Source organism: Trachypithecus francoisi, unplaced genomic scaffold (assembly GCF_009764315.1).
Source record: "Trachypithecus francoisi isolate TF-2019V2 unplaced genomic scaffold, Tfra_2.0 Lachesis_group17, whole genome shotgun sequence".
Taxonomy (NCBI): domain Eukaryota; kingdom Metazoa; phylum Chordata; class Mammalia; order Primates; family Cercopithecidae; genus Trachypithecus; species Trachypithecus francoisi.
The window spans coordinates 2,123,202-2,604,813 of NW_022681462.1; the positions used below are offsets into that span (position 1 = coordinate 2,123,202).

General features: G+C 44.9%; 5 protein-coding genes across 24 annotated transcripts; 3 read left to right on the plus strand and 2 right to left on the minus strand.

Moving 5' to 3' along the window:
- Positions 1 to 30,011: 30,011 nt before the first annotated feature.
- CNGA3 (cyclic nucleotide gated channel subunit alpha 3) lies at positions 30,012 to 89,964 on the plus strand. Of its 3 annotated transcripts, XM_033238939.1 has the most exons (8): positions 63,783 to 63,871; positions 64,182 to 64,295; positions 64,553 to 64,718; positions 66,654 to 66,833; positions 69,823 to 69,876; positions 82,347 to 82,463; positions 83,562 to 83,668; positions 87,528 to 89,964. In XM_033238939.1, exons 3-8 carry the CDS (start codon positions 64,651 to 64,653, stop codon positions 88,937 to 88,939), a joined length of 1,938 nt encoding a protein of 645 aa, XP_033094830.1. In that variant the 5' UTR covers positions 63,783 to 63,871; positions 64,182 to 64,295; positions 64,553 to 64,650; the 3' UTR covers positions 88,940 to 89,964. The 3 variants fall into 3 exon arrangements, with proteins under 3 accessions (XP_033094829.1, XP_033094828.1, XP_033094830.1); XM_033238938.1 differs by lacking the exons at positions 63,783 to 63,871; positions 64,553 to 64,718; positions 69,823 to 69,876 and adding exons at positions 30,012 to 30,380; positions 55,820 to 55,957; XM_033238937.1 differs by lacking the exons at positions 63,783 to 63,871; positions 64,553 to 64,718 and adding an exon at positions 55,834 to 55,957.
- A 33,649-nt stretch (positions 89,965 to 123,613) lies between these two features.
- On the plus strand, positions 123,614 to 277,468 carry INPP4A (inositol polyphosphate-4-phosphatase type I A). 16 transcript variants are annotated; one of them, XM_033238941.1, is made up of 27 exons: positions 123,702 to 123,829; positions 179,230 to 179,331; positions 201,005 to 201,066; positions 201,983 to 202,191; positions 202,725 to 202,769; positions 216,607 to 216,725; positions 218,969 to 219,085; positions 219,369 to 219,448; positions 221,130 to 221,241; positions 222,162 to 222,252; positions 222,799 to 222,946; positions 226,599 to 226,729; positions 228,648 to 228,752; positions 229,230 to 229,338; positions 231,622 to 231,639; positions 235,475 to 235,658; positions 236,963 to 237,181; positions 238,302 to 238,557; positions 242,159 to 242,191; positions 246,437 to 246,609; positions 247,510 to 247,633; positions 248,514 to 248,640; positions 248,906 to 249,046; positions 251,374 to 251,471; positions 255,580 to 255,692; positions 259,610 to 259,764; positions 264,199 to 277,468. In XM_033238941.1, exons 4-27 carry the CDS (start codon positions 202,086 to 202,088, stop codon positions 264,377 to 264,379), a joined length of 2,985 nt encoding a protein of 994 aa, XP_033094832.1. In that variant the 5' UTR covers positions 123,702 to 123,829; positions 179,230 to 179,331; positions 201,005 to 201,066; positions 201,983 to 202,085; the 3' UTR covers positions 264,380 to 277,468. The 16 variants fall into 16 exon arrangements, with proteins under 16 accessions (XP_033094838.1, XP_033094832.1, XP_033094831.1 ...); XM_033238940.1 differs by lacking the exon at positions 179,230 to 179,331 and having other exon boundaries at positions 123,708 to 123,829; XM_033238948.1 differs by lacking the exon at positions 179,230 to 179,331 and having other exon boundaries at positions 123,708 to 123,829; positions 269,098 to 277,468.
- A 2,352-nt stretch (positions 277,469 to 279,820) lies between these two features.
- On the minus strand, positions 279,821 to 287,464 carry LOC117099622 (cytochrome c oxidase assembly factor 5). The gene is made up of 3 exons (XM_033238964.1): positions 287,235 to 287,464; positions 284,848 to 284,931; positions 279,821 to 281,198 (listed from the first exon to the last, which is right to left on the minus strand). The coding sequence occupies exons 1-3, from the start codon at positions 287,331 to 287,333 to the stop codon at positions 281,157 to 281,159; spliced, it is 225 nt and encodes a 74-aa protein (XP_033094855.1). The 5' UTR covers positions 287,334 to 287,464; the 3' UTR covers positions 279,821 to 281,156.
- Positions 287,465 to 287,496: 32 nt separating this feature from the next.
- On the plus strand, positions 287,497 to 303,127 carry UNC50 (unc-50 inner nuclear membrane RNA binding protein). The gene is made up of 6 exons (XM_033238962.1): positions 287,497 to 287,654; positions 288,682 to 288,965; positions 289,698 to 289,818; positions 300,750 to 300,889; positions 300,975 to 301,076; positions 302,784 to 303,127. Exons 2-6 carry the CDS (start codon positions 288,686 to 288,688, stop codon positions 302,918 to 302,920), a joined length of 780 nt encoding a protein of 259 aa, XP_033094853.1. The 5' UTR covers positions 287,497 to 287,654; positions 288,682 to 288,685; the 3' UTR covers positions 302,921 to 303,127.
- Positions 303,128 to 303,745: 618 nt separating this feature from the next.
- MGAT4A (alpha-1,3-mannosyl-glycoprotein 4-beta-N-acetylglucosaminyltransferase A) lies at positions 303,746 to 432,672 on the minus strand. Of its 3 annotated transcripts, none has more exons than XM_033238959.1 (16): positions 432,568 to 432,672; positions 427,728 to 428,056; positions 380,149 to 380,316; positions 376,604 to 376,744; positions 364,716 to 364,849; positions 345,197 to 345,243; positions 343,320 to 343,433; positions 342,420 to 342,495; positions 331,606 to 331,720; positions 330,102 to 330,232; positions 325,696 to 325,803; positions 325,383 to 325,576; positions 321,895 to 321,973; positions 320,288 to 320,354; positions 310,326 to 310,438; positions 303,746 to 306,094 (listed from the first exon to the last, which is right to left on the minus strand). In XM_033238959.1, exons 2-16 carry the CDS (start codon positions 427,819 to 427,821, stop codon positions 306,020 to 306,022), a joined length of 1,656 nt encoding a protein of 551 aa, XP_033094850.1. In that variant the 5' UTR covers positions 427,822 to 428,056; positions 432,568 to 432,672; the 3' UTR covers positions 303,746 to 306,019. The 3 variants fall into 3 exon arrangements, with proteins under 3 accessions (XP_033094850.1, XP_033094851.1, XP_033094852.1); XM_033238960.1 differs by having other exon boundaries at positions 303,746 to 310,195; XM_033238961.1 differs by lacking the exons at positions 303,746 to 306,094; positions 310,326 to 310,438 and adding an exon at positions 318,078 to 318,273.
- Positions 432,673 to 481,612: the final 48,940 nt, after the last annotated feature.

A 481,612-nucleotide genomic window follows, 5' to 3' on the forward strand; every position in this document is an offset into this window, starting at 1 on the left:
TTTTATGAGGCTTGAAAAGTTTATAGTAAAGTGGTAAGCCAAAAATAAAATTATAAGCCCCCCAACCATCTGAACGGCCTTCCTCTTAGGCCAGGGCACTCTAAAGTTTAACCTGAAAGACTGGTTCAGGCCCTGAGGGGAAGTGGGGGTTGAACATGCCTCATTATACCCTCTAGCATTAACATCAACACAGACCTTAAGCTTGATAAGAAACATTTACAATCTATTCTCTCTGAAGCCTGGTACCTGGAGGCTTCATCAGCTTGATAAAACTTTGGTCTCAACAACCTCTTATTTTAACCCACACATTCCATTCCCTTGATAATAACTCTTTCAACCAATTGCCAATCAGAAAATTTTAAAATCTGCCTATAACCTGGAAACTTCCCACTTTGAATTGTCCAACCTTTCCAGACTGAACCATTGTATATCTTAAAGGTATTAAATTGATGTCTCATGTCTCCCCTAAAATGGATAAAACCAAGCTGAACCCCAACCACCTTGGGCACAAATTCTCAGGATCTCCTGATGGCTGTGTCATGGGCCGTGGTCACTCATATTTGGCTCAGAATAAATCTCAACAAATATTTTACAGAGTTTAACTCTTTTTGTCAACAAAGTTCATATGGAAAAAGAAACATGTGAGTAGCTAAGAAAATACGGAAAAATAAAACTCTGAGGAGGAACTTATATTAGCATATTAAAACGTTATGATATCTCTATGCTTAAAATAGTGTGGCACCAATGAGATACCATCTCACAACAGTCAGAATGGCTATTACTAAAAAGTGAAAAAATAACAAATGCTAGCGAGGTTGTGGAGAAAAAGGAAAGCTTTTACACTGTTGGTGGGAGTGTAAATTTGTTCAACCATTGTGGAAGACAGTGTGGCAATTCCTCAAAGACCTGAAGACAGAAATACCATTCAATCCAGCAATCCCATTACTGGCTTTATACTCAAAGAAATATAAATTTTTTTATTATAAAGACATATGTATGCGTATGTTTATTTCAGCACTATTCACAACAGCAAAGACATGGAATTAACCCAAATACCCATCAGTGATAGACTGCATAAAGAAAATGTGGTACATATACACCAATGGAATACTATGCAGCCATAAAAAAGAATGAGATCATGTCCTTTGCAGGGACATGGATGGAGCTGGAAGCCATTATCCTGAGCAAACTAACAAAGGAACAGAAAACCAAACACTGCATGTTCTCACTTATAAATGGGAGCTAAATGATAAGACACATGGACACATGGCAGGGGGAACAACACACACTGGGGCCTATCAGAGGGTTGGAGGGTGAGAGGAGGGAGAGAAGCAGAAAAAAAAACTAATGGATACTAAGTTTAATACCTGGATGATGAAATAATCTGTACAACCAACCCCCGTGACACACATTTACCTATGTAACAAACCTGCACATGTACCCGTAAACTTAAAAGTTAAAAAATTTTCCTTGTGTGCTATCACAAGGAAAGGCAAATGGACTGATGGAATAAAATAGTGTCCAGGAAAGACATAATATATATTATCTGTCTATCTATCTATCCATCCATCTATCATCTATCTGTCTATCCATCTGTATATCTATCTGCAACTGTCCCTCAGTATTCAGAGGATTGGGTCCAGGAACCCCTTGGATACCAAAAATCTGAGGATGCTCAAGTCCTGCAGTTGGCCCTGTGGAACCCATGGATACAAAAAGTCAGCCCTCCATCTTTATGGATTCCACATGCCATGAATACTGTAATTTTCAATCCACAGTTGGTTGAATCCACAGATGCAGAACCTGAGGATACAGACGGCTGACCATATTTGGAAATGTTGTATATTATAAAGGTGGCATCTCAAATCACTGAAACTTTAATAATAAGTGCTGGGACAATGCATAGCCATTGGAAAAGAATAAAATTAGATCCATGGCTCACACCACATACAAGAATAAACTCCAAATCGATAAAAGTCCTAAATGTTAAAAAAAAAAAAAAAAAAAAAAGAAAACAGACAGGTACTAGAAGAAAACATGAGTGAATTCCTCTATAACTTAATGTAGAAAAAGGTTTTCCAAATATAACTCAAAATTCAGGTGCAATAAAATGTTGCTAACCTTGACTAGATAAAAATTTATTTTTAAAAATGTATTTCCAAAGACACCATAAACAAAGTCAAAAGACAAATGACAAATGGAGAAAAAGTATTTGCACTAAATAGCACACAAAGGGCTGGTGTCTGTAAAATACAAAGAGCTCTTTAAAATTCAAGGGAAAAACTGACCAAAGACGTGGAAGAAAAATAGGCTAAAGACAATAAACTATCCGTAAGATGTAGAGATAGACCTAAAAATATGAAAAGATGTTTAACTTCACTAATGATAAGAGAAATACAAATTAAAACTAGGCTTAGGCCAGGCACAGTGGCTCACACTTACAATCTCAGCACTTTGGGAGTCTGAGGCAGGTGGATAAATGAGGCTGGGAGATCAAGACCCATCTGGACAACATGGAAAAACCCCATCTCTACTAAAAATACAAAAATTAGCCAGGCTCAGTGGTGCATGCCTGTAATCCCAGCTACTTGGGAAGCTGAGGCATGAGAATGGCTTGAACCTGGGAGGCAGAGGTGCATTGAGCCTAGATCACGCCACTGTACTCCAGCCTGGGTGACAGAGTGAGACTCCATCTCAGAAACACACACACACAAACTACACTTACAGAACTGCCAATAATGTGCCAATATGAAGTAGTCATGCAAATCCTTTTACAGGTAACAATTTTAAGACCTTGATACGGTTTGGCTGTATCCCTACCCAAATCTCATCTTGAATTGTAGCTCCCATAATTCTCAAATGTCATGGAAGGGACCCAGTGGGAAGTAATTGAATCATGGGGGCAGGTCTTTCCCATCCTATTCTTGTGATAGTGAATAAGTCTCATGAGATCTGATGGTTTCATAAAGGGAGTTCCTCTGCACACACTCTTTTGTCTGCCACCAAGTAAGTCATGCCTTTGCTCTTCCATTGCTTTCCACCATGATTGTGAGGCCTCCCCAGCTATCTCAGCTATGTGGAACTGTGAGTCCATTAAACCTCTTTTCTTTCTAAATTACCCAGTCTTGGTATGTCTTTGTTAGCAGCGTGAGAACAGACTAATACAGCAAATTGGTACCAGGAGTGGGGTGTTGCTGTAAAAATACCTGAAAATGTGGAAGCAACTTTGGAACTGGATAACAGGCAGAGGTTGGAACAGTTTGGAGTACTCAGAAGACAGGAAAACGTAGGAAAGTTTGGAACTTCCTAGAGACTCGTTGAATGGCTTTGACCAAAATGCTGATAGTGATGTGGACAATAAAGTCCAGGCTGTGTGGTCTCAGATGGAGATGAGGAACTTGCTGGTAACTGGATGAAACGTTCCCTTTGCTATGCAAAGAGTCTGGCAGCATTTTGCCCCTGCCCTAGAGATCTGTGGAACTTTGAAACTGAGAGAGATGATTTAGGGTATCTGGCAGAAGAAATTTCTAAGCAGCAAAGCATTCAAGATGTGACAGAGCATGGAAGTTTGGGAAATTTGCAACCTGATGATGCGGTTGAAAAGAAAACTGCATTTTCTGGGAAGAAATCCCAGCCAGCTGCAGAAATATGCATAAATGGCCGGGCGCGGTGGCTCAAGCCTGTAATCCCAGCACTTTGGGAGGCCGAGACGGGCGGATCACGAGGTCAGGAGATCGAGACCATCCTGGCTAACACGATGAAACCCCGTCTCTACTAAAATATACAAAAAATTAGCCGGGCGAGATGGCGGGCGCCTGTAGTCCCAGCTACTCGGGAGGCTGAGGCGAGAGAATGGCGTAAACCCGGGAGGCAGAGCTTGCAGTGAGCTGAGATCCGGCCACTGCACTCCAGCCTGGGCGACAGAGTGAGACTCCGTCTCAAAAAAAAAAAAAAAAGAAATATGCATAAATAATGAGACGCCAAATGCTAATCACCAAGACAGTGGGGAAAATGTTTCCAGGGCATGTCAGAGACCTTCGTGGCAGCCCTCCATCACAGACCTAGAGCCCTAGAAGGGAAAAATGGTTTTGTGGGCTGAGCCCAGGGACCACAGCTCTATGCAGCCTTCAAACAGGGTATTCTGCATCCCAGCTGTTTCAGCTCCAGCCATGAGGCCAATGGTACAGCTCAAGCTGTTGCTTCAGAGGATGCAAGTACTAAGCCTTTGTGGCTTACATGTGGTGTTGGGCCTGTGGGTGCACAGAAGTCAAGAACTGGGGTTTGTGAATCTCCGCCTAGATTTCAGAGGATGTATGGAAATGCCTGGATGTCCAGGCAGAAGTTTGTTTCAGGGCTGGGGCCCTTATGGAGAACCTCTGCTAGGGCAGTGCAGAAGGAAAATGTGAGCTCAGATTCCACCCCTCCCAACAGAGTCCCTACTGGGGCATTGCCTAGTGGAGCTGTGAGAAGAGGGCCACCATCCTCCAGATCCCAGAAAGGTAGGTCCACTGATAGCTTTGCACTGTGCGACTAGAAAATCCACTGACACTCAATACCAGCCGTGAAAGCAACCAGATGTGGGGCTGTACTCTGAAAAGCCCCCTGGGGGCAGAGCTGTCCAAATCCAAGGGAGCTTACCTCTTGCATCAGCATGACCGGGATATGAGACAAGGAGTCAAAAGACATCATTTCAGAGCTTTAAGATTTGACGCCCTCTTTATTTCAGTAAAGTCAATTTCCCACTATAAAAAAAAAAAAAAAAAAAAGATTTGACGCCCTATCTCCTTCATTTTGACCAATTTCTCCCATTTGGAATGGTTATGTTAATAACTTGCTTTTGATTGTACAGGCTCATAGGCAGAAAGTACTTACCTTGTGTCAGCTAAGACTTTGGACTGTGGACTTCTGAGTTAATGCTGAAATGAGCTAAGACTTTAGGGGACTGTTGGGAAAGTATAATTGGTTTTGATATGTGAGGACATGAGACTTGGGAGGAGCTGGGGTGGAAAAATATATTTTGGCTGTGTCTCCACCCAAATCTCATCTTGAATTGTAGTTCCCATAATTCCCACATGTCATGGGAGGGACCCAGTGGGAGGTAATTGAATAATGGGGGCAAGTCCTTCCCATGCTGTTCTCGTGATAGGGAATAAGTCTCATGAGATCTAATGGTTTTATAAAAGGGAGTTCCCCTGCACATGCTCTTTTGACTGCTTCTATGTAAGTCATATCTTTGTTCCTCCCTTGCCTTCTGCCATGATTGTGAGGCCTCCCCAGCCATGTGGAACTTTGAGTCCATTAAACCTCTTTCCTTTTAAAAGTACCCAATCTTGGGTATGTCTGTATTAGCAGCATGAGAACAGACTAATACAGACCTGCAAAAAGTTTTTTAAGTTACCAGCTATTTACAGGCACAATAAAATGCTCAAGAACAGAGAGAAGCTGCTGGGGAGCTTATTCTTTAAAACTGCAACTGGAGAAGGGAAGAATTGTGAGTTTGTGACATTCTGGCCTGAAGGCACTCCCCAACTTTCAGGGTCAAGGCAACAAAAAAACTATAGCCTATCTGGCTCAAGGTGCCAGAAGTAAGAGTTCAGGGCTAGAAAAAAAAGTGGAAGTTTAAAGGAAAATGCTCAGCAGCAAGAAACTACAGTAAGAGTGAGTCATAAAACCTAAGTATGAACTTTGCCGTAATTCTTAGCTAGCCACTAAATTATTCAGGTACAAGGGAGAACCCAGGGAATACTGTAAAAAAAATTAGGCAGAGACCAGAGAGGAATGTACTGTTGAGAAACAGCCGCACAGAGAAAGGTCTGTGTGTTTGCTGCTTTTTAACTGAAATGCATTTCCAAGCCATGTGCAGCTTGGGCAGCAGTAATCTAATGCCTTATGGGTTTAAAGTAACAGGGGACAGAATTCAAGGCTGGAATAACAGTTGGAAATTTAAACAAGGGAATCTTTGAAGGAGTGAGCCCTCAAAGCTGCCCAAATCCCTGGATGACCACTATATTATGTAGGCATAGGGAAAACACCCAAGATGCCAGGATAAAAGCAGCAATTTAAAGCCATAAGAAGGGCCGGGCGCGGTGGCTCAAGCCTGTAATCCCAGCACTTTGGGAGGCTGAGACGGGCGGATCACGAGGTCAGGAGATCGAGACCATCCTGGCTAACACGGTGAAACCCCGTCTCTACTAAAAAATACAAAAAAAAAAAAAACTAGCCAGGCAAGGTGGCAGGCGCCTGTAGTCCCAGCTACTGGGAGGCTGAGGCAGGAGAATGGCGTAAACCCGAGAGGTGGAGCTTGCAGTGAGCTGAGATCTGGCCACTGCACTCCAGCCCAGGCAACAGAGCGAGACTCCGTCTCAAAAAATAAAAATAAAATAAAATAAAATAAAGCCATAAGAACAAAGTAGAGATGTGAACTGCTTCATATTACAAGAGAAAAAAGTTTGCAGTTTGAGTCCAGGCAAGTTGACTGCCTACTAGAATTGAAAATAAAAAATTAAATGTACAAAAAAGAAACCACACACACACAAGAAAAACCCTTATGAACACAACAGAATCCAGAATCACTAGAATATATTGCCTGTAGTCCAATTTTGAACCAAAATTTAGTAGACATGCAAAGAAACAGGAAAATGCATTTTATTCTTATGATAAAAGACATTCAATAAAAATTTTGATTTATTCTAGATGTTGTATAGCAGACATCAAAGTAGTTACTATAAATATATACAAAGAATAAAAGGAAGGTAGAGTATCAGTGAAGACATGGATAATCTCAATACACAAATGAAGGGATTAAAATGCAAGTGGAAAATTCTAGAGCTGAAAGATACAAAAAGTACACTAAATAGACTGAGCAGCGAAATGGAAAAGGCTGAGGAATCACCGAATTTGAATATAGGTTGATAAAATTTCCTCAATCCAAAAAACAAAAAAGGCAAAGAACATTGAAGAAAAGTCAACAAAACCTCAGACTCATGGAATAATGTCACGCATTTTAAAATATGTGTAATTGAAGTCCTAGAAGAGGAGGAGATAGAAAAAGAGAAAGAAAAAAAATCACTGGAGACAAAATAACTGAAAACTTCCAAAAATGTGGTAGAAAATGTTAATAGATTCAAGAAGCCTAAGGAACCTCAAAACATAATAAATACAAAGAAACTACTGCCACACACATCATAGTCAAATTGCTAACAAGGAAATATTGAAACCAGACAAAAGAACACAATATATTACATTCAGAGGAAGATTGACATGATTACAGATGACTTCTCAACAAAAACTATAGATACTGGAGGGTATTGGAATGGCAGAGTATAAAAAGAAAAGAGTTTAGGAACCTATCAGCAAAGAATTGTATATGCAGTAAAACCAGCCTTCAAAATGAAGGTGAGAGGAGTTCCACTTCCATTATGTTCAAGTAAACTCTTAACACAGACCCTCCAACAGATAGCTGTAACTACCCAGAGACTCAAGAGAGGCACCAAAGCCAGCAGATTCTGATGTGGTGAATGTCCTGTTATTACATATTTTAGCTTAAGGGCAGGCTAAGGCAAGACATGGTAAGTACTACACGTGGAGGCTTAAACTCTGAATGAAGACTTACAGTCTTTTTGGCTTGAAAACCCACAAAACAGAGTTTGGGATAACTACAGCTTTTAGTGTATATAGAGAGAATACCAGCAAGGAAAGATCCAAAGACAAGGAGCCACAGATTTTGTGTATAAACTTGGCCCACATCTCTGACACCATTTTTTTTTTTTTTTTGAGACTAAGTCTTGCTGTGTCACCCAGGTTGGAGTCCAGTGGTGCAATCTCAGCTCACTGCAATCTCTGCCTCCCAAGTTCAAGCCATTCTCCTGCCTCAGTTTCCCAAGTAGCTGGGATTACAGGCATGCACCACCACACTTGGCTAATTTTTGTATTTTTAGTAGAGGTGGGGTTTCACCATGTTGGCCAGGCTAGCCTTTAACTCTTGACCTCAAGTGATCCACCCACCTTGGCCTCCCAGAGTACTAGGATTAATAGGTGTGAGCCACTACACCTGGCCTCTAACATCTTAACCATATATGCACAGACAAATTGCAAATAGAGCAATTAAGGGTGAAAGAGCTAAACTGAAATTTTTAACTGCTACCCAAGCCACAGCATTTGCAGTATAAATTCAACAAAGTTAATTATCTGCTAAAACAAAAATAACAAGTGTTCTGAGGAATGTAACAGAATTCAGAGTCTCTACAACCTAACATTTATAAAGTATGGGTTAAGATTCTAAGTTGTTCAACATGTAACCATGAAAATGTGATCATCCAGTTTCAAGAGAAAAAATATAAGCCAATTAACCCTGAGATGATCCAGTTGTTGAATTATCAGACAAGGACTTTATGGCAGCTATAATAACTAGGTTCATTAAAGTCAAAGAAAATATGCTTATAATAAACTATTAAAAAAACAAACAAATGAAAATTCCAGAACTAAAAAATACAACATCTTAATGTTAAAAAAAGAAAAATCCACTGGATGGGCTTAAGAACAGAATAGAAATGGCAGAGGAGTCAGTGGCTCTGAGATAGATCAATAGAAATTGTCAAGTCTGAAAAACAGATACAAGATTTAAATAAACAGGACTTTAGAAACTGTGGGGAAATAGACACTGTATTTTGAGTTTTAAGATGAAAAGAGAGAGACAACAGGGGAAAATCTTTGGAGAAATAATGGCTGCAAATCTCTCAAATTTGTCTAAAGATGTAAATTTATAGATCCAAGAGGTTCAGTGAATCCCAGAGTAAATAAGAAGAAAATCATCCTGTCATAGTCACAATGCTGAAAACCAAACATGGAGAAAAAATCTTGAAAGCTGCCAGAATGAAACACAACACATTGCATTAAGGGGAATACTAATTAGAAACCACTGGCTTCTCATCGACACCTGTAGAGGCAACGACCCTGCAGTGGGACAACATCATTAAAGTGTTGAAAGAAAATAAAACCTCTCAACCCTAAATTCCACATCAAGTGAAAATTGTTTGGACGAACGGAGGCAAGATGGTGCACTTCCAGGTTCTTCATCCCCCCCCCCCAACTTTTTCCCGCGTGAAAATGCAGCTGGCGCCCGGGAAGGTGCAGACCAACCGGGCATGCGCCAGGTGACGTCAATCCGAAGAGACCAAGATTTACCTGGTCGCACCTGCGGAACACCCCCTGACACGCCCGTGCCCCACCTATTGCCCTCCCACTCCTAGAAAAGCTGCTCAGGAGGGACGCCACGCGCGGCCTTCCTCAGTCCCTCACTCCGGTGGGGACTGTATCAGGAACTCCGTCTGAGAGCCCCACCGGAGGACTCTGTCGGCCTCCTTTGCCGGGGGCCAACAGACCTCTCCCTACTCACCTACTTCCCTGAAGCTAGGTGACCAAAAATAAACTTGCAGTTTTGCTCCTGGCCTTTGCCTACTCGCTGGTTCTTTTGTGTTCGCTCTGGTGGTCTTTAGAAAAACAAATCAAAAATATCCTCAAAAATGAAAGCAAAATGAAGACACTTGCAGATAAAAGTAAACCAAAAGAATTTATCATCAGAAGAATTGCAGTATAAGAAATGCTAAAGGAAATTCTTCAGGCTGATGGGAATTGATGGAAAACAGAAAATCAGATCTTAAGGATGGGATAAACAGGATCTGAAATAATAATTATCCAGGTGACTATTTTAAAATATGTTTCTCTTTATTTCCTTAATATACGTATAGGTATAATATATATGACAACAGGGCAACTGTGGCACAAATAGGAACAGGTGAAGGGGTGAATGGACATACATGGTTGCAAGGCTTTTGTATCTTATATAGTTGTAGATTTTAACTTCTTTCTCTCAACACTTCCTAGGACAAGTAGACCAAAACCAAAAACCAGTAAAGATTGTCTCAACCAGCTTACCTCTACCCCAAATCCCAGATAATATATTTGTTTTCAAGTATACCTATTACTTTCACCAAGACAGCCTGTGTGCTTGGCCATAAACCAAGTTCCAATAAATTTGAAGGAATAGCAGTCATACGAAGTGTGTTCTTGGCCCACAATGAAATTAAATGAAAAGCCAATAAAACAAAGTAGAGATGTGAACATAAATAAGATATTTATGATAATCTCAAAATATTTGGAAACAAGACACATATTTCTAAAAATCCATGAAACGAAGAAATCACAAGGCAAAATGACAAATACAAAAATTAGTTATTTGAAATAAATCAACAAAATAGATAAACCTCTAATTAGCAAGAAAAAGAAAACACAAATACAAAAGGGTTATCACTACTAGAGTGCATACAGATATTCAAATCATAATAAAATAGTATTATGGACAAACTATTTCCTGAAAATTCAAAAATGAAGATAAAATGAACCTTGAAAAATATAACTAACCAAAACTGACATAAAATGAAACAGAAAGTATAAATTACCTTGTATCTGTTAAAGAAAGTTAATCTGTTATCAAAACCCTTTTTACAAAAGAAGCTCCAGGCCCAGACGGTTTAGCTGGTGAATTTTATCAAATATTTGAAGACAAAATTATAGGCTGGGCATGGAGGCTTACACCTGTAATGCCAGCACTTTGGGAGGCTGAGGCAGTGAACTCAGGAGTTCGAGACCAGCCTGGGAAGACATAGCAAGACCCCATCTTTACAAAAAATAAAATAATTAGCCAGGCGTGGTGACATGCACCTGTGGTCTCAGGAGGCTGAGGTGGCAGGATCACTTGAGTCCAGAAGGTCAAGGCTGCAGTGAGCTAAGATCATGCCACTGCAACTCTAGCCTGGGCAACAGAGTGAGACCCTGTCTCAAGAAAATAAATAAATAAAGATGAAATAATAACAATCTTACACAAACTCTTTCAGAAAATGGGGGAGGAATAGGGGAAGGGGTCAGAAGTCAAGCAATGCAGACAGCCTCTAGAAGCTAGAAATGATAAACAGATTCTCAACCTGAAGCTTCCAGAAGAAGGCTGCCAACACCATGATTTTAGAATTCCGAACTCCAGAAATGCAAGAGAATAAATTTCGGTTGTTTTGAGTCACTTGAAAAAAAAAAAAAAAAAGTAGGCCAGGTGCAGGGGCTCACGCCTGTAATCCCAGCACTTTGAGAGGCCAAAGCAGGCAGATCGCTTGAATCCAGGAGTTTGAGACCAGCCTGGGCAACATGGCAAAACTTGTATCTACTAAAAATACAAAAATTAGCCAGGCGTGGTGGCACATGCCTGCAGTCCCAGCTACTTGGGAGACTGAGGTGGGAGGATCACTTGAGCCAGGGAGGTTGAGGCTGCAGTGAGCCAAGATCATGACTGCACTCCAGCCTGGGCAACAGAGCAAGACCCTGTCTCTAAAACAAAGGTATAAAAAACAAGAAAAAAAAAAGTAAAGAAAATAAGGGAGAAGGTAACATTTCTCAACTTGTTTTATAAGCCCAGCTCAACTCAAATCTCAACAAAGACTACCATGAAAGCAAAGAAGTATATAAGCAAATCAAAGCCAGTAATGCCTAAAAAGAAGCTACCTCATGACCACGTTAAATTCATACAAGAAATACAAGACTGTTTTAACAATCAGAACTCAATGTAATTCAGTTAATTCCAGTTGAAGAGCTCTTCTGAATAAGTGCAGAAAAATGTATTTGACATAATTCAAGATCCATTCACAATACAAACTTTCAGGAAGACAGGAAAAGAGAACTTCCTCAAACTGATCACGGCATGGTTATAGAAATCGGTCAAAGACAACCTCTGTGTGTTGATCTCTAGGTTGTTTATTTCTTCTGTACAGGATGAGACCTGTTAGCTCAAAGTCTGTCAGCACCAGACTCAAATTTTTGCACATCCAATTATTTTTAAAATGCCCAAACAAGCATATGTTCAGTCATTTATATCCTGTGTGCTTTGCATACCCCATGAAACTTCATCTGGCAGCTGTTACCATTGCTTGGGTAGGGCCTTGATGTTGTAAGGCCTCAAGCCACTGCTGTCCTTGAGGGATCTCACAGAGACTCCCCACTATGCTACTGAGGAACATTACCAAGGCACCTCTTTCTGATTCCCCTCTCTCTTGCCTTCCGTCTGTGGGTGGCCCCTCACCACAAGCCTCTGGGAGGTCTCATACTGTAAAGGACCTCCCCTCTCATTCAACCCTGTCCAAGTGCCACCCAATAAAGTTTTGTGTGTGTTACTGCCACTCATGGTGATATCTGTTTTCTTGATCAGTCCCCAAATCCCTTGAACCCCCTATAAATATTTACGAAAAAAATCTATGGGTATCATCATATGTAACAGTGAGTCAGTGAATGTTTTCCTGCTATGATTGGGAACAAGGCAAGGATGCCCACTGTGACCACATCTGTTAAACATTGTACTGAGCAAGGTCCTGGCCAGTGTAATAAGGCAAGAAAAAGAAAAGGCATAAAGATCAGGGAAAAAAAGCAAAAATATTTCTACTTGCTAGGTCATAAATATTTATATAGAAACTCCTAAGGCATATTCACTTGCTACTATTAAAATTTATAAGTGACTTTAGCAAAGACACAGGATATAAAGTCAATATACAAAACTCTATTTCTATATACGAATAAGCCATTGAAAATAAAATCTTAAAATTTTAAATTTAAAAATGTCAAAAACCACAAAGTATTTAGTAATAAATTTAGCCAAAGAATTAAGAACTTCTACCTTGGAAACTAAAACATTCTTCAGAGAAATTAAAGAAGATCAAAATAAGTAGATAAATCAAGTTCACAGATTGGGAGAAAAATCAACATTATTAAGATGTTGATTCTCCCCCAAACCTCTGTAGATTCAATTATATTCCACACATAGTTCCAGCAGGTTTGTTGACAGAAACTAAGAACCTTATTCTAAAATATACATAGAAATATAAAGGAATGAAAATTTCCAAATCATTCTTGATAATACACCACAAAGTTGGGAGATTTAACCTACCTCATCTCAAGGCCTACTTTAAAGCTACATTAAACAATAAGGTGTGGTTTTGGTGAAAGGATTGCCATATAGCTCGGCTGAATGAAAAATAGTCCAAAAAAAGACCCACACATCCATGGTCAATTGATTTTCAGCAAAAGTCCCAGGGCAATTTGATGGGGCAAAGAAAGTCTTTTCAACAAATGATAATTAGAAAAACTGGATATTCATATGGGGGAAAAATGACCATAAACAATAAATCACACCATAAATAAAAATTTTCAGAAATAGATTAGATCATAGACATAAATGTAAAAGCTAAAACTACAAAATATCTAAAAGGTAGGATGAAATCTTTGTGACCATGGGGGTAGGCTAATGTTTATTTGTCATGTCACAAAAATCAGTAAACATAAATGAAAAAATTGATGTTTGTCTCCTTTAAAATTCGAAACTTCTACTCAAAAAAAGATACTAACAAGGAAACAAGCAAACCAGAGATGGGGAGAAAATATTTGCAATACATATTATTTGATAAAGGACTGCTTTCTAGGATATAAAATAACTCTTACAACTCAGTAGTAAAAAGGCAAACAGCTCATTTTTCAGGAAATGAGCTCACTTATTCAAGAAAACACTAATCTAGGTGCTGTGAAGGTATCTTGTAGATGGGATTGAAGTCATTGAAGTCCATGGTCAGTTGACTGTAAATAAGGGAAGCTATCCTAGGTAATGTGGGTGAGCCTGGTTCAATCAGTTGAAAGGCCTTAAGAACAGACTTGATGTGTTGCATCCCTTATGAAGAAGAAATTCCGTCTGTGGCTGGCAGTTCCTGCACATGCCCAAGAGTCTCAGCCTGCCCTTCCTGACTGCCTGCCCCACGCATTTCACTTTGGCTGGGCTGGAGAGTGTGAAGATGCGGGGGTGAGAAGGATGTCGTTTTTTAGCCTTCAGGAAACTCTACAAGAGAGGCTGACCCCATCTGAATGATACTGTACCGTGATCTCTGGACCTATAAGAACTAGGACAGAACTAGGGCACATGCCCTACAACATCTGGGACTGCTTCTCTCACGTGGGTCTCCTGGCACATTAGGGTCACCATCTTCCAAGGGAGGTACTGCATGGGGCTATTCAAGGTGCAGGGGATATTCTAATGCTAGACGGCCAACGTCAGACATTTGCTTACACCCATTTCCAACCTCCAGCCTCCAAAGGGGAGCTCATATCTAACTAAGGGGCTCTTTTCCCTTACTTTCCTAAGGGCTGGGATTTACTTGGAGGATGGTGGTCCAGAGACTTATAGTCCCAGGACTGCTCTAGGAAGTGAATTGAATAATTCTGTCTCCCCTCTTTACCACATCTCCTTTCCTTGTTAATTTATTTATCCTACACTTTGTGCCCATCAGAGAAATACCTCATTTACTGTTCTGCTCTGACTGAGATCCTGAAAAACACATCAGGTTCCATCAACTCTCAGTTCCAGGGTCCATCTGGTGCCTTCGCTCCCTGGGCACTGATCTGCCTCCAGCCTACTTTCCGTATGAGTTGTCTGTATTCGTATTTGTATTGTTCTAGACACACCTCTGGGAAGGTTTCTGCTCACTCCCCATCAAAGCTTGGAAGCCCTGGCAAGGCGATATTTCATCAGGAATCTGCATTGGGCAAGCCTTCTCTGAACCTCGCAAGAATGTGGTACTACAAAAGCTTTGCTTTTGATGCAAAGGTTGGGACACCCCCATGCTCCTGGAGGTGGCTTTTTTCACTTTTTTTGTAATTTAAAAAACACACGAAATTTAACCTCTTACAATTTTTAAGTGTTCAGATAAATATTGGTAAGTTTATTCACATTGTTGTGCAACTTTGCTTCTTTTGTTTTTAAAACTAACTCTGCCATCATGTGGATTTACACATGGTCTACTGGGGAATGTCATGAGGTCTTAAATCTCTCTCTGGGATGTTTTTGGAGGCACAATCTAACAGACCTATCCACGTTATCAAAAGTCTCTGTGTGTATTTCTCTGCTGTTAGGATACATTTGAATATAAATAATTCGCTTCCTGCCTGGAATCCAAAATGATATTCTGTATATGTGAGTCTTCCCAAAACTCCATCCTTACCTGTAGAACCAAGGAGAAACTGTGCAAGGTGGCAATTACTCCCCACAGTGGAGGTCTGCAACTTTAACTTGCCTACACATGGCCCTGGTGGCAATGCAGAATCCCAAGCCCAGTCCCTAGAGATTTGAATTTAGTGGGCCTGGAGTGGCACCTGTCATTCTGTGTTTTTCACACACTCCTGAGAAGGATGGCAGCAAATCATTCTTGGGGAACCAGAACCTAAGCAGGTGGTCAGAGAGGAGAGGCCTGCACACTATGCTTCTCCCCTCTCAGGCCTGAGCCCTGAGCATCCTCAAGTTGAGCCCTGGGAGAAATCAAGGACCTCCAAGATCCAGAGCCTGTTTTGCTTCTTCACTTACAGGTTTGTAGTCAGCACAGAAGGTCTTCTAGGCACCTGTGAGCCTGCCTCACAGGGCTGTCCTGAGGATAAAATGGATAGAGGGCTTAGAACAGGATCTGGCACATAGTGACAACTCAGTTAACGTTAGCTGTTGCTCTCCCCGTGACCATGGTCATTGCTGGTGCCATCACTAACACTCCTACCAAGAGATGGCAAGGAGAAGATTCCTGAATGACCTGTCCACCCTCTACCATGTGAGAAAGAGGACCCCACTCCAGGCAGGCAAGAACTGTGCAGAACCAATTAAAATCATGAGTCTAGCATCAGCACCACACCCCTTCTACCTCATCTCCCTCACACTGCAAGTCTTTTCCAAGGTTCTCGTTTCTGCAGGAGCACCCAGGCATTTCACCCAGCAGCAAACCGTGCTCCATTGAGGTTAGAGAACGCTTCTCCAAGACTGTTTCTCCCTTCAGCATCCCACTCTGACCCAGCCCCCTTCACCAAGTGGAGCCCTCACCAAGCCCCCTTCTGAAGTCGACGTGCTATGAATCTTCCCCAGGACATCAATGACTGTGCTGAGCCTTAGCCCCCTTCCCAGTGTTCCCAGCACAATCCTTCAGCAGCAAGTCAACCTGCATTCCAGGGGCAAATGACTGTGTCTTGCATGACCTTAACGCTCCTCTGTGCACCAACAATCGTCTTTCTCATAATGTGATGAGGTGGGCATACTGTACATAGAGCCAAGCGCATAATAGGTGCTCAATGGAATGAATGGACCTTCGTTTAAGCAACCTTGCTTGTGGGCTTCAAACTTCTCTGACCAGAGTATGTGTACTTTAGAGAAATCACACTGTAGGCCCCCAGCAGTGGCCAGCCTCCCCAGTCAGCGCCTCTGAGGAAGTGGGAGTGGAGAGGAAGAGCTGCCTAGAGGCAGCGGGAACCCCCTACCCTGTCAGTTCTGACTTGGCCTCGGGTAAAGACTCACATGTAGTATGCCCTGGCCATACCTGTCCCATTACATGACCTGTGGTCACCAATTGTTTTGCCTCTAATTGATGGTATTTTGCATTTTAGGCCTAATATCCTCTAATAAAAAGATACTGGTTTTATAATGGCTAATAAAATAGTGAGAGGTGGGTCAGATGCTACAACCAGGAATCAAATGGGACACCCAATTCTCAGAGTGTCTGGCCGTGCTCTGTTTATCAATGTGCCCACCCGAAAGGAAGATGTCTACTCAAGCTCACAATTCACCCCCGATTTGCTGTTTGGGGGCAACCAATGAGATAAGGCAGGAAATTTCAACCTCATTCACAATGAAGAGATGAGCGTTAGTGACTTCTTAGCAGTTACCCCATCTGAAAGCTGGTCATCCCAGACAAGGTCAAGTGGTTACACTCCCTTATTTCTCCCAGCCTGTTAGCCTTTCCAGGCCAGAGCATGTCTGACTCTGCAGACAGATTTAAATGCACTGCGGACCTCACAGCCACATCACCAACCTTTTTAGAGGCTGAGAGTTCACACTCCTCTGCCTGGGTGTCTGCTGGGAGGATTCTGAATCCTAGAAGGGCTTGGAGGCCCAGCTTCCTGATGTGACAGAGATAGCAGAGAAACAGTTGAAATGTGTGGTTAAGAACCCACCTCTGCCGCCGGCCGAGCTCTACTGATGGTGGGCACCTCAGCTGTGCTTCAGTTTCTCCTGTGCTGTCATGAAAATCAAATGAGTCGACTGAAAAAGTGCTTTGCACACTGTGCAGTAGCGAGGAAGTGCTATGGATGTGTCAGCTATCATTACCACCAGGGCTCATGTCTTCTCAGCACCTCTCTCTACATTAATAAGCAGATTTTATCCCTGTAGGATTGTTAGAAGCAATTTTCTGTGAAACAGGCAATGCCTTAGCTCTCCAAAAATCACAGACCTGTCTGATTATTGGGGCCCGGGCCGGGCGTGGTGGAGAATGAACAGACACAAGAGACAAAGACAAACAGAGAACATGGCGGCCGCGCCTAGAGCCTCCGCCTCACTTTATTTATACTCCATAAATCCCACGTCAGCAAAAATAACACAATGCAAAACAAACTTTCTGCACCCAGATGTAACCTTCTGCTTAGTTCCTTGTCTCTAAGCTCTTTCTTATTTTGTCTGCCTTCTTGGTGCCTACTAGAGTTCATTAAAAGTTCAACTAGAGATACTGTCCTTGACTACTGGAGTTCATTGAAAGTGCAACTAGCTAGAGATACTGTCCTTGAGCCTTATCTATTCTTAGCATATTATTTTCAATGGCCCCTGCATTTGATAGTTCTGAAAAATTCTGTACCTGCCTTTTAATAAACTGGAGGCAAAATCCAAACCTACTGGGCTCATCATGTCCTGTCACAGTATCAAGGGAACCCAGGAGATCTGCTGGGCAGGAGCTTCAGCTAGACAGATAGTCGGGACCTGATCGCAAAAGGTGGCCATTAGTGGGCAGCAAATCAAACTCACCATTTAACCATGAGCTGGTCAGTACCTGTGCTATTCAGAGGGCAGGTCTGAGGAATGGGGTCGGATGTGTGGGAGGAGACTTGCTGCAGCCAGTGACCCCTAACGAACCTCCAAGTCCACCTCCTATGACTCCACTCCTCATTCTTCTTTGACAACCAAAACAAGCATCAGTAACAACTGATGGTTATGAGGCCTGTGCAACACACAGAGAATGTGAGCTCACACCAGCCAGGGGAAAACAGCAGAGAAGCCCTCCTCCCCAGGGAAGGTGGATGCTATGGCAGGGGTGGGGGTGGGGAGCAGAGAGAGTGAACCCAGCTTGAGCAACAGAGCCAGGCCTTGTCTCAAAAAAACAGAAATGAAATGAAAAGCAGGGAGAAGAAGGAGAAAGAAAGAATAAAGATTGAAAGAAGAAAATGTGGAAGAAATGAAGGAAGGAGAGAGGGAAGAAGGGGCAGGAAAAAAAAATAAATTCCTTTATGTGTCCACTTGATAAGACATCAGAATTCAAATAGAGAAGGAAAATGCAAAAGCTGCCCTTCACGAAGAGTCACATGGAAATGTAAAACACCCTTGTCTCCTCTAAAATACATGATTCATTGCTCTGTCACTGCAAATGTGTGTGCTGTGTCCACTCGCAGATAAGCAGGATATATTTGCATGATTTAAACGTCACCTAGATCTTGTGAATAATAAACTGTGAGCCATTCCACAGGGTCTGAATCATGTTCCCTGGAAACCATTCCTTCATGAGCTAACCCCCCATGCCAGGATCTGAAATTCTTATTCAGAATTCAGCCTGTGACTTCCTATTGCTCTGTCCCATTACTCCAGAAAGCAGCAGGGTAAAAACAAATTAAGTCCTCTTCCTCAGGAGCTTTCAAACACTCCCATACTTGAGGCCACCTCATCATCATATCAAAGGCGTCAGACCTGGCCCCTTCCCCAAGGGAATGTTAACATTCAGCATCGTCATGAAAGAGGCATGACAATAAACATCTGAGAGTGATAATTGAGTAAAGTGGTTACAGATGGGTGGCGGAAAATGACTTTTTCTAAGTAGCATTCACTGAAATGTGATTATTGTTTTATGATTTTCAAGAGACTTGACGTATATTATCTTCATTATCTATGTGATGGGGAAAAGTTTATCCCCGACTTGTATTCCGAGAGCTCGGTATCCAAAGCTAAGATTCACACGTTTAGCAGGTATTAATACTGAGTTGCTACTATGTGCCTGACTTTGTTCTAGGCACTGGGAAATATAACAGTAAACAAAGGAGACAAAAATCCTTTCCTCATGGCATTTGCAGACTAGTGGGAAGAGGTTGAAAATAAAAATGAATTAAATATGCAAAATATCAGATAAAGAGCAATGGAGAGAGTGGGTGGGATGGGAAAAGGGTCTTGAGATTTTGAATAGGGGTGTTCAGGAAATGCCTTCTTAAGAAAGTGATATGTGAGCAAAGATGTGAAGGAAGTGAAGGAGGAAGCCACACTGCTACACAGTAGGAAAAGCAGGTGCAAAGGCCCTGAGGCAGAAGTTTGCCTGGCTGTGTGAGGATTAACAAGGAAGCTAGTCAATGGAGCAAGGGTGGAAGCAGGCAGCGGAACCATTTTGGAGGCAACAGCAATAACCCCGGCTGGTTGTGTGGATGACTTGGACAAAAGGGTAGCAATGGAGTTGGCAAGAAATGATGAGAGTCTGAGAGTCTGGATTTATTTTGAAGGTAAAATAGGTGAGATTTGCCACAGGAGGGGATGTGGGTTATAAAAGAAATAGAGGCTGGAAAATTGCTTGAACCCAGGAGGCAGAGGTTGCAGTGAGCCAAGATCGCACCACTGTACTCCAGCCTGGGAAACAAAGAAAACCTCTGTCTCCAAAAAAAAGAAAAAAGAAAGAAAGAAACAGAGGAGTCCAAGGTGACTCCTCTAAGGTTTCAGTCCTGAGTTATTTGAAGGTTGGCATTGTCATAACAAGGTCTTTGGTAAAGCATTTTAAATAGGAGGAGATCATGACCGTTGTAGCATGGTAATACTCTCAGGATTGGGGTTGTGGAAGAGGGACAGGTTGAGACCCAATGCTGGGGATGGATTCCCACCCTTCTTCACCTGTAGGCACCAAAAACATCCCAACACCCCACTTCATCTCATCCCACCCCCCTTTTTAGGGGTCGCTGATTTTTAAAAAATATTAGTACAATTTATAATGAGAGATATATAATTTACATCCAATTAAATGCATACATGTTAAATCCCTAGTGCAAAGAACTTTGACATTCATATACACCCTTGACACCACCACCCCATACCAGATGTGAAATATTGCCTTAATTGCAGAAAGTTCCTTCCTGCTCCATGGAATCACATTGTGTGCACACTTTTGTGTCTGGCTTCTCGGTCTTGACTTGATGATTTTGAGAATCATCCCTATTGTTGCATGTATGAGTCTTCCTTCCGTCTCGTCGCTGAGTACTTCCATGTTTGGATAAATCACAATCTGCCTGTCCATTCAGCTATCCACAGGCATCTGGGCTATTTCTAGTCTGGGGCTATTATAAATGTAGCTGCTGTGAACATTTGTGCACAGTCATTTTGACGACATATGTTTTCATTCCTCTCGGGAAAATACCTAGGAGTCAAAATACTGGTTCATGTTGTAAGTGCACATTTAGCTTTGTAACAAACTTCTAAATCGTTTTCCAAACTGTTTGAACCATTTTCCATTCCCACCAGCAATGGATGTGTTGCTGTCTATCCTCCCGAGGTTTAGTGCTGCCAGTCGCTTTTGCGGATGGGCAGTAGTACCTCATTGTGGCTTCAATTTGCACTTCTAATTAGTAATTAGCATTTCGACTACTATAACAACACTGAGTACTTTTCATGTGTATGTTTGCCATCCATATATCTTCTTTAGTGAAATGTTTGTTCAAATATTTTCCCAATGAGTTAATTGGGTTTTCTTTTTATTATTGATTTACATAAAAATGTTATCTACTTTGAAGATAAGTCCCTTGTCAAATATATGTACTGTGAATATTTTGTCTGTGTCTGGGGATTATCTGTACATTCTTCTTTATTAACATTTATTTTGAAGTAATTTAAGAAATAGAAAGTAAAATAAGACTTGCAAAAAATAATCCAAAGAATTTCCAAATACCTTTCAGCCAGAACCCATAAATGCTAACGTTTTGCTATATTGGCTTTGTGAGTCTCATTGTTTCTGTCTTTCACAGACAGACACACGCACACACACACTCCAATTTCTGTTTTTTTTTTTTTTTAGATGGAGTCTCACTCTGTCGCCCAGGCTAGAGTGCAGTGGAGCGATCTCGGCTCACTGCAACCTCTACCTCCTGGGTTCAAGCGATTCTCCTGCCTCAGCCTCCTAAGTAGCTGGGACTAGAGGTGCCTGCCACCATGACCGGTTAATTTTTTTGTATTTTTAGTAGAGACGGGATTTCACTATGTTGGCCAGGCTGGTCTCGAACTCCTGACCTTGTGATCTGCCTGCCTCAGCCATCCAAAGTGCTGGGATTACAAGCATGAGCCACTGCGCCTGGCCCACACACCAATTTTTTCTGAACCATTTGAGACTAAATGACAGAGGTAATGTTCCTTTATCTCTAATACTTCAAAGAATATTTTCTAAAAACAAGGACATTCTCTTACTGAGCTATAGTACAGTGATCAAAATCAGTACATTAATATGGATATATTATTATATTATTATCTAATCTGTAGACGTTGTTCAAAATTCACCAATTGTCCCAGAATGTCCTGTATAGAAAAAAGAAAAAAAATTACTAAGACCAAAAATCCAAACCAAGAGCACACATTGCATTTAGTTTTTATTTATCTTTAGTCTCTTTTACTCTGGAACAGTTTGTCAGTCAGCCAATTAATCAGTCTGTCTATCCATCCATTCATCCATCCATCCATCCATCTATTCATCTATCCATCAATTACTCACTTACTGTCTTTCACAACTTTAACACTTTTGAAAAGTACATAGCATTTATTTTGTAGACTATTCTGTTCATTTTCTTCATGATATCTTTTGATTAGAAGAAATTTTTGATTAAGTGTAATTCATTGGGAGTTTTTTTATGGTTAGTGCATTTTGTGTCCTAAGAGAATTCTGCCTTCTCTAAACTCATGAAAATATTCTGGATTTTTGTGTCTAGAGTGTTAAGTTCTCACTTTTATACTTAGGTCTATCTATCATCCGTTTTCAATTAATTTGTTCTGTGGAGACAGAGATTGAGATTCATCTTTATTTACCATATCCAGTTGTTCCAGCACCACTTCTTAAGATGAACTTCCTTTCCCACTGAATTGACTTCGTATCTTTATCAAAAATAGTTTGGCCATATATACCTGGATCTTTTTCTGAAATTTCTGTTTTGTTACACCAATCTGTTCCTTATCCCAATACCACACTGTTTTGATTACTATAGCTTTATCATTAGTTTTGAGATCAGGTAGTATAAATCCTCCAGTTTTGTTCTTTTTCAATCTTCTTTTGTCTAATGTAGATCTTTTGTATTTCTGTAAAATTTTATAATTACAATTTCCTTCTTAAAATAGCCTGTAATCCCAGCACTTTGGGAAGCTGAGGGGGGCAGATCATGAGGTCAGGAGATTGAGACCATCCTGGCTAACACAGTGAAACCCCATCTCTACTAAAAATACAAAAAAATTAGCTGGGCATGGTGGCTGGCATCTGTAGTCCCAGCTACTTGGGAGGCTGAGGCAGGAGAATGGCGTGAACCCAGGAGGCAGAGCTTGCAGTGAGCCAAGATTGTGCCACTGCACTCCAGCCTGGGTGACAGAGTGAGACTCCATCTCAAAAAAAAAAAATAAAAAAACTAGCCTGTTGGAATTTTCATTGGGACTGTATGGAATCAACAGATCAATTCTGGAGAACAATAGTTTAAAATTATTGAGATTTTATAAACGCATGTCATAACATGATAAATCTTTCCATTTGTTTAGGTCTTCTTTAATTTCTCTTAGCAATGTTTCACAAGTCTTGCACATAATGCCAGTTTTAGTACTAAGTAATTGATGTATTTAATGTTATTGCAAATGATATTTTTAAAATTTTATTTTCTGCTGTTTGTTGTTAGAACATAGTACAATTGAGTTTTGTATATTAACTATGTACCACAATATTCTAGTTTCATTTTTTGTAGATTACATAGGATTTTCTACATACACAATCATGCTATCTGTGAATCATGATAGGTATCTTTTTGTCATCATTATACCATTTGGATTCATTTTCTTTTATTTTTTCCTATATCACACTGGCAAGGACTTTCAGTACAATGTTGAACAGAAGCATTTAAAGCGAACATCCTTACCTTATTCTGAGCTCAGTCTTCAAATCAGGCATGATGTTAACTGCAAACTTTTCTTACAGTTTTCTAAGATGACTTTTATGAAGCTGTGATAGTTCCATTCTGTTCTTAATTTGCTGAGTTTTGTTTTGTTTTTTGTTTGTTTTGTTTTGTTTTGTTTTTTAACATGAATGGGTAGTGAACTGTGTGACAGAAACTATATGGCCTAGAAACCTAAAATATGTACAGTCTGGCCTTTTAAGAAAAGATTTCCAACTCTCTCTAAATAAGAATGTAAAGGATACTTCAGCACATAGCAGGTATATCAGTTTGGGTCTAATCAAGAGACAGAAGTCACACAGTGACTATAAAACAGAAGGTGAATATAAGGAGAAGGCTAATATGAAAATCATTAAACTATGATAAAAGGGAAGTATAAGATGTAAGAGAACCCTTCATGGCACGCTAGGGCTGAAGGAGAGCAGCCAAAGAACGATGAACTTGGAATGAGGTCCCCCCTCTCCAAGGCTAGCATTCAGACCTTGTTGGAGCAAGTATAGTTGCAGCCCAATGATTGGCAGAGAAATGTGCCGGTTAGCACAGGCCAGAGCTGGTCTGTAGTTGCTGAGCAAGTAGGAAGGAGCTCTCACCTGGAGTGCAGATGGGTTTGAGTAAGCCACAACCAATGGTCAGCCACATAGATGTGCAGAGAAAATGGATGCTCATGTGACTAGGAGCCCTGAAACTGTGATGTTTGTGTTAGAAGGGCTACAGTACCAGAAGGTCACAGCAGGCAAACCTGGGGGAAGCAGGCACAGGGAAGCAGAGGGAGTTGGAGCAGCAGTGCAGGCAGGAGGGCTGTGGCATGCAGGGTCCATGCTGCAAGAGATGCAGAAAGATGACCACCAGGCCAGGCTGGAGCTGGGAGGTCATGAAGGGACCATGTGTTCCAGGCATGTGGCCAAGGCGGAGCACTACCAGACATTCCCCCACCTGTGTCATTCGCTAATGTTGCAGTCACCAGGAACAGCAGCAGAGCCCCGTCCTGCTCCGTTGCCACTCCAGCATCCTCTGCTGAGAAAGTTTAACATCATGCTCACTGTAATACTCAAAGAAATTCTGTCCATTATTGCAGAGCAGGTATTGAAGATACATTTGGAACTGGGAGACATTGAATTGATAAGTGACATAGTTAAGGAATGAGGTTTCCTAAGAAATCAAGTATTTGACATGCCCAATATTCTTTTAGAAGATTCTGGAATGAAAGTGAAAAGCAGATTCATTTTTTCATAGATGATGAACCTGATTCCTATGTTAAATTTAATTTTGCTCAAAGTTAAAGAAATTTCAAATGTAACTGTCTAGACCTATGTCAAAATAAGCCCAACTGTATTAAAGAGTATTAAATTGTATTAAGAATAAAAACACGTAAGACCAGCAAAAAGAGAGTAGATATTATATATGTAGTGAAAGTATGCATTTCTTGGCTTTCAAATATTTGCAAGTCTCTGGAATAAATATTATCGGAACTCAAATAAAAAGGCAAGCAGACTAAAGAGAATATTTTCATAGTATAAACCAGGAAAAAGCCTCTGTCAGTATTGCACAAAACTCATGAAAACTGAAAGAAGATCAAAACTTCAATGTAAATGGGCAAGGACATAATAGGTGATTCACAAAGAGGACACACAAGTAATAAATATACATAAGAAAACTGTCAACTTTACTACCTCTTGCTGCGATGCAAATTAAAGCTATAATGGGATACAGTTTATGCATTAAATTAAAAAAAATAGAATGCTAGCAAAAATAAAATGTGGTAGAAGTGGTAAATGGTTAATAGCAATATAAATTGTTTAAACTTCTCTTGAATTCAGATATTCATATCCTTAGGATAATCCTAATGCTGAGACTATAACTAAAGGAAATAATTACAAAAAATAGGAGAAGTTTTGATGCACGTGTTTGCAGCAGTCATTTTTAAAAGTGAAAAAGTGGGAACTAACTTAAATGTACATTAAAAGGTCAACGATGGTGTAAATGACCCTATTAATTATGTAATTCATTTCGCCAGGATCGTGGCCAGTGTTAAATGATTTGGCCATGACCAAAAATGACTGGAAACTAATGCAGCACAATAGGCTATTTCCCAAGCTATAAAGCCTAATTAAAAGCAGAATAACAAAATTATATATTTACATCACTGTTACTATCCCTGCGAAAAAGAATATGTGTACGTGAATGAAAACTAGAAAGTAACAGAAAATATGCAATTGATTTATTAGGTTGACTTTCTTATTTTTATTTATTAATTTTTTTTGACAGGGTCTTGCTCTGTCACCCAGGCTGAAGTACAGTGGCACGATCATGGCTGACTACAGCCTTGACCTCCTGGGCTCAAGCAATCCTCTCACCTCGCCTCCCAGGTAGCTGGGAATACAAGTGCACCACCATGCCCACACACTTTTTTTAATTCTTTATTTTTTGTAGAGATGAGATTTCCCTGTGTTGCTTAGGCTAATCTCAAACTCCCAGGCTTGAGTGATCCTCCTGCCTTGATTTTCCTAAGTGCTGAGATTACAGGCATGAGCCACCATGCCCAGCTGATTTTTATAGTTATATTATTACTAGTATAGTGATGCCTGTAAATTCTTTTAAATATGGCAACTAAAATCAAAATAATCCAGGTACATTGACAGAAAGGAGCGGAGCAAGACTCACCTCTCTTGTACATGATACGCTTCTATTAAGTCAGCCTTATTTCTCATTAGCTTTTTGCCAGTTTTTGTGGAGACACCTCAACGTGAGGCTTCACATCTTACCCAGCGAGGTCTGGTAAGCCACGTCTCCTCTTCCTCTACTTGGGGGGCTGACTTTTTGGACGCTGTTACAGAACTTTACATTTGTTCCTGTTATGTCTTTTCTTGGCCTGTATATTTAGTGCATCATTGAAGGCTCTCCAGATTTCTTTGGATTTTGATTTACACTCCTTAGTCACCATATATTCTGAGTGCATGTTAGCTCTACATTCTGTCATTCCATATCCATATTAAAATATGCAGGAAACTCCATATGTTCACCCAAGGCCGTGATAACGCTGTCGAACTGAGTGGTACTGAGTCCCAGAGCAAGTCACACCTATTAGGGAGCACTTCGATGCCGTTCACCTCACAATCCACAAAAACACCCTTGCATCCAGCACACTTGTGCCAGCTTAGCAATTAGAAAAGGTGATTGTCCTTCTTTTGCGGGTGGAAAATTAGGGCTTTAGGCTTAGACAAAAGCTCAAGTGATTTCCCTGGGCCGGGACCAGGCTCAGTTGTAACGGGGGCCAAGCTTTGCCCTCAGTGTTTAAGGTCTCATCCGTGCCCCTTCCCCCTGATCTTACCACCTCCTGCTGTGGCGCCCATCCCATGCCACGCTCACTGGCCTGCGGGATCCTCAAATGTGCTCCTCAATGTATCCTACCAAAACTTTTTATTTGATTCTTTATCCATACTCTATCTCGTGGAGTTATTGGCATTTTAAAAGGGATCTAAGTCTGAAAATAGAGAGATGACGTTCCAATGGTAGGACTTCAGTCATTGATGGTCAGACAGTAGAAATTTGGAGAGTGGAAAGGCTGGCACTGGGGTCTTAAGGGCAGCCCCTACCTAGCCACTCTTTGCAAAGCTGACCTGAAGGAGACAGGGAGTCCCCAGGGGACAAGATAGATTAGATCCTATGGTCCCACAGTCCTCCTCAAGCTCTTAATGGTATTTGGTTAGAATTTTTAACTCTTCAGATCTTGTTCATTCATTTAATTTAATTTTCTTCTATACTTCCAACTGCCAGGTAAGTAAGAGAAATAGATGCCATCATCTTCATTGTCTGAGGAGGAAGCAGGCTAAGTGGGCTTTAAAGACAGAGAACAATTGCTTTTCCCCAGCTTGGGGCCTCACCGTCCCGCACCTTTGCACTGACTGACAGAATTCCTGTGGGGAAAACTGATGCATCCCCGTTTCTCATGTACACCTTGCCTGTCTCCTCATAAATATTTTATTTCCCAAAAGTCATTCCTACAAATTGCCTTTTCATTTGCCAAGGATCTAGACCATCTGCCAAAACAAGTTCACACATCCCTCCTTGCTGATAACTGGGTTTATCTGTTTGCATTTCTGTGTATCGTCGGTTAGTCTGGCTTATCTACTTATGAGATTGTGTGTACTTTAACACACTGGACACCATATGGCCCCCAGCAGAGACGGCAGTCCTGTTGCCTACCTATGGGCACTATTTGTGTGCCTTTCAACCCTGATTATAAAATATCCGGTCCCTCGTACACCTAAAATTTGTTTGGACTGGGAAGATTTTACATAATTAGAATCAAAAATTTAGTTCCTCCCACCCCTATTTTTAAAGCAATGTGTACAAAATGCGTACGGAATAAATAAATAACGAATTGTTTATTTACACAGTAAAACTGAATGAACTATAGCTACAAGCAACACCACCGAATCTTACTAACTTAATATTGATTGACAAAAGCAAATCCCAGGAGACTATATAGACGATCACATTGTTTCTAAATTTCAAAAACAATTAAAACTAAATGTCATTGAGGAGTCCCACATGCCACACATGTGCACACTTTTGCTCAGACTCAATCCTTCTGGGCCTGCCTCGTATTTTCCTTTCATTTCCTGGCACCGAATTCACAGGTGGATACAATTGGTCTCAACAGGCTCCCTGGCTCCAGACTTCCTCAGCTCCTGGGTGCTACTCGTTTCCCCACAGACCGCTCCCCACTTCCTTAGTGTCCTGGCTGAGGCTGAAGCAACTTAGCATTCACCTAGTCCCCACTCCCTTCCTCCCACTCTCACCTGCTCTGTCAGAAAGAGGAGATGGTGCCTTCTCCATAGCTCTCTTCTTCCTTTGGTCTCCCTATTCCACCAAACACCAAAAGACTTTGGGTTTCTGAGGATCATGCTCCTTGGTCTCTTAGTGCCATGGGCCTGTTAGAGCATCCCACTAATTTATTCAGATGTTGCTGTATCCTGCATCTTCACAAAACCTTGCTGTCCCTTCCACACTCGACCATGCCTCAGTTGAAGCTTGAGCAATAATTGGAAAGGTCCCCAGAGGCCACTCCACTGAGTGAGCCTTGGGCCAAATCTGGACCTTCCATCATGGCAGCCTAGGTTCTTGGAGCGCGATGACTTTTGCAGGCAAATTCACAGATACATCCCCTTCAGTCTCCTATTTGTTTCCAGTCTCCATTCATCTGTTTCCACTTTTCAGACACCCCAAGTTCTTTAATGATAACTATTGCCACATACATCATTCCCTAAGGGCCAACTATGTGCCCATTTCTGTGCTAAACACTCTATCTCATTTCATCACACAGGACAGTTCTCCATTTCTTAAATCTGTGAGGTCTTGTTTTCCCTTTCAAATCTTAGTAATGGTGTGCATTTCAGAAACAAAGTCCAAGGGGATTTTTCAGGATGATACCTTAAAATTATCTCATGATCACTACTATGTTCTCCAAAATCAGGATTTAAGATTCTTTTGAAGCTCTGAAATGTTTCTGGACAACAGAAGATAATCATCTGCTTCCAGTGTTTCCTGAGGACAAGCCAGCAGGAAACAGCTTTAACTTGTTGCATAAATTAATGAGATTAGAAGAAATAAAGCATTTCCTGACAATGAGAACTATAAAAAAATGCACATAATAACTGAGGCGTGTGGAGATTCCTGGAATAAGGATGCTGAAGTCCTCAATGAGGCAAAGTCTCATCTGTTATATTTTCTCTTGTGTTGAATTAATTTCGGGTTCCTTTCAGAAGCCCAAATAATAAAATAAGAATTCTCCTGTCTTCCAGCTTCTGTGACTTTGGCTTCCTTTTGTTGATTCACCACTTCCATTTATTTGCTCTTCCACTACCAGAGTCCCTTGAATCTGAACAACTAAGCCTGATTTTCTTTAGGGGAAAATTTGTCTAGGTTTTATTTCCCCCATTTAAGACGTGTGCACACATGCACATGTGTGTGCGAGCCATTCTAATTCTTTTTTTTTTTTTCAGTAAAGAGCATACACTTCATCTCTGCCTTCAAGTATTGCATGAACTTGATGAACTTTAAGCCTTCTAAAGATAATGTGTTCAGTTAGCAGGCGATTTGATAAGTATGCTAGGAAATGCCATAAACTGCAAGTCCTCAGAGAAGCTCTGGATAACTGGCTGGGTGGGATCTGCTATTGTGGAGTTTCTTCCCATGAGGGTATCAGTCATGAGAACCTAGAACCCAAGAGGTTGTCCAAGCCTTGTCCCAGGCAAGGAGGCTTGGATTCCTCCCGGGACCTGCTCCTGCGATCCAGAACCAGAGCGTGCAGTTGCCGGTGAGGGAAAGGCAGGATTCGGTCTTCATCCTTCATGGAGAGGTGTGTTCTTGGAGGTACACGTTCTGGGAGAAAAATGAGTTTTAGTAAATAAAGTTATTTTCTCCAAAAAGAGTTTAAGTTCCTTTGGCTTCAATAGAGGGTAATGATTACTAGCTAGATTGGTGGGTTTTAGTTCAGGAAATCTGGTGTTATCTGGTGTGATGGAAGGAAACAAAAACTCTGCAAGGAGAATACACATTGTCCCAAATAGTCTTGTTTCAAACATCTTCTCTAAGATGGTAAACGGGTCTAAGAATGTGTGTGTGTGTGTGTGTGTGTGTGTGTGTGTGTCTGTCCCACCTTTAAACTTCAAACTCCCAGATCTCTGCTGTGGACTCATCCAGTGTGGATTACACTACCAGCAAAACATCCCAGGAAGGAGTCCAGGATGGCCGCCCGCAGTTAGGAGAGAACCCAGAATGGAACGATGGACTTGTTTGCTTTCTTGCCCCTGACTCTCCCCTCTTCCCTGGGAGTATTGGGGATGTGAACTACTGACTTCTGCCTCTTTCGGACCGCCTTTGAGGCTCCAGAGCCTCACCTGACTTTCCCACGGAGAGGGAGGCCAGAGGCTCCTTCAGTAGTCCCCGAGCAGAGTCCTGGGCCGGGAGCGCGGGGGAGGGAGCGAGCGGAGCTGCGCCCAGGAGGCCGAGGGAGGAGGCGCCCCGCAGACCCCGGCGCGCCGCGGAGAAGCTCAAACTTTGGCAGGGTAAGGATTTTAGGGGGTCTTGAGCTCGAAGTTTTGGGGGCGCCGGGAGGTGTGCTGGGGGCGCAGACCCCAGATAGGAGATGAATTCGAGAACCACACGCAGGGGAGCGAGGCAGCTGCAAGCCGGGGCGGGCGCGGCGCTGTCCGCAGCCCCCGGTGCTGAAACGGGCCGCAGGCTGCAGAGAAAGTGAAACAGGGCCGGCTGCGGCCTCGGCTCCCACCCCCCGGCTCCCATACCCCTCCATTCCAGTTCAAAGGACAGGAAGCCCTCTCCGTGCTCCCCAAGCCGATCGCACCCCCTTTTACTCACGTCCCGCAGCCGCGCTGGGCCGAGCCCGCCGAGCCGTCGGGGCGGGAGGCAGAAGGAGCAGGGCTGGCTCCCGCTGGGGGCCTGTAGGGCTTCCAGCCGCGACCCCACCCATACAGCTCCTCCTGCCCCGCTGCCCCAGGAGGACGCGCCCCGGGCCGCCAGGACCGCCAGTCCGCGAAGGACCCGCTCCCCCGGCTCCAAGTCGGGGGCGGGCGCCGTGTCTCGTCGAGTCCGCGCCGCGCCGGGGGAGGTTGAGTCAGTCAGTGGCCCGGGGGGAGCAGGGCCAGGGGAAGACAGCGGCGAAGAACTGCCCCCCAACTCAGGGGACTATTCACCCTTGGGGATTCAAAAAGAAGGGTGGGCTGAGGAGGAGGCGAGAATTACAATTCTTGGAGGAGTGCGCGGTTACTTTTTTTTAATGACAAAATCACACCCGGGATCTCGGACGCCCGGGGCTTAGTGCTCGGTGGTGGAGGAGAAGGGGCGGCGGGCTCTCTGATCCTCTGCAATCCCCTAACCGGATAAAGGCGCCGGGCTCCCAGGCCTCAGGCTTTTCTCCTTCGCTCAGCCCCTGGCCCCTCCCGAAGCCCCTGGGGGCTGGGCCCGCAGGTCCTCGCACTCCCGCAACCCCGGGCAGGGTGATTCATTTTTCTCCCGGTGTAATCTCCCTCCTGAGCACCGCCGCTGGGACTTTAACTTCGGGCGTCTCCGGCTGGCGCGGCGCGTGGCGGAGGATGAATGGCGCTGGAACCTAGAGGACCCGGAGCCGGCGCCTCAGCCTCTTCGGCCTGAACCGGGTTCCTCGCACACGCAGTCCGCCGTTCTCAGGCCTCGCCGGAAGCTGGCGAGCGCAGTCTCTTGCAGCGAAGCCCGGCACCCCGACGGCAGATGCTCCCCATCATGTCTTCCAAAGTGGCGAGGCCGGGGTCGGCGGGAATGGCACCCACCCGGATTCAGACTCCATCCGGGAGTGGACGGCTCGGTGCCCCTAACATTCTCTAAGCGCTCTCCGCAACCCCCTCCCCGCAACACACACACACTTTCATTCATGATAACCAACAAGAATATTGCTGTCTGGGCACGGGGTCCAATGTACAGTGTGCGTTCACATACCCCCAAGTGGAAATTCACGGGGGACGCGGGTGGTTGGGCCAGGAGAGGAGAGATGGTCACTCGTGCCTGCTATCTACCAACTGGATCTTCTACGCCAAAGTCGCAGTTGTAGAAAAGTCGGCCAGGTCACTGAGCCGGTGGGAGATTCTCTGGGTTCTTTGGGGTAGGGGAAAGGACATAAACTCCCCTTGCTTCGCACCAATGCCCAGACACCCGCCCTTCCTCTCCAGCCTCCGTTCAGCCACAGAGGGGGGCCTCCTCCGGTGCAGATGCCCAGTGGGGAGGAGCGGTGGCTCTTGGGGTGACTGGCTGGTGGGTGCAGGATCTTAATCACTTTAGCTGGGACTTTGGCAGTGACTACGTGTGCACTTGCCTTTGATGCTCCTGTTTCTATGTCTTTTCTGTCCTTATTCATTATCTGCTAGCGGTGGCTGCCTCTGGTTAATATTAAGGTTGCCATGGCGACCAGTCTTCAGTCGCCATGGTACCCAGAAGGTAAACAGTTGGAAGCTACTCGGGCTCTTCTCCAGCTCTGGCCCCTAGTTTCCCTAGGGGGTGGGGCGGGGACGGCAGTGACTAGGTTCCAGAACCCTTTTGCGTGCCCCCCTCTTCCTCCCCCATTCCCACAGCGTCCTGCTCACCTGAAACCCCTGCTAATACTCCACCAACCACTGCGGCCTCAAGGTTGAGATGGGCCATGCTTTTTTCTCTATCTCCCAGTTACATCCACTGAGGCCAGGGGGTAAACAGTTTTCCCTCTGACCTAATGCATTTTAGTAATAGCCTGAATATTTCTGAGTATAGTGGACAAGGCTCAGTCTAGTGGGAGAAACAGAATTTTAAACAGACACAGTCCCTGCCCTCTGGGACCTCACAGTGTAGTGTGGCAGACAAACCCTTGTGCAACCTACCAAGTGGCCTGCACTATGGTTGCAGATGGAGGCAATAACAGAGCCCTGAGAGTAGAGAGAGGTGGGAGTGACTGAATCCTGGTCAAAGAGGGCCTCCCCAGCAAGGGTATGTTGCAGTTGAAACTTGAAATCAACTGGCCAGGAAGAGAGGAAAATCTCTCTAGCAGAAGCGCAGATGTGTGGATTAGTCAGGAGAGGGTAAGGCCCTGCTGTGGGGATGTATAGACTTGGAATATCTTGGTGGCTTCGCCCTTTGCTTATGCAATGTCTGAGGTTTTGGGAGTCCTGCATCATGGGGGGAGTCCACTGGCCAGAATCCGTCACTCAGCCTTCACCTGTCCTGGAAGGGAGGCTGGCAAATGCAGCAGGCACGGGGTGAGCTGTGGTGAGCACTGTCTCTGCCAGTAGGTGGGGGCAAAAAAAATGTATGACACACATAAGGAAAGGGTGAGTAATTTGGCTTAGATGAACATCCAGTTTAGGCTAACTTGATCCAAATTATGAAAAGTCTTGACCATCAGGCTAAGAAATGGAGACTGTGTGCTGGAGAAATTAGGCACCTCTAAAAGCTTCTGAGAAGAGTGACAATTTAATTAGAACTAGCTTTCATAAAGATTCTGGGGTCACTATGGAAGGTTCATTCATCTATACATTTATTCGTTCTACACTCATTGAGCCCCTCCTTAGTGCCAGGGACTGGACGGATTATAGGAGCGACAGACAGCCTGAAGATGGGAGATGAGCAAAGATGCCTATTTCAGCCATCCTGGGGAGAGAGAGAAAGGCCTGGACAAAAGCAGGAACAGAGCTCAAAGAGACCAGGAGTGACCTCTGTTCTGGTTTGACACTTATACACCTGCCTAGCAGAGACTTGCACAGGGTGAGTGCTCAGTACATTTCTGAATTAGTAAATAAAAGAATTGGAGGGGATGGAGGAGAGAGATAGCTGTTGCTGTGACTGACAAGACTTGATGGTGCTTTATCTGGGGCAGTAAGGGAGAGGAAGGAGTAAAAGCTCACGCAGTCTTAGCTGGGTAGTCATTTGGTGCTGGGTGTCGCTCATGGCATTAACCAAGACAGTACTGCAGGGAAGAAGAGCAGGCTTGACAGTAGCTGGGGGAGAGAGTGACGCCATTCAGAATAGTTTTGCTCCAAGGAAAACTCTTCCCTGAACTCCGTCTGCACCCCAGAACTCATCTAATCCCCAGAGCGCTTCTTTTGTCCTCCTTTGCAGGATTCATACATTTCACCTTGAATTATAATAATGCAGTGAGGGGTTAAACTGACTTCTGCTCCCCAGCTCTGCCACTGGATGACTTTGAACCAAGGTATTTAATCATTCTGAGTCTCAGCTTCTTAGTGTGTATATTGGCAGTAGTAATAATTATAATGCCTGCCTCATCGAGTTGTTTTGGGGATTAAATGAAGTAATTGAAGTGAATTCCTCAGCTCATTGCCTGACATATTGTAAGTGCTCAAAGTTAGATTTGGACATCTTATTACTTCCTAATAAAATAAAAGCAATGTATTACTTTTATAAGCACATCACAAAAGTTCATTAAGAAAAAAAACACACTTTACCTCGCATGCTTGCAATTAGGTTTGGAGCATCTATAGGGCTGGCTATGGAGACCTCTGGTTCCCCAGCTCTGGTAAGGTCTGAAAAGCACTTTCATCCTCTTGCAATCTCAACCTGAACAGCTGAATCTTATTACAAAGTAGCAATTTCAAAACTGAGCACACTCACAGCTGAGAAACTCAGAGTCCCATTAATTCTGAATCATCTCTGCAGAGATCAGGACACTTTCTAGTCATGAGACAAGCCCCTGCCTCTTGGTTAAGTAACATAATTGATCATCTTCATCCAATTTCAGTGCATTTTCTTTTACTCCAAATCTCTTCCTGTTCTTGAGAACAATCTTAGCTTTCTTCTCAGACAGGAACTGAAAATTTGCAGCTGACATTTGGAAGCTTCCATTTGCTCATGTTATAAAAATGCCAGAGTTCAAAGACAGAGAACTCTGCCTTACAGTCATGAGAAGATTTCTTTGGGAAACAAGACTCAGCTGTCCTAACTCAGACTCATTATCTCCATCATGGTGCAGGCACATTGATGGGTTTGGGGCAGCCTCCATAGAGAGGGGGGAATTGGATTCTGACCTTCATCTTCCCACATCACCTGGCAGCTCAACTCTGAGCACAACTGGATACATTCTTGTTGTCTAAGACTTGAACTGGCTTTTCGGGACCTTTCTTGGGCAGATGGAGAAAGCTTTAATACTTACTGTCCCCAGAAGTTGCCTTGTTTCTTGAGAGGCAAGGGCTTAAAAGCTTGCAGGCTCTACAATTAGACTGCCTGTTGAAGTCCTGGCTGTGTGAACTGTGTACCTTGGTTTGCTACTCTGTAAAATGGGGATGATGTGGTTTGTCTGTGTCCCCACCCAGAGCTCATCTTGAATTCCCACGTGTTGTGGGAGAGACCCAGCGGGAGGTAATTGAATCATGGGGGCAGGCCTTTCCCATGCTGTTCTCGTGATAGTGACTAAGTCTCATGCGATCTGATGGCTCTATAAGGGGAGCTTCCCTGCATAAGCTCTCTCTCTGCCTGCTGCCATCCATGTAGGATGTGACCTGCTCCTCCTTCCACTGTGATTGTGAGGCTTTCCCAGCCACGTGGAGCTGTGAGTCCATTAAACCTTTCGTAAATTACCCAGTCTCAGGTATGTCTTTATCAGCAGCATGAACACGGACTAATACAGGGGATAAGAATAATACTTACCCCATAGGGTTATTGAAAAGATTGAATGAGTTGATACTTGTAAAAAGCTATAGAGCAGTGACTGGCATAATAGAAGCCCTCAAAAATGTGATGCTCGTTATTACTAATGTCATATTTTGGCATTTCTCCCCTTTATTACATTTCGTGAGTTTCTAGTAGGTGATATTGTGAATTTTGTATTTTAAAAAGCATTTTGATTTTAGATTTTAAATTATTTCTTTTTAGATATAATTTTCATGCCACAAATATCACCCATTTAAAATGCACATGTCACTGGTTTTTAGTATATTTATAGTCGTGCAGCCATCACCACATTACAATGTTAGAACTTTTCAACACCGTCAAAAGGGACCCCGTATCCGTTAGCAGTCATTCCTTTTTCTCATTCTCTCCCAGACAACCTCTACTCTACTTTCTGTCTGCATGGATTTGCCTATTCTGGACATTTCATGTTCATGAAATTATATATTATGTGGCTCTTTTTGTCTGGCTTCTTCCACTTAGCATAATATTTTCAAGGTTCACCTATGTTGTAGCATGTATCACTGTTTTATTCTTTTCTATTGCCAAATAAGATTCCATCTGAATAACATGCCATTATGTGGACATACTACATTTTGTTTATCCATTTATCCGTGGATAGGCCCTAATAAATGATTGTCATTTCCACTTAGGGCTATTGTAAATAATGCTACTATGAACATTAACGTACAAGTTGTTGTGTGGACATGTTCTTACTTCTCTTAGGTATATGCTTAGCAGTAGAATTCCTGGATCATACGGTAACTCAGGTTTAACATTTTGAGGAACTGCCTAGCTGTTCTCCAAAGTGGCTACATCATTCCCACCAGAAACGAATGAGCCTTCCAGGTTTTCCACATTGCATTGTGGAATATGGTTAATTTTATGTATCAACTTGCCTGGGATACAGGGTGCCCAGATAAAACATTATTTCTGGGGGTGCCTGTGAGCGAATTTCCAGATGAGATTAGTATTTGAATCCATGGACTGGGTAAAGCAGATTGCCCTCTCCAATGTTGGGGGCCACTATTCAATCCATTGAGAGCCTGAGTAGGAAAAAATGTAGAAGAAAGGGGAATTCACTCGTTGAGCTGGGACATCATCAGTTTCCTGCCCTTTATTGGCCCTCTGGTTCTCAGAACTGCACCCCTGGTTTTTCTGGTCTCCAACTTACAGATAGCAGTTCATGGGCTTCTCAGCCTCTAATGCTTTATAATACATCGTATGTATATACAGTTGACCCTTGAGCAATGCAGAGATTGGGGTGCTGATCCCCTACACAGTCAAAAATCCACATATAACTCTTTTGGCTTCTTCAAAACTGATTTACTAATAGCCTACTATTGCCCACAAGCCTTACCTATAACATAAATAGCCAATTAACACACATTTTGTATGTTCTATGTATTACAGGCTGTATTCTTACAATAGAGTAAGCAAAGAAAAATGGGGATTTTTCAATTTGTCACATATCTCCAAAATTTTTTCCAATATATTTATTGAAAGAAAAACATGTAGAAGTGGACCTGTATAGTTCAAACCCAGGCTGTTCAAAGATCAATGATATATATAACCTATTGGTTCTGTTTCCATGGAGAACCCTAACTAATACACCTTGTTATGGTAATATTAACATTATATAGTTATTTTTTTCTATTTTTGAAGCTCTGTAATATTTTTTATTTCCTTCACCTAGGTTCATATTCACACATAAAATATGAAAGGACACTTGAGTATAATATTTGCACTGTAGGGTTTTATTATGTCATGGAACTTCTGGAATGGAAGGACCTTTTATAACCATCCCAGTCAATGTTGAGTACAGTCATCCCTCAGTATCTGAGGGGCATTTGTTCCAGGACCTACCCACAAATACCAAAATTTAACAGATGCTGAAGTCCCTTATACAAAATGGCATAGTATTTGTATCAGGTTAGTACAAAAGTAATTGTGTTTTTTGCCATTACCAATCTAATAAATAACCTACTGTAGTAGTCCAGTCTTGTATTGCTATAAAGGAATACCTGAGAACTGGGTAATTTATACAGAAAAGAGGTCTACTCAGCTCATAGTTCTGCAGGTGGTACAGGAAGTATTATGCTGGCATCTGCTCAGTTTCTTGGGAAGCTTCAGGAAACTTACAATCATGATGGAAGCCAGAGAGGGAGCATGCACATCTTGGCAGGAGTAGGAGCAAGCAGGGGAGGCGTCACACATTTGTAAATGACCAGAATTCATGAGAACTCACTCACTGTCATCAGAACAGCACCAAGGGGGTGGTGCTAAATAATTCATGAGAAATCCACCCCAAGAGCCAATTACTCCCATCAGGTCCCACCTCCAACATTGGGGATTACAACTGAACATGAGATTTGGGAGGAGACACAGATCCAAACCATATCACCTACATATAACCTGTGTACTGTACCTTAAATCATCTCTAGATTACTTATAGTAGTACCCAATACAGTGTAAATGCTATATAAATAGTTTACACTGTATTGTTTTTGTTTTATTTTTATTGTTGTATTGTTATTCATTATTGTTTTGGGGTTTTTCAAATATTTTCAATCTGTGGTTGAATCTGCAGATGCAGAACCTGCAGATGAGAGGGCCAACTGTAGTATGTCATTGTGCTTTTGATTTGCATTTCCTCATGACTAAATACTTGAAGAATGTTAGCATGTGCTTCTTAGGCATTGTATATCTTCTTCAGATAAATGTGTATTCAAATCCTTTGCCTACTTTTTAATTGGGTTATTTGACTTTTTATTACGGAGTTATAAGAGTTCTTTATATCTTGTGGATACAAGTTCCTTGCCAATATATGACTTAAAATATATTCTGCAATCCCAGCACCTTGGGAGGCTGAGGCAGGAGGATCACTTGAGCCTAGGAGTTTGAGATCAGCCTGGGAAACAGAGAGAGACACTATCTCTACAAAAAATTTTAAAAATAGCTGGGCATGATGGTGTGCACCTGTAGTCCCAGCTACTCAGGAGGCTAAAGTTGGAGGATGGCTTGAGCACAGGAGGTCAAGGCTGCAGTGAGCGGTAATCAAACCATCGTGCTGTAGTCTGGGTGACACAGTGAGACTCTGTCTCTAAAGAAATAAAAAATGAAAATGTTTTCTCCCATTCTATAGATTGCTTTTTTACTTTGTTGATGGCATATTTTGATACACCAAGGTATTTTTATTTTGATGCAGTCCAATCTATTTTTTCTTTTAACACTTTCACCATTCACTATGCTGATAACTGTGGTTGTGTCATGGATACCCTTTGTTAGGTTGAGGAAGTTTCCTTATACTCCTAGCTTTTAACTATTTTCACCATGAAAGCATGTTGGATTTTTGCCAAATGTGTTTTCTGTGTTCGTGAGATGATTATGAGCTCTTTGCCCTTTGTTTTATTGTGTATCAAATTGATTGATTTTGGATAAGTCTATTTCGCATTTCCGGGATAAAATCACTTGGTTTCACTGTGAAATCCTTTTTGTATGTTGCTGGATATAGTTTAGTAGTATCTTGTTGAGAACTTTTGCATATTAATCTGAATTTCAAAGTGTCCTTTCATGTAAGTTCTGATACTCAACTTGTTTTCACTTTTCTTACACAGTTTCCAAAAATATTAACATTATATAGTTTTCCTTTCTGTTTTTGAAGCTCTGGAATGTTTTTATTTTCTCCACATAGGTTCACATTCACACATAAAATATGAGAGGACCCTCAGGTGTAATATTTGCATGTAGTGCTTTGATCCATCATGGAACTTCTAGAATTGAAGAACTTTTAATAATCAACTGGGCCCATAATTTTCAACTCTGTTCCACAAAGTTTCTTAAGATGTTCTGCACACATTTTAAGTTTTTTAAAAGGTATATTTAAATATTTTTAAAACTCAAAAATATAAAGATAGCACTGATATGTCTTCTGTACCAAACTTTAATATATTGACCATCATGGCCAAAATTAAATTGTGCTCCACTAATTGTCTTTATCAAAGTTATCAAATACTTTTAAATAAAATACGATAAGTAAATGCTTTATGCATCAGGGTTTTGTGGATGACTTCATTTTAAATAAGGCCATTTCTATTATTAGATGAAGAAATTAAAGTGCTGGTCACTTACCCACATTGGAGGCTAAGCTGGGAAGAGAAACCATCTCTCCTTTCTCTCAGGCCAGTGCACTTGACCCCTTATATTGCCTTTCAAATGTGATTTGAGTCAAACAAAAGATATTTCACTCGGTTTTCTCTCTCCATAAGCCTAGGGCTCTGCTTCAAATCACCAGGCCTCTTCGCCGGCTGTAGGAATGTCAGTGTGGGGCCCGCGTCAGCCCTGTGGGGTGATTCACCGGTCTTAGGGTAATTAAGTGCTTCAGCGTTGGAGAATTTCCCTTCCACCCTGCAGTTCTCAAGCGGGATGGGGGCAGAAGGGAAAGGAACAGTGTTTTGGAAAACTGTTTTAGAAAAGTTTCAAGGTATGTAGACCCTGGGGGAGTTCTTGACTTATCTTTGGAGTTTAATTTGACGAAGTGAGCCAGTCCAGCCTCACATTTACTGAGAACTTGCTGCGTGCAATTGTCCGGGGTGATGCTGAGAAGGTTGAGTTTTGGAGGACTGAAATGAATCAGACTCAGACAGAGTCTGAGAAGATTACTTCTGAGAAGACTGAAGACCCCAGTGGTCAGTCTCTGCCAGAGAAAACAGTGACCTGGGCCGAGTATGCGTGTCCATCAAGACTCTGTGCTCTGTCCTGATTGAGATTTCGGCTTGTTTGCCATGGCTCATGTACAGACTTGGCATCTCACTAATTGGACCTGCCAAACCCTGGCTGAATAGAGTCTCCTCCCCAAGGATGATGACCATCCAGAACGACCTCCAGTGGACGTGTGGCACATCCATACAGGGCTATGGCCACCTCTCTGCTGTCTCTCCATTGACAGCTGCATTCAGACTTGAAAAATGGTAATGTTTCAAACCACTCAAATCGGACCAGAATTAGTTTCCATGTTCAAGCCATAATAAAAAAGAAGACAGAGAACAAACAAACTGTGCAAGGGGTTAGTTAGTCATCGTGAGTGGGGAGCAAGGTTTTCTTTCGGAAGCACCTTCAGTCTACAGCAAGGGGCTCGACATGTTTTGCCCTCCTTTGTAGTATGTTTGATCTCTCATAAATTCCCATTCATAAATTCCAAGTGGGATGGAAATTTTCAACGTACTCATTCACACAATCATTGTGAGGATCAAATGAGTAAATATGCACTTAAAATGATCAGAACAGTAACAGGCAAAGATTAAACAATAAATACGTGGCTGTTATTATCAGTGTGGTCATGATGATTACTCACCAGTTCCTCCATTAATACCACACGTTCTACTACCTACTGTGTGTATGTGCCGGGTGTTTGAAGAATAAAGTGTTTTTTAGGTAAAAGGAGAGAGTTCTTGCCTTTAAGCCTTTTGGAGTAAAGGAACAAGAAAAGTGCAAGAATAACTGGAATCCAGTGAGCTGTGTTAAATGCCTGGCTACTCAGACATCCAGGCGAGTGACCGTGGAGAGAGTCCAGGATAAGCACTGGGGTGCAAAAGTCACAACTGAATCCTTGAAGGGCACAGCAAAGTGTGATTGCAAGTGGCACATGTAACACTGTAATGGTAAATGTTGAATAGTGCTAAGTGGCTAAGTCAATGTGATGGCTTCTCACCTGGGAAGCCTCCTTGATGGTCCCTAAGGCAGAATTAAGGATTTCCTCCCCATCCTGCATTGTACCCCATCATGCCTCTACCTGTATTTCTACACCACTTGCACTGCCTTACCCTCACTGTTGAACATGCCTGTTTTCCCCAGGCAAATGTTATGCTCTTAATGGCAGAGACCTGTCTTCCTCATCTTCATAATTCTCAGGACCAGGTACAGTGCCTGGGACATCATTGGCAAGGAGTCAGTAAGGGGACTGGTGGCAGGGGGACATGCTAGCTTTAGTCATGTTGTAAAGAAAATGGAAATTGTCTGAAATGGCATGTTCTTAGCTCTCCAGTCAGGTCCTAGAAAATACAAATTCATTTGGAAGATGCTCAAAAACCACTCCTAGACTCATACCTGGGATCCACTTCAAGATCACCTTCATAGTTGGCGGAACGCATCGTTTTGCTATGTTTGAAAATTAAAGGCCGGGCGCGGTGGCTCAAGCCTGTAATCCCGGCGCTTTGGGAGGCCGAGACGGGCGGATCACAAGGTCAGGAGATCGAGACCATCCTGGCTAACACAGTGAAACCCCGTCTCTACTAAAAAATACAAAAACTAGCCGGGCGAGGTGGCGGGTGCCTGTAATCCCAGCTACTCGGGAGGCTGAGGCGGGAGAATGGCGTAAACCCGGGAGGCGGAGCTTGCAGTGAGCTGAGATCCGGCCACTGCACTCCAGCCCGGGCGACAGAGCGAGACTCCGTCTCAAAAAAAAAAAAAGAAAAAGAAAATTAAAGTTCCATTTGTGCATTTCCAATCTCCCGCAGTGCCTGTGATAAACAGAACGAGCCATGATGTGGATTTTGGAGTGAGACAGGCCCAGGGGTCAATTTCCTCATCTGCAGGATGAGCATCACTATTCCCTCTTGGGGTCCCTGAGGATTCACGCGTGAGGGACATGGAAGTGCCTCGCACTCAGGGGTCCCTGGCTAGATGGCAGCTTTCATTGTCCACAGAGCCCCAGGATCACTGATTGTGCTTTCATGATCTCATTTGTGAGTTTTACTCACGAAGAGTCCATCAAGGCAGGGCCAGATGTGAAAATGCATGCAGTAGTTGGGTAATCTCTTAAGACGTCATGACTCAAAAACTGACAAATACAGGGAAATAATTAAGTGTTTATTCAGCCTTTCCTATAGGAATTGACCAATCGAATAATTCAGAGTGAAATTTTTTCTTTTAAAAATATTTCAGCTAACTGAGGAAGGAATGATAGAATACCACCAACGTCCAACCTCTAATGAATTGATGGAGCTAGCAAATGATCATCAACGACTGCTAACATCACCCAGAGAAATACAATGAGATCTTACGTGCCTTCTGATGGAAGAACAAAGAATACCCTATGAAATTTTCATGCAAAAAAAATTAATAAATTGACCAAGACTCTGGGTACAACTACCAGTAATAGGTAACATTTTAGGGTTGGAATCAGCAAAAATTCTTACTGTAGTAAACTCCATTGGACAAATAATTAAATTTCTACACAAAGAGAAAAACTGTACAGGTAAAAATACCAAGAAGATATATCAACCAATCAACAAGATTGGTTCCTTATTTGGATCCTGATTTTTTAATGTATTTTTTCAAAGACAACCATTTATGACACTTATGAGACAATAGGGAAAAAAGATCTTCTGAGTTACCTTAAACTTACATTTCCCTTTCGTGATGTACATTTTGCCCTGTCCTACTCCAACCATCGTTCTCCTGGATAAAGAACATAAAATTAAAAGGGAAAGTTGGCTCACTCCTAAACCTTGAGGGACTTGGGTCAAGAGTACAAATGACTTGCCGTAGCCCAGATATCTAAAAGTTAAAGATTCTCTTAGCAGTGATACTCACTCCCCTCCAAAACAGAGTCTTGAACAGGGCATGCAGGCAGGCAGTTTATTTGGGGAGTGATTCTAAGGAACAGGAGTAGGGGTCTTGGAGAGGCCAAAAGGGAAGAAGGACAAGCCAACCCAGATGTCCATTATCAAACTGATCACCACTCTGGGCAACAAGGGGTTCTCCACGGAACCAGGTAGAAAGTGTCTCAGAACCATCGTCCTGAGGGATGGAAGAGTATATTCCCTCAGGCTCCTGCTGCTATTGGCCCAGCGTTGCCCCAAGGGTGTTACCCCTCCAGCGTTTGCACACACATCAGAAGGGTGATGTGGTCTCGGCAAGGGTTTCCTGGGGGAAGTAAGGAAGCCCCCAAGGCAGAAGCCCCTAGAATCTGCAGTGTCACTGAGGTGAAGTACATGGGTTACCCAGCATGCAGCTGGTTGCCATAGCGATGGCTGGACAGAAAGGTGGGCAGGAAGGACATGAGGTAGGGGTCCAGAGATGACCATTACATGGACCAAGATAGCACATTGTTAAATCAAATGTACCCACCCTCCTAACCTGGCAAATACACTGCATCACAACCTGGAGGCCAGGTTCAAACCAAGAGTACTCCAGCCCCTTGGAGTTGAGCCTGAGAGCAGGAAGTCATGAGGAGAGCTGGTTTCTGGTTCCCTGCCCCTGACCTGCCCCCTTCTCTCCCCAGCCCTAGGTCCACGCCATGTCAAAGGGGCCTTGCACAGGAGGCCCTGCACACCTGCCTGTGGACGCCCTGCCCACATCTCCAGGCTCTGTCTCCCCCATCCCTGACAAACGGCTGCTCCTTGGGCCTAGGGCAGTGCAAGCTGGTGCACTCAGGAAGATGGACCTCAGGAAGATGGACCAGGGAAGAGTCCCAGGCAGGCTCTAGAACCAGTTCAGAGCCTCTTGGACAGAGAATCTGGGAGTCCTGGGCACTCAGACCATAGCTAGAGCAGGGGCAGGGTTCCCGGTGGGCATGGCCCCTTGACCCTATGGGCTTCTCGACCCTTTGGGAGGGGTGTGGCTGGAGGAGGGCCAGCATGGGGTTATTTAAAGCAGAGACCCCTCCTGCCCAGGCCTAAAGGCAATACCAGCTCCCTCAATGACTTTGCACTCTCAGGTTGTGGAGTCAGACAGATTTTTAGTCAGTCCTGGCTCTGGTCCTCAGCAGCAACCTTAGGGAAATGACTCACCTGTCCAGTTTCTTCATTTGTAAGAGAGAGAGGGGGGCTGCTGTGAGGATTAAGTAAGGAAGTGTTACACAGCACCCACCTGTGCCTGGTACCTAGTGGCCCTCAGCAGGAGGCAGGTCTATGAGAGGACAGAGGTACTGCCTCCATGCCATGGTGGTAGGACCAGAGGTTGTGCCCAGGATAGAGAATGCAGCTGAGGGGGCAGAGGGAAGGGGCACAAGCTGGAGACAATGCACTTTATTTGGTGTAATTTGCCTGGAAATGTACAAAGAAGAGTAACTTGATAGTTTTTCCACAGAGTCCCAAACTTCTTTTTTTTTTTTTTTTCTTTTTGAGACGGAGTCTCGCTCTGTCGCCCAGGCTGGAGTGCAGTGGCTGGATCTCAGCTCACTGCAAGCTCCACCTCCCAGGTTCACGCCATTCTCCTGCCTCAGCCTCCCGAGTAGCTGGGACTACAGGCGCCCGCCACCTCGCCCGGCTAGTTATTTGTATTTTTTAGTAGAGACGGGGTTTCACCGTGTTAGCCAGGATGGTCTCGATCTCCTGACCTCGTGATCCACCTGTCTCGGCCTCCCAAAGTGCTGGGATTACAGGCTTGAGCCACCGCGCCCGGCCAGAGTCCCAAACTTCTTTGAGACTCGCTCTGCACCCCACTTGACTGTCAGCTCCTGGAGGACAGAGCTGCATATAGCTCTCTAATAAGCCCCCAGCTTCTAGCATATTGCCTGGCACATAGTAAGTGCTCAATTAAAAAGTGTTGAGTGAACAATTTCAAATTGGATTTATTGCTTTTTTACCTAAAAACATATAAACATTCCATTTTAAAGTATTGAAAATAATGAGGCCAGAGGGAGGTGGGAGACAAGGATTTGGCCAAAGTCTTCATAGACTGAGTTAAATACGCCTGAGTTCTAATGTGGCTTCTGAACCTCACACATTCTTTGGAAAGTTGCATAACCTGTTATAAGCCTCCATTTCCTCATCTATGCAATTGAGGACACTAATAGCATCCACCTCAGAGAGTCGCATGTTAGAATAAATAATGATGTAAAAAACTTAGTACATTGACTGGAATATAATCAGATTTCAATATGTTTTAACTACTACTATGTTGCTTGGCAGTGCTATTTGGATAACACACAGGAATATGTGTGTTATTTTTATTTTTATTTTATTTTTAGTTCTGGGGTACATGTGTAGGACGTGCAGGTTTGTTACATAGGTAAATGTATGCCATGGTGGTTTGCTGCATCTATCAACCCATCCCTAAGTATTAAGCCCAGCATGCATTAGCTATTTATCCTGATGCTCTCCCTCCCCGCCACCCCTGGAGAGGCCCCAGTGTGTGTTGTTATTCCCCTCCCTGTGTTCACATGTTCTCATTGTTCAACTCCCACTTATAAGTGAGAACATGCAGTGTTTGGTTTTCTGTTCCCGAGTTAGTTTGCTGAGGATAATGGCCTCCTGCTCCATCCATGTCCCTGCAAAGGACATGATCTCGTTTCTTTTTATGGCTACTTAGTGTTCCATGGTATATATGTACCACATTTTCTTTATCCAGTCTGTCATTGATGGGCATTTGGGTTGATTCCATGTCTTTGCTATTGTGAATAGTGCCACAACGAACATATGCATGCATGTATCTTTATAATAGAATAATTTATATTCCTTTGAGTATATAACCAGTAATGGGATTACTGGGTCAAATGGTATTTCTGGTTCTGGGTCTTTGAGGAATCGCCACACTGTCTTCCACAATGGTTGAACTAACTTACGCTCCCACCAACAGTGTAAAAGCGTTCCTGTTTCTCCACAGCCCCACAAGCATCTGACTTTTTAATAATCACCATTCTGACTGGCATGAGATGGTATGTCATTGTGGTTTTGATTTGCATTTCTCTAATGATCAGTGATGTTGAGCTTTTTTTCATATTTTTGTTAGCCACATAAATGTCTTCTTTTGAGAAGTGTGTTTTCATGTTCTTTGCCCACTTTTTTCTTTTTCTTTTTTTTTTTTTTTGAGGCAGTTTCACTCTTGTTGCCCAGGCTGGAGTGCAATAGCACAATCTCAGCTCACTGCAACCTCTGCCTCCTGGGTTCAAGAGATTCTCCTACCTCAGCCTCCTGAGTAGCTGGGATTACAGGTGCCTGCTACCATGCCCAGCTAATTTTTTATATTTTTAGTAGAGACGGGGTTTCACCATATTGGTCAGGCTGGTCTTGAACTCCTGACCTCAGATGATCTGCCTGCCTTGGCCTCCCAAAGTGCTGGGATTACAAATGTGAACCACCATGCCCAGCCTGCCCACTTTTTAATGGGGTTGCTTTTTTTTCTTGTAAATTTGTTTAAGTTCCCTGTAGATGCTGGATGTTAGACCTTGGTCAGATGGATAGATTGCAAAAATTTTCTCCCATTCCGTAGGTTGTCTGTTCACTCTGATGATAGTTTCTTTTGCTGTGCAGAAGCAACTTAAATTAATTAGATCCCATTTGTCAATTTTTGCTTCTGTTGCAATTGCTTTTGACATTTTCATCATGAAGTCTTTGCCCATGCCTGTCTTGAATGGTATTGCCTAGATTTTCTTCTAGGGTTTTTACGGTTTTGGGTGCTACATTTAAGTCTCTAATCCATCTTGAGTTAATTTTTGTAAAAGATGTGAGGAAGGGGTCCAGTTTCAATTTTCTGCATATGGCTACCCAGTTCTCCCAGCACCATTTATTAACTAGGGAATCCTTTCCCCATTACTTGCTTTGGTCAGATTTGTTAAAGATCAGATGGTTGTAGATGTGTGGTCTTATTTCTGAGTTCTCTATTCTGTTCCATTGGTCTATATATCTGTTTTTGTATTGGTGCCATGCTGTTTTGGTTACTATAGTCCTGTAGCATAGTTTGAAGCTGGGTACCATGATGCCTCCAGCTTTGTTCTTTTTGCTTAGGATTGTCTTGGCTATACAAGCTCTTTTTTGTTTCCATATGAATTTTAAAGTAGTTTTTTCTAATTCTGTGAAGAATGTCAGTGGTAGTTTAATGGGAATAGCATTGAATCTATAAATTACTTTGGGAAGTATGGCCATTTTCATGATAACGATTTTTTTCCATCCATGAACATGGAATATTTTTCCATTTGTTTGTGTCCTCTCTGATTTCTTTGAGCAGTGGTTTGTAGTTCTCCTTGAAGACATCCTTCACTTGCCTTATTAGTTATATTCCTAAGTATCTGACTCTCTTTGTAGCAATTTTGAGCAGGAATTCATTCATTATTTAGCTCTTTGCTTGTCTATTGTTGGTGTATAGGAATGCTTGTGATTTTTGTATCCCAACACTTTGCTGAAGTTGCTTATCAGCTTAAGAAGCTTTTGGACTGAGATGTTGGGGTTTTCTAGATATAGGATCTAGAAAGCATCCTTATCTTGTGCCAATTTTCAAGGGGAATGCTTCCAGTTTTTGCCCATTCAGGATGATATTGGATGTGGGTTTGTCATAAATGACTTTTATTATTTTGAGGTATGTTCCATCAATACCTAGTTTATTGAGAGTTTTTAATAGGAAGGGATGTTGAATTTTGTTGAAGGCCTTTTCTGCATCTATTGAAATAATCATGTGGTTTTTGTCTTTAGTTCTGTTTATGTGATTAATTACATTTATTGATTTGCATATGTTGAACCAGGCTTGCATCCCTGGAATAAAGTTGACTTAATTGCGATGAACAAGCTGTTTGATACGCTGCTGGATTCAGTTTGCCAGTATTTTACTGAGGATTTTTGCATCGATGTTTATCAGGGATATTGACCTAAAATTTAGATGTTGTTGTTGTATCTCTTTTTTTTTTTTTTTTTTTTGAGACGGAGTCTTGCTCTAGCCCGGGCTGGAGTGCAGTGGCCGGATCTCAGCTCACTGCAAGCTCCGCCTCCCGGGTTTACGCCATTCTCCTGCCTCAGCCTCCGGAGTAGCTGGGACTACAGGCGCTCGCCACCTCGCCCGGCTAGTTTTTTGTATTTTTTAGTAGAGACGGGGTTTCACCGTGTTAGCCAGGATGGTCTCGATCTCCTGACCTCGTGATCCACCCGTCTCGGCCTCCAAAGTGCTGGGATTACAGGCTTGAGCCACCGCGCCCGGCCTGTTGTTGTATCTCTGCCAGGTTTTGGTATCAGGATGATGCTGGCCTCTTAAAATGAGTTAGGGAGGAGTCCTTCCTTTTAAATTGCTTGGAATCATTTCAGAAGAAATGGTACCAGCTCCTCTTTGTATCTGTGTAGAATTCAGCTGTAAATCCATCTGGTCCTGGGCTTTTTTTGGTTGGTAGGCTATTTATTACCACTTCAATTTCAGAACCTGTTATTAGTCTATTTAGGGATTCAACTTCTTTCTGGTTCAGTCTTGGGAGGGTATATGTGTCCAGGAATTTATCCATTTCTTCTAGATTTTCTAGTTGATTTGCATAGAGGTGTTTATAGTATTCTCTGATGGTTGTTTGTATTTCTGTGGGGTTAGTGGTGATATCCCCTTTATCATTTTTTATTGTGTCTATTTGATTCTTCTCTCTTTTCTTCTTTATTAGTCTAGCTAGTGATCTATCTACTTCATTAATTTTTTCAAAAAACCAGCTTCTGGATTCACTGATTTTTCTGAAGGTTTTTTTTGTGTGTGTCTCTATCTCCTTCAATTCCACTCTGATCGTGGTTATTTCTTGTCTTTTGCTAGCTTTGGGGTTTGCTCTTGGTTCTTTTAGTTGTGATGTTAGGGTGTCCATTTGAGATCTTTCTAGCTTTTTGATGTGGGCATTTAATGATATAAATTTCCCTCTTAACACTGCTTTAGCTGGGTCCCAGTGATTCTGGTATGTTTTCTCTTTGTTCTCATTGGTTTCAAAGAACTTCTTGATTTCTGGCTTAATTTCATTATTTACCCAGGAGTCATTCAGGAGCAGTTTTTTCAATTTTCATGTAGTTCTGTGGTTTTGAGTTTCTTAATCTTGAGTTCTAATTTGATTGCGCTGTGGTCTGAGAGACTGTTTGTTATTATTTCAGTCGTTTTGCATCTGCTGAGGAATGTTTTGCTTCCAATTATGTGATCGATTTTAGAGTAAGTGCCATGTGGCACTGATAAGAATGTACATTCTGTTGTTTTGGGGTGGAGAGTTCTATAGATATCTATCAGGTCTTGATTCAGAGCTGAGTTCAAGTCCTGAATATCCTTGTTGATTTTCTGTCTCAATGATCTGTCTAATATTGACAGTGGGGTGTTAAAGTCTCCCACTGTTATTGTGTGGGAGTCTACGTCTCTTTATAGGTATCTAAGAACTTGTTTTATGAATCTAGGTGCTCCTGTATTGAGTGCATATATATTTAAAATAGTTAGCTCTTCATGTTGAATTGATACTTTTACCATTATGTAATGCCCTTCTTTGTCTTTTTTATCATTGTTGCTTTAAAGTTTGTTTTGTCAGGCTGGTTGTGGTGGCTCATGCCTGTAATCCCAGCACTTTGGAAGGGCAAGGTGGCGTGTTATCCCAGCTTCTAGGGAGACTGAGGCAGGAGAATCACTTGAACCCAGGAGGTAGAGGTTGCAGTGACCCGAGATCACACCACTGCATTCCAGCCTGGGCAACAGAGCAAGACTCCATCTCAAAAATAAATAAATAAATAAATAAAGTCTGTTTTATCAGATACTAGGATTGCAACCCATGCTTTTTTCTCCTTTCCATTTGCTTCGTGAATTTTCCTCCACCCCTTTATTTTGAGCCCATTTGTGTCTTTGCACCTGAGATGGGTTTCTTGAATACAGCACACTGATAGGTCTTGACTCTTTATCAAGCTTGCCATTCTGTGTCTTTTAATGGGGACATTTAGCCCATTTACATTTAAGGTTAATATAGTTATGTATGAATTTGATCCTGTCATCATGATGTCAGCTGGTTATTTTGCAGGCTTATTGAGGTAGTTGCTTCCAAATGTCATTGGTCTTTGTATTTCAGTGTATTTTTGTTGTGGCTAATAACAGTTTTTCCTTTCCATAGTTAGTGTTTCCTTCAGGAGCTCCTGCAAGGTCTGGTGCTGATGAATCCCCTCAGCATTTACTTGTCTGAAAAGGATTTTATTTCTCCTTTGCTTATGAAGTTTAGTTTGGCCAGATAGGAAATTCTGGGTTGCAAATTCTTTTCTTTAAGAGTATTGAGCATTGGCCCCCAATCTCTTCTGGCTTGTAGGGTTTCTGCTGAGAGGTCCACTGTTAGTCTGATGGGCTTTCCTTTGTAGGTGACCTGACCTTTCTCTCTGGCTGCCCTTAACATTTTTTTTTTTAGACAGAGTCCTGCTCTGTCACCTAGGCTGGAGGGCAGTGGTGCAATCTCAGTTTACTGCAATCTCCACCTCCCGGGTTCAAGCGACTTTCCTGCCTCAGCCTACTGAGGTCTGATGGCTCACTCCTATAATCCCAACACTTTGGGATGATAAGGCAGGCAGATCACTTGAAGTTAGGAGTTCGAGACCAGCCTGGCCAACATGGTGAAACCCTGTCTCTACTAAAAATACAAAAATTAGCTGGGCGTGGTGGCGCGTGCCTGTAATCCCTGCCCTTAACATTTTTTCCTTCATTTCGACCTTGGAGAATCTGATGATTATGTATCTTGGGGTTGATCTTCTCATGGAGTTCCTTATTGGAGTTCTCTGGATTTCCTGAATTTGAATGTTGGCCTATCTTGTTAGGTTGGGGAGGTTCTCCTGGATGATATCCTGAAGGGTGTTTTCTGACTTGGTTCCATTCTACCCATCTCTTTCAGGTACCCCAACCAGTCATAGGTTCAGTCTTTTTACATAATCCTATAGTTCTCAGAGGTTTTGTTTACTCTTTTTCCCTTTTATTTCCTCTAATCTTGTCTGCCTGTCTTATTTCAGCAAGATAGTCTTCAAGCTCTGAAATTCTTTCCTCTGCTTGGTCTATTTGGCTATGGATACTTGGGAAGTTCTCGTGTTGTGTTTTTCAGCAGCATCAGGTCATTTATGTTCCTCTCTCAACTGGTTATTCTGGTTAAGAGCTCCTGTAATGTTTTATCATGGTTCTTAGCTTCTTTGCATCAGGTTAAAACGTGCTCCTTTAGCTCAGTGAAGTTTGTTATTACCCACTTTCTGAAGCCTACTTCTGTCAGTTCATCCATCTCAGCCTCAGCCCGGTTCTGTGCCCTTGCTGTAGACATGTTGTGATCATTTGGAGGAGAAGAAGCACTCTGGTTTTTTGCGTTTTCAGCATTTTTTGGCTGATCCTTTCTCATCTTCATGGGTTTATCTTGTTTTGGTCTTTGAGGCTGCTGACATTTGGATGGGATTTTTGTGAGAACTTTTTAGTTGATGCTGTTGCTGTTGTTGCTCTGTTTATTTTTCTTTTAACAGTTAGGCCCTCTTCTGTAGGGCTGCTGCAGTTTCCTGGGGGTCCAATCCAGACCCTGTTCACCTGGGTCCCTCCTGCCCGTGGAGGTGTTACCAGTGGAGGCTGCAGAACAGCAAAGACGGCTGCCCGCTCCTTCATCTGGGAGCTCCCTCTCAAAGGGGCACTGACCTGATGCCAGCAAGAATGTGACCGTATAAGGTTTCTGCTGAGCCCTGTTGAGGGGTCTCACCCAGTCAGGAAGCACAGGATCAGGGACCCACTTAACAAAGCACTCTGGCGGACTCTTAGCAGAGGGCGTGCCCTGCACTTGTCGGGGATCCCACTCATGCAGACAGCGCTGATTCCTCAGAGCCAGCCAGGGGAGAGACTAAGTCCACTATTCTGTGGATACCGCAACTGCCCTTCCTCCCGAGGGGCTCCAACCCAGGGACATCCAGCCCCTGGCTGGAGTTGCTGAAATTCCAGCAGGGAGGCCCTGCCTGGTGAGGTGGGATGGGTCTTGGTTTAGCCTAAAGAGGCAGTCTGGCCACAGTCTGCCACAGCCACTGTGGTGTGCTGTGGGGAATTCCTCCTGGGTCCAAACTGCCCAGTCTCCAGGACACCAGCAGGGGAAAATGGCAGACTGGAGCTCCAGTGATGGTGGCCACCCCTCCCCGCAGGGGCTCTGTAATCTTAGGCTGTCTCCATTGTAGCGGCCGCCAAGAATCTGCACAGCTCTGTGCTTGGGACCCAAGGCCCTGGTGGTGTGGGGCTCACGAGGGAATCGCCTGATCTGCGGATAGCACAGATCCATGGAGAAAGTGAGGTTTCCCAGTTAGGGCAGCACAATCACTCACTGCCTCTTTTGGCTGAGAATCAGAGGTCCGCTTGCCCCGTGCCGCTCCCAGGTGGGCAGACGCCCCACCCTGCTTTTCTCACTCTCCGTGGGGCTGCCTAGTCAGTCCCACTGACAAAACCTGGACACCTCAGTTGCTAGTGCAGGATTCACTCACCATTTTCATTCTCCTTGGTGAGAACCTCTGACCTCGGCTGTTTCTGGTCGGCCACCTTGGTCCCTCCCTGGATTTATTGCTTTTAATGGAAGAGTACAATTTCATATGCTGGTCCTAAAGTTTTGCAGGCACCTCAAACTGGAATCATTCTCTTTCTCTAACCTGCTTCTCTCCTATTGCCCTGCCTCAGTGGGCAGGCAGCACCTCCCATCAAGCCAGCTGTTTGGACACCGTGTTCAGCACCTCTTCCTCCCCACCCCTTATACCTAAATTGCCATGTCCTGGCAATTCTACCCACTTGCTGTCACCACCACAAAGCTAGTTCAGGCAGCTGTTCTCACTCCCCTAAGAAACTGTGACAACTTTTTAGCTGCTCACCTCACAGTCAGTCATATTCCCTGAATACATCCTCCCTGGTCTAGCCAGAGTGGCCTGTACACATCTGACCACATTCCTACTGGGCTTGGTAGGGTAAGGCCCAAGCTCCTGGCACAACCTGCAAAGCCTGTTGTAGCACCTGCCCCACCACACTGTCAGATCCTTGAGAACAGGCTTCATTCTATTTCTCTTTATAGCTCCTGTGATCAGCCAGAAACTCACTCCTTGTTACATAAATGAATGAAGTATTTAAAATCAAAACAATGTTTGATCTATTGGGAAAACTAGAAAATTTAAACTCATAGACTTGAACTTTCAAACATCAGAGACAAGTCGGGACCCTGCTGAGCCCATGGCTGCCCTTTCATAACTGACAGATGGTTGGCCAGATGTGCGTGGCCACACCCATGGCTCCTGTCTCTGACCTTCCTTTTTTTTTTTTTTTTTTTTTTTTTTTTTTTTTTTTTGAGGCGGAGTCTCGCTCTGTCGCCCGACTGGAGTGCAGTGGCCGGATCTCAGCTCACTGCAAGCTCCGCCTCCCGGTTTACCCATTCTCCTGCCTCAGCCTCCGAGTAGCTGGGACTACAGGCGCCCGCCACCTCGCCCGGCTAGTTTTTGTATTTTTAGTAGAGACGGGTTTCACTGTGTTAGCAGGATGGTCCGATCTCCTGACCTCGTGATCCGCCCGTCTCGGCCTCCCAAAGTGCTGGGATCACAGGCTTGAGCCACCGCGCCCGGCCTCTGACCTTCCTTTGGATATGGAATTAATTGAGTCCTGGAGTGAGTCCCTGGGCTATTTCTAGAAATTGCCATCCTTCTCTGGAGTGGTCTCTACTGACATCTGACACACTTAAACCACGTGGCTGCTCAAGAGAGCCTGTGCTAATCTATTTTAGAGAAGCTATCCTCCAGAAATGCATCTTCCAGAAAGACTTGTCCAGAAATCATGGAACTGGCCAATCACACCAGCCCTGCTCTCACGTAGGCTTTCTTTTCAATCCAGAGGCACCTTCCAATGTTTGCCAAAGAGGAAATGTTGATGGCCTGATTTCTGGCACAAGTGTAACTGCCCAAGGGGTTTACCTTCCCCACTGCCTAGTCAGAACCAACTTACCAAGACAGGGGAATTGCAATAGAGAAAAAGTAATTCACACAGAGTGGTCTGTGTGGGAGACCAGAGTTTTATTATTACTCAAATCAGTCTCCCCCAAAACTCAAGGATCAGGGTTTTTAAGGATAATTTGGTGGGTAGGGGGCCAGTGAATCAGAAGTGCTGATTGGCTGGCTCAGGGATGAAGTCATAGGGAGTTGACGCTGTTCTCTTCTGCCGAGTCAGTTACTGGGTGGGGGCCACAGAACTGGTTGGTAGGGCAAGGTGTGGCCACCCGTTGTTAGAAACGTGAAAACCTGAAAAGACATCTCAAAAGGCCAATCTTAGTTTCACAATAGAGATGTTGCCTTTAACAGTAACTGGGGAAGTTGCGAATCTTATGACCTCTGGAATAATGGCTGATAATATTTAGAATTCCAGCCCCTCTCATTCTAACTTGGTGGCTGGTGGGCTTTCATTTGTTTTAGCTGGTGGGCTTTCATTTGTTTTACAAAAACAGTTTAGCTTTGGGAAAGGGCTTTAATTTAAATTATAAATTAAATTCCTTCCCAAGGCTAGTTCGGCCTACACCCAGGAATGAATAAGGACAATTTAGAGGTCAGAAGCAAGATGGAATTGGTTAGGTCTGATGTCTTTCACTGCCATAATTTCCTTAGTTACAATTTTTCAAGGCGATTTCACAAGGATTGTGCCACATTGACAGGTGGGATCTATCTTTCATTGGACAAGCTTACTTAACACCTCTGAGGCTCAGTTTATTCATCGTTAAATGGGAATAAAAATAATAAGTACCTCACAAAGTTATTGTGAGGATTAGTGAGATGAAGTGATATTGGATTTAGCATTATATTATAAAGGTTTTCTGAACGTCATGTATGGTCCTTTCTTTACGTGTTGTCTTAAAGCAAGATTTGAGGGAGCCATGGAAACACCTGCCAAATTATAAGATAAAAATAAGAAAACAAGAAAACCAGGGTCAAGAGGGACATTGCATCATCTCAGAGAATCATGAGGGCTTCACCTTCCTTATATCACATACCCACTTGGTCTTTCATTTATTTATTCATTCGCTCGTTCAGCACTTAACTCTGAGCAGCTCTGCAGCATGGTAACATAACATAACAAATGAGTAAAAGACTTTGTGCCAGCCGGGCGCGGTGGCTCAAGCCTGTAAATCCCAGCACTTTGGGAGGCCAAGACGGGCGGATCACGAGGTCAGGAGATCGAGACCATCCTGGCGAACACAGTGAAACCCCGTCTCTACTAAAAAAATACAAAAACTAGCTGGGCGCGGTGGTGGGCGCTACTCGGGGAGGCTAAGCTACTCGGGGAGGCTAAGGCAGGAGAGTGGTGTGAACCCGGGAGGCGGAGCTTGCAGTGAAACGAGATGGCACCACTGCACTCCAGCCTGGGTGACAGAGCGAGACTCCATCTCAAAAAAAAAAAAGACTTTGTGCCTCAGGCTAGAAAGAAGAGCCCGGAGATGTCCAACTAAAACTCACTGCTGCAGGATCTACAAGAGACAGCGGAGGGCGTGCCTGCCAGGGCTTGCAGGGGGGCCACGTGCGGTAGCCCTTGTCCGTGATGAGCTGGGTTTGCAGTTACTTTCCTGTCCTGATGATGTATCTGTTTTGTGTTCACATTTCAGCAATCGTCTGGGGGGCTAAATGTGACAAACCAAGAAGATGGCCAAGATCAACACCCAATACTCCCACTCCTCCAGGACCCACCTCAGGGTAAAGTCCTCTGACCGAGATCTCGATCGTGCTGAAAATGGCCTCAGTAGGTAAGATGGGCTTTTCGTTTTATGCCTGACCCTGGTCATTTCCACAGCGGATCTAGACTATGGCGGAAGGACGCCTTCACATTGGCCAACCACAGGTCGGAGGGCGGGGGAGGTATTCACAGCACTGCCAACTTCATTTTTCATCTCACTTAATCCTCACAACCCCCAGAAACTAGTCTGTATTATTGTTTTAGAGATGTGGAAAAGCAGGCTTACATAGTCACTTAATTGCTATAAGATAAGAAAATGAAGATTCAAATGCAGCAGACTAAATTTTACTGTAAGAACTTCCTCAAACTGACACACTTTCCCATGTAGTCATCAAAAATGCATTGGACTCTTGCTGTGCACCAGCCACTGAACTGGGTTTGCAGCCTGAGCTGGGCACCAAGGATGTAGCATGAATCCAATGCCCTGCCCTCGCTTCCAGGGGAGGGTCTGGAGGCAGGCCATGCCCAGGGCCTGTATAGGGAGTGGGTTGTGCCTTGTCAGCCAAGCCATCAGCCCCACCAATGACATCCTGACACAGGTAGGAAATGGAAATCTGGGGCCTTGAGCTCTACTTCGAGCCCTATTCCTAACTTCCTAGCAGACCTGGGAAAATGCACTTAACCTCCCTGTGCTTCAATTTCTTCACCTGCAGAATGGAACAGCATTTTTTCCAAGCTCCTGGTATAACAGTGAGGACGTCGGAAGGGACCTATTTAGTGTGCATGGACCTAAACCCTTATGTTTCTTTGTTTTTAGTTTTTCCGTTTTTGTTTTTTGAGACAGAGTCCAACCCTGTCACCCAGACTGCAGTGCAGTAGTGCAATCTCAGCTCACTGGGTTCAAGTGATTCTCCTGCCTCAGCTTCCCTAGTAGCTGAGATTATGGGCGCCCACCACCACACCCTGCTAATTTTTGTATTTTTAGTAGAGATGGGGTTTTGCCCTATTGGCCAGGCTGGTCTCGAACTCCTGACCGCAGGTGATCCACCTGCCTCAGCCTCCCAACGTGCTGGGATTACAGATGTGAGCCACCGCACCCGGCCATGTTTCTTAAATTCTCAATGAGATGATTGAGTTGAACCACGAGTAACTTTCTTTCCAACATTTCTGTTACTTTCACCCTACATATATAGAATTGAAAATTACGCAGCTTAAATACACACTGTCTGACGGCCCCAAAATGCCGTAACATCCCTCAGTCCCCAGCACTGGACCCTCGTGCCTCATTTCTTCTCATTCATTTGTGTTCATCACTTCCTCTCCCAAATACACATTTGGTTTTTTCTCTGTCTATGTTCTTGGTCCCAGCTCCGCAGCAAACTCTGCTAATAAGTGATGGTCAATCATTTTCAAAGAGATTGAGTCCCCATTATGCAAACCCACACAGCCCTTGAACCCCACCTTCTGAGATTTCGGCAAAGGAAGGAAGATCCCAGAGCATCCCAACAGATATTTATTTCCTCCAACCATTTTAACTCGGTGCTGGGGCTCCAGGAAGTGTCATATCGCTCCAGACGCCTCCGAAAATTCCATCCTACTCAAATACCTTTATCCTAACTAGCCCTTTGTCAATGCCTGTGTCCCACCACTGGAGACTGAGTCCTCTAAATTGAGGCATTGCTCCTTATTTCAAAGAACAAAGAACGCTATTAGGACTGTATTCACTCTTGAAACATTTGTATGTTTTCATAGTTTATTTCCCATGTGTGAGCTAATAGAGTCCCTTGAAGAGGGCTTCAAAGAGAGTATCAAAAGAGGGCATCAGGGAGAAGGAGCCCAAGGATGGGCCACAGGATCCTGGGCCCAAGACCTTGGGAGAAGGACCAGAGGCTGTCAGGATCAGGAAGATTTTGAAGCAGAATGGAACTTTTCCTCTTTGCACCCCACTTGCCTGGAGTGGGGCATGACCCAAGCATCTCACGGAGCTTCCAGATTCCCTAAGGCAGAGAAGGCAGTCATGGGATCTCAGTCCGGCTCCTTCCAGTGAGATATTCACTGGAGTAGGCACCCAGGAGAAGGCAGGCCTGGTCTGTAGGCTGCTGCGGCTCCTGCCCACAATGTCTGCTTGACTTGACAGCACTGCGGTCCTGCTGACTCACCCTGGCTCTGCTTTGGCCAGTGACCTCCAAGCCAGCCCAGCTTGACCTGTGACCTGTTCAAGAGGGCTTGCAAGGCCTCTTAGAAGACGACCATTTGCTAAATGAATTGCTAGCTTGTTAAGCCACGCTAATACCAGTCACCGGCCTCTGGCTTCTAGCAGACTCTCTGCAGGCTCACTCTGGAACGCACGCTGACAAGGGTCAGAGCTTGCTCTAGGGATCAGCCACATGGTCGGGGCTCTGAACTGATGCCCTTCGACAATGCTATTTGTCGTCTGCATGGGTGAGAAAAGGTCCTCCCTTCTCCTTCCTTTGCACTTTCTGTGACCAGAATGATGGTTTAACAGCACAGGTTTTGGGTCAGACTGCCTGGGTTTGAACACTGGCTCCGCAACTGACCTGCTATGAAAAGTTGCTCAATGGCTCCAAGCCTCAGTTTTCTCATCTGCAATATGAATCGGTACTAGTGTTGCCTCCTAGGGCTGTGGTGAGGTTACAGCAGAGGTGAATGCAGAGGTCCCGGCACGGCCCCTGCCGTGTGGTTGAGTGCCCATTGACTCTCACTCCCGGTCTTGGAAATGATTACTTCTTCCTGTGGGCCTTCTCTGGTCTCTTCTCCTTGACCTCAGATAGCCCCATTTCCTACCTGTGTCCAAGCCCTGCTGTCTCAGCCTGACCACCAGCTGAGGCTTACTGAGCTCCACTCAGGCCTCGGTCCTACCCTTCACGTGGTAAATTGACAGATTAATACAGTATCCCATGGAAACACCACCGAGATTTCAAAATGAGAGACAGAAAGAGCGCTTCCTTTATGAGAGAGCTATGCTTTATCTTACAGAGGCAAGAGTGGCTTTAACCAGCCACAAATTTTCAGAATGTTCCATGGAATCACAAAGGAATGACAGTGTGTGCTCAGGATGGGGTACAGTGGCCTCAGGGATGGAGGCTGGGCCCAGCCCCTCCCCGAATTCCCAGCCCAGCCCTGCACCTGTCTAGCTACCTGATTTGAGCAAAGGACTCCGACACCTACCACGTAAAAAGTTTTAAGTTTCACATCAGTATTTTGGAGCGGAGAGAAACGGTGTTTGGACAAGCCACCCCTCTTTGTCTTGAAATTCCAGTCCTTTTGGAAAGCTTTTGAGATAAATGATTGAGAATTGGGGTACACGAATGTTAATCACTCTTTATCTTCAGTGATATCAAGAAGGCTGCACTGGGAACTGCGTGTGGGTGTGGCCCCTCGCTGACTGCCCCCAAGAGGAAGGCACAACCAAGTCTCTGTCCTTTGAGACTTCCCTGCCCCAAGGTCTTTTCATCGAATTGGAGGCCCAGTTTTTAAGTTATTGGAATTATTTTTATAGTGGAACGTCATAAGGAAGAATGAAAACACTTCATTTGGGCCGGGCGCGGTGGCTCAAGCCTGTAATCCCAGCACTTTGGGAGGCCGAGATGGGCGGATCACGAGGTCAGGAGATCGAGACCATCCTGGCTAACACAGTGAAACCCCGTCTCTACTAAAAAATACAAAAAACTAGCCGGGCGAGGTGGCGGGCGCCTGTAGTCCCAGCTACTCCAGAGCCTGAGGCAGGAGAATGGCGTAAACCCGGGAGGCGGAGCTTGCAGTGAGCTGAGATCCGGCCACTGCACTCCAGCCTAGGCGACAGAGCCAGACTCCGTCTCAAAAAAAAAAAAAAAAAAAAAAAAAGAAAACACTTCATTTGAATGAAAACAGTTTACACCCTGAACACACCAAAAATAAGTTTGAGTTTTTCTTTTCTACTTAGCTCTTTTTAGTTGGCTCAATTATTTAAGAGCTGTCTGGCACATCTGTGAGGATAAGGCAATAGAAGCAGGCTATTCTCTGCTACAAAGAACTGCAGCTAGGACTGAGGGCACCTTAAATCCTGGATCCATCTCCTGGTGTAGCTATTTCGAATGAGCTTTGGGGCATAGGGGTTTGTGTCTGACAGAAGAGTGGTCTTGTGTTACTCCCTGAGTGGAGCTCAAAGCAATTACCACCGAAGAAAACAATTTTCATCCCGCTTCTCCAGGACCGAAGACTTAAAACTGCACTGGCTTCAGTCCCCACCACATGTGGCCAGCAGCAGAGGGTTACAATCATTCAAGTTCCTCAGGGCTTGCGAAGGGGGAAACTCAAGTGTCATATTCCCCATCCTTGTGCTGAAAAGCCACCTCTGTTTACTCTCACGTCCCCAAACCCATCTTGCTGGAAAACATCAGATGCTTCACCAAGTGCAAAGTTAATTTCCGGTTGCAGTTCTCGTGGGAGCCCCTGTCCTCGCCCAGTGACAAGAAACCTTCACCTTACCAACATTAATTCCTCTGTGCAAATAAACGTAGAACTTGAGCATTATAAGGTGAAAATCATGTTGTCTTTCAAAGCAGCTCTCTCCATTCTACTAGTTATTCTTGTTCTTGACAACTACCAACGTCAGGCGGGCCTCTTCTTTGGAAGGCATCGTCCCCACATGGGATCTTAGAATTGCCGCCCACACGTGGGAGGGAAGCTCCAGGGCTGTCCTGGCCTGGTCTGTTCATTTTACAGAGACTGAGGTCCTGTCAAGCCATTGCCCCAGGCCCTTCCACCAGCCACAAGCAGGACAGAGCCTGGCCCCAACACTCTCATTTCCCAGGGAGACTCTAGTTACCATTCTTGCATTAGTTGCCAAAGGATCTCCCTTTTTTTGGTACCTGTGTGTCCTTGGGGACTCCAAATGTCATCTCAGACATCAGTTCCTCTCCTCTCTTCCCACCTCCCCTCCATCTGCCTGGTAAAATCAGTTTCTGGGAGAAGTAATTAATGAGGTTTACTATGTAAACACCCCCAGATATTTAATATAGGTAGCGCTCTGGAGCTAAAAGAAAGACATTGATCTAACAGAATTTCAGGCATTGAGAAGGAAGTGGGGTAGCCGGGCGCGGTGGCTCAAGCCTGTAATCCCAGCACTTTGGGAGGCCAAGACGGGCGGATCACGAGGTCAGGAGATCGAGACCATCCTGGCTAACACGGTGAAACCCCGTCTCTACTAAAAAATACAAAAAAAAACTAGCCGGGCGAGATGGCGGGCGCCTGTAGTCCCAGCTACTCGGGAGGTTGGGGCAGGAGAATGGCGCAAACCCGGGAGGCGGAGCTTGCAGTGAGCTGAGATCCAGTCACTGCACTCCAGCCTGGGCGACAGAGGGAGACTCTGTCTCAAAAAAAAAAAAAAAAAGGAAGTGGGGCAAGGCATAGGGAAGAAATGGGCACCCCCATCAGGCCCCTGGAACTTGCATCATGGAAGGCTCTCCCTGTTCTTCACGGACAGTTGTGCCTTTCTGGTCACTGAAACCCACATGAAATTGCCAACTTTCGCTTTATTTGCTTTGTGAAGATCAGGAAACTTAAGCCCAGAGAGAGTCAGTGACCAGTCAACAGAATACTCAGCCTGCAGGTGCTGGAGCAGAGACTCCAACCAGGACCTGACACCTTTCCACTCTGCCTCCTCCCCCTGAGTGGGCATCATAGATCCCGTCCACATGCAACAGCTCTCCCTGCTGCTGGTTGCAGGTCTGCTTTGCAATCCTGGGTGGGTTGTGCCCTCCTCACCCACGCACCAGCTCTGATGTCATCTAATTCCTTTGCCGCAAATGCAAATAAATCTGGTCTCAGGATGTGCCCTCATGCAATTAGCAGGAACCAGACTACGCTAAAACGCTGGGCCGACTGCTTGGTGCCTAGAGCTCAGCTCCCTGAGGAGCTGCTGGTGGCAGCAGAACACCTCCATCCTTGGGATTGCCTCCAGATCTTCCAGGCACACAGGCTGCGACAGGGCCCCCGCCCAGCTATCTGCTGCCACACCACCACCCCCATGCCATCTGCTCGAATCCAAGGACCTCTGCTGCCTCCTCCTGCAACCAACCTAGGTGCATTGGAGCATGCATCCCACCTTTATAGTATACAGAATATGAAGAGGGCAAGGGAATCGTAGCTTCTGGACTGCAGCAGGGCCTCTCACGTACACAAATGAGACAAGAGCGGGTTTCTTATGTGTATAAGGGGAGAATTCAATCAGATGGTTTGAAAATAAAGAGCCATGCCTATGGTGCAGCTGTACGGATTAGAGCAATGTCTCTAGTGGCATGCCACAGGGCTCAGTCCTCAGCCATCCTTTTAATTTCATTTTCATCTCTGCCATATATGAAAACATAGGGCAGCTTCATGGAGTGGATGACAGCAAGTTTTGAAATGGGATGGAATAACATTGGAATCTTGGCTGTCCCACCTGGCTGTGGGACCTCAGTGAAGTTGCTTAACCTCTCTGAATTTCCATTTCCTCTCTTACAGGGTTGTTGTGTGGATGAAATGATAAAATGTCTGTGGCTGGCATACAGTAAAGAGCCACTAAATGGCATGTGGTTTGTGTATTGTGTTTGTGAGTAGAATGGTGTTGGAAGGAAAGGTGAGTGTGTTCTCTGCATACCAAGGCTTCCAACACATCGAATGACTCGGATCAATGGGAAGGTCCAATACTTCATTCCAAAAAAATCAGTTGCACACGCACAAGCCGGGGTCCTCTGGCTGGCAGCAGCCTGCGTTATAGGACTGCTTTGGATTTTCGCTGATGGTAGCTCATGACCATCAAAAACCACCCAAAACACACAAAGCAACAGTCTTCCCAGAGTGGGCTCCAGTCACAGCAGGGTGGCCTCAGTCTCCCTGCCCAGTCAAGCAAGACCCCAGGAACTTGCTCATGGGAGAAGGACCATGACAAGGAAGAGACTTGACCACAAGGAGGAACGGCTGGGTGAGCTGGGGGTTCTGGCCTGCAAACCCAGAAGTAGCACAGGTTCTGGTCATTGAAGGTAGAAGATCAAGCTACCCGACTCCCTGTGGTTCCAGAGAGAAAACATAGCCTCAGTGTGGGGAGGCTGTGGGAGGGAAGAATCTGTGGACAGGTGGGGCAGTCAAGAGACGGCCCAGACAGACCAGGACACGGGATTGAGCTCCCTGCTGCTGGAGAAGGCAGGGAGGAATCTGTAGGAGAAGCAGCAGCCCGGCCACCAGGATTCAAGGACTCTGACTTCTAATCAATCACCGGGGAGAGACTGAAGCTTTTCCCTGGTGTTAATTCTTGCCTCCTTGTTAAGAAGGCTAATGAGGTTGGAACAGGTCACATGATAGAATTAATTTGTCTTACCTGGGCTCCTCAAGATTCACAGACTGAAGTGCAAATCCCTAGAGGCTAATGCCTGGCTGCCTTTTAATCAGGCTGATCAAACTTCAGCCCAAGGGGGTTTAAAAGAAACGCAAATATTCCCAGACACATTCCTAGTCTTTTTCCAGGCAATTCAACCAGACTCCGCTGGTGTGACTGGTGCTCGCATGGAGTTTTGGGCACCTTTCCTTTCTGGGATCACACTTTCCACAATGGATTGCACAAGAGGGGTCACCACACCTTACCTCTGCCTTGCAGGAGAGAGAGCCTAGTGTTTGGCAAAAGGGACTAGGGGAAGTGGAGTCTCATTCGAAAGCACTGTACAAATTATTTGAACTGTGTGTGGAGGGCTAGGCCAGTTCTGCGCAATATTGCAGGGCCTTCGTGTTAACCAGTGGGTTCCCAGGAACGCTGCCAGACAAGCCCACAAACAACTGCCCAGGCAGTGTGGCTGCAGCACACGCAGTAGGAAGGGAGGCTCAGGAAGACCCCTAAGGAGCGGGTATTCAATCTGGCCTCAGAAGATGAAATTCAGCAGGCGAGAAGTGTTGGAACCAAAATCCTCATTATGGAGTCATTTTATGGAAGCAGCTGCTTTGGCTCAAAATGGCAAGCCCAGGGACCTCTCCCCACCCAGTGCTTTGAGGAGGGCCAGGCCATCGTGTACTGCCACCTCCCCATCCCTTCACCTAGCCCTGGACAGTAGCTACCTTCCTTGCTGTAAAGGAAAGGCCACGTTTATACCAAAACCCAGAATCCATCTGCAGGAGGCAAAGGGAAGTGGGGAGCCCCTGGGATGAGGATCTCTGAGGGCGGCTTTCCCTGTTAAGCAGAACATCTGACTGTCTCACTCCTGGCTGTGTCCAGGAGGTTCATGGGCTTGAAATCAATTCCGCTTGCTGCATATCTGATTTCCTAGAGCCCACTCGCCATGCGAGGAGACATCGTCAGTGCTGCAGCCGGGGATCGCCATGGAGACCAGAGGACTGGCTGACCCCGGCCAGGGTTCCTTCACCGGCCAGGAGCTTGCCAGGTAACCGGCCAGCTTCAGTCCCTACCTTGGCCTGGGGGACGCTGTGGCAGAAAGAAGGTAGCGACCTCTCAGGAGGAAGGGCTAGATGGGGGTGGAGCTGAAGATTTGGAAAAGGAAGGGTCAGGAGCAGAGCAGCCTGAAAACTGTCAGTGAGTAATTTCCTCTTGGGTCAGATGTTCTGAGTTCAGAAAAGTCTAAGGAAAACTGCCCTTATCTGAAATTGCTTAATGAAAACTGACGTTGAGGTACTTGCTCAGGTGTAGAAGATTTCAGAGAAAAAGCCAACCGGAGAAGGTGGTAAGAGCAGCCAGCCGTGGGAGAGCTTTGGTTCGGTGGACGCGGTGGTGTGCTGAGGATGATGGCGATGAGGTCTGAAATGGCGCTGGCAGGGTCTCCCGCGTGCTCCTCTGGACCTCAGGGCAGGTGTCCCTCCAAAAGCATTTGTTTGCAAGATTAGTAAGACTCCAAGCTCTGCCTCTCTCTGATAACATCCGTACTCCAGCTTCAACAGCTGCCCCATCCTGAGGAAGTCATTTCGCCTTTTCAAGTGTCCTCTAAAAATGCATCTAACAGTGCCTACCCCACAGGTGGCCTGAAAGCTGCTTCAGAGCCAAGCCCCGACTGACGGCAGGTGCCCAGCAAACACCAGGCTCATTATTTCCTTCCACCAGGTGGTTGTTTCCAACGCCAGAGTTCTACATAGTCATATGTTCTATACTTTTTACTTCAGATTATCGCAAAAGAAATTCACGTATCTATTTATTCTTCATGCTTTTCATTATGAAGGATACTGCTCCACCGTTGTTTATTAACTAGTCCCTTGTAGCTGGGCATGTAAGTGATGTTCACTGTTCGCATTTTACTAATAAAGAGCTGTCTTAAGGTTCTTTGTTCATAAAGGGAAAAAGAGAACGCCTTTAAGTCAGCTCTGCAGGGCTGATACAGGGTGTGTTGTAAGCTAGCAACACAACTATCTCCAGGAAACAGAGCCCATGAGGCTCGCAGAAGGGGACCTGAGGAGGTAGCCACCTTCCGCCTCCCATTTTCTCATGGAGTTTCATGGTCTTTGTGCTTCTTGCTGCATGTCCCCTCCATTCTGGTTCTTTCTGTTCCCATAGCAGCCGGCACAAGGCTGAAAACAGCCTTTGCCATGTGACCATGAGTTGAAACACCCAAACCCGTCTTCAAGTGGCTCTCAGTTCAGAGGCCTGAGTGGCTCTCTGTGCATCACTTGTCTGTCCTAGTCCCATTGTCTGAGGCTGGAGGAGGGAGTATGACCTTTGTTCCACCCTCTCGGCAGAGGAAGGGTGTGGGTACAGGAATTGTCTGCAGCAGAGAGACTGGGAGGGGCAGATACCTCCAAATATGTCTGCGGCAGGAGCTGTAAGCACCTGCCTACCGGGATATTTTCTTAGTCAGTGTATTCCCTTAGGCTAAGGTCATAAGTGTGTGATTAGGGTCAAGGTATGTGACAATTGGTGGCTTAGTTCCAGGTTGTTCAGTACCGACTCTGGCTGGGGACACCCCGTCCAGGGGAGGGCACTGCAGATGCCAAATCAGGGAAACCAGAAGCCGAGAACCAGAATGGAGTCTCTGGGCCTGTTCCCCGCTGTTCCCCTCTGGCAGGACACCAGCAGCAGCAGGCAGGGTGGAGGGAAGGCACCCCTCAGGCCTGTGCGACTCAGATGAGCTCTGGGGACGGGTACTACGGTCGCAGGTGTTGTTACTGCAAGCTCCAGGCAGGGCCGGCTCCGGGAGAGGGCCCAAGGCAAGTTGCAAAGGAACCTCCCAGGCCTGGGGAGAAAACTCTAGTTTGTACAAGAACACACCAATAAGATAAAAGCTTGGAAAAGACTCCAGGTTGTGCCTGGATGCCTGTTCCTTTAAGCCTTGCTCTATCAGATCTCAGGCACTTCTAAATAAATACATAAATAACCTTGCTCTCAATGTTGTCATCGTTTGAAACCTGCCTTGCTTTACTCTTCCTGTGCTTGGCAGTCGTTACAAAGAGCTCTCCGCTGGGCAAAAGGAGTGAGCTAATCCCCCGTTTGAAGGATCATGCCTTAGGCAGAGTCCAAGTGCTACAAGGACAAATGGTAATAGAGTGTCCCTTCCGGGGAAGCCTGCCCCTGACTGCAGGGTGGAGGGAGAAGGGGATAAACAGTCCCCATGGGACGGAGATGCAAATGTAGACCACAGGGCCCCCAGCACCCACACCCTGCTGGCCATCACTGCTTCTGCCCCACCCCTCGAGACAGAGAGAGAGACAGGGAGAAAAAGAGAGAGGGAAAGACTGGGGGTTGGAGGTGTGGGGGGCTTTTCCTCTCCCTCTGGCTCAGTGCCTGTGTCGCCTTCCAGGCTCTCGCGCCTCGTCTTCTTGCTGCGCAGGTGGGCTGTCAGGCACGTGCACCACCAGGACCAGGGACCGGACTGTTTTCCTGATCGTTTCCGTGGAGCTGAGCTTAAGGAGGTGTCCAGCCAAGAAAGCAACGCCCAGGCAAATGTGGGCAGCCAGGAGCCAGCAGACAGAGGGAGAAGGTAAGGAACGGAAAGAAGAAGGGGCCTCCTGCGCCTGCTGGGGCCAGGCAGGAAGCCTCTGCTTTGCTCCATTCTGTTTGGATGCAGCACAGGTGACCTGGAATGTCATCCTCGTGAGCTGTTCCTTGAAGAAAGTGTTTGCCCTTAGGGGAGCACTACATGCTCTAACAGCCTCTGCGGAGTCCAGGAGGCCGTGCAGGAGGAGGAAACCCTTGAACCAGAGCCCCCAGCCTCATTTCATCACTCACCTCATCCTACACAGAACCCCCATTAGGGTCCCCTGGAAATCGTGTTCTCAGAAACTCATGGGGGGATGCTGGCCTTACCCATCTGTCTTCACCAAAGGACTCGCATCCTAGACTCACTAGGACTCATCTTGCTCAAAAGCGGGGTCTTTTATAGCAGGAGCTTTGGGGGTTGTCTAAATGGTATCCACAATTTTATGTGTAGGCACGCATGCATTTTTCTGGGACGAGAGTCTACGGGTTGGTCAGAATTTTCAAGGGGAGCCATCCGTGTCCCAGATCAGGGTGAGAAATACCAGGTGGGGAAGGGGACAATGGTGGGAGCAGAGTGAGGTGGGGAGGGTGTTTGCTTTCTGGAGGGAAAATCTGCATAACTGGGGTCTCTGCGCACCGTTGTGCATCGCCCCCACCCTCACTGGGAGATAAACCTGACTGGCACCCCCTTACACAGAGACACAGGGCTGCTGCCTCCCCTCCTGACTTGTTCGTGAGAAGTCTCCCCAGCAGGTGGTCTGCAGAGAGACCCCTGGGTCAGCACTGGTTGAATCAATTGTCACTGCACAGTAGAATCTCTTTAGGACACTGGTATGTCCTGGAAGGGAGGAGAGGTAAGACGTGGAGGGGAAGTTGACCTCCCCTCAGCCTCCCAAACAGGTGGATTCTCACCCAGAACCTATTTTCTAGGGGGTGGGAAGAGGGGATCAAATAAGCAGGATGATTGCAGAATAGTCCCTATATAATTTCCTAGAGAAAAAGCTATCTGTATGTCAATGAGGAGAAGACGGGTTCAGGTTTGGAGCTTCTCAAATGGGCATATGAGGGTCTCTGGGGTGTGAAGGGGATGAAGTCTCAGGGGGAAACCCAATGGATCTTTTCGGAACATCCATTTTCATTCCACATTTGTGTGGGGAGTGGCAGTGGGAAGTTGTATGTCACAGATGATGCGGGGACGGCAAAGAGCAAGGGCATTTTTAAGACGGAATGTGAGAGTTCAAGGCCACGTCTCACCAGTGACTGCTTTAGGAGACCCAGGGAAAGGTGTGAGAATCCCTGGCTGAGACGGGAAGGGCAGTTTTCACACGAGCTTGGACTGCAAACCCTTGGGTTTCCTGGGCTGTGGGAAGGAGGCTGGGGAAGACCTGGGCACTGGCCCAGACAAGTGCAGGGAGGTCCCAGGTCCCCAGGACTGGGCATCCAGTACCCTCGGGGGACACCATAGACAGAAAGACAAGGAGACAGACAGATAAGAAAGAGGACAAAGTGGAGACAGAGGAAGAGGGAGGGGGGAAACAGAGGTTTCTCAGCAAGCCAGCCAGACCGGTCTAATTCCTTTTGGGCAAGCAAAGACTTCCTTATTTAAATTGACCAAATTACCTTCCCACATCCTTAGAGATGAATGTTAGACTCTCTGTCTGTTTCCGGATGGGACCAGACGAATGGAGCGTTGAGCTAGGACCACATCCAGGGCAGGCCCCGCCCACCTCACAGACACTTGTTGGATCACTCGCGGGCAGGGTCAGCATAGGCAGATGGACGCGATGGTGCAGGTAGTGTCAGTCAACCAGCAAGGCTTCCTAGGGGTGAGGAGTTTGAATTTTTCTGGAGGCAAAGTCTCCACGGCAAAGCCAAGTATATACAGAGACAGGTCCTAGTTCTCCTGTGTGGGCCTGGCTTTGTGGGGTTACGGGCACAGAGGCGTGGTGAACACAGCCACTGCACCCCCACAAAGCTGAACCTTCCCTCCTTCACAATCCCAGGGTGGTTCCAGTTCCTGGGAGATTTTCAGATGAGCAGAACCAATCCAGAAATAAGCGGTAACGGCCGTATCTTAGACGGGGAGAGGGAGATCTGGGCAGGAGGAGCTAAGGTCATGAGAATGGCATTGATTTGGCTGACATCCAGCATCGTGGAAGAGGCGTCCCGGTGCTCAAGCTCCAGTGCTCGTGGTCGCCTATGAGGGGTCTGCAGTGCCCTGCGAGACCGCCTGACTTTTTTAACCCAGCCATGTTGAAAATGGGTTCTGGCGGTCAGAGATAATACCTTTTGCTATAGTACATCATGAAGTACTGCAAAATTCAACTTTAAATAAATGTCCAGCTTGTGCAAAACCAGCCCTTACCTTCAACCAGATTCTCACATAGACCGGGGGTGTCAGGCCCTGGAGTTGTAAGATTTGGGGAGGTAGGAGAGGACGGGAGGAGGATAAACTGAAAACAGCAACAATCCTGCCTATGCTCAGTTACTCGTCCTGCTAATTGGAAGAGGCCTTTGCAGCTGAGGGAGCAAGTCACTGTTGCTGCTGCGTCCATCCTGGGGCAGAAGGTAAAAGGCCTCCTCCACCCAGGAGGCAGGGAAGCGCTGAGGACAGAGGCCACGTGGGCTCCATTTCTGTGCCCCTCTTAGTGCCCGGCATGTGGCCCCATCCAGGGTGGAATGGAAGGAAATTGAGTGGAATTTGAGGCAGGGAAGCTGGAAGTAGTCAAATGGCTGAATCTTCATTTCTTCAGAAGCCTCAGTTTAGCCATGTTCACCCTCCCTTCCCCCAAGCCTTTTATCTGAGCTAAGCAATCACAAAGCATTTTGGCCTTCACAATACCACCCCGTATTCCTCAAGCTGTGAGTGCAAAGGCTGGAAGCAGTGGGATGGGGTTGGGGGGGGGGGGGCATGGTAATCCCCTGGGGAAATGGCCCCAAGGAATGGAAACCAAGTTCAGACCCTTGATGTTCTCTCTACCTTCCCGCAGCGCCTGGCCCCTGGCCAAACGCAACACTAACACCAGCAACAACACGGAGGAGGAGTAAGTACCCACACGCCCTGCAGAGCCCTCCCCAAGCCCGGTGCCCTCCACCCTATAGAAGCCCCAGCTTGGCCTCTCTCCTTAGTGCTCCAGCTCCCCACTCCCAGAACACCAGTAGAATATTTTAGAATCCTGTTCCTTTCGTTGGAACTCCATCCCTGAGGACAGAAGTGGGGGAGGGATGAGATCTGTGTGACTTCTTGGGGAAGTTGTCTGATCTCTTTGGCTCTCATTTTTCTCATCTATAAAGCAAAGGAATTGGATCAGATAAATGCTTTAAGCTGTAGCACTCTATACCACGATATATCTGAGGGTGCAGAACCAGAGCTCCTTGACAGAGCAGTGGAGATTCTCCTTAATGATGAAAAGGCATTTTTTTTTTTATTATACTTTAAGTTCTAGGGTACATGTGCATGACGTTTATATCATGTATAACTCCCCAATGCAATCCCTCCCCCCCCCCCTCCCCATGATAGGCCCCAGTGTGTGATGTTCCCCTTCCCGAGTCCAAGTGATCTCATTGTTCAGTTCCCACCTATGAGTGAGAACATGCGGTGTTTGGTTTTCTCTTCTTGTGATAGTTTGCTAAGAATGATGGATTCCAGCTGCATCCATGTCCCTACAAAGGACGCAAACTCATCCTTTTTGATGGCTGCATAGTATTCCATGGTGTATATGTGCCACATTTTCTTAATCCAGTCTGTCACAGATGGACATTTGGGTTGATTCCAAGTCTTTGCTATTGTGAATAGTGCCGCAATAAACATACGTGTGCATGTGTCTTTGTAGTAGAGTAATTTATAATCCTTTGGGTATATACCCAGTAGTGGGATGGCTGGGTCATATGGTACATCTAGTTCTAGATCCTTGAGGAATCGCCATACTGTTTTCCATAATGGTTGAACTAGTTTACAATCCCACCAACAGTGTAAAAGTGTTCCTGTTTCTCCACATCCTCTCCAACACCTGTTGTTTCCTGACTTCTTAATGATTGCCATTCTAACTGGTGTGAGATGGTATCTCATTGTGGTTTTGATTTGCATTTCTCTGATAGCGAGTGATGATGAGCATTTTTTCATGTGTCTGTTGGCTGTATGGATGTCTTCTTTTGAGAAATGTCTGTTCATATCCTTTCCCCACTTTTTGATGGGGTTGTTTGTTTTTTTCTTGTATATTTGTTTGAGTTCTTTGTAGATTCTGGATATTAGCCCTTTGTCAGATGAGTAGGTTGCAAAAATTTTCTCCCATTCTGTAGGTTGCCTGTTCACTCTGATGGTAGTTTCTTTTGCTGTGCAAAAGCTCTTTAGTTTAATTAGATCCCATGTGTCAATTTTTGCTTTTGCTGCCGTTGCTTTTGGTGGTTTAGACATGAAGTCCTTGCCCATGCCTATGTCCTGAATGGTACTACCTAGATTTTCTTCTAGGGTTTTTATGGTATTAGGTCTAACATTTAAGTCTCTGATCCATCTTGAATTAATTTTCGTATAAGGGGTAAGGAAAGGATCCAGTTTCAGCTTTCTACTTATGGCTAGCCAATTTTCCCAGCACCATTTATTAAATAGGGAATCCTTTCCCCATTTCTTGTTTTTGTCAGGTTTGTCAAAGATCAGATGGCTGTAGATGTGTGGTATTATTTCTGAGGACTCTGTTCTGTTCCATTGGTCTATATCTCTGTTGTGGTACCAGTACCATGCTGTTTTGGTTACTGTAGCCTTGTAGTATAGTTTGAAGTCAGGTAGCGTGACGCCTCCAGCTTTGTCCTTTTGACTTAGGATTGTCTTGGCAATGCGGGCTCTTTTTTGGTTCCATATGAACTTTAAAGCCATTTTTTCCAATTCTGTGAAGAAAGTCATTGGTAGCTTGATGGGGATGGCATTGAATCTATAAATAACCTTGGGCAGTATGGCCATTTTCACGATATTGATTCTTCCTATCCATGAGCATGGTATGTTCTTCCATTTGTTTGTGTCCTCTTTGATTTCACTGAGCAGTGGTTTGTAGTTCTCCTTGAAGAGGTCCTTTACATCCCTTGTAAGCTGGATTCCTAGGTATTTTATTCTCTTTGAAGCAATTGTGAATGGAAGTTCATTCCTGATTTGGCTCTCTGCTTGTCTGTTACTGGTGTATAAGAATGCTTGTGATTTTTGCACATTAATTTTGTATCCTGAGACTTTGCTGAAGTTGCTTATCAGCTTAAGAGATTTTGGGCTGAGACAATGGGGTTTTCTAAATATACAACCATGTCATCTGCAAACAGGGACAATTTGACTTCTTCTTTTCCTAACTGGATACCCTTGATTTCTTTCTCTTGCCTGATTGCCCTAGCCAGAACTTCCAACACGATGTTGAATAGGAGTGGTGAGAGAGGGCATCCCTGTCTTGTGCCAGGTTTCAAAGGGAATTTTTCCAGTTTTTGCCCATTCAGTATGATATTAGCTGTGGGTTTGTCATAAATAGCTCTTATTATTTTGAGGTACGTTCCATCAATACCGAATTTATTGAGCGTTTTTAGCATAAAGGGCTGTTGAATTTTGTCAAAAGCCTTTTCTGCATCTATTGAGATAATCATGTGGTTCTTGTCTTTGGTTCTGTTTATATGCTGGATTACGTTTATTGATTTGCGAATGTTGAACCAGCCTTGCATCCCAGGGATGAAGCCCACTTGATCATGGTGGATAAGCTTTTTGATGTGCTGCTGGATCCGGTTTGCCAGTATTTTATTGAGGATTTTTGCATCGATGTTCATCAGGATATTGGTCTAAAATTCTCTTTTTTTGTTGTGTCTCTGCCAGGCTTTGGTATCAGGATGATGTTGGCCTCATAAAAAGAGTTAGGGAGGATTCCCTCTTTTTCTATTGATTGAAATAGTTTCAGAAGGAATGGTACCAGCTCCTCCTTGTACCTCTGGTAGAATTCAGCTGTGAATCCATCTGGTCCTGGACTTTTTTTGGTGGGTAGGCTATTAATTGTTGCCTCAATTTCAGAGCCTGCTATTGGTCTATTCAGGGATTCAACTTCTTCCTGGTTTAGTCTTGGAGAGTGTAAGTGTCCAGGAAATTATCCATTTCTTCTAGATTTTCTAGTTGATTTGCGTAGAGGCATTTATAGTATTCTCTGATGGTTGTTTGTATTTCTGTGGGGTCGGTGGTGATATCCCCTTTATCATTTTTTATTGCAACTATTTGATTCCTCTCTCTTTTCTTCTTTATTAGTCTTGCTAGCGGTCTGTCAATTTTGTTGATCTTTTCAAAAAACCAACTCCTGGATTCATTGATTTTTTGGAGGGTTTTTTGTGTCTCTATCTCCTTCAGTTCTGCTCTGATCTTAGTTATTTCTTGCCTTCTGCTAGCTTTTGAATGTGTTTGCTCTTGCCTCTCTAGTTCTTTTAATTGTGATGTTAGAGTGTCAATTTTAGATCTCTCCTGCTTTCTCTTGTGGGCATTTAGTGCTATAAATTTCCCTCTACACACTGCTTTAAATGTGTCCCAGAGATTCTGGTATGTTGTATCTTTGTTCTCATTGGTTTCGAAGAACATCTTTATTTCTGCTTTCATTTCGTTATGTACCCAGTAGTCATTCAGGAGCAGGTTGTTCAGTTTCCATGTAGTTGAGCGGTTTTGATTGAGTTTCTTAGTCCTGAGTTCTAGTTTGATTGCACTGTGGTCTGAGAGACAGTTTGTTATAATTTCTGTTCTTGTACATTTGCTGAGGAGTGCTTTACTTCCAATTATGTGGTCATTTTGGAATAAGTGCGATGTGGTGCTGAGAAGAATGTATATTCTGTTGATTTGGGGTGGAGAGTTCTATAGATGTCTATTAGGTCCGCTTGGTGCAGAGATGAGTTCAATTCCTGGATATCCTTGTTAACTTTCTGTCTCGTTGATCTGTCTAATGTTGACAGTGGAGTGTTGAAGTCTCCCATTATTATTGTATGGGAGTCTAAGTCTCTTTGTAGGTCTCTAAGGACTTGCTTTATGAATCTGGGTGCTCCTGTATTGGGTGCATATATATTTAGGAGAGTTAGCTCTTCCTGTTGAATTGATCCCTTTACCATTATGTAATGGCCTTCTTTGTCTCTTTTGATCTTTGATGGTTTAAAGTCTGTTTTATCAGAGACTAGGATTGCAACCCCTGCTTTTTTTTGTTCTCCATTTGCTTGGTAGATCTTCCTCCATCCCTTTATTTTGAGCCTATGTATGTCTCTGCATGTGAGATGGGTCTCCTGAATACAGCAGACTGATGGGTCTTGACTCTTTATCCAGTTTGCCAGTCTGTGTCTTTTAATTGGAGCATTTAGTCCATTGACATTTAAGGTTAATATTGTTATGTGTGAACTTGATCCTGTCATTATGATATTAACTGGTTATTTTGCTCGTTAGTTGATGCAATTTCTTCCTAGCCTCGATGGTCTTTACATTTTGGCATGTTTTTGCAATGGCTGGTACCAGTTGTTCCTTTCCATGTTTAGGGCTTCCTTCAGGGTCTCTTGTAAGGCAGGCCTGGTGGTGACAAAATCTCTAAGCATTTGCTTATCTGTAAAGGATTTTATTTCTCCTTCACTGATGAAGCTTAGTTTGGCTGGATATGAAATTCTGGGTTGAAAATTCTTTTCTTTAAGAACGTTGAATATTGGCCCCCACTCTCTTCTGGCTTGTAGAGTTTCTGCCGAGAGGTCTGCTGTTAGTCTGATGGGCTTCCCTTTGTGGGTAACCCGACCTTTCTCTCTGGCTGCCCTTAAGATTTTTTCCTTCATTTCAACTTTGGTGAATCTGGCAATTATGTGTCTTGGAGTTGCTCTTCTGGAGGAGTATCTTTGTGGCGTTCTCTGTATTTCCTGAATTTGAATGTTGGCCTGCCCTACTAGGTTGGGGAAGTTCTCCTGGATGATATCCTGAAGAGTGTTTTCCAACTTGGTTCCATTTTCCCCCTCACTTTCAGGCACCCCAATCAGACGTAGATTTGGTCTTTTTACATAATCCCATACTTCTTGCAGGCTTTGTTCATTTCTTTTTCTTCTTTTTTCTTTTGGTTTCTCTTCTCGCTTCATCTCATTCATTTGATCCTCAATCGCTGATACTCTTTCTTCCAGTTGATCGAGTCGGTTACTGAAGCTTGTGCATTTGTCACGTATTTCTCGTGTCATGGTTTTCATCTCTGTCATTTCGTTTATGATCTTCTCTGCATTAATTAGTCTAGCTGTCAATTCTTCCACTTTTTTTCAAGATTTTTAGTTTCTTTGCGCTGGGTACGTAATTCCTCCTTTAGCTCTGAGAGGTTTGATGGACTGAAGCCTTCTTCTCTCATCTCGTCAAAGTCATTCTCTGACCAGCTTTGATCCATTGCTGGCGATGGGCTGCGCTCCTTTGCAGGGGGAGATGCGCTCTTATTTTTTGAATTTCCAGCTTTTCTGCCCTGCTTCTTCCCCATCTTTGTGGTTTTATCTGTCTCTGGTCTTTGATGATGGTGACGTACTGATGGGGTTTTGGTATAGGTGTCCTTCCTGTTTGATAGTTTTCCGTCTGACAGTCAGAAGGACTATCTGTTGGTCTGTTGGAGATTGCTTGAGGTCCACTCCAGACCCTGTTTTCCTGGGTGTCAGCAGCAGAGGTTGCCGAAGATAGAATATTGCTAAACAGCGAGTGTACCTGTCTGATTCTTTCTTTGGAAGTTTCCTCTCAGGGGTGACTCCACCCTGTGAGGTGTGGGGTGTCAGACTGCCCCTAGTGGGGGATGTCTCCCAGCTAGGCTACTCAGGGGTCAGGGACCCACCTGAGCAGGCAGTCTGTCCGTTCTCAGATCTCAACCTCCGCGTTAGGAGATCCACGGCTCTCCCCAAAGCTGTCAGACAGAGTCATTCGCGTCTGCAACGGCCCCGCTCTTTCCCCTATTGGACTGCAGCTGTGCGCTGTCCGCAGAGGTAGAGTCTACAGAGACAGGCTCTACAGAGACAGGCAGGCTTCCTTGAGCTGCTGTGAGCTCCACCCAGTTCGAGCTTCCCAGCGGCTTTGTTTACCTACTTAAGCCTCAGCAATGGCGGGCGCCCCTCCCCCAGCCTCGCTGCTGCCTTGCATATAGATCGCTGCAGACGGCTGTGTTAGCAGTGAGGGAGGCTCCGTGGGCGTGGGACCCTCCCGGCCAGGTATGGGATATATTCTCCTGGTGTGCCTGTTTCCTTAAAGCGCAGTATTGGGGTGGGAGTTACCCGATTTTCCAGGTGTTGTGTGTCTCAGTTCCCCTGGCTAGGAAAAGGGATTCCCTTCCCCCTTGCGCTTCCAGGTGAGGCGATGCCTCGCCCTGCTTCAGCTCACGCTGGTCAGGCTGCAGCAGCTGACCAGCACCGATTGTCTGGCACTCCCTAGAGAGATGACCCCAGTACCTCAGTTGAAAATGCAGAAATCACCGGTCTTCTGTGTCGCTCGCGCTGGGAGTTGGAGACTGGAGCTGTTCCTATTCGGCCATCTTGCTCCGACCCCCCTGAAAAGGCATTTTCTTATTCTACAACCTCAGGCTCTTGAGTGCCAGTGAAATGTCCTTGTTTTTTGTTGTTGTTGTTGTTTTGTTTTTCATGTTTTGTTTTTTGTTTTTGAGATGGAGTCTCACTCTGTTGCCCAGGCTGGAATGCAGTGGCATGATCTCAGCTCACTGCAAGCTCCGCCTCCCGGGTTCACGCCATTCTCCTGCCTCAGTCTCCCGAGTAGCTGGGACTACAGGTACCCAGCCCCATGCCCGGCTAGTTGTTTTGTATTTTTAGTAGAGACAGGGTTTCACCGTGTTAGCCAGGATGGTCTTGATTTCCTGACCTCGTGATCCGCCCACCTCAGCCTCCCAAAGTACTGGGATTACAGGTATGAGCCACTGTGCCTGGCCTGAAATGCCCTTGTTTTAAGGCCAATTTGGGCCAATTTTTGGGGGGTAATCAGAGCAGTGGAAAAAGGCAATTTAAGTATGTCCAGAGAATAGCCTCTTGAAAGGGTGACCTACTGTAATTCCTTTTTCCGTCACCAGATACTAAGGTGGCAGATTAGGGACAGAGTGGCACTATTGCGGAGGGGGAGTCTTACTTGGAGATTAGGGAAAAAATATCAGTATCAGTGAGAAATGCTGATTTCTTGACTTCCAACTGACAGAGAAATGTGTCAAGGGTTTTTCTTGTTATTTCTCTCTTTGTTCCTCAGATAGAACTTTTTTTTTTCTATTTTCTCCATGAAGGAAGCATGTCTTTTGTTTGCATAAATTTGGACGTCAAATCCAGAGACCCAAATGCCATCCATAATGAAAAATGAGATGATTTTATCTACAAAGCAATAGCTATAGTGATATGTGTTAGACTTAAAGCCAAACCTGACACTAAACACCCCTGCAGCCCAATCTTTCAGGCAGGGAGAGGCTCCAGATACTGAAACCATGGACAGAGGTCCTGGGGGTTTCTAGACATCTTTGTCCTGGGGCTGGGGTGTGGGCAAGGATGTGGGTGGATAGCATGGGCTGCACCTAGCTCTTCAATCTTTCAATAAATGGGCTCACTTCATGGGTCCACTTCGAAGCCAAGGACCAAGGGACAAAACTGGGAACTGTCCCAACATGAGGACAACTGGCACACACAAAAATTATTTATGAACACCTTCCCTGACTCTTCCACTCCATTTCTGTCATTTTCATATGGTCTCGTTCGTCCTGAATAATTTTTCCCTCCCCCATCAAACTGTTCCCAGCCAAAACCAGCAGCATTTTGCAGCTCTGTGTAGGGTTCTTCTGGGGCAGTGCTGGGTGGATTTGGGGATGCAGCCGATGGTGCCGGGTCTTTCCTAGGCCCTCGGCAGTTTGGTAGCCAGAGGACAGGCGAACGCCCGTAATCCAGGGCCACAAATCTTGCACAAGGCAACCTGAGTCCGGTCTGGTTAAACTGCAGGGCAAAGCTCACCCAATAAGCTTGAGGGTAGCGCCGTCTGCTGGTGACTTGGCGTTAAGACTCCAGTGGCTGAAAAGAGACCTGGGTTCACATCACCCTGGAGGCCAGAGGAGGGGTAACTTCCCTTGCTCTTTTCATTGAATGATTTTAATCACCTTTTATTCTAATTCACTTTATTGAAATACTCTTGCTGAAAACTTGGAAAGCAAGAAAACCACACAGGGGCACACACACACAAAAATCGCACTTCATGCTAACCGTGGAATTCCACTCTCAGAGATAGCCCCACTTGACATGTTGACAAATACACTTCCAACTTCTTCCTAAGCATATATATTGAATAAAGAGATTGATACAATATGTTTTATATATGCATATACTTGTTAAGAGCATCTGTTTCCCAACTCAGTTGCCTCAGAGCTTTGTGACCTTGGACAAGCGTTATTAGTCCATTCTCACATTGCTATCAAGAAATGCCTGAGACTCGGTAATTTATCAGAAAACTGGTTTAATTGGCTTGAGGTACTGCAAGCTGTGCAGGAAGCATAGCAGCTTCTGCTTCTGGGCAGGCCTCAGGAAGCTTTCAATCATGGCGAAGGCAAAGCGGGAGCAAGGAGCCTCACACGGCAGGAGGAGAAGGAAGGTAGGGTAGGTGCTTTAAACAACCAGATCTCAAGAGAACTCACTCACTATCTCAAACAAAGCACCAAGGAGTTGGTGCTAAACCATGAGACATCCACTACCATGACAGGAACACAGATTCAAACCATATAAGCCGGTTACCTAACTTCTCTGTGTGTCTGTTTCCTGGCTTATAAAATGAGGATTGTAATAGTGTCTTATCACAGGGTGGGAGTGAAGACTAAATGTGTTACTCTGTGTAAAGTGCTCAGAACAGTGCCTGGTACATAGGAAGTGCTCAATAAATATTGGCTTGTGTGGTAGGCAGAACAATCTCCCTCAAAAGATGTCTACCATCCTAATCCTTAGAACCTGTAAACAGGTTACCTTACATGGCAAAGGGGACTTTGTAAATGTGATTAAATTCAAAGTCCTTGAGATAGGTAACGATTTGACTCGGCTGTGTCCCCACCCAAATCTCATCTTGAATTGTAGCTCCTCTAATTCCCATGTGTGGTGGGACAGATCTGGCGGGAAGTAATTGAATCGTGGGGGCGGGTCTTCCCCATGCTGTGAATAAGTCTCAGAGATCTGATGGTTTTATAAAGGTGGGTTCCCCTGCACAGACTCTTTGCCTGCCACCACAAAAGATGTGACTTTGCTCCTCATCTGCCTTCTGCCATGATTGCAAGGCCTCCCGAGCCATGTGGAACTGTGAGTCCAAACCTCTTTCCTTTATAAATTACCCACTCTGGGGTATGTCTTTATTAGCAGCATGAGAACAGAGTAACACAGGTAGGTTATCCTGGATTATCAGGGTGGGCCCAATGTAATCACATGAGTCCTTAAAAGCAGAAGAGTGGGCCGGAAAAAGGAAATGGAAGAAGAAGAGAGTCACAGTGTGAAGGGGACTCGACCCATCGCTGCTGGCTTTGAAGATGGAGGAAAGGGACCGGTGCTAAGGAAGCCACAGCCTCGAAAGGTGCAGCCAGCAGGGAAACAGGGACCTCAGCCCCGCAATCACAAGAGGCTGGATTCTGTTCAAGATCCAAATGAGCAGGAATCAGAGCCCGGCTAGAGCTTCTGGGGGATGGCAGCCCTGTCAACACCTTGATTTTAGTCTAGTGAGATCCACAGCAGACTTCTGACCTACAGATCTGCAAGATAAGACATTTATGTTGCGTCACTTTGCAGTAATTTGTTCCGGCAGAAATAGAAAACTGGTCCAGCTATTATGGTAAACTCTTTTGTAGTCTGTTTTTTAACTTAGAACTGTTTTCCCATGTCTTCTGAAACAACGTTTTAAATGGCCACATAGAATTCACCGTTGAGGATGAGCCTGTACGGTCGTGTGATTCTGTGGCTCTCCCTTTTTGACTGTTATGAATAATGGTGGTGATTATTTTTCCACACGCATTGCACACAGCCTCGATCATTTCCATAGGTAGTGTTAGGTAATTGTGGATGGATCTTTTTCAATGAGTGTTTAATTAGCAGAATTTATCTCTCAACCCACGCCTTCCTTCAGCGTGTGGAAGAGAGAAATCAGAGGGGCCCAAAGGGGACTCCAGGGCTTGTCCCTTCCGCAACCTTTGTTTCCTCAACTATTCAATGGGGCATCACTGCCTGCCTTGAAGAAATGTTACACGTATTCATTACATAACTTTATAAGAGTTCCTAGCCCTTAAAAGACACCCAGTAAAGAAGAGGGAGCAGTGTAAAGTCATATGTTGAAGAAAACCCCGCGCTCACAGGACCATCCTGCGGACACTGCCGGAACCACCCCGCAGCCAAGCAAAGTTTGAAGGCGTGTCTGAGCCCTGCCACATTTGCGAGCCTGCAACGACACGTGTTTGCCACTACATGCGTCACAGACCTGCCTCTTCGAATTTTGGTTCCCTTTTGCTCACTGGCTTTCTCATTAAGGCCCAGGTTCTCATTTGATGCAGAGACAGGTTTCAAGAACAACGGACAGGCCACACCCTTCCATTCAGAACAGAGAGCCTGGAGTGGGATTTCCAAAACTCCGAGGAACTTTCCCAACCTCAGTGTGTGGGTTTGGGTCTCTGTCCTACTACCTCAAAACGTCTCCAGTCTCTAGCTGTTTGTGACTTCCCAGGAGCTCACGAAAACAGATCAGAAATTGTAGAACATTAGACGGAGCCGTTAATTTCTCAGTGTATGCTCAATGGGGTGGTTTACCTCATGCTTCAGGAATAATAATAGCAAATCAATAACCCCATTCCGTCCCAACGCCCTGGAAGTACCCACTTGCCACGCCCTCTCTCCACGACGCAGCACGCCACGCCCTTTCTCCACTATGCTGCACGCCACGCCCTCTCTCCACGACGCAGCACGCCACGCCCCCTCACCACGAAGCCGCACGCCACGCCCTCTTTCGACGACGCTGAGCTCTGCGCCCTTCCTCCACCACGCCGCACGCTGTCTCTGTCACTCCGCAGCCTGCCCTTTCCACTTAGTAGTGTCGTTGATATATGAAGACTGCTCAATGTTCCTCGGCATCATCCAGCAACAAGGCAGAAAAGAAGGAAGAGAAAAAAAGAAGAGAGAACAAACCACCTAAAACAAGAAGAGGAAGTACTGAAGGAAGCTGCCTCTAAGGACGGGGTGCCATGGTCCCAGCAGGCCTGACCCTTCCCTGCGGGGCTCCAGGGCTGGGTGTCTTGGAGCAACGCTCTCAGGGGGCCTTAGCATCGGCCCTGGAGGGGAGGGGGTGCTTGGAGCTGAGGAAAAGTCGGTCCCAGGCTGCAGACCATGCCTCCTGAGACCATGTGAAGCCCCATCTTGCAGAAAGAATCCTCTCCGAGCTCTGAGAACTCAAGGCGGGCTTACAAGGAAAGAGAGTTGCTCGTCTGCAGCCTCGGGTGGGCAGCCGGGGGCTGTCCCTGTGAGCCTGCTCATGTGACCCGCCACTCGAAGCATTTCGTTTGCCCTCCCAAGTGGGCCACACAGTCAGGGTAGGCTGAGGGTTTCTCTGGGGCACTGGAAGATACAATGTTCACAAACTTTTACCCAGCTTCAGTGGTGATGAGAGCTGTTGGAAACGTCCCAAAGCCCCGTCGGTGAGTGATCTCGCACCGCAGCATCCCGGTGAAGGCAGGAAGTCCCTGGGGTCTCTGATGGGGCACAGGACCACTCTGCAAGCCTAGGCCAGCGTGGGTCACATGGGATGGCAGAGGGGACACATGGACCCAACGAAAAGGAAGTCTCCAGTACAGCCTGTAAACTTGAATCTGCGGGAAATGCTAAGAATAAAAGCTAAGCCCTCTAAGCTATGTTTTTCATTCAGTGCGGGCCCACATAACAGGTTATTCCCAGGCTTTTGATGGAGAGGCGCGATGCAAGCGCTTGGAAATGAGCCTTTACAACGTCCGCACAAACACAGTGAGGGAGGTGGAGAGGGTTCTCCAGGGAATACTGTGGGACTCCCCAACTCTATCCAGAGAGGAGCTGCCTCAGAACTATCCAGGCAATGCTTAAATGCACATTTCCAGGCCCAGCCCTGGAAGAGGTGAGTGGGCCTTGGGAATCAGCATTTTCTGGAAGTTCCCCAGACTTCAGCAGACCTCTGTGATATTGCCATGCTGCCTTTTCGTTCTCAGCATCCTGAAGGGTGTGGACGTTGCCATGGGCGTGTGGGAATGTCATCACCGTGACCTTATAGTCAACTGTGACTTCCTGGGACTGAACCGAAAGAAAAGGACCTCTGGAGTCTACCCTACCTCCCGGCCTGTCTTCCCCTACAGGGACTCTCCGCGTGACTCCCTTGATAACTAAGAGGACCCTGTTGTGGACAGCCACATCTTGGGCTTCAACCTAAAATGGCCGTAGCGTCTCTAAGGGAATCCAGGTCTCTAAAACCCTCCAAAGCTACAGTCTTAAAACACAGTGCGCTGTTTGTGTGTGTGTGGGTTTCCAGGAAGAAGACGAAGAAGAAGGATGCGATCGTGGTGGACCCCTCCAGCAACCTGTACTACCGCTGGCTGACCGTCATCGCCCTGCCTGTCTTCTATAACTGGTGTCTGCTTATTTGCAGGTGAGCAGCAGGGGTGGGAGATGCAGTGGAAAGGAGGGAACCAGGCACCAGGCCAAGGAGGCAGAGCTCCAACTCTCACTCGGGAGGCCTGAGGCCTGGACCCCTCACGGCCACCACTTAGTTCTTGTGCCTCAGTTTCTCCCTTTAAAAATAGAAGGTTCCCCAAGAGGACCATCAGGGTGCTCTGAAGCATGGATGGAGAACTGAGCTTAAGGTGGGCAGTCAGGGTTTCGGCACTGTGGGGTCCCCTCAAGTGAGTTGTACGAGGAGGATGCAGGGGCGGTTGCTTCCTTTGGAGGGATTAGTGGGTGGTTCTGAATGTGCTGGAGGGTAGGGAGGCAGGAACAAGCTGCTACTTTTTTTTTTTTTTTTTTTTTGAGACAGAGTCTTACTCTGTCACCCAGGCTGGAGTTCAGTGGCGCAATCTCAGCTCACTGCAACCTCCGCCTGCCGGGTTACAGCGATTCTCCTGCGTCAGCCTCCTGAGTAGCTGTGACTACATACATAAGCCACCACCCCCGGCTCTGTGTGTGTGTATATATATATATATATGGCAGGAGGCTTTGGGGTGCTGAGCAAGCTGCAGTGGGGCGGCAGGGGCAGGCTGCTGTACCCGTGAGGCTAGGAGAAGAGCTGGGGGTGCTGCCTGTGTGGGACAGCAGAAAGATGGAGAAGGTAGAAAATATTTACTGCCTGTTCCATTGTTAATCTCTCAGAAATTCTCTTATTTTTTTTTTGTTGAAATTTGACTCCAGAAAGGGCAGGTCCTTAGCCCCTTTACCTGACTCTGCCAGTGAGGCCTGGAAAATAGTACCTCCTGGGATCTTGTAGCTCTCTGCTGAGAGGCAATGGGGCCACTCCTTGGGGTCAGTCCTAGCTCTTCTCAGGAGTTCTGTGACTGTGGGACAGAAAAGCTTCTCAGAGACAGTGTTGCGTTATCTGAAACTGGGGTGATTATGCTGAGGTAGTGACACCGCAGGCAGGGCCATTCCCAGATGACATGATCCAGCGTCTTCAGCACGGAGCCAGTGCTCACACATGGGTGGCCCGTGCTCCAGAAACACACACAGCCATCCGTCTCCCGCTTGGTGTCTTTAGGGCCTGCTTCGATGAGCTGCAGTCCGAGTACCTGATGCTGTGGCTGCTCCTGGACTACTCAGCAGATGTCCTGTATGCCTTGGATGCGCTCGTGCGAGCTCGGACAGGTGAGTGTGCCCCAGGCCTGGGGAGGGGACCATGGCGCCCACGGGATGTTCCGGGAGACCCAGCACAGTGGATGGGACATTGCCGACCTTTGACCATGAGAGGCCAGGCAGGTCTGGGGACCTGCGACCGTGAGGGTAGGTGGTGCGGCCTCAAGCCCCTCTACACGGAACCCTTGGACAGGACACTGAGCAGGGGCCAGGACACCTAAGCTCTGGGCTCTGCCCTTCCAACAAGCTGTGTAACCTTGAGCAAGTCAGGCTGTCTCTCTGAGCCTTCTTTTTGTCACCTCTGAAACAAGCAGGCTGGGCCAGGCGCAGTGGCTCACGTCTGTAATCCCAGGACTTTGGGAGGCCAAGGTGGGCAGATTACTGGAGGTCAGGAGTTCAAGACCAGCCTGGCCAACATGGTGAAACCCCATCTCTACTAAAAATACAAAAATTAGCTGGGCCTGCTGGCATGTGCCTATAATCCCAGCTACTTGAGAGGCTGAGGCAGGAGAATTGCTTGAACTCCGCGAGGTAGAGGTTGCAGTGAGTGGAGATCATGCCACTGCACTCCAACCTGGGCGACACAGCAACACTCTGTCAAAAAAAAAAAAAAAGAAAAGAAAAGAAAAAGAAAAGAAATAAGCAGGCCGAGCTGCAATCTCGAAGGACCCCTCCAGCTCTCACTGTCGACACTGGGGTGAGCAGGAAGGAGAGCTCAGGCAGTCTTGGAGTTTCTCTTCTCAGACAGTCAGAGGATCCAGGACACGTTACTCCGTGGCTTTCAGAGGAGTTTTAACATGTGGAGAATGAAAATCTGAAATAGGGCCCTGGTGAGTGAGAACTTCCTTCAAATCATCTCTGCTTGGGGATGGGAAAGGATACTCACCGCCTCACATTTCTTAGGTGCTGAACTGTGTGCCCTTGGGACATCTTTTTCTAATCTGCACCAAGACATTGCCTAAGCTGGTAGAGGCCCTGTTTCCAAGATTTTTGAACTAAAAACTGTGCCAGGCCAGGCATGGGTGCAGGCACCTGTAATCCCAGCACTTTGAGAGGCCAAGACAGAAGGGTCCTTTGAGGCCAGGAGTTCCAGACTAGCCAGGGCAACATAGCAAGACCTTGTCTCTACAAAAAGAAAAAATTAGCTGGGCATGTTGGTGTGTGCCTCAGGAGGCTGAGGTGAGAGGATTGCTTGAGCCCAGGAGGTCAAGACTAAAGGGAGTTATGGCCTCAGGTTACAGAGCAAGACCTAGTCTCAAAAAAAAAAAAAAAAAAAAGATAAAATAAAATAATGCTATGCCATAGCTGTTGATGCAAACACCAGCAGATCACAGTAGCCAACCTCTGTGTGGCTCCATGTACAAAATATTTCAAGCGCGTCTGGCTTCTTCATTAGAACCACTGCATGAGACAAGAAGCACAGGCATGATTACCTTCCCATCTTGCTGATTTAGAAACCAATGTCAGAGACACCAAGTGACTTGTCCAAAGTCCACAGTCACTGCCCAGCCATGCCAGACTGGTTCACCGTTTGCTTCCACACTGGTGCCTAGCATCATAACTTAGAAGACCTCAGATACACAGGCTCAGGCTTGCATGGGTGACCTAGCCAGCCCTGGCCATCTGCTCCCCTACTGCAGTCATGTTAAACTCCATAGACACATGAGCTCTGTAAGTGGCCTACTGGGCTGATGTTCCCTGGTCTCAGCCCAGCTTCCGTGGGATGAGACACCCTGACTCAGACATTAACCCTACGCCTTCTTGTGCTTGAGTAGTATCCCAGGACTTTGGGATACTACCCAAAGTCAAGATTCAGCAACTCAAGATTCAGCAAGAAGCTGGGAGAGAGGGAGGCACAGGAATCACACTCCTAGGAAAACATCATTAGAATTGTGAGAAGACATCTTAAAGAAGTGGGGTGGAGGCTGGAGACACAGGAGGCTACATAACGATCAAGGCCCTCAGTAACTCAGGTGTAACAAATAATGCTAAGAAGAACTGGGGGCTGGGAAGCAGGGTGTTCTTCATTGTGACGGCAACTAGATTTTCAGTTTGAGCAGAGTGGGACGTCCTACCCCAGTCTAGCCTCAGTGGCCTGGACCCGCAGCCCTAGCATCACCTGGAACTTGCTGGACTTGTCCCCAACTTCCAGGAGCCAACTCTAGGTTGCAGGCTGGCACTCTGCGTTTCACACAGCCCTCGGGGAAATACTGATGCTCACCACAACTTCAAAAGGACTAATTCTATCATTCTGTCTACTTTTGTGCATGTTTGAAAATGTAAAAAACAAAAAAGAATGCGGGTCATGGCCTCCTTAATTGATTTCACCCATCATAATGCCCCTGGCTCTAGGTGTCCAGCCCATCTCCAGACCAGTCAGATTCTTTGGGCTTGGGTCCCGAACTTCATATATTTTTAAAGCCCCTTGGGTAACAGTCACGTGCAACCAAGGACAGCTGTGTTCCTGCGAGGTGTTTTCAAAAGGCAGGTTGTGCCTCATTGCTGACTGGTGAAATCAGTTTGAGAGGCCATGGCCTGTGTTTTTTAAATTTTTATTATTAATATTTTCAAACGTACGCAAAAGCAGAGAGAATAGTGTTATGAATCCCCATGTATCCTCACCCAGCTCCAGCTGTTATCAACATTCTGCCCATCTTGTTTCATCTGTTCCTTTTCTTGTTTCATCCACCCTTTTCTTGGCTGGTGTAAGCAAACCCCAGGCAGTAAGCACTTTAGTGTTTTGAATAGAAAATAGAATATCTCAGGAAGTCAAACTCACTGTGCCAAAGGGAAGAGTTACGCTTGGGAACTGAGTCATGCAAAAGCTGCCTTCCTTTTCTTCCCAAACAGATAGCTGTAATTTCACATGCTTACTTTATCTTATGTAAAATGTAGTTTGCATAATGTACTTTTCCCTCCACTCCCGTCTTTTCACATGTAGATTCACTGAGTGCTAATCAAAGCCTCAGAAGAATGTAACTACTGGCCTCATTGCCTACCCACCCATTCTTTTCTTTCTTCTTACCTGTCCTGCCTGCTGCCTGCTGTGTCCCCTTTAAGTATTGACATCCTCAAAATCCTCTTTGGAAAAAGCACAGGCCACAGATCCTACTGTGACTTGTGTTTCTTTCTCCTAGGTGTACTTTCAACCTTGGTAAAATAAACCTCTAAATCAATTGAGATCGTCTCTATCGCTTTTTTTTTTTTTTTTTAAGACTCAGTGTCTCACTCTGTTGCCCAGGCTGGAGTACAATGGTGCGATCTTGGCTCACTGCACCCTCTGCCTCCCGGGTTCAAGTGGTTCTCGTGCCCCAGCTTCCCGAGTAGCTGGGATTACAGGGGTGTGCCACTACATCTGGCTCATTTTTTTATTTTTAGAAGAGACAGGGTTTCACCATATTGCCCAGGCTGGTCTCGAACCTCTGACCTCAGGTGATCCGCCCACCTCAGCCTCTCAGAGTACTGGGATTATAGGCATGAGCCACGGCACCTAGCCCACCATCACTTTTTGGTTTACAACATGTATCTCTCATTTTAAAGGATCCTTTTTTAAAATATGTATATAATTTCCATTTATCTTTTAAAATTTAATAATCATTCCTTGTTATCATCTAATACCTAATTTATATTTGAATTTACTCAATCGACCTGTGTTTTAAAAAAATGCAATAGAAGAGATAGAACCTCATAGAATAGAAAATATCAGAGTGCATTTCCTGTAGTCATGGTAAGTGTTGGTTTTGAAATAATTTCTATTACATATGTATCACTGCATATTCTGTAGCCATGAGGTAAAAGATGTTTCTTTGTACTATGGTCAAAAAAAGTCAGCCTCTGGTGATGCCCGAGTGACCTCCATCTTCTTCTTTAGGTTTTCTTGAGCAAGGCTTAATGGTCAGTGATACCAACAGGCTGTGGCAGCATTACAAGACAACCACGCAGTTCAAGCTGGATGTGTTATCCCTGGTCCCCACCGACCTGGCTTACTTAAAGATGGGCATGAACTACCCAGAACTGAGGTTCAACCGCTTACTGAAGTTTTCCCGGCTCTTTGAATTCTTTGACCGTACAGAGACGAGGACCAACTACCCCAATATGTTCAGGATTGGGAACTTGGTCTTGTACATTCTCATCATCATCCACTGGAATGCCTGCATCTACTTCGCTATTTCCAAGTTCATTGGTTTTGGAACAGACTCCTGGGTCTACCCAAACATCTCAATCCCAGAGCATGGGCGCCTCTCCAGGAAGTACATTTACAGCCTCTACTGGTCCACCTTGACCCTTACCACCATCGGTGAGACCCCGCCGCCCGTGAAAGACGCGGAGTACCTCTTTGTGGTCGTAGACTTCTTGGTGGGCGTTCTGATTTTTGCCACCATTGTGGGCAATGTGGGCTCCATGATCTCGAATATGAACGCCTCGCGGGCAGAGTTCCAGGCCAAGATTGACTCCATCAAGCAGTACATGCAGTTCCGCAAGGTGACCAAGGACTTGGAGACGCGGGTTATCCGCTGGTTTGACTACCTGTGGGCCAACAAGAAGACAGTGGATGAGAAGGAGGTGCTCAAGAGCCTCCCAGACAAGCTGAAGGCCGAGATCGCCATCAACGTGCACCTGGACACGCTGAGGAAGGTTCGCATCTTCCAGGACTGTGAAGCGGGGCTGCTGGTGGAGCTGGTGCTCAAGCTGCGGCCCACTGTGTTCAGCCCTGGGGATTATATCTGCAAGAAGGGAGACATTGGGAAGGAGATGTACATCATCAATGAGGGCAAGCTGGCCGTGGTGGCCGATGATGGGGTCACCCAGTTCGTGGTCCTCAGCGATGGCAGCTACTTCGGGGAGATCAGCATCCTGAACATCAAGGGGAGCAAATCAGGGAACCGCAGGACGGCCAACATCCGCAGCATCGGCTACTCAGACCTATTTTGCCTCTCCAAGGACGATCTCATGGAGGCCCTCACCGAGTACCCCGAAGCCAAGAAGGCCCTGGAGGAGAAAGGACGGCAGATCCTGATGAAGGACAACCTGATTGATGAGGAGCTGGCCAGGGCAGGGGCGGACCCCAAGGACCTTGAGGAGAAGGTGGAGCAGCTGGGGTCCTCCCTGGACACCCTGCAGACCAGGTTTGCACGCCTCCTGGCTGAGTACAACGCCACCCAGATGAAGATGAAGCAGCGTCTCAGCCAACTGGAGAGCCAGGTGAAGGGTGGTGGGGACAGTCCCCTGGCCGATGGGGACGTTCCTGGAGATGCTACAAAAACAGAGGACAAACAACAGTGAAAATGCAGCATCTATCTCCTGCTTCATGGGGTCGACTGTCAGGGTGACGCTATGTGGCCGCAGCTGTGTGGCATGGAACTTGGTCAGGGTTTGATTCCAGCTCTGTTCACCCTTTAAAAGCTGTGTGACTGCCCAAGAGAGCCTGTGTCTTCACCTAGAAAATGGGACTTTTGTCTCAGTCCCAGGGAAGTGCCAGGTTTGACTGTGAGGTCCGCATGAAACACTGCACCAGGCAGGGCTTTGCAAAGTGCAAAGTATCCCCGGTCCAAGTATATAAGAGTGTGCACACAGGACTCTCATTACTTTTTTATGGAATCTGCAAGGCGTTTTTAGGCTTTTTAATCTAATTTTCTTATAAATGAAAGATTATTTAGTCACCTTTCTCCTCCCCAACTTTACTCCACCACCACCTGATAATGGGTATATAACAGAAAGCGGAAGGTACAACGTAGTGACTCAAATTCAGACTTACACAAGACAGTTTGAGGCATATTTCTGAATCTGGTATCACCTCGTGTGCTCTTTGGGGCCCTAGAAACCCTGGCCTTTGGGAGTGCTATGGCAAGTAGAAGTTCTGTAGGATGGAAAGAGGCTGCCCCATTTGAGGTCACTTCCGATCTGTGAGGCAAATCCAGACTCCTTGCCATCCAGCCACTGTGAAACCAGAGTCTGTTTTACAGAAAAGAGCATCTCAGGAGAAGAGACATCCCCTTCTTCTCACTTGCCAAAGAGATTCAAAGACAGCCCCTATCCTCCATTCTTGAGTCTAGGCCCTGGGTGACCTATTCTAACTCAAGGAGGAGAGCAACGTACAGGGAGAGCCTTTTAGATTGAAGGCTGGAATGGTGTCCTGAACCAAAAAAGCTGACAACTAAGAGTTTTAGAAGATGAGACCATTAGGCATGTATCTTTGCAAACTGCCCCTTCACCCACGAAGAGGAAGCTTCCGGATCCCTTGGAATTGCATCCCGGGGCAAAGCTTTTGGCTCGCCGAAAGCTTGCAGATTGCAGAAATTCGCTTTTTTTTTTTTTTTTTTTTTTTTTTTTTTTTTTTTGAGACGGAGTCTCGCTCTATCACCCAGGCTGGAGTGCAGTGGCCGGATCTCAGCTCACTGCAAGCTCCACCTCCAGGGTTTACGCCATTCTCCTGCCTCAGCCTCCCGAGTAGCTGGGACTACAGGCGCCGCCACCTCGCCCGGCTAGTTTTTTGTATTTTTTTTAGTAGAGACGGGGTTTCACCGTGTTAGCCAGGATGGTCTCGATCGCCTGACCTCGTGATCCACCCATCTCAGCCTCCCAAAGTGCTGGGATTACAGGCTTGAGCCACCACGCCCGGCCTTTTTAAAAAACAAACCCCAGTAAATACAATTTCATTAACATTTTATAACAGATTTATATTTTTGAGTTCTGTGATTGCACATTATGACCTCAATATTCCATCCTTATGTAACATGTTGCAAATTCCCCAAAGATGAGTCTTCTTTCTTTCCTTTTTTCTTTCTTCTTACTTCTTTCTTCCTCTCTCTCTCTCTCCTCTTTTCCTCCTCAAAATGTATATATATTAAAAGCCTTAACTATTAGTTATGCCTGCATTCATATTTGCACAGGCAAAATAAAGACCTGGATTTAAAAATAGGAATGACTCTTGCTTCAGCTCTTGCCATAAGGGAAGTTTCAGTCCCAGAGTATGTTTCTATGGCAATGGCTTCCCCAGAAAGAATAGGTGCTGATGTAGGGGAGGGCACACATTCCAAGAACGTGACAATGCCAAGTGCCATTGCTGGTGGGCATGGAGTATGGTGCAGCCACTTCAGAAGACAATGTGGTAGTTTTTATAGAGTTAGGCATTCGCTTTAGCATATGATCCAGCAATCACACTCCTAGGTATTTACCTAAAAGAATTTGAAACTTATATGCACATAAAAACATGTCTATAAATGTTGATAGCAGCTTTAATCATTATTAACAGAAATCTGGAAGCAGTAATATCATTCAATAGGTGAATCGATAGATAAACAGCCAGGTGAGGTGGTGTGTGCCTATAATCCCAGCTACTAAGGAGGCTGAGAAGGGAGAATCATCTGAGTCCAAGAGTTTGAGGACAGCCTAGGCAACATAGCAAGACCCTGTCTCTGAAAAAAAGAAAAGAAATAAAAAAGTAAAAGAGTGGTATACCTATACAATCACCATATAATCAAATCCTACTCAGGAATGAAAATGAATGAGCAATTGATCAAGGGAAAAAGATTCCATTTGTATGACATTCTGGAAAAGGCAAACAATAATGATGGAAAACAGCTCCGTGGTTGCCAGGGGTTGTCGGGAGGTATAGAGGCTGATTGCAAAGATCACAGTGGGGAATTTTTAGTTGTGATGGAACTGTTTTGCATGGTGTGGGGGTGGTGGGTATATGACTGTGCGTTGTCCACTCTCACAGAACGGTACACCACAAAGAATCAAATGTAATGTGTGGAATTTTAAAATATCAACCCGAATGTGAGCAACACAAGGATAGAAAGCAGACTATGACAAGTGAATCTAACTGTATTAGAAATATATGACATAACTTTCCTGAAGGACATAGGGTAAAATGATGACCTAAGTAATGTTAAAAATGGTGCTTTGAGTAGAAACTAAAGCTAAAGACGAAAAGATGTGACGTGAATACTGTACTCTAGTTGTAAATTTGTTTCACATGGGGATATGGGTTACTAATTCAGAATTACATTATACTATGGATGAATGCATGAATGACTGAATAAATAAATAAATGCTTTTAAAAATGGAAGCCAGATTTACCGTAGTCAGAAAAAGAAGTTACAAATAAGGCCACACAAGATCAGGATGAACCCTGTGGTACTGGATTGGAATCAGACATTAGGACGAACTCATGTTTACCTACATATCCAGGTAGACAGATGCAGAAATGATTGTTGGGGTGTGTGCGTGTGTATGTATATATATGTGTGTATATATATGTTGGTATACATAGATACATTTCTAACGCTGTGTACCAAGAAGCCTTGGCAGTGATACCTATTACAGGGAGCACACCAAGCACCCAGAACTTGGTTTCCAAATATCTTTCTTCAATGAAAGGAATCAGGGCTGATTCTAGGGCTGAGGCAGGGAAAACATACCATGAGCCTGGAGTGTCTTGTAGTGCCAGAAAGTACTCAAAAAACACAGTATTGGGGGGCAAGTGGCAATAGGGCTTTCTACACACACACACACACACACACACACACACACACACACACATAAACAGTGATGGAGGTAAATCAAAGGGACACAGCAACCAACCTGAAAGAGTTCCCAATGGCCAAAACTGAAGCCATCTGAAAAACAAAACTTAAAAATTTAGTATTAGACTATATCCCAAAGTATAAAAGTGTATGAGTCTATGCCACAAATGAACGATTGAATAAATAAATTAACGAGGGAAAAAGGACACGTGTTTTTTACAGAAGAATTCCAGACAACATATGTAGATTATTCGATACGTTTCACCCCAGGATGCAAAGCTTTGTTTGCAGATTTTGCATTCAGAACTGGAACCAAGGATCCGGCAGCCTCTACATTGCCTTGGGGCAACATAATGTCAATATCAACTGATCATGTGGGTGGGGTTACAGTAAGGATGTTAAGGTGGGAAAGTTATCCTGAATTTTCCAACAGGGCCTGATATAATCACGAGGATTCTGATAAGTGGGAGGCAGGAAGATCAGAGAGAGCAAGGCGATGTAGCAATGAAAGAATATGTATTATTACGGTAGAAACTTCATTAAGATTTTTGCGATTCTGGAAAAATGGTGGTGGTGGCAGTGTCATTTTTTGGGCTCTCTTAAGTCCTCACATAAAAACACAGCAAATAAGATAGTAAATCTAAAGATCCACAGACCGCATCTGACATCCCTGAGGATATGAAAACACCCAAATCACCAACAGGTGCTCACCAAAAAGCATGGAGAGCCTGTTTGAGAACAAGTGGAATTAAGGGAGATGCTACAGGAATCAATTTGTGAGTGGCAGCAAATTGACAATGATGCTACAAGACTGATGTGCAGGGGCAGTCTGGGTGCTGCACACTCTAGATGTTCACAGAATAAAGCTTCCTTCTTTATTTGAGAAACATCTATTCAGATCCTTTGCCCACTTTTACATTGGGTTGTTGGCTTGCTATTGAGTTGTTTGAGTTCCTTATATAGTTTAGATATTAACCCTTATCAGTGTATGTTTGGCAAATATTTTATCCCATTCTGTAGGTTGTCTCTTCACTCTGTTGATTGTTTCCTTGGCCATACAGAAGCTTGTTAGTTTAATGTAATCCTATTTGTCTATTTTTGCTTTTGTGGTCTGTGTTTTTGGGTTCACATCTTTAAAAATAATTTCCCAAATCAATGTCATGGAGGATTTACCCTGTGTTTTCTTCTAGTATGAAAGAAGCTTCATTCTAAGACAAAATCTCTCACTGAAAGACAATTTGGAGTAAATTCCAAATTGATCACAGGACAGACAAAGGAAAAAGAAAGTTTAGATTAAAGAGGGTAGAGAAGCAGAGGAGGTAGCACTAGTCCATATATATTTTTATCACTTTGAGAAAACGGCCGAAGAGAGAATTAGAGAATTATGAAGTTAGAAAAAGGTAAATCATGTTCCATCTCTTCTCTCTAAAGTATAAGCACATTCAACTCACTTAAAAGATGAACAACAGAAAAGATGCACCCTCAAATTTCGTGCAAAGTCTTTATTAAACAGAGAGCAAGGAAGAATCAGATAGAGTATAATGTCTCTGTGGATAATGAAACCCACCAGAAAGACATGCCCACAGAGCGGATGTAAACTGACCCATCATTTCAAAACCAGCCAAAAGAAATGAAGAGAAGATAGATCCTTTAAAAAAAAAAAAAAAAAAAAAAAACAGCATAAGCCAGAATCAAGGATGAGGTGATTGAGGAAAAGGAAGATTTGACAAGAGCTGGAACAGAACTCAGGAAGGTACTGGAAATAAAAGAACAAAAATAATTTCAAAGTAAAGACTGAATTAAAAGGAACAGAAGAGCAAATAAACACAGTGAGCGATGTTTTAAGAGAAATCAAAGATGAGAAGGAAAAATGTCTTAAAAATCAAAAAAGATATTCCAAATATGACATTTGGGAAAAGACAAAACTATGGCAAAAGTAAAAAAAAAAAGAAAGAAAGAAAAAAAAAAACCAAAAACGAGTGGTTGCCAGGGGTTGAGGGGATAGAAGGATAAACAGATGGAGAGCAGAGAGTTTTCAGGGCGCTGAAAATACTCTGTATGGTACTGTAATGGTAAATACATGTTGTTATGCCTCTGTCAAAACCCACAGAATGTACACCACCAAGAGTGAACACCAACGTAAACTATGGACTTCAGGAGAGAACGGGTCAATGTAGGTTCGTCTCTACAGCAAATGCACCTTTAGTAGCACTACCAAAAATATGGAGTATGTTGCAGGTATATGGGAATTTTGCTGTGAACCTAAAACTGCTCTTAAAATGCTGTTTTAAAATAAAAAAGAAATGGAAAAGATAAAAAGAATTTGAGAGAAAAGTGATGGAGAATAAACAACAAAGATCTAACATGTTAATGAGAATCCCAAACAAGTACCGAAGCACAGGAACAGAGCCAGACACTAAAACTTATCATTTAAGAAAAGTTCCTGAAATAAAAATTAGCTTGAACTAGATATGGAAGAAACATTACGCGTTCTGGGAAAACTGAGCCAGGAAACTGGCACTGAAACATATTGGAGTAAAACTTACAGACTCCAAAAGAAAAGAAAAAATGTTTTTGACATTCAGGCAAAAAGACAAAGTCACTTACAAGGGGGTAATATCAGAGTGCCTTCAGACTTTTTTTTTTTTTTTTTTTTTTTTTTTTTTTTTTGAGACAGAGTCTCGCTCTGTCGCCCAGGCTGGAGTGCAGTGGCCGGATCTCAGCTCACTGCAAGCTCCGCCTCCGGGTTTATGCCATTCTCCTGCCTCAGCCTCCCGAGTAGCTGGGACTACAGGCGCCCGCCGCTTCGCCCGGCTATTTTGTATTTTTTAGTAGAGACGGGGTTTCACCATGTTAGCCAGGATGGTCTTGATCTCCTGACCTCGTGATCCGCCCGTCTCGGCCTCCCAAAGTGCTGGGATTACAGGCTTGAGCCACCGCGCCCGGCCCAGACTTTTATAAAATAGCACTTCATGCTAGAAGATGATGAAATGACATGTAGGCTATTCAAAGACAAAAAATATGAGCCACAGATTTTATGTCCAACCAAACTGGCCTTGAGGAAGAAAGGCTGCAGATAGACAGTTATAAACATGCAAAAACTCAGGAGTATTGCTTTCATGAGCCCTTCCTGAGCAATCCACAAGAGAAGAACCTCAGAAGACCAAAAAGACTGGGAAAATACTGACATAAGGCCAAGTACTCTGCTCACTGAAAAAGCTCAGAACAATAACTCAGTAGCAATGAGTACCCATGGCACCCAGGTTGTAGTCTCTAAATACAGTTTCACATTTAAAGGAACCAAGATGAACCCAAAACATTTTGTTTTGCCAGAAAGCAAGGGAATTATCAAAGACTACTGAGATGATGTCAGTAGAATATAGAATCCAATTGGAATGCACTTCCACTGGCCAAAGATGGGAGAATTTGAGCATCACAAAGAAAAACAACCGCAATGGCATGTACTAAGTCAAATATATTTTTCACGGTCACCATTGCAACTTGTTCCAAAAATTATCAAAGAGAAAGAATCAAGCAGTTATGGCTGACCTTCCTATACAAAAACCGTATTTCAGAGTAACCTAAACAATTGAAGAAGAAAAGTTATTTTTCTTTTCTTCTGTGGAGCCAGGATCTCACTATGTTGCCCAGGCTGGTCTTGAACTTCTAGGATCAAGCAATACTCCCACCTCTGCCTCCCAAAGTGCTGGGATTATAGGCATGAGCCACCATGCCCAGCTGGAAAGTTCTTCTTTATAGAATAATTCCAACTAAAAAAATATTATCTCGTAGAATATTGGATCTAGGCAATCATATAAAATGAATGTTAAAACCACTAGTTGCAAAGTTGATGGGGGTGGGGGGCAGAGCTAGACAGCCAAATAGAAGCCTCCAGTGATTGTTCCCCCACCACACACACAGGAATGCAAAATTGAACAACTATCCACACACAAAAGCATCTTCATCAGAACCAAAAATCAAATAACAATCACAGTACTGGTTTTAACATCATATTAAGGAAGGATATAGTGAAGAGGGTAGGAAAGACAGTCTTGAGTTGCTCACACCACTCCTCCCTATCCCTCAGCAGCAGCTGCATGGCAAGAAGAGAGAATCTGTGTGCTTGTTGGGGGGAGAGTGCAGTGATTGTGGGACTTTGCATTGGAGCTCAGTGCTGCCCTGTCATAGCAGAGAGCAATGCAGGGCAGAACTCAGGCGACACCCATGAAGGGATTTAGACTAGCCCTAACCAGGTAAATTGTTCATCCCAGCAGTCAGAACTCGAGTTCCAGCAAGCCCTGCCACTGTGGGCTGCAGTGCTCTGGGGTGCTGAGTAAACTTGAAAGGCAGTCTAGGCTGCGTGGACTGCAATTCCTGGGCAAGTCCTGGTGCTGTGCTGGACTCAGAGCGGGTGGACTTGGAGTGCAGGCAACCTAGTAAGATATCAGCGGAGGCAGCCGAGAGAGTGCTCACATCATTCCTCCTCTAACCCCATGCAGTGCAGCTTGCAGTTCCAGGAGAGACCCTCTCTCTCTTCTTGAGGAGAAGAGACAGGAGAGTAAAGAGGATTTTGTCTTGCAATGTGAGTACCAGCTCTGCCATAGCAGAATAGGGCACTGGGCAGAGTCATGAGGCCCCCCTTCCAAGCCCTAGTTCCCAGATGGCATTCTAAATACCCCTGCGGCCAAAAGAGAACCTGCTGCCTTGAAGAGAAAGATTTAGTCCTGGCAGAAGTAATCACCTGCTGACTGAAGTGCCTCTGGGCCCTGAAGAATAAGTAGTGGTAGCCAAGCAGTGCTCACCACGGGCCTTGGGCAAGACTCAGGGCAGTGCTGGCTTCAGGTGTGACCCAGCACATTCCCAGCTGTGGTGGCTGTGCGGAGAGACTCCTTCTGCTTGAGGAAAGGCGAGGGAAGAGTCAAGGGGACTTGGTCTTGCAGCTTGGGCACTAGCTCGGCCACAGGTGGGTGAGCACCAAGTGAGCTCCTGAGTCCCCAGTTGTAAGCCTTGGCTCCTGGACAGTATTTCTGGACCTGCCCTGGAACAGAGGGAAGCCTACTGCCCTGAAGGGAGAGACTGAGGACTGACAGCGTTCCCCAAATGCTGACTGAAGAGCCCTTGAACCTTGAGTAAACATCATAGGCAGTAGCCAGGCAGTAATTGCCATGGGCCTAGGGCAGTGGTGGCCATGAGGACAGACTCCTCTACTGGAGGAAATTGGAGGGAAGAGAGGGAGGGAAGAATGGGAAGGACTTTATCTTGTGTCTTTGGTGCCAGTTCAGCCACAGTAGAAGAGAGCATCAGGTGGACACCTAAGGTTTCTGACTCTAGGCCCTGGCTATCAGACGGCATCTCGGACCCACCTGGGGCTGGGACGAACTCACAGCCCTAAAGGGAAAGAGACAAACCTGCCTGGATCTGTCATCTGCTGATCGTATAGCCCTTGGGCCTTGAGTGCATATAGGTGGGAGCCGAGCCATGGTCACAGAGCAGTGGAGGCCTTGGGCATGACCTAGTACTGTGCTGGCTTCAGGTCTGACCCAGCACAGTCCCAGTGATGGTGGCCACAGGGGTGCTTGTGTGCCTGCCAGCCCCAGGCAGCTCAGCACAGAGACAAAAAGAGAAAGAGAGAGACTCTGTTTGTATGAGGGAAAGTAAGCAAAGAGAACAAAAGTCTCTGCCTGGTAATCCAGGAAATTCTCCCAGATCTTACCTAAGACCACCAAGGGGATACAACTAAGAGTCTGCAAGAACTACAGCATTCCCGGGATTGGGGTGCCCCCTAAAGCAGATATGGCTGCAGTGACCAGAGAAAGACTTAGATGACAATACCCACGTTCCTCCAAATACCTGCGAAGCTTTCCCAAGAAGGACAGATACAAACAAGCCCAGACTATGAAGACTACAATAAATACCTAACTTTTCAATACCCAGACATCAGCGAACATCCACAAGCATCAAGCCCATCCAGGAAAACATGACCTCACCGAACAAACTACATAAGGCATGAGTGACCAACTCCGGAGACAGAAATATGTGAACTTTCAGACAGAGGATTTGAAATGGCTGTTTTGAGGCAGCTCAACAAAATCAAAGGCAACACAGAGAAGGAATTCCAAATCCTGTCAGATAAATTTAACAGAGAATGAAACAGTTTAGAAGAATGAAGCAGAAATACTGGAGCTGAGAAATGCAAATGGCATACTGAAGAATGCTTCAGAGTCTCTCAGCAGAAATAATCCTGCAGAAGAAAGAATCTGTGAACTTGAAGATAGGCTACTTGAAAATACACAGAAGAGACAAAAGAAAGAAGAATAAAAAACAATGTAGGATGCCAATAAGATCTAGAAAGTAGCTTCAAAGGGCAAATCTAAGAGTTACTGGTTTTAAGGAAGAGGTAGAAAGAGAGCTCAGAGGCCGGGCGCGGTGGCTCAAGCCTGTAATCCCAGCACTTTGGGAGGCCGAGACGGGCGGATCACGAGGTCAGGAGATCGAGACCATCCTGGCTAACATGGTGAAACCCCGTCTCTACTAAAAATACAAAAAACGAGCCGGGCGACGAGGCGGGCGCCTGTAGTCCCAGCTACTCGGGAGGCTGAGGCAGGAGAATGGCGTAAACCCGGGAGGCGGAGCTTGCAGTGAGCTGAGATCCGGCCACTGCACTCCAGCCTGGGCGACAGAGCGAGACTCCGTCTCAAAAAAAAAAAAAAAAAAAAAGAAAGAGAGCTCAGGGTAGAAAGGTTATTCAAAGGGATAATAACAGAGAACTTCTGTAACTTAAAGAAAGAAATCAATATTCTAGTACAAGAAGGTTACAGAACACAAAGCAGATTTAACCCAAATAACATTTCAAGACATTTCATATCAAACTCCCAAAGGCCAAGAATACAGTAAGGATCGTAAAATCAGCAAGAGAAAAGAAGCAAATAGCATACAACAGAGCTCCAATACATCTGGCAGCAGACTTCTCAGCAGAAACGTTATAGGCCAGGAGAAAATGGTCTGACATATTTAAAGTGCTAAAGGAGAAAAAAAAAAAAAACTTTTATTCTGGGATAGTATTCAGGTCTGACCCAGCACAGTCCCAGGTATGGTGGCCACAGGGGTGCTTGTGCCTGAAGCAAAAATATCCTTCAAACATGAAGAAGAAATAAAGACTTTCCCAGACAAACAAAAGCGGAGGGATTTCATCAACCCCATACCTGTTCTATAAGAAAGGCTAAAGGGAGTTATTCAGCCAGCCATGGTAGCTCACACCTGTCATCCCAGCACTTTGGAATGCCGAGGCAGGTGGATCACCTGAGGTCAGGAGTTCAAGATCAGCCTAGCCAACAGGGTGAAGCCCCATCTCTACTAAAAATACAAAAAATTAGCCGGGCGTGGTGACGCATGCCTGTAATCCTAGCACTTTGGGAGGTCGAGGTGGGCGGATCACTTGAGGCTAAGAGTTCAAGACCAGCCTGGCCAACATGGTGAAACCCCATCAACATGGTGAAAATTAGCCAGATGGTGGCACACACCTGTAATCCCAGCTGTAATGAGCTGAAATCGCACCACTGCACTCCAGCCTGGGTGACAGAGCGAGTCTCAAAAAAAAAAAAAAAAAAGTGGTCAAATTACCATAGGGAATCTCTTGAATTGCCCTCTGCATATACAGTCTGGTTAGGTCCTCCATAACCAGTATTCCCTTCAGTGGAGCAGACTGATCACTCTTTGACTGGGACCCAGAGGAAGGCGTCAGCTTGTTTTTAATGACCATATTCAGGACTGTTCTAGTTGTGCACTGCCCAAAAGGGACCTTCTAAAGTAGGTGTCCTGCACATTCTCGCCATCATGGATTTTTTTGGTATTTACTCTGGCAGATTTCCAGCAGATGGAAGTAGAGGGTCTGCTAATGGTCCGTATACTATGAACATTCTCAAGGGCAGGAGATTAAAGTCTTACCTAGACAGCACTGCTTTGCATTAATCCTTTTCCCTTAACAACAGACACATGGGTTCTTAATCAGAACTAATGTTTTGACTCCCACCAGACTTGCAGCATACTGGCAGCAATATTTATTGAATTCATTTCTGAGTTCTTTAGTATATATTTAACTTAGCCAGTAACAGTTGCCAGTGGAGAACATAGCTTCTCAAAATGAAAATTACTTTAAAACTTCTTAAGATTTACAATGTTGCAAGAAAAACTGGCAAGTGCAATGATCATTCTTGTTTAAAAAAAAAGAGATCACGGAACACATACGCATTAAAACTGTTGAAGAATTTCATTTCCACAAAAGCAAAATGTGCATCTATTTCATGACAAATTAATAAATCTTACTGATTTTGAGTCACTGTTACCAAGAACTTGAAACTTCTATTTTATGTTGGATGTTTTACATAATTTTAAACAGTGGCTTTATGTTTGTTGTCACTGTTCATATTGAAAAATAAAAACTATATCAACTTAAATGATACCATGTGCCCGGATCCTGGCATGGTGGCTGTCAGTGTGAGGAGCTGCTCACCCTCTGAGATGCTCTTGGGATCCCCACTCATTGTAGCAGCAGAACACCAGGCAGAATCTTCACACCTGTTCAGATTATTTCTCCTCTTCCATGCAGTCCCAGACTCAGAGAGTTAGATTTGGAGGATTTAAACGAGCAAGTGGTTTAAATGTTTCCAGACGTTTTGTCAGCCAAAGGCAGTGTGTTCAAGGCTGTGGAGGGGGGTTAGTGTTGCTGCCAACAGGCTGCCTTCAGGGCTAGTGCATCTCTCTGTGCCTGGGGAAATGTGTTGCTCACAGCTCTGGAGGCTGGGAGGTCCCAGATCAAGGTGCCGGCAGATTCGGTGTCTGGTGAGGACCTCTTCCTGGTTCAGAGATGGCTTCTTCTCTTTGTGTCCTCACGTGGTAGAAGCAGTGAATGAGCCCTCCGGTGCTTCTTCTACAAGAACATGAATCCCGTTCATGGGGACTTTACCCTTCTGACCTAATCACCTTCCAAAGGTCCCAGTTCCTAGTACCATCACCTTTGGGGTTAGCACTTCAACATACAAATGTGGGGGTAACATCCATGTTCAGTTCATTGACATAGGCATTTCATGATGAGTGGATTTCACAAGACTACAACAAAGCAAGACTTTTAAGAAAAAATCCATGCCAAGGGCAAGGCTCTTTAAAAGTTGCCTATCCCTAAGACAACGCAGCTATACCAGAAACCAGGCTTTGTGCCCTAGTAACTGTTACACAGCGGCAGCTGCAGTTGACAAGAATCTGACGACAGCATCCTTAAATGTGTGGCAACCCTGAAGCTCACTGACTCCCTACGATGATGGCTTTAGATACTAAGGACAAGCTCTTGTTAAAAAGGAGGCATGGGTCGGGCATGGTGGCTCATGCCTGTAATCCCAGAACTTTGAGAGGCCGAGGTGGGGGATCACCTGAGGTCAGGAGTTCGAAATCAGCCTGGCCAACATGGCAAAACCCCGTCTCTACTAAAAATACAAAAATTAGCCAGGCATAGTGGCGCATGCCTGTGATCCAAGCTACTGGGGAGGCTGAGGCAGGAGAGTCGCTTGAACTCAGGAGGCAGAGGTTGGATGAGCCAAGATCGTGCCACTGTAGTCCAGCCTGGGTGACAAAGTGAGACTCCATCTCAAAAAAAAAAAAAAATGAAAGCATGTATTTCATGCCAGACATGGTGGCTCACACCTGTAACCCTAGCACTTTGGGAGGCTGAGGCAGGCAGATCGCTTGAGGTCAGGAGTTCGAAAACAGCCTGGCCAACATGGTGAAACCCCATCTCTACTAAAAATACAAAAATTAGCTGGGTGTGGGGGCACACACCTGTAATCCCAGCTACTCAGGAAGCTGAGGCATGAGAATCGCTTGAGCTGGGGAGACAGAAGTTGCAGTGGGTGGAGATCGCACCACTGCACTCCAGCCTAAGAGAATGAGACCCTGTCTTAAAAAAAAAATAATAATAATAATAAGCCGCGCACAGTAGCATGTGACTGTTGTCCCAGTTACTCAGGAGGCTGGGGCAAAAGAATCGCTTGAGCCCAGGAGGTGGAGGCTGCAGTGAGCCCAGATCACCCATTGCACCCTAGCCTGGGGATAAAAGTGAAACCCTGTCTCAAAAAAAAAAAAAAAAAAAATTAAAGTTCTTTTGACAGTTCCTTTGAAATAATCCTAGTTCTGTTTCACCAAGGCAATGATTGTAAGATGAGAACTTCAATATTATTTTAATTTTGGAAATTTTTAAAATTTTGGATACACTTTCAAGTGTTAGAAGTAAATTTTAATTCATATGTTAACAGAAATCTTATACTCCCAATGAAATAGCCTAGGACAAGACAGTTATGAATGACACACTGCAAGTGATTTGGATGGTATTTTCTCATGGGTTCTGGTGTAGCCACCGAACCATGCAGACCAGCTCTTCATGGCTGATGGCAGCAGTTGTAAACCTGAGACCCAGACAACAAAGTTTGCTTTGACAGGATGATTTCATTCTTCCATTCATTTTGGATGCTTATGCAAATTTGATTCATACATATGATTTACCGTGTTGGATTTAAGCACGGTCCATATCTTTCCTAACTGAATCAGAGGAAAGAAATCTTGTGTGTGTGATTGTTGTATACAAAGACAGGCTAATACTCAGGGAAGGGAATTCTAAGAATACTTTTGCCAGTGCCTGGAGTGGTTTTCCAGCATAAGGGAAGGGTTGGGCCGAGCTATGCACATCTTCCCACCCATTACCTCCCCCTGGGTAGGGGAACATGAGTCAAAGACAGATATAACTAGTTAGAGTGGGATGCAACAGCTCTTCTCCATGCAAACCTCAGCTTTCAGGGGGCTGTCAGCAAGGCATGGTTTGGTCTTTTTAGCACATTATTTTCAGTAATAAGTCAAAATGCCAAAGCAAGAATGCCGCTGACATCATTTGTAGGATTTCAGATCCAATGCCTTATAATAAAGGAACTCCTGTGTGTTTTTCCTTCTTGGTGAGTGGGCTGGCTTTTGGTGATAGGGTGATGGTCACATCACCTTCTCTTCCTCCTCACCTCTAGGTGAGGCAGCGAGGGACTCACCCTCCTCTCACCACACCGTGGCCTCCTTACCTACCAGCCACCATTGCAGTTAGGCTGATCAGGTGAGCAGAAGTGTTGGTGTCTGAGTGTGACTGTCCCACGCTTTTCTCCTGGTTTGCAGTGACTGTGCAGGCCTTGAGTTAAAGAATCTGGATCAGAAGGAGAGGGGTACATGATGGGAAATCAGTTAATGGGTAGAATGCACATTATTCAGGTGATAGATAACCTAAAAGCCCTGACCTGACCACCATGCAATCTATGCATGTAATGAAACTGCACATGTGCCCCATAAATTTGTACAAAAAAAAACAAGAGCCTGGATCTCTGAGCCATCACTGCCGCCCACAAGACTGTGATATGATTAAGTAATAAACCTTCACTGTGTAAAGCCAATGATATTTGATATTTGCTGGTAACTTTTTATAATATTTGCCTGTATTAGTCCATTTTCACACTGCTGATAAAGATATACCCAAGACTGGGCAATTTACAAAAGAAAGAGGTTTATTGGACTTACAGTTCCACCTGGCTGGGGAGGCCTCATAATCACAGTGGAAAGTGAAAGGCACGTCTCATATCGCAGCAGACAAAAGAAGAGAGCTTGTGCTGGAGAACTCTCTTTTTAAAACCATCAGATCTTGTGAGGCTCATTCACTATCCCAAGAACAGTGCAGGAAAGACCTGTCCGCATAATTCAATCACCTCCCACTGGGTTCCTCCCACAAAGTGTGGGAATTGTGGCAGTTACAAGTCAAGACGAGATTTGGGTGGGGACACATCCAAACCATATCAGGTTTTGCTTTTTTCTCTCTGCAGATATCCTGAAACTTTTCTTCTTCTTCTTTTTTTTTTTTTTTTTTTTTTTTTTTGAGACGGAGTCTCGCTCTGTCCCCTAGGCTAGAGTGCAGTGGCGCGATCTCGGCTCACTGCAAGCCCCGCCTCCCGGGTTCATGGCATTCTCCTGCCTCAGCCTCCCAAGTAGCTGGGACTACAGGTACCTGCCACCGTGCCCGGCTAATTTTTGTATTTTTAGTAGAGACGGGGTTTCACCGTGTTAGCCAAGATCTCCTGACCTGGTGATCCGCCCGTCTCGGCCTCCCAAAGTGCTGGGATTACAGGCTTGAGACACTGCGCCCGGCCCTAAAACTTTTTTTCTAAGCCAAGGAACACTAGAAAGCTTTTGGAGGTGATAAATATGTTTATTACCTTGATTGTGGTGATGGTATCACAGGTGCATGCGTATGTCCAAATTCATCAAATTGTGCACATTAAATATTTGCAGTTTTTTGTATATCAATTTCACCTCCATAAAGTTGTAAAAAACATCTGAATATGGAAGGAAACGTTTTCCTTCCTGTGCCAGTGAGTAGGGATTATATTTTTATATATTGTCATTTCCAAATCTGCCTTCTAGCTGCAATGCTCCTGAGGGTGCTGTCCTCATCTCCAGGCTCTGATGATGTACTCTGCCCATCACCACACATAACACCTTGGGTCCAGAGACCTATCAGTTATTACTACCTGTGGGATGGCCAGGGGTGTGCTTGGGTAGGGGACAGATGTGGGGAGGAAGAATGGGGGGATATAGATATATCCACATTCAGATGGGGAATTGAGGTTTAGCAAGATGAAGTCATGTACGTGTCCAGAGCATACAGCTTGGAAGCCAGCTGAGGATCCCATGCTACGTTATGCTAAAAGGAGGAGGGTCAGCTTGACAAGTTCAAGCTGAATGTGTCCAACTGCGTTCCTTGCAAATTTACTATGATTCTGTGGAAAACATTGTTTTTTCTTTTTTTTTTTTTTTTTTTGAGACGGAGTCTCGCTCTTTCTCCCGGGCTGGAGTGCAGTGGCCGGATCTCAGCTCACTGCAAGCTCCGCCTTCCAGGTTTACGCCATTCTCCTGCCTCAGCCTCCCGAGTAGCTGGGACTACAGGCGCCCACCACCTCGCCTGGCTAGTTTTTTTGTATTTTTTAGTAGAGACGGGGTTTCACTGTGTTAGCCAGGATGGTCTCGATCTCCTGACCTCGTGATCCGCCCGTCTCGGCCTCCCAAAGTGCTGGGATTACAGGCTTGAGCCACCGCGCCCGGCCAACATTGTTTTTTCAAATTGTGGGCTGCAATTCATTATTGAGTGATGAAATCAATCTAATGATAAGTTTTCGGAGAATACAATAGAAAACAACAGATCACATTGGCACCATTCTTTAAAGTATTGTCCCTGAAATTTGTGTTTGTTATACACATATACACGTGTTTGACTGAGGCGTGCGCCACATCTCTGGTGACAGATAGCAGTCAACAGAGCCTGAAATCATTGTGAGAATTAGGCTTTAAATATTTGCAAAGTTAAGAGAATTTTAAAATGTTGCCTTTGTGGGTAACTTGTGATGTCCAATGGGCCAGCCCTTAAAAATGTCCCTCTGTTCCTTGGTCCTAAGAGCATGAGGTGAATGAGGCTGATTTATTTACTCTATCTTGAAAGGCGCTAAAGCCAGCCTGCTCCAGCCGTCAGATCTGCTCCAGCCCTCCAACACACAGACCCGAGGATTCCTCTAGTAAACCTGGATCTTTCCTAAGGAATTGGCAATATTGAAAACAGGAGTCATCGTTACCAAACATCCCATCCCAAAGACCTCCCATATCCTGATCCTCAATGTACCAAGAAATGCTTCCATCCTTCCAACGGCCAAGCACACCTTCCCTCTTCCCTCCACACCCAGGGAATCCTCTATCCACTATCTCATTTCATCCCTCCCTAGTCTCAACCTGCTTCACACTGGACAGTCCATTTTAGCTGGAGAAGAGAATATAATATGACACCTTTTTAAGGGAAAGTAAAGCGGAGTGATTGAGAAAGGAATTAAAATTCAGTGTGCAAGGAACTGGATGTTTGTGTGATGTCTACAGCACTGTTTCTTAGACCTTAATGTGCATGCAGTTCATTTGGGGATCATGTTAAATGCAGATTTCAACTCGGTAGGCCTGGGCCTGACATTCCATATTTCTAGGTTCCCTGGTGATGCCGATGCTGCTGGTTCACAGAGCACACTTTAAGTAGCAAGGGTCTGTTGGCACAGTGGCTGGCACAGAGTGGGCACTCAAACATATTTGCCTAATTGAATTAAATTGCAGAGGAATTTGGGCTTTATGCCAGGACTCATCAGCAAGAAGAAGTGTGCTAAGGTAAAGTTATCAGCTAAACCACCAGCTCATAATCCCAGAATCACAAAAATTCACCCAGGGAGTCATTTAAAAATTCCAATGCTTAGGACCCCGTCTTCAGAGATGCTGATTTAATTAGCCTGGGGTGAAGACTAGACAACCAACGTTTTAAAAATATTTCTAGGTGATCCCAATATGCAACTAGGTTAGGGAAATACTGAATTCAGTGAAACGGTGTCATTGCCTTCTATGGCCAGGCACTGGACTCTGAGCAAGGCACTGGAAGTACAGAGTTGACTGAGATCAAGTTCCTGCCCTCAGCAAACTAATAGGGGAAATAGGTCCACGTGTGACTCCAGCGCAAAAAAGCACGATAGTATACTTATGAAAACTGTTTTGGGAAGACAGATGAGGGAGGAACTGATTCAGCCTGAAAGAAGTGGGAGGAAAAAAGGCCAGTGACCAAGAGTTAAGACATTTTGACTTTGAAGGATGAGTAGAGGGTTGCCAGGGAGATACGTTCTGTTCTTCCAAATCTCTGTTCTTCCCCATTATTAGCCAGGGAAATAATGCTTGGCCAGGACTCGGGCTCCCAAATTCTGTACTAGCTATCTCCTGCTGCCACAGGTTTATGGTGAAGATCTATCCACAGGGAATAAGGTCAATCCAATGCATGTCCTTTTTTTACCAGCTGGGGATATTTGTAAGGCCATGTATATGCTGTTAGCATGCTGTCTGAGTCAGAGTGCAGTCAGGAAAACAGCCCACATCAGATATTCAATAGAGTGAAATTAATGGGGAACTAATTATTTGACAGAGTTGCTGAAATTCTACCTGGCTTCTTTGCAGAAATTATTAAGCTGATGCTAAATTTCATTTGGAAATTCCAGGGATCCAGAAGAGCCAAAGCAATCTTGAAAAATAGCAAAGTGAGAGAATCACACTTCCTGATTTCAAATTTTACTACAAAGCTAGTAATTAGGATAGAATAAGAAAAAATGTACAGATCATTGGAATACAATTGGGAATTTAGAAATAAGCCCACACATTTACAGTCAGTTGATTTTTGGCAAGAGCGTCACCAGAATTCAATGGAAGAAAGAATAGTCTGTTAAACAAACAATGCTGGAACAGCTGGCTATCTAGAAGACAAGCATGAAGTTGTTGTACCCTTACCTCACACCATATTCAAAAATTAGCTCAAAATAGATCAAATATCTCATGTAAGAGTTAAAACTATAAAATTCTTAGAAGAAAACATTGGCATATGTCTTTGTGACCTTGGAGTAGGCAATGGCTTTTTAGATATGACACAAAAAGCACAACCAACAAAATAAAAAATAGACAATTTAGACACTATTAAAATTAAAAACTTTTGTTTTTCAAAGGATGCATCAAAAAATTAAAAAGCACCCCAGAGGAGGGGAGGAAAATTTGTAAATCATATTATCTGAGAAGGGATTTGTAACCAGAATATCTAAACAACACTTATAACTCAGTAATACAAATAACACAATTTAAAAACAGGCAAAAAATCTGAATAGCTATTTCTCCAAAAAAAAAAAAAAAAAAGAAAAAGATATACAAATACCCCAAATGCATATAAGATGCTCAATTATTATTTTCTGCATTGAATTGTCTTGGCATCCCCATCAAAAATCAACTGACTATGAATCTGAGGGCTTATTTCTGGACCCTCAACTCTGTTCCACTGATCCTCATTTCTATTCTTACCTCAGTGACATACTGTCTTGACTACTGTAGATTTGAAACCGGGAAGCATAAGTCCTCTAACTTTATTCTTTTTCAAGATTGTTTTGGTTATTCTGGGTCTCTTGCATTTCCATATAAATTTTAGATCAGCTTGCCAATTTCTACAAAGAAACCAGCTGGCATTTTAATAGGGATTGCTTTGAATTTTAGATCACGTTGGGGGAAATATTGCCATCTTAAAATATATAGTCTTCTGGCCACGCACAATGGCTCACATCTGTAATCCCAGCACTTTGGGAGGTTGAGGTGGGCAGATCACTTGAGGTCAGGAGTTTGAGGTCAGCCTGGCCAACATGGCGAAACCCTGTCTCTACCAAAAATACAAAAATTAGGTGTGGTGGTGCATGCCTGTAGTTTCAGCTACTCTGGAGGCTGAAGCAGGAGAATTGCTTGAACCTGGAAGGTGGAGGTTGCAGTGAGCTGGGATCATGCTGCTGCATTCCAGACTGGGCAACAGAGTGAGACTCCATCTCAAAAAAATGAAATGAAATAAAATAAAATAAAATAAAATACATAGTCTTCCAATTCTTTAACACAAATGTGTTTCTATTTACTTGGATTTTCTTTAATTTCTTTCAAAAGTGTACAAGTTTTTGGATTTTCAGTGTACACATTTTGGACTTCTTTTGCTAATATATTCCTAAGTATTTTATTGTTTTTGATACTATTCTAAATGGAGTTTTCTTAATTTCATGTTCAGATTGTTCCCTGCTAATTTATAGAAATATGTCTGTAAACTAGAAATGACGATCTTGTATCCTGCATCCTTACTGAACTGGTTTGTTAGTTCCAGTGTTTTTTTTTTTTTTTTGGTGAATTCCTTAAGATTTTCTATATACAAGATCACGTATATAGAAATCCACCTATGTACAAGTAGTCTGTATACATGAATCTATACACAAGATTGTGTCCTCTATGAATAAATATAGTTTAATGTCTTCCTTTTAAGTTTAGATGCCTTTATTTTATTTTCTTTGCCTACTTGCCCTAGCTAGAACTTCCAGCACAATGCTGCATGGAGTGACAAAAGTGAGCATCCTTATGTTGTTACTGGTCTTAGTGGTAAAGCAATCAGACTTTCATCAGTAAGTATAATATTAGCTGTGAGATTTGTCAGTGTTTTTTTGTAAAATATTCTTTGTTAGTTTCTTTGTCTATTCTTAGTTTCTTTAATATTGGATGTTGAATTTTGTCAACTGATTTTTCTACATCTAATGATATAATTATGTTTTTGTCTTTGATTTTATTAATATGGCATATTACATGAATTGATTGTCATTAACTGATTAATCGATTTTCCAGTTTTTTTTTTTTTTTTTGAGACAGAGTCTCGCCTTGTCCCTCAGGCTGGAGTGCAGTGGCCGGATCTCTGCTCACTGCAAGCTCCACGTCCCGGGTTTACGCCATTCTCCTGCGTCAGCCTCCTGAGTAGCTAGGATTATAGGCGCCCGCCACCTTGCCCAGCTAGTTTTTTGTATATTTTTAGTAGAGACGGGGTTTCACCGGGTTAGCCAGGATGGTCTCGATCTCCTGACCTCGTGATCCACCCGTCTCAGCCTCCCAAAGTGCTGGGATTACAGGCTTGAGCCACCGCGCCCGGCCTGATTTTCCAGTGTTAAACTAACCTGTATTTCTGGGATAACTCCACTTGGTCATGGTGTATAATAATTTTCATGTGTTACTAGATTCAATTTGCTAATAGTTTTGGAGGATTTTCACATCTATATTAATAAGAAATGTTCCTCTGTGGTTTTCTTTTTATTGTGATGTCTATCATTTTGGTATCAGGGTGATAAAGGCCTCATAAGTAAATTTGGAAATGTTCTCTTCTCTTTTAATTTCTGTAAGAGTTTGTAAGGATTCTTACATATTTGTTAAAATTCACTAGTGAAGATATCTGTAGCTGAGTTTTACATATTTGTTAAAATTCACTAGTGGAGATATCTGTAGCTGAGTTTTACATATCTGTTAAAATTCACTAGTGAAGATATCTGTAGCTGAGTTTTACATATCTGTTAAAATTCACTAGTGAAGATATCTGTAGCTGAGTTTTACATATCTGTTAAAATTCACTAGTGAAGATATCTGTAGCTGAGTTTTACATATTTGTTAAAATTCACTAGTGAAGATATCTGTAGCTGAGTTTTTGTTTATGGGATGTTCTGAAGCTACTAATTCAATTATTCTTGTCTTGTTATAAGTCTTCTCATATTTTTTGTTTCTTCATGAGCTGGTTTTGTTAACTTGTTTTTGTTTCCAGGAATTTCTTCATTTCCTCTAAGTTATGTAGTTTGTTGGCATACAGTTATTTAGAGTTTTCTTTATAACTGTTGTTATTCTTTTTTCTTTTTTCTTTTTTTTTTCCTGAGGCGGAGTCTTGCTCTGTCGCCCAGGCTGGAGTGCAGTGGCCGGATCTCAGCTCACTGCAAGCTCCGCCTCCCGGGTTTACGCCATTCTCCTGCCTCAGCCTCCCGAGTAGCTGGGACTACAGGCGCCCGCCTCGTCGCCCAGCTAGTTTTTTGTATTTTTTAGTAGAGACAGGTTTCACCGTATTAGCCAGGATGGTCTCGATCTCCTGACCTCGTGATCCGCCCGTCTCGGCCTCCCAAAGTGCTGGGATTACAGGCTTGAGCCACCGCATCCGGCCTATAACTGTTGTTATTCTATGTAAGGTCAGTAGTGAAGTCTCCTCTCTCAGTTCTAATTTTAGTAATTTGAATCTTCTCTCTCCTTTTTTGTTGGTCAGACTAGCTAAAGGTTCATCAAAATTGTTTATATTTTCAAAGAATCAACAACTGGTTTTGTTGATTTTCTCTATTTTTCTGTTCTGTATTTCGTTCATTTCCATTCAAATGTTTATTATTTCATTTCTTATACTTGCTTTGGATTTAATTTGTTTTGTTTTGTTTTGTCTTCCTTCCTTCTTTCCTCCCTTCCGTCCTTCCTCCCTCCCTCCCTCTCACTTTCTTTTTTTTTTTTTTTTTCAGAGTCTTGCTCTGTTGCAGGCCTGAGTGCAGTGGTGCAATCACAGCTCACGGCAGCCTCGACCTCCCAGGCTGAAGCAATTCTCCCACCTCAGCCTCACTAGAAGCTGGGACTACAGGGTTGCACTACTACACCCAGCTAACTTTTCTGTATTGTTCTGTAGAGAAGGGGTTTCACCATGTTGCCCAAGCTGCTCTGGTACTCCAGGGCTTCAGTGATTCACCCACCTCCGCCTCCCAAAGTGCTGAGATTACACCATGTTTGGCCTATTTTCCTATTTCTTAGGGGGTATAGTGAGGTAATTGATTTTAGATCTTTGTTTATTTATTTATTTTTAGAGGTAGGGTCTTGCTTTGTCACCCAGGCTGGAGTGCAGCGGCAGCATCAAAGCTTACTGCAGCCTGAAACTCCTAGGTTCAAGCTATACTTCCGCCTCAGCCTATGGAGTATCTGGTATTACAGGCAGGAGCCACCACATCCGGCTTTCCTTTTTTATTATAATATAGTTTTTCCCAACTATCAATTGTTCTCTAAACACTGCTTTATCTGCTTCCAGAGATTTTGCTATTGATAGATGCAGGGGGAGGATAAGAGGGAGCGTCCCCAGAGAACTTCCCACTTGCCTGTGCACTGGGAGAACTGGGTGGAGCCAGGGGAAGTTAGGGCCGTTTGCAGCCGGGAGAAGCCTGGACCCCTCAGTTTCTGTGTGGTGGCCTGGGATTCAATCTGTGAGGTCGTGGGCCTGTTAGCACGACTCCGTCTCGCTCTGCTGAGTTTTTTTTCTTTTCTTTTTTCCCCTTTTTGCCCAATAAAATCCTGCTCTACTCACCCTTCCACATGTCCACATGCCTAAATTTTTCTAGTTGTGTGACAAGAATCCAGTTTTAGCTGAATTAAGGAACAAAGTTCTGCAACATTTTGGCGCCCAGATGTGGGGCTTGAGGAGGGGTAAGATGTGAACCAAAAATTCTTTTTTCCCTTTCACTTCTAAGCCTTTTTATCTGCAGACTTCTTCTGAGGTAAACTGTGCACCAGTCCACCCCAATGGCTGCAGGCACGCGGGATTAATGGGTAAACAGGGACTCCCCTGCCCACCTCTGGGCCAGGGCTAGGAACCCATTTGTATAAGAATAACAGGTTCTTCCCCCAGGCATCTTTCCAACCCTGCACTTTAAACTTGTTTTTTCCTTTTTCTCTAGCCTGTCAGCAGTAAACTTTAAAGTGAGAGAGGTTTTTTTTTTTTTCTTCCTTTTCGAAGACGTTTTACTAGGCCAGGAATGAGAAGGATCACTGTTTATAGTCTCTGCAAAGTTTTAATTGTGAAAAAGGATTTGGGAGGTTGGTCTTAAGCTGTAGCCAATCTGGTGTGCTTTGCATGCCTTTCTGTATGGTCTGCAGCAAACTTTGCTGAAGGTTTCCATCTTGCTTTATGCCCTTGGAAGCTGGCCTGTAACCACATGGCAATGCTTTGTGGAGCCTCTGCCATTTTACAACGGTGGCCGGGGTTCAATCCTGGCTTAGGGACTGAGTACTTGAAGGTTGATACCTGTGTGACTTTTGCCATTTGCTGACTCCCTTCTTCTCCATGAACAACGTCTAGGCTTTTTCTTAAATTTTCCTTTCTCTGGGTGATCTCAAAGATTCTAAATTTTGTAAGAACTACTTACCCCCTTTGAAAAGACCTCATAGACTCACGGTTGAATCACAGTCTTAATTGAGACTTGTTGCTTTCACCTGCAAGGTTACTTCCAGTAAGGTTTGAAAGCCAGAAATATTGGCCACTTGGCAGGGCTAAAGTCAGGTAACATGGGAGGTGGCAGGGCTAAAGTCAGGTAACAACGGAGTTAAAAGGATTTTCTTAAAGAGCACTCAGCTTAATTAAAAGTGGATACGCAAGTAATAGGTATATTTATGTATTTATTTATTTATTTATTTATTTTTTGAGACAGAGTCTGGCTCTGTCGCCCAAGCTGGAGTGCAGTGGCCGGATCTCAGCTCACTGCAAGCTCCGCCTCCCGGGTTCACACCATTCTCCTGCCTCAGCCTTCCGGGTAGCTGGGACTACAGGCGTCCGCCACCTCGCCCGGCTAGTTTTTTGTATTTTTTAGTAGAGACGGGGTTTCACCATGTTAGCCAGTATGGTCTCAATCTCCTGACCTCGTGATTCGCCCGTCTCGGCCTCCCAAAGTGCTGGGATTACAGGCTTGAGCCACCTCGCCCGGCAATAGGTATATTTAAAAGGCTTTTGTGTTTTTCTTTTCTTGGATCTTGTTTTGCTGGAAAAGGGTTTTTTCTCAGGTGACTAAATTATTTTTCTCCATTTTCTTTTGCTACTCTTATTATATATGCATTGTATGTGTAATGTCTATAAAAAGACCTCTAATTAATTGGCCTAAAGGAAGACCAGTGCTTGGATCAAATGTTTTTTAAAGGGAAAATAAACAGTTGTGATACCTTTTAGTTCACATGACTTTAATCTTTGAGAAATAAACAGCCTTAAAAATTATTGGTGAGGCCGGGCGCGGTGGCTCAAGCCTGTAATCCCAGCACTTTGGGAGGCCGAGACGGGCGGATCACGAGTCAGGAGATCGAGACCATCCTGGCTAACATGGTGAAACCCCGTCTCTACTAAAAAATACAAAAAAAACTAGCCGGGCGACATGGCGGGCGCCTGTAGTCCCAGCTGCTTGGGAGGCTGAGGCAGGAGAATGGCGTAAACCCAGGAGGCGGAGCTTGCAGTGAGCTGAGACCCGGCCACTGCACTCCATGGGCGGCAGAGCAGACTCCGTCTCAAAAAAAAAAAAAAAAAAAAAAAAAAAAAAAAAAAAAATTATTGGTGAAATGCAGATGTCCTCAAAATGTAAATAGGTGAACTAAATTATACAGGTCAGATACTAAGTTTGCTAAATGTTTTAAGGTTATAAACTGCCTTTTTGGTTTTTGAGAACTATTTGACTTGCCTGCTTCACAATTGATAAGGTCTGGGAACATATGGAATTAACCATGCCCTTAATTATGCTGGAAGGAGTCAAACTTTGGCTGCACCCAGCACATAATTAAATTACTAGGTTTTGCATTAAAGTTAAAAATTGCTAGGAATGACCATTATAACATGAAATTAAAAGTACTGGAAATAGATTTACATGCAAGGTGCATAAGAACAATAAAATGTGTTTTTAGTAAAAGATTGTACAAAAGCATGGAAATGTAAATCCTTGCCTAGGGTTGAAGGATGATTTTGAATTGGATAAGATAAAGCTGAAGGTTTAAACAAATGATGGAAGGATTGTAAAAATTAATCTTGCAAAAATTCCATGTGTGAATATATTGACTAAATTAAAAAGGGTGTTATATGATTTTTTTGTTAATTGAGCATTGAAATAAAAGCACAAGGTATTCTTAAGGCACTAATATTCTCTTTAGCAAAATTTGTAAGGGTTATAAAAGGTTTTTGCTTTTTTAAACGTTTGAGTCATAATTTTGGCAAAATAAGTAACATGGTAATCTGGAATTCTGTTTCATAACATCAAGTGTTTTAAACTTCTAACATATTTAACAGACTTCCCAACATCAAACTTCAGTTTCAAAATTGTCTTTCCTGATGCCTGGCATTTGGATGCTGCAGAGGGCCCCTGCAGTATCCAAAAGAGAGGTAAACAGGATTATTTGACATGTTTAGTTACATGGGATTGCCAAAATGGCGTTCAATCTTCTTTAGGTTATATTTTGGTGAATAATACTAATATATGTTCCAAAGTTGTATGGGATTTCTAAAATTCTAATATCTAAAGTATATGCTATTAATCATAATTAAGGTGGTTATGTTATTTTAAACCACAGACATAACCCAATTTGTTTGCCAATTGTGTTTCTGACTGTAACTACCCTGGACATTTTGTTATTCACAATTGTTGTCTTGTTTTGATCCTTTTCAAAGTATGGAATATATTAAGCTATAGGACTCTGACAGGTGCTTTCAAACACAGGTTTCTCATAACCTTGGAGACTGTGACATTGGAATAAAGGAAAACCATATAGGACTCACGAGGAGCTGAAATGCTCACCAATATCAAGCAAAGCAAGAGCTAACTGGATGGACTGAACTAATAGAAAATTGAAGAAATCTTTTTGACTTTGCTCGGAACATGCTAATCCTTGTTTTGCTTTTCAGAGCCAAGGAAACTTATTTTGAGCTATTTATGGTCTTTAATAATTGAGAAAGTTATACTCCTATGAACAGAATTTGGAGCATGTTTGTTTCTCTCTGCCTGGTTCCTCTACAATGTGGAAACTATCTGTGAGTATTCTTGGCTTATGGCAATATAGTTGTTTGCATCAGTGCAGTAAGAATCTATTTTCCTTTGCAACAGGAGGCAATTGGAGAAATTAGTTGTTTCACCAAGGCTTAGGCTAGAAGGGTATGCTTCCCTTTAAGGAGTTGTATTAGTCTGTTTTAATGCTGCTGATAAGGACATATCTGAGACTGGGCAATTTACAAAAGAAAGAGGTTTAATTGGACTTACAGTTTCACATGGCTGGGGAAGCCTCAGAATCACAGTGGAAGGCAAGGAGGAGCAAGTACTTTCTTACATGGATGGCAGCAGGCAAAGAGATAAAAAGGAAGATGCAAAAGTGGAAACCCCTGATAAAACCACCAGATCTCATGAGACTCATTCACTACCACAGAATACTATGGGGGAACCACCCTCACGATTCAATTATCTCCCACCAGGTCCCTCCCACAATGCATGGGAATTATGGGAGTAGAATTCAAGATGAGGATAGGGGACACGGAGCCAAATCATATCAGAAGTCAAGCTTGACTTGCAGAGCCAATAAAAGCCCCTTGGGAAAACTGGCCTCATACTCTTGTCTACACAGTCCCCCTACAGGGCTCCTTACCTGTGGTGAGTAAAGAATGTCACTTTCCAATAGGCTCAGGAACCGCATGCTCTTGGGACCTCAAGAAAAGAGGAGTTTACCCAACTCCCAAGTATTTGAGAATACGAACCCATGACTGGGCTCAGCTTTAAAAGGTCTTATCTGAGATTTCTTGTGGAACAGAGTTCCATCAAAGCCAACCTAAAAGGCTTATGTGGCCGGGCGCGGTGGCTCAAGCCTGTAATCCCAGCACTTTGGGAGGCCGAGACGGGCGGATCACAAGGTCAGGAGATCGAGACCATCCTGGCGAACACGGTGAAACCCCGTCTCTACTAAAAAAAATACAAAAAACTAGCCGGGCGAGGTGGCGGGCGCCTGTAGTCCCAGCTACTAGGGAGGCTGAGGCAGGAGAATGGCGTAAAACCCAGGAGGCGGAGCTTGCAGTGAGCTGAGATCCAGCCACTGCACTCCAGCCTGGGCGACAGAGCGAGACTCCGTCTCAAAAAAAAAAAAAACAAAAAAACAATTGAGTTTTTAGAACTTAATTTCAATGGCATACACAAACTTTACTCCAGTTAAGCTCTCTTTACTCCCCCGCTTCTTTGTGCTATTATTGTCATACAAATTATATCTTTTTACATTATGAGCCCATCAACACAGATTTATACTTACTTTTTATGCAGTTGTCTTTTAAATCAGAGAGAAGAAAAGCATGACACACTGACTTTAAATTTGCCTTAGTTGTTTTCTTTGTATGAATTTGGGTTACTCTCTGGTGCCATTTTATTTCAGCCTAAAGGACTCCTTTAGTGCTTCTTAGTGGGTGGATCTGCTAGCAATGCATGCTCTCAGTTTTTGTTTATCTGAGGTAGTCTTAATTTCTCTCTCATTTTCAAGGACAGTTTTGCTGAATATAGAATTCTAGGTCTGCTCTTCCTTCCATTCCTTTTATTATTTTGAACGTGTCATCTTACTGCCTTCTGGTCTCTATGGTTTCTGGTGAGAAAACAGCTGTTTATTTTATTGAGGATTCTTTGTACATGAGGAGTTGCTTCTTTCTTGCTGCTTTCAAGATTCTCTCCATCTTTGGCTTTAGATAGTTTGATAATGATGTATCTCAGCATGCTTCTCTTTGAGTTCATTTCAGTTGGAGTTTGTTGAAAGTTTTGGATTATAGATTAATTTTTAAATCAAATTTGGGAAGGTTTTGGTGAATACTTTTTTCCGCACTTTTATCTCCCTCTTGTCCTTCTGGTACTCCCAGTTGGCACTAGATATATCTTAGTATACTTGATGGTGTCTACTGATCTCTTAGGCTCTGTTCATCTTTCTGCATTGATTTTTCTGTATGTTCTTCACACTAGGCAGTATCCATGGACATCAATTTTGCTAATTCTTCTGCCCCTCAATCCTGCTATTGTTCCCCTCTAATGGGATTTTTCATTTCAGTTATTATATCTTTCAATTACAGAGTTTCTTTATATATAGTTAAATAACTCCTATATCTTTAACTCTACTGTCTTTTTGCTGAGATGTTATTCTCGTACTTTCCTTTAATTTTTGAGACATGGTTTCCATCAGTTCTTTGAACACATGTATAATAGCTGATTTTAGGTCTTTGTCTAGTAAGTCTACAATTTGTGCATTTTCAATGATAGTCTGTTGACTGTCTTCCAGCCTGTGTCCTTTTCTGCCTGTTTATGTGTCTTTTTTTTTTTTTGAGACTGAGTCTTGCTCTGTCGCCCAAGCTGGAGTGCAGTGGTGCTATCTTGGCTCACTGCAACCTCTGCCTCCCGGGTTCAAGTGGTTCTCCTGTCTCACCCTACCAAGTAGCTGGGACTACAGACGCTGCCACCACACCTGGCTGATTTTTTTTATTTTTAGGAGAGATGGGGTTTCACCGTGTTAGCCAGGATGGTCTCGATCTCCTGACCTCGTGATCCGCCCACCTCGGCCTCCCAAAGTGCTGGGATTACAGGAGTGAGCCACCGTGCCTGACCCTTGTTTATGTGTCTTACAACTTTTTTGCTAAAATAGACATTAAAAAGAATGTAATGTGGCAACTCTGAAAACCGTGTTTCCTTTTCCCCCAGGGCTTGCTGTTGTTACTGTTTCTATTTGTTTAGTGCCTTTCTTGGACTGATTTTGTAAAGTCTGTCCTCTTTGTCATCTGTAGTCACTGATACGTCACTGTAGCCATCTGTAGTCCTTGCTCAGTTAGCTTAATTTTTCACTAACAATGAGAGAAATGCGCTATCATTCCTCAAATGCTAGAATCAAAGATTTTCTCTTCCTTTGTTTATGGCAGGACTATGTGTGCATATTAATGCATGCCTTCAATTTTCTTTTCTTTTTTTTTTGAAACAGAGTCTCACTCTGTCTCCCAGGCTGGAGTGCAGTGGCACAATCTTGGGTCACTACCAGTTCTGCCTCCTGGGGTCACGCCATTCTCCTGCCTCAGCCTCCCGAGTAGCTGGGACTACAGGAGCCCACCACCACGCCCTGCTAATTTTTTGTATTTTTAGTAGAGATGGGGTTTCACTGTGTTACCCAGGATGGTCTGGATCTCCTGACCTCGTGATCCGTCCGCCTCGGCCTCCGAAAGTACTGGGATTACAGGTGTGAGCCACCGCGCCCAGCCTCATGCCTTCAATTTTCAGGCAGACAGTTCACATCTTTGCCTCGGCCTTCACATCCTGCTTCTCAAAGCCTCAAGGTTAGCCAGAAGTAAAACTTGGGCCTTCTCAGATTTCCAGAAATATGTTAATTTTTTTTTTTTCTGTTAGATGAGATCTTGCTATGTTGCCCAGGCTGATGGCCAGTGGCTATTCACAGGTGCAATCATAACACACTACAGCCTCAAACTCCTGGGCTCGAGTGATCCTTCCACCTCAGCCTCATGAGTAGCTGGGACTACAGGCATGTGCCACCAGGCAGCTTATGTTAAATCTTTTTAATGCCCCCTCCCCATGGACATCTCATTCTTCACTTTTCTTTTTCAAGTTTTTCAGTCAGCCTGTTGTTAGCTTTAACTGGTGTCACTACCTGAGGCTGCTGTAATATTAAACAGTCGTTACTGATTGTTTTTAACAACGCCCTGGGGAGAGGGCCACTTGCACAGGGCAAGCTCTGAGTTATGCCAATTAAAGACAAACCCTGGAAATGTAGCTTTTCCAGGAAGCTGCCAGACAAGTCAAACAGTGACAAGACTCTGGGGATGGGGCTCTTTCAGGTGCTCCACATCCTTTTTGCCCCTCCAGTGGCTGCTAGACGGCTCTCATGGCTTCAGGACTGTTGGCTTTCAAGATTACACATATTCGGCTGGGCGCGGTGGCTCAAGCCTGTAATCCCAGCACTTTGGGAGGCCGAGATGGGTGGATCACGAGGTCAGGAGATCGAGACCATCCTGGCTAACACGGTGAAACCCCGTCTCTACTAAAAAATACAAAAAAAAACTAGCTGGGCAAGGTGGCGGGCGCCTGTAGTCCCAGCTACTGGGGAGGGTGAGGCAGGAGAATGGCGTGAACCCAGGAGGCGGAGCTTGCAGTGAGCTGAGATCCGGCCACTGCACTCCAGCCTGGGCGACAGAATGAGACTCCGTCTCAAAAAAAAAAAAAAAAAGATTACACATATTCTTTTTTCTTCTTCTTTTTCGTCTTCTTCTTTTTTTTTTTTTTTTTTTTCCTTTTTTAGACAGGGTCTCCCTCCATTACCCAGGCTGGAGCACAGTAGTGCCGTCTCAGCTCACTGCAACCTCTGCCTCCTGGGTTCAAGTGATTCCCATGCCTTTACCTCCTAAGTAGCTGGGATTACAGGCACACGCCACCATGCCAGGCTAATTTTTGTATTTTAAGTAGAGACAGGGTTTCATCATGTTGGCCAGGCTGATCTCAAACTCCTGACCTCAAGTGATCCTCCTGCCTTAGCCTCCCAAAATGCTGAGATTACAAGTGTGAGCCACTGCATTCAGCCTGTATCCACCCATGGATACAAAAATCCATGGATGCTCATATCCCATATATAAAATGGTGTAGTTTTTTCATATAACCGATGCACATCCTCCTGTACACTTTCAATCATCTCTAGATGACTTACAATACCTAATGCAATATAAGTAAATGTTATATAAATTGTTATACTCTATTGTTTAAGGAATAATGACAAGAAAAAATAGTCCATACAAGTTCAGTACAGATGCAATTTTTTTTCCAGATATTTATGATCTGTGGTTTGGTTGAATCCATGGATATGGAAACCATAGATTTGGAGAACTGACTGTATACCTGCAAAAATATCCTGTGAAATGGCCTGAAGATAAATTCTCACGTCGGATGGTTCTAGTCCTAAAGATAACACTGCTCACCTCTTAATTATTGTCTATAGATCATCCAAATCAGCTTACTTATTGTATATAGATCATTTAAGTCAGTATGTTCATCAGAATCCCTTGGGGGGCTTGTTAAAATACAGGTCACTTGGCCCTACTTTTAGAGTTTCTGATTCAGTAGATCTAGGGTGGGGTCTGGGAATTTGCATTTCTAGCAAGTTCTGGGAGGATGCTGATGCTACTGGTTAGGGATCCCATGTTGAGAACTTCTGAAGGACTGAGACAGTTTACCACCACCAGCATACTTAGCTATCACATTGTGATGCTCAGGGAAGATACAGCATGGTATTGTAAATCAAAAAGTGTCTGAGACAGATCTCAGGCAATTTAGAGGTTTATTTTGCCAAGGTTGAGGATGCAACTGGGAAAAAGAGGCACAAACAAAAGTAGAATTTGTGGCCTATGCTTTTTCCCAAGAGGGTTTTGGGGACTTCAGTATTTAAAGAGGAAAGAGTGGGCAGGAGGGGAAAGAGGAACAGTGAATTATGCATTTTACATAAGATAAGTAAACCGAGAGTAGAGGAAGAGGTCAAATATACATTTGTCTTGGGGTGGGTGGAAGCATGATTCCTCCTTTTGTCTTTGTCCCATTCCTGTGAAGATAAGCTGTTAATTTACATTGTCAGGGTCAGGGAGGCCACCTGGGGAGATATGTGGCCTTCTATCTTGCAGCTATCTCTTTAGGAACAAAAGGAAGGCAGTTTTTTTACATGATTCAGTTCCCAAGCTTAGCTTTTCCCTTTGGAGTAGTGAGTTTGGGGGTCCCGAGATTTTATTTTCCTTTACAGTATTAACTAACACGTGGCTCCCTTTTCTCTTGATAATTTTCTTTTTTTTTTTTTTTTGAGACGGAGTCTCGCGCTGTCACCCAGGCTGGAGTGCTGTGGCCGGATCTCAGCTCACTGCAAGCTCCGCCTCCCGGGTTTACGCCATTCTCCTGCCTCAGCCTCCCGAGTAGCTGGGACTACAGGCGCCGCCACCTCGCCCGGCTAGTTTTTTGTAGTTTTTAGTAGAGACGGGGTTTCACCGTGTTAGTCAGGATGTTCTCAATCTCCTGACCTCGTGATCCGCCTGTCTCGGCCTCCCAAAGTGCTAGGATTACAGGCTTGAGCCACCACGCCCGGCCGATAATTTTCATTCTACAGTGGAATTAGGGTCTCATTCTTTGCAACACTGAAAACATGATTGATCTTTGAAAATTATCCAGAATTACATAACAGTCAAATGACAAATGTTATTGGAAGCTGATCCTCATTCAGTGTGTTACTGTACTAAATGGATTAATACCAAAATTAGACTGATACCTATTTTCAAATCTTTATAAATTTAATTTTTTTTTCTTTTTTAAAAGTTAGTGTTTAACAACTTTCTTAGCTTGATTATAAATAGCATGGCCATGACTGTTGGGCACGGTGGCTCACGCCTGTAATCCCAGCACTTTGGGAGGCCAAGGCAGGTGGATCACCTGAGGTCGGGAGTTCAAGACCAGCCTGACCAACATGGAGAAACCCCGTCTCTACTAAGAGAGACATCCCTACTAAAAATTAGTAGTCTCTACTAAAAATACAAAATTAGCCAGGGTGGTGACCAGCTGACCTGTAGTCCCACCTACTCGGGAGGCTGAGGCAGGAGAACCGCTTGAACCTGGGAGGCAGAGGTTGCAGTGAGCCGAGATCATGCCATTGTACTCTAACCTGGACAAAAAGAGTGAAACTCCATCTCAAAAAAAATAAATAAATAAACAAATAAAATAAATAAATAGCATGGCCATAAAATTTATTGTTTGAACAGGAATACTTTCGAGAGTGAAAGGAGGCCCTATTAATAATTTTGCTGGCAAAAGGATGTAAACTGGGGCTGTTCCAAGCAAACTAATTGGTCACAGTAATTAAAAAAAAATACAAAAATATTTTTGCATTTCTACAAATTTGATTTTCTTGGATTTAACTGTACTGTGGAGTCAAGGTTCTGTCAATATTTCTTTCCATTTAGCTGGATAAATAATAAGAGGGAACTGTTTTATTACTAAGTTACTTTTCAGAAGAGAAATAAAATAAAAAGTCAGAAAAGAAATAAAAATTTAAAACTAGGGCTCTTTCTTTCTTTCTTTTTTCTTTTTTTTTTTGAGATACAGGATGTTGCTCTGTCTCCCAGGCCTCAAACTCTTCTGCTCAACTGATTCTCCTCCCTCAGACTCCCCACAAAACTCGTTTTTTATTTGTTTATTTTTATTCCAGACTATTGTCTGTATTTTGGTGACTCAAGGAGGATCAGAAGTAATTCTAAATGAGTTCGGAGAATTCTTAATTTCCATTCCTAAATCTCTTTTCTTTTTGAAGTAAATTATATGTATAAATGCTCTGCCTGAGAAGTATTCTGGTTTATTGAATTAAAATAGTTTTAAGAATTTTTTTTTCGGATAAAATGTGAAGACTCAAAGATAAGGATACGTTTAGTCCAATATTTGCTCTTGCTCAAGGAGAGATGTTGTTTTAAAGTCAAAGTGAAATTTTTTTTCCAAAACTTCTGATTCCTCTTTTTGTCTATGGCAAAATAGAAACTTGGGGCCAAGTGTAAGGACTGATGCTGCTGCAAGTCTGTGAGTGCACACTTATATGCACACAGGCCGGAACAGGTCTGGAAGGACATACACTTAAAAGTTAGCAATTTTCTTCTTTTTGCAAGTCTGTATTTTCAAAGAATTAAGATTTTAGTTTTTTGCTTGTCTCTGGTTGGAATGTTCAGTTTCCTAAACATCTCCTGGGAAGTGAGTACGTCTGCACTTCAGGAAGTGCTCTTGTCTGGAGGTCAAAGGGTTGGGGTCGCACCCCCGGGTCGCGGCTCCTCCAGGAAACCTTCCCTTGGGGATCCGTCAGGGCCTCAGAAGCCTCAGTGGATGACAGGGTGAAGGTGCCATCGTTGAGTCAAGTCCAGAAGTTCAAGAACTCCTTGCAGGTGTAGCAGTCACAGGATAGGGTGGGATCCTGTGGGAACCCAGCAGTAGGAATTGACGCGAGCAGCTCGGTCACCGGCCCTGTGGCCTCAGGGGGCGGACCCAGCTCGGACTGGTCGCGGGGCGGGGTCGAGGGCGCGGGCCGGGCCTCAGCGCGCATGCGCGGCGAGGGGGTGGGGTCAGGGCGGGGCTGCGCCCGGCGTCTAGAGCGGCGGCGGCTGGGGCTGCGGCGAGCGTGGAGGGTTAGCGGCTGGTTCGCCGCCGGGTCTGGCTCCGCGGGCCGGGGCGGGAGAACCAGCACCTGAGGCCGGGCCCGCAGCCCGCGACTTCACAACCAGGCGGCGGCGCTGCTGCTGCGGGGCTCCGGCGCGCGACCCGGCGGGACAGCGGGGCGGCTGGCGCCGGGGGCCGGGGAGCGCCAGGTAGGTGGGTCGGGCCGGGCGGGAGGCGACGCGGCCGCCGCGGGGGCCGGGGCCGGGGACTGACAGCCGGCGCGGGGGCGCGTCCCGGTCCCTGCTGGGCCGGACGGGGACGGCGCCCGCGGTTTTCATGGAAATTGCACTGCCTAGCGGTGCCAGTGGTCCGCCTGCGGTGCCGTCTTTTGAGAACAATCCGAGCCCGGCCGACCCCGAGCCCCGTGAAGACGCGGCCGCCCCGGCAGGGAGCCGGGTGCCGAGCGGGCGTGGGGCCGCGGGATGCAGTCGCGGCGCCTGCCCGGTGCGGCTCCGGGGCTGGGTCTACGGGCTCCTGACGCCGGAGGCCTTGCCGTGTTTTGGGTGAAAACATCACCGGGTGAAAGTAAACATGCATCTCCGTGTAGGAAATCTGGTCTCCATCCTCGAAACTCCTCCCTTTTCTGCGCCCTTAGACCCCGACAACATTTCTGGCATCTTTGCTTTCTGTGTTTTATTTCTCTCTGGCTTTGCTAGTCAATTAATGGAGGCCTGAGAAATGTGCAGGGATCTGTGGCAGTCTCTTGGCCAGGAATGGGTAGGCCCCAGAAGACAGACATTCAAAATGTCAGAGGTAAATTTGTGTCTTTGTGGGCGAAGGAAGGGAGTGTTGATGGTCTCGCTTCCCTCCCCCTGTCGCCTGCCCTCTGACATTACATAATGATGGGGCCTTCCTGCCCCGAGTTCATCCATAATGACAGACCATGAAAATTTTCCTCTGGGTGAGAAAGACCTATAGCTGGTAGGGCCCATCTTCTCTTTGGCTTTGCCACGGAATGTGTCTTGTGCTGGGAAGCTGCCTAAGAGTGGAATTTGATTTGTCACCTGCCCCTCAGGGCATTTAAACCAAGGGAATGGGGGTGAGGTGGCGATTTGGGTGTTGCAGAGAAATTCTGCCTGGTTCATCTGTTCACAGTGGGTTGTGTGGACCATGGGGAAGCCAGTGGGGTTGAGGACAGAGTGGGTTGACTACGGTGTGAATCATGGTTCTGCCGCTTGCTGACTCTGGTTCTTGTCTCTAAAAGATGAGAGCAGAGCCTTTTTTGCTGTTTGTTTTGGAATCTAGCTGCTGTTGGCGTTGGCCGGTGCACGTAGAATTGCTAATTTTTCTTTGGTTGAAACCACGCTTTCTGTAACGAAAATTTTGTTTTTGGATCTGGGCGAGGGCATTTGTTTCGGGGGTTCTTTGCTGAAGTGTCAACTGCTAATTTGCTGTTTTCTTTGAAGAAAGAATGATGGGGCCCATGTGAGAAGCACAGTGTGGTTGGTCTGTTGGAGAAGTGGTGCCAGGAGACCTTGATGCTGTCCGTCCCAGGGGTGGCGTTGCATGTGAACAGGCCTCCCAGTGCCTCATTCCCTGTGATGTCTTGTAAACACGCCTGTGAAGCCAGAATTACTGGGTAGAGTCTGGCTTGAAGATAAGGCTTAAAGAAATGGATGTGGACAAATTCAAAGAGAAAGAAACATTGTATTTCTACTGAGCTCCTTGTAGAATTAGTCTACTTACCTGGCCACCTTACTCATCATGTAGCACCTTTCTTCATTTAGAGTTTTCTGTCTCAAGGTGTTTATCTGCTTGGGTAAGTCTTGTTTCCCAACTAGATTCAGAGCCAAGGGCAGATGTTACAGTGCGTCCCTGTTTTCAAAACTGGGTATTTTGTAGTATTGCTGTTGAACCGGATATCAGCCTTTTTTTTTTTTAATCACTTTAAGGAAAGGATGAAATAATACACATGAGAGCTTTTTGTAAACTGTAGAGCACTAGAAAAATGGGATGTGTGTGACAGAGAACTGTCAGCCCTGCAAGTCCCTTTAACTAGCTGCCTGCCTAAGAGGGAGCGTTCTCAGCCAGCATCTCTTCACATGCACACAGGAATGGACCTGAAGGCGGTGTGGGACCAACAGACCCACTGGATCCCCAGCCCAGGGCTTAACATCTCCAGAATTCAGTGAGGCAGAGTGGAGGGGGAGGCTTTCCACCAAGACTGTTTCATCCTGTTTTCGTTTTTAAATGAAAAGCTCCTTTTAAATGAAAAGCTTAGTAATCCAGAAAGGTTGCCACAACATCATCAACCGCTCGTGGTGTCAGGAGGCTTTGACTTTCACTGAAAAAAAAAATAGCACAAATCTGCAGTGAAAAAGGCTTGATTATGTTGGCACTTCTGTAGAACTTGATTAATGAGCTGGTCTTGAGAGAGCCTTCGAAATGGCTTTTTTTTTCAGTGTCCTAAAACAGAAGCTCTGTGAGGAAAACATATTTTGAGGAGACCAATATTAACACCCATGCATGCTTGCTTCATTTTCTCTCTCTGTTTTAAGGAAAATGCCATCAGGAAGCTAATCTCAGGGAATTTACCTGTATTTCTGTTCATATGCACATGTTCTCTATTTTTTTTTTTTTTTTTTAGTATTTTGATATAGTTTTAGACTTACAGAAAAGTTGCAAGAATAAGCCAAAGGTTTCTTAGATTCTCCAAATGTGGACATTCTGTTACATTGCTTTATCATTCTCTTGTATTCCTATGTGTTACTACTTTTTTCTGAACTACTTAGAAGTAAGTTGCAGGCTTGAGGCCCTTTTACCTCTAAATGCTGCACCGTGTATTTCCCGAAAAACAAGGATATTCATAACAACAGTAATCCCAGCACTTTGGGAGGCTGAGGCAGGCGGATCACAAGGTCAGGAGATCGAGACCATCCTGGCTAACATAGTGAAACCCCGTCTCTACTAAAAATACAAAAAATTAGGTGGGCGTGGTGGTGGCGCCTGTAGTCCCAGCTACTTGGGAGGCTGAGGCAGGAGAATGGTGTGAACCGGGAGGCGGAGCTTGTAGTAAGCAGAGATCACACCATTGTACTCCAGCCCCGGCAACAGAGCGAGACTCCATCTCCAAAAAAAAAAAAAAAAAAAAAAATCATGGCCAGGCACAGTGGCTCATGCCTGTAATCCCAGCAATTTGGGAGACTGAGGCGGGAGGATCACTTGAGGCCAGGATTTTGAGAACAGCCTGGCCAACATGACGAAATCCTGTCTCTACTAAAAATACAAAAATTAGCTGGGTATAGTGACAGTCCCAGCTACTTGGGAGGCTAAGGCATGAAAATCTCTTGAACTCAGGAGGTGGAAGTTGCAGTGAGCCAAGATCATGCCACTGCACTCTAACCTGGGCAACAGAGTGAGACTCTGTCTCAAAAAAAGAAAAAAAATCAGGAAATTAAGGTTGATACAACACTATTTAGTGTAGAGGTCGTATTGAGATTTTGTCAGTTGCTTCAATAATGCCCTTTATAGCAAAAGAAAATCCTAGATCATCTGTTTTGCATTAGGTTTTTCTGTCTCTATAGTGTCCTTTAATCTGAAACAGTTATCAAGTCTTTCTTTTGTATTTCATAGCATAGACATATTTGAAGACTACTGACTTTTTAAGATAATGCCCTCAATTGGGTTTCCTGTGGTTTCATGATTAGATTCAGGTTTTGCACTTCTGGCGGGAGTAGCACAGGGTTGAAGCAGTCACAGTCTTCTCTTCTCTCTCTCTCTCTCTTTTTTTTTTTGTCTTAAAGAGAGAGGGTCTCCCTTGGTTGCCCAGGCTGGAGTGCAGTGGTGCCATCGTAGCTCACTACAGCTTGGACCTCCTCCACTCAGTGATCCTTCTGCCTCAGCCTCCTGAGTAGCTGGGATTATAGGTGTGTGCCATTGCACCCGGCCAATTTTTAAATATTTTACAGGTACAGGATCTCACACTGTGTTGCTCGGGCTGGTCTCAGACTCCTAGTCTCGCCATCCTCCTGCGTGGGCCTACTACAGTGCTGAGTTTATAGGCATGAGCCACTGTGCCCGACTGATGCTGCAGCCTTCTTAGTGCCCCATCAGGAGGCATATGCTGTGATTTTCCCCTTCTCTGGCCTTGAATTAAGGTGGTGTCTATCTCATGGAAAAGTTACCATTTTTGTAATCCCAGCACTTTGGGAGGCTGAGACGGGTGGATCACGAGGTCAGGAGATCGAGACCATCCTGGCCTACATGGTGAAACCCCGTCTCTACTAAAAAATACAAAAAACTAACCGGGCGAGATGGCGGGTGCCTATAGTCCCAGCTACTCGGGAGGCTGAGGCAGGAGAATGGCGTAAAACCCAGGAGGTGGAGCTTGCAGTGAGCTGAGATCCGGCCACTGCACTCCAGCCTGGGCGACAGAGCCAGACTCCGTCTCAAAAAAAAAAAAAAAAAAAAAAAGTTACCATTTTTCCCTTTGTAGTTAATCTGTGTCTCAAAGGAAGAGAATTTGAGACTATGTAAATATACTGTTACTTCTCATACAATTACTGACTAGTTTCAGAATCCATTGATGTTTCTTACCCGAGTCAATTATTAAGAGAGTTGGCAGATGATGATTTTCTAGTTTCATAGTTCCTTCTATATTTATTGGTTGGAATTGTACTGAGAGGAAGAACCTTCCTTTCTCTATTATTTATTTTTTGATTTGCATCGCTGGACTCAGGAATTCTTGCTTTATTCAATAGATTAGAGTCCATTGCTCCCATGATGCATTTTATTGCTCAAATTATCCTAGATTTGGCCAGTGGGAGCCCCTTCAGTCTGGCTTTTGTGTCCTTTTGACACATGCTCATCATTCTTCGAGGACTTTTCTTCCTGGCACAAAATCTTCGAGACTCAGCCTCTACTTTCCTTGTCCCAGCCCTGGAATCAACCGTTTCTCCAAAGAGTCCTGGTTTCCTTTAGTGGAGAACAGTATTAAAAACCGAGACGGTCGGGCGCGATGGTTCACGCCTGTAATCCCAGCATTTTGGGAAGCTGAGGTGGGTGGATCACAAGGTTAGGAGATCGAGACCATCCTGGTTAACATGGTAAAACCCCGTCTCTACTAAAAATACAAAAACTTAGCCGGGTGTGGGGGGTGCCTGTAGTCTCAGCTACTCGGGAGGCTGAGGCAGGAGAATGGCATGAACCCGGGAGGCGGAACTTGCAGTGAGCCAAGATCGCGCCACTGCACTCCAGCCTGGGAGACAGAGCGAGACTCTGTCTCAAAAAAAAAAAAAAAAAAAAAAAAAAACAACAACAACAACAAAAAACCCCGAGATGTAGGCACTAAGCCTGCCTGTTACTACTGAGGTGTCATTGATTGTAGACCTTCTCAGGGGATGGATGCTCTCATTGTAAACATAAATGTAGTCACATTCCACACAATTTTCTGTGGCTTGCTTTTTAAATGTGTACTCCTTCTATTAGGCTGTGAAACTGTGTTTCCCTTTAACTCGGCCACCATTTAAGAGAATAAGTCTTGTCAATTTTGGCAATCTAATGGGCAAGGAAGACAGTATTGTTTTAATGACATTTCCCAAATTACCAAAAATATCGGATACCTTTTCTTGTTAATGTATATTTTAACTTCTAATGAATTACCTGTTTATATCCTTTGTTCATTTTTTCTTATTGGGCTGTTTTTCCTTATCTTACTAGATTGTGAAAGTTACTGTAACTTTGAATTTTATTCTTGGCAGCTTTAGAATGCTTTTTAAAGTGTGATGCTTTTTTTTTTTTTTTAAAGTCCTAAATGCCAAGGAACCCAAGCTTTTCCGAGTACCCCCTGCATGCCAGGCCTCCCTGGACATCCTGTGGGAGGTTCTGTCCGAAGGTGAGCTGTGGTGTTGAAGAGTGGTCAGGACACCCTCCTGAGGGGAGTTAAAAGAGGCTCAACTGGGATGAAAACCCAGTTATATCACCTAACTTCCTTGACAGGATTAAAAAATAAATGCTTTTCATTGTAAGGATACAAATTGATTACCTGGACTTGCTGGTATCAACAATTTCTATTTTCAGTATTTTGGTTTATAAATCAGGACTTTTCTTTTACACAGCCCTTTTTGCTGAGCATACACACATGCACATCTTTCAAAACCCTTATTTTATCCCTAGAACTATGGTGGACTCTGGCGCTGCACTTTCTGTGAGCATCCAGCTAGCTGTGTGACTTTGGGCAAGGGGCTTAATCTTTCTGTGCCTCAGTTATCTCATCCACAAAACTGGGCTGATGGTAGTAGCAGCCCCAGAGGCCTGGTGGGAGATTAAATGAATTAACAGTTAATCCTGGTGCCTCAGAAGTGTGCAGAATGGAAGTGGTACAATAGGTTCATATACAGAGTGTGGGTGGCTGGCGGAGCTTGGAATTAGATCAGCCTTTCCTCTGTGGATTTAATCTCTTAGTTATCTCTCTCTTTTTTTGAGATAGAGTCTCACTCTGTCGCCCAGGGTAGAGTACAGTGGTACCATCTTGGCTCATTGCAACCTCCGCCCCCTGGGTTCAAGCAATCCTCCTGCCTCACCCTCCCGAGTAGCTGAGATTACAGGCATGCGCCACCACATCCAGCTAATTTTGTATTTTTAGTAGAGACAGGGTTTCACCATGTTGGCCAGGCTGGTCTCGAGCTCCTCACCTCAGGTAATCCACCTGCCTCAGCCTTCCAAAGTGCTGGGATTACAGGTGTGAGCCACTGCATCCGGACTTAGTTGTCCCTTGCATCATAGCCTGTCTGGTATTGGAAAGCCAGGGTCCTGGGTGCGGTGTGCATGTCTCCTCTTTCTGGTCTTTACACCTCCCTTCGTCATGCCTTATCAGGCTGTCAGACCCATGCCTGCAAGCCAGCCTAGCTGGCCTCTGGATTTGCCCACAGCCCTAACCTGGAGTATGTATAAGACTGCTGGTCTTTTAGTATGGAACTTGTTCAGTGAGGCTCATCTGGTGAAGGACTTAGGCACAGTAAACAAATGTATATGGTGGGGGTGGTGGTGGGGATCATGCTCTGGTCAGGTCAATTTTCTGGAATAGGGTCAGGAAGACAGGATGTCCTCTGGTGTCCAGGAGGAAGGGTGGGGACCACTGGAAGAGGAAAGTGTTTACTCGCTTCCAGCCCCGGTCCTGGGATCCTCCTAGAGCCCTTTCCCTGAGACACCTGGTAGTTCTGACCTCCGGTTGCTGCAGCGCCTCTCTTGTTGCACCTCACCAGGTGGTATTCTGATGTCTCCTGAAAACCTCCTTTCCTGCGCCTCCCATAGCCCTCACGCAGGTGGCATCAGCTGCTATTATGAAAGCTGTCTATTATTAATTCACCCTAGCATATTGAACAGCCTTCTTTCCCTCTCTCGTGTTGCTTGCATTTCTAAATGGTGTATTCTCACACCAATTAATTTGAATTTTCAAGAAGGATGACCTAAGTGTATGAACTCTGGGAATGTGAAGGAAGTGTTTAGGCAAGTGGTTGTTTCTGGGGAACAGGGCCCTCCTAGGAAATAGGGATGCCCAGTTCAAGCTTTTCGCTGGATTATGGGGTGTGTCCGTTGGGATGCTTTTGGCTGCCAACAGTGGCATTTATTATCTCAGAGAACTGGAGTCTCCATCAGCATGTCGCAGTTGCATCAAGGACCTTAATTCTGCTCTTCTGTGCAGCCGTCACTGCCGGTTTCATCCTAGGGGGTTAGTCTCCTCATGATTCTGAGATGGTCGTTAGGGGCAGTGGGACTGCATGCTTCCTTGTTCCTGTCCAGCAGGAGCAGGAAAGGAGACCAACCAGCTGATTCCCCAGCCCGTATCTACCAGTCCTTCCCTCTGGCCTGTGAGAGCAGAGGGTCACGGGGCCTTCCCTGGACCAGCAACGTGAGGCTGTTGAGAGTGCTGTGTGCTGATTGGCTTAGGCTGGTGGTCCTCCAGGTGTGGTCCTCAGACCAGTAGCATCAGCATCACCTGAGAACTTGTTAGAACTGGAGATTCATGGATCCCACCCCACCCACTGACTCAGAAACTCTGGGATGGGGCCCAGAAAGCTGTGCTTTGAGAAGACTCCCAGGTGATTCTGATGCAAGGTCACATTGGAGAGCAGCTCTTTTAGTTTCATCAAGACTTCCCCCACTCCCCAGTTGGAGACAGAGCTGACTTCCTGAGGACCGGGGAGGAGGTTAGGTCCTGGAATGGCAGGAAGGAAGAGTGGATGGTGGGTGGCCAGCCCACAGTGTGAACTAGCCATGTGTAAGGCCCTGAGGGCCGCTTTGCTCTCCTGAGTCCTTCCCCTGCCCCCCATTCGCCAGCTTGTCCACCCATGTAAGTTTCTCAGCCCCCTTGCGTGAAGCTTGTCAGTTCCTCCAAGTGTGGCCTGTACTCTCCCTGTATGACTCGGTGCTAACGGAGGCAACCTCAGTAACACCCCAGCTCCAGGTCCGTCCTGGCCTAGCAGGGATGGCGTCCAGCGGGCTGGTGCCGAGAGTCCCCATGGGCTATTATGACTCATCTTCTGAAGCCATTCCTGAAGTGTGTTCATTTGTGTAGGGGCTGCCTACGTTGCTACTCCTTGCTCAGCTAGAAAAAAAGAGCAGTGCAGTTAGTAGGTGCTTGAGAAATATTTAGGGAATTGGCCCGGAGACAGCCCAAGTGATTACTTTCAGTGGTGGTTTTTACCTGTGTTCTGTCCCCTGTTTTGCAGGTACAACTCCAACTTGATGTTTGGGTGAAATAAATAGCCACCTCCGTGGTGTAATTTGTGAGATCACAATGACCCACTTTTCTGAATTTTTCCTGAAACTAAAGAATTGAGATATTTCTGGACTTTCAGCTTTAAAGATTCATCTTAATACATAAAAATAACTTTTAAGGGTAGTCTTGTACTGGGCTCTAACCACATTTGCACTAATTATTGAGGAAGGAAGGGCACCTGAGGAGGAAACAGGCTAGAGAAGGGTCCACACGGCACGTTTCAAAATGCAGTGGTTCATGAAATCAATTTGAGGTTGTAACTAGCATTAAAAAGCTTTTCTGAAATATCAAATATCCAAGTACATTTCCTATGGGAAGGATAACCCTTTTTTGGTGAAACATGTAGTTATTGACATGTAGTGTATTTGGGGTATTGTGATGGTGTGACTGTTTCTTACAGTGGGTTTTGGTAAAGATGTGTCAAAGCCTAGGGCTGAGTGCAGCGGGTCCTAACCTGTAGGAAGGCGGGGCCTATGCTGGATATGTATACACTTGGGGTCTTTTCCTGGGCCTGGGGCCTGTGGCTTTTGTCAGAACCTGGTGGTCTGTGACTCGCCATAGATCGAGAACCACTGACCTAAAACCAGAGGAGACCTTCAGTGGTGCGGGCCAGTGGGAGTGGAGCTGGGGGCATGAGGAGCAGGCACAAAGCCCTGGGCCTTGTCCTGCTCTGGCATATTGTTCATGGCGTTAAGTCGTCTGGGCCGGATCCTCCTGATGAGGAGGCCTCTGCACGGCCACCCTGAAAGACAGGGGAGATGGTGGCAGGGAGTGTGTTGATCACCTGAGGTCAGGAGTTCAAGACCAGCCTGGCCAACATAGTGAAAACCCATCTCTACTAAAAATACAAAAATTAGCTGGGTATGGTGGTGCACACCTGTAGTCCCAGCTACTTGGGAGGCTGAGGCAGGAGAATCACCTGAACCCAGGAGGTGGAGGTTGCAGTGAGCTGAGATCACACCACTTCACTCCAGGCTGGGTGACAGGGCAAAACTCCCTCTCAAAAAAAAAAAGAAAAAAATTAACTCTGGTTGCCAGATGGGTCCTTTACCTAACAGGTGTATCAGCATATTTCTCCATAAGAGAGAGAGAGTCTCCTTGTTTGGGGCTGACCCCAGTGAAAGCATTGCTGCTTGTGACTCCCCGCTGGAATCCTTTGTGCCTTAACACTGTCAGGACAGTTCCCAAGGCTGGCTTCGGGTCAACCATGATCCCCATTATTTAACGCAGGCTCTAGTCTGGTTTGTATCACAAAGCTTATGTAGTGATGGCCTTGGCATGTTTGTACTTGTTGTTTTGGGGAAGGGGCAAGTTGGATTGTAGGTAGAAAGTGCTGGATGTGAATCCAAGTCAGCTTTCTCATCTGTAAAATGGGGAGGGTGCTGGTCTCACGGGAGGGTGGCGGGGATTGATAATGTACGTGGGAGATGGCTGTGAACCGCAGTGCACTGGATCAGTGCAGACATGAATGTTTCTACCCCCGCTCCACTTGAAAGTCTTGGTAACTCTGTTTTCCCCACAGTACTCTTATTTTTCACGTGTGCTCAAAGGGCTGGAGTATACCCTATTGTTGACTCCTGCTCAGGGCACCCTTCAGGGGAAATGTCACAGAAGAGGGAGGTGCTGAGAGGCAGGGACATCCAGCGAAGTTCAGAGGAGAAGGGGGTGGGGGTGGGGGTGGGGGTGGGGGTGGGAGAAGGAAGTGGAGGGCTGGCACTCCCTAAACTCTCAGTCAGCTGGTCACTGACCCAACTGAGCCTTCTACTGACACTGTTTTTATAAGGAATGGAAGGACTAATGATTGTACGAGCTGAAATGTTGAGTGTTTTCACATTTCTTATTCATTCTTTGTTCTCTGTGTATACAAATGTTACATGAAATGATCACATTACGTAATTGGGTGATAATCAAATGGCAATAAAATGGTATGTTTGACAGAGCCCACTATTTTAAAATAGGGCTACGTGCCAAGAAATGTCAAGATAGGCTGGGTAAGGTGTCTCAGGCCAGTGATCCCAGCACTTTGGGAGGCCAAGGTAGGAGGATCGCTTGAGCCCAGCAATTCAGACCAGCCTGAGCAACAAAGCAAGACCCTGTCTCTACTAAAAATTAAAAAATTAGCCAGGTGTAGTAGTGCACTTCTTGGGAAGCTGAGGCGGGAGGATCACTTGAATTCAGGAGGTTGAGGCTACACCGAGCTACGATCACACCAGTGCACTCCAGCCTGGGTAAGAGAGTGAGGCCCTGTTTCTATAAAAAAAGAAAAAAAAAAGAGATACCCCAGAATCTTCCAAATATTGTTACTCCTATGGTTTGGAAGAGAGGAGTGAGTAAATGGATTGGCCTTAGGGATGGCACCTTGCTGGTAGACTGTGCCCATCTCAGGTAGAATGCGAGGGCTAGCAGTCTCATGTGTAGTTTGTCTCCAACTTGCCAGTGACTTGGTGAAGTCATGCCTGAATCTCACCCTCCTCTTTTCTTGTTCATCTAGCGAAGGTGATTTCCTTTGTTCCTCCCCCCTCACATCCTCCCTGACGCGGAATGGAGTGGTGATAGTGCCCAGGGGCTACATGGTGAAGTGTGGTGTGTTCTTGATTTAGTTCTCGTTGGACTAAGACACACACACATACAAGTGTCTATTTAGGGAAGTTGTTCTTTGGTCTGTTTCCTTGGAAATACTGCCTTTTTATTCTTTCACTTTCTCTCCCCTCTGCAGTGATTCAGCAGTAGCTTTCTAGAGAAGAAGAAACTACATAGTGTCAGAGACCCTGGAATACCAAGGATATGTCAGTGGAGAGGGAAGCTGCCTGTGTGTCATGCAGACCACATTCTTCCTGGTCCAGCTAGAGCGTCCCGTGCCTTTCCTTGGTTTTTCCATCCTCTCTCCATCACCCCTTCTGAGGCCCTTTGCAGACAGTCTCCCAGTACAACTACAGATTTTTGTAAGACCAGCCCTTGTCGTTTTCCCCTTGACTGATGGAGACCACTTGACTCTAGCATGCTTTATGCACACTTATCTTCTGTTTCAGGTCTGAACTGTCTGTCTCTTTCTGACAACTTTCTTTCCTATTAGCCATTCCTGACTTGTTTCTTTTTTTTTTTTTTTTTTTTTTGAGACAGAGTCTCGCTCTGTCGCCCGGACTGGAGTGCAGTGGCCAGATCTCAGCTCACTGCAAGCTCCGCCTCCCGGGTTCTCGCCATTCTCCTGCCTCAGCCTCCCAAATAGCTGGGACTACAGGCGCCCGCCACCTCGCCTAGCTAGTTTTAGTATTTTTTAGTAGAGACGGGGTTTCACCGTGTTAGCCAGGATGGTCTCGATCTCCTGACCTCGTGATCCACCCGTCTCGGCCTCCCAAAGTGCTGGGATTACAGGCTTGAGCCACCGCGCCCGGCCCCTGACTTGTTTCAAAAAGGACACATGGACTTGAAATCAGTTAAAGCAGAAAATGATGAAAAAGAAAAGGGCTTCACATGTCAAATAGATACAACTATATAAGTTGTAGAAGAAGCTCTGAACACGTTACAGGGAGGTTGCCATTGCTAAAAGCTTTTACATGTTTTATTTATTTATTTTTAGAGACAGAGTCTTGCTGTGTTGCCCAGGTTGGAGTGCAGTGGTGTGATCATAGCTCACTGCAGCCTTGAACTCCTGGGCTCAAGCATCCTCTTGCCTCAGCCTCCCAAGTAGCAATGACTACATGCATGTGCCACCACACTTGGCTAATTTTTAATATTAATTTTTTCTAGAGACTGGGTCTTGTTGTGTTGCCCAGGCTGGTCTTGAACTCCGGGCCTCAGGCAATCCTCCTGCCTTAGCCACCCAAATTGCTGAGATTACAGGGCATGAGCCACTGTACCCAGCCACTTTTACGTTTTTCGTTCTCATCCGTTCCTTCTGGAAACACTGCGGAGACCATGAGAATAGAAGCTTGTCGTACTCCATAGTGCAAATCGTCTTACAAATAGTGTTCAACCATCAATTGCTCAAAACACGTGTTTTGTGACTATTATTGTAGGGTGCCTTTGAACTGTATGGTATGTTAAATAACTCCACTGGAGGAAGGAAGATCTTTGTGTTTTGAGTCAACTTAATTATTTAATCATTCTTTAATTAGTGTAGTGTCTTTACTAAGCTAGATAATTAATATATTTTGTCAAAGAGAGAAGAAAGCCAGTGGATGGGTTGTGAAGTGGTGAGGGACCTTTTGTATGGGTGGGTTTTCGTGTGGCTCAAAGGGAAAGGATACCTCAGTGACAGCAGTGTCACCGGAAACAACTTTGTACCAACTTGCACGGTGAGGAACATTCAGTTTTTAAAGTTAGTTTCACTCAGTTTCTCCTGGGGGAACACATTGGCCTTTCTCATTGGGGATTTGACTGTTGGGCCATGTCCCTGGGTGTGTCCCAGCCCAGACACTCAGGGTACTGGCCACCCTGCCTCAGCCCCCTCTGGAGCAAAGAGAATTTTAAGCAGTAGTGGATATAACTCATTTCGAGGAGGATTAGATCTAGCTGGGTGAGCATAGTGGCATGCACCTGGTGAGGCTGTAGTCCCAGCTACTTGGGAGACTGGGGCCGGAGGATTGCTTGAGCCCAGGAGTTTGAGACCAGCCTGGTCAGTATAGTGAGACCAGCCTGTCTCAAGCAAACAAACAACAACCGGATTCCGTGAGCTATGACTAAATTCCAGGGCAGTAACTGCTGTGTTATTCTTTGGGAACTGGGCATCCCAGGGTTTGACCAGTGTTTCGTATGATAGTTTGGCTCTTCTGTAAACTGTTAGGACTATACCAGTGTTTGTCATGGCAGCTAGCAGCCTGTGGTGTAGATGGTGAACCTAACTTAATGGACTACTGTCATGAATGCAAACAGGTGCTATTTTTACCTCATAACCTAGATTTGTCTGCAAATTAAACATTTGAGACATAAACAGGAGTTTGGTTTATTAAAGCTGTTTGAGCTTGCTACTCAGGCAGGCCTAGAAATAGGATTGGCTAGCTTTTTTAGGATTATATAAATGTTGACTCTATTAGGGAGAAACTCTTATTTTTGTTTTGTTTTTATTTTACAGACAGGGTCTCACTGTGTTGCCCAGGCTGGAGTGCAGTAGACAGCCATAGCTTGTTGCAGCCTCAAAATCTGGAGCTCAAGTGGTTCTCCTACCTCAGTCTCCCAATTAGCAAGGACTACAGGCATATGCTACTGTGCCCAGCTAAATAAACAATTTTTATTTTTATTTTTATTTTTAGAAGTGAAGTCTTTTTCTGTGGCCCAGGCTGGTCTGGAATGCCTGGCCTCAAGTGATCCTCCTGCCTCAACCTCCCAAAGTGCTTGGATTGCAATCATGAGCCATCACACCCTGCCTAACTTCACATTTAAAAAAGACTTGAGCCTGGGCAACATAGTGAACCTTCATCTTTACTAAAAATTAAAAAATTAGCGGGGCACACACAATTATGTGGTGCACATATATCTGTAGTCCCAGCTGCTCAGGAGGCTGTGGCAGGAGGATAGCTTCAGCCCAGGAGTTCAAAGTTGCAGTGAGCTATGATTGTACCGCTGCACGTCTTGGTGACAGGGGCTTGCCCCTGCCTCGAAAAAAAAAAAAAAAATCATCAAATAGCCCTTTCTCACCTTCTCTCCCCTGGGAGTGGCTACGGACAGGCCACAAATGAACACAACACGTATCCTGGTACCCAAGATGAATCTTTGCTGCCTGTGATGCCTGAGCCTAGTGATTATCTTCCAGAGTGTTTTGCTAGCCAGTTCTTTCTCCGTAAAAACATTCAGATTTTGTTTCCTCTTTGAGAGTGAACTATTTTACTTAAGGAAGCTGGCCACCGAACTTCATAGAAATGCCTTCCTGCCCTGTCATGGCTGTGCTGGTCTGTGTGTTTTTCGGGGCTTGCTTTCGCATTCTGCTGGTATCCTGGGTGAGCCTCTGGCCCAATGAATGGGATGCCACACATTTTTTTTTCCAGGAGAAACAAAAGGTGTTGGGACCTCTGAGGATGCAGAGTGAGGCGTGGCCAGGGGGAAGTGGTTCTGATTTCCACATGGCGTCTCTCTGGACCTTCAGGAGGAAGGCACTATCAGTGGAGCACGGCAGGGAGAGAAGTACAGCAGAGGTGAAGGTCTCAAAGCGTGACGCACTGTGAGAGGTGGCTTTCAGCACACCGCTTGCGGCCCTGCTAGCACCTGTCAGGATGGCAGCCACCACACGCCCGAAGGCACCCGAAGTGCTTGATTTTGACTGACTTTTACCACATTTGCCACCAGTGTGGTTGGAGCATTCATGGGGCACAGAATATGGTACCAGGTCAGGACTGCGTAGTGCTGAGGCAGAGCTTTGTCCTTCGGGAACGCCGCTCACTTGTGAGACAAGATGGGTGGTTCAGGTCTGGACTGGCCCAGGGGAGGGAGTAACACTGAGTAGACCTGGGCCAGGGGCTTGCCCCTAAACCAGTGGTCCCTGCACCTGGGAAAATCGGCACTCTGATTGCCTCACCTGGTTTCCCGCCCACCCCTCCCTACCCTAGTTGAGTGGCCTAAGAGAGGGTAGAGTTCAGGGAGGAAGGGGGTCACTGCTAAGCAGCCAAAAGGAAAAACAACATGAAAGTAAGAAAGTCTACCAGGACACCCTGGAGGGCTGGCGTGCAGAGTGCTGAGGGGCTGACTCCCCTGCGTCCGTGTGTGGGAGGCCCTCTTACCCTCTCCTCCTTGGTGTGCAACTGGTTAATAGTAATTCCTTGAGGATCTGGAGAAGTTGCTCAAGTGTTAGATTCCACTTTACTGCGTGCTGCGGGGGCTTTGTGTCCCACCGTGGCATTCACAGTGTGAAGACTGGCGGAGTTCTTTATGGACACACCCTGCGAACATCGTGGATCTGGGTTGTCATAAGACTTAAGTGTCCTTCAGGGCAGGGACAATAGCTCAGTTTTCTTTGTATCTCCAGAGTGCCCCACTGTGCCTGGCACAAAATAGTCATATAATCAATGTTTGTCGAGTGAATGAATGAACAAAGCTAGTCTGTCCTTGTGAAAAAGTAGCAAGAAAAGCCTCAGCCTGTCTTGGGAAGACAGCCTGCTTCCCTGAGGTCAAGTTGAGGTTCAGTCTCACTGAGGAGAAGGAGGTGAGACCAGAAGCCACTGCACAGCTGCTGCCCCAGTAAGTTCTTGGGGAGAAACCAGAACAGTCAGTTTGTCTCATTGTGCTTGTCAAAGGCAGAAGCCTGTTCTCAGCAGTGACCTTTTTTGTCCTTGGCACATAAGCCCATTTGTGGCTGGAACCTAGGGCTGCTTCCGCTCCTCTGGGTGAGAAGGTGCCACACCTTCGGGTTTGGTCATCGTGTGTGTGTGTGTGTGTGTGTGTGTGTGTGTGTGTGTGTGTTTAAAAGTAAGTTTTCTCCATACGCATGTACATGTACATACATATGCAAGTGTGGTATTATAGGTGCCAAAGGATGCAGAGAAGCCTGGTAGGGTAGTGGCACCCAGGAACGGTGGCCTCTTCCTCTCATGGGTTTTGGGGAGCATCACAGGGCCTCAGGGAAGGGTGAGTTACGTGTCAAGGGAGGGCAGTGGCTCAAGCCAGGGGTCTTCAGAGATAAATGAGGAGGGACTGGGGCAGTGCATCAGGAAGGAGGCTCCGGAGAGGCAGGGCCAGATCACCCAGGGGCTTGAGCCCCTTCAGGCCTTTTGTAAAGTTTGGGAATTCATTCATCCCACACTGAAGGATGTCAGACTCTTTAAGACTCTTCCATTCTTTTTGTTTGTATCATTCCTTTAAATGACAGAAGCAGTTCCATAGTCATTTTCATGGACTGGAGAGGCCTTGCTTGGATCACAGTAATTCTTACAGCAGTGCCAGCGCTCTCACCACCAGTTTTGGGGGATGGTGGGCCGCGACTTGGTTTCCTTGTCTCTGCTCCCTGTTGCCTGTACAGTTGCGGATGCCGCAGCTCACCCAGTGCAGCGTGGCAGCGGGTCCTGCTGCAGGACGTCCACGATGCGGACCACAGGGCAGGGTGCCCCTGGCCTCCATGGGGTCAGGGGTGGAGCTGTTATCTGTGAAATGACAGAAATGAAACCCAGCAATGGGGAAGAATCGTCTGCACCCCCTCTAAGCCACCTATGAAGCACTGTGCTGAAACACCATGAGGAAGAGGAAGCATTGGGGTGTCAAGAAACGCGGAAATACTGGTTTCTAGAAACGATATTAATTGTCTCAGGGGCTCTCCCTACAGTGTGAAATAGCTGACTGGGCAGCTGCGGCAGGCTCCATCTTCTCCGTAGCCGTGCTCTTCCCGTGGCCTCGCGGGGTGTCTGCGCAGTGGGTGCGGTGCAAAAACACACAGTCAAGCCTGCGAGTCAGTAGCTGGCAAGGGGGTGGTCTGGTAGCGAGAGATGATTACAGGGACGGGTTGGCTCATGGTGCTGCCACCCCACCTGCCATCTCTAAGGTCCTGGGACTCTGACTTGGAATGTAGACTTCACTGTGCCACATGATGTAGTGACGTGGCAGAGGAGGCAAACAGGGTAGAAGGAGACAAGGCAGAGAAGAAGGAAGGACGCTCACTGCCAAGGCCATGGCGGTCACTGCCAGCAACAGTCGTGGGCCTGGCTTCGATTCTGTCACCTGCGGGGGTGACTGCCCCAGAGCAGGGCCCCTCGAAATCTTCCATCCCCTTATTAGCTGTGCGCTCATGTCTCTCGGGGAGACTTCTCAAAAATCTCCCTGTACTGTACTTGGTTTGACACGTTTGATAACATTTTATATTTTGTTTTTTAATAGGCAAACATTTTCATGGCTTAAAAATTGTAAAATATAGCAGGATATGTGGTGAAGCCTGTTTCCTACCCTGTCCTCTAGCCATCCGTGTCCCTCCGTTAAGACACCAATGCCATGTGCTTGTTGGGTGTCTTCCTGGAGTTATGCTGTGTATATGCCAGCAGGCCTGCATGTGCAGACATGAGATAGTTTTCCACACCCCTGGTGCCATGCTGCGTGCTCGCTGTGCGCCCCTTCTCCTGACGGTTTCACTGGCCCACAAGGAGTTTTGGGTTCCTTTGTCCAGCTGCATGCTGGCCTGCTGCCAGGCTGTGCTGCAGATTCTTCAACCAGTGCTCTCCGGATGCCGGTTCGCCTCTTTCCAGCCCGTGCTTTGGTACTACTAATATGTTAGTGAAAGAAGCTGCACCCCCGTTGCTCTGAGGTCTGGGCCTAGACTCTGGCTGGATCGAGCATCATTCTAGCTGGTAAAAGAGGGTGGGGGTAGATGACGTTTTTAAGCTTTTGCCCATTTATTTTATTTTATTTTTTTTTTTTTTTGAGACGGAGTCTTGCTCTGTCGCCCGGTCTGGAGTGCAGTGGCTGGATCTCAGCTCACTGCAAGCTCCGCCTCCCGGGTTCACGCCATTCTCCTGCCTCAGCCTCCCGAGTAGCTGGGACCACAGGCGCCCGCCACCTCGTCCGGCTAGTTTTTTTGTATTTTTAGTAGAGACGGGGTTTCACCATGTTAGCCAGGATGGTCTCGATCTCCTGACCTCGTGATCCGCCCGTCTCGGCCTCCCAAAGTGCTGGGATTACAGGCTTGAGCCACCGCGCCCGGCAGTGGTCAGATAGTATTTGTAAGACGTGTGCGTTTAAAAGATTGCCTTCTAGTGGCCGGGCGTGGTGGCTCGCGCCTGTAATCCCAGCACCTTGGAAGGCCAAGGCGGGTGGATCATGAGGTCAGGAGATTGAGACCAGCCTGGCTAACACGGTGAAACCCCGTCTCTACTAAAAATGCAAAAAATTAGCCAGACGAGGTGGCGTGCGCCTGTAGTCCCAGCTACTCAGAAGTCTGAGGCAGGAGAATGGTGTGAACCTGGGAGGCAGAGGTTGCAGTGAGCCCAGATCGCACCACTGCTCTTTAGCTTGGGCAACAGAGGGAGGCTCTGTCTCAAAAATAAATAGATAAAAATAATAAAATGAAATAAAATAAAGTATTACCTTCTAGTTACACACAGACCTTTTATTTTTTTAATTTTAATTTTTTTTTTCTTTTGAGACAGGGTCTCACTCTGTCATCCAGGCTAGAGTGTAGTGGCAGGATCATGGCTCACTGCAGTCTCTGCCTTCCAGGCTCAAGTGATCTTCCCACTGCAGCCTCCTGAGTAGCTGGGACTACAGGTGTATGTCACCATGCCTGGCTAATTTTTAAATTTTTTTTTTTTTGTAGGTAGGGGGTTTGGCCACGTTGCCTAGGCTGGTATTGAACTCCTGGGCTCAAGCAATCCACCTGTGTCAGCCTTTCAAACTGCTGGGATTACTGGTGTGATCCACCATGCCCGGCCAACACACAGACTTTTAATTTTTTATTTATTTTTGATTTTTAATTTTAAAAAATTTTTATTCGAGACAGAACCTCACTGTCGCAATCTCAGCTCACTGCAACCTCCACCTCCCAGGTTTAAGCCATTCTCCTGCCTCAGCCTCCCAGGTGGCTGGGATTACAGGCGTGTGCCATCACACCCAGCTAATTTTTGTATTTTTAGTAGAAACGGTCTCCTTTCTACTAAAACGGGGTTTTAGTAGAAATAGTCTCGTTTCTACTAAACGATCTCGAACTCATGACCTCAGATGATCTGCCCGCCTCCACCTCCCAAAGTGCTGGGATTACAGACATGAGCCACCATGCCCGGCCCACATAAACATTTTAAACTAACCTGTAGCATCCTACAGTGAGGCTTGTCAAGGCCGCTTTTGACCCCAGTTTCAGGTACATTGGCTCTGTTGGGCTTTCCTCCGCCTGGCCTATCAAGGGGCCAACTCAAGTTGCAGGTGCAAAGGCAGATGGTTCTGGAGGGACCTTAATGACAGCCACGCCCAGGAACACCCAGTGCTTGTGTGGAAGTCTACATTTCAGCTGTCATGGTGTCTCGCTGAGGCTGGTTCTGGCCACGCCCTCCCGGCATTTCAGCTGTTCCAACCAAGGTGCCCTGCATCTTAGAGGGAAGGGAACAGCCTGGGCAGGGCATTGCACATACATTCTGGAGTCATGTTGATTGGTGGTCTTCAGTTTCTGAATCTGCGATATGGCATGGTCATTTGTCACAGGTGGGGTGATGCGAAGTTACCAAGTGGGAGCACATCTGCCCCTTCTCAGTCACTCATGCAGCAGTTCGTTTTCAGGCACAAAGGAAGTGACTTGTGGAGCTAGCCCTGGGGTCTGTAGGAGAGCAGGAAGTAGCAGCCACCCACAGAGGGCTCAGAGGCATGTGCCTGTGAGACTGCTTACAAGCCCCCATGTGGGGTTTAGGGCAGATCAGAGTCATGAGCCTCCATGGACAAGTGAAGGTCTGGGGGTGCGAGCTGTTAGCCCTAGGGTCTGCTGCGTGCTGTAGTGCCAGGGGCTGAGGAATGCTGAGGCAGCTCTTCCTCCGGTCTCTGCTCGCTGCGTGCACAGCCCTTGTCTCCTGCCTGATAGTGGTCAGTGGTCAGTTGGCTTAGGGTACACGTCTCCACCCAGTGAACCTGGCGGTGGCAGAAGCTCATAGAAGAATGGATGCAAAGAAGATAGCTCAGAGGGCCTGCAGATGGCTGCTTTTAGAAAGTGAATAGGCTTCTTCTTTTTCTTCGTTTTTTCTTTAAGATACTCTTGAGGTTTTGAGGCTCCACCCTGAGCTCTTTGTGTCTGAGGGTTGCTGTGGTTTGGTGAAGGGCACAGTCTTCAAATCTTGCACAGGCTGGGGAAGATTGGGACAGCACAGCCCTGACTCTCAAACAAAATGGGGCAGAGGGGAGGGCAGGAGAGCCATTAGATTCACAGGGCCTCATCCTTGCAGGAACCCAGGGGAAGCTGAGGCCCAGAGTCTGCATGGTGGAGGCCGAGCTCGACGGAGGAAGTGGAATTATTGCACACGGTGTGTTTCGACACTTGAGTCTCACCCCTCAAGGAGGAAAATTGAGAGTAGGGGTGCACAGAGCAAGGGGTGAAGAAACAAAAAGCAGGGGGTTTAGGGGAGAGAGAAACCTCTTTGCGTGAGTCAAGCTGAAAAGCACTTTGGAGGGTCAAGTGTTAGCCAGTGTCTTCTTTTGCCTGCCCAGCTCCTTCTTCTGCCATGTCTGCCTTGACAGGGGCAGAGTTCTCAGTTCCCACGTCAGACTCAGCAGCAGCTTCTCCTTTGACGGTTGCAAGGCCTGTGGCTGAGAGAAGTACTTGTGCTGTGTTTCTGCAAAGGTAAGATGGCCCTGATCGCAGCTCAGGATGCCTCGGATCTGGAGGGTCCCCTCCACGAGGTATCAGCAGAGGCCATCCTGTGAAATATTTTCACTAACTGAACTGAGTGTTGAAGACAAGGCCTGTGGCAAAGTTATATGTATATGGGACAAGCTGCGAGTCCTTGAACAACCTTGGAAACTCCTTTTTAGGACAGAATCAAGTGAGACGATACAGACGCAGGAGCTTTTGTGAGCGGGGGTACGGAACTCGTTATTGCAGCACAAGGTTGTAGCTTTTCACACAGCTTTTGAGGATGGGTTGGTGGTCCAGGGAGGATGTCAGGGACTGTCTTTCACTAATGGGGATTCTGGAGTTCCTACCATGTGCCAGGTAGCGTGCTTATTGCTTTGTATCCACTTCCCTTTTAATCCCTTGTGTTAGCTTCCTGTGGTTGCTGTAACAAACTCGGTGGCTTAAAGCAACAGGAACTTATTCTCTCACCGTTCTGGAGGCCAGAGTCCAGAATCAGCATCATGGGGCTGAGTCAAGCTGTGGGCAAGGCCGTGTTCTCTCCAGTAACTTCGGGCAGAATCCATTCTGTGGCTGCTGGCGTGCCTCGACTGCCGGCCCCTTCCTCTGTCTTCATACTGGCAGGGTGGCATCTTCTCTCCACGACTCCACGTCTCTCTGCTTCTGTCACACGGCCTTCTCTTCTCTCCAAAATCTGCTGCCTTCCTATAAGGACATTTGTGATGGCATTTGGGGCCTGCCAGCATAATCTAGGATCATCTCATATCAAGATTCAAAACTTAATTGAGTCTGCAAATCCTTTGCTGTGTAAAGGAACATTAATAGGTTCTGAGGATTTGAACGTGAACCTCTTTTGCAGAGGGCATGATTTGACCTGCCATACCTCACAGCAGCCTGATGAGGACTATACTGTCCCACATACAGTGGGCTTAATGAGGAAGCTGAGGCTTGGGGAGGCCTGGGGTGGCCGTGGTCCTTTCCTCTCCCAGACTCTGGGGTAGCTGACTCTGGGGTCATTTTGTCATGTTGCTGGGCACTCACTTGGTGAACAGATAATTCCCTGTCATTTTACTATGTTGTTACATGGGTTTGAAAGAAGAGTTTTTCAGCTCTGTCTGGCTGAGCCCCTGTGCCTGTGAGGACCTGTGGTTTCTCCTCTTGGCTCCACCCTGGCTTCAGCGCAGTACTTGAGCGGACAGTGGCTTGGGTCTCACTCTGGCGCTCTCCCCTTCCTCTCTGCTCTGTCTGCCACAAGTCTCACGCCACCTCACCCCCCAGGTTGCTTAGGAAGGGACCTTCTTGTTATGTTTTTTTTTCTTTTGTGATGGAGTGTCACTCTGTTGGCCAGGCTGGAGTGCAGTGGCGCGATTTCTGCTCACTGCAAGCTCGTCTCCCGGATTCAAGCAATTCTCCTGCCTCAGCCTCCTGAGTAGCTGGGACTACAGGCGCCCGCTACCACGCCTGGCTAATTTTTGTATTTTTAGTAGAGATGGGGTTTCACCATGTTGTTCAGGTTGGTCTCCAACTCCCAACCTCAAGCAATCTGCTTGTCTCGGCCTTCCAAAATGCTGGGATTGTAGGTGTGAGCCACCGTGTCCGGCCTTGTTGTGTTTAAAATCTTAAGCTAACCCTATAGAGCACTCACTGTGCACCAGCACCTGCTGGCTGAAAGGGGTGACAGACATTCCCTATCACAGATTACGATGAGTCACCAGCGTTTTTGGAACTTGACTGTGTTGTTGCTGTGCATGCAGCACTTCATGTAATCCTCTGGGATTAAATGATAAGTGTCTGTCATCCCATTTTACCAGTGAGAGAATTGCAGCTCAGAGAGTTGTTGCCCAGCTGGTTGGTGGCAGAGGTTTCAGGGGTCTTTCTGTGCATTAAACCCTCACTTATGGTTATGCCAGGTAAGCCTTGAAGGGGATAGACCCATTGCCAAACTCACAGGAGAGAGAGGAGGGCACTGACAGGTGGTGATGTCTGTCTGTCTTCTTTCTGGTGGGGACCCACAGTTTTATTTCCATCTCTTCTTCTTTTTCTTTATCAATACTTGTCACACACTTGTGTGTTTTTTAGGCAGTCCCTGAATAACTACACCAGGCTTCCAAAGGCTGAGTTTCTTAGAGTAGCCGGGAAAGGGCCTTTTACTTTTCCTCTTAGATATTCTCTTAGTCTGTTTTGTGCTGCTATAAAATAATACCTGAGGCTGGTTAGTTTTTAAAGAAAGGAGGTTTACTTGGCTCACAATTCTGATGGCTGGAAGGTTCAAGACTGGACATCTGCATCTGGTGAGGCCTCAGGCTGCTTCCACGCGTGGTGGAAAGTGAAGGGGAGCTGGCGTGTGCTGAGCTCGCATGGCGAGAGAGGAAGGAAGGGAGCGGTGTGGTGGTAGTGGTGTCCCAGGCTCTTTTCACAGCCAGCTCTTATGGGAACCAACGGAGTGAGAACTCGTGCACTCCCAAAGAGTGGGGGGTTGGGAGAGGGCATTCATGTATACATGCGGGATCCACTCCCATGACCCAAATACTTCCCATGAGGCCCCACTTCTAACATTCAGGATTAAATTTCCATGTTTGGTGGGGAAAAACATTGTCCCCTTGTGCCTGTGCCACACCTGCCCCTCCGTCCCCCTCATCTGCTGATTATTCATCACACTGTTAACTTGGTCTCTCCATCCATTTAAATCCTTTCTCTTTTCCCCCTACTATGTTACTGGTAGGACTGCGAAGCTGTCAGCAATGTTAGCGACACCGCCCACCTGTGGGGGCGACAAGTGCAGTGAACCTGGTATCATTCGTGTCCTCTGCCCTTGGAACTGAGCAGAAATTATCTTCTTAGCCTCCATGGATTTAAATTCTGTGTTCCTGATGTGGAGCTTCTTTTCCTTAACTTAGAGTTTTTGCATATACACCCCACACATGCACTTGCATTTAAGTTTCTTGTCTATATATGCACACACAACACACTTGATTTTCTTGTATCATAACATTTTTCTGATTTTAAATCAGAAAAGGGCCAATGAGTTGAATAGTTACCTGTTAGTTATAGATAATTATCTATTATCTAATGGTCTGTTATCTGGTTCTCTATTATCTAATCATTATCTATTATTAACTATCTAATAGTAATCTATTTCTTGGAACTTAAGTACCAACTTAGTGGTAATTTTACAGGAAATGAAATGTTCTCTGGGTTCCAGATAACTTATAAATGGGCTTTTAGAGTACAACCTGTTGGTTGAACAGGCCGTAAGTTCAGCCTCATCTTTGTAGAGTTCCACAACTAAGTTTTACAATTATTTATGAATGATAGTGCCTAGCATACTTTCCAACTCAGTGAGACCGTGTCCTGACTGAACTTGTAATAACCCTGAGTAAATCTTAGTGAAATAATATTAAAACTTGGAGGTTTTACAGTAAGAGAGATCCTTAGACACACCAATTTTAGTGTCTCATTAAAGAAAACAATTTTATTGGTTGATTGAGACAGGGTCTTGCTCTGTTGCCTAGTCTGGAGTACAGCCATGTAATCATAGCTCACTGCAGCCTTGAACTCCTGGACTCAAGTGATCCTCCCACCTCAGGGTTCTGGGTAGCTGGGACTACAGAAATGTGCTACTGTGCCTAAATTTTATTTTTTATTTTTTTGTAGGGATAGGGGTCTCGCTATGTTACCCAGGCTGGTCTTGAACCCTTGGCCTCAAATGATCCCTCCCAAAGTGCTAGGATTTGAGGCATGAGCCACCATGTGTGGCTGAAAACAGAAAATTTATAAGATGTCACTAGGGGAGGGTAATGAAGGAAGGGGAATAAAATCCAAACCAAAATAAGTGCTGTGTGGTGTGTGGCTGGTGGGTGGGTCGCATTTCCGATTCTAAGAACCGTGGCATTTCTTTTTGATGGTTCTGTTGATCCTGAAACCAGTGAGACTGCAGTTTGTGAAGGATCGTGATCGAAGTTGATAACTCCTCCTGGTTCACCGCAGGACCGTGAGTCCACCTGAGACCAGATGCAAAGCTCAGGGCTGAGACTGAGAGCCAGAGAGACCCAAAGTCTCTACGTCACGCCCACACTGGTCCTTCCAGCCTAGGAGGTACGGTGGCTGCCTCCCAGGGTGGTTGCTGAGATGCTTTTGAGCAGAGCGGAGATGAGCCAACCATAGCAGGACAAAGTGAACAGCTGGGAAAAGGGGTTGTGGGGGCTGGAGGTAAAGGGAACTGGAATAGTGTTGCAACTTTCCCCATCCTGGCTGTACCTTACCATCACCTGGGGGCTTTTGAAAACCATGGTGTCCTGCCCCCCTCCCACGCTATGCTAAGTAGTATAATCCCGGGTGGGGCCAACATGACGTTTGCCACCTTTCCCATGAGGTGATTCTGAGGTACGGCTGGGGTGGAGAGCAGTGGGCCTTAGAAGTTCAGCACTTGGCCTCCTGGCTGGGCACAGTGGCTCACGCCTGTAATCCCAGCACTTTGGGAGGCCGAGGTGGGTAGATCACAAGGTCAGGAGTTCAAGACCAGCCTGGCCAAGATGGTGAAACCCCATCTCTACTAAAAATACAAAAATTAGTCAGGGTGGTGGCATGCGCCGGTAGTCCCAGCTTCTCGGGAGGCTGAGGCAAGGAATTGCTTGAACCTGGGAGGCGGAGGTTACAGTGAGCAGTGATTGCTCCACTGCACTCCAGCCTGGGCGACAGAGCAAGACTCTGTCTCAAAAATAAATAAATAATTTGGGCCGGGCATGGTGGCTCACACCTGTAATCGCAGCACTTTGAGAGGCCGAGGTGGGCAGATGACCTGAGGTCGGGAGTTCAAGACCAGCCTGATCAACATGGAGAAACCCCGTCTCTACTAAAAATACAAAATTTAGCTGTGCGTGGGGGCGCATCCCTGTAATCCCAGCTACTTGGGAGGCTGAGGCAGGAGAATTGCTTGAATCTGGGAGATGGAGGTTGCAGTGAGCTGAGATTACACCATTGCACTCCAGCCTATGCAACAAGAACAAAATTCCGTCTCAAAAAAAAAAAAAGTACATGGTCTCCTGATGAAATAGGCCCACCTATTTCAAATCCCCTCATACCGGTATTGAGCCAGTCCCTTAGATGCCGAGCCTCAGTCCCCTCCGTCTCTCGGGCTATGAAGGTGAACTGTGATGTGTGATGTGTGATGTGCATAGTGGCAGTATGTTCTGCTGTGCACCATGGAGGATTCCACGGCCATAGAGGCTTAGTCATGACTGATGTGAAAGGACCAGCAGCACGTGACCTCCCGCCCCTCTCCTTACACATCTCACTTGGTAAAACTACAGGCCTGGTTCTGGCCACTTCTCAGCACAGTGGCCTGTGGCTGGAGAAGAACACATGACATGTTGGTGAGTCTCTAAATTCATGGTCTCAGAGCTCCAGTGAGCCATTGGACGCGTTTGGCATTTGGAGTGTTTGCCTGTGGTCCTAGACTGGGGAGTGGCCCTGGATTTTTTTTTTTTTTTTTTTTTTTTTTTGAGGCGGAGTCTCGCTCTGTCGCCTGGACTGGAGTGCAGTGGCCGGATCTCAGCTCACTGCAAGCTCCATCTCCCAGGTTTACGCCATTCTCCTGCCTCAGCCTCCGAGTAGCTGGGACTACAGGCGCCGCCACCTCGCCCGGCTAGTTTTTGTATTTTTAGTAGAGGCGGGGTTTCACCGTGTTAGCCAGGATGGTCTCGATCTCCTGACCTCGTGATCCGCCCGTCTCGGCCTCCCAAAGTGCTGGGATTACAGGCTTGAGCCACCGCGCCCGGCCGGCCCCTGGATTTTAAAGAGCTCTGGACCCAGTGGTGCAGGTGGGGAGACCTGGCCAGGGAGGCCACTGGGAGGCTGACCCAGTGCAGGTGCAGCTCCACCTGGAGCTCCCCTGATTGGACTCCCACCTCACGAGGGGCATGAGACTCACTCAGCGCTGCTTCTGAGCTCTGAGTCCTTGCTCCTTAGTGGTCCGTCCCTTCCCTCCGCCGGGAGGCGTGGCTCGCTGGGCTTTGGCCCCCACAAGGAGGCCTGGTGGGGCCTTTCCCCTTCTCAGCCAGGCACTGAAGGAGCAGGAAGGGGAAGCATGATGCCAGAACCACAGGAAGAAGTGGTGCAGAGTTGGGTGGTCACTTGCTTGGTGTGGCCTCTGGTTAGACGTGGTTGAGGGCTGTGCTGCAGGAGGAGCTGGAAGACTTTTCTTTTTTCTTTTTTTGAGATGGAATCTTGCTCTGTTGCCAGGCTGGAGTGCAGTGGTGCGATCTCGGCTCATTGCATCCTCTGCCTCCTGGGTTCAAGCAATTCTCCTGCCTCAGCCTCCTGAGCAGCTGGGACTACAGGCGCGCACCACCACACCCGGCTAATTTTTGTATTTTTTGTATTTTTTATTTTTTTATTATTATACTTTAAGTTCTAGGGTACATGTGCATAACGTGCAGGTTTGTTACATATGTATACTTGTGCCATGTTGGTGTGCTGCACTCATCAACTCGTCAGCACCCATCAACTCGTCATTTACATCAGGTATAACTCCCAATGCAATCCCTCCTCCCTCCCCCCTCCCCATGATAGGCCCCGGTGTGTGATGGTCCCCTTCCAATTTTTGTATTTTTAGTGGAGACGGGATTTCACCATATTGGCCAGGCTGGTCTCAAACTCCTGACCTGGTGATCTACCCACCTTGGCCTCCCAAAGTGCTGGGATTACAGGTGGGAGCCGCCGTGCCCGGCCGCTGGAAGATATTTCTTTTTTTTTTTTTTTTTTGAGACAGAGTCTCGCTGTGCCACCCAGGCTGGAGTGCAGTGGCCGGATCTCCGCTCACTGCAAGCTCTGCCTCCCGGGTTCACGCCATTCTCCTGCCTCAGCCTCCCGAGTAGCTGGGACTACAGGCGCCCACCACCTCGCCCGGCTAGTTTTTTGTATTTTTCAGTAGAGACGGGGTTTCACCGTGTTAGCCAGGATGGTCTCGATCTCCTGACCTCGTGATCCGCCCGTCTCGGCCTCCCAAAGTGCTGGGATTACAGGCTTGAGCCACTGCGCCCGGCCTGGAAGATATTTCTAAAGAAACCATCACCGTCCTTCTCTGAGGAGGTTTCAGTGTGGTTTTGTGTTTGTTACAACCTTGTTGATCTGTAGTTTCAGAAACCAGAATGGTTTGGCCCAAGCTTTTGATTTGAGATCACACTAAAATAGTGCTAGCTGTGGGTGTTGGAGGTGCCTCCTGTGTATGTGAGTGTGCGTATATGTGATGTGCAGTGCATGCATGTGTGTGTCTGTGGCTTCACTGTAGATGGCCAGCGTGAAAGACGTCCTGACCTGAGTCCTGTGAGAAACACTGTTGCGTTACTTCACAGTCATTCCACACAGGAGAAAAGGACGAATGACTCTGTTGGGTTAAAACATTGAGTTTTGAAAAGCTTTTTTCCCTTTATACTTGGCAGTCTCGCAAAGCTATCAGGAGAAAATGTAGAATTAAAATATGTAGCAGGTGGGAGTATGGTTTTTTAACTTACACTTAAGGTTTCTATGGTATCTCATCATGTGTGGAATATTTCTGTTAGACCATCTGAGAATTTTAAGCTCTGGTGGATGGAAGTGAGGTTGCTTTTGAACAGAAGGCTTTGCCGTGCTGCTGCTTCTCAGAGGCTGAGCGCTGAGGAACCAAGGTCGACGCTCAGTGTGTGTTGGCTACAAGTGGACCGTGTAGATTTGGAATGCTTAGTCTGGCGGTCTGCAAGCTTTTAAAACATTTCTTCATTTAATAATCTATAAATGTCGAAGCCTCCCACGATGTTGCTGACTCTGTTAGTAAGTTTGCCACAGCCCCCCCAGCTGCCAGGAGTGCCTGAGAGCCCCTGTTGGAGCTGAAGTCACAGACAGTGCCGTGGAGTTCGGGACTATAGCTCTGGAATTCTGCCACAGGCCAAGCAAACTGCCAGGGGTGTGTGGTCTGGGGTGAGGACTGATTGAAGAAGTAACAATCTTGGATGACTTTGAAAAGCTCTGGGAGGTGCCATTGATGTGATGTTGGTACTGGGAGTGTGCTGGAGGCCACCTGTCCCCACCCCTCTTTCTGTGCCCCACAAGGAGGGTGTGGGGATCAAGAGTCTCAGCTGGGCGCTGGTCTGCTCCACAAGGCCTCTTTGTGGTCTCCCGTGTGACTCCATTTTCTCGTTCTCTCCTGTGGCCAGGCCTGTTTCTGCCGCCCTGGAGCAGCAGTGTGGTCCACGTGGGTGGAGACCTTCAGGGGCCAAGGAGGGCTGGGCCTTGGAAATGATGAGCTTGAGCCCCTGTTAGGGTCCGGGGTTGGGGGAAGGGCACGAGGTACACAGCTGGGCCTGACCCAGCCCTGCTCCTGGGAGTTGCCTCAGAGTGTGCCCGAGCAGAAGCGTCTGTGCTGTGAGCACCCCCACGGCAGTGTGCACAGACTGGAGTCCTCCAGCAGATTCTCTTGGCTGCCCTGGATGGAGTTAGGGTGAGACTCTGCTGGGGAGAGCACAGTCCAGTGGAGAAGCCGACCTGATGTGGACAGACGAGCTCTGTGGCAAGTGTCCAGGGAATTAGGCCGGTGGCACAGATGTCTGTCCCTTTCTGCTGAAGTGCTCTGTCCCTCATGCAGCTGTTCTCCATGTGTCCTCTGTCCTCTGGACGATGACTTTCTGAGGGAGAGGCCACAGCAGATACGTCTGTGTCCCCTCCCGTAGCCCAAGCCCAGAGGTCACTGAGGGTCTGCAGTGGGTATTCAAATCTGTGCATCTGCAGCAGGAAGCATCTGCAGAACGGGGGAGTGAGGATTGAGAACCTGAGATTTTCCTCTTACAGAAGAGGGCACTGGGGCCCAGAAAGGGCAGTGACATGCCTAGAGTCTTGCAGCTTAGCTGGGACATGGCTGGCTCTGGAGTCCAGGCTCCAGGCCTCCCTCTCCGCGAGGTGCTCCTTCCTGCTGCTCTGAGCTGCACTTCTGCTTGCCACAGTGTGGGAGTGCCCTGGGCAGGAGTAAGGAGGGTATGGTAGGTGCAGTGGAGAGTGAGGAGGGCAGTGTGGTAGGAGTGTGGAGTGTGGAGTGTGGAGGGCAGTGTGGGTGCAGTGGAGAGAGAGGAGGGCAGTGGGGACAGTGGAGAGAGAGGAGGGCAGTGTGGGGACAGTGGAGAGAGAGGAGGGCAGTGTGGGGACAGTGGAGAGAGAGGAGGGCAGTGTGGGGACAGTGGAGAGAGAGGAGGGCAGTGTGGGGACAGTGGAGAGAGAGGAGGGCAGTGTGGGGACAGTGGAGAGAGAGGAGGGCAGTGTGGGGACAGTGGAGAGAGGAGGGCAGTGTGGGGACAGTGGACAGTGTGGAGGGCAGTGTGGGTGCAGTGGAGAGTGAGGAGGTCAGTGTAGGTGCAGTGTAGAGGGGCTGACGCCACATCGTGGGCCACCTGCTTCCCCTCCTTACTCTGGGCATGGGCCGTGATGGGCTGCAGTGTGGTCAGGGCCTCCCGGGAGGTGCCGCTCAGTGAGTGGCCTCACCTGGGCCGGGTGGTGACCATGAGCTGCTTGCTACCTTTGGAGTCTTGGTGGGTGGGGGGATGGCACCCAGGGTCACACAGCATTAAAAAGTGGATCTTGGCCTTAAAGTATCTTGATTTTCTGCTTCACCAGGTGGTTGAATGAAAACATGTTGGAAAGGTAATACATGTGATTGGGGAAGAGAAGTTTGTTTACCGTGGGACATTTTCATAAGTTTTGTTTCAGGGCATTACATATCTCACATGGTTACACACTGTGAAGGTATTACCTTTGGTCTCATTCAAAAATTACAAAATGACATATCGAGAAGAATCACCTCTCCCACCTTGTCTTCCAGTTCCTCTCCCCAGAGGCAAGCAGTATGCCCAGCATTTTTGTGAGCCCTTCGGGAGCAGTCTGCCATATACAGACACGGATGTTTCCATACGCTTTCTTCTGAAGTGTGCATTCGTTTGAGCAGCTTGTTTGGAAAGCCGTATATGCAGGTTGTGAAGTCACTTTTGGTTTTGATATCAGCCTCCCATTCTTTCCCTTTCTGCATTTGTGGTATCTACTATCACCTTGGCAGCCTCAAGAGCAGCCTGTGTGGGGGGTTTTGGTGTCCATGGTGCAGTGGGCGAGGGCCACCCCCAGCCTTCCCCGTGCTTGGTGAGGCCCGAGAGTGGATTTTGCTTTTTGAAGCAGGATTCGTACACAAAAGGACATCCTGTGAAATAGTTGGGGTTGGGAGCCTGCTTTTTGCTGCACTGTGTTGTCTTCTCTGTAACGTGGAATGCCTTGGAGATCCAGTTCCACCTGTGCTCCGCAGAGCCCTGGGTGGGCTGAGCCCATGCTGGCACCACATGGCCGCTTACCCCACAGGCATTATGGGGAGAGGCAGATCAGGTGAATGGCCTGCCCGGGTCCTCCTGCTTGGTGAGTGACAGACAAGACTCAAACCGGGCTTCTGGCCCTAGCTCTGGGCCTTTGGTGTACCCTAATGCCCTGGGAGGCGGCAGACCCAGCTCACCTGAGTGCCATCACCTCGACATTTGGCAGCCTCTTTTTGCAGATTGCCATTAGCATCAGCCTAAGTGAGGTGCAGAAATTTCATAGTTACAGCTTGGGTTTTTTTTTTTTTTTTTTTAAATTCTATGTCATGAATAAAAAGCATCTTCAGATAACTTTTCTTGTGCACCAAACCCATGTGGGGCCCTGGGGGATCCAAAAGTTATTTTTTATTAATCACTTAATAAAAGCTTATTTGGGGCTCCTGCAGTGACTCAGCTTTGTTAAAGATGAAGAGTTAAAGATGACTTAGGCCCTTCCCCTAAGGAGCTAGAGGAGACAAGGATGTCCACTGTGTCAGAGATTTTTTTTCTTTGTGTCAACAGCAAGGGCCATGTCACAATAAGCAGAGGGTATTTCCTTCTGCCTGGAAGTGAGTGACACCTCACAGAGGAATTGCTGTTTAAATTGGTCGTGTAACATCAGTGTGAATTGTCCAGCAGACAGGAACAGGAGGGGCACTCCAGGTGGGAGCGGATAGCTGAGCAAAGGCATGGAGAGGGCCCTTGTGAGATGCTGTCGGGAGCAGCTTGTGAGTGTGGTACTTAGGAAGCTTGGGAGACGGAGGAGGGCAGGAGATCCATCCTGGGTGCAACTTCATGCTGCGTTCTGTGTGTGCTGAGAGCCACAGAGGGGATTTAAGCCACGGAGTTAGCCCATTCGATTTACAAATTAAGATCCGCTCTCAAACCCCATGGGTGGTGTTTGAAGTTCTGAGGTCATCTTTCTTTCTCAGCTATTTAAATTCAACTCTTGACCAACCGGGATGACAGGTGAGGTAGGAGAGGGAGCATAGGCCTTGGAGGCAAGCAAAACTATGGGTAATACAGGAGTCAGAATATAGTGCAAAATACATTTATTCTGGCTGGAATTCCTTGTAAAATTTAGCAGGATATTGAACGTTTACAGATACTTTGTTTTTTTGCTTTAGGCATCAATATTACATTGCATGACCAACAATGGTTGTCGTCTCCTGCTGTTTGCTGGGGCATGCTGGGCTGTGTGGGCAGGGCTGGGGCTCAGCCACCCTCTGCCTTCTACCTGCTTTCCACACCTGGGGTGGGGGCTTTGGGAGGAGGAGAGCAGTACTACCTGTGATGGGGAGGGACGGGCCTCTGGCGGGGGTCTGTGTGTCCATCTTGCCTGCCAGTGATCACTGTGTGGAAGGCAGTTACAATGGTTTTCATTTTAAAACTTTTTCCACAAATGCACTATCTTCTCATTTGTTTACCAAGGCTAATCGACAAATGTTTAATCCACCCACAAGTAATCCCGATTTGATGGCAGAATTTTACTGAAATCAACTCCAAATAGTTTTGTGGTAACAAGTCTTTGCAATGATATCTTGCCCGTGTTTTTTTCCTTAATGAGTCAGACTTGCCACGTGAAATTTCTACCATCTCAAAACTTTTTAAAGAATTTAATTAGAATGCGTACATAGGCTAATGAAGATTCACATTGTAGAAACTTTTAAAAGTTGAGTTTCAATTGTTCCTGGAATTTTAAGTTTCCTTATTTGGTGCCAGGTGATTCCCAGTTTCAGGGCCAGGTGTTGCCAGGACACACGAATAGTGCCAGTTTGACTAAGCTTTAGGGTTATATATTAAAGTAACGCGTGGCTGGATGCCCAGTCAAACTAAGACAGGCTAAGCTCCACGTCTGAGCAGTAATGGCCCTGTTTGCTGTCCCTCAGAAGGGTTCACACCCAGGAGCTCAGAGCCGGGACTTTCTCCTCCAGGGCCGGCCCCTCACTCTGGGGATGAGCTCTCCTCCACCAAGCCCCGCTTAGGTATCCAGTCTCCAGCCACAGTCGGGGAGGCTTTCAGCTGGGGTGCTGGGACCCAGTCCTGGGGTGCATGTGGGGAGGAGCCCTGCGCGGGGCAGGGGTGGTGCCCCCGGAGACCTCTCCTGGCTCAGAGGGGAGTGATGGGCGTTCCGAAGCGGGTCCAGCAGGGCCGGCCTCCCTCTGAGCTCATGGTTTCCGCAGCGCTTTCCCTCATTCACCGTCACCTGGGAATGGCCACGAGAGCCTCGCCTCCCTTCCTGTCTTCCAGAAATTCTCGTGGGACCCTCCCGCCCGCTCTCTTCCTGGCCTGTGACGATAGGGGGTTAGGTTTACACTTTTAACAGATAATTAACCTTCATCAGGTTAATACAACCTCGTTTGCTGTTGTAACTGTTCCCTGTTCTCTGGGTGCTCATGGAATTTGAGTCAGGAGGACCACCAGCAGCCGTGCTAGCTCTTGCGGCTTGAGTCTTCTGACCTTTAAAATGGGACTGGAGTGGGAGATGGATCCAGTGCGAGTGCAGTCTCTGCGGCCCGCAACCTTCTGTCATTGTGCAATGCTGATCTCCACACTCCAGGTCTATTTTGTGGCCTGTTTAGGAACTGCCTCTGAGCTCCCTAAAATAGGATGTGCTATTTTGGACACTGCTGTAGGTGGGAGGGGTGTATGTTTAAAGCTAAAATAGAGCGCACTTTAATTTGCGGGTGTTTCCTTTTTATTTCTCAGCCACACTGTGTTTAAGTCACAGTGTCCTCCCTCCCACCCAGGAGCACAGCCTCAGGCAGGCCCTGCTCTTGGTGGAGGCCTGTCATGACGAGGGGAGTGGCCACCAGAGAGCAGGATTCCTGTCGCTTGGGACCAGGACTCCTCCAAGTCCAGGGAGCTGTTACAAGGCTCTATTCCTGGATGGCTTGTCTGCTGATCCAAGGTCCAGGGTGTGAGAAGCTGAGCCAGCCTTGCAGTCCAGCTGAGTACCTCTCCACCAGACCTGCGCTGCAGTTAGAGTCAAGGCGAGGCAGGCTGTGGGGGTAAGAGTGGCAGAGCACACCCCTGATCCCTAGTTAATGGAGTTAACTCTGAGTATGTGTCAAGTCTCCCTCCCCTGACTTCATTTGCAACAAATCATGGTGATCTCTTTAGACCTTTTCGATGGTTACCAGTGTGGCTGTGAAGAGGGTCCCTGCCCCAGCTGGGGAGGATAGGGTGAATGGGAGTAGGAAGGGTGAGGGGGGGAGGGTAGAAGGGTGTGATGGATTTCCAAGAAGCTTGCAGGTGTGTGTCTGTCCCATTCTGTCCTCTGCATTCAGTTCTAGCAGGTGTGTGCAGGTGTGTGTCTGTCCCATTCTGTCCTCTGCATTCAGTTCTAGCTGAGCATGAATGCAGCCCACACCCATGGCTTTCTGTGGTGGTGCGATTTTTCTGTTTTTTCAAAAGAAAGAGGTGTACTGTTTTTGTAGATTGTTAGGACTTAACTGGAAATAATCGTGTTAAGTCTTCAGGCATCTTTCAAAGATGACAGGCTAGAGTTGGCTACTCCAGCTTGAATGTCTAGCAGTCACCTGGAAGACGTGTTCAATGGAGGTGCTGGGCCCTACCCGCAGGGAGTCAGGCTTCATAGATGGGCACTCCCTCCCAGCTCCCGGGGGTACTGCTGCTGCCAGTTCACAGAACACACTTCCAGTTGCCCGAGAGTGCTTGTCCTGTTCCACTCCCCACTCAAGATATTATTCACTGATTTTTATCACCTTCTCCAAACTAGGCTACTTATTTTGGTGCTAATTGATGGCCCTTCTAATTTTAGGAGTGGGAGGTGCTCCTGTCCCCATTTGGCTGCAGTGGTGCCGATGGGGGGTATCTGCTGTGCCTTGGGTGGGAGCCCCTGTGTGTGCTTCGTGAGGTATCCCAAGGCTACCCTACTTTGATGAGTTGAACAAGGTGTCTTAGAAGCCAGGCGCTGACTGCTCTGTCATAATTACAAGCCAGTTCGAGATAAATACATAGTCAGTGGCATCTCTGCGTGGGGATAGCCAGTTTGAAGCAGCTTGCTCCAGCCATGGGAAACAGAGTTTTGACCCTACTATGTATGAACTGACAGTGTGGGCTGCATCAGGTCTTCCCAGGTGTGCCAGGAGGCACAGAACCCACGTTTAACCTGCAGCCCACAGTTTCTGCAACACAAAGTGTGGCCAGGTGCTGGGAAATCGCTGTCTCACAGATAAAACATCTGACATGCACCAGCTTTTCTGAAACAAATAATGGTTGCAAATGGAATTTGGGGCACACAGGATAACAACAGATTTATTCCTCTCCTTGAAGAAAGCTGTCTCCTTTGTCCCTTTGACCAACTTCGATTGAGCTGGAGCCATTTGTGCCTAACTCTGGGCTGGCCCTTCCCTCAGGGTCTCTGTCTGGTCCATGGGTCAGCTTTCCTTTGGGCTGTGCACTTATCTAGAACTGCCTCCCAGACACCTAGTTTGTGACTTCCTAGAAAGCCTGTGGCAGGGAGCTATTTTCTTAGGGCTTTAGAAATTGCTTCCAAACAGCCCTGAGGGGCAGGGTCCTGCCCCCAGGAGTGCTGCTTGAGGTCTGTTTCCTGCAGTCAGGGCTTCCAGCCAGCTTGCTGTCCTTCCAGTGCCTCCTCTGCTGCCCGCCAGACACGGAGCCTCTGGCTGACGCCCTCCCTGCCAGCCCCAGAGGCCTGCCCTCTCAGCCTCTGCTGAAACTAAAGATTTTTTCTGTTTCTGTAGGGCACTGGGTGGGGCTTTGCCGGGGACTCCTGGTTCTGACTGTCTTGGGTGGGTGGGGAACTGAGCCCTGAGAGGTTGGCTCGCTGAGCATTTACCATATGCTGGGCATTGGGCCAGATGTCTGTCTAGGATCAGTTTATTAAATCCCCAGCTACCTGATGAGGTAATTATTATTCATTTCCATTTTGCAGAGGAGGGAAGGGATGCTCAGAGAGAGGTGGAGTGACTTTAATCTGGTGCCCTATCATATGCTCTCGTGACACAGAGCAGCTTTTTGCTGTGGAAAGGACTCGTCATTTTACCTGTGTTAGGAACATCATCACTGACTGTGGTTCCCCTTCACTGTCATTCTGGACATCAAGGGCTGAGTCTGGGCTCTTTCTCCTATGGGTGTCTGCCCTCTCACTTGGCCCCAGGCCTTCGTGGCCCTCTGTGCACTGAAGTAATGCACAGAGTTAGTAGATGACCCAGATGGCCAGCTAGCTCCTTTGCATTTGCACACATGGTCCCTCACTCCTGGCCAGCATCCCTTGCCAGGCAGAATGTGCCCATCTCCAGTCCCTTGCATTGCTGGCAGCCTCAGACCCCAGAGCACTGCACCTTCCACCAGCCTGTCTTCTTGCCAGCTGTGGCCCCGGGGCCCGTGTGTCCATCTCCCCAGCCAAACTCCCCCTGTGCTGGCCTGTGAAGGGTGAGTTGGGGGCAGGGCACCGCACACCCCGGACCCTTCCAACCCCCGGAAGGGGTTGTGGTGCCGCACGTTCTCCGTTCTGACATGCTTCTCAGGCTGCAGGCCATGTATTACCAGTGTGCAGTTTAGGAAACTGAGGCCCAGAGAGAGCAAAGCAGCACCTGGGGATTGACCTTGAGTTAAACAGGTGTGCTGCAAGTTCTCCTGCTAGTTACCTTTCAATACCAACACTGGGGAGGGGGTGTCCTAACAAAACAGAATTTAATCAGAGCACCGTGAACTTTTCCTGCAACTGACACGTCCATCTCAAGGTGGAGGGTGTCACTACCTGCTGCCCATTGTAATCCCTCACCCCACAGAAAGGCCAGGAAGTAAACAGGAGACTTGGAGGAATGTGAACCTGGTGTGATCCTGAGTGGAGCAAAGATGTCTTCCTCTGAAAATCCTCTGGAGGGAAAGAGACGGTGTGCATTTCCTGTGCCAGTGGAGCAAAGATGTCTTCCTCTGAAAATCCTCTGGAGGGAAAGAGACGGTGTGCATTTCCTGTACCAGTGGAGCAAAGATGTCTTCCTCTGAAAATCCTCTGGAGGGAAAGAGACGGTGTGCATTTCCTGTACCAGTGGAGCAAAGATGTCTTCCTCTGAAAATCCTCTGGAGGGAAAGAGACGGTGTGCATTTCCTGTACCAGTGGAGCAAAGATGTCTTCCTCTGAAAATCCTCTGGAGGGAAAGAGACGGTGTGCATTTCCTGTACCAGTGGCGGCTTGGTCCCTTGGCATGCATCAGTTGGCCACTCTTGGCAGCCAGAACCCTTGCTCCTTCTCCTTCTAGTTGCCTGTGGCTCTTGGATAATCCTGTGGTCTCTTCGGGGTGCTGGTTTCTTTAGGGAGCTGCATTTGGCTTAAGGCTGGCGTATGTTTTAGCTGTCTGAGTGGGTTTAGATATAAAGATTCAGCAACAGAGTTCTCTATATAAAATGATTATATCACAGTGAGCCTCAGTAACAGATTAATGGGGAAGGAAGGATTTATTATGTTTCCAAGTGATCCAGTGTGAGCAAGCAGGCTTTGTGCCAGGGGAGAATTCTAAGTGCTTGTCCTCCCTGGGGAATTGTGTTTTGCAGCATCCCAGGAAGACAGGGAGGCTGTGACAGCCTGTAAATGTGATGCTCGGCTGGCCTTGAGTGTCAGCTAGCTTGCTGGTCTTCAGGATGCTCCCTGTCCATGGCACCGCCTCTGGCTGGGCTTTCCATTCCCTAGTGAAAGGTTTCCTCAGCAGCACCTTTGCCTCTGCTCCTTCCTTCATGATGAGTTTGCCATGTTGGAATTGGATTGTTTGATGTCTTGTCCTGGCTTAACAACTCAACATTGTGTACATTAAAAGCTCAAAGTTTAGGCTCACACCTGTAATCCCAGTGCTTTGGGAAGCTGCAGTGGGAGGATCACTTGAGGCAAGAAATTTGAGACCAGTTTGGGTGACAGAGTAAGATCCTGTCTCTAAATGTAATTTTTTAAAACTTGAAGTTGAAGCAGAAGCCATGTTAAAGGAAGTGGCGTGGCAGGTGATGTGAGGGACCCTATTGGACCACCTTGCTGTAAAATGTTTCCTGTATCCTGCTTTTTTCCTCTTTGCCTTTACACCTGTGGTTCCCACATTATCAGACTGAGACTCTGGAGATCTGGGTGAAATCGCATCCTAGAGGGACGGCAGGTTAAATCGCTTTTCCTGTCTTGGCCAGCTGTGGTTTAGCTTATTGGCGCCAGTCAGAGCAGGGCCTCAAGGGATGTTAGGATTGGTTGCACCTGGTTCAGAGTATGGGCCCCTGCAAAGAGGACAGTCTGAAGAAGAGTGGGATTAAAAACGAAAGCAGCCAACAGAAAGGTGGGTACCTAGAGGCAGGTGCAACTGACTGTCCTAGAAAGCAGAGAGGGGCAGCTGTGGGCCTCTGTGCAGGGGTCCTCCAGTGGTCACACCTGCCAGAATGGAGGTGTCTTCCCAGTGGGCCTGTCACGAGGAGGCCAGTGACCAACCAGTCAGCGCTGACGGTAGGCAAGTGTGGTTGACACCCAGGGATGAGCCTCTGAGCAACCCTGTGATGTGATCCAAAAAGATATATGTGTACTCTTGCTTTTAAGAGAAGTGCAGAGCTTTTGCTCTAAGCTTACACTTGAAAAAATTATACTTACATTGCTTGTTTGAAAATAAGTGAAAACATAATATAGGTTGAATATCCCTGATCTGAAAATCCAAAATTTGAAGTACTTCCAAACCTGACACGTTTTTAGCACTGACATGACCTTCAGAGGAAATGCTTATTGGAGCATTTTGGATTTCAGATTTTTGGATTAGGTATACTGAATCTGTAAGTATATAATGCAAATATTTCAAAATCTTTAAAAAAATTCCAAACCCTAACCACTCCTGGTGTCAAGCATTTTAGATAAGGGATACTCAACCAGTACTAAAAATGATTTTGGCATGTACCTTATTGTATTCTATAATAATAAAATGTTTATTAGGCAGTCCTTTATGTGAAAAATGATAGGAAGAACAATACAGTGAATCGCCACTCAGCTTTAGACATTTTGATGACCAATACACTTGAAACTACATATGCCTTCCCACCTTCTCTCTGGGTTACCATTACCCCGAATTTGCTTTTCATTTTTTCCATTCATCAAATTCTTTTTGTTTTGTGACCCAGTCAGCCTTCCTAGTTTTCATGCTGGGAGACAGGAAGCAAGCATTGCTTAGTTTCACTCTTGTGATGCTTATGGTCAGAAACAGGTATTTCTTGAAACTGGGCTTGTGGCTGCAGGGCTGCCCCAGGCGGGGCAGAGATGGTCAAGTGCACGGTGGAGCTGCTGTGGGGCCAAGTCCTGATGGATCATGTTTCCCCTGGTCTTGTCTTTCTGCTGTCTCGCTGTATGTGTGGTCTGTCCCCACTGCCAGTGGGAAGGGCAGGCTAGTCTGTATCCATCTTTGTTGCAGAGTTGGCTTCCTTCAGGCAGGTTCACCCTGCCACTGAACGTCCCCATGGTCCATGCCTCAAACACCTCATCGTTAGTATTGCTTCTGAACCCTGCCTAAACGTAGCAGCATGGACCAGCTGTCAGTCCTTTCTCTTCCTGGGCCTACCCCCCCTTCCTGTTGGCTACTCTGCTCCCATGGACGGTTGAGAGGGAGACCCTCTTCTGTGTGGCTATCCAAAGTTGCACGTTGGCTGCCTGCAACAGATGGACTGCATCTGTAGTCAGTCTAGTGAAGTCCGCGCTTCCTCTCCACCCTCTTGCCTGAGCCTCTGCCTTTGCATAAAGAAGCTCCTGCACCCCCATCCCTCCTTGCAGATGCCCCTCTCCACATGCCACCTCTTTACATAACCGAAACATGGCTGGTTCTCCCAGAGGAGCCAGAGGCCTCTAAATGGAGTGAGGTCCTTTCTCTGCACATCCTGTCTCTCTCCAGAGGTCGGCTTGAAATGTCTTTCGCTTCCACCCATGACTGTGCCATCCCCTCCACTCCTGTCCCTGCCCTGTGTCACTCCGGGTTACCCCCAGCCCCAGAGGTCTCTGAGGTCCCATCACCTTCTGATGACTTTGTCTGCGGGGATGAGTCTGTTATTCACTGAGCCTGTGGCCTTCAGCTTCCTCTCCCATGGTCATTTCCGAGGCTGCCCGCCCCACCCAGTTGCCCACCAGCCTTCTGAACTCCCATCTCCGCTCCTCCTGCGTGGCCTGTTCTGGCTCCCTCTCCTCCCTGTCCGTCAGGCTCACTGGATCTTCGTTGACCTTGACCCTGCAGTCAGGGAAGACCAAGCCCCAGTTACTGTCCTGATGAGCTCAAAATCCAGAATGCAGTCACATGACTGGGGTGGGGAACCATGCACAGGGCCCTGAGAGGGTGTGAGGGATTTGAGGCAGCCTCTGGAAGGAGAGTCCTTCCAGCTGAGAGGAATTCAGCCCCGGAGAGGCGCTAAACAACCTAAGGATGGTACAGTTCCCCAGTTACTAAAATTTTGCATACTTCTTGTAAAGGGTTTAGTGAAACATAGTTTAGAGGAAGAAAACCAGAAAAGCATGATGTGTCCATCTCCCAGTGCTAACATTTTTATATGTGTTCTTTTCCTGTCTCCCACTCTGCGCGAGTGCTCCTGTGTCTTTATATTGGTAGATCTTACTTAGAATCTGACTTTTTCGCTTGTCAAGTTGTCATAAAACCGATTTCCATTTCAGATATCTATATGATATTTCACATATGATGAAGCCATTATTTACCATTTCCCTGACAGGCTTGTAGGCTGCTATTTGCAATTTATGGTGTCAAATCCTTTATGGTACAAGTAATGCTGCAGTGAGCATCCTTGTCTGAGATCCTACTGAGAGTATTGGCTTCAGTCTTCCAATCAGTGGCGTTTCTCCCACTTGGCTGGCCTCTTGTAGCGAACAGAGAGTGTATGTGTCCTGGTAGCTGGGTAAACTCCAGCTCTGCACATCTGCTCGGTGGAGTGGTTGGGGTCTAAATGAGTGTGACCTTAGCTTTTGTGGTAATGGAGACCGTCCTGATCACGCAGGGTCCTTGCTGCTTGCAGGCCTATGGCTGCTGAAGAGCTGAAGAAATGTTACTTCTTTGTAAGAAATATTTTAGATGGAAATAAAAACCTGTGATAATCATGCGGTCTGGTTGCAGCATGAAATGTGTTCACAGGCTAAGAATCAGGTGAAAAGGCAGGATGCCAAATCTTGTGTACTTGCTGAGCTTTATCTGTGTAGAATATCCAAGTCAGAACTGATTTTAGTTAAGGTATCTGCAGGAGGTGGGGTTTCCCTGTCTCTGTTTTCCAAGCCTGCAGTAACAAAACTATGGCAATTATCTTTCTCTTTAACCTTTCCGGCTTACTGCCCTACGTTGGCCACAGTCAGATTTCTTGAAAGCCCCTAGGGCTGGGCGCGGGTGTCTGGTTGCCCCTTCGAGGCTCAGGGCTCACTCTCGCTTCGGGAACATGAATGCAGCTCTTCTGGTGGTGAGAACCCAGCTGAGGGTTCCTTTATTTTGTTGATTTCAGGGTGTAAGTATTTAAATATTTGAAAGTATTTTGATTTTTAAATGAGACGTGTGGGAACTTTCTTGATTCATCACCCTTGGAATGGTTATAGAGTTTTGTTTTTATAATACAAAACTTTCTTGAGGTAAATCTGTGACTGAGAAAATAGAGATCTATTTGAAATATCTTGTCTAAAGTACTAAAATATTGCTGGTTGATAACCACTTAAATTGAGTATTTTTCTTTGTAAACATTAAGTTTTATTGAAAGAGTTGCTGTGATTTCCAGACAGTCTTCTTTACTGCTTATTAAAATAAGGGGAGGGTGCCTCCAGATGAAAACGTTAAACTAGAGGCAGGTCTGCTTGAAAGTTTTGAGTCAGGACCTCCAGTGGGAGATTTGCCAGAATCCCACACAGTAGGGCACAGGCTCCTGTTTCCTTAAGTCTCTGGGAGGAGGTTTCACCTCTCTGTAATGGAAAGTTGGATTTCTAGCTTTTTTTCTGGATACTTCATGGGGTACTGGAATTGTGTTGACTGACTGATGCTCTTTCCTGGAGTCTCGCTCATTAATTAGGCCCATTTCTATGGAATGCACAGATATTGAAGTCTAAGAATCAGATATATGCTGGTGATGCTGTGTGAAGCAGCAGAGCTACTGTGAACTCTCTGGGGTCCCGAAAGTCTAGGAAGTTTGGAAAATCCTCCTCCTTGTCCAGGCCTGTGTTTCCCTGTCCTTTCTGTTTGCTTTGCTTCCTCTTTCTCCTTTCCTTGCTTTTGGTTATCTTCTGAAAGATGAGACTTCACTTTTCTATACCTTCCTGACCCTCCCTTTCCCCAAAGCCGCGATGCATCTGAATGGCCTAAAAAGGCATGGAACCCGGGGATTCCTGATCTGGCAGAACTTCCTCAGGTGCCCACAGGGCCTGAGGTCTGGGGCGAGGAACACCTGGTCCAGGTCAAAGAGCTTTTAGGGTGTGGGACTGGATTTTTGCATACAGGTTACATCAGAAGGAGTCCAGGAGTAAAATTAATTCTTAGAAGGCCAGATTGCATGAAAGGCAAGGCGGAGAGGGGTCTGCAAACACCAGCCGCCTCTTGAGTGTCTCATTGTGCTCCTCTCATGGCCTCAGCCTGGAGGGAGCTGATGGAGGAGGAGTCTGTGGGCCCTGACCTGGAATGCTGCACGGTGGCCTCAGCCAGTGACGGGGTGGGCGAGGCTGAGTCTGGAAGCAAATGCCAGCCCACAAATGTGCAGTGAATGTGCAGTGATTGGCGCCTGCGGAGGTCAGGGATAGCTAAGTACTGTGGAGAGATAAAATATAGTGCACCATCCTTGCTCTTAAAAGGAAAAAGCGGCGGGGGGGCCGGGCGCGGTGGCTCAAGCCTGTAATCCCAGCACTTTGGGAGGCCAAGACGAGCGGATCATGAGGTCAGGAGATCGAGACCATCCTGGCTAACACGGTGAAACCCCGTCTCTACTAAAAATACAAAAAAAAACTAGCCGGGCGAGGTGGCGGGCGCCTGTAGTCCCAGCTACTCGGGAGGCTGAGGCAGGAGAATGGCGTCAACCCGGGAGGTGGAGCTTGCAGTGAGCCGAGATCTGGCCACTGCACTCCAGCCTGGGTGACAGAGCGAGACTCTGTCTCAAAAAAAAAAAAAATAAATAAAGAGAAAAGGGGGAAAAAAGCAAAGACTAGTTGATTCAGAGCTAAGATTGTTTGTTAAATAAACTTTTAAATTTTAGAATAGTTTTAGATTTACAGAAAAGTTGCAAAGAGTGCCTGAAGTTCTCCCATATCATACCTCCTGCCAGCTTCCCTGTTGTTAACATGTTAATCACCATGGTACATTGTAGTGCATTAGTCGTAACCAAAATTGATGCATTATTCACCAGATTCCATGTTTTATTCACATTTCCCTAGTTTTTAACCTAATAATCTTTTTCTCTCCTCGGAGTCTATCCAGGATACCAGGTTATGTGTATTTGTCATATCTCCCTAGGCGCCTCGTGGTTGTGAGTTTCTCAGAATTTCCTTGTTTTTAATTACCTTGATGGTGTTTAGAGACAGAATCAATTTTTCATTTATCTTATTTATTTTTCTGAGACAAGGTCTTGCTATGTTGCCTATGTTGGTCTCAAACTCTTGGACTCAAGCAATTAGCCTGCCTCAGCCTCCCAAAGTGCTGGGATTTCAGGCCTGAGCCACTATGCCCGGCCTGTCTCTTATTTATTTAGTCATTTATATCAATATGGACTCGTGTTTTTTTGTTGTTGTTGTTGTTTGGGTTATAATTGTCAAAGTTGAGTAAAATATAGAGACAATTCTCTGTTTTATTTAGGAAGCGAGAATTGTAGTTTCGGGCATATACACAGACTGGATGGTCTTCCGTATGTCTGAAGAACAAAGGGAAGGTTGGAGGTTTTAGAAAAAGCAGAAACGTTACCCATTATTTTGAAAGACAGTTCGTTGGTACTAGTAATGTTTCGAGGAGCTGGCAAGCTCTGATTGGTGAGTGATGGCAGCGGGTAAAGCTATTCTTAGCGTCACAGCAGGTTGTTTCAGTAGCTATTAGAGAAAACCGGTTTCAGGTCGCAACAGGCAGTTTCAGCAGCTGGACTTGTGGAGAATTACCTTCCTGTGGCAATGTTACATGCCTAGGGTGCTCTGTCCCGCCTTGGCTTCTCGATTCTGTTTTAGTTGGATATGACAGGAATAACCCAATCCATATGATCAGTGTAATCCAGTACTAGGGTATTCATTGTGTTGCTCAGATGGTTCCAGCTTTGGCCACTGGAGGCTCTTTCAGTTAGCTGGTGTTCCTCTGACACACCTCCATTACTGTGGGTTGTTTGAGTTTTCGGTACTTCCTTATTGGCACTGCAAGATACTCCAGGCTCAGCTGGGTGCGGTGGCTCAAGCCTGTAATCCCAGCACTTTGGGAGGCCGAGACGGGCGGATCACGAGGTCAGGAGATCGAGACCATCCTGGCTAACACAGTGAAACCCCGTCTCTACTAAAAAAATACAAAAAACTACCCGGGCGAGGTGGCAGGCGCCTGTAGTCCCATCTACTCGGGAGGCTGAGGCAGGAGAATGGCATAAACCCGGGAGGCGGAGCTTGCAGTGAGCTGAGATCCGGCCACTGCACTCCAGCCTGGGCAACAGAGCGAGACTCTGTCTCAACAACAACAACAACAACAAAAAAAAAGATACTCCAGGCTCATCTTGTGTATCTCCTGTCCGAGCTCTAGAATCACCCATTTCTCCAGAGAATCCTCATCCCTTTTATTGGAGTGTAGTCTTAGAAATCAAGATGTGGGTGCCAAGTGGCTAAAGTTATTGTAATCTCAATGTATGTGTACTCAACTGAGCAAAAGCAAAACATCCAAATGGCAGTGGCAGCAAGAACTACCTGCGGATTTCTCTCCATTTGCCAGTTGTGTGTTTCCTTCTTGGGCTCTACCCACACAGTCTTCTAGTTGCAGACCTGTCGTGCACCTCATTCAGAGTTCTGTACCTGAGATTGTCTCTGTTGTGGTGATGTCTTTATGCACAGGCACTCACTCTTACTCTGTAGTCACTCACCCTCTCACCAGCTCATGGTGGAGATGCAGTAAATAGACCTTGAATGAATGAGCTCTGCTAGTTCCTCTCTGAGTCCTGTAGTGGCTCTAGGTCAAAAGCAGTAAAATCTGGAAAAAACCAGGGGGGAAAATATTTTGGACACACGAGAAGCTATGAATCCAGTGGGAGCTCCTTGGAGACGGGAGTTGCTTGAGACTGGAGTTCAGGGAAAGGACCAGGAGACTGGGTTGGTACTGGTTCCTGCGGGCTGGCGGGGGTGGGGTAGGGAGTGTTCTGAAAGCTTCAAGTGCAGAGGACTGAATGGAAGCCTCACAACGCAACCTAAGGACTTTGGATTCTTGCTTTTGAATACGTGCACTGCGTGTGTGTGTGTGTGTGGTGTGTGTGTAAATGGTGTAGTTTGTTGGCTGTCAGCCTCACTAGGAGGCTGGTTTGGAGCCTGTTGCCTTAGCTCTGTGGAGTGATGATGGGAATAGTGAAAAAGAGGGTGGCAAAAGCAGAGAGTCTCAAAGAGGGGACAGAACTCAGTGACTGACCAGTTTGGTTGATGGTTGGAAAGAGGTGTCAGATACATCTGAGCTCCCAAGAATGGTGGTATCTGGAAGGGAGAGAAATCAGGAGGAGCCAGTTCTGAAGGGAATGTGGTCTCGGGTCTCGGTGGATACCAGGAGTTCCGTGGTGGGTAAATTGGAAATGCAGGATTGGGCCTTAGGAGAGTCGTCAGGGCCAGGGCGAGAGGGGTTTTGACATCATCTCCTGGATGGCCTTAGTGGATAAAATTGACAAGGCTGCAGAGTGGAAGAATATACCAGTGCCCCGCCCTGGCTTGAACCTGTCCCTGTCCCTTGATGTTGGGAAGCAGAGATTCCCTGTCATGTCGAATGATTCAGAGGGGCCCTGGGATGCTGAAGCACCAAGTGGGGGCTGTCATTGACACACCGTCTGTTGATACCATTGGTACCAAGCAGTATAGGGTCTTTTATCTTGGAGATTCTGAGCCTCTGTGATGGAACCCTGAGCTGCCCATCTACTATGACAGTCCCATTCTGAGGGGAAATTTGGCCCTAATGCTTCCTCTTCGGCATAGCAAACTCTGCTTCCTCTTCTGGATAGGGTGCACAGAAAGGTTTTCTCGAGTCTGTAACTATGGAGAGGTAATTTGTTTCTGGGAGGTAGACGAAGTAGGTCACCTTTAACTATTTGATCTGAGTTTTTGTCCTTGAATGAGACGGAATTACATATAGGGTTTATATTTATACACCCCCCCACCCACCCCATGCAGCTGCAAGATTCTGTCTGCCTTTTCTCCTCCTTCCATATGGGATTGACGTCCTTGTAGGATCCAAGTGCTTGTGGAGTGAGGAGGACAGTCTAGAAAGGCCTAGGGTGATGGGAGCTAATGCAGAACTCCTTGTAACCCCTTAAGGTGCAGTGGCTGGCACTGAGGTTGGGGCTGTGACCATGGTGAGAGGTGCTCCAGGTCTGGGTGTGCCTCTAAGTCTTATAGATGGCTTGGGCATGAGGGAGGGAGGGAGTGACAGGAAGCACAAAGATTCCACGTGTTTGGCACGGCCACTTACTTGGAGAATGGCAGTGCCATTGCTGAGATGGAGAAGACCAGGGGCAGAGGAGGCTGGACACAGCAACAGCGAGCATCCCGGGGGCAGAGCAGGCTGCACACAGCAACAGCGGGCATCCCGGGGGCAGAGCAGGCTGCACACAGCAACAGCGGGCATCTCGGATAATTGGGCATCACTTGAAGGGCTGGGTGTTTCATCTGGTTTCCTTTTTCTGGCCATGCTGCATATCACGTGGGAATCTCTGCAAGCAGAGGAGGAGAAGGTGGTTTCAGAAACAGCGCTTGGCCCTGGAGAAAGGCATCTTGTTTGTGTGAAGATGAAGGTGCCCTGTGGGAGGAGCTGTGCCCGTCCCTCAGTGGTCTCCTCCGTGGGGCCTCACAGAGGTACCTCAAGTCCCTGCACCTGTGCTGTCATGGCTGTGTATGGAGGTGGAGCCCGGGTTTCTGGTGAGGGAGTTTGACGCTTCGCTGTTTCCTATGTGACATACTCCAGAGGTATTTGCGACCTGGTTCAGTCCTGACCCCTTTATGGTCCTCGTGGGGATCTTTCCTTCCTCTCTCGTTCTGTTTGAAACTAGGGCTCCACGTCTTGCCCTGGAATTGCCACCCACCTGTGATGCCAGGGCCTCCAAGTAGATGAGGCCAGAATCTCCAGCAGTCACCTGCAGCTGGTGTGGATGGAGATCCTCTGCCTGCCTCCGGCCAAACAACAGCTTGAGTTTATTTAAACCATCAGTCCGTCCTTTGGGCATCATAACAAGTCACGAGGGGCTTTTGTTCATTTTCCAAAATTATTATTTTATAACATCTGGACTCTTTCTGCTTTGGAAACAAAATGAAAACCCTTTGCAAAGAAAATAAGCATTTTAATGAGAGCATTTTCATTAAAAAAAATTACAGTAGGGAAAAAAATAAAATGAGGTTACTTTTTTTTTTATGTTGACAGAGAAAAAAATTCAAAACCCAAACTGGGTCAGACAGACAATAGTAGGAACAACAAGTTCTGCCTGTGTCTACGTGCAGCAGAGACTCAGTCAGAAACAAACTGTATTTCCAAAAAAGGGGGCGGAGGAGGAGCTTCGTGCACTTCCTTGGGATTTTCCCATCGCGGGTAGTAACATCGTCAGATGGCGGATTTTTCTGTTTGGATTAAAGTTTCTATTTTCAGCAAGCACTTCGCTGAAAGCATGCTGCTCTCTGACCCGAGGGTCTCATGAGCAGCCATCCTGGATGCAGCCCCACGTAGGGCCTGGGGAGCAGAAAGTCAGCTGAGTGCCCTGAGTCCCCACTTACACCCCTAGGTCCCCACCATTGGCTGTTCTTTTTAAAGCATTCACTCCTGCTGTCATCTGGATGATTTGGTTTCCAAGCCTCCAGCCAGGAAGAAGCCGCACGTGTTTCCTTTGACAGGAACATCGAAAGCTGATAACCTGGTGGCAAGTGAGGAAAGTGAGCCTATCACGATGAGTAGACGTGACACGTGGAAAGGTGCAGCAAGCCAGGTGCATTTAGTACGATCTGCGGTCCTGTGCATCCCAAGAGAAGGCACTTTGTACACCAGTCACCTACCTGAGTCATGTTCCTTTTTATCCCCATGTCAGAGATGAGCAGACGGTGGAGCACCAGGGAAATGACCCTTTGGGGCACACAGTCATGGACAGAATTGGATCTGTACAGCATTTTAACTGTGTTATGATTCTCTAGTTCAGAATAGTCTTTAAAATCGGGGAAGAGTATACAGATGCTCCACAACTTAGGATGGGGCTGCATTCCTCACAAACCCATAAGTTGGAAATATCATATGGCATAAGTGCATTTTTTTTTTTTTTTTTTTTGGAGACAGAATCTTGCTCTGTCACCCGGGCTAGATCTCAGCTCACCTCAGCCTCTACCCCCTGGGCTCAAGTGATTCTCATGCCTCAGCCTCTCCAGTAGCTAGGATTATAGGCATGAACCACCATGCCCGGCTACTTTTTGTGTTTTCAGTAGTGATGGGGTTTCACCATGTTGGCCAGGCTGATCTTGAACACTGACCTCAAGTGATCCGCCCGCCTCAACCTCCCAAAGTGCTGGGATTACTGGTGTGAGCCACCGACAGCTGCAGTTTTTACTTCTGATGTTTTGGTCTTTTTTTTTTTTTTTTTTTTTTTTTGAGACGGAGTCTCGCTCTGCCGCCCAGGCTGGAGTGCAGTGGCCGGATCTCAGCTCACTGCAAGCTCCGCCTCCCGGGTTTATGCCATTCTCCTGCCTCAGCCTCCCGAGTAGCTGGGACTACAGGCGCCCGCCACGTCGCCCGGCTAGTTTTTTTTTTTTTTTGTATTTTTTAGTAGAGACGGGGTTTCACCGTGTTAGCCAGGATGGTCTCGATCTCCTGACCTTGTGATCTGCCCGTCTTGGCCTCCCAAAGTGCTGGGATTACAGGCTTGAGCCACCGCGCCCGGCCTGTTTTGGTCTTATGATGGGTTTATGGGATGTAACACCATTGTAAGTTGAGAAGCGTACTGAGTGGATTTCACACCATCCTCAAGTCGAAAAATCGTTGAACTCTTGTAAATTGGGGACTGTCTGTAGTACATGATAGAAAAATTTTCTCCTAGCATGGTTTGCTTTTTATAAAATTTCTACCCAAGTTGTATCTCACTGGCCAGGAGCTGCTGCTAGAGATTTTCCTGCTGTAACATCTCTCTTGTCTGAAGGGGTTGATTCTATTGATGTGCTGCCCCTGGGAGGGCCGATGCGTTAGGACTTTACTCATTCCTGTCTTACTCAGAGAATTGATCCTGCCTTCAGCTGGCTAGGAGGAGATCTCAAAGGGGTGAGAGGGCAGGGCTGTAGAGACCTGGGAGCCCATTAGGGATGGCTGGATTGGTGTGATCATGAAGTGAGCACACTCAGGTCCCAGGGGCAGGTGAAGGCAGGAGCCAGCTCTGGAAAGGGTGCCCTTGGGGCCTGTACAGGAAGGATAACTCTTGGACTGTCTGGTATCAGTTTGATGTCTGAGGGACTCACTGGGAAAACAGAGCCTAGCCAGGACTCCTGTCCAGAGTAATAGCAGCTATGGTTTGCCAAGTACTGACTTTGGATCTTGCAGGCTGTTGAGAATTCCCATTTAATAGACAAGGAGCCTGGGGCTGGAGGGGTCCTGGAGTCCAGTTCAGTTCTGCAGCACCTCCTACGTGGCAGAGCAAGCATTGGAGCCAGCGTCTCTGGCTTCTCCCCTGATATCATGGGCAATGGTTTTATCCTGGAGCTTCAGCCTGAAAGACCCTCCACCAGCTGCCCATCAGGTGGACGTGGTTGGCTGGTGGCGTCGCATTCCCTCCTTAGTGTGGATTCTGAGAACAGTCTTCTGTGCTTGAAGACTGGGCAATAGTTGGGGACTTCCGGGAACATGTTGGTGACTCCCTTTGCCCCTATGCTGGGTTCCTTGAGCCCTGTGTTTTTTGGATGTTGGTTGTGAGTGGGAACTGAGCCCCCTGCATGTCCAGGGAGCTACTTCGAGGGAGATGTGGCTTGTCTGCCTACCCTGACTTCCTGGTGACTGGTGATCACACACCTCTCATGATACTGAATTTTCCTCTTCTTTTCAACTTATTTACTAATGAGGATATATGTCTGGGTGACTGTTATTTTTCTGTTTTTATTTTATTTTTTTGAGACAGGGTTTCACTCTGTCATCCGTGCTGGAGTGCAGTGGTACAGTCTTGGCTTGCTGCAGCCTCAACCTCCCAGGCTCCAGAGGTCCACTCACCTCAGCCTCCCAAGTAGCTGGGACTACAGGTGTGCACCTTCATGCGTGGCTAATTTTTGTAGAGACAGGGTTTCACTATGTTGCCCAGGCTGGTCTTAAATTTATGAGCTCAAGCAACCTGCCTGCCTTGGCTTCCCAAAGTCTTTTTTAAAGATAATGTCTTTAAAAAATGTGTTTAAAAATAATGTCTTTTTAAAAGCATGGTTTAATTCTATCTGGAGAGGCAGAACTCTACATAGAGTGTAGAGTTCATATTCTCCAGGTTAATGCCAGCTTCCCTAACATGGCATATTAAGCAGGAAGGAACTTTGAGTATAACATTTTGTGGATTAAGAATAAAGAAATTGGCTGGGCGCGGTGGCTCAAGCCTGTAATCTCAGCACTTTGAGAGGCCGAGACGGGCAGATCACAAGGTCAGGAGATCGAGACCATCCTGGCTAACACGGTGAAACCTCGTCTCTACTAAAAAAAAAATACACAACACTAGCCGGGCGAGGTGGCGGGTGCCTGTAGTCCCAGCTACTCGGGAGGCTGAGGCAGGAGAATGGCATAAACCCAGGAGGCAGAGCTTGCAGTGAGCTGAGATCCGGCCACTGCACTCCAGCCTGGGCGACAGAGCGAGACTCCGTCGCAAAAAAAAAAAAAAAAAAGAATAAGAAATTAAGATTAAATTTTATTGGGATTCGCTTCTGGAATGGTGGTATTAGGGGCTGTGTGGACTTGTTGCTCAGTGAAACAATAACCGATAAAAATTATTTTAAGAAAACAACCAAACTTGGAAACTTGCCGTATATACGTCCTAAGGGCATACAGCAAATGAAGAAACATTTATTCAAGAAAATCTGCTACATCTCAGTAAGAATAGCAGATGTCTGTGGCACTCGAGCCAGGACCTGCTCCCTCCTTCCCTTTTCCCATCCACTGCCCAGCTCAGCATGAGAAGCTATCAAGAGTGACCAAGAAGACTGGGCTCCCTTTTCCCCAAGTTCCCCTCAAGGGCTATGGCATCTCCCCAGGAGAGCAAGCTGTCAGCATCCTTCTACCTCTGGCAGGGTTCCATGTTGCAGAGGCTAAATTCCAGGAGAATGTGGCCAGCCCCTACTCATAGGGCAGAGATTCTACCTGAGGCTGCGAATACTGGGTCCCCAGTTGCCCTTTGTCAGTCCAGCTAGTTTGTAGGGCAGAGGTTCCATCCTAGGAGAATCAAGCCAAGAAGAGCAAAGGCTACTGCTCCCGTCCAGCACCAGTTCATAAAGTGGAAGTGTCACTCCGAGAGAAGTGGGGCTGTCTGTGCTCCCAGCTCCAGAACAGCGACTCCATTTTCCCAAGTAGGAGAGGTAGGATATAATAACAGAAAGCTCTGAAGCTCTCTGAAAGATACTCACTTTGTTTATAAAAGTGTAGGGAAAGTTCAAGCCTAAGGGTGTTCTAAAAAAAAAAAAAAAAAAAAAATGGAGATTTTGGTGGTAATTAATAAGAGGCTGATAAGCAACAGGCAAAAACTTGGGCCAGAGACCAGGAAAGAGACAGTAAAGAGTCATCTGGGGTCAGAACAAACCTCAAACCCTGACATCAAAAACTATCCCTGTGAAAGGTCTCCATTTAATTAGATAAAATGTAGGACAATTTATGCCCTAGGCAGTTGTCAAAAACAATAGAGCAATCAGGGAGCAATTAGTGAGATCTAACAGCTGGGTATGAAAACACCAGAGGCAGGCAGCTTCAGAAAGAGAGTAGGGTAGATGCAGACAGCCCTGATAAAATGATTGTCATCCCGGAGAGAATGTGTGTACACTCAAGACTGTGCCCCCCTGAGGAGCAACATCAGAGGTTGGGTGGGGAAGGGAATATACTTCACCACAGGAGTCCAGCCAAGTCATTGAAAAAATAAGCAAACAAAAACAAGCCCTGGGATAGAGGGGCTTGTAGTATCCAGAGTTGCTACAATGTCTTAGCTAAGATGTCATTTTCAACACAAAATTGTATGCAAAGAAATAGGCAATGACAGAAAAATGGATATGACAGAAAAAAAGCAGGCAACAGAAGCTGCCTGGGAGAGGATACAGATGTTGGGCTTAACAAAGACTTTAAAACTGCTATTGTATTTGTTCCACTGGTCTACTTGTCTGTTTTTATACTAGTACCTTACTGGTACCCAGAAATAAATTTATACATTTGTAGCCAACTTATTTTTGACAAAGGTGCCAAGAACAGGTAATGGGGAAAGGACAGTATTGTCAATGAAGAGTCAAACTCTGTAAAATACTTGAGGAGATTTATTCTGAGCCAAATATGAGTGACCAGCCCCAGGAGATCCTGAGAACATGTGCCCAAGGTGGTCAGGCTACAGCTTAGTTTTGTATGTTTTAGGGAGACATAAGATATCAATCAGTACATGTAAGATGTATATTGGTTTGGTCCGGGACAACTCGAATTGATGGGACTTCAGCTTATAGGTGGATTCAAAGATTTTATGATTGTCAGTTGGTTGAAAGTGTTAAGTTACTACCTAAAAACTTGGAATCATAGAAGGGATTGTTTGGGTTAAGATAAGGGGTTGTGGAGACCAGGGCTTTATCATGCAGATGAAGCTTCCAGGTAGTAGGCTTTAGAGCTCTTAAAGGACCTAAAATGGTGCCAGACGCTTGGTTAATTCTCTCCTGGGTCAGGCAACAGACCTGGAAAGGGAAGGGGATTTTCTGCAGAATGTAGATTTTTCCCCACAAGAGACAGCTTTGCAGGGCTACTTCATAATATGTCAAATAAATATATTTTGGAGTAAAATATTTTTATGTCTTTCAGGGCCTACCATCTGTCGTATGATGCTATACTGGAGTTAGGCTGGAATCTGATGTCTTATTACTACAGAGAGTCAGTCTTAAGATCTCTGTTTTCTGTAATCCCAGTACTTTGGGAGGCCGAGGCGGGCGGATCACGAGGTCAGGAGATCGAGACCATCCTGGCTAACACGGTGAAACCCCGTCTCTACTAAAAAATACAAAAAACTAGCCGGGTGAGGTGGCGGGCACCTGTAGTCCCAGCTACTCCGGAGGCTGAGGCAGGAGAATGGCGTAAACCCGGGAGGCGGAGCTTGCAGTGAGCTGAGATCCGGCCACTGCACTCCAACCGGCTACAGAGCGAGACTCTGTCTCAAAAAAAAAAAAAAAAAAAAAAAAAAGATCTATGTTTTATCAGTCTTAAGACTTCTGTTTTAATGTTAATGCTAGTCAGTTGTGCCTAAATTTCAAAGGGAGGAGGGTATAAATGAGACATGTCCAACCTCCTCTTCCCATCATAGCCTTAACTAGATTTTCGGGTTTACTCTGAAACGCTCTTGGCCAAGAGGAGGGGTCCAGTTCAGTTGCTTGAGGGGCTTAGAATTACGTTTTTGTCTTATAGTCTCCAATAAATGCTGTTGAGAAAATGGGATATCCACCTACAGAAGAATGAAATAAGACCCTTATTTCTTACCATATACAAAAATTAACTCAAAATCAAATAAATACTTAAATATGAGACCTGACACTATGAAACTGCTGAAGAAAACATAGGTGATGCACTTCAGGACATTGGTATGGGCAAGGCTTTTTGAATAAGATCTCAAAAGCACAGGCAACAAACGCAAAAATAGAAAAATGGCATTACATTAAACTAAAAAGCTTCTGCACAGCAGAGGAAACAATTGACAGAATGAAAAGACAAACTGCAGGGTTGAAGAAAATATTTGCAAACTGTGCATTAGACAAGGGGTTAACATCAGAAACATACAAGGAACTCAGACAGCTCAATTGCAGAAAACAAATAATCCAATTTAAAAATGGGCAAAAGACCTGAATAGACATTTCCCAGAAAAAGACATACAAATAGCCAACAGGTATAGGAAGAAATGCTCAATATCACTAATCATCAGGGAAATGCAAATTAAGGAAACAGCTGTAGAGTGAGGAAGAAGCTTGGGGCCTGGAGTTTATAGTCTGGGGTTGGAGTGTCCTGGTTCTACTGCTATCTGCTTTATGACCTTGAGCTGGTTGCTTTTCCCTCTCCGACTCTGGGTTTCACATGTGGCCCTGAGCACTCAGGAAATCATCACTGGGAAGTGCTTGATGGAAGGTCTTTTCCACCCTACTCTCAGCAGGTCAGATATGGGGAGGAGAGAGAGGGAGTTAGGTTTCTCTGCTTCGCTGTTGATATGGACTTGGTGCCCTGTGTCCCAGCTGCTCTAACTGTGGCTAAAAGGGGCCAAGGTAGAGCTCAGGCTGTGGCTTCAGAGGGTGCAAGCCTCAACCTTGGCAGCTTCCACATGATGTTGAGCCTGCCAGTGTACAGAAGTCAAGAATTGGGGTTTGGGAACCACTGCCTAGATTTCAGAGGATGTATGGAAACTCCTGGATGTCCAGGCAGAAGTTTGCTGCACAGGTGGGGCCCTCATGGAGAATTTCTGCTAGGGCAGTGCAGAAGGGAAATGTGGGGTGGGAGTCCCCACAAAGAGTCCCTGCTGGGTCACTGCCTAGTGGAGCTGTGAGAAGAGGGCCACTGTCCTCCAGAGCCCAGAATGGTAGCTCCACTGACAGCTTTCACTGCGCACACCTGGAAAAGCCACAGACACTCAGTGCCAGCCAGTGAAAGGAGCCAGGAGCGGGGGACTATACCCTGTTGGCTATTTGCACGTCTTCTTTTGGGAAATGTCTATTCAGATCTTTTGCCCATTTTTAAATTGGATTAGTTGTTTTCTGCAGTTGAGTTGTTTGAGTTCCTTGTATGTTTCTGAAGTTAACCCCTTGTCTAATGCATAGTTTGCAAATATTTTCTTCTATCCTGATTTTGTCTTTTCACTCTGTTGATTGTTTGCTTTGCTGTGCAGAACTTGGTCACAACTGCCCAAGGCTGTGGAAGCCCACCTCTTGCATCAGCATGACCTGGATATGAGACATGAAGTCAAAGGAGATCATTCTGGAGTCTTAAGGTTTGACTGCCCCTTTGGATTTCCGACTTGCCTGGGACCAGTAGCCCCTTTATTTTGGCCAATTTCTCCCATTTGGAATGGCTGTATTTACCCAATATCTGTACCCCCATTGTATCTAGGAAGTAACTAACTTACTTTTTATTTTACAGGCTCGTAGGCAGAAGGAACTTGCCTTGTCTCAGATAAGACTTTGGACTGTGGACTTTTGAGTTAATGCTGAAATGAGTTAAGACTTTGAGGGGCTGTTGGGAAGGCATGATTGGTTTTGAAATGTGAGGACATGAGATTTGGCAGGGGTCAGGGTTGGAGTGATATGGTGTGGCTCTGTGTTCCCACCCAAGTCTCGTCTTGAATTGTACTCCCATAGTTCCCATGTGTTGTGCGGGGACCTGGTGGGAGACAATTGAGTCATGGGGGGTGGTTTCTCCCATACTGTTCGCATGATAGTAAGTCTCACGAGATCTGATGGTTTGATGAAGGGTTACTTGTTTCACTTGCTTCTCATTCTCTCTTGCTTTCTGTGATGTAAGATGTGCCTTTTGCCTTCTGCTATGATTGTGAGGCCTCCCCAGCCACGTGGAACTGTGAGTCCATTAAATCTCTTTTTTACTGTAAATTACCCAGTCTCAGGTATGTCTTTATCAGCAGCATGAAAATGAACTCTTACAACTGTGCACCCTCTGCAAGCAGAAGCTGGCTCTTCTGGCTCTTGGCCTCTCACTGGCAATACTCACCAATTCAGGTGCTGGATTGGGTGATGATAAGACAGAAGATGCAGACACAATCCATAAAGTACTGTGTTAAGGACTGAATTGTGTCCCGCCTTCAGATCCATATGTTGAAGTACTAACCCCCAATGTGACTGTATTTGGAGATGGCATCTGTAAATAGATAATCAAGGTTAAATTAGGTCATAAAAGTAGAACCCTAATCTCATAGAACTGGTGTCCTTATAAGAAGAGAACTCATGAAAGAGGTGCACAGAGAAAAGGCCATGTGAGGACACAGCTTGAAGGTGACTATCTGTAAGCCAGAGAGAGTGGCCTCACCAGCAACTGAATCAGCTGACAGCTTGACCTTGGACTTCCCAGCCTCCAGGACTGTAAGAAAATCAATATCTATTGTTTAAGCCCCCTTGTCTGTGGGATTTTGTTAAGGCAACCTGAGCAGACTGATTCACATGTCTAATGTGGAATCTCAATGCTCTTTTTGCCAAGTTCTGCCCCCCTGAGGAAGTAGGAAAGCAGTCCCACTCACAATTATCAAAGCGCAGTCATGAATGATGATGACAAATAAAAAAGACTGTTTTAGAGATGGTTTTCTTTCTACCCTTCTTCGTATCTGTTTGCTGACCAGCCTGGTGACAGAAGCCATCTGTCAGCCTGCTGTGGGATCTGGTTGTGAGCACGGTGGTACAGGGGAAGAGAATCGCATGTCAGCAGTTATCCCAGAAATGCCAGGTTTGCTTCGGATTTTGATTTCCTCCCTATTTTCTCCCCTCAAACAGTGGTGGATCATCAAACAGTATTTTTAGAACTGCCTTGCAGCTTCCCTGTAGAAACCTGTCCTCACTACATGGTTTAATCCTCTCATCTAGCCTTGTTTAAGATCTACAGAATGCTATATTTATTTAACTTTATTTGAGATTTCAAGGCTTTTCTGAATGTTGCTCCAAGTAATCTGATGAATGCAGAACTCCAAAATTTATGCCTTAAAAGGCTTAACTACTGGTATGTTTGGGGACTTACTTATTTTCTCCCTTTATTCTAAACTATATAGGGCAGGGCAGCTAAAAAATCCCCTTGGAATTAGTGTCAGAAAGTCCCTTTTTGAAAATTAATAAACTTAAAAATTTTTAGAGCAGTTTTAGTTCACAGAAAAATCGAGTGGAAAGTACAGAGAATTCCTATATATCCCTTATCTTCACACAGAAAGTCTTTTAATTGGGCTGTTGTAACTTTCCAGGACAAAAGGACAGTATTCCCCTTTATAGAGAAGTGGTAAGTTTCTTGGCTAGATTAATGGCCTTCAGTGATGGATGGGGGAGGGTGCAAGTGTCTGGCTAACTGCTCAGCCTGCGGCTTGAGTGAACCTGAGCCCAGGACCCAGCAGAGTGTACTTGTGTCTGTGGGTCTGGGGGAGCCATATGAAATGTCAATGGCAGACCCATATCTAATTCCAGGGGAAGCCTTCCCAGTGGTCACAACCTTGGGCCGTGTTGTTGTCCAGAGAGAGTGTGTCATTTAAAGATTGAAATCCTCACTCCTACCCTTTTAAGGTAGTTTTGGCTGTGTATCTCATTTGATCCTTAGCAAGGTCTAGTGTCGGTTAACTTAGTAACTTGTGGTCTACAAAACCCTCACGCATGTTTTCTTACTTGAGATTTCAGAGAACCTCTACGGTGGGAGTATTGTCCCCACTTTATGACATTGGGTGCGAGCTGAGAGCCAGATGCTCCAACAGCCAGCAGCTGATTGGTGTCTGTTTGATGATCCACCAGCACTGTCTGAGGGGGGAAAATAGGGAGGAAATCAAAATCCAGCTGTGGATGGAGATGGCATGCTGTCCTCCATGCACCCTGCCCCAGGTCCACTGTCTCCCAAAGGGGATGTCTGCTGTTCCAGAAGAAAGTCATTCAGTGATACTTATGAAAGCATATGAATAAAGGAAGACTTTATCCAGGACCATCACAATAGGTATGGGGACCACAGCAACAGGGGCTTGCAGCGGAGGGAGATTGGGCTCAACTGCCAAGACAGCACAGGCAAGTGGGAATTTATAGCCTAGGAACAGGGTAGGAGGTCAGCGAATGAGAACTTACTAAGAGGAAACATCAAGAGTAAAGTGGATTCTGGCTAAACCCACCTAACAGGATTCTTGCTAAAGACTGGCCAGGACAATCAAACATCACCTAGGGAATGTTGGTAGAGGAACCTAATCAGATATTGAGGAGGGGAGGTTTTTGCTCAACTGGCTTAGCAGGGTTCTTTGCTAAAACTGGTTTTTTTTTTTTTTTTTTTTTTTTTTTGAGGCGGAGTCTCTCTCTGTCGCCCGGACTGGAGTACAGTGGCCGGATCTCAGCTCACTGCAAGCTCCGCCTCCCGAGTTTACGCCATTCTCCTGCCTCAGCCTCCCGAGTAGCTGGGACTACGGGCGCCCGCCACCTCGCCCGGCTAGTTTTTGTATTTTTAGTAGAGACGGGGTTTCACCGTGTTAGCCAGGATGGTCTCGATCTCCTGACCTCGTGATCCGCCCGTCTCGGCCTCCCAAAGTGCTGGGATTACAGGCTTGAGCCACCGCGCCCGGCCAAAACTGGGTTTTACAAGGAAGTGCACAGATGGGCCTGGAAGGTTCAGGAACCTGACTCAGGTTTGGCCAAGCAGAAAATCTTTGTTACTGCCACTGGTGGAATGGCTGCAAGCCTTCTATTTGAAGAGTTAAATTTGTTTTATAAATACTTAAATACTTAGCTAGTTTAAAATATTCCATGTAGTAAATTTAAGTTAAAAAATGTGTTTAGGCCAGGTGCAGTGGCTCATACTTATAATCCCAGCACTGGAATTTTTTTGGGAGGCCGGGGCAGGTGGATCACTTGAGGTTGGGACTTTGAGACCAGCTTGGCCAACATGGTGAAACCCCGTCTCTACTAAAAATACAAAAATTAGCTGGGTGCAGTGGCACGTGCCTGTGGTCATAGCTGCTTGGGAGGCTGAGGCAGGAGAATTGCTGAGGCAGGAGAATTTGAGTCAGGAGAATTGCTTAAACCCGGGAGGGGGAGGTTGCAGTGAGTCAGGATTGTGCCACTGCACTCCAGCCTGGGCAACATAGCAAGACTTCGTCTCAAAAAAAAAAGGTGTATTGAAAGAAAAACCTGTGGAGCACAGTACAAGGTCATGGTAGAAGCAGTGATTTCCTGAGTGCCAGTAGCTCAGGAAATACTGTAGTATCCATGCTAACTTCGGGAGGTGACAGTGGAAGTCAAAGTCCTGCGCTCTTTCCAGCCTTGCTGGTTGTACACAGAATGTTGAGGGCAAGAATCACCCCAGCCCCCCATTCTCTGAACCTTGATGTCCTCACTGAGGCAGGGAGTCATGATTTCCCTATGGTGAGGCAGGCCTTGTTGTGAGGAGCACATGACAAAACAGAGGAAACACCATTGCTAGCGCTTTGGGCCCTCCACCAGCATAGAATCATAGCCTGGGGGAGGGAGGTGAGGGCTGGGGAAAGGGACCACATCTGGCAGGGGGACACTGAAGTGCCTCGTTTGTGATTTCCCTGGAATTTGAGAGTTAAATTCAAACCTGGACCAAGTTGAGAGCCCAGGGGCTCCAAGTCTACATCAGTTGCATTTGCATCACATTTATCTGCCTCTCACTAGTGGTTGAAGAACATGTCGGGCCCAGGCCCTGCTGAGCTGAGCAATGCTGTGAAGCGTTGAGCGGCGTTACTGTTCGTCTTGGCCTGTGCAGGTTTCTCTGGCTGATCCTTTCGGTATCTGTGACCTCAGTTATCTGCCTGCATCAGTGCCCACCTCCTGGGCACACTGTTCTGGAATGATGTGAATGTGTTCACACCTTGCTAGTGGGCGTGCATCTGGCCATCCAAGAGCCCGGTCCTCACGGAATCCTGGTTATGGGGCCAGATGATAGTCCTGAGAGCATTAGGTGGTACCTGTGTTCTCCTGGGCTGGCCGAGTTCTCCAGATGAGAGAGAGCATTCCTTCTGCCAGAGGCCTGCCCACAGTGGCTCCACCGTCAATGTCCTGGTTTGTGCGTACGGAGGCACGGCCTGAAGTTGTTGGTAAGTAGGGGCTTGAGGCGGCTTGGAGGCTGTACCTACTACATGTCGGTTTACAATTTTTAGTTTTTCTATAGGTTTCTTCCAGTGGGAGATGGGATTACTTCTAAAAAATGAATTCCAAAGGCACATTTTTCCTGATCTCTTTATTTTCCAGCTACCAAGAGTGTTTTAAAAAATGTAAAAGCACACGTAGAAATTGTAATGAGCTTTCACTGTCACTGCTCTTGGTGGCGATAATTTTACGTATAATATATGACAGGGAGACACTTTGTGAGGGCCTTTGTTCTCAATGCATTCTCTCCCTCTCAGAACTCAGATGTAAATAAAGTTTGGAGAAAGAGATAATGGTGAAAGTACCTCAACATTTTCTTATTTTTACATTAATATTCCTACTTGTTAGCATTTTCTTTGGAAACAGCACCACAACCAGATTAGGAATCTTTCTGGAACAGAGGGAAGGTAGTTCTTGTGACTTTTATGAGCAGTCTCACTACTGCACTGTTCATGGGTCGGGTCACCTGAGAGACCCAGCTCAAAGGCAAAAGATGGGCCCTGCTCTAAGGGTTTTACTAATAGACCTGAAATTGCTTTGCCCTCTTGAATTACCCAAGTGGTTGTGGTTTCTTTTGTTGTTTTTGATGTTGTTGGATTTTGTTTTATATTTGCAGAATCGGTGCTTCCTTCAGAGATAGTGAGTTTGGACTGACCAGGTTTAGTCGTGCTGATGACAAACTGACTTTTGGAACCCCTGGAGACCTCCTGGGACAAACGAGTTGCCCTTTATGTGTTGGTTGTGAATGTGGCCTATTCGTTTGGTGGTGGGTGCCATCTTGACCCAGCTTTACCAGGTCTGAGCAGGGATCTGTCTTTGCTGGTGAGAAGGGATGCTCATTGCAATTCTTGTGGGCAGGTTCCTCCCTGGTTTGCCCCAAGTGAGAAAGAGATTTATGTTGAAAAGCCCAATAGGAGAGTCCAAGAGAGTACCAGGACTTTTCAGATTTGTTTGAACAATGGAGATCCAGAGAGTTCTTCACTGCCTGCAAGCTAAAACCCAGCTCTGTGGTCTGGTGTTAGAGGAGCTCCAGAATTGACCTCGTCCTGGCTCTCCAGCCCCATTCTCTCTTTCCTTAATATACAAGACTTTCCTGTTTCCTGAATGAATGCTTGTTGCTGGATGCGCCTGTGCCTGTTGCTTTTGAAGTCACATCAGTTCTCACCTCAGCTGGATCATCTTTTGCCAGATTTCAAGCTTCTTCCTTGCCTCCCTTGCAGCATGGGGCATGCATCTCATTTTGTCTTGAAGTTGTGTTATCTGAATGTCTTACTCCATCATTAAACTGTTGGATTCTTGCAGGCAGAGATCGCTTCTCACTCACTTGTGTGTTCACTCTAAGTGCCTAGCTCAGTACTTGTTGAACAGATGAATGGCCAGTTCCAGATTACAGACTTCTTTGGACACTCGCATCAGAAGGCATTTCAGGCCGTCAAGCCAGGCTTGCTTGACAGGATGACAGAGACTCCTCCTCCTGCAGGCAGGGCTGCTGTCTGTCTTCTGCCCTGGTCCCTCCCCTGTTAGCCTGATCTTTGCTGGTGCCATGTGAGAAGAAGGCAGATGTTGCTGTTGAGTGTGAAGGTGCTACGTGTCAGTTGGCACCTGTCCCTATGTGGTTGCACTTACTCAACTACAGCTCTGGTGGGTAGCTACAGAGCACTGCCCAAGGAGGGGCACAGGCCTCAGAGGCACAGCTGGTTGCACTCTTTTGAAAACTGCACTTCTTTTTGAGGTTTCATTATTCCAGCCACTGTCAGCTTTGCCATAAAGAGCTGTGGTCAGGCCACTGTGGAAGAGGCCCCTGGAGGACTGCCATTGGGGGTCCTCCCTCACCAAACATTGAACGCTGAACAACCAGCAACACAGCCGAGTAGCTGAAGCCATAGAACCCTCTCTCCGGGAAGGTCCTATATAAAGATCAGGACTGCTTGCTGCCCTTTTGATTTGTTTTAATGAGAATATGGAAGACTGAAGTCCTTTTGTGTCTTTGCTAAGTGTTTGCCCCAACACCGAATGTTTCAAACAGGATTCCATGTTCACAGCTAAAGTAAACAGGTGATACACCACTTTGCCAGAGATCTGCATGTAGTAAGGTTGCTGAGTGTGTGACCACTTTGTTTCCATGGGACCTAGAGGAGCAAGATGTCTCTCCCCGATTTCAGTTTCTTGATGAGAAAGCTAGAAACAGCATTGTAACGTTGGTGCTGCCACTTGGAGGCCTTGGGCAGGTCGTCCCCAGTCTCCTGGCTCACTGCCTGGTTTCTAAAATAGCATTGTCTTCCCGGCATTTCATTGATCTGTGGTGGGTGCTTCACATTTATAGCCCTTTATGGAATTTTGTTGCTACTCAGAAAATTTTTTATTTTCTTGTGAAGCCAATTTTGACACTTGCGAATTAGAAAGCGGGCTTTCCTAGTGCTTATAAAAATAACAGAGCCCGCCTGACTCCACTTGTCTGAAACATGTTATTATTAACTTTCAACTTACTATCAGTTCTGCTCTTAACGTGGTGCTCTAGAAGGAAATGATGTGTCTGGTGTTAATCTCAGTGCCTCATCAGGGCCACGTGCCATCCTGCTGAAGGTGCAGGACTGGTAATGGCGAGGGGGTCCACAGCTTTGGCTGGCCTTGACATTCTTCACCATGGGATTGAGCAAGCTTGAGCCCATCTTACCAGATTCACTGTAAGCTCTCTGTCTTGTCTTTGTTTTCCCAAAGCTCCCTTAGCATGGACTTTTGAAAGTTGCCTGGATATTAAAGTACTATTCTAATAACTTGCTTTCTAGTAAACAAAACCAAAAGTTGGCTTCATAGTTGCTCACTGACCTGGCATAAACTAGAACATGAAGCTTCTCGTTTAGAAAAGGTTCAGGCAGCCTCCTGTTGGGATCTGCCCAGCCCCTCTAGGAGGTGGCGTGGATGCCCGGCTCTCCTTCCAAGGGTGCACTTTGCCTTTAGGTTTGGGGAAAACTACTGGGCGCGTCTTTGGGACTGTTGTGTCTCATGAGTGGGCTGACCTTGGTGGCGGCCTGCATTTCCCATGTGAGGCCTGACGTTTTATGTGTCCAGCCAGAGTGATGAGCTGGTTCACTTTCCCTGCAGCGCTTCCTTGTTGAACCTGAAAGAGAGGACGGGGGAGCTTTTGTAGGAGAGGGAGGACACGTGCTTTCTTCTCGAACTGTGGGGCGTGTGTCACCAGAGAGAACTGGAGACAGCGGCGACTGTTTCTCTAAACACCTTGCACACTCTTCCCTTACCAACTCAGGAATGAGTAAAGCCTGTTGGTAATGGTAAAGAGAAGGCAGTTACAAATAAAACACAGGAGTCAGACAAGCAGAGCAGAGAAGCCCCGCTCACCGAGCCAGCCGTCACCGCAGACACCTCGGCTTGAGTTGTATCTGACTGATTCAGCAGGAGGGTGTATTTCCCCTTCCACTTTCCTACTGAAATATATTATTTCTGTACAATATTTATGGAACCCCTGTCTCCACTTTAGAAATACAGAATAGTTTTGCTTTTTTACTTTACTATTAGTTGATATTGTGGGCTAGGTTTTGTCTGTTTACCCTGTTCACAAATTTTTGTTTTTTAAAATTTATTTTTTAACTATTTTTGACAGAAACATTAACAATATTTCTTCAAGGGGTTTAATTTCAGCTTAATTTAAGAAAAGAAAATCAAACATGAATGATACAAAAAATAATCTGCTCTCATCCTAAAGTTCTGCCTTTCGCTTCACTAGGAAGCCCCATGTCCTGACTGGAGTTTGGCGTTGCTTGATGGGAAAAGCTGGAGATGGAGTCAGAGACTGAGTAACCACAGGGGATGCTTATGAAGACATGGGTGGGGACAGGGTGGGAAATAATGAGGAACTCTACAGCTGAAAAGGATGGTGCCTTTTCTTAGCATTTGGTAGTAGTCCAATGAATGTGCTCAGCACTGTTCTGCATATCGGAAAGAGCACTGGACTAGTAAGGCCTGCTTTTAGGTCCTGACTGCTGCTCCTGACCTTGAGGGAGCCCCTCTACCACTGTGTGCCTGGCTCCCAGGCATCAAACTAGAATAGCCGTCTCTCCCAGCCCAGCAGTGTGGTGTGAGGACCAGGCGAGTCAAAACCCCTGGGCAGCATTTGCAAGCTGTGTTGTTGTTGCTCACACTTACAAATTTCTTCCCCCTTGAGGTTTTTGACCTACAGAGACCTCTAGACAAGGTATTTCCTCCCGTGGAGACCAGTTGAGGCAGGTGAGCAGGCAGAAGGCACCTTGGCCTGAGAAGTTCTTGGTCTCCTCCTCTCTTGACCCTCTTCTGTTGATTGGAAACATTGTGAGAAACTACATCCCTTGCATGTATTGGTAGCAGATCCTGTTGAAGTCCTAGGAGAACACAATGCTGTAAACAGACGGAGGGGAGGAATGGTGGCTGCTCCTCACAAGAGGAAGGGGTCCTGGGCACATTTGGACTTTGCCTTTGGGAGTGGCCCACAAGGCGGGCCCTTCCCTACGACGGGGAGGGGGAGTCAAGGAAAGGAACTCAGCATTTTCAGGGCTGCGTTTTCACACAGCAATCCCTAAAGCTGGGTTTGTTTCCTGAAACGATCTTGATTTCATCCAGAGGAGGAAAACGACGTTTTGGAGAGTCTGTGGTCTGGGCTGCTTTGATCCTCATTCACAGTCCAGGGAGGTGTAGCCGCATTCGCCTCCTCTGCCCTGCTTGGCAACTCACTTTTTTGGGGAATGGTGGCCGCTGGCGACTGCTGTTTTGACCAGATAGCTGGGTGGACCCTGAAGGGACCATTCTGGCCATTTCTGGCCTCAGGCTGGGCAACGGTAGAGTAGAGGATGCAGAGGCTTCTGGTTATGCCTCTGTAGTGTCAAGGTTGTGCGTGACTGATCCTTTCTGTAAAATGGCCCGTTCCATCCCTCATGTTAAAGTAATATAAACCCGAGTTCATTTGTAGTGGGGTTTGCTTGTGTTAATTTATAGATCACTTTTAGTTTTCCAGTAGTTTAAATGTTCTAAACAAGAGAGTTTATAACTAATTATGTGTTTCTGTTGTGTGTCTGCTACAAGGTAAAGCCATCTAGTTAACACAAGAGTTATTTGACCGTTCCTTTTAAAGTTGAAGCAACACCTGCTGTAGGGGAATCTCCGTTTGGCTACTGAAAGTTGTGATGGATTGAAGGCTGGTGGTGCTCCACGCCTTTGTGGGCGCTGTCTCCCACCCAAGCTCATGGGTACTGTTGAAGCCCCCACGCTACAACGTGACCCCCACCCCCAGCCTGGGGGGCCTGGCTCAAGCTAGAGAGAACTGGGAGAGCACCCATGCAGGCGGCCTCTGGTGGCTGGAGCTGGAGAGTTTAAAGTTGGGGGCTGCCGCAGCTCCCACCATGTGGACTGGCTCATTTGCAGAGTGGGAGGATGATGGACATGGGTAAGCAGAGGGGAAGGGCCACATGTGCTGCCAGACTTGGAGTCAGCGGGCCAGCTCAGCCATGTTCCTGCTGAGGTGTTTAGCTCAGCCCAGACTCCCAAGATGAATACGCCTTTCTGCCTGAGCTCACCCCCCGCTGTAGTGTCCTGGCTGTTCTCTGTGGTGTCTTAGTCAGGCTAGAAGGAGTTCCCATGACTGTCCTCACCATGATGGCATCGTCACTGCATCTCCTGGGTTGAGGACGTGGATGGTGAGGGCATGGGATGAATGCAAAACACTGTAAGGCAAGCAAAGGACATTGCAGTGGCTGGGATGTGGGCCGCCCACTTTGCATTCTGTCGTGAGAAGCCAGGAGCAGCTGTAGCCATACCCCTCCCGAAAGGGAAGAAGGAGAGAAGCAGAGCTTGGGTTAGAGACTGTTCTAGAGGCTGGGGCAAGTTGGGGTCCAGCTTCCAGGTGGCCAGCTCTGAACAAGGGAAGCAGGAGCAGGCACCAGGCCAGGCCTGACAGCCTTGTGTTTGGGTGGAAGAAGAAAGGGAAGAGAAATCACCATCTTAGGCAATGAATAAGGCACACCCAGCCTGCTTTGGGGTTTAGAGCCTCCCGCACCCCGCCCCCACCATAGAGGAGCCAGACTGGGTTCATGCTCCACAGTCTTCCAGCTGCGTCTCCTGGAACCAACCTTTGAGTAACAACCCCAGGTGAGTGATGATACCCCCGTTATTGTGGACCCACACTCAGAGATAAGCCCAACCCACAGGTCACAGGAAGTCCGTGTCCTTATCTCTCCAGTTCTTGGCCCTCTTGGAGCAGCATGTCTCCTTTGATGAGGGAGTTGAAACACTGGATGCTTTCCTCGGTCCTTTCATACACTTATTTAGAAATTTATGTGGCACTGCTGGAAGGCCTTCCTGGACAACAGACGGGCAAACTTTCAGTTAATTGTGTGAGGGCTTCAAGTGGTTTCAAGTGACAGTGGAGTAAGAAATGAGACTTGTCAAAGGCCTTGCCTGTTGTAGGGGAGAGAGCCGCGCTGCCCCTGGTGCACGCTGACTGCAGTCCTAACCAGGCAGCTCTGACAGCAGACCGTGTGCAGTGTCCCTGTCGTCTTTGTCTGTGGTATTAGGAAATTGATGTGGTAATGAAATGATGAATGAGGCCTGGTGTGCGGGAGTGAGAGGGGTCATGTGTGGGAACACTGGGTTGATTTATCTCAAGAAAAAGCGCCAGAATCCCTGGCTGCAGCACGCAGGGGTGCCCCTGCCTAGAAAGGACAGAGTAGCAAGCCAGCCCCTCACCCAAGGGAAGGCTTCAGAAGAGGTTTGGCCCCCACCATTGTGGCCCGCAGGCTGTCCACCATTTATCTTTGTTACACGTTGTGATGTAGCTCTAGACCAACCCTCCCATCATCTTTGTGTCCCTAAGGGGCCTGCTCCATAATAGAGCTCAGTTTGTTATGCTCCATAGTAGACCTTCACCTGTTTGTTAAAGCAGGGGTCCGCAGTCCCCGGGCTGCAGACCAGCACTGGCCTGTGGCCTGTTAGGAAGTGGGCTGAGTTGCAGGCGTTACTGCCTGAGCGCCACCTCTTGTCAGTCAGCGGTGGCATTAGATTCTCATAGGAGCCAAACCCTGTTGTGAACTGCACATGCAAGGGATCTGGGTTGTGTGCTCCTTATGAGAATCTAATGCCTGATGATTTGAGGTAGAAGTTTGGTCCTGAAACCACTTCCCTTGACCAGCTCCTCAAAATTGGCTTCCACAAAGCCAGTCCCTGGTGCCAAAAAGGTTGGAGACCCCCATGTTAAAGAGATTGCCAGTTTACAGAGAAGAAACAGCATGAGGTGCAGAAGCAAGAAACTGGAGGTGCTGAGGAAAGAGTGGCTGAAGTGTGTGGTGTGGGAGGCAGCCAGCAGACCTCCGCCAGCCCCAGGCTGCTCCTGTCACCTTCCAGACATCGTGCTTGTGATTATTGACACATCTCCCTCATCTCCCAGATTGTGAGCACCCGTTTTGCTCAGCACAAACATTTTAAAGCACTTTTTTCAGGGCAACTTATTTTCAAACTGCTTCTTACAGAAAATCCCCTGAAGGTTCATGGTGTGTGGGTGAACCACAAGGAGCTGAGCTGCAGTTCTAAACTGGGCTGTCTCAGAGACCTCCAGGAGGAGCTGGGAACCAAGAAGGACATCAGAGAAGTGAGGGACTTGCCTGCCTTGTTATCTGAGGAAGGACAGTCCCGGACAGGGTGGCTGATGCAAAGGCCACACCAGATAAAGTCTAAACAGTAAAGAGGCCAGGGCAGGCGTAGGATGGAGACACTGCTAGGAGGTTCACGGGCCCCATCATTGCTGTTGGACACAGACTCTGAGGACTGTGGGAGGGACGCTGGTCAAATTCCCAGGATATGGGAACTGGGGTACTGAGGGAGTTGAAGCTGTACTTATGGGGAAGATAGAGCTGATAGAATTGTTGATGGATTGGACGTGGCACGTGAAAGAAGGAGGAGGCCTGGATTTGATTTCTTGCCTGGAGCAAGTGGAGGGACAGAACTCCGTCTACTGAGATGGGAAACCTTGAGGGGCTGGTGAGGTGGAAGAGGAAGGCTTGAATGGTCTGGGCTTGTTCTGCTCCTGGAGCATCCTCCTCTGCCCTCTTGTTTACAGGGATATCCATGTTCCTATCCAAGGTATCTCAGTCAGTTCAGGCTGCCATAACAAAACTGAGACTGGTAAACAACAGAAATGTATTTCTTAGACCTATGGATGTTGGGAAGGCACTGGCATTTAGGGTCAGCTGAGGGCCTTCTTGCTGTGTCCTCACATGACAAAAGGTGAAGGGCGAAAAGGGCCTACCTGGTTCCCTCCAGCCCTTTCATTCAGCACTAACCCCACCCATGAGGCCAGAGCCCTCAGGGTCTAATCACCTCCCAAAGGCCCCACTTCTTAATACTGTCACATTGATGGCTACATTTCAACATAGGAATTCTGGGGGATACGTTCAGACTGTAGCACAGTGACTGACTCCCTCCATCGGAGTCTGGGATGTGCATTTGTATTCTGGTTCAGGCCCTGTATTATAATAGTCAACATATTTATTAAACTAATGAGGCATGTCAGTTAAGTAAATGAAGTTAACTCATTGCCATTGCTATCTGTCCATCTTCACTGGCAGACAGTAAGGCTTGGGAAATGGGAAGCTAGAGAACATCTCCCAGTGAGCACAAGCTCGGGGGCCCTGAGTCAGGTCATTTTTGTCTGCAGGTGAGAAGGGATGCGCATTGCCAGCATGTTACTTCTCTTCCTGTGCTTGATTTAATTTTTTTTTTTTTTGAGATGGAGTCTCGCTGTGTTGCCCAGACTGGAGTGCAGTGGCATGATCACTGCAACCTCCGCCTCCTGGGTTCAAGTGATTCTTCTGCCTTAGCCTTCCTAGTAGCTGGGACTACAGGCATGTGCCAGCATGCCCGGCTAAGTTTTTGTATTTTTAGTAGAAGCGGGATTTCACTGTGTTGGCCAAGATGGTCTTGATCTCTTGACCTTGTGATCTGCCCGCCTCGGCCTCCCGAAGTGCTGAGATTACCCGGCCCCTGTGCTTGATTTTCTAAAGCACATTTAGAAAACGTGTATTTTTTGGGCTTTCCTGTATTTAAGCCCTAGCAGCACTGGATGGATGTTTTGCGGCATGCTTGTGTGTTACGTGTCCTTCGAGTCAGAGCTTTCCTCACAGTGACCCTCTCCTGCCCTGTGCAGGTACAGGGAGGTGGGAGAGGGCTGGGCCCCAGCTCTGAGGGGAGGAGGAAGCAGACCTCTCCAGTATAAGAGGACTGTGATGCGGCCCCTTGAGAACATGGATGTTCTATCGTGGAGGGACAGAGCACCTGCCTCACTTCCCTAGGAGTCCAGGGTCTGCTCACACTCTGAGTGGGGGACTGTGAATTCCTTCCAACAGTGGTGGTAACTTCACTGGACAGGTGAGGAAACTGATGCACAGAGATGGGACCCTGTGGAAGGTCACACGCCTCATGGTGCCTCACTAGATCTGATGCCACTGCCTGGGCTCCCCTCCCCCGTGCCACCAAGCCGTATTGCCTCAAGAACAGGTCTGCGCTCTCATGTTCCTTTCCAATAGCAGCCTTTGAGCCTAAGTTTTGGTGATTATAAACTGCACCGCAAGCGAAGTACCGTGGACCTCGTTGAAAAGTTCGGGTTGGAGGAACTGGAGAAAGTAGGAAAATTGGGTAAAATTCAAATAGACTTAGCTATAGAGAAAGGGCTTCCAGGCTCACAGATGGCCCCAGTACAAGCGCTGTGGGGGCCAACCTCAGGGGAGGTTAGGAAAAGCCAAGGCGAGAACCTCGCATGGCCGACAGCCCACGCACCGAGCTCTGTGCAGATGTTTTCTGTGTTTCTTCACATATGTGCTTGCTCCTCAGTGTGTCCCGGTGAGACCAGTGTTATTTCCGTTATACAGAAACTGAGGCTGAGAGAAGCTCGGCGGCTCTTGCACCTATCGGGGAGGAGGGATCTGAAGTGGGATTAGCTGAGCAAGTGGTTGGATTCCTGAGGCCCCACTCTGGGCCTCACAGGTTGATCCAAGGGTTTAGTTTGCGGAAGGGCAGGTGTCGACACCTGTCTTCATCCATTTTCTGCTACTCTAACAACATACCACAGCCTGGGTAGTTTGTAAAGAAAAGCAACTTATTTCTTACAGTCTGGAGGCTGGGAAGTCCAGGAGCATGGTGCCAGCATCTGGTGAGGGTCTTCCCATGGTGGAAGAGTGGAAGGTAGAAGCCAGCACGAGAGATAGGGAGAGGAGATTGGGCTCAACTCCCGGTTTATGGGGAACCCACTCCGCTCACTCCTACAGAGAAACAGCATTAATCCATTCATGAGGACAGAGTCCTCAGGGCCTAATCACCTCTTAAAGGCCCCACCTCCCACTGCTGTTACAATGACAAGTTTTCAACACAGGAACTTTAGGAGAACACATTCAAACTATATCAAGAGCCTTCTGTGGACCAGGGTGCTGGGGGCGTGGTGGGCTGGGAGCCAGAGCTCAGGAGAGGCATGAGGAAGATCTTCCTGAGACCCCTCCCAGGTACCCTCCACTCTTGTCCTTGTTCCTGCAGCATCTGGCCTTTCCATCCTAGTTAATACCTGGGCCTTTGAGGCAGCATTTTTTTTTTTTTTTTGTATTTTATGCTAGAGAAGCATATTTTACTTTGTTTAAAAGGTTAAGATCTTCCTAAGCAGTTGGCTTTTGTTTGAAAGAAAAAAAAAGGAAGACCTGCTTGCTTCCACTATTCCCTGGCACCGTAGGATGGGGAAGGACACGCAGGGCTGGAGGAGTCTCCATAGTGGGAAAATTAGAATCAAGGACCCCAGCTGCTGTATCCTACGCCTCACTCCTCCTGCATCACCTCCCAGACTCAGTCCTTTTGCTTTTATGACCCATGCCCATGCCACAACCCCTTCCCACTTGACATCAGATGGCAGTTTTGTTTTTGTGTGTTTTTCTCACTCCGTGTTCACACACTCCTCTTCTCATACCCATTTTATCATTTGCTTTGCATTAAAAGTAGATTCATAGCACTTAACGTTCTCATTTGTTATGTAGAGGCATTCATTTATTCACTCACTCACTTCAAATATAAATCAGAGGAAGTTTCTGTTGCCATTGGCTATTGCTGTGGAATACTTGGAAGCAGGCCTTCCTGGTCCTTGCTGTGTGCAGCATGTACCTTGGCTGGTGACGGACCTGAGTGGATGCTTGGGAGCAGAATGTGAGCTGTTGTGGCAGTGGGTGTGCCAAGCCCACACACAGGCTGGTGCTGCCTCGTCTTTGGAGTGGAGCCTCCAGTTTGCTGGTCACCTTGGGCTTGGCCATCCTGGAGTTACTACTCCTGTTCTCTCTGTTGGCCTTGCCCTGTCCCTGCTGCCCACGCCTGTCACCGCAGTCATTCTGGCTCTGGCCCATTCAGTTTGTGTCGTCAGTGGCTGCACTTTACTTACCCTGTGCCCACCCCCATGTTTGTGCCCATGTCATAGAAAGTCCTCCTAGATGCCCATTCTGTTATTTGCTGGGCTTCAAGAATTGGTGGCCCTGAAGTCCCCAAGGGTCTCAGGACCCCTGTTAGGTGTAAACAAGGTCTGAGTAGAGCCCGGGGTAGACTCAGTTTCCATCTGGCTCTAGGGGACCTGTGGAAACAGAGGCTGGTCTGGGACACTGTGGTTGAGATTGGGTCACATTTTCTCTCTAGGTTGGATTAGCAGCTCTAGTAGAGCCACTTCAGTGAACCCATTGTGTTGACATTAAAGCCATCTCACACCATAGAGTGTCCAGAGTGGTGAGGTCCAAGGCTGGCCTAGGGAACATTGGGAGTGGTGGAGGCCCAGGGAATGTGTTCCGGGTGTCCTGAGCCCCACCTGGAGTTGGGGTGGGGGTGGTATTGTGGAATCTGTATTTGGTCTTCCTCCCTCTTTTCCTGAGGTATTCTTAGAATCTCTGGAGTGATAGGAGTGTCTTTGTATGCTAGTGAGATGACTGGTGGCTGGGGGCTCTTAGATTGCTCTAGGATTTGGCTGGTTGCCAGGGTAACCAATCCCATGATGAGAGGGCTGGAATTTACAGTCTTCTACCCTCCCACCTCTGGGGAGGGGAGAGAGGCTGAAGGTTGAGCCGGTAGATCAGTGGCCAGTGATTTCGTCAATTATGTCTATAATGAAGCTTTCATTAAAGACCCCAAAGGAGGCCAGGTGTTAGGGCTCACACCTGTAATCCCACCACTCTGGGAGGTCAAGGTGGGATGATTGCTTGAGGTCAGGAGTTTGAGACCAGCCTGGACAACATAGTGAGACCCCATCTGTAATTTTAAAAAAGTAATTATTATCCAGATGTGGTGGCACACACGTGTAGTCCCAGCTACTCAGGAGGCTGAGATGGGCGGATGGCTTGAGCCCAGGAGTTCGAGGCTACAATAAGCCTTACATCATTGCACTCCAGCCTAGGAGACAGAGCAAGACCCTGTTTCTAAAAGCTGGGGGAAGAAAAAAGTACAAAACCCCAAAACTCCAAAGGACTGAGTTCTGGGAGCTTTTGGATAGCTGAGCATGCAGAGGTTCCTGGGGAGTGGCACACAGGGCAGGCAGGGCAGCCCCATGCCCTTCCCACATGCCTTGCCCTATGCACCTCTTCCGGCTGGAGGTTCGTCCGCATCCTTTACAGTATCCTTCCTGTGTGTCTGCAGGAAGGTGATATTTGTCTCTCTGAGGTTTTTTTTTTTTTTTTTTTTTTTTGAGGCGGAGTCTCGCTCTGTCGCCCAGGCTGGAGTGCAGTGGCCGGATCTCAGCTCACTGCAAGCTCCGCCTCCCGGGTTTACGCCATTCTCCTGCCTCAGCCTCCCGAGTAGCTGGGACTACAGGCGCCCGCCACCTCGCCCGGCTAGTTTTTGTATTTTTAGTAGAGACGGGTTTCACTGTATTAGCCAGGAGGGTCTCGATCTCCTGACCTCGTGATCCGCCCGTCTCGGCCTCCCAAAGTGCTGGGATTACAGGCTTGAGCCACCGCGCCCGGCCTGAGGTTATTATTAATAGTAACTTTCAGTGCCAGTGAATGGTGTGACACCTCACTGGTCTATGATTTTAGCTGTCCTGGATTTGGGGTTTCTGAGAGTAAGTCTTTCCTCTTTCTGCCCCTGTAAAGTAGCCTCTTTTTTAGGGGCTGCTGACTCATGGTCAGCTTCATGCCAGCCTTTCATTTTACCTTCTCTCGTGCTGCCTGTGTTTGGAGAGTAGAGGCACAGCGAAGCTTCTCAGCCCATTTGCTGCTGCAGTGACCGCAGTAGGCTGTGGTGGGTAGGACAGGGGTGGGGTAGGACAGGGTCCGGTGGGTAGGGCAGGGAGAGGGGCCCCATTGCACCTGGGCTTTTTCTTTGGGTTGATGACGAGAGTTCATCCTTCATCTCCATGCGACTTAAAAAAAAATCACTCTGTCTGAGCTCTGTGACCTCATCTGTGCAACTCCTTTTAAAAATTATTCTTAGAAGAACCCCAATGAATAAGCAAAAGTGGAGCTCTGATGTGTTAATTCTCGCCCCTCAACTCCAGTTCAAGGGAGCCCGAGAGGTTCCTGAGGCGGAGGGCCTGCAGTCCTCCCTCTAGGCCTCTGGCAAACCTTTCCCAGGACTGCTGCTGAAGGCCTTGCCACTTCACTGGTCCTGTGTGAATCCTAACACCCCTCCCGTCCTGCCAGTGCCCTCTCCACCACCCCTTTCCTGCCCCCCCATGGCTGGAATGGACATCATGGGAAGTGGAATAGAACCTCAGGGTTTGCTGTCCACTTGATGGCCCGCTGCCTCTTTTTGGAGGGGTCACGTGACTGCACAGCATGAGGAATGGGAGCTGCTGACTTCTTGGGTTATTGCTTTTTTTCTCTTGACACCAAGAAAAAATTCCAACCCCCTAGGCAGCTCCCACACAGTCTGTCTCCTCTTCTACTTAAGTGCAGTTTTTCTCCTCATGAGCTCTGGTCTTCAAATGGAGCTGGGAGGCAAAACAAGGACCTTGGGAATAGAAGAATCCTTGGTGAATTACCTTATATTAATGAGACAAGAGAAATCACGTTCAGCTGAGCAAATTAGCTTTGCGTTCTGGGCCTTGATGACTTAAATTGCAGATTCTAATTAAATGTCCCCAAATAATTACGAAGTGCTTCTAAGGTCTTTTTGACCTAAAAGTTTCTGTGACCTGTGAACTCTCTCAAGTGTAAAATTAGTCCTGTAGATGTACCCCAAGAAGCATTTCTATCTCCAGAAACCTCACCACACCTAAGATTTAAACCACCCTCCTAAGGGCAGAGCAGGCAGGTGGGGTGGGCAGGGACCCTGCGGGGAAAGGTGGAAAGGGGTGGGCATGGGTGAGTTTTGGAGCTTCCCCAGGGCTGGCAGGATGTTGGGGTACAGGTGTGTCCCTCTATTAGGTGGCCTGTCTCCAGTGTCGCAACTGAAGGGGGTGACGGACAGCTTCACTAACTTAGGTGGCCTGTCTCCAGTGTCGCAACTGAAGGGGGTGACGGACAGCTTCACTAACAGGCTGAGCTGGGCGGCAAGGCAGGCAATGGAATGCTGGAGACACACGGGGCAAAGGTTCAGAAGAGAGGAGCCCTTTCTTGTCGCTGAAATCATGCCTAGGGTGCTGCCCTGCCTCTGGCCAGCAGGGGGTGCAATCTTCAGTGACACAAGAGGATGGCCGTTAGAGGAGGAAGACAGTTCCCCATGATCACACCCCGAACATGGCTGTCGTCTTGATGCAGCCTCCTGCTGGCTGTCCCCTTTGTACAGTATCTCTTTAAATGGCTGCAAACAGACCAAAGGTGGGCTATTTCTTTAAAAACACGTGATGCAGAACTGACGTGTTTTTTTTTTTTTTTGCTATGCTGTCTTGTATACACTTTGTATTGGGGTATAAAAATCACCTGTGTAGAGCTCAGTGAATTTCACACAGTAAAGTCTGTAAGTCACACCCAGATCATTTCCAGAGCCCCAGAAGCCCTCTCACCCTCCCCAGTCAGTACCCGCCCCTTCAGGATACCACTCTCCATACTCCAAACGCCACAGATTCGTTTGGCCTGTACTTGAACTTCATATGAATGGATTTGCCTAGAACGGTCTTAACTTTTCCCCTTGACGTTGTTTCTGAGACTCATCCCATTGTTTCATCTGTTCTGTTGACGAACATTTAGGTTGTCTCTAGTATCTTACTACTGTGAACATTGCTGCTCCAAACTTTCTCTACAGGCTTTTGGTGAGCATAAGTGTGCGTTTCTGTTCGCAGCTCCCCCTCTGAGTTGTATGCCAGGTCACAGGGTAGGTGTATGTTCAACTTAAGTAGAGACGGCCAGTTTTCCAGCATGGGTGACTACTTACGCTGTACCAGTAGAGTGTCACTTCCAGTTACCCCACATCCTCATCAACACTTGGTATTGTTGGTCTGTGTCATTTTTGCTGTTCTAGTGCTTGTGCATGGTTTCAGTTTCCATTTCTCTGATGACTAATGGGGTTGAATAACTTTTTATGTGTCTATTGGCTATATTGTGATCATTTTGATAGCCAGATAATAGTGTGTCTTATGGATGTTCCGGAACATTCTTTTCTTATCCGTAGCTGAACATTTGGATTGCTTTATTATTATAAGTAATGCTACAATAAGCATTTTTACCCAGTAGTCTTTTCCGTGTTCTGGACTATTGGCAAGAGTTTTGTTATCATTTACACATTTTGATCATTAATGCCAGATGGCTTTCTGAATGTTTGAATTACTCTAAGATGGATTAACAATGTGGGAGAGTCCTAGACAGCTTCCCCCATGTTCTCCAGCAATGTGTATTCTCATTAAAGAACAAACAAAACTCTTTAGGAGGACTAATTTAGGTGAAGGAAAGCATATTTAGCATTGTGTTACTTAATGAGTTTGGTCACTTTTTCAAAGTGTTTACCAATGTGTTCCTCATTTATGAATTCCTACCTTTTGCCACTTGCATTTTGGTGAGTTTTTTGTTAATATGTACAAGCATTACTGTAAAAAGCAAATACTAGTATGGTAAGCACTTTCCTGTTTACCAGTCACATTGTGTATTGCTTCACTTGTGTGCCTTTGACGTTCACCAGCAAATCTTCCCCTTGGCGATTTTTATTGTGGCTCCCCTACCAGGACATTGCCCTGTCTGCGGAGATGCCCAGGCTGAAGGTCCCTGGGCACCCCTAATGGGAGGGATAGGAGCACAGCCTGCAAGAGAAACTGAGTCGGCCCTGGGCTAAGCACTCTGCTCCTGCTGTCATCTGATTCCCCGACCCTGGTGCTTTGAGAGGGATGGCTCATGAGCTGAGCCCTGAGGCCTGCCTAACAGCCCCTGTGGTGCTGAGACTGGGTGGGGTCTGGGGGCCCAGCAGCAGCACCATTGTGGGAGCCTAGTGGAGTTTGCAGAGCCCTCTGCTGTTCATGCACATTTGATTTTCACTGCAGCCCCATGAGATGGGTGCAGCCCATCCATCCCGAAGGGCAGGGCCTTAGAGGGCCCTGCTACTTCTCCCAGGGCCTGTAGTTTGTGAGTGGGGAAACTGGTCTCAGATTCTCATCTCCTCATTTCCCTAAACCACACCCAGCTGCCCACTTGGCTCTTTAGGACAGGCCCAGACTCCCCCAACAGATCAGCCCTGCAGGGGAGAAGAAGATGTGCTTTCTCTTTCTCATTTATTTTGGGTTTGAGCAAAACTTGGGGTGTGGAGCTCAAACAAACATAGATTAGCCCTTGGCCTCTCCACGTTCCCAGGCATTGCAGTCTGAGGAACTTCATGTTTGAGCAGCTTGTTAAGTTTTCGCTTTCTTATTTTTAGATGACGGATTTGGACGTGCCTCTATGAAGAAATGCCACATGGTCCGAGAGCAAACATGTCCAGTAAGTTGTTTGGTGAATTAACCCAAGGACAGGAGCCCAGGTCCTTCAGGCACAGGGTGTGGACACTCTTTGAGAAGACAGGGCTGTCTCTGGAAATAGGAAGACCCCTGAGACAGTGTTTAAACCAGGCTTATTGCTCAGTCTAATTATCTTAACTTCTAAAGGTTGGTTCTTTCTAGAGACAGCAGGAGTTGTAGCACATAGGGTTGGAAAAACCTGAAACTCCCTTCTTGCTGCTTAACCTAGTTCTGAGAGCAGAGTGTGAGCTCTGGAGCTCGGAGCCATGTGAAGCATCTGACTCAGCCTGTGGCAGTGTTTTACCCAGAACCCTCCCCTTCCATAGCACAGCACCCTCCACTTCGCTTAGGCCTAGATTACGTGCTTTGCGGGAAGAAAAGCCTGAGACCCAGACACGTGAAGTTTATGCAGCTCCGGGAAGAAAGCCAGCAGGTTAGAGTTGTGAGCTTTGTCCCGCTAGTGTTCTGCCATCTGTATGTCGCGCGCGGGCAGCAGACTCTTCCGCAGCCCTTACCCTTCTCACAGAGGCTACGTTGAATTGATTTAAATTTTTAAAGGTTCTATGAGACTTGCCAACAGAAGAGCATAATAAAGAGAACAAGAAAATCTCAAAAGCCGTAGTTGATGATTATATGAAAACCATCATTCACTGTGGCATATCTCCATTGAAGAGGACGGGACATCCTCAAGGGATCCCATGGACACCCGGTGTTGGGGAGTGGGGAGGAAGAAGTGACCAGAAGGGGCGGGGAGCAGTGGACAGGCCGCCCCGGTTCCTCACATGCTGGGGAACCCTGTCCCTGCACCTTGCCCACGTTAGGTCACGTTCTTTCTAAATGAGAGCATGGTTTCTGTCGTCACCATCCCCATGATTTCTTACCAGTGCTCCTTTTCTCAGGGCTACTGCCACTTTAGCGGACTAGGGCTCGGTGCCAAGGCTTCCCGGGTAATCAGGCGTGGTCTGATCCAGGATCAAGAAGCACGTTATCACCAATGACATCATGACAGCAAGAGAGCACAGCCCTCGCCATGGCGTCAGGGCCCGTGCAGTGCAGCGGGCTTCCACCATCGACGTGGCGGCCGACATGCTGGGCCTCTCTCTGGCAGGTGAGCCTCACAGGGCCTGCACCAGGCTCCAGGTATGAGCTCACAGCGCGTGGGCTCCACACGGTGGCAGTGCTGGGAGGGACCCGATGAGTCCCCATGACTACCCTAGACTACAGGGTACCCTGGTTGGCATCCTTTTGGTTGAACCAGGAAATAGGGAAGGGGGGCATCAGCCCTCTTCCTGTGAACCGCTTCTGCTGGAGCCTGACTACATTAGTTTTCCAGTGTGGTGGGGGGGCACCAGCAGGGTAGTGTGGGAATGTCCAAGTGTCTGGCTGGCCCATGCCCAGGCCATGGTAAAAGCCCTCCCTGTTGTGGATGTGCAGATCCGAGGAGAAGCAGGGGTTTGGCTGTGGGGTCAGGGACTTCTTAGCAATCTCAAAAACACAGTATTTTTAAAATAAAGAAATTGTCTTGCATGGCAGTTGTTGTTGTTGTTGTTGGGGGAAAGTAGAGGGTTATTTGTCCTTTTAATCTGAAAACAGGGAAAAGTTTATTAAGGGTGATTTCTCTGTCGTTTCTTTTCTATTCAGGAAATATACAGGACCCGGATGAGCCCATTTTAGAATTTAGCTTAGGTAGGTATCTTTCATTATTTTTTGTCTTAAAAAATATTTTACTTAAAAGTGAAAACAAAAACACTACCACCAGTGCATGGGCTTGTCTCAGAGAGCTTGCTGCTGCCGCCACCACTGCTGCAGTGTTTCTGAGAAGACGGGGCCCTCACAGCTGTGAACTTCTGTGGATGGGAAGGCACCTCGGAGGCTCCGTGCCCACAGGCTCCTGGCTGCTCAGCATGGGGCTCGCTCCCATGGGGGTATGCTCTCCACAGGTGGCTGGGGACAGGGAGGTGAGCCCACCTACAGCTGCCAGCAGAGCCCTCCCCACCCCCACCCCAATGGGAGAAAGGGAAGGAGGGGTTGGGAAAACCGGGCGTAGAGTTCAGCTTTGTTGCCCCCGGCTGCAAGGCCTTGTGTTGGCTGAGTTTCGCTCTCTAGCCCTCAGTTCCCTGTTGTATAAAAGGCATCATTGGCACCTGCGTGCTCTCTTTCTCAGGGTCAGATAAGAATATATTAAAAAGTGGATCAGAATGTGCTGAGTCTGGGGTCAGCGATACGTGGCATCACTGTGCTTACCCAGAGGCCTGAGACACCTCTCCATCAGAGCCCAATGCTACCCAGCACTCCTCTCCCCTTTTCCCATTCCTTGGTCAACATTAGTTGGTGGCCTGGCACCAATGTCCAAGAGGTGGTGTGACATAAAAGAGGTACCTCCTGGGGAGTCAGATGACCTGGATTCCAGCCCTGACCATGCCAGGCTAACCACATGGCCTTGAGCCTGCCACTTGACCTTGCTGGAACAGTTTCCTCCTGTGCTATATGAGGATTCTACTGCTTGTTTGAGAGACAAAGAAGATCAAGGTGGTTAAGCACCCCCCAGGCCCAAAAGACTTGGACAAATTGCAAAACCCATAAAAGTGTAAGTACACTACTGGCCGGGTACAGTAGCTCACATCTGTAATCCTAGCACTTTGAGAGTCTAAGCCAGGAGGATTGCTTGAGGCCAGGAGTTTGAGATCAGCCTGGGCAACATAGCAAGACCCTGTTTCTAAAGAGGAAAAAAAAAAAAAAAACTTACCTGGCTGTGGTGGCACACACCTGTATTCCCAGCTACTGAGGAGGCTGAGGTGGAAGGAGCCCTTGAGCCTAGGAGTTTGAGACTGCAGCGAGTTATGATTGGGCCACAGAGGGATACCCTGTCTCTAAAAAATAATAATGGAAAAGAAACAAAAAATAGAATTTGGAAGAAACTGAGACATTGCAGAAAGTTTCAAAGAAATTATAATTTATATTGGCCAGGTGTGGTGGCTCACTCCTGTAATCCCAGCAGTTTGGGAGGCCAAGGTGGGCGGATCACCTGAGGTCAGGAGTTCAAGACCAGCCTGGCCAATATGGTGAAACCCTGTGTCTACAAAAATACAAAAATTAGCCAGGCATGATGGCAGGTGCCTGTAATCCCAGCTACTCAGGAGGCTTAGGCAGGGGAATAGCTTGAAGCCAGGAGGTGGAGGTTGCAGTAAGTGGAGATTACACCATTGCACTCCAGCCTGGGCAACAGAGTGAGACTCTGTCTCAAAAAAAAAAACAAAAAAAAAAAAACAAGAATTATAATTTATATACTCAAAAGATAGTATATCTATAAAACAAAACCAGGACACTATAAAGATAAAAAGAACAATTGAGGAACAAGAACAATCTTAGATATTTAAAATATGATAGACAAAATTTAAAAATTCTGTAAAGTTTGGAAGTTGGTCAAGGAATTCTTCCAGAAAGTAAGATTTTAAAAAACAAAATAGAAAATGGGTAAGAAATAGAAATGGAAATTTTGAGAGTAAATCCAGAAGGTCCAATATTTAGAAGAAAAACAGAAGAGAATGTAAGGGAGGAAATGCAAAAGAAAGAGGAAATCTCTGAGAACTGAAGAATGTGTCTGTAGATTAAAAATGTCTATCAAGGCCCAACGCAACAATGAAAGAGACCCATAGCAAGATATACTGTGGTGAAATTTCAGATCACAGGGAATAAAATGAAGATACTAAAAAGTTCCAGGAAGAAAATAAAACAGATCATACCCAAGGATCAGGAATAAAACTGGCATGGAATGTCTCAGTGACACTGGAAACTGGAAGACAGTGAGACAACACCTTTAATTATATTTTCAACCCAGAATTCTCTGCCCAACCAGACTGTCAGTCAAATGTGAGGGTAGGAAGAAACTTGTTTGAGCCGCACAGAGTTGTACAGCAAACATTTACTTCCCCTGCATTCTTTTCTCCGGAAGCTAGTGGAGGATGTGTTCCCATCCTAAAGAGGGACCACACTGAGCAAAGAAGTCATGGGGTCCAGGAAACAGGGTCATCACAAGAGAGAAGTGGAAGGAATCCCACATGGTTTTTAATGAGTAATATGTGCTTAACTTTCATCATGACAATGTGGATTTGACAAAAATTAAGCTAAAATGATTGCATATGGAGAGAGGATGACAGTTGGTATAATTGAGTTAAAAATCTTCATCCCCTATAAAAGAAATCAGGACATTTCTGAATCTGGTGAACGGAAAACAGTAATATAGTCATGTTAATTGGGCACATGGAGGAAGAAACTGCTTTAAAAAGTAAGGATGAGTTTTATGTAAAGTGAATTTTACCCCCGTTTTTTAAAAAGGGACGAGCCGGGCGCGGTGGCTCACCCCTGTAATCCCAGCACTGTGGGAGGCCGAGGCGGGTGGATCACGAGGTCAGGAGATTGAGACCATCCTGGCTAACACGGTGAAACCCCGTCTCTACTAAAAATACAAAAAAATTAGCCAGGCGAGGTGGCGGGCGCCTTAGTCCCAGCTACTCGGGAGGCTGAGGCGGGAGAATGGCGTGAACCCAGGAGGCGGAGCTTGCAGTGAGCTGAGATGGCACCACTGCACTCCAGCCTGGGTGACAGAGCGAGACTCCATCTCAAAAAAAAAAAGGAGGAGCAGGAGCTGAATTATTGAATGGACAAATGTGTTGACTTTTAAAATTCACATTTAAAATTTAAAAAATGTATGTTCATTGTAAAACCTTCAATACAGAAAATGTTGAAGAAAAAGAAAACTTTATTGCAGCGAGGTGGTCAGTTGTCACTTTGGTATATATCCTTCCAAGTATATATGTTTGACCCTCACAGAGTGCTATATGGAGATTTTTCATGATTTTTGGTTGTGGAAGTGATGGAATTATTTCCAAACATGTCATTATAGTGCTCTTGACATTCTTTTTTCGTGTAGCAAAACATCTTTTTAAATATGTATGGGATCTGCTTCATCATTTTAAATGCCTTCATAGAGTCTCTAATAGAACTGTGCCATACTTATTTTAGCCAGCCTCCTACTGTTGGACTTTCAGGTTCTTCTCAATTTGCCATTATAAACACCATCACAGTGAATGTATTTATATATAGATCTTTCATACATTTTGCTGATTATTTCCTTAGGGTATACTCTTGAATATAGCGTTGTTGAATCAAATGTGTGCAGTTTACCTCAACAGCATTTATTTAGCGTTTATTCAGCTGGGATTACAGATGATCAGGTTGGAGAGACAAGGCTTACATATCAGAGGCACGTGGTTTCTATGGAAATATGCCCAATGAGTGACGTTAAGTGGGCTTGCAGGCTGCTCAGAGAAAACTTAATGGAAGCTATGGAACTTGAGCCAGGAATCAAACCCTGGTTGAAATTTAGATGAGCTGGGTTGCGGGAGGAGGCCAGGAGAGAATGTCCCTTGTAGAAAGGCATGTTCTGAAGGTGGCCATGGGACCATCCACCCTTAATCTCAGTCTTCCCAGCCTTTGGCCACCTGCTGTACCTTAGTCCGTCTGCCACCATTACTGCCTGAAAGACCTGTATATTCCTGCCTCTCATAGGTGTCAAGAAAACTCACACCTGATAAAAGGGCAAGTAGAGTGAGGCCACAGGTCACTTAAGGGTACTTTGTAACTTAAAGGAGAGACAGGTAGATCAGTCAAATTAGGGGGATTCCTGTTGAGGCAGACATAATGGAAGACACAAGAGAGAACTTAAAATAGTAGTAAAACCTTGAAGCCTCTAGAAGAAAAATCGGAGAACTTTGAAACTCGGGTAGGCATAGATTTGGACGGAGCACAAAAAGTACTTTGTTTTAGTTTGCTACTGCTACCATAACAAATTACCACAAATTTAGCATGTTAAAGCAATACAAATATGTTATCTTACAGTTCCCTTAGATTAGAAATCCAGTGTACTCACTGGGTCTTTGCGTAGAGTCTCACAACACCAAAATCAGCGTTAGCAGGGCTGGATTTATTTAGAAGGCCTCAGGGCCTGTTTCCTATCTATTTCCTGGCTCATTTATGTTGTTGGCAGAATTCAGCTGCTAGTGGTTTTAAATTTTAGGACCCAGGTTTTTGGCTAGCTATCAGTTAAGGCCCACTCCCAGCTCATAGAGGCCACTCACATTCCTCTTGTGGGCTTATAGTCCTCTTCCTCCATCTTCAAAGCTGGCAGTGGCAGGTCTAGTGGCCCTCCATGCTTTGAATCTCTCCTGCCTCTTCTTCCATTGTTATATCTTTATGATTCACTCTAAGGCCTTCCTCTTCTACTTTTAAGGGCCTCTGTGATAGATTGAGCCCATCCACATGATCCATCTGAAGATCCCGTAATCACATCTGTAAAGTCTCTTTTGCCATGTAATGTCATCGATTTGTAGTTTCTGAGGATTAGGACACAGATACTTTTTGTCAGGGAGGGGCTTCTCTGCCTACCACTCCCTAAAATTTAAAAAGGATACATTGAATTTCATCAAAATAAGAAATTGCTATCCATAAGAGACATCACTAAGAAAATGAATAGATGTACCACAGACTGGAAAAAAATATTCACAACACATATACTTCACAAAGGACAAATAAATAGTAAAAAAGTAAACAACCCAATTTTTAAAATGAGCAAAAGACTTGAGCAGACGCTAGACAAAATCAGTTATACAAATGAACAATAAACAATAAAATGATGCTTAACATCGTTAGTCATCATGTAACCGTAAATTAAAACACACCCATTAGAATGGGTAAAATTAACAACAACAACAACAACAACAAAAACACTAACTACCCAACTGGAACTTTTGTATATTGCTGGTGGGAGTGGAAAATGATACAAACACATTGGAAAACTGTTAGTTTCTCATAAAATTAAATAGATTTCAGTCGTTTGTAATTATGCAGAAGAAATGAAAAAGTGTTCACAAAAAGACATGAACAACAACATTTATGTCACCTTTATTTAATAATTCAAAGCTGAAAACAACCCAAATGTCTATTAACAGTAGAATGAATAAATTGTACAATGGAATATGACTCTTTTTTTAAAAAAGAATGAATTATCAATACATGTAACAACATAGATGAGTCTCGAAAACATTCCATTTGTATGAAATTCAAGAACAGACAAAAGAATAGTGGTGGAAATCAGAAAATGATTGCAAAACTAGGAGATTTGTACAAGAGGGAACTTTCTAGTTTGATGAAAAAGTTGTGCTATCTTGTTTTGATGGTGCTTACATGAGTGTTTATGATTGTCAAAACTCATTGATCAGAAAAACCTAATCTCTTTGTATTTTATTGTATCCAATAAATACTGAAGGTTCATGAAGATATATGAGAAGATATTACAGAGAATGAAAATTAATTTTTGGAAATAAAAATCAATTTACTAATTTTAAACCACTAGTTGACATTTAAAAAATAAAAAAAGAACGATGAGAGCAGATATGGCAGAGTGAAGACTTCCAAAAATCTTCTCTTCTGTAAAGGCAATGAGTGTACAAAAATGGTCAAAATCAATTGTTTCAGAACTCTGAAAATTAACAGAGGCCTGCAGTACTCTGGGGAGCATTTATTTAAGAAAAATGGTGTGTTAGTCTGTTCTTGCAGTGCTATAAAGAAATACCTGAGGCTGAGTAATTTATAAAGAAAAGAGGTTTCTTTTCTCTTATGAGGCTTATGGTTCTGCAGGCTGTTCAAGCATGGCACCAGTGTCTTCTCAGCTTCTGGTGAGCCCTCAGGGATCTTTTATTTACAGCAGAAGGAAAAGCAAGAGCCAGCATCTTACATGATGAGAGAGGGAGGAGGTGCCACACACTTTTAAACAACCAGGTCTCGCGTAAACTCAGAGCTAAAACTCACTCATCACCAAGGGGATGGCACTAAGCCATTCATGAGGGATTTGTCCCCCATGATCCAAACACCTTCCACCAGGCCCCACCTCCAGTATTGGGGATTACATTACAACATGAGATTTGGAGGGGACAGAACATCCAAATCATATCAAATGGCTTCTTAGTTAGAGAGCTTTATGATGTTTTAACTTGCCCTGTTATCGTCCTCTCCCTAGCTCCAGGTAGCCTTGAAAGCCAGCACCTCTGATGTTATAGTGAAAATCAATAGCCTAAAGGTTACTGAAGGGGACAGAATGGGGTTGGAGATCCTACAAAAAGCCCCTTTCTTAGAGAGTTGTCATTATTTGTCCTGTCTGGCAGTTCCGTGGAAAACCCCACATCCTGTACCTGCCTTTATTTGTCTTAACTCAGAATCAGTGAGAACAGCCTTTTCCCTGAGAATGTTTGTCAAAAACAATCACTGTCCATTTTTTAACATTGCAGCTGCCTGAGGTAGTGATAACAGTTGGAGCAAACAAAAAGCTAAGCAAAAAAACCTTAAAAGGGGAAGCTGGGGAATGAGATATTCACAGGGAGATTTGAAAAGCTCTTTCATATTCCTGGGAACCTCAAAGGCCAGTGAAAGGGCTGTGCACATGTCCAGAGCTGTGTGCATACTCAGGAGACTTGAGAAGGCCCTAGGCAATTACCTGAGATTGACTATGAGGTTCTTTGCAAGCAGCAAATGAAGTCTAAGACAGAGTTATAAACTGACTGCCTGAACGATGAAAATGACCCCAGTATACACACAGGGACTGTTAGCTAAAGCTACAGCAAAGGTCTGTGATTCTGGTATTTACAGAAACATCTGTCCAACCATTATCTGACTACTAACCTAATGAAGCAGTCACTTCAATGGCCACACATGACAAAGAGTATTACTTTACAGAATTCAATCAGAAAAGGCACTGAAGAAACAGCCACACAAAAAAGCAGCAACAACAAAGCCTGGGGAAGGGGGAGAATCTTATTCCAGGGATCCCACATTGTATTATTTAAAATGTGTAGTTGCCAACAAGAAGTTATGAGACATTGCAAATAAGAAAGTATGGCTCATACACAGAGGGGAAAAAAACCCATACAGTCAGTAGAAACCATCCCTAGGAAGCACAAATGTTGAACTTAGTAGACAAAGATTTGTAAATCAGCTATTTTAAGTATGTTCAGATAACTGAAGGAGACTATGTCCAAAGAACTGAGGAAAGTGTGAGAACAATGTCTCACCAAATAGAGACTTGAAGAGATGGAAACTATAAAGATATCTAAATAGAAATTCTGGAGTTCAAAATTATAATAACTGAAATGAAAAATTCATTAAGAGAAGCTCAACTGTAGACTTGAGAAGGCAGAAGAAAGAATCAGCAAACCTGAAGACAGGTCAGTTGAGATTATCCAGTCTGAGGAACAGAAAGGAAAAAAGAATGAAGAAAAATGAACAGAGCCTCAAATACCTGTGGGACACAAGCACGTGCACCAATATATGTATAATAGGAGTACCAGAAGAAGAGTAAATCGAGAAGGGGGAAGATAAAAATGTTTCAATAAGTAATGACCAAAAACTTCCCATATTTGATAGAAAACATGAACCTACATATCCAGGAAGCCCAATGAACTCCACGTAGGATAAACTCAAAGAGATCCACACTTGATATATCATACTCAAACCATTGAAAGCTGAAGACAGAATCTTTAAAGCAGCAAGAAAGAAGTGATCTATTGTGTATAAGGGATCATCAATAAGAGTAACAGCTAATTTCTCATCAGAAACCACGGAGGTCAGGAAGGTGGTGGGATGATGTATTCAAACTGCTGAAAGAAAAAGACAACCAAGAATTTTCAATTCATCAAAAATGTCCTTCGTAAATGAATAAGCAATATATGGTATGTTTATACAACTGAATGTTACTTATCAATGAAAAGGAATGAAGTACGGATATTTGCTAGAGTATGGATAAACCTTTATAATATTCTAATTGAAGAAGCTAGATACAAAAGCCACCTATTGTATGATTTCACTTATATGAAATGTCTGGAATAAGCAAATCTATATAGATAGAAAGTAGATTAGTGGTTTCATGGGGGACCAGTGAATGGGGTAATGGGTTTGGTTTATTGTTGTTTTTGGATTGATGAGAATGTTAAGATGTTAAGGAATTTGTGGTGATGGTTGCACAACTCTGAATGCCTTAAAAAACCACAGAATTGGGCCAGGCGCATAGCTCATGCCTGTAATCCCAGCACTTTGGAAGGCCAAGGTGGGTGGATCATGAGGTCAGGAGATCAAGACCATCCTGGCTAACATGGTGAAACCCCATCTCTACTAAAAATATAAAAAATTAGCCGGACGTGGTGGCAGGCACCTGTAGTCCCAGCTACTCGGGAGGCTGAGGCAGGAGAATGGCGTGAACCTGGGAGGCAGAGCTTGCAGTGAGCTGAGATCCAGCCACTGCACTCCAGCCTGGGCAACAGAGCAAGACTCCATGTCAAAACAAAACAAAACAGAGAATTGTATACTTTAAGAGGGTGAACTTTATGATATGTGAATCATATCTTAAAAGAAACGTAGTAAAAATCAAAGCAACACTGCTGAAAACTGTTATAAATCTGTGAAGGCAAATGAAGGAACCATCTCACAGTTCAAGGAAAAAATATCAAGAAAGAGATTGTTGATGAAGAGTTATGACAGACTTGGGAGTTCTAATATTTGATCGATAGGAGACCTAGAAGCAGAGAGCCGGAAAGAGGAGTAGCAGCAAGCCAGAAGCAACAGAAGAATTCTTTCTAGAGGGAAGAATGGACTTAAGACTCAAGAATAGCCGGGCGTGGTGGCTCACGCCTGTAATCCCAGCACTGTGGGAGGCCGACGCGGGTGGATCACGAGGTAAGGAGATCGAGACCATCCTGGCTAACACGATGAAACCCTGTCTCTACTAAAAATACAAAACATTAGCAGGGCGTGGTGGCGGGCGCCTGTAGTCCCAGCTACTTGGGAGGCTGAGGCAGGAGAATGGCGTGAACCCAGGAGGCGGAGCTTGCGGTGAGCCGAGATCATGCCAGTTTACTCCAGCCCGGGTGACAAAGCGAGACTCCGTCTCAAAAAAAAAAAAAAAAAAAAGACTCAAGAATATTCCAACTTCCAGGCATCTCCTTGTGAGACTAACAAATTCTAAAGAGAAAGAAAATCTTTTTCTAGATAAATAACAAACAAAAATCAAATCTACCATTAAGTACAACTAGAAAAAATGAAAAAAAAAATCTGAACTATCTGGTCCATGCGACCAGAGAACTGATAGGACAGTAAAGAATCTGAGAGCAGAGGCCCACTTATTCCTTTGAGGGCTTACAGTGGTTCCCAAGAGGAAGGCCAAGAGGTCCAGAGGCTGCGCAGTGCTTTAGACAGTGTCTCAGTGCAGAAGTGACAGGGATTGCTTTCTAGGGTCCGTTAGGGGAAGGATACTTGACGAAACCCCTCTCACTTTGATCTAGAATCCAAAAGGCTAAATCTAAACCTCTAGAGTAAGGGGAACCAGAAGCAGGTGTTCATAGGGACTACAGGTTTATTATGTTACTGAAAGTAAATGAAAACATTTTAGAGTGCTAGTGCTCCCTAGAACCTTGCAGAAGTAGTTACAAATCTTGTCTGGAGAAAGACAGCAAGATAAAATAACTTCTACAAGCAATTCTTAAAATATAGTATTCAGCATAAAATCATGATTTCTCAGAAACATGAGGAAATAAGAAATATGAACAGAAAGAATAAGCATAGAAATAGACCCAAAGGGGCCGTATATATTAGAGTTAAGAGACAAACACTAAAATAACCATTATTGACTATATGTCTTAGTTAATAGGGGCTGCTATAACGGAATATGGTAGACTGGGTGGCTTAAAAAATAGAAATTTATTGCTCACAGTTCTGGAACCTGAGAAGTGCAAGATTAAGATGCTAGGATATCTGTTGTCTGATGAGGGCCAGCTTCCTGGTTTGCAGATGGACGTAGTCTTGCTGTGTTCTCACGTGGCAGAGAGCAGAGCAGAGGGAGCAAGCTCTTGTGTCTCTCCTTTTAAAGGCACTAATCCCGTTCATGAAGACTCTACCCTTGTGACCTAATCACCTCTGAAAGGCCCCACCCCTAATACCATCGCATTGGGATATAAGATTTCAACACATAAGTTTTGATGTTTGTGTCAGAAGACAGACCTACTTAAAGAAACTTTAGGGGGACACAAACATTCAGTCATAACACTATGGTAAAGAAGAAAAAAGACATTATTGAACATTTTCAGAGAACTAGAAACCATGAAAAGAACCACATACGTATTCTAGAATTCGAAGAAAAATTTCAAGAAGAAAATTTACAAAATGAAGCCAGAGCCATAAAAATAATGGAAAAAAAGCTCAGAGGAGAGCAAAAACAGCATAGTGAGAGGTCTAACATTGCATTTATTCTGTATCTTTAAGAAGGAACACAGAAAAGGGTCCGAAGCAATATTTATAGGTGAGCATTTCTCCCAAACGAATACAACAGTTTTACCAAATAAATACATACGTACCTCGGCACATCAAATGCAACAATTCACCGAATAAATACAAACAAACGTACCTCGGCACATCATAATGAAACTACTGAAAGCCACAGTCAGTGGGAAAATTATAAAAACTGCCACAAAACACAATCTTAAAGTGGCAACAACTAGACCGACAGCTGACTTCATAACAGAAAACACAGAGGCCTAGAGACAATATATTTAAAGGGCTTAGAGAAAATAACTGCTTAGAGAATATTTCCTTCAGGAAGTAAGGTGGAATAAAGACATTTTTTAAACCTTGAAAGCTGAAAGCATGCCAACACCACACTTATAGAATAAACAATGCTAAGAGATGTTCCTCAGAAGAAGGCCGATGATTCCAGATGGGCGTTCACCAATAGAGAAAGCACTGAAAATTCCAAGACATGAGATTTGGGGTCAACATCTGGGTTATAGCTGCACGAATAGCAACTATAGAAAAACATGCACACACACAAATGTGTGTGCTAAGAAAAGAGAGAGCTGATATGGCAATCTTAATGTCAGAAAAAGTGTAATTAGAACCCAGAAGAGTAGATGGAGCTGTGAACAGTGGTTAGTTAGATCACCACAGGTCCTTTCAAAGGATGGAGATAGCCAGTAACTTACTCCACATGAACAAAGATATCTTCCCAACTAAACTCTCCTCAAAACATGCCGAGCTATTGCCCTCCCCCACCCTTCCAGAGTCATATCTCTTCCTTCCCTCTTTGTATTTTTCTGTCTTTTAATCTCTCCTTTTTTCTCCCTGTTCTTTCTTTCATTTTTATTAGTGTCTTCCTTCATCCCATCACTCCTCCTCTCCCTGAATTTTCTGTGCATTTGTCTCACCTGTTGTGGACACAATAATATATTTTTAAATAGGAGTTCATACGTTTTTTCTATTTTATTTTAAAATTGCAATAAAATGTACACAAAATGTATTATTTTAACCATTTTTAAGTATACAGTTCGGTGGCGTTAAGTATAGTCATGTATCACTTAATGGTGAGGATACATTCTGTCAAATGTGTCATTAGGCGATGTTGTCCTTGTGTGAACATGACAGAATGTACTAACAGGATCCCAGATGGTGCAGCTTCCTAGGCTCCTAGGTATAGCCTGTCACTCCTAGCCTGTTAGACTATGTCCATGGTATAGCCTGTTACTCCTAGCCTGTTAGACTATGTCCATGGTATAGCCTGTTACTCCTAGCCTGTTACTGTGTCCATGGTATAGCCTGTTACTCCTAGCCTGTTACTATGTCCATGGTATAGCCTGTTACTCCTGGCCTGTTACTATGTCCATGGTATAGCCTGTTACTCCTGGCCTGTTACTATATCCATGGTATAGCCTGTTACTCCTGACCTGTTACTATATCCATGGTATAGCCTGTTACTCCTAACCTGTTACTATATCCATGGTATAGCCTGTTACTCCTAACCTGTTACTATGTCCATGGTATAGCCTGTTACTCCTAGCCTGTTACTATGTCCATGGTATAGCCTGTTACTCCTGGCCTGTTACTATGTCCATGGTATAGCCTGTTACTCCTGACCTGTTACTATGTCCATGGTATAGCCTGTTACTCCTGGCCTGTTACTATATCCATGGTATAGCCTGTTACTCCTGGCCTGTTACTCCTAGCCTGTTACTGTGTTCATGGTATAGCCTGTTACTCCTAGCCTGTTACTGTGTCCATGGTATAGCCTGTTACTCATGGCCTTTTACTATGTCCATAGTATAGCCTGTTACTCCTGGCCTGTTACTCCTAGCCTGTTACTGTGTCCATGGTATAGCCTGTTACTCCTGGCCTGTTACTCCTAGCCTGTTACTGTGTCCATGGTATAGCCTGTTACTCCTGGCCTGTTACTATGTCCATGGTATAGCCTGTTACTCCTGGCCTGTTACTATGTCCATGGTATAGCCTGTTACTCCTGGCCTGTTACTCCTAGCCTGTTACTGTGTCCATGGTATAGCCTGTTACTCCTGGCCTGTTACTATGTCCATGATATAGCCTGTTACTCCTGACCTGTTACTATATCCATGGTATAGCCTGTTACTCCTAGACTGTTACTATGTCCATGGTATAGCCTGTTACCCTAGCGTGTTACTCCTGGCCTGTTTCTATGTCCATGGTATAGCCTGTCACTCCTAGCCTGTTACTATGTCCATGGTATAGCCTGTCACTCCTAGCCTGTTACTATGTCCATGGCCTGTTACTCCTAGCCTGTTACTGTGTCCATGGTATAGCCTGTTACTCCTGGCCTGTTACTATGTCCGTGGTATAGCCTGTTACTCCTAGACTGTTACTATGTCCATGGTATAGCCTGTTACTCGTAGGCTACCAACCTGGACAGCATGTTACTGTACTAAATATTATAAGCAGTTGTGTATCTAAACATAGAAAAGGGAATGTGTTTGTACTGGGATGTTAGGATGGCTGTGTCATCACTAGGCAATAGGAATTTTTCAGCTCCATTATAATCTGTGAGACCACTGTCATATATGTGGCTTATCATTGATTATAAATGAACAGTGGCTCACTTAAAAAAAAAAAAAAAAGAAGAGCTTTGTTTACTTTGCCATAGAATTCTAATTTTCTTCCAGCATCCATCCATCCACCTGCCAAGACATGTGGGGCACCATATGCTCAGAGTCAGCCACAGCAGTCACAGGAGGCACGCACGGGTAGCTCTGTCTTAGATTTCATAGACTCCGTGACTCCTTTGCTCGATTGCTTAGAGTTGGAATAGTTACCGAGGTCAGACTTGAAAGGTTGGACCTGTATGACGTTTCTGGCTTTGTGTTCCGCTCCATGGACATGGGAAGCCCCCATCAACGCAGCCTTTCACTGAAGTTAGGGCATTGCTGTCTTGGGGGGTGCTGGGGAGGGGGCATGTAAAGAGATTGTTTCAAATGTAAAAAATCACCTCCCTGTGACAACTGACGATGTGATCGTCTCATCTCTTTGAATGTCGTTGACTCTTTGTGCTTTCTTTGAGTGTATTTGGAACAGAGAACTAATGAGAGTCTGGTTTTAAAGGATTCATTTCTTTCCCATCTTGATTCCGTAGCTTGCAGTGAGCTGCATACTCCATCGCTAGATCGAAAGCCAAATAGTTTTGTTGCAGTGAGTGTCACCACCCCTCCTCAGGCATTCTGGACGAAGCATGCACAGACGGAGATCATTGAGGTGGGTGCTGGTGGTCCCTCCCTGAGGCGCTGTGGGACATTCTCTAGTGGTGTCTCTTGTCCTGATGTTCAGTTACTCGTGCATCTGTAGCTGAAGCCATATTTACGTGAGTTGTTGCTATTTTCCTGTGGGTTTTCAGTACATAGATGTTTTTCATCACATATACTCATCTGGGTAGCATTTATATTGCCATATCCTTTACAGTTATTGGTTAACTATTGGCAGCTTGTTTTTGAACAATGATGCTGTAAGCTTCATTGCCTTGTGAGAGGTAAGACCTAATTCCTTCTTGTCACCTCCAGTTGGCTGTTACTTTGGAAGAGTTGTGCTCGTTAATCAAAGCTTAGAAGAGTATTAACTATTAACCACTCTCTTGTCCAGACATATCCCTATTTTTGTTGGTTTTTGTTTTTACAGCCTTTTGAGTTTTGTGTCACATGTTTATGTTTTCCACTAAGCTACATGATAAACATTTATGGAGGGAATTTTGTAAAATCCTTTTAGATCATCGAGCACATTACGTAACGCTAAGTGTAGGAGTTGGTGGCATGAGATTCTGCAGTTGTAAAGTGAAGAATTATCAAACTTAAACTGCATTTCTTCTTCTTCACCAGTTGTGCATTTTGGAGGCTTGCCCATCCTTTCAGTCTCTTAGGAACTTATTTCCAAGTTCACGTCAACCATTCTGCTTTCTAAGCATTTGTCAAGTGCTACCTACACATCTAAGCATAGTGCCAGGCTCTGTGGATGATACAGAGCCCACCAGGGCACAGTCCCTGCCCCGAGGAACTGACCAGCTGGTGGATGGGGAGGCAGAAATGAATATGGCTGTCCCTGTGCACAGCGAGTATGGGAAGTATTGGAGTAGGAAGGTGAGGAGAGCACCAGGAGGCTGGGATCCTGCCTGACTCTAAGGGTCCCAACAGGTTTCCTAGGATGGGGCTTCATGAAATTTTGCTTCAGTATGTCTGCGTTTCTCGCAAGCATTTCTTGCAAGCTCCCAAGTGCATTTCTCGCAAGCTCCCAAGTGATGCCCAGGTAGCCAGTCGGGGGACTCCACGTGAAGAGCCCGCCAAAGTTCTTTTGTGGTTATGCCAATGTGTGACCACAGGGAAGGATCACGTGGGTTTGGGGTCTAACTGTATCCTGGTCGGTGTGTGAAAGGCGCACGTAGGAGAGCAAGGAACAAAAGCTTTGAAGGCCATGGTGTTTATCAGCACATGGTAGTGAGCCAGTGTAGGCTTCTGGGCAGGGGAGTCACCTGACCAGATGTCCTAACTTGTATGGGACAGTCATTTGGAGGAGTGAGAGTGGGAGGGAGTAGAAAGAAAGGAGTGTGTGACAGAGACTTTGGAGGTGGACCTTGCAAGGGGAGTTCATGATCACTGGCTGGTTGAGAACAACAGAGAAGAAGACACCAAAGTGCATGCCTGGGCTTGTAAACTGCTTGGAAAACGAGTCAGAGGTGGCCTTAGCCAAGGGCGGGTAGAGGGAGAGATGAGTTGGTCGAGGCCCTAGCAGCCCACCCAGGTGGAGTTGTCCAGTCAGCTTGACCGCCTGGATCTGGATCTGCAGAGAGAAAACGGAGCCAGAGGACCAGGGAACGGTGGCTGTGATAATTACCTGGTACCTGAGAGAGTATGGTACTATGGGGCTTTGGAGGACATGGCTAAGCTGCTGGGAAATAGTCACCTATGATCTAAAAACTAGTAGTTGATCCTAAAAAAAAGGATAGCTTTTAAAAAGTCAGGCTTTAATTATTCCAAACACAGGCTTCTAGAAATATATAATAAAGCACTTAAGCCATTCATTTTCTCTCTTTCATCTGCTTGTTTGTACCTCTTCAAGGAATAACCCAAAGTAGCAGGTCTAAATACGCATCACACTTTAAGTTATAAAACTAAGAATGCATGTGGACATCCAACTTGCTTCGGTTTTTAGAAATTCCTCCCGTTGAGTGTGAAACCCATGAAATGAGTCCTCAGGCACAGCTTGTTTAATGGGCTGATTTATTGTATGTGGATCTGTCATGGTCTGTCAGACTTCTTTTTTCTCTTTTAAAAAGCAGAGGGTTTTGTTTGTTTGTTTGTTTTATGTATTTATTTAAGCTGCCTTTAGCATTCGTGTTGATTCCAGACAGTGAGAATGTTAGTTTCTCATTCTGAAAATGTTGATATATTTCAAAAGCAATTACATTTTAAAAATCCAACCCTGTGTTCTGATTATTTCCTTTTGTGTTCTAGGGAACCAACAATCCTATATTTCTAAGCAGTATTGCCTTCTTTCAAGACTCTCTTATCAATCAGATGACACAAGTCAAACTCTCCGTGTATGATGTCAAAGATAGATCTCAGGGAACAGTTAAGTAATGTGCTGTAGTTCGTGGGATTTTCTTCCCTTTGAAAAAATTACGTAATCATTTGAATGAGAGGTGAACACAGATTCACTTCACTACTGGCTCACAAGTTAACTCATGTCTAAATGCATTTGTCTTTGCAAATTATTAAGCTTTCACATTGGGCTTCTGACATAAGGGTAAGAGGTGCTGTGGGAAGCAGTCAGCTGGACTCTCTGGGGCCATGGTAATTGCATCAGAAGCAAAGCAAGTACACCAATGCTGCCTCTCTTCCTTCTCTTCCTCAGATGTATTTACTGGGCTCTGGAACGTTCGTTGTCAAAGATCTGCTGCAGGACAGGCATCATAGGTTGCATTTAACACTAAGGTTGGTGTTCAGTTTTATTCCCTTGGAAGGATCTGGAATGATGAGGTCCAGGGACAGATGGGGAAAGGACCCACTTCCTATACTGAGAGAGCACCCTTCCCTTCCCAGAAGCAGTCTGTGTGGGGACAGTGTGTTGTCTACTGAGGCAAAACAAATTGCTTAGCCTATCAGGAAGTGGAAACTTTTAGCATCCATAGGAGATATGAGCACAGCTGTACTGAGCCCTGAAGGAAAGCCTGGATACCTATCTAATAATACTGAGTGTGTTTCTCTAGCCCCTCCTCAGTGGAATATCATGTCCCAGACAGCAGGGAGTTTTGTCTGCTTTGCTTCACGACTGTTTCCCAGACACTTAGAATAGTGCCTGGTGCCCAATAAATGTTTGTGGAAGGAATGAGTGAATGAAAGAGAAGCCCCCACCGTGTCCCAGGATGGAAAGATGAAAGATATCAGGATGTCAATCCTTCCAAATCATTTTAGGGGCACTTCCCACCAAAAACTCTGACATGGTGTTCTTTTTTCAGAATAATGTAAAAATTGTGAGAACTATGATCTGGGAAAACAATCCAAAATAGCTAGGAAAATTTGACACAAAATTAAGTCCCTGCAATGTTGAGACATTCTGACGCTACTGTAAGTAAAGACAAGACAGTATTGTAGGCGTTGACTATCTAATCAGTGGACAGGATGAGAGCCCTGCAGCAGCCCTTAGTTTGTTTAGAGAACTTCATTCAGGAAAAAGGAAAAATCTTAGGTAAAATGAGAGGGATCATGTAAGGAAAAGGACTTTGAAAAAAATATTTAGTTACATCATGTGTCAGAGTTAACTCTAGTTGGGTTAGAGTTAAATGTACAAAATGGACACCATTCGTTTTAAAGGAGCTAAAGGCGACTGATCATTGAACAGATAGAGCAGGAAAGGACTTCACAGGCACGAGGACAGGGCGAGGAAATTACAAAGGAAATGGTCAGTAGATGGGACCAGACAAAAATTTAGAACCTGATTAAGTGAGACCTTGTAAATAGAAAGCCTGAAGTTCCAGGGTGTCCCCAGGTTCCCTGGATGGATCAGATGAGCCCAGGCCGCCATCAGCCTCGTGGATAAAATGAGAGGGATTGTGTAAGGAAAAGGTGTCAGGGCGAAGCTGACTGAGGCTGGGGTAGCATCAGCTCTGTCATCTCAGGATTCAAGGGCTTCAGGAAGCCCTGGCTGGATTCCATTAGTTGGAGTCCAGGCTTAGGCCTTGGGCTAATATAAACCTGAGGGTGGAGTGGGAAGGAACAGAAAAGGGCCCAGGGCCAGAACAAGGTGTTCCTTAGTCGTCACTCTGACACGTGTCCCCCTCACCCTCTGGGCAGGGGTGAGCCCAGGCACTGGCAGCAGCTCAAGAACAGCATTGGCTCCTCCTCAAGGAGGCCCCCTCTGACTTCACCCGCACGTCCACACTTCCCTGTGGTGCCTTGTCCGTTCAGACACAGCCCTCCACTGTGCCCCATGGTTTCCTCGTCTGTCTCGCTGGGGAGGAGCCCTGTGCACACAGTGAATGCTGACTGACTGGTCAGTCAGCTCGGCCCTGCTGCCCCCAGGACCCTGATGACCCAGTATGGCTAGGGCTTTGCATTTCAGCAGAAAAGAAGCACAGCTGCAGCACTACTCATTAAAGCATGTTGTACATCACAGGTCTGCAGAGAGTGACCGTGTGGGTAACATCACCGTGATTGGCTGGCAGATGGAGGAGAAGTCAGACCAACGGCCCCCTGTGACCCGGTCTGTGGACACTGTCAATGGGAGGGTGAGTTACGCCACTTTCCTCCTCTCCTTTAGAAAGAGCAAGGGAATTAATCAGTAAAAATGCGGCTCTCGTGGACCTAGCCCTTGTGCTCAGCAACGGGCAGGACCTGCTGCTTGATGCTGCTCCCTGTGGACACTCTGGTCCTCCGTAGGCACACCTTGAAGCAGGAAACAGGGCTCCCGCCTGTAAAGCCCTGCTGCCCTGGAGCCTGCCTCTATTCTGGGCGCTATACTAGCCACTTCTGGAGGGCAGGAGTAAGCGGGAAAGAGCCCTACTGGAAGAACTGCAGTCAGGGGGCAACTTAGGGGGTGTGGAGGGCAAGCGAAGAGGCATTTAGGACCCAGGCCATCTGTCCTGTTTTGTTAATATCTTCCTCTCCCAGACACATGCATGCCCTGCAGTTTCCTGGTGCATACCTTCACCTTTTCATATCCTCCCCTCTTCCCCGATCCTCCTCCCCCTCTCCAGCTACACCCTCCTGCACCCACTCTCATGCACAGTCTCTCACACAGACACTCAAAAATTCTAATTTCAGAGCCCCAACACTGGTAAGTAGTCATTGTTGTACAATACAGAGATGTCTCATTTCACCCAAAATAAGCCCAGAATGTTAGTTCTGGAAATATCCCTTGGCATCATCTATTCTCTTCCTTTCGTTTTATACATCAGAACACTGAAACACAAGGTGAAGTGACTGAGAAACCACGCATGCCTAGAGAACTGTGTGTGTGCATGAAGTGGTTCAACACACTGGGAGGTGAATTACTTTGTGGCTTGAGCAGCATGTTTATTGTAGAGGTCGTGGTGGATATTCATCTTAAGAGTTCTGTTGTGATGTATTTAGGCCACTGTTTCTGCTGAATGTTCTGGAGTCATCTGAATCTCACAGTTTTCTTGTGCATTTCCTTACACATTATCAGATGGTTCTTCCCGTCGATGAAAGCTTGACGGAGGCATTAGGAATCCGATCCAAATATGCTTCATTGCGAAAGGACACTTTGCTGAAATCGGGTAAACAGTTTCCTCCTTTGGTATTCTTGCCTCTTTTGTGAGTATCCACTTGGGCCCGCAGTCCCCTTTGTTCCCCACCTGCTGCGATTGTCCCAGCCATGCACCCTAATTGTCACCTCTCTGCTGCTTATCCTCGTGTTCTTTTTGCAGCATATAAAGAGTTGCTACAAAAAACAATAATAATTTTCCTTGAAAGAGGATTAAAAAATAAAAAAGAGTCGGTAATACTCCAAGGAAGTAATACTTCATCTCACTCTTTCCTGTTTCACATTGGGATTGGTGACTGGCAACAGCCTCCCTGCCCCCAGCTGCTTGCACTTTAGAGTTAGTTACATGTTCTGGGACAGGAAGATTGCATGTTGCTGGGAAGAAGTGTTCAGACCTAGCCACTTGGTGGGTTTTCGGTGTAAGCGTTTTAATTCCCATGAGATGAACAGTGAAAGGACTTGAGTTGTCACCATCTCTGAGGGCCAGGAGAGAAGAACCCATGAGACAGGTCTGCAGCCAGTTCATATGCAGCCTGTCTCCCCTGTCATCCCACCTCAGTGTTCGGAGGCGCCATCTGCCGCATGTACCGGTTTCCAACCACTGATGGTAACCACTTGCGGATCCTGGAGCAGATGGCAGAGAGTGTGCTCTCCCTGCACGTGCCCCGGCAGTTCGTGAAGCTCCTACTAGAGGAAGATGCAGCCAGGTGAGGCCACACGGAAAGACTGACTGTCCATCATACCCATATCACGTGCCCCTTCCTTTCTGAGATATAGCGGGCAGAGCACGGGCATCAGATAGACCGGACTGCAAACACAGCCTCTCCCTTGGCAACTCTGTGGCCTTGGCTTGCCTAAGCCTCAGTGTGCTCATTGGGATCATGGATTCCTGTGCAAGGATTTCATAAGACAGTGTGCTTGAACCCAGATGTGTGTCCTGCACTCAGAACTGCCTCCCTTCTCTTCTTTCCTCTTTCTTTTTTTGAAACAGAGTCTTGCTCTGTCACTCAGGCTGCAGTGCAGTGGTGCAATCTCAGCTCAACGCAGCCTCCGTCTCCCAGGTTCAAGTAATTCTCCCGCCTCAGCCTCTGAAGTAGCTGGGATTACAGGTGTGCGCCACCAGGACTGGCTAATTTTTGTATTTTTAGTAGAGATGGCGTTTCACCATGTTGGTTAGGCTGGTCTCGAACTACTGACCTCAGGTGATCCACCCACCTCAGCCTCCCAAAGTGCTGGGATTACAGGTGTGAGCCACCATGCCCAGCCTGCCTTCTCTTCTTTTCTTTCCCCTCTCACTAGTCCTTCAGAAAGTTAGAAATAACTGGTAATTGTTTGATCCTAGCTGCCCAGCAGTATTTTTCTAGGTTAGGGTCATAGATAAGGGCTCCAGAAGACTGAGTATGACCTGTCAGCTCACTGTGGTCCCATAAGGGTCTTAACCCTTCTGCATCTCTCAATCCAGGGCATATTTTGTCAGTCCTAAGGTGAGGAGAAGCCCAACAGGTGGCCCAGGCCATGCAGATTATGTCCCCTGTCTCTCTCTCTTTTAGTTTTGTGCTGCTGTAACAGAATGCCAGAGACTGAGTAATTTATAATGATCAGAAAAGTGTTTGACTCATGGTTCGAGAAACTGGGAAGTCCAAAAGCATGGTGCTGGCATCTGGTGAGGGCCTTCATGCTGCATCATCCTGTGGTAGAAGGCATCACACAGAAGAGCGCTCTTGAGAGAAGGCCAAACTTGCTTTTATGACAAACCCACTGTTGCAATAACCAACCCATTCCCACCATGATGACATCAGTCCATTCATGTGGGCAGTGCCCTCATGACCACATCATCTCTTAAAGGTCCTACTTCTCAAAACTGTGGCATTCAGGATAGTTTCCAACATAGGAACTTTGGGGGATAGTCTCAGACTGTCATTTCTCCTCCTTGTCCTCAAATGATGTTATTTATAAACACAGTATAACAGAAGCATGAAAGAAAAGCAAGGTAGCCAGAATCCTGCTGTTTTCAAAGAGCTATTTTGTTTCCGTTTTTTATCTGGAAAAAACATCACACTTGAAGATGCAGGGCAAGAATAATGCAATGAGCACCTAGGTACCTTTCACCTAAAATCACCACCTGTTAATATTTTGCCAATTGCTTTCTCCATGTATGCACATAGTTTAATAGTTATTTTAATTTTACAAATTTTTGTTCAGCTTTGTCCATAGTTGTGTATATTTACATAGTGACAATCTATTTTTCCATGTATCTTCGGTTTTCATGTTTAAATTTCCCATTACATGGTGTATTATAACTTTAAAGAGTTTATTCATTTTTTGTTTGAGACAGGGTATTGCTCTGTTACCCAGGCTAGAGTGCAGTGACACCATCATAGCTCACTGCAGCCTGAAACTCCTGGGCTCAAGCCATCCTCTTACCTCAGCTTCCTGAACAGATAGAACTACAAGCACACACCACTATGCCCAGCTAATTTTTTCATTTGTTGTAGAGACAGGGTCTTGCTATGTTGCCTAGGCTGGTCCCCAACTCCTGGCCTCAAGCACTCCTCCCACCTTGGCCTCCCGAAAAGCTGGGATTCCAGGCATGACCCACCATTCCTGGCCAATGGAGTTCATCCATTTAACAAGTGCTTTAGTTCAAGGGTTTTGTTGTTGTTTTCAGCAACAACCACATGTCAGGCACTGTTCTCAGTGTGGGAGGCTTCTTGGTGAGCTCAGTGTGGGGGTTGGTTGGAAACAGAACTGGGAACCTCACACAGGAACTCCAGATGTGTCAGCATGTGCTGGAAGTGAAAAGGGAACTGTGAGAAGAAAGAGGGTGATCAGGGCAGGCCTCTGTGAGATGATGACATTAAACTAACACCTAAAGCGTAGGAAGCAGTCACATGAACACAGGCAGACAATTCCAGAGAGAGAAACCAGCAGTGGCCTGGCAGACGGAGCTGCTGTGCTCAGAGCGGCCTGAGGTCATGGGGCCGGCTGGCCATGGAGCCCTACCTGCTCTGGGTGTCCTTTTATATTAGTTTTGCTATTTTAATGATAATAAAATGGCACAGCTTTTAAAACAATTCAGACAAGTCAGATTTCCTAAGACCTTATCTAGAATTTAGCTTTTTTTCTTTCTCAAAGGAAAACATGAGTGCAGTATAAAAAAAACAAATAGCGCAGAAAGGTTTAACTAAAAACAACTCTTGGGGCTCTACTTTCTGATCCGCTTCCCAGAAACAATCCCTTTTTGAGAGTGTTTACTGAGGTATTTCTAAATATATGTGTAAAGTGTCCTCTTCATTAATCAGTTTCAGGGATTAGCTACCGATTTTCTATGCTGAGGGACTGGCCTTTTATACCTTCCCAGTCCCCATTTTCCTAATTTGGTTATCCTTTTTGTTTTTAAATCCATCTCGTGATTTTGCTGTTATGATTGTGTCACTGTTCTTCATGGCTGAGCTAAGGAATTTATATTTCAGTTCTTATACAGCTTTTATTTTTTTGGAGATAACAATTCCTCTTTTTCTTCTCTCCTCCCTCCTCTTCCCCCTTCCCCCTTCTGTTACCCTGTGCCTCTGTCAAGCACACACCTAAAGACAAGATCTGGCCTGATTTCATCCACAGTGACACAGCAGGCCACTTTTAGGTTCAGACAGCTCCTCTCTCACATAGACACGGAAGGAAGAATAACCAGAGGTGCCAGCTCCCATGGTCCTCGTCCCATACCCAAAAAGGATGGCAATGAGACAGAAGGGCTTGGGACGGCAGCGTGATCTGTGGAACTCCGCTGCTGAGGAGCCAACTCTAGGCTGCAGCTGAGCGGTTTTAGATTCTGCAGCTCCCTTATCAGGGGGAGGGCAGAAGGCCCATACCTCAGGAGAACCTGGGGGGCGATGAGAAACGCTGTCCTGATAGCCTCCTAGGGGAGATGACGAGACAAGCGGGAGATGGCTCAGGGCAGTTCCTCACAGCCTGCAGTCCTCTCTGTTCCGGGAGGATCACACGTGGTTTTGCCCAGACTCAGGTGGGCTGTGGTTTGAGCCTGTGCTTGAGGGTACCTGCAGGTCATCAGGGTGAAGCTTCTCCACAGCAGCCTGCCTCCTTCTCCCCACCTCCACTCAGTTTCCCTTGAGCATTTGACTACGTTCCCGTGAACAGCTACTCTGGACACATTCCCGTGTGGTCAGTGGTTTGCCTTTCATGTAGCTAGTTGCCTTTTAGACAGGTAGTGTAACCATTGTCCTGGCCCACCCTGGGCATCCGCGATTCTTGCCCTGCAAATACTGTTGTCCTGGGTAGGCCTCCTGGGCCTCTCCGGGGAAACCAGTTAGCCCGCAGCCTGATGCATCTGTGTCTTGCTTTCAGAGTGTGTGAGCTGGAGGAGCTGGGAGAGCTGTCCCCTTGCTGGGAGAGCCTCCGGCGTCAAATTGTCACCCAGTACCAGACCATCATCCTCACATACCAGGAGAACCTGACCGACCTCCATCAGTACAAAGGTGGGCGCACCCCCATGCTGTGTCCCCCCCCCCACACTCTCACTCACTGTCACTCACCCTGCTTTCCCGGCCAGAGATCTGGAAGACAGGGCCACTTACACATTCCCACTGACAGACCCTTTAATGGATTTTTAAAAATAACTTCTCATGTAGGTGTGAATTCTTTCAAATATGGGTGTTTCGGATCTTAATTAAAAAGCCCAATCTGTGAATTGCAGTGAAGAGTCCTCCTATGGTGTCATGTACCAAAACAGTCACTGTGGAGTGAAATTTAGGGGAGACGCAATCCCGGGCTGTTACTGGTTCATGTTGTTTCTTCATCTTGGACTAATGTCAGTACAGTGACCGAAAGGATGCAGGTCACGCGCCTTGAAACAAAGCAGGTTTTCTTGATTTCGCGGTTTAAAGAGTCAGGGGTAACTTCTGGTAAACATATACATTGTTAAGGGGGAACTCTGTGCTTTAAGGCGCAGAAAACAAAGTGGAGTGTGAATGAACACCTCACTGTTTCTCCTTGAAAGATGCCATCTGATTTTCAAAACACTCTCAGGGCAGATTTAGAAATCTGTTCTTGTTCCTTTTTTATTCCAAGTGGAATGAATTTTTTGGTTTTTCATTACTCTATGTATTACTTTAGCATTTTGAATTATTCTCTATTTTTGGATTCTTCCCTTTGATTCCTCTACATAATGGAATTTCAGGGTTTAAGGAAAACCTTAAACCCTTAATGTGGTTTTGACACAGAACCTATGAACCCGTCTGTAAACTTGGATGAGAAGAAGCCAAATGCAGAACTGACAAGGAGGTGTTGCTTAGGCTTGGCGTGAGTCTGAAGAGAGGGTCTGAGTATGTCACCAGGAGAAACAGCAGCGTTTGCCCAGGGAGGAACCGAAGGACTCACCCATGCCTGCTGCCTCCTACCTGGGAAAGTGTGAAACCCACCCAGCCTTAAGTTTTCTAGAGCAGAGCTTCTCAAATGTCAGTGTGCACCTGGATTCCTTGAGAATTGTGTTGAAGTGGCGGTCTGGGATTGTGCCTTTCTCATAGGCTCTCGGTCTGTGGACTGCACCCTAAGCATCAGGCCGTAGAGAGCCATCTCCTGTGGCAAATTGGAGGCACACAGTGGCTGGTCTGCGATTCGTATGCTGGCAGTATCAGTTGATATTTTTCATTAGATGAAATGTTTATTTCTTCTACTCTTGTGGTTGTCAGTTTAATTTGCAATCCCTTTATTTTGTAGGCATGTGATTCTCTATTTAATTAGTTATGGATTCTGATTATAGAAACAAGATTGTGGATATTTGTTATAAAATAGTGTCCAGGTTCCTTAACCAACAGGCGTGAACAGGGAAACATCGAAGTTCGTGTGTCAGAAGGCTGGAATCAATGCTGTATTGCATTTGTTCATCTTGATGGGCCTGAAGGGTTGAGAAGGCCTCTTCATCACCTTCGAGAGTTGAGATGTATTGCTCTAGCCAAACCAAATTCTTAGCTCTTTGATGATGGTGGTCTCTGGAGTCAGAACAGGCAGTCTCTGGCGTGGACCCCTTTGCTTATTATAGTAGTGCTGACATGCTGCACAGAATGACAGTTTTTGTATCAGATCTCTCAGTAGAGAGCCGAGTCTTGGAAGACGCAGCGTCGTTAACATAGCTTTTTGAAGCCGGTTCTCCCTGGCGTCATTCACTCCGTGAGCACCCAGAACCAGCTCTCCCGACCAGCGGGGCTGCCCTTGGCATCTCACCCACCTGCCACCTGGAAATAAAATATGCTCATGGCAACTCAGAACCTTCTAGGCCACTGCTGACACATACCTGCGTATATGCCACAGCATCCTCTGAATTCCATTGGCTACTTGCAGCTCATGAATGCAGCATGTGTGCTGATGGCCTTTATCTTCTCCTGTTCCATTTCTTAGGGCCTTCGTTTAAAGCAAGCAGTTTGAAAGCAGATAAAAAGTTAGAATTTGTTCCCACAAACTTGCACATACAAAGGATGAGAGTTCAAGACGATGGAGGATCAGGTACCTATTTTTCTGCCCCCTCTCGTTGAATCGCATTTTGCTGCTTTTCTCTCTAGGTACTTGGTCCCTGAGTGCCCCACATCTGCCTATTTCCCTGTGTGCTCTGGGCGGCTCGGAGGAGAGACTTGTCACAAAGACCTTCAAAAGGTCTCTGTTAAGAGCCCACACCCCTTCCTTTTGTCTCTCCTCGCTCTAGCTTCCCTTTGTATTTCTGCAGTAGAAAGTTGCCTGTTGGCCATTCCCAAGGAGGGATGCAAACGGGAGTTACAGGGTGGCTTCCTGCAGCCCGTGTGGCTCCACTTGAAATGTTTTGAACCCCTTTTTGCTGAGGTGATGGCACTGGGCTCCAGGAGACCCTTGGGCCGCCAGGGCTGTGGGAGGGAGGGTCAGGACCCCAGACTTGTGTGCATATCCCTATAGCTGGCTTGTCCACAGGCCTGAGCCCAGAGTAATGGAGGAGAGCTTTCTGTCATTCAGATCAGAACTACGATATCGTCACCATCGGGGCGCCAGCAGCACACTGCCAAGGTTTTAAGTCAGGAGGTCTCCGCAAAAAGCTGCACAAATTTGAAGAGACCAAGAAACAGTAAGTAGCCAGAGAGAGTCTGTGGTCCTTGTACAGTTTTCTGATGCTTCTTTTCTCAGTTTAAAATAAAATCAAAGTATGACCACAAAAACATCCAGCCATCTGATCCGCTTCTGCGTGGTGGGAGGATCTGCCTCATGGAGCCTGTGCTGCTCTGTTGGCATGTGACTGAGCTGGGTGGGTGATGAGGGCACTGGATCGAAGGTCCTGTCCTTCAAAATGAGGAGCAGATTGTGATCCATCTCAGAAGTGATGCTCCAGGCAGCCACCCTATGTGGGCTCTGCTGGCTCGGCATCCTTTATAGAGTCCCTGGCCAATCAGTTGAGCACCACAGGCATTGAGCCTGGAGCACGTTGTTTCCTAGAGTGCAGCAGTGGTAAACATTCCCAGTTTCTGAAAGATTCGGGGGGCTGTACAGAGCTCCTGTCCTGAGCAGGAAATTTCCAGGTAGGGAGGGTGGTGAGGGGCATTTCAGGCAAAGACGTGGCAGAAGCAGTGCATGTGGGGAAATGTGGCCGGGTGCATAGTGCCGGGAACGGAGAACTAAGAGGACTGGCCTTGCTGCCAGCCTGCTCTGTGACCAGAGGTACAGCGCCCAGCAGATCTAGGCCTGATTCCAGGAGCTCAGGGCCTTGCCTGGGAGTAGACAGGTCAGCAAGCGCCATTTGGCGTGACCAGTGCCTGAAACAAGCATGCTGTTTTGGGTGCATGGAGCAGGGCATCCACCCAGCCCCCAGGGGTGGGAGGGAGAGAGCCAGAAATAAACCCAAGCTGTTGTATTTGATGTGCGGGAGGCATTGATGATCTTCCAGAATGTCACCTGTGAAGATTTCAGTGGCTCAGGACGTGGGGGTGATGAGTGTAGATGACCAGTAAGGTCCTTGGACTGTGACCGTAAAATGGAGGAAGTAGCATGAGGTGTTTGGTTTAGGGAGAATAATTATGACTTAGCATGTGTTTGGGCTGATAGGGAAAGACAGAAGTGGGTGAGGTAAGGTGAATGAGAAGAAAACAGTGTTGGAGCAGGGTTCTCACAGGATGGAAAGAGGCAAGAGCGGGCGTTCGTCAGAAGGGCCAGGAGAAGAGGGGGCCCTGCAGAGAGATGTTTGAGGTGGGAAGGAACAAGCAGAGGCATCCATCAACAGCCTCTGCAGCATGTGGGCTGGGGAGGGTTGGACTCAGCAAGTGAGCATGGAACAGTGTGAGGGAAGGTGAGCAAAGGCCCAGGGAGCGTCACAAGAATCCCATGGATGGTCAGGTGAAGAACTCTGGCACATGCCATGGAGCTGGTGGTTGGCATCTGACTGTCTTGCCACGGCTGGGAGTCAAGACATGACCTGAGAAAACGGACTCTAGACTGGAGCAGGAAGGAGGTAAAAGGGCAGATCAGTGGCTGAGGGCGTCAGGGAGGCAGCGAGGGGCGTCACTGATCATGGGCAAGGCTGAGCAGGGAACAGAAGAGCGTGCCCTGTGAGAATTCACCATTCAGATATGTGCACAGGCTGCCTGGGCCAGCCCAGAGCCCAGTGAGTCCTGGAGACGGGAGGAGAAACAGGGAAGGGGAATTCAGGCCCCCAGACAACCTACTTGACCTTGATTCATTCCCAAGGGTGCCTCCCTAAGACAAACCAGGTAACCAGACCTGCCTTAGGATTCGCTGACTCCAGTGTCCCTTTGGGAAATAGGAAGAAGACGCAGCTTCCTGTGCCCACCGCAGCTCTGCACAGCCAGCCAGAAAGCGTGTCTGTCGCTCCATTGCATGTTGCCCTGTGGAGAGTGTGAGCGTGCAGCTTGAGATGGGGTGGGGCCTTGAAGGAGAACGCATAGTAACTCTGTGTGGCCAGTCAAGAAGGGGGCCTCCTGGGGGTCTTTGCCCCAGGAGGCTTGGAGTGTTGATTCCTGATAACTCTGCATGTTAACTTTAGAATTTATTTCTCAAAACACCTCTTTAGTATTTTTCAAATATATAAGTTTCTATTTAATTTCCTACTAATGCCATCAAGCCACTGATAGATACGGTATTCATGATCTGAACTTTCCTTTCAATGCAGAGGTAACCTGGCCTGAGGTGGGATGTCTCCCTGGGGCTTGAGCACAGGGAGTGGCGCTGCTCTGAGGAATAAGCACATTGGGCTCCTAATTGTAGTCATCCCTGTAGTTGGGACCTCAACACATAAGATTAAGTATTTTGACAAAAAATAAGTTGGCTTTTTAATTTTTTGTTTTTGCATTTGGTATTTGCTAACAAACTGCTAATATTTCATTTTGGTTCTTTTCTTTAGCAGTTTTGAGGAGTGTTGGTGAGTTTTCTGTCTGGAGAGAGTGTCTGTTTGGGTCTCGTCCTCATGCAGAGAAAGCTTGTGCCATCCCCACCCCTCCTCGTGTGGGCTTCCCCTGCGGTGCTGCCATGGTTCCTAGTCACACACCTCGGAGACAGTTCCCCTTCCAACTGCAATGTTCTTTAATAATGAATAGCCAATCTTCAGTCTGCTGTTTTACCTTTCAAACCTGGCAGCCGCGTGTTGCCGTGCTCGCTCTGAGAAAGGTCCTCGTTCTCTTTCTCCCAGGAGGAGGAAGGGCCCAACCTGGGAAGCCCCTAGGTGCCGAGTTCTCGTGTCAGCCCCGGGGTGCAGCTGGGAACCCCTTTCTGTCTTGTACAGGAATCTTGTGGCTTTTCGGTTTTCACTTCACTATTACCTCTTGTACAAAGGAAGCCAGCCTACCTCTTCATGATACTTATTAATTTATGCTGATGTTAATAACACTGTTACCAGGGTCAGTTTTACTCCTGGGGGTGGGTGCAAACCAAGATTTAATACAACTGAGTGACTTTTGCCGCCACATAATTAGTTGACAGTTAGAAACCATGGTGTCTGCTGCCTGGGCTTCCCTCCTGCTGCCCCAGGCGCCTAACAGAGGCTCTGCAGTGGTGCTTCATTCAGAGGCACCTGCAGCCCCTCAAGAAATGCTGCGGCCTCAGAGCCTGTGACCCATGGGGCTCAGGGGCTATGGCTGGGCCCTGCTGGAGGTGTCAGGCTCTGCTGGGGGCATCTGACACCAGGAAGCACTGAGGACATTCCTCCATGTCCAGGCTGAGGCCTCTCAGCTTCCCCCTGGGGGCCCTTTTCCCTGAGGGTACTTCAGGTACAAGGGAGGGAGGAGGGCATCTAGGGACGGTTGCTGCTGCTCCCGCCTCCCTGACGGAGGAGACCCACGCTACTTCTGTGGAAGTGGCCTCCGAGCCTCCCCGCCCTGCCTTTTCTCTACTGGGGCCTCTTTCAAGGCCTGATCTTCCCCATAGGGGACAAGTAAAGTACTTAGGGGTTGAGTCTAGGAGTGCAGGGGAAGAGGAATGGGAGGGGAGTGCCAAAGGCCCAGCTGCCACCAAGGCCTGCTCTGGGTAAATCCCAACCCAGGTGTTTTGGGTTGAACCTTGTTCCTGGGGAACTTTCTGAGTTCCTGGGTTCCCTCTGAGGACCCTCCATTGCCCAGTCTGGGCCTGGTCACCCCTTCCCCCTCTGCCCACTGCTGCCCATATACAAGACCGTCCCTGAAGCGGGGAGGGGATGGAGTGGGGAGGGTTATAGGCAGAAGGAGTGTCCCTGCCTGGAGAGTGTGAGGGGCTAAATCCCAGGCAGAGAGGACCCAGCCTCCCAATCTTCCTACCCTTGCAGAACCCAGCTCCATGGGGGCTCAGCCTCTGCAGAGGTGATCCTGCTCTTCTAGTGTCCAGAGTGACTGTTGCTCAGCAGTTACCAGCAGTTCCTGGCCAGGGCCACAAGACTCCACCCTTACGCTCTCGTGGCATCTTCAGTTTAGCCCATGACCCCAGCTCTGGGTAGGTCCGGGTCTGGGGTGGGGTCCTAATGCAAAGTCCAAGGGCCATACCTAGGATACTGCCTCCTGGGGCTGCCCCTGGGCTTCATGTCTACACCTCCATCCTGCCGCCTTCATGTGGCCGCCTGGTTTTTAAAACTAGGTAGTTGAGCACACGTGCTTCTATTTTCCTCATCATCCTAAACAGTACCTCTTTGAAATTTGCCTTTTCTTGTCTCTGCCGTGTATATCCCGTGCATAAGTCCCAGGTACCATCATTAAAACATGACTTGTGAGAACACAGGGCAAGTATAGGGCGGTACTTTTCTCTTGGCCTGGGCAGAGGGTATATATTTGTTGAAGGGTACACAGCCACCTCCTTGCACAGAAGTAGATCTGTATACAGCACATTTAATATAGGTACTCTAAATATTGGGGGTCTGGGAAGAATCCATTTTTTTTCACCATTTTTGGAGTCAGGGTCTTGCTCTGTCACCCAGGCTGGAGTGCACTGGCACCGTCAAAACTCACTGCAGCCTCAAACTCCTGGGCTCAGTTGACCCTCCTGCCTCAGCCTCCTAAGTAGCCAGAACCACAAGCACAAGCCACCCTGCCTAACTAATTTTTAAATTTTTTTAAAAGATGGGGTCTCCCGATGTTGCCTAGGCTGGTCTTGAACTCCCGGGCTCAAGCGGTCCTCCCACCTCGGCCTCCCAGAGTGCTAGGATTATAGGCCACCATGCTTGGCTGAACTGATTTTTTAAAACCCTATTTTGAGATTGTGTTTTTAGGATGAAATGATCCTAGAAGGCAGCTATTCATTTGGAAGAGTGATTGCAGATTGGAAAGTAGTGGTGTGCACGTCGTGCTGTGGAATGACTCCTGTGGTGCCGCGCGAGCTTGAGTGCGGCCTGCTGCATGGGCTTCTGGCGCGTCCATTGTTTTTTACTGTGGCGTGTGGGCTTGTGGTGGTGGTGTTCCTTTCTGGGGTGCTTTGGTGTTCGGTTTTTGCATGTTTGCCGCATCATCCAGCAAGGGAAGGGGTCGTGGTGGTTTCTTGATGACCCACTTTGGGACTTCCCTGGGAAGGGGCCAATGGGGAAGATTCTCAGCCCTGAGCAAGGTGACTGTCCTCTCCAGGGGAAGTGATGGAGGATGTGGTGAGAGGTGCCCTCGCTCCTCCTCTTTCTCGCTGTTCCCCGGAATTCAAAGGGTCACTCTTTAGGGACCAGTCAGGATCCCTCATCCTATGTGCGAAGGGACACCAGTTCTACCCAGAGCTCACAATTTCAGATTTTAGGAGGAGACCCTCTGCATTGGTGGCTTATACTTCTTCCTGCTTTCCTCAGCTTCCTCAGATGGTCTGAAAAATAAATGTATAATAGTGCATTGATTGGGATCCAGGCTAAGAGACACGCAATTCATCATCACCGTTTAGTTGGACCCAACATGCTGGCCAGGCCCCTACAGCGAGGGGACGTGAAGTTGGTCCTTCAGAGCCTCCTGATTGTGCTGGGAGGGGCCGGGCTGTAGGCTTGGCATCAGACCCCTAGACACACACACACTGCTTGGTGGCGAAGAGGTGGGAAGGAGGGAGAGCCAGGGTTTCACAGCCACTGAGGAGTCTGGCTTTGCCTGTGGCTTGGCATGTTCTCCACTTTCTCTTCATTGATGAAACGTTAGTTTTCAAATTAGGGAAGTCCTGGAGTGAAGGAAAGGGAAAGGAAACCCAATTTTCTAGGGACTTGCTAGGGTCAGACATGAGAGGAAGGATGGCTGTGGGTGTGTTCACAGGGAGCTTGAATTCCTGATTGGCCAAGTGAAAAAAATAGGTTTTGGTTGTTTGGGGACAAAGTCCAACACCCACTGCAGTCTCTGCTACACTGTGATAACCTGACCTCTTCTTCTGTAGATGGTCTCCATGTCTCCACTGAAGTACTGCTTATAAGTAAATAGATGAGGTTGTGAGGTGAAAGATTATGATCATTTGGGTGATTACGGGATATGATTGTTCAATACCTGTTCACACATTTACATACACAAGTGAAAATACAGATACATGCAAATACAGATAAAAGACTGAGTCATAGTTTAATATTTCAAGCTTCTGCCATATAGACAGGAAGAATCCGCTAAGATATACTTTGCTGATCAACAACTAGAGTAGCCTAGAAGAACATCCCTGAGTCACAGAACATCCCTGAGTCACAGATGACATCCCTGAGTCATCTTAGGGTTAATGTGACTGGGGTTGGGATGATGCTGTCATCCTTTACAGATTCTGGAGAATCCCTTAGAATCTGTTCTTATCCTTTCCAGTACATCATCTGGCTGCCAGTCCATAATCTACATCCCACAGGACGTCGTCCGAGCCAAGGAGATCATCGCCCAGATCAACACCTTGAAAACCCAAGTTAGCTACTATGCAGAGCGGCTGTCAAGGGCAGCCAAGGATAGGTCTGCCACTGGCCTTGAGAGGACACTCGCCATCTTGGCAGACAAGGTAGGAGGGGTGCCCTGCTGCATGTGGGCTGGGGAGTCTCCTTGGGTTTCTGGGGGCCACCAGGCAGCCCAGGTGTGCCGAAGGTGGTCCACAAAGAGCGTGACATTGGGAAGACTTTGACGGTCTACCTTAGGTCCATTTCCCACAAAAACCAGGGAGGTTTCGTGATTTGTCCACAGAGCTGGATGGACAAAGGGCAGAGCCCAGGGCTCATGACTCAGGTGCAGCCTCAGGTACGTATGCCCTTCAGTGAGTCCGTGGGGCTCATTTTGTTGAGGCTGATACAGTTCCACCTCTTTCTCAGTAACGGCCTCACCAGCACTTTTTTCTTCTTTGCCACATTTCTATTGTAGTTGAATTTGAAAACAGAAACTGAGCTATTATACAGACATAAGAACAATATGATTTTATTGGCTGACATATAGTCAGTACGCCAGCTTCTACTTAGCCATAACTTGATCCTGATTTAAAAATATGTAAGTATTAATCCCAGCTGAGGAAGTGGCTATTATCAGACCCTTTTGATGGATGATGCTTTTTCCCATCACTCAGTCTCCCTCTCAGTGCGCGCGCGCGCACACACACACACACACACACACACACTCACACAAACACACACAGATTCTGACTACACCTCTGCACTCACACTGTGCTATTGAGCTGCTTTTCCTGATCAGAATGTGTAATATCCTTCACGTGTGTTCACACAGCATAAAGAGTGTGAGGTGGGGATTAGATCCACTGGAAAAGAAAGATGTAGTTGTCAGCAGTAACCTTATGAACCACAGAACCCGTGATACGTGCAGAATTCTCCAAAACCAGACATGTTGTGCCAGGAGGCCAGCTACCCAGACCCAGAACTTGATGTATTAGATGCTGAGGAACGAAAGATAAGACTTCCACAATTGAACCGAAGTTAAGACCCCTGGACACTTGTTCCCTGGAAGGTGGAGGACAGACCAGGAAGTCTGTCAAGGCTGGGGCAGTGGGCTCTCTCTGCAGGCCCCTCCCCTAGCAATCACAGGTCAGAGGCAGGCAGGGATCAGAGAATGTCAGAGATTTCTCACCCTCTTTTCCTCTTGCTCGGTGGGAAATTCTTGTTAAGATGCAGCCCCAGCAGGCCACGTGGCAGTCTTCGTATTCAGACATCTTGAGGGGTGTACCCCTTCAGTTGCTTTGCACTGTGGAGAAAGGCAGAGGGTGCAGTACTGGGCTTTAAGCCCATTCTCCATATCTTAGATAAGGCAGGGGCCTCCCCAACCCCTGGCCTGGGCTCAGCAGCCTTGGTTTGTGTGCACCTGCAGACACGGCAGCTGGTCACGGTCTGCGACTGCAAGCTCCTGGCCAACTCCATCCATGGGCTGAACGCCGCGCGGCCTGACTACATTGCCTCCAAGGCCTCTCCCACTTCGACTGAGGAGGAGCAGGTGATGCTTAGAAATGACCAGGACACCCTCATGGCCCGGTGGACAGGGAGAAACAGCCGATCTTCCCTGCAGGTGGACTGGCACGAGGAGGAGTGGGTGAGTCTGCTGCCGTGGCTGTCATCCCACTGCTGGACTTGGGCCGAAAACCGCAAAGCCTGTTGCCAGTCTCTGTCCCTCCGAAGTGCCTCAAGGTTTGACTGCTATAAACAAGCTCCAGGTCTCCTTCCTGGATGGCTCCTTGGCTCCTGATGCAGGGAGGGAGACTATTTTCAAAACCTTGTGTCCAGATAGGGGTAGAGCTGTGCTGGGGCCTGGGCCAGCCTCAGACCTGGATGAAGAGGAAGAGAAGTGGGTTGTCCTCCCCTGTTGGAGGTCTCTCCTTCCCCTGCCGCCTGTGCCTTCTATGACCCTGGGATGCTTGAGACCAGTCAGGCCTCTGCTACTTCCTCAGTGCTCTGTTTGCTGTTAGATTTTCCAGGGCTATGTGTATTTGGGGATGTGGGAGCTCTGGTGCTGGGGCAAGTAGTTGTGGATTTTGGAGCGGCCGCCCTGACATTGCATCACATTATGGTTCCTCACAGAATTGGCCCTGGGAGCAGGATCTGTGTTTCTTGAGGGAGTGACACATTGTACAATTTGTTTTTGCCATTGATTGAGACCACTGCTTAGAGGCATTGTTCTGCAAGCACTGAACTGTTAATCAGCAGCAAAGTAGCATCCTATATGCTGTGTGTGTTTCTGCAAATCACTCCCAGACCTCCCTCCCCTCCTCCCCACTTCCCCTATCCAAATTTCCATTCCCTTCCATCCAAAGGAGGGACATCCATCTTGTCTTGTCTGTGTGTGACGGTTGTAGGAAGTCTGCAGTGGCAGGAGGAGGAGATGGGACAGTGCCCTGTGGCCCTTCAGGCAGCACTGGAGAGCCACCTGGCCTCCAGAAGAGTTACTAGCAAACATCTCCCAAACTCGAAAACATCTCCCAAACTCTAAAACTCCAAACTCTAAAAACAGTGGCCACAGGAGATCGATACATCATTGAAAAGCAAATGCAACTTTAATGGGGAATTAGGAATCATCTTTGTATTTCTAAACTTAGAGGTATTTTAACAAGTGTGGAAGCCTAGGGCCGGGGATCGGTGGAGGGCGATTTGGTTTGTGTTCTGTTTGTGTTTCTGTTCGGGAGAGCTGACCCACACGGGCCCCTTTGATTTGGAAGGAGAAAGTGTGGCTGAACGTGGACAAGAGCCTAGAATGCATCATTCAGCGTGTGGACAAGCTGCTGCAGAGGGAGCGCCTGCATGGCGAGGGCTGTGAGGACGTCTTCCCCTGTGCAGGCAGCTGCACCAGCAAGAAAGGTAACCCGGACAGCCACGCCTACTGGATCAGACCAGAAGACCCCTTCTGTGATGTCCCCTCCTCACCATGCCCCTCCACCATGCCCTCCGCTGCATGCCATCCTCATCTGACCACACGTGCGTATGCATCCATGCTTCCCATACGCTGCCTCCACTTCACCTTGTGTTGCTTCCGTTTGTCTGTGTCTCTGACTCCATGCACTCCTCCCCCACGCAGACTGCAGGGAGGGCTGCCAGGTGGAGCGGGGGCGTCCCAGTGCACGGAGCAGCGGGCAGTGAGAGCGGAGTCTCCGGTTGCCTTTCTATGTAACTGGAGCCCATGTGTGATTCTGCATCTCTGCCAGTCAGAATCTCAGGGTCCCCTTGGGATACACCACCATGGCTGTGAGGCTTGGGCTCCTGGGCTTTTCAGGTTTGTAAAGCATCTGAGAATCTGAGGGAGGCCAGCATGCAGATGCCTTTCTCATGTGATTGTCTTTGGCATTAGGAATTGGTAGAATGAAAGGGGAAAGGGGAATTGTGCAGGGACACAGCTGGATGAGAGATATTGGCAGGTCCAGTGGACATGTCTGAAAGCTGGTTGGCATTGGCTGGGCACTCTCTTACACAGCAGAGGCATGTTGCCTTGGGACTTGGTAACACGGAGAATGGGCCCCTGTTCCTGGGCTTCTGGTGGTCTGAGTCGGGTGGTTTGGCAGGACCCTTCAGGATAGGACATTGGCATGAAGCAGCACGCTGCAGAACAGTCTCCTGTCTGCAGAGACACAGCACACCAGGACACTGTCCTGCAGAGAGCCTTAAAGCTGGGAAACGGTCCCTGCAACTGAGGTGCCTCCCGTCTTTTCCTGTAAGAGCCAGAGAGTTACAAGCTAGGCAACTGAGACTTGCCCCCAGACCTAGCTTCTGCCTCCTTTTTGTTCTCCTGTGGGAGTTTTATGCCATAGTAGGTAAGGCCCAGATGTGCTGGGATTAGGCTTCATGTGATGAGGGCTTTTATATTCTGAATTGGGGAACTTCCATTCAAGGTGTAAGCGTGCTTCTTGGTCAGAGCCTCTGGGCAAATCCCCCTTCGGGTTGTCAGATGCCCTTTGCCTCTTTACTCCGCCTGCAGTCTGTTTCCAGGGCACTGTCTCACTTGAGCCTCTGTCTCGACCGTTGTCCTGTCACCCATCTCTCCATCTCTGGGGGATTACAGTTTCACTTCCCCACACCTGTGATTGGTTCATGGAACTATTTTATCTTTATTCATGTTCTCTTTTTTATGTAAATCGTGTTCCTTTTGAAAACTTTCTGAAAGTTCATTGTTTATTTCTTTCTACTTTATTATCTTGTGATTTTAAATTTTTCTACAGATAATGAAAAGAGGAATTTATTGGCTGTTTTAAATGTGGGAGCTAGTTTATTTCATCAGATGGGATTATATCCCTAATTTAAGTGTCATTTTTTTTCTAGGCACATCCTGTATTGTTTAAATATAGATACATTTTTATTCAGTTTTAAAGTTATTTAAATGAGCATTTATGCTATTTAGGGTTTGACTTGCGTGTGCCATAAAAATCAGCTGTTATAATAATGGGAATGTGAAGCTTACTTACATTTGAGAGAGAGTAACTCTGCTGATCAGTACTCAAAGAAATGTATGAAACCATATGCCACCAAATTATCTGTGGAGGTCCTTAATTTAAACATTTTTAGCACAGCCAGGAAGCTGTTCAGTCCTCAGTGTAAGCAGGAGGATCAGAAAGCAGCAGTCTATGAGATATTTATTTCGGTGAGTCTTGTCCACAGTGCCACGGCTTGGCTCTGTCGTGGCTTTTTATACCATTCCAAGTTACTGGAGCCATTGTTTTGGCTTAATGAGCAGGTGTGTTCACACCAACATATTTATTATATGGAAATAACTCTGTACTGCTCTGAAAGGCATCATCACTTTTCATTTCAGTGCTATACCCTGTCCTGGGTCCTTGGTTTTTATTTTTCACCGGGGAGCTGCCCTGCCTCAGAGCTGCCCTGCCCTGATCAGAGAGCCCTGACTGGCAGGTGAGGGTCACCCAGGGCCAAGGGTTTGTGGGGGACCCACTGACAAGTATCTGCCAGCCAAAACCACAGAGGCTCCTCACACTTCCCTTCTTCTCATCTCTCCAAAAGTCTCCCATGCCCCTCCACCCCAGCCTGCCAAGGTGCACCACTGTTGCCCCACCAGGATTTGGTGGCTTCCACCGCCTTCCTCCTGTGCACTCTGTCACTCTCCTCATACCCAAAGAGACCCTTAGACCAAGTTTCTCTTAGTCTGGGGTCTGTGGGTACCCGCAGGTTCTTGTACCCCTGAGATGATGTGCTGGACTTTGCATGTGTATAGAGAGGAAGTCCAGAGTGGTCATCTGTTCTCAACTGCATGACCCAAGGCAAGTTACAAGCCGTTATTCCAGGAGCGCCAGAGAAGACCCCCTCTTTCTCCCCTTTGATTGAAAGATGAATTTAGCAAATCGGGTTTAATCCCTGATGCCTTCACAGCAATGATCCCAACCCAGCTGTTGGGGAACAGGCTCCTAGACCTTCCTCCTCATTCATAAACTCAGAATCCTAGAAGATGGGTTATGGGGAGGCAAAAATCTGTATTTTTTCAAGGCCTCGCATAACCTGATGAGCAGATCAATATGTAAGAGCCACAGTTGCAAATCACTGTGAGTTTCTACCTTTGTTAGCAGCATGGTCTCAGGGTATCTGGGTTAACGAAGAGGTCGAACTCTTGACCTTACAGATGCCTTTGTATTCTCTTTCCGCTTTGCCAGTTTGAAAAGTCACATCCAAAGACGATGAGAGAGGAAGGATGCTTTCCCCTTCTTTACAACCTAGGTTGTAAAATCCCCATCAAGCTGTTCTGGCTGTTCTTCGGGATCCAGGATCCGAGGCCGCCTCATTTCCACATTCTGAAGACATTCTTTGAACTGAAAAGCTCAGACATAAATTAACATAAATGTTTTCTCCCATGATTCCTTTTCAAACTCGTTTTCTCTTAGATGGTGCACCCAGTTAACTAGAAAGTTTAGTTTTTAAGGGAAATATGAAATTGAAATAAGGTGAAATGGAATCAAAATTGGTATTCTTTGAGGACCTGAAGGGACATTCTAATTGGAGATTACCCCTAAATCACAAAACTTAGCATTTGGTTTAAATGTGGAAGATTGGCATCGGTTTTTTTTTTTTGGTGTACTGGTTTCATTCCTGGATCTTAACACTTTGGCTCTCAGCAGTCGATCCTGAGCCCAGACTTCCCCGGTGAAATCAGAGCAGTGGGCCTGACTGGGGAACACTCCGTGTGCTGGTCAGTCTCTCTCCTTACCAGTTGCTTCCAGATGCCACAAGCCAACGCAGGGCTCCGCCACTACAATGTGATTTATGTGGGTGCTTTTTTCTGCGGCATTTCTCACATTGTAATAAGCTAGATTGCACATCCCAAAGAGCATTTTATGTTGAAGCATTGGCAACATGAATGTTTAAGCTGGGGAATCTGTCATTGTTTACCACTGAGAGGGCTTGCTGCCGGAGTACTTTCGCGAGCCTTCTTGCGGAAGGGGCAGCCAGGCACCAAGACCTCTTCTCTGTTTGTTAGCCACGTCACTACAAGCTGCTGATGCAGCTGCTCTGAGATTGAGTTGCTTGGTTTGAACTGTGTGCTGCTCCTTAATCATCCATGTCGCCCTCCATTTCTGTGCAGATTGCAGTCCCCCTCCTGAAGAGTCCAGCCCAGGTACGTGGTTTCCGTTCAAGGCTCCTGCTGATGCCCTCTTACTTAATACTCAGGTAGTGTTTTGTAGCTAAATTACCAAAGATTGCCTTATGATCCCAGAGTTGGGAAAGTATTCCAGGACCTCCTTCGTTGTGAGGCATGAAACACTTTTCGCAGGTTTGATGAGGGACCCGTTGAGCTGAGGAAATCGTGACCTGAGGCAGACTACCACATGTATTTGTTCTACTTTTACATTCTTAAGTCTTTTCAGATGAGCGCGTTGGGCTTCCTGAAGTGGGTGACCTGAGGTAGGGAGGTACACATTTTGGACTTTCTGGGTGCGGTTTTAGAATTCTTACCAGACAATGCTATGGGCCTCAGTTGGAGTTAGTGCCAGAAATGTAATCTCTTTGCTGCATTTGCATGTAGAAACCAATGTTTATGATTCTAGTTCAGGGGTTGGCAAGCTACAGCTCTGAGCTAAATCTTGTCCACAGCCTGCTCTTATAAATAATGTTTTGTTGGAAACCAACCTTGCCCACTTGTTCATGTATTGTTTACAGCTGCTTTTGTGCAGCAGTGCCAGAGTTCGTTGCAGCAGAGAACCCGTGGCCTTCAAAGCCTAAAATATTTACTGTCTAGTTCTTTACAGAAAATGTGTGCTCGGCTGGGCACGGTGGCTCCTGCCTGTAATCCCAGCACTTTGGGAGGCCGAGGCGGGTGGATCATGAGGTCAGGAAACCGAGACCATCCTGGCTAACAATGTGAGACCCCCATCTCTACTAAAAATACCAAAAAGAAAGGAGCCGGGCGTGGTGGCGGGCACCTATAGTCCCAGCTACTCGGGAGGCTGAGGCAGGAGAATGGCGTGAACCCGGGAGGCAGAGTTTGCAGTGAGCCGAGATGGCGCCACTGCACTCCAGCCTGAGCGACAGAGCGAGACTCCAAAAAAAATTAAAAAATAAAAAAAAACGAAAAGAAAATGTATGTTGACCCCTGATCTAGTTCATATTGAGTTTCCTGGGTATTGCTTGTGGTTTTGAGCATGAGTCCCCCAAATAATATGATTTGATGTTCTTTTTCTTACATTCCAAAAATCAGCTGCATGGTCAGTCTATCACTTGCATATTTCTGACGGGTTATAAATGTAAGACAGCAGGAGACTTTGTTGATGTCTAGAACGTAACGCGTCCATGACTGTGGGATTTACCAGGCTAACAGCTATTCCTGTGCATTGCTAGTGAAGCCTGTCCACCCATACAGCCCCGTGAGTCAGCATAGTGTGGCGGCTGCTGGCAGCAACCCCAGGACGCTCTTAGAAGTTAGCCCATCGGCGGGCTCATCTGATTGGACACCTCAAAGGGACTCTCCCAGTTTGCTTTCAGCCCCTTCATAGTTTCTCTTTCCCCAAAAGTCAGTGTCGCCTTGAGCAGGCCTTGGGCCCCACCCCCTTGGCCCCTCAAGGTTGCTGAGGCCTTGGTCTCCTCCTCCCTTTCCTCCCCTGGGCCCATGCCTCAGCTGACCTCCACGGCAGGCCAGTGCCTTCAGACCGAGCTGTCGCCTGAGCCTCAGTGGTGCTGAAGCCTGGGGCCATACCCCGCAGTTAGGGCCAGGAGAGGGTTGGTGGCATGTGCATCTGCTCCCACAGAAGCTCAGGGGTCTTCTCAATTCTGGGCTCCTGAGGGTTGCGGAACTAATGGGAGGTCTCGTGGGTCCCCGGGCAGCCCACGGACAATGCCTGGCCTGTAGAGCCCTCCTGGTTGTGCGTCAGCTGGGACATTTCCAGAAGCACTGATGGCTTTTTCACAGTTGATGCTGATGGACTAAAAGGGTCCCTGCAAGGAGTTCTTTTGGCTTTTCCTGGAGAACTGCATTTAATCTGGGCTAAAATAGACACACTCACAAAGGCACACACACCCTCCCTTTCTCCCTCCCCTACTAATGAGGGGAAAATGCAGAAGCAAAGTCCGGATTTGAAAGTTCTCTTCAAAGTTATCTAAATTAGTATGGCCCATGGATTCACTACCGGTCTGCGAACATCACGAACATCACCGGTTAGGAACTAGATAAGGAGCTTTCTACAAAAACGGGTCGGCGACGTCACTCAGGACATTGTTTCATTGAGCTGATGTTTTTTCATAACTAGGCTTTCTAGTGAAGGAAGCAGAGTATAAACCCTTCAGCGATTCTGGTGACCCGGGTGCCTTTACTTCGCTAGATCCTGGGTAGAAATCATGTTACTGCCCAAGAAACTCATTTTGGCTGAAGTTTTTAAAAATTTTTCCAGACATGTCTGAGCCCTTCTCTGGGCAGATAACCACACTCACCTTCTACCAAGTTCCATATCTCCTCTTTTCCAGGACACACGTCTTAGTGCTTTTTAGCCATTCTTTCTATACTACTTTTTTTTTTTCATTTTTTTCCTAATATAGCAAAGCAATCATTCTCATGGGAATTTAGTTTAAAGAGAAATAAGCAAAGTGAAAAAGTTGTAAGACCGGTTGTATGTTTTGATCATTTTCAGATTAAAATAATCATGATTTTCATGATATGCATGATAGGTAGAAGAGCAAAGTAAAATTGGCAACATTTTGTTTAAGGGCATGTACTTTTGAGAGAAGGATAGTCTACTGCCTGCCTTTCCCCAAACTGTTTGGCTAGAAAAACCTGTTTGCCATTGGCATTTTTGATAGGCACTTCATGTAATTGGCATACATTCAACAGAATTCTTCAAATAAACAAAAACGTGGTCTCTGAGAACTTCAGTGGAGGAAAGAGACTCGGATATTATCTAGTGCCTCTCTCTCATTTTATGACAAAGGCCCCACATGGCTGAGGGGTCTAAGGCCTTGCCTGTGGTCACCTCTGCTCAGCAGTGGCCGGGGCCAGGACTCGACATTTTCCGCCTCTCAGTTGAGTGTTCTTCGTCACTGTGGTTCATTTGCTAAGACCTGTCTGCTGTGGACTTTCTAAATTTAAGCCTGCTTTTTCCGTTACAGATACAAACGCTGTCCACAAACAGTTAGTGTGCCTGCATGTACAATTAGGCCACCTCCAACTTTTGAGCTGCTACCTATACGTAAACATTTCCATTAACCAAACACTGAGTGTAAGGAATTCTTTGGCATGTTTCAGTATTTCTTTAGGTTGGTTTCTCAGTGACGTGCTAACCATCCAGCTTGAGAGAACAGGGCCAAGCTGCCCTTCTTTCGGTCTCTGAGATTCTGTTTATCTAAGACAGAGGCTACCCTCTGGCAGTCGCGCAGCTCCCACAGCCCGGGGCCTTCCCTGAGTGCCGTGCCGGGACATGGCCTGGTGCATTCTGTGGCTCGAAACTCTCACCCTAAGGGGCGTGCACTGCCCAGGCTTCACTCCACAACTTCTCACCATGTTTGGTGTGGTGGATTCACCAAGTGGTGATGGTCAAATGCCTATTTCTGGTCTTAGTGACCTGTTACAAATATAACCTTAATGAGGGCCTGTCTTCTCTTTTAAATGTCTTCTAAATAGGAAGGAAAAAAAAGAGTCAAAACCCAAAATATCTTTCACCCTGTTTTTCTCCCTTGAGGTTCTATTTTTAAAAAGTTGTTTTGGTACAGGGTCAAAGTTTCCGTATATTCCTAAAAGAAAACTGAGCTAGAAATAGTACTGGGGAAGGAAGATGGGGGTGGGGAAGGAAGTGAGCGCAAGGTGGGGCCGTTCCTGAGGGCCGAAAGCTCTGGAGCTGTGAGGAATAGTGTCCCTCCAGGTGTGCAGGGTGAGAATTGAACACAGCTGCATACAAGGCTTGGCAAGGGCAGAGGAGTCTCTGACTTGACTTCATACCCAGGTCAAGAGAAGGGAGATCACAGAGAACCTTTCTGGGCATCCTTCCTCTTCGCGTGGAGGTGCTACAGTGCAGTGGAAGGAGATGAGCCTCTGCGGACAGAGCATTTTCTGGCCTCGTCATGACTTGCAGAAGTTTTTTTTGTTGTTTTCCTCCAAAGGCATTGTCTTAAGTATTTCTGTCTAGGGTCCCCAACAGGTTCAGGAGACCAGGCATGTGTGGGAGGTACCGGAGTAGAACTGATGTTTGAGGTTGCTGGAAAGAGCTGGGGCTCGAGGGCTAGGGACTGGGTTGGTTCTAGACAGAGCTAGAAGATGGGGTGGAGATGGGGGAGTGGGAGGACTGCAGTGGTTAGGGGCGAGGTGACTTGCTAAATTGCCAGAACCTAATTCTTAAAATCTCTCTCTCTCATTGTGATGACCCCCTCGCTTGTGCCCCAGGTGAATGGAGTGAGGCCCTTTACCCGCTGCTGACCACTCTCACCGACTGCGTGGCCATGATGAGTGACAAGGCCAAGAAAGCCATGGTATTCCTGCTCATGCAGGACAGCGCGCCCACCATAGCCACCTACCTGAGCCTCCAGTACCGCCGTGACGTGGTCTTCTGCCAGACGGTAGGCCCTGGGAGCACCCCGAGGGAGGCAACGGGCACCTCCCAGCTCGGAAAAGACAGGCTTAGGAAGCCCTTCCCTCTCACTTCACTTGTAAAGTGAGCACCCTAACCCTAACGTTGCACCTGCAAAGTCTGCTGATTCTGCACCCAGGAGGTAGTGAGGGCGTGGGTGGCGCAGGCCTCTTTGCTGTGTTTTTTTTTTTTTTTTTTTTTTTTAGCTGCACAGGAATTGAGTGAGGGCAACAACACAGGTGTTTGCTGTCAGTGCAAACATTGCTGATATAACAGTAGGTGTCTCAGCTCTGCAGCTTGTTGCAGGACCCTCTTATTGTTGAGAGAAGTGAAGCCTTGAAATGAATGTAACAAGTTTAATAGTTGCCAGTACCCACATTAGTAAAGCAAACAGTGATTTGGGGTTGGGCTGGTTCTCTCCAGGTTCCCTCACTCATCCTGGAGAGTCCTGTTTCATCCCACAGAAAATCTCTCACTGAGAAAACTTGGAATGACCATGTTGTCTCTCACTTCTGTTTTTTTCTGGGGCTGAGTTTCCAGCCAGGGGTGGCATGGCTCTATGAGCAGATAGACCCTTTCACGATGAGTAATTAATTGTGGGCTTCCAGATGGCTCCAGCCTAGGAATAACGCCAGGTACAGGTCAGGTCAGAAGCCGGGCCAAAACCAAACCCACGTTGTGAGTGACAGGAATAGCAAGACCACTGTTGGGCGTCTTCCCATGGCCAAGGCGTGCCCCACCTGGGCTTCTCGAGGGACAGGAGGTGCCACCGAAGCCCCTTTGAGCAGTGGCAGCAGAGGAAGGGAGCGGTGAGGGCTGGGCATGATCTGACTGCCATTTGGTGGGCACGCATGTGACCCTGAACCGCTTCACCCCCCACCCCCCACAGCTGACTGCCCTCATCTGCGGCTTCATCATCAAGCTGAGGAACTGCCTGCATGACGACGGCTTCCTGCGCCAGCTCTACACCATCGGGCTGCTGGCCCAGTTCGAGAGCCTGCTGAGCACCTACGGTGAGGCACCCCGGGCCAGCATCGGGAGCCCCACTTGCGTGTGTGGTTTCCATCCTTTCTGGCTAGGTATTTTTCTCCCTGTACCAGTAATGCGTGCTGATTGGAGTAAATCCAAAAGACACAACAGCGGACCAGATGGCAGTCCTGGCAGTTACACAGGCACACGCCTTGGTTTGTTGTTGTTTCTGGTTGAGGATGGATGTTCATCACTTAGCCAGTAACTTCCTGTTGGACTGGAGTTCAGGGTTGTTCCTGAAACTCCAGTGCAGCAGTGGCCTCTGTGCACGAGGCACTTGTGGGCCTGTTTCTGCAGCTCCTGAATGACTAGAAGGAGAGTTACTGGGTCAGAGGCTAGGAATATTTTTAAATTTAATAGATATTTCCAAGTTGCTTTCCAAAAAGGCTCTCTTCTTCCTACCCTTGTTTATTATTTATTTCTTCTGAGACGGTGATAGAAAGCATTTGTTAATCTTTGGAAACTGAGGACATCAAATAGATACCAAGCCCCGTGTAACGGGAGGGTCTGGCCCCAGCAAAGCTGCTTTAGCGTCTCTCATTTTGTGCTTCAAGAGCTGGCTTTCCTTTCTAAGTTCATGTATTTGTTTCCCTCCCTACTATCCCGTGCTTGCCCAAGAAAGAATGGGAAAGGATGGCGCGCGTTTCCACCGGCTGCGTGTTTTGATGTGGCTGTGGGATTTCAGAGGCATTGACTGACAGAGGAGTGAGTCGCAGGGGAAGAGGCTCAGAAACTCCCCCTCCCCCAGAGCCACACCTGCACCACTCCTGTCGCAGCCAGGCCTGAGCTTGACTGCCTTCTGCTGAGACTGGGGAGAGCAGCAGGGCCCTCTGCCTGACAGCCCCGCCCCTCTCTCGTGTCCAGGGGAGGAGCTGGCCATGCTGGAGGACATGAGCCTTGGGATCATGGACTTGAGGAACGTGACCTTCAAAGTCACTCAGGCCACTTCCAGCGCCTCCGCAGACATGCTGCCCGTCATCACAGGAAATCGGTAGAGTGTTGGTTTGAAATTCTCTGAGCCAGAGAGCAGTTTTCGTATTTGTTTATTTCAGGGAACCTGCTCTTCCTTCTGAATTTGTTATCCTGTTTCATTTTGTTAAATGCTCTGATTACAGCCCCTAGGTTAGTACCACTCCCTTAAAGGTCTGTGGTTGGCCGTTTGGCCATCACTGAGCCAGAGGGCCAGCCTGGGCCCTGCAGTCTGCTCGGTGGCCCTCTGGCCTCACACTGCTCTCCCTCTCTCCGCCTTTCTCCAGTGACGGGTTTAACGTGCGGGTCCCTCTGCCGGGTCCACTGTTTGATGCCCTGCCCCGGGAGATCCAGAGCGGCATGCTGCTGCGAGTGCAACCCGTCCTCTTCAACGTGGGCATCAATGAGCAGCAGACGCTGGCCGAGAGGTGCGTGCCGGCCCTTCGGGGCTGCGGGAGTGCAGCGGCCCTGGAGATGACACAGAAAACATATTTACCCCTCTTCAGGCTCCAAGTGCTGGACAGACTTTGTTATCCTTCCTTCCTTTGGCCAATGTTTTCATCATGGCCGTGCACCTCACTGTCTTTGGTGCTAGGGACACAGGGTGACCCAAAGGTGGTCTCTGTCCTCAGAGACTCAGCTGGTGGGAGAGAGAGACATGGATGCAATGATGAAGACAGAGACAGGGCATTGTGGGATCCCAAGTAGGGCACCTAGCAAGGTCTAAGGGGGTCTGTAAAGGCTTCTTGGAGTTGCTGGGGATGAGGTTTTGAAGTGTGAGTAGGAGTTGGATGATTAGGTGGAGGGGAGACGTGTCAGATGAAGAAGACTGAGGAAAGGCCTGGCAGGGAGAAACAGCATGGAGTTCAGAGGCAACAGGTTCCAGGCAGGGATTGGCAGGTAGGGGTGGCTCTGTGTGCCAGCCTGAGACTCATGCCTGAACCTAAAGGCTTACACCTTGTAAACTGCCCTCCAGGGTCACTTGCCACTCTGCAGAGGGGGGTTGTGTGTGCCTGTGTGTGCTCATGTGTGTGAGGAGATAGGGTAGACTGGGTCTATGTACCCTATACTGGCCTTCCACTGCATGAGAATGATTCCTGTGTTGTCGTTGATCTTTATGTGATGTGTGTAGATTAGTCTAAACAGGTATCTTCAAGTACTTGCTGTGAAGGAAATTTGGTTTCCAGAACAATATGCCATGTTCCTGCCGGGCCTTCTGATGTCCAACCCCAGTGGTTGATGTCCATTGACGCCTAGGTGTAGGGTCACCCCAACTTAGGAAATATGGTATTGTTGCTGGGAGACAATGAAGAACTTTCAGTGGGCCAGGACACAATCCGATTTACATTTTAAGTAGATTGTTTCGCTGGCACGTGCTGGGAGGAGATGAAGGGGACAAGTGTGAGGTGGAAGCTGCTGGGAGGAGTCCAGGCCAGAGGTGGGAACCTGGATCAGGGCCGGGGGAGTGTTGGTGTTCTGCAGAGGAGTAGGCTGGGGAACTGTTTAAGTGGTCAGTGGAAGGGTTTAGTCTTGAGTGGGGCTGGGGCTGAGTGGGAGGAGAGTACACCAGACAGACCCACCCACTGAGCTCATAAACTGGCAGGAGAGTCGTGTCCAGAGGCAGGTGGTGAGCTGGGTTTGGGCTGAGGGCACCGACCCAGGAAGCAAAGCCCCCCAAAGTTGTGAGCAGAGCTGGAGGCGCCTATGCCAGGGAGAGGCGCAGCCTCACTGGAGCCCCAGCAGGGAGGTGGCCCAGGGAAGGGAGAAGGATGGTGCCTGCATCTGGTAGCTGCGGATCCCACGGACTTGCAGGAGCAGTTTCTGGAGAGGACTGAGCCAGAGCCAGGGGCATTGAGTAGAGGGGAGGGTGGAGGATGCAACACTGAGGACAGAGAGGACTTGGGAAGCACAGGTTCTTGGCTTTGTTCCTTTATTGGCTCTGCGGTCACTGGTGAGCTGGGCTTATTTATGAGCTGAGGGGAGAGCCCTCAGAAGGAAGGCCACAGGCCCAGGGATGGCCCCCAAGGGAGCAGGTGCCTAGAGAAAAGGCCATTGTGGGCACCAGGGGTGGATGGGCTGGGACTTGGAGGAGGGAGTCCTGCCCTCTGAGAGATGCTCTAGGGCTGCAAAGAAACCGATGCTCAGAAGGCCCCTCAGCAGGGACTTGTGAGACTGCACTGGGCCCAGGACCTGGACTTCAGAGCCTGCCTTTTCTAATGACCACCTTGTGCCTTCTTTGCAGGTGGCATTTTATGGCCTTGGTTCTTAGGCATTTGGCACATGCTCCTTGCAGCACACGGAGTGTAATCAGGGTGAACCTGCACGATGAGGAAAGGGCAAGGGCTTCATGGTCAGTCCTGGAGGAGCTGGCAGTCAGGCGTGTGCATTCGCACACAGAGAGTGACTTCAGATTGGAGTACAGGGCTGCAGCCTCACCTCCCAGCCATACCTCACTGCTGTCCCCCCTCCTAAGTGCCTCAGGTGTGCTGCACAGGACCTGTACCAGATCATGTTCTGATCATCTCTCAGGCACGCCTGTAACAGTGATACATGATTCCTGCCAATGGAATGCATTTAAACTGATCAGCAACACTGAAGAGATGCCTTTATGCTCGGAAGAAGGAAAGTGGCTTAGCATCTAGATATGCATAGGAAATGTTTGAGAGAATCAACATAGTTAGCTTCCGTGCAGTTGTGTTCGTGTTAGAAGAAAGTGACATTAGCCAACTAATGGCATCCCCTGTAACCTCCTAAGGTTTGGCGATACGTCTTTACAAGAAGTCATCAACGTGGAGAGTTTGGTGCGGTTAAATTCCTACTTTGAGCAGTTTAAGGAAGTTTTGCCTGAGGATTGTAAGTATTTCTTCAGTCACGGTAGGTTTCACTTACTCGTCTTTTTATCAGTTTAGATGTCTGAGCTCTGGCTTGCCCTGCCTCTATTAGTTCATGTTCCTTCTCTCCCTAAACACACACATACGGAGAGAGAGAGAGAAGCTTCCCTTGGCTGCGGCCCTCATTCATCTCTTTGCTGTTGATTCTCTACTAGCCTGTGTGACCTGGCTCCTTCCCACGCCGTCGTAGTCACTGACACTCGATGCATTTGGTGGCACGCATTGTGCACCTGCTGGTAGGGCTTGGGGGAGTCACAGAGGCAGGACCCAGCCTCGGCCAGGTGAGCGGCCCACACACCTCCCTTTGTGGTGCTTAGAGAGGAAGATGCGGGGCCAACATTGCTGGGTGTTTGGGAGCGAGATGGCCCCATCTCGGCATCTCCTGGAGGCAGTGGAGATGCTGACAGTCGTCTCTCTGCGTGTCCTCCAGTGAAGATGCTGCAGCTCGGGCTCTGCGGCCACAGAACTCAGGGAGGAACCGAGGGCTGCACAGCATTGCCTGCGAGTAGAATTCCCTCTTGAATTCAAACCAGTGAATATTCCCTGAGGACCTGCTGAGTGTAAAGTGCTAGAGGATCCGATGGCAAATGAGGGGTGGACCCTGCCTTGGAAGGACCGCTGGTCTCAGAGTGCCGGCCTCTCTCTGCAGGCACTGCCACAGTCACTAGGGGGCGCCATGCGGTAGAAGGTGTCATCCCCACTGAGTTATACTAATGTCCTCTGATGAGGGTTTCCAAAGAGGGAACCCACGTCGGCTGGGCTTTAAATTGGGCAGGCTTCATCTGCATCCTGTTGGACGGTAGGGTAGACCTTAGAGTTTAGAGATAGTCAAACAATACTGCTGGTGAACCTTCACAGGTCATGGATGCGCCAGGCACTGGGCTGGGCTCTACATACATTTCCACACTGAATCCACAACAGCCCGTCGGTCAGTAATAGGATCCATGTCCAGATGAAGAAAGGGGCTCCTGGCTGTGAAGCCCATGTGCTTGGATTGTGGCTGAAGCCGTCCTGCTAGGAGAGACTGATGCAGAACACTCCGGGGCCAGGCCGGGAAGTCGTGGCTTCAGTGGTGTTCAGCAGGGAAGCAGTGGAAAAAAAGCTGCCTCTTCACAGGTTCATCTAGCAAGAGTGTGTAGCTGGGCTGGAAGAGAGGAGGCAAGCCGCCGATGGCCAGAGTGAGGCTGTGAACTTCAGATGACACTTCAGATGAGATGTTGCTTCACTCTGACCGCAGCTGGGGAGTGACAGTGCGCGTGGAGAGAGGGACAAGGCATTAGGAGGGTCTGGGCTGAGGATGCGCTAAGTGGCCATGTGCAGCTGGCGCTGGGGAGGTGAGGGCTGTGCCTTCTGGGAGAGCTGACAGACCTGGCGCTGGGCAAGGACGCTGGAGTTGGCGGCAGTAGCAGGGGCTGCCCCGCTGATGAGAGAGGCACAGGGCTACAGGAGAGAGCGAGCGCAGCACTGGCCCAGCTGAGCTGATGACATGGGCAAATGACCTGTGGGGAGTGCAGATGTGGAGCCACAGAGCAGAGCCCTTTTGTGGTTGAGGCCATTGAGTGGCAAGACTAGAAGGGGCTGGATCAGCATCTGGAGGGGCCCCTGCCCCGGGGCACAGCAGGGAAGGCCAGAGAGAGCATCACAGGCTAGCAAGAAGAAGACAGGAGCCAGGAGGGTGTGGGGCGCTGCTGGACTCTGGATGTGTGGACAAGGAGCTGCTGGTGATCTCTCCCAGACAGTCTCACCGTGGTGAGGGCTGGGCCAGGGATCAAGGGGTGACGAAATGGTGCTGCCTTGGAAGGGACCACTTTGTCCTGAAGACTGTCAGCGACTTGAGGGATGAGGCTGTGGGCAGGTGGGGCACACCCTGGAGCTGCAGGGGCCGTGGGAGTGCTCAAAGGGCTGAGGGAAGGAGGACACACAGGGCGGAAGATGCAAGAGGACTGCAGAGTCCCAGGCCAGGCCCTGGAGTGGGCAGGCGGAGGGTGCCCTTGCAGGGAGGGAAGGAGGGAGGAGAGAAGGTAGGGACACGAATGGAGGAAGTATGCTCGGGCTGGGCGACCTCAGTCTCCCCAGTAAAACAGGTGTTCTTGTCCACCTCAACATGAGACAGATGAGCACAGAACTGGGACCTTGAGGGGAGTGGAGGGGACTGGCACAGATGCCGTTGGAGCCAGAGAGCCTGGAAAAATACAGATGCCCGGGCCCCACCCCAGAGTGTGGTGGGCAGGGCCTGGGCATTAGGGTTTCAGAAACTCCCCAGGTGGTCCCTGCATGCCACAGCCAGGGTGGTAAATATAACATGAAGTCAAGGTCCTGCAAGGATTTGGCAGCTGAAGGCCATCAGTGCCGTGGGCGTCGGAGCTGTTAAGAAGGTGTCCTCATGTTCTTTAGCAGGGGTTGGAGTTCAGACAGCAGATTTGTCACGTACTCACCACAAGCCGGGCCCCCTGCTACCCACTTTATGTGGATTCTCTAATCTGAGCCCCACAGCAGCCCTGGGAAATGGGCACCGGTTGCACACCCATTTGGCAGATGAGGAAACTGAGGCATGGAGAGCAAGTCTCCCCAGGAGCTCGGCCAAGCCCAGGCAGCGTCTTCTGACTGCCGTAGGGGAGAGGATGGGCCCACCCGCAGGGCCAGCCAGGGGGCCACGAAGGTGAGCAGGGAGGGAGCAGGGGTGCGCTGAGGCCGGGAGGAGTGGGAGTGCTGAGCGGCTGCAGTAAGTAGGAAGGGGGAATTTGTGTCTGGCGCCCAGTCCCCAGGGCTTGGGGAGCCGTTACCATAGGCAGTGAAGGCCCAGGGTGAGCAAGGCCTCTGGAAGCCGCGCAGCCAGGCTGGACCACGTAGGCAGGAACCAGCTGACTGAACCATGACCCAGGAAGCTGGGGCAGATGCGTGCCAGGTACGCCTCCCCGCAGGAGGATGGCTGGTCTCTGAGGCTGAGGAGATGGAGCCCAGCAGTTGAATACCCCCAAACTTTGCATGGTTCCTCAGTGGACAGGTATTCATTAAGGTAGGGGGCTGCAGGGGCAGCCAGTGAGAAGGCAAAATGCATCCTGGGAGGTGAGATGGTGCTGTCTACGCCGGGGCCATATATCCTGACCCGGCTAAGCTCCCCTCCTCTGGGCTCCCACAGCTTCCATCTCAGCTGATGCCAGCTTTCCATCTCTCTTGTCTCTGGCCCGTCCCCTGACCAGTGTGGTGTGGAGCACTCTGCAACGTGAAGTCATTAGCACAGAACCTGTGTACACCAGGGCGAGGCTGTGTGGTGGAAACCAGGTGTGCAGTTAGATCCCAGATGCTGCCATGTACTTGGTTTGGCTTTGGGCATTCCGGCGCTGTGGCTGTTTTCTTTAGCCATGACCTTGAGGCTCTTCTCTTTGTCTTTGATAATCCCAGTGTTTGAAAATTCCAGAGTACTTCTCGGGAGTGGTTGATGTTTTCCTCAGTTTTGTCTGGGGTTTCTTGGTAAGGTGACCTGATGGATCTTCAGGCCCAAGGGGTCCTGGAAGGACCTGGAGATTGCCAGAGTGGAGGAGGAGCTGTTAGGATGTGGCAGCAGGGGCCTCCCTAGGTCCTGCAGAGATGTGTTCTCCTGGCAGGGGCCAAGGGCCCCCTGGAGGAGGCTGCGCTTTCCTGATCCCTCCCCAGGATTCCAGGCCTGCTCAATGGCCCAGACCCACTGCCCCAGTTTCTTCCACCCTGGGGAAGGTTTGAAGACCAGCTGGGTCCCGCCCCCGACTCCCTGCTAACTCCCTCGTCTGGGAGGGGTGCAGGAGGCATAGGTAGTTACAAGGAGTCCTGTAGGTGATTCGGTGGCCATTCCCAGCCCCTCAGAAGAACTGAAGGGAGATGAAGGAAATGTCCTTTGAAGGTGGCAGTAAAAGAAATTAAGTGCTCACCACACCAGCAGCCATGTCCTTCCTATCCCCACCTCCATCCCTTCTTCACTTGGGACCTCATCGTTTTACCACTGTGTGCCACAGCAGCTCACTTGGGTGGGCTCCCTCTGCCGGGGGTGTTCCTGGGTGCAGCACCCACTCCCACGGACTCCTTTTCTCTTCCAGGCCTGCCTCGGTCTCGCAGTCAGACGTGTCTGCCAGAGCTGCTGCGGTTCCTGGGTCAGAACGTGCACGCCCGGAAGAATAAGAACGTGGACATTCTCTGGCAAGCCGCTGAGGTACTGGTTATAGAGAGGAAAAGGAGGCTATTGCGGTGCCCACTACCGAACGTCATGACAGAAACGTTACAAAGCAGAATCTCCACAGGAGAGCAGAGCTCTCCATACTGGGAGAAGAGGGAGTCACTGAGAACGTTCTAAAGCTCTGGAAGAGACTGAACAGTTCCTGGGTCCATTCCTTTGGGGCTGCCTGAATTCTGATAAACCTGACACAGTCCATCTCTTGGGCATTTACTAGCCAGGCTGACAGTGGTCACCCTCAGAAGCCTGGCGATCGATACCAGCTGAAATCATTTAATAGGGTCAGAAGGAGGCCATGTGACCTTTCAGGTCTCTTTAAACCATCTTTATCGTCCATTGTGCTTCTGATCTCCTCATTTTCCCAAGCACTTACCCTGCTCGTATTTTTTTCTAAGTTTATTTGTGGAATTCCAAGCCACTGCTCTGAGCCTGGGTATCAGAGCAATTTCGTAGCTGGTCATCATTCCCCCTTGATGAGGGGTGAGGTTAATTCTTCTCCACAGCAGCATAACCTGCCCAGCGCTGGGACCCCAGTGGCATTCCCGCTCCCTGCCTGGGCCTGAGGAAAGGGAGGGTGAGCCCAGGAGGGAGGTGGCACTGCACTGCCCACCACACCTCAGCCACCACACCTTGTCACAGAGCTCGAGCAGCAGCGGGTCCCGCCCTCCACGGCTTCCCCGAGCAGTTCACTCTGAAGTGTGCCTCTCCGTCTTGTCGGGAAGGTGCTTCTCTCAGCCCCGGGTCTCTTCCACAGCAGCAGACGGTCTCAGCTGCTCACGGCGCGTGGCCACCACTTCGGGCTGGTTATTAGTCCTGTGTTCAAGCCGGGCGTCATGAAGCCGCACTTGGTGAACGTGCTGCACATTCTGGGTTGGTTAACAGTCGTGGCTGCTGATAGCGTTCCGTTGAATTCAGCTTTAAAGAGTGAACATTCCCCTCCATCTGCTGCGTGCCTCAGCTGGTCAGACTTGATCCCTGTGGGAAGCATGGGGTGGGTCAGTCTGCAGATCTCCCCTCTCTGGGCCAGGCTGCCCTCTAAATCTTTTCCTTCTAACAGAACACATTTTGAAGCACAAAGTGACAGGAAGTTCGGCAGGTTTCTCAGGCCTCATATTTCAGGTATCCTCTTGGTTTTGGGTCCTCATCTGGCATTGTTTACTCAGGACAGGCCAAGCAAGCGAGGTGTAGGGCAGGGAACACACTGGCTGCGGGGGTCTCTGCAGCAGGGCAGAGGGGGCTCCCTACTGTGTTTTTTCTGGGGGGTTGCTAAATCCCCCTGGCCAGGCTGTGACAGCCTCTTACCTAAGCACCTTAAGAGATTTTGTGTGAAGAGCAAGCCTTTCCCACAGGACACGAAGAATACAGAGGGTGGCCGGGCGTGGTGGCTCACGCCCGTAATCCCAGCACTTTGGGAGGCCGAGACAGGTGAGTCACCTGAGGTCAGGGGTTTGAGACCATCCCGGCCAACATGGTGAAACCCCATCTCTACTAAAAATACAAAAATTAGCCGGGCGTGGTGATGCATGCCTGTAATCCCAGCTACTCGGGAGGCTGAGGCAGGAGAATTGCTTGAACCTGGCAGGCAGAGGTTGCAGTGAGCCGAGATCACGCTACTGCACTCCAGCCTGGGTGACAGAGTGAGAGTCCATCCCCCAAAAAAAAAAAAAAAAGAATGCAGAGGGTGACACAGCTAGGTGTCTGAACAGTGGTGGGGGACTGGGAGGTGGGGGACTGGGAGACGTGCACTCACTGATTCATTCTCCCTAGAATACACACACAGGCAGCTTTACAGACGAGCGGCGCGGAGACCTTGTGCATGCCTTGTTTGGGAACTGTGGTTCTACCTGTCTATTGCCATGTCATAGAAAAATCATTAAGTATAGGGACAACTGACCATCCCCTGTCACCAGAACAGAAAAGCAGTCCATCAAGTCCTGTATTTCTTGTTCCCTGTAGGGGCCTCAGGGTGTACAAGCATGAGTGGAGAGGCGGAAGGCTCTCAGAGACCCTCGGTTGCGTGGGTTCTCACGTTGTCCACTGAACCCCAGGCATCCCCTGGGGATAAGGGGTTGTGGGGCAGCAGTGCCAGCCACTCAGGTACTGAGTCCTCCCATCCTGTCTAACCAGAGCCGCTCTCTTTTTCGGGCTCCTATTTCTTTTCGTTTGTGTGTATGAACAAAGGGTCCCTGGCTAAATAGCTGGAATCCCTTTAGTCAGGTTTCAGCCCGTATCTCATGGATGGGGAGACCCAGCAGGGCACCAGAAGTGGCTGATGGCCCTCTGGGATGGCAGCCTGGCACTGCAGTGGCCTCTCGGGCAAGGATGCATCACGGCCACCCCTGCCTGCCTTCTTACAGCTTCACGAATGTGATTCATTTACTCTTCGTTAGATTAGGGTCTGCTTATCTGCTTAGGTCTCTTCGTTTTTCTTTTTTCTTTCCTTCTTTTTGTTGGTCTGTTCTCAGAAGAAGCCTGTTCTCCTTCTTATTGTCTTGCCTAAACACTGAGTCTTTTCTGATTTGCCTTCCCCTAGACAAGGCTCTTAGCACTGTGCCATGTGTGCCATGTTCGTATCTAACGATGATCCTGGCAGTGACTGGCATGCTCTCTGACTTTGCTGGCCTGCCAGGCAGGTGTTGTGCCATCTTCAGGAGTTGACGAGACACTGCTCTTTTTCTGGCGTACAGCAGATACCCGGAGCCCGCCATCACATCACTTGGATGATGTTTCATTAGATACCAGCCTTGGCGTCATAGTGCAGTATCTGATAAGGTGCATGGTCCTTTATCTGAAGCCCCTGTGGCCAGATGTTTTGGAACGCACAGGTTTTCAGATTGTGGAAAGTCCTGTGGTACACCGTTGGTGTTTGTTTATGTAAGTAATATGGTGCACATCACATGTGTGTACCATGGTATACATACAGGATTTAACATCCCCGGGGGAGCCTGAGACAGCACTCTGCAGTCAAGCTCATAGTATTGCCACACTGGAAAGTATGAATATTTACATAAGACTGGATAAGTAAAGATTGTCAGTGGTCTTGTATCAGCTCAGGTCTGGTTGTGCTGCCAAATGAGATTGCCACAGATTTACAAGAAAAAATTACCTTGTTTCAGAGCTTGCTGGATTTGGTGACTGGGTGCCTAGGATTGTATCTAGTGGTGCAGGGAAAATGCCCTGAAATCTCCCCGTGGGGAGAGGAGGTGCACTCAAGTGGCCTTTTCCCAGTCTGGAGGCTGCCCTGCCCCCTACTCTGTGAGCCATTCCGTTGTGAGGAGGGAAGTGTGCTGGCATTAACTCTGCGACCGGGAGAGGATGGCGGGAGGAGGCCTGTGGGGCTGGTGGTCAGGAGGTAGCCAAAGGGCAGTGCAACTTCTGAGCTGCTCCCGTCTGTGCAGGTGAGAGAGGAGAGTCGAGATAGTAGGTCTGTTCCCTACCTTCCAGGGAGACCTGGAGACCTGGCCCAGGACTGTGGGCATCCTGAGTGACTCTGGCTTCCCCAGTGGGTCATCTTTGCCACTGTCTTTCCCTGAGGGATCAGTAGTGAAGGGCTGAATGTGACAGGAGGGCCCAGGCATGGTTTGGAAGGGGAGAGCAGACTGCAAAAGAGTGTCCTGTGGGAGAAGACAGGCCAGATGAGGGATGGCAGGGATGACGGCAGGCCCACAGGCAGCATGCTCCCAAAAGGGCTGGTGTCTGTAAATGACTTGGTTTCTCTTACCAGCTCTGGCAGGGCATGGAGTTGGGGAACAGAATGGGAGCATCTGGCCAGGCCTAGGTGCTGAGTTTCTGTCCCTGTCCTTGCTGGGCTGGTTGGGAGCCTTTCTTGGGTGTGAAGGGTGCTGACTTTCTGCGGAGCCTCGCCTCCCAAGCATGGCCCATGTTTCTGTTGGCAGATCTGCCGTCGCCTCAATGGGGTCCGGTTCACCAGCTGCAAGAGCGCGAAGGACCGTACAGCCATGTCGGTGACGCTGGAGCAGTGCCTGATCCTGCAGCACGAGCATGGCATGGCCCCGCAGGTCTTCACCCAGGCCCTGGAGTGCATGCGCAGGTGAGTGCCGCAGCCAGGCCGTGCGCCCTGCCTGCCCCGGCCCGTGTAAACTGCAGATGAGCTGGTGCCCTGCTCCTGCCCGCGGGGCCTACCCTGCATGAGCCCCTTGACTCCAGCCGTCACACTTGAGTTTGACAAACCAGTCAAACTATTGGCACAATCAAATTCAGACAGGGTTCTCTTGTAAGGAAAGGTGGGGGGAAAGAGCTAGCAGGACTTTCTGAGCAGGACTGCCCGGAAAACCGATAGACTGGTGGGCCAGCCAAGGGGTCAGGCAGCTAAACGGGAAGCTGGGATGCAGCCGTGACATGCAGTGCCCTGCTGGCCACCTGCCTGGCCGTGGGTGTGACTTAGGGCCAGTGCTTTCTCAGCAGGCATCTGCTGTTGTCGTCGTGTATATATTGGTATCTGCACATTTCCAAACTCGAGTGAAGCAACGCGTCTGCAGGTTGCACCGGTCTGCTCCGCTGCTTCTCTAGCAGTCGACACAATTGGCTCTCATGAGCAAAGTGTCAAATTGAGTGTGTTATCATGAGAGCTGTCAGTGTGCCCTGGCCACCTCACCCTAATGATGTTCTGATTCCGAGGCAGCAGGCGTGTTTGCAGAATGAAACCCGGAACTAAAAGTGTCTCCTGTTGATCGATGCCTTGTTTCAAGCACTGCTGGGCAGCCCCCTACCTCACATACCAAAAGAAAGGATAAGAAACCTGGTTTCCCGTCTCCTTCGATGTAGTCACCAATGCTGTTAAAGTCTCGTTTCCAACGGTCACTTCTACTAAATGTTCTGTACCATGTGTCCTCTCACCAAATTATTTAAAGTGTTCAATTCTCTTATCCTTTCTGTATGTTTCTGCCATTTGACCTTCTCACAATAATGCACCAAAGCAGCGCGTGAGCTCCTGCCTCTTGATAAGCGCATTTTGTAAAAACGGAACCGTGTTGTCCCGTGTTGTCTGTCCACGTTCACCTCCCCCTCTCTGTGAAGGCTCGCCATCCCTCTGCCCAGGCTCAGGGAAGCAATGGAGACTCAAAGACCCCTGCTCTGGGGCGCCTTTTTAAAATTTTAATTCCCTGGTCTGCTCCCCAGGAACCTTGGTGCCCTTCAGGCCTGATGTCCAGTGTGACCCTGGTGCTGAGGGACGGCGGCCGCGCCTGTGCCCGTTAGCTGCACGGGGGTGGGGAGGGGACATTCTAGTGGGCTGCAGACCTCCGCCAGTGAAGAAAGGAGAACGAAGCGGACAGGGATCCCTGCGGTAGTGGCAGCAAGGAGCAGGATCAGGGCGAGTCAGGAGCCGGCACCCCAAGTTAGGCACACAGTCCATGCGGAGACCTCTACTCAGTTCTTCGGCTCTCAAACAAGTTCAACGAAAACAATTCATTCTGACCACCACTGAACACAGAGACCTCAGGAGACCAGTGACAAAGTGGCCCCAGGGAGAGCCACAGTGCGATGGCTGGCCTGCCACTGAGCCCAGACCCACAAGGGCCCCATCCGCCTGCCCCAGCCCATTTGGGTTGTGTGCTCAGGACAGCTGCTACAGTTACAACTCTTAGGATGCACAGTGCACAAAGCACTTTTTATAACTTTTAATCACATAAGGAATTGAAAATCCTTGTAGGAAAATTAGAAAATACAGATAAACACCCACACTAGTTCTTCAGAACCCTCCCCACAAAGAATCCCCCAGTTTCATACTGTGAACAGGTAGCGCTGCTGACATTTGGATAGATACTGAGATAAGAGACATGCGTACCTGCATCTGGGTGTGAGTACGAACACAGGGGCTAACCAGTCCCTGCATGACACAGAACAGAAACACCCACATGCACAAGCAAGTGTAATTATATTTGCAATTAAGAGTCTTGTGAGCATTTTTTAGGTTAATAAATGTAGACCTTATCTCTCTCTCTTTTTTTTTTTTTTTGAGATGGAATCTTGCTGTATCACCCAGGCCGGAGTGCAGCGGTGCAGTCTCGGCTCACTGCATCCTCCGCCTCCAGAGTTTAAGCAATTCTCCTGCCTCAGCCTCCTGAGTAGCTGGGATTATAGGCACCCGCCACCACACCTGGCTAATTTTTTGTATTTTTAGTAGAGATGGGGTTTCGCCATGTTGGCCAGGCTGTTCTCAAATTCCTGACCTCAGGTGATCCATCCACCTTGGCCTCCCATAGTGCTGGGATTACAGTTGTGAGCCACCACACCCAGCCACTTTCCGCACACTATCATTTATCCAATTTGCTGTCATTTAATATTTAAAAGCTGTATATGGTTTTCCAGCATTTTAATCAAAGGCGCAGTGAATATCCTTATACATTCTCCTAGCCACATTGCCTTAGGTTAAAAAGTATACACCTTTGTCAGGCTTTTGCATCATTTTAGTACAGATCATCCAATGGTCCCCACAGTAGCCGCTCTCCTGCCCCGTGTCCCAGAGTGCACAGGACACTACCCGTGCCAGGCGCTCTCTTTCCTGTCACTCTTGTGAAGCTTCGGAAGCTATAAGGGCTGTTGTTTCTCCGCATTAGTGGTAAGGGCCCTGGGGCCTGGCAAAGGGAAGGCCCTTCCTCCTGTGGGGACAGGCCGCATTCCCTCCACCCCGCCCTCTTCCTCTCTCAACCCCACCCCTGCCTCCAGTCATGGATGTCTTCTTAACTTGCTTATTTGTTTTCTGAAATCTCTACAGTGAACATGTATTACTTTACTAGTTTTTTAAGAAGTTACAAAAACAAAACAAAGCTGCATCCTACTTTACCTGTGCCTGCCCCGGATTTCTCACACCAGCCCTGGAGATATGGCTCGCTGCCACCTTGAGCCGACCCCTTGCAGGTCTGAGGCTCTTGTCACAAGCATTTGTTTTAAGGTGACTTCTGTCTTCGGTACGATCCCATGAGGGGAAGACATGTACCTGTTCAGACGGCTGCAAGCCGAGGTGGCTGGGTCACAAGCTAGCAGCGCTGGCTGCTGGGGTGCCGAGTACCTGCAGTTCAGCTGAGAGCCCCAGAAGGCAGCATAGACTTCCCCCCTGCCCGTGGGTGGACGGGGACATTTTGGTTCATGGCTTTCTGGCTTGCATCTTATCAGACGGTAGAGTAGAGCATGCAGGTGGGGTGGAGGGGGTGGGGGCCAAGGTGGCACCCAGGCTTTTCTCCTGGAGGCCCAGGGTGAATGGTGGCCAGGGCTATGCTATAAATGTTCAGCCACCAGCCCTCTCCCCAAAAGCCCTGATCTGTAATGTTGGCCATTTCTGTGGCATAAACGCTTCTGCCAGGGCCCGTTTCAAGCTCCCAATGTGGCACCACTGAACATGGAGTTGAGAAGAGAGTCACACGTTTGGCCCCTGGGGTGCCCCTGCCCCCAGTCCTGGGGCTGAAGCCCTCGAAGTAGGCCTTCCTGAGTAGCCACAGGGCCCCACCAGCCTCTCCTGGCAGGGAGTGTGGCAGCGGGTCAGTGCTCCGCAGCTTGGGAGTCGTGCCCTCTCAGAACGGCACATTCCAGCAGGGCCGTGGGGGCTTCGGGCTCCTCTGGGAGAGCTGGGGAGGGCCCTGTGTGAAGAGGAACCCTGGGCCTCCTGCCTCCCCATCTCCAAGTGGAGCCTTCACAAGCTGCCTGCTGTGTCCTCAGGCCTCTGATTCTGTGTCACTGCTGCCAATTGGCAGACATACGTGTGCTTCCAGAGTCGTATGGTGCTAGGTACCATCTCACCTCAGTGCAGTTCTTCTGTAGCACCAAAAGGGGGAAGAAGCCCCAAATTTCCAGTGTGGCACTGATTGGATTCCACCCTTGGGGATGCTTGTAGAACCCTAACTTGCAAAGATGGAAACAGCAGTTTGCTCGTGCCTACACGGCTGAGCCTGGAACCCGAGGCGGGGCTGGTGGGGGCTCTGCGCTTGGTTTGTTGGTACCTGAGGTAAATGGTTTTCGTTTGCGTGGTTGATCAAGAGGCAGCTTTGGCCAAATCCTTTGTACCACCCCCTGCTCAGGCATCTGTGAGAAGGTCAAACCCCCAATGGTTCTTCATGTTCAGCTTGCTTCTCAGAAATCCCTGTCTGTGCAGCATGTGGGAGCATGGCTGGGCAGCATGGAGTTGTGCTTGGCCAGCCGAGAGAGTGAACATGGAAAACCATTCGTTCAACCTACATGTGTTTATTTTCAGTAGATTGCAGTATTTTTTCTTATTTTCACTTCTCTTTCTCTCCTTTTTTTTCCTGTAACTGTGCTGGTTTTGTTTTGGTCTTCCTCTCATACCCGTTTCTGCATTTCATCTTTTCTTTCTCTTGTGACTTCATTTCATTTTTGTTTAACCTTATCTTTTGGTTCTCTTCTTTATCCCATCCTTTTTGATAAAATCCATCGCATGTGTCTTCTTTCTTTCTTTATTTTCTTTCCTTTCCTTTCTCCTTTTTCTTTCTCCCAAACTTTTTCCTTTTCACAGCATTGGAACACGGGAGGTAGTCACCCAGAAGAACTTGAGCGGCCTGGTGCCCATCCGAGACTTAAGGCTAGACCCCAGCCTCCTCTGTTCCATTCCTTTATTGGCTCTGAGCCCCAATTTACTGATTGTGTGGCTCTTTCTGAGCATAGCATACCTGGTGACCAAATTGCGTTGCAAATGAATATCATTCTGAAAAATTAATAAGTCACAAGAAAAACAAAAGTGCCAGAACATGTCCAGCCACCGTGTACCTAACTGGACAGAAGGAATGTGTCAAAGCGTGGTCTGCCAAGAAATATTTCATGCCTTACATTTTGACGTTTTGTTCTTCTGAACTGTAAATATCTGCCAAATTATTTCACCAAGAAGACTTGTTTGTTTAGCTTCTGTAGCATCTTCAGTGCTTGTAACATGTTCTTACGGTGCCCTGTCACTGCACTGTTTAGCTGGCCTGAAATTCCTTGTACCACGTCCCTGCCTTCTGATGTACAACTATCTATCACCTGTACCTCTCGTGTGCCCTGTTTCCAAGAGAAAGGAGTTCTGTTTGAAGAGAATTTGTATATTTGATACTATTCTTTAAGTGTACTGCTAACCCTTCCTTTCCTTTCGATGACGAACAAAAAGAAAAAGACAGATGCTTTATAACTGGCTCATCTAGAAAAACCTTTCTAATAGGACATGTACTTTCTGCTTTCATTTCAAAGCGTAGTCCCTGAATTACAGTAGCAAACAGTTTGCAGAATCCTACCATTTCCTTGCTTATGTTTATTATTTCCAATTAAGGATGACACAAAGCTGTGAATACAGTAGTACGCTGTCGCAAGAGCCAGACACAGTCAGACACAGAAAGATCACCTACTGCATAAGCCAGACACAGAAAGAGCACCTACTGCATACGCCAGACACAGAAAGATCACCTAGTGCATACGGCAGACAGATCAGCCACTGCATACGCCAGACACAGAAAGAGCACCTACTGCATACGCCAGACACAGAAAGATCACCCACTGCATACGCCAGGCACAGAAAGAGCACCTACTGCATACGCCAGACACAGAAAGATCACCCACTGCATACGCCAGACAGAAAGATCACCTGCTGCATACCCCAGACAGAAAGATCACCCACTGCATACGCCAGACACAGAAAGATCACCTACTGCATATGCCAGACAGAAAGATCACCCACTGCATACATCAGACACAGAAAGAGCACCTACTGCATGTGACATTAGATTTACTCTTCACTATGTAAGGATCATTCAGCTGGTTCGAGGAATTAATGCATATAGTCACCAAAGGCTGTTAAAGTTACATACTTTTATTTATTTTAAAACTATTTTTCATTTAAAAAGGGTATCTTTAATTGCAGATTAAAGTTCCAACATCTTTTCTCTCTTACTAATCAAATATGATTGATAATCAAATCAAATCAAAGAAAAATTGCCAAAAAAAAAATGGTCCCTGACTTGTGGGCAGTTGCAGTGGATGGAGCTGTGAGAGCAGCAGGTGCTCTAGTTTCTGCTGGTGCCCCCTCAGTCCTCACGTGGCATTCCCCGCAACGCGATGAAGTGTAACCTTAACACCCATGTGGGGCAGAGGGTAACTGTACACCTGTAAAGGTAATCGAATAGATGAGGAAAAACTCCCCACACCCTGTGCAGGACAGGCAGCGGCTTCTCTGTTTTCCAGTTCATATTATGTGGTGCCCCCACTTTCTATCTCCAGCTGGTTCCCCATACACTGTAGTTTATGAAGACAATTTTTTTAAGCCAGGTCAGAAAAATGGGAATGAATTTGGAGAAGCTTGCTTTTCCAGAAACTTGACACCCATGCATGCCCAGAAATCCAGTCGGCCACAAAAGTCCTCTCTCCAGGACTCCCAGACCTCACCCTGGGCTTTCTCTCTGTCGGTATCAGCTCAGAGTCTGGGTCCTAGGAATCATAGAAGCGGTTAGCAATGAATGGCAAATGCTAGACTGGACACTTTACATTCTAAAGTGTAAGACCATCCTGAGCACTGCAGGCTCCCCGGGGCAGGCGTCACCTGTGTGTCACCCCTGTAAGTGAATCCACGCTTCTCCAAGTGCGGTGTGTTCACGTGTCTCTTCTACAATAAATGAGGTGGCTGTTGTGGCACAGCTCCTGGCAGCCTTCAGTAGGGGTCTGTCACCAAACGCCAGTTCCTGGGTGGTGGAAGCTGTGGGATCATGACAGTAGCCCCTGGGCAGCGTCCTGTCCAGCCTGTGATTACTTGAAAGGCATGTTTGCCACTTTCCCTCTTTCACATTGAGGCGTGCACTTCACCTGAGACCGTCTTGTTTGCTTTATTGGAAAGCAAGAAAGCCGAGTCCACAGCCTCCTGCAGTTCCCATTTCACAGCTTCCTGGTCCTGCTCCTGGTAATGTGGTTCCAGTGCCTGCAGTGGTGACTCACGCGCACTCCCACCTCCACCGCAGGGCTAGTGACTGGGCAGAGCCCATGCACAGAGGGAGGCCCTCTGACTGCAGACAGCACCCCTCCCTCTCCCAGGGCTCAAGGATGCTTCTGGGGCACCCTCTAGGGGCCCCTCCCAGGCCCCTGCCCCACAGCACAGAGAAGCTGTGCCCAGGCCGAGGAGCCCCTCCCAGGGGGCCTCAAGGACACCACGGCCTGACCCTTGATTGTCACCACACCTTTTGGCTGAGAGAAACGAGACCAAAGGGAGCGAGATAAGGTTCTCCGTTTCTGTCCACCGGGGGCTGGGTGAAAAGCAGTATGCCGCCTGTGCGCTCGGAGAGCTGCCAGAAGGACACCGTGAGATTAGCCTAGGCAGTAGGCTGGCTTTGGCTTTTTAAAACTTCAAGTATTTGAGAAAAGAAACTCCGCTGCTCTCCCTTTAAGCTGAAATTTAATGTCACTAAGGCCTTTTAACTCATGAAATCAGGCCAAATACATATTCAAAATCTGACTTGCTTTAGTGAGAAACAGGATGAAACAAAGATGGAGAGATGGTTCACGAAAGGGGCCGCTGACATTTAGTGGTGGTTTTTAGTTGCTCCTACAGTGGCAGTGCTGAGGCATTGTCAGTGTCCGCCAGCTCCTGGTGTTCCGGGAAACCATGATCAGGAGTGGCTCTCTGGTTGGTCTGATAAAATTGTTGTGTAAGTTTTTTCAACGAGGGTGACAGTCACAGTCACCATTTATGCCTATGGCTTGGTTCCGGCAGAGATTGTAACACGATGGCCTGTTCTCCCTCCACAAAGTGGCAGGTGTAGCAGCCACCCCCATGCTTGGCCATAGAATCACTAAGACCCTGATGCCTGCAGGTGAGTTCTCAAGTAGAAGACCCCACTGGAACCGGAAAGCTAGAGGATTCCCTAAAATTACCTGTCATTTGGGGTGTCCATTTTAATTTTCATTTCAAAAATGGGTGCCCTTGGAAAGAAATAATTTGTTGATATAATAAAATAATCATGGAGCTTTGAAATAATTAAGTCCCTCTTGCTAAAATCTATCTAAGACCACCTCAACACGTACCATTGATTCCTGAAAAGTATGCAGCCAATGTGATCAGTGGAGGTGTCCTGCCTTCGGACAGCAGCTTGGCCTCTGCAGCAGGAAGCCCCGGTTAGCACCGGCTGCCCTCGCCACCGCTGCACGCCTCGCCCCGGGCCCTCTTGCCAGCTCATCCACACAGGCAGGTGGCGGGATGACAGTGTCGGCTTGTGGATCAGCCACATCAGCCGGATTTTGCAAATTCAGACATCTGGGGGAAAGTAAATACAATTTGATTTGAAAACTACGTTGAAATGAAAGTATAATCTTTATTATAATTTCACGTCTGATGTGTTCAGCCAGCTAAACTAGGCGTTAGCTCCTTTAGCATGTAAATCAAAGATAACGTCAAAGTTCACAAATTATTCTGCCTCACGCCTCACGGCAGTTTAGTGTTTACTAGGGATAGGTGGTTTTTAAGCAGTTTGTACGTTTCTATATAAATGGAGAAGCCATATCTGAAGTAGTTCATTAATGTAAGAGTTTCCAAAGATTAAAGGAGATGAACTGTATATAAGAACCTGTAGCTTCTGCTTTAAGTGGAAATACGGTTTTGATTACTGAATGAATGTTAGGCAAACATGATTGTTCCTTACGCCAGGGGGCCTGCTCCTGTGGCCTAGGTGTTCAGCTCAGGTGACACACATCTAGCTGAGGCCTTGAGGCTCTGTGACAAGAAAGCATATCCAAGTTACCAAATTAGTTATAACAACCAGGTGGATACTTTTCTAAACTATCGGAGCTTAGCTTTTGAATAAAAATTACTGTCTTACCAAAAGTATTTTACATGTTCTTGATAATGAGACTGTCATTTTCACTTTAAAAGGCTTGAGCAATTGCCACTAATGTTTTTTTAAAATGCATGACATAATGGTCTTCACACAATTTGAATTTTTTTAAAAAAATCACTGTTTCTTGGTAACTGCAAATTTTACATCTCATAAGGGGAATTTTGTACTAAATTTGATAACTAGTTGATTTCACTGCTAGTCTTAGAACAGTATAAAACTGTCAAGTTATCCTGTGATGTGGGAAGTCATTTATGTTTAAAATCGCTTTTGCCAGTTAGTTTCATGTCTACACCTGAACATTTCCCAGAGAACTCCCCGGATGCGCTCACTGAGCAGGTGAGGCCACCTCACGCAGTGTTTGTTTTTGCCCCCTGGATTGCCATGGCAACCCTCCATCAAATGCAGCTGGGGATGACGCTGGTCGTGAGTTCTCTAGGGAAGGGTACCTGTGGGCTCTCACTGGCTCAGTGGCACCTGTGCAAGAGGGAACACATGGGGGCAGCCCACCTGTGGAAGGGTGACTGGCTGCTACCAGAACTCGGTGAGATCCCTCCCTCATAACATTCCAGCCCTGATTGCCAGGCTGCTCTGCAGACAGTGCATGAACCCACTGGATTACCTGGCACCCAGAACAACTGTCCTCCGGGAGACAGCAGACCAGAACAGCCTCCCTAGCCAGCTGGCTTTGCGACCTGTTGAATTCTGCAAGGAAAGTCCGCATTTTGAATTCGATGTGACTGCAGCTCTTGCTAATATAGAAAAGTGCAGCTCTTTAAAGCTCTGAAGTGCAACTTGAGTGAGAGTAGTAATATTTCTCTTTCCACTTCATTTGCTATGTAAGAGAATCTTTGAACCACAAGTTATGGTAGAGCCCCATATGACTCAGACATGAGCTACATGAAGCCACTCACTCGGAAAACGTTTGCTTCCACTTAGCTGTGGTGCTGCTTGTAGGAGCGCACAGCTCACAGCTCCATGCAGCATGTGTCCGTCTCTGTGCTGCTTAGTTGCCTTGTTCAGAAACCTGCCATCTTACGTACGTATTTGTTGTAAATGAGTCCGGCACCCATTTAAATTAATCTTTTTTTTTAATGTTACGAAAATAATCAGTTCATTTCATCTTAGTTTAAGTCTTTTCTTTTTTCCTTTTTTACTGCTGTCATTTCTTGTGCTTGTTTTTTTCCCCAGTGAGGGTTGTCGAAGAGAAAATACAATGAAGAATGTTGGAAGTCGCAAATATGCATTTAATTCCCTGCAGCTGAAGGCTTTCCCCAAGCATTACAGGCCTCCCGAAGGGACTTACGGAAAAGTTGAAACGTGAACACACGGTTTCCTCTAATTAGCTGTTACATAATAAATGTGGGTACCCTCTAGTGTCATACATGAATTCTTCAAGAAGACCCGAAGGATTGGTTTTTATTTTTGTGTTTTTTTAAAAAAAAAAAAAAAAAATTTCACTAAAGAGTTTCTGGAGCATGCTTTTTGTTTTTTGGGATTTTTTCCCATTGGAATCAATAGGAGGTAATGTTTGGCTCAATAGCGTGGACAGTAACAACTGCCCATTTAAATAGCCTTTGGCTGTAACTACACAGATCTCATCAATAGTTACCTACATGAATCAAGCTAGGTTTGTCTGAGATGCTAGAAGACTTTTTCAGATGCCTACTTGCTCACTTATTTTTCTGCAGAGTAACTCAAAAGTGACCATTGAATTACAATCCACTTTGTAAAGATCTGAGTGTAAAACAGTAAATAATAAATTAAATAATTGGATCCTAGGCAGACCAATACATGTTATTTGGGGAAAGAAGCTAGCACTATCTCATGTAGTGAGAATAACGGGTTCTAGTGAATTATCCTATCTACACCACCACCTGAAGAAGTTGAAAGAAAGATTGATAAATCAACGGGAGGTAAGACTTGATTAGAAGGTAACACCTGCAAGGTACCCCACACAGTTGGGGCCAGTTTTTTTTCCGTCCCTCATGAATTACAGAACAGGGAGTCTGCTGGAGACACAAAGCCAGCAGTAAGGTCCCTTTAGCCTGTCTCCTGTTCTCTGCAGCTCCCCGCCTAGGCTCCCCCATGCCCAGAGGACACACCTCCCCTTCTTCTCTAGATGTTAATCTAAGGCTTCAGCTGTGGCATGTCAACCCTCCCATGGGGAATTTATGACCGTAGAGATAGTAGAAACCTAAATATTTTCGGAAAACAATTTTTTTGCAGGATTTCCAATGCGTCTTCGAAAAGACAGTACAATCATGTTTGAATGTCTGATAAAAGTGTCTTATTTTTAGGTTTGCAATAATTGTTACTTTCTTATTCTCATTCTTATGTAAGATGACTATTGAGAAACAGTTGACATTATTCTCCTCAAATGAGATTTTGAAAGGGATTTATGGGCCATAAAACTTAGGAATTTCATAGAAAATTGTGTATCTGGTCATCTTTTATAAGATGATGATGAGTCTTATCTGCACATAGCAGAGTTTTTTTCTTAGGAGTTTATATGTTTTATTGATTCTGTTTATGATGTTTACATGTTCTTGAAAAGGTTGTAAAAGAAATATATATGGCACATATTAATGATGCTGATCCTAATGATTTGTGAACCTCTTAGAAATTCTTTTGTCTAAAAACCCAGAGATTCTTCTGGCTCCTTTGGAAACATGTAACAAACTTGGGCCAGGGGTGCTGAGGCATGGGGAGGACTGCTTATTGGCAGGAACACAGAGGGGGAGGGCATCAGGTAGGGGTGGAACTGGATGACCTTCCAGACCCGCTCCTACTCAGAAGTCAGCACGCAAGCAGAGCCTGCTGTCACCCGATGCTTGCAGGGAGGAAAATGTCTGTGGAGACACTTTAATGAAGGATGAAGCTCTCTGCCGCTCCCTCAAAGCGGGGTTCACTGTGGCAGGCAGGAGGCCGAGAAACTCCTGCCCGCCAAACCCACTGCACAGGTGGCTGCTGCTGGTGTCAGAGTCTCCTTTTTAAGTATCAATTTCTGTTCACAGACAGTTCGTTCCAATATGGCTGATTTACCCTTTCACCTCCCCACCATCTCATTTAATTGGTAAATTTTTAGTTCCATCTTTTCTCATTTTAACTTTAAAAAAACTCCTTGCTTTTAAAAAATAAATATTACTCAGATAGTTTTCAGATCTTTTTTGTCTGAAGAGCATTAAATATCTGCACTTATCAAAGGGAATATAGCAAATGATCATCTGTCAGCAGTTTTGCATGTGGCACCTTTATATGAATTATTTTCCCAATTTTCGCTTTATGTAATGGGTCACCATAAAACTGTAAGGCTTGGCAAATGCTGTAGAAAAGGTTCGGGTTTCAGGATTCTCTCTGAAGGCATCGTTCTTGGGCTTCCGGCGCCTGCACGGGTGTGTGTTGCACAGCCTTGGAGGCAAGCAGCTCCTCTCTTTGGTAGGAGTTCTGAGTTTTCAGAGGTGCAGGGAAGGCAGTTTTATAGGTTACCATAAAATAGAGGTTCCGTCCAGTGTTCCTTACAATGCCTCCCCATTTAAAAAGAAAAGAGATCTATGGAAAACTGGGACTGTCATGTGGATTCTGTCAGAGCTCCTACAGAGCAAAGTTGCCTTTAGTTTCCTTTAAAGATGTAAAAATATTGTATAATACAGTTTTGTCCCTACGCCATTGTATTTGCCAAGCTTAGTGCATTATGATACCTTTATTTATTTGTTTTGGGCAGTATTTATATATATATATATATATATATAAACATACAGTTACTGTTTTATATATTCTTAGGTCATTCAAAGCCATGTATGCTGTAAATGTGCTAGTCTTTAGAATGACACGTAATAAATAACTGACAAGATATTAAATGTGGTCTTGCCTGATTGATCCTATTAGGAGGACTAGTTCTATGTGACCAGCCTGTGACGGGACCATTGTTGTTGGGCATTGCGTTGAGAGCTCGGGTGCTGAGTACATATATTTGTAAACATGGGACCGTGGGAGACTTCTATTTTATAAGCTTGTTTCTGCCTAATTGGAAGCAGAGGAGCAACAGGGTCGAGGACTTTGGGAGCAGACAGACCAGGTCCCAATCCAGGTTCTGCCCCTCACTGGCTAGTGACTCTGAGCAAGTTGCTTGACCTCTCCAAGCCTCCGCTTCCTCATGTGCAAAGTGTGGACAACAACGGTACCTTCCTCATAAGGAACATGCAGCGTGCCTCGGAAGCAGGTGTTCGTAAATGGCAGCCATTGTTGTTACCTTTCCGTCCATGAACATGGATCACATCACCTCCGTGGGTAACCCAGTCCTTGTTGTATGACTTGTCAAAATGCAGTTCCACTTGTATTGATACTGACCCTGTTCATCGTCACCAGGACTGCAGCTTGCACCACCGTGCCATCTTCTAGGCACACACAACCCGTTATCTCCCTTGGAAAAATTCCTCTCACTGGAAATGTACAATTAAAGAATGATTGAAATGTTTAACTCTTGGAGTTTTTAGTATTACCAGACTCCTAGAAATTTAAGCTACCACCAAAAATAACATGTGCCTTTTGCCTTTATTCTCATTGATGGTAGCAGTGCACCTCGTTTCAATGTCCATTTCGTTGATTACTGTGAACACTGAACATCTTTTATACCTTTATATTTCTATTTTTGTGACTTCATTGGAGTGTTGGCCTATTTCATATAGATTGTTTGTAATATACAATGTATTAACCCCAGTCATATGTTGCACACTTTTTAACCTATTTGTCAGCTGTCTGTTGGTCTGTGGTAGGGGGTTATACAATATTTTAAATGGTTTATATAGTCACATATACCTGTCTTTCATTTTGATGCTTGTTCTGAAATGGAGTCTTGGCTTCACCATGGAAGGTGGGACATATGGGGCAGCCGTGTCCTTGTGGGCACGGTGGTGTGGCTGCGTGGGCACGGTGGTGTGGCTGCGTGGGCACGGTGGTGTGGCTGCGTGCTCACAATGAGGGGCTGGACTAAAGTGCTCACTGGCACCTTGCTTGGTGCGTGGGCTGTGCTCAGTTTAATATTATTAATGGTTTCTACCTTCACTGTCGTGTCCCAGGATGATTTTTCAGCATTTACCTGTTCTTATTTCTAGGATGTTTATGGTTTCAGTTCTGCATTTAGATCAGTCCATCTGGAATCATCTTGGTGTCGGTCCTGTGTTGTGCTTAGAGTATGCTAAGCTCAGAGGGAATCCCTCAAGGCCAGGCCTAATTTTGCTTCTCTTTAAAGTTAAGCCAAGGAGAAGACATGTCAGGACGCCCAGACATCAGCCACCGTGAGCTGCTTCCTGCCCTCCCTCCCCATGCCATTCTGCGCTTTGGTTTCCTGTTGAGTCTCTGCTTAGTAGATGACTTGGCACAGTCTGGCTGCCCAGATCTAGGGGAGTTGTCCCAGGGAAGCTTTGCACTGGAGGAAGGTAAGAGGAGCTGGAGGTTGGAGCTTCCCGATCTGTGATTTTTCCGAGAACAGAAATGATTAGCCATGGGGGGAAGTTACTTCATTATATGTTCTACTGGGTAACCTTCCTCTGTTCTTTACCAGCATCACACCGCAGGTTGGCACCATTTTTGAATAGAGGCTTCTCATGGTATCCTCAGCAGTACTGAGTGCTCCTCGTGTTGTAGTAATGAGCAGCAGATCTCTCTCAGTGGGCAGTGTGACCTCTCTAGTCACTCTGAAGGGCTGCCAGCGTTTCTCTTTTCTCAAGCCTGGGGGAGAAGAGCTGTTCTGTGTGTAGGGGTGTTGGGAACACGTGGACAGAAGGAACTGGCCTCATGTCCCATCATGCTCCTGGGATGGCTCTTCTGAGACCAGCACCTCCTCCTGGCAGGCAGGGCCCTCACAGAACTCTGCATTTGGAGATGGACAAACTCTCTTGTCACTTAAACCCCAAAATGTCCTCCTGTACAAGCCCCTCTTAAGAGCTGAAGTCCCGTAAGCTGTAGTGAGGGCACTGCTGTGCTGTGCGCAGGAGGAACCCCGGCCCAGAAGCACAAGCTCCCTATGGAACCTGCAGGGATGACAGAACCAAGGGGGTCAAGGAAGGTTGGAGAGGAGTGGGCAGCAGAAAACAGCTCAGGCTGCCTGACCTGGCCCCCGGCTGCCCATGAGGGCCTCCGGAGAGGGGCAGAGCTGGCTTATCGGGATCTGTAATGGTTTTGACACTTTTAAAAGTGCCCTCTTCTCAGAGACCTGGTTATTTCCAAAAGTAGGAAGTAATTAAATTTACGGTGGATAAAATCCAGTATTTGAAATCAGGAAGACAGAAAAAAAAAAAAGCAAAATAGTATCTCTTTCTGAGAGGTATATGCTGACCAAAAAGATCTTTCACTCCTGTGAACAGCAAGCAGCACAGCCTCTGGCAGAGAGAGGAGAGCTGGGTTGTAGAGATGGAAACTTGTGTTCAGCAGCTTGTCTGCTCCCAAAAGGGGCCCTGGCTGCCACTGACCTCCTGATGCCTTGCTGACGCTAACTGTGGGTACCAACCAGCACAGTGGACATCGGCCCCAGGATCAGTCTATGATTTGTCTGGTGGCCAAATGGTGACTTTCAAGTGGGGAAAACTGGTGGGGGCTTCACCGTGCTCTGCAGCGTGGTGGGATCTGTGAGCTGGCCTGCACGGGCACTCCCTCCCCTGCCAGGGACACCAGGGAGGCTTCTCCAGCCTGAGGCTGCGCCCTCCATATAATCCCACCCCCCCATCCTGTGCTAACACTAGGCAAACGGAGAGTAGCTTGGTCTTGTTTTTATTAGCTGTTGCTCTCCAGGCTATGACAGGGCTCCCAGGGTGCAGCCTCAGGACGCCCATCCTCTCTAGATCCACTGGGCCTGGGTCTTTGCCATGACTTCTTCCTGCACCAGGCCCCCCTGCGCCTTGCAAGCCAGTCCAGGCAGGTCTTCCACACTCTGTTGTCCCACATAGTAGAAAAAGCTGAGTAGACAGGGTAGAAAACATACTTCTGTCCTCATGGCGCCAAAGAGGATGCCTGTGTTAGATGGATGTAGACAGATACAGCACTTCACTGCCTCTTCCTCCTCGCCACCTGGGCCTCCCTTAGTGTCTGTGGCCTGACTCTCTCCTGGTGGTCCTACGTCTCTGACCATCCCACCTCACTCTCAAATTTGCTGTTGCCCACCACCTGCCAGTAATGGCGTGGTGTTCTCCTGGGTTCTGTCCATAACTTTCTTACTTAAGATGCTCTTCCTGAAAAATCTTACACATTCCTGTTGAACAAATGGTCACTTATATGCTAGTGACGCCTAAACTTCTAGGTCCATCCCAGACTCTTCCCTCAAGGTCCAGATTACCTATACTTCCAAGCACTGTGCCTGTCACTTTGCCTGTGTCACAGTCATCTCAAACACAGCGTGCTCATGCCCCTCCTCCTCCACGCTGGCTGAGTCTCCCTCTCATAGATGACCTTGGGGTCATTTTCTCCTCCACATCCCATCAGCCACTGAGACCTGTATCTCTTGAGAACCATCCCATAATTTCCATCCATGCACCCCCAGGCCTGGTCTATATCCCCTTGGATCTGGACCTCTCCTGAGCATCCTCACCCCTCCTGTAAGGCTGGTCTTAGGTCTGCCTTCCTCTATGGTGACTTCTCCCCAGAAATGAAGTTGGCCCTTTCAGAAAAAGTTCCTCTCCTTCAGTGTTGACTATGACGACTGTATCATGCATATGCTGTCCACTGTCAGTCCCCTCTGTATTCACAAGAGCAAGTGTAATGCCTGCTGTGAAGGAGCTAAAGTTTGTTGAATAAACAGATGAACAGATGGTGGTTTTGTGGTGGTCAACTGAAATCTTTCCTATTTCAGCACTGGACCACACTGTTTTTCTCTCTATGTAATCAGTTACGCTAAACGCATCCTAAGGAGCCAAATTCAGAAGGTCAAAGGAGAAGGCAAATGGCAGAGTGTGGTAAAGGGGCTAGTGAGAGGGTCTCTAAATTTAAAGGCTAAAATCACAGGGGGTTCAGGCAATGTTATCTTGATCTGGATGGCCAGTTACATGAGAGATTACTTTGTTCTTAATGTACGAACATCCTATTCACTTTTCGGTATACTGGTTATGTTTAACAGTAAAAATTAAATGTTAAAAACCCACCATTGTTGAACAATCTCCAAAGGAAATTAAGGAAACAGTTCTATGTACAGTAGCATCACAAAGAAAATTCTCAGGAATAAACAACCAAGGAGACAAAAGTCTTGTATATTGGAAACTACAAAATTTTGCTGCAAAGAAATTAAGGACGCCAATAAATGGAAAGACATCTTGTGCACATGGATTGAAAGACCTAATATTGTTAAGATGACAGTACTATCAAAAGTGAGCTACAGATTCGGTGTACCCCCCTCAGCAAATTCCCAACTGATTTTTTTGTGTGTGTGGAAATAGAAAAATCCATCCTAAGATTTACATCGAATCTCAAGGAACCCCAAATAGCCAAAACAATCCTGAAAAAAAACAAAGCTGGAGGTCGCATACTTCTTGATTTCAAAGCTTATTATTACAGAGCTACAGTAATCAAAATAATGTGGCACTGGCGTAAATATGTACAGACAGAAGTGCAGAATAGAATAGCATGACCAGAAATAAACCCTGGCATATATGGTCAAATGATTTTCCACAGGATGCCAAGACCATTTGATGGGGAAAGAACATCTTTTCAACAAATGGTGTTGGGAAAACCTTAGGCAAAAAAATGAAGCTGGACATTCACACCATATACAAAAGTTAATTCAAAATAGATCAAAGACATAATTTAAAAGCTAAAACTCTTAACTCCTAGAAGAAAACACGGGAGCAGCTTCATTGGAGTCGGCGGTGACTTGGGTATGACACGAAAAGCACAGGCAACAAAAGTAAAAGTGAACTAGACTACACCAAAATGCAAAACCCCTGTGCATTAAAAAAAGAAAAAAGGCAGCCTACAGAATGGGAGAAAATATTTGCAAATCATGCATCTGATAAGAGGTTAACATCTAGAATATACAAGGAACTTCAACTCAACAACAAAAGAGCAAACAACCTATTTTTTTTAATACCCATCTACCACCTTAACCCCTTTAAGGGACTGAAAATGATTTAACCCATTTGAATGATTTAACCCATTCAAAATGACTTGAGACATCTCTCCAAAGAGATATACAAATGGCGAAGAAGTACATGAAATTATGTTCACCAATCATTAGAGAGATGCAAATTAAAACCACATTGAGATACTTCACACCTATTAGGATGGCCACTGTTTAAAATAAAATTAAAAACCAAAAAATAACAAGTATAGGCAAGAATGTGGAAAAGTTGAAATCCTTGTGTGCTGTTACTGTAGACTACTACGGCTGCTGTGGAAAATAGTATGGCTGATCCTGAAAAAATTAAAAATAGAATATGTGCTCCAGCAATTCCACTTGTGGATATATACCCACAAGAACTGAAAGCAGGGTCTCAGATATCTGTACACCCATATTCACAGCAGCATTATTCACAGTTACGCAAAGGCACAAGCAACCGAAGTGTCCACTGACAGATGAGTAAACAAAATGTGCTATATACGTACAATGGAATATTATTTGGCCTTAAAAAGGAAGGAAATTTTGATACGTACTACAACATGGATGAACCTTGAGGACATAATACTAAGTGAAATATGCCAGTCAAAGACAAATGTGGTATGAGTGAGTCCACACGAGGCACTTACTGTAGTAAAGTTCATAGAGACATAAAGTAGAATGGTGACTGTCAGGGTAGAGAGGTGGAGGGGTGGTGGGGTGAAGGGGAGTTGTGGAGATTGGTTGCATAATTGTGAATGCACTCAACTGTTGAACTGTACACTTAAAAATGGTTAAGATAGTAAATTTCATATGTATTTTACCACAATTAAAATTTTAAAAATATATTGCAAATAAAGGCCTGACAAATTATTTTTAAAATGAATCGCAGACTTACACGTAAGAGGTAAAACTGTAAAACTCTTAAATGAAGACAAAAGAATAAATTTCCATCAGCTTAGATTAGGCAATGGTTTCTTAGATACACCAAAAGAAAAAAATAAATTGTCATTCACCAAAATTAAAAATTATACTTCAAAGGATACCATCAAGAAAGTGAAGAGACAAACCACAAATTGGGAGAATCTGTGAATCACTTATCTTTAGGCGACTTGTATCTACAACATACAAAAAACTGTTACAACAATAAAAAGAACTGAACTGAGAACTGAACTAAGGACTTGAATAGATGTTTCTCCAAAGACATACAAATGGCCAATAAGCGCATGAAAACATGCTCAAACAGCATTAGCCATTAGAGAAATGAAAGTCAAAATCTCAAGTGGATAGCACTTCATACCCAGTAGAATGGCTATAATCAAACATGAATTATAACTGCTGGTGATGTGGAGAAATTGGAACCCTCAAAGATGGCTGGTAGAAATGTAAAATGCTACAGCTTCTGTGAAAAATTGTGGCAGTTCACCAAATGTTAAAGTTGGGCCAGGAACAGTGGCCCACGCCTATAATCCCAGCACTTTGGGAGGCCAAGGTGGGAGGATCACCTGAGCGAAGTTTGAGACCATCCTGGGCAACATGGGGAGACCCTGTCTCCACAAAAATACAAAAAAAGTAGCCGGGCGTGATAGCGTGTGACTGTGGTCCCAGCTACTCAGGAGGCTGAGTTAGGAGGAGCCTGGGTGAGGCTGCAGTGAGCTGCAATCATGCCACTGCATTCTGGGCAACAGCAGAGACCCTATCTCAAGAAAAAAAAAAAAAGTTGGAATTATATGACCCTGTAATTCTGCTCTTACGGAAACATATGCTCATGCAAAATTTGTTCACCATTGTTCATAGCATTAGTCATAATAGCCCAAAGTGGAAACAGACCAAAGTGTGCCAACTGATGAATGGATACATAAAATGTGATACATCTATACTGTGGAGTATTATTCAAAAATAAAAGGTAATTAAGTACAGATAGATTCTACATGGGGATGAGCCTTGAAAACATTATGGTAAGTGAAGCCAGTCACAAAAGGCTACATATTATATAAAAAGCATTTAGCGGCTTTTAGAGGCTGAGGGGGAAGGGAAGTGACTGCTAATGGGTACAGGTTGCTCTTCGTAGTGATGCAAATGTTCTGGAATTCGTGGTGATGGTAGCGCTGTAGATACAATATAAAAACCACTGAATTGATAAGTTTCGGGGTGAATCTGATGGTACGTGTATTTCTCCAAACAAAGCTCAATAAAGCTATTAATAAAGATGAGAGGGCTTTATAATATATATTTTATTAATAACGTATCACTTAAATATGTATACAGTGAAAAAAACCGTGACTGTCCCTTTCCCAGTGAAAAGGAGTACACTCAACAGACCTTTGTGATATTCTGCAACAACGGCCCATGCTGGGGTGGAATTCTCACTTTGTAGTAGAACCTTTACAAACTCAAGTGAGCTGTACAACACCCTGATTGCTTTAACTCCAGTCAGCCATGGAGGTATAAAGACGCTAGGGTTGTTTGCGATTCTTCAATGCCAAAAGTCAAGTTGGAAACTTGGATTCCTGTTTGACTCTACTGTATTAAGTGATCAGAATAAAATTACTGTAAGGCTAATCTTCAACCACTTCATGGTTTTCATTCTTGCTTTCTATAGTGAACATCTGTTGTTTCCACTTGCTTTAAACCCCTTTCCTTTTGGGATTCGGCCCACTGCTCATCCATGTGATTCTGACAGGAGTTAGCAGTGACAGCGCAGACAGCCCAGGCCTGGCCAAGATCACAGGCCCCCATCCCCTTTTCCATAGGGACTGGTCCAATGCAAGGGCAGGTGATCCTGGGAAGACCAGAGTCCTTTTATAGGATTTGATTGGTGAACCCTGAAAAAGGAAGTTCTCTCTCTCCCTTTTGAATCACGGATCATAAGGATGTGGGCTTGGAGCTCACACTGGCCCATTATGTAGAGAGGGCCAGCCTGAAAATGAAACCAGGAAACAAAAGCAGTCGGAAGATGATGGTAAAGAGCCTGGGCACCACAGTCTGGGGCCAAGCACCAGCTACGCCTGTGGATTCTGTTGAGGTGCTGAGGTTATTACTAAGTGAATCAAAGCACACATGAAGTATTTCTTCTCTAAGGAATCAAACACAATTTATTTTAGAACTACACAGGAGAAGACTGAACTAAAGAAAAACTTTCATCCTCAACTTTGCCAACAGACATCTTCTGGATGGGCTCCATGTTATCAACTGTGTCAGTCACATCAGTGGCCTATACAAATTGTGTCATTCGATTGAGGAGTCAAGTTTGCTAATAACAGTCTTTCCATTCTCTGTGCTTTAGAACAATTCTCAAAACACATTTATTATGCTGCCAACCCATAACTGTTCAATTAGGTTTTTCTTCTAAAAATAACTTGGATCAAGAGAATCATTTCCTTTATACATATTGAAAAACAGAACTCATCCATTTTCTTCAGTGTTCCGTGGAGGGGAAATCTGCTCCAACCAAACAGATACAGTAAAAAGTATGTTTCCCGTTTCGGCTTATTTGTGTTAATGACCAGAGAAAAGATCTGTTTTCTTCCATCTTGGCTTCAACATAATGTATCAATATCCTTTTCTTCCTCTGAATCTTGCTCTGTTATCCAACTGAAAATAAATATACAATTAAATCAAATTTGGTACAATATAATTAATTAAACACTCCTTACTTTGGTAAGGGTATCACTGCATGAGAGAAATAAACCAGTTATTAGCAAAATCAAAAAGGCAATGACATCAGAACTACCAAGAAAAACCACAGTCATGAAGATGGCACTGACAGGGCGTGGTGGCTCATGCCTGTAATCCCAGCACTTTGGGAGGCCGAGGTGGGCAGATCACAAGGTAAGGGGTTTGAGACCAGCCTGGCCAACATGTGAAACCCCATCTCTACTAAAAAATACAAAAATTAGCTGGGCATGGTGGCCTGAGCCTGTAATCCCAGCTACTCGGGAGGCTGAGGCAGGAGAACTGCTTGAACCTGGGAGGTGGAGGTTGCAGTGAGCCGAGATCATGCCACTGCACTCCAGCCTGGGCGACAGAGTAAGACTCTGTCTCAAAAATAAATAAATAATAAAGATGGCATTAAAAATAAAAGTTCCGCGTCAGGGCAATCAATAAAGATTTTCTTCACAAGCAGAATCCAAATTACATTTAACTTTTTATTTGGGCTATACTCAGTATACATCCTTCTTCTAAAAAACTTAACTTTCTAAGTTTAGGTTAATATTAAAATATATTTGAAATCTTTAAAGTGCAACTGATGAGCCCTGAAAAATGTTAAGTAACATTTTGGAATTAAAAATCCTTCAGGTGAATTACCACCTCACAAAATGGCAGCACGTTCTTTGAAGCCTCACAGTGCAGTCATTTCTTTAGGGTGGTAGAGCAGAGGGTTCTAAAGTCAGTTTATAAGGCAAACTTGCATGGTCAATGGCACTCCCCAAAAATTCTATATGGGGGGTCCCTAACCTCTAGGCCATAGAGCTGTACCAGTCCATGGCCTGGTAGGAAGCAGGCAGCACAGGAGGAGGTCAGCAGCAGGAGAGGGAGTGTTAGGGCCTGAGCTCCACCTCCCGTCAGATCAGGGGCATTACATTCGGATCAGCAGCATGAGAGTCTCAGGAGCATGAACCCTCCTGTGAACCACACATGCAAGGGATCTAGGTTGTACGCTCCTTATGAGAATCTAATGCCTGATGATCTGAAGTGGAACAGTTTCATCCCAAAACCATCCCCCGCCCCCTTCCCCATCCGTGGAAAAATTATCTTCTTCCATGTAACTGGTCCCTGGTGCCAAAAGGTTGCGGACCACTGTTCTATAGGAAGGAATTATTTTGGAGACAGACCCTGCCAATTAGTCCAACAAAGCCAGTGTGGACAGACAGCCATTTATTCATTGAGCACTAGGTAAAGCAGCTAAAGCCACACTTAAAAAACATTTTTTTTTTTTTGAGACGGAGTCTGGCTTTGTTGCCCAGGCTGGAGTGCAGTGGCCGGATCTCAGCTCACTGCAAGCTCCGCCTCCCGGGCACGCCATTCTCCTGCCTCAGCCTCCCGAGTAGCTGGGACTACAGGTGACCGCTACCTTGCCCGGCTAGTTTTTTGTATTTTTTTTTTTAGTAGAGACCGGGTTTCACCGTGTTAGCCAGAATAGTCTCGATCTCCTGACCTCGTGATCCGCCTGTCTCGGCCTCCCAAAGTGCTGGGATTACAGGCTTGAGCCACCGCGCCCAGCCGTAAACAAAAAAAAATTTAAACACAGGAATCATAACCAGGATGGTGAGCTAGCTGCTTGCTCATACTATGAGAGAACAGCAGATTCAACCTTCCCATCTCACCTTCGAATAAGATGCACACTCACTGTAACAGCATACAGAATTACCCACACAACTTAAATTGTTATATTTCTGGTTTTTTGCCAAGCATGTATAACAAGTTGTATTAAGAGCGATATGACTCTGCTCATTTTGGAAGACGAACAGTAAAACATGGTCTTGGAGGAAGATTATAAAAAGGTCCCTAAGCTGGCGTAGTGGCTCACGCCTGTCATCCCAGCACTCTGGGAGGCCGAGGTGGGTGGATCAGGAATTTGAGACCGACCTGGCCAACATGGCGAAACCCCATCTCTACTAAATATATAAAAATTAGCTAGGCATGGTGGCACATGCCTGTACTCCCAGCTACTCAGGAGGCTGAGGCATGAGAATCACTTGAACCCAGGACGTGGAGGTTGCAGCGAGCCAAGATCGCACCACCACTCCAGCCTGGGTGACAGAGCGAGACTCCGTCTCTTAAAAAAAAAAAGCGGGGGGCCCTAATGTGTTCTTTTCTAACGTTCTTTTCAGTGTCAAAGTGTAAGTGAAACTGCCTTGTGTTGATATTTAGAAACGGTAAGAACATTTTACTTTTTATGCATGATTGTTAAAAATTTCTGCATAAGGTAGATAAATTGTAAAAATAAAAAAAATCTGACTTCTTTGTTCTTTGGAGATTGAAGACTGAGCTTTAGGTAGAGAATTTCAGAGAGTTTACATGCTTTGAAATTCTTGACAAAGTTAAAGGCTTGCATTTTACATGGGTAACAATCTATGTGAGAGAAGGCAAGAAAATCCTTCTCTATTCACACCAAATGACAAGAAAAGATGTCACTTAAGAAAGGAAACAGAGCATGGCCAAATGTAATCTAACTTTATACCCTCCCTGGATCTGATTAGCTGGCAAACATGCTCAAGTTCTTTGTTTACAACCACTTGCAGGTCGTAAGTATCAGCACCCTCCATTTCTTTTGTTAACAAAAAGGAAGGGATTTGCAGTGTAGTTCCTAAGCAAACAAAAGCATGCTCAAGGCCAGGCATGGTGGCTCACTCCTATAATCCTAGCACTTTGGGAAGCCGAGGCAGGCAGATCACCTGAGGTCAGGAGTTCAAGACCAGCCTGGCCAACATGGTGAAATCCCGTCTCTACTAAAAAAAAAATACAAAAATTAGCTGGGCATAGTGGCAGGCGCCTGTAATCCCAGCTACTCAGGAGGTTGAGGCAGGAGAATCTCTTGAACCCAGGAGGCAGAGGTTGCAGTGATCCGAGATTGCGCCACTGTGCTCCAGCCTGGGCAACAGAGTGAGACTCTGTCTCAAAAAAAAAAAAAAAAAAAGCATCCTCAAGTCCAAGTGCTTTCCCCCTTTAATGGGGTGATCTTATTTCTGGTTTTGTACTTTTCTCCAAGAAGAGGGTCTCAGTTTCCATTCCAAAGATCTCCGTAGATCTTCCAAATCAAGGAAAGTTAGAAAGAACCCCAGCGATTTGTAATATCTTTTTAGGCCCTATTTCTACAATCTATCCCTCCAAAATTCAAACACAGATATGGGCATTTTCTCTTAGTCACATAAGGCACAAGTGTATACAGCTTAGAGCTCCACATGAGAGGTTTGTGTACACTTGCCAACTGAGCTGAACTCGAGAGTGGCCAACATGAACTTTTACCCATATATACCTGCCGAGACTTCATTCTCACCCTTTGGGAAATGCATGAAGTTCAGCAGCTGTGGCTAGCACGGTGACAGAAGAACATAGAAATGAGCTGTGGGTTTTCATGAATGCTACCTAACATTAACTGACTGCAGTAACAACTATTATCTACATCCTTTTTTCCAAACCATATCACTGCAGCTTATCTATAACGATTAAGTCATTCATATATTTAACCTCCATATAGCTCATTTTTAGCATAAGCTTTTAAAAATCTTTAACCACTTACCATTGATCTTCTACACTCAAAAAATGCATATTTTAAAGCGCTGCAGTGTCCTTCCTTCAAACACTGCCGAGGGGATTTTCTTTCCTATGACAGACACATAAAACAATATAAACACCTTGGAAATTTTCTCACAAAGTACAAAATAATTGTCCTGAAAATAGTCCTTTTTTAAAGTGTTAAAAGAGGAAAACAGTTATGTAAGAAATAGTTCTTGACCATCCTGGCTAACACGGTGAAACCCCGTCTCTACTAAAAAATACAAAAAACTAGCCGGGCGAGGTGGCGGGCGCCTGTAGTCCTAGCTACTCGGGAGGCTGAGGCAGGAGAATGGCATAAACCCGGGAGGCGGAGCTTGCAGTGAGCTGAGATCCGGCCACTGCACTCCAGCCTGGGCGACAGAGCGAGACTCCGTCTCAAAAAAAAAAAAAAAAAAGAAATAGTTAATCCATTGGGCTGTTGGTGCCTAAAGAATGAAAAAAATTGTAAGTAACTTGGGAACTTTAAGGACACTGTTGAATTCTTGAAAACACTGGTTTCCATGGGACACTTTTCCTTAAATTGTTTATATTAATATCTAGAAAGGGATACCTTCATTTCCTTATGGGTGAAATGTGTAAACTGGGTACCCTAAAATCAGAATATTTTTAGTGTCAGTACGCTTTCTACACTGCAGAGGCCATGTCCCATTCATCAGTATTTGTTCCCTGAACTGGAGCCTGGCACTCCATACATGTTTGCTGTATCAACAGCTGCAGAAAGCCAGCTTGGAATTCTCTGCGCTGCTGCTATTGTCCTCCGCTTGGACTTTCTTTCCTCAGTCCTACTCGGTGTACTTTCTTACCTGGACTAATCAACATGGCCTTCCATGTTGAACGTCTAGATAAAATCCAGTCTCCTCACTCGGACACACAGGCAGGCCTTCACACCTGGCTGCAACCTTCCCCTCAGGCTTCTGTCGCATTCCCAGTTCCTCTGGGCCCTCCCACGTCCCCCTGCCTCTGCACTTGCTGGTCTTTCAGATCTTCCCCACAACCGCAACAGTTCCCACTCCTTTACTTGATAAACTACTACTCAACTTTTAAGACTCAGCTCAAATGTCACCTCAGAAGATTCCAAATTCTGAAGCAAAATCAGATGCTCTCCATTGGGCTAAGGCATTTTTTCCTCAAGATCTAGTCATTAAACACACGTTTAATAAATGCTTACAGTCTTAGGGCAGGAATTTAGACTCTTAGACATCTATTTCTCCCATGACACCAAGCTTACATGGGTAGTGACTGCAACTGATTCATCTTCGTTGTCACCAGTGTCAGGCACCATGCCTGCCACTTAAGAGGCATTTACCAGGAGCTGGCTGAACGGCAGCACCAGTGAATAAGGGGCAGAGGGGACACAGCCCCGGACAGGGGAGCCTGAAAACAGCGGTACCTCAGTTTCCTCATTTATATAAGGAAGTTGGGCGAGATAATCTCTTAAATTTATAATAACTCAAGTTTTACTAGACCTTGGGTGGTGAGAATGGCCGACTGCTAAAATCAGTGAACCAAACATAAAATGTGACTCGACAGAAACACTAATACGGCCCTGTAGTGGATGTCCATTTGGGGGTAATCTTTTCTTTAAAATAACAGCAACTTTCTGGAACTACATCCCCCAGTGCAAAGATGATTGCACACAATTGAATGCCCTCTCGTCGGGCCTCTGTAATTGGAAAAGGCACCTGTGGTTTATTTGAGCTCTAAAGCCAGAACCCAGGTCCACTCTGAACCTCACTACATGCCTCAGTGCATTCCGAGAGGGTGCTGAGGAGACCTGTGTCTGTAGTAGGGGAGTGAAGTAAGAGCGTAGGGGAAGCAAGATACGAAATCGTGAAAAATCGTGAGTTGCTTTATTTTTACAACTTAACATCCAACAATGCAGAGAACTGTAACTCAAACAAATTCACATCAACACAAGGCAAACTGAGCACACATTCAGTCACAACTGAACGGGCAGGGGACACGACTGGCCAGGGCAGCGTACCAGGTTTACCCAACTCTCTGAAATCATTAATTTTACAGATTATCATTTCTAGGCAGGCAAGAAACCTGGCTTATTCTCCTTTATGTCTCCAGAACCCGGCAGAGTGCTAGCGTGCAAGGCACGCTTCGTGAACTGAAATGGGTTAATCTTTGCAAAAACCCGACAGGGTGGGTTTATCGTTATCTCCGCTTTAATCCCACAGGGAACTAGCTCAGCGGATCTGCGCACGTTCAGTGAACCCGAGCTGTGACCTACGCCCGGGATGGTTAACTCCAACCGCCGCCGCGGGCGACCCGCTGCCCTCCGCCGAGCCGGGCCTCCCCCGGGCAGGCGTCGTCACCACTGGGAGCGCCCGGCCGCGCTACCTGGACCACACAGTCCGACTGCAGCAGACACTCGCCCAGATCCTCCTTCAGGCCCGCGCACGCGCCGCCCTCCGGCTTGTCCTCGTAATACTTGGGCATGACGGCGCTTCCCGTCCGCTGCGGACTCTACTTTCTTCCACTGCAACGGTTACGACCGGATCGGGAGCGAGCAAGGACCCAGTCTCAGCGGGCCGGAAGGCAGCGGCAATAACTTCCGGCGGGCCTGGGCGTCTGGGCTGAGGACTACGGGGGCCGAGAGGTGGTGCGTGCGCGGCGGAAGTAGGTGCGCGTGACGGGGCGCGCCGCAAGAGCCGGCTACGTTGCGGGAAGGGAAGCCCGCCCTGGGGCGGCGGGGCTCGGCTGCTGTGAGGAGGTGGTGGGCTGGTTTGGACGCGGGTCGAGGCTGTGGCAGGACTCCAGGTGAGGCCCGAGGACCGCTCTGTCCTCCCGCAGCCCAGGTTCGCGCCAGGGGCCGTTTAATCCCTACAGCTTGCGACCTGATATCGCTGCGGCCTGACAGTGACCATGTCGGCGTCCGGCCCCTCGGCCGGCGATAGAGTTGCGGATAAAATGAAAGGACGCCCAGTTACCTTTGCATCGTAGATAAAGAGCATTTAGTGTTAGCATGTCCGAAATGTTGCGTGGGATGTAGGCGTACTAAAACTTTATTCGTGGCCTGTCTGAAATCCACACGGAGCTCGGCATTCTGTGTTTTTATTTGCTAAACCTGGCGGCCGTATCCGCGGCCCGGGGCAGGGAGGGAGCAGCTGGGCCCACTCAGGCGCTGCCGGCGTCCCGGGGGCCTGCGAAGTGGAGGGGAGACGGGCAGCCGGGCAGTGGCCGGCGCTCCCCGGAGCTCGGACCGGTTGGACTGGACTCCGACGCTACCGCTCCCTCTGCTGACCTATTCCGGATGTAAAACACTAGGGATCGGAGTTTTGCTTGGTTTTTAATCTCATTCTAGTGGCCGAGGAGCTTGCTGGCAGTGCGCTGATGGATCTATGTGAATAGGCCATTTATTTTACCTCTTCGGTAACACTGTTTTAACCGGCTGAAACATTGCTTTCTTAGGCATTTTCTTAAAAACTTGGTGGTTAAGAGCACGGAATTTCGAGTCAGATTTGGAATCTTGGCTCTATCACTATCCTCGGAGTCATGGGGCTGTCACATCGTCCCCGTCTGTGTAATGGTAGCTGCACCTGGATATGTGTTATTAGGTGATTCAGAAGGGTGGGCTGTTGCCCTTGCCTGAGGTTGCAGGCTGCGGTTCCCAAGCCCCAAGACCCGCCTCAGAACCAGCTGCATTTGCTTTTGACTCCTGGCCTTTCTCTAGGGTTGGGAAGAACATGGAAAGTGACCTCCCTGCCAAGTAACTCAGAAGAGGGGTGCCGGTAGCCAAAAGTTTCTTCAGAATACGTGTAAAAGAAATGTTTTTTCTTCCATCTAGGAAGATGTTACCGAGTACTTCAGTGAATGCCTCAGTGCAGGGGAACGGAGTCTTGAATTCCAGGGATGCAGCAAGACACACAGCCGGAGCGAAACGCTACAAATATCTGAGAAGGCTTTTCCGCTTTCGGCAGATGGACTTTGAATTTGCTGCCTGGCAGATGCTCTACCTGTTCACTTCCCCACAGAGAGTTTACAGAAATTTTCATTATCGAAAACAGACGAAGGACCAGTGGGCCAGAGATGACCCTGCTTTCTTGGTCCTGTTAAGTATCTGGCTCTGTGGTAAGTGTGTTTGTCTGAGATAGAATTGAACGCTTAGCCTTTCTGATTAGACTTTTTATTTGTTACAAATGTGTTGTGGGTCAGAATCTGGAAATATTGGAAACTATTTCTCCTTTTTGCTGAAGCCTCAAAAATCTCGCAGGAAAGAAAGTTGTAGTCTTGGTTCTACAGGTCCCAAGCAGATGCCAGAGTAAACTGTTACCCTAGGACATTGAAAAGCAGGGGACAAAATTCATTCCATATCTTTTCAACTACTGTGAACCGGTACACAGCTGACTGTGAAAAGGAAGATGAAACTGGAAATTGCATTTCAGTCAGGCAAATCCAGAGTGAGAACTGTGAAAGTATTGATGGGAACCTGAGAAACTGAAGCTCTCCAGTTCCATAATGCAAGAGTCTCATTTACCTGTAGGGTGTTGAAGTGGGTAAGATATTCAAGTTTATAGGGTGTTTTGCACCTTAACTGGACTTAAGCTGTGTTAGTGTCTTCTCTAGAATGGCGTTCTAAATGCTGAGGCCACCGTGGTGAATCAGCCTGGCAGGGCCACCTCAGGAAACTTCAGCTCTCTCAGTGGCCACGCTTTGTTCCAAGGTGGTGTTCACACATCTTGGGAGTTTTGTGTACAGACCTGTCTCTCCCACTAGCCTGGGCATCTGGAGGGCAAGGGATGTGTTCTGTATTTCCAGAACCTAGCCGAGTCCCTAAATGAATCTTGTGAATCTTTCTTTCAGTGTCCACTGTAGGATTTGGCTTTGTGCTGGACATGGGATTCTTGGAGACAATAAAGCTTCTCCTTTGGGTTGTATTCATAGATTGTGTAGGCGTTGGTCTTCTGATAGCAACTTTAATGTGGTAAGTACCATCACTTTGGTTTTTCAGATACTGTTGTAGCATCTCCATTTGTTTGCTTCAGAGCTACAATGGCAGCAGATGGAAATTGAAACCAAGGTAGAGTCACTGAAGGATCGATTTAGACTGCCAAGATTATTACAGTTTGCCCTCCTGTGTTGCCACCTAGATCAGAAAATAAAGGCTGGTTCGTATTGTCAAATCGAGCAGATAATTAAAATAATTATATTCTGCACCCAAAATATCTGAGATAGGTCTCAATTTAGAAAGTTTAGTTTGCCAAGGTTAAGGACACGCCGGTGAGACAGCCTCAGAGGTCCTGAGGACATGTGCCCAAGGTGGTCGGGGCACAGCTTGCTCTTACACATTTTAGGGAGACTTGAGACATCAGTCACTATGTGTAAGAAGTACATTGTTTTAGTCCAGAAAGTGGGGAAAGCAGGTTATAGTTAGATCAGAGACAAATGGTTGCATCCTTTTGAGTCTTTGATCAGCCTTTCACTGAATACAGTTTACTTGTGAGAGGCAGGTACCGGAATAGTCATTTATGCCTTAGTCTGGCTCAGTGAGTCTGCATTTTTACATAAACAATGGGGCAGAGGAAGCAATCAGATAAACACTTGTCTCAGGTGAGCAGAAGGAGGACTTTCTGTCCCACACCTGTAAAGATAAGCTATCTTAGGAATAAAATAGGAGGCAAGTTTGCCTGACATGGTTCCCAGCTTGACTTTTCCCTTTGGCTTAGTGATTTTGGGGTCCTGAGATTTATTTTCCACATACTAACAAAATCCCTGGTTTTGCAAAAATGTTACAGATGAAGCCAGTTCTGCTTAAGTTGTCTGGATGATAGCATGGTTTTCTGCATTTGTCAGGAGAGACCACTTCTTGATATTCATTGCGTTTAAATCCATTTAGATCTAAAGGGTTATTTTGTGGAATCTTACTTTGAATCTTTGCATTAAATGAAGTATACTTGAAAAAGAAGGATTTTTTTTTTAAACTTCTCATGCCTTCCTACTGAGAATAAAACTCTCTAACCCTCACCCCCTCTCTGTCTCTCTGTCACACACACACAGGCTTTATCAAAAGGGTTCTCAGTCTGACTTTGGTTGATTTAACAACAGCAGTGTACTGAGGATAAATCTGGTGTTTAAGTCCTTCTGTGTGGTTGGCATGCTGGATGAAGGGCAGGGAATGTGGCCAGCGATCTCAGTGGAGGACCAGTGGTTGAGTGGGCGTGGTGGTCATTGTAGTGAACATTTGAGTTACAGAGACCCCTGGGTTCAAATGCCAACTTAGTTATCTGTGAAACTCTTAGTCCCAGTCTCTTTATTTTGTAAAATTGAGTTAACTATCTATTTTGTCCAATTTTTGAGAGAATTATGTTATGAAAAGTACCTGACACATAGTTAAGTGTTCAATATTTGGTAGTTACTAATAGTTTAAGCAAAATTCTGCAACTATAACTTCTGATGATACCAGCCTTTTTTTTTTTGAGATGAAGTCCCACTCTGTCACCCAGGCTGGAGTGCAATGGTGCGATCTCAGCTCGCTGCAACCTCCACCTCCCGGGTTCAAGTGAATCTCCTGCTGCAGCGTCCCTGAGTAGCTGGGATTACAGGCACGCTACCACCACACCCCGCTAATTTTTGTACTTTTAGTTGAGACGGGATTTTGCCATGTTGGCCAGGCTGGTCTCGAACTCCTGACCTCAGGTGATCCTCCCACCTCGGCCTCCCAAAATGCTGGCATTACAGGTGTGAGCCACCACCCCTGGCCAGTACCACCCTTTTTTTTTTTTATGACCCCTCAGGATGTGAATTTTTTTTTTTTTTATTATACTTTAAGTTCTAGGGTACATGTGCATAACGTGCAGGTTTGTAACATACGTATACTTGTGCCATGTTGGTGTGCTGCACCCATCAACTCGTCAGCACCCATCAACTCGTCATTTACATCAGGTATAACTCCCAATGCCATCCCTCCCCCCCCACCATGATAGGCCCCGGTGTGTGATGTTCCCCTTCCCCAGTCTAAGTGATCTCATTGTTCAGTTCCCACCTATGAGTGAGAACATGTGGTGTTTGGTTTTCTGTTCTTGCAATAGTTTGCTGAGAATGATGGTTTCCAGCTGCATCCATGTCCCTACAAAGGACTCAAACTCATCCTTTTTTATGGCTGCATAGTATTCTATGGTGTATATGTGCCACATTTTCTTAATCCAGTCTGTCACTGATGGACATTTGGGTTGATTCCAAGTCTTTGCTATTGTGAATAGTGCCGCAATAAACATACGTGTGCATGTGTCTTTGTAGTAGAGTAATTTATAATCCTTTGGGTATATACCCAGTAGTGGGATGGCTGGGTCATATGGTACTTCTAGTTCTAGATCCTTGAGGAATCGCCATACTGTTTTCCATAATGGTTGAACTAGTTTACAGTCCCACCAACAGTGTAAAAGTGTTCCTATTTCTTCACATCCTCTCCAGCACCTGTTGTTTCCTGACTTTTTAATGATTGCCATTCTAACTGGTGTGAGATGGTATCTCATTGTGGTTTTGATTTGCATTTTTCTGATGGCCAGTGATGATGAGCATTTTTTCATGTGTCTGTTGGCTGTATGAATGTCTTCTTTTGAGAAATGTTTGTTCATATCCTTTGCCCACTTTTTGATGGGGTTGTTTGTTTTTTTCTTGTAAATTTGTTTGCGTTCTTTGTAGGTTCTGGATATTAGCCCTTTCTCAGATGAGTAGATTGCAAAAATTTTCTCCCATTCTGTAGGTTGCCTGTTCACTCTGATGGTAGTTTCTTTTGCTGTGCAGAAGCTCTTTAGTTTAATTAGATTCCATTTGTCAATTTTTGCTTTTGTTGCCGTTGCTTTTGGTGTTTTAGACATGAAGTCCTTGCCCACACCTATGTCCTGAATGGTATCACCTAGGTTTTCTTCTAGGGTTTTTATGGTATTAGGTCTAACATTTAAGTCTCTAATCCATCTTGAATTAATTTTCGTATGAGGAGTAAGGAAAGAATCGAGTTTCAGCTTTCTACTTATGGCTAGCCAATTTTCCCAGCACCATTTATTAAATAGGGAATCCTTTCCCCATTTCTTGTTTTTCTCAGGTTTATCAAAGATCAGATGGCTGTAGATGTGTGGTATTATTTCTGAGGACTCTGTTCTGTTCCATTGGTCTATATCTCTGTTTTGGTACCAGTACCATGCTGTTTTGGTTACTGTAGCCTTGTAGTATAGTTTGAAGTCAGGTAGCGTGAGGCCTCCAGCTTTGTTCTTTTGACTTAGGATTGTCTTGGCAATGCGGGCTCTTTTTTGGTTCCATATGAACTTTAAAGCAGTTTTTTCCAACTCTGTGAAGAAAGTCATTGGTAGCTTGATGGGGATGGCACTGAATCTATACATTACCTTGGGCAGTATGGCCATTTTCACGATATTGATTCTTCCTATCCATGAGCATGGTATGTTCTTCCATTAGTTTGTGTCCTCTTTTATTTCACTGAGCAGTGGTTTGTAGTTCTCCTTGAAGAGGTCCTTTACATCCCTTGTAAGTTGGATTCCTAGGTATTTTATTCTCTTTGAAGCAATTGTGAATGGAAGTTCATTCATGATTTGGCTCTCTGTTTGTCTGTTACTGGTGTATAAGAATGCTTGTGATTTTTGCACATTAATTTTGTATCCTGAGACTTTGCTGAAGTTTCTTATCAGCTTAAGGAGATTTTGGGCTGAGACAATGGGGTTTTCTAATATACAATCATGTCATCTGCAAACAGGGACACTTTGACTTCTTCTTTTCCTAACTGAATACCCTTTATTTCTTTCTCTTGCCTGATTGCCCTAGCCAGAACTTCCAACACTATGTTGAATAGGAGTGGTGAGAGAGGGCATCCCTGTCTTGTGCCAGTTTTCAAAGGGAATTTTTCCAGTTTTTGCCCATTCAGTATGATATTGGCTGTGGATTTGTCATAAATAGCTCTTATTATTTTGAGGTACGTTCCATCAATACCGAATTTATTGAGCGTTTTTAGCATGAAGGGCTGTTGAATTTTGTCAAAGGCCTTTTCTGCATCTATTGAGATAATCATGTGGTTCTTGTCTTTGGTTCTGTTTATATGCTGGATTACGTTTATTGACTTGCGTATGTTGAACCAGCCTTGCATCCCAGGGATGAAGCCCACTTGATCATGGTGGACAAGCTTTTTCATGTGCTGCTGGATCCGGTTTGCCAGTATTTTATTGAGGATTTTTGCATCGATGTTCATCAAGGATATTGGTCTAAAATTCTCTTTTTTTGTTGTGTCTCTGCCAGGCTTTGGTATCAAGATGATGTTGGCCTCATAAAATGAGTTAGGGAGGATTCCCTCTTTTTCTATTGATTGGAATAGTTTCAGAAGGAATGGTACCAGCTCTTCCTTGTACTTCTGGTAGAATTCAGCTGTGAATCCATCTGGTCCTGGACTTTTTTTGGTTGGTAGGCTATTAATTATTGCCTCAATTTCAGAGCCTGCTATTGGTCTATTCAGGGATTCAGCTTCTTCCTGGTTTAGTCTTGGGAGAGTGTAACCGTCCAGGAAATTATCCATTTCTTCTAGATTTTCTAGTTGGTTTGCGTAGAGGTGTTTATAGTATTCTCTGATGGTAGTTTGTATTTCTGTGGGGTCGGTGGTGATACCCTTTATCATTTTTTATTGCATCTATTTGATTCCTCTCTCTTTTCTTCTTTTTTAGTCTTGCTAGCGGTCTGTCAATTTTGTTGATCTTTTCAAAAAACCAACTCCTGGATTCATTGATTTTTTGGAGGGTTTTTTGTGTCTCTATCTCCTTCAGTTCTGCTCTGATCTTAGTTATTTCTTGCCTTCTGCTAGCTTTTGAATGTGTTTGCTCTTGCTTCTCTAGTTCTTTTAATTGTGATGTTAGAGTGTCAATTTTAGATCTCTCCTGCTTTCTCTTGTGGGCATTTAGTGCTATAAATTTCCCTCTACACACTGCTTTAAATGTGTCCCAGAGATTCTGGTATGTTGTATCTTTGTTCTCATTGGTTTCAAAGAACATCTTTATTTCTGCTTTCATTTTGTTATGTACCCAGTAGTCATTCAGGAGCAGGTTATTCAGTTTCCATGTAGTTGAGCGGTTTTGATTGAGTTTCTTAGTCCTGAGTTCTAGTTTGATGGCACTGTGGTCTGAGAGACAGTTTGTTATAATTTCTGTTTTTTGTACATTTGCTGAGGAGTGCTTTACTTCCAATTATGTGGTCAGTTTTGGAATAAGTGTGATGTGGTGCTGAGAAGAATGTATATTCTGTTGATTTGGGGTGTAGAGTTCTGTAGATGTCTATTAGGTCTGCTTGCTGCAGAGATGAGTTCAATTCCTGGATATCCTTGTTAACTTTTTGTCTCGATCTGTCTAATGTTGACAGTGGGGTGTTGAAGTCTCCCATTATTATTGTATGGGAGTCTAAGTCCCTTTGTAAGTCTCTAAGGACTCGCTTTATGAATCTGGGTGCTCCTGTATTGGGTGCATATATATTTAGGATAGTTAGCTCTTCCTGTTGAATTGATCCCTTTACTATTATGTAATGGCTTTCTTTGTCTCTTTTGATCTTTGATGGTTTAAAGTCTGTTTTATCAGAGACTAGGATTGCAACCCCTGCTTTTTTTTGTTCTCCATTTACTTGGTAGATCTTCCTCCATCCCTTTATTTTGAGCCTATGTGTGTCTCTGCATGTGAGATGGGTCTCCTGAATACAGCAGACTGATGGGTCTTGACTCTTTATCCAATTTGCCAGTCTGTGTCTTTTAATTGGACCATTTAGTCCATTTACATTTAAGGTTAATATGGTTATGTGTGAACTTGATCCTGCCATTATGATATTAACTGGTTATTTTGCTCGTTAGTTGATGCAGTTTCTTCCTAGCATTGATGGTCTTTACATTTTGGCATGTTTTTGCAATGGCTGGGACCAGTTGTTCCTTTCCATGTTTAGTGCTTCCTTCAGGGTCTCTTGTAAGGCAGGCCTGGTGGTGACAAAATCTCTAAGCATTTGCTTGTCTGTAAAGGATTTTATTTCTCCTTCACTTGTGAAACTTAGTTCGGCTGGATAGGAAATTCTGGGTTTAAAATTCTTTTGTTTAAGAATGTTGAATATTGGCCCCCACTCTCTTCTGGTTTGTAGTTTCTGCCGAGAGATCTGCTGTTAGTCTGATGTGCTTCCCTTTGTGGGTAACCCGACCTTTCTCTCTGGCTGCCCTTAAGATTTTTTCCTTCATTTCAACTTTGGTGAATCTGGCAATTATGTGTCTTGGAGTTGCTCTTCTGGAGGAGTATCTTTGTGGCGTTCTCTGTATTTCCTGAATTTGAATGTTGGCCTGCCCTACTAGGTTGGGGAAGTTCTCCTGGATGATATCCTGAAGAGTGTTTTCCAACTTGGTTCCATTTTCCCCCTCACTTTCAGGCACCCCAATCAGACGTAGATTTGGTCTTTTTACATAATCCTATACTTCGTGCAGGCTTTGTTAATTTCTTTCTCTTCTTTTTTCTTTAGACTACTCTTCTCGCTTCATTTCATTCATTTGATCCTCAATTGCTGATACTCTTTCTTCCAGTAGATCGAATCGGTTACTGAAGCTTGTGCATTTGTCACGTATTTCTCGTGTCATGGTTTTCATCTCTGTCAGTTCGTTAATGGCCTTCTCTGCATTAATTATTCTGGTTATCCATTCTTCCACTCTTTTTTCAAGATTTTTAGTTTCTTTGCGCTGGGTACGTAATTCCTCCTTTAGCTCTTTAGCTCTGAGAAGTTTGATGGACTGAAGCCTTCTTCTCTCATCTCGTGAAAGTCATTCTCCGTCCAGCTTTGATCCGTTGCTGGCAATGAGCTGCGTTCCTTTGGAGGGGGAGATGCACTCTTATTCTTTGAATTTCCAGCTCTTCTGCCCTGCTTTTTCCCCATCTTTGTGGTTTTATCTGCCTCTGGTCGTTGATGATGGTGACGTACTGATAGGGTTTTGGTGTGGGTGTCCTTCCTGTTTGTTAGTTTTCCTTCTAACAGGACCCTCGGCTGTAGGTCTGTTGGAGATTGCTTGAGGTCCACTCCAGACCCTGTTTGCCTGGCTGTCAGCAGCAGAGGCTGCAGAAGATAGAATACTGCTGAACAGCGAGTGTACCTGTCTGATTCTTGCTTTGGAAGCTTCCTCTCAGGGGTGTACTCCACCCTGTGAGGTGTGGGGTGTCGGTCTGCCCCTAGTGGAGGATGTCTCCCAGTTAGGCTACTCAGGGTCGGGGACCCACTTGAGCAGGCAGTCTGTCCCTTCTCAGATCTCAACCTCCGTGTGGGGAGATCCACTGCTCTCTTCAAAGCTGTCAGAGTCGTTTGCGTCTGCAGAGGTTTCTGCTGCCTTTTTGTTGTTGTTGTTGCTGCTGCTGTTGTTGTTTAGCCGTGCCCTGTCCCCAGAGGTGGAGTCTACAGAGACTCCAATACCACCCTTTTACAGGCATAGCTCAGATATGCTAGTTCCATGCCAGACTACTGCAGTAAAGCAAATATTGCAGTAAACTGAGTCACAGAGATGTGTTGGTTCCCAGTGCATATTAAAATCATATTTACACTGTACTGTAGTCTTAAGTGTACAGTAGCACTATGGCTCTAAAAAGCAATGTACAGACTTTAAAATGCTTTATTGCTAAAAAATGCTGACACAGAGACATGAAGTGAGCATATGTTGCTGGAAAAATGGCACAGGAAGACTTGCTGGACATGGTTGCCACAAACCTTCAGTATGTAAAAATTAAAAAACTACTGTATCTCTGAGGTGCAGTACAGTGCAGTGTGGTAAAATGATATATGCCTGTATTTTTCTTTGTAACTTCTGACTAGTACAGCAGAACTTTTGTATATGCTAGTTAGCCAATAAATGCTGTGCACTGTTAACATAAATTCTAAAATCCAGCCTAGAATTAATACTAATGTAAGTCACGTATTCATTACCAAGAAATTCATGAAAAACAAATGGTGTATTTTGAAATTTCAATAAGTAAGACTTTCAAAGGAATAGTTTCATTCATAATAAGCATTCTGCCATGAATACAGTAATTCTGGAGGCCACTGTGTTAGTCTGTTCTCAGCGCTGCTATAAAGAAGTATCTGAGACTGGGTAATTTATAAAGGAAAGAGGTTTAATTGACTCACAGTTCTGCATTGCTAGGGAGGCCTCAGGAAACTTACAATCATGGCAGAAGGCAAAGGAGAAGCAGCCACCTTCCTCACAAGGTGGCAGGATGGAGTGAGTACAAGTGAGGGAAATGCCAAATGCTTATAAAACCATCGGATCTTGTGAGACTCACTGACTATCACGAGAACAGCATGGGGGAAGTTACGTCCATCTGGCCCCACCCTTGACATATGGGAATTTCGGAGATTACTGTTCAAGATGAGATTTTGGGTTGGGGACACAGCCAAACCATATCAGCCACAGAAACCAAATCAACCTGGAGATTAGCACCTTTCATGTGAGTCTGTATCATAGTTCGAATTAAACAGAAAAGGATTCAGCGTAGTTTTGAGAACCTATGTTGTGTGAGGAACTAGAAAAAGAAATGACTGCATGTAGTGATGACCATCACAGAGGTGCTGCTGAAGCCAGCATAAGGAGGTGGTTTGTGGAGATGGGGAATAGTTGACTCCTGGCCCCAGGAATTGCAAGTGCAGATGCATGGAGGTGTGGAACGGCACGCTAAGTCTGGGAGCACAGGGTGACACCAAGTGACTGGGGAAGAGATGTCACTACAGAAATTGGCCTTAATGCCATTCAGGAAAAAAACTGGACTTTATCTCATAGACTGCATGTTTGGGTTGGGGGCAGAAGGAGGTGGGGAGGTTTGAGGCTTTGAAGTAAGGAAATAATGTCAAACTCACACTTTAGGAAAAATCTTTTCCATGGCAGTGGAGGAGGCAAAAGTTGGAGTAGTGAGTGGGCAAGGCTGGATACACTTGCAGAGGTCTGCGTAGGAGTAGAGGAGGCCCAGATAGTATGGTGGTGATGGGAATAGAGAGGAGAGATAGATTTGAGAGCTTCCTGAGATAACAAGGTATGAGGGAGGATCAGGAAGGGGGAGTAGGTGGGAGGCTCCTTTGGGATGGCCTGCAAGGTTTGGCCTTGGAGGACTGAGGAAGCAGCAGGTGCAGATGAAGCAGGCCTTGATGGCCTGTTGAGTTCAGGGAACTTGGTGAAGAGTGGAAAAGGTCAGTAGACACTGAGGTTGATGACTCTAGACCTAGAGGCAAGAGTCTGGGCCATGATGAGCCTCTGACTGGCGTTAATATGGAGCTGGGAGGGGAAAACCACAGTGCCTTGGAGTGCTCTCAGAAGGCACATCTGTCTTCTAGAGGAGAGACTCACTGAGGCCAGAAGCTTGGAAAGTGCCCATTTGGGATAAGCAGGGGAATAGGGGCAGCAGAGAACGTCTGCTTTCATAAAGGGTGCTCTTGGGGAGTGAGCTACATATTGATTCCATACAATTTGAATGGCACACATTCTTGGCTAAAAAGAAAACTGTCTTGGTAAGCTCTAGTTTGTTCAGAATTGTTTTGGCATTTTCAGATAACTAAATGCAGGAACTGTTACCATTAGTATTGTACCATGTTTTTCATCTGTTTATTTTCCATTTTTATCCCCAGTGTCAGAATAGTATATTCTTAATTATATCCTTGAGATGAAATGAAGTAATACATTAAAAAGTACACTGAAGATCTACTTTTCTGTTACTTGGATATTTTACTTTTTATTCATCATTGGACCGAAAAACTAGTAGGCCATGTTGTAGAACAGTGACATACGCTTGAATAATTGTTCTTACGGCTGGATGTGTCACTCTTCCTAACTGCTTCTTACTGTTTCATCCTCCTCTTAATAGGGGTCTTGGGCCTTGGGTCTGTTCATCATCCACATTTTTTTGGTGACATGATTCAGGCCCATGGCTTTAAATATTAATATCATCTACACACTGATGAGTTTATATCTCCAGTTTGGACTTGTCCTCTAAACTCTAGACATTGTATACAACTTCTTACTCCATACTAGTTGCCATCTTCAACATAACAGGTCCAAATTCAAACTTCGCACACTCCTTCCCACCTCAAAACCACTCTTCTCACAGCCAGCCCCACCTCAGTTAAAGGCGGCTCCATCTTCCATTTGTTCAAGGCAGAAATCTCTCAGTCATCCTTGAGTCTTTTTTTTCTCATACTGCACATCCAATAATGTTGGGGGCTCTACCTTCCGAGTATCATGTGTGCCACATCTTAGCACCTGCACTGCCACCAGTCCCTCTGCTCATCTCTTCCTTGCAGTAGCCTTCTAACTGGCCTCTGCTTCCAGTGTTGTCTCTCGAGTCTGTTCTCAGATCAGCCACCAGGGAGGCTCTGTCAAGGCATTTAAGTCAAGTAAGTCTTCTCATTTCACCAGGAATAAAAGCCAAAGATTGTAAAACGGCCACAGGCTCCATGAAACATGGAGTCAAACATGGATCCTGTATGACTTGATGTTGGACCCAACCCTGTTTCTTCTCTGACTTCATTTCTTGCTCCTTTTCTTTCAGCACATTGGTCTTTTTACCATTCCTCAGACCTGCCAGGCACCATCACTGTCCTTGGGTCTTTACCCAAATGTTACTTTATAACCCTCGTATGTAAAATTGCATCTCAAGTTTGTATTCTCCACATTTCTCTACTGCTTTCTCTCTTTCCATAGTACCATCTAACATATTTATATCATGGTCAGTCTTCCTTCCTAGGTAGAAGGTAGGGATTTTTGTCTGTTTTGTTTACTGGTATATCTCCAGAATTTAGAATGTCTGCCACATAGTAAGTAGTCAGTAAACATTTACAGAATTAATTTTATTATGAAAGAAATTTTAATTTTGCTCTTAGGTTCATCTCTAACAAGTATTTAGTGAAACGACAGAGCAGAGACTATGATGTGGAATGGGGCTATGCTTTTGATGTGCATCTCAATGCTTTTTATCCACTCCTGGTCATTTTGCATTTTATCCAGCTTTTTTTCATCAACCGTAAGTAGCAGTTACTTAGAATATTATCCAAGTCTTCATTGCATGCATTGGTAAAGGGACTCATGATCTGCATCTCTTCTGGCAGATGTTATCCTGACAGACACATTTATTGGCTATTTAGTTGGAAATACCTTATGGTTGGTTGCAGTTGGCTATTATATCTATGTAACTTTCCTGGGATACAGTGGTAAGTAATTTTTTAAAATGTTTTTGGGTGAGAACATAGGAAGAGGGGGAAAGTTTTAACAGTAATACTAATAGCTTGCTTTTATGGAACACTTACAGGCACTGGCCTAAATATTTTATGTGCATTATCTCCTTTAATCTTCATAATTACACAGGTTTACTTGTTTCTGGTTTTCAAATGAGGAAACTGAGGCACAGAGCTTCAGCAGCTTACCCATGGTCATGCAGCTAGAAAATGGCCTAGCTGGTATATAACAGATTTTATACTTTCAAGGAACCATGTTAAACCATACTGGTTCTCTCCAAATGACTTGCAGGAATCTAAGACCATTCGCTCCTCCTTTTCTCCCATGCTTCAGGTGGTGGGTTACCAGCAGGAGGGTAGAGCGAAGAAAGGTGGGGCCCAGAATCTTGTTACACAGGTCTATGAACTGAAGTTCTCTAAAGCCTTTGGAATCACACTTCTTGCCCCCTTTTGAGTTTTCGTGATGACCGTGTGGTTCTGTAGATCACAGAAGATCGGGCCCAGCATTTATTGTCCTCAGGACATGTTTGCAGATTTACTCTTAAATCCTGTTGTCAGTTCATTTTTCTTCATATGAATGAGGAACATACATTATTTTTCATGTATGTTAAGAAATGACCTCCGTTAAATAGAGCCAAATAAAATCTAGAGACTGCACTGTATGTTTCTTAGGCCCTTCCTTTCCTGTTACTGTAGATGGTTAGGGCCTAACTGTAAATACAGATGGCTCTGACTGTGCCTGGCTCCTGAGTTGTTCCCACCCCCATTGTCTCCCCCATCGGCTGGTTGGCCAGGGAACACTTAACCCCTTCATTGTAATGCTTTGTTTGGGGAGTGCTTTCTCTAGTCCAGGGGAGATGTTTGTGCCATTTGTAATGAATTTTGAAAGTGTTTTGTGATGAGAACACTGTATACTGCGGACTTTATTAGACCCTAACACGTCTGTAAATGAGGAATAAAATAGAAGTAATATTTTATACCATGAACATGAGTATAAATCATGTGTAACATGTATACATGAACACTCCTCGTAACTCCTATACCACTTAGAATAGTTGGAGTACAGCTCAGTTTCTGTTTAAGACCTTCCTGTATGACAAATACTCAGGTCAGGATGCATGGGGTAGGGTCCCGCCAACTAACCAGTGACCAAGAAACATCAGGATTTGGAACCGGATTTTTATATTTAAGAGTTTCAGTTCTTCTCTGAAGCCTGGGCTACTAGTTGAGCTCACACCCTCCTAAAGTGGGGGTATAATGCTTTACACTGGAAAATCTCAAATAGCTAAAAGAAAGATATTTTCCTATAACATCATCCATGTACTTTAAGTTGGACTCCTAGAGGCTTCTGAGGCAGTCACAAGTTTAAATTGTTTTCATGAATATTTGTGATATTTCTCCCTCATTGTTAACCTCTGTTGGTCCAGTGTATGTCCCACTCAGTCTCTGTGCTGAAATAATTCCTCTCCTAGGTTTCTTCCCAGCCCTAGATAAGAAGGAAACAGCACAGAGGGGTTGGGAGGAGTAGTCTAGTTCTGGGTGTAAATAGCATAATCTTACTGATTCAAAAGATGCATTCCCTTCCACCCCACATGTTGAAGTAAGCTGTCTTTCAAAATGTTCATTTACTAGTCATATATTTGTTTTTTTTTAAAAATCAGTTTGGATTCCTTTCTTTTCCAGCATTGCCATTTTTGAAAAATACAGTAATTCTTCTGTATCCATTTGCACCTCTGATTCTGCTCTACGGGCTGTCCCTGGCACTGGGATGGAACTTCACCCATACTCTGTGTTCTTTCTATAAGTACAGAGTGAAATAAAAAAGTGAGAATATTCAATTATAACCGTGTCAACAGTATTGTGAAGTGATCATTTCTTGTAAATAAACTATCTTTGTAGATACCTTAAAGGTGTAAAGTTTGCAAATTTGGCAAATTTGAAGAAATATATGTTAACTCTGTGGTCAGGTACATTCCTTAAAACTAACTAAATGTACATTTCTATAATAAATATTTTTTAAACTAAAACGTGTGTTCACTCTAATATCTGCAAACGTAAGAGCTACATGTAAAATGCTAAGGGCATGGGGAAAACATGTAAAACAATATGAATTAAGTATTTTTGAAAGAGTATCTAGTTGGAGAACAAGGGAATAATCATCCAGCCCTATCTCTCTCCTGTTGACAAAAATGCATATCTCCATTTCTAGTGAGCTGTATTTTAAATATTTACATAAGCCACAGGATCTCTTCTAACCTTCAGAATCCTCTTTAACCTGTAGTATCCCTCAAACGAGGGTCACTGTACTTCAGGCCCTAAGCTTCATTAGTAGCATTTTCTACATTAAAAACTTAATAGCCCCTAAATATTTTAGATCAAAGAGGCCCAGGTAGCTACTGTTATTTTAGGAACGGTATAGTGCGTATAATAAAGTGAACATCAGCATAATATTCATCATCACTGTCTTCACAGTAAGGCTTTTTTTCCCCCTTTCTTCAAAGACTTTACAAAACCCAAATAAAAGATCCACTCCTTTTTCTAACTGAAAATGGATAACTAGTATGTCAGTGTTAAACAAAATAAATAATAAAATACTACTCATTAAGTTTTACCTGTTTTTATTAGAAGGAATCTTGAATTCAACATGGCTTTTTAAACTTCTTTATTTCAAATACGCATGAACGGTCGTGGCACAGAAAAACAGTGATGAAAGGCACAATCAACAGGACCAGTTATTAGGTTTTCAATTATAGCAGCAAATCTGAAAATAAATAATCTTCCTTTAAAAATCCAACAAGTACCTAAAATATTACTACAGATACGAATCATTCAGCCAATGAAGACATTTTAAGGAAAATATATACAATACATTTAAGGAAAAAAAAAAAAAAATCTGGTACAACCTGGCAAGGAGATTCCTCAGGTAGCTTCTCTGAGGGATGCTTCCAGAAACATCACCTAATGCAAAGACAACCTTTCCAAAGTGTTCTGAATGGGACACTGCAGTTTTTTCATTCCATAAATGAAACACAGTTATGCTGATTTCTAAATCTTTCTTAGAAAACATTACTGCCTACACTGAAAAGTATCAAATCTACTGGCAGTGCATCTTACAGTACTGTCGATAGCAGCCATTTTTAAGGCTCAGAGAATATGTCCTCAAAAGATATTTTCACCAAATTTGAGCAAACACTGAGCATTTCAAATAAATAATGGAATGCTAATCAAGCAGAAGTACCAAACCCTTGGTTCCAGGACAGTTTGCTAATTACTAATACAATGAAACAACTAGGAGCAAGTGACACATAACATAGCCTCCCTGAAGTCCAAGAGTATTAAAATATTCCCCACAACAAAAACAATCTTCATTTTAGAACAATGTTAGCACCACTATTTTTTTTTTTTTTGTACAATTTTTACTGCAACGTGAACAGTGGGAATGATACTTAGCGCAAAGTGCTTTCCCGTCAATGCTCAGTTTACTTTCTTGAATGAGGTCTTCTAAATTCTGAGCTCAGACGCACTCTGGAGTGCCAGCTCGCTCACTCCCGTCTGTTCCTTTGAAAAGGATCTAGTTAGTGCCCAAACTGGTGAAGGAGTGTTTCAGGTAAGAAGAGGAGTTTATATATAGGTGTTGACACAGATATGTGTAACAAAATCCTCAGTTTGGTTGGGTCTTTAAAAAATATCTTTTAAGCACTGTATGATCACATGCACTAAAGAAAGTAAGCATACTAGTTATCGTAGCATATAAGATCAATAATTTAAAATGCACAACTACCAATTCAAACAAAATTTTACACACTGTAAATATTGCAACATAGCTTAGAAAAGTTCCTTTTCTATAAAGCGATTGGATTGGATAAAGTTCCCTTAAAACATTAAGGTATGATTATGACTCACATTTCTTAACTTTTGACAGTCTTAACCTCTCATTTTCTTTCTTTTAGTTCTACTTGTCTTGTATCAAGGCCATGGCAATACAGTAAAAATAAGCACAAAAATTACTGGACAAAATAAAACTTCATTCGCAATTAATGGCTTGGAAGCAGAGAGGCATTTGCAAAACATTCTCACACTGCAAACATTTGGCTGGCCCATACAGGATTTGATCTGTTCTAGATGATAAAAAGAGAAACTAAGTTTTGGTTAAAAAAAATTAAGTCCCTCGATAAACAGTAGATTATCTGATCTCTACAAGGCAAAGGTTGTTTTTGCTCTTAATGTTATATCTAAAATACCAGTTAATCATTCTTGAATTTACTTCTGACAGGCTCAGAGCAGTCTAAATCAGCATAAAGTAACACCTCTTCTAGAAATAAAAAAGATTCATTGTACACTGTTTCAGTCCTATTCCTATAGTCTCATTCTAGCAGTTCCTTTACAAAACGCTACCCAGTAAGATGCTGCAACTTTGCCAACAAACATCCAACGAAGACGAACTGAGATCTCTGGTGGAGAACATCCCCAACGAGGTCCAGGTACATGACTTGCTACTGACGACTTAATTCATGCATTTACCAAGAAAGATCCAGCGTACTACAGGGAATCAAGTACGAAGAGTTCCTCTTTACCTCTTTCAAAATACTGTATTCATCTCCTATTTCAACATAACAAATATGCCACAAATTTAGCAGCTTAAAACACCACTGAGTCATTATCTGATAGTTCTGTAGGTCAGAAGTCCAAGCAGGCTTAACTGAGTTCTCGGCTTAGGGTCTCACAAGGCTGGACTCAAAGTGTTGGGCAGGCTGGGTCTTACCTGGAGACTGGAGATGAGTGCCTTTCCAAGCCCATGAATGAGCTGAATTCAGTTCCCATGGCTGTAGGACTGCAGTTCCCAGCTCCTTGGCTGTTAGCCAAGGCCTCTCTCAGCTCCTTAAGGCCACGTGCATTCTTTCTCACGCAGCCCCCCTGCCTTAAAACAGCAGTGGTGCCTGGGGTCCTTCTGCTTTGTCTCTGACTTCTGCTACCAGCCCGAGGAAACTCGGCTTCTAAAGGAGTCACGAGATTTGATTAGCCACCCCCAGACAAAGTCTTCCTTTTGCTACATAACATGATATAATTACGGCTCAAACAGGTTCCACCCATGCTCAGAGGGGGAGGATATTATACAAGGTCACTGGCAGGGGTGTCAGTAGGGGTCATTCTTAGAAATTTGCGTACCACAAATATACACTGCTATTGACTAGAACAATCTCCAAATGTGCTGTTTCCACATAACCAATCTTTTCTTTGAGGGACAGCACTGTTGGGAGACAACCTCTTTTTCATTATTATGATAGATTTTTTAAAGGCCTTCATAATTTTGCTTATAGTTTTATAACATCTTCTAATTATTTACTAGTGCAACCACTGATTTGAGAAGCTATACGCTTTGTTCAAAGGTATTCAACCATCTCCAATACTTGAATAAATACACACATACATATCTACAGCCTATGTGCTAAATAATCCTTTGTGTTAACTTTTTCCAAAGCTTTTCAATCACATTGTCTGTTCTGACTACACAGTATGGTACACAGTATGGTACAGTGCATGATGTGGAGAATGCATGAGACTAAGATAAAGAACTTAAGAAATCTTACATCTTAGAATTCTAGAAATGGGTCCTCGGCTTTCTCTTCTCACCCAAAATACTCATCATCATTTGCGTCATGTTCTATTCCCATGTCTGCTTTTAACCTCATAAGGAGAATGTATTAATTGTGGTTTCTAAACTGTTCATAACGAGCACTCTGGACACATTACTGGTCAACAGAGCTCTCTGTGGCGACGGAAAAGTTCTGCATCCGTAGTGTCCAGTAGCCCCACATGACCACTGAGTACTTGGAATGTCACTAGTGCATGCGATGGCAGAACCGAGTAAAAAAAAAATTATTTAAACAGCGCCCATGTGTCTACTGGCTGTATGTGTTTTTAAAACTAGTCCCAACCTTTGACACTTTTTCCATTTCCTCTTTTGGTAAAATGGTTCAGTGCCCTCTCAAGGCAGAGTATTTACCTTCTTCCAGTTCCAGGGACTCTTCCTCTCCCTTAATCTTCCACCCTCACACTGCTCTTAAGGGCGACCACTACAATTTCTTGCTGCGGAAAGGATGGCTGCTTCTACTAGTTGAGTGCAGAACTGGGCAGGACGGAGGGAGTAACTAATAGTGAGAGGCCCTGAGCACCCATCACAGGAGAGGACACATGAGCAGTATGAGCTGCAGGCTCGCCTCAGGAACCTGAAATCTGGTGAGAGAGACAACACACGCCATACACACAAACTTATCCACAAACAGTCCAAAACTAGACAGCTAATTGTGTATGCAAGAGTATGGCAACAACAGCAGGGAGAGGGAGTTAAGAAAGAGAAAGCGGGCTGGGCATGGTGGCATACACCTATAATCCCAGCACTTTGGGAGGCTGAAGCAGGAGGATCGCTTGAGACCAGAGGTCGAGGCTGCAGTGAGCTGTGAGAGCACCACTGCACTCCAGCCTGGGCAACAAAGCGAGACCCTGTCTCAAAAACAAAACAAAATAATAATAAAAAAAAAAGAGAGAGAGAAAGAGGAGGGCAGCTGGAAAAACTGGTCCCACATCCAGATGCTAACTGGCCACCTGCCTTGTGCCTGGCCCACCCTAGGCACTGGTAGATTCATGGGGAGGGAAGTACAAGAAAGTCCAGGAATGATAGGAAAGATTTGACTAAAAGGAGTCTTGGGAACAAGAATGAGTTTTTTAGGAACAGGTAGGCTGATGCTGGGAGGGGAAACTGCATGAAAACAGGAAAAAGCGAGCCAGGCAGACTGTCTTTAAAGAAGTTGTAACAAGTCACACCAGGTGCTACACTAACTTTCTCCTCCCTAGATTTCCAGAGCATGGTCTTTCTTCATGAAACCAGAGTTGGCAACGGAGGAACCAGGGATCCAAGGGGACTCCTAAGCCCACCTGCACTGATTTTTACCTCTGGTTACTCAGTTATTTTTGTGGGCATTTAGTATGCCAAGCTGGTGGCAAAATTTTATGATGAAAGGTTATTCCTGTTTTTGAATGAAATTTGCTTGTGGGCACTGGGCCAAGGAAATTTGAGAAGAAAAAAATTCAAGAAAGTGAAAAGTAAATTTAAAACATCCTAATAAAAAAATTTCAACTGGCCTTTAACTGACATAAAAATCATTTTTGGCAACGTGATTGACTTTTCAATCCAGAAAAGTAGCTAAAAATTGTAACAACATGGAGTGATGGAAATAATTGTACTGTATCAGTGTTTTCAAACGTTTGCACTTCCTAACACTGCACAGGAAATGAAGCTATTTGATGCTGTTGATTCAGCACATTGGGTAACTAGATGAAGCTCCCCCAGGATAGAGGCAGCCAGCTGGAACCTTGCCCCAGTGCTAGGCCCCAGCCGGCGGCCACTCTGAAAGCTCAGCAGAATCTGCAACCAACCTGCAACCCACTTGTGGCACCCCAGTGTGTCCAGGAGACTGGCTGGGAACTGGTGTTGATCACTCATCTTTTTTTTTTTTGAAATGAAGTCTTGCTCCGTTGCCCAGGCTGGAGTGCAGTGGCGCAATCTCAGCTCACTGCCAGCTCCGCCTCCCGGGTTCACGCCATTCTCCTGCCTCAGCCTCCTGAGTAGCTGGGACTACAGGCGCCGCCACCACGCCCGGCTAATTTTTTTTTTTTTTTTTTTGTATTTTTAGCAGAGACGGGGTTTCACCCTGTTAGCCAGGATGGTCTCCATCTCCTGACCTCGTGATCCACCCACCTCAGCCTCCCAAAGTGCTGGGATTACAGGCGTGAGCCACCACGCCTGGCCGACAATTCATCATTTTTTAAAAGTACTTTTATAAAGATCACTGATTGCTGAGACCAGTAATATTCTTTGTTTATAGCAGTAATATCATTTGGAATTGCATGTTTAAGAGTAATAAATACACTCTCCTGGACACAGGACTCACTTATCAGTTCATACTACAATGAAATCATTTTGGAAAATATACTACTACTAATATATTTTGCCAAAAAACAATATTACAATTTTTCTTTAAAATTATACCAAGTATGACTCATACAATAACAACACCTAGAAAACATTTGTCAGAACTCATAAAATGAGTGCAGATATAAAAGAATCAACAGGAGATAATGCACCTAATTCATGGATTAAAGACAAAGATTAAAAAGGAAAGAAGAGTTTGTCATTTTACATATCAGAGGAAATATAGTAAGTTAAGTCTACAATAATCTGGGTTGAATGCATCACACTAACACACTGAAAATTTATCAGACTGACTTTCTGTGGCTGTACACCATACACAGTATAGTAAAGTAACCCTCAGGAAGGACATTAGTCTTTAAAATCTTGGCTTTAAGGAATGACAAATGTCTTTGAAAATATTTTGTTCAGTCACTGTGATTATAAAAGTACTTCAGTTAAGAAATCCATCTATAATCAATCTTAAATGGCAGTGCATTTGAAAAATGGCATTGATTTGTAATGTTTGCATTTCCAAAGAAAAATATAGAAAGAACTTAAAAAAGCAAGGTAACTGGTTTTCAAAAAAAGTATCGATTCAAAAATCTACTGCACAAAAATATGTACTTCTTAAGTGTTTCTAATAAATTAATTCCATAACATTTTTATGTATATTTATATATTTATATATATAATCCCTGATAATCTATAAAAGAGGGTCTATAATAGTAAAATAAGTGAACCTCAAAAGTACCCCCTTCATAAAATGTATGCAACATTAGTTTTTCTCAAATTTAAGGAATGTAACAATATGTACAACTCTTATGTATTAGTATAATACCAAAATAGTACAAGTCATATTAACAGGCTGTCATAATTGAAAAATGTTTGAGTCAAGCTAAAATCAGAGGACAGCTGAGTTTCAAACGAATACAGTTATTATGGGAGATTCACTTTCCAAGTGGAAATGACAATTGTCTTATCTACAGTAGATTTCACAAGAGGTAGTGTTCAAGTAGAAATAAAAAAAAAAAGATACATGCTTGACTATCTTTAATTAACAAATTCACAGGAAAAAATGTGTTGGTTTCTCAGCAGATGATCAGTTGGTGGCTTTTTTAATATGAATCTGAAATACAAGATCATAAGAGGTATGATAAAGCTGTTAATTCTCAATTCCAAAAAGGCCTTAAATACAAAATAAAAACATAATAAAAACGTAGTTCCTAAGCTGTTTCACTGATTTGATATATGCTTACCTCATTAAGAATGGCCCAAACAGCAGAATTCTGAATAACTGAAAGTCGAAAGGCTGAAATGGGATTGAGACTTGGATCCACCATTCCTTCTGCAACACCATTCTCAAATTTTCCTTCAAAATAAAAATCAATACTTGTTGGACATGCTGAGATAAGCAAACATAAAATATCACTGAGTAAAGGCAGGAAAGGAATACACCAAAATATTTCTAGTCGACGTCTTTTGACAGGGCATGGGGTAATTTCTTTCCACCGCCTTTCTACTTTTGTTCAGCTTTTATAGTTTTCATGAAGAAGTGCATATTTAAAAACTTCACAGGCAATTTACTTAATTAGGCAGAGCTATACTTTTTCTCACTACAAATTAAAAAACAAAAATATATTTGTTCTTACATCAACAATGTTTTAACCTATAGGTTTTTTGTAAATTGTGATTTACCTAAATCTTACCAAAATATAATCTGTACCATTACGCACTCTGACTGCTTTGAATGTTAAGTCAATAACAAATTTTGATTTGTGAATTAAATATGCACACAGTTGTTCACCTTGAGCAGGGACTCAATACAAGTGTATTCTCTCCAAAGGCACATTTAGAAGGAATTAAGAAATAACACCTCCTCTACACAGTTCAATATAAAACTCCATTATAACGATAAGCTAAAATAGGCTCTCCTATAAAAATAAGGACCAAGAACCAGACAAGGTAATGTACTCTGTACCACCTTTCTTTCTATAAGGAATAATATCCATCTTAAAACAAAACCAAAAAATGTTGTCAGAAAAGTGACAAGAAAATGGTTCATCATGGGCCAAATTCCTTTAAGCCAAGGGTTGGTAAACTTCTTCTATAAAGGACAGTCCTTGTGGGCCAAGAGAAAGTTTGAGATTACTATGTAGGGTAATATATACAGGAAGAGAGAAAACACATTTTCACGAATCTGAGGTGGAAATTCAATATATAATGATAACTGAATACAATATATAGTTTTTGGTAATCTAGGTATACCAAGGAGAAGAACATAATTCCTTTCGGGAGTATAACATTTCACTGAATTGAGGTTCAAAGTTAATGTTCCCTATAATCAAAACTGACTGCAAATGTTCCCTTGTTATTGCTGATTTATAATGATATTTATATACATCTTTGAAACGTTCTTTCACACAGCCTAGGTGCTGCCTAATACTGATATCAATCCACAAACACACGATTTTACTGGGGCACATGCATCCCTTGGGAGGCATTTATGGAATTCGATTCGATTTTCCTTTTGGTATATTATTAGCCTTCTGGTGTATTATTACACTGCAGATGAATAATTTTCAATTGAGATTTAGGTGAAGTTCCTCAATTAAATGGGCTTTGAGATATGGAAATTTCTCTTTGATTTGTATTGAGGTCCAAAACCACTGCTGGGACTATAGCTGGAGCTTGGAAAGGGCATCTGCTATAAATTTGTGTGGGATGGAGATCTTGCTTCCTGTTCTAACTTTTGACAGCATGAGAAATGTATAAAGAGCTTGATGGTTCTTCAAGTCCAATGTTAACTGTCATTAAAATGATTTGACTGCAATGTAAGTTTTGCATATAAGCACCATTTTGTCTTGTAATTTTAGGTTGAATTAATAAGAACAATATTAAGTGTGCAGCAAAAACTAATTTTCTTTTTTTTCTTTGAGATAGAGTCTCACTCTGTCACCCAAGCTGGAGTGTGATGGCACAATCTCAGTTTACTGCAACCTCCACTTCCCAGGTTCAAGTGATCCTCCCACCTCAGCCTCCCCAGAAGCTTAGATTACAGGCGTGTGCCACCACACCTGGCTAATTTTTGTATCTTTATTAGCGATGGGGTTTCACCATGCTGGCCAGGCTGGTCTTGGACCTGTGACCTCAAGTGATCCACCCGCCTCGGCCTCCCAAAGTGCTGGGATCACAAGCGTTAGCCACCATGCCCAGTCCAGCAAACATGAATTTTCAAAGTGATAATAGTTGTTGACGGAAGTTCTCATTTGGAAAAATTTCAATCTTGGTCCTGAACTCAAAAAAACTGCAGTAAATCTTTACCACTGCTAAGCCACTGAACTGCTGTGTGGCAGGGCAAGTCAGGATATTCAGTTCCTATTTCTGACAAAAATTCACAGCATCTGTGATGGCTAAGTCCATGCGAGTGAATAAGGTTCACTGTTGACACTTTGGTTCAATGACATATGACACATTCACATCTTTTCTGCAAAGTACCTGGCTGATGAATAATAAAATAAATAAACATAGGCTTTAAATACTTTACATTTTCTCAAGCTTTATAAATTAATGCAACTAAGCCATCTCCATATATATATATTTACCACCATTTGTTGTAGCACATCTTAGCAGATTCTACTTCAGGTTTTACTGAATTTGTGTTTTCTCAGCCTGTGTGAAAATACTCTTCTCTGTAGTTGTTCCAAACTGACTATTTACAGGGGCCAACTCTTAAGTCTCTTCAACCTTGGCATTGACTCCAAGTAACAATTAAGCAGTATCAGTGACAACTCCATCAACTCCTCAGGAGCCAAGAAAAACACTCAAAATCATCAGCTTTGCTTTTTGACTACTGATATTGCTCCCAATGTCCTTAAGTCTTCAAGCAATTGTTATTGCTGAAAACCTCCTATCCTTAAATAAGTTTACTTTCTCAGCTGCTGCTACTAAACATGATTTAATTAACTCATGATTGGTAAGTGGTTTTTCTTGCTTAGCTAAAAAAAAATGAGCCACTTGAAATATCACTTTGGGAACAGCCTCATTTGTATTTTTAGTGAAGAAATTCTGCTGTGATGAGATATTCCATTCTAAACTTTCCAACTTTTCTGACCACTGCTTTCCTGTGAGTTGGGAATATCGTTGTATTTAGCCTAATAACATACAGCTCTCACGTAACTGCACAATAACTACAATGACTTGCCAACAATTTTGTAAAATAACCCACATTCTACTGTGTTAAAAGCCACAACTTTTCTTGCTTTGAGGATGGATAAGTACTTGTAATTTTTTTAAGTCACAGTGCCATGATATGTGTGGCTCTCAAAATACTGTCCAATTATAAATGCATCATTGTGATTTGCAGTACTCTAAGCAGCAGTGCGAAGCCAGGAGAGCATGACCTCGATCTCTACTGCACCTACTCACTCATCTCTGCTGTTGGAGAGCAGAATCACAGACACACTACATTAGAAAATGAGCATGGCTGTCTTCCAAAAAAACTTTATGGACACAGAAATTTGAATTTTATATAATTTTCACATATCACAATGTATTCTTTTTACTTTTTTAACCATTTAAAAATAAAAAAAGAAAAAGACTTAAAAAATGTTTTTAGATCACAGAGTATTCAAAAACAGGTGGAGGGCCAGATGTGCCCCACGGGCCGTAGTTTGCTGATCACATGCTGTCACATTATGCAATCCACCATCCAGTCTCACAGCAGAGTAATTAGATTAATGATAAGGTACATTCAGATTGAAAAACCACAGCAGAGCAGGCTTGTACTAATTTATATTGTAAATGGTGAACCTATGAGCTTCCAAAGTAATGCTTTTATTCAAAAATCATTAATAAACTGATTTCATAGAAGTTTGTCCATACTTGGTGCTGGACTGGGGTAGCAGGTAGGTGCTACCAAAAATTATTATTGAATATTGAATTGGACAGGGGATTCAGAGCTTAAAAATATTGCAAAACTTGGAACATTTTAACCAATGCGACACTGAATACTGTCACCTGATGAGTTCATTTAATTAGAAAAATGATTACCAAATAACTAGCTTCATCAAAACACTCTCACCCAGCAATCTGTCGTCTCCCATGTATAAGAACAGTATATACGCTGCAGTAAAAGACTGCGAACAACCTAGGTATCCATCACTAGGAGCCTGGCCAAATAAATTACAATATGCTGATACAAGGGAATTCTAGGCAGCCAATTAAATGACTGAAGAAAAAATAAAAAGAATAAGCCAGGCACAGTTGCTTACACCTGTAATCCCGGCACTTTGGGAGGCTGAGGCAGGTGGATTATCTGAGGTCAGGAGTTCGAGACCAGCCTGGCCAACACGGTGAAACCCCGTCCCTACTAAAAATACAAAAATTAAGTCAGGCATGGTGGCTTGCGCCTGTAATCCCAGCTACTCGGGAGGCTGAGGTGGAGAGAAAAGCTTGAACCCAGGAGACAGAGGATGCAGTCAGCCAAGATTGTGCCACTGCACTCCATCCTGGGCGAAAGAGCAAGACTCCATCTCTAAATAAATAAATCAATAATGAAGAAATAGTTGAAGATAATGCAGTTGAAGATCTGCTTCTCTTCCTAAGTCTATATTGTAGAGAAACTCTCATACATGTGCATAAGTGTTCAAAGCAGCCGTGTTTATTACAGCAAAAACATGGACACAAACTTTATGACCAAACAGAGAACAGACTGTGCTATCCACAGAATCCATCCATACAGGAGTGAAAAAGAATGAGTCGTAAACCCACACCCCCACATGGATGAATCTCACAATTGTGAGGGGGAAGAAACCAAATTGTAGACTACAGAAAGATATTTATATCCAATGTGAAAACAGGCAAAATCCCACTGTGCATTGCTTAGGAATATATTCCATACGTAGTAAAAATGGAAATGATAACCATAAAATTCAGGTATTGAAGGAGAAGCGAAGCTATTAGGGTATAGCTTTGGGTAGAAGGAGAAGAGAAGAGAAGCTATTGGGGAGGACAGCTGAAATGGCACATCTTAAGCTGGAGGGTGGATACAGGTACTCAGCATATTATCACTATTAAAACATTTAAAGTTCATGTTCCGTATTTCACAGGCATTTTGTTCCATGAAAAAAAGAGACGTAAAAGTGGGTTATAGGGCATATCATTTGTGTGTGATGATGTGTTGTTCTTAGAGAACATATCCAGATACTGTTATTTATGCAAAGAATACTCCGGAAGGGACACAAATCATTACAGGAACTGCCTCTCAGAAGCGCTGGGTAGGAGAGGGAAGAAAAGGGAAGAAGACTTAAGACTACCGTTTTAAATTTGTATTTGGTACCGTGTGTGTGTAATGAATTTTCTTTTTTTTTTTTTTTCTGAGACGGAGTCTCGCTCTGTCACCCAAGCTGGAGTGCACTGGCCAGATCTCAGCTCACTGCAAGCTCCGCCTCCCGGGTTCACGCCATTCTCCTGCCTCAGCCTCCCGAGTAGCTGGGACTACAGGCGCCTGCCACCTCGTCCAGCTAGTTTTTTGTATTTTTTAGTAGGGACGGGGTTTCACCGTGTTAGCCAGGATGGTCTCGATCTCCTGACCTTGTGATCCGCCCGCCTCGGCCTCCCAAAGTGCTGGGATTACAGGCTTGAGCCACCGCGCCCGGCCTGTAATGACTTTTCAAATGACAAATTTAGCCTTTGTCCTTAACCCAATGGTCTGGAAGGTAAGTATTAAAAGACAGGAAAGAAGAGAAAAAGTGAAGGAAATTACCAGAATGACTGGAACCCCACACTCCTGGCACTGATAGGGACGGCCAAGGCTACATTTGTGGCTCCCCTCTGCCTGCCATGCCTGAGCAGTGGCCCTTTCCTTCTCCCACTGGGTCTCTGCAGAAGGTTCTTCTGCCGTCTCACAGCTTTAACCCACTGAAATAGAACGAGTATTTCTTCCGCAAGACATTCTTAGCTATCACGCTCTTCTAACCCCCACCCCATCAACCCTCGGCTCTCCACTGATGGCCAGCTGATGGTCTACTGTTCTTGCCAATGCCTTCACGCCTGGGTTGCTACCCAGTGTGATCCAATTTAAATTCAAGCCCCTCTCCAGGGCCAGTCTTGGCGACAGGGAAGTGGAACAGGGAAGTGCTGGGTAGAGAAGGGCATTAGCCCTGGCTGGAGCTCCACCCTTGGGCCTGCACCCACCGACCTAGGTGAGGACAGGTATTTCTGTCTTCCTGCCCAAATGTTGCATTTCCCAAGACCACCCTGGCCTGCCACGCCCCTGTATGTGCCTACAAAAGCCCCGAGACCCTAGCAGGCAGGCACACAAGCGGCTGGACGGCTGGACGTAGAGGGGAAGGGAGCACGCGGGCAGAAGAGCACACCCGCGAATGCCCTCGGGCCATCAACAGGCGGAATGACGCAGAATGTGGCTGGGGCAGTCGGAGGAGAGCCTAGGCCGCTGAGCAGCCCGACTCCAGGGCAAAATGGTCTCCCTTCTGGCTCTCCCATCTGCCGAGCGCTACTTCTACTCAATAAAACCTGGCACTCCTTCTCCAAGCCCACGAGTGATCCAATTCTTCAGGTACACCAAGGCAAGAAACCCTGGGATACAGAAAGCCTCTGTCCTTGTGATAAGGCAGAGGGTCTAATGGCCGGGTACGGTCGGTCACGCCTGTAATCCCAGCACTTTGGGTGGCCGAGGGGGGTGGATCACGAGGTCAGGAGCTGGAGACAAGCCTGGCCAGCATGGTGAAACCCCATCTCTACCAAAAATTCAAAAAATTAGCCAGGGGTGGTGGCACGTGCCTGTAATCCCAGCTACTCGAGAGGCTGAAGCAGGAGAATCGCTTGAACCCAGGAGGTGGAGGTTGCAGTGAACCAGGATGGCACCACTGCACTCCAGCCTGGGCAGCAGAGGGAGAGACTCTGTCTCAAAAAAAAAAAAACAAAAAAAAACAAAGGCAGGGGGTCTCCATTGAGCTAACAAACACAAGCCACCTATGGACAGCTAAACTAAAAAGCACCCTGTAACACGCGCACACTGGGGCCTCGGAGCTGTAAACATTCAGCCCTAGACACTGCCCTGGGGTCAGAGCCCCACAGCGGCCCTTCTGCATGCTCCCCTAGGGGTTTGAGCAGCAGGGTACCAAATAAACAAGCCACATCCCCAGGCAAACCCTGAAAGGCGGATGAGCAGCAGGGTACCAAAGAAGCCACACCCCCAGACACGCCCTGAAAGGCGGATGAGCAGCAGGGTACCAAAGAAACAAGCCACACCCCCAGACACGCCCTGAAAGGCGGATGGGCAGCAGGGTACCAAAGAAGCCACACCCCAAGACACGACCTGAAAGGCGGATGAGGGAACTTTTCCTGTTTCAACAGCAGCTTGTTTGCACTCCAAGAAGGCTCTTACTAGCATCTCTTTCCCTAGTTCTCCCTGTTAAACCTTCCACTGGGATCAGATTTCCTCTCTGTAGCTACTATCTCTAATTGCTTAACTGTAGCTACCATCTCTAATTGCTTAACACTAAAATTTCCAGTGTATTCCGCAGCACCCTTAGGCTTGAACTGCCCTACATTCTGGTTCAAGTAAGTCATCCCCCTCTTTAGGGAGAACTACAGAGCTCTCTGTTCTGACCTGCCTCTCCAATGGGCGGAATCTCTGCACCACTGCTCTGGGTCCTTGGCAAGGACAGCAGCCCCTGCTCTTGGAGTGACACCTTGCTTTAGGATCAGAGCACCGGTCGTGGCAGTAGCCCTTGGCTTTTGTCTTGTTTAGTTTTGTTTGAGACAGAGTCGCCCAGGCTGGAATGCAATGGTGCAATCTTGGCTCACTGCAACCTCCACCTCCTGGGTTGGGTTCAAGCGATTCTCCAGCCTCAGCCTACCAAGTAGCTGGAACTACAGGCATGTACCAGCACACCTGGCTAATTTTTGTATTTTTACTACAGATACGTTTCACCATGTTGGCCAGGCTGGTCTCAAACTCTTGAGCTGGTGATCCGCCTACCTTGGCCTTCCAAAGTACTGAGATTACAGGTGTGAACCACTGTGCCCAGCCAAGTCCTTGGTTTTCTTGGCTGGTTTCTGCTGCTGGACTGGGGCAGCGAGCTGGGGCATCGGTGATCAGGGCCAAGTATTCTCACCCTGCTGTGCCCGGGGCAGACTTCTGCCCAGATTCATCAGCTGCTCTCGACTGGAACAGAGCTTCTGCAACAGAATTGGGGGTAAGGACAGATGCTGGCAGCCTGACCTTCCTGGGGAGATGCCACAGCCCTAGACTAGAAGCTGGCAGGAGAGTCCAGGTACAGTCCAGGCTGTACCTGCACAGCGCAGAGCTTCTGTCTCCCTGAGCTGGGGTGGTGTGGGTGATGAGGCTGGTCCTGGTTCCCTCCCTGAGATCTGGGAGATTCTCATGAATAAATGTTCCTTCATTTGCTGCAAGCCCTTAGGACAATTTTCACAGATTTAAAACAGTTTTTTTAAAAAATTTTCAACAGTTATAATTGTTTTGCTACCGAGAGGGTCAAGGAAGCTCCTCACACACAATTCCATTAACAAAGACTTCTAAAGGAAGCAGAATTTTCTCCATTCAGTTGAAGAAAGATCAGCTGCTCTTTAGTTCTGCTTGATGACACAAGATCCTAGGCTGATGATCCAGAAGTTCTCTTCTCGTTCTAAGAACATGAGTTGATATTTTAGATGATCGTTTTCTTCAAATTACTATAGAGATATTTAATATAGATGTCTCCATTTCCCATGCTACTTTCGTAATCTAGAACACACTATTCTCAGAAATTTAGTAAGTGACAGGTAATGGGGTAATAAATGTCTTGGATACTCAGCTGATTTTGTGTATATTTCTAGAGATGGGCTAAGATACAGCCCAAATATAAAAATCATTCATCCACCAAAACTATAAAGAAAGTAGCCAGGGTTATTGTGCAAGCCTTTTAGCAATGGCTGAATGACACCTACCAAAGGTAGAACCGCTCTAGAAAGGGCTTAAAGATGTTATCTATCCTATAGACCTACAATATCAATTTAGCAATATTCGCTCTTGCCTAATACTAAGAGAAGCATTCATTTGTTTTAAGCAAAAGGAAATGTACAGTTATTTATTGAGTCTGTGTCTACCAAGTGACAGGCCCTGTTAATTATAGGACATGCAGGAGAGACACAGCCCCTCCCTTTCCAGGGGGAGCACACAGGACAGAGCTAAGGAACGACACAATCACACAGCAAAGGCACACACGCGGGGCCTGAAGAGCAGGGAAGAGGGGCCACTAAATGGGCAGATTAAAGGTGAAAAAGCATTTATTATAAGGAAAAATAATTGACCAAACATTTCAGGCAGAGAAAATGGCTAGAGATGTGGCTGCCCGGAGAGTGTGGGGCCTTCATCAGAGGAACAACAGTCTCAGGGCTGGAGAGAACGAGCGAGAGAAAGTCACAGATGTGAAGGTGGGTGGGAGCTAAGGGATCGGATAACGAAAAGGTCTCAGGATTCTAGTTACATTTTAGAAAAGTAACTCCAGTGGCTCTAGAAAGCCACAGGAAACCAACAGCAAGATGCAGTCCCTCCCCTGGCTCTGAATCGGAGGCACGGGGCAGACTGCCCCTCACAGACAGGATGACTCAAGGCTTTCAGATGAAAAACTGACAGATTTGTGCTAATGGACAGTAAGAAGAGGGCGGTCTTCAGGGTGACTCCCAAGGTTAGGCTTAGGTGACTAGATGGATAGGGACAGCAAAAACTGGTGACCAATAAAGAAATGTGGGTGTTACAGACGCTCGTGGTAGGTGGCTATGTGGCCGCCAGGTATAAGGCTATGTCAGTGGATATCTCAACACAGGTGTGATGCTGGAGGGGGGGAAGGGGCCTGAAGCACAGATTCTGGCCTGTTATGTGAGCTGAGACCGGAGAGGAGCTAAGCCCGTCCAGTAGAAGGCAGTGCAGGCAGACTCTCTATCAGGAAGCATCAACAAGAGCATGGCAGATGGAGCGGAAGGAGGGAGAAAGACCAGCGAGTGAACCAATCTGTGATATGAAATCCTACTTGGGTCAAATAATAAAAGCAAGTACTACAACACAGCACGCATAAAACCCTGGAGGACACTGGTAATTGTAATCCTCAAGATGCTTCACATCTGAAAAGAACTTAAAAGTACTTTAGGAGTAAGTCCACAAAAATAAAAGCCATTTTACTAAAGTAGATATTACCTATTCTGAAATAGCCATCTTCCAATCGTTTGTCTTTGGTTTCTTTGCTTATTTCCAAACCTTCACTCTACAATAAAACAAAAGCATTAATTTCAAAAATAATTCTATTTAACCTAAGCTATCAATATATCTTAATACAGATGAAGTGGCATTTGTAACACAGCTATCCCTTAAAAGAGAAATATCATCACAGTCTTGAACTTTAAAAAACATATTATATTAATAATAAAAGGTGTTTTCTTAAGCCATCATTTGAATCTGTATATAATATATTGGTGGTTGGAAATGAAACATTAAATCAATTAAATAGAACAGTATTTTCTATTAAAACTACAGAAGAACTGTGTAGTTAACTTGAAAGAAATCTAAGGATTCCATAGAGACCAATAAATTAAATTGTGTATTAACAAACAGGTATTAAAAATACATAGAATTTGGGACTCAAAATACAAACAGCAAGTAAACACTAAAGAAAACAATGATTCGGCCGGGCGCGGTGGCTCAAGCCTGTAATCCCAGCACTTTGGGAGGCCGAGACGGGCGGATCACAAGGTCAGGAGATCGGAGACCATCCTGGTCTACACGGTGAAACCCCGTCTCTACTAAAAAATACAAAAAAAAAACTAGCCGGGCGAGATGGCGGGCGCCTGTAGTCCCAGCTACTCGGGAGGCTGAGGCAGGAGAATGGCGTAAACCCGGGAGGCGGAGCTTGCAGTGAGCCGAGATCGCGCCACTGCACTCCAGCCTGGCGACAGAGCGAGACTCCGTCTCAAAAAAAAAAAAAAAAAAAAAAAAAAAAGAAAACAATGATTCAGGCCAGGCGCAGTGGCTCACACCTGTAATCCCAGCACTTTGGGAGGCCGAGGCAGGTGGATTACGAGGTCAGGAGATCGAGACCATCTTGGCCAACATGGTGAAACCCAATCTCTACTAAAAATGCAAAAATTAGCTGGGCGTAGTAGCACGTGCCTATAGTCCCAGCTACTTGGGAGGCTGAGGCAGGAGAATCACTTGAACCTGGGAGGTGGAGGTTGCAGTGAGCCAATATTACACCACTGTACTCCAGCCTGGCGACAGAGTGAGACTCTGTCTAAGAAAAAAACAAAACAAAACAAAACAAAAAACAAAACGATTCATTTCTTTTCATAGTAGAAACGTTCATATTATTTACAACCTCCACCTCCCAGGTTCAAGTGATTCTCATGCCTCAGCCTCCCGAGTAGCTGGGACTACAGGCAAATGCCATGATGCCTGCCTAAGTTTTGTATTTTTAGTAGAGATGGGTTTTGCCATGTTGGCCAGACTGGTTCTGAAGTCCTGACCTCAAGTGATCCACCTGTCTCAGCCTCCCAAAGTGCTAGGATTACAGATGTGAGCCACCAGGTCAGCCTGTTATTTTCCAAGATAAAATGAAGGCTGTTTCTATGAATGTGTCAAATGCACTCGTCAAATATAAAAGTGCTTCATATTTCAAAAAAATTAGTATTATTCACCACTGAGTCTTGCAAATCATGAGAATTTTCTTTCCCCTTAAAAACAAGAAAAGCTTCAAGCTAAGTCTACTAGTATAGTTGTCAGGGAAAGGTAAGAGGAAAAAGCAGTCATACCTTAAAAGGCAAAACTTCCACAGTTGTGTTTAGCAGAATGTCTCCAGGATGTTCTTGGTTGCCGCTATGGAACAAATAACTGAAAATACAAACATCCAGATAAAAACACAAGTCGGGCTAGATTTTACAAAGATTCAAAAAAATGAGCTTACCTTAGAGTCAACTTTTCTGGACAATACTTTAAGCAAGCAAAGTAGACAATGATAGAGCTGGTAGTAACTGCACAGTATGTGTTCTGAAAGGTTGTAGGGAACTTAAAGACTTCAGAGCATGACTCCTCGTTCATTCCTTCTGTCAGAAAGAATTATGTTTGCTGCTTAACCTAATAATGTACCTAGACATTTTCAAAAAGGATGACAGTTTTATGTCACTGTCTATAATGCTTTAAATATTTAAACTTCTTCCCAGGAAGAGTCAAAATTGTAACACCTATGTAATACTGTTGTATCTTGTATCAGAAAACAACTTTACTAGGACAACCGGTAGTCATGACATGTCCAAAGACCAGTTCTAGACTGGGCGTGGTGACTTACACCTGTAATCCCAGCACTTTGGGAGGCCGAGGCAGGAGGACCACTTGAGGCCAGGGGTTCAAGATCAGCCTGGGCAACATAGTGAGACCTCGTCACTACAAAAAAAAAAAAAATTAGCCAGGCATGGTGGTATGTACCTGCAGTTCCAGCTACTCAGGAAGCTAAGGTGAGAGGATTGCTTGAGCTTAGCCTGGAAGGTCTAGGCTACTGTGAGCCATGACTGTGCCACTGCACTCCAGCCTAGGTAACAGAGCAAGAACTCACCTCTAAATAATAATAATAATAGTAAAAAATAATAATAAAAGTAACAAAGACTAGTTCTATCCAATACAAATAACTTTAATATAAGTATACGAAAAGTAAATTAACCTCTTAAAATATCTGAATATCAATATTAAAACATTTGAAGAATGATTAATTATCAATACATGGTGACAGATCTAAAATACTCTGTGGGTATGAGTATAATACTGTTTTGATACTCTGAAAACAAACTAGTAAGTATGCGTACGTGTCAGTGTGTGGGGAAGGGTGGAAACTAGGCAAGATATGCAAAGTATGTCGGAATCTAATCCTAACTTTAGTTCAGTTGCATGGTTAAAAGTTTAGGCTTAGGAGTCAGAAAGACCTGGGTCCAAATCCTGGGTCTCTCACTTACTAGAATTTCCACCTTTCACGCGTTTCCTCAGCTTTCTGCACCTGAGTTTCTTCTGTAACGCAGATAGTCCCATCTACCTCAGATGACTGCTCCAATCAGTTCAGGAGAACTGACAAAAAGTCCCCTGCACATTCAAAATGCTCAGCCAGTCACAGTGTGGTTACGATACAGTTACAGCTGCGGGACGGTAGATGTGGCTGTAAAAGGGTAACACGGGAATTCTTGGGGTGATAGAAACGGTCCTTATTTGATACAGTGGTGTCAAAACCACGGTCTGCAAGATGCTACCCTTGGGCAAGTGGGGTGATAGGTACACAGGACGTCTCAGTTTTACTTCTTACAGCTGCATGTGAATCTATACTTTCTCAAAAGTCAAAGACTAAGAAAAAGAAATTGATTGTTGGCTGGGCGTGGTGGCTCACGCCTGTAATCCCAGCACTTTGGGAGGCCGAGGTGGGCAGGTCACCTGAGGTCAGGAGTTCAAGACCAGCCTGACCAACACGGGGAAATCCCATCTCTACTAAAAAAAAAAAAAAAAAAAGAAATTGATTGTTGAGGGAAAAAGCACACAAAATAAATGTATCAAGTCAAATGAAATCGTCCCTGTTATCTCATCTCTACTAACAGTTTAATAGATATTTTACAGATTTGTTCTATGTACATCATATATGTAAAATATTGCTTTATTTCAAAAAATCCTTCTATAATCTATAATTCTATACTCTCTATACAGAATGCTATATATTCTAGAATCCTATACACATAGAATGCTATAATCTATAAAATGATAACGATATTCTATAAAGTTATAAAATTTGCTTTTTACCCCACTTAGTGCATATCTAAAAAAGTTTTCATGCCAATACATATTAATCTATGTCATTATTTTTGATGACTGTTTACAGCATTCCACTGTGTGGCAATATCATTTTATTTAACCAAACACACACTAATGCACATCTATGTTGTTTCTAATTCCATGCTGGCTCTCTGAGTGGTAAACAGTATCTCAAAGTGCAGAATATTACTAATAGTATAAAAATGAACTTTAACAGCAAAACAAATAAATGCTCATGCAAGTGCTAAATATCATTCAAAACTATGTCTGTATGTTCTTCCAGTGGTATTCCCAACGCTTAAAACATTTTTACAACTTGAATTCCTCTTTGGAATCAGTTGAGAGTAACAAAAGAAGATTATTAACATCATATCACAGCTCTAAACTGTTTCTGACCACCTTAAATAGAATTACTGCCAATGACTTCTGGTGGGTTCTAGAAATCAAATTGGCCCTCCCATCGGGACACACAGAATGGGGAACTAGGTTCTTTTAAATATGCCACGGCCAATCTGGGGAACACACCCAAACCTGAAGAAGGACTGAAGAAATCATGACTATTAAATTAAAAATAGGCCAGATGCAGTGGCTCAGGCCTGTAATCCCAACACTTTGGGAGGCCGACATGGGTGGATCACCTGAGGTCAGGAGTTTGAGACCAGCCTGGCCAACATGGTGAAACCCCGTCTCCACTAAAAATACAAAAAAATTAGCCAGGGGTGGCAGGCACCTGTAATCCCAGTTACTTGGGAGGCTGAGGCAGGAGAATCTCTTGAACCCAGGAGGCAGAGGTTGCAATGAGCTACATCGCACCATTGCACTCCAGCCCAGGCAACAGAGCGAGACTCTGTCTCAAAAAAAAAAAAAAAAAAGGAAGAAAGAAAGTCCTAAATTTTGTAAAATAAATATAAATGCTCAAAAACATAAAACGGCTGTAAATTTCTCCCTGGTGTACTGAAAATAACCTAGGATTTGTAAAACCATTGACTAAGAATAGTCACACTCTGTCAAATTTATCATTTCAACCAAATTGCTGGGCTAATCAAGTAGCTCCAGATCAATTTTCAAGGGACATGCTGTCAAATCTGTCATTTCAACCAAATTACTGGGCTAATCAAGTAGGTCCAGATCCATCTGCAAGGGACATGCCAGGATAAAGACATAAATACTAATTTGAGATTTTCGAGAGTTGCGCATAAAAGTATTAAAAAATTACACTAGATGGAAGTCCAGAATTACCAATGAAGCTCATCAAACATGTCAAAGGTCGACATTACATCTGAACACAACACACTCATTTCATTATGGAGTTGTTTTACATGTAATTTAAAGCCCAACATTTTGGAGCCCACTGCGTCCCCACACCTGTCATGCACACACACACACAAATCTATTGTAAATCACATTGTGAATAAGAGGTCTGAATTGCAAGATCACATACATTTCAATAATCACCAACCTTTCTACATTGACTGGTTTATCAAATTTAAACAAGATGTAGTCTCCAGCTATCGGCGTGATGGCCCAGAAGAAATCTTCTCCCATGTAAGTCTTCTCCAGCGTATGCCCTTGGTAGACCTTCAAGGAAGTAGACACCTCTGCAGGTGGGTTTACATGGATTTTAAGAAGTAACGGCTTCATGTAATCTTTATCCTGGGAGCAAAGACATATATGCTGTTAAACAATATACAGCTTATTTAAGAAGAAAAACAATAATTATACCTGAAATAACAAGTTGTATGTTCATGAGAAAATAAAATTAAGTCACCAACCGTGAGTTTTTGGATTTTTCCTGATAGTGATGAGTGCAGACCAACGTGTTGGAAAAGGGAAGGTCTGAAGCGAATTCGCAGATTTGCTTTCTGTCTATCACAGTGTTTCTAAATATTAAAAAAAAAAATCACGTTAGTGTTGCATAATAAAGTGAAATCTTGCCCTCATCGGGAAAATGAGAAGTCCTTTATTAAAATACTGAAAAGAAGGGCCAGGCATGGGTGGGTCATGCCTGGTAATCCCACCATGTTGAGAGGCCGAGGCAGGTGGATCACCTGAGGTCAGGGGTTTGAGAGCAGCGTGGCCAAAATGGTGAAACCCCGTCTCTACTAAAAATACAAAAATCAGCCAGGTGTGCACGCCTATAATTCCAGCTACTCGGGAGGCTGAAGCAGGAGAATCACTTGAACCCAGGAGGCGGAGGCTGCAGTGAGCCAAGATCGTGACACTGCACTCCAGCCTGGGTGACAGAGTAAAACTCTGTCACTAAAAAAAAAAAAAAAATTGAAAAGAAAACAACTTCAAGTCATAATTACAAGTCATATTTTTTTCTAGTCTTTGAGGCACTAATAGATTTGCTACTTACTTGATAGATAGTCATGATCCAGAAATTTAAAATAAGCATAGTTAAGGGAAGAATGAAGGGTCTAATTTCAACCATCCTTCAACACGTCAATAAAGATTTGACTTTTAACATTAAAATGCACAGACTATAGACTCGGGGTTTGGTTCAAATATACAAAATATTTTTTATTGAATAATATAATGAAGAATTTGCAAATTGGCTGGGCGCGGTGGCTGAAGCCTGTAATCCCAGCACTTTGGGAGGCTGAGACGGGCGGATCACGAGGTCAGGAGATGGAGACCATCTTGGCCTATACAGTGAAACCCCGTCTCTACTAAAAAAAAAAAAAAAAATTCAAAAAACTAGCCGGGCGAGGTGGCCGGCGCCTGTAGTCCCAGCTACTCGGGAGGCTGAGGCAGGAGAATGGCGTGAACCCGGGAGGCGGAGCTTGCAGTGAGCTGAGATCCGGCCACTGCACTCCAGCCTGGGCGACAGAGCGAGACTCCGTCTCAAAAAAAAAAAAAAAGAATTTGCAAAATATAAATGGCACATTTTGTTGCATGAAAGCAACTTGAAAATGTGAGGCACTCATTTGCCTAGAAGCAAGTAAATGATATGAAAAATTCCACAGACAATCTCTGTCAACATAGGGAGGGACACCTACGTTTTAACTGACAGTGCCCCATGGTCTAGACGCTCCATGTCCACCTGTCCTCACGTGTGGGCCTGTGTGTGAGGGCTGTGCAACACCGAGGGGCCCCTTGACAGATATTTTTAGACTTTTCATTTTCAATAACTTATATAAGTTTGGGGCCCAAAAAATCAAAAAACACATATTTATAAGAAATTTACACTTGGCTGGGCGTGGTGGCTCATGCCTGTAATCCCAGCACTTTGGGAGGCCAAGGCGGATGGATCATCTGAGGTCAGGAGTTTGAGACCAGTCTGGCCAATGTGGTGAAACCCCATCTCTACTAAAAATACAAAAATTAGCAGCCGGGCCTGGTGGCCCACATCGGTAATCCTAGCACTTTGGGAGGCTGAGGCGGGGACGATCACGAGGTCAGGCGATCAAGACCATCCTGGCCAACACGGTGAAACCTGGTCTCTCCTCAAAATATAAAAACTCGCCAGGTATGGTGTGTAGTCCCTGCTGCTGCTTGGGAAGCTGAGAAGCAGGAGAATCGCTTGAACCCGGGGGGCAGAGGCTGCAGTGAGCTGAGATTGCACCATTGCACTCCAGTCTGGGTGACAAGAGTGAAAGGCTGTCTCAAAAAAAAAAAAAAAAAAAAAAAAAAGAAAAAGAAAATAAAAGAAGAAGAAATTTACACTTTAGAAGACTTCCAATAATATACTGGGTGCTAAAATGCCTGTTTCTCAAGAGGTTTCACTTCACTGCCATTATTACTGTCACTAGGATACAGGTGAAATAGTGTATTTTCTTTGCACAAATACTCAAGTGGAAGGAAAAAGAAAGGGAGGAAGAGTCACAGGGAAGGGCAAAGGGTGGGAGAGGAGTGCGAGGTTGAGGAGACAGCGAAACCACCAACACAGTGTCTGGAACTCAGCCTGTCACTCCAGCGGCAATGGAAGGACTCAAGGGCCCAAGCGGGCTGATAACCTTTGGCAGAATGTGTGAATGATTCGCAGGGTTTCCCGGGCCACTGTCAAGGATGTGGTGACAGCACCCTCGACATTCTGGGGGAAGCAACTGAAGAATTACAGGCCACAGAAAAACATGGACTACAGAAGGGTGAAGGAATGGATGAAATCGTCCAAAAGTTCATGTACCCAAATTTATGGATGATTTAGAGGGTTTGTATGGTTTTAATTTTTACTACAGATTTTTTTTACCTCACAGGTTCATTTTAGAACCTAACCACATATTAAATAAAATTGCACAGGACAAATGAAATGCAAATGTATTGTAGGAGGTTAAAGATGACACTAACTGTTTTGTGTCCTACAATAAAAATTTCTGTAAGTCACAGTGAAAATACATGTAAGGACTGACATCTCTAAAAAATGAATTGTTGAAAACAATTTATATGTTCAACTAATTGTCGGAAAACAGATACTCTGCCATTTTGCTATATTCCATGATTTCCTCTAAAAATGTGTGTGTGTTTTTTGTTTAATTGTGTATGTGTGTTTTTTTTTAGACAGAATGCAATGGTAGCCTACAGACACCAGAGGGTAGTATCCTAAAAACTAGCAGGTATGACGATTCAACTATTCTAGGGAGTAGAAGGTCATGAAGTCACATTAATGCTTATTTGTTACAATGAATGGTAAGACAACTCTATGATGACACGTTCTTACAATAATACTTATCATTACACATCAAAATGGACCTTTTTAAGAATTTATACTTTTATATTTTGTGTATGCTTACACCAAGTAAATTAAAAGCTGTATTTTTTTCAGAGATACAATTCAAATTGGACAAGGAAAACATACCTAATTAGTCTTTTTTTAAAAAAATTACTGTTTTTTTTTTTTTTGTAGAGATGGGTCTTGATATGTTGTCCAGGCTTGTCCTGAACTTCTGGGCTCAAGTGTTCCTCCAGTCTTGGCCTCCCAAGGTGCTGGGATTACAGGTGTGAGCCACTGCACCTGGCCTAATTACTTTTTTTTTGGGATGGAGTCTTGCTCTGTTGCCCAGACTAGAGTGCAGTGATGCGATCTTGGCTTACTGCAAGCTCCGCTTCCCGGGTTCATGACATTCTCCTGCCTCAGCCTCCCAAGTGGCTGGGACTACGGGTGCCACCACCATGCCCGGATAATTTTTTTTTTTTTTGTATTTTTAGTACAGACAGGGTTTCACCGTGTTAGCCAGGATGGTCTCGATCTCCTGACCTCGTGATCTGCCCGCCTCAGCCTCCCTAAGTGCTGGGATTACAGGCGTGAGCCACTGCACCCGGCCTAATTACTCTTTTTTTTTTTTTTTTTTTTTTTGAGGCGGAGTCTCGCTCTGTCGCCCGGAGTGGAGTGCAGTGGCCGGATCTCAGCTCACTGCAAGCTCCGCCTCCCGGGTTCGCGCCATTCTCCTGCCTCAGCCTCCCGAGTAGCTGGGACTACAGGCGCCCGCCACCTCGCCCGGCTAGTTTTTGTATTTTTAGTAGAGACGGGGTTTCACTGTGTTAGCCAGGATGGTCTCGATCTCCTGACCTCGTGATCCGCCCGTCTCGGCCTCCCAAAGTGCTGGGATTACAGGCTTGAGCCACCGCGCCCGGCCTAATTACTCTTAATAATAAGATCTCTATGGTAATAATGTGCTATCTGAATGATCAAAGCAAAAATTATTATTCACTTACTTGACTACAACCATCATCCCAAAGGTAATCATATTATTATGAACACTGGCTTGTTGTGAGTAACACACTGAAAGGTACTTTAACGTGTCATTGTTTTGTATAAAATATTACTTCTATTTTATTCCTCATTTACAGACGTGTGAGGGTCTAATAAAGTCCGCAGTATACATGGAAAAAGAGAGTGAACAGGAAATAAGAACAAAACAAACTGCAATGGCATCGCATGCAAGAACAGATATGACTAACATCTACAGCCAATAGTTAGTGAACTGCCAGGGCTTACAAACACTAGAAACGTTTATCAGCAATTTAAAGAACATCCATCATCTTGAAACAGCTTCCTGCTTTACAGGATTTTCCACTGCTATCTAAAAGTTCTTCTACTACAGAAACTTTTTATCAGCTCAGGAAAGAAGTTTTATATCACCGACCTATTTAATGATTTATTTGCTAAATCTCTAAAAGTCACTTTCACGAAATACAGAAAAGAAACTCCCTCCACTCTGGTGAGGAATTAACTTACTGCATCTTTTTCAGGGTTGCAGACTTTCACCCAGAGAATATGGTCCAGGAGCCAATCAATGGGTTTCTCCTTGTAAAACATGAATATGAATTCTACAATCAGAGTAAGATCCGGCGCTTGAAACATTTTACCTGAAAAGATATTCCCAGTCAATAGCTGCAATACAGAAACCAGGCACCAAACTGGCTGACATTCGTGAACTCTTATCCACGATATACGCTGAAGCTTGCGCATTCAACTATAAAATCATCATAAACAATTTCCCCACTTGTATTATCAAAATTAAACAAAGTTGCTTTGGCTAAACTTTCTCATGAGCTGTCACCTGGATGTAAACAGATGTAGTAAATTCCTGATGTTATTATAATAATCTATCGTATACCTAATGGCCCAAAGCATTCAAAAGGCAAATCAGAGATTTTCCCTTCCTTTGTTACTAAGATTCTTCCCATTAAACACTGAGAGGTTTAGGTAAAAAATTTTCATCTAAATCAATAAATCCAAAAAACAAGGACTGCTAATTTTGTTTTCACTGAAGCATTCACAAGATGGTTTTTGAGTCTTAAGTTTTGAGTTAAATGATCAAGAAGGTCAAAGGTCCAGCCTCTAATGCTTAAAGTGTTAAAAAGTACCATAGGAGATGAAATGTTATCCTCTGAGTATTATTTGAACCCTGTAAATTTCCTTCAATTCTTCAACTTTAAACATAGATATATAAATATATTTTTTTTGAGATAGAGTCTCGCTCTTGTCCCCAAGGCTGGAGTGCAGTGGCGTGATCTCAGCTCACTACAACCTCCACCTCCCCCGTTCAAGCAATTCTCTTGCCTCAGCCTCCCGGGTAGCTAGGATTACATGTGCCTGCCACCACGCCAGGCTAATTTTTGTATTTTTAGCAGAGACAGGATTTCACCATGTTGGCCAGGCTGGTCTTGAACTGACCTCAGTTGATCCACATGCCTCGACCTCCCAAAGTGCTGGGATTACAGGCATGAGCCACTGCGCCTGGCCAACTTCAAACATATTCTTTATAGCTGGCTAATTTTGCAACAGCAGCCAAAAAACATTTAGAAATGAGTGCCCCAACTAGTTAAGAGAAAAACGAATAAAAATTAATCACCAAATGAGGACTTCATGCATTGCATGAAAATACTAGGAATTCATATGAGAAAACTCTCTGTGGTCCTCTTTTTAAAAGAACAGCAATCTTATGTTAACAAAGGAGCTGGAAATGTCAGAGAAGAAAAAATCAAACATGTTCACTAGGACCATGGTTGGCGTTGTGGAATATTCTACAGGAAACACAACCATCTGAGAAGTCTCCAAATTATCTTGGGTTGACTTTCATCATGTCATACAAAGAGGTTTACCTAACTTAAGTTTTCTCAAAAACAACCCATTTCCATAGGAAAAAAGACAACTTTAGGACAAGTAAGCACTTGGTTTTAGATTCTGCGAGTCACAGTTATTTCTGAAAAGGAGGTAAGTGTGACACTTTTCTTACCAATGAAGCCCAGCTGGGAAAACTCTAGAATCATCCATTCCTCAGAAGAAAGTTGAAGTGCAAAATTTTTTATGGTATTAAAATAATTTTGTTTGACAATAATATCATCTTCAAGCTAGAGAAAATTGAACAACCATATTAATACATCAAAAAAAAAAAACAAGGAAAGGTATTGAGAGAAGGACATTATTATGGACAAATACAAGCACACTTTTATCATGAAAATCAAGAAAACAATGGTAAAAACAATAAAAAAATAAAGCTAGAGATTATTAAAAGAAAGTGAAGAAAATAAAATGGAAGAAATACATCGTAAGTCAACTAAGCTGCTCCTTTCTACGGGAAATAACAATGAGGAAAATGAGGAGATCCTTTCCAAGTAAGACAGCTGGAATGATGCTGACATGTGAGTGGACGGGGCAGAGAGAGAATAAGATAAAGGTCTTATTACAGCAGAAATTATGGGGATAGGGGGAGAAAAGAGAGAGAAGGAGGATATCAGGATACATTCTATGGGGGAGAAAGCACAAAGAAAGTTTATACTGCATTTAGTAGTCTTCCTGTTAGTTGTGATAATGGTATTGATATTTTGAAGCTATTTAGGTATATTATAGAATAAAAAATTATATTATTAGGATATTATTAAAAACCAAGACTTTTAATATAAAAGAAAATACATGTAAACGTTTGAAAAGCTAAGTACGAGCCCTGTAATTTTATTATAACCCTGAAATCTTACATCTTAATCCAGTGTGAATTGGAACTATCAATACAAACTTGTGATTTTTTTCCTCTGTAAAATAAAATACACTTTTTCTTGCTGAAAGTCCTGGAAGCAAAAACAAGACAATAACAATGAGCACCTTTAAGCACCCAGATTGTGTTTCTACATGCCACACACCCTGCAGAGGAACAGAGCTCCTCAGAGAAATCATCAGTTCTAGATCTGGGATAGAAAATCATCAAAGAAGCAATCACCATTACTGAGGCCAGGCGCCGTGGCTCACGCCTGTCATCCCAGCACTTCGGGGGACCAAAGCAGGTGGATGGTTTGAGTTGCCCAGGAGTTCAAGATGAGCCTAGGCAACAGAGCAAGACCTCATCTCTACAAAAAATAAAAAAATTAGCCAGGCATGGGGGTGGGTACCTGTAATCCCAACTACTCGGAAGGCTGAAGCAGGAGGATCACTTAAGCACCCCCAAAAGATTGCTGGACTTATATAGAAAGGATACAAAAGCCAATTTGAAGGGGTTCCCACTGGATTATGATGTACCAATGAAAGCATCAATAAGAATAATGATTGTAATGGACTGGGGCAAATCAAATGTATTTTAAATATCCATGAGTTCATAATGATACATTGTTTTAAGGGGATACACGTGCAGGTCTGTTACATGGATAGATTGCATAATGCTAAGGTTTGGGCTTCTACTGAACGCGCCACCCAAATAGTGAACATAGTACCCAATAGGTAACATAATGATACTTTAAAAACAGCCATCACGGGAAATTGCTAAGGCACCAACTTTAAAAATTAGTAAGAGAATGAAATCAAGCATTTACTCCAGCTTTAAGAACTATTTTTCAAGTTAATCTAATAAAGGGAAGAAGAGACCATCCTGGCTACCACGGTGAAACCCCGTCTCTACTAAAAAATACAAAAAACTAGCCGGGCGAGGTGGTGGGCGCCTGTAGTCCCAGCTGCTCGGGAGGCTGAGGCAGGAGAATGGCGTGAACCCGGGAGGCGGAGCTTGCAGTGAGCTGAGATCCGGCCACTGCACTCCAGCCTGGGCGACAGAGCGAGACTCCGTCTCAAAAAAAAAAAAAAAAAAGAAGAACTCAACATAGCATGTAGAACTAAGCTAAGAGCATCAGCAATTACAGAATTAGGAAAGCACCACTTGGAAACCGCTAATGAAATAATTGATCTAGGGAAAAAGAATCAATGGATGCTGAAACCTTAAGTGGAACAGCGGCTGGAGAGCTAAGTTCATAATGCAGCAACGAGGCGGGTAGACGGAACCCACTGATTACTCTCAGCATCACTGCAGGTGGGACTGCCTGAGGTAACGTGCTTTCTTTTTTTATTTTTATTTTTTATTTTTGAGATGGAGTTTCCCTCTGTCGTCTACAATGGAGTGCAGTGGTGTGACGTCGGCTCACTGTAACCTCTGCCTCCTGGGTTCAAGTGATTCTCCTGCCTCAGGCTCTCTGAGTAGCTGGGACTACAGGCACATACCACCACGCCTAGCTTTTTTGTATTTTTAGTACAGACGAAGTTTCACCATGTTGGCCAGGCTGGTCTCGAACCCTTGACCTCAGGTGATCTGCCCACCTCGGCCTCCCAAACTGTTGGGATTACAGGCGTGAGCCACGGCGCCCGGACCATAACACGCTTTCTTATGCACTACCATACGAATTACCCAGTACCACCTGTGAAGTGCCTGCATCATGTATCACTTTTCCAGAAGGCACCGTATTCAACTCAGAGTTCTTTGCAATAAAGCACTTTATGAAACTGTGTGATGCTGTCGGTGGAAACTCCATTCTAAGCCACAGCATCTCCCTTTCCCCTGAGGTGTATGTCTGTGGCAATCACAAGGTAACCCCTGACTCCACTGCCTTTTGGAAAGCGTTCTTTAAGAGTCATGGGTGTGATACATTCCCAAACCATGCAACCCTGGAGTCATATCCCAAGGGGATAATTATGAAGTGTGGAATAAATTCCTTTTCCACATCACCTCTTAGTCTTCAACAAAATGTCCCAGGTAAAATCTATGTATGAACATTTAAAACTATCATTAACTGAGAACTTTTTAGACTAGTATGTTTTTCCCACTAATACTTTGTAGATGACAATGAACTCACTGAGAGAACTGCACATAATAAGCATATGTGAAGACTTGAATATAAAGCAACTCACTCTTTCCTGAGGCATAATTTTTGGGCAAATGTGATTAAGAATGTTCAGGCCAGGTGCCGTGGCTCATGCCTGTAATCCCAGCACTTTGTGAGGCTGAGACGGGTGGATCACTTGAGGTCAGGAGTTTGAGACCAGCCTGGCCAATATGATGAAACCCTGTCCCCACTAAAAATACAAAAAATTAGCCAGGCATGGTGTTAAGTGCCTGTAATCCCAGCTACTTGGGAGGCTGAGGCAGGAGAATCACTTGAACCTGGGAGGCGGAGGTTGCAAGGAGCAGAGATCACACCATTGCAGTCCAGCCTGGGCTAGAGGGAGACCATGTCTCAAACAAACAAACAAAAAGAAGAATGTTCAAGCCTGGGCAACAAAGTGAGACCCTGTTTTTACAAAAAGTCAAAAAAAAAAAATAAATTATCCAGGCATGGTGGTGCATGCCTGTGGCCCCAACCACACTGGAGGCTGAGGTGGGAGGATCACATGAGCCAGGTCAAGGCTGCAGCGAGTCGTGAACTGTGTTTGCATCACTGCGCTCCAGCCTGGGCAACAGAGGAAGACCCTGTCTCAAAAAAAAAAAAAAAAAAAGTTCATTGACGCCAGTGGCTCACATCTGTAACCCCTGCTCTTTGGAAGGCAGAGGTAGCAGGATCATTTGAGGCCAGGAGTTCAAGACCCGCCTGGGCAACATAGCGATACCCTCGTCTCTACCAAAAAGAAATACAAAAATTAGCCCGGTATGGTGGCGCATGCCTATAGTCCCAGCTTCCTGGGAGGCTAAAACAGGAGGATCACTTGCGCCCAGGTGTTTGATGCTGCCATGAGCTATGACTGTGCCACTGCGCTCCAGCCTGTGTGACAGTCAGACTCTGTCTCTGAAAAACAAAAGAATGTTCACTGAATTTAACTTTGAAACAGCTGAACAATTAGAAACAATCTAAATGACCAACAAGGTTGATTATGATATCTGAATAACAGGACTTCAAGAAGGGATTAAAAATGACACCAATCTATATTCACTGGCATATAAAGGTATGTATCAACAATATGTTAAGTGACAGCAAAAAAGGTTATCAGACAGTATATACAGTATGATCCTCCATTGTAAAAGAGGGCTGTGTGAGAGTGACATCAGCAAGACAGAAACAGAAAACTCAGACACACAAGACGCATTCTCCACACAAGACACAGATTCAAAATCTGAGCATGTGACAGCCAGAGGCCCTCTCTGGGGCACAGTGCACCATGAGGAAACTCTCAATTTCCGACTTCTCCCTGAGGACAGAAAGAAGTTGGTGTACGCCCAGTGTTTCTGACTTTTTCAAGTGCAGCCAGAGGGAATGATTTCTGTCTCATCTAAATCAAAGTAGTGACAGGAACAGGGCAGCAGGTTGGGAGCTAAGAACAAAAGGCCATCACTTGGCACCAGAGGTTGCAGTACCAGAGACAGAAACCAGGTGGAGCTCCAGGGCTGCAGCTTACTACAATACCAACAAGGCCACAGTGCTGCAGAGCTCCTGGGTAGAAGTCCGTGAACTTCAGTTAGGAGATTACACCCACAGGCGGAGCGTATGTGGCCCCCGAAAAGGCTCAAAAGGCTCCAGAGTCTTTAACCAGGCTGACTGAAGAAAATCCTTCCACTACAAAACCAGACTGCAAAGACTGGGAGAGGTGGCTGATTTTTCAAATGCCAAGATCCCAACAACAAAAATAAGATACACAAATAAACAAAAATATGGCATATCCAAAGGAACAAGTTAAAACTCCAGAAACCAACCCCAAAGAAATGAAGACATATGAATTGCCCAGTAATTCAAAATAACTGTCATAAGATTGCTCAGTCAATTAAAAAAGAGCAGAGATAGACAACTAAATGAAATCAGGAATATGATGCATGAACAAAATGAGAAGATCAACAGAGATAGAAACTATAAAGAGCCAAACAGAAATTCTAAAACTGAAGAATACAAAACCTGAAGTGAAAATTTCACTAGAAGGACTAAACAGCAGACCTGAGCAGGCAGAAGAATCAGTGAACTTAACGATAGGACTTTTGAAATTACTGAGGCACAGGAGCAAAAAGAAAAAAGAAGTAAAGAAAAATGATACCCTAAGGGACCTACGGACAGCATAAGGCGAAACAACACACACATTATGAGAGTTCTACAAGGAGAACAGAGCCAATTTCAACTTCCCAAATATGAAGACAGAAATGGGCACACAAATTCAAAAAGTTCAAAGAACCCAACTACAATAAATCGATCTACACCAAGAAGTATCATAATGAAACTGTCAAAAGTCACAAAGAAAGGATCTTGAAAGTCGTAAGAAGAAAGTGACCCAACAAATACAGGATAACATCTACTAGATGATGAGCAGATTTGCCAGCAGAAACTTTATAGGCTAGAAGAGAGTGGAATGATATGTTCAAAGTGCTGAAACATACTAAACAAAAACCAATCAGCCAAGAATATTGTATCTGACAAAATTGTAATTCAAAAGTAAAGAAGGCCGGGTGCGGTAGCTCACACCTGAAATTCCAGCACTTTGGGAGGCAGAGGCAGGTGGATCACCTGAGGTCAGGAGTTTGAGACCAGCCTGAACAACATGGTGAAACTACCATCTCTACTAAAACTACAAAAATTAGCTGGGTGTAGTGGTGGGCACCTGTAATCCCAGCTACTCGAGAGGCTGAGGCAGGAGAATCACTCGAACCCATTAAAAATACAAAAAATTAGCCAGGCATAGTGGCAGGGGCCTGTAACCCCTGACTCGACTGTCTTTTGGAAAGCATTCTTTTTGTTTTTTTTTTTTTGAGACGAGTCTTGCTCTGTCGCCCAGGCTGTAGTGGTGTGATCTCGGCTCACTGCAAGCTCCGCCTCCCAGGTTCATGCCATTCTCCTGCCTCAGCCTCCCCAGCAGCTGGGACTGTAGGTGCCTGCCACTACACCCAGCTATTTTTTTTTTTTTTTGATTTTTAGTAGAGATGGGGTTTCACTATGTTAGCCAGGATGGTCTCAATCTCCTGACCTTGTGATCCACCCACCTCGGCCGGAGAGCATTCTTTAAGAGTCATGGGTGTGATACATTCCCAAACCATGCAACCCTGGAGTCATATCCTGAGGGGATAATTATGAAGTGTGGAATAAATTCCTTTGCCACATCACCTCTCATCTTAGTCTTCAACAAAATGTCCCAGGTAAAATCTATCCTGTATGAACCTTTAAAACTACCATTAACTGAGAACTTTTTAGGCTAATATGTTTTTCCCACTAATACTTTGTAGATGACAATGAACTCACTAAAAGAATTCCACATAATAAGCTAATGTGAAGACTGGAATATAAAGCAACTCCCTCTTTCCTGAGGCATAATTCTGGACAAATGTGATTAGATTAAGAATGTTCAGGTTGGGCGCAGCAAGGTAGAGGTTGCAGTGAGCTAAGATCGTGCCACTACTGCACTCCAGCCTGGGAAACAGACTCCATCTCAAAAAAAAAAAAAAAAAAAAAAAGAAAAGAAAAGAAAAAAGAAAGAAAGAAGAAATTAAGACTTTCCCAGATAAACAAAAGCTGAGTGGGTTCATTACCACTAGATCTGCCCTATTGCTGAAGGAACATTTTCAAGTGAAGTGAAAGGTCAATAAGCAGTAATAAAGCACCATATAAAAATAAAAAAATCCCTGGTAAAGGTAAATATAAAGATAAATATGGATGTAGTAAGGTAATGCAGGTGCATGAATCACTTTAAAATCTGGTACCCCTTTTAAATCTTTTAATCACATTAAAATCACTTCTTAAAGACCAAAAGCATAAACAATAATTATAAATCTAAGTTAATGTATATGCAATATAAAAAGAGGTCACTGTTGTCATTGGTAAAATAGAGTGCAGGGGACACAGAGATGTCAAACAGTAGAGATTTTATTTGTCACTGAAGTAATCAGCTTTAAACAGATTGTTATAACTTTAAGATGTCTTATGTAATTGCAATGGTAACTACAAAATGAATATCTATTGAATATACACAAAGGGAAACAGAAAGGGAATCAAAATACGTCACTATTTTAAAAAATCAACAAAACACAAAAGAAAGCAGCAAGAGAGGAAAAGATAGACAAAAAGTTCCAAGACATACAAAAAATAAAGTAAATGGCAATAGTAAGTCCTTCTGCATTAGTAATCACTAAAAATGTAAATGGGTCAAACATCCCAATTAAAAGACACAGTTAGGCCAAATGAAAATTTTTAATGAGATCCATTAATATACTATCTACAAGAAATTTACTTTACATCAAAAGACACACATGGGTTAAAAGTGAAAGAATGAAAAAAAATAATTCATGCAACCCAGAACCGAAAGAAAACAAGGGTGGCATACTTAGACAAAATAAGACTTTAAGACAAACACTGTCACAAGAGACAAAGAAGGACATTATATAATAATAAAAGGGTCAGTCAAATATCTGAAAAGACATAATAATTCTAAATAAAGATGCACCTAATAATAGAGGTCTCAGAGATACGAAGTCAACACTGACAGAACTGAAAGAAGAAACAAACAGCACCACAGTAATAGTAGGAATTTCAACATTCCACTTTCAGTTATGGACCGATCAGACAGAAGATCAACAAGGAAACACTGGACTCAAACAACGCTATCATCCAATGGACCCAACAGACATAAAGAACACTGATCCCAACAGCAGCAGAATACACATTCTTCTCAAGAGCGATGGAACATTCTCCAAGACAGATGACATGTTAGGCCCCATAATGTCTCAACAATTTTTTTTTTAAGACAGGTTTTCACTCTGTCACCCAGGCTGGGGAGCAGTGGCACAAAGCTCACTGTAGTCTCGATCTCCTGGGCTCAACTGATCCTCCCACCTCAGACTCCCGAGTCGGTGGGACTACAGGTATGCACCACCACGCCCAGTGATTTTTTTGTATTTTTAGTAGAGACAGGATTTCGTCATGTTGCCGAGACTGGTCTTGAACTCTTGAACTCCTGAACTCAAGTGACCTGCCCACCTCAGCCTCCCAAAGTGTTGGGATTACGGGTGTGAGCCAGTGCCGCCCGCCAACAAATTTAAGAAGCCTAAAACTATGCAATGTATCTTCTCTGACTACAACAAAATGAAACTAGAAGTCAATAGCAGAAAACTAAACTCGGAAAATACACAGATGTGTGGAAATTAAACAACTCGTCCCTAAACAACCAACAGGTCAAAGAAGAAATCACAAGGGAATTTAGAAAAAAATCCAGAAACAAATAAAAACAACAACAACAACAAAATACCAAAATGTATGATACGTAGCAAAAGTCATACAAAGAGGGAAGTTTATACCAGTAAACATTTACATTAAAAAAAGAGAAGAAGAAAGATCTCAAAATCAGCAACCTAACTTTATACCTCAAGGAAATTGAAAAAAAGAAAACAAACGAAACCCAAAATTAGCAGAGGGAAGAAAAAAAAAAAAAAAGATTAGATCAGATAAATAAATAGAAAAAAAAAAAAAAAGCAGAAAAAACCACAAAGAAACCTAGAGTGGGTTTTTGAAAAGATCAATAGAATGAATAAACCCTTAGCCAGATTAGCTAAGAAAAAAAGAAAGAAGATTCAATTAACTAAAAGTAGAAATGAAAGAGGGAACATAACAACTGATATCACAGAAATAGAAGAATTACAAGTGACTACCAGGAACAACTATGTGCAAACAAATTGAATAATCTACAAGAAATGGATAAACCTCTAAAAACATACAACTTTCCACGGGTGAATTACGGAGAAATAAAAACTTTGACCACACTCATAAGAACGAAGAGGATTAAAGCAGTAATCAGAAACCTCTCAGCAAAGAAAAGCCCAGGACCAGAGAATTTCACTGGAGAATTCTGCTTAATACTTAAGGGAGAACGGACATCAATCCCCCTCAAACAGCTCTCTTCCAAAGAACTGAAACAGAGGGAACACTTTTCAAACACATTCTATGAGGCCAGCATTTCTCTGACACCAAAACCAAAGACACGAGAAAACAACAGACCAATATCCCTGACGCAAAAATCCTCAACAGAACACTAGCAAATGGAATTAAACTGCGCATTAAAAGAATTATGTATACCATAACCAAGTGGGATTTATACCTGCAATACAGGGATCGTTCAACACACAAAAATCAATTAGTGTAATATATACTACATTAAGAAAATGGAGGGAAAAAACACGTGATCATCTCAATTGATACGGAAAAGCAGGTGACAAAATTCAAGACACTTTCTTGATTTAAAAAAGTGACAAACTACAAATAGAAAAAAAAAACTTTTTCAACCAAATAAAGGTAATACATGAAAAACCCATTGGTAATATCAAACTTGGCAGTAAACAACTGAAAGCTTTCCCTCTAAGATTAGGAGCAAGGCAGGGAGTCCCACTTTCACCACTACTAGTCAACATAGTGCTGGAAATCCTAATCAGAGCTATTAAACAAGCAAAAAAGTAAAAGGTACCCAAACTGGAAAAGAAGAAGTAAAATTATCATTATTTGCAGATGAAATGATCTTATACGTAGAAAAAACTGAAGAATCCACCAAAAACTACAACTAATAAATGATTTCAGCAAAGTTTCAGGATCCAAAATCAACACACAAAAATAGTTGTATTGGCCGGGCGCGGTGGCTCAAGCCTGTAATCCCAGCACTTTGGGAGGCCGAGACGGGCGGATCACGAGGTCAGGAGATCGAGACCATCCTGGCTAACACGGTGAAACCCCGTCTCTACTAAAAAATACAAAAAACTAGCCGGGCGACGTGGCGGGCGCCTGTAGTCCCAGCTACCCGGGAGGCTGAGGCAGGAGAATGGCGTAAACCCGGGAGGCGGAGCTTGCAGTGAGCTGAGATCCGGCCACTGCACTCCAGCCTGGGCGGCAGAGCAAGACTCCGTCTCAAAAAAAAAAAAAAAAGTTGTATTTTTGTATACTAACAATGACCAATCCAAAAAAAAAAAAAAAAAATCAAGAAAACAATCCTATTTACCATAGTATTAAAAAAGATCAAATACTTAGGAATAAACATAACTGGGGAGGTGGAAAATTTTTCTACAAAATATTTCTAAAAGAAATCAAAGAAGATACAAATAAATGGAAAGACATCCTGTGCTCATGTATTGAAAGACTTAATAATATGAAAAGGTCCACACTACCTAAAGTGATCGATAGATTCAATACAATCCCTACCAAAATCCCCAAGGCATTTTTTACAGAAATAGAAAAAAATTCTCCTAACATTTACATGGAATCTCAAGGAGTCTCAAGTGACCCTAAACAGTCAAAATAGTCTTGAAAAAAAGAGAACACAGTTGGAGGCCTCATACTTCCTAATTTTAAAACATGCTACATGTCAGGCGCAGCAGCTTATGTCTATAATCCCACGACATATTGTGTCTTGGTAAAAACTGGACTGTTGTGCTGCTCAAAAAATTGGACTGTTAGAATTAAATGTCAATTTTATTATTTTCAAAATAGTGGTAAGAGTACTGTGGCCTACAAAAAAAAATTATTTCATTGTAAGCCCACTTAAGAAAAATTGTAAGAAAATTCCTCTTTAAAATCTGCCAAATAATGACATCTTAGTTCTTCTTGACAGTGAAGAGAGGGAAGAGGGGAGAGAAGATGGGGGAATGGGAGAAAAAGAGGAAAAAGGTAAGGCATCCCTACTCAGTGGAGAAACCACATGCTTGGTTAACATGGAGACCCCTCTGCTCTGAGATAGTGATGATTTGTCAGAACTCGGAGGGTTTGCACTTTCAAAACTTCCTGTTTTAATGAAAACATACCCTTGATAACACTTTTTCTTCACAAGTGTGAAAAACATGAAAGGAAAAACCACACTTACCTGAATGTAATATATGCCCTTTTCTTGAGCATACATCATTAGAAAACAGTAATCTAGGTTTTGCTTTGTTCTCCATCTGAAATAAACATTTGCAAAAAGTAAGTTAGGAATCAGACTCAAACTCAGTAAAATAAGATTAAATGTATAAACTTCAAGTGTCTATATGTCATCTATATATATGTACACACACACACTCAGGACAAAGAGTCAAAGAAAATTCACTTTCCTCTAATGAAGCCTTTATCAAAATGTATTCCCAAGAACACTAATCCTCAAGCTGTCCTGAGGAAAAAAGGAGTCTAATTATCAAGTAAGTCTGTATACATATTCCCCTTCTAGAAACATATTAGTTCATAAGAGGCACGAAAATATCCAGCAGTAAAGACATTTATTGGAAAAAAATTTCTTAATACATATTTTTTCCAAACTTCCTTGACCACAGATCCTTTTTTCAGTAATATCTTCATGTTTTCTCAAACGAGCGCTTCAAAAATTGCACTTTTAGGATCCCTGCTCTGGTGCCTAGGACTGTCTGCATGCAGATAAAAGTTCATAAATATGTACCGAATGCTTAAAAAATTCGTATTTAAATTTACAGTATTAAACCCTGTCACTGAATTCCTGGTAGCCTACAGAAACACTCTGTTGAAAGTTAAATAAGAGAAGTGGATCTAAAAGCTAGTTTAAGAAAACACAGTAAAATAAAAGCTGATGTGAAATTTTTACATATTCTAAGAAAAGTCCACATTATTTTCACAAGTGTCCTGGACTTAATGAGACTGACCTAGAATATTTTACCAAATTCCCCTCTAAAATGTTTTCAGCTTCGATAAATAAAAACTACATGTATGAGATGTTTACGCTCCCAAGTGCGGAAGGTTTTAAACGGCACGTGCTCACCTCACTCTTTCTTTGGAGTCTCCAAACGTCTCTTTTAGGTTTGTCAAGTCCGGATAGTAGCTTTCAGGGGGTGATATGACTTCCACCAAGCCAGAACTGATTTCTTTAGAAAATCTATTATGAGAAAGGCTAGCTGAGTTACTTAAGTTCTGTAGGATTTTATTTATCTTAAAGCTCAATACACTGTGTTTAACATAAAACACATCAGTAATCATTTGTAGCAACGTATAATGTTATGGCCACAAGGTGTTCAATGGAGCATCTCCATCATTGATTTCATTTACAGAAAATACAGTTTTTTTCTAATAGCAAAAGTTTTTTTTTTTTTAAAGTAATGCTTTAAAAACTATAAAATACTGCTCTTATTAAAGGAGCATAGAAGTCCTAAGCCAACTGTAGGCATTAACATTCCTAAAATGTAACTGAATTACAAAAACAAATCAAGGTCTCACAGAGAATAGAAAACTGAAGAAAAACAAATGAGTATGTATCTTTAAATACATATATTTATGCAAAAACCAAAGTTCTGACGTCTTCGAGAAGCTTTGCTTATGGGTTAGAGACCACATGTCATTCTCAACCAGTGTTTCTCAACTGGGGGTGACTCTGTCCCTCTGGGAGGACATTTAGCAACGTCTGAAGACATTCTGGTTGCCACAGCTGTGATCAGCACTACTGACGCCTGGTGGGTGGACATGAGGGATCCTGTCCCACATTCTACCATGCACAGGGCAGCCCCCACAACAAAAAATCATCTGCCCAAAATGTTCACTGGGCTGAGGTTCAGAACCCTTTCTAAAGTTTTTTAATTAGTCTGTACTGACCGAATTGTAATTTATTTTGCATTTGCATTCTCCCTTGATTCATTTATGCAAATCTCCACAAAATGCTAGTGCGACTGCCTGCCTTTGCACAAATGTTCTTAGTGCTTAACTGTGCTTTTTGTCTGAGCTTGGTTTTCTACACACTGAGGAAGATGTAAATCAACAGAATCCTTGCATAAGCCCACAGACTTGCCCCTGAGTCAGTGGGAAAGGGGTCCAATGATCACTGCTCTGTTCCTTTACTTAAGAACTCCACGCCAAACTGTGTTTCTCTAAGGACTTCCAAGAAACTCACCACTTCAGGAAAATCAAACAAATAGCAATTTAATCCTGAACTACGCATAATTTTTTTAAATATTCAATTTTAACATTTCGATGGACAAGGTGTCACATTATATTAAATATAGGGTTAGCAAATGATTGTTGCTTCTTTTTGGTCTTTTCTTTTTAAGTAGAAGGTATGTCTTTTAGGGTCAAAAACCAGATACAATTTAATGAAGAAATTCATAGCAAGACTAATTTTATTCCATTATTAAAACTATTAAGGCAATATTATAAAAAATAATATCTGAAACTTACTAAGCTTTCCCTCTGTTACCTACCATGTGCCTTGCTCATAGTAACCTGCTACTCAATCTTTGCAGAATAGAACAGATCAAGACATAGTTTAAAATTGAGGTCTGAAATTACTACATAAATATCTACCCTGACAACAGAAAAATCTTGCCTGGTAAATACAGTGTGAAAGATTTAATCTCACATGACTCTCTCTGTATTCACTGTCTTCAAGATTAAAGACTGTTATTTAATAGTGGTACCTACATAGGACATTCAAGTCTTATCTATAATGAAATACACCAATTTTTCCCATCACATAACTGGATATATATGCACCTACTTTACGACAATATAAAATACCAATCAGAGGTGATCTAGTAAACAATGAACTCCACAGAGAAATGAACTATCAGGGAAGGCATTTTCTTTTAGCAAGAAACCCAAGAGATAACAGTAACCAAAATATTCTTATGTTTATAATTAAGAAGAACTTACTCTTTCTCCAGGTTGGCTACAACACCATGTACATAATCAATATCTGTCTGGGAAAGAAAAAAAATGTATCTACATTCAAGTTTTTATGTTTTTATTTAACTGTTCATACTGAACTCAAAATTAAATGAATAAGAACATTCATTAAACACATACATTTTTAGACAATCGATTAAATTAGCATTTCTGTATTGTTCTATTGTATTATGGAATGTCATTGAGCACTTGCTGATAAAATAAGCAGATATTGACGTTTTTATTATTTTTAATTGTCTGTGTTGCATTCACTAGGAAAACTGAGCACAAAAACTATTTCTGCTTCTATCAAAACATCCAAACTATAGTGAATAGTATTAGTGACAGATGCCGCATGATATGAAGAAAGATTTTTCTAACTTGGAATCATAAACCCTAAGTTCAAGGTTTGCCTCTGTAGCTACTTAACTGTATGCTCTAAAGTAAGTCATTTCTCTGAGTTTCAATTTCCTATTCTATTAAAAAAGGAAATACCTTATAGATGATGAGATTAAATGACAAAACTATGTAATAAAAAGCTGCTGTTATTACACTATATTGATATTATTACACTGACACGGAGAACTGAATCAAGAGCACTTCAATCACTTAGAAATAAACATTTATCAGATCTGTGTATTTTTAAATTATGAACAAGTCAAAATTCTAATACTTCTTATTAATTTTACTTTATTTATTCTTTTAATGAATCACATATTCACATTTCACAAACATTTACTGAATGCCTACTCTAGGCCAGGCTGGAACCACTGCAGTGAACAAGTCCAAGCATGGCAGGTATGTTTTAAACAGACATTTTCAACCAAGTTCAGACCTAATCCAGCCTGGAGGGTAGAAGCATCAGAAGAGGCTGCCTGGAAGAGGTGACATTCAACAGTAAGAACTGGCTTGTTCCAGGGCTCTGGCTCCCAGGGGTCTAACAGAGATAAACACCATTAGCTCTTCTAAGAGGTAAACTGAGTCTGTCTCTGATGCTATGTCAAAGACCATGGAATTGGGCCAAAGTGAAAATTCCAGCTTTGCCTCTTACCAGCTGGACAGCCTTGGGAGAGCTGCTAGGCCTCTCTGGGCCTCAGTTCCCTGGTAAATTCAAGAAGACAGGAGAAATCGCTTTCTAGGATAGCTGTAAAGACTGATTAACAGGGTGGAGCACAGGTGATGGGCAAATGTAAATAATTATAAGCATTATTTCTCTAGTGTGTGTGTCCAGACACCATCCTCCTCCTAATTCCAGATCCTTCCCCTTCAAAGACCCCAGGAAGCCCAGGGGACAACCAGACCAGGGACATGGCAGGCTGGGTTGCAGGGCCATGGCCACATTTTTGAGCCAGCCAGAGTCCTACTGATCTGGTTTGGCTGTACCCCCACCCAAGTCTCATCTTGAATCGTAGCTCCCATAGTTCCCATGTGTTGTGGGCGGGACCCTGTGGAGACAGCTGAATCATGGGGGTGGGTTCCCCCACACTGTTCTTGTGATAGTGAGTAAGTCTTACAAGATCTGATGGTTTTGGTGAGAGGTTTCCCCTTTCACTTGATTCTCATTTTCTCTCTTGTCTGTTGCCATGGAAGACATGCCTTTTGCCTTTTGCCATGATTATGAGGCCTTCCTTCCCAGACATGTGGAACTGTGAGTCCATTTTTCTTCATAAATTACCCAGTCTTGGGTATGTCTTTATCAGCAGCGTGGAAACGGACTAATACACCTACCTATCCATTTTAAATACAGCGATAGCTCATAAAAATGCTCAATTGTTAAAAGACTCAATGATATACAAAATATCATCTGTCTTATAAAGACTGTCAAAATACTTCATACTTGAGAAAAACAAACAAAAAAGGTACAGCTTAATCCTGGAAATTATAAAACCATCAAATTAGAAAAAGTTTTTATAACAGGTTTTCTGAAAAAGTATTATAATTTCTGTAATTGAAAGTAGTTCTAATTTTTGTTGTTCAGTCTAACAACTCATGAGTAAGACAGTTTCATGAGACCACGTCCTTCAAACTCTTAAACTATGGAGACACAATTGGAATATAGCTCAAAGCTCTTTGTACTTCCTCTATAGAAGTCCAAACATTAGTGATTTCTTTTTAACTAAATTATCATTCACAAATTTGACCAATGAGTATTCAACCGCTCATCAATCTATAATTTTGAAGAATATGAACAAGCATGGTTTTTACGAACTTCACTGTGTTTAACAACCTGAAATTCAATTTGATAAGCATTTAATGAAGGACAATGATTTGTCCACCTAAAGAAACAGGAATACAAAGGTGAATAACACCAGTTCCAGGTCTCTGGCAGGCTGTCGAAGAGGGGAACTAAGAAGAATAAACTTATGTGAACATAGATTTGTTAAGTAATGTGTAGTAAAATTTGCAAAACAAAGTAATCCATGTGTACTACTATACAAAATCCTATGTTGCTTTCTAGTTAACGTATCTAGTAAAAGATTCACTTAAACAACTGTAATTTGTGTCACTTTACACAAATTACAAATTTAACAAAAGCAGTTCTAGGAGGGAAGAAGAACAAATAACAATCCTTCTCAAACTATTTCAAAAATGTGGAAGAGGAGGGAACACTTCCAAACTCTTTTTTTTTTTTTTTTTTTTTTTTGACACGAAGTCTCGCTTTGTCACCTAGGCTGGAGTGCTGTGGCCGGATCTCAGCTCACTGCAAGCTCCGCCTCCCGGGTTCATGCCATTCTCCTGCCTCAGCCTCCCGGGTAGCTGGGACTACAGGCGCCCGCCACCTCGCCCGGCTAGTTTTTTGTAGCTTTTAGTAGAGACGAGGTTTCACCGTGTTAGCCAGAATGCTCTCGATCTCCTGACCTCGTGATCCGCCCGTCTCGGCCTCCCAAAGTGCTGGGATTACAGGCTTGAGCCACCGCGCCCGGCCCCAAACTCTTCTTAATGAGGCCAGTGCCACTCTGACACCAAAGCCATATGAGGACATTACAATAAAATTATAGGCCAATATTTGTGGCGAATATACATGCAAAAATCCTCAACAAAATACTAGCATTCAGCTACACATTAAAAGAATCATTCACCATGATCAAGTGGGACTTATCCTTGGGATCCAAGAATGGTCCAACATACACAAATCAACGAATGTGATAACTCACATGAATGAAATAAAGGACAGAAACCATACCATCATCTCATTAGATGCAGAAAATACACTGGACAAAATTCAACATGCTTTCATGATGAGAAAGTTCTCACCAACCTAGGTACAGAAAGAATGCACCTCAACACAAGAAAGCCATGTATACGAGAGACCAACAGCTAATGTTACGCTGCGTGGTAAAAAATTAAAGCTTTTCCTTGAATATCTGGAACAAGACAGGGAAGCACACTCTCACCACTTCTATTCAACATAATACTAGAAGTCCCTGACACACTAATTAGCCAAGAGAAAGAAATAAAAGGTATCTAAATAGAAAAAGAAGTGAAATTGTCACTTTTTGCTGATGACATGATCAACTCACACTTACAGAAAACCCTAACGTTTCCACTAAAAAACTGTTAGAAGTAATAAATACAATAAAGTTGTGGATACAAAATCAATATACAAACATCAGCAACATTTCTATATACTAACAATGAACTATCTGAAAAAGAAATCAAGAGAACAATCCCATGTAGTACAGCTACCAAAAAAAAAAATACTTCGGAAAAAATGTAACCAAGGAAGTGAAAGAACTAGACACCAAAAATTATAAAACGTTGATGAAATAATTTGAAGAACACAGAAATAAATAGAAAGATATCTTGTGTTCATGGATTGGAAGAATTAATATCATTTAAATGTCCATAGTACCCAAAGTGATCTACAGATTCAATGTAATCCCTGTCAAAAAATTTAATGACATTTTTCTCAGAAATGGGAAAAAATCCTAAAATTCATATATAACCACACACACACACACACACACACACACACCACACAACGAATACCAAGTTAATCATGAGGAAAAACAATAAAGCTGATGGCAACACACCTTATTATTTCAAACTCTACTATGAAGCTACAGTAATGTAAACAGTATGGTATTGATTTTTTAAAAACAGACACACTGGCCAATGGAATAGAATATAGAGCCTAGAAATGAACCCATGTATGTATGGTCAATTGATTTTTGGCAAAGGTGCCAAGAACACGCAATGAAAAAAGTTTCTTTAGTAAATGGTACTGAGAAAACTGGATATCCACATACAGATGAATGAAAGTGGACCTTCAACTCCCAACAAATACACAAATCAACTCAAAATGGAATGCAAACAAAAGAAGACTCTAAAACTACCAGAAAAACTACACAACACTGGCCTGGGCAAAGGTTTTTTAGATATGATCCCAAAAGCTCATGCAACAAGAACAAAAATAGACAAACAGGATCACATCTAACTAACACTCTTCTACATGGCAAAGCAGATAATTCACAGCATGCCTGATAACCTATGGGTTAGGAGAAAACACCTGCATGCTGCACATCTGATAAGAAGTTAATATCCAAAATATGTAAGGAACTCAAACAGTTCAAGAGTAAGAAAAAACACTGAAAAAATAGGCAAGGGACCTGAACAGACATTTCCCAAAAGAAGACACACAAATGGCCAACAGATATATGAAAAGTGCTCAACAATGCTAATCATTAAGGAAATGCAAATTAAAACCACAATCAGATATCATCACATCTGTCATGATGGCTGTCAAAAAGACAAGAGATAACAAGTATTAAGAAGAATGTGGAGAAAAGAAATGGATGGCTATATACACTGTATCCATGCTGGATACATACATGGATCTACCATATCCATATTATCAAGCTCTGAGTATAGGTTGGTATATAAAGAAGATTTCTGCTTGTAGAACTTAAAACTGGTGAGAGAAGCAGTTCATAAGCAAACAAAAATATGTACACATATGGATGTATATATATAACTGAATATTGTTACAAAAATAGAATGCAATAATAGAGGAAACACAGAGATGACCTATGTCAACATTACATTAAGAGAAAATCTGTCTGAAGATTTAACATTTAAGCCTAAATTTGATATATATATTTCTATTCAAATGTACAAAACTAAACAGAAAATATTAAAAGGGCTATTTTAAGTTTATTAATTGGAGCTTTGTCCTTAATAGTATGTTGATGCTATAGCAGTGGTTCTCACTTTTTGTAAGAACCCATTTAGTTCAAAAGATGTTCATCATCTACCCATCTCTGATCACCTCCATGAACAGTCTCCCAGTCCAAGCCTCACCTCGATTATGGCAACAGCTTTCTAACTAGTCTCCTTTCTTTTGCCCTTACCAAAGCAGACAGTAGGATCCTTTTTAAAAAGGTTAACTCATATTATTCTTGCCAAAAATGCAGAGCCAAAATAGAATCATGAGAAAATAGCAGATAAATCCAAACGGAGACATTTTACAAAATAACTGACCAGTACTCAACAAATTTGTCCAAGTTCATGAAAGACGCAAACATACTGAGGAGCTGTCATGGACAGCAGGAAGCTAAGGCATGAGAGCCACTAACTGCAGTGTGGTGTTCCGTAGTGCACGCTGGAACAGAAAGGCAAACCCACGCGGAAAAACGTGAAACTCAGGTAAAGTCTCTAGTTTGGTTGAGTATCATACCAGTGTTAATTTCCTGGTTTTAATAACTATGATATGGGTACAAAAGTTGTTAACATCAGAGTAAGCTGAGCGAAGGAGATACCCTCTATAATTTTTGCAACTTTCTATAAATCTAAAATTATTTCAGATTAAAAAGTCGTTTTAGATACTTTTTTTTTTTTTAAAGGGTTATTAGTAAAGTGTCTTCTCTATTAAAAACTCTCCAATGACTTTCCATCTAAATTAGGGTCAGGATTGGCAAAACAGATCTGCTGCCTGTTATCCTTAAGTAAAACGTTATTGAAACTCAACCCCACTCGTTCATGTATTGTTTATGGCTGTTTTCAAGCTAAAATGGCAAAGCTGAATAGTTCCAACAGAGACTGTATGACTCCCAAAGCCTAAAATATTTACTATTGGTCCTTTAAAAAAAGTTTGCCAGCCCTAATGACTTAGGGTAAAAGCCAAGTTCTTGCAATGGCCTGTAGCATGCTATGTGATCTGGCCCACTCCACCCTTCTCTGACTGCCTCCTCCTACTGAGCCCCCCACCTTCTCTATTCAAGCCATATAGGCTTGCTGTTTGGCAAAATGTGCCAAGCAATGCTCTTGTCACGAGGCCTTTGCACATACAGTTCCTCTGCTTGGATTGTCCAACTCTTACATCCCTCAGGCTTTTGCCCAAATGTCCTGTCTACCCTCCCTGGGCAACCCAAAGCCTCTTTTCTTATTTACTGATTTATCCTCCACAGCACTCACTATCATCTAACATTCACCTAACATATTACATATTTCGGGGTTTCCTCGATAAGTTTCAGTGGGCAGAGGCTTGTAAAAATATTTACTTAATTACAAGCAAATTATTTGCTTGTAAATATTTATTGAATCACAAGCAAACTTTATGGAATATTGTTCATACATAATACACATACCATTTCTTTCCTATAGCAGTTTGTATGATTTTTCTTTTTTAAGAAACATAGTCTTGCTCTGTCATCCAGGTTGCAGTGCAGTGGCATGAGTGATCATAGTTCACTGCAGCCTGGAATTCCTGGGCTCAAGTGATCCTCCCACCTCAGCCTCCCAAGTAGTTGGGCACAGGTGTGCACCACCATGCCTGGATACATTTTTATTTTTTGTACAGATGAGGTCTTGCTATGTTGCCCAGGCTGATCCCAAGCTCCTGGGCTTAAGCAATCCTCCCACTCAAGTCTCCCAAAGTACTGGGAGTCACCATGCCCAGCCAGTTTGTATGATTTATAACCAATGCATAAACATTTTTAAATCTAGCTGCTGAAAAATTACAGGCCAAAATAACACTGATACACCAATACAATAAATCTAGCATTTAAAATCAAGAATAGAAGCTAGACAGATTAAAAAACTAGACAGATAATTAGCAAGTATATAGAAGACCTGAACACTATCAACCAACTTGATCTAATATGTATCTATAGAAAGACACTTCTAGCTACTCAGGAGGCTGAGGCAGGAAGATTGCTTGAGCTCAGGAGTTCGAGACCAGCCACTGCCACACAGTGAGACAAAAATTAAAAACAAACACTGAAACAATTAGCCATGGAAAGGCATGGTGGCTCATGCCTGTAATTTCAGTGCTTTGGGAGGTCAAGGTGGGAGAATTGCTTGAGCCCAGGAGCTCAAGGTTACAGTGAGCTATGATCACAACATTATACTCTAGCCTGGGTGACAGAGCAAGAGTCCATCTCTAACATAATAAATAGATTAGATGGACAGATAGATTAGACAGACAAATGACAGATTAGATAGATGACTGTGGAAGGACGGAAGGAAGGACGAAAGGAAAAAGGGGAAGGGGTGGGGAGGGGAGGGAAGGGAAGGGAAAATAGGAGGGAGGAAGGGAGGGAAGGCACTTTACTGGATAACAGCAGAATTCATTCTTTTTAAGAACACATGAAACACTGTCCAGGACAGCCCATACACTAGGTCATAAACAAGTACTGATAAATTTTTTTTTTTGAGACAGAGTCTCGCTCTGTCGCCCAGGCTGGAGTGCAGTGGCGCGATCTCCGCTCACTGCAAGCTCCGTCTCCTGGGTTTACGCCATTCTCCTGCCTCAGCCTCCCGAGTAGCTGGGACTACAGGCGCCCGCCACCTCGCCCGGCTAGTTTTTTGTGTTTTTTAGTAGAGACGGGGTTTCATCGTGTAGACCAGGATGGTCTCGATCTCCTGACCTCGTGATCCGCCCGTCTCGGCCTCCCAAAGTGCTGGGATTACAGGCTTGAGCCACCGCGCCCGGCCAATAAATTTTAAAGGACTGAAATCATGCAAAGTATGTATTCTCTCACTATGAAGTAGTTACATTACAAATCAACAAAAGAAGAAAATTTTGGAAATCCTCAAATGGGTAAAAAAAATTTAAACACTTTTCTAAATAACTCATGGGTCAAAGAAGAGATTATAAGAGGATCAGAAAGTATTTTGATCTGAATGAAAATGAAAACATGACATATCAAAATTTATGGGATGCAGCCAAAGTGGTGCTTAGAGGGAAAGTCATAGCTTTAAACTGGCTATATTAGAAAAGAAGAAAGCCTTCCAACCAATAATCTACCCAATCACCTTAAAAATCCCGAAAAAGAAAAGTAAGCCAAACTAAAAGCAGCAGAATAAAGCTAGTAAGATTAGAGTGAAAAACTAATAAAATAGAACACAGAAAAACGATAGAGAAAGTCACAGGGAGTTTTTTTACTTTACTTGCTACCTAAAAGGACCCAGAAGAGGAGGAAACGGAGAAGGGAAAGCAAAGAAAATAGGGGCTGGGGAATGGGCGGGGGAATGAAAACAGGAGACTATTTTAACCAGCTTTGTAGAACTACTGGACACTTTAGCCAGCGGAGGAATGAAAACAGGAGACTATTTTAACCAGCTTTGTAGAACTACTGGACACTTTAGCCAGCGGAGGAATGAAAACAGGAGACTATTTTAACCAGCTTTGTAGAACTATCGGACACTTTAGCCAGCGGAGGAATGAAAACAGGAGCCTATTTTAATCAGCTTTGTAGAACTATTGGACACTTTAGCCATATACATGTATAACTAATAATTTTTTTTCAAAAAGCAGAAAAATAAAGCTAATGGCATTAAATATTAATATTCTAGGGTACTGCTAGACTTTAATTTGGGGCCAAAATTTATTATCTAATGGATTTTTAAAGATTTTTTTTTTGAGATAAGGTCTCTGTCACCCAAACTGGATGCAGTAGCTTGATCACAGCTCAGTGAAGCCTTGAACTCCTGAGCTGAAGCGATCCTCCTACCTCAACCTCCTGAGTAGCTGGGACTACAGGTGTGTACCACAATGCCTGGATAATTAAAAACATTTTTTTAGAGAGAGAGTCTTGCTCTGTTGCGCAGGCTGGTCTACAACTCCTGGCCTCAAGTGATCCTCCTGCCTCAGCCTCCTACGTCATTGGGATTACAGGCAGGAGTCACCATGTCTGGCCTTTAAAGAGTTTTAATCTCTTCCAGTACCTTCCTCATTTTGGTACTTCAATGGACACTTGTTCAGTAAGTAAAAGAAAACTTAAAATGAAATGTGCCCTTTTGCCTTTAAAAAAAAATATGATTAACAGGCAACTAAAAGAGTTTGTATTGTTTCTATGGCTGTTGTACTCTTCAGGTGCTTTGGGATAGAAAAAGAGTTCAAAAACATTCAGGTAACTAAACCTTGACTGAAGGCAGACTGAACTGTCTAACTAGAACAGACTCAGCTACTTACACAGAGTTTGGGTGGGAACACAGCACTGACAGCACTTCCCACTTTCCCTCCTGGAAATCATATACAATCATCAATGAGAACCTGATACAAAAACTGCAAACTTTATTTTAGGGTATTAATAGCCCAAATTCTTAAACTCCAAAGGGATCCAGTTTAGTCCTAATAACCAGAGGTAACATGAAGAGTTGCACAGGCTAGCAGTACTTGCAGGAAGCGGCCCAACTGTGTGGCAGAAGGAAAGGCAGAGTCATCTGGAACACTACTCTGTCACCTCATCCTCCTGTAAACCAGCAGCCTAGGGAAAACTTCATCTCCAATGATGATCCTTAAAGATGAACCAGCACAGCAACTATCCAAAGTAATAAGACAAAAGGGGGAAGTTCAGCAGAACAAAAACTATATGTATGTATGTGTGTATAAACATGTATAAACATGCACACACACACACACACACACACACCAGGTGAAAAATTATGACCAAACATTTCACCATTAATTAAAAATAACAAAAAGCTCCCAATTAAAGCAGTTGCCACCAGGCAGCAAAATGCATATTAATTCTGATATCTAAAAAATAAATAATGAAAATAAATCAAGTTAGCATTTGGGTGAACATGTCTGAAAAGTAAAAAATGGAACTAAAATAGAAGAAAAAATTAATAATGTTAAAAGCAGACATCAATGGATGAGAAAACAAACAAAAAAGGAAATAATAAATAAACCCAAGAAGGTTTTCAGAACATCATAAATTAAAATGGATCCGTTAAGTAGCCAGTCACAAATACACAAGCGTGCACAAACCAATCGGGGGGAAGAATCGCAAAAAGAACAGGAGCCTGCATTTCCCACCTCTGCCTAAAACAAAGTTTAAAAGTTGGATAAAATGGATAATTTTCCAGGAAAAAAAATATTTTATCAAAATCAGAAGGAAATCTAAATAGCTGTTTATGCTCTAATATGAACATTAACCTTATACCATCTGCACAGAATTAGGGCCATTACATGTCTCTGAATAGGTACAGCTATCAACAGTCACCACAGTAAACTGAGTGTCTAAAACACAGCACTGGAAGGAACACTGTTCAGTGTATACAACATACATGGAGATTTAAAACACCATCTGATTATATTTCTATCAAAAAATTAATTAAAACACAAAAGAAATAATATTTCTTAGTATTAATGAAATGTACAACAGAAAATAAAAATAAAAACCAAAAATGCCAGAGCAATTTAATAATAAATACTCTCTGGTTATTCAACTTCTGTATTCCTGCTGTGCAAATTCCTTTTTTCTTTTTTTTTTTTTTGAGACAAGAGTCTCACTCTGTCGCCCAGGTTGGAGTGCAGTGGCGCAATCTGTCACCCAGGTTGGAGTGCAGTGACGCGATCTCGGCTCACTGCAACCTCTGCCTCCTGGGTTCAAGCAATTCTCCCGCCTTAGCCTCCCAAGTAGCTGGGACTACAGTAGCTGGAACTACAGGCACGCACCACCATGCCCAGTTAATTTTTGTATTTTCAGTAGAGGTGGGGTTTCACCAAGTTGGCCACAATGGTCTCGATCTCTTGACCTCATGATCCACCCGCCTCAGCCTCCCAAAGTGCTGGGATTACAGGCCTGGCCACTGCGCCTGGCCTCTACTGTGCAAATTTCAGACCCTAGGCCAACTAGCCCTGTTAAACCAGCTTACATCAAAGAGTTTAAAGAAGGCACAATAAAGGCCTCAGGCACTCTTCCTGTGAAGCACAAACTAGAATGTGTACTATAGTTAAAATAAGAACACTGGAGAGGGCGGAGCAAGATGGCAGAATAGGAACAGCTCCAGTCTCCAGCTCCCAGCACGAGCGACACAGAAGACGGGTGATTTCTGCATTTTCAACTGAGGTACTGGGGTCATCTCACTAGGGAGTGCCGGACAATTGGAGCTGGTCAGCTGCTGCAGCCCAACCAGCGACAGCTGAAGCAGGGCGAGGCATCCCCCCTCACCTGCGAAGCGCAAGGGGGAAGGGAATCCCTTTTCCTAGCCAGGGGAACTGAGACACACAACACCTGGAAAATCGGGTAATCCCACCCCAATACTGTGCTTTACCAAGGGTCTTAGCAAACGGCACACCAGGAGATTATATCGCACCACCTGGCCAGGAGGGTCCCACGCCCACAGAGCCTCCCCCATTGCTAGCACAGCAGTCTGCAATCTAACCACAAGGCAGGAGCAAGGCTGGGGGAGGGTCGCCCGCCATTGCCGAGCCTTAAGTAGGTAAACAAAGCCGCTGGGAAGCCCGAACTGGGTGGAGCCCATAGCAGCTCAAGGAGACCTGCCTGTCTCTGTAGACTCCACCTCTGGGGACAGGGCACAGCTAAACAAAAAAAGCAGCAGAAGCCTCTGCAGACGCAAACGACCCTGTCTGACAGCTTTGAAGAGAGCAGTGGATCTCCCCACACGGAGGCTGAGATCTGAGAACGGACAGACTACCTGCTCAAGTGGGTCCCTGACCCCTAGTAGCCTAACTGGGAGACATCCCCCACTAAGTGCAGACCAACACCCTACACATCACACGGTGGGGTACACCCCTGAGACAAAACTTCCAAAGCAAGAATCAGACAGGTACACTCGCTGTTCACCAATATTCTATCTTCTGCAGCCTCTGCTGCTGATACCCAGGCAAACAGGGTCTGGAGTGGACCTCAAGCAATCTCTAACAGACCTGCAGCTGAGGGTCCTGACTGTTAGAAGGAAAACTAACAAACAGGAAGGACACCCACACCAAAACCATCATCAAAGACCAAAGGCAGATAAAACAACAAAGATGGGGAAAAAGCAGGGCAGAAAAGCTGGAAATTCAAAAAATAAGAGTGCATCTCCCCCTCCAAAGGAATGCAGCTCATTGCCAGCAATGGATCAAAGCTGGATGGAGAATGACGAGTTGAGAGAAGAAGGTTTCAGTCCATCAAACTTCTCAGAGCTAAAGGAGGAATTATGTACCCAGTGCAAACTAAAAATCTTGAGAAAAGAGTGGAAGAATGGATAACTAGAATAATCAATGCAGAGAAGGCCATAAACGAACTGACAGAGATAAAAACCATGACACAAGAAATACGTGACAAATGCACAAGCTTCAGTAACCAACTCGATCAACTGGAAGAAAGAGTATCAGCAATTGAGGATCAAATGAATGAAATGAAGCGAGAAGAGAAGTCTAAAGAAAAAAGAGGAAAAAGAAATGAACAAAGCCTGCAAGAAGTATGGGATTATGTGAAAAGACCAAACCTACGTCTGATTGGGGTGCCTGAAAGTGAGGGGAAAATGGAACCAAGTTGGAAAACACTCTTCAGGATATCATCCAGGAGAACTTCCCCAACCTAGTAAAGCAGGTCAACATTCAAATTCAGGAAATACAGAGAACGCCACAAAGATACTCCTCCAGAAGAGCAACTCCAAGACACATAATTGTCAGATTCTCCAAAGTTGAAACGAAGGAAAAACTGTTAAGGGAAGCCAGAGAGAAAGGTCGGGTTACCCACAAAGGGAAGCCCATCAGACTAACAGCAGATCTCTTGGCAGAAACTCTACAAGCCAGAAGAGAGTGGGGGCCAATATTCGACATTCTTAAACAAAAGAATTTTAAACCCAGAATTTCCTATCCAGCCAAACTAAGTTTCATAAGTGAAGGAGAAATAAAATCCTTTACAGATAAGCAAATGCTTAGAGATTTTGTCACCACCAGGCCTGCCTTACAAGAGACCCTGAAGGAAGCACTAAACATGGAAAGGAACAACTGGTACCAGCCATTGCAAAAACATGCCAAAATGTAAAGACCATCGATGCTAGGAAGCAACTGCATCAACTAACGAGGAAAATAACCAGTTAATATCATAATGGCAGGATCAAGTTCACACATAACAATATTAACCTTAAATGTTAATGGACTAAATGCTCCAATTAAAAGACACAGACTGGCAAACTGGATAAAGAGTCAAGACCCATCTCACATGCAGAGGCACACATAGGCTCAAAATGAAGGGATGGAGGAATATCTACCAAGCAAATGGAGAACAAAAAAAACGCAGCGGTTGCAATCCTAGTCTCTGATAAAACAGACTTTAAACCATCAAAGATCAAAAGAGACAAAGAAGGCCATTACATAATGGTAAAGGGATCAATTCAACAGGAAGAGCTAACTATCCTAAGTATATATGCGCCCAGTATAGGAGCACCCCGATTCATAAAGCAAGTCCTTAGAGCCTTACAGAGAGACTTAGACTCCCATACAATAATAATGGGAGACTTTAACACCCCACTGTCAACATTAGACAGATCAACAAGACAGAAAGTTAACAAGGATATCCAGGAATTGAACTGAACTCTGCACCAAGTAGACCTAATAGACATCTACAGAACTCTCCACCCAAATCAACAGAATATACATTCTTCTCAGCACCCCATCGCACTTATTCCAAAATTGACCACATAATAGGAAGTAAAGCACTCCTCAGCAAATGTAAAAGAACAGAAATTATAACAAACTGTCTCTCAGACCACAGTGCAATCAAACTAGAACTCAGGACTAAGAAACTCAATCAAAACCGCTCAACTACATGGAAACTGAACAACCTGCTCCTGAATGACTACTGGGTACATAAAGAAATGAAGGCAGAAATAAAGATGTTCTTTGAAACCAGTGAGAACAAAGATACAACATACCAGAATCTCTGGGACACATTTAAAGCAGTGTGTAGAGGGAAATTTATAGCACTAAATGCCCACAAGAGAAAGCTGGAAAGATCTAAAATTGACATTCTAACATCACAACTAAAAGAATTAGAGAAGCAAGAGCAAACACATTCAAAAGCTAGCAGAAGGCAAGAAATAACTCAGATCAGAGCAGAACTGAAGGAGATAGAGACACAAAAAACCCTCCAAAAAATCAATGAATCCAGGAGCTGGTTTTTTGAAAATATCAACAAAATTGATAAACTGCTAGCAAGACTAATAAAGAAGAAAAGAGAGAAGAATCAAGTAGACACAATAAATAATGATAAAGGGGATACCACCACCGACCCCACAGAAATACAAACTACCATCAGAGAATACTAGAAACACCTCTACGCAAATCAACTAGAAAATCTAGAAGAAATGGATAATTTCCTGGACACTTACACTCTCCCAAGACTAAACCAGGAAGAAGTTGAATCCCTGAATGGACCAATAGCAGGCTCTGAAATTGAGGCAATAATTAATAACCTACCAACCAAAAAAAGTCCAGGACCAGATGGATTCACAGCTGAATTCTACCAGAGGTACAAGGAGGAGCTGGTACCATTCCTTCTGAAACTATTCCAATCAATTGAAAAAGAGGGAATCCTCCCTAACTCATTTTATGAGGCCAACATCATCTTGATACCAAAGCCTGGCAGAGACACAACAAAAAAAGAGAATTTTAGACCAATATCCCTGATGAACATCGATGCAAAAATCCTCAATAAAATACTGGCAAACCAAATCCAGCAGCACATCAAAAAGCTTATCCACCATGATCAAGTGGGTTTCATCCCTGGGATGCAAGGCTGGTTCAACATACGCAAATCAATAAACGTAATCCAGCATATGAAAAGAACCAAAGACAAAAACCACATGATTATCTCAATAGATGCAGAAAAGGCCTTTGACAAAATTCAACAGCCCTTCATGCTAAAAACTCTCAATAAACTAGGTATTGATGGAACGTATCTCAAAATAATAAGAGCTATTTATGACAAACCCACAGCTAATATCATACTGAATGGGCAAAAACTGGCAAAATTCCCTTTGAAAACTGGCACAAGACAGGGATGCCCTCTCTCACCACTCCTATTCAACATAGTGTTGGAAGTTCTGGCTAGGGCAATCAGGCAAGAGAAAGAAATAAAGGGTATTCAGTTAGGAAAAGAAGAAGCCAAATTGTCCCTGTTTGCAGATGACATGATTGTATATTTAGAAAACCCCATCATCTCAGCCCAAAATCTCCTTAAGCTGATAAGCAACTTCAGCAGTCTCAGGATACAAAATTAATGTGCAAAAATCACAAGCATTCTTACACACCAGTAATAGAAAAACAGAGAGCCAAATCAGGAATGAACTTCCATTCACAATTGCTTCAAAGAGAATAAAATACCTAGGAATCCAACTTATAAGGGATGTAAAGGACCTCTTCAAGGAGAACTACAAACCACTGCTCAATGAAATAAAAGGGGACACAAACAAATGGAAGAACATACCATGCTCATGGATAGAAAGAATCAATATTGTGAAAATGGCCATACTGCCCAAGGTAATTTATAGATTCAATGCCATCCCCATCAAGCTTGAGTTTCTTCACAGAATTGGAAAAAACTGCTTTAAAGTTCATATGGAACCCAAAAAGAGCCCACATTTCCAAGACAATCCTAAGTCAAAAGAACCAACCTGGAGGCATCACACCACCTGACTTCAAACTATACTACAAGGCTACAGTAACCAAAACAGCATGGTACTGGTACCAAAACAGAGATATAGACCAATGGAACAGAACAGAGTCCTCAGAAATAATACCACACATCTACAGCCATCTGATCTTTGACAAACCTGAGAAAAACAAGAAATGGGGAAAGGATTCCCTATTAATAAATGGTGCTGGGAAAATTGGCTAGCCATAAGTAGAAAGCTGAAACTGGATCCTTTCCTTACTCCTCATACGAAAATTAATTCAAGATGGATTAGAGACTTAAATGTTAGACCTAATACCATAAAAACCCTAGAAGAAAACCTAGGTAATACCATTCAGGACATAGGTGTGGGCAAGGACTTCATGTCTAAAACACCAAAAGCAATGGCAACAAAAGCCAAAATTGACAAATGGAATCTAAAGAGCTTCTGCACAGCAAAAGAAACTACCATTAGAGTGAACAGGCAGCCTACAGAATGGGAGAAAATGTTTGCAATCTACTCATCTGACAAAGGGCTAATACCCAGAACCTATAAAGAACTCAAACAAATTGACAAGAAAAAAACAACCCCATCAAAAAGTGGGCAAAGGATATGAACAGACATTTCTCAAAAGAAGACATGCATACAGCCAACAGACACATGAAAAAATGCTTGTCATCACTGGCCATCAGAGAAATGCAAATCAAAACTACAATGAGATACCATCTCACACCAGTTAGAATGGCAATCATTAAAAAGTCAGGAAATAACAGGTGCTGGAGAGGATGTGGAGAAACAGGAACACTTTTACACTACTGGCGGGACTGTAAACTAGTTCAACCATTATGGAAAACAGTATGGCGATTCCTCAAGGATCTAAAACTAGATGTACCATATGACCCAGCCATCCCATTACTGGGTATATACCCAAAGGATTATAAATCATGCTGCTATAAAGACACACGCACACGTATGTTCATTACGGAACTATTCACAATAGCAAAGACTTGGAATCAACCCAAATGTCCATCAGTGACAGACTGGATTAAGAAAATGTGGCACATATACACCATGGAATACTATGCAGCCATAAAAAAAGGATGAGTTTGTGTCCTTTGTAGGGACATAGATGAAGCTGGAAACCATCATTCTGAGCAAACTATTGCAAGAACAGAAAACCAAACACCGCATGTTCTCACTCATAGGTGGGAACTGAACAATGAGATCACTTGGACTCGGGAAGGGGACCATCACACACCGGGGCCTATCATGGGGAGGGGGGAGGGAGGAGGGATTGCATTGGGAGTTATACCTGATGTAAATGATGAGTTGATGGGTGCTGACGAGTTGATGGGTGCAGCACACCAACATGGCACAAGTATACATATGCAACAAACCTGCATGTTGTGCACATGTACCCTAGTACTTAAAGTATAATAATAATTAAAAAAAAAAAAAGAACACTGAATTAAAAAAAAAAAAACCAACATTGTTTTCATACTGTATACTAAATACTCCATGAACCTGGAAATTCTAGAAACTCAATTTTTCGAAGTTGAACAGTAGGTGCTCGTCCAACTTGATGAATCTGTTATTTCCTTATAGAATCTAAATTCAAATCCTACAGTTTTTATGTAAGGTATTTGGAATGCTGCTGGGCAAATTGCTGAAACAATGTGAATAAACAGGGTAATATAAAAAAAATCCTAGGCTAGGTGTGGTGGCGCACACCTATAATCCCAGAACTTTGGGAGGCTGGAGTAGGAGGATCACTTGAGCTCAGGAGACAACCTGGGCAACACAGTGAAACCCTGTCTCAACACACACACACAAAATACAAAAAATTAGCTGGGCATGGTGGTGCACAGCTGTAGTCCCAGCTACTTGGGAGGCTGACATAGGAGGATTGCTTGAGCCTGGGAGGTCGAGGTTGCAGTGAGCCAAAACTGCACCACTGCACTCCAGCCTGGGTGACAGAGTGAGATCCTGTCACAAAATATATACATATACATTCATTCAATATAAAGTCCTCTTCATGGTTACCACCACCATCATTTGGTTGTTCTGGTTTAGGCAGTATTCTGCCTGAAACCCACCTCAAAAACTCCTTCTGTCTCTTTCTAATCACTTCATTTAGCCATCACCTCCGCATACATATGATTTCCTGTTCTGTTTTGCAACAATTACAAAGAATTCAGGTGTTTTTGAACAAGAGACAACCTGTATCAGTTAGGAAACAGCCTAAATGTCTATCAATCAGACATTAAATAAATTGTGCTAAAACCACATAATGAAATATTTTACAGCCATAAAGAATGATGTTGTGATATTTATTCTTGTTAGCATAGAAAAATGTCCACTACATTAAAATATATATAGAATGATCCCATTCATATATAGCTGTACAAGCCACACGAAAAAAACCCTTAACATATATTTTGAAATAGTTATACTTATACAGAGGAGTAACAGGTAATTTTTCATCATGCATTTATGTGACTGTTTTGAACAGTATGCATTTGTTTACTTCTCTAATAAGGAAATCATCAAGACCATTTTCATTTAAAAAGACATGGGGAACTCTAAAAAGTTACGAACTAGTGGGCCAGAACTATACTGTGTCCTAAATCCTTTCCCATTCTGAAACTCTACACAATAATTAAGAAAATATTTACTCTAGGGTCTTATTCCTCATGATTTAAAAAGAACTTTTTCAAGATTTATTCTTTCTCTAAACCTTTTGAGGATACTAAAATACAAGAAGTGTGGTATTTCTCATTCACACGATTTCTTAGGAGTACAGAGAAGGGATGGAGAGAATAAAAGGATGATAAAACCCCAGGTGAGACTAAACCTTTTTCAGGTTTCAGGACTCCCAAAGATCATCAGAGCAAATGTCCAAATTTAAGTCTTAGAGCTAGAAACGGGGACATGTCTTTTTTTTTTTTTTTTTCTTTTTCTTTTAATTATACTTTAAGTTCTAGGGAACGTGTGCACAATGTGCAGGTTTGTTACATATGTATACATGTGCCATGTTGGTGTGCTGCACCCATTAACTCATCATTTACATTAGGTATATCTCTTAATACTATCCCTCCCCCCTCCCCCTTTCCCTCACCCACCGATAGGCCCCGGTGTGTCATGTTCCCCATCCTGTGTCCAAGTGTTCTCATTGTTCAGTTCCCACCTATGAGTGAGAACCAACCCAAATGTCCATCAATGACAGACTGGATTAAGAAAATGTGGCACATATACACCATGGAATGCTATGCAGCCAGAAAAAACAATGAGTTCAAGTCCTTTGTAGGGACATGGATGAAGCTGGAAACCATCATTCTGAGCAAACTGTCACAAGGACAGAAAACCAGACACCGCATGTTCTCAGTCATAGGGGACACGTTCTTAAAGATCTATGGGTATATCATTCTATGGACAACAAAGATTACTATTCCTGGTTTGTAACTGCAGGAGAGAAGTAAAGGCAAACGTAAGTTAGATTTACATTAAACTGTCGAATAGAATATATTACCTAAGCTTTACTCATCACATTTTTAAAAAGTGCTTTTAAAAGCATATTCAAATATTCAATTAGGGTTTCAACTCTTATAGGCTATATATGGTAAAAACATAACAACAATTAAATAATTACCTCTCCTATGAAGACTACTATCACACAGTCCAACTTCTCTTCAGGATACAGATTATCAATAAGGGAATGAAGAGTTTCTATGAGGTAAGATTTAACTTCTCTTTTCACTGTAGGAATGCCCATGACTATGGAAACTGAAAAAAAAAATCGTAATTATATTAAAGAATTGTACAAGGACAATACAGAAAAACACTTCTATTTCAAAAGTATTATACCCTCTCAAATGGATAGGAATAATTGATGGATCAAAATATATTAAGTTTCAGAAAGAAAAATAAAGAATACAAGGGCATACCTGTAATGACTGTAATTCATTTTCACATGGCTTAATCATAAGAAAAAAAGAACTGATAAAAATGAAAGACATTAAACCTCACACTAAAAATGAATGGCTGTAAAGTATAAACAGCAAACTGTATTATACAACTAAAACTTAAAAATACTAAACATATCTTAAAAATTAACGTCTTATCTATCGACTTCAAGCATAAGACATGCCAAGAAGAGCATAACATCAATTCTGTGGTTGTTCTTGCCAACAATGCATAACCTCAACTTAACCATAAAGGAACATCAGAGAAATCCAAACTGGGGCAATGCTCCACAAAATAACAGTACTCTTTAAAGTGTTATGGTCATGAAAGACAGAATAATGAACTGTCTCCGATTAGAAAAGACTTAGGAACCATGACAATTAAGTGAAATATACGATCTTGAGTTGGATCCTGGAAGAGAAAAATAACAACAATGAAACACATGACAAAATTGGAATAAGAGCTAAGGTTAGCTAACAGTGTAGCATCGACGTTAACTTCCTGGCTTTTGATCACTGTACTATGGTCATGTAGGGACACTGGGTAAAGGCATATGAAAACTTTCTGACCGGGCACAGTGGCTCATGCCTATAATCCCAGCAGTTTGGGAGGCAGAGGTGGTGGACTACTTGAGCTCAGGAGTTTCAGACCAGCCTGGCCAACATGGTGAAACCCAGTCTCTACCAAAAATACAAAAATTATCTGGGCATGGGGGCGTGCACCTATAATCCCAGCTACTTGGGAGGCGGAGGCATAAGAATCGCCTGGGAGGCAGAGGATGCAGTGAGCTGAGATTGTGCCCTTGCACTGCAGCCTGGGTGACAAAGTAAGATTCCAATTCAAAAAAAAAGAAAAGAAAACTTTGTGTACTATTTGTGCAACATTTTTAAAGTCTAAAATTACAGTCAATGTTCCTATAATGCTTGTTTTCAACACAAATTTGTTTCTACATGATTAACATATTAGGGAAAAATTGGGGCATAACACGTGAAGTTCACATTAGCTTACGTGCAGTTTGTCTTCTGAAACCAACACCAGGTCAGCAACAGAAAATTGTACCCAGCTGAACTGAGTTCAGAAAATTGAACCGAACCGTGTAGAAATACTGCATACAAAATGCACACACCTCAAAATACCTACCAGCTGTCTCAGTTCACCACAGCTATCAACCACACCCATCCACACTGGTTGTTGCAACCTCCCATCAGATTTCAAATAATCTACCTCACAGCCCTTCACAATAACTTACAAGCTGCAACCTTCAGCAACCCACTTTAACAAGCAAATCTCAGGGCTTTTTCAAGATAGAGTGCCACATCTATGTATTTCTCAATCATTTACCCTGTGAAAAAATGTGCCACCATTATTATTAGGTTCTTATCCTTTTTTATGTGTAACTGACGAAGTTTTTTGAGTGTTGTGATCCTAACCCCCTTGCTCTCATTTTTTTGCACCATTTTCATACCACAGGGATTTTTTAGGAACATACTGCATTATAGAGGTATTTCAAAGTAAGTTTTTAAAAATTATGCCTTAAAGTCTTAGTATACTAAGTATGTATCAATAGAGAAGTATTTTGAATATGTTAAAAACAACTTAGTCTTAATCATGCAACAATTTTTTGGAGATACTAAAAAATATTTATAATTCACAGAATTCTAAGGCCAGCAGCTGGGTGCAGTGGCTCACGCCTGTAATCTCATCACTTTGGGAGACCAAAGCGGGTAGATCACGAGGTCAGGAGATCGAGACCATCCTGGCTAACACGGTGAAACCCTGTCTCTACTAAAAATACAAAAAGTTAGCCAGGCACGGTAGCAGGCGCCTGTAGTCCCAGCTATTCAGGAGGCTGAGGCAGGAGAATAGCTTGAATCCAGGAGGTGGAGGTTGCAGTGAGCCAAGATCGCGCCACTGCACTCCAGCCTGGGCGACACAGTGAGACTCCATCTCAAAAACAAACAAACAAAAAGAATTCTAATGCCAGAAGGAAGCGTAAAGACCATGGATCTACCACCATGATTCTTGAGGTAAGAATACTAAGATGCGAAAGGTTTAAGGGACTGCCCCAAGGTCTCATGCCACATCCCTCTATTCCATTTTAGGTAAGAAGAGTTCTCAAGCACTCAAAAAGATATTTGCTCTACAAGACTCCGTCCCCCACCTCCAAAAAAAGATATTTGCTCTATTTGTTTTGCACATATTTACTGCAAGGCATTTTTCTAGGTGTTAGGCATACAATGGTAAATAACACAGATAAGGTCCCTGCCCTCATGGAACGCACATTCTAGAAAGGGGAAAAAGATTTAAAATAGATGTGTCTTACAGGATGATATATATAGGCTGATACTGTCAAAGTGATGAATGGGGAGGGGGTATCCCTATAGGTCGTGTGGTCACGGAAGGCCTCTCTGATATCAGCTGAGCTGGTAACCATGAGAAAGAGCTGATGAAGAATACTGCAGAAGAGGAAGCAACAAGGCCCTGAAGACAGAATGATTTTCACATAGTCAAGAAATACCAAGAGCAGGCTGGATCGAAAGCAGAATAAGCCCAGATTGAGAAAATCAGCCAGGGGTCACACTGCATATAACAAAGTTTGTTTTAATGCTGAATGCAAGAGAAAGCCATTGTAAGGTTGTAAGCAGGGGAGTGACATTATCCAATTTGTAATTTTAAGAGATTATCAAATTTCACAAAAAGTAAAAGCACTTTGGGAGATCAGTTAGGAAGTTACTGTATTAACTAAAGGAAAAGATGGTGGTTTAAATGAGGCTGTAGGGTGTTTGAAGAGGTGGAGATGAGTGGATGATGGAGACGCTCACCAATGGGGCTTCAGCTAGCAGACGAGAGAAGGGGAGGGATCAAGGATGACTTGAGTAAGTGGATGGGGCAACTTTCACTCAGAACAACACACTTGAGGAGAGGGCCCCCAATCCAGATTTCTGTTCTGACCAAGTTACTCTTAGATGCCAAAAGACAGGATGAGTTACAATGGAAGCAAAATTACACAGAATAATCTACCTCAGAATTTAAGGCCGGGTGTGGTGGCTGATGCCTTTAATCCCAGCACTTCAGGAGACTGAGGCAGGAGGATCACTTGAGCCCAGCAGTTCGAGACCGGCCTGAGCAACATGGCAAGACCCTGTCTCTACAAAAAATAAAAAACTTAGCTGGGCTTAGTGGCGCATGCCTGTAGTCCTAGCTACTTGGGAGGCTGAGGTGGGAGGATCACTTGAGCCTGGGAGGTGGAGGCTGCAGTGAGCAGTGATCACACCACTGTACTCCAGCCCAGGCGACAGAGCGAGACCCTGTCTCAAAAAAACAAAAAAAAATTACAAGCGTAGCAACTAGGATGAGGAGCATTCTTAGAAAATGCTAACTCATATGGAGTACAAAGACTTCACTTATGATGAAAGCAAAGCCCATGGTGATCCACAGTGTGCAAACAAAAATGGCATAAAGTCACAATGCAAATTCTCTATCCCTACCACACTCTTGGGGATTTTTGGTTTCTGCTTTGCTTTGCTGAAGTTTAGATGGCACGTGATACGGTTTGGCTGTGTCCCTACCCAAATCTCATCTTGAATTCCTACATATTGTGGGAGGGACCTGGTGGGAGTTAATGGAATCATGGGGGCAAATCTTTCCCATACTGTTCTCGTGATAGTGAATAAGTCTTACGAGATCTGATGGTTTTAAAAAGAGGAGTTGCCCTGCACAGGGTTGCTCTCGCTTTGCCTGCTGCCATCCATGTAAGATGTGACTTGCTCCTCCTTGCCTTCCGCCATGATTGTGAGGCTTCCCCAGCCACTTGGAAATACAAGCTCAATTAAACCTCTTTCTTTTGTAAATTGCCCAGTCTCAGGTATGTCTTTTATCAGCAGCATGAAAATAGACTAATACAGTAAACTGGTACCAGTAGAGTGGGGTGCTGCTGAAAAGATACCCGAAAATGTGGAAGCGACTTTGGAACCGGGTAACAGGCAGAGGCTGAACAGTTTGGAGGGCTCAGAAGGCAGGAAAATATAGGAAAGTCTGGAGAGCTCCCTAGAGACTTGTTGAATGGCTGACCAAAATGCTGATAATGATATGGACAATGAAATCTAGACTGAGGTGGTCTCAGATGGAGATGAGGAACTTGTTGGGAACTGGAGTAAAGGTGAGTCTTATTATGTTTTAGCAAAGAGACTGGCAGCATTTTGCCCCTGCCCTAGAGATTTGTGGAACTTTGAACTTGAGAGAGATGATTTATGGTATCTGGTGGAAGAAATTTCTAAGCAGCAAAGCATTCAAGAGGTAACTTGGGTGCTGTTAAAGGCATTCAGTTTTTCTGTTTTTGTTTTTTATTGTTGTTGTTGTTCTTTTGAGACAGAGTTTCACTCTTGTGGCACAGGCTGGAGTGCAATGGCGTGATCTCGGCTCACTGCAACCTCCATCTCCCAGCTTCAAACGATTCTCCTGCCTCAGCCTCCCGAGTAGCTGGGATTACAGGTGCCAGCCACCGTGGCCAGATTTCCTGTGCTGTTTTGTATTTTTAGTAGAGACAGGGTTTCACCACGTTGGTCAGGCTGGTCTCAAACTCCTGACCTCGTGATCCACCCGCCTTGGCCTCCCAAAGTGCTGGGATTACAGGTGTGAGCCACCCCGCCCAGCCAGCATTCAGTTTTAAAAGGGAAAGAGCATAAAAGTTTGGAAAATCTGCAGCCTGACAACGTGATAGAAAAGAAAATCTCATTTTCTGAGGTGAAATTCAAGCCAGTTGCAGAAATTTGCATAAGTAACGAGCAGCTGGATGGTTAAGCTCAATGGGGAAAATGTCTCCAAGGCATGTCAGAGACCTTTGTGGCAACCCCTCCCATCACAGGCCCAGAGATTTAGGAGGGAAAAACGGTTTCCTGGGCCGGGCCCAGGGTCCCTCTGCTGTGTACAGTCTAGGGACTTGGTGACCTGTGTCCCAGCCACTCCGGCCTTGACTAAAAGGGGCCAAGGTACTGCTCAGGCCATGGCTTCAGAGGGTGCAAGCCCCAAGCCTTGGCAGCTTCCGCATGGTGTTGAGCCTGCAGGTGCACAGAAGTCAAGAATTGGGAATTTCCACCTAGATTCCAGAGGATGAATGGATACGCCTGGATGCTCAGGCAGAAGTTTGCTGTAGGCATGGTGCTCTTATGGAGAACCTCTGCTAGCACAGGGCGGAAGGGACATGTGGGGTCAGAGACCCCCTGATAGAGTCCCTATTGGGGCACCACCTAGTGTAGCTGTGAGAAGAGGACCACCGTCCTCCAGACCCCACAATGGTAGATCCACCCATGGCTTTCACCACGTGCCTGGAAAAGCCACACTCAACGCAAGCCCCTGAAAGCAGCCGGGGGGGAGGCTGTACCCCGCAGAGCCACAGAGGCAGAGCTGCCCAAGACCAAGGGAACCCATCTCTTGCATCAGTGTGACCTGGATGTGAGACATGGAGTCAAAGGAAATCATTTTGGAGTGTTAAGATTTGACTGCCCTGCTGGATTTTGGACTTGCACAGGGCCTGTAGCCCCTTTGCTTTGGCCAATTTCTCCCATTTGGAATGGCTGTATTTACCCAATGCTGGTACCCCCAGTGTATCTAGGAAGTAACTAGCTTGTTTTTGATTTTACAGGCTCATGGGTGGAAGGGACTTGCCTCATCTCAGATGAGATGTTGGACTGTGGACTTTTGAGTTAATGCTGAAATGAGTTAATGAAGTTAATGACTTCAGGGAACGGCTGGGAAGGCATGACTGGTTTTGAAATGTGAGGATGTGAGATTTGGGAGGGGTCGGGCGGAATGATATGGTTTGGCTGTGTCCCCAACCCAAATCTCATCTTGAACTCCTATGTGTTGTGGGAGGCACCCGGTGAGAGGTAATTGAATCATGGGGGCAGGTCTTTCCTGTGCTGTTCTCATGACAGTGAATAAGCCTCACGTGATCTGATGGTTATAAAGAGAAGTTTCCTTGCACAAGCTCACTCTCTCTTTGCCTGCTGCCATCCATGTAAGATGTGACTTGCTCCTCCTTGCCTTCTGCCATGATTGTGAGGCCTCCCCAGTCGTGTGGAACTGTAAGTCCAATTAAACCTCTTTCTTTTGTAAATTGCCCAGTCTCAGGTATGTCTTTATCAGCAGTGTGAAAATGGACTAATACAGCGTGTTTAGAGAATAAACCATTTTATCCCTAATACACTATTTTAGAGTTAAAATTTAAATTATTTAGCTTAAACCAGGGTATTCAAAGACTTCAAAAGCACTAAAAATGAAACTTCTAATTTCAGCCCAACCTACAAAATGAGAGTAACCATGCTTATGGTAATGTGCAAAATTACCACCAAAAAAGGGTAGTTTCCTTGGCCTTCTGAGCCCATGGAAGGGCTGCACTTCTTAGTCCCCTTATGGTTGGGGACTGTGGGGCCAAGGGGATATAATTATTAATAGCCCATGAGTCATTGGCATGTGTAATCTGTGGGCTGAGCACTGATAACTGCAGTGTGAAGTCCTTGAGATTGTCTGTTCTCTTTGGCAGAGCAGCCAGAAATATTCAAGATGGCAACTGCTCTGTCAGCCTGGATCCCTGCATGACTGGTCAACCTTGGTGGACATGTACTATGAGCAAAAAAAAAAAAATACACACGTGTTCTCTCAATCACTGAGACTCTGGGGTTGTTAGTTACCACAACATAACCCAGCCTGTCCTATCTGATACCATGTTCTTCTACCATGTACAATCCAGAAAATGTAAGTATTCTACTGAGCTAGAGTTCAGAAGAAATATGTGAGCAAAGTGAAGAATATGGTCATATCATCCTTTTAGGGAGGAGCAAGATGGACCAAGGAAACCAAACAGAAATAGAGCCAACGGGTTCGGCTAGGTACTGGGATCACTGATTTTGTTTTAATTCTGAGTGCAAGAGTTCCATTGATTAACCACCTAGTATTTCCAATTCAAGTAGTAACTGTGCATATATAATACATCTATTACGTACTAGACAGTCTGAAATACAGCCATGAGACAGGTAAGCCCCCTACCTCATGGTATTTATAATTTGACAGAACTATCAACTGTGGTTATTTCATTTGCTTCCACTTTCCTGGGAAGTTTTCCAATTCTAGTTTGTATTTCTTTTAAAGTAAAAAAAGAATTAGGAAAAATCTTGGCATTCTCAACCTTCAGTAACTCAATCTACCTTCAGTTATAACTACATTATGTCCCCTTAAAAATGTTCATTGCTAGCCAAATATTTTTAGCCTATCATGTTTCCTTATGGTTTGACTTTAGTCATTTATTCCTCATTTCTTTCCTTATATCTCATGACAGTATTTTTTTTTTCTTCTACTGCCTCATTGCCCTTTCTCTGCCTCTGTCTTCCTTGTGTTCACCTTCCTCTTTCCCTGGAAATTAACTGGTGGGAAACCTTCAAGTCCCAGTCCTAGGCCCTAGGAGATCTCATCCATTTCTGTGTCTGCAATCACTTACTCCCAAACAATGACTCATAAAATTAAATCTAACTCAGATCTCTCCTTTGAGTCCCAGATCTAAATATCCAACTGCCTACTCCAACATCTCCACTGTGATATCTCAAAATCACCTCCAAATTATCATATCCAAATTTAATTTATAAACTTCTCTTGCAAACCAGTGATGCAAAACAGTGTCTACTATCCCCTATCTCACTGAATGGCCCACCACACATCCAGCCACTCAATCCAGAAACCCTGGGATCATTCCTCACCACTCCTCTACCTCAGTCCACAAATCCAGAACACTATGTCCTCCCTGATACATTCCCGTATGTTCCAAACAACTCTAGGTCCATCTTCTACTTCCCATCTCTACTACTACCACTGCTACCTTGTCCAAGTTGACCGTCTCTCCAGTGGATTACTGAAACAGCCTATCTGGTTTTTCATATCTATTCTTCTTCCCACATCCTCAATCATCCTTCCCATTGCAGCAAATGTGATCTCTGTAAAATTTAAATCTTATCAAGTCATTATAAATAAGTACTGTTGAAAACCCTTCAATGGCTTCCTACTGCTCTTAGGATAGAAACCAAAATCCCATAAATGGTGTAGGAGGCCCTACATGGTGGCCTGGCCTCAACTTACGTCTCTAGCCTCATCTTGTTCCACACACCTCCTCACTCTAAACTTAAACTACAGCGACCTTCTTTCATTCTCTAGAACACTCCACACTCCCTTCCACCACAGGACTTTTGTGGTGCTCTTTCCATCTTCCGGAATATTCTTTTCCATTGCGATGGAGAGAATAACAGTATCCCAAAGATGTCCATGCCATAATTCCTGGAGCCTGTCAATATGTCACCTTACATGGCAAAATGGACTTTGCAGATGTGATGAAAGTTCTTGAGATGGGGTAATTATTCTGGATTACCTAGTGGGCCCAATATAAACACAAGGGTCTTTATGAAAGGAAGGAGGGAGGGTCACAGCAAAAGAAGGAGATGGAACAACAGAATCAAGAGGGTCATGGTCAGAGAGATTTGACGATACTGTACTTTGAAGATGAAGGAAGAGGCCACAAAGTAATGTGGAAAAGGCAAAAAAAATAAATAAAATAAAAAGGATCCTCCCCTAGAGATTCCAGAAGAAACACACCCCTCTTGACAATCTGGTTCTAGGACCTCTGCCTCGCAAACTGTAAGATGAAAAATCTGTGTTGTGGTTTAAACACAGTGATTTTTTGTCAATTTGTTACAGCAGCAGTAGGACACTAACACACCCATCTTCACCAGTAAATGACAGATTCTATCAGCCTGAGGCCAAACATAATTTCTCAGAGTTCCTTAAACTCCCTCATTAGGCCAAAAGTCCTTCTTACACATTCTCAAAGCATCCTTTACACTGGTAATTACAGTTGTAATTATACAGTTGTTTGTATAATTGACTACGTGACTAATACGTGTCTTCTTTACTGGGCTGAAGCTCCACAAGACTCGGAACCACATCTAATTTTGTGTACCAAAGTACCTGGCAAGGTGCCTGGCCCATAGCAATTGCTCGTGGACTTTGATTGCAGCAAATACTCCAAGAATTATCTGTTATCCTCCACCAAGCAGTAGTGCCATTTCGCTAGATAACCCAGTAAAAGTCTTTTCTCAGCTCTCTTGCTCTGCCCTAAATGGGCCCTTCAACCTGAAGACCTGAATGTTTCTTCAACTCAAAGAAATTTACTCCTATAAGCTGGTAATTCCCTCTTTTCACTCTCTTTGTTCACTCCTTCTGAAATTACTACCAGATGAACATTAAAACTTTTGTCTACTTCCATTCTTTATGCGTTTATTGCTGCATTCTGGAAGAAATACGGAGCTCAGTCTTTCTGATCACTAATTTGGTCTTCAGCTACATCTAGCTAAAATTCCGTATCAGTCCCTCAATATGGGATTTTTAAATATAATCATTGAAATCATAAGTACAAAGATTTCTAACAGATCCTTTGATAATGGTCAGTTATTGTGTTATGGGCAAGTTGTCCTCCCTCATTTCTAAAAATATGTTGTTTTATTTTTAAATCATATTCATTCTGTTTGTTCTGCAAACTCAATTTTCTTTAGTATTAAGTCATTCATGGTACTAATTTTCTTAAACGATTCGGCAACCCCTCGTTGCTGAAGTCGCCCTTGAGCCCGTTTGTAGTCTCTGGGTCTGTTTGCCGCAGCCTGCCTTGGCGAATGTAGTGGGAGGATACAGATGTGGTGCTGGGTGGGGCGCCGGCCGTTTTCTGTTCTGGGTGTGAGAATCCCAGCCACTCCCCTGGGGGTCAGCAGCCACCAGCAGCACTGTCCTTCCTCTTCAGCCTTACGATGGCTTAGCTGTTCTAAGTGCTGTTCCCTAATTAATCAGCCTGAACACTGGAAAACAGAATTTTTAGCAAGAAGCTGTTTTTCTTTATCTAAGAAACAGAAGTTCTTTAGGGTCCTGTAACTAAAAATATTAAGAGCTGTTCCCCAAAGATTTAGGGAGGAAAATGTTTAAGGTAGTAAATATGGGTTATTTGCCTATCCGTTTTTTTCTACCAAGCTGTTTTTTCTACCTTTCAAAGATAGTGGCAGCTTTATAAGAATGTTAACTATTAGAAAGCTGGTTGACCAAGATTTTATTATATTTATAATGGATAAAGTCATGTAAACAAATGGGATGGAATACATAGCTTCAAAAGAAAGAGAATGTCACATTTATAAAATAAAAACCTAACAGAGACCTTGGAAGTTTTAAATGACTTTAAAATCACTTCTAATTTCTTTTTATTTGATACCCTTATGAATGAAGAAATAGCCTAAACAAACAAACCCACAATTACTTAAGACATCTTATCCAAATAATGATTATTAAAGGGAGACGTTATATCAGCTTCAAAAATAATTAACAATCAACATTCTAAAACAAACAAACAAAAAAAAACAAAGTACCACACACACCTTGTTAGTCTCTGTATACCTGGCACCTGCAAAATGCCTGGCTTCAATAAATATTTTTTGAATCATTAGAGAAAGGAAAGAAGGGGTTTGTTTCAACGTACTATTTTAAGAGTTTCTACCTCCTTAAGAAGGAAGGTAGTATATCATTTCAACTGATTAATGAAATAGAAAGACAGCAGAACTAAAACAAGATGAATGTAAAAGCTTACATTTATAGATCAGTGAGAAGATGTGATCCCCCCAAAAAGACAGCAAAATACTTACGAATCCCATTGAATCAAAAGTAGACTCAGCTTTTCAAAAACACTAACCCAAAAATGAATTTTGGTATCTATGAAGTAATCGTTTCATCACTTGTTAAAAACTTATAGAAGAACAAAATAATATTCTGCCTTCTACATTTTAAAATCTACGAAGAAAAGATTAACGAAGTCAACACAGCGGAATAAAAAGTATGAGTGGTAAATGGTTCTTGGGCTGGTTTGCTCAAGCCCACTTCCACTCTGTGGAGTGTAGTTTGGTTTCAATAAATTTGTGCTTACGTTGCTTCAAAAAAAAAAAAGAGTGGTAAATAGTTTCTATAAGGAAAATTGAGGAAGTTCTGTTGGCTCTGACAAGAAGAGAAAAACATGCTATATAGTATCTTTTGAATAAATTAGGAAGAAGTAAATCAAAGCATTTCTACTACTGCATAAAAAGTTACACAAAAGTTACTATCTACTTATATCTCTGTACCAAACGTGAGGCAGACATAAGAAAAACCTTTGTGACGTGACCAAAAGAGCTGTTAATTTTGAAATAAGATATCAGGAAAAAATGTCATCTCTCTACTTCCCAAATTTCTAAAACAGAAAAATGACAAAGGTGTCAACATTTGTCTGCCTAGGATGGGGCCTGAACTAGATTTCACACGATCCCTTTCAGCTGTATTCCTTTGATCTACGAAGGAAACGTCCAACTCCTTTCGACATGGAGTTTAGAATGAGACCCAACCTGAGGTGCACAGATAAAGAAAGAACTTTTATTTTTTGACCTCCCAGACTTCTGATGGTGAACATAAGAGTCCAAAACACAATTAACAGCAGTAGTACAACTGCAGTAAGAAACAAAATAAACATACCTCCTGTTCTTCCATTGCCAATCTGCACAGCAGGTTCAAGACTTCCTTCATTTTTCAATAAATGAGGCAAATGATAATAAATACTTGGCACTTGAAGAGATTTTTTGCTTGTTAACTCCTTTAACAGCTTTAGGGTATTACCTGAAACACAGAAGCATAATTAATACACAAGAATTACCTTACAGAAATTGCTGATTTTATAAAACCAGCAGTAAAAATTAATGAGAACTAGAACTAAAGAATTTTCTTTCCTAGTTTCACGCTCTGGTAAATGAGATCTCCGTTTAAGATGAAAAGGACACTTTCAAAGCCAGAGTCTCACAGGTCACGATGTTGATAAAACTCACTGAAGGAAACCAACATGGCCAGCTAGAGAACCATAAGAAGGTGGGATGCTAAGGGCTCACCTATATAATGTGTTAGAACTCAAGTTGGCCAAGCGGACTCTAAATATGCTGTCGGTTTATGAAAATGTAATAAATAATAATAAGTACATTGACTCTCAATCACTTTCATTTTCTTTCTTTCTTTCCCTTTTTTTTTTTTTTTTTTGAGACAGGGTCTTGCTCTGTAGCCCACGCTGGTATCCACTGGCACAATCACGGTTCACTGTCGCCTTGACCTCTCAGGCTCAAGAGGTCCTCCCCACCTCAGCCTCCTGAGTACCTGGGACAGCAGGCACATGCTACCACCATGATTAAAAAAAAAAAAAAAATTTTTTTTTTTTTTTGTAGAGACTGGAGTCTCACTATGTTGCCCAGGCTGGTCTCAAACTCCTGGCTCAAGCAATCCTCCTATCTTGGCCTCCCAAAGTGCTGGCATTACAGGCATGAGCCACCATGCCCAGCCATTCACTTCTTTATGCATTACATGTTATCAAAATTTCACATGGAAGGAATTTTTTTCTGAAAACTTCAAGTAAAATACTATAAACAGCATGACCTGGGAATGTCCAGCACAGATCACAACTTTCAGAGAGTTTCATTTATTTTTCTCACTCCTTGGTAGTATTGGTAGTATAAATAATGTTTTAAAATTTCATGAAATTAGAATTTAACCTCAGAAACAAGGACGTTAGCAGTAGGAATTTGTTACCTCAACTTCATTAAAGATGAGAAGAACCAAAAATTCACAAAAGAAATGCAAATGACTGTCATATGTAAAATTAAAGTTTAATTTCATGAGTGAAGAAACAATTACAAATTATATCAATTTCCACCTATGAAATCAGTAGATTAAATAATAATATTAAATACTGGTGATAACAAGATAAACGTTCCAACTATTCAAAGCAGCATCAAAAACCCTAAAACATTTCTGTCCTATTACTCAGTAATTTCTCTTTGAAGAATTTAGCTTCTATACATTCAACAAATATTTAATGATTATCTATTTTATTCCAGCAAATGTACCACGTGTTCAAAAATCAATAGTCATCAAAACACAGATCCTATTTCTAAGGAAGTCATAATCCAATGAAAATAACTTAAAGGTTACTAGAAATATGATTGATTTATATACAAATATGTTCACCAGAGTTATAAACTACAGGGGAAAAACAACCCAGAAAAACCCATTTGAATAACTGTAGAAAAAATGTTTAATATATTATGGTATATATAGCTGGCATATTCACAGCCACTAAAAATAATATTTTGAAGATTATTTAATGACATAGTTTTAAAATGCTCATAGTATAATTTCAAGAGTGAAAATCAGGTCATCATACGCAATAACAATTTTGAAGAAAAATAGTCATGGAAAAAACACTAGAAGGAAACAAAAAATGTTAGTAGAAATCACTGGGCATCAGGCTTACGGGTGATTTATATTTTATCTACACCAGTCCATGAGTTTCAACATCAGGGGGACATAATGTGAAGTTTATCAGCAGGAGGAGAAGGAGTACGCAACTTTACAAATAAGGGGAGGCAGTGGATCTGGAGATCCAGATGAAGCTAAATGAAAACAGGTGAAGCTAAATGAAAACGTATGCTAATCTAGAAAGATTATGCAAATTTGGAGGCAATCAATTAGATACATATGTCGATTTAATTATCAGATAAAGAAGAACACAGAAAGAGAGATCATTTGACCTCATCTTACTCTGACCAGGATTTCTCAGAGAAGAAACAGGCCAGATACTCCTAAAGTATCCAGTAGGAAACTATGTGTGTTCTTCATTATAAATCAGGTTTAAGAGCACTAATTGCTTCAAATAGCTCAAAGATTTCTCCAGAGTCCATCTGAAGTCCACACATAAGTCATCACAGAAACATGGATGCACAAAAAGTTAAATTGTAATCTCATTTTGAATATATTTTCAAAAGATGCACATTCTTCACTACTGCCAATGAAATTTATTGCACCGCAATTTAACTTTTATTGTTTCTGAGATGGAGTCTAGCTCTGGAGTGCAGAGCTGGAATGCAGTGGTGTGATCAAAGCTCACTGCAACTTCCGCCTCCAGGGTTCAAGTGATTCTCCTGCCTCAGCCTCCCCAGTAGCTGGCACTACAGGCAGGCACCACCACACCTGGCTAATTATTGTATTTTTAGTAGGGGTGAGGTTTCACCATGTTGGCCAGCCTGGTCTTGAACTCCTGACCGCAAAAGATCTGCCCGCCTTGGTCTCCCAGAGTGCTGGGATTATAGGCGTGAGCTACTGTGCCCAGACAATTTAACTTAATATGACTCTCTTAAAATCAAATTTAGCAGGTAATAACTTTTTTTTTTTTTTGTAATTTACTAGAAGATAACGTTTTGTGTGGTGGTTTTTCTCTCTGAAAAGGGTAACAGATGCTGGCTGATAAACTATTCTACATGACTTTCAAAAAAAATATTCCACATGCCCCTTTGAAAATACAATCCGGGCCGGGCGCGGTGGCTCAAGCCTGTAATCCCAGCACTTTGGGAGGCCGAGACGGGAGGATCACAAGGTCAGGAGATCAAGACCATCCTGGCTAACATGGTGAAACCCCGTCTCTACTAAAAATACAGAAAGCTAGCCGGGCGAGGTGGCGGGCGCCTGTAGTCCCAGCTACTGGGGAGGCTGAGGCAGGAGAATGGCGTAAACCCGGGAGGCGGAGCTTGCAGTGAGCTGAGAACCAGCCACTGCACTCCAGCCTGGGCGACAGAGCGAGACTCCATCTCAAAAAAAAAAAAAAAAAGAAAAAAAAATAGAAAATATAATCCTTTTAGGCCGGGTGTGGTGGCTCACGCCTGTAATCCCAGCACTTTGGGAGGCCGAGACGGGCGGATCACGAGGTCAGGAGATCGAGACCATCCTAGCTAACACGGTGAAATCCCGTCTCTACTAAAAATACAAAAAATGAGCCGGGCGTGGTGGCAGTGCCTGTAGTCCCAGCTACTCGGGAGGCTGAGGCAGGAGAATGGCGTGAATCCGGGAGGTGGAGCCGAGATCCCTAGATCGCTCCACTGCACTCCAGCCTGGGCTACAGAATGAGACTCCATCTCAAAGAAAAAACAAACAAACAAACAAAAAACATATATATATATATTTAATATAAAAAATACTGTTTGTACCTGAAAACTTATTCAATGCATCCTTACTTCCATTTGTTTCTGCTCCTACACGCTTGAACTGTTGCACAATGGTATTTAATTCAGAAGAGCGCTGTGAGATTCTATGTTCAGCTATTCGAAGACGTTCTTTCAAAGCGAGGAATTCTCGTTGATAAGCAATCAGTTTTTCTAGAAGCAAAAGCAAAACAGTTATAGTGTATGTCTTCAAACCAACAACACAATCTAAACGGAACTGTAAAGTTACAAAGTTTAGAGTTGAGTGTTTCAGAAGAAAATATTTATTCATTGATACACAACAGAAAAAAAAGGGCTCTGACTTGTTATATAACAAAACTTATATGCTCTTATTATTTGTAAGAATGCTCTTAATGCTTATTATTATGCTCTTATTATTTGTAAAAATGTGAGCAGTCTCCAGCACTTCATATAATTAAAGATGGATAAAACAATAAAAGGTTTAGAATAAACACTTTAAAGCATCATACTAACATCACCTGTCGAAGGGTACAAACAACTATAAACACCGTATTCACATCAACCAGATAGAGATGAGGCAGAAACTGATGGTAATATATATAATAGTAAAATGAATATAACATATTTTATAGCATAATCATTAATTTCCATAGACCAAACTTTTCCTCTGAACTTCCTAGTCCTCAAAGATTTCCCTAGGCCAGACATCAGTCAAATTCCCAATCTCTAAAAACCCAGTGAGTGGCCAGGCGTGGTGGCTCACACCTGTAATCCCAGCACTCTAGGAGGCTCCAGGGTGCCAGCCTAGGTTCTAGTTCTCGATCTGGGTGGCAGTTTAGTGAAAGTCACTCATGGTTTAGGCATTTTCTGCATGTGTAAATACACAATGTAAGACATGAGAAAGAGATACCATTCCCAAACACAAAATTATAAATAATTATATTAAACAATCATAAGAAGAGACACATAAGATATGAAGAAAAGTACAAGCCTTTTACTGAAGCCTATAATAGAATCAATAAAATTAGCTCTTATTCCTAAATAGGAAGACTCAGTCTTACAAAAAGATTAATTGTACCCTAAGCAAAAGAAATTCAATTATCTTTCTTTTTTTTTTTTTTTGAGACGGTGTCTGGCTCTGTGGCCCAGGCTGGAGTGCAGTGGCCGGATCTCAGCTCACTGCAAGCTCCGCCTCCCGGGTTTACGCCATTCTCCTGCCTCAGCCTCCCAAGTAGCTGGGACTACAGGCACCCGCCACCTTGCCCGGCTAGTTTTTTGTATGTTTTAGTAGAGACGGGGTTTCACTGTGTTAGCCAGGATGGTCTCGATCTCCTGACCTCGTGATCCGCCCGTCTCGGCCTCCCAAAGTGCTGGGATTACAGGCGTGAGTCACCACGCCTGGCCCAATTCAATATCTTTCAATATAACAAATTTTTTGAACTTGATGTATAATTCTAATATTTATCTAGAAGAATTAATGTTTTTAAAGGGCCAAGAAAAATCTAGAAGATAATATGGGGGAACTTGCTCTGAGATCAGAATATGTTATATGGTTACAGAAACTAAGAGTGTGAACTGCCAGTCCAGAGAGTGTAGACAAGGGCAGATCAGTATAAACACAGTGTCCAAACACAGTAAGTGTCCAGAACAGATCTCTGAGTTCTTCCCTTTTTATGTGAACAACATTCGAATCCTACCCTTAAGACTTAAGCAGTGCCTAGATATTGGTTTCTCAACACCATTTGCCACTAAAATAAATTAGAACTCTTTGGAGGCCAAGCGTGGTAGCTCACCCCTATAATCCCAGCACTTTGGGAAGCATGGCGAGAGGATGGCTTGAGCCCAGGAGTTTGAGACCACCCTGGGCAACACAGCGAGACCCCAACTTTATTAAAAAAAATTTTTTAAGAACTGTTTAGAGAAATAACTTTAAGATAAACCTAGAATATTCTTCTGCCAGCAAGAAAGTATTATCAAAAGAAAAAAATGACCTCGCCAAAGGGCACAGAAGGGCAGTCGAGAGGCCCCCATTGGCCAAATGGGGAGCAATTTAAGTACCAAAATAAATATTGATGGTAACGGATTATAACCCGTTGAATAAAATAAGAATCCATGAGTCCGTTGGGAGGCTGAGGCAGGAGAATGGTGTGAACCGGGGAGGCAGAGCTCGCAGTGAGCCGAGATCGCACCACTGCACTCCAGCCTGGGTGACAGGTGGAGACTCCGTCTCAACAAAAAATAAAAATAAAAATAAAGAATCCATGAGTCCGTATCAACAATAAATAAATAAAAATAAACAAATGAGGGGAAAGTGTTTCTTACAGAAGGCCAATTACTAAATGTAGAAGAAATAACGAACATTAGAAAAACCACCATTTTGGGCCAGGCGCGGTGACTTACGCCTGTAATCCCAGCACTTTGGGAGGCCAAGGTGGGTGGATCACCTGAGGTCGGGAGTTCAAGACCAGCCTGACCAACAAGGAGAAATCCCGTCTCTATTAAAAATACAAAATTAGCTGGATGTGGTGACGCATGCCTGTAATCCCAGCTACTTGGGAGGCTGAGGCAGGAGAATCGCTTGAACCAGGGAGGCAGAGGTTGTGGTGAGCCAAGATCACCACTCCCGCCTGGCCAACAAGAGCTGAACTCTGTCTCAAAAAACAAACAAAAACAAAAACAAAAACACCATTTTGCAACCATCATAGCAATAACTGACTCAGGCAAGCACCAAAAATGCATGCTAAAACTAACAGGTGAAAATCTGATGAGAAACAGGTATTTATAGCATCTCAAAATACCTCCCCACAAAGTACTTATTACTTTACAAAGAGGGAAATCGTAGTATCACAGTGGAAAAACCTGACACCACCTTCATCAAGTGGTCAAGGTTAAAGTTGGCAATAATGGGACAGACATCACGTGCCTCGTGAAGTGAACCCCAGAGGACCCTCCCTTCATTACGTGGAATTCCTGCCAAAAATGCATAATCTGATTCTAATCTCAAGGAAACATTGGACACATCCAAATTGGGGGATTATGTATAAAACAAATGGTTCCACTTTAAGACACGTCAAGGCCATCAAAGACAAAGGCTGAAGAAATGACCAAGGGTAAGGAGAGACTAAATGCAAAGCACTGTCCTGGACTGGATCCTGGAGCAGAAGAAATAAATGCTGTCAAGAACATTACTGGAAGAATAACAGAACACAGACTGCAGAATGGGTATGATTGCGCCAGTGTTAAATTTCCTGAACTTGACACTTGAACTGTGGTAAGGTAAGAGAATGTCCTGGTTCTTAGGAAATAAACATAAAATGATTTAGGCATAAAGGGGCATGATTTCTGCAATTTACTCTGAAATGGTTCTGAAAAGAAACAAGTATCTGTAGAAAGGAAGATGACAGAGGCAAAATGTTCACAATAGGTGAAATGTATAGAGAAGTTATTTGCACTATCCTTCATTTCATCATTTTTTTAATACAAAGATGATTTAAAGCAAGCAGGAGACTGAACGGCAGATATAGGCTCAGTCTTTCATCAGCTCTTGAGTGGTAGAAAGGGATAGGAGTCTGAGGGCAGTCTCCATCTCCACATGCATTTTCTTGTTATGTTTTGAAATCACCCTCTCAGAGGCCAGCTTCACCAAGTAGGCAGAATAAGCAGTCCCCGCAGAGAAATGCCCCACCCCTAATTCTAAAATGCTTCCCTGCTTTGAGGGGAAGTGTCCATGCTTTTGGAAAGTTAGCTTAGAAAAAGTCCCTGGGGGCCCATGGGCTATTCGATAATGTCACAGATACTTAGTTTCTAGCCCGGATAAATATCTAAGCTGTTCTTAGTGCAAGGCCCACAGCTATGAAAAGGCTCCAGAGGGGCCATTTTTGATCTCTCTCACATCCGTCCTTTGTTTCTGACTCCATTCTGCCATATTGAAAGAGTTCTCCACAACAACAGGGCAACGTCATATTCCATCTAGAAAGCCAACTCAGCTTTCTAGAACTTTCTAGAATTTTCCCTAGAATTTTCTCCATTTATATTTCCCGTAATACTACACAGCTTTCTTGAGGAAGAGAGTTGTTTATCTGCTTCCAGCATTCAGTTCACTTTAACATAACAGATGAAAAAATTCCTCCAAATTAATACGTTTGATAATTCCCTGTTGTCAACATTAGTACCAAAATTCTTATTTTTGCTTTTCTTTGAATCATTTCAATCAGTTTGTAGGGAGGGTTATGGCGGGAAACTGAGGGAACTCTCATACTACCATCTTACTGGGAAGTGCCCGGTTTTGTTTGTTGTTTTGTTTTTACTGTAGACAAAATCTAACTGTTTTAATTGTAGAAAATTATATGTCCAGCCTAGGCAATGAAAGTACAAATTATGTTTTGTACAAATCATGTTTTGTGAACCTAAGATTCTAAAACAAAATTTCCAGAGAAACCACTTTGATTCTTCAACTCAAATATTTAGGTCAGTTTTCCAGTGAAAAGGGTAACTTTGGGCTTTCAAAGACTTACTAGGCTAAACCATATAAAATTGCTGATATTTGATCCTTTTTGGCAAAAATGGTAATTTCATATGAAATTGTTCAACAGTATAAATGAATGATTAACACAAACAAAAAGCACCAAGAAGTCACATCTAATGTGTGGTGAATAAAAACAGACCAGAAAACTTTTTTTTTAAAGAATAGTAACTTCTTATCAGCAAGATGTACAAGATACTACTAAATTCAGAGCTAACATTAAAAACTGGCTTTTTGTATTGAAATAAAAACTACCAAAAGTTAAACCCACTCTTTATTTCTTAAATTAAAACATTTTAATATTTATTAGATAATAAAATTCTGGCACTGAAAAAAATGTTGAGAAGTCCTCTGGGCCGGGCACGGTGGCTCATAACTGAAATCCCAGTGCTTTGGGAGGCCAGGGCAGGAGGATTGCTTGAACCCAAAAGTTTGAGACCAGCCTGGGCAAAATAGGGAGACATTGTCTCTACAACAAATATTTAAAAATTAGCCAGTGTGGTACTGCATGCTTATAGCCCCAGCTACTCAGGAGGCTGAAGTAGGAGTCTCCCTTGAGCCCAGGGGTTTGAGGCTGCAGTGAGTGGCAAATGTACCATTGCGCTCCAGTCTGGGTGACACAGCAAGACCCTGTCTCTTAAAAAAAAAAAAAAAAAAAGTAGTCATCTGGTTCAACTTCAGTACCACATTGAACTGATACAATTCTTTCCACAGATAAAATTTTTTAAAATATGACTGAGGAACGTTTTTAGTAAGATTCCAAAATTTAACAATCTTTACTTTACTTCTCAGGAAGCCACTGCCTTTGAAAAAAGTTTTATTTCACTTTTTAAAGATTTCACATGCATCACTCTTACACAACCATTTTAAATTAGAAAGAAGATGGCCTAGATGAAATTGCAGAAAATTTCCCACTTATAAACCTCTTAAGCATAAAGAAAAAAAAATAAAAGAACTGGATTCAGAGGGTGGTTTAGGAGAACTAATGCCATAAAAAGCCAAAAGACACAGTGAACAGCAGTCCAAATGAAATAGGCTGAAAGAACAGAACTTGAACAGACAATTCTAAATAGAACGGATGGCCAAAACTTACAAACGAGACCAAGTATCTCACTGTTTCCTGAATTTATCATGCATAAGAACCACCTAAAAGTAAAAGGGCTCATTGAAACACAGAGTTCTGGACTTCACTTCCAGGAATCCTGATTCCATAGGTCTGAGGTGGGCCCTGATAATGTTTTTTTTGGTTTTTTTTTTGAGACGGAGTCTGGCTCTGTCGCCTAGGCTGGAGCGCAGCGGTGAGGTCTCAGCTCACTGCAAGCTCTGCCTCCCAGGTTCCCACCATCCTCCTGCCTCAGCCTCCCGAGTAGCTGGGACTACAGGCACCCACCACCATGCCCAGCTAATTTTTTGTATTTTTAGTAGAGACAGGGTTTCATCGTGTTAGCCAGGATGGTCTCGATCTCCTGACCTCGTGATCTGCCCGCCTCGGCCTCCCAAAGCGCTGGGATTACAGGCGTGAGCCACCGTGCCAGGCCTAAGCTCCCAGGTGATGCTGATGTGCCAGTCCCAGGTCCATGAGCTGTGAAGCCCAGAGGCAGCCAGCGTTATCCTCCGGGTAGTTCTAGACTCGAGCAGCCTAGAAGTTTATGTAGTTTCTAGTGTACCGGTTTCTTCTCCTCTCCTTTCCTCTGGCCCACAGGTTAAGGGTTCCAGGGACAGGGGGTGCTCATTAAAATGTTTAGGGCCATAATCCTGAAGATTAACTTGGGGCAGAAAGGGGTTTCCAAGTGTCCAGTGAACACCAGTTTCAAAGGTCTCTTACATGGCATTGTCAAGATAATTCTGGTTTTGGAGTACTCCAGTCAGGATCCAACACATATGCATGGATTCTGAAAATAGCTGCACCCTTCTAAATTCAAAAGGAAAAATGGGGTTCATAGATATACAGGATCATACACTTTATTTAAATTAAAATAATGTATATAATTCATTTATTCGCTTACAAGGTGTTTTCAGTATACTTACAAATCAGTGACTAGTGAATACCAAATTGGCTATGGTTGAAGTATTTTCTGGAACGCAACCACTATTTCTCTAAGCTGTCGGCTAAGTAATATAATCATTAACAATGTCATTCAAAGCAAACTTCCAGGTAGAGGTTTAATAAGTTAAAATCTATCCCCTAACCTAATAAACATAACACCTTAAGACAAACGAACGATGCTGCAAGTACCTATAACACACTTTGTTTTTTTTTTTTTTTTTTTTTTTTGGAGACAGAGTCTCGCTCTGTCACCCAGGCTGGAGTGCACTGGTGCGATCTCGGCTCACTGCAACCTCCGCCTCTTGAGTTCAAGCAGTTCTCCTGCCTCAGCCTCCCAAAGAGCTGGGATTACAGGTGCACACTGCCACACTAGGCTAAGTTTCTGTATTTTAGTAGAGATGGGGTTTCACCGTGTTGCCCAGGCTGGTCCTGAACTCCTGACCTCAAGTGATCTGCCTGCCTCGGCCTCCCAAATCTAAACAGATGTAATAATTTTCCTTGATTTCCCTTGGGAAAGGGCAATCTCTTTTTAGTAAGTTCATCATAAAGTCCCAAATTCCCTTATCATAATAAAATGAGGAACTATAAAAATTCATACCTCAGGATAACATTCATTAGAGTACACTTAGTTATATGTTTATAACAGCTCTTCACTTCTAAATATATTAACAATCATTGTATTCAACCTTTTTAAAATTCAACAACCACAAGCAGCTTGGAGTAAAAATTATAAGATGGCTATAAACTATTTTCCTTAAGTATTTTAAAGTCACTGGGAGACACTTCTTCATAAAGGTGTATTTCATTCTAAAAGGAAAATTAAAAATATTTTGTATTCTGAAAGCTTTAATGCCCTGTAGTTTCCCATGAAGAATTCCCATGACACAGCATTAGAATTCTAATGTAGTTCTACATTAGAACTACAATGATAACTACATAGTTATCTAATGTAGAACTATGTAGATAGTTATAACTGTTATAAACATATAGCTAAATGTACTATGTAGATAGTTCTACATTAGAACTATCTTTAACTAAAAAGCAGGGTACTGATAATTAACCAGTCACACACTATGGAGTAGCTGTATTAACAAGCATATCCTCTTACTGCATGTCCCTCGCTAGATCTGGTTATTCCTTGTATGACCCATTTCATGCTTTCTCCTTCTTCCCTCTTCTCACTTTCCTCTTGTTCATTCATTTCCACCTTCCCCCTCCTAATATTCTTCTGCAAAGTCCTTTGCAAATTCTTCTGTGTTTCTTTTCTGGACTTTTCATTTTCAATCAAACTTGACTGCTCTCACCTCTTTCTTTTTATGTTATTCATGCTCCCCCCGCCCAACCCACAATAGCCCTGCCTCCTTTTTCTTTGTTTCAAATTACTGAGGACTTTTTTTCTCCAAGTGAACGGTTTAAACAGTCCACTCGCTTGCCCTGCAGGCCCAAACCAAAACCACAGTTGACACCATTTCCTATACCGGCTAGTGCTTCTAGGCTGCGGCACTCCCACTTCAACTGCGGGAACTTGACAGACCCACCCTGTGGTCTTGAGAAAGGGGTCTAGTGAACTAGAAGATGCCTCAGACTGAAAAAGAAAAAAACAAACGAATCTGCCTCACTACAGGTGAGGCAGCAGGCAGAATGTGAGCTACCGCCTACTCCACCCTTGTCTGACTCTTCCAATAGTCCACTGATGATGAGAGAGGTGAGGATATAGGTTATCAAGATTTTATCTTCCCATCCCATCTCACTCCTCCTTAACCCCCAGTATGTCTCCAAGGTCCACTGCACCCAAATTCAGCTATAGTTTCTTTTTTGAAATCTTCTATTTTTAAGGACTGAAATTTCATGGCTTTTAGTCTTTCTTAGAAACCTTCCACAGGATAAAGGGAACATTTGGGCTTTTTTTTTAAACAACAACAAAAAAAGAATATAACGCATTCTGTCTAGCAATTACCGTATGTGTCCCTCAGACTGTTTTATAAATCTAAGACATGGTGGCAAGCGGACTCTGCAGTGACCCTCGTCCTTCTGGTATTCAAAGACTTCCATAACCTCTGCCCCTTGAGTGCAGGCAGAAGCAATGACTTGTTTCTAATGAACAGAAAATGGCAAAAGTGATAGACGTCACTTCCGGGATTATGTTATATTATATAGGACTCCATCTTATATAAAACATCTATAGTATATAGTATAATATATGGTGTCTATAGACTTCCTAGCTGCCTCTGAAGAAGTAAATCACTGAACTGAAAAGCCCATGTCACAAAGGGCTTAGAGCCGCTTCCCAGAAAAGAGCCAGCAACAAGCCTGGGCTCTCAGTCCTACAGCCACAAGGAAATGGCTTCTGCCAACAATCTGGATAAGCTTGGGAGTGTATTCTTTCCAAGTCAGGTCTCAAGATGATACTGTAGTCCAGCTGACACCTCAATGCATCCTTCTGAGAGCCCAGGTAGAGGGCTCAGTTAAGCCAGGCCCAGTTTCCTAGCCCACAGAAAATGAGAGATAGTAACTGTATGTCATTTTAAATCACTAAACTTGTGGTAATTTATTACCCATAAATAGATAACTAATACAGATATAGGAGATCAGTGAGCCTATTTTTTCTATATCTTAAACCTTTTTGCTATTTCATTGTCCTAAGAATTATTTTACAATTTTACAATTACTCATCAATCATTCCTAATCATGCTAAAAAAAAAAAAAACTAAATCAAATGGAAGAATGACAGAATCACCTGGAGGATGGTACACAGTGACATAAATCACCACTATTATATTATCTTTTAGTTTTCTTATTGTGTTGCTAAGACTATTGGCATCATCTTTCAGGACGGTATAAAAGAAGCTCAAAAACACTACTTTGTCGTCTTCTGTAACCTTTGCTGAAAACAACTGAGAATCTAGGATTTTTCCTTTTTGTACCCAAAATGGCAAAAAGAAGAAAAGCCACAGCAAAGACATCTCACAACTGTAGGACAAATCAGAAAATGAATGTAGAAAGACAGGTGGTATCACCACAGACTCTAATAATGTTAGTGAAATTGATCATAAAAGTAAAATCTCAGACTATGAGTCTTCAGATGACAATATCCTTGAAGAACTTTCTCCAGTTCAAGGTGACACTTCCAGTTCCAGACCAAGATGGAGTAGACACACTTCTCTCTATGCATCCTGCTAAACACAATTATAAACCCAGATAGTATAAATCAGAAGGCTGGACACCATAGCTCACATCCATAATCCCAACACTTTGGAGGCTGAAGCGGGTGGATCACTTGAGCTCAGGAGTTCAAGACCAGCCTCAGCACCATGGGGAAACCCTGTCTCTACAAAAAATACAAAAATTAGCCAGGTGTGGTGACAGGCGCCTGCAGTCCAAGCTACTCGGGAAGCTGAGGTGGAAGGATGGCTTGAGCATAGGAGGCAGAGGCTGCAGTGAACTGAGTTTGTGCCGGTGCACTCCAGCCTGGGCAATAGAGTGAGACCCTATTTCAACAACCACCACAAAAAATTAAAAATAAAAAGACTCTGAAAGGTGGAAAGGGCAGAGTCACTAGGACCCAAGAAACAACACAGCAGTGAGTTCTGAGTTTTCTTTCTGCCTCATATATCCTAGAATGGGAACTAGAAAAGTCAGCAATCTGAAATCACCAACAGGAGCACACAAAAACAAAGGACCAAGAAAAGCCTGCTAACTCTACGCAAAGAACCTGAAAACATCAACAGGAGCACACAAGAACAAAGGACCAAGAAAAGCCTGCTAACTCTATTCAAAGGACTCAATAAGGGGCAACCTAGCAGGACAGAAAACGTCAGATAATCACTACTCTACTCCAGCCAGGTACCATGAAAACACATGGTCCCCTGCCCACCCTGTCAGCAATGGCCAGGCAGGGAGCCTAGACTTCCAACCTTGCCCACCTGTTAAAAGGCCCCCTCACACCCACAATACGTGGATGAGGTCAGGTAGGACTGAGGGAGGGGGCTGGGACTTTCACTACCCTCCACCAGTAATGAACCTCCCAGTGAGGTGCGAGTGGTGGCCACAGGGGAAGCAGTAGCAGCACCCCTTCTCCCCTCTTAGCAAGGGTGGCGTCAGCACAGGCCTTACGGGGAAACTGACCTCCCAACCCTGCACAGCTGGAAGGAGGAATCTCTCCTGCTGGGTACTGATGGATGCTTTGGATTTTCATCCCATTCCCACCAGCATAATGAGGTGGCACAGTCCCGTACCCTCCCAAAATGATGTCAGAAAAGGCCAGCTATGACAGACAATGTAAATAAAAGCCAGTCTTATAACCAACACCCAAAATGCCTTGAACACAATTGAAAATCACTCATAATATTAAGAACCAGGAAAATCTCAACGTCAGTGAGAACAAACCATGAACAGATGCTAACATCAAGATGACGCAGATGTTGAAATTACCTTCTAAGGATTTTAAAGCAGCCATCGTAAAAATGCTTCAATGGGTACAATTAAACAAATTTTAAAAAACTGAAACCCTAAGCAAAGAAATAGAAAATATAAACAATAGAAGTTTTTGTAAATAAAAAAATAAACAAAATAAACAAATAGAATACAAAATATAATAATTGAAACAAAAAAAACTTAATGGGTGAGCTCAAGAGCAGATGGAGAGAATCAGTGATCCCGAAGAAAGACAACAGCAATTATCCAATCTAGGCAGAAGAGAGAAAACAGACTAAGGAAAAAATTAACAGAGCCTCAGGAACCTTTGGAACTGTAACAAAAGATCTGAGATCTAACACTGCTATCATCAGCATCACAGAAGCGATGGAGGAAGAGGGTGGCGTGGGAAAAGTACAGTCATGCCGCATATATGTCCAGGGGTCCTGTAAGATTATAATGGAGGCTGGGCGCAGTGGCTCACACCTGTAATCCCAGCACTTTGGAAGGTGGAGGCAGGAGGATCGCTTGAGGCCAGAAGTTCAAGACCAGCCCGAGCAACACAGTGAAACCCCATCTCTACAAAAAATACAAAAATTAGCTGGGTAAATGTAGTCCCAGCTACTAAGGAGCTGAGGCGGGAGGATCACTGGAGCCTAGGAGACTGACGGTAAAGTGAGCCATGCTCACACTACTGCACTACAGCCCGGACATCAGAGCAAGCCCTCTCTCAAAAAAAAAAAAAGATTATAATGGAGCTGAAAAATTCCTATCGCCTAATGACACTGTAGCCATTGTAACGGGGTAACACAATGCATGACTCACATGGATGTGGTGATGTTGGTGTAAATAAACCTACTGCACTGCCAGTCATGTAACAGTCTAGCATAGACAATTATGTACAGTACATACTTGATAATGACAATAAACTGTTACTGGGTTTTGTATTTACTATACTATACTTTACTATACTTTTTACTGTTCTTTTAGAGTATACTTCTTCTGCTCATAGGAAAAAATGTTACCTGGAAAACAGCCTCAGACAGGTCCTTCAGGAGGTATGCTAGAAGGAGGCACTGTTCTCATAGGAGAGGACAGCTTCATGTGTGTTACCGCCCCGCAAGGCCTTCCAGTGGGACAAGATGTGGAGGTGGAAGACAGGGAGACTGATGATCCTGATCCTCTGTAGGCCTAGGCTAACGTGTACGTCTCTTCATTTTTAACAACAAAGTTTAAAAAGTAAAAAAATAATAATAACTTTTAAATAGAAAAAGCTTATAGAATACGAATATAAAAAATAAAATATTTTATGCGGTTATACAATGTGTTTGTGTTTTAACAAAGGAGTCAGCTAAAACGTTATTAAGTTAAAAAGTTACACTAAGCTAAGATTAATCAATTATTAATATTTTTTGAGACGGGTCTCGTTTTGTCACCTGGGCTAGAGTGCAGTGGCCCAATCAAGGCTGATCGCAGCCTCAACCTTCTTGGCTCAAGTGATCCTCTCACCTCAGCCTCCAGAGTAGCTGGAAGTACAGGTACGTGCCACTATGCTCAGCTAATTTTTGTGTTTTTTGTAGAGACAGGGTCTCACTCTATTGCCCAGGCTGGTCTTGAACTCCTGAGCTCAAGTGATCCTCGCACCTCAGCCTCTCAAAGTGCTAGGATTCCACGTGTGAGCCACTACCCCCAGCCAAGTTAATTTATTTTTGAAGAAAGAATAATATTTTTATAAACTGAGTGTATCCTTACTTTAGTATTTGTGAAGGCTACAGCAGTCTACAGGAGTGTACAGGAATGTCTTAGACCTTCACATTCACTCCCCACTGACTCAGTGATATCCAGAGCAACTTCTACTCTGGCAAGCTCCATTCATGGTGAGTGCCCTCTACAGGTGTACTGTTTCACCTGTTATCCTGTATTTTCACTTTATCTTTTCTATGTTTAAATATATTTAGATACACAAATACCATTGTGTGGTAACCGCCTACGGTATTCAGTACAGTAACATGCTACATAGGTTTGTAGGCTAGGAGCAAGACATAGGTGTGTAGTGGGCTGTACCATCTAGGTTTGTGTAAGTAGACCCCATGATGTTCACCCAACAAAACCACCTAACGGTGCATTTCTCAGAACACATCCCCATCATTAAGTGACACACGACTGTACTTGGAGAAATAATAGCTAGAATTTCCCAAATTTGGTAAAAGACATAAACCGACATAAAGATTCAAGAAGCTGAGCAAAACCCACAGGATAAACCTGAAGAAACCCATGAAAAGAAACACCACAACTGAACTTTAGAAAACTAGAGATAAGGCCGGGCACGGTGGCTCAAGTCTGTAATCCCAGCACTTTGGGAGGCCGAGATGGGTGGATCATGAGGTCAGGAAATCGAGACCATCCTGGCTAACACGGTGAAACCGTCTCTACTAAAGATACAAAAAATTAGCCGGGCGTGGTGGCGGGTGCCTGTAGTCCCAGCTACTCGGGAGGCTGAGGCAGGAAAATGGCGTGAACCCAGGAGGCGGAGCTTGCAGTGAGCTGAGATCCGGCCACTGCACTCCAGCCTGGGCGACAGAGCAAGACTCCGTCTCAAAAAAAAAAAAAGAAAACTAGAGACAAAGAAGAAATCTTGAAATCAACCAGAGGAAAAACACATATAACCTACTGGAGAAAAGATTTTGAATTACAGCAAATTTCTCATCAGAAACCATGGAGGCCGGAAGGAAATGGCACGTTTTTTAAGCACTGAAAGAAAATAACTGTCAACCTCAAATTCCATCTATGGCAAAATTATCCTTAAGGAGTAAAGGAAAAATGAAGATATTCTTGTAAAAAAGAAAACTGATGGAATTTGCCATCAGCAAACCTATCTGAAAAGAATGGCTAAAGGAAGTTCTTAAAAAAGAAAGGAAATGATAAAGGAAGGAATCTTGCAACATCAAAAAGGAAGAACTGAAAAAGAGAAAAAAAACACAAGGAGACATTCCTTTTCTCCTTGAGTTTTCTAAATTACGTTTGATGGTTGAGGCAAAAAGCGTAACATTGTCTGATGTGGTTCTCAATGTAAAAGAAATATTTAAAACAATTATAACCAGGCTAGGCAACAAAGTGAGACCCCATTTCTATAGACAAATTAAAGAATCAGCTGGGTGTGGTGGCACACTTCTGTGGTCCCACATATTTGCAGGGCTCAGGTGGGAGAATTGCTTGAGCCTTACAGGTCAAGGCTGCAGTGAGCTGTGACAAAGTGAGACCTTCTCTCAAAAAAAAAAAAAAAAAAAAAAAAATATATATATATATATATATATATATATATATCAACTGGGGAGGGCAAAGGACTTCAAAGGAAACAAAATTTCTATACTTCACTCAAACTGATAAAACATCAACCCCAGTAGACCATAAGTTATATATGTATACTGAAATACCTAGAGCAACCACTCAAATATCTATACAAAGGAATACACTCAAAAAACACCACAGACACATCAAAATGGAATTTTGAAAACTGTTTCAGGAACACACAAGAAGTCAGGAAAAAGAAAATTAAATCACAGAAGGAACAAACTATCAAGAAAGATAAAATGGTAGACTTGATTAAGCCTAACATAACAATAATCACATTAAATGTAAAGGATCTAGAGCTCTTGGGGAAGACTCTTTCAGATTCATCCTCCACCCCAGCTCCAGCCCCGCCCTGGCTCCAGCCCCAGCCCCAGCCTCAGCCACCCACCCACCATGGAGAAGGCAGAGCTGGCCCAGCAGGCCAGGCACTATGACGACATGGCCATCTACACGAAGGCCATGACTAAGCGGGGCACCCAGCCATCCAGTGAGGAGCACGATCTGCTCTCAGTGGCCTACAAGTCTCAGTGGCCTACAAGTATGGGGTCAGGGACTACAGGTCCACCTGGAAGGATATCTTGAGCACTGAGCTGGAAACTGACACCTCCAATATGAAGATGCTGCTGATTAAGTACTATGGGGAGAAAGTGGAGTCTGAGCTGAGATCCACCTGCACCATGGTCTTGGAATTTTCGGTTAAGTATTATATTCAATAGCCCATGCAACTAATCCAGAGACAACTGTCTTCTATCTGAAAGTAAAGGGGAATTACTTCCAATATCTTGCTGAAGTTGCATGTGGTAATGATCAAAAACAGATGGTAGGTCAGGTGCAGTGGCTCACACCTGTAATCCTAGCACTTTGGGAGGCCAAGGCGGGTGAATCACTGAGGACAGGAGCTCGAGAACAGCCTGGCCAACATGGCAAAATCCCCTATCTACCAAAAATACAAAAATTAGCTGGATGTGGTGGCGTGTACCTGTAATCCCAGCTACTCGGGAGGCTGAGGTAGGAGAATCACTTGAACCCAGGAGGTGGAAGCTGAGTGAGCAGAGATGGCACCACTGCACTCTAGCCTGGATGACAGAGCAAGACTCCATCTCAAAATAAAAACAAAACAAAACAAACAAACAAAAAACATAGATGACAGATAATTCCCAGGAGCTTACCAAGAGGCATTAGATAATTTGATATGCAAGAGAGAGATGAAATCCCCACTTCCAATCTGCTTGGGGCTGGCTCTTAACTTTTCTACATTTTACTATGAGAGCCTTAACAACCCTGAGCTCACCTGCCCTGCCCACTGGCTAAAACGGCATTTTTTGTTTTTTGTTGGAGACAGAGTCTTGCTCTGTCTCCCAGGCTGGAGTGCACTGGTGCGATTTCAGCTCACTGGAACCTCCGCCTCCTGGGTTCAAGTGATTCTTGTGCCTCAGTCTCCCGAGTAGCTGGGACTGCATGTGCTCGCCATCATGCCAGGCTAATTTTTTGTATTTTTAGTAGAGGTGGGGTTTCACCATGCTGGCCTGCCTGGCCTTGAAATCCTAGCCTCAAGTGATCCATCCACCTGCCTTTATCTCCCAACATGTTGGGATTACAGGCATAAGCCACTGCACCTAGCCCTAAAACAGCCTTTGATGAAGCCACCGCAGAACTTGATACGCTGAAGACTCCGAGACAGCCCCTCATCATGCAGTTTCTGAGAGACAACCTAACAACACCGTGGACACCACACAGTGCAGGAAAGGAACGTGATGCAGCAGAAGGGACTGAACACTAAATGCATGCAGGGTGTTATCCGTCTTCCCTTCAAGAAGCCTTTTTTACCATGTCCATTCCTTATGAAACTTGGATTTCCTATAGCAAAGAAACCTATTCATGGGTATGGAACCAGCTGTTTCTAGTATTTCCACACTGCAGCTTTGAGAAAACCTGATTCCCTGATTTGTGTTTGTCTTGGCCTTCCTGGTGTGCACTTACTCCTGTAGAAAAGTATTAACCGCTTCATTCCATATAAACAAAAGGAACTTGAAGAAACCGATGTAGAGGACATATTTGTATCTGGTATTTCAGTAATCTTAACCAGTTCTGCAAGTGACTGTGTTTTGTATTACTGTAAAGATATGAAAATGTAGTTAATTACAATTTGAAGAGTGTTCCACAAACTTTTTTTTTTTTTTGAGACAGAGTTTGATTCTGTCACCCAGGCTGGAGTCTAGTGGCACAATCTTGGCTCACTGCAACCTCCGTCTCCCAGGCTCAAGAGATTCTCCTTCCACCCCAGCCTCCCAAGTAGCTGGGACTACAGGCATGCACCACCATGCTTGGCTAATTTTTCTGTTTTTTGTAGAGATGGGGTCTCACTTTGTTGCCCAGGCTGGTCTGGAACTCCTGACCTCAGGTGATCTGCCCACCTCAGCCTACCAAAGTGCTGGGATTACAGACAGGAGCTACCACACCCAGCCAACTTCCTAATTTCTACATTCCCTCCCTTGCTCTTTGGAATTTCCTTTCAGTAAGCAACTTTTCTATGCTGTTAATATATTCCTTTTTAGTTGGAATGCAGAAATATTAGACTGAATGGAAAAGCACTTGCCATCTCTGGGCTGGAGGCCATAAATTTGAAATGCCTCTTATATCACATATCACAGAGGTCATGTACATCTGTGGCAACAGGGAGTTTTCCTATTCACTCTTCATTTGTTGCTGTATACGTTGACGTCTCTTCCCAATACGAATTCACTTACACCTCCTGCCTTTGCAGTTCTGGTATTCACTTTACTATGTAATAGAAGTAGCATGCTGCTGCCAGAATACAAGCATTGCTTTTGGCAAATTAAAGCACATGTCATCTCTTAATACACTAGAAAGGGGAAATAAGTACACACCTCCAAGTCTAAAAGTTTAGTCCTTTTCCATGCAGATTTGTGCACGTGACAGAGGGTATCCAGCCTGTCTAGTGATTGTTCTTTAGAGCTGGACCACGACTAGGTGCCACTAATCACTGGCTGTAGTCCCAAAAGAGCCTTGTAAAAATGCTATGCCTTATGAAACAGCAGAGGAACACAAAATAAAGTCTCATTTTATAAACCATTTACTATGGCTTTGTAACAACTGCATACCCGTACTTAAGAAAAGGGTGAATTTATTACTTTCTAAGGTTTATTGATATCTCCCTATTATCTTATGTAAATTGTAGTCATGATGCCTATATTTCTGCATGGTGATCCACTTTTTTAGGGGTGCCTGGAAATGTACAGAATTGGACTGCATCTCTGAGAGTGTTTTACTATAGATCAATTTCATGGGCCATCTCTTCCTCAGATGTAAATGATCTCTGGTGAAGTGTTATATGGAATAAAGTGGACATTTTAAAACTAAAAATAATATAAATAGTCTAAATGCACCAATTAAAAGGGAGAGTGGATTTTTAAACTATGATCCAATTAAATGCCATGTAAAAGGACGGCATCCATGGCATGGAATCCTCCTCAGCAAGATAACAGAGCAAACTACTCAAACATCCAGCAACTTGGATGGGCCTCATAAGCATCATGCAGAATAAAAAAATCCATTCTCTCACACACTGTATGATGCCATTTATACAACATTTCCAAAATGACAAAATCATAGTGAAGGATAGTAGACTAGGTTCCCAGGGGTTAGGCATGATGGGGGATGCAGGGGTTGGTGTGACTATCAGCACCACGGGAGATCTTTGTGGTGATAGAATTGTTCTATAGTGGTGGTTACAAGAATCTAGACGTGATAAAAGGACACAGAACTATCCACACTCATAATACCAATGTCAATTTCCTGATTTTGATATTGTACATTATGTACACCTCAGTTATCCCAAGAAGTAACTGTCAGGGAAAGATGGGGGTGAAGGCTGCACTGTACCTGTCTTTGCAGCTTCCTTTAGTTCCACAATTATTTTTAAATAGATTTTTTAAAAAGCAAAGCAGAAAAGAATCAATGTTCGAATAATAATTATTAAAGGCAAAAAGAAAACAGGGCATGTTCATCCAGTGGGTCATTCAACTGAAAGGACTTCACCACAAGGTTTGTCAGAGGAGCCCAGAACACTGCCTTAGTAAGGGGATGTGTAACAGTACTCTTTTGTCCACTGTGTATTTGTACAACAAGATTAACTGGATGAGTTCTCAAGAAGACAAATGCTAAAGGTTGATGTACACACAAAAGTGATTAGAGAGAGAATGTTAAAAAAATTTTCATTGATCATTCTAATTGCTGTTTATAAAACTAATAATAAAAATGTTTTACAACTGAAAAGATGGCCATTCCCTTTTCAAAATTGTTAGTTGTCAGTTTTCAAAAGCTGCCATTTGCATTTGATGATTCAAGTGCAGAAGAACTAGAAGTAGCGATAAGCTGGCTGGGTGTGGTGGCTCCTGCCTGTAATTCCAGCACTTTGGGAGGCCAAGACAGGCAGATCATTTGAGGCCAAGAGTTTCAAGACCAGCCTGGCCAACACGGTGAAAACCCATCTCTACTAAAAATACAGAAATTAGCCAGGTGTGGTGATGGGCGCCTGTAATCCCAGCTACTTGGGAGGCTGAGGCAGAAAAAACCACTTGAACTCAGGAGGCAAAGGTTGCAGTGAGCTGAGATTGCATCACTGCACTGCAGCCTGGGCAACAGAGCAAGACTCTGTCTCAAAAAATAAAATTAATTAAAAATAAATAAATATACTCTGAAATCTCCTCACATTTGCTTACATGAATGCTCATTAATGCTCTCTTCTTTACACAGACCCCAGTATCAGCCCTCTTTTGATTCATCTCCTGGCCAGGAGCACAGAACTGTTCTCCATGCGTTTTCCTTTTCCCCTTCATTATCCTTTGCACCTTATGTTTCTAACTGGAAACCCTTCAATGACTACCTGCTTAACTCTCCAACATGATCTCCTCACGTTGCCCAGGATCTTTCTTGCTTCAGTATTAGCAAGCTGCCTGGAGTGCTCCAAGCCCACTCACTATGAGTTTCACTGTCTACGTTCATGCTGTCTGCCTACCAGACCCACCTTCTCTTTCTTTACTGGAAAAAATTCCATGCATCCTTCAAAATACTCTTTCGTTGTCTTCCTGTGAAGTTTTCTCTGATTTCTATCCTCTCTTTAGCTCCTTTTTATCTTGTTAACTACACTATTTTCTATCAACACAAACTGTACTATAATTACATACTGATCTTTTTTTCCCTCCTCAGCTGTGAGTGCCTTGACAGCAGGTTTATCAGGAGTTCCTAAGACTATCCCCAGGTTCAGTGATTCACTTGATGGACTCACAGGACTCAGCGTTGAGTTGCAGGACAGGAAAAAGACACACGGAGAGAAGTTTGGAAGAAACCAGGTATGCAGTGACACAGGACACACTTACTTCCCCCAGCAGCGAGTGCTGACAATGCGTGCAACGTGTTGTCTACCAGGGAAGCTCACTGGAGACTCGATGTCGAAGACTCACTGCGGGCTGGTCACATAGGCCCCCGCTGCCTAGTACGTACCAAAATTTCAGACTCCAATAAGGAAACCAGGTGTTCAGCATAACCACACAACTTGTACAAACAGTTTCGGCACAAGGAGCCACTCTTCTCATGTAGGGAAAGATTATTATCAGGGTTTATCAGCCAAGTTCCCAGAGGCCAGCCAAGGATCAGCCTTTCAAGCCAGCCTTTCTGACAATTAGCAGTCTCAGATTTGCCATGTTAACTCTTTTCTGCACAGCAGGAATCACATTTTCATCTTTTTTCCCCCAAATGCCATTGCTTTACAGAATGCCAAGCAATAAGTAACAATGTCAGTGAACTGAGGCAAATCCCCTTAAACTAAAAAAAAAAAAAAATTATTAAAAAATTGATCCATAATATGCACAAAATGTGTTATACCATTACTTATAAGATTAAGCTAATTACAGTAATTGTAAAATGGAATATTATGGACCCCCTACAGTTCTTGGTATGGGAAACATTTCTGATACATGAAGCAAAAAATGTACATTATACAACGTGCGCAGTATGAAGGCAATCCCATTTTTTGAAGGAGACGGATATGCAGTACTGTGAGACAAATTAGCAAATGTAGGAAGCCATGTTTGCCATTTCCTCTTGAACTCCTGAGTTTGTGACAAAATGCTCCCTGGAAGAATGCTTTGAAGACCAACAGGGTATCTCTTGCCTGAGTCATGATGTTTCTTACAGGATAAATGACCCGTCCTTGCCTTTTTCTGCACGTGAGATAACCTCTGACGGGGTGAGTATGCTTCTGCAAGCTATAACCAGATGTCCTCTGATACCCAACCCTTGTGATTCCACTTTTATGGAACTTTCTGAGCAAGTGCGATATGATTTTACCTGGAATGGACCCGCACTACCTGCATATAAGCAGTGGCTGAAACGCTGTGCCAGAGCCATCTCACGAGACCTCTCCAAAGGACCACTCCTGGGCTACTGGCCTCGGGTTTCAGTCCTTAGCAAGACTTATGAATAAAATTAACTTTAATTATTTAAAAGCTTTATTTTTTTCTTTAGTTAACTATATATATAATATATACTACACATATCATATTTGTATATAAGTATATGAGTATTTACTATATATTAGTACTCTATATTATATTAGTATATATTGCATTATCTATCTATCTATCTATCTATAAGATAGGTCTCAGAACCCCTTTACACTCTCTTTAAAATTAGACGACCCCAAAGACCTTTTGTTTATGTGAATTATATCAATCAACATTTACCATACTGCAAATTAAAACCAATACACTTTTAAAAGAAGTATTTAAAATTCATTGAAAAGTCAATTACATGTTGGCTGGGCGCAGTGGCTCATGCCTGTAATCCCAGCACTTTGGAAGGCCAAGGCAGGCAGATTACCTGAGGTCAGGAGTTCAAGACCAGCCTCGCCAACATGGCAAAACCCCATCTCTACTAAAAGTACAAAAATTAGCCAGGCATGGTGACAGGCGCCTGTAATCCCAGCTACTCAGGAGGCTGAGGCAGGAGACTCACTGGAACCCAGGAGGCGGAGGTTGCAGTGAGCTGAGATCGTGCCACTGTACTCCAGCCTGGGGAACAAGAGCAAGACTGTCTCAAAAAAAAAAAAAAAAAAAAAATCCATTACATGTTAGCATAAATAACGCATTTTATTAAAAATAACTGTTTTCTTAAAAAAATTAGTGAAAAGAGTGACATTTGCTCACATCTCCTTAATTCAGCTGAACAGAATATAGCCGAGTTCTCACCTGCTTCTGTTATTTCTTATGAGAGTGGAAAAGGCCATTATAAAAATGGTCTTCACTTCATGAACCTCCTGAAAGGGTCTAGGGGTCCCCACAGGTCCTTGGATCACATGTTCAGAACCACTAGTCCAGAAAAATGAAAGAAAATAGACCCAAAATGTTAACACTGCTCTAAAGATTCAGTTCATTGGTACTTTATTTAAGACTTCTATGCATTTGCATCCTATTAGGTAAGGCTGATCTATTAGTCTCTTTTTAATGCTATTCCTGTCCACTACTGGTTTCAGAGTCCAGGGCAACTTTATCCACTGTAGCCATTGTACAACGAGCCTAGAACTGGACAATTATTCACATCCCTAAAACCTGATTAGTAATGTTTCTGAAGCAGCACAAAAAGATGAGTGAATGTTCTGTAATAACCCAATGCTCTCAATTTAGTCCCCTCTGATATGTCAGCCATGAATAATATCCTTTCAGAGTTAAGAATATATCAAACTCAGACTCCAGACAGCCTCTGAGCACAGCACACGTACTGCTTCAGCAGCTTTCCAACCTGGAAAAATTAGGTTAGGAGTCTGTTTCAGGAAATGGATGATAGCCAACGAAGCTGAACATAAAATAACACCATGCCAAGTGCAAGGTCTACATTGGCCAACTTTAACATATCAGCAGAAAGGCTGCTGACCAATTTGGCAGAGGCTAGGTCTACATTCTAGACCCTCGTTAGGTCCTGTTTTAAAATTAGGTCCTTATTTATAACACCTGAGACATTCAAGACTCTTCTTTTTAGAAAGTCAATATGGCAAAACCTTTCTCATGCCCTGATATTGTGTGTGTATATTTACAGCTCAAACAGTCCCAGGTGTGCTGGTGACGAACCCTGGCTGCCAATCAGAATCACCTGGGGGCACGTTCAAGCCCTTCCCAGGGGATGCCTAACTTCTAGCATAACAGAGTGAGAAAGCTCTGTTATGAGCCTTCCCACAAAGCAACTATAAAGCTGGTCAAGAGTCAAAAACAGCCTAGTTGGTGCTCTGGAAATCAACCAAGACATTCCACAAACTGAGACGTGTTTACTCATGAAAACCACTGGACTTCAGGTGGGAACAGCACAAGTCTGTGACTTTTCCAGCCAGGAGCTGCCCTCGTCTCTCCTCCCTCCAGCTCTGTCAATTCAGAAGTTAGCAAGCGTGGGGGCAGGCCTTGAAAACTAGCATACTCACTGTCGCTGCTGGCAGGGACTCATTGGATTCAGCGTCGTCAGTGACAGCAGCAAGCCCAGAGGCAGGCGAGCAGCACGGAGGGCCAGAGGCCTACAGCCATGAGGCTGCTGCTCTACCTGGGACAAGCAACGGACCGGCACACCAGCTGGAGACTTAACCGGCAGGCCTTGAAAGTGAGACTGGCTGTAGGGAGCTTAAAAAGCTCTTCACACATCCCAGGTGGGCGAGAGGCTCTGAGCATGCGCAGCAGACAGCAGTGCAGGCCCACACCACCCACGCACACCTGGTCTTTAGAGCCCATAAGTGCACACACATGGAGAAGCTGTAAAAGGAGACCAGGGCAAAGTACAGCTGGGGCGCACTCGCAAACAGCTTGCAGAACCGTGTGCTCCACAGTCCAACAGGTCCCGAGCAGAGAAGGGAGCCCCACCGGCTCGAGGTGTCTGACTACAACCACTGACCAATCTTTGCTGAACACTATGCTATGCAGACACAAGGGCAAGCTCTCTAGGAACCCAGGCTTAAAAATAAAAACTAATCAAAACGGAAGTACAGAGACATCCAGAGTCAGACACAGCCGGAGAGACAGACTTGAGATTTAGTCCAGTCCAGTTGCTTAAACAAATGAGCAAATAAAACAATCACCATCCACTTGAGTTAAAATGTAAAGAATCCAGAACTGCATCAATGTATTACCTAAAATATAGGGCAGTCAACAAAAACTCACAAGACAGCAAAGAAAAAAACCAGGACCCATACTTGGGAGGGGGGAAAAAAAAATTCCAGCAGTCGATGGAAATGGTCTCTGAGTATTCCCAGATGGGGAGTTAGCAGATGAAGACTTCAAAACAGTTACTATAAATAAGCTAAAATAACTAATAAAGTCAAGTTTAAAGAACTAAAGGACCATGTGAGGAAACTGACCCAATGAATAGAGAACAAAAAGAGACAGGAAACATAAAACAAAATGGAACTGAGTTGTTACAGCAACTAAAATTAAATTCACTAGAGAGGCTCGGCAGCAGATTTCAGATGGCAGAAGAACAGAAGAATCAGTGAACTGGATGTCAGGTTAATAGAAATTATCGAGTCTGAAGAACAGAGGGAAAAAAGACTGAGGAAAACTGAACAAACTGAACAGAGGCCTCAGAGTATAGGATACCCCTAAGTGTGCACAGAAGGAAATAGAGAAAAAGTAGGAGAAAAAAAATATAGGAAAAAGTAATGACTTTCTGCAAACTAGGAACAGAGGGAAACTTCCTCAGCTGGATAAAGAACACCTTCTTAAAGGCAGAGGAGTCTTTGAAAAATGTCAGACCGTGGTACACCCTCGGCATAAAGCTTCCCACTGAGGAATAAAATCCAAAGGTGTCACTGTGGCCTCAGTGTCCAGCGTGACCTGGCCCTTGCCTGCTTCTCCAGCTTTAGCTCCCACCACACCCCCGACACTCGCTACCCCTAACAATGCTTTCGCCACACCAGCTTTCTTTTACACTCTCCTAACGTGCCACACTCACTCTGGCCTCAGGACTTTGGTACTTGCTGTTATACTGCCGGGACCCCTCTTCACTCCAATTCTCTGGCTCCTTATGATTTAGGTCTCAGTTCAGCTGTCACCTCCTCAGAGAGGCATTCTGTGACCACTGGCATCTAAGAACAGCCGTCATTCCCACCTCAGTCACTCGCCATCGCCTCAGCTTGTTCGGCTATCAGTATTCATCCCTCTCTGAAATAACTCAGTCTGCCCACTTGCTCAACGATTACTGTGTAATGCCGCCCCACTGAGCATCTCTGTAAGTAGGCTCTGTATAGCAAGGACATTACCTATCTTGTTTACCATGAAATTGCCAGTGCCTAGTGGATCGCCACCTAGTACATGCTCAATAAACACTAGGTGAATGAATAAATTAACTGAGCTGAAGAGAGAAAAAGTAGCAATATGAAGAAAGCTACTTAAGATGAAAAGCACTATGCTGGCCTATGTAAAAAGTGTAAAAGCACTATGTAAGCAGTCACTTACATCTGTAATCCCAGCAGCTGGGGAGGCCGAGGCGGGTGGACTGCTTGAACTCAGGAGTTTGAGACCAGCTTGAGCAACATGGCAAAACCCTATATCTATAAACAATACAAAAATTAGCCATTCAGCCTGGGCAACATAGCATGGCCCCATCTCTACCCTCCAAAAAATACAAAACTTAGCAGGGTACGGTGGCATGCACCTGTGGTCCTAGCTACTTGGGAAACTGAAGTGGGAGGACTGCTTGAGCTCAGGAGCCCGAGGTTGCAGTGAGCAGTGATCATACCACTGTCCTCCAGCTTGGGCAACAGAGCGAGACCCTGTCTTAAAAAAAAAAAAAAAAAAAAAAAAAAAAAAAAAGCCAGGCATGGTGGCAGGTACCTGTAGTCCCAGCTAGTTGGGAGGCTAAGGTGGGAGGATGGCTTGAACCCAGGAGGCAGAGGTTGCAGTGAACCATGATCACACCACTGTACTATAGCCTGGGCAACAGAGCCAGATCCTGTCTCAATTTAAAAAAAAAAAAAAAAAGTACTATGCCAATAAAACACTAATATCCTGTAACTAGGATTAGCAAATTGCCCTCAGGATCAAATCTGTTATTGCAGTAGTTTATGTGCTGAGACCAATAAAGTCATTGTTCACTTACTGCTCCACAGCTGAGCAAATACGCTTCTGGAGAGTACACCGGAGGCACAACTCACACGTGGGAACAAACATCCCTTAAGGCAGGTGACAGGAGGACATCGGGAGGGCTGCACTTCTACCTGACCGTTAACCCTAGCTTTCTGATAAGGAAACCCAAGTTCCTTCCCTTGATTCCAAGAAGCTCCCCTGAAAAGAGGGTTTACTGAGCTTCTAGATCTGAATCAGCACACTGAAAGATCACCTTTCATTACCGCCCCAGCAAAACGCGTGCCCCCACCTCCGGAAATGCTTGCCCTCCCCCCATGTTAAGCACAGATTGCAGTGCTGTGCAGATTTCACAGGTGTGATTAATTCATTGGCTCGTGGACTCTCTCAGGTACGGAGGTTCATAATGATCTTGAATGATGGTTCTAGATCTCAGGGAGCTTCATTCCCCAGCATACCTAAGCGAGTTCAGCAGCAGCATCCAGGCTCCTTATTCCACCTGATCATGGCCAGTTGTTCTCTACCACCGCCTCTCACTTCATGAACAGGGTGACTGCATGCTATCTTTGCCTAGGATGGTTTCGATTGACAACTGTTACCCCAGCACGACTGTCAACAGTACTCCCTTTACTCTCAAGTGCCCTGCTCTGGCCAGTAAATCATATGATCACCCTAGCTACAGAGGAGATAAATATTGTCCATTTTTAAAGTATCTATAGTGGAACAATTGATTAGGTGATTGTGGAGTAGTCTGAACTTAATGAAAATCAACTAACAGTAAAATTCCCATTATTGAACACAAAGACCTCAGTGTGCCCAAACACTGAAAATGAGAAAACCAATGCAGACGTTGAACAGATTTATAAAAATAGTTAACATAGAGGTTTTGATATTGTGCCCTAAATGCTATCCACCATGTATGTAGGGACAAAAAAGCTACTTCTACTCTTTTATGTCATGACCTAAACCCTAAAAGTTAAGCTTTTGAGTGAAGAAGAATGAAAATTCTAGACAATAGCCAGTTTGGATGAATTTGGACGAGAATCTTGCTAGGAACTAGAGAACGGAATGGTGTAAAAAGTGGCTTCAGAGTGACATCAGCAAAAATGGTAGCGGAGGGACTACCGAGCTGTGTCCTTCCCCAGAAGTATCAAACTGACGTGAGTTTTTTGATTTTTGATTTTTATTTTTATGATCTCAACTCACTGCAACCTCTGCCTCCAGGTTCAAGTGACTCTCCTGCCTCAGCCTCCCGAGTAGCTGGGACTACAGGCGCCCGCCACTATGCCCAGCTAATTTTTGTATTTTTAGTAGAGACAGGGTTTCACCATGTTGGCCAGGATGGTCTCGATCTCTTGACCTCGTGATCCACCTGCCTCCGCCTCCCAAAGTGCTGGGATTACAGGCATGAGCCACTGTGCCTGGCTTCATGTGAATTAAAAAAAAAAAAAAAAAAAAAGATGTAGAATATACATGGCATAATACTACCTGTGTGAAGTTTTTAGATACTAACATTACATGTATGTACATATATACATACATAAAAAGTCAATATTCACAACCATAAATCAACACATAAAAAGGTACTACAGGAGTACACAACATGATGTGGTTTGCCCCAGTCTAGGCAGGGTGGCAGAGAGGGAAACTGGGTGGGAGACTTTAGGGAGATCTGCCATGCTTTCTTCATTAAAAATGAAAAAAAAAAAAAAAAAGACTAGAAGTAAATATTAAAAATCTGGGCCGGGCACGGTGGCTCATGCCTGTTACCCCAGCACTTTGAGAGGCCAAGGCAGGCAGATTGCTTGAGCTCAGAAGTTTGAGACCATCCTGGCCAACATGGTAAAACTCCGTCTCTACTAAAAATACAAAAATGAGCTGGGTGTGGTGGCGGGCACCTGTAGTCCCAGCTACTTGGAAGGCTGAGGCAGGAGAATCGCTCGAACCTGGGAGGCGGAGAGAGGCACAGTGAGCTGAGATCACACCATTGCATTCCAGCCTGGGCAACAGACAGAGGCCCTGTCTTCACTTTTATTAAAAATGAAAAATCTAAGTAATAGGAATATAGGTGTTTCTGTATCATTTACTATACTTTTCTGTACAATTTTTAAAAATTTAAATGGGGTAGGGTGGTGTGCAGGCATGGCCTCTGCCTCCTTAAGAAGCGCATTGTTTAGACTCCAGCCTAGTTTATTTTTGCTGGCTGCTAGCAATCACTGCTTCTTTTTATAAGTGTTTATGCTCACAAAACACCCAATGAATAATCTGTCCCCAGATGTCAAGCTCTGCAATCTGCAGTAGCCACTTTCTCGTCCTTTAATAACAATAATAATGGTATCTGCCTTTATTTTACCTCCTAGCACTTCTCCCGATCTTACAGCTCCTCTCCGATCAACAGTGGAATGAGAGGGGGAAAAAAAAAAATCATAGCAGTCTCATGAGAGCTAAAATGACCCTTGCAAGATGAAAGAGCAAGCTACAAGAGAACCAAGGTCTCCAGACTCCCCAGTGATAGCACAACCACTGTTCCTCAGGAAAAGAAAACCATGAACAGCATCTGGAGAGGTCAATGATTTCCGCCACCACCCTGCCTGTCCCTTCTGAGAAGGGACCAAATCCTACCATTCCAGAGCAAGGCTGCTCATGTATAATCTCAGGAGTTCTTTCTGGATCTTCTCTATGACTTAATCCAAACAGTGAGACATCTGTTTGGAGTCAAAAATTCCACCATTCCACAACATACCTAACCCTCAACAGGACTTGCTTTTAGAAAATGGTTTTAAAGTAACCTAAGTTCCACACTGTGAATCTACATTTTCTGGCTATTAATAATAATTTTTTGTCAGTTGCCTCAAGTTTACTTTAATCAACTGTAATAGACCAAAATATACAGGTTAAGCCTACGCCATCCTCCTCTGTGATGCAGTCAACGTCAGGGGTATTTTAGTGAGCACAGTTTTTTTTTTAAGAGATGGGGTCTCACTATGTTGCCCAGGCTGGTCTCAAACTCCTGGTCTTACGGGATCCTCCCACCTTGGCCTCCCAAAGTGCTGAGATTACAGGGATTACAGGCGTGAGTCACTGCACCCCGCCAGTGAGCACAGCTGACGACAAGCTGCTTTTCAGGTCTATGATAAAAGGAAAATATTATAAGATTAATGAGATTTACTAATTAGATATATGCACTGATAACGTGTTTTAATGAAAAGCCATGAGATTTATAAGTACCCTGCTCTGCATCAAAACAATAAACCTGAAATCCTAAAGTCTAACATTATGTGTAATTATTTCTAGAAAAAAAAAAAAAAGGTTACACCTGCCTTAAACTTTGGCACACATTTTGCTAGGAAGACACTTCAGCAGTTACATTTAGTAACAAAACAAAGATCCATTGCCTCACTCCTGTTAACACGTGCCTCTTCCAGAAATACCAGCAACCAGTAATGTAGATGCTTCCACTTAAAGGGAAGTTTGCTGGAGTGAACAACAGATTTTTGCATGACTGAGGTATCCTTTAACTAATGGCAGCATGAACTGATTTTTTAACCTAAAAACAACAGTTAAACTGGTTGTTTAACCATCAAGTCAAACTAGTTTTTTTGCCAACTTTCTTAAGTTGAAACTGTGTACTTAAAAAGAAATGCAACATAAACAATAGGGTGAGAATATAATTAAATACTAGCTAAGAAGATACAGTTTTGTAAAAAGTATACAAAGCAATCACATTGGGTGACTGAGCATTCCAGAAGCTCATCTGTGGAAGGCCCATCCAGAAAACACTGCTCTACTGCCCTGAGAGCCGATTCTGGCTGTACACCTCATGGAGTCAGACACACCTAGGTTCAGATCTTCTTTCTATCACTTTCTAGTCATCTCATACAGCTGGATTAAGGACTTTGCTAATTGCCTGCGTGTCTTCATGTCAAACAGGGATATTAATACTCACTTCCTTCCCTAGAGCTGTAGTGTAGACTAAATGAGACCACAGAGAAAAAGGCGGTCTACAACGAGTGCTCTTCACTGCTCCCAAGAGCCAACCCTAAGCTTGTTTTCAGTTTAGAAGCTACAGGCTTATTTCCCCTGAAATGACAACAGCATACAGCAATAATGGAGGTCCGATCGGTCCTGTTATTTCTCTGCACAACTGTCTGCAAACAAATGGGACTTTATTACCGATTTAAAAAGGGGAAAACAGGAATGGACAAAAGATAGATTTTGTCTATTTTAGGGAGAATGTTGCGGAATTACAAAAGAGGCAACTGGAGATACATGCATATTATGCGGCGCAACAACAATAAGACATTTTACGAGTCTTGAAGTTCAAGTTTTTAAGTGTAACTGACACCAACTTAAGGAAAGAACAACCCAGTAGAAGGGAAAAATCTAACATGGTAGCCAGCCGCTGGACATCCAGTTTAGGAGTATGAGATTTCCTGGAACATGTACCTCCTTTTTCCGTAACTCACACACAGGGTTTGTGAAGAATGTTTTTCAACATTTTTGGTACTTTGAAACAGCAACGGAGCTGCCAACAGAAGCCTCTCTCCACACAAGCTCGCCAGGACAAACAAAGGGGCAAATTCAAGCCATGACTGGCCATCTGCCACAGCACAAAGCAAGAGATAAACCAGTTGGCAAACTCTTTCCCTAGCCCACACCGCTTTTCACGTTCTCCTTTAAGTAAGAGGTTCAGGCTACCCAGTGTCCCTACAAAACTCCAGTCCTCTTAGAACTTCGCTTTAGGGAGCTGGAGTTCACCCACACAAAGCGAAGTCTTAGCCATCAGTGAAATCTCACTGAAAAGGAGCGTACAGCAACATGACTGGTTAAATCAGAAAAAAACAAAAGAATGACCATTTCCCATTTCCCAAAAACAACAGGAACACTTTTGTCCATCACTAACCCTCACGGACACCCAAATTTTGCAGTCTCTAAAACAACTCCTCGTGAAAGGAACTAGGACTCTTAAGACATAGCTAATTCCACATCATCAAATAGGAAAATAAAAACCAGGATGGGTCTGCAAGCATGGAAACAGGGTAAGAATGCAAGAGTGCTTTCAAGGATGTCAGGGGAGAAGGCAGAAAAGGCGAAGAAAACAGCCTAACATGGTACCCAGGAGCCAGGTTGTGACAATGTAGACATTTAAAGAAAACAAATTATATTTAGTGGATATGCATTTGAAAACAAAACAAAAAAACTTATTCCAAAAAAGTTGAAATGCAAAAAGATAAAGACAAGGAATATGATTAATTGTGTGTCAATTTGGGTTGTTGTTGTTTTGTTTTTGTTTTGAGACAGAGTCTCACTCCGTCACCTAGGCTGGAGTGCAATGGCCCGAACTCGGCTCACTGCAACCTTCAGCTCCCCAGTTGAAGTGATTCTCCTGCCTCAGCCTCCTGCGTAGGTGGAACTACAGGCACGCCCCACCATGCCTGGTTAATTTTTGTATTTTTAGTACAGATAGGGGGTGGAGGGGAGAGGGCGGCAGTTTCACCATGTTGCCCAGGCTGGTCTTGACCTCCTGAACTCACGTGATCTACCAAAGTGCTGGGGTTACAGGCGTGAGCCACTGTGCCCAGCAATTTTTTCTGTTTGAATCAGTAGAAGACAGTCAATACATTTGTTATTTCCTTCATCTAATAAGTATGTCTGCTTATACAGAAACTTTTATCTATCTGTGCGTGCAATCATGATGGAAGGAAAAAGGAAGTTCTGTGCAAACCTACAGTTTTGGAGCAAAATAAGAAGTATAAGAAGAACGAGGGGTGGGCAGGAAGATAAGCACAGTGGCCACATAAAGGAGTTAAAAAAAAAAAATCAGTCATCTATCGTAAAATAACCAAGATGCTAGACTAGATCTCTTGTCTGAGAAGGAGAAAAAAACTCTAAGCGGCCTTCTAATCAGACGATTCCAACAAGAAATGCTTCAGTTTGCAATCTCTCTACTAAGTCGGTATCACGACAAGTGGTTGGTAAGGAATGCTGTTCCACAGGGGAAACACCAGCCTGGGAAAAACTAAAATCTATATGACAAATCTGAGCTCAAAAGTCCTCATTAAACTAACAAGTTAATTTGAAAAAAAAAAAAAAAGGACCCAGACAACAAGGAACCTAGACTTAAATTATGTCAGGGGAAGCAACCAGGTTCCTGGCCCCCACTCAATGCTCAGTCAATAATCCTGATCACATTCGACACGAATCGTCCCAGAAGACATTCACTTTTTTATTTTCCAGCTTTATAAGATTTCTAAAATCCCAGAAAGGTATAAACATAAGAATTACTATTAACCTTAGGAAGGTTTAGAAATGAAGAAATTAATGAAAAAGCCCATAGTATTGATAATAATAAGTTTAAATATAGATATGGTAGTTTTACAATGTTTGTACTTGTTTCTTATACTGATTGAGGTGTTTGAAGTTCAGAAAAAAAAAAAAATCAGCTATTCCCTTAAGTAACTTACAAGAGAAAAAAAAGACATGTGTTCACACATGCATAAGTACCATGCTAGCATCAATCATGGCTCACTGCAGCCTCGACCTCCCAGTCCTCAAGCAATCCTCCTGCCTCAGCCTCCTGAGTAGCTGGGACCACAGACAAAAGCCACCACACTCGGCTAATTTTTACATTTTTTTGTGGAGATGGAGTCTGACTTTGTTGCCCGGGTTCCTCTCAAGGGATCCTCCTACCTCAGCCTCCCAAAGTGTTGGGATTATGGGCATGAGTCAAAACACACAGCAGGATATTTTATAGCAAGTAAAATTTAGGATAAAGTAGTAACATAATGACACTCTTCACCACAAATTCCTGCCGAGCCCTTCAGATCTCTTGTCACCTTTACTGCTACCGTCCCTGCTCCCAGCTCTAACAGTCCCTGTCCACTCCTCATTCCCTCAATCTCCTCCACTCTTCTCCATCCTTTGTGCATCTGGACCTGCATCCATCAGACCAAACACTACCACGTGCCCACTCCTGGGTTCAGTCCAGCATCCACCTTCGCTATTAACACAGGAAATACCTTTCTCCCCCATTAAATGCCTGTCTTCTTTTCAGACCAACTCCAACACTGCTTCTTGTGAGAAGCCTTTCCAGAATCCCTCATCTGAACGTGCTGTTTCTACCCCAGTGCTATCATAGCACTGTGTTCACACCCCCATGAACGCATGGGTAACACTACCAATTCTCATCACTTGTCTGGGTCCTTCAGAGATGCACGGTGAGAAAGATTGCTTTTTAACAAGCTGCTGACCTGACGACTGAAAGAGTTGTGGACCAATGTGTGCACCAAAATACAGGAAAGACAGGTAAATGCGAAATGTGCTTTCTGGAGTTTGTTACACAGGTGTGCCCCTTTGTGATAACTCAGAGATGTACACTGACGATGTGTACACTTTTTAGATCTTTCTTATACTTTCAACATTGCTTAAAGAAGAGAAACTGCTCTGAATGCAATCAATATCTAAACCTGCAGAACTGAAGATGGATGCACATGCCAACCCTTCATCTTCTTGGTTAGAAAATCATTATCATCTCATCTCAACTGTGGAGGGAAGACAAAACCCTGGCATGTGAACATTTATGATTATTTAAGCTGGAAACAAACTTTATCAAATGAATACTGACTATAATTTGCTTTAAGTTATTTTCTAGCTTCCTATTGGAAATATATAGAACAGAGCTTCTTAAAAAATGCCCTTTTGGGTCAGACACAGTGGCTCATGCCTGTAATCCCAGCACTTTAGGAAGCCAAGGTGTGAGGATTGCTTGAGCTCAGGGGTTTGAGATCAGCCGTGGTGACACTGTGAGACCTCATCTCTACTAAAAATACATTTTTAAAAAATTAGCCAGGTGTGGTGGTACACACCTGTAGTCCCAGCTACTCAAGAGGTTAAGGTGGGAGGATTTCTTGAGCCCAGAAGCTGCAGTGAGCCTGGAGATGGAGGCTGCAGTGGGCCGAGATCACACCATGGCACTCTAGCCTGGGCAACAGGGCAAGACCATGTCTCAAAAAAAAAAAAAAAAAAAAATGGCCTTTTATCTTTAGGTTTTGAAAAGTAAATATTAATAGACATGCAAAATATACTTCAGCAAAAAAAGATACAGAATCCACTTTTCCCAAATAAGTTATTTAAATCTAAATGTTAATCAAATCAATTCTACCCCCAGACTTTCACGTTTACAACATAATTGGCAACTAGAGTTTTCTCCCAAAAACCAAATTCTTGATTTACCGTGGTTTGAATAAAAAAATTAAGGCTAAATCTAATCTAAAAAAAATAAACAAAAACAAAAAACAAAAAACCTGCAGGCCAGGCACAGTGGCTCACACCTGTAATCCCAGCACGCTGGGAGGCTGAGGCAGGTGGATCACTTGAGGTCAGGAGTTCCAGACCAGCCTGGCCAACATGGTGAAACCCTGTCTACACTAAAAATACAAAAGAAATCCAGGAAGGATAAACCAGAAGATAGTGAGATTGAATACCTACAAGGGATGGATGGGAAATGGGTAGAAAGAAGGAAAGACTAGAAATGGGACAGAAGGAATGAGAAGAGACACAGCTCTCAGCATACCTTTTTTCCTGTTCTGACTCAGAATCAAGATGTTTCACATATCCAAATGTAAATGATTGCAATTAGCAGGACACAGGAGAAACCCAAAACAGAATACAAACAGTAATATATGGACCTAAACAGATTATAAATGAATAACATAACCACACAGAAGAGGAAGTGACTAAAATATAAGCTAAGTAACTTTAGAAAACAGCATCTGTATATTACAAGACTAAATACAAAAAGAACTATGCACAAACATTGTACCCTAGTAAATTTAATTTTCACTTGTGTATGGGTTAGAATTCTGAAACTACTGTGTATATAACGGGATTGAGCATAAGCAATTATATTGGGATAGTAAGAGTCTTTTTTTTTCTTTGAGACAGAGTCTCACTCTGTCACCCACGCTGGAGTGCAGTGGTGCGATCTCAGCGGCGCGATCTCAGCTCACTGCAACCTCCACCTCCCAGGTTGAAGCTATTCTAGTGTCTCAGCCGCCTGAACAGCTGGACTACAGGCACACCCACCACGCCCGGCTAATTCTTTGTATTTTGAGTAGAGACGGGGTTTCACCATGTTGGCCAGGCTGGTGTCAAACTCCTGACCTCAAGTGAGCCACCTGCCTCGGCCTCCCAAACTGCTGGGATTACAGGCATGAGCCACTGCACCCTGCCAGAGTCATGTTTTTTACCATCAGAGACAGGACTTACAAATAAGGAAAAGAGGAGACTAGCATGGACACTACAGTATTTGATTAAAATCTGAGGGATCACTATGAATTCATGGTGTTTAGTTTTAAGAAACGCAGGTGGACATGGCAATAGCTGTGGGTGCTATGCATGCACACATGTATCTCCTCGCTCTGTGCACTGAGAGGGACTGGAAAGATGATGCCACAGTAGGAATGGGCACAGCGAGACTCCCTTCTCCAAAGGAACTAGAGGCTCCTTGGAAAAATGATCGCTTCCAGGACTGGGGTAGAGAAAATACAGGACAAGCCTGGAGCATGCTATGGTACCAGAAAGGAAAAAATGGCTCTAAAAATGATGGAGACTAGATAGAGGTGGTAGTTGCACAACATTGTGAACGTACTAAATTGTTTATTTTAAAAGGGTTAATTTTGTTATGTTAATTTCACCTCGATAAATTTGAATAAAACGATAGGGGCACAACAAAAGGCTCAGAAGCCAACTTGAGGAAGCTTCTAATGGCCACCTCTGAGACAATGTAAACAACAAAATAAGTTACTGTAATAAAGGATCATGACCCACAGAATTAAATAAATATCCATGAGTTCATATTTATGTAAAGAAATAAATGAAGGAAGGCCGGGCGTGGTGACTCGAGCCTGTGATCCCAGCACTTTGGGAGGCTGGGGCAGGTGGATCACCTGAGGTCAAGAGTTCAAGACCAGCCTGGCCAACATGGTGAAACCTGTCTCTACTAAAAATACAAAAAAAAAGTAGCTGGGCGTGGTGGTGCACACCTGTAATCTCAGCTGCTCGGTGGTAGAGGCACAAGAATCACTTGAATCCGAGAATCCGAGAGGCAGAGGGTGCAGTGAGCTGAGATTGTGTCACCGTGTTCCAGCCTGGGTGACAGAGCTAGACTTCATCTCAAAAAAAAAAAAAAAGAGAAAAAAAAGAAAAATGAGGGAGAAGAGATATCTCATCTCTTCCTCACAGTGGAATTCCAATTAATTAATAAGTACAGAATGAATGATGGAAACAGAAAGTTACATTTGGAAAACACCACAGTAAGAATTGCTGCAGGCAGCCATAAAAAAAGAATGAGATTATGTCCTCTGCAGGGACATGGTTGGGGCTGGAGGCCATTATCCTTAGCAAACTAACACAGGAACAGAAAACCAAATGTGCCATGTGCTCCTAAGTGGCAGCTAAACGAGAACACATGGACACGCAGAGGGAAACAACAGACACTGGGGCCTTTAGGAGGGTGGAGGGTGTGAGGAGGGAGAGGATCAGAAAAAATAACTCATGGGTGTAATACCTGGGTAATGAAGTAATCTTTACAATAAACCCCATGACACAAGTTTACCTATGCAACACATCTGCATTTGTACCCTTGAACTTAAAATAAAAGTTTGAAAAAACTGCTGCAGGCAAAAATCATCAAAGGATGTTAACATTTGTAGGTAAAAGTATGATGAGAAACAGGATATTGGCTGCCACAAAATGCTTATTAATTACAACAGAAAAATAGTAACTTTATAGTGGAAAAGCCTGTCAGACACCACTTCAACCAAGTGATCAAAGCAAACATCACCAGTAACAAGACACATCAACATCACACACCTCCTGATCTAATGTGGTAACTGAAGGACACAGCCAGGGTGCAGTGGCTCATGCCTGTAATTCTAGCAGAATGGGAGGCTGAGGCAGGAGGATTGCTTGAGCCCAGGAGTTCGAGACCAGCCTGGACAACACAGTGAGACCCTGTCTCTACAAAAGATTGTAAAAATTAGCCGGGCATGGTAGTGCATGCCTGCGGTCCTTCCCTCAACTTTGGAAGCTGAGGTGAGGAGACCGATTGGGCCCAGGAAGTCAGGGCTGCAAGGAACCATGATCATACCACATTGCTCCACCCTGTGTGACAGAGTGAGACCCCGTTTCAAAAAAACCAGAAAAAGGTAGCTGGGCGTGGTGGTTCACACCTGTAATCCTAACACTTTGGGAGGCCAAGGCGGGTAGATCACCTGAGGTCAGGAGTTTGAGACCAGCCTGGACAACATAGAGAAACTCCGTCTCTACCAAAAATACAAAACTTAGCTAGGTGTGGTGGTGGGCACCTGGAATCCCAGCTGCTCAGGAGGCTAAGGCAGGAGAATTGCTTGAACACGGCGGGGCAGAGGTTGCAGTGAGCCGAGATTGCACCTCTGCACTCCAGCCTGGGCTACGGAGCGAAACTCCATCTCAAAAAAAGGACAGAACATCAACATCATTTCTGTGGTATTCCTGTCAAAAATGCATTAGAGTTGTCCCTTGGGGGATAGGTTCCAGTATCTCTGAGGATACCAAAATCTGCAGACGCTCAGGTCTCTGATATATGACACAGTATTTACATGTGACCTACACACAGCGTCTTGTATACTTTAAATCATCTCTAGATTACTTATAATATTATAATATCTAATACAATGTAAATGCTATATAAATAGTTATTATACTATGTTTTTTAGAGAATAATGACAAAAAAAAGTTTGTATATATTTCAGTACAAACGCTGAAGACCTAACTACATTTTCCATCTGTGGTTGGTTGAATCTGTGTATACAGAGATTCAACCATATATATTTATTCAACCATATAAGTATACGACTGTGCCTCAATCTAACCAGATAAATCAGCAGGCAAATTCAAATTAAGGGGCATTCCACAAAAATGTTGAGGACATAAAAGACAAAGAAAGGGCCAGGCACAGTGGCTCACACCTGTAATCCCAGCACTTTGGGAAGCCGAGGCGGACAGATCACCTGAGGTCAGGAGTTCAAGAACAGCCTGGCCAACATGGTGAAACTCCATCTCTACTAAAAATACAAAATTAGCCAGGCACGGTAGAGGGCACCTGTAATCTCAGCTACTAAGGAGGCTGAGATAGGAGAATGGCTTGAACACGGGAGGTGGAGGTTGCAGTAAGCCAAGGTCGTGCCACTGCACTGCAGCCGAGGTCGTGCCACTGCACTGCAGCCTGGGCAACATAGCGAGACTCCATCTCAAAAAAAAAAAAGATGGAGGAAATTTTGCATACTGGAAGAAAGTAAGAGGACATGACAACTAAATGCACTGTGGGATTCTAGACTAGACTCTGGCACAGACGGACATTAGTGGGAACTCAGGTGAAATTCAAATAAGATTTGTAGATTAGTTAATAATTTTAAATCAAAATTAATTTTTTGGTATAGAAAATTATTCTACTCTGATTATATATCAGTTGCTAATATTGGGGAAGGCTAGGTATAAGGGAAAATCTGTGTACTATTTTTGTTCATTTATTGTAAATCTGAAAGTATTTCATAATAAAGTTTTTAAAACATTTACTGCTGTTCAACTTACTGTTTAATTTACTGTTTTACTGTTTTGCAGCTTTCTCCTCCCTCCTCTCCTACACTAAGGCAAGGATATTCCTCTAACGTGTTCGAATGCTAATGTATTCCAGACCACAAACAGTGCCTGGCACACAGAAGGCACTCAAACAACACAGGTCGACAATTTCAGTAAGCCAGAATGATGACAGCATATTCCGAATCCTAGACTTAGTATTAATTTTCCTTATATCGTATTTGAAAGCAGCTTTGCTTATTCTGTAAAGACAAACAAATATAAACACTTTGATTCACTGTTTACAAAGAAGAATCATAGTTTGCCATAAAATGCTTTGTCTGGTGTTTCTGTTCTAGCTAACAGGATATGAATCTGATCTTTTCTTGCAGTACGTGTTTTCTCAGAATATATTGCAGTCTACTGATTCGAAGGTACACATTTTCTCCCATATTTCAACATCTGAAATCAAGGTGACTCTTACACGTGATGGCATGTCATAGTTTAATCAGCAGTTGCTTTTCCTGCTTAGCAGTACTTTATAATCATGGTGCATCTAATGGTGTATTAAATTTGATGAAATCTGGTAACGAATAAAGCATTTTCAAAATATTTTTGGAGCTCCACTTCCAACGCAACAGCATAAGCTCTGCTGATCCCCTGTGAAGTGAAACTGGTGACAACTATTGTTTTAAAAACCTCTGAAGAGGACCTGAAAATTGTCTCAAGGACAAATAGCAAATGAAGAAATACCTATACGAGAAAATCTATAAGAATTCAGTGAGAAAGGTGAGAGCACGGTATTTGAACCAAGATCATTCCCCGCTCTCCTCTCCTCAACCAGTGAGGTAGAGACCTCACTCCAGACTATAGCAGCCAAGAACACAGGGCTCCCTCTGCTCTCCAGCTCCAAGCTGTGGGATTTCATCCTGGGAGAATCAGGACTTCAACTTTTCTCCTGCTGCCCCCAGCTGCCTGTAGCTAAGGTTAAGTCCCAGGCAAGTGCAACTGAGATGCACTCTCTTATTCTACACAATAATGGGTCTCTCTCTTATTCTACACAACCCCTGCTGGTGGAACGGAGGCTCTACCTTGCGTGCAGTGTCCTGAGAATATGAGGACCCTGACAGCCCTTCCTGGGGCTTGTAAGGCAGTGGTTCCACACCTGGAAAAGCAGAGCCACAAGAACCTCAACCTCCTGGCCTCTCCGCTTAGTGCTCAGCTCCTAGAGTGGGGCTGCCACTCAGAGAAAAACCTGTCATTATCCTCAGTCCCACCTCAAGACTCAGAAATCTTGCCTGGAGCCACAAAACAGCTCCTAGTCTCTTCCCAAAGAAGGGGCTTCATTTGCAATAGTGCCTGGAGAAGTTTGGGCCTAAGAGCCTTCTCAAAAACAGTGAACCTTGTGGTGAGAGAATGGGGACAACTGTGGATCTAGTGAAGATATAGCCTGGAGTGTGGGGACTAACTTGCAGGAGAGAACGTGCAAAAGAAAGGAGGAGTCCTCTTGGGGTCAGAAAAATATCAGACACTGTCCTCAGAAACTATTTCTTCAAAGGAATCACAATTTTATCATAGAACATATCATAGGTCAAAAAGAAAAAAAAAAGGAACCAAAATTTAGTTTGTAGCAGAATGTATGCCCCAGGGCATTGGTGTAAAACAATAAAACAATCAGCTGGCAACTACTGTAGGAGTCTCAGAAAGAGTAAAGGGACATCCCAGGGTGAGTGTGGGCAAACCAAGAGCTGAAGCTCCAGCCAGCCACTAAACAAATAAACCAGCAAATAATAACAGATGAAGGGGACCTTAGTACCCAGGGTTGCTAAAATACATTTCTCTAAAATGTCCAGTTTCCAATAAAAAATTATGAGATGTACAAAGAAACAGAAAAATACAACCAATACACCAAACATGGAAAAAAACCCAGGCAGGTAACAGAAACTGCCTGTGAGTACAGTTAGATGAACTAGATGTTGGATTTATTTATTTATTGTTATTTATTTTTTGAGACGGAGTCTAATTCTGTCACCCAGGCTGGAGTACAGTGGGGCGATCTCGGCTCACTGCAACCTCTGCCTCCTGGGTTCAAGCAATTCTCCCTGCCTCAGCCTCCCTAGTAGCTGGGATTACAGGTGCCCACCACCACGCCCAGCTAATTTTTATATTTTTAGGAGAGACGGGGTTTTGCCATATTGGCCAGGCTGGTCTCGAACTCCTGACCTCAGGTGATCTACCTGCTTCAAGCCTCCCAAAGTGCTGGGATTACAGGCATGAGTCACCATGCCCAGCCAGGATTTATTTTTTAAAGGATTTCAAATCAGCCATTATAAGTAAACTCACAGAACTAAAAGAAAATTTAATTGAAGAAGTAAAAGAAGGTATGGCAAAGTGGCATCAAATATAAACTATCAATAAGAAGACAGAAATTTTAAGAAAGAACCAAATGGAAATTCTGGAGTTGAAAAGTACAATAGAAGTAAAAATTCACTAGAAGACCTTGTGATGGTTAATTTTATGTGTCAATCTCATGGGTGGGTATCATCCAATCTATTAAGAGTCTGAGTAGATCAAAAAGGTGGAGGAAGGGCAAATCTGTTTCTGGTCTGAGCTAGGATATCCCACCCTCAGACATCAGCCCACCTGGTCCTTGGGCCTTTGAACTTGAACTGGGACTTTCATCATTGGCTCCCTTATCTCCAGGCTTTTGGACTGAGACTGAATTACACCACCAGCTTTCCTGGTTCTCCAGCTTGCGGACAGCAGATACTAGGACCTCTTAGCCTCCATAATCACATGTGTCAGTTCCTATAATAAATCTTCTTGTGTGTATGTGCACAGGTTTGTGTGTGTGTGTGTGTGTTCTGTTTCTCTGATGAACCCTAACTAATACACGCCTCAACAACAGATTTGAACACAATGGAGAAAGAATTAGCAAACTTGAAGACAGGTTGGTAGAGATTATGGAAGCTCAAAATGAAGAAAAATGAACACAGCCTCAGACAAAGGTGGAACACCAGTAAGCGCACCACCACATGTGTAATGGGGATACCAGAAGCAAAGGAGAGAGAAAGGAGAAGAAAAAACATTCAAAGAAATAATGACTTAATACTTCCCAAATTTACTGAAGAACAATAAGCTATTCATCCAGGAAGCTCAACAGACTCCAAACAGGGTCAATAAAAGAGACCCACAAACACATGGTGAAAATGAAAAAAGTCAAACACAAGAAAATCTTGAAAGCTGCACGAGAAAAATGACATGACTTACAAGGGAACGTCCATTCAGATAAATAGCTGACTTCTCAGCAGAATTTTTTTTTTTTTTTTTTTTGAGGCGGCGTCTCGCTTTGTTGCCCGGACTGGAGTGCAGTGGCCGGATCTCAGCTCACTGCAAGCTCCGCCTCCCGGGTTCACGCCATTCTCCTGCCTCAGCCTCCCGAGTAGCTGGGACTACAGGCGCCGCCACCTCGCCGGCTAGTTTTTGTATTTTTAGTAGAGACGGGGTTTCACCGTGTTAGCCAGGATGGTCTCGATCTCCTGACCTCGTGATCCGCCCGTCTCGGCCTCCCAAAGTGCTGGGATTACAGGCTTGAGCCACCGCGCCCGGCCCTCAGCAGAAATTAAATAGAGGACAAAGGCAATGCAATCACACAGTGTTCAAAAACAACAAAAGCCTTGTTAACGAACAAACCTATGTCCAGAAAAACTATCTTTCAAAAATAAAGGTGAAGTAAAGACATGAAAATAAAGAAAAACTGAGGGCATTCATTGTTCGCAGACACGCCTTATAAGAAACACTAAGGGAAATTCTTCAGGCTGAAAGGAAGTGACCCCAGATGGTAGTTCAAATCCACACAAAAAGCAGCAATAATTATGAAATTAGAATATACACTATTAATGTATTTTTTTCTTCTTTCTGTTAACTGATTTAAAAAGTCAATTGTATAAAATATTTATATAATTCATTACTGGGTCTATAACATGTGGAAATATATCAGTAATATAATTGCCAGTAATAGCACAGAAGAGGTAGATGGAAATAAAACTGTAATGGGCTAAGGAACTAATAACACATAAAAATAATAATTATAATAATATATTGTTTAGTTTGCAACATTAACAGATGTAATATGTGTAACAATACCCCCCAAAAGGGTAAAAAGGAACAGACCTACATAGGAGAAACACTCCTATATATTACTAAAATGAAGCTAGTATAAATCTAGAGCTGATTCTGTTGAGACACTACTAAAAATACTCAAAAGTCGTGAGAAAGTCATTGATGAAACTAAAATGCTATACTAGAATTCAATCAATGCAAAAAAAGCAATAAGGTAGGAACACAGGAACAAAAAAAGACATGAGGCACAGGAAAAACAAAAAGTCAGATGACAGAAATGAATCCAGTTATATTAATAATAGCATTAAGTATGTATGAATACACAATCCAATCAAAATGCAGAGAGTGTCAGACTGGATTTTAAAAGGAATGATCCAACTATATGTTGTCTACAGAAGACACACAGTAAATTTAAAGATAAACGGATTGAAGTAAAAGAATAAGAATATGTACAGGTCGGCCGGGCGCGGTGGCTCAAGCCTGTAATCCCAGCACTTTGGGAGGCCCAGACGGGCGGATCACGAGGTCAGGAGATCGAGACCATCCTGGCTAACACGGTGAAACCCCGTCTCTACCAAAAAAATACAAAAAAAAAAAAAAAAAAAAAAACTAGCCGGGCGAGGTGGCGGGCGCCTGTAGTCCCAGCTACTCGGGAGGCTGAGGCAGGAGAATGGCGTGAACCCGGGAAGCGGAGCTTACAGTGAGCTGAGATCTGGCCACTGCACTCCAGCCTGGGCGACAGAGCGAGACTCCGCCTCAAAAAAAAAAAAAAAAAAAAAAAATAATATGTACAGGTCCTATCACTTTGAAAAAGTCTGGTAATTCCTCAAATGATTACACATAATAGAGTTATGATAGGACTCGGCAATTCCACTCCTTGGTAAATACCCAAGAGAAATAAAAACACATATCCACACAGAAACATGTACCTGAATGTTTATAGCAGCATTATTCATAATTAGCCAAAAGTGAGAAACAACCCAAAGTTCACCAGCGGATGGATGGACAGATAAACAGTGTGGTATGTCCATACGAGGGACCATTATTCAGCTGTAAAAAGGGGCAAAGGGCACATCCTTTCTGTGTACTGTGCAGTAACCCCACTGTGAAGTGATCTGCCACTACATGGGTGAACGTTGAAAAGATTAAACTAAGTCAAAGAAGACAGTCACAAAAGACCACATACTATATGATTACACTGATCTGAAAATCCAGAATAGGGGAATCTGGAGAGACAGAAAAATTAGTGGTTGCCTAACCCCTAGGAGGGGAGGGGATGAAGGTAGGGATTAGGACAGTAATAGCTAAAGGGTATAGGATTTCTTTTTGAGGTGATAAAAATGCTCTAAAATTCACTGTGGTGATGGATATATATCTGTGAATATACCAAAACCCGATTCATTGTACACTTTAAATGGATGAATTGTATAGTATGTAAATTATATCTCAAGCTGTTTAAAAACATTTTTGCTGAAGGAATCAATCATTTATGTAACAAATGCTTATTACACGTTTACGAAGCACCACTGGATCAGGCACTGCAAAAATAGTATCAGTCTCTGTCCCCATGGACAGGGAGCTGTAACTGCTTCATCAATCTCGCCCAGGGTCTAGACTGCGCCTGACCAGCAGGAGGTTCCATCAGGAGCCCTGCTCCTCCCAGCAAGACAGACATGTAACTACTCCTGCCCCACCCTCACAACACCCACCTACAACTGTCCCAGTTTGTCCATTCCACATAATTGGAAATCCGCCTCATTTTTATGTGGGAATCCGGTACACCCCGCTGAAACTGTTACTCTGTCTTGCACCACCGCTTCCCTGGCAGGATTCCTGAAATACTCCCCAACCTATGCCAATCCCATGCACCAGCTCATGTTTTCTTTCCAGTGCTGGATGAGGACTATGTCAAACCAGTACTTCTAGAACCTGTACTTGTAAGATTCTCCCGGGGGCCTGAAAGCTTAAGGAGATGAATAACTCCTCCCTTTTCAGGCCCAGTCCCAAGGTGCAACTTGTGCCAGCAGCGTGCCCCAGCAAGACAGCAGAAGCAGCAAGAGAACCGGCCAGAAGACATGCACCCCTAAAGATTGAGAAAGGGGCCACGTGGGTACAACGTAGCAGTTACGTCAGACTAGGGCACTTCCTATTTACAGGAGACTATAAAACCTTTGCCCCATCCTCACTTAGGGCTGACACCATTTTAGGTCTCAGCCCGCCCGCTCATTAAAACAGCGTGTTGCTCCACACCGCCTCGTGTTGTCTGGTATGTTGTCTGTTACGTTGTCTGTTAGCACGCTCTCGGGGTTTGAACCCATACAAGAACCTTGCAGTACTGTGATTACCAGCTAAACACTGAGAGGGCCTAAGAGTCCTATGTGCTGGTATTCATGAGCATCGCACAGTTCCAAAGCATGAATACTCTACTCCCCTTCAGAACTTGTAGCTGCACATGCAGCTCCCGATACCTGATATGCACAGTGTTCCCCACTCTGCCTGGCTTGGCCTTCACATTCATCCTTCACATTCTACCTCCTGGGTAACGCACCTGAAGAATTAGTAGCCTCTGCCTGTGCTGTTCGGAGCAACAGACCAAGAGCTAAGAGCATAAGCTCTTGAATGAGGCTGCCTGAATTCAAACTTCAACGCCACTACTTAACATATGATCTTGGTAAGTTTCTCAGTCACTCTGCCTTGGTTTCTCCATTTACAGAAAGGGGATAATATCTCCCTGGTTGTTATGAGGATTAAAATAGATATAATACACTTACAGGCAAGCACTGTTATTGTTTCTATCTAATTCCATTTGATGGTATATTTGTTTACATGCATCTTTCCCTGACCAGTCCCTGAGCTGCTCAAAGGCATAAAATTACCTATGGCTTTTCTTATTAATAGCATATAATATAGGGCTAGGTGCAAGATATGTACATGTAAGGGACCCATGAATGAATGAAAAAAAAAAAAACCCATTAGTCTAGCAATGTCAAAGGTTACAGAAACCACACTTTCAAAATAAAAATCAGAGCACGTGGTTTATGAGTACATTAGAATTGAGTCTCTCAAAGCAGGACTTCTCTGGAAAATCCAGGCTGTCTGACTGCCAGAACTATCTAGAAAGAATCCAAATGCCCAACAGTTTTAGCGGTTACAGAAACGATAACATTTAACACAGAAGATTTTATGTAACCATAGCCAGAAACCTGTGTTGATACCTGGAAGAGTCTGGAAAAAACACTAAGTAGAAAATCAGAGCAGAAGTTTGCAAAGAGGAATTATGGAGTTATTCAGAGAATGAAGATCAAAGAGAACAGACTGTGTGTGTGCATCTAACACTGCGTGATGAAAGAATCTTTAGTTTTTAAATTAATTTTCATTCAAAAGACAGCTTAATAAAAATAATGATGCTTATTATAAGGCCTTTACATAAGAAACAAGAAAAATAAAACGGAGATTCCAAGACTTCTCAACTTTCAAATAAGGCACAGTAAGAAGGGTCAAGTTTCTCCACTACTATAATTCTCTGAATAGATAAGTTTCAAAAAAAAAAATATATATATATATATATACTTTTCTACTCATCAACCCTCTTATTTCATAAACAGACTTTTAATAGCCAGTCATTTGTTTTGCTCATGTCAGGGACAATCAATAGTTTGATTAACTATTCAAACTACTTCTTGATTGGCTGGGCGTGGTGGCCTGCGCCTGTAGTCCCAGGTACTCCTGTGGCTGAGGCACAAGAATTGCCTGAACCCAGGGGCAGAGGTTGCAGTGAGCAGAGGTCTTGCCACTGCACTCTAGCCTAGGCGACAGAGTGAAACTGTGTCTCAAAAACAAAAACAAAGCACTTCCTGACTAAGCCTTCTCATTTGGTACAATAAAAACATGATTTCTAAAATGTATGTATTTGTATACAAAGAAAAAAGGCCTTTAGCAAGTTTTTCATTCATTTTCCCCCAAGAGTTCCCCCCAAAATTAGAGTCCAACTCAGAGAAAGACAAAGAATGGGAAAAGACTCTACTTGCTCAAGGCACAGAGCATGTTTTTAACTTATATCAGCTTTTTTAACATATACATGCACATACAGATATATACATATGCAACATGTATATATAGACATGGATGTAAACACACATCAGAAAAAAATAAGGTCACAAAGCAATCTTTTCCGTTGTCTTCCTTTGAGTAAATAAAACAACATCAGCAACAGCAGCTTCAACAGCCCAGGTGATGACAGCTACTGTAACAAACCAAATATGTAACCACTTCAACATTTCCATCTTTCTTCTCATCATCAACATTCCTCAATCAAAGGAAAGGAGACAAGTAAGAAGTATGGGTAGGAATTTACTTCAAGTAGTTTCTCTTAAAAAAGAAAAAGGCAGGCCGGGCGCGGTGGCTCAAGCCTGTAATCCCAGCACTTTGGGAGGCCGAGACGGGCGGATCACGAGGTCAGGAGATCGAGACCATCCTGGCTAACACGGTGAAACCCCCGTCTCTACTAAAAAAATACAAAAATCTAACCGGGCGAGGTGGCGGGCGCCTGTAGTCCCAGCTACTGCGGAGGCTGAGGCAGGAGAATGGCGAAAACCCGGGAGGCGGAGCTTGCAGTGAGCTGAGATCCGGCCACTGCACTCCAGCCTGGGCGACAGAGCGAGACTCCGTCTCAAAAAAAAAAAAAAGAAAAAGGCAAATAAATACATTATCCTTAGATTACAGAATTCCAATCAATGAACAGATAGCTTCTCTTTAAAACACGGTTCAACAGTCTAAACATAATTAATTTTTAAAAAATGTTTTAATATTCCGATCAGAATTTCTACTCATCCCTTCTTAAATACTTTTGCCTAAGGAGTAATCTGTCAATGCACGCAGTTTAAATCATTAATACTCATCCCTTCTTAAATATTTTTGCCTAAGGAGTAATCTGTCAATGCACGCAGTTTAAATCATTAACTACATAGCACCCAATCATTAGCATAATTAGCATGTAAATTTCACGAAGGCACTAATTGTGTCCTTTTAAGTGTTTTATGCAACACTCAGTACAAGGAAGCTTATTAAACACTTATTATGTTTAGTAAAAAGAACAAAATGCCAAAACAAAAGTCTTTATTATTCAGCTCGGCTGTCATGTATAATAAAAACCACTGATCAGTATCTGTTTCTCCAAGTACAATTATAAGAAACTGAAAACAAAACAAACCCCACTGGAATTAGAAATTCTGTCTCCTCTGTCCAAGAATACTGTTTCATTTTTCTATCAGAAAGAAACTGCCAGCAGATAGCATGTAACATGCAGGTTGCCAGGGTATTTGACCTAAGCATTTAGGCACCTTAACCAACCAAAAAGTCTAGTACATGTCATGCACACTTTCTGAGTCATTTTCCTTACCTTTCCCATTTTGCCATGTAGTATACCAAGACAAAGTAAGGAAGGAAGTGATAAATGCTAACGCAGTGGCTACAGTTCCATTGCGGAGCCTCATCTCATTTCACCATCACACTGGTCCATATGTGTATGATGACAACAACCAGGACTGTTTTCTTCTCACCCTGAAAGTCAACCAAATGCAGTCCTCCCGGCTCTAGGCCAGCAAAAATCAATAAGAGAGGTTCATTTCAGATGGTCTGCAGGAGGAGCCTAGCAGGAATGCCGTTCACAAGTGTACAAGGGATTGTCTTTGTGGTCTTCATACGCTGATGCTTTTGCCTTTTCCCTTCCTGTTCGGGGGAAAAGAGAAAGACAAGCTCATTCAGGAACGCAAAATGTAAGTTTCTTCATTTACTATTCGTCATTATACACAGACTTTTGGCTAAATGGTATCTATAAAGATTATCCCTACATCGAAACTACTCATTTAACATACTAGAATTATCTGGCCCTTCTCCTCCTGGAAAAAGAACACAAAACAGCTTCAAACTATATTCCCTGCTCATTGGTTTTGTTTTGTCTGTAAAAAGAAAGTGACGGCTACTGATTTTAAAGGGAGAAACGGAGCTCACAGATTCCAAGATGAGAACTCTAACGATCACACAATGGTTTCTGAGTAACATAAACTTCACTCTCCCCAGTTCTCCTATTGCACAATAATAGGAAATTTTTTTTAAACAAGAAAATTGACAGAATACAACATATAAGGGTCAAAAGACCTGGGCCCTTGACCCAGCTCTGCCACTACTTACATGTTTCGGGGCATGCCACTTATCTAGGTCTCAAGGTTTCATTCATAAAATGAGAAAACAATCTGTCCTGTGTCCTCTTTCACATATTGTCATAAATTATAAAAAGGTTACAGTTATTACTGCTATTTATCACGGTCATAAAATAAACGTCGTTTTTCCAGTGACTAACCCACTCCCTGGGTGTAAATAAACTGGAAATATGTAAGCCTTTAGAAAACGCGGCAATCCAACCAGGATACGGTATGCCTTAGGCCCTATCACTCTGCATTGCTTTAACTCAAGAAATCTGGGAAATCACCACTGAACGAACAAAGCTGTTGGGAAAAGGGAACGAAATGGTCTTAAGCACAGCATTCAGCATATAATAGGTTCTCAAACAATGTTAACTGTACAAAAAACCAAACTTTTTTGGTTAATTGAACAACAACAACAACAAAACCAGCCAGCTACTGGTTCCAGTCCACTCTACGCATGCTCAGTCTCAATCCCTGGAGGCACATCAGGCCCTCCAAGATGTGCACACATTCCTGGTAGCCTCAGGGGGTGCCACAGGCTGCACCTGGTAATGTACTGACACTGTAGTGGGGAAATTAATGTACCTCCAAACATGGCCAGCAGTCCCAAGGGAAAATTCTCTCCAGGGAAGAGCATGACTGATGAAAGCAGCCATTGGCAGGCAATTCAGAACTTGCCACCACCACTGCTTCTTAACACTGAACATGACTAGAAATTCCCCCTAGTAAAGAAAGATCACGGGGCATAGTAATAATAATGATGGCCACTACAACTTATGAAATGTTTCCTATGTGCCTGATCTACCATATGGTTTAAATCTTCACAAAATCCTACGAGGCAGGCATTATTAACCCTGTTCTACACATAAGGAAATGAATCCAAAGAAATAACGCGAATCTGTTTGACTCCAAAGTCCAAGCTCTCATCTACTACACTTTCCCTCTCAAACGAGGCACCTGCACCTGGCAATTTGAAGCTAAGTGCCAGGGATACTCCAAGTATCAGGTTAAACTGCAGAATCTTCCCAAAGTATTAATTATACCCAACTGTAAGTGTAAATTAAAAAAAAAATTATATAACACACACTCATCTACTATGGAGTAAGCTGCAAAATTCATGGAAAATTTCAAAGTCTAAACACGCAACTTTAAACAAATCTCCACTTCCTGTAGCTTTTGGCTAATACCTCACCACCACCCTCCACCAAACTATGCCTGTTAACCCTCCTCAGACAGTAGCTCTATCTTCCATGTAATATTCTAGAAGCACCTAACCTCTTTTACTACCTGAAGACAAAGAGCTCTAAAAATATTCTTAAGTAGAAGTTATCATTGTTCTCTAAGACTGAACTTATTCACCTTCTACAGTTAAGACAAGTTAACATCAAACATGACCACATCTACAGTTTAGAATTAAAATCTTCACAGTGGCCAGGTGCAGTGGCTCATGCCTGTAATCCCAGCACTCTGGGAGGCCGAGGCAGGCAGATTACCTGAGGTTGGGAGCTCAGGGCAAGCCTGGCCAACATGACAAAACCCTGTCTCCACTAAAAATACAAAAATTAGCTGGGCATGGTGGCAGGTGCCTGTAATCCCAGCTTACTCGGGAGGCTGAGGCAGCAGAATTACTTGAACCTGGGAGGCAGAGGTTGCAGTGAGCCGAGATCACGCCACGGCACTCCAGCCTGGGCAACACAGCAAGACTCCGTCTCAAAAACAAAAAACAAACAAACAAAAAAACTTCATTGCAAATCGCCTCTAACTGTCTTAAATCAATAAGCACCCAGTAATGAATTCTGATTATAAAAACAGGGGTGATAATTCTATGAAGTATATAACTTGGAACGTTAATCCCTCTGTGGCATTCTATTAAAATACTTATAACTTTCAGCTGCTACCTACTTAGCCCTATTTCACTTCAGAAAGAATTTCGTTCTAGTAAAAGATCTAAAAACCATACAGGTTATTAGAGTAAGCACTCAATTTATAATGGGGGAGGTAAAGAGCCCATCATATAGTAAAGGATATTTTAAAAGTTTTACTAAATACAAATAAAACTCTTTAAAAAAATCCGTAGACATGCATAGAGACAAGTAAAAGTAAATGAACTCTGAAACCAAAGTAAACTTGATATACTACCCCTAATATATGAAAAAATTAAAAAATACTGGATCCAGGAAGTTATGAAACTCTGAAGATACCTACAATGAACTCTACTAGCAAATAAGCCCCGAAGTTTTGCAAGAAAAATGAGTGTTTTACTCAGTATGAATGTAGTCATACATTTTTAATTAGAGTTTCCCAGCTAACAAGTTTAACTGCACAGCACAAGTGAAGAAACTCTTCGGACAGGAAAAAACCAAGGATCTACTCGCTCTTCACTCATAAGACATAATTCACAGGCTGGCTTGTAAGGCACAGGTGACCCACATTTTTATTAGTGTCCACATTTGCAAAAATTTTGTAATCTAGCCCCTTAATATTCTCGGAGACTAACACGTTTGAATCTTTAACAGCAAAAAAAAAGGTAGTGGCTAAAATTGCTAGTTATTTCTCCACCCTCCCAAAGGTGAATGGAACTTTCAACTCTAGACAACAGACTGTTTTGTTAGCAATCCTTTAAGGCCTTCAGTCTTCATTTTATTACTGGACACAAAACCTTTACTTATTTTAAAGTGTTCTCTGAATTATTTTAAAGTGTTCTCTGAAATACTCAATATAGTCCATGGCTGAGAACACTTTGCTGAACGTTTGGCATATTCCTTAATCAGCATCCCACTGACAGGGAAGAGGTGCCTTAAGAATGAAAGGCACAATAATCCCTGATACCCGAAATCAATAAAATCCATGACGTAAGCCTATATAACTTTACATACCACAATTATGGCATAATTCATTTATTTGCCATTTATAAACGGGTCCGTTTTCTTTAATACAGCTTACATAATGTCATCGCCCAGTGCGTTTGCGGATTTACACGTGTGGGTTAAAGAAATCTATGTCAAGATAACCTGTTCATCAAAGTATTTTTTAAACATTCAGAAAAAGAAACATAAACCACAAGACGCATATTTTTATTCTAAATTTACAGTCTACGTTCCAACGAACGACTCTGTCATTATCTTTTATCAAATAATTCGTCCAACAGCAAAAGCACAACAGCAAAATACATGGAAAGCATTCCAAGCATACATTGTGACTGCTTCTATTTTCCAATGCGGAATGTAGGCAATGAAACCGCTCCAGAGAAACGCACTGTTGCGAGGAATAAAGGCGGGTGTGCAAGTGGCTCAGAAAAGCCAGCTCAGAAAAGCTCGCCTCCGAGATGTCACCTGGCACACTTGGTGGAGTCACCGAGACCCAGCCTCAGGGTCCTACTGCGGCTTCCTCCATACGGAGGGAGCTGAGGCCTGGGGAAACGGGGGGTGCTCTTTCACGCGGGCCCCGCAGCCCTTCACTTTGTGTGAAAATTCCCTGCGAAGGCTTCACGGCCGGTTCCCTCCGGGAGCAGCCCCTGCCCCTGCGCCCCGGACCGTCCGGCCCCCGCCCACCTGCCCCGCGGCCCCGCGAAGGCGCCGACTCCCGCGCAGCCCCCGGGTCCCGCAGGCAGCTGTCCCTCCCCTTCCGCACCCCCCGGATCCGCACTTTGCTCCACTTTTCCCCAAAGTCGCCGAGCCCCGCCACGCCGGGGAGCGCCGGGAACGCAACAGACGCCGGGCCGGCCGCAGGGAGGGCGCGCGGCCCCGAGGGGTGCGAGGCGCGGGGCAGGGACGCTGGGAGGACGCCCCCGCCCGCGCCCCGCCGCCCGCCCCCGAGGCCCAGCCGCGCCCCGAGCCGGCCCCGCGCCCAGAGGCGCCGACAGCTCCCCCGCACAGAGCTCCGGCCGGGCCGCGGCGCACTGGGCTCCGTTACCAGCAGGTGGATCCCCGCAGCCCGGGGCCGCCGGAGCCGACCCCCGGTCCCGCGCCCTCCGCGCAGCCGCCCCGCGCCCCCTCCCGCCCCCGCGCGCCGCCGCTGCCGCCGCGAGCCCCTCACCCGCCGCTGGCGTCTCCGTGCTCCCGCGGCCGCCGGCGGAGCTGCTGTGGCCGCCGCTGCCGCTGGCGCTGCCGGCCGCCCCGCCCGCCCGCCCCACCAGCTCCGCCTCCGCCGCTGGAGCGCCCGCTCCGCCCCGCCGGGCCGCCCCGACCCCGCCAGCCATTGGCCGCCCGCCGCCGGCCCCGCGCCCCGCGCCCCGCGCCCCGCCAGTGGCCCGCGCGACTGTCACTTAGGGGCGCCGCCGCGCAGCCCGCTTAGCGTTCGGGAGATCGGCCCGGCGCAGCGGTGTCCCGGCGAGGTCCGGAGCGGAGCCGCGGTCTCGGGTCCCCGCTCTGGGCGCCGGCCTGCTCCCCGCCGCCCCGCTGCCGCATCTGGCTGGGAACCTCCCGGCGCGTGCAGGAGCCGCTCCGGCGGCCAACAAAGGCCCGGGCCAGCCCTCGGCCTGCGCCTCGGCGCGCGACCCGACCCCCCGGGCTTCCCCAGCTCCCAGGCGTCTGCCTGCCTCGACCCGGCCCCTTCCCAGCGGCGCGCCCCGCTCCCGACCGCCCAAACTGGGCGGCCTCCCCGGGGACAGGCCCCGGGCCCAGCCCCGCAGGAGCTCCTGAGGCCCCGCGGACGGTCGCGACAGCCCCAACTTCCCGGTGAGAACCCCGCGAATCGGCCCGAAGGGCTGACTTCAGCAACGGGGAAGAAGAAAAACAACCAGGGTTTCAACGCACATCGTTGGGTGCTAATGCCCCTGATTTTCCACCATGCCCGGTTCTCCTGAACCCCATGTCCTTATCTGTCACCGTTCCACAAGGTTAGAGATTGACTTCAAAGGCAAAAAATTGACTCATTTGTAGAAAGCCTGCGTGGTCTGCCCGTGTTTTTCATAGTATGCCTAGGACTTGTGCTAACAGTAACTACCCCTGGGCACATCCTCTTTTGAATACTTAACCGTGTAGCAGGTATGGGTGTCAGATCGTTCACTGCATATCTCATGTTCTAGAGTGATTCTCCATTTTTCATAAGAGGAAACTATTTGAGAGGTGAAAGGACTTGCCCAAGGTCACACCTCTGGTAACCGTTCAAAAACAAGGGATGTGTTAACTTTATTGCTGCAATAATCCTTACAGCATTCCTACGGGGTAACATGTAAGGGAATTGAGGGGCCAAAGATCAAGAAGGCAGCCTTGTTCCTGTCAAGCTCCCAAAGTAATAAGTAGATTCTTTTCAGAAAACAGGAATTTCAATAATTGAAAACTCGAAAAGGCATCAATCAGAACGGGGGCCCCTCCCCACCGCCGATATATTCCTTTATTTTTATCTCAAGATAACAATAATTAGTAATCAGCTAGAACATGCATGGAGTTATCAGCTTTCCCATGTTGAGGTTTCTCCATGACGGCTAATTTAAAACCTCAGGAAGAAACACGTGACATCCCTGCTGCCATGGTCTCTTCCTCGTTTACGGGAGAACCATACCAAAAGATCTGTCCACTGCCCAGTGCTGTGGACACAACTTAGAGGATCACAGCCATGATATCCAATGCCAACTCTTCTCTCTACTTCGAGTGTTAGTCTCTCTACTTCCAGTTTGGCTGTGTCCTCACCCAAATCTCATCTTGAATGGTAAATTCCACAATTCCCGTGTGTCCTGGGAGGACCCTGGTGGGAGGTAACTGAATCATGGGGGAGGGTCTCTCCCGTGCTGTTCTCGTGATAGTGCATAGTCTCACAGAATCTGATGGTTTTTTAAAAAGGGAGTTTTGCTGCACCAGTTCTCTCTCTTTGCCTGCCGCCATTCATGTAAGAAGTGATTTGTTCCTCCTTGCCTTCCACCACGATTGTGAGGCCTCACCAGCCGTGTGGAACTGGAACTCCACTGAACCTCCTCTGTACATTGCCCAGTCTTGGGGATGTCTTTATCAGCAGCATGAAAAGGGACCAACGCGTTGAGGACCTGAAAGCCAGGTGTCCTGTAGTCTATGACAAAGCCATTGCCAAGTAGCCAGCTGGCAATTTGATTCATGACCAGATGTGTAAACAGAGGTAAAGACAGACCATTCCAAGGCGAAGCTTTTAATACATTGTTGGCTCTCACTTGCCTAAAATATCTCCTAGGAATAGATGATTCTAGGCCTTGCTATGACAGTGCTCTTAATGACAGACAAGCACACTACTTCTTGCAGAGGAAGAAAGTACTGCCATTTGATAACATCATGGAGAATGCTCCCCAAGCCATTTTCACGAATTACCCAAAAGACCAAATGGAACAGGAGCTGTTATCCTTATTTTATTCAGGAAGAAACTGAGGCCCTGAGAAATTAAGATATTTGACAGATACAACCAGTAATTTAGGCCATTAGTAAATGTTTGAATCAGAGTTCAAATCCAGGTCTGTTTGATTCCAGAGCCCCTACATCACCCCTCCAGACTACCTCTCTGCTCACATCTTCAGCAAGTTATAAAATTTTGTTGAGTGGATGAATATTTTTACATATATTTACCCAGCTGGGCACAGTGGTTCATGCCCATAATCCCAGCACTTTGGGAGGTGGAGGTAGGAGGATTGCTTGAGCCCTGGAGTTCGAGATCGGCCTGGGAAACATAGTGAGAGCCATGTCTTTAAAAAAATAAAAATTAAAAATTAGCCAGGTGTGTATGCACCTGTAGTCCCAGCTACTGGGAAGGCTGTGGCGGGAGGATCACTTGAACCCAGAAGTTCCAGGCTGCAACGAAATATGATCATGCCACTGCACTGCAGCCTGGGTGACAGAGTGAGACCCTGTCTCTCGCTCGCTCGCTCTCTCTCTCTCAAAACAAACAAACAAACAAACAACAAACAAAAAAACAGGTGTGGTGGTGGCTTACTCCTGTAATCCCAGCACTTTGGGAGGCTGAGGCAGGCAGGCAGATCACCTGAAGTCCAGGAGTCCAAGACCAGCCTGACCAACAGGGTGAATGAAACCCTGTCTCTACTAAAAATAGAAAAATTAGCCGGGCATGGTGGTGCATGCCTATAATCCCAGCTATTTGGGAGGCTGAGGCAGGAGAATCTCTTGAACCCAGGAGGCGGAGGTTGCAGTGAGCCAAGATGGCACCATTGCACTCCAGCCTGGGCAATAAGAGTGAAACTTCATCAAAAAAAAAAAAAAAAAAAAGATGTTTATCTCCACCTTCTCCAGTTTTTTTCTCTTAGTGAAGGAAGGAAATGAAAGCATTTACAGACATTCTATAAGCAGAGGCATATGTCAGAGGAGAAAGGAAAGGGGGGAAGGACAAGCTTCAGTTATGGACTCCATGGGCTTATTCAGATAAAATGCAGGAATATCCCCGGACTCTGGGTAGTGGAGGAAACACAGCAGAAGACAAAAAGTATACAGGAAAAACACAACTGCTTTCACTGGGAGACTTTTTTGATACTTCGTTGCTGCTTCAACTGGCAGCAAAAGGGCAGGTTTTGGAGGATACAGTTACACTTATCTCAAACCATATACATTGTAGCTCAGGAAAGTCTGGGTTTCAGTGAGTTGTCCCAAGAAACTGGAATGCCATAGAATACGTGGTTCCAAGGTATAGGGTAGAATTGGTGGATGATTCATGTTAACTTTGCACAGTTTACGATCCTGGATTTTCCAATTAGTCCATAGTATCTGTTAATTAATAATCAAAGACAATCCATCCAAACCCCACTGAATCCCATTCCATGTCTTTTTCTCTTTTTAATATTGTGGATGCTGATTCTCCTCCTCTATCACTTCCTTTTTATTTCTTCTCTACGTCTACAGTTTCTGTTTCTGCCTTTATTTGATACTCAGTGGAATTGTACCCAGGAGGTTCTGCCAGAACTTGACCATTTTACAGTCTGTCCCCAACAAAGCTTGTATGTTGAGGCTGTTTTCCTTTCCACACACATTTTCACTGTTCCACAAACTTTTTCTGAGTGCCTATGATTGCAGAGGCAGCTGTTATCTAACCACAGAGTGCTCACGGTGAAAGAAGTGGGTAAGTAATTAAACCACAGTACAGTGCTGCAAACACACAGTGCTGGGACACTCGATAGGACTGAGCCATCTCGGGGCAAGGAAGGCTTCCTGGAAGTGATAGCTGAGCTAAAAGCAGAGTACAGGAAGTGAATCTTTTCCTTTTATCTCTTTGATGGTAAATGGCTGTTGGCGGGGCCATGCCTATAGCAGTCAGCTTCTAAGAATTTAAGCACATAATCTGTAGTTTTCTTTTCTACCCCAGCCCCTCCATGCATTAACAGTCAAGCTTGCATTATTTATGAGTATTTATAAAGATTGTGTTTTCTGGCTTCTTGGCTACTAGCTCTAGTGAGATTCTTCCCCCGACCTTCTAGAGGAATCATCATCATCAGGAGGTTCTCCTTGGCTTTTTAAATTTTTTTATTTTTATTTACTATGTTTTTTTGAGATGGAGTTTTGCTCCTGTTGCCCAGGCTGGGTGCAATGGCGCAACCTCGGCTCACTGCAACCTCTGCCTCCCGGGTTCAAGCGATTCTCCTGCCTCAGCCTCCCAAGTAGCTGGGATTACAGGCATGCGCCACCATGTCCAGCTAATTTTGTATTTTTAGTAGAGATGGGGTTTCTCCATGTTGGTCAGGCTGGTCTTGAACTCCCGACCTCAGGTGATCTGCCCACCTCGGCCTCCCAAAGTGATGGGATTACGGGTGTGAGCCACCACGCCCGGACCTCCCTGGCTTTTTAAAATGGTATATGCACAAATGGTAGAAGAACTCTCAATTGTAATCGATCAACAGCACACTCAATCACTAGAAACTAGATAAACTGGACCAGGGTGAACAGTATAGAGTCTATTAACTCTTTGTTAGATGCAGAGTGTTTCAGACACAGCATACAAACTATTTCTGTTGTATAATCAGGGCACGGGAGGCCCAAGAAATTAAGGAGAGAAAATGCAAATACTGTGTTTAATATTCAACTCTAGGTGGATGTTAAGTTTCATCCAGATGAAAGACCTTAGATTTCTAACAGAACTGAATTATTATTATTTATTTATTTATTTATTTATTTTTTGAGACAGGGTTTCACGCCCATCACCCAGGCTGGAGTGCAGTGGTGTGATCTCGGCTCACTGCAATCTCCACATCCCAGGTTCAGTGATTCTCTTGCCTCAGGCTCCCAAGTAGCTGGGACTACAGGCATACACCACCATGCTTGGCTAACTGTTGTCTTTTTTGTAAAGATGGGATTTTATCATGTTACCCAGGCTTGTCTTGAACTTCTGAGTTCAAATGGTATTCCTGAGTTCAAGTGGTATGCCCACCTTGGCCTCCCAGAGTGCTGAGATTACAGGTGTGAGCCACTGTGCCCAGCAAAATTATTCTTATTTTTAAATTTTTACTCTTCCCCCTACACCTTTGCTCAAAGAGAGAACCCTTGAAAGATACCTCTTCTAGTTCACTTTCATACTCCTGGGGAAGATCTGTCTATCAAGTGACTCATACAATGTCAGGTTGTGTGGCTACATAATTATGAAATTGTAAGTCTTTACCGTGCTTAAGTGTTGTGGCTGTTGGTATTTACATAACGTACACAAGGCATTCCTAAAATTTTTACAGAAAACTCTAGAGGATCCAACCTGTCTTAGTGTGGTACAGTCTCCCCTGCATGCATTGTTAGAACAAACCACAATGCAGAGTGGCAGCAAAAGTCTCTGTCAAGATGGTTTAGAAAGCTTGAAGGGATCGCCCCTACCTTGTAAGGGATGTAGTCACACCGTTCAAGCTGACTCACTTATTTTCATTATATTCGATGTATACTCAGAAGACACAGTGGAAGAGAATTGTGTGCCAGCCAATTACAGAGCTTTGGAGATTTTTTTTCTTTTCTTTTTCTTCTTTTATAAATTTGGTACTTGTAAAAGATACTGGATGAACAGCCCTGTATCTGAAATCCACCCATGCATAAAACCAATTCGAGCAGTTCAGCTGTGCTACTCTATCAATACGTTTCAAAGAGAATTAAAAATCTTGATTCACATCAAACATCCAGTACCATGACTGCCAATTGTTGGAGTTACGGGTGTCTGGACAACAGAGTCTATGCTACCTTGTCATGGCCTCGGATGTTTCCTTATCCTCTTTTAGGGCAACTGACCATATCCCTACAAGCCAGAGTCCAGTCAAGAAAAAAAGGTGGAGGGAGCCAGGCACAGTGGCCCACACCTGTAATCCCAGCACTTTGGGAGGCTAAGGCAGGCTGGTCACTTGAGGTCAGGAGTTTGAGAACAGCCTGGCCAACATGGTGAAACCCCATCTCTACTAAAATGACATAATTAACTGGGCGTGGTGGCACGCGCCTGTAATCCCAGCTACTCAGGAGGCTGAGTCAAGAGAATCATTTGAACCTGGGAGGTGGAAGTTGCAGTGAGCTGAGATTGCACCATTGCACTCCAGCCTGGGCAACAAGAGCAAAACTCTGTCTCAAAAAACAAAAAACATATTAGGCATCATTTCAAGCCAAACCAGAAGCTAGTCCTGGAAACATGAGGGAATGGAGAACTATAAGCCTCTCAGATCTTTCAGGTCAAGTGGGATTTATACAGATTCTAGAAAACACCTCTCTTATTTACATTGTTCTTAAAAGAGACTGTTCATATGTCTCATGGCAGCCATCAGGACAGTGTCACTGGTAAAGAGAGACTACTGTATCAAACAATGTCTCTGTGTTGAGCTCTCATCATGTGATCAGCTGTCTGAAAGACATAGAATTGTAAAACGTGGTCTTGGCCCTCAAGGAGTTCACACTCTGGTTGGAGGAACACCCAAAACCCGCCTCTTCTCATGCCTGCTCGCCTCTAACCTCTGGCCCTTAAGCTGAGCCACTCCCCCTTCTATGCCGTGAGGCACGCAGCTGCCTCTGGCAGACCCACTCCCATGTCCATCCCACTGCCTCCTTGGCTAGCTAACATCCTTCAAGACTCAGCTAGAAGCCACCTGCCTAGGAAGCCTGCCCTTACCCACATGCCTGGGAAAGCCACCAGCTGCACTCTGTCCCTACTCCTATCAGAGCATGTAGCCTCACTCTGAGTTTCCAAGCCGGTCTGCCACAAGTAGGTTAGAGGAAGGCAAGCCTGAGAGCTTCTCAGCCTTTGGAGTGTCTGGGTGCTGAGTGAGACCTGGAGCCAGCTACAAGCAGCCCAGGGTGCCATGGCGAATATTTTCATTTTCTCTGTGTTTTATTAAGTGAAAAAGGCTTGGCAGCACCACTGTCATCATCTGCTAATGTATTTGCCTCATTCACCCAGCTCTCGAGGGCAGAGACTGTCTTTGTCATCAATATATCCCAGGCACCTGGGAACCATTCTGCAACTGTTCATTGATAGAATGGAGGAGTACTTTGTGGGAGAGAACAGACTTGATTGGAGCCTTGAAGAACAGATACCGGATTTGGACATGTGCAGAGAAAAAGCAAATACACATGATAAGAGAAGGATCACACCTGCAAGGTCACAAACAGGGTAGTGCACACTTAGTGTTCCTGGCACCTGGGCAGGATAGCCTGGCCAAGACGGACGGTGTGAACAGAGGCATCATGGGAAATGTGTCACACCATGCAAGCTGTGCAGTAGGGTTTGCGCCTCAGGCTTGGATAAGAGGAAAGCACTGAAAATTTCTGAACAGAGAAGCAACAGTATAACAAAAATATCCAAAGACGAGTCTGAAAAAAGGACAAATTGAGCAGAGGAAGTCTGATGTCACTGACACCAGCTAGGGAGTTGCTGTGTAATATTTTCACCTGAATGAAAAAAACAATAGGTCTTGTGATCATCAAAAAAAGATGTATTGATGGGCCGGGCACGGTGGCTCACACCTGTAATCCCAGCACTTTGGGAGGCCGAGGCAGATGAATCACCTGAGGTCAGGAGTTCAAGACCAGCCTGGCCAACATGGTGAAACCCTGTCTCTACAAAAATACAAAAATTAGCTGGGCATGATGGCAGGTGCCTGTAATCCTGCTACTCAGGAGGCTTTGGCAGGAGAATCACTTGAACCCGGGAGGTGGAAGTTGCAGTGAGCTGAGATTGTGCCATTCCACTCCAGCCTAGGTGACAGAGGGAGACTGCCTAAAAAAAAAAAAAATTCCTGAGCTGCTACAATATGCCCAGTCTACACACGTCTACTAGAGCCCCTTAGTCAATATTTGCTCCTTGCCTTGGTTTTGCTTTCCTACCTGAAATTGTACATTGGTCCAGGATTAAATTCATAAGGCTTAAGACGGGATAAAGGAGAGCAGGGAAAGAGAGCTGCTTCAATACATGACCAAATGTGCTAATATTAGTTCCTCAGAGGCAACTGAAAATGCCATGTTGCTTCAGAAATGGACTATAGTAAAAACTAAGGTGTCTCTTTAGAGAAAAGAATCTTCTGGAATTCTGAAGCCTCCATTCAATGGACTTGTTCAAGTCAGCATCTATATAAGGGAAGCATCTGTCTGGGAAGACAGAGACAGCATAAGAAATCAAAAATCAACAATGCCTTCCAAAAATAAAATATTCATTCATGGAAGCATCAGTAAGACATTCCAAGATCATTTCCACAAAGTGCACTGTAACACTGTAAACCTAATTTTAACAAATTCTTTTTCTTTTTCTTTTTTTGAAACAGGGTCTCGCTCAGTCATCCAGGCTGGTGCGCAGTGGCACAATCGGGGCTCAGCGCAGCCTCAACTGATTGGGCTCAAGCGATCCTCCTGCCCCGCCAAGGAGCTGAGACTACAGATGTTTGCCACTATACCTGGCTAATTTTTATTTTACATTTTAGTAGTGACGAGGTTTCACCATGTTGCCCAGGCTGGTCTCAAATTCCTGAGCTCAAGCAATCCACCTGCCTCAGCCTCCCAAAGTGCTGGAATTGCAGGCGTGAGCCACTGTGCCCGGCCTCAAAAATTCCTTAAAAACTTTTTGCCAGCCATTTGTTTTGTGTACTTAACAAATGCTTATTAAAGATACATGTTATGGAAGTAAGTTGCCTCTGGTTTTGTACGGAATAGGATGGAAGAGCAACATTCATATCTTATCCTGGAGATGAGGGCGATGTCAACAGGTCCTTCCCAGGTGAGGGAGCAAGAGAACAAGGTTAAGAGAGGTGCAAGAAAGCTGAACACACACAGTTGAGTTACACCCCAGAGCCCTCACTCTAGAGGAACTCAAGTCTTGAGCCAGGAGCACTTCCATTCCTTCTCCTCTGGGCCCCCAGGATGGCTCAAAGCCTTGGACCATCTTCCAGCCAGCCTGTAGGCTTTCCTCAGCGTTGACTTCCTCCAGCAGTTGAACCGTTGCTGTATCACCGAACACTTTTGTCCTGCTGGTTTTCTTCCTAAGGACTCCATGTTAGCTGAAGCTTTTGCACACAAGACAAGCACGTTTACTGAGTATCATTTTCCTGATATTAACTGAATTATACACAAACAGGCAATCAGAAGTTTGATTCACACAAATGGGATGCTAGCACAAAGAGGGCTAGCTGGAACCCAGGGCCCTAGCACTTGGGCCCTGCCCCACAGGGATGATTTCAGGGACTGAGACCAAAAGAACGCTTCAAAACTCTTCTTGGAAAGCCTTTTACACAGAGGCATGCAGTCTCATTCTACCTCATCCAAGGTAGAAGCAGAAACACAGAAGACGGAGCAGGCAGGAGCCAGGAGTAAACCAAGAGGAAGCCAAAAGGCAGAGAGGAAAGTGGAGGGAGAATGCGTGAGTCAGCGAACAGGCAGAAGCAGCAGAGACGGAGAAGCCAACTGAGGGGATGAGGCACCAGGGAGGCAGTTTCGGTGGGACAGTGGGAGTGTCCACTGCTGGCGGGAAGGATGGACAGACTGGAATTCAGCCATGAGGCTGCAGGACCTTCCTGCTTGGATTCCGGCTTGTCTGGACTTACCATCATATAACACCGTGGACAGGGCAGAGCAGAGGGGCCAGGGAGTTGAGGAGGAATGTCACGTCCTCAAAACAAGACTCTTGTTTTTTATGAAGGACTGTGAGCACTTAACAATATCACATATGTGAATTCAAATGCAAACGATCAAACAGTCTAGAATAAAAGACATACATGTGCTTTTCAGATTATCCACGGTTTATGTTATGGGCTCTGTTATTCCTTCTCCTGTCACTCTGAGTTGAAGAAAGTAGTAGGTAATTATACTTATTTTCGTTTAAGACAACTGGGCATGGATGGACGTTTGAATAAACAAACTTCCAGATCTCATTAAGGCAGCAAGAGATCCAGTAAGGATAAATGCGTGACTGACTTTTCCGTACAGATTCTAAAATCATCATGTAGAGGACAAAAATGATTTCCCTCTAGTAATCATGATTCTAATTGTTCTGTTCCATTTATTTTACCAAAAGCCAAAATACTACCAAATGACCAAAATCACACAGACAAATCCTCTTTAATTTCAGAATTCACTGGCACTACCTGTGTGATACTATTTTTTAATCATTTTTCTAATTTCCTAACCTGAATCCTATCTCACTGGCCACATTTATGTTGCCATTCAGCATTAACAAAGAAGGTGATATTAAGAAGTATTGAAGAGTTGGACTCTGAAACTTCCAGCAAGATGTGAATTTGCCATCATGGGCTTGTAATGAAAAAATATATAAAAGCTGCTCCCAGCTAATGGAAAAATAAATTGGAATTGTATTGGGAAAGTACCCAAAAGAACTGTCCTTAAATGAGAATTGGGTTTTTATTAGAAAAATCTGATAAGAGTGAAAAACAGAACATTAGCTCCCCCCATCATCTAATGGCTTTGTGTGTTACTGTTTCATCGCCCTCCTATAAAAGGACATTCCACTCCAGTATCTCTCAAATGTTTTCATAATTATGAAAGTATCCTCTGTCCAGCAACCTGAAATAATTTCTCATTTCAAATGGAAGCTTCAGTCTTGCAATGAAAGTACATACGCCAATTTCTTCATCTTCCAAGCACTAAAGGAAAAGCCATCACCTTCGCCTCTGCAGAGAAGAACAAATATTTGGGAAGCTTTTTCCTCATAGATTTTAGTACTTCCCATGGTCACTATTTGATTATACATTATATTCCTTTCCTGTTAAATATTTTCTGAGTGCTTTCCTTGTGCCGGGCACCAGGCCCTGTGTGGTGCCCACAGCTGAACACCGCTCTTCATTGTATCTGGGGTGAACGGTAAGGGCAGGTAGATAAGCAAGAAACGAGGTTTATATGCCAGATTTTTCTAATAAAAACAGAAAGGCTGGGATTGGGCTCAGTTTGTTTTGTTTGCTTGAGGGGGGAGGTGGGAAACATGAGCACAAGCATAGAAAGTGTGGCCTGCCTTGAATGGATGCGGTGGTGGCAGGGGGCATGTTTTAGCGTAACTTGGTCAGAGCTGGGTCAGGAGATCTTCCTGGCGACAGCACGTACAGTGGGCAGGCGAGGAAGGGTGGGTCCTCTGAGCAAGAGCGAATCAGTCCTGACTTGGGGCTGCTGAGAGGCTGGTGAGAGGAGGAGGCCACCGGAGGCACTGCGGTTGGGAGTGCAGGTGGGGCTGATGGTAGATTCCAAGCCACAGCAAGGATTGAGGCGGAGATACTTGGGAGCATGGCTACTTCAGTGCTGGCTCTGCTGAATCGGGGATGCTGCCCTCTGGCAGGAGTGGGCAATGAGCACCAAAACTTGAGAGAATCAGTGGGCACCAGCAAGATGGAGAGAGATGGTGGCTGAGCAGAAGCCATGGAGTTTGCCAACTCGGCTGCTGGTCACTTCCCTGAGAGTCGTTTCAGTGGAACAGTATTGGCTAAAGGCCACATGGCCATTCGTCAAGGTTGAATGTGTGGGGATGGGCTTGGGCTGTGCATTTGCAGGGAGGACTAAGGCTTTCTGGTTTTGTTTTTAAGAAACACGGGCTGGGCACAGTGGCTCATGCCTGTAAGCCCAGCACTTTGGGAACCTGAGGCAGGAGGATCACTTGAGCCCAAGAGTTGCAGACCAGTTTGGGCAATATAGGGAGACCCCCAACTTTACAAAAAAAGAAAAATATTAGCTGGGCATGGTGGCACATGCCTGTGGTTCCAGCTACTTGGGAGGCTGAGATGGAGGAGTCCTGCTTGAGCCCAGGAGATAGAGGCTGCAGTGAACTGTGATCGTGCCACTGCACTCCAACTCCAGCCTGGACGCCAAAGCAAGACTTTGCCAAAAAAAGAAAAAAAAGAAAAAAAGAAAAGAAAAGAAAAAGGGGTCTAATGGATAAATCGTGAATCATGGTCTTTCCCATAACTGCCCTGCATCCCACTGAGCATCCCTTTGTCCTGGCCAGCTTTAGTATTCCTCACCACTCTTGACACCTCTGCTATTTTTCTATAGTTATAGATAAGAATGAAATAATAGTAAAAGCAGCTAGTATTTCCAAAGCATGTATACTCTACCAGGCATCACACTAAGAATATTAATACATATTAATTAATTTAATCTTCCCTACAGCCCTGAGAAGTTGGGACTCTCATTTTGCCTGTTTTATAGGTGAGGAAAATGAGGCAAGAGAAATTAAATTACTTACTAAAGTTCACACAACTAGGAAGTAGCTGAGCTGGGAGTCAGCCCAGGAAATGTGCTGAAGTGTATGCTCTTCATTAAGATGCTGGCCACCCTCCAACCACTGCAAAGGTAGAAAGGAAGGCAGGGCATGGTGGCTCACATCTGTAATCCCAGCCCTTTGGGAGGCCTAGGGAGGCAGATTGCTTGAGCCCAGGGGTTCAAGATCAGCCTGGGCAACGTAGTGAGACCCCACCCCTACAAAGAAATTTAAAATTAGCCAGGCATGGTGGCATGAGCCTGTGGTCTCAGCTACTCGGGAGGTTGAGGTGGGAGGATTGCTTGAGCCTCGGAGGTCAAAGCTGCAGTGAGCCGTGATCACGCCACTGCACTCCACCCTGGGCAACAGAGCAAGATCCTGTCTCAAAAAAAAGTATAAAAGGAGTTCTAGGAGCTTTACAGAAACTAAACAAAATTGTAGAAAGCTTTCAATATTAATTTTTTAATATGCCAGCTCCTTGTAGAGAGTGCCATGGACTAAATTCAACATCAGAGCTGAAAAATCGACCAGCACCATAAGCCTATGATTTAGGACTCAGACACAGGAGGGATCTTAAAGCATCTAGAGTCAAGTGCCTTCTTTCACATAAAAAGAAACCACCATCCAGGCCAGCAGAGTGGCCTGGCCAAGGTCATGTCGTGGCTAAGAGCCAGCAGAGACTGGAACTCAATGTTCCAAGTTTTTCCACTGCACCCAAAGGGGTTGGAGGTGGAGGAGACAGGGAGAGGAGTGCAGGGAGGGAGGAAGGAAGCAGCTGAGGTGAGGCTGCGCCTAGGGCCCAGTCCAGGGTGCGGGCTGCATGGCACGGGCCTGCTCACAGGCTGCAGCCCATCTCAGGCCTCTACTGAGAGGTGGCTCGGAATTTGCATGTTACCTTTCAGCCATTTCACATGACTCATTTCCTTTTTCTCTCCTCCTGTGTCTTACACTATCTATGCCCAGAACAAAGTGTTGATGAGGCCTGACCCATTAGTGCTTAATTAATGTTTTAAAATTAACTAATGTATCTGTACATGAGCGAATGATCAAAGGAGAGATGGAGAGGAAAAGTAGTTCCCCAGACCTCCCCTTCATCTGCCAGGGAAGAGAAAAAATAGCTTCAGTAGAATCTTCTTTTTTTTTTTTTTTTTTTTGAGACGGAGTCTTGCTCTGTCGCCCAGGCTGGAGTGCAGTGGCCGGATCTCAGCTCACTGCAAGCTCCGCCTCCCGGGTTCACGCCATTCTCCTGTCTCAGCCTCCCGAGTAGCTGGGACTACAGGCGCCCGCCTCGTCGCCCGGCTAGTTTTTTGTATTTTTTAGTAGAGACGGGGTTTCACCGTGTTAGCCAGGATGGTCTCGATCTCCTGACCTCGCGATCCGCCCGTCTCGGCCTCCCAAAGTGCTGGGATTACAGGCTTGAGCCACCGCGCCCGGCCCAGTAGACTCTTCTTGAATCTTGCAGAAGAAAAAGACACTGTCTGTAGCAATAACTTGAACTGTGCAACGTTCATACTGGTCTTTTTTAAGATTTGTCCACTTCAACATGGAAGCTCCCAGCTTGTGAGTTGCAGTTGGTAACTTTCACCTTTTAATGGCATTTCATCTTGTTGTCAGCAGGGATGCAGTAATGTGAAAACACTGAACGTGTGTCTTTTGCAAAAACAACTTTCCACACACACACAAAAACTTACTGTGCAAACATGGCTTCTCCCTAAATGGCCCTACACATAGGCCAAGAAACAAAAAGCACATTTTGCAAAATAACCACCTCTCCCAAAACTGTTACAGCTTTTTGGGTGGTACTAAAACTTGTAAGCAGGAGAAGGAGAAGTTTTTACTATCCAAGGATCATCTTCTGCATTTGCCTTAAGTTAAATGACTTAAAGAGAATACAAACACATTTACTTTCCACATCAAAAATATGCCTAGTTTTTGGTTTGAATTTTAGAGTATGCTGAATAGGCAGTTATTCACGTGGATTTGATTAGGAACACTAGGGCAACCCCAGAAAAAAATTAGTTTCCTTGGGGATTCACTGATGTCGGACCCTTAGCATTTCGTTTACGGCTTTGTTACTTCAGTGGAAAGATTTTCCGTGTGTTCAAGAACGAAGGCTCCTGGAAAGCACATTGCATTTCATCAAGGTTGATAAAGGCCTGTGGGTGCAGACGGGTCATCAAGACAAGTGACGAGAGCTGGGGTAAGGACATTGCCAGCTCGAGCACAGTGGCAAATGACAATTGAGTTTAGTCCCCAGGTCAGTCAGGCAGTAGGGAGTCGTGGAGGTGAGTGATGGATGAGCAGCTGCCACAGCGCTCCGGCCAAGTTCTCACCTCCTGGGATGGAAGCCCAGAGTAGTCGCATCTGCTTTTTTCAGAAGCAATTGAAGTTCTGAGCCTAATGTTAATTTTCCCAGGTTAAAGCAGCTGAGGGACTACACAGAACACATTTTCTGGCCATATCTAGCGTGTGGGCCTCAGCTTCCAATCTCTGTGAAACCCTCTCACTTATTGTTGTCTTTAATGTAACCAATGGATGGGATTTTTTTTCCGCGTTGGCACGGGGTCTTTCTTCATCACACAATCCAGAGTGCAGTGGCAAAATCATGGCGCACTGCAGCCGTGACCTCCTGGGCTCAAGTGAGCCTCCCACCTCAGCCTCCCAAGTAGCTGGGACCACAGGCAACCAGGCTCAGCTAATTTTTTTTTAATGTTTTATAAAGACAGGGTCTCACTATGTTGCCTAGGCTGGTCTCAAATTCCTGGGCTCAAGTGATCTGCCCACTTTAGCCTCCCAAAGTGCTGGGATTACAGGCATGCGCCACTGCACCTGGCCAAGTAGGATCTTTAGAACTAGCCTGAATCCTAAACTTTCCATTCAATATCTGTGTTATATATAAATGAATATATGGTGTATACAGTTATGTCTCATTTAGTGACAGGGACACATTCTGAGAAAGGCATCATTAGGTGATTTCATCATTGTGTGAACGTCATAGAGTTTACTTCCACAAACCTAGATAGTAGAGCCTACTACACACCAGGCTCTGTGGTATGGCCCACTGCTCCTAGGTTACAAACCTGGACAGCAAGTCACTGCACTGAATACTGTAAGTGGTTGTAGCATAATGTTAAGTATGTGTGTATCTAAACATATTTAAATGTAGAAAGAGTACAGGAAAATTACAGTATAAAGGATCTAAAATGGTATACCTGTATAGGGCACTTACCAAAAATATACACTTGTATAGGGAAGGCCTTGAAGCTGCTCTGGGTGAGTCAGTGAGTGAGTGGTGAGTGAATGTGAAGGCCTAGGACATTACTGTACACTACTGTAGACTTTAAAAACACTATACACCGGCCGGGCACAGTGGCTCACGCCTGTAATCCCAGCACTTTGGGAGGCTGAGGCAGGAGGATCACCAGAGGTCAGGAGTCCGAGACCAACCTGGGCAACATGGTGAAACCCCATCTCTACCAAAAATACAAAAAATTAGCTCAACGTGGTGGCGCATGCCTGTAGTCCTGGCTACTCGGGAGGCTGAGGCAGGAGAATCTCTTGAGCCTGGAAGGCAGAGGTTGCAGTGAGCCGAGACTGCGCCACTGCACTCCAGCCTGGGCAACAGAGTGAGACTCTATCTCAAAAAAACAAAAACAAAAAACTATACACTTAGGCTACACCAAATTTATAAAAACAAAACATAATTGTTCTATGACATTATGGTGGCTATGATGTCACTAGGCAATAGGAATTTTTCAGTTCCATTGTAATCTTTTGGGACCATCATTGTCTATGTGGACCATCCTTGACTGAAATGTCATTATGAGGTACATGACTGTACTTTATGAATATATGTGTTGCATATTAATATGTTACACATTATATGCTATATCAGCTATTAATATTATGGGATTGTAGAAGCCCAGTTTTGCATCTGTAAGATATTTTTATTTCATTTTATGTTTTTGTTTATGCCAACCACAAACTGAATGCATCTGTAAAATAAATATGACCTCAGCCATCTGGCAGGGCTGTTGTGTTTGTGGCACGAATTCTTTTCCATTTGGATTGAACGTTCTAGGGGAGCTGCTTGAAACCTGGGTCCCTTTAGGTTTGATATTTTGTAGAAAAGCTTGCTCTCAAAGCCAGGGTAAGGCAGATGGGAATGGGATTGGGAACTGATGAACATAGGGAAATTTTGGAGCAGCCACAGAAGGGAATGCTGGAGACTGGGCCTGTTTCCTTATCTTCAGCTCTTGTCTCTGGTTTTCATGACTGCGCTTTGGTGCATCTTGATGTAACCCCCCTCCTTTCCAGAAGAGTTCACTCTTTAAGATGGAACAGATGATGAATGGGAAAGAGTGCTGGTGGCAGGGAGGGGCCAGGGTAGGAAGTGGCCCCGGTCAGCCCGGGAAGGCTGCACTGTGCTTGGCAGCCTCGGGCACGTGTGGCTGTCCTGCCTCCCATGGTGTCTGCCTTAGACCAGACCTGTCCAGACGCCGTACAGACAGCAGCATGCTTGGTTTAACAAAAGCAGTTTGCAATGTGTAAAACACAATGATAACTTTGTACAAAGAAAAATAGATGTCTGTAGGAATGAAAAACCTCCTGTGTGGAGTACCCCAAAACGTGGGTGGGAGGGAGGATAATTTTTCCCAGAACCTATGAGCTCCACAGGCTGATGCTCTTCTCAGTTTGGATTTCCCACCCCACTCAGCAGCCTTGAGCTCTGCTAGGTCCCTTCTGAAATCCTTTCTGCTCGTGCTAGGCTATGCTAAGCCATCCAGTCTTTGGCATTTTAGAAGAAGACAGGAGAAACGAGACTTTGCTGGGCTGTGCCCCACCTAGTTTTGTTTTTTGTGGTTGAGTTTTGTTTTTTGTCTGTCACCCAGGCTGGAGGGCAGTGGTGCCGTCATAGCTCACCGCGGTCTCAAAGTTCTGGGCTCAAGTGATCCTCCTGCCTCCGCTCTCCGGAAGGTGGGACTACAGGCATGCACCGCCACACTTGGCTAATTGTTTTTTATTTTTTGTAGAGATGGGGGTCTCCCTATGTTGCTCATGCTGGTCTCAAACTCCTGGGCTCAAGCAATCCTCCTACCTCAGCCTCCCAAAGCACTTGGATTACAGGTGTGAGCCACCCGCCCACTCCTGGCGCTGAGGCTGCTACATCTTCCTTGTTTCCTCGGCACTCTATGCCTCCCTCTGGCCCTGCCACGGCGATGGAGCTGGAGGTCAGGTCCTCAGCCCGAGGCCCCCGTGCCCTCTTTCTCTGTGAGTGTACTCATCCTGTGTACCCCGGCAGGCCTCCACGCCCGCCCCTGCCCTCGTGCCACCATCCTGAATCACCGCCGCTTGCTGTACCTTTATTTGGTTGTCCCACACTGTAGAGTGTGTAACACAGAACCAGCCCGGAGTGGGCTCTCGCTCAGTAAATGAGAAGTGCTTTCCCTTTTGAAACCAAACTCATCATCTTTCTCCAAAATACATCTTCTCCCCTCAACTTCTCCATTCTGGGTACAGCATCCTCTTGCTCACACATGACTGTAGCTCAAATCTCAGACTCAGCCTTTGCTCCCCCCTGTCTCTCCCCCTACCCCTGTGCACTTCTGACTCAGCTGCCAACTCCCATCTGGCTGCCTGTTGTCAGCAGCCTTGGGTACATGCATCTTGTCTCATTTCTCCTGTCTCTTCATTAGCACTAAGCCTCATGACCTCAGCTATCTGGTAAGTGTTGTGGAAGCCCTTGCAATCTTGCTTAAACATGAAGAGGGAGTACATCTGGGCACTGTGAGGGACAGAAACCGGGAACTGGAACCAGAAGCCGGAGAGCATCCAGGAATAAGGCATTAGGGTCTATCGGAGGGAAGGATTGGGAGGTGGGAGAAGCGGGGACGGTTGATTTTCTGTAAAGGAAGAGTCCTAAACCCCTCAGCCTGGCACTCAAAGCCTACCCTGGCCGTGTGGTTTCCTACCAACGGCACCTCTTGAACGTTTCTCCTCAAAAACACCATGAACATTTATGCTTCTTTTTCCTCATGTCATTCAAAAATATGATTTTAAATTATAAGGGGCATTATGAAATAAAAATGTCTAAGAAAAGAAATCTATGTCATTAAGATGAAGGTCTCATATACCATGAACATTCATGCTTCCTTTTCCCTCATGTCATTCAAAAATATGATTTTAAATTATAAAGGACCTTACGAAATAAAAATGTCTAAGAAAAGAAATATATCTCATTAAGACAAAGGTCTCATTTTCAGTAAGACATAAGTAAAATAAAACTTACAGCTTGACTTTTTAGAAAATGCACTGTTATGTGACCTATAACTAGGTGGTATGGCATAGAAGTTTCTTCCACTATATATTGATGGAGTCTCAAAGATATGAAGGTGCTACGGTCTGAATGTACCACCAAATTCTGGTGTTGAAATCCTAACCCCTAAGGTGATGGGGCCTTTGGGAGGTGATTAGATCATGAGGGTGGATCCCTTACCTCTTCCATTATATGAGGACACACTGAAAACCTGAACCAAGTCTGAACCAGGAAGCTGGCCCTCACCAAGCACTGCATCTGCCAGCAGCTTGGACTTCCCAGCCTCTAAAACTGTGAGAAATAAATGTCAATTATGAGCCATCCAGTCTTTGGTATTTTACTATAGCAGTTTTTGGTACTTCCATTATGGCAGTCTTTGGTATTGATACAGAAGGACTGGGCTCCCGACTAAACCCCACCCTTAAGCCTGGAACGGCGGCCCTAAGTGAAAACAGCTGACCCTGTTTTTCCACCCAAATGATGCCTTTTTGGCCTTCCATGCCTCATCCCGTGCCCGTAAAAAGACTTCAGCTGGCAGAGCAACACAAGTGGCTGAGTGCTGGGGATACACATGGCTGAGCAATGAGGAGACAAGCAGCTGAGTGTCAGGGGTACAAGTGGCTGAGCGCTGGGGATACGAGCTGCTAAGCATCAGGGATTCAAGCAATTGAATGGCAAGCAAAGAAGCAAGTGAACATCAGAGACTATGGATAGATATGGCTAACTTCAGCCGGTGCAGCTTTGGAGAGGGGCCTGGCTGGAAACAGCCAGGCTTCAGGGAAAGCTCACCTTCTCCGGACAGCATCTTCTTTCCAACTCCCCATCCCGCTGAGAGCCACTTCCATTGCCCAGTAAAATCCTCCACATACGCTGCCCTTCAAGCCATGCGTGAAACCTGATTCTTCCTGGAGGCCGGACAAGAACTTGGGTGCCAAGAGGGCCAGGGCTGCCACCCTAACCCTGCACTGAGCTGGTTGGCACTTGGCTGTCCCAGGACGGCAGAGCTCAAAGAGCATTGGTTGGACGCCGATGCAGGGCCTGCCCAGAACCTGCTCCCACCAGAGAGGAGCGACCGGCCAGTTCAGCATTGGTTCATTCTGGTTCCCACACTTGCTCACTTGCTTGCTCCCTCTTGCAAGGGGATTCAACATGGGGAGGCTGAGTTAATGAGCCACACCCCTATCGCAAGTCCCGAGAGGGGGGTCAAGGGAATTACCCCATCTCAGCATTTTATTGTAGCAGTCGTTGGTATTTTATTATAGTCAAGTGGATCAACAGAGAAAGGAGCTCTCCAGTGGGTATCTGTTGTATTTTGTTTAATAAGCATTTTAGTGGCAGAAATAGATAGCTGTGTTGGGGCTCAGAAATCAATATCCCCAAAGATGGTGTTTTGACATGCTAAACTGGGATCGCTCTGACTCCCCCACCCACACTGTCTCTCCCATGGAATCTGGAGTTCCTTTACCCTAAGACTCCAGAGCCACCAAGGAGCAGAATTATTCTTTTCCCTCCCTGTTGTCATTATTTAATGCAGGAAAGGAGACCAAGATGTAAGCACACCTGAGAAGATCCTTTTCCAAGTATCCTCATGTCTCCAAGGGCTCTTCAGATTCCAAAGAGAACTATCTCCAAGTTAATCTCTGTTACTGGAGTCATTCACTCTCCGCAGCAATCCCCTCTGCAGAATTCCTCTTCTCCTCCCTCTCATCACCTGTTTTACCAGGATCCAAACTTCCATTCTTTCTGTAACCTCACGGAGAAGCTGGGTCTTCATTTGGAAGGCTCCCATGTATACATGATAAATAAATATCTATGCCTTTTCTTCTATTAGTCAGTCTGCTTCAGTCAGTGATTTTCAGTGAAACTTTAGGGGGCCAAGGGCCTTGGGCCTCATACTTGCATGTCCAATATCAATTCTTCACTCTTCTTGACTAACAGAATCCTGATTTGGGTGGGGCGGGGGGCATGACAATGTACCCAACCAAATAAATACCTTTCCCAGTCTGTCTGGAAGATATGGGTGACAATGTGATAACATTCCTGTCATTGATAACTAAGCAGAAGTTGTGAGGTGAGGCTTTTATATTGGCCCTTCCTCCTTCTGTTGTGTGGATAATGAACCTGATGTCTGGGGCTTTGGCAGTGATTTTATGACTGTGAGGACAAAGACCTCTTTGTCCCAGGGATAGTAGAGTTGAGAGTCAGGAAGAGCCTGGGTTGCCAATGCTTGGAGAAGCTGCCACATCAGCCCTGAACTGCCTAACTCCAGATTTCTTGTTATGTAAAATCCCTAATCAGTGGTTCCCAGTTTTCTCACCAGAGAAGCTCTAAAAATTATTGCTGCCTGGATCTCACCTCAAAAGGTTCTTATGTAATTGATGTAGGATGCGGCCCAGCCATTTGGTTTTTAATATCTTCCAGATGATTCTAGTATAAGTCCCTTTCGGCTAAGAATGGTTTGGCACCATGGGATGTTAGCTGCTATGTTCTTTGTATTAATCTGCCTTGTCCTCTTTGCTGCATGAATCAATTTCTTGGTTGCTGTCTCTGTTTCACTGTCATTTTCAGGAGACTTCATTTAACTGGTCCTAGGGATTTTAACTTACTCTTCTCCTGTGTGCCTCCTGATTTCCGTCCAGTTACTTGTGAAATATTGGGAACAAAAAAGCAATGAAGGCTGTGTCTCTAAAACTGCTGATTGAGATGCGGTATTTAACAGCTATGAGCAATAAGATTAGATCGATGTGGTTGTGTTTTGTTGCTGCTATGCCCACTAGGTGTGATTGAGAAGCACTAGGATGGAAATTAGGGAACTTTTCTCCTTGCTGTTTTGTTTCATTGTGCACACTAAACAAACAAACAAACACTTATTTCCTTTCTTGGATTCAGGCAAACTGGCTTTTCCTGTCTAATCCACATGCCACTATTGCCCAGAACCTGCTTGCTCTGGTCATTCCCATCTTTACTAGTCTGTTCTCACATTGCCAATAAAGACATACCCAAGACTGGGTAATTTATACAGAGAAGAGATTTAATTCACTCACAGTTCCACATGGCTGAGGACGTGTCACAATCATGGCAGAAGACAAAGGAGGAGTAAAGTTATGTCTTACATGGCTGCAGACAAAGGAGTGTGTGCAGGGGAACTCCCTTTTATAAAACTATCAGATCTCATGAGACTTATTCACCATCACAAGACAGCATAGGAAAGACCCACTCCATGATTCAGTTACCTCCCACCAGGTCCCTCCCACGACATGTGGGAATTATGGGAGCTCCAATTCAAGATGAGATTTGGGTGGGGACATAGCCAAACTATGTCACCATCGACATCTTCTGCATTTCCTTTGCCTCATTCGACATTTCTTTTGTTAGAGTCCATGTTGTGTATTATCTAAGATTCATGACTCATCTCATTTTATTATTCAGATAGTCTGAATAAGAGCATCCAATTTTTGGCAAAGATCCCCTCATTAATGTAACTGGCCTTAAAAACCTCTCTTATCCTTTTTAGTGAATGTGGCCAGTGACAATATAACCTCACAAGCTTGACAATGTCACCCGCCTCCTTCGTGGGAATCACAGCGTCAATCCCAAAAGACTTACCACTGAGATGTATTCTCGAACACTGGGACCAGTTTAAACTAAATGGCCGTAAGAAGAGAAAACTGATGTTTCTGTGTAATACTGTTCGGCCTTGGTATTATTTAGAAAAACAAGAGAAATGGCCTCCTACTGGAACTGTGGCCTTTAAGACTATCCTTCAGCTCGATTTGTTTTGTAAGCAGGAAGGAAAATGGGGTGGAATACCATATGTTCAAGTATTTTGCTGCTCAGTCAGGATAAACCCTGCAGCAGACATGTGCATGTTTGATGAGAGAAAAGGAAGAAAAAGAACCAGACATACTAGATGATCCCTTGGTACTGCGCCCCCAGTTCAGTGGACATTTTTGGGTGGAGCAGAACCTCCTTCTGTCAGCTCTGAAGGTTCAGATGTGTCAGCCCTTTCTCCCTCTAGTCCACCTGAAAGTTCTATTGAGAACCCTTCATCCACTCCTCCTTACCTGTCTAGTCCTACTGTATACCCACCACTCCCTGAGGAACTTAGCCCTGCAAGTACTGCTTAGAGTGGAACCTCTTATCAACCTCCAAAGGGAAATCTTTGGTCACTTAGACAGGTGGCAAATGGGGAAGAAGTCACTGCAAGACTACATGTCCCCTTTTCTTTACATTTTTTTTTTTTTTGAGACGGAGTCTCGCTCTGCCGCCCAGGCTGGAGTGCAGTGGCCGGATCTCAGCTCACTGCAAGCTCCGCCTCCCGGGTTGACGCCATTCTCCTGCCTCAGCCTCCCAAGTAGCTGGGACTACAGGCGCCCGCCACATCGCCCTGCTAGTTTTTTTTGTATTTTTTTTAGTAGAGATGGGGTTTCACCATGTTAGCCAGGATGGTCTCGATCTCCTGACCTCGTGATCTGCCCGTCTCGGCCTCCCAAAGTGCTGGGATGACAGGCTTGAGCCACCGTGCCCGGCCCATGTCCCCTTTTCTATGTCTGATTTGGCTCTCTGTAAAGAGAAGTTTGGTCATTTCTTTAAAGAGGCAGGAAAATTCATAGATGAGTTTGAGAAATTAGCTCTGACCTATAGTTTGATGCTGCAGGATCTGCACGTTTTATTGTCTCTGTGTTGTACAGTGGGAGAGAAACTGGGACCCACACAGATGAGGTATTAGCTCATAACCCTAACCATAATATATATCAGGCAGGAGGTGTAATGGTTCCAGATCAAGATCCAGAATGGAACAATCAAAGGGGCCGTGAGGACCTGGAGAGGAGAGATCATACAGTCACTGGTGTGTTGGAAGGGATGAAGAAACATGTGAAAAAGCCTGTTCACTATGAAGAGGTTAAAGAAGTTTCTCAGGGTAAAGATGAGAATCCAGCTTTGTTTCAAGGGCGTTTATTTGAGGCAATTAGGAAATATAGTAACACTGAGTCCGCCTCAAGGGAAGGAGAGACCCTTTTGGGAGTACATTTCATAATCCAGTCGACCCGTGATATCTGTAGAAAACTACAAAAATCAACTCTGGGTCCCCAGACTTCTATGGAAAAACTTCTGGATGTGGCATTTTTCATTTTTAATAACAGGGAAAAACAGAGGAAACGTAAAGAACAAGAAGGACCTCCCGCAAGGGGCAGCTCTTCACCGCAGCCTTCATCTCACCTCCCACACCGGGTTGCCCTCCTGACTCTTGGTCTGAACAAGGAAAGCAGAAAGATGAAAAGCCCCAAGCTGGGTATCTGCATCTCCATGCCTTGGACATCAATCAGTGTACACACGATAAGAAAACTAGCCATTGGAAGGGGGACTGCCCAGCGCTCCAAAGGGGGCCATCAGCACCCAAATTAATGATGGCCAAAAAAGCCAGGCAAGCCCAAGAGCGACGGGGCCTGGGACCTTCCGCCACAACTCCCACTGGACAACCAGCCATATCTCCAAAGGGGCCTCAGGTGACCTTCGACATGGCAGGTAAGACTGTTCACTTCCTTTTGGACATGGGGGCTGCTTGCTCTGTTTTGACCCCGTTATAATGGGACTCTGTCACCCCAAAACTGTATGGTCACGGGGATAGATAGACAAGCTCATAAATGCCATTTTACCTATCTTTTTTTTTTTTTTTGAGACGGAGTCTCGCTCTGTCGCCCAGGCTGGAGTGCAGTGGCCGGATCTCAGCTCACTGCAAGCTCCATCTCCCAGGTTCACGCCATTCTCCTGCCTCAGCCTCCCCAGTTGGTGGGACTATAGGTGCCGCCACCTCGCCCAGCTAATTTTTTGTATTTTAGTAGAGACGGGGTTTCACCGTGTTAGCCAGGATGGTCTCGATCTCCTGTCCTCGTGATCCGCCCGCCTTGGCCTCCCAAAGTGCTGGGATGACAGGCGTGAGCCACCGCCCCCGGCCTTACCTATCCTTTAACTATGCTTCAGGGACTTTGGTTTTCTCACATGCCTTTCTTATCATGCCTGAATGCTCCACCCCCTTGTCGGGAAGGGATTTGTTAACTCAACTGCAAACAGTAGTATCTTTTAGAAATCAAAAGACAGACTAGGGATTGCTTCTTCTCCTTCCCTGTGATAAAGGAGAAGAGTCAACAGGGAACTTACCTACTTTACCTGTTGAAGTAATCTCCCAAGTAAATCCTGTAGTATGGGTCACTAACGTTACAGGCAAAATGTTACATCTTCCCCCAGTTTGCATCCAACTTAAGCCTGGTGTCCCATATCCCTGGAAGAGACGATACCCCTTAAAGCCAGAGACATAAAGAGGGATCCAACCATTAATAGCTACGTTTTTGCAGTTTGGGTTGTTAAGGCCCTGTGAGTCTCCTTGTCATACACCAATCTTGCCAGTTAAAAAGCCACATGGAGACTACAGATGTGTTCAAGATCTTCGAGCTGTCAATGAGACTGTCATTCCCATGCATACTTTAGTTCCCAATCCTCACACACTGTTAGCCCAGTACACCCTGATTCACAATTCATCTTTACTTTTGAATAGACTGATCCTGATTGTCATGTAGCTTCTTAATTAACTTGGACAGTTCTTCCCCAGGGGTCTAGAGACAACCCTCATCTGTTTAAAAATGCACTGACTAGAGAATTAAAGACGGTACAATTAAATAAAAACACTAATACCCAATAGGTGGGTGACTTGTTGGTTTCTAGCTCAACTAAAAGAAATTTGGACAAAAAATACCATTCAGTTATTAAACTCTCTGGGAGCTAGTAAGTATAGGGTCTCGCCACACAAAGCCCAAATTTCAACTCAAGAGGTTAAATACTCAGAATAAGTTCCAACCCCTGACACCCAGACAATAACACCAGAATGAAGGGAAACTATCTTGGACATTCCAAAACCCCGAACAAGAAAATACCTGTGGACTTTCCTAGGGATGGTAGGATTCTGCTGTTTCTGGGCACCTGTATTTGGGCATATAGCCAAGCCTTTTTATGAGACTCTGAAAGGAGCAGATCCCTTTTGAATAGTAATTGTGAACAAGTTTTTAATACTCTCAAGGAGAAGTTGGGATAAACCCCAGCCCTAGGGATCTCTAATCTTGATAAGCCATTTTCCTTTATATGACTGAAAAACAAAGCACCACCATAGGTGTCCTTGTCCAGAAACTGGGAGATATTCCCTGACCAGTGACATATTTTTCTACACAACTAGACTGTGTCACTTCAAGACGGCCTGGATACCTCAGGGCAGTTGCAGCAACTGCCTTAGTCGATGAAACCGATAAGCTGGCTTTAAGACAACATCTGGAGGTTTTAACCCCACACCAAGTAGAAGGAGTCCTAGAAACCAAAAGACACCAGTGGATGACGGGAACCTTTATCAAAATATCAGGCTTTATTACTAGACACTCCTGATGTAACTCTTAAAGTATGGCATACTTTCAATCTAGCTACTCACTTGCCTGAACCCACAGGCACCCTAGATCATTCTTGTATACAAGTTATGGAGCAAGTTTACTCCGTGAAAATCTCGGCTCACTGCAACCTCCGCCTCCCGGGTTCAAGCAAGTCTCCTGCTTCAGCCTCCCGAGTAGCTGGGATTACAGGCATGTGCCACGATGCCCAGCTAATCTTGTATTTTTAGTAGAGACCGAGTTTCACCATGTTGATTAGGCTGGTCTCGAACTCCTGACCTCAGGTGATCCACCCACCTCGGCCTCCCAAATTGCTGGGATTACAGGTGCGAGCCACCACACCTGGCCCATCACATTCTTTAAAAAAGCAGAGAACTGAGTGACACAGTCTTGAAAATTTTCCATTCCGAATGGATGAAACCTAAGAGCAGTTGTTTAAGGTGTCTTGGATGCTGGAAACCTCACTCCCCAGGGTGGCCTACTCTTGGAGACTCCAGTGAATGTTTTACCAGGTTGTGTGTTCACTCCATTTGTTATTTGCTTAATTTGTTCATCTTTAAAGGCACGCGATGCTATCAGACTTCATTCTATACGTCTATACTACTGATTTCTGTTGACTTACCCCCCACTTCCCCCTATCTTCAATGGCTAGTTACTGTTTTAACCCCACACTGGGTTATGTCTTTTATTCATTTACTCTTGCACCCTCCTCTGTCATCACTGATGAAAATTTAAGCTATACTGGCCCAAGATCAGTCTTTGAAAACATTCCTTGTGTGTTCTCTCATGTCAACATTGGGACCGTATTTTTCTGGTTGTTGAGTGATTTATGTGGGATGAGTTTAAACCTCTTGATGTATCATGTAAATGACAACGTTTGATTAATCAAACCTAGACTCAGTAGTTAAATGTTCCTAATGCAACAGGATGTGCTCTTCCCATAGCCATACTGAAGAGTACTTCACGTTAATTCCTTGGAGGGGTTAAGTAGTGAGGCGGCCACAGGTGCTCGGATCAGGCATTTTCCTTTGTGAGGGCTGGAGAATGACTTTCTCCCTTTTCTTATCCTTAGCTACCTTGCGAATTCTCCTAAAGCTACTGAAACAATGGCAATGGTTTAGACGCCCTGCATCTCCAGGGCTCGTGGTTTGTGCACATCTCTCATCTAAATAAATATAAATACTTTCTCTGTTTCTATTTTATCTTCCCCAAATTCCTGTTTCTGTTGTTGCAGCTTCATAAAACCCAGAGCCCACCTGGCAGTAGCAGCTGCTAGCCCAGGTCGAAGTTGGGGAGGGGAGCTGCCTTCCAGGTGCACTCTGTGTGATCCTGACTTCCTCCTGACAGTGCCAGGAACTCCCACGAACTGCTTTCGTGGTTGCATGTGAAAACCTTTGCATTTCTAGAACTCTCGTCTCCAGCAGGCTGGGCTGTTGGCTGCCATGGGATTGCTAGCTGGTCTAGACCCGGCCCCTCCTTCTCCAGGTTTTTCCCACCCCCTGCTCCTCTCTTGGCCTTGGGCCTCGTGCCTGACCCTCCAGCTGCCACCTTGCTGTTGGTTTACTGTTTCTCTGTGATGCTGTTTCTAGCTGGTTATAATTGGCAGGAAACCAGAAGCCTCATCTGCCTAGGGCGGAAGTCACGTCTGGAACAGGCTTCCCCCTGAACACTGTGGGTCAACCCAGCATCTTGCCACTTTGTGTGGGACTTCCTCATTCTTAGCACATAACTGTTTGACCCTCAGGGATGCTAATGTTTCCTGGCCTCGGTACAGTTGACTTCTCCAGAAACCGTCTGGCTTGCTCTCAGTTTCCTGGAGCCCTACATCCTAATCACAGAAATGGGAAAATCGCATCTAGAGTCCCATAGAAAGAGAAATAGAACCCCCATATGTGCCTACAATTCATCCATTCTCGATTCGTTATTTTTGAAATGTAGCTGATGGTTCGGTTCTGAGACCAGATGGTACAAAAATTACCATTCACTCCTGGTAGGACCGTCAACTACAATAATCTTTCCGAAAAGTAATTTAGTAATATAAGTCAGGACCACTTAAAAAAACCCGTAGAGTTGCTCATTCCACTCTTAGGAACTTATCCTAAAGACATCAACAGATGTGGACCAAAATGTGTGTGCAAGAATATTATGTAGAATTTCTGTATTGAGAGAATTTGGAGGCAGCCTAGCTGTCCAAAAATAGGACTAAATAAAACACGGTACAGCAATGTAGTGAAATATTATATAACCATTAAGTTATGTTCTTCAGCAGTATTTATAAAATAAGGAAAATTCCAACATTTTTGAAGAGTCTTTTTAAAAACGAGAGTACAGGCCAGGCACAGTGGTGCATACTTACAATCCCAGCACTCTGGGAGGCCAAAGCAAGTGGATCACTTGAGGCCAGGAGCTGGAGACCAGCCTGGGCAACACAGTGAGACCCCACCTCTACAAAAAATACAAAAAATTAACCAGGTGTGTTGGTGCACACCTGTGGTCCCGGCTACTTGGGAGGCTGAGATGGGAGGATTGCTTGAGCCCAGGAGTTTGAGGCCACAGTGAGCTGTGATTCTGCCACTGCACTCCAGCCTGGGTGACAGAGTGAGATCCTGTCTCAAAATAAAATAGAATTTAGAAACAGCACATGCATGAAAAATGGAACATAACACTTTAGGTAATAATATTATCCCAATCACATAGGCGTGCTTAGGGCAAACACAAAAACATTCATAGTATTTATCTCTGGTGGTAGAATTACTGGTGATTTTTGAAAAATACATTTTTTTCTCTATAGTCCAAGTGTTCCACAATGAATGTGTTACTTTCCTAGTCAGAAAAACAATTGTTATTTGTTAAAAGAAATTAGACGACAAAAAAAGCAAAAACACAAAGGCCTTGCCTGGTTTTTTTTTTCCCCCCCATTTTACCACATCCTTTCTCACTGATGTAGAGAAAAAAGGAACTATGTTAAATCAACTTAACAATAACCCACAACACTCGGACCAACATTATGGAAAACAGTATGGCGATTCCTCAAGGATCTAGAACTAGATGTACCATGTGACCCAGCCATCCCACTACTGGGTATATACCCAAAGGATTATAAATTACTCTACTACAAAGACACATGCACACGTATGTTTATTGCGGCACTATTCACAATAGCAAAGACTTGGAATCAACCCAAATGTCCATCTGTGACAGACTGGATTAAGAAAATGTGGCACATATACACCATGGAATACTATGCAGCCATCAAAAAGGATGAGTTTGCGTCCTTTGTAGGGACATGGATGCAGCTGGAAACCATCATTCTTAGCAAACTATCACAAGAAGAGAAAACCAAACACCGCATGTTCTCACTCATAGGTGGGAACTGAACAATGAGATCACTTGGACTCGGGAAGGGGAACATCACACACTGGGGCCTATCATGGGGAGGGGGGAGGAGGGAGGGATTGCATTGGGGAGTTATACATGATATAAACGTTATGCACATGTACCCTAGAACTTAAAGTATAATAAAAAAAAAAAAATATTAAAAAATTAAAATAAAAAAAAAAAAAAAGGAACTAATATTTATGGTGTCAAGAATGTAAATCCTTCTTATAACTTGGAAAGTACATGTGTATCTTTCCCATTTTAAAGGTAATAAAGTCACCAAAGAAAAGGGTGGCAAAAATAAAATGGGAATGCAGGCCCATTGGCCCCAAAGGCATCTTCTTGCGCCTACACTGTCCCACTCATGGTAGTTTTAAGTTGCATCTTATTCTGTACCTGGGCTTATTCATTTTATCAAAATAAACTTCTCTTTGGTAACAAAGATATTCTACTTTCTGTAAAATTGTCATTCCAGCTAACTTTTGTTAGCTGAGATTTTGTCTAAGTAGTACCAACGCTTTGAATCATCATACTAAAAATATAGCCTAATTGGTCTGAATGAAATTGAACAACTGCAATTGTTCAAACAAGCTGGATGCAGCATTTTTGCATGTGTCTCGTCATTTTGCTACAGTAGTCATTGCAAACGAGTGCCTGATACACACATTTTGGAGAAGTCATGGTTTCGTGGGATCAACTTGGAGAAGCTGCCATCTCCTCCATCCTTCTGAGAACCTCCTCCCAGCTGGTGGCATTAGCATTCTGCCTGACCAGGTAAAGCCCTGGCAGGTTGTAGGAAGCCTCCCGTGGGAGCTGACCAGACCTGACCTTGAATACCCCTTCTGCATCACCCCAAATTGAATACGGTTATGCAAACAGCCTTTAACAATCCTTGTCACCTGGATCTGAGATACAACTTTAACGATGTCACCTATGTCATCTTGCCACTTGCCTGCCCCCGCAGATCCCCTGCTGCTGTGTGACAATGGCCACTGTGCCGGGCTTGTCTTACCCTATGACCCAGGAGGAACTGAGAAGATATATCATTCCTCACCTTTTATGATAAGGAAATGGGGACCAGAGAAGTTAAGCAATTTGCCCAAGGCCATGCAGCTTTAAGTGCATGCATCAGAGCTGCTACCGCATGTTTTTTTTTTTTTTTTGGTTTTTTTTTTTGAGACGGAGTTTCCCTCTCGTTGCCCAAGCTGGAGTGCAATGGCACAACCTCGGCTCACTGCAACTCTGCCTCCTGAGGTTCAAGTAATTCTGCCTCAGCCTCCCAGGTAGCTGGGATTACAGGCGCCCGCTACCATGCCTGGCTAATATTTGCATTTTTAGTAGCGACGGGATTTCACCCTGTTGGCCAGGCTGGTCTCGAACTCCTGACCTCAGATGATCTGCCCGCCTCGGCCTCCCAAAGGGCTGGGATTACAGGCATGAGCCACCGTGCCTGGCAGGCTTCGGAGCACTTCCAATGTGGCTGTCTGAAAGGAGATGTGTTCTGAGAGTGAATTATGCCCTGGACTTCCAAGACGTGTTTTGAAAAAGTATGTATAATATCTTATCCGTAATTTTTATATCAATGGCATATTTAAATGTTCATTTTGGATATACTGAGTTAAATAAAATACACCATCAAAATTAATTTCAGTCTCTTTTTTATTTTTCTCTTTTTTAACGTGGTTACTAGGAAATCTTAAATCACAAATGTGACTCGCATTGAATTTCTATTAGCAGCAATGTCTCAGAACTCCGTTTTTCTCATCTGTTAAATGATGTTAACAATGAGAACAGCCATAAAGTTCCCAAGACAGTAAATGTCCTACACATGTTTATGTTCTTCCCACGTCACTTTTTCTCACCAGCACACCCAAGCCTCCTGACTTTCATTTGCGTGATCCAGATCCGTTCAAAACCATTGTTCCATTTCCATCCGGATTTCTCCTGAGTAAGGGTTTTTTTTTTTTTTTAGTCATGTGTCATTTGAAATCTTATGATTACAGTTTGTAAATAGCAAGTCAGAAGTTGGAAACTCAGCCAAGATTCTGAAACTGCCTTGCCTAAAGCAGAGGCACTGGAGAATGCACCTATTCATAAACCCGTCCCAGGCGCTTGTGAGAAGATACACTGACATGTAGGCAGGAAATGCACACAAGGTAATTCATTCCTACAGAAGCTCGCTGAGCATCAGTCTGGTTGCGATATGAATTATTCATGGCCCCCCACCTCCCCCGCCACGCCAGCCTCATGTTCAAGGCTGATGTCAGTGCAGGACCCATAGCTCCTCTCTCTAGGCCCTTTCCTGGACAGCTGTGCCCAGGTCAACACCCCGTCCTAGAGCCAGCTCTCATTCTCTCTGTGGTGAGGGCTCACCCACGTGGGCCCAGAGGCTGCGATCGACACCTAATTGGCCACTACAATTCAATTTTCTTGTCCATCTGCCAGAAGACAGATGAATTCATCCAGCAGCCAGCCCAGGACTCCGGAGGAAACACCTTGAGATAATTTATGAATGGATTTATGCCACTTCTCTTTCCACAAAGAATGTATGGTGGCTGTGTAATATAAGTGGCCTTTTGTTGAATTTACCTAATTGTTCTCTCATGTTGTGTTGTGGATGTCCTAGGAGGGAGTGACAAATGCATATGCTTCAAGGCCCAAACAGTGATGCTGATGAGGAGCAAGGAGCAAGGAGTAAGCAGCAGGAAGCGGTGGAGACTGCCCATCGGAAGAGCTCCTGACCCTTCGAAGTGCTGGGGCAGCCACTGCCCATCCAAGCCGGCTGTCGCCTGTGATGATGCTCTTGGTGTTGCAAATCCTCTGATCTGTTACAAAAGGTCAGATTCCCAGATTTTAATGTGGAAATCTCCTGATTTTTGAATCATGGGCTGCGTAAACCTGCCTATTGGTCCAATTCAGCCAGCCGGTTGATAGTCTCTGATCTTGTTTGTCTGCTGGTATAAATGGCAGGTTTTCATGCAGAGGATTCTAACTCTATGTTCTTTTGTATTCCCTCTACCCTTCATCCCTCCTTCCACAGTGGCATGGCGTTTATACCAATTATGATTTTCAGAATTAGACACCAATTTACCATCCTCATACTTGCTCCAGGCGCATCTTTTTAGTTATTTCCTTTTGTGTCCTCCTCCGTTTTTCTCGAAGTTCTCCAGGCTCCGAGAGGAGGGGAAGCAAGAACAGGAATCGTTAACGGCCCCTTTCCAGCCACACACCGTCATCCGGAAGAAAACGTGGCTGAGTCTCCCTCTCTGTGTTTTATCTTCTGTGTGGCCGAAGCATTGCCGGAATGTCAGGGCTCAGGAGAGAAGAGGGGAAGGACGCCAGCTGAGGGTCCGGAAGGTCTCTCCTTTGTTGTAAGGCAGCAGTGGAGCAGTTGCAGGCATGCCGGACCCGCCTCCATACATTCTCTGCCAGGCGTTACTGAGCTCCTACCTGCCTCCCCATGTGCCTCCCACCTGTGGGACACTTTCTTTTCTGGGGCTTGTCCTGTAAAAACTGCCACTGCCTCCTAATGTTCTGCCCCATTCAACTAGATACTTTGTCTTTGATGACAAGCCCTGGGATCCCAAAGAAACCTGGGCTATCTCTGCACAAGTAACCAGAATCTGTAAGTCAAATTCAGTTTCAGTAATTGGCTATTTGAGTCTAAGAGGTAGTTTGTTTGGTTCTTTGTTTTTTCTTTTTCTTTTTCTTTTTCCCTATAGTATTGATAAAGACACAGATTAGGCCAGGTGTGGCAGCTCACACCAGTAATCCCAGGGCTTTGGGAAGCTGAGGCAGGAGGATTGCTTGAACCCAGGAGTTTGAGGCCAGCCTGAGCCACTAACGAGAGACCCAGCTCTATAAAAACTTTAAAACTTAGCCAGGTGTGGTGGTGCGTACATGTGGTCCCAGCCACAGGAAAGGCTGAGGCCAGGAGCTCAAAGCTGCAGTGAGCCTGGATGGCACCACTGCACTCCAACCTGCGCAACAGAGGGAGACTTGGTCTCAAAAAACAAAAAAAGATGCAAATCGACTTCCGTGACAGGAAGCAGGTCCAGACGACTGTTTTTCAATTGACAAATAGAAATGATATATATTTATGATGTACTACATGGTGTTTTGATATATGTTTACATTGTGAAATGACTAAATCACACTAATTAACATATGCAACCTACTCTCTTAGCAGATTTCAAGTCTACAATACATTGTTACTAACTATGGACACCACGCTGTATAATAGACCTCTTGAACTTGTGTCTAACTGAAAATTGGTATTTTTTGGCCATTAAAGGCATTCCCTGTCACCTCTGCTCTGAATCCCTGCTAACCACCATTCTACTTTGCTGTTATGAGTTTGATGTTTTTAGGTTTCTCTTATGAATGAAATAATGTGGTATTTGTCTTTCTGTGCCTAGCTCATTTCACTTAGCAAAATGTCCCCAGGTTCATCCATGGTGTTGTAAATGACAGGATTCCCTTGTTTTCTAAGGCTGAATCGCATTTCATTACGTTTATATATCACATTTTAAAAATCCATTTATCCATTGATACACACGTAGGTTGATTTATATCTTGGCTATTGTGAATAATGCTGCAGTGAACACGTAAATGCAGATAACTCTTTGCCATGCTGATTTTTCTTTTCTTTTCTTTACTTTTCTTTTTTATTTTTGAAACAGGATCTCATTCTGTTACCCAGGCTGGAGTGCAGTAGCATGTTCAGGGCTCACTGAGGCCTCGACCTCCCAAGTTCAGGTGATCCTCCTGCCTCAGACTTCAGAGTAGTTGAGACCACAGGTGTGCACCACCACACTGAACTAATTTTTAAATTGCCTGCACAACATAGGGAGACCCCTGGACTTGAACCCCTGGACTCAAATGATCCTCCTACCTCAGCTTCCCAAAGTGCTGGGATGACAGGTCTGAGCCAGCACCCTCAATCGCTATACTGACTTCATTTCCTTTGGATATATATGATAGTTCAATTTTTAATTTTTTGAGGAAGCTCCATCCTGTTTTCCATAATAGTTATACTAATTTCCATTCCTAGCAACTGTGTAACAAGGTCCCTTCTCTCCACATTTCCTTATTGGTGCTCAGAAGTCAAAATTTGAAGAACTACAGTATTAATATGAAAAATGTTACAGCACTTTTATGGGAATTGAAAGAAGACAGCTGCAATTTCAGGAAACTGATTAAGAAACACTTGGTCATGCAACATTTGCTCCACATTTTCAAGAATGTGTCAATCAGTTCTCCGCTTTTTAAAGAATGTGATGGGCCAGGTGTGGTGGCTCATGCCTGTAATCCCAGCAGTTTTGGAGGCCGAGGCAGGTGGATCACCTGAGGTCAGGAATTTGAGACCAGCCTGACCAACATGGTGAAACCCAGTCTCTACCAAAAACACAAAATTAGCCAGGCATGGTGGCACATGCCTGTAATCTCAGCTACTCAGGAGGCTGAGGCAGACTTGCTTGAGCCTGGGAAGCGGAGGTTGCAGTGAGCCAATTATGTCACTGCACTCCAGCCTGGGCAGCAATAGCAAAACTCCATCTCAAAAAAAAAAAAAAAAAAAAAAAAAAAAAAATGATGGGCTGGGCGCAGTGGCTCATGCCTGTAATTCCAAAACTTTGAGAGGCCAAGGCAGGCAGATCCCTTGAGCTCAGGAGGTTGAGACCAGCCTGGGCAACATGGTGAACCTCCGTCTCTACAAAAAATACAAAAATTAGCCAGGCAAGGTGGTACACACCTGTGGTTCCAGCTACTTGGGGGCCCAAAGCAGGAGGATTGCTTGAGCCCAGGGGGTTGAGGCTGCAGTGAGCCAAGTTGGCACCTCTGTACTATAGCCTGCATATCAAAGTGAGATCTTGTCTCAGAAAAAAAAAAAAGAAAAGAATGTGACAAATATAATGTAGCCTTTTCTTGATGACTCGGGGCAATCACTTATGATCAAAAATTGTATTTCGGTCTGTAATCCCAGCACTTTGGGAGGCCAAAGCGGGCGGATCACTCAAGAGGCTAAGGCAGGAGAATCGCTTGAACACAGGAGGCGGAGGCTGCAGTGAGCCAAGATTGCACCACTGCGTTCCAGCCTGGGTGACAGAGTGAAACACTATCTCAAAAAAAGAAAAAAAAATTGTATTTCAATTCAATAAGCATTTACTGAGCCTCTCTACTTTGTGCCAAGTACTACACATTGACCTTTAGCCATTTTTTAGTTTACTTGAAAACTAGGCTTTGAAAACATTATGCTAAGTAAAAGACGTCAGTCCCAAAGGACCATCCGTTTGTATTCCATTTATATGAAATGCCCAGAATAGGCAAGTCTGTAAAGACAGAAAGTAGATTAGTGGCTGCTTGGGGCTGGGGGGACTGGGGCGCAGTGGCTAGTGTGGGGTGATGACGATGTTCTAATGACATCTGAGGCAACGATAATGCCCTGCTGATTGCGGTGATGGACACGCAATGGTGAATATATTAAAAAGCGATTGCAAGGTACACTGTAAATGGGTGACTCGTACCGTGTGTGACATACATCGCAATAAAGCCTGCTTTTAAAAAAAGATGTTGGCAATGTTTGGAAAACAGAAAGAGACAGCACCTGAACAAGGATGAGGAAGGGAGGACAGTGGGCGGGGCTGGGTCAGAATGATGATCAATCCCTCTTTGTCTCCGTAGGATCTTTTGCCCGTCCTGGGCTAGCTTGGGACACTCCGCTGCTCCACTGTCTGCTCTCTCTCCTGTCCCCACGCCTGCCTGTGACAGCTTTGATGGCAACAGCTGCTCCCCATCCGCTCTGGTTCTGGAAACCACAGAGGTTCAAGGCTGGACTTGGGAGTCGCAAAGCCCCCGGTTCTATGACAGGGGTGTGACCTGCACCAGCAATGTGACCTTGGACAAGTTTTTAACCATTTTTCTTTCTTTTCTTGGTTTTTTTTTTTTTGGAGACGAAGTTTTGCTCTTGTTGCCCAGGCTGGAGTGCAGTGGTGGAACCTTGGCTCACTGCAACCTCTGCCTCCCAGATTCAAGCAATTCTCCTGCCTTGGCCTCCCGAGTAGCTGGGATTACATGCTCCCACCACCATGCCTGGCTAATTTTTTGTATTTTTAGTAGAGATGGGGTTTCACCATGTTGGCCAGGCTGGTCTCGAACTCCTGACCTCAGGTGATCCACTCGCCTTGGCCTCCCAAAGTGTTGGGTTTTTTTTTTTTAACCTTTTAAAGCCCCATTTTTCTCATCTATAAAACGGGAATGATGATATCTGCCTCATGGTGTTATGGTGAGGATTAAAGGAGATAAAGCTCAGAACGTGTCTGACTCACAGTAAGAGATCAAAAGGATTTTGTATCTGGGAAGGGGAACTCAGCAGGCTGTCAGGGAAAGTTTCACTACAGATAAAGCTAGAATCCTCAGAGCATGACCCTGGAGGTAGTTACTCTGGCTACTCAACTCGGTCAGATGTTAAGGATGTTGGTATCGATGAATGTTCCTGCCAGATGAGATGTTAACTGAAGCACCAGTGTTCCTTAAAATAACAGAAGGGGGAGGCTGGGAGCAGTGGCTTATGCCCATAATCCCAGCCTTTTGGGAGGCTGAGGCAGGTGGATCACAAGGTCAGGAGTTTGAGATCAGCCTGGCCAACATGGTGAAACCCCGTCTCTACCAAAAATACAAAAATTAGCCAGATGGGGTGGCTGGCGCCTGTAATCCCAGCTATTCGGGAGGCTGAGGCAGGAGAATTACTTAAACCCAGGAGGTGGAGGTTGCAGTGAACTGAGATTGCACCACTGCACTCCAGCCTGGGTGACAGGGGGAGACTCTGTCTCAAAACAAAACAAAACACAAATAAAATGTCCCTTAACAGCTGTTAGCCACTGCAAGGATGTGGGTGGTTGAAGTTCTAATCTTACCCTGGCTTTTTTCCCCCTCACACAGTTTTGGTAACAGAGAAGAGAGGAAGATCTTGAAGTTCCTGATGAGGCCAGTTGAACTCTGAGAACCTTGGGCCTCATCTCCCTCCCACTCTGCCCTCGCAAGCCTGGCTCAGTCTTGATAGCTGATGTGTGGAGTGTGTGGGAGAAGGTCGGGCTGGGACTCACTCCGGTCAGATCCATCTGTCTCCTCATCTCCAAGGCTGCTGTGATGGGAACAGCAGGAATCTTTTCCCCACTGTGTCTACCCCAGTGTGGTTATTCAATGTTGGTGGCCTCTAAATGCTAGAAAAAGGACATTTTCTTCCTTCCAGACATCCTGGAATAAAGGAAGACAGTGGTTCCTAAGGACATCAGACACGGTGGGAGGGAAGGGAGCAGATGGCATATTAGTTTGTGTTGGCTGCCAAAGCAAATACCACGGACCACATGACTTAAAACAGAAATTTGTTTTCTCACAATTCAGGAGGCTGGAAGTCTGAGTTCAAAGAGTCAGCAGGGCTGGTTTCCTCTAAGGCCTCTCTCCCTGGCCTGTAGCTGCCATCCTCTCCCTGCGTCTCCACGTGCTCATCCCTGTGTGTGTGTCTGCGTCCAGATTTTTTCCTACAAGGACAGCAGTCATATTGAAGTAAGGACCAGTCCATTTTAATTTAGTCACCTTTTACGACCCTATTTCCAAATGCAGTCACATTCTGGATGTCTGGAGGTTGGGGTTTCAACATTTGAATCTTGGGGGGACAGAATTCAGTCCATAACAGATGGTGAGGGGGACGAACTCCTTCTGCCACTTGCAGAGAATATCAAGATCACAGGCACCTGCCAGAAATTCCCCGGGAGAAGGGTTCATCCTTCCACCCCGGAGGATGTCCTGGCCCGGGGCGCCCTGCAGGGCAGCAGCACAGCCGTGGGCTCACCGCTGGCCACTCCAAGATTCCTGGGTGCCTGGGCTGGGTTCGGGTTTATTTGAACAGGAGACCCAGGAGGGAGCAGAAGCTCTTTCTCTGCTCTGCAGTTATGAAACATACTTAGGGGAAAATCAGACTCCACGCTAATTTAATAGTTATTAATAATTGATAACATCCATTCCTCAAGGATTGTTTGTACAGTGCTTGGAGGCCTGAGAATTGGTGATAATGAAATTTTAGCATAAGATAAAATTGGGTTAAGGGTTTTCTGCCTCTGTTTAAAACGTTCCTGTATAAAATATTCATTTTAGGTTATAAACTAATCAACAAATATGTCCTCCATATGCTCCCATGTGTGAAAATCTAATGTGATAATGAAAGTAAAAATAGTAATAAACAAATGATAGGAAAAACGATCATTTGCTACACAATGAATACATGATTAGAGTAATAGATTAACATGAAGAACAGGCACAGGGCGGGAAGGGGAAGGGGTTGGCATCTCCGGCTCGCTCTGTGGTTTGTGTGAACATGTGACTCGATGCCAGCAGCTCTTTCCTTTGTCCTTCCAGCAGGTGTTATTCAGCCGTGATGACTTGACAGTTGCTGGGCTGGTCTCCCCAGAACGGGGCAGACGCGCTTTGCCTGTGTTCCTGATTCCCCCTCCTTCCCATCTCTTGTCTTTTCAAATGACTCCGTGAATGCAAGAGGGGGCAAAAGGTGAAATGCAAATCCTTTGAGTCAGCCCTGCTAAAATCTCCTCATTTCAAATCCTGCTGGCAATGCCGCCTGTAGCCTCCCTCTGCGTCCCTCTGGTCACTTGTTCTCCTACCCAGTCCCTAGGGATCATGCCCATCAGGGTTCATCCTAGAGCTCCTGCTCTTCTCTATAGCCCATTCTCACAGCCTTGGAAATGCCTCTGCTGACAACTCCCAATTTATATTCCACACCAAGACCTTCCTCGGAGCCCCAGCCTCACACATCCCACCACGCCTCACACATCCCCTCCCCTCGTCTGCTTGACATCTCCGCTTGGTGACATGCGGACTTCTCAATCTCCCTGCTCCTTCCTCCGCCTCAGTAAATGCTGGCCCAGGCCGCTCACCTGCTCGAGACACAACCCCAGGAGGCACCCTTGATGCTCCCTTTTCCGTCACTCCCCATATCCAACCCATCCATGAGTTCTCTCAGTTCTACCTTAAAAATACCCCTGGGGGCCAGGCACAGTGGCTCACACCTGTAATCCCAGCCCTTTGGGAGGCAGAGGCGGGTGGATCACGAGGTCAGGAGATCGAGACCATCCTGGTTAACACGGTGAAAGCCTGTCTCTACTAAAAATTGAAAAATAAGAAAAAAAAATTAGCCGGGCATGGTGTTGGGCACCTGTAGTCCCAACTGAGGCTGAGGCAGCAGGATGGCGTGAGCCCGGGAGGTGGAGCTTGCAGTGAGCCCAGATGGCGCCACTGCACTCCAGCCTGGGTGACAGAGCGAGACTCTGTCTCAAAAAAAAAAAAAAAAAAAGAATGATACCCAAGCTGCTTACTGCACAGAGACCCTGACTAAGCCGCCCCACCTATCTGGGCAGCCCTGTCTTGACTGTTCTTCCCTCTCCTGTGACATTTCTGGCTGGCTGGATCTCTAATGATCCCCTAGGACTTCATTTAATACTCTAAGTGAGATCCAGATCAGGCTCCTCAGCATCACTTGGAGCTCGTAAGAAATCTCAAGCCCTCTCCAGACCTATTGAATCAGGAATCAGGATTTCAGCAAGATCCCTGGGTGATTCAAATGCAGATTAAGGCTTGAGAAGCTCTGCTGCAGCTCAGAGCACAGCAGGCCCCTTTCCACCCCAGGGCCTTTGCACATGCTCCTCTTTCCCCTGGCTCCTCAAACAGCTTGCTTCTAGGATACCTCTGGAAATGGCTGTGGTGAACCATGGCTGCTTCTGGGGAGAGAAACGTGGAAGCTGGCATTGGGGATGGGAGGGAGAATTACTTTTAATTATATGCTCTCATTCACCTTCAAACAAGCCATTTTAACAGCTCTTTTTCAGTCTTCAGTTCTATTTATAGCCACTGTGAAAAGTAACCTCCCTTCCTTCCTTGGTGCCACAGTGTCCTTTGTTTCCTCAATGGCATTCATCATGATTTGGTGATGTTTCTTCACTGATGTCTTGCTTCCGCCATCAGCATACAGGAAGTGAAGATGGTTCACCCCCCGCATCCACCAGCTTTAGATCCATGCTGCACACAGGAAGCTCTGAAACGCTGACAAAATGCGCTTCTCTGAAATCTTACATTCAGATGCTCCTCCCTGACCCTTCCGTCCCTCCATGCAGTGCACCTACTAATTTGCTCCCACGACTCCTGTTTCATACCCCCGAGGAGCTGGGGTCCTGATGGCTCTGCTCTTATCTTCCAGCCTCCTTGGTTTGCATCTGTTCTGTGGCTGCTTTCTTCTCTGGCTCCCACACACAGAGCAGGTGACCCGACCTCAGCATAACCGAGAGAAATGAAAGTCATCAGAGGCAATGCGCTCACTTCCCTGCCACGAAGCCCACGAACCTGTCCACATTTGCTATTGTGCCACTGCTGTCTTTCTGAAAGTGCTCTGATCTCACTCCTCCAGTGGTGCTGGTAAACGTTTCACACCTGGCTCTCTGGGAATAAAAAGGTCTGATCTGAGGAGTTTGCTGGTTTCTGTGGTGTAAATATTCCCATCACAGCCAATTTCAGGCCACCAATGAGATAACACTACACGCGGAATTGGAAGAGATGCAGAGACATGAGTGATTACATAGCATTCTCGCCATAGGGACACAATGGATGGACATTCTCTCAGGGGAATAGCTATTGGTAGAAGGTAGCAAAGTAGGAAGAGATGAGTTTTCAGTAGTTATTGCCTTGTTTCTAATGTCACCTATTTAACTGTAAGTTTTCATCATTTAATTTTTAACACTGGCTGCATTTGGTGCCTGGCTCAGAAAACTCCTGCAGATTTCACAATCGGCTCTCCCGCCTGTGGTCATGCCTTGCAGCCACGTTTCCACTCCCACACCGTTCTCCGTCACCACAGTCTGGTTTCCACCCCACATGCCAAGGAACCTCTTCCACCTCCTTGTTGCTGACTTGGATCCTCAGGGGTGTGGGACTCTGGGACCACCTACTCCTCCAGCTTCCACAGGCCTGCAGAGCCCGGCTTCTGCCTCTCCTCTGTCCGTCTACTCCTGCTCTCTGTCCTTCCTCAATTCCTCTCCTTAGTCCGTCCCTCAGGGTTTCTGGCCTCAGCCCTGGCTCCCTTTGAACTCTCTCTGGGCAACTTCGGCCATCTCCCTCCCCATGATCCTCTTCTCTCTGTGGGTGACACTCCATTCTCTGTCCCCAGCCCAGCCCTCTCCCAGGCTTTGGCCCACAGCAGGTGCTCACGGAGCATCATGGATGGCTTCAGTGAACACATGAAGGAAGGCGTCGTTGAAACTATCCCTTGTCCCCTTCTCACTGGCCCCCAGTCCATACTCCACATTTATCCAAAACCCATCTTTGTCAAATGCAAGTCGTAAGCACTGCTTTCCAGCCTCTGGCAGACTGCGGCAGTGGCTCAGGGAGGCCAGGCTGGGGCCAGGCTGGTGAGAGCAGAGATGCACAGACCTGGATCCATTCGTGGTGGCTTGTGGAGTGGAAGCCACAGACAAGGGCACCCACCGAATGTGGAGGGTGGGTGGTGACTCGTGGGTGCCTGGCCTAGACATCCAGGGGCAGACAAACCATTCACTGGAACAGGGACTTTGAACCATTTCTGCTCTAACTCCTGACACCAAGGGTGTGGGTTTTTACCTCCCACTAACCAGTTCTCCAACTCTCCCGACACCAACTAGGGTCCTACGATTCAATTCAGTTTTGACATTATCCATCAGCGTCAGGTCCCACAGGTTAAGAGCTCTGTCCCGCAAGGCTGCCCCCACTTCAGAGTCCAGTCGCAAGGCCTGGGCCTCCCATACGTCTGACCAATGGACTATAAACCGGTGGTTCCCACAAACTCCTTCTCAGGTTTAGAACAGCTCACAGAACTCAGGAAAACATTTTACTTACACTTACTGGTTTATGATTAGGATGTAACTCAGGGACAGCAGATGAAAGGACTGCCCTGGGCGAGACATTGCAGTGGCTGCTGCCGAGCGTCCAGGCTCTCTCTGGACGTGCCACCATCCCAGCACCTCCCTGTGCTCACCAGCCAGGAAGCTCTCCAGCCCTGTTGCTGAAGGGTTTTGTGGAGGTTACATCCTTTAGGCATGGTAGATTAAAACACTGGGCATTGTGTACTTCAACCTCCAGTCCTTCTCATCTCCTTGGAGAGGAGATGGGGTAGCTGAAAGTGCTAACCCTGTAGCCACAAGGTTGGTTCCTGTGGCAACCACTCCCATCTGAGGCTCTCTCGGAGCCCACCATAAGCTCAGGTATGGTTAGAAGAGGCTCATCTTGAATAACAGAAGACATTCCTCTCACCCCTATTTCTTAGGAAATCCCAAGGCTTTTAGAGTTCTTGTGCCAGAACCAGGGTGGAGAATCAAATATATCTCTTATGATATGACAGTGTCACAAGGACTGTCACAGGAAGAGCAGATCTGTGGGCGGGGGAGGTGTCTAGGTGTACAGGTGCCTACTGGACTTCCAGAGACCAAGGGGGCGCTGGTGTTCAGAACAGAGGTCTGGGAGGAGGTAAAGGTGGGAGTTGTCAGCATACAGATGATAGTAATGTCACATAGATGAAAGCAAACATTTTCAGCACGTTTTCATGGATTTTAGAATAAATTCTAAATGCCTAAGCATGGTCTCCCACAATGCCCCCGCCCCTCAGCTCCCCCTAGCTCTTGGTTTGGGTCTCAGCGCCGGTTTCCCTCCTCCACCCTTCCCTGCTCCACCCCTTCTTCCACTTCCTGCAAGAGGGTGGATGCCATGCCTGCCTGGGGTGGTTCGGGCTGCAATACCAAAATACCATAGACTGGGTGGCCTATAAACAACATGCTTATTTTTCACAGTTCTGGAGGTTGGGAAGTTCAGGATCAAGGGGCAGATTCAGTGTCTGGTGAGGGCCCAATTTCTGGTTCATAGACGATGCCTTCTGTCTGTGTCCTCCCAAGGTGGAAGGGGCGAGGGGGCTCCCTGGGGCCTCTTCTTATAGGAACCTATCCCATTTATCAGGGCCCCACTCTCATGACCTAACCAGTTCTCAAAGGCCCCACCTCCTAACACCAGCACACAGGGGTTAGGCTTCAAATAGGAATGTGCGGAGGACATCAACATCCAGACCACAGCAAGGCTTCTCCTGCTTGCTCCAGCAGATCCTCTGGCTGCGGTGACCGCCATGTGCCCTGAATGGAAGGGCTGTTCCGTGTCTGCCCTAGGACTTGGCCAACTCCTCTGCCCGGTGAGCTGAGAGCCCACTGGGGGCGGGGACATCCTTGTCACTCTTCCCGTGTTTCCTCAGTGTTTACCCAGTGCCTGGCTCATGGTGGTTGTTCAATGAGCATGTGTCAGAAGAAGATGTCATGCTGTGAGCTCTCTGAGGCTTGTGAGCCAGCCTCAGGGAATGCAAGTCCGACTGTCATTGGTGTTGGAGGTAACTGAACACCAAGTCCTGGCCAGTCTCTCCCGGATGCTGTGCACTGTGTTCTCAGGGAGGCAGGAGGACTTGCAGCGATGCCAGGGACACGTGCCCATTTCTTCCTCCCACGTCAGCCTCCCCTTTTCCGGCCACATTTCAAACAGGTCTCAAAAGCCATGTAGCTTTTCCAAACTCACCTTGAGTAAACACACAGCTGCTGCCTCTCACCCACTGAGCTCGAATCTATCATCATTTTTGTATTATGCACTCATGTATGGTTTGGCTACAGGCAACAAGGTGCCAATCTGCCTCTTCATGGAAGCATCGAGGCTCTTGGACTGTGAACTGCTCTGGTGAGACGACGAGGAGGGGACATTGGGACTTAGCAGTTGGCACAAGGCCTCCTGGAGCAATTCCAGGACCCCTCTAGGGAGTTACCACAGTGGTGACAGGGAAGATTTACCATCTGGGACTGTGCTAGGTGCCAAGCAGAGCGGAGCTTGTCAGGTTCCCAGAACCGAGTATTAATCAAGCAGGAAATGTCTGTGCCTGTTCTTTGCTAAGCTGGATTCCTCGCTCACTAGGCATCAAGGTGCCTGTGGAGTACCCCAGGCATGAGAAAGGTCTCGGGAGGCCGAGAGTGCCTGGCCTGCCCTCCGGCCCCACCCTGGGTCACACCTGGGGTCCCTGCAGGCGGCTCACTGTGAATGGAGGAAGCCATCGTGGACTTGGGCCCCATGGGGCTGGCTCTCGGAGAAGCCCTGAGGAGCTGTGGTTTGGTTTCAATGAGGGTAGAAGATTCCAAAAGTTTAGCATGAAAAGCCCCATGACCACCTGTGTTTTAGAGACTTTGGTGACTTCAGAGGCCTTGAAATACAATCCCAGAGAATAACAGTCAGCTTTGGACATGTGTGTTTGTGTGTGCGTGCGTGTGTGTGTGTGTTCTGGGCAGGGTGGGGAGGGATTCCTAATTCCCACCCCCCAGCCTTCCTCCTGAGCTGGAAGCCAGCCCTGAACAGGCGAGGGTGGGTTCTTACCTTCCTCAGAGGTGGCTGAGAACCACAGAGGCAAGTCCAAGTCAAAATAAACCCAGAGCCTTGCTCCAGCTTCTGTGTTTAAAGGGAAAGTCACTGTACATTTCTCCCGGATGGCCTCCTGCCCCCAGAGTCTCACTCCTGTGTCCGAACAGTGGGTGACTTCTCTCAGTGAACATACTTTTTTTGATTATGATTTTCCAATCTGTTTCTGAAGCGGGCGGAAGTTATAGCTGGTAAATTCTCAGTCTGGACAACACACAGTGTCACTTCACAATAAAACGTGTGAGGACAGGTAAGACAGTTATTGTCCTTGCAACATTAGAGATCACCATTAGGTGGTATATTCGTCCAGGTTCTCAGAGAAACAGAACCAATAGCATATAGGTATACAGTTATGTACCATATAACAACGTTTTGGTGAATGACAGGCCACATATACAACAGTATTTTTATCATGCCTTTTCTCTTTTTTTTTTTTTGAGATGGAATCTCTCTGTTCCCCAGGCTGGAGTGCAGTGGGGTGATCTCAGCTCACTGCAACCTCCGCCTCCTGAGTTCAAGCGATTCTGTTTTTTTTTTTTTTTTTTTGAGACGGAGTCTTGCTCTGTCGCCTAGGCTGGAGTGCAGTGGCCGGATCTCAGCTCACTGCAAGCCCCGCCTCCCGGGTTTATGCCATTCTCCTGCCTCAGCCTCCCAAGTAGCTGGGACTACAGGCGCCCGCCACCACGCCTGGCTGATTTTTTTGTATTTTAGTAGAGACAGGGTTTCACCGTGTTAGCCAGGATGGTCTCGATCTCCTGACCTTGTGATCCGTCCGTCTCGGCCTCCCAAAGTGCTGGGATTACAGGCTTGAGCCACCGTGCCTGGCCAATTCAATCGATTCTTTTGCCTCAGCCTCCTGAGTAGCTGGGATATTGGAGTGCACCACCACATCTAGTTAATTTTTGTATTTTTAGAAGAATGGGATTTCCCCATTTTGGCCAGGCTGGTCTCAAACTCCCAACCTCAAGTGCTGGGATTACAGGCATGAGCCACCGCACCCAGCCTTACTGTGCCTTTTCTATGTTTAGATACACGAATACTTACCATGTGTTACATGGCCTGGATTATCCAGTACAGTATCATGCTGTATAGGTTTGTAATCTAGGAGCAACAGGCTACACCATAGAGCCTATAGGCTTGTTTAAGTGCATTCTATGATGCCCACACCATGACTTAATTGCCTAACAACGCATGTTTCAGAATGTATCCTCATTGTGAAGCAATGCAAGACTGCATGTGAAGAAATTTATTATAAGGTATTGGTTCCCGTGAGTATGGAGGCTGGGAAGGCCCACGATCTGCTGTCTGCAACCTGGAGACTCAGGAAAGCTGGGGGTTAGTTCAGAGGCCTAAGAGCTGGAAGGCCAGTGGTGTAGATTGAGTCTGAAGGCCTGAAAAGCAGGAGCACTGGGGGAAGATGGTAAGCATCAGACAGAGAGATGGCAAATCCTCCCTCCTGCTCCATTTTTGTTCTGTTTGGGTCTTCAGTAGATTGGGCAATGCCCGCCTGTGTTACTGATGGCGATCTGCTTTACTCAGCCCACGAATCCAAATGGTCATCTCTTCCAGAAACACCCACACAGACAAATCTAGAAATAATGTTTAACCAGCTATCTGGGCAACCAGTGACCCAGTCAAGTTGAGACATAAAATTAACTATCACAGGTGTCATGGTAGCTTTTTTCCCTCTAAGTAGCTGAAATAAAAGACGATGCCCATTGTACCCTCTTACAGAATGAAGGAATGAAGCCTACAGTCTTTGGCATTCTGAAAACAAAGCTGCCAGCCAGGTGTGTCCCTGTGTCAGCACTGGGAGCTGCTTTCCATTCCCCAGGTCCAACCCTGTCATAAAAGTGCAAGCTGAACAATTAACAATTTGCAGATGATATCTAAGCAGTGCCTTAGAGGGGGGAAAAAAAAAGAACAACATGCCTTTTCTTTTCTGTTTTTAGTAACATTCTTGGTAACATATTTATGCATTTTGTACAGAAGATATAAGTAAGTATCATGGAAAAACACACTTTATATCCTACAAGGCCTTAATAATCATGGCAGTTATCAAAGGCCCAAGAAGGCCTCAGCACTAAATCATGTGGCTTCAGAAATGCGTGAATAAATCTGTAGTCAAGCCTTTGCAGAGGAAATGTGAACTACAAATCAATTGGCCTCAGACAATTCATTTACTTAATTTATCCTTTGGATTTACAAAGAGACTCAATTAATTTAGAGATGCTTCCACTGGCACTCGCTGCTCTGAGGGCCCCTCGCAGAGAATATTGAGTTCCTGGAACCAATGACTCACGCCGTTTCTTTCTGTGCATTGTGCTCGGCCCCTGGAACCCAGCTTTCCCCATTTTAGAAGGTCAAGGGATTAACCTGTTCAGCATTTTACTTACTTACTTATTTATTTATTTATTTATGTCTCACTCTGTTGCCCAGGCTGGAGTACAGTGGTGTGGTCTCGGCTCACTGCCACCTCCGCCTCCAGGCTTCAAGTGACTCTCCTGCCTCAGCCTCCCGAGGAGCTGGGAGTTACAGGCGCCCACCACCACACCCAGATAATTTTTGTATTTTTAGTGGAGACAGCAGTTCACCATGTTGGGCAGGGTTGGTCTCAAACTCCTGGCCTCAAGTGATCCGCCCGCCTCATCCTCCCAAAGTGCTGGGATTACAGGGGTGAGCCACTGCATCAGTCCCCTTCAGCATTTTAAAGGGAACTCATCGCCCGAATTGAGATGCTAAAAGGACTTTGCCCCAAGGGAGAACTCTTCAAGCTGACAGCCTGGCTTGGAAAACACCCACTGGATCACCAAATGCTGACGGAGGCTTAAAGAGCCTTTGTTGGGAACAGCAAGCCCAGGACCACTCAAGCCGGTATGTGTTTGGGCTCAGAACTCTCCTGGAGTGATTCACCTCACTCAGTGCAGCTGAGGCTGCTGACGTCACTCTTAGCTTTCCAGGCTGTATCATATCAATACACAGGGAGAAAGGAGAAAACAGTTCGGCCTAATGGATTAACCATGTTCTTTTGAATATCCCCTAGAATACGAAGAACTGAAGCTTTCCTCAAGATATCCTTTAGGAAAACTAACAGCTTCAAAGAAAAGAACCAAGATAAGTGGCCCAAGGTTGGTTCTCAGGGAAAGCAGAGAGGATTCAAGATGTGGATGTCTCAGAGCGTCATGTGAGCGCGTTGCTTCCATGAAACAGCAGTAGGTTGACCCAGAAAAGGTGCAGAGAACAAGAATTCTTGAAGATTATTGGGTAGACTGGAAACTGAAATGTGACATGATTTTGAGTATTTACTGGAGTATAAGAAAAAAGAATCCGTGTGACTTTGATGCTTGGAACTGATTTAGTACCAGTGAATTATATTTATTTCTCCAATCACACTACTTAGTTCTGCAATGACTAATATTTATATAATTAAAATAATGTAAATATTGTTTCTTGGTTTGCGATTTTTAGAATCAACTTCTGGCAGAGCACCAAAGACCTAGTTAATTTACAAAACAGAATGCAAACATTATAAGATGGGTGCTGTGAAAGTTACAGCAGCGGCCGGGCGCGGTGGCTCAAGCCTGTAATCCCAGCACTTTGGGAGGCCGAGACGGGCGGATCACGAGGTCAGGAGATCGAGACCATCCTGGCTAATACGGTGAAACCCTGTCTCTACTTAAAAAAAAATACAAAAAACTAGCAGGGCGACGAGGCGGGCGCCTGTAGTCCCAGCTACTCGGGAGGCTGAGGCAGGAGAATGGCGTGAACCCGGGAGGCGGAGCTTGCAGTGAGCTGAGATCCGGCCATTGCACTCCAGCCTGGGTGGAAGAGCGAGACTCCG

Coding starts and splice junctions, on each gene's coding strand:
- CNGA3 (XM_033238937.1), top strand. CDS start 55,857: ATGGCCAAGATCAACACCCAATACTCCCACTCCTCCAGGACCCACCTC. Junction 55,958..64,181: donor GCTGAAAATGGCCTCAGTAG/GTAAGATGGGCT, acceptor CTGATTTCCTAG/AGCCCACTCGCCATGCGAGG. Junction 64,296..66,653: donor ACCGGCCAGGAGCTTGCCAG/GTAACCGGCCAG, acceptor GTCGCCTTCCAG/GCTCTCGCGCCTCGTCTTCT.
- INPP4A (XM_033238941.1), top strand. CDS start 202,086: ATGACAGCAAGAGAGCACAGCCCTCGCCATGGCGTCAGGGCCCGTGCA. Junction 202,192..202,724: donor GCTGGGCCTCTCTCTGGCAG/GTGAGCCTCACA, acceptor TTTTCTATTCAG/GAAATATACAGGACCCGGAT. Junction 219,086..219,368: donor AAGATAGATCTCAGGGAACA/GTTAAGTAATGT, acceptor TCTCTTCCTCAG/ATGTATTTACTGGGCTCTGG.
- LOC117099622 (XM_033238964.1), bottom strand. CDS start 287,333: ATGCCCAAGTATTACGAGGACAAGCCGGAGGGCGGCGCGTGCGCGGGC. Junction 284,932..287,234: donor AGTCGGACTGTGTGGTCCAG/GTAGCGCGGCCG, acceptor TGTCTGTCATAG/GAAAGAAAATCCCCTCGGCA. Junction 281,199..284,847: donor TTGAGTGTAGAAGATCAATG/GTAAGTGGTTAA, acceptor ATTTATTTTCAG/TTGGATAACAGAGCAAGATT.
- UNC50 (XM_033238962.1), top strand. CDS start 288,686: ATGTTACCGAGTACTTCAGTGAATGCCTCAGTGCAGGGGAACGGAGTC. Junction 288,966..289,697: donor GTTAAGTATCTGGCTCTGTG/GTAAGTGTGTTT, acceptor TCTTTCTTTCAG/TGTCCACTGTAGGATTTGGC. Junction 300,890..300,974: donor CCAGCTTTTTTTCATCAACC/GTAAGTAGCAGT, acceptor CTCTTCTGGCAG/ATGTTATCCTGACAGACACA.
- MGAT4A (XM_033238959.1), bottom strand. CDS start 427,821: ATGAGGCTCCGCAATGGAACTGTAGCCACTGCGTTAGCATTTATCACT. Junction 342,496..343,319: donor GACTCCAAAGAAAGAGTGAG/GTGAGCACGTGC, acceptor TGTTTATTTCAG/ATGGAGAACAAAGCAAAACC. Junction 321,974..325,382: donor AAACCAGTCAATGTAGAAAG/GTTGGTGATTAT, acceptor TTGTATTTTCAG/TTATTTGTTCCATAGCGGCA.